Genomic DNA, 576,716 nt, shown 5'->3' with positions numbered 1-576,716 from the left:
ATTCCATACAGCCTGCTGAAGCGTTCTCCAAAACATTATCATTTTCTTCTTTGTGTGCATCCACTTCCCAGCCCTGGCAGCTCCCTTTCTGTCCATTTCACACTCATGACCTGGCAGCTACCATGTGGCCCCATTCTCAGGCCAGGTGAGTGGACCCAGGGTGGACACCTGACAAGAGCTGAGCCAATCACATTTTTTAGGGGACGGGGAATTGGGATTCTGAGACATCAGGCCCTGTTGGCCCTTGGGCTGAGGTGTGCATGGCATTGAAATGGCATTTCCTGCCATGACAGGGCCAAAGCAGAGAGGGCCAGTCCTCGTGTTCGCCTCACTCTCCTTTCCCTGTGGGGAATTGCACTGAAGGGTGCTCACGCAGCCTCAGCGAGAATATTTGTCTTGGAATTAGGAATTCCCTAGAAACCAAAAAATTGCTTAGAACCAATTCCCAAGCCACTTTCTGCCCTTGTACTTTGGCAAACAACACTTGTATCATTTGGATAAAATTCTCTTTATTTCTAGAGCTAGTGTGAGTAGGTTTCTGTTAGTCTTTAGAAAGCAGATTCCTATTTTTTTTTTTTTTTTTTTTTTTTTTTTTTTTGAGTACGCGGGCCTCTCACTGTTGTGGCCTCTCCCATTGTGGAGCACAGGCTCCGGACGTGCAGGCTCAGCGGCCATGACTCACGGGCCCAGCCGCTCCATGGCATGTGGGATCTTCCCGGACCGGGGCCCAAACCCGTGTCCCCTGCATCGGCAGGCGGACTCTCAACCACTGCGCCACCAGGGAAGCCCAGCAGATACCTATTGGCAAAGGAGCTTTGAGAAATTTATTCTGGGGCTCAAGACTCCAATGAATCCATGACTTGAAGGACTAACTCCAAGAAGGGGCATTTCAGACACAATCCAAGCTATTAGAGACATATTTGGGGGCAGAAGGATCTTCTTATGGTTCCTCAAATCCATAAGCAGCTTCCTGTGCTATTTTCCTGGCCTTGATGGGAATTCTAGAGGAACATACTTGACTAGACTTTCCGTTTTGCTTGCAAAACAGACAACAACTAAGATCTAAGGTGAAAGATCTTGCAGGTGAAAAAAAAACTCAGGTTGGTATTTTTATAGCCTAGACTCAGAAAGTCCTCTTTGGAGGCGCTTTTGGAGGAAGAATGAAGGCTTACCCAACTGGTGCAATCTGCTCACATGCGCATATGGCCCACCCATTCAAACCTCAGGAGAGGCCCTGTTGCATGACGGTCAAGAGCATAAGCTACAGAGCCAGTTGCCTGAGTTCAAATCCTGACTCCACCTCTGACCTGGACATGTAACTTAGTATCCACCTCATTGAGTTCTTTGAAGATCAATTGAGTTCATATATAGAGCATCTAGTACCAGACACTGTTCTAAGTAGTCTTACATAAAAATAAAAGGTGGCCTGTGGCATATAAAGTGCTCAGTTTGTTGGTCACAGGAGGAACTAGAGCGACAGCTAAGAAACTGGGTGCATGAATTGTCTACATGTGCAGAAGCCATGCTTAGTGTTTTGATAGTAAGACCCAGTGGGAATTAATTAAAATTCATATTAGAAACTCACCACCCACAGCAATTGGTCAGTAATAGTCAAAAGGCAGAAAAAACCCCAGTGGTTTCTTTACCTCTGTATACGTCAGCGGGAATCCTCACAGCGGACACCATTCTGAAGATGTCTTTTTCTAAGCCCCAGAGCAAGATACACTGTCTCATGGCCAGCTCATGGGCTTCATAGCTTGAAAGAAACAAAGTCAATAGGCTTGTCTCCTTGAGTGAAATGTTATGTCAGGACACCAGCACAGGGCAAATACTCAAGGGTTCATTTCTTTCTTTCCTTCTACAAAACATTAACTTTACCGTGTCCCCACATCTCATTGCAACAATCTAGCCATCTCTTAAGCAACTCCTTGTGATACATCATGGTAGTTACAGGATGTGCTTTTATGGAATGTATTACTTTCATTTCTCACAACACTATACGATACTTTTCCCAACCCCTGAAAAGTGTAGACTTTGATACTCTACTGCCTTCAAGACTGTAACCTCCAAGGAACCTACCTTTACAACTTCACTGCCTGCATCTCCTCCTTCCTACCCTTCCCACAAACACACACACACACACACACACACACACACACACACACACACACACCGCTTGACATTTACCCACTGAAACTTTTTCCCAGATTTCCAAAACACTGTCCCAGGTCATTGCCTTACATGTGTCAGTCAAGTTCCCAGCAGGAAATGCGGCATCTGCAAGCTGAGTCATTTAAGGAGAGTTCAAAACACAGACTGCTACAGAGGTGGGCAGAATGGAGGAAAAGTATAGAGTGATGCAATGCCCCCAGGGCTACCAGAGCAGAACGTTATTACAACCTTTAGGAATAGCCTTAGTTTTGATTTGCAACGACAAGGAAACATTTGATTTCTTGATGGCTGTGGCAACCACAGAAGTGTACGATTCAATTTTCCCTCCAAGACAGAGCTGGGAGATGCAAGTGTGCTGTTAGCTGACGACTTCCAGAAGTGAGAAATGTGACAGCCTTCAGCTTTTGAGCTGAGGCCGCACTTGTTCTAGGCAACCCCTCCTCCCATGACTAAGCATCATGGGGGCTCTAGAGCCTGGATGTTTCTGTTAACACGGATCTCTTACAGATCGTCTTCGCTCTGGAGCCCCCATCATGTCTGCATCCCGGTCTGAGGCTCTCCCTGCCTGATCCTGTTTCCTCCCCACTTTCCTGTGGCAGGGGTCAGATCTACATCATGCTGTGTCTGCTTCCCAGAGGACACAATTAACTCAGTGGCCATACTTGGCCATCCATGGGGGTTGAAGAGAAGAGGAAAACAGTCTATGTAGAGATTGGGGTGGTGGGTATTGTTGGTTTCCTGCTACCTGTTTCCACTCTCTTCCGGAGATCTGACTTCTTTTTCATCCATGACTTCCATGGGGCCCTATTAATAAATTTCTTATCTTTTCTTGAGTTAACCTAGGCTTTTACTCTTTTGCCACAAGGACAACTAATTCATAGATTTTTTACATCATCTTCAAAGAGAGGGGAGAGTCAGGGCCACAAAACCACCATCCTAATTATACCCCTTACATAGCTCTACAAATACTCTCCCCCAGCCCACCCGCCATCCACAACATTAACTCTGAAAGGGATGGAAAATCACCAAGAAAATTCCCCGAGACAATGTGGAAAAAGGGAGCCAGGGCAGGAGATCATTAACACTAATTGGGAAAATCCTCTTATTCTATGGAGGAAATGGGCATTTCTGCTAAGTTAACCAAAAAAGAAAAAAATGTAAAGGTATAACTTTGAAGCAATTAAAAATAAACTGGTTTTCTTGTTTGTTTGTTTTTTAATGTGCTTCACTGGCTCTGTAAGCAGCAGAGGGAATAAACTACAGAATATATTTCCATGTTTGGTGGCCTCTAATGTTCAAATATATTTTAGCAACATATATTAATTTAATACCTACTATGTGCCAGGTCTGGAAAAAGCACTGGCTATACAAAGATAAAAGATTCATTTCTTAAATTCTCAGATAAGTGCAGGAGACAAATAATGAAAAAGAAGACTAGAGATAAACACTCAGAATAAAATTTCCTTGAGTTGGGTTGTACCGTTTTTTAGTAAAGAAAGGCAATAGCCAGGGACAAGAGAAGTTTTCCAGTTACTGAAGCATTGGAGCAATAAGAAAATACAACATTTTTCAAAGAGGAATGGGAATTCTTTGAAAATTAGGCACATTTTGAAATGATGGAGAAGAACCATATACTAAATGTAACTACTGAGATCTATCAAGAGAAGAATGAAAAAGATCGGGCATCAATGTCAGCAGGAAATTATCCTGAGCCGTGTCTCCTAAGAGCACCAGCTCCAAGCCTGGCCTAAATTCGTCCTGAGAAGTGTACATGGACTGCACCACTGGTCAGGTTACCTTGGAACCGGAGCCCTCTACGGACCTCTCCATATCAATTCCTTCCAGCCTTACTACCGGAGACACAATCTAGCCACCGTGATCTACCTCCTCTGTTTGAATTCCATCTCAATTTCTTTTGATTAGTGTGGTAGTCAGCCACCAAAATGGCTCTCAAGGATCCTTGACTGCTGGTAATGTGTCACATTCAATCCAGCTGCCTTGTGTAACTAAGAGCACGTTGCAGAAATGACAGTGTGTGATTTCCGAGGCTAGATTACAAGCGGCGATGAGGCTTTCACCTTACTCTCTCTTCAGTTGCTCCCTGTGAAGGAATCCTGCCACCGTCCCACATTGGGAGGAACTGAGGCCTCCTTTCAACAACCATCACCATGTGGATGAACCGTTTTGGAAGAGAATCCGCCAGCCCCAGTGAAGTCTCCAGATGACTGCAGCCCTGATCGCACCTTTCCTGCAACCTCATGAGAGAACCTGAGACAGAACCACCCAGCTAAGCCACTATGGAACTTCTGACCCACATTAAAAAGATAATAAGTGTTTTAAACCACTAAGTGTTGAAATAATTTGCTGCAGTTAATAATTACAGGAGTCTGGGTGTTTTAGTTTTGTATCATCATTACTTTTGCTTTCCTTCTATCTATCCACCAAATATGCTGTAATAAAAATATTTTTAGAAATCATTCTTAATACAATACTGGAAAGATCTATTCATTTCCTTTTTTAAAATTTTTTTATTGAAGTATAGGTGATTTACAATCTATTCGTTTCTGAGATCACACAAAGTATCTTTCTATTCATGTTTGCCTCAGGAAGATTAAAGAGTCACAGTAGGTAAGCAGCGACTCCACAGAGGGACTCTCAAGGGATCAAAGAAGAATGACAGCCGGAGCCCACCGGCATTCATCCCAGTCACCTAGAGGAGCGGAAATTAACAAGGCACCTCAGTCAAGGCCAATCTGCAGACAAAACAAAATAGTTCCTGTTTAGGAAAGTCATGTTTCCAGGTTACACTGCCCAGAAGGAACTGGCCTCAAAAATCAGGTTTGGTTTAAGAATTGGCAAATTAAATGAAGGATGCAAAAGCAGGAGATTCATGATATGGGGCAGTCATTATGGAGGCAAGGCCAGACTCTTCCAGCCAAGAGGAAGGTGGCTGTGTTCTACCCAAATTCTGCTTCCACCTCTGCCTGGCCCTACAGCCTTAGCCCAACCTGACGGAGATGTCTGTCCCTACTGGACACCCAGCCTAAACTTCGCTAGGCAAGATTCCTCAATTCCAGCCTCATCCTCTGATCCTTATGATACCCTGAATCAGGGATCTCCACTCGGGAAAATCTACGCTTGTTTCTGAGGCCTAGAGGCCCAGCATATCTTTTAGCTACTTTTATCAGTAATCTGGCAAATCAGGGTCCTGCCCTGGGCTCCTTTAATGCCTCAATCCTGGCTTCTCTGAGCTCTAACTAGGGCTTTGCAGCCCACAGCACAGGAGAAAGTCAGAAATTCTAAGAGCCCATGTTGAGCCTATGCACCTCAAGGCCGGAGCTCTGGGTCATCCCAGACCTTGTAGAAGAGGATCTCTTCACACTTTTCTCACTGTTCTTCATTTTGTCTGATTCTTTATTCAAATACTTAGGTCAGAGACAACCTCCTGTTCCCTTTGTGGGGTGGGGGTAAAACACTGAAATAATAGAGTTTTTTTCAAAGAATCTGACCTACCAGGTTACATGTTATAGTTACACTTATGTGTATACACATAAACAGATCTACATACATATACACACATATATATCTGAGTGTGTATATATGTATGGGTGTGTGTAAATGCACAGAGGAAGTAAGTTTAAAGAAGTAAATTAGTGTCATTCCTGATACTCTGGGTCTTGGTTTATCTCATCTGTAAAATGGGCATAAAACAGGCCATATCACAGAGGGTTGTTTCGAGAATTCATTGAGATGTCTAGTAACAAAGGGCCTGGCGTATATTGGTTGCAGAGTAAATAAAATCATGTTAGTATTGTTAAAATAAATCTGGCCACCTCTCCTTTCACATCTTGTGTCATGGGAAGGGTTTTTTTGTTGTTGTCCTGAGAGTGCTGAACAAACAAAGCCTGCACAGCCAGCCCCTGACTACCTTCCCAGAATCATCTACTTAAAACATAAGAGGTTTGTATAATTTGTCTGAGTAACAATAGTACCTAATGCTCTATGGCCCTCAAAATGTCTCTGGCACTGTTCCTAGGATATTATATCAGCTCATTTAATCATCACTCGAATCCTATAAAGACATTTTATTATTACCTAATTTGAGGAAATGAAACAAGGGCACAGAGAGGTTAAGTAATTTGCCCAACACACAGCTGAAAAGGGACAGAGTAGAATTTGGATCCTTACAGACAGGCTTGTCTGTGCTAGAAATAGTATATGATAGGAAACACTCTGCTCTGGAGAAACAGTAGCTCACATGTACAAAAAGGGGTGTACAATTATGTTCACCACGGTACCAATAAGGGAAATCTTAGAAATCATCTAAGTGCCTATCAGTAGGGAACTGATGACATCTGTCATGGTACATTCATACTGTGGAATAGCATGCTGAATTTTTTGGTTTACTTTGGTTTGGTTTGGTTTTTAATGTGAACGTTGTGGAACAATGTTCCAGAAATACTGGGTGAAAATTTAAGTTGCAGAATATGTGCAATATGACACCATTTATTTAAGATGTGAAAAAGCTCCACATTTTCAATAGATATTTAACTGTGTCATTATAGATATATAAAATGCAAAGGTATTTTAAAGATCTGAAAATAGAGGCCAAGTTACAGCGAAATTTGGTGTTTCTGCATGTTTAAATTTTTTTAACAATAGGAATCCCTTAGGCTCTTACCTGTGTATTTATTTTTTATTTATTATTGAAGTATAGTTGATGTACAATATTATATAAGTTACAGGTGTACAATATAGTGATTCACAATTTTTAAAGGTTATGCTCCATTTATCATTATTATAAAATATTGGCTATATTCCCTGTGTTGTACAATATATCCCTGTAACTTATTTTATACATAACAGATGGTAACTCTTAATCCCCTAACCCTATCTTGCCCCTCCCCCTTCCCTCTCCCCACTGGTAACCACTAGCTTGTTCTCTATATCTGTGAGTCTGCTTCTTTTTTGTTATATTTACTAGTTTGTTGTATTTTTTACATTCCACATATAAGTTATCCGTGTACTTAAATGATACACGTATATACTTTTATTTAATAATATGAAATAGACATTTCTCTTCACTTCTTTTTACATCTTTCAGTTTGTCCATCTTGGAAAAATGGGTTCCCCTGTGCTGTGCTTCCATCTGTCATGCCTGGAACATTGGCTATCTGTTTCTGCAGTAATCAGCTTTGGAAAATGGGTCCCTGTTCCCACGTCTTCCTGATCCCCCATATTTCAGTCCATATATTTGTGGACTTAACTCTAACATCCTAACTTGTCTTTCTTCCTGGGTTACAGACAAGAAACCCTCTAGGAAAATATGTAGGCTTGAGGGAGAGATGAGTAGCTCTGATATCAAACCACTTGAAAACCTGACTTAAAAATTTAACATATATGTTGGTGGACACATACTAAGAATGAAATAAATGTAAATTATGATTATTTGGAACTAATTAAAGATACTTATGTAATAATAAAATCAATAAAATGGTAATTTCTATACTGTTTCTCCTTAGCAACTTCATGTCATTAAAGGGCATGAAACTCTCAAAACAGCCTAAAGACTTAAATATAAGACATGATACCACAAAACTCCTGGAAGACAACATAGGCAAAATATTCTCTGACATAAATCGTACCAATGTTTTCTTAGGTCAGTCTCCCAAGGCAATAGAAATAAAAGCAAAAATAAACAAATGGGACCTAATCAAACTTATAAGCTTTTGCACGGCAAAGAAAACCATAAAAAAAAAGAGAAAACCTACAGACTGGGAGAAAATATTTACAAATGATACGACCAACAAGGGATTAATTTCCAAAATATACAAACAGCTCATACAACTCAATAACAAAAAAGTAAACAACCCAATCAAAAAATGGGCAGAAGGCCTAAATAGACATCTCTCCAAAGAAGATATTCAGATGGCCAATAGGCACATGAAAAGATGCTCAACACTGCCAATTGTTAGAGAAATGCAAGTCAAAACTACAATGAGCTACCACCTCACACTAGTCAGAATGGCCATCATTAAAAAGTCTACAAATAACAAATGCCAGAGAGGGTGTGGTGAAAAGGGAACCTTTTGCTCTATTGGTGGGAATGTAAATTGATAACAGCCACTATGGAGAACAGTATGGAGGTTCCTTTAAAAACTGAAAATAGTGTTGCCTTATGATCCAGCAGTCCCACTCCTGAGCATATATCTGGAGAAAACTATAATTCAAAAAGATACATGCACCCCTATGTTCACAGCAGCACTATTTACAATAGCCAAGACATGGACAGATGAATAAAGATGCCATATATATATATATATATATATATATATGTATATGTATGTATATCTCAAATGGAATATTACTCAGCCATTAAAAAGAATGAAATAGGGACTTCCCTGGTGGCACAGTGGTTAAGAATCCGCCTGCCAATGCAGGGGACACGGGTTCAAGCCTGGTCCGGGAAGATCCCACATGCCACGGAGCAACCAAGCCCATGCGCCACAACTACTGAGCCTGTGCTCTAGAGCCCACAAGCCACAACTACTGAAGCCCACACGCCTAGAGCCTGTGCTCCGCAACAAGAGAAGCCACCACAATGAGAAGCCTGCGCACTGCAGCAAGGAGTAGCCCCCGTTCACCACAACTAGAGAAAGCCTCATGCAGCAACAAAGACCCAACACAGCCCCCCCCAAAATTAATTAATTAATTTTAAAAAAGAATGAAATAATACCATTTGCAGCAATATGGATGGACCTGGAGATTATCATACTAACTGAAGTAAGTCAGACAGAGACAGACAAATATCATATGATATCACTTATATGTGGAATATAAAATATGACACAAATGAACTTATTTATGAAACAGAAACAGTCTCACAGACATAGAAAACAAGCTCATGGTTACCAAAGGGAAAGAGAGTGGGGGAGGGATAAATTAGGAGTTTGGGATTAACAGCAGATACAAAAAAAAAAAAGGCATGAAACCCAATGGCTTTCCCATCTAATTCTATGAATTGTTGCTGTCTGCTCCCACTTGGTTGGAGAGTGGGAACAGAAGAACACCAGGGGATATTTTTACTGGGCTTTACTTTCCTGATTTAAACACACATGAATGTCCCAAACCCATGAGTGGCTGCTTGCAGGCTGTCTGTCCCTTCCATTCACTCTGGAGTCCTTTGAGATGCTATTCAGGTTGTCCTCTGCTAACTCTGTCCCTTGATAGGACCCCTGGGGAGTTTCCTGACCCCATGTCTCTTCACTATCACCTCCCTATTTCCTATGTAGAAGAACCTTGCATGTTTTGATTGTCCTTCTTTTCCTCTTTGGTTAAACTGCTTAGGCTAAAGTTGTATCAGTATGGAGATCTTTCTTTTAGTCCCTTTTCATTTCTACTTCTGGCTTTTCAACTCACATTCTTCCATTTATTTTGTTTCATTTATTATAATGTCAACAAAAAATTAATCCGTAGACAATCTAAAAAGAGAAGGAAATTTTTATTTGATCCAACCTGAGGATGATAACCTGGGAGACAGTCTTTCAGAAAGCTCTGAGAACTATTCCAAAGAGGTAAGGGGAGAGGCCAGTATATATCTGATTTTGACAAAAGAGTACATGCAATCAGGCACACATCTTGGTAGAAGGTTACTGCATTCGCAAGGAACAGATACCTTAGTTAATGGCTTTAGTGCTTTTCTAAGTATGGGAAGATGCAAGAAACTGGATTCCTAACACTTTTTCCTGAAAACACCTAACTATCTGAGGGCCAGTTCTGCTGTATTCCTAGAGCACAAAGTGTATCATCCTGATCTTCACCCTTAATCCTTTCTGGGTTACTGTAGGTCAGCAACTGCATTGGCCAATGACTTGATTCTTATGGAACTGGATGGTGGACAACATTCTTTATTTTACAATCCTTCCCCTTTCAGTCTTAATTTTGACCAAGGTTTGGGAGGCATTTTGTTACGGGTTTGTGCCATCGTGCTAAGAATGTTCATTCCCAGGTCAGGCAAGGATTTTATCAGTAGGCCACTCAATGTGCTATCATTGGACTAGGCCATGTTAACAGTAGCCAAAAGCCTGTGGACTCCCTGTCTTACTAGTCTGTTGTGGTCCAGGAAATTGTTCCCTCTTGTTGCTTCTTCCCATACCTAGAGTTACACTATTACAGTCGTTGATCTTACAGAACTATATATTTGGTCAATCATTTCAAGTCGCCTAGTCAGCATTATTTTTATCCGAGACTCAGTCACACATTTGGTAATGCAAGAAACAATAATATTGTAAAATAGGCAGAATAGGGGCTTCCCTGGTGGCGCAGTGGTTGAGAGTCCGCCTGCTGATGCAAGGGACACAGGTTCCTGCCCCGGTCTGGGAAGATCCCACATACCGCGGAGCGGCTGGGCTCATGAGCCATGGCCGCTGAGCCTGCGCGTCCGGAGCCTGTGCTCCACAACGGGAGAGGCCACAACAGTGAGAGGCCCGCGAACCGCAAAAAAAAACAGAAACAAAAAAAGGCAGAATACAAGCAATATAGCTAGTAACATTAATAAAGTCATAAGTAAGTGTTTAGGCTAAGAACTTCCATTAGATGTGGTCCAGTATCTCCCTAGATAGTCTGACAAGTCTTTTCTGCACCAGTTGCTGTCTTTAAGGGAAATGATACATTATCATTGTATAAAGTTCACCAAAGATGTGTGCATGTACAAGGCAAGTGGTGGATCATCGTCATCCCTTACAGGACTGAGAAAGGAATGTTTTCTTCTAAGGAGTTACATGGCTGGTGCCGGAAGAAGAAGATTCGATCTTTATGGTTAGGTATTTCTGCCATGGGAGGTCTGGTTAATGCAGATGTACAATGCACACTAGAGGGGAGGAAGGAGGTCCAAATGGGCAAAGAAACATTTTATGTTTAAATTTTTCTTGTCTTGCCTTAAAATATGAATTTTTTCATCACTAACAAATCGATTATTTTCTTCTTTCTTATTATGGCTATGTTTATTTGTAGCATAGAAGGATTAGAAGTGCCCGAGCCATCAACACGTAATGGGATGAATTGTTTTGAAAATGTCTAGAATTTTTCTTTACATTCTTAAATATTTCTAAGACTCTGAACTCCTTCCAATTAAACCTGCTTTAGTTCAACAGTGGGATCTTTGGCCAATTAGTTGACAGACTTTCCATTAGCTTGAATTTGTTTTATTTAGGTAATAGTATTAACAATTTTGTTGTGAAATAATAATTTCATACACACATATACATGTGTATATGTGTACACTCATCTCTGCTCCTGTTTCCTGACACAGATCTCCTGAAACCCTTGTAAATTTCTAAGTGATAAGAGCCCTAGAACGATCTTTTGTTCTGTTGAGGTGACTCTGGACAGCCTTCTGGATGGCTCCTGGATGGGGCTGGTCACCAGAAACTCCGAGCCATAATTAGAGGCTTGGAATTTTCAGCTCCCCCTCACACATATACTTTTTCAGAGAGGGGTGAGGGGCTGGAAATGGAATTAATAATTGATCATGCCCACATGAGGAAGGCTTCATAAAATTTCAATTGTATGGGGTTCTGCGGGCTTCTAGGTGGGGGAACACAGCCACGTACCAGGAGGGTGACGCACCTCAGCTCCACAGGGACAGACCTTGCCCTATGTAGTTCTTCATCAGGCTGTTTATCTGCTCATCCTTTATCACATCCTTTAATAAACTATAAACATAGTTAACTGTTTCCCTGAGTTCTGTGAGCCCCCCTGGCAATTAATCCAATCCAAGGGAGGAGGAAGTCATGGGCACTTTTGATTTGTAGCCAAGTCAGACAGAGTTGTGGGTAACCTGGGAACCTACTACTTGAAACTGACATCTGAAGTGGAGTTGGGGGGCAGCCTCGTGGGACTGAGCCCTTAACCTATGGGGTCTGACACTATCTCTAGGCAGAGAGTATCAGAATTGAGTTAAATTATAAAACAGCCAGCTTGTATCGCAGAATTGCTTGGTATGAGGAAAAACCCCACACATTTGGTGACTAGAAGTGTCAGAAGTGAAGTACTCTGAGTGTAGTAATCATGTGAGAATAAAGGGAAAACTCAAGAGGGAAGACTGGGTTTTTGTAACTCATCAGTTTTACTGTATACTGTTACATATGTGAAGTATTTCAGCCACTTTGAGGTAAACAAGTTTTTGTACCCTGGACTTTGTTATATTAGAACTTGAAATATATTGTGAAATAGACACATTGCTTCTAATTAATTGTATTAGATAATTGAGTAAATGAATAACATTATAGGAGGTATTCGATTTATAAATAACCTAGGTACTAAATGCTTGGTTATATGTAATTTAACAAGGTTTAACTCTTCCTACCTTAAAAATTAATAGCATGTCAGTAAAATTGGCATTTAAGGTGTCAGGCTGCTATAACAGAATACCATAGACTGGATGGCTTAAACAATAAACATTTATTTTGCACAATTCTGGAGGCTGGGAAGTCTAAGATCAAGGTGCCAGCAGATTCAATGTCTGGTGAGGACCCAGTTTTCACTTTGCTCTCACATGGTAGAAGGGACAAAGGAGCTCTCTGGGGTCTTTTATAAGGGCACTAATCCTATTCATGAAGGTTTCACCCTTACGACCTAATCACCTCACAAAGACTCCACCTCCAAATACCATCACATTGGAGATAGGCTTCAACATGAATTTTGGGGACACAAACATTCTATCCATTGCATAAGTATCCTTGATTCATAAAGTACAGTAATTTCAGGTGTTTTAATCTACATAATGTCAGAGGTTTGGTTTTATAGAAGCAGATGCTGAGACAGAGTCTGGGGTACAAGATGTTGATTGGGGATCAAGACCTGTGAAAGGAAGATGAAACAGCATTGGGCAGAGGGAGAAGTCAAACAATGATGCAGACTTAACAAAGCCTGGATCAACCCACTCAGGAGCTCTGGAGCAAGTATTTACAGTTAGGATTGGACGAGAGGATGGGTCCTTTATACCCACCTTGCTCAGCCACTGGATGGGTTGCTCATGGAAGGGTAAGGAGGCTCTTTGCAGCTGAGGCAGAGTCTGGAGAAGCAGACAGCTGAAGACAGTCTGCTATCACATTCCTTGCATCTGGGCAGCAGGTCTTACCTTAAAAGGGGATCTGGGTGGTGGTGGTCTATAATACGTGGCATTTTCAAAATTATGTTCTAGAGCACCAGCCTTCTGCAAGATATACTGACAGTATCCCAAACGTATCTATCCATGAAGTGACCATTCATATTCCCTTATCATGGAAATCAGACTACCTACATGAGCATACTAGTCTTTGAGAAGTAATCTTGCAGTAATCAAACCCGTTTGACATTATCTAACACATTGGTTACCACTCATTTAACCATAGAACACTTTTGGGGACACTAATGACTCTTGCAACACCAAAAGAAAAATGCTGTCCAGCACAATAGACTTAGTGAGTATCTAGGCTTTTATTTGGATAGAAACCTCAATTCTTTCTGATAATGGGAATAATTCCATGGTTAAGAAGAAAGTCAAAGCTTTGTTTTATATATCCTCTAAACCTCTAAAGAGAAGTATGGCTTATATTTTCTCCCATCTGAATTTTTTTTAAGTTAAGTGGTAGTGGACTTCCCTGGTGGCACAGTGGTTGAGAATCTGCCTGCCAATGTAGGGGCAGGGGTTCAATCCCTGGTCCAGGAAGATCCCACATGCTGCGGAGCAACTAAGCCCGTGCACCACAACTGCTGAGCCTGTGCTTTAGAGCCCGTGCACCACAACTACTGAGCCTGTGCTTTAGAGCCCGTGAGTCACAACTACTGAGCCCCCACGCCACAACTACTGAGCCCCCACGCCACAACTACTGAGCCCACACGCCGCAACTACTGAAGCCCTCACACTCTAGGGCCCACGTGCTGCAACTACTGAGCCTGTGTGCTGCAACTACTGAAGTCTGCACGCCTGGAGCCCATGCTCTGCAACAAGAGAAGCCACCACAATGAGAAACCCGTGCACTGCAACGAGGAGTAGCCCCCACTTGCTGCAACTAGAGAATGCCCATGCGCAGCAACAAAGACCCAACGCAGCCAAAAAAAAAAAAAAGTGATAGTAAATTAAAATGAGTTGGCTAACACCGCTTTCTATAATTAATCATCATAATTATAGCTACTGACTAAAACTTGGGGCTCAGGAAGAAAGCCCCCATGAAAATAAAGCAGACACCCAGCAGAGCTGCCCAACCCCCCACACAAATGAGTTGGTTCCACCTGGGATCATCAAACTCATGCATGATATTCACTGCTGTTAGCTAAAGGATTAAAGGGAAGAAGTTAATCACCATTTATTCCGCTTGCTGGAAGTTGATTTCTTTTTGCCTCTGATCTGCAGTTGGAGAGTGCTAAAAGCAGAAAGAACAGGAGTTAACAGAAAGAGAGACAGATTTTATGACTTTCATTTAGTGAAATTGCTAAGGACATGATATTTTTCTGATTGCAACCGGAATATTCCAGGCCTCCTATATTCAAGTCTCATCCTTATGCTGCCAAGCTTACCCTTCTTCTCACTTTGCTGGCTCACTGGCCCCAACCTACCCCTACAGGACATGTGTCTTGAGCAAACCTAATACCCCTTGGGCTCTCCCACAACACCTTGGAGAAGTGAGTGGTGGTGGGCAGGTTCCCTTTTGCCCTTCCTAGCTCTGTTTGCTGCTTCCAGCTTCTTCAGGGAGGCCTCCCCGCCTGCCAGAGCCCTCCTGAGTTCCCAGAGCTGCAAATCCCTCCACGTGCTAAAGGGACATGTGGCTTCTGGCTCTTCTTTCTCCCTAGACACTGTACAAGGCACCACACAGAAACAGAGAAAACATCTCTCCAGCTGTGTCACACTTGGCCCTCTAAAGTTAGGGATGCAATGCTTCATACCCCAAGTCTCAGATCCCTAATATCAACAGCTACTTCAACTGCCATTGACTACCTGGAAACACAGGAATCAGAGCTAGTCCCTGATGCCGGGCTGGGAAACAGGGAAATGAAGAAGGTAGTAATCTTGCCCTATTACCCCCTCAGAGAAACTTCTTCTTTCTCTTTCTTTCTCCATGCAAATCACTCATGTAATTTGAGGCTGTGGGACCAGCAGTAGCTCAAGCAGAAGCATAGTGGAAAAGCTGTACCCCTGACCAAGTGGTTCAAAAAGAGTTTTTTCTACCATATGATCCAGCAATCCCTCTTCTGGGTGTACACCGAAAGGAAATGAAATCAGTACCTCATCTGAGCTCCCACGTTCATTGCAGCATTATTCACAATAGCCAAGATATGGTCGACAATGAATGGATAAAGAAATTGTAGTATGTTACGTGTACAACGGAATATTATTCAGCCTCAGAAAAGAAGGAGATCTCGGTATTTGCAACAACATAGATGAACCTGGAGGGCATTACGCTACATGAAATAAACCAGACACAGAAAGAAAAAAAACTGCCTGACCTCACTTATAAGTAGATTTCAGGTCCTCTCACCACACACACACACATACACACACACACACACACACACACACACACACACACACAATGGTTAACTATGTGAGATAAGTCAATTAGCTTGACTATAGTAATCATTTCACTCTGTATAATAAACCATCATGTTGTACGCCTTAAATATATAATTTTGTTTTATTTTTTTAAAAAACAATCTCATCTCAATGGGAAGGAAAATCAAACGTTTTTCTTTCCAGAGATTCAGTTGTTTCCAATGGCATTGGGAGCAAGGATGGATATTCCAGGCATGTCAGCCCGATGTTTCCGTTGATGCCGTCCTGCTGAGGTCTGTCCATGAAGAACATGGGAAATTTCGGGGGATGATGAACCACGTGCTTACTGTGGAGAGGATTACAAACCCACACATGGTGACAGCAACTCCAGATGCCTTGATTCCATCTTCCTTCCTATCATGAGACACAGCTGGTAGGAAAAGTGGGTGGGAAAACACAAAGCTCCAAAAGATTAACATGCTACATATTTTTATTTTTAAAGGTCTTTGTAAGTATTCAAATCCGTTCAAATCCAAGGAATTTTTATTTATTTATTTGTTTGTTTGTTTGTTTATAATTTATTTCTGGCTGTGTTGGGTCTTCGTTTCTGCGTGCGGGCTTTCTCTAGTTGCGGTGAGCACGGGCTACTCTTCGCTGCGGTGCATGGGCTTCTCATTGCAGTGGCTTCTCTTGTTGAGGAGCATGGGCTCTAGGAGCACGGGCTTCAGTAGTTGTGGCACATAGGCTCAGTAGTTGTGGCTCACAGGCTCTAGAGCACAGACCCAGTAGTTGTGGCGCACAGGCTTAGTTGCTCCGCGGAATGTGGGATCTTCCTGGACTAGGGCTCGAACCTGTGTCCCCTGCATTGGTAGGCGGATTCTTAACCACTGCGCCACCAGGGAAGTCCCCATATTTTTAAAATGCACTATTCTTAGAAAAGAATATTTGTTTATGCTTCTTCGGAAGAAGAAAATAACTAATGCTGACACTGCCCAGGCCAGAACTCAGCTGCAAACAATTCCCTCGGTGATGATGGGCTCTGCTTCTCTGCCTGAGGGCGTTCTCTGGATGAGGGGGCACCTTTGTGCAGGGCTGCCTCGAGGTGCAAGGGAATTAACATCCCGGCATCCACCTTCAACCAAAGAGGGGCAGAAGTTTGTACATAAATAGCCCAAATTTCTCTCCTCGGCAGGACAATTCTGCAATTCTGAGGTATGTTCTGTGAAGTTTCTCAGTCACCCCCAAGAGGATTACACTCCAGTGCCCATAGCAGTAACCTGCTCATAAATGCATTGTATATATTTGAGGGTTTTTTCCCATCTCTGTCTCACCCACTCCATCACCATTTTTCCTGGCATCACCTCTCAAATTAATAACCTCCACCCAAATCTTCATTTTAGGGTCTGCTTTTAGGGGAGCCCAAACACAGAAACCATATACAGAAATCTGGGATTTTATTTCACAAGTTTTATATGCAGTCCTGCCGACCTCCTGCTTCTGAAAGGTTTTAATACATCAGCATTAGATTTACCAACCTCTGGAAAAATTCCTATGTCCTTTCACAGACCAGGAAAAAGTAGTGGATTGACTAGCTCAGAATGACCTTCAGCTGACAGTAGTGGGGAAAGATGGTAAGACCTCTCTCTAAAGAGAGGGAGGTGGTTTAAAAAAATGCCCTTAGGCAGTACAACCCTGGAGATCCTGGCCAGGACAGGAGGAGACAGGACCTTCTGCTATAGTCCTCATGGATGAATCCAATTTAGCTAATGTCTTGTAGTTTATGGGCAATTGTTTAACATCGTGGGAAGATATGGAAAAAAGAATTCAGCAGTCATTAAAAAGAGAGGAAGGTTGCCTTTGGCAAACCTTTTGCAGAAAGCAGCAGAGGAGGGAGCAATAGAAAAGGATCAGACAAACCAGGCCACGTGGGGGCACCTTGGAGAAGCTACCTATAGTCACTGTGGGATCTCCTCCTAAGAATGCAGACCGCAAATCCTCACTATTCAGTGCAACCAAGAGAGGAGGCGCCCCTGGAATCAGAAGACCACTGGAGGAAGACCTAGGGGGTCAGTGTTTTGCCACCAGAGCTATGAAGATGGGCTTAAGAACATCAGCTCTAGCTGCTTAGGTGATTCACTTGCAGGACTTGAAGACACCGAAGAAAGATGGGGCAGATCTGGAAGAGAGCCCAGAGCTTGGGCAGGCAGAGCTGCAGCTACATTTGCAAAGGGAATCAGAAGCCTCAGCGTAGGCCCTGCTCTGAGCCTGGGGGGCCTGGAAGTCTAGAGGAGCCATCTCACAGTCCTGAAAGGGGAAAGCCCCAAGACTGAGGGCAGTAGACCCAGCCACAATTATTTTTTTAACTGTCATTGAGAGGAAGACCACTATGTGGGAAAAGCAGTGCTGCCCTGGGTGATCCAGAAGCTAAAATCTTCTCAGTCGGCATGAAGAATACCAGGTAGGGCCAATACACAGCCATCTGCTCAACTTTAAATAAGATGCTAAAATTGATACCTGTTGCTTTGTTCTTCCTCATGAGCTGCGAGGGCCCTGAATGTGCCAGATATCTTTGGTTTGTCCCTCCATCCTGCTCCTGCCATGGGACTGAGCAGTACGGATTACATCAACAGGCATCCAGGCTCTCTGGCTTCCATCTGGGTTCAGCCAATGGGAGCCACTGGCGGGAGATCAGAGAGAGAGAAAGGAGCAGGGAGGAAGGCTGGGTTCTCAGTTCCCCGGCTCCCTCTCTGCAAGGTCACCCAGGCTGGCTGCGCACCTCACCGAACATCCCGGCCTCTTCGAAGGGGGCCTGCTCAGCAGGACTCCCTCCTTCCAGGTTTGAATCTCCTCTCCCTCCTCTGGGAGGGGTGGGGCCTCGGAGTGGGGTGGGGGAAACGACCCTGTTGCTGCTGGTACTGTGGTTCTCATGCATCCCGCCCACTCCTATGTATTTGGTCCTTTTGTGAACAAGTCCTCTTTGGATTATCTTAATTTGACATACCATCTGTGTCCCGTTGGGGCCCCGGCTGCTACAGTGGCGGGGACTGGTGGGGAAAGGATGAATTAGCAAGGGTGGCCACAGGGGCAGGATCGGGGTAGAGACATGGCACCTTGTCAACACGTGGGCTTCTCAGAGGCCTTAGAGCTGCAGACAACTCCATGTCAGACCCAAAGCAAGGACCTGGGACATGGCCCTAAGCAGCAGCTCTGAAAAGGCTTTTCCCTCCAGATGGTGGAAGTGGGACAGGTGAGAGCAATGCCAAACCTTTGGAGCAACAGGGGGCGCCCGGAGATGAGAATGGAGGAATCAACCCAGCCAGGTGGCCAGACATCAGCTCCAAACAGGCTCCATACCTTCCTCTTGTACACACACACACACACACACCAGGGGCTTACCCGGGATCAGGAGGACCCATGAAGGGCTCAGTGTAGGAACCAAAAGGCCTAGGGTAGGGGTCAGCTTCTCATAGGGGAAGCTGTGAACTCTCCTCATAAGGAGACTCACACGGTCTTGGAGATTTGGAGAGTCCGCGAGCTGCTGACTGTGCAAAGGAAATACCCCGGGTCCAGCTGAGGAGCAGCACGGTGCCCGAGTTATGGACTATCCCTCCAGTCGTCCTCTGGGAGAAAAGCCATAGGGGGTGGAGAACACACCAGAGGGGCACTGAAGAACTGACTGGTGGGACGAGTACAGCCGGGAGGGAAGGCTGAGTTGAGTCTGGCCATGGAACTGTGGATCCACTTGCCAGGCAGGTATTTGCATGAGTGGATCTCACAGAGGGGAGGGAGGGCCTCAGAGAAGGACATTTGATGGTACAGGGACCCTGGGGGAGAGACAGGATAGTGGTGAGTTCATTCTGGCATCTGGTACCCAGCCCAGCGTCACGCACCAGGTCGGAACTCCATGGAGAGTGGCAGTCAGCCCATTTCTGGCCCAATAAGGACTGACAGGCATGACTTTCCATTTAGCATCTGGAAGCTCTTGCAGCCCGAGACTCAGCGCCCTGGGCAGGGCAGCAGGGTCCAAGAGGTGACACATGACAGATGTGCAAAACAGGACCCACCCAAGGCAGCCCAGCAGACACAGGCTGATTTGCGAACAAATGAGACACTGCCTAGTGTTCCCTCGGGTTTGGAAGAGGGGGGCTCTTTGGGGGATAAAGTCTTCCCTTAGTGAACAAGTAAGAATAATGATTCAACAAATAATGGGTATAAATGTTAACAAAACCAGTTCCCATGGGCTGCTGACACATAGACATGCCATATGAGAAAGGGGTGGCTTTCTTTTAGCCCTTCTAGCACATTAGCACGGATAGAAAATAATTGGGGAGAAAGGCATGATGGAAAAGAAATACGTAATAATAACTCAGATCTTTTCAAATGGTAGGTGAAGTGAGTGGGGTCCTAAGGGAAAGCCCCTGTGATGGGCCGCTCCAAAGGCACCGAACTTCCGAGGAGTCTCATTAAGAGCTCATCAAGAACTTCAGCTATCCTGGCTCTAGCTTCCAGGCACGGAGCCTCCACTAACACTGAAGGGGGAAAGGTAAGTAGCCCAATCACTTGTTACCCTATAACTGCTGTAGACAAAAGTTCATTTTTCTAAAACTTTGCTGCCAGTTTCTACCAAGCACACAGAAAATATAAGTGACCTCCAAATCAAAAGTTTGCTGCCTTGCCATTTTTTTAAATCGTGCCTAGTGTTTCCCATTTCTATTACACCTGTTTTGGAGCTCTGTGAGAGAATGAAGTCTTCTCAGTGGCTAAAAATAATGTTGTAGTAATAATAGCAGCTAACTTCTGAGTGCTTCATATGTGCTAGCCATATAAAAAGCTCTTTATTTGCAGCTCTCTCTCTTTTTTTTTTTTTTTTTGCGGTACACGGGTCTCTCACCGTTGTGGCCTCTCCCGCTGCGGAGCACAGGCTCCGGACGCGCAGGCTCAGCGGCCATGGCTCACGGGCCCAGCTCCGTGGCATGTGGGATCTTCCCGGACCGGGGCACGAACCCATGTCCCCTGCATCGGCAGGCGGACTCTCAACCACTGCGCCACCAGGGAAGCCCGCAGCTGTCTTATTTAATCGTCACAACAACCCTATGAGTAGTACTATGACCAAGCCCATTTTCCAGATTAGAAAACTGAGGGAATTGAAATCGCTTGCTTATAGGTAGGGAGCTGGGATATGAATAGTGGAGCCCTAGAGTCCAAGCTCTTAACCACTGGGCTACATACATGGTGGAGCTGTCTGCTCCCCACACACCCCCCCACGTCACTGAGATTAGAGGACTATGTCTGGAAGTGCTATGATGATGGGGAAAATTCATGGAAACTTTTGGAAGTAAGTAAGGGAGAGTATAAATTAAAAATGCACACACAAAACCAATTTTAATCTAGTAAAGGCTGGTTGGAAACCTTTTAGAAGAGCCCTCATTTCATGCCTCTGTGGTTGCAGTTCCTGAACTAACACAGGTGCCCCAGGAGAAGAAAAGCCCACCAGAGCAGATGCCTTCAGAACTTATGACTTCCATTCCCAATATATTTAAATGTCATTTCATTGCTTTTGTCTGGAACAAAATGTATTTACACCTTGGAGTGTAGCGTACAATATGAACTATTAAAAGAGTAATTAAAACCCGTTGTGATGGATGTAAACAAATATTGAATCATGTTGTACATCTGAAACTAATGTCATATGTCAATTATACTTCAATTAAAAGAAACCAGTTTTGACCAGTTAAGTGAGGGAAACCACCAAGAAAACATGTGAAAATACTTAAGCCTGTAGCAAGGCCAGAAGTATGCTGTGAGGCATAGTGAACAAAGTCAAAACTTCGTTTAAACTGGTTCTTCTCCAATTCTCCTTTTTTGAATTTGATAGAAAATAGTAAAAGAAATATGAAATTAATAATAGATGTTTTGTGGACATAAAAATCTAAATTTACCTCAAATCATTATCACTAGGAGTAAAACATACCTATGGGGCAACAGTACTGTTTTCTCAGAATTAAGTGCAAATTTGGAAATATTCCTTTCCTCCAATTGTGGCAGAAGAGAAAAAAGAGGGTGACTTGCTGACAAGAGTACTGTATCACATTTCTGAAATACAACCTTAATTCCTCTGCTTTTGTTCTTTGACTCCTAGACTCCATTTCCCTTGTAACCATTCTGCATCTTCTCTTCTGCTTATGCACGATCCCCCCGCCAAAGGAAGCAATGAATTGGTGAGGATTTAAAGATTGCATTCTTCTTTCTATCTCATTCATATTAAATACTGAGCCAACAAATTATACAGTAAGTGATTTATAAAGAAAGAACTAGGTTGAATTTAATAAAGAATCAGTTCATGACCAGAAAAAAAAAAACTAGAGATATTGATAGCATATTTAACCATAAATTTTAATCAAAATATTTATGCCCAGAAAATATAGATGGCATCTAGACCATATAGGTTTGCCTGATTATTTACATAGGAACAACCAGGCTATTAATTTATGATATAGGCCTTTTTTTAAATAAATTTATTTTAAATTTATTTATTTTTGGCTGCATTGGGTCTTCGTTGCTGTGCGCGGGCTTTCTCTAGTTTCAGTGAGCGGGGGTTATTCCTCGTTGCGGTGCGTGGGCTTCTCATTGCGATGGCTTCTCTTGTTGCGGAGCACAGGCTCTAGGCACGCAGGCTTCAGTAGTTGTGGCATGTGGGCTCAGTAGTTGTGGCTCATGGGCTCTAGAGCGCAGGCTCAGTAGTTGTGGCGCACAGGCTTAGTTGCTCTGCGGCATGTGGGATCTTCCCAGACCAGGACCCGATCCCGTATCCCCTGCATTGGCAGGCGGATTCTTAACCTCTGTGCCACCAGGGAAGCCCTATGATATAGGCCTTCTGAAGTTTGCTTTCCTGGAAGTATCACAAGGAGTCTTAGATGGACTTTTAAAAGGCTGTCCTGGAGGTTAGACACTTAGCCAAGTTGAAACCTCCTCCAGATTTCACTGGCAACACCCATATTGTGAGCAAATTCCTCTGTTCCTCTGTTCTTCAGGTCCCTCAAATACCCCAAGCTTCCTGGCCTGCCCAGAAGTGACCTTCCTTAACTCTCCTGAAGGCTAGGTCCTGTAAGCTGGGTAACAGACCAGTTTTGGGGGGACTACTTTAGTTCCTCAAAAATCTCTGGTCATATCTGGTTAAATGGCATCTCTCTCCCAAATATGACATTCCAGGCAAGACCTTGATTGCATAATTAATTTTTCTGGTTATGGGCTGGTAAAAGGAGGCCAGATTCTTGTTGAACCTTTGCAAATAACTCTATTGCTGTGAAAAGTAAGGATACTCAATAATATTTTCTGAATTCAAGTCGTAGGGGGGAGGGGAGTTCAGTGAAAAAATATAACATTTAAAAATGTTTTATTTCATTTTGTAAAAGCAAAGTCTACTAAATTGTTATGGGATACAGACAGATTAAGAGGTAAGGGCTTCTTTTTATATCCAGAAAGTATGACGTTAAAACAATATCAGGGGCTTCCCTGGTGGCACAGTGGTTGAGAGTCCGCCTACCGATGCAGGGGACACAGGTTCATGCCCCGGTCCGGGAAGATCCTGTGTGCCGCGGAGTGGCTGGGCCCGTGAGCCATGGCCGCTGAGCCTGCGCGTCCAGAGCCTGTGCTCCACAACAGGAGAGGCCACAACAGTGCGAGGCCCGCGTACCGCAAAAAAAAAAACCCCAAAACCCCCACAATATCAGTGATATTCCAAACATATAACCACATCATGCTTCAGGAGTTCATTTGTCCCAGGTAATTAATTCTTGTTCGACTGTATCTCGGGTTAGCAGTTTTATCACACCATCTATTCTCAAATAAAGAGCTCTGGAAATCTCAACTCAGTCTTCAGTGATAGACTAAAAGCTGTCTAAGCAATGCCAACAGAAGTCTACTGCCAAAAGTCTGTTCTTTGAAGTATCATTAATTTAAAGTACATGGTAGAGTCTTTTTCTGTGGGATTCTGAGACAGTATTGTTTGAAGACACAAACTCTGATCTGTAGCTGATTGCAGAACCTTCAGGAAAGCATTAGAGTAAAACACAATCTATTTGTAGATGATAAAGACTTACAACAGCTGTGGTAAATGTATTATTGACGGTTTTCAAAGTAAAAGGTCTGATGAGAGTTTATAACAAGAATATTGCAACTGATAAGTAAATTTAGTTGTTTTTGTGGCATGTAAAATAAAGATAATGGAGTCATTTCAAAAACATTTTAGATAAAATGTCTATAAGGACAATAATTAGTCAATTTTCAAAGTCAGTACATGTTTCATCTGATTCATAAAAATGGATGAATCTCATTTTTACATATAATAATCTTGAGACTTAAGGTACATAATATACCAAGGACATACCCAGAATTTTCTAAGACTCTCTGGAGAGTATATCAAGAAAATCAAGTAAAGAGAGTCAGTAAGTCTGGAGTAAGTCCTAAACATCTATATTTTCATGAAATTTCTTAGGTAAGTCAATTAAAAACCACTGGCCAAAAAGATGCTAGATTCAAATTAAAGAACTAAGGTTGCAACCAAGTTTTAAATAATAAGTGAAATTATGACTGATAACCCTGTAGTGCTGTCAACCAACATCATCAGACAAAGAACCACCACAACTCTGATAAATATAGAAAACCTCATCAGGACTATTTCATATTATTTCAGTGTTTTCCCTAAGGTTCAAACATATGATTGAAAATGAGGGCATTGACATTTCTCCACAGGTTTCCTGTGAAATACAACATTTCTAAAGTATTATAATGATAACATTTTACTTATACAAATTTAATAGATTCAACCTACAGTTAAAAAGAAAAGCATGATTCTTTCATAAATAATTATTAATGAATAATAACATTGAAAGCCAATCACTCTGGAATTGCTCATATCTGCTTAATAATAAAAACAAAATTCAATGTATGTTTCATTGGTATGTTGGAAAATGTATACAACACATGAAGTGAGGTATCGCATTAGAGAAGGGTGCAGAATTGCCACTAGAGGGCACTATAAACAGATTACAGAACGAACCTCTGTCTTTAGTGATATGAAGCATGACTGCATTTGTCTTATAAAATCTTAAACCATTAGTAACAAAAGTGAGAAAGTACCTCTCTTTGAGACTTGGAAAATGTGCACTCTCGTTGCCACACTAGCTTCATGGGTATTATGTAGGGGATTCCTGCTGGGGTGGAAGTGCAGAAGGGAAGGTTAGAAGGCTGCTCTGGTCCATTGCTAAACTAGACCCTTCACGTCAGATTCATTTATTTCAATAGCTTTTCAAATGTTTTGTTATACAACATGAAATTAAAGAATAAACGCATCTATGTACTCCTCCCATGGTTTAATAGGGAGATATAGGTACTTGCTTCGGATGTTTTCAAGAAACCAAAAACAGTACAGGTAGAGGTGAAGCCTTTTTTAACCCTCTCCCAGTTCCATTTGCTTCCCTCCCTCCTTATATGGAACAATTCCAGAATAAACCACTATTCTGAAACTGTGTCCATCCCACCCTGTGTTTAATACCTATATTACATATAAGGAATATACCATTCATATTCTATTGTCGTGTTCCAGGGGGGACTATTCCTTCCCTACCTTTGTATTCTTTTCTTTATTCCTGCTACTGGGTTAGAAAATATGTTTTATTCCTCTTCTTTTAGTATTGTATTTTCAGGCCAGTATACGTGCTACATTTAAGGACCTTAGAATTTTAAATCTGATCCTCCCAAATCCCATACTTCATGTCATCTATCATATTGTTCTTTTTTACCATCATTGCCCATCACCCATTAATATTGGATCCCATATTTCTGAGTTTTGGTAGTGGGAGGAGCATCTATCTGCATTAGTTCAGATTATCATGCTGCTGGAAGTCCACAAAAAACCTTCTAATTGGTCTTCCTTCCAATTCATTTAACCACTATTATAAGATTAAATTTTTTTAATTGAGGTATAATTGATTTATAATATATTACTTTCAGGTATACAACATTGTTATTCTATATTTTTATAGATTATACTCCATTTAAAGTTATTACAAAATATTGGCTATATTCCCTGTGCTGTACAAGATATCCTTGTAGCTAATTTACTTTATACATAGTAGTTCTTATCTCTTAATCCCTTATCCACTATCTTGCCCGTCCCCCCAGCCATCTCCCCACTGGTAACCACTAGTTTGTTCTCTATATCTGTGAGTCTGTGTTTTGTGTCTGTTAATATTTGCTTTATGTATGTAGGTGCCCTATGTTGGGTGCATATATATTTATGATTGTTATGTCTTCTTCTTGTATTGATCCCTTGATCATTATATAATGTGCTTCTTGTTACAGTCTTTGTTTTAAACTCTATTTTAAAACAAGATCTATTTTGTCTGATATAAGTATTGCTACCCTGGCTTTCTTTTGATTTCCATTTGCATGGAATACCTTTAAGTCTTTTAAGTCTTTTAAGTCAGTAATCCTAAAGACCCTTTGGCCTGCTGGTGTGTTGGCTGGGTCCTGACAAGGTAGACTGTGGAGCTGCAGTGGTCCTGGAGTCTGTGTCCACCCACTGGTAGGTGAGGCTGAGGTCCAGGAGATCCTGGGGTGCCCACCCACTGGTGGGTGAAGCCAGGGGTGGGTGAAAATCTGCAGGTGGGTTTGATCCAGGCTTCTTTCAAATTACTGCTTCTGCCCTGGGTCCTGGAGCGTGTGAGATTGAGTGTGCACTGTTTAAGTTTCCCACAGCCCTCTGGGACTTCCAAAAGTAAGCCCTGCTGGCCTTCAAAGCCAAATGTTCTAGGGACTCAAATCCCCCTTGTAGGACCCCCAGGCTGGGGAACCTGATGTAGAGCTCAGACCCCTTAGCTCCTTGAGGAGAATCTCTGCAATTGTAATTATTCTCCTGTTTGTGAGTTTCTCACTGGTGGCATGGGTCTTGACTACACTGTGAATTCGCTCCTCCTAGCCATCTCATTGTGGTTCCTTTTTTATACCTTTAATTGTAGAAGATCTTTTCTGGTAGATTCCGGTTTTTCTCATCAGTAGTTGCTCTGTAAATAGTTGTTGTTTTGGTGTGCCCGTGAGAGGAGGTGAGCTCAGGATCTCCCTACTCCACCATCTTGGCCAAGATCCTCTACTGTATATATCACTATCAGATTATTTTTTTAAAAAATATATACATATATTGTATTTATCATATTCTTAGTATATAATAAAGATATGATTACAAATTATTAGGAATGAAGTAGACTTTTCAACAAATACATGAAAAAGTGTACTTAAAAATAATCAAGTCAGACCGTTGTTATATCCAAAACACCCAAACTCCAGATGAATTAAAGTATTGAAAGTAAAATATGTAAACAAGTGAACAATAAACAAATGAATTAAAAATCTAGAAAACACTGATCTCAGATCAGAAATGGTTTTTCGAGCCTTCTAGTTCCTGAAAATTATATTACGAGGAAAAGACTGATAAATTTGTTAGATTAAAATTTTGAAACTATTTTGATGTTAAAATACCATAGAAAACACTTGAACATTCAGAAACATATTTAAAGTAAAAGTGACAAAGAAAGAGGATGTAGAAACATGACTGAAGCCCAGACACTGGGCAGTGGAGTACAAGTTATAGAAATAACTAACTGGCAAGTATTTTGTTGATAGCATACTATAACTAAGCACCAGGATTTGCAGAAAAGCCTTAATTTCAATTTATATAGGACTTACAATTGGCAGGTTTTGCACTACATTGATAGTTTTCTCAATATGGACACACCTATGACATGTGCATAATTTCATCACCCTGAGTTATATTAAATCATGGTTTACATCCCATAAATTCTATCAGATTAATTTGTGCAAAGCATTGCTTTCTTTCATTATACCTATGAGCTCTATATTACTTTCTAGATCAAGTGCCCACTGATAATGTTTGAAACTGTATAGTTTGTCTTATCATGTTTTTTTCTAACTTCTCTCACTGTTTCTAGACTTCACCTGTTTCCCTAATTTAGATCATGACCCTTCCTCACTGGCCTGTAGTACCTTCTGTGTTCATGTCTACATCTGTGCTTTTCATTATCTTTGTAAGCAAGTTTTCTCTTCTTTTTCTCTATCCAAATCAGGTCATTCCTCCTAAATCCACTTAGGGACCCATTTGTGAGAAAGTCTTATGCCAGCTACACCATTTCTATCTTTGTCTCTTGCCTCATCTCTTAACACTCTAAAAGTCTATCACACAATTTAACATTGATCATACACCCTCTCAAGTCCTCTGTATTCCTTAAAGGATCATTTCCTCTTGGTTGGAAAGTAGGGTTGGTTGTTTATTGGCTCTTTCATTTAACTGACAGATGCAATAGCATTTATTAATTTGAATTCAACTTCAAAACACCTTAGCGATTAAATGCAAAGCATTCGTATCCTGTGTGTAGAGACTTTGCTGGGCTACTTTTATGAAAGAGTTTTTATTAAACCAGTACTCCCTCTCTTATTATTTAACATCACTGTTACAGTCATGCAAGTATTTAATGAGAATGTATGTGCAAGTCTTTGTGCCACACATCATGGGGAAATGCAGAGACATATGATACAAAAGCTTACCTACCCACTAGAAGTCATGCACAAGAGATGGTAGACCGGACTGCCTGAGTTCATATCTCAGTTCCACCACCTATTGGCTACATGACTTTCAAAAGTTCCTCTCCATGCTTTAATTTATTATGGAAAAAAAGTGGCAAACGGCAACGTTCTGAAGCAGCGTTCACCAGGAAACACTAGAAGACAGGGAAACGACTGGGTGTATGGGTCTCTGGTTACTCATCCTAGGACAGCACACAGCAATCTGGCAGATTTGGATATCAGATTTCAGGAGAGGGGCCCTGTACTTACTACTGGGTTGTGGAACTTTTGAGCTACATGATCAGGATAGCTCAGGCTCCTCTCTGGAGTCATCAGGGCCTGGAATTACAGAAGCAGTATGGTGGGATGGGCTCTTGCCTCCAGTTCTGTCCTTCCAGCTCTCCAGCTCTGCATTCGTGATCGAGGGTAGCACTAGTTGTTCTGTCTGCAAGATCAGGGAACTGGGGTACAAGCCAGTGGCAGGATCCATCACCTCAACCTTCATGGTTGGGGAAGCACCAGCTCTTCCTAGTAAGAAGAGGGGGTGAAGGGCAAGACGTGTGTTTATCTATGGTCCATGGTTTAAGGCAATCAGTCCTGATCAGTTTCCATAGAAATCTGCAGTAAGCCAGCACCTTTCTTCTGTAAGATCAGCCTGTAGTGGATCAGTTTTACATAAGTCATTCTTACCTCTGATTTTCCTCATCTGTAAGACAGGAATAATAACAGTACTTACCTTCATGGAATTAGTGTGAGTTTAAATGAGTTAAATATAGTATGTATAAAAGAGTAACTGGCACATACTAAGGGCTCAATAAGCAGCCCTTATTAAATGTGCATGTAATTATAACACAGGTGCATTTCAAGTGATACCATGCTATAGGAGTTCAGAGTGAGTCACTAACTAGAATTTCCAGAAATGATCATCTACATTAATCCGTAGTTTGCCTCCTCTCAGATCTCTCAGATCTTGTTGTCAGCCTCCCTGTCTGGATTCTGCACTCTGCCTTTTTCTCCCTGCTTGTTTTGATCCCTGGACCCTAAGGCCTGTTCATATCTGGACCTCACTTCTGCCTGTGAGCTAGCTGGTCTGGATGGCCAAACACTGCCTGACTCTTCCTCACCGGTGGACATCCCAGACCTCCTGCAGCTTTAGCTTCTCCTAAGGTCCTGTGGCTATTTGCCTTCCCACACTTTATGGCCTCTCATTCACCCTAGACTGAACTTCACTGAGAGTCAGCCATTTATTCAGGCGTTGTCTTTCAGCCTCTCTCCCTCTGAAGCTCTGTCCTTTACCTTCCTCTCTCCTTTATGAAAGTCATTTTTTAACTTTAAAAAATATTGAAGTATAGTTGCTGTACAATATTATATTTATGTTACAGGTGTACAATATACTGATTCACAGTTTTTAAAGCTTATACCCCATTTATAGTTATTATAAAATATTGACTATATTCCCCATGTTGTACAATATATCTTTGTAGCTTATTTTGTACCTAATAGTTTGTACCTCTTACCCCCGTACCCCTATATTGCCCCTCCCCACTTCCCTTTCCCCATTGGTAACCACTAGTTTGTTCTCTATATCTGTGAGTCTGCTTCTTTTCTGTTACAATCACTAGTTTGTTGTATTTTTTAGATTCCATATATAAGTGATATCACACAGTATTTGTCTTTCTTTGTCTGACTTATTTCACTTAGCATAATGCCCTCCAAGTCCATTCGTGTTGCTGCAAATGGCGAAATTCTTTTTCACGGCTGAGTAGTATTCCATTGTATATATATGCACCATACCTTCTTTATCCATTCGTCTGTTGATGGACACTTAGGTTGCCTCCATATCTTGGCAATTGCAAATCATGCTGCTATGAACTTTGGGGTGCATGTATCTTTTGGAATTAGTGGTTTTGCTTTTTATCAGATATATACCCAGGAGTGAAATTGCCAGGTCGTGTGGTAGTTCTATTTTTAGTTTTTTGAGGAACCTCCATACTGTTTTCCACAGTGGCTGCACCAATTTACATTCCCGCCAACAGTGCACGAGGGTTCCCTTTTCTCCACATCCTCACCAACATTTGTTATTTGTGTTCTTTTTGATGATAGCCATTCTGACGAGTGTGAGGCAATATGTCATTGTGATTTTGATTTGCATTTCCCTGATGATTAGCAATGTCGAGCATCTTTTCATGTACCTGTTGGCCATGTGTATGACTTCTCTGGAAAAATGTCTATTCAGGTCTTCTGTCCATTTTTGACTAGGTTGTTTGTTTTTTTGGTGTTGAGTTGTATGAGCTGTTTATATATGCTGAATAGTAATCCCTTATTGGTCATATCATTTGCAAATATTTTCTCCCATTCAGTAGATTGTCTGTTTTGTAGGTGATTTCCTTGTCTGTGCCAAAGCTTTTAAATTTAATTAGGTCCCATTTGTTTATTTTTGCTTTTATTCATTTACTTTAGGAGATGGAGCCAAAAATATTGCTGCAATTTATGTCAGAGTGTTCTATGTTTTCCTCTAGGAGTTTTATAGTATCTGGTCTTACATTTAGGTTTTTAATCTATTTTGAGTTATTTTTGTATATGGTATTAGAGAATGTTCTAATTTCATTCTGTTACATGTAGCTGTCCAGTTTTCCCAATACCACTTATTGAAGAGACTGTTTTTTCTCCATTGTATAGTCTTGCCTCTTTTGTCGTTGATTAATTGACCATATATGAAGGTCATTTTTGATAGTTAAATCAGAGGTGTCTTAATCAGTTCAGGCCGCTATAACAAAATACCATAAACTGGGTGGCTCAGACAACAAACATGTATTTCTCACTGTTCTGGAGGATGGGAGAGCCAAGACCAAGGTGCTGGTAGATTATATGTCTGATGAGAGTCTTCTTCCTGGTTTTCACATGGTTGCCTTCTTGCCGTGTCCTCATATGATCAAGAGATCATCTCTCTCATGTCTCTTCTCATAAGGACGCTGATCCCATCATGAGGGCTCTGCCTCACGACCTAGTTACCTCCAAAGGCCCCACCTCCAAATAGCATCACATTGGGGCTTAGGGCTTCGATGTGTGAATTTGGGGGGCGGGGAACATACATTCAATCCATAGCAAGGCTCTACCACCTGATATAACTTCTGTTCTGACTTCTTCTAGTTTCTCAATCTTGTCTCCTCTCACAGCATTTCTTCTGTGAATGATAGAACCAAATCTTATCATGCTTTAGAGGAGACCATGAGGCATACAATAGGTGCTCAAGGATGAATAAAACAAAAGTCCTTGCTATCAAGGAACTTTCCTTGCAGGAGAGACAAAATATGTGGTGTGTTTATTTATAATAGAAGTGTATATAGGGTAGCCAGTAAATATGATTATCATTGAGAAAGAGATGTCTGGGTCAAAATTCAATTTTTGGCATCTACTGTATGCCGGATGCTGGGTTTGGGAAAAGAGAGAAAGGACTGTTTCTTCAGGCATGACACAATTGGAGCTTGAGTGCACAAAGCTGGTAGCAATAAAGAAGAAAATCCTACCAGCTTGTTTCCATATTTGCTTCAAGTATCTATTCTATTTATTTACCTGTCTTGTTGAACCAGTTCAAAGTAAATGAATCATCATGACACTGCATCCCTTAGTACTTCAATGTGCATTTCCAAAAGAAACAAAAACTAAGGGCATTCTCTTATAGAACCACAACACTATTATCATCTAACAATTAACAAGAATTTTCTATTCTACTCCCCAGCTGTGCTTTATTGTCCCTTTGCTCCCCACCTGTAGATGCATTATCCACCTTCTGTGCTCTGAGCCCCAAGAGGCTGACTTGTACATACTGCCACAGCCAGGCTTCCAGTCGGGTTCAGCCAGTGGGAGGTGCCCACAGGCACCAGAGGCCAACAGAAGCACCAGTAGGAGATGAGTGTGCAAGATAAGCTGGGATATTTTTCTCTGCTCCGCGCTGCCAGGGTGCTGGTCTGGCATTGGCTGCACCTACCACTGTATCTCCTGTGAAGCAGCATTCCCTTCCAGGGCTCCAGCCATGACTGGGCTCTCCTAACTACCCCCATACCTGCTCATTAAGGTCTAAGAGTGGCTGGCAATGACTTCCCTATTAACCCTGGGTTCCTTGGCATCTTTTGTTGATTCCTTTAGCCCTGATCACGCCTCTCAATCGTCTTGTCACTAAGTGCTTCATGAGTAAGTTCTTTTGAGTTTGTGTTCCGTTTCCTGCAAGGACCCTTCTTGACATTTGAGTAACCCATATTCAAATGTCACCATTGGTTGAAACTGTTTTTAAAGATTTTGTTTAACCAAAATCCAATTAAGTATTCTGTACTGAACTTGGTTCTGCCTCTTTAGTTTCTTAACCTAGCAAGTACTTCCTTTTTTCTTTCGTTTGACTTTTTTGAAAGAGACCAGACCAGTTGTCTTCTGCAAGTCCCACATTCTGAATATATCCCATTGTTTCCTCACAGTGTCACTTAATTTGTGCTTCTCTCCTTTGTACTGCTTTAATTTGAATCTAATCAAGCCTTCAGATCCAACTTCCATTTAAACACTGTTGGTTAGAGTACAGGTGATGACGTAAAATTTAAGGGCGTTATCTCAGGAGTCACGTGGCATCATTACTAGTGGGACAATTGGATAGTAAGTTTAATTACCAAGTGATAATAGCCATATTTGTCTGTTGTAAAAGGCACTCCACCCCAACTGCTATTAGCAAGTCATCTGTGGGGTGGTACTTTGGTACCATGTGAATACCTAGTTCTCTGTCAACTCAACCCTTCTGCTAATAGTTTTAGCATTCATTATTGATTCTTGCCTGCATCAATTATTTCATTATGTCTTGCAAACCTATTATTTTCTATCCTAATCATCACTTCTATATTTATTAGCTAGTATTCTTCTATAAATAAGAGTTTTACTTTAATGACAGGGATTTTTTCTGACTACAGTTGCTACAATAAAAGCAGAATAAACCTAAGTGATTTCCCCTTCAATTATTTACTCTAAAATCAGATAATCAATATGATACTATTACTAGTATAAACACTATACTGTATTTCATTAATGAGGTCTCAGAATTCTGTACAATTAAGCTTGAACTGGTTATCAGGGAAATTGAATGCTAAACCTTCTGATACACAATATATTCAATTCCATCTGCCTTCTTACTTTTAATGATTGCTTCAGAGGTTCCTGCCCCAGCCCTGGTCATGCATACAGTTTTAACACTAATAGACACAGACTTCGCATAGCACAAACTGTAGGAACAAAAACCATTATCTGAGGCTGCCAATTATACCACAATTGGATTGCACTTCTCATAGGAGCACTCAAGATGCCTTCAAAAGGGCTATTATCTCTCTTCTGTGTTATCTATTAGTTGCACAAACCTTTGATCACAAAACCTTGAAGCTTTGCTCTACTGTGACATTGCTTTCTCTACATGTATACTGAAATAAGCCATTTTGCTCCTCTACATGCTTCTGTCTGGAAGAAATAATGGATTTTTTAAAACTAGGCAGTGAGACTCCTAGGGTCTGTTTGGATTTTCATAACTGATCTTTGGGGGCTGGCCTTTGGTTATCTGAGCGCACATTTGGCTGTCTCCATCACTCCCTGTGCTGTCACAGGTACTTGCTGCAGGTAGCAGCAGCTGGTTACCAAGCTTCCTGTCGGGAATACTCACTGCTCTTCATCTGTAGGGCCCTGGGCTTTTTTTCTGCAGCCCCCCCACCCCTCTTAGCAGCTGTTCCTCAGTCATAAACGTCAAAGCAGAGGGAGAGAACCAGTCTGAAAAAAAAAGGCTAACATAGCCATCATCAATTAATAAAGTCCTTCTCCAATAAGACTAACAAAACTTAACTGAAATTTCTAATATCCTATGGTTCATCACAAATGAAGCCTCCCTTGCTAGTTGATGAAATCTTTATCATCATTGAGAAAACACAGAGTGACCCATATATGCCAAAAGCCTTTGAGGATGTACTAACAAAATTATGATACGGTCTGTCTGGTCATTGGCTTCTTTGCTCTTAGATCCCTTCTTTGCTACCCCCGCCCCCACCCCCAGGTCTGCTCTAGGTTACAGGGACCGTGCCCTGCAAACACCAGTTCCCAGTGTATTCATTTTCTATTGCTGTATGACAAATTACCACAAACTTAGTGGTTTAAAATAACAGCTGGTTATTATCTCCTAGTTCCGTTGTTCAGAGCTTGGGTGAGTTCGGCTGGCTCTCTGCTCAGGATCTCACAAGACCACATGGAGATGGCCGCTGGGCTCTTACCTGTAGGCTCTGGGGAAGCAGCCACTTCCTAGCTCCTTCAGGTTGCTGGTCCAATTCATTTCCTTGCAGCTAGAGGACTCAGGTCCCTTTTCCTTACTGGCTGTCGGTGGGAGGCTACACCTTACTCAGTCACTGCTGGGGAAAAATAGCATAACTAGGGCTCAAGTTGAGGCGAAGCAGGAGGAAGCTAACCCCTCGAGGTTGTTAGACAGTAATCCTCAGAACCGGGCATTATTCCTTTCTTACAGGAGGATCTGAGCCAGGGTTTGACAAACTGCAGCCTGAGGGCCAAGTCCAGCCGGCCACCTGTTTTTGCACAGCCCTGGGAGCTAAAAATGGTTTTTCCTTTTTTAATGGTTACATTTTAAATGTTACGCAAGTAGCTACATAATGTCTCGATTATTTTGCGGCTTACCCGGCAAAGGCTAAAATATTTACTATCTGGCCTTTTACAGAGAGAAGTAGTGGGTCCATGAATTCTATCTAGACTATACTTCAAACCTGGCAGGTCAGAAGAGAGGGCTTGGGGGAGGGGAGTTCTAATAGTGGGGAAGGAAGGAGGTAGAAGACACCCCACATAGAAAAGAACCAAATCTCATGAGATCATGAGAGCAGAGCAGGTCTAAAAAGTAAGACTGTAAATCTCCCTGGAATGGAGTATAATTTTTTAAGTCTATGCTAATTTGTTGTAAGAAGAATGCTCTTTTTAAAATTTGCATATCATTTGGTTACTAATAAAGTTGGAGTTAGATTTTTTCATATGTTAATTTGAAGAATTGCAAACGACTGCCACAAATAAAATGAACAGATTTCTGAGCCAAGGATGCAACCAAAATAGTTAATATCTATAAAGTTAAAATAATCTATAAAATGGAAAACATTAATGTTCCAACCGAAAAAGGAGCAAATGTTTACTCTTTTAAATGTGTTAATATTCAAAAATAAAAATAACTTTTGAAGCATAACTTCTGAGTCCAAAATTTCATAGTTGGGCATTTGGAAATACTTAGGATAGTTTCATAGTACTTGCTACCAGTTCACTTCCCTATCAATTTGGCTAAAACAAATAATTTTATTCCTAAGACTCACGTTATCAAAGAAGCAGAAAAAAATTGTTTTCATAGGGAAACTGAAATCAAGACTACTGAGTTTAGATTTGCAATAAGGATATTTTCTCTTGAGGGAATTGCAAAAGTTTTATCAATATTAGTGCATAGGGGCTTCCCTGGTGGCACAGTGGTTGAGAGTCCGCCTGCCGATGCAGGGGACACGGGTTCGTGCCCTGGTCCGGGAAGATCCCACATGCCGCGGAGCGGCTGGGCCCGTGAGCCATGGCCGCTGAGCCTGCGCATCCGGAGCCTATGCTCCGCAACGGGAGAGGCCACAACAGTGAGAGACCCGTGTACCACAAAAAAAAAAAAAAAAAAAAAAATTAGTGCATAGTTAGAAAACCTGTCTGATTGCATCTAGCTCTTGTTCAAGAGTAATATCTCCTTTAATGACCAGAATATGATCTTTAGATATCATTCTCCACTAAAAGAAGCTCCTTTAGGAAATAGTTGATTTCAAGCCCACATCAGGACATTTACAAAATGAGTCAGATATGTTTTTGTGCTAGAAAGCAAGGAAACAATCAAACTCTGAAGAGGTTGTGTCAAAAGTACACTAAACAGAAAAGGCTCCGTTGCAAAGTTGGGACAATTTGAGCAAAAAAGCATGACATCGGTGATATAAAAACTCAGTAGTTTACAATGACATTCATGGAAAGACTCACTGGTCACCATCTGAGTTGGCTCGGTTACCAACTCTTTGCTCTCAAAATTGATAAAAGAGTCGAGACTTCACTTTTCCTGAACGAGCTGTGTTTCAGCTCATCCAAGAGTTGATGAGGTCAAGTTCTTCACAAAAAGAATTCTAGCTAATAATTACAGAAGGAATGATAGACTTCGAGGTATTTTTCAGTCTCGGTGAAACAATGGATCTAGGAAGTGATCAGTGGTTGATAAATCATTAAGTGCTAAGTTGCCGGGGACTTTATAACAGAGGGATCCGGTTGCCACCTCCTAATAACTAAACAATCTTGGCATCACTAAAATTAGGCCTCAACATTGTGTTTCAATATATGAGGCAACAGGAACCATAAAGCTCCATTTGTGACATATTCTTACCAATAAAATTGAACCTGAACCTAAACCAAGTTTCCAGGTCTAACAATCACTTTACCAGTAATAAATATGGAGAATAGAGGAACTGCTTAAACATCATGAGAAAGCAGTCAGCCAAATTCAAAATGTGGCATATTCTGTAATATAGAGGACTGGTTTCTCCAACAAATGAATTGTATTAAAAATGGGCAGAAGGTATAGAATAAAAGATGTAGTCAGTAAACAACCAAATGCAATGTTTGGAACTTGTTTGGATCCTAATTTGAAAAAACCAGCTATAAACAGCATTTGAGGCTCTCAGAAATTTTTTTTTTTTGCGGTACGCGGGCCTCTCACTGTTGTGGCCTCTCCCGCTGCGGAGCACAGGCTCCGGACGCGCAGGCTCAGCGGCCATGGCTCACGGGCCCAGCCGCTCCGCGGCATGTGGGATCTTCCCAGACCGGGGCACGAACCCGTGTCCCCTGCATCGGCAGGTGGACTCTCAACCACTGCGCCACCAGGGAAGCCCTGCTTTTTATCTTCTTGACCTGTGGTCTCAAGCACAATTTTCTCCATTTTCTTTGTCGAAATTAATTGTATACTAGGCAATTTGGTCCATGTCCATGTATGTGAATCTTAGAGGTGGATTAATATGTTCACCTTTAAGGATACAGATTAAGACTATCAATTTACAACGTACTAGCATTCTAACAGGTCCATCAAAGAAGTTAGCAAGTGGCCAGCACAACAAATCTCTGGCTGTTTGCCCTCCAGGTCCACCCGCCACCCTCTCACAGCCCAGGAGGCGGACCACCGTGAGCCACAACAGGCTCCCTCATCCTCAGGCTTTCAGGTGGGTCCATCCTCCCCAGCAGTGAGCAGAGGAAGGAAGGCGATTTCCCCAGTTCCCTCCCTGTAGGGTCACCTGGACAGGCTGCATTCTTCCACAGAGGACTCTAGCCTTCAAAGCAGGTGCTCTGAGTGACCTTTGCCTTCCAGGTTTCAGGAACTCCTTCCTCCCCTGTCCCTTTAGGCCTAGGGACAGTAATAGCTCTCAGCATCCCGCACTGTCCACACCTTTGTAAACAATCCCTTCATTACCACCTCTCTGAACTATCCTAATTTGTGCTTGTTCCTGCTGGGACCATCGGTGAACACTGATTTAGGTACAGTTACAGTTTTGCTTTCTGGGAGCTAGCCCAGGCTCCGGTCATCCTCCTAGAAGCCAGCAACTTTCCGGGATTCCTGCTGCTGCCCACACTGCTCCTCTTGGTTTAAAGGTGTAAAACCCCACCTCGGGCCCTCCTGTGTCCTGCCCTGTAGGTAGACTGAATGGCAAGAGGCCACTTGGCAGGTTCTGCTGGCAAAATTCCTATCACCAGAATTGCTGCTCCATTTCAGAACACAGTTTTCTCCCTTAGACTAGGCATTTATTCCAATAGGAGGTAAATTATCCCTAGAAGAAAGCTAGAGATAAAGCTGGCAGTCAAAGACATCTGTGTTAAATGAGTTTCAGATGTTTTCTGTTTTGGCCGCTAGCTGCAAGCCTGGGTTGAGAAAGGGGAAGATAAAATTCAGCTAGATTCTAGATTTTAGGACAATGATTCTCAAGGTGGGTGGGAAGCGTGGTTTACATTGTCTCCTGGAAGTCGTTTTGGAAATTGTGGGGAGTCTTTGATTGTGGGCCGTGGCCCAGGGATGCTAGCCTGCCTGTGATTAAGAGATGGTTCCGTACAACAGATACTAACTCCACAGGACTTGAATGTCCTGAGAATGTTTACGTTGCTGAAGAACCTGTTTATAATTATCTAGGTGAAAGATTTGTGTTATCTTTTACATGGAAGGAAGGAAGGGAGGGAGGGAGGGAGGAAGGAAGGGAGGAAGGAAGGGAGGGAGGGAGGGAGGAAGGAAGGAAGGAAGGAAGGAAGGAAGGAAGGAAGGAAGGAAGGAAGGAAGGAAGAATTTGTATATGGCTTTAATATTTACTCAAATTTCCCAGAATGCAACTACCACATAAATTGAGGAACTATTATACATTGTTTTGTTTGGATTTTACCAAATTGGTCATGATTTGGAAAAACAACACAACTATCTGCATTTGTATCTGTAGTTTCCAAAGTGATTCTACGAAAATATTCAAGTGCCTGACAGGTGACTTCATCATGTCTTCCAGTGCAGTTGAGCCCTACTGTACACACTGAAATGTACAGAGAAAATCTCCCTACATACAATTTAAAAATATGTGTGTAATATAATACACTAATGGAAATATAAAAGAAAGTAGTTATATTATAAATGTTTCATTTGAGATCATCAATGGAGTTTAGCAAAGTACTTTAGAAATGGGTGTTGCATCTGATAAATGTGAGACCCACAGATCTCACAGCAAGGTGTTCTGATGACTGAGGATGTCCACTGAAGGAAAATCCCTCTTTGGGAGAAATTACCATGAAACAAGCCATATGAAGAGAACTAGAAGGAAGCTTAGGTGTCTAAGCTATACACTGGACATTATCCTTACTGATAATACTATTTTTCTTTTAACTACCAACTCCTTTCATCTCCCTTTATAATCTGGCATGTAGAAGATACTCAGTGAATGTCAAAAACAGTCACTCAACAAAAATCCCCTTTAGTAAATTAAAGATACTATCATTTATTTCTTGAAACACTGATCAAACAAGCAACAGTGATTTGTAACTTCCATGCAAAGAGTTTCTGTAATATTTTATCACATTTTGTAACTTTGGTGAATGTTATTTCCTAAATAGCTTCAAATCTAAACTTGTAGTCTGATTTGCCTGGTGAAAGTTTATCTGGCCTCAAGGGCCTGAGTAAATCAGAAGCTGATATATTTTGTTATGGACATTATATTTCATTTGACAAGTTAAGAAACATCTTGGGCATTTTTTAATGCCCTGAGTGGAATGATAGAGATCAACAAATCATCTGGAAACAGAGCTCCTTTATTAAAAAGAAAACTCAATGAATGCTGTACCCTAAGCCCCACTCCCTTCCCCTGACATACTCCTATTCATGCTTTAGGTCTCAAGACCTTTCCTGACACCCCAAGTTGAGGGTAGAAGCCCTTCATCAGCTCCCATAGCATTTAACACACTATCACAGAAGTTACAACAAGGGTAACTGTTTAATTACTTATTCGCTTTTCCAACTAGAATCCAAGCTCTGAGTGGACAGGGATCAAACTTATTCATTGTTGTGTCTCATACCCAGCACACAGTAGGTCATCAGTGCTTAGTCAGTCATTCAGCGAGTTAATTAAGTGCTTAGCATACTGCCAAATGGCAGTGTTGGCTTCTACATTGTTCCACTGGGCAGTCAAGAAGGACAGGATGCACCCTTAAGCCTCCTGTGGTTCCCACTGAACACCATCAGACTCAAGTTCTGTGCTTTTTACACCTCCTCCTGCACACTCCAAGGCTCCTGTGTTTCGTCTATCAACTTCACCACCAATTAAGTTGGAGTGACAAGGTGTGGGAAGCTCTGTTCTTAGTCATTTGTTTAATTGTTCAGTTGTGCTAAAATTTTAGCATGCTGGGCCTCGCCTCCGGAGTTTCTAATTCAAGAGTTTTAGGAGGAGGTGCGGCAAGAATCTGCATTACTAACAAGTCCCCAAGCGATGCTGGTACTACTGATCAAGAGACAATACTTTGAGAATCACTGGCTGAGTAAGAAGTTTCAGCCACTGTTATCCCCCCACCAGATCTTTAAAGACATCACCAATTTTGAATTTAAGAAATGTGTCCCTTGCTGTAAAAGAGTTGTAGATAGCAAGAAGTAGGTAGAGAGAATATGGAATACCAAAAGCCTCCTGAATATATTCCAAACACCTTAGGATGAACCTGGTTCTGGCTTTTTGGTTAGGCTGGGGAAGAGGGAGAGAATCGGAACAGAGAATCAGAGAGAATCATAGGCTAGGGAAGAGGGAGAGAATCAGAATAGAGAATCAGAGAGAATCATAGGCTAGGGAAGAGGGAGAGAATCAGAATAGAGAATCAGAGAGAATCATAGGCTAGGGAAGAGGGAGAGAATCAGAACAGAGAATCAGAGAGAATCATAGGCTAGGGAAGAGGGAGAGAATCAGAATAGAGAATCAGAGAGAATCATAGGCTAGGGAAGAGGGAGAGAATCGGAACAGAGAATCAGAGAGAATCATAGGCTAGGGAAGAGGGAGAGAATCAGAATAGAAAATCAGAGAGAATCAGAAGGCCACTTCCCATGGAGAAGCCAAGCTGAGACCTGGCAAGGTAGAGGATGATGGGCCAGTAAAAGTTTCTGGGATCTGGGACCTCAGTCATCTTTGTGTAGGTCTGCTCACAGCAACCATGTCCACCTCTTATCTCTGCTTGAATGAGGACCTCGTAATTCTAACAGCCTTAGTTAAATCTGAAGCTATTCCAATGCACCTGTGTTTTAGTCTGTGCAGGCTGCTATAACAAAACACTATAGACTGGGTGGCTTATAAACAACAGACATTTATTTCTCACACTTTTGGAGTCTGGATCAAGGCACTGGCAGATTTGGTATCTGCCCACTTCCTGGTTTATAGATGGTTATCTTCTTGCTGAACCTCACATGGTGGAAGGGGGCAAGGGAACCCTCTGGGACCTCTTTTATAAGGGCACTAATCCTGTTCATGAAGCTTCTAACCTTATGACCTAGTCACCTCCCAAAGATCCCCAAATATCATATTGAGTGTTAGAATTTAATGTATGAAACTGGCAGGGGTGGGGGAGAGACATAAGCATTCAGTCTATAGAAAATCTACTTTTCAAAACCTTTGTTATTTAGTTCAAATTTAACAGTGAGCATTTATTACCTATTACCTAATAGGAGCAAAGTTTCTGACAAGATGTGGAGTTGAAATATGTACTTTTTAGCTGTCTGCAATATGTGTGCTTTTTCTTAAATAAGTGAGCTCCTTAAAATTACTGATCAGATAATTAACTCTTGCTGTATTTGCCTAAGCAGCTACTTTTTTTTTTTCTTCCTGTATGTCCTTTTTCTTTTGGAGAGAAGGAAAAGAAACACTTTTTCCTCTATCCTTATGTTCAGTACCTGGGACCCTGCAAATGAAATTAACAAAAGACAGATTAACAGGGAAAAAAAAAGCATACAAGTTTTATTTGATGTTAATACATTCATGCAGCATGGGAGGGCTTCATAAAAAAGAAATGAAAAAACCCAAAGTAGTGATTAGACCTGAGAGTTTACATACCATTATATCAAAGAGCAATAGACTATAGAGATGTGACAAGACAAAGGAGAGGAGTTTGGACTTCTATGGGCAGCAAATATGGGGAAGCTAAATAGACGCGGGGAACTAACAGAAGATGAAGGTTATTTCGGTAAGGTTTGTTTATGCAGATTCAAGTTGGCGCCATCTCCAGTGATGAGATGTCTCCTCTTCCTAGTACAGGAGAGAAGGAGGACATCTTCACAAAGGGAAATTTGTGCCCTAATTTTAGACAGAAAGGGAGAAGGTAGAGAGCTTTTCCTGTGTCTGCTGTTTATCTGTTCCCTGTAGCTCAAAATAATCCCTATGCCAAAGTGGCATATTTTGGGCTTGCATATTCTAATCCCTTTCACTTTCTACAATGTAAGATCCCTTAGAAAAGGTTAAGGATCTCCAAGATAGAGTTGATCCAAAACTAAATGTTTTCCTCTTTCCCATACATGACAAGGCCCAAATAGGGGCCTGAAATAGAAAAGACATTGATCTTTATTAAAATTAAGAATTATTTCCTGCTCACCTGAGTTTGGGGCCAATATCCACACCCACTGCACACACAAGCTTAATAACCATTAAGCTTGTGTTATAATGTTGATATCATAGAGTTTAAGTTGTAACTTTTTTTTTCCTTTAATCACCAAAGTCTTATCATTCAAGTATTCTTTGGAAGGTAACCAACCAACTGTTCTTTATTTCTTGATGAAACATTTTGAGCGTCCAGACTATGCATAATGAACACCTCTGAACCCACCATTCTGATTGATAAATAAAACGTTTTAGATATTTTTTAAACCTTTTGTGACATTTTTCTCCTGAATCTCATTTCATTCCCTGAAGTATATGAAACAATAAATGTTTTTTATAACTACCTACATATGTAAGCCCCTAAAAACAATAAGTAGTATTATTTTGCTTATTTTAAGCCTTATATAAATAGCATATTGGATCTTCTTCTGCAACTAGGTTTTTACCCAACATTATCTGAGACATATTCATACTGATATCCACAGTTTTAATTCATTAATATGTAGAACTATATACCACAACGTGCTTAGTATTTTTCCAATTTATAGCAATTTTGTTTACATCCTTGCTTCTGTAAGGAATACTCAGTGGATATTTCTATAAATATCTCCTTGCATGCATGTGCAAAACTTTCTCTGGAATACATGCTCCAAATCACATTGCTGGACTAAAGCATATGCACACCTTCAACTTTTCTAGATATTGTCAGATTACTTTCCAAAGAGGTTGTTCCAATTTCGTTCCCATTAGCAGTGTTTGACAGCTCCCATTGTTCTCATGATATCGTCAATATTTATACTTTTTGCTAATTTGATGGGTGTGAAATAGTATATTACTTTAAAAATAAATTTTCCTGATTGTTGGAGAGGCTGAGCATCTTTTCACATGTTTATTGGAAACTACAGTGCCCTCTTCTGTGAAGAATAACTTGTTTGCATTGTTTGCCCATTTTTCCTTAGGTCTCCTTGCTTTGAAAGAGCCTTCAATTTTATCACTGTGTGTTGAAAATATATTTCCCAGTCTGAGATTTTTTGTTTAATTTTGTTTTTCTTTCTTAATATATAGAAGTTTTAAATCTTGTGCAGGCAACTTTCAGTGATTTCTACTGGTGTTTTTGTTTTATCTTTTGACCTAAGGGTTGGAGGATAATTTATATCCTACAATTTTTCTAAAAGTTTTACTTTTCACATTTAGGTCTTTAATCTTCTTGGAATTGACTTATTTATTGGTATGAGGTAGGGATCTAATTTTATTTTATTTTTTATGTATAGATAAGCATTTTTCTGGTAAGATTTAACAAGCAGTCCTTTTCCCCACTGATTTGTAATATCATGTCTGTCATGTCAGATGTATAGAGATGTATGGAGTCTGGTGCTGGGCTCTGTTCTGTTCCATTGGTCCATTGTCTGTTATCTTATTTTAAAATGATGGTAAATAAAGCAAACCAGTAAAGTGATCCTCCTCCTCTCCACCTTCTTGTTGGTCTTTAACATTTTGACCACAGGTAGTCCTTCGTTCTCCCATATTTTGACTACATACAGTCCTTTGTTTTCCCATATAAATAAAATATCAATTAGTCAAGTTCAGCCTTAAAACAGAATAGTTTTTTTTTTAAATAAATGTATTTATTTATTTATTTGTGGCTGTGTTGGGTCTTTGTTGCTGCACGGGGGCTACTCTTTGTTGCGGTGCACGGGTTTTCTCATTTTGGTGGCTTCTCTTGTGCATAGCATGGGCTCAACGTACATGGGCTTCAGTAGTTGTGGTGCACGGGCTCAGTGGTTGCGGCTCATGGGCTCTAGAGCTCAGGCTCAGTAGTTGTGGCGCATGTGCTTAGTTGCTCTGCGGCATGTGGGATCCTCCTGGCCCAGGGCTAGAACCCGTGTCCCCTGCATTGGCAGGCGGATTCTTAACCACTGAGCCACCAGGGAAGCCCAAAACTGAATAGTTTTTAAAAACTGAATAGGTTTTAATAACTGAATACTTGCACCTATTTTACTCAGTTTGAGGCATACACTAGCTAGAAGAAATGCACATTTATTTGAAGCTTTAAAAGTCCTGAGAACAGCTGTCCAGACACTTCCTGGAACCATTTCTGTGGCGGCTTTAGAGAGAATGGCTTGGCCAAAACTTTGTTTTCCTAATCCCAGGGAAGATACAAACTCAGCAGTTGGGTGGTGCTCCAAGTGGATTTGCCCAAAGACCTCCCACTGATATCTCCATGAACTTGCAGCTTGGATTACTCAGTGAGGTCACCCCATGCAGGTTTATGGGCAGATGGCCAAACCTTGACACAAGGCTGCAGTCAGATCCCCAAACAAGTACATACACATAAGCCTCCTCCTTGCCTATAGCTTGAACCCACAGTCATTATCAATTAGAAACAACTCCAAAGAAGAGTATATCTAATCAACCTGGCTTGATGTCTTTGAACATTTAGTCTTCAGATAAGTTTTAGGACAGACAATATTTGTAAAAAGCCTATATCCATATGTAACTTTCTAATGCATCAAGCTGAAGTAACAAGTGCCCTATTTGCCTTATAAAACTCTAACCTTAGTATAATTTGCAGCTAAGTCTAAAATTGGAAGAGAACTTAAAAATAATGTAGGTCAGTGGCAGTTCCCAGCCTTGGCTGTGCTTTAGAATTACTTTGGTAGTTTTTAAAAAGCCTTAATACCCCAGCTGCACAATAAATTAGATTGGAATGAGAGACACAAGTATCAGTATTTTTAAAGCTGATTGAGTGATTTTGTTGTGTAGCCAATGTTGAAAACCATTGACTTAGTTCAAACCTTTAGCACTTTAAGAAAATGAGACTTTGAGAGGTTAAGTGACTTTTAATCATGTCCTAAATTTACACTGCCCAATATGGTAGGCTTAGCCATATGTGGCTTTTTAAATTTAAATTTATTGGAATTAAATAAAATTAAAACTTGAGTTCCTCAGACACACTAGCCACTTTTCAGGTGCTCAGTACCCACATGTGGCTAGTAGCTACCATATTGGACAACATAGGTAACAGAAATTTCCATCATCATAGAGAGTTCTCTCGGTCATTGCTGTAACAGAAATAATTCCACATGTATTTTTAACGTCTTTCTTTGAAACATGGCAAAAGATCATCTTGTACCTAGCTGTGAGTTGGATTTTCCTTCTGTCTAGTCATTTGGTAACTTCAGAAGCATTTTAAACTATTATTACAGAATGATCAGTATAATAAAATAGTTTTTAAACAAGTATAACAACATTAGCATGTATACCTGTGAGGCACCTAATAACACAATAAAAGCAACAGCTTCTTGGGCAAATATAGCCAGTGATTTAACTCTGAGGAACCCACTCCATCTCCACCCCGAAATCAATGGATAATGATCCACGAGGCCAATTTCTTCCTTGACTGACAAGGAAAGCATATGGGGGAAGGGAGAGTGGAGAACTACAATTTCCCAATGACTAGTTTGTTGAACTCAGAGCCAACTCATAAGCTTGTCTAGGCACTGTCTTGGCCCAAGCAGAGTATAAAGGAAGTTGGTAGAGAACAGTCTTCTCCTCCTTAAAGACTGAAAACAAAACACATATGAGAACTAAGCTGAAGTTCTATAATAGGATTTATTACTAACACTGTCTTTTTAAAAAATATTAGAGGACAGATTTTTATCACCTAAAGCTTCTTGAGCTCTTATAGTAAACATACCATGGAACAGATCTCATAAAGCAGGCCTTGGTGTTAAAGAGATTCAAATCTATTGTGTTGGTTGTATTTTTGTTGCTGCAAGCGTCTAGAAAAATACCAACATTTATTAACTTTGTTTTTTCAGTTGTGTTATGAAATTGAAACTTAATACCACTGTACCAGAATACGTTGTTCCTTGTCTTGTGGCTTAAATTTTGTATTCCCAGGTGCATTCTATCAAGCAGTGAGATAGCCATGCCCAGGTCTAAACGAGAGGGAGACAGAAAGCCAATAGTATAACAAAGAGCCAACTTCAGTGATTACAGCATGCTAGGTACTGTTCTGGGCATTTTACATAGATTACATCATTTAATTCTCACAACAACTCACAATGAGATAAGTGCTATTATTACCCTCATTTTACAGATGAAGAACCTGAAGGACCAAGAAGTTAAGTAATTTGCTCAAGGCCAAACAGCTAGTCAGTGGTAGAATTGAACTTCCAACCTTGGCAGTCTAACTCTAGAGCCCAACATCTTTTTTTTTTTAATACATCTTTATTGGAGTATAATTGCTTTACAATATTGTGTTAGTTTCTGCTGTATAACAAAATGAATCAGCTATATGCATACATATATCCCCATATCCCGTCCCTCTTGTGCCTCCCTCCCACCCACCCCCCCCCCACCTCACCCCCTAGGTCATCACAAAGCACTGAGCTGATCTCCCTGTGCTATGCAGCAGCTTCCCACTAACAATTTATTTTACATTTGGTAGTGTATATATGTCAATGCTACTCTCTTACTGAGTCTCTGCCTCCCCTTCCCCCACTGTGTCCTCAAGACCATTCTCTACGTCTGCATCTTTATTCTTGCCCTACCAATAGGTTCATCAGTACCATTTTTCTAGATTCCATATATATGCATTAGCATACAGTATTTGTTTTTCTCTTTCTGACTTACTTCACTCTCTATGACAGACTCTAGGTCCATCCACCTTGCTACAAATAACTCAATTTTGTTCCTTCTTATGGCTGAGTAATATTCCATTGTATATATGTGCCACATCTTCTTTATCCATTTGTCTGTTGATGGACATTTAGGTTGTTTCCCTGGCCTGGCTACTGTAAATAGTGCTGCAGTGAACACTGTGGTACATGTATCTTTTTGAATTATGGTTTTCTCAGGGTATGTGCCCAGTAGTGGGATTGCTAGGTCATATGGTGGTTCTATTTTTGGTTTTTTAAGGAATCTCCATACTGTTCTCCTTAGTGGCTGTATCAATCTACATTCCCACCAACAGTACCAGAGGGTTCCCTTTTCTCCACACCCTCTCCAGCATATATTGTTTCTAGATTTTTATGATGGCCATTCTGACTGGTGTGAGGTGATACCTCATTGTGGTTTTGATTTGCATTTCTCTAATGATTAGTGATGTTAAGCATCTTTCATGTGTTTGTTGGCAATCTGTATATCTTCTTTGGAGAAATGTCTACTTAGGTTTTCTGCCCATTTTCTGATTGGGTTGTTTGGGTTTTTTTGATATTGAGCTGCATGAGCTGCTTGTATATTTTGGAGATTAATACCTTGTCAGTTGCTTCATTTGCAAATATTTTCTCCCATTCTGAGGGTTGTCTTTTGGTCTTGTTTATGGTTTCCTTTGCTGTGCAAAAGCTTTGAAGTTTCATTAGGTCCCATTTGTTTATTTTTGTTTTTATTTCCATTTCTCTAGGAGGTAGGTCAAAAAGGATCTTGCTGTGATTTATGTCATAGAGTGTTCTTCCTATGTTTTCCTCTAAGAGTTTTACAGTGTCTGGCCTTACATTTAGATCTTTAATCCATTTTGAGTTTATTTTTGTGTGTGGTGTTAAGAAGTGTTTTAATTTCATTCTTTTACATGTAGCTGTCCAGTTTTCCCAGCACCACTTATTGAAGAGGCTGTCATTTCTCCATTATATATTCTTGCCTCCTTATCAAAGATAAGGTGACCATATGTGTGTGGGTTTATCTCTGGGCTTTCTATCCTGTTCCATTGATCAATATTTCTGTTTTTGTGTCAGTACCATACTGTCTTCATAACTGTAGCTTTGTAATACAGTCTGAAGTCCGGGAGCCTGATTCCTCCAACTCCGTTTTTCTTTCTCAGGATTGCCTTGGCTATTCAGGGTCTTTTGTGTTCCCATACAAATTGTAAAATTGTTTGTTCTAGTTCTGTGAAAAATGCCATTGGTAATTTGATAGGGATTACATTGAATCTGTAGATTGCTTTGGGTAGTATAGTCATTTTCACAATGTCAATTCTTCCAATCCAAGAACATGGTATATCTCTCCATCTGTTTGTATCACCTTTGATTTCTTTAATAATGTCTTATAGTTTTCTGCATACAGGTCTTTTGTCTCCTTAAGTAGATTTATTCCTAGGTATTTTATTCTTTTTGTTGCAATGGTAAATGGGAGAGTTTCCTTAATTTCTCTTTCAGAATTTTTGTTGTTAGTGTATAAGAATGCAAGAGATTTCTGTGCATTAATTTTGTATCTTGCTACTTTACCAGATTCATTGATTAGCTCTAGTAGTTTTCTGGTGGCATCTTTAGAATTTTCTATGTATAGTATCATGTCATCTGCAAACAGTGACAGTTTTACTTCTTTTCCAATTTGGATTCCTTTTATTTCTTTTTCTTCTCTGATTGCTGTGGCTAAACCTTCCAAAACTGTGTTGAATAACAGTGGTGAGAGTGGGCAACCTTGTCTTGTTCCTAATCTTAGAGGAAATGGTTTTAGTTTTTCACCATTGAGAACGATGTTGGCTGTGGCTTTGTCATATATGGCCTTTATTTTGTTGAGGTAAGTTGCCTCTATGCCCACTTTCTGGAGAGTTTTTACCATAAATGGGTGTTGAATTTTGTCAAAAGCTTTTTCTGCATCTATTGAGATTATCATAAGGTTTTTAATCAAACTTCAGTTTGTTAATATGGTGTATCACATTGATTGATTTGCATATACTGAAGAATCCTTGCATTCCTGGGATAAACTCTTCTTGATCATGGTGTGTGATCCTTTCAATGTGCTGCTGGATTCTGTTTGCTAGTGTTTTGTTGAGGATTTTTGCACCTATGTTCATCAGTGATATTAGCGATATTAGTGATGTTTTCTTTTTTTGTAGCATCCTTGTCTGGTTTTGGTATCAGGGTTATGGTGGCCTCGTAGAATGAGTTTGGGAGTGTTCCTCCCTCTGCTATGGTTTGGAAGAGTTTGAGGAGGGTAGGTGTTAGCTGTTCTCTCAGTGTTTGCTAAAATTCACCTGTAAAGCCATCTGACCCTGTAGAGCCCAACATCTTAATTGCTCTGTTCTATTATCAACATGTACTCACTTCACGGTCATGGTTTTGGTTTATCAAGGTCAAGATCAGAGACACTGGATTGAACTGGTCCACTTGAGTGGGAAAAACGACCTCAGGGTGGCAAGGTGAAAATGCAAGCATGTGTGACCTTAACCCCAGGTTTCCCAAGATTGCTTTATTGGGGGGACCCCTCATCTTCACTTTGACAGTTATCCCCTCTACTCCCTGACACTACACACCGACATGGCTTTGCAAGGGCAACAGTACTAGCTGCAACAAAAACTATTACCAGAGTCGAGGAAAGAAAAGGGGAGGGGCTCAAAATAAATAGCAGTAGCTACAGATGCTCCTCCAGTGGTTACACAATAGTCCCCGGTGTCTGGGCCCTGGATAGACTTGGGGGAGTAAGGTTTCCTGGCTCCCGGTAGGAGGCTGAGATGGACAGATATCAGCATTAATTAGGCCATTATATAAAACATCACCTTTCTTAAGGCCATATTCTCTCCTTTGTAACCTTGACAAATCTCAGCGTGTTTCCGCATTTCATCCAGGAATATAAATAAGAAACACAGTCTGTCCCAGTGTTGCTAGTTTTCCAGCCTGAATGAGCCGAATTATTTTCTCCCCCAGACAGCAGCAGAGTGGGCAGCAGAGTGTTCTTTGGGTCTTTCATACTCTCTGTGTTTCTTTGCTTATTGTGCTACAAACAAATGCAACTCTCCCGCACAGCCTTGCTTTAAGCCCTTTGGACTTGTCCCACCCTCCTAGAGATTCCCTATATCTGTGTGTTTGTGTGTGTGTGTGTGTGTGTGTGTGTTCATGTGTGTAATAAGCTTCATTATTTAGAGAAGTTTCAGGTTCACAGTGAAACTGAGCAACAAGTACAGAGGTTTCACATATACCCCCTTTCCCCACACCCACACAGCTTCACCCACTGTCAGCTTCCCCATCAAAGTGGTGCATTTGCTACAACTGATAAACCTACACTGACACATCATAATCACTCAAAGTCCGTGGTTTACATAACGGTTCCCTTTTTATGGGTGTTGTACATTTTACGGGTTTTGACAAATGTATAATGACCTGTATCCATCACTATAGGATCATTCAGTTATTTTTAAAAGGTATCATGTGTATACTTCACTCCTGTGACGCCCCACCTGCTTTTTCGATAATTCAGAGACGGTCCCATTGTTTCTGGGAAGCTTATAGGCTGATTCTTGCCGTGAATTCACTCCCAAGGCCTTTGCACTTGGCCTGACAATGAGTGACAGCACAGGAGGCTGGGACTTCAAGATGCTTCTCAGGCAGCCAGCCTAGGAGCGAGAATCTTGCAGTTGCCTTGGCAACGGTTGAAGTTTCTTGTCCTGGGCTGAAAAGCGTGATGTGTCTGCGTTTGTGAAAAGTCTATTTTACACTCTCAGTCCGCCTGGGGCATAAATATGCCAGGAATGGAACCCTCAGGGTTGGATTTCCTTTTTCTGATTTTGAAACAGAGGGGAAAATATCTACAATAGGAAGTGAACAGGAGGCCTGCACACATCTCATACTACGTATCGGGTTCAAATATTCCAACACAGCCACAGTCTAAGCTGGTCGAAGTGTTAAGCTTGTACAGGATTTTGTTTCAAATGCAGCAATATTTTTTAGGCCATGATCGATAGAAAGAATTGAATTCCTTTTGGCTGGGACTTCCTGTGCCATCACTTGTATTTTTAAACCCTAACACAGAGAGTCTTGAAAGAGGAAAAAGTTTAACATCCTTTAGTGACTGCATATTTAATTATGCCTGATATATCTGCGGTGTTATTTAAAGAACTCAGAGCAGTCTCCAAATGCGAGTTGTTCTAGTCTAAAACACTTAGGAAGCCCATCAGCCTTGAATTAGACAACAGACATTCTCTCCATTTCAGCTTTCTTTTCTAATTGATGCTTCTGTTTGTGCTCAAAGAGTTGCAATTTCCTTGATTATCTCTCCTTCAAAATTCTCCAGACCGTTGCTTATCGCAAAGCCCAAATGCCTGCCTATCCCAGTGACAGGTATGTAAATCACGTTTAATCTTTCTTCCTTCTTTTGAAGAGTGAAGTATGTGGTCTCTAACAAACATCCGCCAGATTTTATTTTAGAGCTAGGAGAACAACTGGATTTCCTGCAGCAACAAGATTCACATGTTTCTACTCTCCTGTAACCTGAAACACGAGGGGTGGCCACCTACCCAAGTGGTAATGTGACCTGGGCAAGAGCGGCCAGGCCAGCAGTCAGACAAAAGAGAGCACTCGGTACTAAGTCAGTCTACGAGCCTCTCCCAATCCTAACATCCAGGTCGGGTCAGACCTGCTCCCGCCCATCTTTTGGTATCAAAGGAGAAAAAAGATTATAGACTAAGCGCTTTTTATGTTTTTCCTCCCTTCCCCTAGCAGAGGATGTCAGGGGCCATAGGACAGTGGGGAATAACGTCAGAAGTGCCCCCAGTTGTCAGCAACAAAGGGCTGTGTTGAAAGCAGGTTAAGCACGAAGGGAGACACGTGATCACATCTAGAGCAGACTCTGCTCACTGGCCTCACACCTCTGTCCTGGTCTGAGAGGAGGAAACGTGTTATCTGTTATCTTTTGGGATTCTATACGTAATAGATGCTTGAGAAAGGATTCAATGCCATGAAGGATCGTACACGGAGGAGAGGACAGAGGAAAGCTGGTTCTTCACTTTAAGGAGCTTCCAAGATGGCTCTGGCATGTTTGTCTCCCAACACACACACCATGATCGAAGTACGTACAGGCAGCAAGCTCTTCAGAGGGAGGGGGGACTGATTCCAGAGAGGGTGGAGGGTAGGCTCAGCGAGGAAATCCTCACAGAGGTGATGTTCAAATTAGGATCTGAAGGAGGAACAGAGATTGGCCTTGTTGAAAATAAAGGCAAGAGAGGCATTCTACACAAAAGATAGTCAGGAGTCAGATACAAAATACCAAGGGACCACATATTATATGATTCCGTTTATGTGAAATGTCCAGAAAAGGCAAATTTATCAAAATAGAAAGTAGATTAGTAGTTACCTGGGGCTGGAAGTGGGAATGGGGACTAACTACCAATGGGCACAAAGCATCTTACCAGGGGAATAAAGTGTTCTACAACTGGACTGCGGTGATTGCACCTCTCAGTAAAGTTAGCAGAAATCACTGAATTGTACACTTGAAATGGATGAATTCTATGATATGTCAAATATACCTCAATAAAGCTGTTTTTTTTTTAAAAAAAAAAGGGTGGGAACTTGTCATCCCACTTGTACAATCTGTGCTGAAAAATAAAAGCATTCATGGTAAGGGTTCAAAAAACGATAAAATGTCATCCCATGGTTAATGTTTAAATACCAGTACCTGTAAAACACTCAGCACAGAATGTGGCACGTGTGAACACTCAAGCAGTTTCCTGTTATTATAACAGCTAAATATCAACCACTGTAAACACTAAAAGGAAATGCAATAAAATATATTTTTTGATGCATATATATTTTACATAGGTCAGATCATCTTGTATAAGATATCTATAAGATACCTATGTAAGTTATATCAATATAAGATAGTGTATCTATAGAAGATATCCCGTGTCCCACTTTTACTCTATTTATCATACTTTCTGCATTATATTATATAAGTTTTTCTTAGGCATTCCATGATGACATAGAGTATACCATATGGCTAAACATAATTTAAACCTTCACTGATGGACATTTACCTTTTCAAGTTTTGCTTATAAATAACTTTAATGAACGTCTTTTCCCTTAAGTCTTAGGGTATTCACAGAGGTGACTGGAAATATGTGTAAAATAGAATTACAGGGTCCAAGCGTACATGCGCGGTTAGTGCTGTCGCTGCTGCACGTTGCCAGCTTGCTTCCCAGAAAGTGCCATTTATGCTGCCACCGACACCATATGAAATACCGATTTTACCACACAGTGGCCTTGAATGCTATTTTTAAACCTTGGTTAATCTGATAGGTGAAAAGTGCTACTGTTTCTTTCACTTGAAGTCTCTGTGGTTGGTTACTAGTGAGTCTGAACACCTACCCAGTGTTTATTAAGCATGTATTACTCTGTGAATTGTTGGCTTGCGGCATCTATGCCTTCTCGTCTTTTGGGATTTCAGTGTTTCTTATGGTCTTGTATGTGTGAATTCTCCTTTAAGGACTTTAACTCTCCTTTGTCTTATTTTTCTCCCAGGTATCTGTGTTTTCTTTCATTTTATTAACAATGGATTGAAGTTCTAAATGCTCATAGAATTAAGGTCACTTTTTAAAGCAGATTTGTAGAAGATTCAGAAATAGGCATGGGGGTAGCAGTGGAGGGAAGGAGAGAATACCGCATTCTTTGCCTGCTGTATAATTTAGCCTGAGTGTACAAGTCTGTGAGTGCATCTCCCCAGTGTTCCCTTCATGGTCACAGTTTACCCGTCATTGTTCATCAACAACTTCCTAATCCAACTATCGACTGTCAAAGCACCAACGGCCCTCTGGACCTCAGGACTGACTTAGGATTAAATTGAAATCCAAGAGTTGTGTAACATTGTCCTTATATTAAATTTTTTCTCAGAGCTCCTAGCACCAAAATATCAAATCACAGTTCGGTAATATCTCTTTGATCAGTAAGCAACTTAATAAGAACTTTATTACTCTCCCTCTAGATCAACCTAAGAGTAGAAATGTCAGATAATCACTAAGGAATTTGTCAAGCGGATCTATTCAATAGGTGTAAACCAGGAGGGGTATCATCATTCATTATGAAACATTCATACTTGCTGTATTGGTTTCTATCGTCGGTAAGAATTCACTACTCTGGACCTATGTTCTCTCAAAACTGAATCTTGAGAACCTCTTCCTAAAAATGACTTGTTAACATGGACGGAAAATGTTCACTTTTTAGAAATCAGTGTTAGAAAATAGTAAAGGTATTTGAGGATATCCTTAAATACATAATTTGTTAGGTTAAAAATAATGGAAAAACTGATCTTCAAAGGTGGTACTAGCTGTGTGACTTTGGGAAAATTACTTTGTTTCTGAATCTGTCCTCTTTTATAAAATAGAAAAAAAAACTTTACTCCAGTCCTATGCGATAGCTATAAATTGTAAATCATTAAGCCCGTCATACTCAGATATTCTTTGATTCTTAGGCCGAGGAAATTAACTGGAAGGTCAAGTAGCTTAATCCTTGATGACTCCATTTAGGCAGAAGAATGAAGGACTATTACTTGCTGTTTGTTTCTCAAAGCAGGGTGCTAGGTACTTTTACCTTCTTATTAAACCTACAGAACACCTGCTGCTGCTCCCATTTCAATGATGAGGAAAGTGAAGCTTGAAGAAATTATCCTGCTTTTCTCACAGTGACAAATGCTTGCCTGTGACTCATTTCTGGTGTTTCTCCCATTTAATTCATGCCTAATTTGTTGGACTTGTCAACCAGTGCCCTACATGACATGTCCATTTTGACAGCTAATAGGCATCTCAGACAAAATGAAAACAAGCTCCTGACATGGCCCTCAAAACATGCCCTTCCCACAATCTTTCCCACTCAGTAAATGACAACTTCATTATTCCAGGGCTCAAACCAAAAACCTCAGAGTTGTGTTCAACTCCCTCCAACCCCATTCCGATCTTTAAAAAAAAACTGCCAACTCCATCTTCAAAGAATAACCAGAATCTGGACCACTTCTTACACGTTCACACCAGCACTGTGGCTGAAGCCACCCATGGCTCTCACCTATATTGTTAAAATATGCTCCTAAGTGGTTCATTTCTGCCCTTTTCCCCTTTAGCCTATTTGCACAGAGCTGCCAGAATGATCCTGCTAAAATGAAGGTATGATCACATGATTTTCCTGTTCAAAACCTGCCAGTGATTTCCTGTGTGACTCAGAGTAAGAGCCAAAGACCCACAGTGGCTTCAAGGCTTCACACAGCCTGGCTCTCCATACAGCTGACCACACTTTCTAAACTTCCCTCTGTTGCCATGCTGTGCCCTCGGACAGGGCTGCTCTAACTCCAGATTCCACCATGGCTCACTCCCTCGCTTCCTCCTGGCTTTTTTTTTTTTTTTTTTTTTTTTTTTTTTTGCGGTACGCGGGCCTCTCACTGTTGTGGCCTCTCCCGTTGCGGAGCACAGGCTCCGGACGCGCAGACCCAGCGGCCATGGCTCACGGGCCCAGCCGCTCCGCGGCATGTGGGATCTTCCCGGACTAGGACATGAACCCGTGTCCCCTGCATCGGCAGGCGGACTCTCAACCACTGCGCCACCAGGGAAGCCCCCTCCTGGCTTTTATTCAAAAGCTACCTTCTCCACGAGGGCATCCTTCACCACCCTATCTAAACTTTGAACCATTCAATCACTCACATCCTCATTCCTGCTTCATTTGTTTCTTCCATGCATATCACCAATAAACTACATGTTTTACTTCTTTGTCTCCTGTCTCTAGAATATAATCTCTATGGGGCCAGGGATTTTGGTCTGTTCATTCTCTGTTGTATTCCCAGTGCCTAATGCATGGTGCATATACCATAAATATTTGTTGAATAAGTGAATGCGTTTGTAACTGATATCTGCTTTGCTCCACTTGTGTGGTGTCCTCCATCTCACATGAGATCATCCTTTGCTGACACTAACTTTTCTTCACATCACTTGTGCCTTTATCAGGTGGCATAGGACTTCCTTAAAGTTTCCCATGCCTCTCTCCAGGCTTTCTTCTAGATCTTCTTGACCAGTTCTGGGTCACATGACAATCCCTAGTTCAATCACTGGCAGAAAGGAACAGGACCACCACAACTGTCATTGTTTAATCATGATTTATTCCCTGCGCCTGGGCAGATGGCTGCTGGAATGAAATTAGTTTAATAAGAAGGGGATGATTTTATATAGGAAAATAAGTGCCTGCCAAATCCGTGAATCACAGTTTCATGTCGGTGATCACATTTGAGCTTCAACATCCTTATGAGGAAGGGTAGGCAGGTATCCTGACCATTTTTACAGAAGTGAAAACAAAGACATGGAGAGGTTCTCAACATGCCAAGGGCACACAGTATTTCAGAGGCAGGCCCAGCGTGGTCAACCCAGGTTCTGGGTTCTGGAGAAGCAGGGTGGTTGAGAGAAGCAGAGTCGAGCAGGAATCAGAGACCCAGAAATCCGTTTTCACTCCACACAAAAAACTATATGACCTTCAGTGGTTAAGAATCCGCCTTCCAATGCAGGGGACTCAGGTTCGATCCCTGGTCAGGGAACTAAGATCCCATATACTGCGGGGCAACTAGGCCCGCGCTCTGCAACAAAGAGGTCACCAGCCACAACGAAAGATCCCACATGCCACAACTAAGACCCGATGCAGCCAAATTAAAAAAAAAGAAAAAAACTATGTGACCTCAAACAGCTGTTTTTATCCCTCAGGGCCTCAGTTTCTTCATCTATAAAATGACAATAACATCTGTTTCTTGTTCTGGAACTGTGCATAGGCTGATTAATCATTAAGGTTCTCTTCTTATCTATTAAACTCCAGCTCAGGCAGAGACACAAGAGTGAGTTATTGGACTTTGAACCCTGCAGAGCCAGAAGAGAAGAATTAGATTTCTTTGTAATGATATATTTTTTAAACCCCTTTTGTTCTGAAAATAAATATAAAGATGAACTTTTAAAACCTAGTCTGTTCCTGAGGCTTGCCCCTGCATCGCATCTTTAAATCTTTATAGTTCTGGCTTTGATATTTCATGAACACGGGCTTCCTCAGCAGTTTGTCTATTCCTCATTTAGAGATCAAGTCCCCGTGAATCCACAGTTGGAAGGTTCCTTTGCAGAGGCCCTTCACGGTGGACATCGCAGAGGCCTTTCTAGCTTGAGAGTGATGAAATCCTGAAACCTTGCTGGCCAGGGTCCCAGTGCATAGCATTGCTGGGCTGCTGTCCTTCTAAATTCAGCTTCAGCTTCTCACTCCCATGAATAATTCACATAATTCACATGTGTCACCTGCCTGAGAGATTCAAGTGTTTCTGCTAAAGGAGTGGCTTTGTGAGGGCAATGGAAGGAAAAAGGGTATTTAATAATTTACTGAACATTGCATTTCAAGATCTATACCCATATGATGCATTTTCTAACCTTCTAACTCCATAGATCTAGAGCTTTTCCCTTTCTCCAGGGTCCAAATTAGTATTTAATAACTACTTCCTTTTGGATACAAATCTAAGTTGTTCTACATATTATCTTACGTGATTTTACAATTAAGAAAAAATAGGTAACTTGCACAAGGTTGTTTAGCTGGTTAAGAACAGAGTTGAGACTGGATCCTAGGGCTGCCTGGGAAGTGTCATACCAAGTGTTACAATTTTCATACTTTCAAAATAAACATTTGTACACTTATTTGTACCTTAAATCACCCACTGTTAGAATTTTAGGGTACATCATTTCTGAAAAACACGGATAGGAAATCTTACTTGAAGAAAGCGGCTTACAAGTTTATTACTTAAGCCAGGCTTAAGTAATTGGCAATGTTTTCTGTAAAGGGTCAGATAGTAAGTATTTGAGGCTTTGTGGGCCAGATAATTTCCCTTGCAACAGCTCAACTCTGCCCTGGCTGTGAAAAGGCAGCCACAGGCAATACGTAAACAAATCAGCATGGCTGTGTTTCAAGAAAACTTTACAAGAATGGGTGGTATGCTACCTTTGGCCCCTGGGCTATTGTTTGCTGACCTCTGACTGAGGCTGTGGTGCTATTAGGGCTGTGCGCGTTTTTACACTTTAAAAGCCATTAATAAAAATATATGTCTCTGATTTTCTGAGTCAGCTGGGAAGGTGAAATTTGTTTCACAAAATATTCATCCCGGTGCTCCAGAAAAGTCTCCACACGTTTACCTCACCAATATATTCCACAAACTTGACTGAAACATTATAGATTCAAAGAATGTGAGTGCACAGACATATCTGAGATAATTTCATCTAAGTCCCTCATTGTACAGATGGGGAAACAAAGGGAGTTTTTCAACTTCTCATGCAAAAGAAGTACAAGTAGAATTCGGACAACCAATAATTGATGAGTATTGAACTTAATGTGTGGTTGAAATATTGCTATTTCTTTGCAAAAGAATAAACTATATTATATGTATAATCAACTATATAATATATATAAGAAACTATATAAAATGCATCCTGATAACTTCCTGTCTTACCTTAGTCATATTACAGAGAGTCCGTTGCTCCTACAAGACATTGTAAAGTCTTTTAAAAATATCAGACAGAAAACTATAAAAAGCTGCCTTATGTTCCTAGACTTGAGCAAATGTCTTTTCACAATATCGCTCTTTTGTATCCTTTCATTATTGGCCAAGACAATCAAAGGCCTTTTGTTTTGCCGTAGCCTCCCGCAAGATACCAGTGGACCAGGTGCCAAGGTCACAATAGAATGCAGGTGGCACACGCAAATCAAGATCATTTAAAGGAGTGAGGAGAGTTAGGGAATCACAAGGGGCAGGGCAGTCACCCAACGGTAGAATCAGTGAGGCTGCTACCACTCCGAGACCCAAAAGGACGAGTAGAGCAAACACTGGAACGTGCAGTCACAAAAGAAGCCTCTGAAAGACAGCAATGGTGCTCAGTCTCGGACATAGCTAGCCTGTGCCAGAAGGTTGTCAGCTTGGTACCTCGGCTCCCGTGCAAGGCTGGGACCCTATTCTCCAGAATCCCCTTCCCAGGATGGTTCCAGGTTAGAGTTGACCAAGAAAAGGAACTGGCACAAGATTTGGAAGGTGAACATGAAAGAAAGCCCGTCACCTTTGGAAGGTCACGTTGGTCGGACACGATGACACAGAGACGTATCTGTCCCTGGCGGGCCCCAGCTGGTCCTCTCTGCCTTCCTTCTCATATTCCCAATGGCAGACGCTGCTCACCAACTCAGCCTCAAGCTCCCTGCCAGGCACATGGCAGCAGCTTCCACAGACTTCACAAACTCCCTTTTCTGGGTCCCACTTTGACAACCACACACGCACAGCTGCTTCTCAGGCTTTTCTGCGAGCTCCATGGTGCTGAGAACTCCTGTCCCCGTGCACCTGGCTAAAATGACCACGATTATTTGTCTGACCCTCTGATTCTCCTGCCAGACCTTCACATCCCAGCTCCTCCCACAGTCTGTGAAAGCTCTAACTTTTGTATGAAACCCTTTCTTCCCGCCTTATTGGTGGTGATGATCTTTTTCTGAGTCAATTCTGGGTATACAGCCCTAGGCTACCTCGCAGGAAGGGAGCCAGGTGAAAAAATACTCTGACCCCGCTCCCCTGCCTCCTTGCAGACTTCTGCCAGAACTCTCCATTCCCGACCTCCTGGTGCAGACCAAGCGGTCAGCCTCCAGGGCAGAGAGCTGGGTGCAGGGGGAAGACAGAGGACCAGAGGGGCAAAGGGGGTATCTCTGGCACAGGCTATAAAATAGTTATTGTTGGATCAAATTTCCAAGAAAACTTGAGAACTTCTTACAACTTCAGCTCTAAATATGTAGAAAAAGGGACCTTCTCTGTACTCTCCTTCGAAATTGAAAAAATTGTGTAAGTCTTCAAAATGAGCATCAATGAAAAAGTAAGAAACTGAAAAACAATGCATGTGCTGAATGTCTCCTTTGTTTTAATGGAACTGAATTACGTTTAGACGCATCTTATAAAAAAGATTCTACATAGAATAATGTTCTCTATGAACTACCTGTGCTTTGCCTTTATGGAGGAGAGAAGAAAAACTGATCCTGAATTTTTATAAAGAAATTTAAATTAGACACTAAAATAAGCTGCTTGTTCCAAGGGCAATTAAAGTAGTGATTCATTCAGTGGAGAATTCTAGCAAAACTTGCTGAGTCTTCATTTCTCTCTATTAGGAACCCTATTGGGAACCAAGAGAATTCTCTAGAGCAGCGCTGTTGGATAGCAATAAAACACAAGCCACATATGTAATTTAAAATTCTCTAGAAACCACATTTTAAAAAATAAAAATAGGTAAAATTAATTTTAATAATGTGTTTTTATGTTACCCAATATATCAAAACTACTATTTCAACATGTGATCAATTATAATCATTAATGAAGTATCTCACATTCCTCTTTTCGTGTTGAGTCTTTGAAATCCTAGGTATATTTTTCATATACAGCACAACTCAATTCATGTTTCCAGTACTCAATAGCCACGTGTGGTTGGTGGCTACTGTATTGGGCAGTACAGCTCTAGAGTATGTCCTAAGATTGGTTAAGAGTTTGTCTCGGGCTTCCCTGGTGGCGCAGTGGTTGAGAATCTGCCTGCTAATGCAGGGGACATGGGTTCGAGCCTTGGTCTGGGAGGATCCCACATGCCGCGGAGCAACTAGGCCCGTGAGCCACAACTACTGTGCCTGCGCGTCTGGAGCCTGTGCTCCGCAACAAGAGAGGCTGCGATAGTGAGAGGCCCACGCACCGCGATGAAGAGTGGCCCCCGCTTGCCACAACTAGAGAAAGCCCTCGCACAGAAATGAAGACCCAACGCAGCAAAAATAAAGTAATAAATTAAGAAACTCCTACCCCCAACATCTTCTTTAAAAAAGAATTTGTCTCATATAGGGACTTCCCTGGTGGTCCAGTGGTTAAGAATCCACCTCCCAATGCAGGGGACATGGGTTTGATCCCTCGTTGGGGAACTAAGATCCCATATGCTTTGGGGCAACTAAGCCCACGTGCCACAACTGCTGAGACCGCGCACCACAACTGGAGAGCCCGCGTGCTCTGGAGCCCACGCACCACAACTAGAGAGAAGCCTGCACGCCGCAACAAAGAGCCCATGTGCTGCAACGAAAGATCCCATGTACTGCAATTGACCCAATGCAGCCAGAAATAAATTAATATTTTTTTAAATCCTTAAAAAAAAAAAGAGCTTGTCTCATATAGAGAAATGTAGTATAACATGAAAGAAGAGGGGCTACTATCTGCCTGTGTTATTCACCAGTGTTTCCAGTTCTTCTTTCTTTGGGTGTATATGAGGATTGCCTTCCACACCCCATTGTAATTGAGCAAGGCCAGATGATGTGCTTTGGCCAATGAAATGAGAGGAGTGATGCATCACTTCCGGTCAGCAGTATTGAAGAGCCTGTGTGTGGGGACTTCCCTGGTGGCACAGTGGTTAGGAGTCCACCTGCCAATGCAGGGGACACAGGGTCGAGCCCTGGTTCCGGAGGATCCCACATGCCACAGAGCAACTAAGCCCGTGCACCACAGCTGCTGAGCCAGTGCTCTAGAGCCTGCGAGCCACAACTGTTGAACCCATGTGCCACAACTACTGAAGCCCGGGTGCCTGGTGCTCGTGCTTTGCAGCAGGAGAGGCCACCGCAATGAGAGGCCTGCGCACTGCAACAAAGAGTAGCCCCCGATCACCGCAACTGGAGAAAGACCACACACAGCAACAGAGACCCAATGCAGCCAAAAATTCAAAAACATAAATTTATAAAAATAAAAAAAACCACAAAGAGCTGGTGTGTGCTACTCTGTGCCCTCTCTTCTCTTGCCATGTTGATTGTGGACACTGGTGTTGATATGGAGGTGCCCTGACACTGAAGCCAAAACCACCTGAAATGCTAAGGCAACAGCTGGAAGACAGCTGCCCTACATGACCGGGATGGTGACGCTTGTTCCACTAAGCCCCTGCTTCTCTCAAGTGGCCTTCTCCAGATTATGAAAACAGCTCCTCCCTCTTTTATTTTTTTATTTTTTTTTGCGGTACGCGGGCCTCTCACTGTTGTGGCCTCTCCCGTTGCGGAGCACAGGCTCCAGACGCGCAGGCTCAGTGGCCATGGCTCACGGGCCCAGCCGCTCCGCGGCATGTGGGATCCTCCCGGACCGGGGCACAAACCCGTGTCCCCTGCATCGGCAGGCGGACTCTCATCCACTGCACCACCAGAGAAGCCCAGCTCCTCCCTCTTGCTCTTTCAACCTAGGAATGGTGACCACTGTCTAATGTTGCTAGCCCTGATGTTCTGCTTTCCCTGAGCCTTGCTCACATCCTTGTAAACTGTCCGTTTATTAACCTCTCCTCAATTACCCTGTTGATTGTGCCATCTGTTTACTGTGGTGGTTCTGATTGATACAGTATGCTACATCGGCCAAGTGTGAAGTGTGCCTAAAGCCAGAATAAAATGAGTACATTCAAGAAATAATTCCTTGAATGAGTGTAAATCAGTTTTCAAAGCACCAGTCAAAAGTGTTTCCCTTACTAACCACTCTTATTAAAGAAAAGATCCTTTCTCCTCCTTAAGTAAAAATGTGTGCTCATTGCCTATAGTGATTTGTGCTTATGTGTTTAAGAAATCTGTTTGCTTGAACTTGGTTGGTCTTCATTCTTTCTTTAGATATGTTCCAAGCATATACTTACAAACTTATGTTTGTCAGAAATAGCAACAAATCAAAAATAACTAGAAATTGTGTTTCAACGCCATCCTCAAACAAGGATTTTCTGAGTTCCTACCAAGGCTTCAGTTCTTACCAAGAGGCCTGAGGCTTGTGAGTTATTGTTATGTTACTTGTTCACTATAGAAAGATCAGAAAGATACAGATAAGCGCAAAGAAGGTAAGAAGAACTCATCACTCAAAGCTAATCACCACTACTGTATGCAATTCCAAATTTTAAAAAAATTGAATTTTGTTGTCTGAACAGAATCTTTTCATTTGTGTTTTTGACTAAAGTTTGGACTTATTTCATTATCAATAAATATATTTTTATACCATTATTATTTATAGTAACTGCGTTGTTACTATATCCCTTTCCATTTTATTGGCTCTTTAGGTCAATGCCAGTTTTTTAATATTCAAATAATACTATGAACTTCTTTGTATTTTTTAGGTATTTGGCGAAGGTTTCTGCAAATAAATTCTTGGAAGTGGGAAAGCACATTTTAGAAAGGTATTTTAAAGCTTCAGGTAGATTTCCAATCTACCCTCCAGATAACAACTGATTATTTCATACTCCTAATAGGAATGTGAAAGATTACTCTGTATTCCCACATGACACCTTGCCAACACTGAGTATTACCTCTGATTTTGTCAACATCTGGGTTAGATTTCTTTATATTATGAGTTACTGTGTCCTATCCTTTTCCTTATTGTACTTTCAGGGTCTACATGTGGTAAAGTTAAAGGAATAAAAAAGAACCCCACCGGATTAGACCTTCCTAGCTCTGCTTTTGTTACTCCTGGGAGTGTCTGGTTATTCAAAATAAGGCAAAAGAAAAATGTTTTAGGTCTTTATAGTCACTTTAACTTAAAATGTGGGCAGGGAACTCTCTGGCAGTTCAGTGGTTAGGACTCCGCCTCTCACTACCAAGTGGCCGGGTTCAATCCCTGGTCAGGGAACTAAGATCCCACAACCCCACAGTGCAGCCAAAAAATAATAAATAAATAAAATAAAATAAATAAAATGCAGGGGGGGAAACACGAGACTAGGACAGAAGACCCAGATCCCTCTGCTGACTTGCCTGGCGTGAGCTTCTTGACCACCCTTGATTCTGCAATTGGTCAGTGAGAGGGTTTGAAGAGATATTCTCTAGGGTCCTTCTAGCTCCAATATTATACTAATTTTGCATATTATACAGCAAGAGAGTAGTTGTGCAGAATCAAATCCCAAACAAAAGAGTCATAGCTCTGGGAAGCCCTCAAGGCAGCGGGAAGCACAGCAGTTCCTTCTGTGTCATTGGGCTGCGGGCAGCCCTCCTTTGGAACCAGCCCATGAAATCCAGTAGCACTGCACCCAGCAGCGTTGGCAAAAGGCTGCACGTGATGATCATCTGGTGTCCTTACCTGGCTGCTCACTATGAAAATCAGTGTGTGCAGCAGGTGGAGTTGAACTACACTGGCTGAAACCATCACATCTTAGGAAAAACACCCCTCCCTGCCCCCATATCACTGCTGTCTCCCTCCTGATGTACTCAGACCACCAGAAGTTCCCTGCTGCCTCAATCTGTCCAAAAAGGATATCAGACTAGAGATCTGGTGCCCCTATTTTACTGGTTAAAAATTGATGACTTTTCTGGAAATGGATAGTGGTGATGATTACACAACACTGTGAATTTACTTAATACCACTGAATTGTGGACATAAAAATGACACAATGGCAAAAAAAAATCAATGATTCAAAATATCGATGACTCATTCCTGTTCTTTAACTTTCTCAGCCCATTTGCTATCAAAACCCTTACTGTGTGTTTTTCTTAGAAGTCTCGTTGACCACACCTCCCAGAAGTGTTGGAAATCAGTACTAGATGCCCCTTTTGACTTCATGTTAAGCAAGAACCACTTGTTGCTCTTGACAACAACCACTCTGTGTGGAAGTGAGAGGCTGGCAAGGACTACTCTCCACAGGGATGTTTATAGCTAATCTTCATGTTCTAATTTTGATGCCATTGTAGTGACTTTGTTCCCAGGCTCCTTTGCTCTGTATACAAGCAACTGCTCATTGAACTTGATGCTGTTTCCACATTACTTTCCCAGCCTTCAGAATAGAAACCAAACCTCATTCTCCATTAGCTTAAATTTTTATTGTTAAATGGAACATATGGAAAAGTGCATAGTAACAGATGTATACTGTAATGAATAGTTAGTTACCAGTATTGAAGAAAGAGAAAATTGCCGTGCTCTAGAAGCTCACTGTGTGTTTCTTACCCTTCCCAACTTCCTCTCCTCCCAGGAGTAAATCTTTGATGACCATAAAAGTAAAAAAACTTCTGGTCTTCCCTGGTGGCGCAGTGGTTGAGAGTCCACCTGCCGATGCAGGGGACACGGGTTCGTGCCCCGGTCCGGGAAGATCCACATGCCACGGAGCGGCTGCACCCGCGAGCCATGGCCGTTGAGCCTGCGCGTCCGGAGCCAGTGCTGCACAACGGGAGAAAAAAAAAAAGTAAAAAACTTCTTTGTCCTTCTTTTTAATTTTAACACTTACGAATACTTCACCTAACATAATTCTTGAACTTTAAAATTAAATCATGGTGTTGGATTCAGCTTATTCATTTACCCTGCTCATAACATAATAGGACTTTCTTGTTCATTCATTCTCCTTTTGTGATCTCTTTAGAGAGAGCTCTGCTATCTCAAGTACCGTATCAGTGCTAAGAGATTAATTACCTCCTAGTACTTCATTATTAAAAACTCTGTCTCCTTCTTCTGTTACACTGATTCAGCTGAGCAGGGAATGAGAAGTGCCCATGCCCAGGGGTGACATTCAGAATTGTTAATGAGTCAGCAGGGGCACCCATCAATCAAAACAGACAATAGCAAGAGGGCAGGGCACTAGTTTGACTGACCATCAACCCTGCCTGAGCCTTTACTCTTCCCTCTGCCTGGATTCACCTGTCCTTCAAGGTCTAGACCAGGGTCCAAATCCCAGCTCAGTCCCAAACTTAACAGAGTAAGTTGGGCAAGTGACAAACTCTTAGTTTTTTTATTTGTGAAGGAGGAGATTGGTTTAGGATATTTCTGAGGATTCTTCTAAATCTAAAGTTTTGTGACAGGGAGAGTTTTTTCTGTATGTGTTGTTATGACACTCGTCACTCTCTATTCTACGTTCCAGGTGTGTTCAAGTGGACACTCAACAAAACTAAGCAGCAAGAGGCCAGGATCTGGGATTGATTCACCTTTGGGTCCTTGTAAGGTTTAATTCATAGAATATATCTGTTAAATAAGTGTTTGATGAGTTAAATCTCAATTCTATGATGGCATTCCCAACTGCTCTGATCTGTTTTTTCCTGCAATTCTCTATCAGTCACTTGGCTTTTAATCTTGGAATTCCTCTTACTTTTTCATTGAATATGTGGTTGAAAACTTACATTCTTAATCTCATTTCTATATGGAAGACAATAGATTCTCCAGGAAGCCTTCACCCTGTCCATAGCAATATCGGAAACTGGACTTCAGGGATGTTCTGTGTTTATTGAATAAATAGTTGGCACTCTAACACAAAACCATGATTCCTTCACCTAGAAGGACATTGAGCACTGTCTTAGTCCATCTGAGCTGCTATAACAAAGTACCATAGACTGGGTGGCTTAAACAACAGACTTTTATTTCTCACAGTTCTATAGGCTTGGAAGATCAAGGTACAGGGAAATTCAGTGTCTGGTGAGGGCTCTCTTCCTGGTTCATAGATGGCCACCTTTTCACAATGTCCTCACATGGCAGAGAGGGTGAGGGAGCTCTCCAGGATCTCTTTTATTATAAGGGCACTAATCCCATTCTTGAGGACTCCACCCTCATGACCTAATCACTTCCCAAAGGCCTCACCTCCTAACACCACCACATTAGGGGGTAAGATTTCAACATATGAATTTGGAAGGGACACAAGTGTCCAAGCACAAACATAGCAAGCACTGCTACCACTCTATGTGATTTAAGATAGGGGGCCTACTTGGTTTTTCCATTTCAGGGCTCCACAGTGTGGACCTTCAACTTGTCAGTCTGGGCGGTGTGGTGGAAGTACCATTACAGTAAGTCCCCTACGTACAAACAAGTTCCTATCTGAAAGCACATTCATAAGTCCAATTTGTTCGTTAAGTCCAACAAAGTTAGCCTAGGTACCCAACTAACACAGTCGGCTATATAGTACTGTACTGTAATAGGTTTATAATACTTTTCACATAAATAATACATAAAAAAAAAAGAAAACATTTTTAATCTTACAGTACATTACCTTGGAAAGTACAATAGTACAGTACAACAGCTGGCATCAAGTGAAGAGGCAAGAAGAGTTACTGACTGGAGGAGGGAGACGAGGTGGGAGATGGTAGAGCTGAAGGATTGTCAGCAATAGGAGACAGAGGGCAAGCTGCAATTTCACGCACACCTCACACTGATGGAACACACGTTCACATCTTTGAAAGCTCACAACTTGAAGGTTCGTATGTAGGGGACTTACTGTACACTAACAATGTTCGTGCGGTGTGGGTGGTAGTTTTTTTTCATTAGCAGAACTCAAAATAATGTCAATTCCATGTTGAGAAAATATTGTCAGAAGTTCTAAGCTTTCCTTGGTGTGGAAGTGTGAAAGGCTTCTCACTTTTCAGGCTTATCATGATGCCTAGCACTGCCTGACTCAAGCGCCGGCACCTCTTGTATCTGTGGAGCGAATAAAAAGTTAATCAGTCTGATGAGGCAGCTGGATGCCTGCTCTGGCCAAGCACTAGACTATTTATGCAAATTAAAAACAGAAGTCTATAAATTGACCCCAGCTGTACTACCTCTAAGGACTCCGAGTTGGACTCTCAAGTCTTTTTAAAGTCAGTCATTTTTCCATGCCTGCGTTTTGTTTTACCATAACACATATGCAGCAAGAATTTTTCTGTGAACTTTAAAAATAGATGTAATTATGTCCTTAAGCTAGTTAGGGCTCTCCTTCAATATTATTGCTGTGATAACTCCAATCTATGGGTTTTTTTCTAGCCCCTCTCATTATGCCTGAAGTATTTTGTTCTTTGTGCTAAAACTGGTAAAGGAGATAGTAGTCAAGGTATTTAATCCAAGAGAAAGGAATGAAGGAGTAAGCCAACACTCTTTCCTGGGTTGTTTGTTTAGATTTAGCTTGGTTTGCTTTATTATTATTATTATTATTTATTTGTTTATTTTTGGCTGCGTTGGGTCTTCATTGCTGGCTTCATTGCAGGCTTTATCTAGTTGTGGTGAGCGGGGGCTACTCGTTGTTGCAGTGCGCGGGCTTCTTATTGCAGTGGCTTCTCTTGTTGTGGAACATGGGCTCTAGGTGCACAGGCTTCAGCAGTTGTGGTGCACAGGCTCAGTAGTTGTGGCTCACGGGCTGTAGAGTGCAGGCTCAGTAGTGGTGGCACGTGGGCTTAGTTGCTCTGTGGCATGTGGGATCTTTCCTGACCAGGGCTTGAACCCGTGTCCCCTGCATTGGCAGGAGGATTCTTAACCACTGTGCCACCAGGAAAGTCCCTGGGGTTTTTTTTGTGGTTTTTTTTTTCGGTACATGGGCCTCTCACTGTTGTGGCCTCTCCCATTGTGGAGCACATGCTCCAGACGTGCAGGCTCAGCGGCCATGGCTCACGGGCCCAGCCACTCTGCGGCATGTGGGATCTTCCCGGACCGGGGCATGAACACGTGTCCCCTGCATCGGCAGGCGGACTCTCAACCACTGCACCACCAGGGAAGCCCCCTTGGTTTGCTTTTAAAGTCACCTTGGTGCTAAGACATATAGGGTAACAGGAACTAGGACTTAATATGGAAGCAAATTAAACTAAAAATAATGCACTAACCAAGGGTTCTAGGGAGAAATCGGCACTTAGAGGTGTATAGGGGCAATAAATGTGGGGCACCTTTTCCTATTCTTCCTTGAGATAAATAGGCCAGTGGTGTTTGATGCCAAGAAGCTGACTGTGGCCTAAACTCTAGCCCTGGCTGAAATTACATCTTCCCGGAGAAGTTACAAAAGTAATACATGTTCATTTGCAGACAATTAGGAAGATATCAAAAGGCATAAAACAAAAACAAAACCAAAAAACCTTTTCAATTAAAAATTAAATAGACAGACATCATGTCTATGCCCTGTGTTCAGATTACTGTTCAGTCCCTTCTAAGGACTTTTTAAAGAAAAATGTGCCATGCAGATGGAGACTAACTTAGAAGGTCCGAGGAGAGTGGAGATTGGGTGGGAAGACTCCAGGATGCAGAAAATGTGTGACAGTGGCTCTCTACAGTCCATCCCCGTCTTTCCTGGGAGCAGGCCCTGACAGTGACCTAACAACAGAGCCACCCTACACTTGACCTGCATCACCGGCCAATCCCACACCTTGCAAATCCAGGGCCCTGCTTTTTGGCATCTTAAGGCAGACAGAAGATTCTACTAGGAAAGTCATAGCAATCCCAGCTCTCCCTTGTCTCCAGCTCCCGCAGACCAGGCACTCCTTCGGCAGTGAGTCCTGACAAACTCAGGATAAGCTTCTAAGACATTGAAGGAACACAGTCCTTGCTCTCCATTCAAGGGACATTTCCTGTCCATTCAGCTAACACCTCCAGCCATTGGCCAGACCCAAAGTCCTCCTACAGGTCAGACTCATGTAAAGATGAGACAGGATCTGCCACGGCCAATACTGCAAAACAAAAACAAAACCAAAATCAAAATGCGGTTCAACATAAGTAATGCTGAGAAGGGCCAAGTGACAGCATCACTATCTCTGAAGGAACAAACCAAGACTGAGAGATTTCACTGTGATGTGGCTTGAAGCCTCCTTGGGGTCAAGAGAAGGAGCAGAGAGGGACTCCCCTGGCGGTGCAGTGGTTAAGAATCCATCCGCCAATGCAGGGGACACGAGTTCGAGAAGATCCCGCATGCCATGGAGCAACTAAGCCTGTGTGCCACAAATACTGAGCCTGTACTCTAGAGCCCACAAGCCACAATTACTGAGCCCGCGCACCTAGAGCCTGTGCTCCACAACAAGAGAAGCCACTGCAATGAGAAGCCCGCGCACCGCAACGAAGAGTAGCCCCCACTCGCCGCAACCAGAGAAAGCCCACGTGCAGCAACGAAAACCCAACGCAGCCAAAAATAAATAAATAAATTTTAAAAAAAGAGAGAGAGGGAGCAGAGAAGTTGCGGAGTGCAACCACTGGGACACCTCACTCCCAGACCTTTACTGTGAGAAAGGGCAGCTGGGAGTTTCTTCCACCAGCATCTCAGTAGACTTATGCTTTCACTAAAGGAAGGGGTTGCATAACAGCAGGGGTCAAAGGGGGTGGAGGGTGTTGATGGCTAAGGAAGCATTCCCATTCCTCACCGGGGAATGTAATCTGAGGGACTCAGGCTTGAAGACTTTGGACCCTCTCCAGGTGTCATTCCCCAGCTCAGGATAAGACTCTTTGGTCACCAGTGGTCCTAAAGGCCCAGGTATATTGCGTGAGTAAGTGGCACAGATGCCCATGGCTGCCGTACAGCCTTCTCCCTCGTAACATGTACCTAAAACCTCATGGGGGGTACTCGATCGCTAGTTGACCAAAGAAGAAAAAATTTTTAGATAATTCTGCATGATTTTCCAACACCACCCAAAAGTGGATGAGTGCAGCACTACAGCCCTACCCAAGGTGGCTCTGAAGGATAGTATTTAAAGAAAGTCCAGCCCCTAGGGGGCAGAACTTTGAGCAGTGCATCTGGTTGCTCATTTTGTCTGGAAGGAGAGATGGCTAGTGGTATAGATCTATGCAGATGACGGGCAGTCGCTAATGGTTTAGGTGGATAGTCAGAGAGTGGAAAGGAATAAGATTGGAAAATGGCTGACAAAGAAGTCTGCAAAACTAGGATGTGACCAGACAGCATTCGCACAGAGTGTGAAGATATTTCTGTCTCGTGCCTGTGCTCCTCAAAGAGCAAGTTCATAAGCAGAGGATTTTAATAATCAGGTGGGCAAGGTGGCCTGCTTCGCGGATGTCAGTCACCCTTTCCCTATCCAGCTATCGTTTCCCTTGCTCAATGAGCTCTGAACCATATAAGAATGAAGCTTATAGCTGCTGTTGAGTGCCCAATCAGCCACCAGCAGAAACCAACACTGAGTCCTGACCTGGCACCATTCCCTGGGGCAGGAGTGGGGAAGGGGAGAACTAGCTAGCCATCTGGGGGCAGATTGATTACGTTGGATCACTTCCACTATAGAAGTAGCAGCACTTTGTTCTCAGTGGAATGGATACCCACCCTGGATAGGGATTTGCATTCCCTGCCGTCAGTATACTTGGACTCGTTCACTTCTTCCAGCTCCTACCAGGTCCTTCAGCTCCTTCAAATCCTGGGCCAAAGGCATGTGTAGCTCTGTGTTGAAAGGTGCCAACTTCTCCTGCAAGTCACAAACAGATTCAGAGTTGGGGATGGCGAGAGACACGTGTGGACTCCAAACCCAGGTTTTGGAAGAGTGTTTAATGAAGGGACTATTTACATTGGTGTGGTCAGGGGTAGGAAAATCAACAAGAGATGGAGAAGTACCAGGAACTAGCCACAGAGGAAGCCATGACCACCTCATGAATGAAGGGACAAAGGACCGGACCGATGTTACTATAGTCCAGTGCGAGTCTGAGCCAGGCAAGGAGGCTACCAACAAGAGCTGTAAGTGTAGAGGAGGACAGCCACTGCCACACTATGCCACAGCAGGAGTAGTGGGAGGGAATAACACAACCCTCCTTCGGCTCCCATCTTCTTCAGCTGATGCTTCCCTTTGGCAGGAAAGCCTGGGTAATGCCGTCAGTAGGAGTGAGTAGACCAGGGCTGAGAATGGAAGTGAGGGAGAGGGAGACAGGTAAACTGAGATAACACCTACATTCAGGAAAAAAGGCATTTAGGGCTTCTAACGGACAAGCGGTCTATAGCAATTCCTACCGTGCTATGGCAATCAGAGAGTGAACATAGGAGGGTAAATTATTTTCTAGCCAGTGTCTAGCTGGAGCAGTTCATCTGCAGGATCGATAATAAATATCCCTGCAGCGTCCCCCAGCCAAGGAATACAAGTTATTGCAGACCCAGCACTGATAAAATTGTTCAATTTTCACTCCTTTAAGGAAACTGGAACCCAGAACAATGAAGCTTGTGAGTGGGAAGAGAATTTAGGTCAGTTAGTTCAGGCTCTTCCTACTCTACCGTGACCTTTCTGAAACTCAGGAGAATAGGCAGTATGTATATAGGTATGCATGTATTTTTTGTTTGTTTGTTTGTTTTCTTTTGTGGTACGTGGACCTCTCACTGTTGTGGCCTCTCCCGTTGCGGAGCACAGGCTCCGGATGCGCAGGCTCAGCGGCCATGGCTCATGGGCCTAGCCGCTCCACAGCATCTTCCCGGACGGGGGCACGGGGCACGAACCCGTGTCCCCTACATCGGCAAGTGGACTCTCAACCACTGCGCCACCAGAGAAGCCCATATGCATGTATTTATGGCATGAATGCTGCTAAGGCTTGAAGTTTTCCCATTTGCACATTTACTCCACTTGAGATATAATGGGCATATAACATTGTATTGGTTTCAGGTATACGGCATAATGATTCCATATTTGTATACATTGCACAATGATCACTGCAATAGGTCCAGTTAACATCCATCACTGCGCAGAGTTATAAATTTTTTATCTTGTGAGGAGAACTTTTAAGATCTACTCTCTTAGCAACTTTCAAATATACAATACAGTGTCATTAACTATAGTTGCCAGGCTGTACGTTCCATCTCTGTGACTTATTTATTTTAAACCGGAAGTTTGTACCTTTTGACCCCCTTCACCCATTTCACCCACCCCGCCTCTGACAACCACCAAACTGTTCTTTGTGTCTATGAGTTCGGTGGGTTTTGCAGGGGAGATTAGTTTAGATTTCACATATAAGTAAGATCATATCACATTTATTTTTCTTATTTTCTTTGTCTGACTTATTTCACTTAGCCTAATGGCATCAAGGGCCATCAATGTTGTTGCAAATTCCTTCTTTTTTATGGCTCAGTCATATTCCATTATAGGTATGTATATCACACTTTCTTACATATGCATCAATGGACACTTAAGTTCCTTCCATGTCTTAGCTATTGTAAATCATGCTGCAATGAACAGCATTTAAGTACTGATACTTTCCAAGTACTTAAAAATTGAATTAACTCATAAGACCTGAAACCATAAAACTCCTAGAAGAACATAGGGGGAAAGTTTCTTGACATTGGTCTTGGCAGTGATTTTTTTGGATATGACACACGCACAATGGAATAGTACTTAGCCTTGAGAAAGAAGGAAATCCTGCCATTGGTGACGACATGGATGGATCTTGAGGGCATTAGGCTGAGTGAAAAAAGGCAGACAGAGAAAGACAAATCCTGCATTATGTCACTTATATGTAGAATCTAAAAACATCAAAATCACGGAAACAGAGAGTAGAATGGTAGTTGCCAGGGGCTGAGGGGAGGGAAAATGAGATGTTAGTCAAAGGGTACAAACTTCCAGTTATAAGTTTCAGGAATCTAACTTACAGCATAATGACTATAGTTAACAATACTGTATTGTATACTTGAAAGAGTATACAATATAACAACAAAATGGTAATTATGTGAGGTAAAGGATGTGTTAACTAACATTATTGTGCAAACATTTCACAATATATACGTGCATCAAATTATCACATTGTACACCTTCAACTTACACAGTGTTTTATGTCAATTATATCTCAATAAATCTGGGAGTAAATGGAATTAACTCTTGTGGAATACCATATAATAAGATATAACATGATACTCAGTCCAGTTATTAAGATAAAATAGGCAGCAAAATCCACACCAAGGAAAGGGTTCTTAAAGCTTCTTATCATGATCCCCAAGGCTCATTCTTAGCTCTCTTCCTGCCTTGTACCAGCCCTCATGAGCCGTTAAACCTTCAGGTGGTTCTCATTACAAACAGCTGTACTGAGTGGCGCGCCAATGCTCGGGAGATTCCCTTGCAATGCTTGCAAGTCTTGACTCTTTTCTCACAAGTTTCACAAATGATGATTTAATCCTCCAGATACAAAGGGCAAGTCCAGCTCCTAACGTCCCCTGCACTCTGCAAGAGTGTGTTCTGCAATCTACCAACTACTTATCTCATCTGGATACAATATTAGACAATGGAGGCATCCTCAAGATTCTGGAGCCATCTTTGCCTCCTGTCTTCTTTGTTCCCTACAATCTAATCCCTTAAAGACCTCCTGTTTTTCTCCTTAGCAGTTACTTCCTTCTTCTTCTCATGTTTATTACCCTGGTCTAGAGCTTTACCTATTCATTCTTAGATGGGCCTCAATACCTTTTAACTAATTTATCTGCTTCTAGACTCTTCCCTTACATTCTACTGTGTTTTCTAGGAACCAATACTATTTTTAGAACAGCCCCTGAGGAAACTATTATAGGGTCCTGTCAGAGCCTGATCTCCTCAATCATGGAATCCAAGCCCCTTTCAATCAGCCACATCTTATCTGGACAGGGTGCTCTCACAACGTGTTTTTGCCATTACAGTCAGGCTGGTTCCTTAAAGGCCATGTTCCAACCTGCCTTTTCAAGTCACTTAGAATGTCCCACCCCCTCCTCTAAACCAAGTTCTCTATCTCAAGGTCTTCTGTGTTCCACCTCTTTAGCAGTGTTTGAATTTTGGGCCTCAAAGATATTTTATTTTTATTGCACAGCCTAGATCTTAATTGCCCTTCTTCTAGGACCCAACTAATCCTTAACAAATATGGGTGACGAAATTGCCTTGAGTGCTTGCTATGTGCCAAATACCATTTGAAGTGCTTTATAGCTTTTACATGTATCAACAAATTTAATCCAAGCAGCTCTGTGGAGGTAGTTTTTATTATCAGCATTGAACAGATGAGAAAATTAAGGCGCGGAAAATTTAAATAATTTGCCGCAAGTCGCCCAGCCAATAAAAGGTGAATTGTGAGTTTGAACTTACATGGAATTTGTCTCCCAAATCCAAGTTATTGGGCATTCTGTCAAAAGCAGGATATGGGCCTTCTGTCAGGACATGAGCCCACAGCATATCTTAGTGTTTACTGTTTTCTCCCAAGTAGTCGGTGCTATGGTCAGATGCAAGTGTATGCATCAAGAATTAAACCACCCTATTTTATGAGGCATGGGAGTGAAAACTATCACAACTTCGTATAAAATCTCACACCTGTGGTTCTTCTAATAGAAACCCTTTCTGAGCAAAAGCATATTCAGGTAGTGTAAGCATTTCATCTCCTAGGGGATTGCTTTAGCTTTTGGTCATTTGATAAGTTGCCTACACAGCATTTCTTTTCCTTGGGACTGATTTAACTTGCTTAATTTTGTACTTGTCAAACCCAGTGAACATGATGAATCTTTCTGAGTTACAGATATATCAAAAACATCTGTTAATTTACTAAAAATGCACCATGGCCTGAATCGTCCCTTACAAAAGCAGGATCTTGTTCAACTGTGAACGGATTTCTGTTCCTTTCTCAAGGGTTATATCTGTGATGTTGTGAAGGCTGGGACATCACTCATTACCAGCTTCCACGTTTACACATGTCATGATTGCCCTTCTTGCTTTTCTCGATACAAGGGCTGTTTTAGTCTTTTATAAAATCTTGCCTATCATTTTTGATATGATACAAAACAGCATGACCCAGCAGCGGCCATTTCTGTTTTAAATTTCACACAGTGGTACAAAGTGTTGTTTACTGTCAGTCTGTGATGCATTCTGTGCAAGATAACAGGAAATTTTAGTTACGCAAATGGAACCACCAAAGGAAAGGTAAGATTTGAGGCAACTACTACCACCACCCAACCCTGCAAAATATAAAAAAACATACTAAAGTGACCAACCCCTATCATCCTAGACTCAAGACAAAGGCCTTTTTCTTTAGTAAATCTTAATAGAGGCTTTCCTGTATGAAAATGGGTTTGTGTTGTCACATGCATTTCTTGGACTCACATATTCTTAAACATTTCGAGAGTAATTTATCAAGTTTTAGGATTGCGGTGTGTCAAAACGTTTTCATAAAATGCTGTTTGGTATCCTGAGAACTGAATATTTTGTTATTGCTTTGTACACAGTAAAATGCCCTGTGAACAATACCACTCATATCCGTGACTGATGTTCCTGTATACATCCAGTAATTGTAGCCTTTTCCTGAGAGATTTGGGCAAAGAAATAGAGCCCCACCCATCACAATAACCAAGCATCTAATGACTGTTAGTGATTTCTCATAAGAATGCTGAGGCTGAGAGAAACATTACAATACTCAATTTCTTAATTTTGAACAAGAGCTGCACTTGGTTTCAGTATGATTATAATTTCCTTTGCTTACTATAAGTAGCTGACTTATTGAAGTGTCCCTTTGTGGAAAAACAAAATTGCTTATCCTGCTATGACATGAGGGACTTATCTGAGCCTCTAGCCTTCCTATTGAAGAGGATCATACCTGGTCTCTAAAACTTTAAAAAGGGTATAAACTGAGTCCTCACTTAACATTAGTGAATCGAGATTCAGTACTATCATGGACCAGGCAACATTTGTTACTTTTCTTCTTTTTTTTTTTGGTACGCGGGCCTCTCACTGTTGTGGCCTCTCCCGTTGCGGAGCACAGGCTCCAGACGCGCAGGCTCAGCGGCCATGGCTCCCGGGCCCAGCCGCTCCGTGACATGTGGGATCTTCCCGGACTGGGGCACGAAACTGTCTCCCCTGCATTGGCAGGCGGACTCTCAACCACTGCGCCACCAGGGAAGCCCTACTTTTCTTCTTTTCCTTCTAAATATGTCCTAAAAATTGGGGAGCAGTGAGGATTACTGGCATAAGACAAAAGTAGATATTTTTCCTTGATAAATTGATTCAAATCATTGGTTACATCTTAGTACTTTGTATGTGCTCTGGAATATTTAATCTAGTAGTCTAGACATTATCAAAGTAGTATGTCATATGGAGAACATTTATAAAACTAAGTTAGTATGAACTTGAGACTGAAAGTAGTTCTTCCAGCACAGCTCTTTCCTATAATAATTTATTGGTATTTCACTTCATTATAATGAGAGCTTCTCCTACTTGCATGCTCACAATAGATATTTGCTTACAAAGAGAAGTGCAGTAATCCTGCACCTCTGTGGATGGGCACCTGTCACAGAGAGACATAGTCTTATGTTCACTGCATAGCACACAAGCTTTTGTTCACCCACTGGAGTGCAAACATGGTTTTCACTGATGGAAGTGGGCCAATGGGCCAAGCAGCCAAATAAAACGTGTTTGAGTTGCAGCTTAGGGTCTTCTGATGCACTTGACTGCTTTCACATAAATGACACAAAACACTGAGCTTCCTGGCACATAAAGCCAGCCTGCTTTTACTGGACTGCCCAGCTTAACAATTTCTTTTGTTTCAATTTTGAGCCACACTAGAGAAAGCCAAAGAAGAATCAACAAAAGCCATCTCATCTTCTCATTGCTCCTTGGTTTACCCTTTTGCTTAGTTTCTCTCATTTCATCAACATTTTAAAGATGACATTGCAACTCCAAAGTTGAGTACTTTTCCTGAGATCCTAAGTGGTTGGTGGTGGAAACAGGATTCTTTCCCTTCTCCAGACTAAGTCAAAGGCACTGTCTATGAAATACACAATGCTTCCCACAAAACTTTCAGGACTCAGGACAGAGAAGGATAACAGCCAGCACCTCAGTGTTCAATGCACTGTTATTTAATCCTCACAACAACCTTGAGGCAGTCACCTATATTTTATCTCCATTTTAAAGATGAGGAAACTGTGTATCAGAGATTAAGTATTCTTCTCGAGGGCGCACAGCTAGTAAAGTGCCTGGGATTGAAATTTATTTCTGTGGATATGCTACTAAAGCTTGATCTTAACCAGTTAGTTAACTGAATCAGAATTATACGAAATAACTGCCCCATAGCATGTAATGACGGTGGCATAAGTCAGTCATTGCTCTTTGGACTCTTTGAAATCCCATGAAGTCATACCATGCCTCGTTCCACAATTTCTTTCAGCTCTTATGAATAAAAGTGGCAAAACTGCTCAGACTACAAGGTTATGATGCCCTTTATAATGCCAGAATAACTTCTACCAATCCCAAATATCCTTCTGTTTTCCAAACTATTTCCTTGGAGGCAGCTTGAGCTGCAGAAAGACAAGATATAACATCTAGCGCGGTATTCTTGCTCTGTTTCTGCCAGGAGGTCCGGGGCTAACTACACATGCACACCACGGGTCAAGCACGATGTGTGCTAGAACATACACAAGCACAGAGTGAATGAAACGAGGCCACAGTCAAACGGCATATGTCCCAGAACTCGTCCAACTTAGGATGGCACTGAAGGGTGTTCATCGACAGAGAATTTACAGAGTGACTCTATGAGGTGTCTCTTCCTCCTGCTCTCGTTAGGTCAGGTCTTCAATACCACTTAAGTGCACACACACAAAAAAGACCACAGCAACATTATAGATTCCAATTTGAAGGAAAACCTCTCAAAGACAAAGCATTATAATGTATCAGTCTGCGTGCAGCATTAAACGCAACGTGCAGGCACAGGTCATGACAAAGAGGGAGGGAAGGCGCTGCAAAAGCTTGGCTCTCATGAATCGCCTTGCTCCTTAGAGAGCTGTTAATTAATTAATAGTTAAGTAATTAATAATTAATTTTTATGTAAGTTTCCTTTGGAATGATTTCTTTTCCTTCTAAGAAAAGATGACCTGGGATTTAAGTAATTGATTTTAAAAGTAAGTGCCTCTGGGGCTGGACCTCCCTGGTGGCTCAGTGGTTAAGAATCCGCCTGCCAATGCAGGGTACACAGGTTCGAGCCCTGGTCCGGGAAGATCTCACATGCTGCGGAGCAGCTAAGCCCGTGTGCCACAACTACTGAGCCTACGCCCTAGAGCCTGGGAGCCACAACTACTGAGCCACATGAGCGGCGGCCATGGCTCACGGGCCCAGCCGCTCCACGGCACGTGGGATCTTCCCAGACCAGGGCACGAACCCGCGTCCCCTGCATCGGCAGGCGGACTCCCAACCACTGCACCACCAGGGAAGCCCTGCGTAAGTTTTTTGTAAATATTCTTCACAATAAATAAATTCCCTTTTATTCTTAGATTGCCAACCGGTTATATTGTTATGGGCTGAATTGCCCACTCCCAACCCCAAATTCATATGTCCAAGCTCTAACTCCCAGTACCTCAGAAAGTGATTGGATATGCAGATAGGGCCTTTAAGGAGGAAATTAAATTAAAATGAGGCATTCAGGGTGGATCCTAATCCAATCTGATGGAACTCTTATAAAGACAGGAGGTTAGGACACAGGGAAGAGACCCACATCAGGAGTGTGAGTGAGCAGAGGAGAGACCATGTGAGGACAAGGAGAAGGCAGCCATCTGCCAGCTACAGAGAGAGGTCCCAGGAGAAACCAACTGTGGAACAGTTCCAAGGTTGGAATTTTTTCTTCCTGGAATGTTTGGTAGAACTTGATGGTAAACCGTCTGGCACAGTGCTTCTGTGGGAAGGTTTTAACATTGTTGTTTCCTTAACGGTAATGTGTCTTTCTTTCACTTATTGTTTTGGGCATTTGTGGGCTTTTCAGCCTGGAAATGCATAGTCTGGGTTGTGAAATGTTTGCTAGAATTATTTGATACTTTCTTCCCACCACTGCCATTGTTTTTCTTTGTCGAGAAATATCTAATTGGGTATTAGGCCTCCAGGTTGATATGCTAATTTTCTTTGTTCAACTGCTTCTCATTTGTCTTTTTGGTGATTTCTTCAGCTTTCTTCCAGCTCTGCTGAATTTACTCTTGGCCTTTAGGAAGGAAGGTTTTACCTGGTGTCTTTAGGTTTTACCTGGTGTCTCTGAGGTCGAGCCCTCTCCAGTTTAATCTCAGGAGTAAACTTTCGCTCTGGTCTTTGTTTAGGGCACCAGTGGGGTGGTGAGCCGACTTTCTGGAGGCAGGCAGGTTGGTGGGCTCAAGTGAGCTTTTAAAGACTCACAGCTATTTTGTGTTTTCAGCCTTTCAGTTCAGAATCAGGTGCTGCTTATTCCTGAGCTGGTGGGAATTCCGCAGCAGGAATCGGCCTGCTTCCTGCTGGCTTTCCCCACTCTAGAGCTTAGGTGTCAGCTTTTCCTCTGTTCTGCCATGTTAATTGCCACTTCTCTATCCACTCTCTGTTTTACGAAATAGCTGCTCTCTCCTAAGCTGGTGTCTCTAATTCTGTCTTTGTGGACCTCTTATTCTTTTACTGGCAAATGGAGGTAGGGGAGTTCGTCTTATTACTTCCACAGCAGTCTAAGGGGGAAAGAGATATTCTGCAATTAGGGAAGGAAATTCCACACCTCAGCAACTTAATATGTGGTATTGAGCACGTCATTTCATCTGTGATTTTGCTGTGAGATTTAATGGTGTCAGGTGCATGTGTCAATTTTGCTTTCTACTCTCAGGGCTGACCACCTCAGGAGGTACTACAAAGTATGCTCAGGCAGTGACACAATGACAACATGGTTGGTTGTAGTAAATAGTGAAGTCCATACACTTGGCAACCCACCAGTCTTTAATGGTACGAGGGCTACACACAACGTACCAAGCCAGGCTGTTGAGGGAGGTTCAGACACGCCCTTGTGGCCGATATGGAGATGCAACATTCAATACAGGATTTGCCCAGTTGCCTGGCGTGTGATTAGCTGACAGTCTCCATCTGTCACCTCTTTCAGGCTCTGCTTCAGCCTTGGAACCCAGGTTGTACTTTTCCTGGGCTTCTCTCTTGTTGGGTTTGCCCTCAACCAATGACTAAGCAAGGTGGCGGTACAAGGGTCTAGCCATTTCTCCCAGCCTGAACTCTTCTTCTGGGCAATTTTTGCTTGGGAGTTCCCAGCAAGGCTGGTACAGACTTTGTCAGGTGTGTGCAGTGTTCTTTGGTACCCTCCCCTAGCCCTGCCCAGTCCTGCAGCTGTTTTCTATCACAGGTGTTATATCTTAATAACCCTTTTGCGTTTCTAACTGTCTCAGCATTTGCTTCCCTGAGGGCCTCAACCTGCACCAACATGAAACACAGTTCCTACAAAGTCAGGTGGGAAGGGAAGAAATTGAGAAAAATCAAACAATGAAAACAGTGTATATCATTGACAAGAATGATATGAACTGTCAACCATGAGTCTGTAAAAGCTATGATTGAGCTTTTCAGGTCACAGGTATCATGAGGGAAGGAGGGAAGTCACGTCAGTTTGGTTTACAGAGTTTGTAAAATAAGTTTTTTTTTTTTTTTAAGAAATGGCTAGATCTTTGTAACGTGATTAGGGTCCCTAGGAAATTAATGTATTACCTTTCATTACCTCGGACTCTAGGTTCTGATATGTTCTTTGTCGATTTGGGCGCACTAAGGAAATGTTATAATTAATTTAGGGGAAAAGGACATTGGGTGACATTAAGTATTCCCACCCAAAACCATAAGTAAAGCATTTACTATGATATCTGCCATATAAGTGCTGTATTAGTGCTAGTTGTTGTTCTTATTATTATCTTGGTTATTTCCATATGTTTGGATCTTGGTTTATGTTTTTCAGATTTTGTAAATTTTAAGATGTAAGTTATGTGCCTTTCTTCTTAAATTTATTCCAAAGCATTAAAAAGAAAAAGAAAGAACATGTTATCTGTTTTGTTAAAACAGATTTCTAATCCAATGCAAATTGGTTATTAAAGCCAAATTGATCTTCCAATATGAGTAAGCAAGTGGCTCATCTCAGTCTCCAAAACACCTTTATTTTTCAAAGGGCATTAGTTATCCCTCTGAAATAAATCACTACCAAGGAACAATGAGTATTTTACAGTTGAAGATACATAGCTGATTCTTCTGGTTTATCATCCTGATTTTTTTTTTTTAAATAATCTGGCTACCAAGGAGGGCTTATGATCTTGGTTATTCAAAGACTTTCAAAGAACTTAGCATACTATTGTTTCATGCAGGATAAAGCAATTCAGATGTTTCTTCCCACAGAAGGTTCAAAACCACCGTAAACACTGTACAATTAAAATATGTTCAGAGATTTTACCCTCTCAACATTCTATCTAGAATAAAAAAATGTACTAATGGAGTTCAAAAGATGTGGTGAGTGAAGGACTAATCCGACAATGAGAAGCAGATAAAATTCCTTATAAGAACTCAGTTAAAATGTTAAAGGGAGGAAATAGCATTCATATTTGACCAATTCTAGAAAAATTTGTCTAAAACTATTACTATGAAGGAGAAAGTTTAGCTACTGGTGAAGAAAAAGAAAGAAATGAGAGGAACAGGTCTGAAGAAAAAGTTAATATTGATCATCAAAAAATGGAGACCAAAAGTATAATAAAGGAACAGCATTATTCATAATAGCTAAAACATGGAAACAACCCAAATGTCCATAAATGGGTGAAGGGATAAATGGAGGCTGGCATGTCCATACAATGGAATATTATCTGGCCATAGAAAGGAATGTACATGCTACAACATGGATGAACCTTTAAAAAATTATGTAAAGTGGAAAAAGCTAGTCACAAAAGACCAGGTACTACATCACGATCCCATTCATATGAAATTCCAGAAGAGAGAAATCTGTAGAGACAGAAAGTGGATTATGGTTTCTGGTGGGTAGGAGGTGGAAGGTGCTAGCTAAAAGGTTCAGAATTTCTTTTAGAGGTGATGAAAATGTTATAAAATTGACTGATGGCTGTACAAATCTGTAGATATACTAAAAACCACTTAACTGTACACTTTAAATAGGTGGATTGTATGGTATGTGAACTGTATCTCAATAAGGCTATCTTTTAAAAAGTATAATAGAGGAAGACGACACGCTTTGGGAAGGTAAACTTAAAATGCCAGATGAGAAGTAACAACTACAGAAATAGAGTTGGAAAAGACCATAGGGCTGCATCAAAAAGTTTAAATTAATTAATTTCTTTATGAAGTTGATAGTTTATTCCAAATGTTCTGGTTTCTTAGGCATTAGTAAATTGTGCTTGTCACTTTAGATTTTCATGGAAGTATTTGTGTTTAAGATCAGTGTGAAAAAAAAAAAAAAAGATCAGTGTGGTAGGTTGAATAATGGCTCCAAAGATATAAGGTTCTAATATCTGGAACCTGTGAATGTTACCTTATAAGGCAAAAGTGACTTTGCTGGTGTGATAAATTAAGGATTTTGAGATGGGAAGCTTATCCTGGATTATCTGGGTAGGCCCTAAATGCAATCACAATTGTCCTCATAAAAGTGAGGCAGAGGGGACTTCCCTGGTGGCACAGTGGTTAAGAATCTGTCTGCCAGTGCAGGGGACACGGGTTCGAGCCCTGGTCTGGGAAGATCCCACATGCCGGGGAGCAACTAAGCCCGTGCACCACAACTACTGAGCCTGCGCTCTAGAGCCCACAAGCCACAACTACTGAGCCCACATGCCTAGAGCCCATGTTACACAATAAGAGAAGCCAGTGCAAGGAGAAGCCCACGCACTGCAACGAAGAGTAGCCCCCACTTGCCATAACTAGAGAAAGCCTGCACAGCAACAAAGACTGAATGCAGCCAAAAATAAAAAAATTAATTCATTTTTAAAAAGTGAGGCAGAAGGAAATTAGATTACAGAAGTGGAGGAGGCAATGTGACCACAGAAGCAGAGATTGGAGTGATATGGCCACAAGCCAAGTATGTTACCAGAAGCTGTAAGAGACAAGGAAGGAATTCTCCTTTGGCACTTACAGGAGGAACCGGTCCTGCCAACGTAAGATTTTAGCCCAATAAGACTCAGTTAGGACTTCTGACTTGTAGAACTGGAAGAGAATACATTTGTGTTTTCATTAAGTTTGTGCTAACTTGTTACAGTGTCAATAGGAAACTAAAACAATCAGCAGTGCAGTACTGTGTCTAAGAGATTAAATGATCCTGGGGAGGTATTGGGAGGGGTTTGTATAGATTCTTGGTACTTGAGGCTTGAATAATGGTTGCTTGTTAGGTCTAGTTATCTTTTCCTGGTATAATTATTTACCACTTTAAGTGGTGACTTTTTTTCTTTTCCCACACTGCGCAACACGTGGGGATCTTAGTTCCCCAACCAGGGAATCGAACCCATGCCTCCTGCTTTGGAAGTGCACCGTCTTAACCACTGGACTGCCAGGGAAGTCTCTGATTCTTCATTTTTTTTTACATCTTTATTGGAGTATAATTGCTTTACAATGGTGTGTTAGTTTCTGCTTTATAACAAAGTGAATCAGTTATACATATACATATGTTCCCATATCCCTTCCCTCTTGCATCTCCCTCCCTCCCTCCCTATCCCACCCCTCTAGGTGGACACAAAGCACCGAGCTGACCTCCCTGTGCTATGCACCTGCTTCCCACTAGCTATCCATTGACATTTCGTGATTAGTGATATTGAGCATCCTTGTGATTAGTGATATTGAGCATTAGTGATAATGATTAGTGATGTTGAGCATCCTTTCATGTGTTTGTTGGCAATCTGTATATCTTCTTTGGAGAAATGTCTATTTAGGTCTTCTGCCCATTTTTTGATTGGGTTGTTTGTTTTTTTGATATTGAGCTGCATGAGCTGCTTGTATATTTTGGAGATTAATCCTTTGTCAGTTTCTTCATTTGCAAATATTTTCTCCCATTCTGAGGGTTGTCTTTTCATCTTGTTTACGGTTTCCTTTGCTGTGCAAAAGCTTTTAAGTTTCATTAGGTCTCCTTTGTTTAATTTTGTTTTTATTTCCATTTCTCTGGGAGGTGGTTCAAACAGGATCTTTTTGTGAGTTATGTCGTACAGTGTTCTGCCTATGTTTTCCTCTAAGAGTTTTATAGTGTCTGGCCTTATATTTAGGTCTTTAATCCATTTTGAGTTTATTTTTGTGTATGGTATTAGGGAGTGTTCTAATTTCATCCTTTTGCATGTAGCTGTCCATGTAGTTTTCCCAGTACCACTTATTGAAGAGGCTGTCTTTACTCCATTGTATATTCTTGCCTCCTTTACCAAAGATAAAGTGACCATATGTGTGTGGGTTTACCTCTGGGCTTTCTATCCTGTTCCATTGATCTGTATTTGTTTTTGTGCCAGTACCATACTGTCTTGATTACTGTAGTTTCTCGTATAGTCTGAAGTCTGGGAGCCTGATTCCCCCAGCTCCGTTTTTCTTTCTCAAGATTTCTTTGGCTATTCGGGGTCTTTTATGTTTCCCTACAAATTGTGAAATTTTTTCTTCTAGTTCTGTGAAAAATGCCATTGGTAGTTTGATAGGGATTGCACTGAATCTGTACATTGCTTTCGGTAGTAGAGTCATTTTCACAATGTTGATTCTTCCAATTCAAGAACATGGTATACCTCTCCATCTGTTTGTTTCATCTTTAACTTCTTTCATCAGTGTCTTTTAGTTTTCTGCATACAGGACTCCTGTCTCCTTAGGTAGGTTTATTCCTAGGTATTTTATTCTTTTTGTTGCAGTGGTAAATAGTAGTGTTTCCTTAATTTCTCTTTCAAATTTTTCATCATTAGTGTACAGGAATGCGAGAGATTTCTGTGCATTAATTTTGTACCCTGATACTTACCAAATTCATTGATTAGCTCTAGTAGCGTCCTGGTAGCATCTTTAGGATTCTCTATGTATAGTATCATGTCACCTGCAAACAGTGACAGTTTTACTTCTTTTCCAATTTGAATTCCTTTTCTTTCTTTTTCTCCTCTGATTTCTGTGGCTAAAACTTCCAAAACTATGTTGAATAACAGTGGTGAGAGTGGGCAACCTTGTCTTGTTCCGGATCTTAGAGGAAATGGTTTCAGTTTTTCACCATTGAGAACGATGTTGGCTGTGGTTTTGTCATATATGGCCTTTATTATGTTGAGGTAAGTTCCCTCTATGCCTACTTTCTGGAGGATTTTTATCATAAATGGGTGTTGAATTTTGTCAAAAGCTTTTTCCGCATCTATTGAGATGATCATATGGGTTTTCTCCTTTAATTTGTTAGTATGTTTTATCACATTGATTGATTTGCATATATTGAAGAATCCTTGCATTCCCGGAATAAACCCCACTTGATCATGGTGTATGATCCTTCTAATGTGCTGTTGGTTTCTGTTTGCTAATATTTTGTTGAGGATTTTTGTATGTATGTTCATCAGTGCTATTGGCCTATAGTTTTCTTTTTTGTGTGACATCTTTGTCTGGTTTAGGTATCAGGGTGATGGTGGCCTCATAGAATGAGTTTGGGAGTGTTCCTCCCTCTGCTATATTTTGGAAGAGTTTGAGAAGGATAGGTGTTACCTCTTCTCTGAATGTGTGATAGAATTCGCCTGCGAAGCCATCTGTCCTGGGCTTTTGTTTTTTGGAAGATTTTTAATCACAGTTTCAATTTCAGTGCTTATGATTGTTCGGTTTATATTTTCTGTTTCTTCCTGGGTCAGTCTCAGAAGGTTGTGCTTTTCTAATAATTTGTCCATTTCTTTCAGGTTGCCCATTTTACTGGCATAGAGTTGCTGATCATCTCTTATGATCCTTTGTATTTCTGCAGTGTCAGTTGTTCTCCTTTTTCATTTCTAATTCTATTGATTTGAGTCTTCTCCCTTTTTTTTCTTGATGAGTCTGGCTAATGGTTTATCAATTTTGTTTATTGTCTCTAAGAACCAGCTTTTAGTTTTATTGATCTTTGTTATTGTTTCCTCCATTTCTTTTTCATTTATTTCTGATCTGATCTTTATGATATCTTTCCTTCTGCTAACTTTGGGGTTTTTGTGTTCTTCTTTCTCTAACTGCTTTAGGTGTAAGGCTAAGTTGTTTGTTTGAGATGTTTCTTGCTTCGTGAGGTAGGATTGTATTGCTATAAACTTCCCTCTTAGAACTGCTTTTGCTGCATCCCATAGGTTTTAGGTCGTCGTGTTTTCATTGGCATTTGTTTCTAGGTATTTTTTGATTTCCTCTTTGATTTATTCAGTGATCTCTTGGTTATTTAGTAGCATATTGTTTAGCCTCCATGTGTTTTTTTTTTTCTTTTCTTTTTTTGTATGCGGGCCTCTCACTGTTGTGGCCTCTCCCATTGCGGAGCACAGGCTCTGGACGCGCAGGCTCAGCAGCCATGGCTCACGGGCCCAGCCGCTCCGCGGCATGTGGGATCTTCCCAGACTAGGACATGAACCCGTGTCCCCTGCATCAGCAGGCGGACTCTCAACCACTGCACCACCAGGGAAGCCCCATGTGTTTGTATTTTTTACATTTTGTTTTTCCTGTAATTGATATCTAGTCTCATAGCATTGTTGTCGGAAAAGATACTTGATATGATTTCAATTTTCTTAAATTTACCATGGCTTGGTATGTGACCCAAGATATGATCTATCCTGGAGAATGTTCCTTAAGCACTTGAGAAGAAACTGTGTTCTGTTGTTTTTGGATGGAATGTCCTATAAATATCAATTAAGTCCATCTTGTTTAATGTGTCATTTAAAGTTTGTATTTCCTTATTTATTTTCATTTTGGATGATCTGTCCATTGGGAAAGTGGGGTGTTAAAGTCCCCTACTATTATTGTGTTACTGTTGATTTCCCCTTTTATGGCTATTAGCACATGCCTTATGTATTGAGGTGCTCTTATGTTGGGTACATAAATATTTACAATTGTTATATCTTCTTCTTGGATTGATCCCTTGATCATTATGTAGTGTCCTTCTTTGTCTCTTGTAATAGTCTTTATTTTAAAGTCTATTTTGTCTGATATGAGAATTGCTACTCCAGCTTTCTTTTGATTGCCGTTTGCATGGAATATCTTTTTCCATCCCCTCACATTAAATCTGTATGTTTCCCTAGGTCTGAAGTGGGTCTCTTGTAGACAGCATATATAAGGGTCTTGTTTTCCATTCAGCCAGTCTATGCCTTTTGGTTGGAGCATTTAATCCATTTACATTTAAGGTAATTATCCATATGTATATTCTTATTACCATTTTTTTTTTTTTTTTTTTTTTTTTTTTTTTTTTTTTTTTTTTTTTTTGCTGTACGCGGGCCTCTCACTGTCGTGGCCTCTCCCGTTGTGGAGCACAGGCTCCGACGCGCAGGCTCAGCGGCCATGGCTCACGGGCCCAGCCGCTCCAAGGCATGTGGGATCTTCCCGGACTGGGGCATGAACCCATGTCCCCTGCATCAGCAGGCGGACTCTCAACCACTGCGCCACCAGGGAAGCCCCTATTACCATTTTCTTAATTGCTTTGTATTTGTTATTGTAGGTCTTTTCTTTCTCTTGTGTTTCCTGCCTAGAGAAATTCCTTTAGCATTTATTGTAAAGCTGGTTTGGTGGTGTTGAACTCTCTTAGCTTTTGCTTGTCTGTAAAAGTTTTAATTTCTCTGTCGAATCTGAATGAGATCCTTGCTGGGTAGAGTAATCTTGATTGTAGTTTTTTCCCTTGCATCACTTTAAATATGTCCTGCCATAACCTTCTGGATTGCAGAGTTTCTGCTGAGAAATCAGCTGTTAACCTTATGGGGATTCCCTTGTATGTTATTTGTTGCTTTTCCCTTGCTGCTTTTAAGATTTTTCTTTGTATTTAATTTTTGATAGTTTGATTAATATGTGTCTTGGCACGTTTCTCCTTGGATTTATCCTGTATGGGACTCTGTGCGCTTCCTGGACTTGACTATTTCCTTTCCTCTATTAGGGAAGTTTTCAACTATAATCTCTTCAAATATTTTCTCAGTCCCTTTCTTTTTGTCTTTTTCTTCTAGGACCCCTATAATTTGCATGTTGGTGCTTTTAATGTTGTCTCAGAGGTCTCTGAGACTGTCCTCAATTCTTTTCATTCTTTTTTCTTTATTCTGCTCTGCAGTAGTTATTTCCACTATTTTATCTTCCACATCACTTTATCAGTTCTTCTGCCTCAGTTATTCTGCTATTGATTCCTTCTAGAGAATTTTTAATTTCATTTATTGTGTTGTTCATCACTTTTTGTTTGCTCTTTAGTTCTTCTAGGCCCTTGTTAAATGTTTCTTGTATTTTCTCCATTCTTTTTCCACGATTTTGGATCATCTTTACTATCATTTCTCTGAATTCTTTTTCAGGTAGACTGCCTATTTCCTCTTCATTTGTTTGGTATGCTGGGTTTTTACTTTGCTCCTTCATCTGCTGCATATTTCTCTGTCTTCTCATTTTGCTTAACTTACTGTGTTTAGGGTCTCCTTTTCACAGCCTGCAGGTTCGCAGTTCCCATTGTTTATGGTGTCTGCCTCCAGTGGGTAAGGTTGGTTCAGTGTGTTTTGTAGGCTTCCTGGTGGAGGGGACTGATGCCTGTGTTCTGGTGGATGAGGCTGGATCTTTTCTTTCTCGTGTGCAGGATCACGTCCTGTGGTGTGTTTTGCAGTGTCTGTGAACTTATTACAATTTTAGGCAGCCTCTCTGCTAATGCATGGGTTTATGTTCTCTTCTTGCTAGTTGTTTGGCATGGGGCATCCAGCACTGTAGCTTGCTGGTCATTGAGTAGATCTGGGTCTTAATGTTGAGATGCAGATCTCTGAGAGAGCTTTCGCCGTTTGATATTAAGTGGGGCTGGGAGGTCTCTGGTGGACCAATGTCCTGAACTCGGGTCTGCCACCTAAGAGGCTTAGGCCTGACACCCGGCCAGAGCACCAAGACCCTGTCAGCCACACGGCTCGGAAGAAAAGGGAGAAGAAAAAGAAAGAAAAAAAAAAAGAAAAGAAAATACAGTTATTAAAACAAAAAAAGTATTAAAAATAAAAAAGTAATTAATAAAAAGAAGAGAGCAACCAAACCAATAAACAAATCCACCAATCATAACCAGCACTAAAAACTATACTAAAAACAACAACAACAAAACAACGGTCAGACAGAACCCTAGGACAAATGGTAAAACAAAGCTACACAGACAAAATCACAAATGGAAGCATACACATACACTCTCACAAAAAGAGAAAAAGGAAAAAAAAATGTATATTAAAAAAAAAGGGGGCTTCCCTGGTGGCGAAGTGGTTGAGAGTCTGCCTGCCGATGCAGGGGACACGGGTTCGTGCCCCGAACCGGGAAGATCCCACATGCCGCGGAGCGGCTGGGCCTGTGAGCCATGGCCGCTGGGCCTGCGTGTCCGGAGCCTGTGCTCCGCAGTGGGAGAGGCCACAACAGTGAGAGGCCCGGGTACCGCAAAAAAAAAAAAAAAAAAAAAAGGAAGAGAGCAACCAAATCAATAAACAAATCTACCAATGATAAGGTCTAAATAGTAAACTAAGATAAACATAAAACCAGAAACAAATTTGATGCAGAAAGGAAACCCCAAGTCTACAGTTGCTCCCGAAGTCCACCACCTCAATTTTGGGATGATTCATTGTCTACTCAGGTATTCCATAGATGCTGGGTACATCAAGTTGATTGTGGAGATTTAATCCGCTGCTCCTGAGGCTGCTGGGAGAAATTTCCCTTTCTCTTCCATTCTTTTTTTTTTAATTTAAAAAAATTTTTTTAATTTATTTATTTTTGGCTATGTTGGGTCTTCGTTGTTACACGCAGGCTTTCTCTAGTTGCAGCGAATGGGGGCAAGTCTTCATTGCGGTGCGCAGGAATCTCAATGCGGTGGCTTCTCTTGTTGCGGAGCATGGGCTCTAGGTGTGCAGGCTTCAGTAGTTGTGGCATGTGGGTTCAGTAGCTGTGGCTTGTGGGCTCTAGAGCTAGGCTCAGTAGTTGTGGCACATGGGCTTAGTTGCTCCATGGCACGTGGGATCTTCCCGGAGCAGGGATTGAACCTGTGTCCCCCGTGTTGGCAGGTGGATTCTTAACCACTGCACCACCAGAGAAGCCCCGCTTTTTCTTCTTTGTTTATACAGCTCCTGGGGTTCAGCTTTGGATTTGGCCCCACCTCTGCCTGTAGGTCGCCTGAGGGGTTAAAGGAGCAGCTGATTAGGGGGCTCTGGCTCACTCAGGCCGGGGGGAGGGTGAGGTAGGAATGCGGGGCGCACCTGCGGCGAAATGTTGCAACAGCCTGAGGTGTGCTGTGTTTTCCCAGGGGGGTTGTCCCTGGATCATGGGACCTCGGCAGTGGCGGGCTGCACAGGCTCCCGGGAGGGGAGATATGCATAGTGACCTGTGCTTGCACACAGGCTTCTTGGTGGCTGCAGCAGCCTTAGCGTTTCATGCCCGTCTCTGGTGTCCATGCTGATAGCTGCAGCTCGTGCCCTTCCCTGGAGCTCGTTTAGGTGGTGCTCTGAACCCCCTCTCCTCACGCACCCCGAAACAATGGTCTCTTGCCTCTTAGGCAGTTCCAGGCTTTTCCCCAGACTCCCTCCTGGCTAGCTGTGGCACACTAGCCTCCTTCAGGCTGTGTTCACGCAGCCAACCCCAGACCTCTCCCTGGGATCTGTCCTCTGAAGCCTGAGCCTCAGCTCCCAGCTCCCACCTGTCCCAGCGAGTGAGCAGTCAAGCCTCTGGGGCTGGTGAGTCGGCACCGATCCTCTGTGTGGGAACCTCTCCGCTTTGCCCCCCGCACCCCTGTTGCTGCACTCTCCTCTGTGGCTCTGAAGCTTCCCCCAAACCACCCCCCGTCTCCACCAGTGAAGGGGCTTCCTAGTGAGTGGAAACTTTCCCTCCTTCACGGCTCCCTTCCAGAGGTGCAGGCCCCACCCCTATTCTTTTGTCTCTGTTTTTTCTTTTTTCATTTGCCCTACCCAGATACGCAAGTTTCTTGCCTCTTGGGGAGTCTGAGGTCTTCTGCCAGTGTTCAGTAGGTGCTCTGTAGGAGTTGCTCCACATGTAGATGTATCTTTTTTTTTTTTTTTTTTTTTTTTTTTTTTGGTTACGCGGGCCTCTCACTGTTGTGGCCTCTCCCGCTGCGGAGCACAGGCTCCGGACGCGCAGGCCCAGCGGCCATGGCTCACGGGCCCAGCCGCTCCGCGGCATGTGGGATCTTCCCGGACCGGGGCACGAACCCGCATCCCCTGCATCGGCAGGCGGACTCTCAACCACTGTGCCACCAGGGAAGCCCGTAGATGTATCTTTGATGTATTTGTGGGGAGGAAGGTGATCTCCACATCTTACTCCTCTGCCATCGTGAAGGTCCCCCCTGATTCTTCATTTTAAATGCCTGATCTTGTTTTAATACTCCAAGGCCCAGCAAATACTTTTTGGAAGAGGTGAGTTATCTTTTTAGAATAAGTCCGTGCTCTCCCAACCTCATTCTGATGTCTTCCGTTCATGAACCAAGTTCTGTTAACAGCTTCATGTGGAGTCATCCCACTCTGAGGTTCATCTTTCAGGACACAGTGGTACTAGGAAGGTTTAGGAAGCAGAGAAAGGGGAGTAGGCTAACTTAGAGATGGGGGGTCAAGGCCACCACTTGAGGGGGAAAGGGCTTAGAGAATTTTAAAGTCACAGGAGTTACTGGAGGCAGTAAATGTTCAGTGTGTCCAGTGACCACTGGAGAATTCAGTGTCTGGACACCTTTATTTTTTCTGAAAAAAGGAGTGTCCATGGCTTAAGAGTTATTCGTATAGAAGATACCACCTCTCAGCTATTAAGGAATAATATACCCAATCAATCAAGGCAACAATGAAGCAAGATAAGTACTCCCTACTTTGGAGTTGGGGTAGGGGAAAGAAGACCAGAAGGTAGTACAAAAATGAGTATTAAAAATGCTCATATACTCTTTGTACCAGTCATTCCATTGCAAGAAATTACGTCTAGGATAAAGAGATGTGAGTGAGTTTATAAGCAAACATTCCCTGCAATGTTTATAGCAGTAATATCTAAGAGGATTTGTCAACATAGTACATTTATACAATAGTCTTATATAGCCATTAAACATTTATAGAGTTTCATGATATGGTGAATTTAATATATGAAGTGAGTGTGCCTGATAAAACTAGTAAAGACAGTATTCTTCTGTAAGTTATTATATATCATAGAAATGAACAAAAAAAAGTAGATGGGAATAGCCACTGATATATTGGTCTTTCTGGATGGTAGAATTTGGGAGACCAAGTTGCAAAAATGCATTTGTTTTTGTTTCCTACAAGTAACACTTTAACAAAAATTTCCTTGAACTGTGGCTAGCTAGCCATATTTATGGAATTGTGGAGTACAGACTGTCAAAAGAATTGCTCCTTGCGCTTGACAAGCAGCAGTGATGGCCTCTTTCTTCAGAACCTGTGTAGTAATGTAACTACCTCGTGAGTTTATACATGTTTTTTTAGGCATCTGGAAGAGGGTCCTTTCTACTGAGAGCAAAGGCAGTACTACCTTAAGGAGATCCTTATTCAACACTGCAGCCTGTTACTTGGCACACAGTGGGGTAGGTTGAGTGAATTCATTCTAACCTCTCCAAACTTTTTTTCAAAGCATGCATTGGGGTGATTACTGCTACCAACTATCACATAAGACCACAGCTTCATGTAGTAGGCAGTGTATTATCTGTTCATACCAACATAAATTAGCCTCTTTCTTCTGCACAAGGGTGCACACATTAACTCCCCAGAAGATTAACAACAATTGAGAAAATGTGCTCCACATGGAGTTCTGAAGCTTCGGGTTTTTTCAAGGATCCTTTTCCAAATGACAAGATTCTTTTAATACATCACACTGAACACAGTTTTCCTTGGTGCCAGTTAGAATGAATATGCAAATGGTGTGGAACAGGGTGAGAACTACGGTGTAGCCTTTGGAACTTTTCCTTGAAAAGTTCATTTCCCTGCTTACTCATTCTTAAGAGGTAGCATGAACTATGTTTATCCTGATGACCTTCTGTTGAGGATTCTTTTTCTTTACTAAGGTTAGCTTTTTTTTTTTTTTTTATTTGCGGTACGCAGGCCTCTCACTGTTGCGGCCTCTCCCGTTGCGTAGCACAGGCTCCGGACACGCAGGCTCAGCGGCCATGGCTCACGGGCCCAGCCGCTCCGCTGCATGTGGGATCTTCCCGGACGGGGGCATGAACCCGTGTCCCCTGCATCGGCAGGCGGACTCTCAACCACTGCACCACCAGGGAAGCCCTAAGTTTAGCTTTTAAAGAAAGGCAGAAGCCAACTGCTCCTGAATGGTCATCTTCCCTTGCATAGAAACTCACAGGCCTTTCAAGAGCCTCACTTGACAGTAGTCAAGACATCACTTATCAGTAAGACAGTGGACCAAAAGGTGTCTCTTTGCTAACTCAAACCCTTTATCTTATTTGTGATATGCTAATTCATAGAGAGAAAGGAAAAAAATCAAACACTTCCTTGTCTATTTGAATTACTTTTGCTAGCAGCTTTGAGAGGCCTTTAACTTCCGCAATTAGTTTCAACCAATTGTGCTGTAGGTTTGTGGTAGATCATCACCTCCAGAATCCAGGTCAAAAATCTCTTCCAAACCTACGTGTGTTCTAACCTAAACCAAACATCATGTCAATACCAATTAAAGTAGGATCTAATGGCTTGATGCTACTGAGTCTAGTTAGCTCCTGCATAGGTAAAAACTCACTGTAATTTCTTCAGAAGTATAATTTATTTACACACACACTTGTCTGTAAATTGATTAACAAAATCAAGCTCTCTACTAAGTGTGTGTATACTTATAGGCTTTTAATTCCTTCAAAAGACTTCCTGGCTATAATTATTCTCATTTTGCTGCTGAGGTAACAGGTTCAGAGAGATGAGTTCCCCCAAATCATGTGGCTCACCAATCTGGAGCCCCCTCTAAAGGGCTACCCTTCCTTCTGGGTTATCTGCAAATCTAGGGTGAATTCCATTGTTGTCTCACAGAACTGTTTCGGCAGCCCCAGGTAGGCTTATTTTATGGAAATTTGTTCCTGAAGATACAAAAGAGGAAGGTGCTAAATTGGGGGAAAATAAAAATTCAACCCCTAAAACAACATTTATACAGGCAGGCAGCCTCTTCAGAAAGATAGTTGATGAAGTTTGACTCTTGAAAGGTTATTGTATGGAAGCCTTAATTATTAACACCGGTGAGAGCAATCCCTCATCCTCCTCAAACGCTGAGGGGTGGGCAAGCACACTTCAGTCACCTGAGCCTGATAAGACAGGTGTGTCTGGCATTGCTAGTTGTTCATAGCCTAAATCTTCAAAAACTAGAGGCTTGGGTGATCTTATCCTGATTCTTGTCCGATCCAGGCTTTTTCGCTCTCAGCCAAATGCAATATTGAAACCCCAACTCTAATTTCCACATTATTTACCAGGAAATACACATCTCAAGTGCACCTGCTTATAGATACCTTTAATTTTTATGATGACATCGGGTCACAAACAGTATTACTCGGGTCTTTTCAGATCGCTTACTGTATGGCTCATTTTCTTCAGGGGCAATAGATTTGTGCACAGTGTAGGACACAAAGCACACAAAGAACTGACCAGCTGATGCTTCCTGAGAGTCTCAAGTCTACAACCGACTTATGCAGGGTCCCTCAACTTTTTTTTCCCTTTCACATCGGTGGAGAGTGGCTTCTTCTGGGGCAATCTAGCGTCTTGTTAAAAGGGACTCTCCTGGGTTACCTCTGACCCGCCTGGCTTCTGTATACCCCCAGGGACATCAGGCTGGAGCTGTCCGCCTTTGCTTCACATCCTGAAGGAGGGGAGGGGCCACCCCCGAGTCACATGCTTGCTTGTTCAGAGTACCCTCTTACACATTCCAACCATCCCTGCCCTACAGGGCCTTCAGGAAATCGCTCCGGAGAACGGCATCAAGTATCTGTGGCTACTACGCCTCCCACGTTTCAGTGCGAGCTTCCTACTGGGTGATGGGAGGAAACACTAAGGCTCTCTCGCACTGCTGCACAGCTCGGTTCCGATTTACCCAACTTGGAGACCACGGAGGCACACAGAATTCGGGCGGCAACAGCACCAGCTGATTTTCCGCTTTTCCCCTCGCGCTCTTCCGCCCGCGCCGCCCTAGCCCCCGCCCCCTCAGCCCTCCTGACAGGAATCGGCAGCCCAACAGCTCCCGCGTTTCTCCCCAGCCACCCGCAGCGGCCTGCCTTTTATAGGCGCTACAGCCAATGAGCGCTCTCTTTTCCTTCTGCCCGCCCATCCGGCCAATCGCCGCGCCCCTTGTGTAATCTTCGGCTCCTCGGCTGCTCTCGGCTATTTTCGTTGTTGCTGGCTTTTTCAGGGGCTGTTCGCTCGCAGCCGGAGACGCTGCTTTTTTTTTTTCCGGGTTCGGAGCCGTTCCGGATGCTCTAGGCTGCCGGATGTCTGATCTCCGGATAACTGAGGCGTTTCTGTACATGGATTATCTGGTAGGTGCGGGGCAGGGGTGTCGTGTCGCCTCTCGGACCCCGACGTGCCCGACGTCCCTCCGCCTGGAGGAAGAGCCTTTTTGCTTTCTTTCTTTGGGATGGGATGCCTTTGGGGTTCTTTCTCCCGCAGCAAGCTCTAGAGCTGTGCCGGGACTCGGAGGGGCGGCAGCTGAGACGGCGGGGCCGCAGCTCCGAGGGGGTGGTGGAGCTGACAGGTAAAGGTGCGGCCCGGGTCAGATGTGCTGTGGGGCGAGGGGCGCGCGGGCGCTCCCGGAGAGATGGGGCCGCGGCGGCTGGGCGTCCCCGCCCGCGTTCGGGTTCCTTGCTTCCTTCTGCGCTCCCGCAGAGGACTTTTCTTTCCCGCGAAGCAGGAGTTTCCCCCTCTCCCTTTAGCAGAACTCCAGGTACAATTAAAGAGCCATAACCAGAATGGCTTACTAAGTGCCCGGCAGGTCCGGTCATTTGGTTGTTATTAGATCTCTAAAGCTATGACCTCGGTCGCCGCGAGGTTTTAAAAGCACATTACCATAAAGTAGACGGGACTAATCTACATCGCAGCCTGGGTAGAAGGGGCTGGGTAGGGGCAGGCATTGCCTCACCGTTCCTGCCTTGGATGCACGCCGCTTTTACCCTGTGCACGAACTGGAGCCCACCTGTGCTTTTTTAGGCCAGGCTTACGCTGAGAAGTTTAGGTGGGAAAAGTGTCAGCACAATGCTGGGACTGAACATTACTTTAAAAAGCACTTGTTTTGTGTGTGTGTGTGTGTAATTATGCAAGAACCATGTATTGTTCCAGAAATTATTTCCCCACAGCTGCATGTTTGTGTTCACGGGGATCCTCATTGACCCTGGCTGTGTTCGATCCTAAACAATGACCAGGTTTACCTTGTTAGCTGGAACCGCTATTGCAGAGTTGAAGTAGATGGTTAAAAAACATTGACCGTCCCTTCGTCTTGTTGAACACAGGCAGTTGGTTTCTCTCTGCAGATTGGCTTGGCAGAGATTTGCCAGTGCCTTCTAGGAATTACACTTAATTCTGTACTAAGAAAGACTGTGAATGCTTTCCTAGTCAAGAAACGCTGGACGAGGACTGGTTTTGTAATGTTATTTTGTATTTGGGCTTATTTCCCCTGAAGGTTCCTGGTTTGGTGGTCTTGTGGGGAGGGGTGGTTACTGCAGTTAATGCATGACCTTGTGAATCGAGGGGAGTCAAAAATTCTGAGTTCAAATTCTGTTTGGTTCATTTGTTGATGTCAGTAACTTCCTCTGTCTTTGTGATAAAGGGACATTATCTGCCCATAACGGGAGCCTGTGAAGGGGGTTATCTGATTAGGAGGTTCTTTAAAATACAAAGTGCCATGTAGGTTAAGAGAGTTGTTGGATGTTTCTTAAAGATTATTTTCTGAATTAAATAACTGATTATTTTGTAGCTTGTCTTATCAAGTACAGTACCATGGCTTTGTCTTGCAGTCTGCCTGAATTAAAGCCAAAGTTGAGGATAATTACCTAATTGGAAGGGGCTGCCCTTACCTATATTATTGAAAGCTAATTTTCGATTCTTAAGTAGTTTCTAAAAAGGAACTCAAGTTGTTCTGGTATTTTATTATTTTATTTACTGGGTGAGTTTTAAATTTGCAAATTGCATGGGGAAAAAAATTGGAAGACTGTTTAATTACTCAGGTTAATTTACTGATGGAGAGTCTAAGGGTGGGTGGAGGAATGTTTGTGGGGCTCTAGATTACCTTAAAAGCAGATTATTTCTTTGTCAGTTTCCTAACAGTTTTGTGTCAGAATCAATGGGCCCCAAGTTCGACATGGCCTTTTTGTTGTACCTGCCATGCCCCCATACACCCTGTTTTTGAAAAATCATTATTTTGTCACCTTATCTATGCTTTTTAAAAAATCCACAAGTGCAGTGAAACAGCCCCATAAAAATCACTTGGCTCATCACTGGCGGTGAGAAAAAAACTCTTAAAGGAAATAAGTCCGTTCTTATGAGTGTGCCAAATATCCGCTGTGAAAAGACTTAAGGAAATCCTTAAACATTAAAAGAAGAAACCCTCCTCAGGTGGTCTTCTGTGTTTACGTTTTGCTTATCAGCTCTCAGAGAAAATGATGTTCCACACACCATTCCTTTTTTCTTGCCTTTCAGACGGATTCATTTGCTCGTACATAATGTTTATATGGTGTTTATTAAAAACCAGTTTCTAAAAAATGAAAATGAATTTCATTGACTCTGTCTGGGATCTTATTTTAAAAATCAGTTCCCAAGTCCTTTTACCTACTTTCCAGAGAAAATATGCTCCTTTCATTCCGAGAGTTTAACTCTTCAGCTTTTGTTGAGCTTGTGGACTAGAGTAAGTACCCTGTGTATCACTTGACAGGAATAATTTGTGTGCCATCTTTTCTTTTTTTTCTTTTTAATCGGTGTTTGACTTTCTTATTGTTGCTGTTGGAAGCTGGAAGAGGGAGCTGTGTGTGTGTATGCATTGTTCTTTAGGCTGGATGTCATCATTTAACCTTTTTCATTTGGAGGAGAGGAAGAGAAATGAGAGAAACGTAGATGTGCTGTTTTTAACAGCTTTCATTAAGATTGTGGTTATTAAAACAATTGATGAAGCTCTCTGATCTTAGAGGCTGCTGTTGATTTTTTAACTTAAAAGAAGTGCTCTCAATTAGAGGGGACAAATAAGGTGGATAGGGTTTTCATTGATTTCAGTTTAGGGAAATAATGGTAACTTGCTTATCCTAAATAATTATATGTATCGCCCTGTGTCCAATCTTTATTTGTTGAGTTGAATGAATATGAGACCGAAGGGACAATTCTTCTTTTCCAGCTTCTAAAGTAAGACAAGATAAAATCTGTTTGGATTAGGTGTTTTGCTCTGGGGAATGCAAAATGTATCTTTTACTCTTAACTTTAAGATGATCAAGATATTATTTGTTTAGGCTGGGTGGCCATTTAATATAAAAAATCTTGGTTTTCCGGTTGACGAGGGAATCTGCTTGGCAGGCCACATACCTTTTTCCCAATTTCAGGATGGGCTTTAAAGGCCATGTGCACACCTGTCAGGTCTGTAGGTAAAGATTCTGCTGCTGTTCAAAGGGCAGTACCAGCATCTTTCTTTCTGTCTCTCTTCTTACAGGTAGAATTAGTAAGACAACGTGTGGAGCTTTTTGAATATGGTAGGAGAAAATAGTCAAGTTATAATGAAAAACGTGTCTACCATGTTTTCCTGGAAAGTTGGATAAGATCAACTTCTGGATTCCTTTCAGTTTAATATTCTTTGTGTACCGATTCATGTTCATTGGCCTGGATTTTACCTTTCCCCCCCTTCTGCCATCAAAATAACAGCAATAAAATTTCTCATGCTTTGTGTAGTGCCGTTGATGATTACATGAGACAATGGAAGGAAAGTGATTTATACACAGCACGTTGCTTTTCAGATGTAGAATGTCAATATAATGTGGTTAAGTTGCTGATATTATTCTTACACCTCCTGTGGAATGACTGTTACCGTTCAGTGGTAAATAATGGGCTACCTTTTAATTTTTATTTTATTTTGTTTAAGGTTTTTTTTTTGATGTGGACCATTTTTAAAGTCTTTATTGAATTTGTTACAATATCGCTTCCGTTTTATGTTTTGGTTTTTTGGCCCCAAGGCACGTGGGATCTTAGCTCCCCTCCCAGGGATCGAACCCGTACCCCCTGCTTTGGAAGGTGACGTCTTAACCACTGGACCGCCAGGGAAGTCCCTGGACTACCTTTTAAATTAGTCTCAGGATATGGAAAGATTTAGAGTGTCATCAGCAAGCACAAGACTCTCTTGAGGATTGTTTAATACCTATAAAAATAAAAGCCACCTTCGGATATTTTCTTTAATCCATTTAACAAATATTTATGGGACCCCTGCTTTGTGCATGACCCTGAAAGTCAGAGCTGATGAGCCCCCAACTGGGATCCCCTTGGCTGTAGGGCTGGCAGGCAGGTGGCTCTACAGGAACTTGTGGCAGGACAGTTGGGTAGACACAGGGGGAGGAGGCTGCCTCTGATGTGCTCCTTGGCTGGCTGGTAGGTTTCTCTCTGCTGCTTGGGTTGCTGGTAGGTTTCTCTCTCATGTGTTTTTCTTTGTTTCACTGTGAACTAAAATGCAAAGCTAGGCCTGAAAATGTGACAACTAAAAGTGCTTCATTAGTCTTGGATGCTAATTGTCAGATAATGATCATTGCGTGTCTGTATTGGGTTTGGGATATAATAAGGCCAGGGTTCTAGTTTTCTTCCTAGTATAGGTTGATGAATGTGGTCTAGTTTCTTGGTCACAGGCTATACCTGCCATTATAAAAATTTGTGTCAATGGGGAAGATCAGGTGAGAGAAGGTGGGTGGATCAGCACAAATCCATCCCCATTTGCAGGATACAAACCAAGGAATCAACCAACCAAGAACAGAAACTCGATGTACACAGAGCTCTCAGGCTCTACTAAGTTGTAAGTGAGCCCATTCAAAACGAGGAGTGAAGGCACAGTTGTGACTTCATCTGATGTTCTGTTGTCTTAAAAGTGTGCTGTTTTCGACCATGAATGACTGTGATCATTATAACTTGTATGTTCTGACTATGTGTAACATAATGACATAAGCCTCTTTTTTTTTTTTTTTTTTTTGCGGTACGTGGGCCTCTCACTGCTATGGCCTCTCCCGTTGCAGAGCACAGGCTTCAGACGCGCAGGCCCAGCGGCCATGGCTCACGGGCCCAGCCGTTCCGCGGGATGTGGGATCTTCCCGAACCGGGGCACGAACCCGTGTCCCCTGCATCGGCAGGCGGACTCTCGACCACTGCGCCACCATGGAAGCCCCGTAGATGTTCTTTTATTAACAAATCATAAGATAAAAATAATGGGAGCACAATAAACAGTTCTCTTATCAAAAAAGTTTTAAAAATATCCAGACGATGAAGCAGGAACTGCGATATAAAACAGTAGTTCTGGTTCTCGACCTTCTATTGTTCCAGGCTTGTAGAACAATTCCCCTGCCCTCTGGGAGCTTGCATTCTGAAGGACGCCTAAGCCAGGTGCTTGTAGGCATGCTGGGGGGTGAGGGAATTAAGCATAGGAGTTATGAGGGTAAGATCAGTTAACATTTATTGAGCATTTGCTGTGGTGCCAGATAATGTAAGTGCTTTCCACGTGTAATGCATTAAACCAAGGCTCAGAGAGGTTGTGTAATTTCACCAAGTTCACACAGCTAACAAGTAATAAGCTGGGATTGTGGCCCCAGAGCCCTCCCTCTTCACTGCATTCCTTCCAGCTTGGTGTTAAAGCTGTTGGAATGCAGTTGAAATTTTTACAGTGTATTTCATGTAAATACCATGCTGCTTCTTGAGTCAAGAAATCAGGTGCCAGGAGCAGGCTGACTGATGTTCCCACGCGCTCGAGGACTTGGCTCCGCTACATGACTGTTAAGAAGAAGGCCGGATAGAAAGAGAACTGTGTTGTGTCCTGAGCCTCCCCCCCTGTAACGTCCTGACTCTGGGCACTGAGGTGGCCTTCACCATCCAGTGTTTCATCAAGTAACCACAAATGGGTTTCCAGGCACCCTGGTACTCTGCCCCCTAGTGTCACTTCAAGGGCACCTTCAGGGCCACAAGCCCCAGTCATCTCTTGAAGACTCAGAAATCCCTGAGACTCAGAATCTATTTGGCAGTTTATTTGAAGTCTGCTCTGCTCCTTAACCAAGGGCTGATGGGAAGTGGGTCTGTGCCCAGCAGACACTAGGCCCCAAGTAGCCTTTTGCTTATGGATTTCAGCTGGGCAAAGTCTCCTGATGACATGAATTCCAAAGCGTTTGTTTTTGAGGTAGACTAGAAGGAAGAAAAGATGTTTAGGGAATGTCTGGTAACTGCATTTTAGTTAACAAATGCTGATACTTCTCACAAATTGAGTTAATGATGGGCTTTTATTTTGGAGCCTGCAGTCCCTCAGTTATGCTGTGCTCTGCCCAGGCATCTCCCTAAATGCTTCTGGGGTGTGGTTGAATCTAAGAAGCCCAGTTCTTGTTGACCCTCATTTCTGAGTATCAGCAAAGTGTTTGAGCACATTTACTTCCGGCAGGGCTGGCTTCGTGGGCGTGTGGCTTAGAAGGGCCCCCATGCTTGGCTTAATGCTCTGTGGTTACCATCTTGAAACTCTCAATTTTGGGCGCTTTGCGAACGTTTTCATCGCTGAATCTGTAACATGTATCAGTGCAGGGTCCCTGACTATCTTGATCATCCTTTTATCACCAGAATTGAGTCTGGAGCCCGGTAAATAAGGAACTATGTACCAAGTACTGTGCAAAGTGTTTCACTTGCATCACCCAATTTAATCCTCCCAACAGTCCTGTTAACCAGATACTGCTGACTTAGGCGCAAGACATACTGACTTAGAAAAGAGGGAGCTTAAGGCTTTGTGAGGTGGAGTAATGGCCGGGATCACGTAACCAGTGGAGTGTCAGGGCAAGGCTACGAGCCTAGCTTGGTGGATTCCAAGCCCATGCATGTAAGCATGGTTCAGTACTGCCAACCTAGCAATAATTAATAGTTGTTGAGAGGATGAGTGAGTGGGGCCATGTTTCGGGCACAGGGCTGGAAATTGAGAGGTAGCTTGATTGCTGCTGTCACCTGGGAGAAGTCCTCCTGGGAACTCAGACAGCCCCGCTTCAGCTGGGGAAGTACATGTGTTTGTACCTTAAGGTGAGAGTTTGCTCACTGATTTTGCTTTCGCTTGTTTACCCACTGTCTCCTTCACCCCGTGCATAAGCATTGGCATTGGCATTCTGCTCTTTGACTCACAGCCAAAAGCACATGATTTTAAGAGTAACTAAATAGGAACTAAAAGTTGGATTTGCAGGACCATCTCATTTATCAGGTTCCTTTGTACCTAGCGTTGCTGGGAATTGTTCTGACTTCTGATTGCCTCTCTCAGGGTTGAGGACTTAGATCCTAGCAACTGGGGCCATGTCTCCCCCAGAAGGATTCCTGGGGGTTCTTTTTTCAACAAGATAGCTGCTTCTCTGGCCTCTCTGGAGGAAGCAGATGACAGTCTGGAGCCATCCCAGGACCACTGATTGAGGCGCAGAACGCCTACACCTGTTCCTAATCAATCTGCACCTGGAGTCAGGAGCTAAAGCAAAATACAGTTCTTTCAAAGTTTTATTTTTAATAAATGCAAGTATTTAGAAAAAGTACAGAAAATAAGAAAACACATTTCTGTGTACCTACCTCCCTGATTGAAGTTGTTAGCATTTTGCCATTTTAACTTCAAAACTCTGGTGTTCTTTAAAAAAAAAAGAAAGAAACTTTAAGGCGAAAGCCTTCTGCTCTCCCCTGCTTTCTTCCTCTGTCCTTCTCAGTGGTGACAACTATCCCAAAGCTAGTGGGTATCATTCTCATTGTGTGTTTCTGCATTTTTATTATATTTGCATGTATGCATAGACAATATATAGTATTGTTCTGTGTGTGTTAATTTTAAAGGAGTTGTAGCAGACCATCCTTATCTTCTTGAAACCTGTTTAATTTCTCTAATGTTTTTAAGGTTAACAAATGTTATTGTATGTGTCTGTAGATATTTGTTTTATAGTTCTAGTTTGGATATTACCATTTCTGGTTTTATATGTAGAGATCTTGTTTGGATTTTGTGAGAAGCTCAAAGAAAAGAATAGGTGTTGGTTTTGAGGCATGATTTTGCGTGTGTGTGTTTACTTGTTTTTAGTACCACACGATGAATCATATAAATTGTTTAATGAAATTTTATGTGAATATCTGTCTTTTATGATTCAGTTTGTTTTACAGTTTAGAGCAGTCATTTTGTAATCATATTAACACATGTACATATATATTCTTGCCTGTGTAAGAAATGAGATTATTTTGGTAATATATTTATTATTAAAGTAAAAGCTTAGTGAGGAAATTTGGAAAACACAGCCAAGCACAATGGAAAAAATGTATATCTGTAATCGAAGCAAGCCACAGAGATCCGATTAATATTTTTTCAATCCTGAATTATAATGAAGATATAGTTTTATAACTTGCTTTTTACACTTATGTTTCAGTTTCTCTTCTGCAACATTAATTTTCTGCATTATACCCGTAAACCATAATTCTCTTAACTACATCACCTTTTAATTGAATATTTTATGTTTGTTTAAATTTTTGTTTTATTTTGTTAATGTTTTGTTATAAATAATGCTGCAGTGGACATTCAATATAAACTCTTGGATTTTTTGTGATAGTGTATTGTTCTATGGTTTCAAAAAGAGGTTTCAATGCCAAGGAAGTTTGGAAACTGGGTCAAACAAAGTTCAAGTTTCTTTATTGTACAGCCTTTACTATGCAAATGTACATGGTGCGTCTCAAAAAGGGAGATTATTACATGCAGTGTTTCTAATCCTGTGGAGTATTTTTATGATCATGTTCTAGTAGATTTTATGCAGGGTCAAAAGGTACCTGCATCTTAAAGCTTTGACTTATGGATTAAATAAGTTAATAAACCGTGCCTGGATATAATCAGCTGCTGTTTGTTAAGTTAAAGTTATGTAATAGTAAAGACGGTGATAATGATGATAATTAATATTGATTGAGAATTTACTCTGTCCTAGATTTGGCAGGAAGTACTTAATATACATTCACCATTTGTTTGGTCTTTTCAGCGACCCTCTGAGAGGTGTAGGAACTTGTATTCTTGTTTTATGGTTGATGAAACTGAGGGTCAGGAGAAATTGAGTAATCCCAGCTGCCTCAGTTATTATGAGGGTTGGTAACACATCCGTAATCTTAATATGTATGTGTTTTATTTTGTGATAGAGAAGAAAAAGTTTGAAGTCCTGTATTTGATTCCTAGATATTCCACCTATTACCTGAGTAATACGAGTTGTTTTCCAAATGTCGGTCCATAGCAAAAAGGAAAAGTCAGAGTGTTACAAAGTCATTGTACATTTATTTTATAGTCTTAAAAATATGAGATTATATCTTTCCAACTTTGTGTAGATATTAGAATATGCTGTCTATTCTGATGATAGTGAACGATAGTATATCTCTCTCTCTCTCGCTCTCAAAATGTTATTACCTGTTAGAATAAAAAGATGACAATCCTTATCCATCCTCAGGTTTGTATGTATGTATATATTTAGAATGTACTTATTTCTAAAACCCCAAATACTGGGAACCTGGTCTAAGACAAATTAATCCAAACTACAATTTCCTCATTTGAAAAATTCAGATAGCATCAGAGCCTCTGTGATGACTATTGATTATTAAGTGTGTTTAAAAAAAAATCGCGTTATAATTTCTGTACCAATTGGTGTAGGAGTCCATATGACTCAATATAATGGCATTAACAGAAGGGGGGCAAGTATAGATAAAACGAGTCTGTCTCTTTCTCCTTGTGTATGTCTTGGATTCTGCCCTCCCCCAGCCCCCCTGCCTTTCAGTGACACCGTGGGGATTTTTATACTCTCCAGAAATGGCAGTGTACAATTTTTGTGAAATAATGTAACTAAACATTACGTCAGAGCACATACTTTCTTGTACATTTTAAGAGCTGGGCACAAAAGATTTGTCCTTGACCTTGGATGAAACATGTTTTTTTGTCTGTTCTGCAAATTACTCATATTAGGACTTCTAGTCCCAAAAAGAATGTTAAAGTTAATTTTTACTATCACTTAATTTTTATTTCCTCTTTTCTTCTCTGATTCAGGTATTTTTAAAGATAGTAATTATGACTAGTAAATGAGAATCTTATTTGCAAAAAAAACTTTAACATAGGGCTGTAAGGGTTGAATGAGAATGTTTATACTGTACTTCATGAAAATAAGGTATTACATAAAGCTAATGTGCACTTATTCTTTTCTAATCAAATTTTTTTTTTTTTTTTTTTTTTTTTTGCGGTACGCGGGCCTCTCACTGCTGTGGCCTCTCCCGTTGCGGAGCACAGGCTCCGGACGCGCAGGCTCAGCGGCCATGGCTCAGCGGCCATGGCTCACGGGCCCAGCCGCTCCGCGGCATGTGGGATCCTCCTGGACCGGGGCACGAACCCGTGTCCCCTGTATCGGCAGGCGGACTCTCAACCACTGTGCCACCAGAGAAGCCCTAATCAAATTTTTTATTCACCAAATTGTTGTCTTCTTTTTAATTGAAGTGTAATTTGCATACAGTAATGTGTACAGCCTTAAAGGTACAGCTAGATGAATTTATATGTACCTGTGTCTTGTAACCACCCCAGGTGGAGATGTAAAACCTTTCTAATACCCCAGAAGGCTCTCTATGTTCCTTCCCAGGCAGTATTGACATAGATTGGTTTTGCCTGATTTTGAACTTAATATGAATGGAATCACAGCTTTGTATTCTTTTGTGTGTGATTTCTTTCAGCATGCCTGTGTAATCCATCTATGTTGAGTGAATCAGTAGTTTGTTCCTTTTGGTTGCAATGCAATATTGTATGAATATACTATTACTAATCTATCCATTCTGTTGTTGATGGGCGTTTAGGTTGTTTCCAGTTTGGGGATATTTGGAATAAAGCTGCTACAGACATTCTTGTGCATGGTTTTGGTGGAAATAAGCACTCATTTCTGTTGGGTCAAGTAGAATTTCAGGTTCACAGGGCATACATATGTTTAGATTCACTAAATACCACCAAACTTTTCCCGAAGTGGTTGTACCAATTAGACTTGTACCAGTAGTGTAAGAGTTCCAGTTATTCCGTATCCTCACCAAGTCTTTACATTGTCACTCCTTTACTTATTCTGATGAGTGTGTACGCTAAAGAAATGTAAAGTTGCCCAGAGCTACATCCGTGTGTTCAGGCATGAGAACAATATAGTACAAGAGGATTATAAGGCAGATTTTTTTAATTTGGAGAAATTACTTGGCCATAGTCTGAAATTCCTACATTATTGAGTTGTGTGATTCATTTGAAAATCCTGAAACGCTGAAGAGGTACTATGGAGGTTGGTTGACCTGGTTGTATTCCTGGCTTTGAAACAACTAAGTGTGAGGTTTGGGCAAACCAGTCAATGTTATTGTCTTAAATTTCTTCATCTATAAAAAGGTGGGATTAATTAGATAATCCTAAATGTTTCTTTTATTTCAAAATTTTTCTCAGTCATCTTGTATCCCTTTTGGAATAACTTTCTTCTTTTTTCCATTCTTTCTAATTCTTTAAGTGATCATAAATTTGCCTTTACAGAATTATCATTCATCCACTCAAATAGCTCTAATTTTTTTTATAAGCCTTCTAGGTTCTGGTGCTGTCCTGGGCACTAGGGATATACAAGTGAATAAGACAATGGCCTGCCCTCAAGGAACTTATACTCTTGTAGAGATGAAAAGTAAGCAGTTATGTTTTGGAGTGGCATATTCTATTCAGAGGGAAATAAAGGTTACTAATGCAGTATATGAAAGGGAAACTTAGACTTGAGGGCCAAGGAGAGCTTTTCAGAGGAGCCATTTTTAATCTGCAACATTGTAGCTGAGTAGAGTTGGCCAAGTGACAGGCAGGGCCAGAGCCAGGGTGAAGGAACAGCTTGTGTAGAGACTTGGGGGTGAGTAACTCCGTCGCTTCAAGGAACTCCAAGGGCTCAGTGTGGCTGGAGCAGAGTCAGGCTCAGTGTCTACACTTGAGCTGCAGAGTCCCTCTACAGTCACATTGTGGGAAACTTTAACGTTTGCCTAGAGTGACATGGTCAGATCTGGCTGCACTGTGGAGAAGGATTGGAAAGGGCAGCCAGACTGGAGGAAGAAGACCAGTTAAGAAGATGCTGTCCTGATTCAGGAATGAAATGATGGTATTCACAGCCAGGTAGGGGCAGGAAGGATGCAGAAAAGTAGGTGGATTTAAGCAACATTTTGCGAATTGCCAGGATTTTGTCATTGGATGTAGAAGATGAGACCAAAGGAGATTTTAGGGATAATTTTCAGGGTTTTGGTTTGAGCATCATTCTGGTTATCCATTCCTGAATAACAGAGTACCTTAAAACAGCAGCTTAATAACGGTCATGTATTTTACTCATGAATCTGGAGGTAAATTGAGTTCAGCTAGGCTGTTCTTGTTTTTCCCTTTTAAAAAAAATTTTATTGAAATATAGTTGATTTGCAGTATCATGTTAGTTTCAGGTATACAGCAAAGTGATTCAGTTATATATATAAATCTGTTCTTTTTTTAGATTATTTTCCATTATAGGTTATTTACAAGATAACAGCTCACTCTTTTGAATTGTACAATTCAGTGGTTTTTAATATATTCATGAAGTTGTGCAACCATCAACCGCATCTAATTCCAGAACGTTTTTATCACCCCAGAAAGAATTCCTGTACCCTCTAGCAGTCGCCCTCTCCCTAGGCCCTGGCGATCACTAATCTACTTTGTGTCTCTCTATGGATTTGCCTATCCTGACATTTATTTACATTTCATATAAAGAGAATCATATAATATGTAGCTTTTTGCATCTGACTTCTTTCATTTAGCATAAATGTTTTAAGATTCATCTATGTTTTAATATATATCAGTACTTCATTTTCTTCTATTGCCTAATAATATTCTGTTGTATGGGTGTACCATGTTTTACTGGTCCATTTATCAACTTATGGACATTGGGTTGTTTCCACTATTGGGCTATTATGTTGCTATGAATGCTCATGTGCAAGTTTTTGTGGGGACATATCTTTTCAGTTCTCTTGGGTTATACCTAGAGTGGAATTGCTGGGTCATATGGTAACTCTAGGCTTAACTTTTTAAGGAACTGCCAACCTGTTTTCCAAAGTGTCTACATCATTTTACATTCTCACCGCCAGTATATGGGGATCCAGTTTCTCTACATCTTTGCCAAATCTTGCTATTGTTTGTCTCTTTGAGTATAAGCTAGATTGTTCTTGCTCAGGATGCCTTATTACGTTACCGTCAGATGGCAGCTGGGGGCATCTCGAGGCTTCTTCATACACTGGTCTGGCATCTGGGCTGGGAACATGCAAATCTGGGGGCTGGAAAAGTGTGAACTCCTGCGGCATCTCTCTTCGCGCAGTCTTTCTGCATGAGGACTCAGGGGAGCGGCGTTGCTTACATCCAGCTGGAAGGCTCAAAGAGTGCATGTACCAAGAGAAACTGGTGGAAGCTGCTGGTCTTTCTAACCTGGCCTCAGCAGTCATGCAGCATCACTTGTACTGCACTTGTTTATCAAGGCAGTCACAAAGGCATGCTTCGGGCCAAGGGCAGGAGACAGACACCACCTCTTGGTGGGAGGAAGCCAGAGGATTTACGGGCATGTTTTAGGACCACGACAGGCATCAGGGAGGCTAAGTGGGTCGTGTACTGTGATAGGTGACACTTGAAGGAATAGCACATGGAGAGGGAAGATGAGGACTTTGAGTCTGGAGTTTGCACTGCTTGTGGGAAGTCCAAGTTGAGATTTCGTGTAAGTAGATGGGAGCTGAGAGGTGAGCCTTGGATGAGTAGTTAAAAGCAATATTGTTACTCGCCATATATATACACTATATTATTAAATCATCAGGTGGGAGGCATAGTGCTACGTATTTTTCATGCATGATTTATTACTATTGGGGTGGCCAAAAAGTTTGTTCGGGTTTTCCATATGACGTAACAGAAAAACCCGAACGAACTTTTTGGCCAACTCAATATCCTTTTAGAGATTAGAAAACTGAGGCTTAGAGAAATTGTGTCATGCCTGTGATGTGATGGAGCCAGAATCTGAACCCAGGTCTGGATAACGTCTGACCACCCTAAACCACTTAGATGGTAACTGAAGCCAAGGTCACGTCCACGTCTGAGCTTGCCCAGGGAGGGTTGTGCTGAGTGGGGAGGGGAGAACCCGAGGAAGCCCAGTGCCTCGGCCAGGGCCGGCACATAGTAGGCATGCAGTTTTTGTGGGATCAGCCACAGGAAAGGAATCTCAAGAGGGAAAGAGAGCTGCAAGGTTGGGAGAAAACCTGGAGAGTGTCCTGCTGAGCGGGCTGAGAAGGGAGACTTTCCAGGAGGAGGAAGTGGCCAATTGTGTTAACTGTGGCCCAGAGATCCTGGAAGATAATGGCTGCACGGTGCTCACTGGATTCGCGTCAGTGATGACCTTGACCAGAGGCTCTCAGAGGCCTGGTGCGAAGTGAGGAAATGATGCCGCTGCAGTCGAGACTGCCTAGAAATTTCACCACGAACGAGAAGAAGGCCAGGGCTGGAACTGGAGGGGGGAGGGGACATTGAGTGGCGGCTTTCCTTTCTAAAGGGGACCGAACTTGAGATGATTAAATGCCGATGAAGTGGAGTGTGAGGTCATCTTGCTGAGTGTGACTGAAATATGGTGGCGGAGGGGTTTGAGCTGAAGTAGCTACAGTGAAGAATGAGGGCCATGATGACCAGGGACACAGACTTTGCAGCTGTTTGGGTGTTGGTTTCAGGAAGGTGGGCAGTTAGATGGATAAAGGTTGGGATTTTTCCAAGGTGAGTCAGTGGGTGGTTAATGGGGTAGAGGAATTTAGGACACTGGCAAGAGGATGGCTGAAGTGATAGACCGTCTTGAGCTCTGAGTTAGTGGAAAGGAAGGAAGGGTGAGTAGAAAGTAGAGGATGCGAGGATGGGTGGTCTTGATGCGGATGAACGGTGGGAGTATTGGAGTTATTTGGAGTAACTGTTCAGAAAACTGGAGGGAGAGAAAGTTCATTGTAGGGGACAATAGGATGTATGAATTTAAGATTGCAGAGTGGCTCTCGGAGGGGAGTCTCCAGTGCGTGGCGGTGCGTGGCTGCGGGAAGGATGGGGAGCTTAAGACGTAGAAGAGGAAATACAGCGCAGGTGCTGGGTATAGCATCCTTGTGGCTGGCGAAGTCAGCAGGACCAGGGCAGGACTTGGGCTGGAGCAAAAGGCTGGGGCAGATTCAGAAATCCTCAGTGAAAGAGGGAAGGTCGGCCAATGTCCTTGACAAGGAGAGGCACACAGAGCTAGATGTTAGAGCTCATTGCCCGGAGTCTTGAAAGGAGTGGGGGAGGAGGAATGCCCTGGAGATCCTCGAAGGTGACCTTGAGGGACTGAGCAAGGTCGGGGGGGGGGCATTTAACGAAGTTCTGTGGGTGTAGAGGAGTTTGTTTCACGGTTGAGTGCTGCAGGCTTTGGGCTGAACTGCCTGCCTGGCTCTACTACTCTAGCTTTGGCAAAGTTACTTAACTTCTCAACGCCTCACCTTCCTCCTCTGTAAAGTGGGGTGAGTAAGAGTAACTAACTACCTCTTGGGTTTGTTGTGAGGATTAACTAAAATAATACATGTATTTCAGAACAGTGCCTGGCACCTCTTTCTCTGCCACCCCCTCTTACTGTCATCATAGCAACGACAACGAAAACCCCTTCACAGCGTTTATATTGGCAGGCACTTTCTAAGGACCCTATGAGGTGTGTATCATTTCTGTTTTTCAGATGTTAAAACTGAGACATGGAAAGATTAAGCAACTTGTTGAAGGACATACAGCTAGGAGGTGGCAGAGTCAGGCTTTGAACCCAGGAAGTCTTGCTTGAAAGCCCTCCCTCCTAACCAATATGCATAATTAATGCGTACTAACTACACCACATCCGGACCTGTACCACCACGACCCCAGGGCAGAGGGCTCTGTGGAGAGACTGGGGAGGGAATGGACTTGCGCGAGGCTGGCTTGCTGGAGAGGAGACACAGAGCAGCGTGGGGTAAGGGTAACCGTGATCTGGAAGATGGTGCAGTCAGGCGGATGTTTTCCCAGAATAATTTGATCTAGCAGCTCCCTGGTCAAGGAGATGGGAGAAGGGAGGCCCAAGTTGGTTGTGTTGCAAGGAGGGAGTCCTAGTTCAGATAAGTAAACCCACAGCTCAAGTACCTGATTCTTCAGACCCTCAGCCTACTTTTCCACTAAGAGTGGTTGTACTTGCAAAGGAGTCCTGGTCCCCAGTGAGTGAGGGGACGGGGCTCTCTCCAGGGACGCACTGTGGACATCTGTCTCTCTCACACGGGCTGCATCTCCTTGGAGGGTGCCTGGAGTTTGGGTCCCTCAAAGCCCCTGGCACCAGTCTCCCAGGGCAGAGAACTGGTGGTTCAAGCTGCCGAGTCCAGAAGCTGACGAGGACGGCCCAGACCTTTCCACTGGACTGAAAGCTAGTAACAGGCAGCTTGTTGGGACCAGGAGTTGGTTCTGTGAAGGCAGCCTGCTTAGGGCTGTTTTGTCAGGGCAGCCTGTGAGCTAACCTGCATGTGACATGTCCAGAACAATCGCATAGTAATCCGGATGCACTGTTAATAAAGCTGCAGAGACGTGTGTGAGCCTGGCTTCTGTCTAGTCAAAGTGACCACAAAGCGTCGTGTTGGAGAAATAAGTTTTGGTTGGAGAGTTCACCTTTTGCCTCCTACTCTAATTTAAGCCTTCTCTCTTGCAAGTCTTCCACTGCCAGAACTGAATTGAGGCTCCTTCCAGGGCTGTTCCTGGGGCTGCCGTAGACAGTTAAGCTCACGGGACACCACACGGAGGTGCCTGGCCAAGGGGGCAAGCACACCTGCAGTCCAGCCCCTGCCCAGCTTGCCAAGGTCCCCATTGTGCACTGGCACAGAGGTGCTAATGGGCCAGCTACAGCCCTGCCTCAGGCCTTGGTTCCTATCTGTTACCGGACAAAGCACAGTGTTTCACAGTGCAGGGCTGGGTTGTGGGCCTCTTTGTGTCCCCAGAGCCTGACATAGGTACACAAGATAGCTGCTAAGTCAGTGGTTGGGCTGAGAGGCTGCACAGAGTAATATTTAAGGGCACTGACCTTGGAGTCGGACTCCCTGCACTTGCATTCTAGCTGTCAGTTACCTGCTGTGCAGCCTCTGTGCCTGTTTCCTCATATGCGCAATGGGCATAATAGTACCTACCACTCAGAGTTGAGTTAAAATATATAAAGCATTCAGTAGAGAGACTAGTACCATGAGCAAGATAAAAGTGTTTGCCATTATTGAATTGGAACTCTCTTTATAAAACAAGGATTTGTGGTACTGTTGTCACCAAAATGTTCTCACTCTGATTCTTCATTTTTCCAATACCAGCTTTTCAAAAATCTTTCTGCCTCCACCTAATAAACATAGCACGGAGTAACTAGGTTAACGATATTGCAGTTGCTTGTTGATGGGTTAAGTGGCAGCTCTTTCTGATTTATAGGGGTGAAAGGTCCTGGCATGGCAGAGGGTGGCCCGCATCTCTTCAGGCCAATTCTGCCTACAGCTGTTACGTAAGTTTGGCCAAATGAGCCAACTTACTTTAAACTAAGTGGGCAAGTTTTCTGAGGTCCTACTGTAGAATTACACTCGTTTGGAACTTTCAACTTCTCTTTTGTTGGAATCAAACAGTTTGAGAGTCAAGTTTGTGCTTGTGAGAACTTTTTTCCTAGCATGTGATTGACCAGCTCTTTTATCCCTTCTTCCCTTACGAATGTTTCCTGAGAGGCGGCACGTTGTAGACCAGTGGTCCCTAACCTTTTTGGCACCAGGGACTGGTTTCATGGAAGACAGTTTTTCCACGGATGGGTCAGGCGGTGCAGGAGCTGCCCTCCCGCCGGCCGAGCGCCTCAACCACTGGCCCAACTGCATCCTGCTGGCCATGTTCCTCGTCTACTACGTGCAACGGGCCTTGATTTTCCCCTTTTCAGATCCGAGTTGGAAAGCCCGCACCATTGTACGCCTTTATATTGGCGTTCGTGTTCTGCACCTATAACTGGCTACTTGCAGAGTAGATACCTGAGCCAGTATGTAGTGCGTGCTGACGACTGGCTCACTGACGCCTGATTTCTAACAGGTTTTGTCGTGTGGTTGACAGGCATGCTGATAAACATCCATTCAGATCATGGCCTAAGGAACTTCAGGAAACCAGGGGAGACTGGATGGAGGGCCTTGTTTTTTTTGTTTTTTTTTTGCGGTACGCGGGCCTCTCACTGTTGTGGCCTCTCCCGCTGCGGAGCACAGGCTCCGGACGCGCAGGCTCAGCGGCCATGGCTCACTGGCCTAGTCGCTCCGCAGCATGTGGGATCTTCCCGGACCGGGGCACGAACCTGTGTCCCCTGCATCGGCAGGCGGACTCTCAACCACTGCGCCACCAGGGAAGCCCGAGGGGCTTGTTTTAGTATATCACTGCAGCCAGCTACTTCAGGCAGTAATGCGAGTGATGGAGAGCGTCAGATGAGGCTTTGCTTACTCGCCCGCGGCTCACCTTCTGCTGTGCGGTCCGCTTCCTAACGGTGGCCGCAGGGTTGGAGACCCCTGTTGTAGACGACAGAGCAGTGAGCTGATTTATTGGATAACGTCGTCATTTTGAATGTTCCCTGAATGTGCCTGGTTCTGTTTTTCAAGTCATTGTGTTAGAGGTAGAAAACCTCTTGTGGTGATTGAAATTCTTCTCCTCTCTGTTTTATTTCACATAGAAATATTGTACATCTATGTTGTTCACCAGTACTATTTCTCTTAATGTAACATGATTTTCCCCATGATTTGTTGGGTTTTCGAGATGCATGTTTTAAAGACTGGGTCATTGAGATAGGATTATTTGATCATTCCTGGACTTCTTTGGGTTTCCTAACTTTTTCAGGGCCCCTGTGAGCTGACCTTGGGCTGTGGGCAGGATTACAGTACTTCATGAGCCTGAAGAGGAGCTGTTCTCTATCATTTCTGTGGATTCAGGCTGCAGTTTTTTTTGCAGCCTGAGTGTGTGGGAAATAGATACCTGTGCTACTGATGTTTTACTTTTCTCCCAAATATGACTTTATTTGGGGGGAATGCCTAACTTTATTGGTCATCTTTGAAAATACCCATAGGTGGATATTTTCCATTTCTTGACTTCTAAGTACTCACTTCTTACTGGACTTTATTGTAAATAATTATGTGTTTAAGATCCACTTTGAACAGTTTCATAAAGCAGACTTTCAAAATTTCAAAAATTTCAAAAATTTTCTCTTTTGATTCCCGTGTCAAGAAGTGAGATCTTCAGCTCCTGATTTTAAAGCTCTTCAAATTGGATTCTTTGTTACCTAGGAGAGCCACAAGTATAATGAAACAAGTTGCTAAAAAAGTTGAAATTATAAAGAGCTGTGTAAGAAGTGATGCATATTTTAATTCTTTGTACAAAAGTTGTCTTGAATAAACCAACGTAAAAATACATAATTGTGAAGAAATGCTGGGGATGAGAATCAAGATTTAACAAGCTCATTGATGGTTTGAATCTCTCATCTGTTTTAAAGCAATTCTCTTTTTCCCAAATCCAGAGTGCTTAAGAGTTCATTTCTGAGGCAAAGGTCATTTATCCCAATTACTTTATATTATTGCAGTGAGTGATTCTAAAACAACAACAGTAACAGAAAATGAATATTCTTTTAAGAGTGGGTATGGTTGCAGATATAAACAGCAAACTAGTGGTTACCAGTGGGGAGAGGGAAGGAGGGGAGGGGCAAGATAGTAGGGGATTAAGAGGTACAAACTATTATGTATAAAATGAGCTCCAAGCATATATTATACAACATGGGAAATATAGTCAATATTTTATAATAATTACAAGTGGAGTATAACCTTTAAAAATCACGAATCACTATACTGTACACATGTAACTTATGTAATTTTGTACATCAACTATACTTCAATTAAAAAAGTCTCACGTTAAATCAAAATAAAGAACTTTCAATTTAAAAAAAGTGGGTGGGTAGCATTTTCCTGGGTATTCAGAATTAGCAAGGACTTTTGTTTACTAGACAACATTTCAATCAGTGTTGATCTGCTTGAAATGAAACATAGTAACTTTAAGTTCTCTATTTTAATTCAGTTGTACATCCCTGTGTTCAAATACCTAGTTACAGCAAGAAGGGGATCTGCTAGGTTTTAAAATAATTTTTTGAAGGGTATATGTCAGAATAGTTTTGGGAAAAGAAAAGCCCTACTGTCCTTCCCTTCCCCCATATCTTCTTTCCTCTTCCTATCTAACGTTCCTCACTCCACAAATACTTATTTTTTTAACAGTAATTTTATTAATCTCTTTAATTATTATAATTAACACGATAACAAATTGCCATAATTTGCTAAGTTACAGTTTTTAGCAAACGGAAGACAGGCAGGCAAGATAGAACAAGATCTCTTCCTATGTCAGTCATCCATCCAGTGCATGCGAGTGAAGTAGCAACCGTGCATCAAATGCTGACTTACCCCAAACTTTTGGTCACTCAGATAAAAAAGCACCAACAGAAGTAAAATTCACAGTGAGCCCCTCTGGCTCTCAGACAAGCAACTTTCTGGCCAGGTACACCTTCTAGAACCCAGGGGCCCAAATAAATCAAGACTTGCTTAAATTTTTGAGTTTTCCAGAGGAGATCCTAAATATTTGTTTTATGGTTTCAAGTAATTAGTCAGTCAGAAAAAGGGCCAAAGATTATTTGATCATAAAAATTTCCCTGCAAAAGCATTCCATTTTTAGTTAAAATGAAGCACAACCACCATCAGGAAATGTTTCTAAAACGCTAAGAGACTCTAAAAACCACTAACACGGAGAATACAGTTTCTACATGAAAACTCGTGGCGGGGAGCCCCTGGTTGGGAAGGTGAGCCAGGAGAAGGGTGGGAGGGAGCTGATGGGGTGCCCCGGGGGCCTGGGGTGCAGGGGCAGGAGGGCCTACTCCTTGCCCAAAGGTGGCGTTTGGACAACATACAGGACACAGCATCAGGTGTGTCCTGAAGGCCCCTGCCACCTAGCATCCTTAGCAATCATAAGTGCACATGGACTCTCTCCACTTCCTCTTTCAGTTTCCACCTCTATAAATGTGGCAGCAACAGAGGCAGTGCCTTCCCAGGAGAGGCGGGGTCTTTACCATGTGTTCGTTAGATTTTCACAGAGGGGTCAAGAGATTCAACATCTTTCTAGTGGGGAGATTTCTTTTACATATCTGGCAATAAGTAGTACATTTTATTACTGCCATTTATCTCCATGGGGTTTTTGAGTGCATCTAAAATAAGAAATTCTGCTTCAAGTTATAGTTTTGCAGTACTGAGAGGTACTTAAAAAGTGCCTTACAAAAAAATTCTAATTCTACCTAGAAGGAGGTAGAAAAACCATCCCAGGCCAGAGACTCCTGATGGCTCATGGCGAGTGGCCCAAGACGGGAGTGGTGCCCTGCAGCACCTTTGTGCTCCTAGCCCAGGGCCTCCAATAAGTCCCCTTTGTGGGGGGACACAGCAGACTGCTCCTTAAGAATGCCCCCAGTGCCCTGTCCTGCCAGTGAAGTCACCTGGTGGACCAGGCTGCAGCAGGTACCAGAGGCCCTTTGCACCAGCCTCTGATGGGCGCCCCCTTTCTCTGTGCACGACTTCTCTGCCTGCCCAGCACCCAACAGTGAGAGGCTGTGGGTACACTGTGGGTACCGAGGCCTCTCCGACCTAGTGGGATGAAAGGGACACAAAGACAGAACATGCCTCCATGGGGAGGACGGGGCGACATCGCCTTTGACCTTAAACCCATTGCTGTAGGGGGTTCTGTAAGCGGTACAGAAACGTTTTGGTCCATAGAGGCAAACCCAAAATCACAGGAGGGTCAGCCGCAATTACAGAGTTCCAGATTCCTGACCTGGTATGCAGCAGCATAGTTCAACCTGCAATTTCAGTTTGATTAGACTGTTATTAGGTAGCATACAAATTTGCTAGGGGAAAAAATCCCTTGAGCAATCTTGAAAAAGATGAAATAGCAGAAAACTTACAGAGACATAAATTTATTTATATAATCCAAGAGAAACATCATCGAAAGCTTCAAGCTGAAGATAATTCCATTGACAATGAACTTAACAAAAACAGAATCATCATTTTTCTGAATTTTGGATAATCTTCAAATATCTCATGGTACCACTGGTGATGCTGCTGAGCCCTGGTGAACAGGACACAGAAGGTGAACAGAGCGAAAGCCCAGCCTTGAACGGACCCGCTGGCGAGGGTGTAGACGCACCACTGGACGACTTCTCGGAAGTAGCTGGCTGCAGTGATGTACTAAAACAAGCCCTCTCCTTAGTGTTTTATAGCTGGTCTCCCCTGGTTTCCTGAAGTTCCTTAGGCCATGATCTGAGTGGATGTTTATTAGCATGCCTGTCAACCACACGACAAAACCTGTTAGAAATCAGGGGTCAGTGAGCCAGTCGTCAGCACACACTGCATACTGGCTCAGGTATCTACTCTGCAAGTAGCCAGTTATAGGTGCAGAACACGAATGCCAATATAAAGGCGTACAATGGTGTGGGCTTTCCTCCTCGGATCTGAAAAGGGGGAAATCAAGGCCCGTTGCACATAGTGGACGAGGAACATGGCCAGCAGGATGCAGTTGGGCCAGTGGTTGAGGCGCTCGGCCGGCGGGGTCGGCCCGGCGAGGAGTGGCAGGGCCCGCGAGGGCAGCTCCTGCACCGCCCAGGCGGCCTGCTCGGGCAGCCGGAAGGCGGAGCGCACTAACGCGTAGCGCCCGTAGGGCCAGCCCACCAGCTTCAGCAGCACGTAGCACAGGAAGCCCGGGGCGCTCTCCAGGTAGGCGAGCGCGTTCAGCAGGAATGGCTCAGCCAGCTGCACTGCTGCAGGCGTGCTCCGGGGCCCGGCCGCGACGGGGCACTTATAGGGCCGCTCTGGGAGGTGGGGCGGGAGGCGCGGTTACCTGAGGTCTGCGCCGCCCCTAAAGCCCCGTGGCTGAATCAGCCCCGCACTGGCGGCCCCGAAGCAGCCCACGAATACTTGCTGAGCAATGCTTAATTTCGTAGGGACGTGGGCATCGTAGACAATACAGGGATGAATCTTTTGGGTACTGGACTATAGCCTGTAACATTGAAAGTAACACAGTTCTTTGCTTGTGGAAAAACGCTGGATGATGGATTAGAACAGGGTGCACAAACTTTTTCTGTAAAGGGCCAGCTAGTAAATATTTTAGGCTCTGCAGGCCATACGGTCTCTGTCTCAGCTACTCACCTCTGCCGTTGTTGCACAAAAGCAGCCATAGATGGACGTGGCTGTGTTCCACTAAAACTTTATTTGCAAAAAGCAGGCAGTGAGCCAGATTTGGCCCATGGATTGTAGATTGCCAACCGCTGGACTCGTAAAGTAGGATTTACCTCTTTGAAGAAGAGAGGCAATATTTCGCTCTTTTTCACTGACATCAGAGTTTTGGTTTTTGGAAACTTTTTTTTTTTTTTGCGGCACGCGGGCCTCTCACTGTTGTGGCCTCATTGCGGAGCACAGGCTCCAGACGCGCAGGCTCAGCGGCCATGGCTCACGGGCCCAGCCGCTCCGCGGCATGTGGGATCCTCCCGGACCGGGGCACGAACCCGTGTCCCCTGCATCGGCAGGCGGACTCTCAACTACTGCACCACCAGGGAAGCCCCCAATGAAGCTGTTTGGATAAACACAGAACTGAATTTAGATGGATCGAATTTCATTTCGATCCATTTAGATGAATGAGAACTGAAGGTTCATCTTCTAGTTCATTCAGTTACACATTTTGTTTTTTTTGTGTGAGGTTAAGGAAGAACAAGATTCTCATAGAATCATAGTTGCAAGTGTTACAGATATTAAAGTAGCTCAATTCTAAATTACTCTTCAATCAGAAGGCAGAATATAGGTTTTATTCTGAGGCTACCTCCCCACCCTGCCCGCCGAAAGAAGATCACTCCGGCAGCACAAGTAAATGTGTGGGCATTCTCCAGTGTGTTAAAAGTTTCATGTACAGTATATTTGAATATGTATTTTTTTCTCATTTCAGTCTCTAAGATAATAAAGATTCAATTTCGTTTAAAAAATATTTCTCAAATATCCAGCTGCCTCTTTGGAACCATATCTGGGGAGCAGAGTTTGAAAACCACAGGTTTAGAATCAGACGTGGGCGGAAATCTAAGTTCTGCTAGTTACTTGCCACAGGCTGGTAACCCTCAGTTTTCCATCTGAAAGATAGGCCTAGAAATACCCACCTTGCTCTAGTTGTGAGGACTGAGTGAGCATGTAAAACACCCAGCACATAGTAGTCTCCTAATAAATGTCTTCTTTTTTTTTTTCTCTCCTGTGACTTAAAACATAATCACAGCCCTTCTTTTAAATTATATTGTGTGTGGCTGCATTCGATTCCAATAGGTATGGTTTCGTTTGCCTTTACTAGAAATTTTCACCATCTTAAAGGAACGCTTGACTGGCTAGAATCTCTGCCTGCAGAAATGCCAATTACTCCCCCAAAAGGAGTGGGTTTGGGTGGGCCCCTCACCCTGTTGTGGTTGTGATTCCATCTTCTGGCCTGAGAGTGAAGAGGAGTTTGGAGCGATCCACCCTCCCAGGTAGAGGATAAGAATTTAAGAGGCTTATTCACACAATCAGAAACAAGGGCAGTGAGTGTGCAGACTTTCCTTATTAGATTTTTATGCCAACTGCCCCATCTCTGTCTGGTCTCTTTAGAAATTAGCAGTAAAAGCCATGTACCAGAAGGGCCAGTGTGCACACCTTTGGAGAAGCAAGGATGTGAACAGCAGGGAAATGAGGGAGGGCTTGTGCCACTTGGCAGCCAGACTTGTAGGGATAAGGAGAAAATCCACAAGACTCAGGAAAAGTAGTGTCCCTTGAAAAAGAAAAGAGAAATAGGCTGAGTCCTTAGGAACCAAAAGTAGTGAGATCCCAGCAAGCCAAGCTTGGCACGGGTGGCCTTGGGATTTCACAGAAAACCCCCGGTATTTCCCTGACCATTTCAACTGGGGTCATTTGTCTTCAGCAAGTGAAAGTACTGTGGCTGTTCGTATAAGTTTCAGGTTTACGGGTCTCAGGTGCTGAGTGGCCCAAGGAGATTGGTCCTGAAGCCAGGGTCCAGAGGGCAGCCAGACAGGATGCTGGGGGCCCGGGAGGTTGTGGTAGTGAAGTCGAGTTTCATTTAAAATTACTCTTAAACTAATGAGTGGTTTTAAGCAGGAGGTGATAGGACCTGATCTACGTTTTGAAATCTTGCTCTGGCTGCTGCCACGGAGCCTGGATTATACAGGGCGGGAGGGCAGCCGGGAGGAGGACCTGTTGGTGAAACTCATCCATGTCCCAGCACTAGATGTGGGTGGCTTGGTCTGGGCGTCAGCGAGTTAGGATGCCTTCTCCTTGCCAAGCCCCCGAGGCTTGCTTACTTAATCCAGTAAGGTTAGTGGTATTAGTAGTAGTCCTTTCTTTTCATGCCTGAGAACCAGCTGTTGCAGTTCAGGGCGGCTAAGTTTTATATGGTCACACCCTGAACGACTTGAACCCAGGTCAGTCTAAACTCAAAGCTCACACTTCCCTTTCTTCCCTTGCCACGGTCAGAAAAACCAGAGGGCAAGTCCAGATTGTCCAAGTCATAAACCGATAGGAGTTCTTTTGATCCTTTAAACAATTGGACCACATTCTCCTGTAACCAGTGTTTCTTTCTGGGCGGTACAATAATTTCTATAAGTTAAGAGGGAGCTATTGATCGAGTAAAAGGGCTTGACCATTTAAATATTTTGAGGACTTTAAATATAGGTTTGACGATATAAGCATCATGCTCAAGGTAGAGGCTTAAAAATGTTCAAAGACACAATCCCTAAATGACAGTTTCTAAGGTTTTCTAACCAGAAGGGCAGTGCCGAAAAGTTGTTATTCATTTGATTATATCCAAAAGGAGAGGGAGGGAAAACGAGGATAATTCCATGTTCTAGAGAATTAAAAAATATAATTTTCTTTATGATTCTAAATAATGGTGCTCCTGAGTGTCTAGTGAGCAACGCATTACAAACTGGATGCCTATCATTATAAAACAATATCCATGAAACATTAATAATATTGAATATTAAAATGTGATAATTGAATAATAAATTTTTACACAAGGCAGACTAAAACCTCTTCGGTTTAAACGTAGATGTAAATTGCCTAGGTGGACAGTAATATGAGGTCTGGCTAAAATGAATGGGTTTCCCTTTTGCCTCTGGTTCCGGGTCTGTGTGGGCAAAGTGCTGGGAGCTAAGCCCTATGCTGTGGGATGTTTCTTCCTTTGGGGAATCTCAGGCTTAGCATCCTGGTTTTCAGTGATTGCGATGAGAAGTCACCTTTCTAATGTGGAGGCCGCAGGAAGAGACACCAGGAGTACAAAATAAGGCCAGAATCAAGGGTGTCCAGAGAAGCTGATGGCAGAGTGCATCTCCTGGGGCCTCCAGTGTCCTCGGCCCCTTAGTGCAGATGCTCAGATGAATTTGTGTGCCTGGAACACAGACACTCGATTAAAAAAATAAGCAAACACCAATTTGGAGCTTACTGTGTTTTCTCTTAATCTTAATCCTTAATCCTCATAGAACCCTCTAAGATAGGTAGTACTGTTATCTTTACTTTACAAATAACAAATTAAGATGCAAAGAGGTTAAGTACCTCACCCAGGGCCCCAGAAATAGTAAGTTGTATGGCTGGGATTTGTTTTAAGGAAGTCTGACACCCAACTCTGTGCTCTTAATGGCTGCCTGATCGCTTCTTAATATCTGTGAACTGTTGAATTGAGTGTCTGGTGCTTTGACTTTTCAGGATAGAATCCTGCATTTGCTTATGCCAGGGATTTTCAGAGTTAAGTTGCTGAAAGCTTTTCTGGGATCCCTTTGATTGTCCATAATGTTGTTAGAATTACCACATCTGCTTTCAAAATTAGTAATACCCCCAATCCACTGCCTCCTGAACATTCTATTCATTTATTTTATTTTTCTTCATAGCACTTATCACCATCTACCTTGATTTATTTTTGCTTTTGCCTGCCACCCCTGACTAGAGGGCAGGCTTCTGAGCCTTGTGTACTGCTTAGTCTCCAGCAAGGAGAACGCTGCCTGGCACAAAGGAGATGCTCAGTACAGATATGAAGATTCATGGCAAGTACATTGGTGCCTTCATCTTGGCCATCTAAAATCCTTGAACCTTTCAGGAGGCTTGCTGCTCCATCCCACCCTTACTGCATGGGGCAGTGAAACATCTCAGGGGCATCAGGAGCCTGGAAGTTGTAATACTAAGGCTGAGCTCTTCTCATTGTCACGTGTATGGAAAATTCTTTTGCTTAAAGTTAACGAGAAAGACCTCTTACCACCTTAAAGAAATGACCTCTTTCCACCTTAAAAAATATACTTCATGTCTCCCAGAATCCTCTGTACTCTTAAATATCTATTCCACTCCTTACAAATCAGAATTTGGCAGACCTCTGCTATGCATGAGGGGGCTGGTGCCTGTGTTCAGTTTCTGGTGCCCAGCTACCTTCTCCTAGGTACTTAGAGTAGAATACTCTAGCTGGGAAAAGGCTTTTCTGTTTAGAAGGTCACAGGGACTTGTCAAAAGTGTTATTTGTGGTAGGTCAGAGATACCGTATTCAGCATGGGTTTTTATTGGCCTTTAGTAGTCAGAATATTTGTTGAACTCTGAAATACTTGTGAACCTGCTTTACAGTTTGTTTGCCTTCATTTGCGTTCATTTGTTCTTAATGACTAAAAGTATGGGCTCTCAAGTCCAAAAGATTTGGGTTCAGATCCAGGTTCTGTCACATTACTAGCTGGTATCTGTTTCCCCATCTCTAAATTGAGGATAATAATACCACTGTAAATCAGAACACATCACTCTTCCATTTAACTGTTTTAAGGGACTATCCCTCTTGCTGAGATGACATTGTCTCAACCATTGTATCAATTAGGATTGGAATTGTTTGGAAAATAGTGGCTTTGACAAGATAGATTTTTAAAAAAATAAATAAATATTTATTTATTTATGGCTGCATTGGGTCTTTGTTGCTGCATGCATGCTTTCTCTAGTTGTGAGCAGGGGTTACTCTTTGTTGTGGTACACGGGCTTCTCGTTGTGGTGGCTTCTCGTTGTGGAGCATGGGCTCTAAGAGTGCAGGCTTCAGTAGTTGCGGTGCATGGGCTCAGTAGTTGTGGTGTATGGGCTTAGTTGCTCTGTGGCATGTGGGATCTTCCTGGACCAGGGATCGAACCCGTGTCCCCTGCATTGGCGGGCAGATTCTTAACCACTATGCCACCAGGGAAGTCCCGACAAGATAGATTCTTTTTCCCCCCCTCAGGTAGGTAACTCCAGAAGTCATTAGGTCCCCAAGATGCTTTTGCATTTGTGTGTGGACTCTAAACTCATGGTTCAAAATTGCTGCCAGAGCTCCTGCCATCACTTCTGCATTCCAGGCAGCAGGACAGAGAAAGGGCAGAAGAGTGTACCTCCTTCATGGGAGACTTTTGGGACTTTCTAATTATATTTAATTGACCAGAGCTTGGTCACATTGCTATACCTAGCTGCAAAGGAACCTGGTGAATATATCATTTTTTCACTCAGAAACAGAATTCTCTGCAACTGCATTCAGCCACTCCTCACATACCTCTATCTCTCTGGGTCCACTTCTCTTGAGATTACTAGCAAGGGTATTCTCTGCTTTGTGTATCTTTTCTGTATAGTTTCCTTTATTCATACTTTCGGCTTCCTCATACATTTAGGTTCCTATGATTTTTCATGGTCATGAAGTTACTTAATGCCTTTGTTTTTTGTGTTCTCTCAGCTTCACTTCCTACTTCTAACTGCTTCATCTTCTCAGTACTTTTCCATTCATATCTTGGAGAGTGCGAATGATTGGTCTAGGCTAGCCTAGCTCTTCCTGCTGGGCCCCTCCGTGGTTGTTGGCCAGCTGGAGGACGGACGGCCTGCTAATTTAATCGGCTGTGGCTATCTTGCTTATGGGTCTTTTTATCTGCAAGTGTGTGGAGGCAGAGCAGGCTTTATAATGTGACCAGCATGCTTGCTCCTTCACAAGTGGAACTTCCTTTGGCAGTGAGTTAGAGATAAATCTTAAAATGATAAACCTTAAAATTAAAAATCTTAACATGAATGAATTTTAGATAGTGTGTAGATAGTCAACAAGTATCAGTAACTAACGTCTGATTGAGAAGTGATTATTTAAAAGTACAGGAGGGTATTTAAGGTATACACCAGTATCCCTCAAATGCTTGCATATCCTGTGATATTTCTTGCTTTTATTCATGTTGTCACTTTCATCTGGAATGATCTTTTCCTCTTCCGTTACTCCCTTTCTCCTAGCTAACTCCCAATCTTTTAAGACTATTTGGGGATCCGCCCCCTACAAAGTCTTTCTGTCACTCCTGTAATGGGTTCCGTGCTCCTACTCAGTTTCTCTAAAACCCTTTGTGCATACCTCTTATTATGCTGGACGTGTTTATCATGCCGTTCTCTGTCACAGGTCTGTTAAATAACTGCTCTCTCCTGAGCTGGAAGACTGTCGATGCCAGGGTTGGTCTTCTTTATCGTTGTATGTCTAATATCTGCTTGCCTAGCAATGCCTGACACATTAGTGATGCTCAGCAAAAATTTTTTTCTTTTTCTTGGATTGAAATTTTTTTTTATCCTCAGTTCATGACAAAAAGTAAAAGGAATAAATTTGCCAAGGTGAATTGAACTAATTATTTTAATCTGGTAAGTTAGAAGGGCATTTCTTTCCTGCTTACAATTCTTCTTTAATCAGAACTTTCAGAAGGAGAACTGTTCTTATCTTCAGTATTGAGCCAAGATTCTGCTCTTGTTTAGAAATTACACATGACTTTTAGTGCCATTTTGCAGAAGATTGGCTAAAATTTTGCTGGCTTGAGATCTATAGATTCCGATATGACTGTTTATGTTTGTGTTTGATTTTTTTGCTAGGTGACTTTTCAAATCTCTGAGATTATTTCTGCTAGATGTCTTTTCAAATATTTGTGTTTGAATTTCACAGAGAGATATGTGCTGAAGATATTTTTTAACAGGAGAGGGCAGTGATTCCTTTTTGGATTACTGGTTGAACCCTTACATACTTCATCCCTGGACAGCTTGAGAAGTATAGATGCTCTTGGGATGATGGTGGTACCGTTACAATTGAAAACATTTTGGAAAATGCCGAAAGACCAGTTTTGCTAGTTTTGCTTTAGACGTAAATGTTTCTTTCCAGGTTGATTATCACTATCCTTTTTCCTAGTCTGAGGAAGCTATAACTTAGATGTTGAGGAGCAAACTCCTCCACGTTTTGTAAATAAAAAATCATTTTATTTTGTAAATACAAGTTTGAGTTTTTTAGAAAAGTTAACTTATTTCCCAGTGGGGAAAGTAACCTTTCGAGTGTGCCAAGGGAGTTGTTAAATAATTCACTGTTAATGTTTTCAGCGGCTACACTAACAGAAGGCGATGCGGGTTCTGAAGTCCGTGGCGTTCCCAACGGTTTGTTTCTGTGTCTGGAGGAGTGACTACAGCATAATGACAGACGTAATCTTTACTCAGAGATGATTCCACCCACTCAGGACTCTGGAGCACCTACGCACCTTGGAACGCACTGAACCGGTCTTCTCTCCACAGTTTCCCAAATCCTGCACCTTTGCCTCCAGCCCACTTGTTTTGGGATGCTGTCAAGAGAAAATGCTAGATCTTAGCTTTACTTGGGAGTAGCTAATCCAGGCATGGGCCTCATTTGAAGGTGACTTACTGCTCTCCCTACCCCCATCTTGTCACCCAAGTTCTAACACACACCCGCGGTACTCAGAAGCGTTGACTTGGCTATATTAACCTTTTATTTTCATCACATGCAAAATTACAGAGGAGAAAATAAGGAAACATGGTTGTCACCTTGCCCTGTATCAGAATGAGGGATTGCACGCCACCTCAAATATTCTAAAAACAGCTCCTTTAGAAAAAGAAAATTAATGTGTTTTTTCATCCCCTGATGGAACGGAAATTTGTTATACCTTGAAATCAAGTTTTTTTCCAGACTGTATAGTATTTTCTGCCGTCTTGTTGAAGATTTTTTTTCTCCTTTATTTTCATGCTTACCTTTTGAAGTTTCTTAGGGAAAACCACAGTAAAATGTAAGTAATCATATTAATTTCAAATTGAGTATTCCTTTTCTCTTTCTCTGGATTAGACTTTTTTTTTCTGTAGCCCTGTCTTAACAGACTGTAACCAATCTGTGACTTGCTCTTGACAGCACTTCTTTTCTGCACTTTCATCAGATGAGGCAGCAAAGAAGGTGCGATTACTCTGAAGGTTATTGCTTTTGAAATAATATCCTTTCGTTCTTCCTCAGGTGAGTCTAGACGGAGATTTATCAATGCTGGTATAGAGGCTACTGGGTCAGAGTTTATCTAGGGTAGAGATCCATTCTTTCCTTGGGGATGATTACTCATCTTTCATTCCAAGCTATGCGTTCTGTCCCATGGGTTGTTTTTTTTTTTTTTTTTTTTTTTTTTTTGGGGTACGTGGGCCTCTCACTGCTGTGGCCTCTCCCGTTGCGGAGCACAGGCTCCGGACGCGCAGGCTCAGCGGCCATGGCTCACGGGCCCAGCCGCTCCGCGGCATGTGGGATCTTCCCGGACCGGGGCACGAACCCGTGTCCCCTGCATCGGCAGGCGGACTCTCAATCACTGTGCCACCAGGGAAGCCCCTGTCCTCTGGGTTTTTAAAATGGGTTCTTGCCAATAGAGCATCTATATACGGAAAGAATATGAACTAATCATTTAAAATTTATAACCATTTCCTACAGCATGACCCAAAGAAGTTTCATTATGCTTTTAAATATCTCTTTTTATTCGACTCCCTCTAATGAGAGTAAAGAAGCCCGTTCCCGAGAACATTACTGTTAGAATGAATTTGGAGTTTGAGCAATAGATGTGCTGCTTGGTTTGAGGTCAGATGTTCAGGGATAAGGCAGTATTTGTAAGGATTAGAGGTTAGAGAGAAGGAGGAAATATGGCTAGTGAGAAAAAAATTACACAAAATAAGTTGAGGGTTTTCAAGGGTAATAATTTTGGCAATCCCAGTAACAGTGCTTGTACATTTTGGGAGTGTGAAAAGGATTGGAAAGTAGGTTTTTAGTAACTGAAGAATAAATACGTCTCCCCCCTTTAAAAGGTCAAGCTGTTTTTAAGATTAAGCTCTTAAAAAGAGCTCTAATGACAAATGCTGGGTCTCTTTCTTTTAAGGCCCCGGGGAAACCCGCTTGTTAAAACTGACTATTTCTTAGAGTATTGCTCTGTACCAGTTAGGGTTAGTCGGTTGAGAGAGACACACAGTCTTTAAACAAGTTAGAGGTTTATCTCTCTTTCATGTACACAGTTTGGAGGAGGCAGGTATGGCAGCTCCACTGCCCTTTGAGTCTCCAGGTTTGCTCATCCTTGGGCTTCACTTCCCGTGTCCACTGTTCTCGGGGCTCCTCCCAATCTAAGGCCCCTGCTGGGGCTACATGAAATCTCAATTGCAGAAGAAGAAGTAGGAAAGGCAGAAGAGTAAAAGGGTCCTTCTTAGAGTCAGTTCACTTTACGCATCCTTCACTTTATGCATCTCATTACAGAGAACTGAGTCACGCGACAGTCCCCAGCTCCAGGGATGGCGGGGAAATAGACTCTTGTTCCAGGTGACATAAAATAAGATAGTTATCTTTCACTTGGGGAAAATAAGCTTTCCAGATTACTGGGAGAGCTGTTAAATAATTCATTTTGTACAAAAGTAAAAATCAGGGTAATTTCCAAAGGTGGAAGGGAGAATAAACGTTGGGCAAGGTAGTGAGTATTCTGTCATTCAGCTCTGAGGAGGCCAGTGGCATTGCCCTGGGGTGTTTCCAGTAGTGTATTTTATGCAGAATAAAGAAACCCAATAGTGCCATGGTGGTATGATACCTTAATAATAGAAATGATCCCCAATATTAAATCGTCAGCCATTCATGTGAACAGTAGCACCTGGAACTTTTTGTAAGTTTAGAGTTTAAGAACTTTACACAACAAATTATCTCATGAGTTTGGTTTTTCCATTGCTGTAATTTTTAATTTTGCATATCCATGCAATGTAGCCTTGGCTTTCAATATTTTCCTTACCAATTCCTTTAATCATACAGAATTAGTTTCTTATGGCCATCTGAAGAGGCTGGATCATTTTGCAGAATCAGTCTGATACGAGTTTTTGGCCTTCTCTTCCGAAGGAACATCTCTTTGGAAGCCTTTTTGGCTACCATGGGAATCGGGGATCTTGTGTCTCTGTTTCCTTGGTGCAGCGGATACAACCATGATTGCCAGATTTGGGCATTATAAACTCCACAGAGAAGCTTTTTCTTGCCAGCAGTAAACCATAATAACAGTGTTGGACTGTATAAAGTTAGAGTTGTTTTGACTACATACCGATTTAATGTGCTAAAAATATTCCTCCAGTTAAAGAAAAGGCAATAAATCAATACTCGTGTTTGGTATACATGGTATTGTGAGTGGAAATGAGCTTTAGGAGTCTGAACTTGATTTGGGTATGAGAAGTTGTGAACTCTAATTTGAGTGCTGTCATTGATATTCTGAGACCAAGGACCTTAGGCTTCTCTTTAAATTCAGTCCATTCAAAACTTTTAGTATATAACCAAGAGCTTTTACGTTTTTTTTATTTTAACAAAGGTTAGTTTTCTGTAAGCATTGTAGACATTTATGATCTAGTAAGAATTGAACTAAAAAAAAAAATAAGTGCTTATAAAACTACTTCTAGCAGTCAAAGAATTAATCATTGAAAATTAGATATTAGAGCAGGATTTAAAGAAATGTAATCAAATGATTACAATAAATCACATTCCTTAAATTATGCTGTTGAATTAGAGATTGAAGTATCTGCTTTATAGTCCCATGATAAGGCACTATGCTACATACTTTATTATCTCTGTTTTATTTGAGCTGGCCTAGAAAAAGCAGAAGGAAAAAATTTCAGCCACTTGCTCGTAAAGCAGGTGTCAAAAGACAACAGATTCTCTTTAGAGAGAGAAGCAAGACAAGAGGGGAGAAGTCAGTTCTATGGAACAAACATTTAGTTGTAATCTCTTATTTTAATCTTGTAGAGAATGTCTGAATGTATCCAGATCTCATTTGCTGTCTGTAGAATTGGCATTTACACGGTAAGCAATGTATATTTTTTCGGTACCAAATGTCATGAAAGTATAAATGAAGAACTGCGTGCTGGAGAGTGTATGGAGCTATGGGAATTGTCCTCCACTGCTGGTGAGAGTGTAAATTTATACAGCCACTTCGGAAAATAATAAAGTTGAGTACCAGAATGTTCTATGACCCGCGCAAATCTACTCCTAGGTGTGTACTTCAGAGAAATTGTTGCATAATTATAAGAAGACCTGTGCAGGGAAAGTTCCAGCAGAAGTATTCATAAAAGGAAAATATTAGAAATAATGCAAATGTCTATCAGTAATAGATTGGATTGTGGCATTTTAGTTAATTTCATAGGATACCGTACAGCAGCAAACATTATAAACTAAAAGTAATATATGAACTACAGCTATAATACACAGTGGTTACATTTTACAAATATAATGTTGATTAAAAAACAAATCACAGGAAAATACATGCAGTATGATTTGATTTCTACAAAGTTTGAAAACGGCAGCACTAAGCAATACATTGTTTTAAGGTTACATAAATAGACAGATAAATTATAAAGAAATGTAAAAATTCGGATGTCGTTACCTCTAGGGCAGCAGTCCTCGACGGGGGTGGGGGTGGGGGGGTGACGATTTTGCCCTCCAGGGGCTATGTGGCAATGGCTGGAGACGTTTTTGGTTGCTTCTCCCGAGGGTGGTGGTGGCATGCTACTGGCATCCACTGGGCGGAGGCCAGGGGTGTTGCTAAACATCCAGCAATACACTGGGTAAGCACTTAGTAGTTATCTGGCCCAGAATGTCAGCAGTGCTGAGGCTGAGAAATTCTGCTCTAGGAAAGTGGAGGCGAGGAAAAGGCTTTAAAAGTTTTAGTGATGTTCTGCTTCTTAACTTGAATGGTGGGCACATGGTGCTGGCTTTATAGTTATTCTTTAAACAACATATTTGCTTCATATACTTTTTTGTATGTATGATATACTTCACAACACAAAAATATAGAAAATGTTGGTGTATTTTGGAATTTTTTTTTTTTATATGAGTCTGTCAGTTGACTCCAGTGCCGTGAGCCAGCCCATTTCGTAATTCAGAAATATAGGGATGTGTCTATGTAGATGACCATTAAAGAACTTTTCTAATGTAAAGACTCAGTGACAAAGTATCTTGACTTTTTCCCTTTGAAGGCCTAGGGAGGGGATTCTGAGAGTGAACAGGAAATGGAATGATGTTTACTTTTGAAGACCAAATTGTTTTCTGTGGAAGGGTTTAAAAAGACTTAAGGTGATTTTGTTTCTCATCCACCTTGCACAGAGGAGTGTGAATATGTGTGCACAAGAAGTTTAGGGAAATTGTTTAGAATGAATGAAGCAAGAGCTCTGAGTAAAAGATATGACCACAGATTGCCTAGCTGTGCTTATCCTTGTACCTTCCACAGCGTCTGGCACACGGTAGGTGCTCAGTAGCTATCTGTTCAGTTATATTGGTGTGAGCACCCTTTTCAGTTTTGCCTTAGTTTGAACTTAGAAAAAGCACATTTTCTTTATTCCTTTTCTCACTTGTGTTAGCTGCTTGTCTCAGCTGAGTATCTTTTTATGTATTTTATGTTTTCCCTCAAGATGCTGGATTTTGTGTATATTTGCCATCTCAAAACAAAATTGGGTGACATTTATCCCCAGTTAGATGAATAGATTACTTGGGGCTAGACATGTTTTCTGTTGTTTATCTGAAGTTACTTTGTTAGTATTTTTGTTGTTGTTGATGGGGGGGGGGTGTCCTTGAACAAAGCTGCCTGTTTGAGGAGTCCCATGATGTGCAGGAAAGGCCCAACTCCAGGACCTCTGAGTGCCCGGGCACTGGCTGGCAGCAGCCCAGCAGAAGTACCGTCTCAGCACGAATGCCTGCAGCTGTGGCCGCTCGAGGCTGTCAGCCGGCTGTGCTTCTCTAGACGGGAGATCTGAGTGTGGGCACCGCGGGAAGTCAACACAACAGTGTATTTACCACTAGAGCCTGAGAACACCGGGACTGTTGATGTCAGGAATGGTGCTTGGTCATCCTCGATTACCTAGCACTTAGCCTGGGCCTGGGACCATGCAGGTGCTCATCTCTGTTTATTTAGTGAAGAAGCTCTTGCTGTGGACTAATTCTAAGGCAGATAAAAATTGTCCTTAAAGGAGAGTGCTGTGGAGAGATTTGTGCTCCTACCCAGAATTCACGTGTCGAAGCCCTAACCCTCAGTGTGATGGTGTTTGGAGATGGGGCCTTTGGGAGGAAATTAGGTTTAGATACAGTCGTGAGGGGGTGGGGTCCTTGTGAGGGGATTAACCCTTAGAAGAGACATCAGAGAGTTTGCTCTCTCTCTTTCCCTGTGCTGTGAATCAGGAAGGCAGCCTTCCATAAGCCAGGGAAAGAGCTCTTACCAGAACCCGACTGTGCTGGCACTCTGATCTCGGACTTCTAACTCTAGGACTGTGAGAAATGTCTGTCGTTTAAGCCACCCATTCTTTCATAATTTGTTACAGCAGCCCAAGCAGACTAAAACAGGGAGGGGAAAAAAAAATCTTGTGAATTGTAAATAAAGAACATAAACAAACATGAAAAACTTAGAAGTACCTGTTGAAAAGAAATGCTAAGTTTTAAGTAAAACAAAGTAGAGGAGGAAACTAAAGATTATGGGTGAATGTCTGAGACGATGGTGATAGGTAGTTGACATGACTTTTATTTCTATATGCCTCTAACGTTGCTAAAAAGCAGCTTAAGCACTTAACTAAGGAGAGAAAAGCCGTACTTCTTACATATTTGGGATCCGTAATCTGAAATGAGCCAAGACCAAAATGGAATGTATACAGGACAGACACGCTGAAAACTTCCAACGTATAAAAGTAAATGTGTTGGGCTTCCCTGGTGGCACAGTGGTTAAGAATCCGCCTGCCAATGCAAGGGACACGGATTCGAGCCCTGGTCTGGGAAGATTCCACATGCCGCGGAGCAACTAAGCCCGTGCATGCGCCACAACTCCTGAGCCTGCACTGTAGAGCCCACGAGCCACAACTACTGAGTCTGCGTGCCTTAACTGCTGAAGCCTGCACACCTAGAGCCCATGCTCCACAACAAGAGAAGCCACCACAATGAGAAGCCTGCGCACTGCAACGAAGAGTAGCCCCCGCTCGCCGCCAACTAGAGAAAAGCCTGCTCGCAGCAACAAAGACCCAACACAGCCAAAAATAAATAAAATAAAGAAATTTATTTTTTAAAAAAAGTAAATGTGTTGTATGCAGGTGAGTGCATACTGAACCTTATATACTAAACAGTTTAATGAAAACCATTACTCAGAGAAAACAAAGGCTGTCCTTTGCATGACATCCACTTTTCTCTCCAGTGTTTGGAGTGGACAGAGCTTTCTCTAGACATCGAAAGGAAATGATGCTTGTTTAGAGTGCCTTAACTCAGGAAGCTGAAGAAAACAAATCCTACCTCAATTTTCTAGGCAGGGATCTTAAGGCGTGGGTAGAGAAACGTACGCACTATCAGTGATGGAGTGATAGCCGCTCCCAAACCCAAATGCTAGGACAAATTGAAACAGAGCAAAACAGAAGAAGGTCTTTAGATGAAGCATCTGTTCTGAGGAGATAACTTCCTTTCCTGTGCCCTGTAGCACAGGACAGAGTGTGTTCTCTCAAATGTGATATCCTGACATCTTACAAAGAGGTAATTTAGTTTTTGAAACAAAAGAAGACCTGTTATGAGAATCTAGACTATTTTGGGTATTAAACAACATTCACTGGGTTCTGGTCAGGAAGAAGAAGGGGAAGTAAGTCCAGGCCAAGAGTTTACATCACAATTGTGGGTCTATGGTTTTTTTTGAAATTCGAGCAATGGCAACAGGCCATACTTGAGAAAGGGATCTTGAAATGAACCTTTGGCAGTCAGGTGTGGATTAACTCCGGGCTAGAGGGCATGCTAGGGCATAGTTTAGGACTCCCCTTTGGAATGTCGGGGTAAATACCCTCAAAGGGACTTGCAGTTGTTCCCAGACGCCTCTGAGTTGGGAACTGTTATTGTTATCAGAGCCAGAGCACCGTGGTGGACAACCAGCTGGTGGTGGCTTGAAGTGGGGTGAGGATTGGAGTGGTCATTTGGGCATCTAGCCACCTTCCTTGTTGGAGTGCGAACCCCTTTGGTCAAAACTGAAAGCTCGGGGCTTCCCTGGTGGCGCAGTGGTTGAGAGTCCGCCTGCCGATGCAGGGGACACGGGTTCCTACCCTGGTCCGGGAAGATCCCACATGCTGCAGAGCGGCTGGGCCTGTGAGCCATGGCCTCTGAGCCTGCGCATCCGGAGCCTGTGCTTCGCAACGGGAGAGACCACAACAGTGAGAGGCCCGCGTACCGCAAAAACAACAACAACAACAACAAAAACCTGAAAGCTCGGAGGCCAAGATGAATGAAGCCGGGCCAGTTAATCTTGCCTCCTCCAGGATGGTACTGTTTGAAGCACACGGACCCTATGGGCTGATTGTTCCCTCTCCGTACCCAACCCCTGCGTGAACTAAAACTCAATCTAGTGATGAATGAGATTTGAACTAAATAATAGCAGTAAAATATTGTGTGTGGCTAGTGATTTTGGTTAATAATAAGAGCTTTAAAAACTCTTTAAATTCTTCTTTTGACTTTGCAGAAAGTATCAAATGCTGTTTTACTAGCAGAGAAAACATACATCATTTACAACAATAACAGCATTTGTGAAAATGGCATGTAGATTCATCCTGAGATACAGATGCATTCAGTAGTGGGTAGTGATTATCCTTTTACCGAGCTGTAACATTTGCTTGTACCTGCCACACAATGCTCATATTCAACTTCTGTGACTTTATTTTTAAGGAGCGGGCAGGGAGGGCTACCTATTAGAATAAATCGCACAACAGTTGCATATCATTATTAATAATACTATTAGTAATATTGTATATTATTAAAACTGATTTTAATCTAGCTCTTTAAGTCTGAACAAATCCTGCCCTAAACTTTGAGTTTTTACAACATATAGTGCCACTTGTAAGGACACTGTATTTGTTTCCTTTTTGCTGCTGAAACAAATTACCACAAATTTAGTAGCTTAAAGCAACATGTATTTATTCTCTTATCATTCTGAAGGTCAGAAGTCTGAAGTGGGTCTCACTGGGCTAAAACCAAGATGTTGGCAGGGCTGCACTCTTTCTGGAGGCTCTAGAGGACAATCTGATCCTTACCTTTGGTGGCCGCCTGTATTCCTTTGCTCTTGGCCCCCTCCTAGCAGTGGCATCACTTCAGCTTCTCCATTTGCCACATCTCTGTTTCTGTCATCACGTCTTCTCTAACACATCTAATAATCCTCTCTCTCTCTTTATAAGGACCCTAGTAATTAAATTGGGCACACCTGGATAATCCAGGCCAACCTTCCCATTCCCATCTCAAGATGCTTAATCACACCTGTGACGCCCCCTTTTTGCCACGTAAGGTAACATAGTCATGGGTTTTGAGGATTAGGACATGAACATCTCATGGAGGAGGGGAAGGGAAGCAGCATGCTGTGTACCACAGGCACCAAAGAAGAAAGTATAGAGGACTCAGTAAAATCTGTCATCATTCCTGGAGGGAAAGGAAATCAAGGTAGGCAATCCTGATGCCGGGTTTAGGATGTTACTGTCAGTAAAACACCAAGGTTAAACACGTGTCAGACAGACTGGCAGTCCCGCATATGGGCTCTGCAAGTCTTTGCTCTGGGAACAAACTAAAGGGCAGCTTTAATACATGACCATGTGGAGAGGAGTGGTGTTGACTGTCCCTGTTTTCTGTGCTCCTTGAAGGCTCCAGATTAAATATTTATTGTAAATTGTGTGGGATGCTGAGATGTCTGCAGTCCTAATAAAGAAATGAAAAGCTCCAAGACAAAGGGAGGCACACGTTAATTGAAATTCAGCATTATTGGAGACCTTAATGGAACGGAAATGAATTAAGTTATTGGTTTGGCTGTTTTAGTGAAGATCAAAATAACAGTGGTTTAAACAGAGTTAAGTTTCTATTTCATATCAGATTCTAAGCTGGTAGTCAGTTTGGAATCTAGCCCTTTGCTTCATGAGTCCTTTAGGGACTCAGGCTCCTTCTAGCATGTTCTTCCATTGCCTAGTTTATTCTGCTCCTGTGCAGGTTGAAGACAGCTCACCACTCCCGTGTCTGTTAGGTTTTTGGGAAAGAGGAATGGAGGCCAAGCAGTTCCCTTTATGGGTGTCACATGGAAGTTCTACACACTTCCCCTCACCTCCCAAGTCCCGGAAATTGAGTCACATGACTGTGTCACTGCAGGAGAGGCTTAGAAATGGGGGCTCTGGTGAGGAGCTAAGACTCTGGGGGTTCTATTCCTAATGGGGAGAAGAGAATGGACATTGGGGGACAATTTGCTGTCTCGTGAGGAAATAAGCTAAGGCAAATTGATCTGCACTTCAGCTTCACACAGGGCAGTATACCCTGAGGAAGGTGTGGAGGAGAGTCAGCATTGCTGGTAGCCATTGCCAGTGCACACGTTGAATGAGCACCTAGTGGGGCAACAAGAGTGATTTTGTGTTTGTGACAAGTCCGCCTTCTGGTTGGGTGGATAACTGAGGCTTTACGGGCCAAGATCAAGTCTAGTATTTTATTTACACGTATCAGCATATTATATGTACTTTTGTGCACAGACACGTGGTTAGTGCACATTTGTATTTTGACAATTTTATTTTGAAGGGTGTAAGTGGAAGGTTATATGCTTTATAATCTAGGAGGTGAGAGTTGATGATTGCTTGCTTTCTTTAATAAACAAAATAATGTGCTCAAGTAGAGCAAGAATATCTGGCTAATGTTGCTAACCTTCCTGGCGGGGGATTTAAAGTTTGAGGTTTAATGAACTTGTTGAGAGCCACAAATATCCATCAACTCTCTGTTTATACAGTAAGAGAGTTACACCATGAAATGTGTGAGATTGACAGGAATGCCATGCTTTTTTTTTTTTTTTTTAATCTTTTGAAATTGGAGCCTATATGAGAACAAGATAAAATCTGTTTGGTTTAGGTGTTTTATTCTGGGGAATGTAGAATGTATCCTTTCCTCTCACCATCAAGGCTTGTCTGCTGCAGACCTTAGTGACTCCAGCACAGCTCCACTCGGGTGGCCCTTCACGCTGAGTCTGACCCGACTGACCCCACTCTCTTCCCACCCCAAACCCGCTCGCTCATGGCCCATGCTTCCTTTCTCCGTGACTGGCGCGACAGCGCACCCAGCGGCCATGCCAGGAACTGAACTCAGTCCTCAGCTCTCCCCGGCCTCATCATCTTATCGGTCCCCAGGTTTGGACCTCTCCCATCCTAGTCATCTCTCTTTGCTGCTATTACCCAGGTTCTAGTACCACTATTTTTTGCCTGGAAAACCCTAACAAGCTCCTCTTAGCTGGTCATCCCTTTCCAATGTTGCCCCCTCCCAATCCACTTCTACCTTCTGTAATCAGCATAACTGTGAAATGCATTTCTGCTTATGCTGTAAATGTCTCAGTAGCCTCCCATGGCTCTTAAGTTAAAGCCCAGAATCCTTAACAAAGTTTATAAGGTGCCCTGCGTGGGTTGATCCTGCTTGTCCATTTAGCCTTCTCTCTCTATCTCCTCTTCCACCTCCAGCATTGTATATTCCAGGCATACTCATCTATCTTCAGCTCTTGGTCTGTTCTCTTTTCTACTTCCAGCACTTTGTACGTGCTATCGTCTCATCCTGGAATGGTGAGCTGACACCTCTTCTGGGAAGCCCTCCATGACTTCCAATACCTGGATTAAATGCTCTTTCTAAGGTGTCCCTGTCTTTGCACTCTAGAGTCTTTCACCAGCCAAAGTACCTGTATTTCACAGTCTTAGAATTTCCTGTTAATTTTCCTCTAACTGTAAGCTCACCGAGGGCAGTGACCCTGTCATTCTGTTTCTCCCTTTACCCCCAGCATCTGATGGCTCTTTACCACCAACATCATTATTTATCACCACTGGCATTTACTGAGCACTTACTAAGTGTGCTAAGGCCTTTATAGGTGAAATCATTTAATTCTCTACAATCTTGTGAAGAAGGCGCTATTATTATCCTCATTTGATAGAGAGACAACAGGGGCATAGTGTGCTTAAATGTCTTTTCCGCATGGTGGAGACGGGATTTGGAGCCAGAATTTGAGTGGATTTATGCTGAATTCTAAACCCTTACCCAACACACTTTACTACACTCCAGGCAGTAGATGTTCAATATGACTTTGTTGAATTTAGAGTAGTTTCTTAATATTTTCTTTTCTTTTTTTTTTTTTTTGTCTTTTATTCAAAGACATTTCTGAAAGGGCCAGGCCAGTTATTTTGCAGAACGTCTTTCAGTTTAGACCTGTGTAACTGTTCCATCATGATTAGACTCATGTTAAAAATTTTGGCAGGAATATTATGGAGGTGACATCGTATCCTCATTGCATCTCATTAGGGGTACATGATGCCAATTTATCTTATCATTGGTGGTTGATATCTTTTTTAAAATTTATTTAAAACCTAAATCTGGGGCTGATATTTTCTAGCTTTACCCAGAATTCACAGACTACACCCTACTTAGAGGCTATAGTATCCTTTATGCATTTACGACATCATCTATATTATATCTTTTCATTATAACTTTGTACCGTATTTTGAGGTCAGGCAAGGGACTATCTAAATTCAATACAGCTTGCTGAAGTTTCAGAAATTTTTTTTTTTTTTGACTTGGGATATTTTGATCTAGATGAAACCTTAGAGAGCATTTTCCTTCATTTGGGTTCCAGTGTTAATAAACAATATAGTCTATTCCAGGTTGTTCTCTTGGTTAGGCTGTTGTGCAGTTGAAAGCAGAGTTAAGAGTTCAGCTTTCAGGGTGTGCTAGCTGCCTTCACTTTCAAGGCTTAATGGTATGAAATAGTGGCTATAACTGCAAGTCTATTATCACGAGTGGAGAAGAAATTCTAATTATATATTCTCTGTTAACTCAACTTTATTTATGAAGTATAATATTTCTCATTTCTTGACTGTAGATATCCTGATTTAAAAGGCAACACAAAAAAGAGGCAGTAGAAAATTGATTAGTTACATGGGGATCATTCTTTACAAAGGCCTTTTGGAAGGCTTCATTTGGTTATTATCAATTGTAGCTGTGTGGTTAGGTGGAGGGGCTCTGTTCTTGATAAACGTGTAGAATCATTTAACTTAGGAACTTAAAATGTTTAATATTTCCCAATATAAATGACATGGTGGTCCTTAACAAAAGTGTGTCTGGTTGATGGAAATTTCCACCCTAGGAAATGCGTATTTTTATGTTGTCTCTTTTCACAGATGATTGACTTTTTTTTGTTGTTTAAAGTTTTTTCTGTTTTTCTTCTTCTTTTTTTAATATTTATTTATTTATTTGTCTGTGCCGGGTCTTAGTTGCGGCAGGTGGGATCTTAGTTCCGGCATGTGGGATCTAGTTCCCTGACCAGGGATGGAACCCGGGCCCACTGCACTGGGAGCACGGAGTCTTAACCACTGGACCACCAGGGAAGTCCTGACTGTTTTCTTGACAAATGTTCAGTGTTTAGTCCTTAAGACTAGTACTTTTGTCTTGATAGGGAAAATAACTTGTTTTTGTCAAGGCTTAAAAATTATTTTAGAATGCAGTCACTATCAAGGATATGTTTACTTACATCCATAATTTGGGAACACAATTGTGTTTTAGATTTTAAGCAGAGCAAGTAGATTAATATTATGTATATAGAGAATATAATTGACCCTGGTGATCATTTGGTCTTTGCTTTGTAGAACTCAAATTTACTTAAACATTGACTTAGAATATTATACAAAGTGAATCTGAATGAGAGGCTTTATGCTTATTGTATATTGAAGAATCAGTCTATGTCCTCCGTATTCCTTTGAGTTTAGCTAGGGCTCTGGCATGTAGTTGGTGCTCAATAACTATGCATTGACCGAATAGGTATATGGTTCTTTGGGTTGGGGAAAAGGGAGAGCTTTGCCCAGACTCCAGGAGACTCGGGCAGCTCCGGCTATAGCACCAATCACACATTTCACAGATTGTGCACTCTGACTTGGAAGGTCCATGAAGGCAGGGAGTCTTACTTGTTTCGTTCACTGTTGTACCTCCAGTACCTAGATAAGTGCCTGACATGTTGCAGGTGCTCAGAGAATATTTTTGGAGTGAATGAATGCATGAACAGAGCTCCAATCAGTGGGTTAGAATTGGTAATACCTGCCCCTGGGATACACAAAGACATTCTAAGAGGTATGCTGGCATTGAGATGATTGTTAAGGAAATAAGTGTCCATCTATATAAATTCTTCTATCACCCCCCTTTCACAACTACCCTACTTCCAGTTAAGAGAGAAGCCAGTGCTCTTACTTCTGAGTCTTTTCATGGTGTATTGGCCTCAGATATAAAAACCTGCAGGGCACAAAACAAAGGAAAAATTCAAAATGGTGTTGAGGAAGTGAACAACTCTAATATGACCAGTTAAGTCATTTTCAGTTCTTCGCTTTCAACAAAATTGAAGGCAAGTACACTCAAATTGTCAGCTGGTCACTAAAAATAACATTGATAAGTCACAATATGATTCTGGGTTCTGGACAGTGGGCTAGGAAGCATACATTCATCTCATTATTTTATACTCCATGATTAAAATACTACCTTTTCCCTTTAGTCTTTATCTTTTATTTATTTATTTATTTATTTATTTATTTTAACATCTTTATTGGGGTTAGTCTTTATCTTTTAAAAATTGTGGTTCCTTTTTTACTGTCATTGCTGTGGAGGTAGAAAGATTTTTTAACAAAATATGCTTCATTATATTTGAATGCTCTAGTCTTGTTTCATTTGTTAACAGTGACAGTGATAGATTAACTGGGACATTTCAACTACATTTCAGCTTTATCTGGTACAGGTTCAAAATGCAAACTATTAATTATAGTTGGGTTATCACAGAATCATTAATATTAGATTTTTTTGTGCTTTTATTTTTTATAAATGCATAATTCACTTTAGCCTATGATTAACGTTTAAAAAAAACCAGAACAACACAGTGCTATGCCATTGGTCCTGTAATCTCTGCCTTAACATTTCCCCAACGATTGTAGGCAGCAGTATGGAAAATTTGCTATATTGTTATCCTGATTTTCCACCCCATCACATGAATTCAACCTAGAGGAAAAGATAAGCCAGAAGTTTTACTGCCCAATGACTCCTGTTATGTCCATTATGTTCCCAAATGCTACTTTCTGTTGCTGGTGCCCGGCAAGAGGAATTAAAGTGCCTGTTCATTTCGCTGAATTTCATCATCTAATTTCCTGTCTAAACTTTTACTTTGAAAGGATCACAAACTGAATTTTGCGTGTGTGTGTGTGTGTGTGTGTGTGTGTGTGTGTGTGTTGGGGGGGAATTAAGCTAATGTAGAACTTTGATAAAACTTTTAACAGATTTAGAATTTAAAAAATGTTCATTTTAATGAGCTCACATGAAGAGTACAAGAAGGGGCTCTCAGCTTTGCTGGCAGGAGGGAAAGATAAGTATACTTTACCATTATTTTACCTATTAGAGATAGGAGAAAATAATTGCTGTCATGGGAAGAAAGAACAAAACCTAGCAGTCTAGACATGGAATATGAAATAGGAGTATGGTTATTAACGAAGGAATGAAAATAGATTACTGGGGTTTGGTCATGTTTTAGGGAAGAGACAGTTTTTCGGTACTAGTCCTTTGAGAGTCTAAAAATCAATGCCATAAAGGCAGGCAGATTTGTGGATTGCAAAGGCAGGTTCTGATTTAGGCCCTGCTGTTTACTTGAATAATGTTGGGCAAAATATTTTATAATCTGGGTCTTACTATTCTCTTCTGAAAATGATAAGTTTGAATGAAACTCTCACTAAAAATCAGCCCTAATTCTGCTTCTTGTGAATCCAGCTTCATTTGTAAAGCAGCATCGAAACCAGAAGCTTAGATGATGGCTTAAATCTTAGGGGGAAAAAAAAAAAGGTTGTTGAAGAGAGGCAGGAATATCCATTTAAATTTAGGATTGTGTGTGGGAGATGGATGTTTTATGTATAGAAAGGTTTGTTGGAAAATAGATTTCTTAAATGAAAGAGGTTGAGATAGCAGATCCTGAAACGAAATGGCCCTTAACATGCATGTAAGCTTTCATCTCAGAGTACACATTCTTCCATTGACTTAATGATTTTCAGGGGAGACCTTGTATTGAAAACATGCAATATCATGGATAAATGTAGCACATTAAGTATTAATTTAATTTATTACACTATTAATTTAAACATAGCACATTATTCTCTGGGGCACATTAATGTGAAACCTCAATTGGGAATCCAATTAACTAGAGTCTCATTGGAATTTTTGCTTGTTCATTCCTAGATGATAAGAGCAAATGACTTCCTATTTTCCCTAAAAAGAGGTGGTAGTAATGGTGTGTGTGTGTGTCGTGTGTGTGTGTGTGTGTGTGTGTGTGTGTGTATTAGAGAGAGAAGTGGGGGTCCAGCTTTGTAACAGGTAAATATGGGATATTCACTTACCTGTCCTGAGCCTGTTTTCTGCTATGTAAAAGAGAACTAGAGTGGATATTCTCTAAGGATATTTTCAGTGTATATGCTGTATGATTACACATGTAATAAATTAAAACCCAGGCTATTGTGAAGTTCTCTGGGTTTTTTTTTGCATATTTAGTCCCAGTATTTCCATAACCAACATAGGACCAGTTCAGTTTGACAAATATCTATTGAGTATCTACTGTATGTCAATTAAAGTGCTAGACTCTAGAGGTAAGACAGCATCCTGACCCTTTGAGGGAACTACTGATGTTGGAGGATGGAGGGAATGAAAAGCGCCCACTGAAATGAGAAGGTAGATTGAGACCGGAAAACTAGGCAGCTCCGTATAATCAATGGCTCAGTTTCTTCTAGGATAACTTACAGGGTGGCATCTGGATCAGCTAGACAATGATTGGAGGCATTCGCAGCTGTACTCTGCACCGCCGAGGGGGCACTGGGACAGTTTTAAAGTGAACCCAGGGTATGGGGGTACGTGCTAGGAAATTGGAAGTGCGTCCCTAAGTCAAGATGTGTGAATGTGTAACTAGTCTTGTGGTGCTGAGAGTATGTCCGTGAAGGTCTTCATCATTGTTTGGGGACTAACAGAGCGTACAGGCCACTTGGTCGTAATGTTTATTAAACAGTATCTATTAACTATAAAGCCCTTGACAACAGAGGAGTGATTTACCTCACGCTACAGTCCCAGGTAGGGTCAGTGGAAGGACAGGAGGAACTGTACGGGTCCTAGATGGTGTCAATTGTGCTAACAGCCATACAACTGATTATTCTGGAAGGCCCTTCTGGGTTAGCTTGATAAATTTGAACATGGTGGGACATCTTATCAAATCTAACTTGTTAAATCATGTGGTCCAACTGGATTGTGAACCACGAACACCAGGCATTTTAAAATAACAGTGAGGTCTATTAATGGGTGTAGTTGGCAAGAAGAAAGTGTCACCTCCTACAGGTCATCACGGTCCAAGGCATTCTCCCACGGGATGGATGTGACTGGCAGTGCTGTGTTGTTAATGACCCCAGTGACACTGTGATGCACTCCTGTTGGGTCCGTAGGGAAGTCATGTTGGAGTTACCTTCTGACCTGGGAAGCACTGTTATCCCTCTGCAGCCCCTCACTCCCAGCACATGAGAGCAGGTCTTGCTTCCTATGACCTGTCACCCTCCAGGAGGTGAGATGAGAGGCGAAACTTTTTTCTCTGGCTCATACTGCTAAGGCCTATGCAGAGAAGCCCAGGGTTTACTCATTAACTAGGTGCATTCTGAGTACTGAGCTTGGGTGATTTGGGGGAATTGGGGAGTGTCATTAATTGATGACTCAGATTGGGATACATTGAAAAGTGATGATTATATGATTGGGGGCCCATTTCTTCATCTCTCCTGAGCTTGGCATCCCCATTTGTAAAACAAGGGGTTTGACTATGGCACCTGCAAGTTTCGTCCAACTCTATGATTCTGTGTCCAGAAGGATGACCCTTGAGTCATTGTCAGAGTCTCATGTTTGACAACAACCTGAGTTTCATCCTGTTTAGAGCACTCTGCCCCTCTAAGACAGGGAAAATACTCTGTGCATTTCATAAGGAATTTTCTCAAATATGGGTTGAAATCAGGAGGATTTTTATTTCTTAAGTAGTAAGTCAGCTTCACCAGAGCCCTGTTGTTCTTTTGGTATTTGTGTCTACTTTGAGACTTGAGTCTTTAATGAGTTCCTGGGCTTCCAAAGGCGAGAGAACAGACTCGGAAGAAGCAGATAGTACCTTTACACATCTCTAAAGAAAACAATTTGGAGTTCTGGAATTCATTGTAATGAATCTGATGTCAAAGAGGGAGTGGTGGCTTGGTACCTGTGTAGTTATGACCATGAAGATAAAACTGCATGGGCTGTGAGAGCGCCAGCTATCCTGAGATAAGGATGGGACCATGGGAATTGGGGTTGGAGGAACCACACTTGCTCTTCTTCCCTTTCTGTGTAGAGAAACGTGGTTTGGCTTGTACCTCTAGGCAGCTCTGGGTGGGGGTGGGAAGGGTGTAGGGAGAAGAGTGCAGAATACAGGATGCACATTCAGAAGGGGCGACATTAAGGGTGGCCATACCGGGCATCTCGCGGTGGGATGGCTGAGGGAGTGCGTTAGGTGTTTCCTCCCCTCCAGGTCTTGAGCAAAGGTTTGCGTCCAACTTGAAAGCTAACACGTGTTGGTTCATTTGGGGAAATGATTTCAGACTGCAGAATAAATTCTAGCACTTGTCACATTTTTGTGTGTCTGTAGTAACTGAGTCACTTGTACCAGTCAAGGGGGTGTAAACTCTAAGGGTGTTCTGGGTAGACAGCCTTTTCTGTGATTTTTTTTTTTTGGTTAATGTTTGGTATCTGCATTACAGTCTGGTTGCTGGCCTGGAGTGAGAAAACATTTTGCTAACTAAAAGCGATGTTGTTAAGAACATATTATAATGTTATACACTACTGATTGTTCTGTTTGTCAGAGAGCAGATTACTCGGTCATTCTATATGTTTGTTTTTTCTCTGAGGTAAGATGTATTGTAGTCATTTACCTCCCTTGCAGTGTATAAGATACAGTTGATTTTTGCATGTCTGGCTATGTATAACCTCTTAACTATGAGAGCCTGTTAAGATCCTGGGCGGTTTAGATTTAGATTAGTTCTCACTCACCTCTAACCTATGCATAGATTTCCCTTTCAGTCCATTTCAGAGAATTTCAACTAATATCAGTGTTGGGAAGGAGGAGATGTGTAGGGTAAGTGAATCAACAGAAATACTGAGTTACTGCAAAATCACATTTTTAATCCTGGAAAGAAATGATTTAGGATGATCAATAGTTTTTTAGTTTACTTAGGTATCTATGCCTCTTGCATGAATAGTCAGGAATTGATAACAGAACTGTTTGACAGCAGCCAACCCCAAGGTTAAGAGCGTGTGTGTGTATGTGCGTGTGTGTATATGTGTGTGTGTGTGTGTGTGTGTGCGCGCGTGTGTGTGTGTTGGCGGTGGTGGTAGGGGAGTGTGGCCTTTCCTGTTCAGATGTGTGAGTTCTCACTGGGTCGCGCCAGGCTTTCTGCTCCTTGTTTAGATTCGTGATGGGTGTGGGGTTGGCTCTGAGCTAGCCCAGGTGCATTCTGTTAGGCTCCCTCTGTATGATCGCCCCATCCCTTGTAGGCCACCCTGGCCTTGAACTCACAGCTGAGAGCAGAGTTTGGCAGGAGTCGGGGGCTGTGTCTCCACTGGAAATTGAGGGTTGAAGTCGCTGCCTGGCCTGAGTATAGTACTGCCATTCCCCTTTGGCCTGGTCTGTATTGTTCTTTATGTCTCAAAAGATGTGTGCCCCGCGGAGTCCGTGACATCAGCTACCTCTGGCCTCATGGCTTTCCCATCCTACCGCCGTGCTGCCCTCTACCCACCTCATCTTGGCCCAGGGGGGGTCTCTGGGTGGGTCCTTTGGGCCTGTGGTCCTGATGCTTCTCAGCAGCTCTGGCTTGATCACTGACTCTTAGGGTGAACCTGGGCTTTGCGTCTCAAGCCCCTGTCCCTCCACCCCACTTCTGATCTGAGTGGCTTTCCTTTGCTCCAGAGGATCTTGAGCTGCCTTGGGGACTCTGGCCCAAGCCAGAGTTCAAGTGCCGTGGGAGTTTGTGTATTCTGGAGCTATTCTGGGGATAGTGTGGGAATTATGTTTGGATTTAGGATCAGTTTGTGATCCAGGACTTCCAAGAGAAGGCAGATGCTCCTAGAGCATACCTCTTTAAAACTTTCTAATTATGCTTTTCCCAACATCCCAATTTTCTCTTTAATTGTAAGCGGCTTCAGATCCTTTTTGCTTTAAATGGGGCTAGCTAGAAATCATACATGAATAGAGTAAAAGTTTGATGCCCCTCTGTGAGTATCCATCTGCTGTAGGAGGATGGGTTGATGTCTCAAGTGCATTAAGCACCAGCAACCTGTGGTTCTGACATTCTGGCTGACTTAGCTGATGTCTACAAACACTTCCCCTACCTCCACAGAAGTATGTTTTGCAAATACAAGGTGTTATTCTTTTGGCAGCAAATAATGGAAGTCAATACCCCTGAGTTTATATACAGCTCTGAAAAGAAACCAACGGGAGAGAAGAAACCGACAATTGTGGTCTGGAAACAAGTACCTACCCTTGTTTTGCTGGAGATCCTTACTTTATGTGGGCTCAGAAAGGGGGCAGCTTTTTACCAACAGGAAACCAATAGCCTCTTCACTGCCAAGCAACCAGATACTTGGGTTACTTCTGACCAAATATTTTGGCATTTCTTTTTAATTTTGAAATTAAATACATGATTATTACAAATATGAATCAAACAACTTATTTATGTTGAAGTTGGCTCCACGCGGTCACTGGTCCTGACCCTGGCTCATAGCCCCTTAGATCCAAAGCCTACAAGGACGATTTAGCGCCCAAATAAGAATTCCTAATAGAGAGGAATTTGGCCCAGTTATTTTCTAGCTCAGGTCACAAGTCAGGTGTTAGCTGAGTCCCTCTTGGGTGAAGGACTTGCCTCTGGATCAGTCTGCTGGGCCTTGGTTTGGGGTGGGATTGCCCTAATGGGGTTATGGACAGGGTAGGCAGTAACTCATTTCTAATATAAACATCTATGATTAGTTCTGTAATATAAGTTCCTAGATGTGAAACTATTGAGTCAAAGGTATGGACCATTTGAAGGTTTTTTTCCCTCCCCAATATGTTTTACTAGTATCCTTCCAGAGACATACACTTTGCACTTCAGCTAGGCATGCAAGGGATTGCCCTCTTGTAGACCTCCTTATCTCAAGTCTAGGTACTATAATTTAAAGGGAAACAAAACAAAATCTTTACCACTTAAGATAAAATTGTGTTAATTTTTAAAATATCTTTTATCAAACTAATAATGATTTTTAATTTGCACTTTTACTAGTGAGTTGTATTTTTCCATGCATTTATTTATAGGGTGATTAGCATATTTTAAACTCTTTACATTACCTTTTGTTTCTGTCACATTTCTTTTTAACATCTGTTAAAAGATAAACTGAGGCACATTAAAAACTTGAAGAGATTATTTGAGCGCTTACTGATTTGAATTGGGCAGCACCAAACCAGAAGTGGTTAGGAGCGATCCACCAACAGGGACAGGGGGAAGGCTTTTATAGAAAAGAGGCAGAAGCAAAACAAGGAAATGATTTGATTGGCTATAGTTTAAGTGGTTGCATTTTTTTTTGGAAAACCTGGTTGACTGATTATGATCAGCTGACCTTAGGTTTTGATTTTGAAGCATTTCAGGCTTAGGTTTCCTTATGGAGGCTACTCAGGCATTTAAGCCACCTCAGTCTAATGGCTCCCTTGTTTAATTAATTTAACACTTCCCTTTCCAGCCATTAAAACAAAGAGTAAGTGCAAGAATAAGAAAAATGATTTGGATTAGAGTTTGGAAAATTATCTAAAGTAATTATATATGTGTCCATGTCAGTAGCTAGTCTTTTCCTGGGAACATAAATTCCTAGAATTGAAGATTCGAGTAGCGAAAACAAGGTTACCAGGTCCTGCCCATAATTGGCTCAAGATCATGGTTCACTTTTCTTTCCAGATCCTGTCTCTAAACGGACATGATAGAAACACATGCAAATCATGACAGGGCTGGGGTGAGGATTTTGAAAGGCAGGCAAAGAGTTGTGCAGGACTGGAAAGGAACTTAGATGTTGCTAGTGTTCAGAAAAGAAAGAAGAGCACAACGTGCTCTAATGCAAAAAGCATCCTGTACTAAGATGATTTGCAAATGACAAGTTCCTATTACATTTTGCAGAAGCAATCAATTTTGTGACAACACTTAACTCCCCCTGTCTGACCCCCACCCCCTGCCATCTTGACCTTTTCCAGATGAGGAAAGCAAGGCCACGCAGGCCAAGTAACTTAAGGACATACGTATCTGTTCACATGTCTCCATCCTCAGGACGAACTACCTAAGTACCTACTTCGTGTCAAACACCAAGCTAGGCACTGTGGATCAGAAATATTTTGCAAGGACCTTTCATGCAAAACCATCATGAGGATCTTTGTGATTTAGAACCATTATACTAAAAGATGCTGTTACTTTTCTTCTGTCAAGTTCTTTATAATTTATATGTTAAGATTAGTCAGAAACAAAAATACAGACTCCATACTATTGCTCTAATTGGACCTCAAACTCATTTAGTAGTAACAGAGCCCCTAGAAGTTATGACATTCTTTCTGTGACACTCCAGAATGTTGGAGGTGGGGGGAAGCTTCAAATAACTAATTATATAATCTTATATTAAATCAGATTCCTTATATAACAGAGGCTGGTGTAGACATGCTATACAGCAAGTACCTAAGGTTAAAAAGGTAAGCACATCTTGAACAATCTTGTTAACTTTTCCCCTCTGCTAGCTGGCAAGGGATCTTCATGATCTGATTTTGGGTAGCAGAATACCTCTCTTCAAGACACAGAGTATCACTGTTCCCTGGGAACAGTGTTTGACAATCCCTAATTTAATCCACAGGAGACTTTAAAAAAAAATTGATAGAAAATTTGTACACGATAGTCTAGTTTTTCTGACTATATTCCCCCCCACCCCGGCCCTTCTCCTAGTCTTCATCTCCCAATACTAGATTGACCTGTTTCTTAAGAAATATGTTGGTGATCTTAAAAGACTACCAAAATTTGGGAAGTTCTTTTAGCTTAAAAATTGCCAGAATTTGGGGGAAGTTCTTTTATCGTAGAAAAGTACTGATAATCTCACTGTTTGCTTAACCTTATACAATTACTTATAATGTGTCCTACTTTTAAACAAACCGATTCCTTATCTAAATTATATAATTAACTATAACTTTAACATCAGCCTACTTCAGTTTTCTCTTGTGGCTTGGCAAAGAACCTGCTTGTATTGAGTTGAATGAGCTTAGATTTTCACTTGGTGATACTTTGTTTTTTAATCAGTTCTTAACCTTCTTAAGGACCCTCCCCACTCCCCATCCTGGTGTTGATTATGTTGATTACTTGGGCACTGCTCTTGGTACCATGTGGGAGTGGGTGTGACCCAGCTCTCTGATCCATCCTGTCACTCTGACCGATCCTGATTGACCCTCATCCCCTGACACGGAGCCTGTCAGTGGCCAAACTGGTGGAGAAGGCTTAAACTTGGTTCAAAGGATGGTGTCTTTGTTGAAGCTTTGTTTACCAGAACCTCAGCAAGTTCAGGGAGCAAAAGCATAGGTGAGTTTCTAAGCAGCAAAATGTATTCCTTCTAAAGAGCAACAGAAAGCATCTAAAAACCTGCACTTTAGAACTTTCCTGATGCTCTTTTGCAACCGAAAGGGTTTGAAGAAATGAACTGTTTCTTTCCACAAAGTGACTTAACTGATGCCAGTCTCTTCTGTAAAGAAAGTTTTTCTTAACTACCTGACTAGTACATCTTTTGCCTGGAGTGGTGCCAGAAACCTTTTATTGAACGTTCAGAGCGCTTAGGAGTTTCTTAGCACGTTTGTCACCCAGTTAGCTTCGTGTCTGAGATCTGCCCGATGCCTCAGACAGTTGTGCCACTTCCTCCAAGGGCTGTAGCTTCTCAGCACTAGCCTGCATTTTGATGGTAACGTGGAGTACCATTTGTTTTGTTCCAATATGGAGAAATTCAGAGCATTATAAGTTACTATTCATCAGATAGTTGCATGGGCCAGCTCTTTGCATGCATACAATTACAACCATCAGTGTGCACTTAACTAAAACAGTGGGTAGAAGTTACCCTCTGCTGCTTCAGTGGTTGTCAGTGTTGACAGGCTGTTGGAATTGCATGAGTAGCTTTAAAAAAGGCCGGTGGCCAGATTCACCTGCGGAGACTCTGACTTAATCAGTGTTCGGTGTAGGTGAGACATGGGGGGGGGCGGGGTGGGTAAATGTTCCCCCAGGTGATTCTAATGTGCAGACAAGCTTGAGAACCACTGCTTTAGAGTTGATTGTATTCTTAACTGGGGTCACTCTGGGTTTACCTTATTATGTTACAGGTGTTCTTAACCAGGAAAGTGTAGTAGACACCAAGGAACATGATAAAAATCTCCTTGTTGGAATTCCTGTCCCTGGAGATTCTGAATCAGTGGGTCTGAGGTATTTAGGAAAATCTTCCCAGGTGATCCTGAGAACATCCCTTTAAAGAGCCACAGTTTTAAGTATTAGAAACATATTAGGGTGCACATAAGATGCCATAGGAATTTCAACCGTAAAGTTTATCAGGGGTCTGTCTCAGTTTTGTTTTGCCATCTCTGGGTGCTGTGGTGAAAACCTCACAGACTTGTATTGACCAGTGTTAATAGTCCATTATTTTGGAGTTTGGCTTTCCTTAGTGTGGGTATGTATGTGAAAAAGCATCCTCAGCAAAGCATGGGTTAATTAAGTGAAAATACTTAAATGTCTGTCAGAAGCCTATAGATGTTTATCTTTTTTATTTCAGTTCAAAGCATGCTTAAGAGTCTTTTGGGCCACCTTAGAAGCTCTGAAGTATGTGTTTTGTCATAAAAAGTGCGAGGCACTAATTAAAGCCTTACATCATTGTTTGCTTTTCTTCTTTTCTTGCCTAAATTGGGAGGGGGTTTTAAGTGAATCACTTCCTAGGCTTCTGTGCAAATTGGCAGTGTTAGATTTCTTTAGCCTTCTCAAGCTGTGGTCAATAATTTGGAAAAAAAGAATGATTTGACTTAATATAGCCTTTCATTGGAACCATCTTTGAAGGTAGATTACTAAGTATAGGAAAACTAAACTACTTCCAACACTGACAAAGTTGGACCTTGTCTTTTACAATTTGTTTCATTTCAGAGAGTGAACTGTGTTTCAGCTAGGCTGGAATCGTGGTCCCAGTGACCTTTTGTGTGCCCACTTGTAATTCTGGAGCTCTCCAGAGCAAACCTGGTCTTGGACCCTAGCAGAGGGACGTCCAGTCTGCTCCACAGCCAGTGTGGCTCTCTCCCCAGTACCTTTGGACCCTGCTCCATCTCCAGCGGTCCCTCAGTAACCCCAGCCAGCTCTCCATCTGAGGTCTTTTGGGACCTTCTGTACCACCCAGGTCCCTACATTGCTCCCCCTTCCACCGTCATTTCTCTCCCCAAGATCCCCAGGGTCACAAGCCCTCTTCTGCTTAGGGACCTTCATGTCTCCTCATCAGAAGTCACTGGACCTTAATCTTTCCACTTCAGAGACTGCAAAATCAGGCGTTTACTTACTTGAATCAAACTTGTTTCTCATCCTGATGATGATTTCGAAAAGCCGATCTCTTCTATAAAATGGAGAAAATAACACGTAGGGGTGTTTTGAGTAGTAGAAGTGGTAATACTATTCATGTGAAGTACTTCATACAGTGTCTGCCTTGTCCTTTGTCTCTGTCTCTGTCTCTGTCTCTGTCTCTTTCACACACACACACACACACACACACACACACACACACACACTATATCTGTATGTCTTCCACTTCTCGAACTTGGCAGGGCCAATGAGCATCTTGTAACAATTAAGACTAGAAAAGATAGACCAGGAATTTGACTTTTAAGAATGGATAAGAAATGAGAGTAATTATAGGCGTTGATTTGAAGGAAGAATTGGTAGTTTTTTGGATGTGTTCTAAAAGGATTGTTTTAACATTTTTGAAATGAGGCATTTAAGTATCTTTCTTGAAGCAGGGTTAATAATCTTCATGTCTTATATACCCAAAAATGAATGAGGTTAATGTTTAGGATATAAGTAATATACATGTTGATCTTTCTTCTTAAATGGGGGGTCCAGGCAGTTCTGGCAATTAGACCTGATGCATAAACTTTCTTGGGTGGCTTCCATTTACTCCTCCTCAAGGTTCCCACCATCTCTCTCATGGAATTAAGCCTTGTGTTTTGTCTTTCCTAGGGTGGAAACACTTCAAAATTAAAAGCTTTTTTCCTTTTTTTTTAAAAAAATAAATCTGTATTGTCTTCCACATTTCCCACTAGGTCTAAGAAAAGCTAGTTTTAGTTTGGCCATTTTATTTTTCTTGACCTGGAGAGAGCCTTACTTACAACATTTCAGTTTTAGTAATTCACAATGTCCTAAGAAGTAATTGTACAGCTAGAATCTGGACCATGGGTCAAGGAGGGAAGATCTTCACCTGGACTTTGCCACTAGCAAGTTACACGGCACTCAGGACCACTTTTTTTGACGTGTAGTTTCTTATCCGTGCAATGAACAGATGAATGAGGATCTGAATGATCTGGGTGGGCTTGTGCTAACAGTCTGTGAAGTTTATAACTAGAAAATGGTTAAGTTTTCATGAGCATTCTTGGCAAACAGGTCAGTGAGGTTGATTGTCCCAAAGTGGCTGGGCATGCCCTCTTACAATTCTTTATTAATTTGTTACCAGTGGACATTGCTTGAACCTTGGTAATGGGAAACTGTTGATTACCAGGTAGGATATCATCTGTAGGGTTTTCAAATGAGCGAGTAAAACTTCTGAGAAATGTGGTGTGTATGCTTAGTATTAGGAAATGTTGAATGAGTAGATTGGCAGAGTGTGAAGTGCTGAAAAGCAGAGGCACCAGGGTTTGTTTTTGTTTTTTTTCCCCAAGACAGTTCTTAATCCTATAAACTCTCTAGTTTCATTCTACTGTGGTTGTCATCAGAGTTCACTTCGCACAATTTTTCAGTGTATCCTACATATCAGGACTGCAAGAAGGGATGAATGAGAGATGGTTTCCAGGAGCAACAGACACATAAGTAATTTCAGGATAGTGTAATAAATGCTAAAATAGAAGTATGGGCAGGGTAGGGGGGTGTGGTGATTTTGGGAGACGGGGAGCTGGACATTGAGGCCTGAGGTTCAGAAAAGGTTGCTTGGAGATGCTGATGGAGCTGAGGTGTGAAATGTATTCAGAGGTTGCCTGGTAAAAACCATTGGAAAGCTCGTTCCCCTGAGACGACTAGCGTAAGCAGAGGCACAGTCTGCTGTGTGGAGGGAACTATGGGCAATTTGGTATTACTCAATGTGAAGTGCACGGCAGGAAGTATCTATCCAAAGAGGGCTGCGGGGAGAGACCAGCCTGGAGAAGAGTGTCGTAGCTAAGAGCACTGACTCTGGAATTAGATTTCCTAGGTTCAATTCTCACCTACTTTCGCAAGTTATCTAGTAACTTTCCCAAGTTACTTAACTTCCCTGTTCCGTGGTACCTTCATTCGTACAATGGGGATAATAATAACATCTACCTCATAGAATCATTGTCAGCCTTAATATACATCATGTGTTTTGAATAGTCCCTGACAATAAGCACTACATATGTGTCACTAAGGTTGTCATTACTTGGGAGGTATCGGGGTCTGTTCAGTGGTTTCACTGCCTCCTCTAAACGCATCAGTCACTTTGCATTTTAGCCAGATTGGGGTGGGGGGAGGTTGGCTGTAGGGTAGGGCTAAGTTTGGAGGCAGGGAGATCTCTAGGAGGTACTTCGGCAGTCTGGGTGTGAGATGGAGAGGACTTTTTGTACTAGGGCCTACGTGGCAGGGATTAAGCAAACTGAGTCAAGAAATTTGTAAGAGGTAAAAATGATAAAAAGTTGTGTTGAGGGCTTCCCTGGTGGTGCAGTGGTTGAGAGTCTGCCTGCTGATGCAGGGGACACGGGTTTGTGCCCCGGTCCGGGAGGATCCCACATGCTGCGGAGCGGCTGGGCCCGTAAGCCATGGCCGCTGAGCCTGCGCGTCTGGAGCCTGTGCTCGGCAACGGGAGAGGCCACAACAGTGAGAGGCCCGCTTACGGCAAAAAAAAAAAAGTTGTGTTGAGATGAGAATGTTAAGCAGGATTCCCTGACTCTGGCTCAATAACTTGGATGTGTGGTGCTGTGAACTGAAATGTAGAATACAGGAGGAAGAACGGGTTTGGGAAGGTTAGTTGTGGACATGTTGATTTTGAGGCGTCTATGGAACGTCCATGTAGATGTGTACAGTGGACAATTTGCAGGGAGAATTGGAAGCCTGGGGAAGAGGTCAGGGCTAGATCAAGAGATTTGGGAGTGGGAGCTTAAAGGTCATTTTTAAATGTAGGAGGTGGAAGAGGTCGGTAGAGGGAGTGTGTAGATGAGAAGAGCCTCAGAGAAGACCTCAGGACCAGTAATGGCTGGGGAGGAGGAGATCATCAAGGAGATGGGGAAGGATTGGCCAATGAAATAGGAGATGGAAGAGAATAACAACTTGGGAGAAACAGATTTGTTTTAGAAACAGTGAGTAGTCTTCAGTGTGCAGATGCAGAACATCCAGTAAGAAAATGGGTGAAAATTTTCAGGCCGTTGAGGTTGGCAATGTAGAGATGGATCTTAAACCATCTTTTCTGTAGGGTTCCTAGAGAACCTCCATTTTTGATGGTGTAACCATAGGGGTAAATTACTTCCTTACCATCAGCTCTGTGTTCCCTTTCTTGTTCCCATCTTTTTTGCCAAATGTGCCCAGGTGCTTCAGGGGCCCACTTCCAAAGCCAGGAGTCTTGTCTTCTATCCTGTAAAGCCCCATCATCTTTTCTCTTTCATACTCACAAACTCTCATGCCCCAATTATGGCAGTTCTGCTATTGTTAGGTTTTCCTTCTATTTCATTTTACTTTGTTTTGTCTCTGATTTGAGATCTTCATTTTCCTGACTGCCCAACCTGACAAACATTTGAATCATATGTTGATATTGGGTAAAAATGTTACATTCACACCCCAAATATGCTACGACTGTGATAATTATTTCTCGCATAGTCTCAAGTAGTCCATTTTTCAGATCGTGCAGAGGAATTTATGGCTTAATTAAAAAAAAATAAGGAAGGAATATTAATGTTTCTCACAACCTGCCTTTGTTTCTAAACATGTTTAGTTTTTTTTTTTTTTTTTCCTTTCCTCTCCTTCTTTGTGTTTTGGAGTTTCAAAGCACGGTTTGGCAGAGGAAATGGGACAGTGACGTTTTGGTTTTTGTTTTGAAGTTTTTGAGTTTAGCAGACTGTGTGTTCATAGGGTGTGAATTGCAGGATGTAGTTCTGGGGTCCTCCCTACCAGCAGACCCCACATCAGGGTTATTCTGGGAAATCTTTTCCAGGGCTAGCTATAAAATACAGGGCTGAACTTTGTCAAAAGGCTAAACAGGAAACAGATATAAATAACTATTCAATCTTAATTCAGCCCTAGCTACTTTCTCACACATATTTGATAATGTATTTTAAAAAGCATTTTTCTTAAAAAACAAACCTTTAATTCCTTAATTTCCAAGTCACTTTTAATAGGAAACTCTTTTCACCTTTATGTCTACCCAGTGATACCCTCCCTTTAGCAGGGGGAAAAATGAACATTTAACAAAATACAAAAGAAATTTTTGAGACCATGAAAACACAAAAATACTTCTCATCTAAATTATTTGTCTTCTAGATTTTGTTCCTTTGTATGGTCTTTGAATGCTGTTGAAGAACTATAAAATTTTAGCAAAGTTAGCAGAGCAGACAGTCTATTTGGTTTGAAACAGCATCTCTCAACCTTTTCTTCATTATTTTCCCCCTCCTCAAGAGCCTTTGTATACTTTTTTTCCTTAATACCACAGATATTGTATATGAGTTTATGTGCTGTATGTATATCTTTGCTTTGTAGGTCAAAAGAGCAAGATTTTTTTGCTGCCCCCCTCCCCAAGAATCTCTTGCACCCCTTTGGGGGGCAGTATTACCCCACTGAAAATGCATGATTTAAAAGGACAGAGGATACATGTTTAAATACTTAGGTAATTCGGTTATAATCTAAACCGGGTGTAACTTGCTTGAATTACATTTATGAGACCAGTATTACTGAAAAGCTTTCTTTCAGGGATCATCCTCTTCTTTTCAGACACACAGCTTTTCCCTAGCTTCAAAGAAGGACCAGAGTTCGATACTAGTAGATGATAGGAAGACCTCTATTTTAACTCTGATAATTTATTTTAGGATGATATGAGTAACCTGAGAGTATAAGAGATTGTTTTAGGGCTCAGTATTGTTTTTTTTTTTCAGCTGTTGACTAGCTTGTATCCGACATTTTCTGTATATAAGCCTAGGCTTGATAGCAGATGCCAAAAGAGTATTTAAGACACGCTCCCTGGCTCCAAAGACCTTGTGACCTTGTTGGACAAGATGAATACAGACAGGGAAATATTATCATAGTTTAATTATCACAGAATTTAAATAGTAGTAGAATAGATAGTACATAATACATTGCCAAATGAGAATTAGTATAAAAGGGGAATGCTGTGGCTGTTTAGACAAATGTGAGATGTCTAGACTAGACGGGTCCACGAAGATATTACCCAGGGAGAGAGCTGGGGCTGGAAGGTTATTAATTAGAATCATGTGATTAGGAGAAAGCACCAGGATGAGCCAAAAAAAGGGCAGGCAGGCCAAAGATATGTATTAGGGAGGAAGCCAGCTTGATTGTTCTGGTGGGCGTGTGTCGGACAGGGGTGTGGGAGATATGATTGCAGAAATCTGATAGGGACAGATTGACCACAGAGTTTTCTATGTGAATACCTCCATTATCTGCAAAGTTTAATTTTTCCCATGTCATCTAAATATCTTCTTCCATGAAGATGGCTGGGAGTTATTCACATGGTCCCTGATATATTGGTTTTAGTACCCAAAGGACTTTGTGGTCACTCTGAATCCAAGGATTCAGGCAAAAGAATTTGAGCGTTAGGCTGTATTCAATGGGGCGTCTGATAGTTGAGGAAGATTCTTCAGGCCATAGTGTGCAGGCATGTATAAGTGATAGGGATGGCAAGAAGACAGAAGCCAGGAGTTCACTGAGAAAACAGTTGCCACGTGGGAGGTGATGAGTGCCTGAACTGGGGGACAACATTTTGGATGAGAGAAAAGTTACCTCCTTGGCAATGGTAGCAGGGATAGAGAAAAGGGGGCAGATTCAAAAAACATATAAAAGTCACCAGCTTTGTTTGTTTAGAGGAGGAGGTTGGGGAGGTTAGTTTGGACGTGTTGAGTTTGAGGCATCCATGCGATGTCTATGTGGGTGTGTGCATCAGACGGTTTGCTCTGGAGTCTGAAGCTTGGAGGAGAGGTTGGGGCTACAGCAGATCTGGGAGTGGCAGCTGAGAGGCCATGGTTAAATGTTGGAAGTGGATGAGCTCACTGGAGGGAGTGTGTAGATGAGAAGAACGTTGGCCAAGGGGAGATTCTGGGACCAGTAATGATTTTGGGGGAGGGGAGGCAGGATTGAAAGAACAGGCTGGATACTATTTCTAATTGGATATGGCAGGCAAAGGCTGAGGTTTTAGAATTAGGTAATTGGTTGAATGATATCATTATTAACTATTAACTTGTGACTCTTAAAACAGGCTGGGTTACTTTGTTCAACATCCATTCAGCCTCTGGGAACTTATATCTTATTGGCCAGCCCCGTGATTTCTAGAATTTCAAGGAAATTCAAGGTGGGTGTCTACTGATCTCTCTAGAAATTTTTGGATAACTGTCTATTTATACCTGTCTCTGGGTTGTGAGATCTGGAGGGTTGGTTTCACATCTCACGCAGCATGTATAAGCAGTGCCCACCTAGTGTGGCATCTGCCTTGTTCGCACTCAGGAAAAATTTGTTTGATATATGAATGAGTGATCGGAGTCAGATGTATCAGAAAATCCAAGAAAATTAAGATTGAGGAAAAGACCTTTGATTTTGAGGATTTGCAGATCATAACGATCTTTAAGAAGCCAGTTTCAGATTAGAGAAAACAAACAAACAATAAGGGGAAGCAGAAGGGTTTGTGGAGTCTATCTGGAGAGAACTATTTTAATTTGACAGAGAAAGAGAACAGGAGTAAGTGAAGGCCATTTTATTAGTTTCAAAACAGTGAGTGTAGATCTTGTACACCTGTTAACTCTGAATGAGTGTAAAAGAAGAAAACTTGGCTCAGGAAATGGCCCCTTAAAGAACCCCTAAACTTTCTAGGACATGCCTGTTGTTTCTGGGACATTGTTATGATTTAAGGGATTAAGGCTCAGAAATCTCTCAATTACCCTTCCCCCAGGGGGGACATTAAAATGAAGAGCTGAGGAGGGAGTGCTGTGCTGACAATCCTTTTGACCTAGTTTACATTCCACATGAATTGATACAATATTACCAGAAAGAGTCTCATTGTAGAATTAATAGAACAGTCATGGAAGGACTTCAGAAATCAGAGCCTCTTTTTTTTTTTTTTTGTGGTACGCGGGCCTCTCACTGCTGTGGCCTCTCCCGTTGCTGAGCACAGGCTACGGAGGCGCAGGCTCAGCGGCCATGGCTCACGGGCCCAGCCGCTCCTTGGCATGTGGGATCCTCCCGGACCGGGGCACGAACCCGTGTCCCCTGCATCGACAGGCGGACTCTCAACCACTGCGCCACCAGGGAAGCCCCAGAGCCTCTTTTCACAGGGTGTCTGCTCAGGACCCAGGAGGCTCCTTAGAACATACAGCATAGCCAGTCAGTTGCTTCAGCACCTAAGCCCAGATCATCTGGCTTGTGTTCCGTTCTTTTGTCACTACATCACCTTATCTCTTTGAAAAGATTTTAAAATTTAGGATTTTGTTTATTTTAAAAAGTTTCTTTGCTCATTTAATCCGAAGAAAGAATTAAATTTTTTGTCATTTAATTTTTTTCCTAATTTCAAAAAGGCAAGAGAGATATGACTATTTCTTTGAGCACGTACTATTCCAGAGAGTTCTTTTACATAATTTCTCTTCAGATTTAGTGACTGCTTGTTATGCATCCTGAATTACTCATTTCTTTTGAATATCATATAACATGCTTAAAGATTTCTTTTAGCGTTTATTTGAGAGAGACTGAGTAAAGGGATAGGACACTCTCTGAAAGGTATATTTATAGAAGGATAGCAGAAGGGAATATTGAAGTTAATGAAAGGCAGCCTCAAACATAATAACATGTAGGCAGAAGGAAATTCCGCTACTCCCAAATTAAATCTGGGTCCATAAAGAAAATTTATATGGACTCATTAGAGCATTTTCCTTATTCATTTTCGAAGTAGAATGCATTGAAGGTTAATATTGAGATTGATAATAGCATTTACTGAAATTACATTTTTCATTTCAAAATTTTAAATTGTAAAAATACTAAAAGCACCAGCAGTGCTATAATTTTTAATTGTGATGGTTCACCTTCTGATGACATTTTTATGGTTGCCTTTTTCTTTGTTGAAATGATGTGTGGAATTAGAGAAATCATGAACAGAGGAAAATGATGGGGAGGGACAGGGCTGGGCGGAGGCAGATAATGTTCGCCCTGAACTCAGTTTCCAGAGCCTGATAGGAGGGGTTTTCTATCAAATTCCATCTCTGATTCAAAAGCCCATTACTCTTTTTATAACAGGAAGTGATGGTATTGCTGCTAGTCTAGATTATTTCTTAGATTGACCTTTATTGTGTTTGATTTTGTGATCCCAACTTTAAAAAAAAAAACTCTTAGGTGTAGGCAGGAGAGAATTCTTTCCCATGTTTTAGGGAGTGGTATTAAAATACATTTATTTTGTTCAATGGTTCTGTTTCACACTTCCTTACAGATAAAGACCCTTTCTTTCTGGGTGGTTGTGATGTTGAGTTTGGGTGTGCCTTGCTCTAATGATATTTGACATGAGAAAGTTGATAAAAATTTATGAAACTACTTGTGACACAGGACCATGAAGTACGTTAATTTGTCAGTTATTTTTATGCAGCCTGGTCTTGTTTCCCTAACATTCACAGTACAAGTAGGTGGTGTTTTTGTTTTGTAAAATCTTCTGTAAATTATTAGATGGGTGAAATCTAGAGTTTTTCCCTTATAAGGATAATATTTTAGGAAATCCTTATAGAAGAATAAATGTGTATTGCTAAAGGGAACTTCCAGTCATTTAATTCTGTTGTCATTTTGTGGAAACTAAGGCCTAGAGAGGGAAGATGGCTTGTCCAAGATCTAAGAGTGAGAGATTTGGGCCTAACTTCTCAGCTATCTGCTTTTTGACCATTGGTCAAATTCTGGCCCACATTTGTCCATCCTTACTTCGCACACTGTCAGTTCTTAGCCTGTGTCAAACATGTGGCCCACTGTCCTCTAATGTATTTTGCTTGGCCTACATACTGTTTACAGTTTCTTAAAATTTGTTGTCAACATTTAAGATAAAGATTTCCACATTTGGAAAATTCCACAAATTTTCCAAATTTCAGCTTCTGGCTTCTTTTGGAAAACTAGAGAATGGGAAGGCTGATAAAGTTGGGTCCCCATTCGTGAGTGACTGCTGCCCCCTTTGGATGGAACTCAGACCTTCAGGTGCATCACATGGTCATCAATTACCATTTCTTTGTGCCCCTCATTGTCTGTCTCTGCAAGCATTTGAGTTTGGAACCTTCCCCTAGTCCTAATGAGATTTGGGAAGTTATTTCCCACCTGCCATGGTCTCTGATGTGTATTATATCCTCATTTAAGTTCTTGCCTGCTGATAGAGGCTGTCTCTTATTTTCATATATCTTTCTGTTACCATAGTGGCCCACCCACTCTATTCCCATAGTCTAGAGGATGGTAAATGATCAATAAAGACTTAGACCATAGAGCAGAGGACCTCAAGTTTTTCTATAATGGGCCAGATAGTAATTATTTTAGTTTTTGTAGGCTCTCTGGTCTCTTGCAGTCATTCAACTCTGCTATTGTACCGTGCAAGCAGCCAAGGCAAAACCAAACAAATGGGCATGGCTCTGTGTAGTCCAGTGAAACATTATCAACAAAGACAGCAGACCAGATTTGGCCCAGGGGCTGTAGTCCAGTGACCCCTGGAATTTTAGTATTATCAGAAAGCTCAGGCCCTTCACTCTCAGTTACCACGTCTGTGTTTTTCTGTTTATACTACACATTGATTGTCAGGCCTTTTCAATAGTCCCTGTTTTTTATGAATCTCAGCTGCTGCCTAGACTAGCAAAGATTTAATTACAAAACAGTCTCTGTTTAAGAGAAGAACAAGAGGGTGGATAATTTCAGGTTGTCAGCTTGCATAGGCTTTATTTATGTTTATTACAGATAACAATTGAGTTGTCCAAGATTACGTGTATTCATGACAGTCTAAATCTAGGTTTAGTGGCACATTTTCAGAAGTTCTGTGATGCACATTTTCTCAAAAGATACTACCAGGACCATTTAATGATACTCATCATAGTTTTACAGAAATGAGTTGTCATACAGTCTGTAATGGCCTGCCACCTATTTAATATTTCTGAAACTATCCCTAAGCAGGTAATAATATTCTACTATCGTTAATACTTGGAAACATGCTCTTAAAATAGCTAAATGATTAAACATTTCTTTGCTGCCATGTTTGCAAGAGGATATTTTTTCGTACTGTGAAGGGCACTCGCTTTTAAGTTTGTAAGGTTGTGTGCCTCTAGAGATTCGGATCCAGGGCTTATTTATATACTAAATATATTGAAAAGGTATGGGCAAATAGATTTTTCCACCCTTGGGACGGTTATAGTCTTACTTTCATTGGAAAGCTCTGAGGGGAGTGTATTATAATTCTTGGTTGCGGCCAGAAACTTCAAGCTGGCCTAGGAAAAAAGGGTAACTGGATTCAGGCTATCTGGATTCAGAGCCACAAGCAAGCTTGTCAGAGGTGACTTGCATACCCCCCTTTTCAGCTCTGCTTTACTCTGTGTTGGCTTCATCTTCAGGCAGGACCTCCCCTCCTGGTGGCAAGATGGCTGCCAGAAGCTATACAGGGAGCAGCCCTTTCCAAGAAAACGCTTGTTTCTAATAATTCCAACAAAAGTCATCCTATTCCAGACTCTTATTTCCTCTCATTGTCCTGCTGAGGTTATGTGTCCCTCCATGAACCAGACCCATGGCCAGGAGGATGTGAGGCTGTGATTGGCCAAGCCTGTAACTGTGGAGCTGGAGGTGGGCTCAGCTCCACCCAAACTATATAGACTGTGTGTGGGGAAGTGGTTCTCCTTGATAAATCAAGGCACTATTGCCAGAAGAAGGGTATAGAAGATGTTTCCCAATGCAGGATTTTAAAAATATTTCCATATATATTCCTCAAAAAGTCATCATTAGGGCTTCCCTGGTGGCGCAGTGGTTGAGAGTCCGCCTGCCGATGCAGGGGACGCGGGTTCGTGACCCGGTCCGGGAAGATCCCACATGCTGCGGAGCGGCTGGGCCCGTGAACCATGGCCGCTGAGCCTGTGTGTCCAGAGCCTGTGCTCCGCGGCGGGAGAGGCCACAACAGTGAGAGGCCCAAGTACCACACAAAAAAAGTCATCATTACTATTATTATTGTTATTTTACCATCTAGCCCTTTAATCCTTCTGGATTTAACATGTAATTTAGAAGTCGATACAGTATTTTCTCAGATTGTGTGTTCATTGAGATCAACTTTTTTGTATCCTCCCCCATTCTGCCATCTTAATACAGAGTCTGGGTTCAGTAAGTACTTAGACTCATAGAATTTTAGAACTGGAAGGTATCAGTCATTTCTCTGGCAAATGTTATTTCTAGCCTAACAGCTTCAGTTTGTAGATGAGGACACCAACTCATTGAAAGGCTGTGTGACTTGTTCAAGGGATAGGACTCGTTAATGCAGGTGTTGGCACTCAAACCCAATTCTAGTTTTTGTGACAACAGGACTAAAGCCTGGTTCATGGATTGACTGAAGGAGCCAAATAATGAATTCCTTTAGAAGGTCAAAGAAGCCTTTGATAGCAAATCAGTAACAGTAAAAACTCCTTGAATTATTTTCAAAGTTTGGAAATCTAGAAGCATATTTTATCATAGTATGAAACTCAGCAAATCAGTTGGTCAAAAGGTCGGAAAGGAAGGATGAGACCCGTAGGACAGAGGTGAGTTGAGTGCTGTTGTCTGAGCATGACTGGAGGAGGGTCTGTGCAAAATAGAGAAGCAAGGGAGAATCTGAGAAATGCTCAAAGCGGGATGGGGATGGGAACTGGTGGCCAACCAGGCTCTCAGGAAGGTTTAGAGGATGTTGGCGTTGTCCTCTGCATGCCTGATTACATGTGGCTCTGTGCTGATGTGGTAGCGGCGTCAGGAGGAGGAAGGCACCCACCTATCTCTGACCTTGAGCTCTGCCCCTGTGCTTTGAAACCTCGAGGGGCTTCAGGTGGGGGCATTGCGGCCTGGCACACCCCTCCACCTGCCTGCAGGGACTGCAGCCCAATGAGGTGAGTGTGGCTGTTTCAAATGAAAGAGGAGCGCATGTCGCAGCAAAACAGGCAGGAGGAAGCAGACCCAGCTGCCGTGCAGAGACAGTTCTCCTCATGTTCGCCCTGAGCCTGAACCTTGGAGAAGTTTTTCCCATGGAGATTGATGATAGGACTGACAGAATGAGAAATATGATAAGTGGGGACTAGAAAATGATCTTTGAGGAACGTATGTGTGACTCTGGGCCCGTCGGGTTTTAAGAAATGGTGGACCACCCAAATAACACCCTTTCTGTTTATTTGTGTCTTCAGTTCCTTTCATCAAGGTCTTATTTTCAGAAGAGATCTTTCACCTCCTTTGTTAAATTTATGGGTAAGTTTTTTATTGTTTTTGATGTTATCGTAAATGGGATCAATTTATTTCTTTTTCAGAAAATTCATTGTAGGTGGAGAGAAATGCTACTGATTTTTTGTAGGTTAATTTTGTACCGTGCAATTTAACTGATTCATTGATTACATCTAACAGTTTTTTTGGTTGAGTCTTTAGGATTTTCTATATATTAAAATCATGTCACCTACAAATAGATTATACTTTTTTCCTCTCTAAGTCTGATATCTTTTTTTTTTTTCCTTTCTTGCTTGCTTGCTCTAGCTAGGACTTTAGTACTATGTTGACTAGGAGTGGTGAGACTGGGAATCTTTGTCTTGATCTTAGAGGAAAAGCTTCCAACCTTTCACCATTGAGTATGATGTTAGCTGTGGACTTGTCATATGACCTTCATTATGTTGAGATGTGTTCCTTCTATGGCTAATTTAAGAGTTTTTATTATGAATGGATGTTGAATTTTGTCGAATGCTTTTTTCTTTATCTATTGAGATGATGATATGATTTTTGTTCTGTTAATGTGACATATCACATTGATTTTGTTTGTTGAACCATCTTTGCGTCCCAGGGGTAAATCCCAGTTGATCATGATGAGTGATTGTTTTCATATGCTGCTGAATTTGGTTTGCTAGTATTTTATTGAGAATTTTTGCACTATCCCTATATTCATCAGGGATATTGACCTACAGTTTTATTTTCTAGTAGTGTCCTTTTCTGTGTTTTGGTATCCAGATAATACTGGTCTTATAAAATGAGTTTGGGAGTATTCCCTTCTCTGATTTTCTTTGGAATGAGTTTCAGAAGGATTGGTGTTCTTCTTTAAATGTTTAGTAAAATTCACCAGTGAAGCCATCTGGTCCTGAGATGCAGGAGATTCTGATGACTAATTCAATCTTCTAAGGAGAAAATTTAGTAAGGTTTTTTCCAGTTTCAAGGTGTGTTCACATTTTCTTAACCTTGGTGCTTGCAGTGTAGCTTGTCTACACACTCCAGTATTACATAAGAAATCTGATTTAACATAAAGTTAAATAATTAGTTATTTTAAGATGACCCAAACTAATACATTTGAGTCATTACAAAAAGAAGGCAGCAAATTATATAATAATACTATTATCCTGCCATTTATTGATTATTATTTGAGAAGCATATTAAAAATCATGTGATTGTAGGGAAAAACCCAACCCGTGAGGTAAGTATAATTATCTCTATAAATGAGGAAATAAGACAAAAAAGCCAAGTATAGCACATTTAGAAGGAATATTTAAATATCTACAGTGGTTCATTTCCTTATGATTCTGAATAATAATGTAGGATGATATTTTTACTAACACAACCATTGGGCGAATTGTATTTAGATGGCCAGGCATGGTGACTGTCGGTTTTGAAGGCTTATTTTTATTTATTTATTTTATTTATTTATTTATTTTTTTGCGTTACGCGGGCCTCTCACTGTCATGGCCTCTCGCGTTGCGGAGCACAGGCTCCGGACGCGCAGGCTCAGCGCTGATGGCCCAGCCACTCCGCGGCATGTGGGATCCTCCCGGACCAGGGCAGGAACCCCTGTCCCCTGCATCGGCAGGCGGACTCTCAACCACTGCGCCACCAGGGAAGCCCGCAGGCTTATTTTTAATAGATTAATCAAGGGTTAGAACTTTGAACATCATTATGTAATATTAAGTATCACCAGTAATTCAGAAGTTTGAAGACTTTGTTAATGTGACTGAATATTTATTATCGGATTACTGATGGGACTGGATGGCATTTAACTAGTATTGCTGACCTGAAAAGAAGAAGGCTTGTTGCAAAAGGCCAACATCTAGCTGTTTAGATTGGTAGTTCTTATTATAGTAAGTGTTGGGTTTTCTATCAGAGGTGAGTACTTTAAGAGAAACACTAACTTCCTAGAAGAGCTTTAAAATGCTACCCCAGATAGCTTGCGGTGGAGAAAAAAGGCCCGTAAAAGCTTTCTAAGTCCATACGAAGTCAATAAAATGTTAATGACTGTAGACAACACTGAAGAAACCGATTTTAGTTAGGTGTGTAAAATAAAATTTGGAAAGTACTTATTTAAAATGTACCTAAATGCTGGCATTTATTATTTGTAAGTGTGGGGTTTGGAGAGTGGTAACTAATAATTGACGACATTTTGAATTTTAAGGAAAAATACTGAGTTAGAGAAAATGAATGTTAGCAACGTTGTCTTCATGGTTTGAACTATTTCAAAGGAGTTCACAGAATGGCAGTAGCATTTTATAGGGGCAGGAAAGTGAACCCTAGAGGAAGTAGAAGGTAAAATGATAAAAGGCAATAGGCACTTTTTCACTCTAACTCCAGAGAGAGGCATTTCCCTCTATTTCATATGCTAACATCAAAACAGGATTTTCAAGTTACTCTACTATGTCCTTCCCTTCCTTCCTTGAAAGTGAGTTGTTGTATAAGCAGCGTAGGTCTAGTTTGTATACACTGCAAGTGCCTAGAATCCAACCCAGGTGGTTCTGATTCAGTGATCCTGGGTCGGGCGGGATCCAGAGATTTGCCATTTTTAAACATTGCCCAGGTTGGAAACCACGGGATAAATTCACAACTCAATACCACGTCTAACCAGTACCTTGAGAGGATTTCCAATTATAACAGGGAATCCCATTGTTAAAGCCCGTTTTTGACTTGTTCAGTCAGTCCACAAACATTTTCTGAGCGTCTGCACTGTGCTGGGCGTTTTGCTAGGCATTTCTAGTGAGCTAGAGAACTTCTAGTCTAGTTGGCAGGGAGAGCAGGGGTGGTGTTGGCAAACACAGTGCAGTGTGTTAGGTGTTGTAGAAAGGATATAAATAGGTGGTCATTTGAGTGTGGTTGAGGGATACCTAATGTACCCCAGAGTGGGGCTTTTTGATGCTATTTAAATTTGCAGCAGAGTCTCCGACTCTATACATAGGCATGGTCATATATGTGCTTTTGGTAAATATATATATATTTGGATTTAAAGTAAATTAAAAATGAGAATTTAATGACGTCTTTTGAGATAATTGAGATGCTTGAAAATGTTGCAAAGCAGTAAAAATCATGGGGGCTCAATCAGTTAGAATTAGGTTCTATTCTCCAGTGTACGGCAGCATAAATAAGCTAGAAAGTTATTTCTGTAAACAAATTTGGAGGTAAATAGTCTAATACGGTGGCCTCTGATCTTTCAGAATCCAGCCTCTTTCTATTTTGTTGCTTTATCTGACAAAGCATGGCATATACCTCATTGTCCCAAATGGCTGCTTGAGCTTAAGCAATCATGCCCACATTTCAGACAGTGAGAAGAAGGGCAAAGAATAGTCTGCCCCCTTTCTTTAAGGAAACATCCTAGGATTTCATCCTAGTTTTGCTTACTTCCATACTTCAGAACTTACGGTCATACTTAACCACAAGTAAGGCTGGAAAGTACAGCATTTTCCCCACAGGGCCACGTACACAGTTCTCTCACTAAGGAAGGAGAGGAAAATAAATATGGTGAAACCCCTGACAGTCTCTGCTACAGGGACACAGACTCCCTATGCCCCAGAGAAACCAAGGACTTTGAGAGCATTTTTTTTCCAGGTGATTCTTTACCCACATAAGTCTTAAGTATATCACCTTATCTGCACTAATATTGGGAGTAGAAGAGAAATATTCAATAGACACATGCCAGTATTTTACTGTAGAAGGGGTGTTTGAACTGTACTTTGCACATGTCATTTATGTCTTGGATAATAGAGTTAGTTGCTTCTAGATTATAGTATATGAAAAAAATTCTCAGAAAAAAAAAATGGCACGGATCAAAGCCTTTTCCTTTGTCACTCCCCCAAGTTAATTCAGTTTCTTACGGAATACTAGTGCTAGTGATTCCTTCAAATGTTACAGATTGACCTAAATGTTGTTTCCACCAGGGAAGGTGCTATAGGATGGAGCAAAACACCTCTGATCTTGGGGTTAGAAGACCTTGATTTGAGTCCTGATTCTGCCACTTATTACCTTCATCATGTTAGAAGAATCATTGATGGCCTAGTTCACCATCTATAAAACTTAGCACCGCAGTATTTTACCTTGGAATTACTGCTGTGGATTAGCTTGGATAGCTGTAACACTTACATTTTTAAATTAGCTAATTTTATCTTTGTCATTTGCCAGTCGTAAATATCTGGCCCCAAATCCCAGACAGTTATAGTCAGTCTCTTCTGGGTTAAGCTTTCATATCTCAAAGAATACCTTTTTGGCTCTTGAAATGTGTTGATTACTTTATTACAGCAACCTGATGTGTTTCTTTTTGGAAAGCTTTTTTTTTTTTTAAATAAATTTATTTATTTTCTTTTATTTGTTTTTGGCTGAGTTGTGTCTTTGTTACTGTGCGCGGGCTTTCTCCAGTTGCAGCAAGCGGAGGCTACTCTTCGTTGTGGTGCGCGGGCTTCTCATTGCAGTGTCCTCTATTGTTGCAGAGCACGGGCTCTAAGCATGCAAGCTCAGTAGTTGTGGCGCATGGGCCCGGTTGCTCCGCGGCATGTGGGATCTTCCCGGACTAGGGCTCGAACCCCGTCCCCGGCATTGGCAGGTGGATTCTTAATGACTGCGCCACCAGGGAAGCCCTGGAAAGCTTTTTTTTAAAATTTAGCATTTATTCAAGGTTTTTCTTGTTCTTTGAAATAACGATTGGTCTGTGAAGTTGGCTTTATGTCAAGGTCGAATTGTTAAGTTGGCACTGCTGAAGAATATGAACTTAAGATCACTTTAGAGATAACCGCTTATTCTCATGCCCCACGTTCCTGCAAAAGACTCTAGTTGGGTAACATGGGAAGAATGGAGCGTCCTTTGAGCCTAAGTTCAGTCCTCTGTCTTGTGTTGCAGGCTGGTCAGGAAGTCAGGAAGGGGACGTTTACTGTCAGCCTCCTCAGTGTTCTAACAGTTCCTGGGTTCTTGACTCTTGTTATTGTTTTGTTTTAGTTTGCTTGTTTTGTTGTTGTTTGTTTTAGAGCCAGGGTTGGGGTTAAAAGTATTTCAGGCTCGGACTTTGGAGTTGTCAGTGCTGGGCACTGGGAAAGCAGTCACATGCAGTGCTTCCGGGGCAAAAAGAGCCACTCACCCCCGAATCTGGGCTTACTTTTGGCCATGAAAGATTCAGTGACCAGGTTGCTCCCTCTTCTTGCATTCCCATTTTGGTTTTCAATTTTGTTAACCTTACAGGTGAGGTAACCATAATGACAGGAAGGGTGTTGGGATTTGGTAATATGGAAAGAATGGCCAGATGCTTTCCTTTCATCCTTGAATGCTTTTCCACACCCCTAAGAATATAAAGGTGACATCCTCTCCCCCTCCTCCCCTTCCTCCTCCGCCTCTAGGTACTCTTGTGGTTTCCTTTTTTACATTTAAAATTTGAATCCAGTTGGAATTTAGTTCAGAGTAAGCTGTGAGGCAACTTTGCTTTTTTCCCTCATGGTTAGTCCGTTAGTCAGCCCCATTTGCTGAATTATCCACCTGTTTCCCACTGTTTGTTTCCCATAGATGGAAAAAAAATTTATATTAAACATGCACTTTTGGGCTTCCCTGGTGGTGCAGTGGTTGAGAGTCCGCCTGCCAATGCAGGGGACATGGGTTTGTGCCCCGGTCCGGGAAGATCCCACGTGCTGCAGAGCGGCTGGGCCCGTGAGCCATGGCCACTGAGCCTGCGTGTCCGGAACCTGTGCTCCGCAACGGGAGAGGCCACAACAGTGAGAGGCCCGCGTACCGGAAAAAAAAAAAAAAAGTACTTTTGAAGACTTGGCACATTCAAGACAAATCCTGCAAAAGATCACCTCCGTTTCTCTTAATCAGCTAACGTGGTACCCTCAGATGGCAACAGTCTTAAAAACAGTTTACATTTGGTGTGCCGGGTTTCCAATTGTAGTATTTGTGATGAATTTTTATTTTTGAGAGTTGTATTATTTAAAGTTCTGTGTATTCAAAGAAACCTTATTAATAATTCTGTCATGCTATTCTAAATTGACAATACTAATTTATATCAAATGCTTCTGCTTCGTAATCAGTTTGCATATATACTAAGATGTGTTTTCACCCCTTGTTTTTCTGTTTATATTGATCCACGTGTTGAATCATATGTCATTGGCACACTGGTTGAGTTCTGATAAATGTATGCTGTTCTAATATTGTAGGATACTTCTCTACTGATAAGGAGAGTAGGAAGAGTGGGAAAGGAGGCAAACAATGAATTTCCTTTTAATTATGCAAGTGTCCTGGAAGTTGCACACATCACTTCCACTTCCATTCCATTCCATTGACGCCATGTGACCACATTTGGCTGCAAGGGAGACTGGAAGCTGCGTTCTCCAGTTAAGTGACCATGTGGCCAGTTAAATTTTTTTAGTAAGGAAGATTCTAGGGTTCAACGTGCTCTGGTGGGGCGCTTTTCAGCTCGGGGAATATCTGAAAGTAAGGTGAAGTATAACTTGCCTGCCTCTGCTCTCGAAAAATGCTAGATGCTTCTTGTCATAATAAAGGATCTCACTTAACCAGGATAGAGGTGTCTCCTGTGCATGTCTGAGTAGTCTTAAATGCTTTCAGAGAAAACTGGTTAGTGATGGCCCTGCTCTTTTGACTCCAGTCTTAGTATTTCAACAGAAAGCTATTGCTCTTCGGTTATTAGAAAAGGGCTTCAAATGGAGGAGACTGCCACACTTTTACTGCATTTGTATGACGGGCAGGGTGGGCAGTGCTGTAATCCCCTGTACTTCTCACAAATACCACTCTTGAAAGGTAATTAATTTGTGTCAATCCCCCAGAGTCCTTTGGTTGATCCTCTACCCTTAGTTTTAGTTCTGATGGCGTATTATGTGTCTTCTCACACACATTCCCTTGCCCTTTTTACTACTTTTTGGGTCCTTTTGGTCATTTTCTTGTAGAGCACATTTTTAAGCCTGTTTTTACCTTGTATCATCGTGACCCAGGCCAATGGTAAGGGAGCCTTATACACGAGCAGTTCCCCCTGTAACTTGAATACACAATTTGGACACGATTGACTATTGAATCCTGGTTCACATACTGACCACTCTTAGCCTCACTGTTTTTTAAACTTGCTCTACCTGTGCTCAGAAAACCACAACATTTAAATGTGTTGGAGGCAATTTAGTTGACTAATAGGAAGTTGTACTTCTTTGAGCACAGGCAGAGGATTTTAGTGAAATGAGACAGATGTTTCAACATAAATAATAATTGGAGTAGGTTTACAAAATAAGAGATTAGAGAGTTTTAATTAGTTTGAAGAAAAGAGTGGTTTTGTTTAAATGGATATATCCAGTGGGCAATACATGATTACAGAGTGGAACACTGGCATATTATAACGGCTCAGTAGCATTTCATATAAGTGATGACAACAGAAATTTATTCTTGGCCGGTCTTCTCCAAGTTGCTGGCTTGGAGATATTGTGTGTTCAGATAAAAAAAGCTGTTGGAGCAAATACATCATTTGTCTTTTTGTACCTGATGCTCAAATTGTAATCGGAAGAGTATATATACTCCTTAGTGGTGGTGGTTTGGTAATACCACTGATTTTTTGTTGTTGTTGTTTTCAATCAACCCTACTAATGTCAGTTGAGATTAATGATGCCAATGAATTACTCACTTAAAGGACTGTGTTCACCAGGCTGCTATGGTGAGGCTAGGTCTATAAAAACTCAAAAGCTAGGAAATGATTTCATGGCCGTGATGGTATCTCAGCACTTCATGGGTGATAGAATTTGAGACTTAAAAAAGGAACATCATGATCATCTGGTCAGATAATATCAGTTGCAAAGGAATAACTATCCTTGCCAGAGTTTTGAAAAGTGGCAGAGAGGATTATTTATACCACCACAGCTTGTCATCATCCAAGGAATCAGACATCATGTGTTTTATTGATAAAGGCATTAAAAAAAAAAAACAAAAAAAACCCTTTTCCCAATACTGGTCTCATGATTTAAAAAACAGTGAGATCAACTTTCTCATTATGACTTAAACCTTCTAATACCCTAGTTGATGACATAACTAGTTATTTCCATTCCATGAGATGCTTTGAATTAATTGTTAATCTTTGTACCTTACTAAAAGTTCCCTATTTGATTATTTTGAATTAAAAAATGCTCATAACATTTAAGCAGTATAGAAGTATAGTAAAAAGCTCCTCCATTACTTTTTCCATTAATGCATATATCTGTTCAGAAGTAGTTTAGCAAACTATTAACATATATCTGTGCTCAAACATGCGTGCATGTGTGTACGTTTTTAAGAACATAAGTTCGAGCATACCACCCATTCTGTAACTTCAGTTTTTAAACTTAATTATATATTTCGGACATCGTTCCATTTCATTACATTATTTTTAACTGTATAAAGTATAAGGTTGTGCATATTTTCACTCTTGTTTTCAGAAAAAGATGCAAAGAATTAAATACTTTTAACATTAACATACAAAGTTAAATAAAGATATACCTCACGTATTTGTTCTCATCCTTCAAAGACCCCATTTCAGATTTTTGGCAGGTCATTGGAACGCCGAGGTTGTGAGTTGAGAGCAGTTTTAATATCTGGAGATTGAACTAATAATAATAGTCCCAGCTTTATCCATCAATGTTAAATGTTTCTAAATATTTAAAGTTATTTTGGGGGGGGTGCATATATCTTTTCAAATTAGTGTTTTTGTTTTTTTCCGATATATACCCAAAAATGGATTGCTGTGTCATGTGGTAGTTTGTTTTTTTTTAACATCTTTTTTGGAATATAATTGCTTTACCATGTTGTGTTAGTTTCTGCTGTATAATAAAGTGAATCAGCTATATGTATACATATATCCCCATATTCCCTCCCACCCTCCCTACCCCACCCCTCTAGGTGGTCACACAGCACTGAGCTGATCTCCCTGTGCTATGCAGCTGCTTCCCACTAGCTAGCTATCTTACGTTTGGTAGTGTATATATGTCCATGCCACTCTCTCACTTTGTCCCAGCTTACCCTTCCCCCTCCCCATGTCCTCAAGTCCGTTCTCTACATCTTTGTCTGTCTTTATTCCTGTCTTACCCCTAGGTTCATCAGAACCACCTTTTTTTTTTTTTTTTTAGATTCTATATATATGTGTCAGCATACGGTATTTATTTTTCTCTTTCTGCTTATTAAAGTTATTATTACTTAATAAATAATACATAATTTAAACAGATTATTTTGTATATGTATAATGTATAATCGACTCATAAGAATTTAAGAAGGAAGGTTGTTTTTTACTAAGCATGTAGCAATGTGACCTCAGATTCACATTTGCATTTAGTTATTAAGTCTGAACCAGATCTGGTTTCACATTTTCTTAGTTCTTTTTAAAACATGTCCTCAAAAAATTAAAGTTAATACTTTTCCTATGCTCATATAGTACTATTTTATTATCTGAATTTCCTGGAATGAGGCCAGAACTCTTCCAAATAAACTTCTTTTGTATTCTATGAGCTTACATGTCCACTAGGGGGTGTATTTTACTCTTTTTTGAATAAAGAAGTTTGTCTACTATAATTGTGTTCTCAGTTTCATGGAGCTGTGTTAACAACTATCAGAAAACAAATTCCCCAAAATTCTTAAACATGGATGGTAGACAACTATCATGTAAAAATCTGACTCCTGAATATGAAACAACTGTACAGCTATTCAAATAGTGGCCTTGACAGTGAACGCTATAGTAGTAGGGCACCAGAGGAAGCACCGTGGGGTAGGGAAGCTTCATGGACCATATAGGACCTGATGTGGCATTGAAAGACCAGCCAGAGTCAAATAGGGCAATACAGTTGTTCTCAAACTTTTTGGTCTCGGGACCTCTTTACACTACTAAAAATTATTAAGGCCCCTAAAGAGTTTTGTTTATGTGGGTTATAACTCTCAATATTTAACAGATTAGCAAATGAAACAGATGCTCTGAAGATATTTATTTACCAATTCATTTAAAAATAACAGTAAAAAGCTATTACCTATTAATATGAATAACATTTTTTCAATAAAAGTTTTCCAAAACAAAAAACTTAGCAAGAAGTGTGGTATTATTTTAAATTTTTGCAGATCTCTTTAATGACTGCCTTAACACAAGACAGCTAGATTCTCATATCTGCTTCTATATTTAATCTGTTGCTTTGGTTGAAGTATGTAAAAAAAAAAAAAAAATCACCCTCATGTAGACATGAAGTTGGAAAAGGGAGGAGTATTTCGATATCATTTCTAATAATTGTGGGTATTCTGTGATTCTGCACCCAAACTCTCAAATGCTAGTTTCTTAAAGGTTAGTTGCAATGCGGAACCTGAAACCAATCAGTCAACTTATTCTAGTCTATTTTGTTGAAAATCCACTGGTCTCTCTTGGACTTTGAAAGGATCTCTTACCCATGCATGATTTTGGTTCACTGAGTTAGGTGAATCTTCCAAATGATGACATAATATAAGAAAAATCACATTTGTTAATATCACTACTGATGTCATCAGAAAAGTTTTTGGTATTGGGAATTTATCAAGTTCATGGTGGCAGATACAGGTTTTCCAAAAATTTAATCTTCATTTGAAAGCTTAAATTTTATTACTGGCAACAAATACTAACAGTTGTTTTCCTTGAATTGACAGGCTTACTTTATTTATTTTTGAGAAAATGTTTGTGAAATATGCAAGTGTGAATAATTATAGTTTGTTAGTGATTTTTTTTTCCCAGTAGAAATGGGATTCCATGAAAGAAAAAAAAGCCCTTTCAGTTCATAAGTAACTTTTCGTGCTACAACCCTCAGACTTCGATACACAGCAAAAATACTGTATGTGTATTTCCCATTTCATCACAGAATAATAAAAAGAAAGGTAATAATGAAGATAATACATAATAATTAAATGTAATAATAAAAAAATTACATGTGGGTAAAAAATCCTTTCAAAGTCTAAGACCAATGAATTTAATAAAGTCAATGTTTACTGCTTCATAGGCTGTTCCTAAGTGAAACTGCCATCACTTTTACCAGCGCACAGCAGTGAAAAATACAATGGCTGCTGGAGCGTTTGCTGCCACTGCCATGATTTGTGCTAAGAGGCCAGCAGTTTCACTCACTCTTGATTTTGCACCGTCAGTGCAAATGTGAACACAGCCCAAGAGGTAAATAACATCTTAGTATTATGAAAGTAATATTTCATAATAGTATTATTAGGAAAATAGCTTGGACCTAGGGCAGGGAGCTGAACAGGGACCTGAGAGGAGACTCTGCAGTTGTTGGTTCTTATGGGAATAGAAGGGAATCAGCATAGAAAAGAATGTGTCTTGAAGGTGGAGTGCACCATCCAGGTACTTTAACGCAAATTTAGAGCCTCTCTTTTGTGGTTTTCATTAAACATTCCCTCTTTTCCCACTCCAACCCTGTTTCTCTCTCACTTCTGCCCATTGGTTCTTCTATTTTTACCCCCAAAGGCAATATAGGGCTCTGCTTTTTCTGTGCAGGGCTTAAAATATAAACATTATTTTCTTCTTTTTTTTTTTTTTTAAGTTTTATTTCATATTGGAGCACAGTTGATTTACAGTGTTGTGCACTGTACACAACAAAGGGATTTGGTTATACATATACATATATCTATTCTTTTTCAGATTCTTTTCCCATACAGGTTATTACAGAGTATTGAGTAGAGTTCCCTGTGCTATACAGTAGGTCCTTATTATCTGTTTTATATATAGCAGTGTGTATATGTTAATCCCAGTCTCTGAATTTATTCCTCCCCCCACCTTTCCCTTTTGGTAATCATAAGTTTGTTAACATTAAGGTCTTGAGGCCCAGCAGAGGGTGGCTTCAAATGCCAAGCTGAGGACTGGACTTTCTTCTGTAGATAGTGAGGAGCCCCCCTTACTCTGGTCCCTCCTTTCCTCCCTCCCTCCTTCCCTCCCTCTCTCCCTGTCTGCTTTTCTTGCTCCCTTCCTGAGAATGGCACTGGACAATGATATCTATTGAAAGTGTACCGTCTGGTGTACGTTACAGATCCAACAATGAATGAGGCATAGTACCTGACTTCATGGATAAGTAAGGGATACAGGCACATGTCATTAGTGTTCTGGGAACACATGGTGGGGGGGTCCCTAATCCCAGAGGGGGAATGGGATTGCAGGTCAGGGCAGACTTTCTCAAGGAACAAAGGTTATGTAGGCTGAGGCTGAAGGATGAGATGGGAGTAAGGAAAGGAGGAGGAAGACAAGAGGGTCCCAGTGAGGGAGTAAATTGGGCAAAGGCATGGAGGTAAGGCCACAGTGAGTAGTCGGTGTGGTTGGAGTGTAGACTGCCAAGGGGACAGGTCTTCACTTGAGATTAGAGAGGGACTGAATTGTATGCCTCCCTCCCCACTAACTCATATGTTGGAGTTTTAAACCCCAGTACCTCAGAATGTGACTATATTTGGAGACAGGGCCTATGAGGAGGTAACTGAGGTTAAATGAGGTCATAAGGATGGGGCTCTGATCTGATACAATTAGTGCCCTCATAAGAAGAGACTCCAGAAGGCAGAGAGCGCTAGCTAGCTCTCTCACGCGCTCCCCTCCCCCTCTCTGAGCAAATGGCCACGTGGGGACAAAGTGACTGTCTGCAAGCCAGGAAGGGAGTCCTCACCAGTAACCAAACCCCACTTGAATGTTCATTTCGGACTGTCCAGCCTGCAGAACTGTGAGAGAAATGTCTGTTGTTTAAGCTGCCCAATCTATGGTATTTTATAATGGGAGCATCAGCTGGCTAAGTCAGGGAGGCACTGGCCAGAGAACTGGAAGGACTCTGTCAGCCTTGTTCAGGAGTTTGATTTTTATTCTGAGGGTTGCAGGGAGACATGGAAATGTGGTAAGCAGCAGAATGGAATGGGCTGTGAGTGTGCAGGTTAGTGTCATCAGAGAGATGGACGTGAATGAGCTGGTCAGCGTGGCAGCGGTGGGCGGTGGAATTGAAAGAAACCGTTGGTTTCAAGCAACGGCTTCATCATCATGGAGACAGAAATTGGTGACTGGCCACGTGAGTGAAGGAGGATGAAGAGTCAGGGACTTCGGGTTTCTAGCGTGGGCAGCGGGTGGATCGTGGGTGACACTTGTTCATGGAACTGGGGAGCCCAGGAGAGTAGCAAGTTCAGAAGAGGAAAGGAGGCGTGTAGCTTTGGACATGGTGAGTTTAAAGTGTCTGTGGGGTATCTGGGTGGAGGTGTTTCCCAAGCAGTTGGGTTACACAGACCTGGAGACCCGGGGACAGGAGGGAAGGAGGGAGAGAGGGAGGGAGAGAGGAAGGCACTGCTGAGGTGAGTTACCTCAGGAAGGCAACCTTCCAAGGCAAGACGGTTCTAGTGTCCGTGGCGAAGTCACTTCAACCCTTTGAGTGTTTCGTTCCTCTCCTGTAAAGTATAAATAGTATTTTCCTTGCCTGCCTCCCCAAGCTGTTGTGTCGCTCAAAATAAAACCAAAATGAGAAAATGTAGTGAAAGCACATTTGTAACTGCAAAGGACTGTACACATTTGAGTATTTATTTCACTGGGATTAAAACGGAAAATGCTTGACATACGAGAACAAGTACGAGGCACTAGGGAGTAAAGGCCCAGACGAGGGATAGAGGGAGGGGACAGGGTCACAGAGAGGACTTGGTGGTACCACAGAGGGAAGGGAAGGGAAGGGTTCAGATGAAGCCTTTTCCAAGTCTAGCTGGCTGGGGAGAGAAAGAGGAATATCAAGAGATGGGGGAAAAAAAAAAAAGAGAAGGAACTGGTTGGTTGGAAACGTAACTTTTTTTTTTTTTAGTTGATTTTTGTCTGCGTTGGGTCTTCGTTGCTCTGCACAGGCTATCTCTAGTTGTGGCGAGTGGGGGCTACTCCTTGTTGCGGTGCGCGGGCTTCTCATTACGGTGGCTTCTCTTGTTGCAGAGCACGGGCTCTAGGCGCGCAGGCTTCAATAGTTGTGGCTTGCGGGCTCTAGAGCTCAGGCTCGGCAGTTGTGACGCACGGGCTCAGTTGCTTCGCGGCATGTGGGATCTTCCTGGACCAGGGCTCAAACTCGTGTCCCTTGCATTGGCAGGCGGATTCTTAACCACTGTGCCACCAGAGAAGCCCCACATTAATTTTTTTAAACCTTCTAAACAGACAAAAATCAATGTATTATCTAGTGAAACATTCTTAAAGTCTTTTGAAATAATCTATTCAGAAAATTTTATTTCTTCTATTTCTCCTATTTTCTCCTCCTTTGGATTTGTTTCAAGGTTCCTCCTTTCACCCCAGTTGGTCTTGTGACATTATCACAGGTAAACTCAGCGTCCAGTTTCATGCCTGGGCTTTGAATTCTGAGAGTTTCCCCATTCCTCTTAATCAGCCAGCTTCAGCCTTTTGTATGGCTCGGATTTGCCTCATTTCTGAGGATTTAGGCTCTGAGCTCTCATTCTGGCCTCACCTACTAATTCTGTCTTTGCACCTACTAATTCCTTCTCTCCCTCTAAACTTCCCATTCTTCTTCTTAAATCCAATAAATGACCATTTGCCACCTGTCTTTTTTTTCTCATCTCTCACTTCCTTCCTTCTCTTAATGTTCCCTTGGGTCTTGAAGTCCAGTGTTCACTACCTCAGTCCTTTGTTCACTGGTATCCTTAGAATCCCTTGCCCTTTAACCTTCTCTCCACTCACTGTTCTGTCATCTCCCTGCCTTTCCCCCACCCCACCCTATTTCTTCCTACCAGGCCCATGGAGGAAGTCACATTTCTGGGCCGAATGCTCCTAGTATAGATGCATGCCTCCTGCCTCTGCTGGAACCTCAGTGGTCCTGAGAAAGTCCTGTTAGTTTTAGATCCTTCTCTCTGGGATCCCATTCCCATCAATTTTCCTTACTTTGATAGTAATCTTGCCTTCTTTTTCAATGAGAAGGTTGATGTTGATCAAATGGAATTTCCACAGCTCTCCTTCACACCTTGCCACTTATCCGTGTTTTTTTACACATTTCTCACGTTCTTCCTTACTCCTTTCCAAGGCCAGCCTCTCTTCTTGGGCACCCATTCATCTCCTGCAGGGCCTCATGCATTTAACTCTGCCCCCTCTTCCCTGTCTTACTCTCTCTCTTTCCTAGACTCTCTTGGCTTCATTCTTGGAACCACTTGACTTTCCTGAAGCTTATCTTCACAAGGGCTTCTCATTCCCTTCGTCACACATTTCTCAGGAGACCTGTGTCTTCTCGCTACTACATTCTTCACCACCTTAGCCCTCTGGCCAAGGGGCATCTTCTTCTGCTCTTCTACTGGAACTGTTCTCAAGTCAACAAGGACCACTTTCCTGGTTACCAAAGAATCTACTTCACCACCTTTGACATAGTTCCACTCCAGCACGTCTTGGATGGTTAGTCAATTTATGCTGAATGGATGAATAAAGGGAACTTAGCTTTTCTCCCTTGGTCTCCATGGTATGGTACCATCTTTTTCACTTGCAGTCTCTCTGACCACTCCTTTTCAGTCTCTTTTTTCCACCTGGCTCTTAAATTTTGCTTCCCCAGCTTGACAGAATGATGAAATTGGAGGGATTCTTAATTGAGGGGATCTTAATTGTGCCAAATCCTGTCCTTTATGTGCTTAAACTATTGACTTTTCTAATCTTTATGACAACGATATGAAGTATTTTTTTTAAGTCCCATTTTTAGAGGAGAAAAGTTAAACTTAAGAGAATTTAAGCAACTTGCCCACGTTAATGTTAGTCAGTGGAAGAGCAGGGGTTTGAATCCTGTTTGGTTCTGATGCCTGTGCTTTTCCCACAGGACTCGGGTGGGAAGCACCTTTGTGTTTTCACAGTGCCCAGCCTGGTCCTTGTAGTATATATTAAGTGCCTGTTAAATATTTGAGGAGCAAATCTGTGACATTGTCCGTTCCTATGGCTTTGATCTTTTTGTTTCATTTTCCCTTTAAAAAATATTGACTTAAAAATCACAGAAAGTAGCGTGTGCTTGTTGATAAACATTTAAACAATGAAATCGTGTTCTAAAAGTAAAAAAAAAAAAAAAAAAAAAATTCCCTCCCTCCGCTTCTCACCGCTCCCACTCTCAAGGGGTGGGGACAGCTATCATTTTTACACTGATGATGTCCACGTTTTCAATTTCAGTCCCTAGATCCCTCTTGAGTTTCACAATCTAATCTCTAACTGTTGAGCCCAGATGCTGATTTATAGCTATTTACAGTTTTCCATACAATTGTTTGTATTCATGTGTTTGAGCCATTTGAATTTCTTTTGGAGAGTGGCAAATGTGAAATCAATCAATCAACTGATTAATCTCTCATTCCGCCCACTGGCTCTATGTATACATCTGTCCTGCTGGCCCCTCATATTCTTTGAAATTAAACTCCTTTCCTTTCTTTCCTCCTTCAGCTCCATTTCCTGTGCCTTATCTCAGTTAGTTTCCATACCATCTCCCTGTCATCCCTGTTTCAACCCTCTTCGCGTCCCTGTGCAATCAGATGGCAGGTCCTTTCAGCTGCGGAGGGTCACTGCAGTGCCTTCCCACTGCCGCTCTTGGAGTTCAGCCGGCTTGGAGAGTTACCTTGGCCTCCTGGTGATCATCCTGCTCTCCTTCTAACTCCATTCTGCCGAGACTGAACCTCCTAAAACCGAAAGGTCATTGTGTCCCTTCATTGTGTTGCACAAACACAACTTTTTACCCTGATGCAGTTTAAGTTCTGGCTGCATCTGTTTCTGGACCCTGCCCTGAAACTGTATTCTTCCACACGTATTTATGCTTTACTGTTTACTCCAAATGTACCCAACATTCAAGACACCCCCCAAATGCTACAGTATTCCTGTAGCCCTCTCCCGAGATGCCCCCAATTCTCAAGTCCAGAGAAGCTCTTCCCTTCTCCCGTGCTTTTATAGTTGCTATTTATTCTCCGTATTAGCATTTGGTCCATCTTGCCTGGTGTTAAGTTTGTAATTTAGATCTGTTGCCTCATTAGATGATAACTTTTTTTTTAAAGGACTGTGTTGCAGATATTTTTATGCTTTCTAATTTGTACATAACTAAGTTCTCAAGTAAATGCTATTTGGATGTTTTCTTGAAACTTTGAGACCTTAACATTGATTGAGTCTGTTATTTTCATATTTAGATAATGCTGTTGGCAAGCTTATATCTGAAAGTCCTAATACTCTATACAATGGAAGTTTATGCTTAGTGATCTAAATAAGTTCATATCAGTTATCAATCAACCTATATACCTTTTCATATCTCTAAAGTGACCTATTTAAGAGGCTTTGGAATTGCATTAAGACCCAGCCTACCATGGCCTCCGACTGTGTGTGAACTCTAAAATGCCTCAAGAAAGTTACCAGTAAAGTATTGAAAATATCCATTAATTAAAAATTTAAATTCTTTAATCCGTGTTTTAATAAATCTTAGCGTAAGCGTCTCCTACAGGGTCTTGTTAACCAAGCCGTTTTGAATATAAAATTAAGTGATTTATATTTTATTTTTAAAATTAGGTAGTTTTTTAAAATGGTGGAAGGATGACTTACTGTCCTCATGCAAAGAGGATAGAGGACATTTGCCCTACCATAGTCACTGTCTTTTGATAACATAATGCATGATAATTTCAAGGCCCCACTTGACTCCCAAATGACCCATCTCCTCTCATGAAGTATATGTAGGCTAAGACTTGATAAAAGAAAGGGGAAGGATTTTTCCCATTTTTCACTAGTGCCCTGCAATTTTATCCCACTATGAATGGGTGGGTGAAAAGTTTTCTATAGCTCCTTCTCTTTGGGAAGATAAGGAGAAGCAGTGAGAGGACTGAAAAAGAAGTACATATCCTGCCCCTCTTGTGCCCTCCATTCTCTACCTTCGAACTGTACAAATCCTTTAATACCATTTAAGGTGATGATTTTACATGCTTGTAAGACAAACATAGCTTTGATTTATTGCTGTCCAGCAGTGTCAGTGTTAACTTAGAGGAGAAGCTCCTGGAACAGCACGATGACTGTTGTAGGACAAGCACCATAGTGTCCGAATAGGCAGCTTAAACATTTTTGGTGTTTTGGTTGTGTTTGGTTTTTGATGGGGTGAGCCCCAGCCAAACCACTTACTGAGCTGAACATCAGATTTGAGGGTTAGGGGGAGCTTTTCTTTGAAGTGTGGTACTACTTTGTTGCTACCCTCTATTTCTAAATCTTTTAGGTAAAAAATAATCAGTATCACTTTTTTGAATAAAACGACAAGAAGCTGACTTAATTATGCTGTCTCTTTAAGTTAAATTTTTGCTCAAAGGATAGCTCTAGTAACTGTATTGTGCCTTTTTAGAAATCTGAGAATCATTGGGGTTAAGGAGGAACTTGCTTACTTATCCTTTCAGGATTGATCTTCCAGTTCAGCGCGGCTCATTTTTACTTCCCATCCTCTAGTATTTAAGGTTTGTGTTTAGAATTTATTCTGTTTATGCTCATTTGGCACAGGAGAAGTATTTTCCAAGTCACTTGAATTTCTCCTGCCTTTTCATTGTTCAGAATTGTTCCAAACTTCTAAATGAAACCCTTACTGAGAAGGCGTGAGTGTGTGTGTGTGTGTATGTGTGTGTGTTTCTGGGAAAACAACATAAAAATTACTTCTCTGGACCCCCATGACATTTTTTTTGGGGGGGAGGGGTCCTGTTTTAAGCTTGACAGGTAGTTTATTCTTATTAAATGTGTTTCATTTATATCTTGTTCTTTGTGTGAAATTCAGCTTAAGAAGACTGGGATTGTTTTGGATATATTTTTTCTTAAACCAGCTGGAATCTTATTAACTCTTGTTTGAAGGTGTGTGTGTGTGTGTGTGTGTGTGTGTGTGTGTGTGTATTTGCATGTGTTTGTGGGAGGTGTGTGCGTATACATATGCCAGCTTCTTCCTTGAGTGGTTTTTCAATTGTAAGATTTGAAAGAAAGAAAAGAAAAGGAAAGAGAGATGCCGTAAGTAAGAGGACAAAGGAATACTCTCTTAACTGGACTGGAATTGAAGTTTGTGTTTCATTTAAAATGACAAATCAGCAAATCCCTCTTCAGCACTGTTGCATCAAGGTGAATTTTTCCTTCATTCTGGGCTTTGGAGTGTTTGTCTGGACATCTTCCCAGGAAAGCCCCTGTGTAAAACCCCCATTAAAGCAAAGCCATCATAAAATCATTTCATTTCCATAACACTTGTCTTCTGACCTATGTGAAATGTACCATAACTCTTGAGGTGTGTATTTTGGGTCTTAAACAAGAAAACAAACCCTGAATACAAAATTACCATGTATGCCAAACTGTGATACAAAAATGAAGATAAAAAGTAGAGATTCTTTCCTTCCATATGGTGAAGCAATTTGGGGAAAGAAATTGGACTTTGGGCAGGAAGGCAAAGTCAGATTTTTGGGGGGCAGCTGGAGAGTGCATTTTAATGCCCTGAATTGCGGAATTTTATTCAGAATTAAAGAAAAAAGAAGACACCTGTCTACTGATTTCACTCCTAGGACTTATCAATCTTAGTGCTGGGGCTGGAGTCGGCACTGTGGATCTCACCAAAGCAGGGCGGGTGTTTCAGGCGGACTGCGTGGTTTATTGGCCACCATTAGTTAGTTCCCCAAACTAAACAAAGAATCATAAATTACGGGATGTGCGTTGTTTCTTATCTCTTGCCGGAGGCCATTGCTAATTTCGGAGGGAAATGAAATGGTCACTCTTTTGTGTAATTACAGAGTAAACCCCATGTAATTGCGCTAGTAAACAAACATGTAGCAAAATGGAACTGGTCTGCAGTTCCCAAACGGCTGCTTTTTAAGGCCCTGGGGACCTAGGGTACCTTGAAATGCAGGATGGGGTGAAGTTGCTGAGTATTGTATTAAAAAATCAAGCAAGAAGGAAGTTTCTAACTTAAGGCCACTAATATCTGAATTCCATGCCAGAAAATGTCAAGGTAATGAAACATGTCAAACAGAAAGTTCGGTGCAGACACGCTCCAGGGGAAAATCCAGCTGAATCAAGTTCAGTGGCAGATTCCACTTAGATAAACCATTGACTCTGGAAAGCTATACATCTCCTGGAGAAGCTTCTCCTTGTTTTTCCTCCTTTCATCTATAGCAAAAGCAAACAAAATGAAGGTGAGGGAAAGATAAAGAAATCATGTTCATACGCTGGGTCAATTTCTAAGCCAATTTTGACCTTTATAGTAAACTGTTTTCCACATCTGCTGACCACAAATGTCTACATATGGTAACAGGTAACTTACGTTAGTACCATATAATCTGCAAGACGTAAATAACTAGGCATTGTAATTATATGGCAGTTACCATACAGCTGAAGTAGTTATATGGTTATTAGTACCCCATAAAATAAGGTGATAGTATTTTTCTTTTTATAATCTAGTATAGGAATTTCTTCTTTCCATACTTTGAAAGGTCATAAATAATTTTGGTGTGTTCTGACATTCAGTGAAGGCACTGTAAAGAAAAGTGGTTATTCCTCCAAGATGCCTGGGAAGTTACCCTCTTCATGACGAAATGTTAAATATGGATGGATGAATTTTGTGTTAAGTTCTTGATTTTGCTAGATGGTCACCCATAATTCTGGGGAAAAAACACACAGTCAGTATGGAGGAATGAATTTTTGGCCATGATACTTCTAATGCAGTTTTTGGAAATTCTTAAAAATCACATTATGAAATATTAGTAGTTACCATTAACATTCTTTTTCTTTTCCTTTTTTCCCCGTCCCTCTTCATTCCTTCAGCTTTTCTCCTTTTCCCTCCTCCCTCTTTCCCTTTTTCTCTCTCTTCTTTCTTTTTCTTCCTTTCTTCCTTTCTGTGACTACTGCCTTTTTTCCACAGATAATTAGTATGATATAGACTGTATTGGTTTAAAAACAAAACCAAGACTTAAAAAAAGGCCCAAAATAACTTGTATTTAATTAATAGGTAATTTTAAAACTTAAGAGTTCCCTGCCTCTTCTGTGGCGATTATCTTAGTTCCTGGTTCTAGTTTTTAAAACAGGGAAAGTTTTAGGCCTTCCTGGTTCAACTCACATTGTCCACAGCACACCTCACTGTCTCTACCAAAGAGGAGCATTGAATTTGAAATTTGATGCATTTTAGTCTTTTTTTCCCCGTCCTCTCTGATCCTCTATATATGGCTTCTTTGCAAAACAGTTTTGTGCAAGCAGACATGACTTAACTCCATTCCCTACATAGAGAACTATTCAACTTTACTTTTATGTGTTTTGAATACTGCCTCATCTGAGACTGTGACAGCAATAAAGTATGCATGGCCAACCTTATTTTAATAGCGCAAGAGAGCTGCTTTTAATTAATAAGTGGATCTCTTTATGTCTGGGGTTTTCAGTTTATTTTGTGGTTCTTTGGAGTTCTGCAATTATGTGGCCTAAAAGGGCTATGTTAGTGGAGACTAAATCCTTTTAAAAATCAGTCATTTACGTGTTTTGTGTCTGTAATCTGTGTTTTCAGATTACAGTCTTTAAGAAAAGGGGGAAAAAAACCCCAGCAGTAGCAGTTTTTCTCTAGAATGTTAAAATCTGTAACCCATAAATGTATATATTTTAGCAGTCATTAATGGAATGCAGTCTCCTTGTACACTGATAGAAGACTGGCCATCCTCTTGAGTTAGTACATCATATGGGTCCAAGTTGCTTTAAAGAATCCTCATATTATGTTATTTCCCCACTTGACATCTACTTTTAAACCACTAAAAAATTGGTAGAGCTTTGTATAAAGCATCTACTAGGTATCTTTTCGAGCACTATAAAAGGTGTGCAAAAGCTCTTACATGCTGGCGATGCCACTGTAGTCTTGTCTGATATGCATGGGTTTTGATTTAGGTTGTCAAATCTAGGATTTCAACACTCACCACGGCTTGTGCACTGTGCTCCCTCCTAGAGGAATCTAGAGTCAGACCTGGACCCGTAATGACCCCAAATAAAGTGACTGATTCCTTGGTAGTAATATGGAATGCTTTTAAATGCTTTTATGATCGACATATGAATGCTGACATCCAGGCTTGCTTATGCTGGTTTGTGATCTGCTTTCTTTAGAAGGTATATTCTATCTACTTCTGCATAAGGGATAAGGGGGAGGGTGTTTTGTGGCATTGAAAAGAATTAGCTGTAGGAGCGTGAGCACTTCATAAGTACAGGCACAGACATCTTCTTGGCCGGGTATTAGTTACTGGGTTAGTCTGTGGGTCACTATATTTTAAAATTTAAAGAATTAACCAAAAAATTACGGCTCTTTACACATCAAAAGGAAAACGAGATGTTATCTTTTTAAAGTCAGAGGTGAAACTGTGAGCCATCTAACTTTTCCAATTTCATTTTGGTTCCCTGCGCAAAGCGTCTCTTGAAGGCTTTCTCAGGTCAGCTCTAACGGGAGGCTACTCTGGGGGACACGGGCGCCCTGCGGGCACTGTTACGCAGTTGGCAGTAGATGGCAGTACTGTTCCACTGCAATATTTAAAAATCACAGCAAATACTGCCCAACATTTCATCCCCAGTCTCACTTTGAAAATGCTTGATTAGCTACATTAAGCAATGTTTGGGTGGTTTTTTTCCCCCCCTTTTAAACTTACAGAATTATAGCGACAGTCTGAAAGAAAGCCATTACTGGTAGACAACACGATGATCAGTCGTAATTTAGTCAGTGCAACATGGGGAATGGCATATAGGTTTTTAACTATTTTTGTAACAACAGTCTATATAAATGTATAAAATTGTTAACCAGAAGAATTATAATTTCTCACTTATTTTGTCTCGATTTTTTTTCTCCTTAGTTTTATCTAGGGTAACATCTGATCATTATGGTGGATCATCTGAGATGTGCATTTGTGTGTACATGTTATTTCTTTTTATTCCTGTGGGTCTACACATACGCCTTGCAAATGAAATACTTTTTAATCCTGTTAAGGGATCTTGGTGTATATTAACTAACTTGGAGACCAAAATAGCTAATATCTTTACAGTTTTTATTTATTTGGAAGTTCAGGGAATGAGGCTGTCTATGGGGAAGGGTAGGTTACCTTCTCATATTAGGTTTTCTGTAGGTCCCTTATGGAAACATGCACTACAGAAAAATAAGCTGTTCTTCTATTTTTCTTTGTGATCCAGATTATGTTGTATTGGTTACCTCTCTCTCTTTCAGGTTGAATAGAAAATAACAATATATGATCATCTTATAAATGAAAACTTGCACAGTCGATTGGCAGTTAATATATTTCCTGAATTTTTAAAATTTTAAGAGATTTTTAGGGAAGATTTCATATACTATGAGGATGAAATTAGTAGTTTTTCTTTCTTCTTTTTAAGAAACAAAAGCATTAGGTTACTAATGTTCCATTTGAGAAGAAAATAAATGTATTTTGTTTTGTGAAATACTTTGGGAGAAGTATTCAATTTCAAACTGAACTGAACTTAAGAAAACTATGGCTTTGCTGTTTATCTTACATTTTCTCATTTTTTAAAAACTGAATTTGTATCTAGAATTGTAAAATAAATAATGATAGACTTAATCTGGCTTTTTTTTTTAAACTTCAAGACATTTTAAAAAGTAGAATGTAATGCTTCTTCTCTATTACCTTTTAAAGGCTTTAGAAGGTAGAGTAGAAAAAGAAAACATCTCTGTGCTGCTGAATATGTGTTCTGTTTCAGTTATTGTTTTATGCTTAGCTCGTGTGGATACATCAGTTGTCTTAACTACTGTATAAACTTGAAAGTTGCCACATGGGCCACAACCTGTGATAGCAAGTAATTCCTGACAGGTTTTGTTATTATCTTCTTAATTCCATGACATGATCAGTACATTTTAAAGATTCATTTATGGGGTGTGCGTGTGTGTACATACACACACATGCTTACACACAGGATGTAGAAACAACTATAACTGCTGTAAAAGAAAATATGTTGGTGGGAATTTGTGTGTAACTTATGCTAAAGTATGTGAAAATTGGAGACATAACATATTTAGTGTCTCCCAGCAAACAGATGAATGCAGTAATAACAAATTCGTAAGATCGTTTTATCCCGTTCTTCCATCAGATACGAGCCAGCCAAGAAGCAAATACATCAGTTTCTCATAGGAGTACACAGTGGAGTGAAACTCTGGGCGTAGGCAGAACTTCCTATCTCCCTGGGAAGTTCGGCTCACAGGGTGGCGGGGATTAAACAGTGCCTGGATGGTTTGCGATTGAAGTGGTGCTGTTGAGTGATACATTTTGAAAGAGTAGCTTAAAGTTTTGAAGGAGTAACATATTGTCTGAAAAAATCCTGTCGGAGAGAATTCTCAAATTCTTGAAGACCAGACGGGTTCATTTCTGCCTTGTTAAATACCTCGGGAGAAGTCAGGATTCTTCCCATTTGACTTGCAATAGAGATTTCTCAAGCAATGTTTCTTTCCAGCCAGCTATAGGATGAGAAAGGACAAAAAAATTGGCTTTGTTTCTATTTTTTGCACAGCCAGACTTGCTCTTATGTTTGTAACATTTAAAGGAGTTCAATAGGAGGCCCTTTATTCTTTGATCTAATGCCACAGTGCTGTTTAATGAGAAAGGTTTTTAATATTGTGTGCGATAATGAAAATTTCTGCCAGCTCAGACCAATATAATATAATATTAGATTTACACCTTGGATCCCTTCTTTTATTTCTTGTCCTGAATCCGCTGTGCCCACCCCCCAACCCCTCCCCGGCTGAAACAGGTAATTACAAAGGTCCTCAGATCAATTTTTGTAAAGGGGCACCCTGACGGGTACCATGACTGAAGTGTGACATGAGCCTTTTCCAATACAATGGGTGGCCTAACATTCCTCCGGACGCCCAAGCTCATTAAATATTCGGTTCCTTTTTTCCCCTCTCTCCCCCCTCCATGCACTTAGCTTGAGTCTCACTAAGTCTGGGGTTTCTTCACTGAAGACTTAGGAAAATTGCTTCGAGTTCTCAGATTGAATTTTTTATGTGTATGACTTCATGATAGCATTAGCATGTGCTTTGATCCATGTGTGAATGGCGCTGGGTCGGCGCTTATTGCCATATCCAGATGGTGTTACAGGGAACAAACAGTTGTGTTTTAGGATTTCTCAATAGACTGTCTAGACTGGCCGTGCAGCAGACAGATACAGCCACCCATCAAATTAGCGTTTGTCAGATTTATGGTAATGGTTCACCAAAGCCTTCCTGTCATTGACATTAAGATTTACGCCTCCAAAGTTATTTTGTCTTCCACAGAATATAGCTTGTGATTGCTCGGATTTAAAATAAAAAGTTTAAGACTGAAGAGTCTTTCTGAATGTGAGCTGTTTCTGAATGAAAAGAAAAATATAAAAGGAATTAAACAGTGGCTGCGGCTTAGGGGCTGTATTGATTAGGGAAAGGCACACTCCCCATCCCCCCCGACCCCCCCCCAAGTGATAAGAAGGATGTTCTGTTCAGATTGGTGTCTCCCATTTGCCCTTGTTGGAAAGAAAAACATGTATGTGGGTGACTCTAGCCAGATTTTGCCCTTTCATGTTCTTACTCTGCAGTAACGTGATCTGCTGCCCCAACGCGGTGGGAATAACCTTTTGACAGGCAGTGTGTCCATTCTTGGTGGAAATGTTTTCCCAAGTCTGGCCAGGCTGCCTTTGATCATACCTCCTTCCAAGGTGGGGTCACAGCTACTATGCCGTACTAGAGTCATCGGTTCCTGCGTGGAAAGTGAGAGACGTGAGGGTTTAGAATAAATAAATAAATACGACCCAAACCCTCCGAAATTCTCAATCACACTGATGTTATGGAGCTGGAAGGACGGAAGTGCCCACATGGAGTGTTCAGGACATTTCGGGTTAAGCTTCGTGTGTGTCTTTTTGCGTAAATGGGTTAAGCGATGTATTCTGCGCATTTTCATCCAAAGCACTTGCAGGCATGAGGGTTGATTCCATCCTGGACGTGCTGAGGCATGTAGGAAAATGTGTTTTCTTATTGTATGCTGGTGTAAATGACAAATGGTGAAGAGGCTGGGGGTTGATTAAAACACCGAGACGGCCATGGGAGACAATATATAGGGAAGCAGGCTTTGCAGAGGTGAAAAGCTCCAGCATTTTTCAAAGGAAGTACTTTCATCTGTCTGAGAATGGGCATTTGGGGAAACCCCTGCTAACCCCTTTGGTATGTCAGGACTGAGAACTGCTGCCTGTTCTATTCCAGGGCAGAATCCTTGCAGAATTCTCACTCCCAGGGTATCTCTTATCTACTCCGGTGGCAGGCGAGATGTGATATCCACTGCTGAATAAAGCATTCTCTAATTGAGTACTGGACTGAAGGCTTCCTGCGAACCTCCAGGAGCCCCTGCGTCTCAGTGGTGGTAGCTTTCCCCTCCTTCCCTCCCTCCCTTCTTCCCTCTCTCCTTCCCCCACCGCCTTTGCTCTTGCCACACAGTAATCATTTGAGAGGCTCTTCGGGGCTGTTTGTAAAGGCTTCTTGCTCATGTATGTGTTCAAATTTAGTGATAAGTGTATTTTACTAGTTGTAACAAAAAATGATGTAATGAGTGCTCAAATAAATTACATAGCAACAAAGTACATGCTCTCCAGTATAATAAAGTAATGGAATTTTCAGTTTTGCCCATTTTCAAGCTTTTAAATGATGAATTAAATGCACGAAATAAAAATACTCTTCTACATTAATTTCTTTGAGTGTTTGAGCATTCACTTAGTTTACAGTATATTTTTAAAATGAATTATGACCAATTTATTGAGAAGAATTTGCTTATCTCTGTTTTATGGATATAAAACTAGAAGATCCCCCCCGCCGCCACAATGGGAACATCATGCTAAACAGAATTTTCCTCCAAAACTACTTCTTTTCCTTTTCCCACTGTTTCTGCCTCCCCTTTTTCCTCTTTTTTCTTCCTGTTTTGCTCAAATGGCTAAAAGGATTCCTTCTGCAAAGCATATTTCTTAAGGAACCTCAATGATTTTTTTACTTCGTTTTGATTAATTTCCAAACCATTGTTAAAACAGTGATCATTTGAGCACTGTCTCCAGTAAATCTAATTACTGCCACCTCGTCTTTGGCAGTGCTTACTCGGGGCTGTGGCAATGGAAGGGTTACTGGGCGTTTCCTGAGTTAGTAGTCGCGCTAGAACAGTTACCATTTTTGACTTGAGAACTATTTTAAGGTTGTAAGAAACAGTATAATTTTTACAAGACACATTTATAGTGTTTTAAAAAAGTTAACTACCCTTCTTACACGTGTGTTTTTTGGGAAATTGGAAAGGTTGGATGGAATGCCAGTCTTCCAACAACGTGTGAAAGTTATTTGAATAAAATTCCCTTTCTTTAGTTTAAGACTCTACTTTCTCTGGGAATCCTCCACATTTGTAATTTAGGCTTTACTGTTTTAAGAATGAAATTTTGATATATACTTTATGCTGCATTTGCTTGATCGGACAACATATTTAAAGCATTTGTAGGTTGTTAGAACTTGGGATGTTAGTTAGACCTTAGTGAACATCTCCTTGAATAACCTCATTTTTCCAGTTGTGGAAACAGAGGCGTGGCTATGTTAAGTGTTTTTGCTCAGGACAAAGCCCGGCTGCCATTCAGGTTTCTCACTCTCTACTTTCCCATTTAATCACTACTTTTAGGGAGCTAGAGGTAGGTTCACTCTTGCTTGCTTATTTTACACACCTCCCACCCCCAGTCAACCATGCCTTATCCTTCTCAATCTTTATTTGACAGTTAGTTCAGAGCTAAGAGAGTGCGTTGCATTTCCTCTTAGCGGGTTATACCAATAGAAAAAATAGAAAAAATAAAGTCAGTTGCGACAGATACTGGTAACTGTATACCCAATAACCATTTATGCATTCTTGCTAAAGGAACCCTAGTTTTAGCTGAGTTAGCAATGTTTCTAGGCCTAGCCAATGAATCGTGTTTTGTCTAAGATGCTTATGACTCTGGTGTTGTGTCCTGTCTGTATTGCTGACCAGTGATCAGGGTGGGTGGGGTCTGCTTGAGGTGCTTTGGGAAAACTTTTGCTTTCTTGTGAAAAGGGACAGATGGGGTTGACTCAATCTTCCTCCACCCGCCCCCGTCCCCCCCCCCCAGTCCCCCCTCCCCACATTGCTCTTCCTCTCACCTTGAACATGGATTTGACACCTGGAGCTGCTGTAGCCTTCTTTCTACCTTGGAGGAAAGGCCAGCTTTTTTTTTTTTTTTTTTTTTTTTTTAGTGAGTCCTATTTGTTTAAACCAGGGGTTGACATTTTGATTAAACCAGTGGTTGGCAAATTATGACCTGTGGGCTGGCTGCCTATTTTTGTAAATGAAGTGTTATTGGGACACAGCCACACTCATTTGTTTGTTATTGTCTGTGGCTGCTTTCATGCTACCAGGACAGAGTTGAGTAGTTGCAACAGAGATACTTTGGCCCATAGCCTAAAATACTGACTCTCTGGCCCTTTAGTTTGCTGACCCTTGTTTGAAAGCACCATAGAGTGAGTTTGCTGTTACTTGCAGCCAAACACATTGCTAAAGTCAACCAATAATCATGATCTCTGATGTGTGACTTAGGATTTCCACCTGCTCAAATTACCCTTGTCTGGTTAAGCTGGTTTGCTCCAGTTCAGTATATTCCTCATTTGTCCACTAACCGTGATGTCCTTCCTAAACTGTCTGATTATCTTTGTTCTTGTATATATATTTTTAAAGATGAGAATGTAAACATGTTTCATTTAAGTGCCACCTAAAACTCATGTCAGCTCTTTGATGTTCCAACAGTCTAACTGTCTGAGGCATTACTTTCTGGGGCATAGAGAAGGAAAATTGCCAGGGCTCTCAGTGCATGGGGTCTGCTGATGGATCTTAAAGTCTTAACTGATAGAACAGCTCCCATCTCCCCCCACAACTTGTTGCCTTTTGTGATTTAGAAGGACCAGGGAAAACTGACAGTAACACCCACTCTGTGACCACATGTACTGCTTGGTACACACCAAACAAGTCACTAACCTGATATGGGAAGATAAATTGGAAACACTTTTCTGGTTTTAGTCACAGCTATAATTGGGCAGCCTGTCTTTTGAACAATAAAGGGAACCCTCATTTGATTTTGGACGAAGGTAGAACATTCCCATATGTGTGAATACAAAGATAAACAAAAGGTACCTAATGACAATGTGTGACTTTCCATGCTGGTTGTAAAAGTATCAGATAGGACTTGTCCTGCTTTTGCACATTGTGTAACATAATGTTGCAGACAGAGCACTACACTGGGTTCTAGGAGACTGAATTAACCACGAGTTAACTTCTGTATGCCACAGTTTTGCATCAACAAGGAAAGGAGATTGGACTTTATGGCATTCGAGGTCTCCTCCTATTCTAAGATGCTTATACTTTTAGGAATTCTTCATGGTGGTTGGAACCCACTTGAGGATTAATCAGTTCAAACAACAAAACAGCAATAACAAAACTCTCTTTGGAAAATTGAGGTACCGGTCAGAATGGCCTTTTAATTTTAAGGCCCGGATGCCTCAGAAGTTTTGCCATTGTACAGGTATCCTTCAGTGTCAGAATAATTTTCTGGGGATGGAAACTTCTGGGTGAATTTGGGTTCTGTAATATCAATTTGCAATGCTGTATGTTGATAATCAAATACAATATATTTCACAATACATTTATTATTTTTTAAAAATAACATATTTAGTTCCTTCAAACTACTATCTTCAAAGTATAGATTTCCAAGGAAATAATTAGAAGTAAATTAGTTGTAAAGTAAGAGTGGATTCCAGTGAAAATAGGTAATATTAATACATTATTATTTTTATCAAAATTCTCTTGCCTTGTTTAAGAAATTACAGTTCATGAAAGACAAAATTTTAACTTGATTGGGGAATTTTATAATAACAATGTCGGTGTCACAGAATCTTAACTGCTATTTTGAAGTGGGTATGTTCAAGCATTTCTTGCTTTTTAGTAATAACTGCTTAATAACAATGAAAAAGCTTGTTTTGTGAATTATGCTTATTATGCTTACTTCTTTGGCTTTTTATTTTGCATGGAAGACATAAAGGAATAAAATTTTGGTATTGTGTTCAAGCTAAATATTAAGACACAAAGAACAAATTACCTTATTTCTACCACTTATTCCCTTTTTTCCTTTTTCAAAGAACTGTCTGTAGCTATTCTGGAAAGTAGGCGCTAATTAACACTCCATAATGCTCTAACTCACTGTGTATCTTTATATTTTGAATAGAAAATTGTGATGTAATAAAGATAGCTGCTTCACTTCTTTGAGAGAAAAGGTGAATTATGAATAAATACAAATTTAAAAGTAGGAAAGGCTGCCAGTTTAAAAGACTCTGGAAGAATGTTGACTTTGCAAATAACTGTTCACAAATTAGCCTTTTTATACAGCATGTCTGGCCAGTGTCTAGGTCCTGACAAATGATGCTAGGTGAATGATTTTCTTCATTAAATGTGCTTTCAACTAAAGAAGGCCTCGAAATTGTCATTTTAAAAGAATGACATGACCTGTGTTCTAAAATACAGGCACACATATTTTTCTAATAATGGATACGGAAGTGAATATTGAATTCCACATCTCTTACTTTTTTATTAGTTAGTTTTAATTTATATCAGTGTTCTATATGAACAATTTGTAAAGGGTCAAATAAGTTTGTAAAGGTGTTATGAAAACCAGTGGTGACTTCTTTCCTTCCCCTGCCAATCCCCTCTAACCTCTCTGTAGCTTTCTCTACTTTTAACTATTTAGCTTTTTTCCACTTTTTGTTTTTTTGTATTTACTTCCGTTGTCGTAAATAGTGTGCTTATATGGCAGCTTCTTGACTTTTCTATTTTGGGTGTCATCTCTTGGCCTCCCCCTTGGGAAGATACGGATTTAGGTCTTTTTCCTCTCCCTCCCATGCACCTTCAATATACCTCCTTACCCTCCAGTTAATGTCATGGTTTTGGGTAGATGCACAAGTGCACGGCATTTATGCCTTTGTAAATGCTGTTCATAGCTGTCATGTAGCATGTGATGATGATTTTTCCTCCTTGTTCAACCCTACTTTTCCCAGAGTTGGTAATTGTTGTGTTCTTTCACTTAGTTTGCTAAATCCACATCAATTCATTCCCAGGTATTACCCACAGTTGTGTAAATCTCCTTTTAATCATATCAAACAGGTATGGCATACGGTTCTACCAGTTCATCTTCTTGCTGACATTTCTCCCAGAGCTTTGGATCTGCTCCACTCTGGACTGGCTACTGTCGAGGATGCTGCATGGCTGTCACCCCCTAATCCTGTGCATTATCATGGGGAGTCCCTTCTCGTCCTAAGGATTCCAGCTGGCTTTCAAGTCTCCCACTTCTTAGCTTACTCCAGGGTGCATTAGAGGTCAATTTTTGGACATTTGGCTTATCAAACTCATGATTGATGGTCTAGTTGGTGTTGAATTCTAGGTTGGAAATGATTTTCCCTTGTAGTTTTGAAAGCATTTGCTCCACTGGCTTCTAAGCCTCCAGTGTTGCTTTCCAGAGTAGAACTCTGTATCTGATCTGGTTTTTTGTGGTGGTGATTTTTGTTGTTGTCGTTTTTTGTGTGTGTGTCTTTTAATCCTGTTTGGAAACTCCAGTCTTCCGAAATTTCACGGTGTCCTTTGGTGACTGTTTTTCATTACCGAATGTGCTAGGCCCTTTAAATTTGCAAACTCAAATACTTAAGTTCTGTGAAACTTCCTTGATTTTTTTTTCCCCTTCTTTGTTGGCCCTCCTGGAGTGATCCTCTAATTTTTATTACTTTTATCTTGTATTTTACATCGCTTTGTCCTTTTGCACTCTTTTCTGGGAGATTTTCTCAAATTTACCTTTTAAGTCTTTTATTGAGTTTTAAATTTCCATTTACCCATATTTTTTCCCTATTTCAAGAGCTCTATTTTGTAGCATCCTGTTGCTATTCTTCTTTTGTGAATGCAGTATCTTTTAACTTCAGGCTTTAAAAAATATTAATAATATGTGTATACTTATTTTCATCTCCTTGTATAGCTCTGTTTATCCTAAGTTGCTTTTCTTTTCCCCCCGTTAGGTTTCTTTCACATTAATGGTTTTTCTTAGATGCCTCACAATTCTTATGTGTCTGCTTATCTCTAAAAATGGAGCATTATAGAACTAATTCGGAGTTCTCTGTGCATGGGTGGGATTTGTCTACTATGAATCTCACCCCAGGGGTATTTGGTTGTTTTTTCTGCGGGGAGGCCCCAACAATCACAACTTTAGCTTTTCTCTCTTGGACTGATACTCCCAAAAGGGATGTTTTAAGCTTCTACCTAAAGAATATAAGTCTGGTTCTCAGTGCCCTGGGAGGCATGTGGGGCAGAGGGCTTGGGGATTTCAGTATTCACTATGTTAAAGTTTCACTTGATTCTCTTTTTCTGCACATAGCCCTGCTGTAAACTGTGCCTGGTGATTTTCACTTCAGATGCCATGTTTCATTCTTTCCAGGGAATGAATGTATAGTCTTCTACTCGGGTGGGCAGGCAATGGGAAATGGAGGGAAGGCTGTAGAACTCTCAGTGATTCTTTAAAGGGCTTTGAACCAATCCCCCTGTTTTTAGCCCTACCTTTACTCCCGTTTATGTGGGATCTCAGATTCTACCGATTCCTGAGCTTCTTGGGAGTTGTAGGGGAGAACTGGGTTGTGTCTCTCCTTCTCTCCACTGCTTGTTTAGATTAAATTCTTCTGGTCTGCTGGATCACAGTTACCACTCATTCTTCTGCTTCCTGGCTTCCAAAATGTTGTAGTTATTTTCTGTGTCTAAGTGTGTTTATGTCTTTCTTTTTAAAACATCTCTTTTAATCATTTTAGTGCAGTTTCAGGAGAAGGTGGAACTAAATGACTGCATTCAACCTGCCCCTTTAATCAGAAGTCTTTTCTCTCTTTCTAATCATTGGTCACCTTCTCAACAGGCAGTGTGGTCGAAAAGTACATGTGCAGTGTGGGCAATTTCACTCAGCAGAAGACTGAATAGAGCCATACTCTGTGTGTTTAAATGCTTGTGCCCTGCACATTTTTAGGTTGAAGTAACATTGGGGGCAAAGTGTCTCTTTCAGAAGGGTTTTAAGTGCAGGTGGATTCTTTTCTTATTCCTTTACTTTCCCTGTGCACACAGATACCACCCCATGCCCGGAATATTGAAAGGAACTTTGGAGGTAGGAGTGTATCACATCCTGTGCACGCACTGAACAGTGGCTTTTGAGTCCCTGTATCTTCTCATCATGTGGTACAGGGCACTAAGAGCCATATACCTGAAAATTTGGACCACCTTCCTCCAATTCCCCCTCCCCTAGCCTAGATATTTTTAGAGTATTTACCAGTGTTCATGTTCTCCTTTATCCCCCAGGAAATTATGAATTTGAGGAAAAGGACAAGGACGTTAATAGTGATGAGGTAACTCTAGTGGCTGTTTCTGGAGGTTCTCTTTGTTCTTATTCATGCCTTTGACAGGAAGTTCATGGAGGGCAGGGATATGCCTTTCCCTGATTCAGTTCTCCACAGCAAAGTGTCAGTTACTTAACAGTTACTTAAATATAGAGGCGCTCAAATAAGGTTTATTGGACAGTTAATGATACACCAGATACCAGGGTTCAGTTTCTCAGTGTGTCCCAGGTGTAATAATAGTTTAAGTGGCACACCCCTCAACGCCTAGAAGATTACACCCTGTAGTCTAAGTCCTGCCCTTCAGTACCTGTCAGATGGGCCAGTTGGTGAAGATGGACAGTCATTCTGGGGCATCTGGTATTTTGGGATCCAGGGGCAGTCCCTGAACTTTTGTCTTATTTGGAAGGAACCACATACTACAACTTTTTTACCCGCTGTGTTTTACCCTCCAGTGCAGTAGTTCATTTTTTTTTGAAAGCAGATTAAGCCCTGTGTTCAAATTCCAGATCGCCTTAGCTGTGTAATCTTTGGCAAGTGAGGTCTCTGAGCTGCAGCCTCCGTCCTTCCCGTCACAGGGACGGATTCAAGTGCGTACCTCCCAGGGGAGCTGCGAGGATTAACTGCGATAATCCTCCTAAAGTGCTTGGAAAGTCCTTCACCCAGAGTGAGGGCTCTTCACACTGTAGCAGTTGTTAGGATTTTTCAGGAGTTTGCAATCAGGGAAGTTAGAAAAGTGCAAGGGGATTGATAGCAAAGATGATTATAAGTAAATGACTCTACATTTGTCCAGGTACTTCCATGAAAAATCGTGTGCAAACTACATGAATACAGGGATTCTGAGTGTTAACTACTAAATAACGAGTTTTGTTTGCTCTAAAATAGGCAAAATGTTCAGAATCGCCGCTTTAATTATGGCCTTTGATCCACAATACTATGGAAACTTTCAGGTTTTAAGTCTTAAGTTTTCAAATCTTATTCTGTATCTGAAGTATAAAAAGGCAGGAAAAAAAAAAGGAACAAAACTTGACTTGAAACTTTTTTACCGTTATCAAAAATTTAGGGTGTGTGCATTATTTTTAGTTTCTAGGAAGACTAGGTACTGGGTAATTTATCTGGGATTTTAAGGCGGCCACAGTCTGGAGATAGTTTAATTGGCAAGGGGATAATGGAGATTCACATTTAGGTAATACAGGTACTGAGAGCAATTCAAAGCAGTGTACATCTGCCAAAATCTTAGCTCATTTATGACAGTTTAAGACTAAGTTCTCAGAAGAAGTGTTGAGAGAGAAGGAAAAGTGAAAGGCCTAACTCTTGAGCACATGGGCAGTGCAGAATTTCTGCAAGTCTGGGAATTATAGTGAATAGAATGGAGTCGGGCATAGATAATAGTTGTATGTGAATTGTTTTTCATCATAAGCGCTCATAGCTATGAATAGAAAAGTTCAGTCTTTAGTTTTGTCTTTTCACCCTCACTGTTACTAATATAATAATCACAATAGGACATTTTGTGGTTTGGTTAACATTTGAAAAATACAGACATTGATTTACTTCTCAAAATGAAAATTGTATATATCAACAATATACCCTTTAGCACTCGGCTTTCCAGAGTTGCTTAGGTAGTAGCTTCCGGATTTTTCAATTTTGCAGTAACTATAATATTAAAAACAAATCCCCCCTCCACCCCCTGGGCCAGGGTGTGTGTGTGTGTGTGTGTGTGTGCGTGCGTGTGTGTGTGTGTTTGCATGCATGGGTGTGCACGCAAATGTGGAGTTTTATTTTGCCGATGTGGACATTAGGAAAACAATGCTTATGGACTGTCACTCAGTTTATTTCCTGACAGAAAGGACTCCCACCCGTACCCAGTAGCAAGATTATAGTCTTTGAATAAATAATCCCTTTAAATTGAATAAAGATAAATTTATGAAAAAAACTATTTTGCTCAGTTCACAATGGATCACTGAAAACTTACTTACTGATCAACAGTAGGCCACAAACCAGTTCTAGGGAACATTCATTTGTGAATTGAACGATCATAGTTGATGGTTCTACACATACGTAAAAATTGCCATGATTAAAATTATCTTCAAGAGTCTTAAAATCAGTGTTACTGAGGGTAAGTAGAGGCTTGTGTGAATGACACAGAGATCACCCAAAAATATTTCATAGAATGGGCTCTGTGCAAATCATTGGATATTTGCTTATATATACAGTCTTATTATATTAGGAAATAGGAACAAGATACTATTTCAACTTGTTCTTCAGGGAAAGAATAAAATGATGTTGAATAGTCAGTTGTCCTGAATCTATTCTTTTGAGCAAGAGTTGTGATGCTAGGAAATATTTGGAAAAATCATCCTCTGACACCCACCACTCCCCCACCCTCCGCCTCAGAATCATTTATCAAGTGCCTCTCATGTATGTTCCACTCTAACAAAACATCAATCCAGCATCATTGGGAATGGCAGATCTACATACTTTGAAGTTCATTGGCAACCAATTAGATGTAAAGCTTTAACGATTTTTAGCACATATTTAATCTTTGCAAGTAGAGTATGTTGAAGATAATAAACAATTATCATTTCTTTACTATGGTGCAAGGTTGGTGCAAGAAAAAGTGTAATACTTTGAAATGAGCAAAAAGACTTTTGGATATCCTGTCAATCTGATGCTGTCATGTCTGGGGATTATTCGATCTATAGGGCCTGAGTCTTTGTCTTTGACCACACTATTTTATACCTCTGTAGAACTAGAAGTTAACTTGTAGAAAATTGAAAGCAGTGCAAATAATTCTTGTCCATAGAAATGCAAATTAGTTATGTCCTGGGGAATGCAATTGACCAGTGTTTGCACATTGGTTTCAACATTCCTTTGCTACATTAAAAATGTGATTCTTTGTCTTCTCCTTTGAACTGGTTATAACATCTTTTTCGGTTCCCCCATTAATTAATGAGTTAAATGGAATCTTTGAGACACTTTATTTTATATCTGTATGACAGTCATGATTTTACCTTTTTTGAAAAATTCTTTTATATAGGGATGGCTTTAGGAGATTTTTAGTAATGCATGGCTGTTGTTGCAGCTTTTTTGTGAGTTTCTATACTGGTGTTCTTGCCTGAAGTCTTGGGGTTGTATTCTCACTCATTTTTCAGACCCTTACTGTCAACAGTCAGTGTTTGCTGTTGATTCTGAGGTGATAAGGTCGAGGGGAAAAGATTAGTTTATGAATCAGATGGGAGATTGTGTTCTCTTCCCACTCTTGGTGTATATCCCCTTTTTCTGATTCTGGACAAGTTAATTTAGCTCCAAGGAGTCCAAGCTTCCTCTTCTGTAAACGTCAGTCTATCAAAGTGCTGGGTACAGGGCTAGCACTTGGTAAACACTCAGTGAATGTGTTACCTTTTCTCTCCTGTTGTTTGAAGGTATGGGTCTCTAACCTCTTCTTGTCCTTCACCCTCTTGGTTTTAATCTGCTGAGGCCTAGAAACCTAGATAAGCTAATCTGTTAGAATTATATCTAAAACAAACGTCATTAGATTGTGACCTAGAGCCTGAGGAATTTTACTATGAATGAATTACATAAACTTTATAATTGTTAAACTTGGGCATGTCTGCTTTGACCACCCAGATGCCTTTTTCCCCCCTTCTGTATTCTTGGCATTGTATAGTTGAAGTTGATGGTTAAGTGATCAGGAGAAGTTAGATGTTACTCTGTTTGGTTCTGAAATATATTAAAACTTTTTGTATCTGATTCATTAAGGATAATTATATTTTCTCTTGATTGGTATTAATGCATTAAAGTTAATTTGTGTCCCCTGAGGTTTGTATCAACAAGTGAGAGGTGTGTGTATATAAAAGAGGTAGAAAAAGAGACAGGAAGAAGAGTAAGTTATATATGGGGGGAGGGGCTTGCTGTGCATTCAGGAGAGCCAGATGAGGGAGAAAACCTAGGATTATTTGGAAGATGTGTGTGCAGAGTGTTCCTGTACGAGCTGAATGTCCATGGCAAATAGGGAACCTCCTGAAACCGTGGCAGAGAATGGGGACTTTTCACATGAACATTTCCTCTCCTTAGAATGGAAAACTGCTGCTTCTCTACAACTTCTGCTACATTGATTTTTCTTTTTAATACATTTATTTATTTTTGGCTGTGTTGGGTCTTCTTTGCTGCGCGCGGGCTTTCTCTAGTCGCGGCGAGCGGGGGCTACTCTTCATTGTGTTGCGCAGGCTTCTCATTGTGGTGGCTTCACTTTTTGAGGAGCACAGGCTCTACGCACGTGGGCTTCAGTAGTTGTGGCACACGGGCTCAGTAGTTGTGGCTCGTGGGCTCTAGAGTGCAGGCTCAGTAGTTGTGGTGCACGAGCTTAGTTGCTCCGCAGCATGTGGGATCTTCCCAGACCAGGGATTGAACCTGTGTCCCCTGCATTGGCAGGCAGATTCTTAACCACTGCACCACTAGGGAAGTCCCTGGTACATTGATTTTTAAATCAGAACTATGTTAAGGCATTTTTTTTTTTCCTGTTGACTTTCATTCATGAAAGCTGATATTTCAGATATTAATTTGACTTTAGAAGACCTTAAAGATAGGGGGGAAAACCCCCAAATATAGACCCTCCCTTGTAAATACTTGAAGGATAATTACATTAAAATGGTCTTTTCTATAATTTAAAGGAGCTGGATCATTATTAATTTTCAGCATCTCACTTGTAGTAGTTTTCTGTTGCTGCTGTAACAGATTATCATACACTTAGTGGTTTAAAACAACATACATCGATTACGGTTCTGGAGGTTAGAAGTCCGAAATGAGTCTCCCCAGGGTAAAATCCAGGTGTGAACAGAGCCGCATTCCTTTCGGGAGGCTCTAGGGGAGAAGCTGTTTTCTAGCCTTTTCCAGCATGCAGAGGCTGCCTGAACTGCTTGACTGTTGGCCCTTTGCGTCTTCAAAGGCAGCAGTGACTAGTCAGTCTTTCTCACAGTGCCATCTCTCTGATTCTCACGCTTCTGCCTCCCCCTCCCCTGTTTAAGGACCGTTGTGATTACATTGGGTCCACCTGGAGGAATCCAGCATAATCTCTTTAAGGTCAGCTGATTAGCAACCTTAATTCCTTCCTTTCTGTGTCACATAACTTTCACAGGTTCCAGAGATTAGGAGGTGGATAGATTTGGGGGAAGCCGTTAACCTCCTTACCACACCGCTGTCTCACACGAATATGGTTTTTCTGCCTTGATTCTTATGTAATATGGCAGGGTGCTACTTTGTTGTACCTGCCTAAAACATAAGTTAAACAATAAAACTTTTAAGGAGATGGAACTCGTTAAACTTGGGCTAAAGAGCCCTCATTCATGTGACTTTAAAAATCTCAACTTTATAATTCATTTGTACCATACATCCTAGCTGGTACCATGTTTTGGGTCATGAGGGAATTTCTATTTGCTTTGAATTTCTCACTCATTGTGTGTCTTACTCACCTGGTTTTAATCCATATGTGTGTGTGTGATGTTAAATTTCTGGCTTGAAGTTTTCTAAGGAGGCCCAGTTACTAAGATGAGAAGATCGGGCAGATGGCCTGTTGTGACTTGGGGTGACCTCAGACTCTGAAACCACAAAAGCTTGCCTCTTCCGTGAAGAGGTGGTGGGTAGAGAGATGTTGAGTTAGAATGAATCAGTTTGAGTTTCTTCTTTCTAAAGTTAAGACTAAGGCCCTACTCTGGTGTTCTCTTTGGTAAGCCACAGATATGAATCGAAGATGAAACCAAGGAAAGCTGTTGAGAAGAGAATTGCTCAACATTTATTTGGTGCCTGTTGAATCTGAGGCATTCGAGTGGAGACAAAGAACATAGGTGTTGTACATCCCACGATCTTCCACCTGAGCTGCAAACAAAGTGGTGAAAGTAAATCCGATGAGTCGGGAAGGGTAGGATTATTGTTGTTACATGTGATGTTTAAATAAAATAACCCGGTGAGAAGAATCACCATAGAAGTATAATTGTGGTTCAACTTTTTTAGTTGTTACTTTGGCTTGTGTGTGAGAGTGTGACAAGAGGAATAAAACTGCATAAAAAGTTTGTCATGAACAGTTGATGTGCTTATTGCAAAAGCGAAACGTATTTTCTTTGGCACCTAATGACGTGAGGACAGAGCAACACTGACCTCTCCCCAACTCTGGTACAGGAAACCCTTTTAGGTAGTTGGTATATAATTGTATCAACTACTTTTTGAGAGAGAGGATCTTTCTGTAGCCTTTCTCGTGTAATTTTGAGCACCCTAAATCGGTTTGTAAACATTTGTTGTTCCTACAGCCTGTTTCTTAATGTAAGTCATGACATAAGTTTTTCCTTCTCTAGGGTTTTCATGTCTTGGCTGTCTCTCAAAGCTCGACGTAAGCAAATTTGGAGGCAGTGCCTCTGATGAGGGCCTGTCATTTTCATACGCCATTATGCTCTGTGTGTTCTAAGCCTTTGAAAATAGCTGAATGTTTTAAATAAGTGAATGAGCTGCTGTTGTTTGGACTTGCATCCCCTGACCCCCAACGTTGAAGTCCTGATTGAATCTTGTTGGTGCAAAACATCCAGACCTTTTTTATGTACTACTCTAGACGGATTGCTTGTAAGAAATGTAGGCAGGTAAAAGGATTAGTTTTAATTGTGCTCAGAGCTAGTGTGATCATGAAGCAGGGGGAACCCCTCCCATTCAGGGGCTTTTCTGTGACACCGGCCTGAAGACATTTACCTGAAAAGCGTGTTAAAAGAGCAGTCATTTAAAGTTCTTTCCTTGGCATTTATGAGATGTTTCTCATTACCTGGAGAACACCCAGGCAAGTTTGTACTGCCTTTCTACCATGAATCGCAGATTAGTGTTTCCTCTACTTTTCCTCCTGTCTTACACTTCCAATTCTGATTCTTCCATCAGCAAATTTTCAGAGTGGTATTTCAGAGTGAGGCAAAGATGGGATTCAGTTAAATTGCTCCATGTACTTTAACGTATAGAGAGATAAGAAGGAATTAGTCATCTGAAGGGAATCGGCTGAGGACCTAGGAATGATCTGCCCTAGTTACTTCTTCTGTTTGCTGCTCTCTGGAGCACAAACTGAATTCAGTTATTGGAGAGTGGGATGGGGTGAGACCCAGGCATGATCCTCTCCAATTTTGTGCTTGTTTTCTTTCCATTTTCTATCATTAAAAAAAAAACAATAAAAATAAATTTTAAAAATCTTTTAGAGGGGCTTCCCTGGTGTCGCAGTGGTTGAGAGTCCGCCTGCCGATGCAGGGTACACGGGTTCGTGCCCCGGTCCGGGAGGATCCCGCGTGCCGCGGAGCGGCTGGGCCCGTGAGCCGTGGCCGCTGAGCCTGCGCGTCCGGAGCCTGTGCTCCGCAACGGCAGAGGCCACAACAGTGAGAGACCCACGTACCGCAAAAAAAAAAAAATAAATAAATAAATAAAAATCTTTTAGACAGTTTACACACTGCAAAGCGAGGCCAGCAGTATGGTAATCAACTACTTTGTTTTTATTTCTTTGTTCATCTGTATTCAAAGTGGAAATTCCTATGATTTCAAAAGAATGTTTAACTTCTTTGTCTTTGGAATTCAAACGATATAATTCTAACAGTTGAAGCTTGTTTACCTGATTAAGGGATATAGACCTGAGAACGAAATGTTGTCTGTGATATTTTAACCTTTGACCTGAGTACTGCTTGACTTTTTATTGCCAAAGATTTCTTTGGAAAAGGAGTTATGAAAATGTCCCCCTATTCTTAAAGATTCAAATTTAAATCTTAAAAAGATAAAATGATTTTAAATTGAACAGGAGTGAGTTCAAGTCTAAGAAAAGGAACTGAGTTCTTTTAAATATGTACTCAGATATACTTGTCCTCCTCAGTTTTAGTCTTGGGCCAGCCAAAATACTCTGCCCATTTTAACTTCAACAAGTAAGTTGTGTACCGCCTGCTAACTTCTCTTGGGCCATTCTGGTGAGCTACATACTCTAAGTTTTTTAATGAATTCTGCTTAAAAAAATAAAAAAGCTCTTGGATCATATGAAAGTGCAGAGTATCCTATGACCTGAGAATTCATGATTTTGAACAATAAAGAAAAATGTCACCACTAACCAGTTGAGATATTGAAAAGGAGCTGCATCAAAATGAGGGCTGGGATACCATGGTTTGGAGTAGTCTCAGAGCTCTCTGTTTCTCTGGGTAGGTTATTAGGCTCTACCTCAAAGGTATGTAACATTTTGTTCTTGCTGTTGAAAGGTGTTCAAACAATCTGGGCTCTGCTAATACACTTCAGTCTGATGTGTTTTAAGTAAAAAAAATAAAGAAAGAAAGAATAAAACATCAGAAAACCAATAACACCACCAATATTAAAGGAAGTGCAAATCTTACAAGTCACAGAGAACTGAAACCAACACATTTGTTTCCCTCAAATATTAGCCCACCACCTGGAGCAGGTGTTTTTTCTGCTTGAGAATCAGTACATATCCACTGGTATGTTCTGTGGAGTTTCAAGTTTTCACCCTTTATTGTAAAATTCACATGAGTGAAAATATAGTAGGACTGATGATTTTGATTTCCTTTTCTTCCTCCATTCCTCATTCCAAGGAGGTTTAGATAGGTAACCAATAACTCTAACATAAGTAAGTGTTCACATTTCTGTTGAGAGTTCTGTTTCAGTTGGATATACTTAAATCCTTCATAAGTCATAATTCAATATATCTCCCTGCAGCCATTACATAATTTTATATTTTAATAAAGAATAAAAAAGAAATAGCGTGACTGTATAAATACCAAAATCTTAAATAACAACCAAAATTTGTGTTTTCTATTTTGCTTATGCCAAGAACAGAAATCTTAATTGTTTAATAAAGTAAGCTTGAAGTAGCATGATATAATATTAATAGCTACAGTTATAATTGTCCTAGTTCCGGCTGCTATAATGAAGTACCACAGACTGGGTGGCTTAAATAAAACACATTTATTTTTCATAGTTCTGGAGGCTGGGAAGTTCAAGATGATGAAGGTTCTGGGAGATTCAGTGTCTGGTGAGGGCCTGGTTCGTAGTTCATAGACACATGGTGGACATGATGAGAGTTCTGTGCCATCTCTTTTATAAGGGCACTAATCCCATTCTTGAGGGTTCCACCCTTGACCTAATCACCTCCCCCAGGTCCCACCTCCTAATACTATCATATGAGGGCTTAGCATTTCAACATCTGAATTTGGAGGGGGTGGGAATAAACATTCAGCCAGTAACAGTAATAATTAACACTTATTGCTTTATTGCCAAGGTAGTATTTTAAGCATTTTATATTATAACCAATTTCTTCTTGACAACAACTATATTATTGTCACATTATTGAGATAAGGAAACTGAGTCCCAGAGAGGTTATGTGATTTGACAAAGGTGGCTCAGCTAGTAAGTAATGGAGCTGGGAGTCAAACCCAGAAGTCTGGCTCTAGAGTTTGAGCTCTCAACTTTTAAATAGTGGGGAAAATTATAGTTTACGTTCCCCTATCTGCTACGAAGCAAAGTTGCAATCTTTTTTATTAACATACTTCAGTATCTTGGGGCTTCTGTACTTTTATCTATAGAGTGACACTTTTGGACTCTGTAAGATACTCCATAAGGTCTTTATACCTCTAAAAGTCTAAATTCTATATAGTTTAAAATTCACCATGTATCAGCCACCAGTTAGAGAATACTTAAATTTTGGGAGGGTTATACAGTGAAATTCTATACTGATATTAAGAAGAATCAGAACTTGCAGAGGGCAGACAGCAGAAGCAAGAAGAACTACAATCCTGCAGCCTGTGGAACAAAAACCACATTCACAGAAAGATAGACAAGATGAAAAGGCAGAGGGCTATGTACCAGATGAAGGAAAAAGATAAAACCGCAGAAGAACAAGTGGAGATAGGCAACCTTCCAGAAAAAGAATTCAGAATAATGATAGTGAGGATAATCCAGGATCTCAGAAAAAGAATGGAGGCAAAGATTGAGAAGATGCAAGAAATGTTTAACAAAGACCTAGAAGAATTAAAGAACAAACACCTAGAAGAATTAAAGAACAAACAAACACGGATGAAAAATACAATAACTGAAATGAAAACTACACTAGAAGGAATCAATAGCAGAATAACTGAGGCAGAAGAACAGATAAGTGACCTGGAAGACAGAACAGTGGAAACCACTGCCGTGGAACAGAATAAAGAAAAAAGAATGAAAAGAAATTAGACAGCCTAAGAGACCTCTGGGACAACGTTAAACGCAAGAACATTCACATTATAGGGGTCCCAGAAGGAGAAGAGAGAGAGAAATGACCCGAGAAAACATTTGAAGAGATTATAGTTGAAAACTTCCCTAACATGGGAAAGGAAATAGCCACCCAAGTCCAGGAAGCTCAGAGAGTCCGAGGCAGGATAAACCCAAGGAGAACCATGCCGAGACACATAGTAATAAAATTGACAAAAATTAAAGACAAAGAAAAATTATTGAAAACAACAAGGGAAAAATGACAACATACAAAGGAACTTCCGTACGGTTAACAGCTCATTTCTCAGCAGAAACTCTACAAGCCAGAAGGGAGTGGCATGACATATTTAAAGTGATGAAAGGGAAGAACCTACAACCAAGATTACTCTACCCTGCAAGGATCCCATTCAGATTTGATGGAGAAATCAAAAGCTTTACAGACAAGCAAAAGCTAAGAGAATTCAGCACCACCAAACCAGCTCTACAACAAATGCTAAAGGAACTTCTCTAAGTGGGAAACACAAGAGAAGAAAAGGACCTACAAAAACAAATCCATAACAATTAAGAAAATGGTAATAGGAACATACATATCAATAATTACCTTAAACGTGAATGGATTAAATGCTCCAACCAAAAGACACAGGCTCACTGAATGGGCACCAAAACAAAACCCATACATATGCTGTCTACAAGGGACCCACTTCAGACCTAGGGATACATACAGACTGAATGTGAGGGGATGGAAGAAGATATTCCATGCAAATGGAAATCAAAAGAAAGCTGGAGTAGCAATACTCATATCAGATAAAATAGACTTTAAAATAAAGAATGTTACAAGAGACAAGGAAGGACACTACATAATGATCAAGGGATCAATTATAGAAGAAATATAACAATTATAAATATATATGCACCCAACATAGGAGCACCTCAATACATGAGGCAACTGCTAACAGTTATAAAAGAGGAAATCGACAGTAATACACAATAATAGTGGGAGACTTTAACACGTCACTTACACCAATGGACAGATCATCCAAACAGAAAATTAATAAGGAAACACAAGCTTTAAATGACACAATAGACCAGATAGGTTTAATTGATATTTACAGGACATTCCATCCAAAAACAGCAGATCACACTTTCTTACTTTCTTCTCGAGTGTGCATGGGACATTCTCCAGGATTGATCACATCTTGGGTCACAAATCAAGCCTCAGTAAATTTAAGAATATTGAAATCATATCAAGCATCTTTTCTGACCACAATGCTATGAGATTAGAAATAGAGGGAAAAAAACCATAAAAAGCTAACCACATGGAGGATAAACAATACATTACTAAATAACCAAGAGCACTGAAGAAATCAAAGAGGAAATCCAAAAATACCTAGAGACAAATGACAATGAAAACACAACTATCCAAAACCTATGGGATGCAGTAAAAGCAGTTCTAAGAGGGAAGTTGATAGCAATACAAGCCTACCTCAAGAAACAAAAATCTCAAATAAACAATCTAACCTTACACCTAAAGGAACTAGAGAAAGAAGAACAAGCAAAACCCAAAGTTAGTAGAAGGAAAGAAATCATAAAGATCAGAGCAGAAATAAATGAAATAGAAACAAAGAAAACAATAGCAAAGATCAGTAAAAGTAAAAGCTGGTTCTTTGAGAAGATAAACAAAATTGATAAACCATTAGCCAGACTCATCAAGAAAAAGAGAGAGAGGACTGAAATCAATAAAAGTAGAAATGAAAAAGGAGAAGTTACAACAGACACTGCAGGAATACAAAGCATCCTAAGAGACTACTACAAGCAACTCCATGCCAGTAAAATGGACAACCTGGAAGAAATGGACAAGTTCTTAGCGAAGTGTAACCCTCCAGCACTGAACCAGGAGGAAACAGAAAATATGAACAGACCCATCACAAGTAATGAAATTGAAACTGTGATTATAAATCTTCCAACAAACAAAAGTCCAGGACCAGATGGCTTCACAGGTGAATTCTATCAAACATTTAGAGAAGAGCTAACACCCATCCTTCTCAAACTCTTCCAAAAATTGCAGAGGAAGGAACACTCCCAAACTCATTTTATGAGGCCACCATCATGCTGATACCAAAACCAGACAAAGATACTACAAAAAATGAAAAGTACAGACCAATATCACTGATGAATGTAGATGCAAAAATCCTCAACAAAATACTAGCAAATAGAATCCAGCAACACATTAAAAGGATCATATACCATGATCAAGTGGGATTTATCCCAGGGATGCAAGGATTCTTCAATATGCACAAATCAATCAATGTGATACACCAAATTAACAAACTGAAGAATAAAAACCATATGATCATATCAGTAGATGTAGGAAAAGCTTTTGACAAAATTCAACATCCAGTTATGATAAACACTCTCCAGAAAGTGGGCATAGAGGGAACCTACCTCAACATAATAAAGGCCATATATGACAAACCAACAGCAAACGTCATTCTCAGTGGTGAAAAACTGAAAGCATTTCCTCTAAGATCAGGAAGAAGACAAGGATGTCCACTCTCACCGCTATTATTCAACATAGTTTTGGAAGTCCTAGCCTCGGCAGTCAGAGAAGAAAAAGAAATAAAGGGAATATAAATTGGAAAAGAAGAAGTAAAACTGTCACTGTTTGCAGATGACATGATACTATACATAGAGAATCCTAAAGATGCCACCAGAAAACTACTAGAGCTAATCAATGAATTTGGTAAAGTTGCAGGATACAAAATTAATGCACAGAAATCTCTTGCATTCCTATGCACTAATGATGAAAAATCTGAAAGAGAAATTAAGGAAGCACTCCCATTTACCACTGCAACAAAAAGAATAAAATATCTAGGAATAGACCTGCCTAGGGAGACAAAAGACCTGTATGTAGAAATGTATAAGACACTGATGAAAAAAAATTAAAGATGACACCAACCAATGGAGAGGTATACCATGTTCTTGGATTGGAAGAATCAATATTGTGAAAATGACTATACTACCCAGAGCAATCTACAGGTTCCAAGCAATCCCTATCAAATTACCAATGGCATTTCTTACAGAACTAGAACAAAAAATCTTAAAATTTGTATGGAGACACAAAAGACCCTGAATAGCTAAAGCAGCCTTGAGGGAAAAACATGGAGCTGGAGGAATCAGACTCCCTGACTTCAGACTATACTACAAAGATTATACTACAGTAATCAAGACAGTATGGTGCTGGCACAAAAACAGAAATATAAATCAATAGAACAGGATAGAAAGCCCAGAGATAAACCCATGCACCTATGGTCAACTAATCTATGACAAAGGAGGCAAGGATATACAATGGAGAGAAGACAGTCTTTTCAATAAGTGGTGCTGGGAAAGTGGACAGCTACATGTAAAAGGATGAAATTAGAACACTCCCTAACACCATACACAAAAATAAACTCAAAATGGATTAGAGACCTAAATGTAAGACTGGGCACTATAAAACTCTTAGAGGAAAACATAGGCAGAACACTCTTTGACGTACAAAACAGCAAGATCTTTTTTGATCCATCTCTTAGAGTAATGAAAATAAAAACAAAAATAAGCAAATGGGACCTAATGAAACTGAAAAGCTTTTGCAAAGCAAAGGAAACTACAAACAAGACAAAAAGACGACCCTCAGAATGGGAGAAAATATTTGCAAATGAATCAATGGACAAAGGATTTATCTCTAAAATACATAAACTGCTCATGCAGCTCAATATTAAAAAACCAAACAACCCAATCCAAAAATGGGCAGAAGACCTAAATAGACATTTCTCCAAAGAAGACATACCGATGACTAAGAAGCACATGAAAAGCTGCTCAACATCACTAATTATTAGAGAAATGCAAATCAAAAGTACAATGAGGTATCACCTCACACCAGTTAGAATAGGCATCATCAGAAAATCTACAAACAAGAAATGCTGGAGAGGGTGTGGAGAAAAGGGAACCCTCTTGCACTGTTGGTGGGAATGTAAATTGATACAGCCACTATGGAGAACAGTATGGATGTTCCTTAAAAAACTAAAAATAGAATTACCATATGACCCAGCAAATCCCACTGCTGGGCATATACCTAGAGAAAACCATAATTCAAAAAGACACATGGACCACACTGCTCATTGCTGCACTATTTACAATAGCCATGTCATGGAAGCAACCTAAATGCTCATCAACAGACGAATGGATAAAGAAGTTGTGGTACATATATACAATGGAATATTACTCAGCTGTAAAAAAGGAAGGAATTAGGTCATTTGTAGAGATGTGGATGGATCTAGAGACTGTCGTAGTGAGTGAAGTAAGTCAGAAAGAGAAAAATAAGTATCATATGTTAATGCATATATGTGGAACCTAGAAAAATGGTACAGATGAAGTGGTTTGCAGGGCAGAAATTGAGACACAGATGTAGAGAACAAATATATGGGCACCAAGTGGGGAAAGTGGCAGGGGGAGGGGGTGGTGGTGTGATGAATTGGGAGATTGAGATTGACATATATACACTAATATGTATAAAATGGATAACTAATAAGAACCTGCTGTATAAAAAAAAATAAATTTCAAAAAATAAAAAGAATCAGAACTCTATTATGACACAGAGCATTGTCTGATAAATCAGAAAAACGATGAGCTAGTTGTATAATTAGGCATACAGTGATCCCTCTTGTATGCAATTCATTTCCTCTGTTTTAAAAAAGAGAGGAAAAAAGATGCATATAAAGTAGTATATGCAAAAAATGTTGAAGAACTGACCACCAATAATCTCTAGGAGGTTAGAATAATGCGGAAATTACGCATTCTCCCTTATACATTTGATTGATTGAATTATTTGCAAGGATTACTTTAAAAACCAGAAAAACTAGAGAAGAAAATTAAGTATACATCTGTATGTGTCTATAACTGGACTACAGATAACAGAAGTTTTCTGGAAATAAGGGGGTTGGGCCAACTTTTTGATTAATGAGGATAGAAAATTATTTCCTTCTCTACCTGTGAGGAGTTGTTGCTTTTTTAGCTATTTAAATCATTATGATATTTTGTATCCTTCTTTCTTATGTTAGCTTTTTGCATGATTCCTTATGAGTAAAAAGAAGACAAAATTTGGGTTCATTTTATTGCACATTTTCATTGATGATTGTCTGAATGCAGGATTTTAATTACTCTTTCTGTTGAAAATGACCCTCTCCTGTGTCTTGCTACCCAGATATAACTGCACAGGTTGCTTGATTTTGAGAGGAACACTCCAATTTTGTGGACTGGGGAGAGCGTTGTTATAAGGGAGTGTAGCTGAGTCATGACTCCTGGTTCCAGAAGCTTTCAAGCAGTGTTATCTTTCTTTTTCCTTATTTAAATAGAATAATTCAGACAACGTGTGGTTTTCGTTCTTACTCCCAGAGACCAGTCAGCATGTAAGCGTGTATATCTCATTTAAAATTTTATTTTTAAAAAATGAACATCTCTGCATCTGTTATTTTTCCAGGATGCTTTTCAAAGTCTAAGACAAGGAATATCTTCTTCAAATCTTTCTGAAACACATTAGAGAATTATTGATTAGAATATGGGTAGATGAATAGAGAATCTACCTCAAAAAAAATGAGACTAAAACCTTCATATTTTCCATTAATCTAACCTAATGATTCTGGACTATTTTAATGGATGTGTTCAATTTGCTTGAGACCAGCCATGATTAATTTTATCCATTGATTTACACATTTCACAAACATACTGTGTATCAGGCATGATGATACAAAGTTGAATAAAGAATGATTTAGAGTTAATACGTAATGGGGAAGACAGACATTCAGTATGCACTTTGGCTCTAGTGCAATGTAGTAAGTAGAACATTAGCAACATGAACCAAATACTGTGAGAATACAGAGTATAATGTGAGCCTAGAGGGAGGGAGGAGGAGTTAGGGAAACCTGGGCCTTGAGAATTGAGAACGATTATTGCCTCTTGGACAAAAGGAATATGGATTTATTTCCTGAGTAAATAAACATCCTTAGTGTCTCAAGAGGGGTCTCCATATCATTCAATCCACTAGTAGAGAGAGATCGGGATACCCTGCTCTCGAGGCCAGCCCTTTGGGATTCTAAATAGCATGACTAGATGTCCCTTTGGGAAGCTTGTTCAGCTAAAAGTAAAACTCTCTTGTGGTATGAGCTAGATAAAAGATGATTCATTTTGTGTGCATGATGGGTCAGGTATGCTGAAGCAGATTCTTTCCAGGTTTTGGCCTTCCAAACGGTGTTTAATCTATAAATATCAGGGAGTAAAAGTACAAAACTGTGTAAAGTCATTCTATATTCTGTTATCTACCCGCTCTTCCTACTTTGCCATAAAGGTATATAGGGCTTTTTTTTTTTTTGGCCAGGTCAGAGATTTTTATTAGGATGAGATTAGAGAAAGATTTTTCATTTTAGGTGACTGGAAAGTACATCCAGCTGAAAACCATCAACCATTTAGGCTACATGCTTCATTTGAGTTGTGTTTCTGGATGCAAGTCAAGTATGACAACTGTGAGTTTCATAACTTTCTCTAACTTGATTCAAAAACGTTTGGGGGCCAAAATACTCCTTGAGGTCTTTTCTGTCCTCTCCTGGCAAGACCCTTTGGAGGTTATCAAGGTCAAGATTATATTCCTGGGTCTCAGAAAATTGCAGAAGAGATGAGGAACTCTGAGGCTGAGGCTTGCATCATCACTTGCCCTTGCCGGTGTTCTCCCAGTCATGACTTACCACTTCTTGTTCAAGATGAACGTCTCATTGGGTCCTTGCCTCTGACAAAGAGAAACTAATAATTTATGTTATATATTTTGTCTGCTTGTTAGCAATGCTCAGGTTCCTTCGTTGGAGTTATGTCTTTTAGACCATGTAGAGTAAGTTCTGAAGGGAAAATATGTTGTTGAAGAAGGTTGAGTGGACAAGAAGGGACTATGGAAAGCAATAGTCAGTGAGAGTAATTCTAGTGAGTGGCAGTCGGAACTCTACAGTGTTCATGACTATAGTCTCCCAGGGGACACTCAAACCCAATTGGTATTTTGGGATCTTTTTATTTATGGTATTATTATTCATAGTATCTCAGCCCCAGAGTATTCAGTTTGTCTTTTTAAAAATTCAGTAATGGTTATTAAGGTTAAAAATGGATTTTATAACCATATATCTGAGCAATTTATAATAGGGCCATATGAGCTCCTTGAGTGAATCAACAAATATCTGATTGAGCACCTGTGATGTGCTTGGTACAGTATTTATGTTGAAGTAGTGACAGTTCTGTCAAGAAATAATGGCTTTATTGCAAAACAATAGGTATAGAGAATATGAAATATTTAAGAGGTAGAATCAGCATGAGTATGAGGTTTTATGAATTGTGAACAGTGTGAGAGAGAAAGCATCTAGGATGTTAAGAGGATTTTAGCTTTAAATGCTGGGTTGGATGATGATGACATTTCCTAAAGTAGGGAATACAGGAAGGAGGGACAAATGGGTGGGAGGATTGGTAGTGAATTTGGGTGTTTGTTAGTTTGAGTACCTAAGGAATATCTAGGTATAGATGTCTAACAGGAAGTTTAGACACACTGCTTGGGTTCTCCAGAAAGAGGCTGAAGCTGGACATGGGATTGAGAAATCAGCAATGTAGTCAAAGCAATGAGACCGGAAGGTTGGCTCAGGTGAAGCATGCCAAGTGAGGAGGTCGTTGGACATAAGGACGTACCCTGGATTTCCACCTCCACCACTTCATTACAATTGTGCTTGTCAGGATTACCAGCATCCTCCCTATTCCCAAATACAGGGGTTATCTGTGTGCTCTGATCCTCACGTAACTGCTTAGAAGCATTCATCTCAGTTGATGATCTCCTCCCTCTAGAAGCACTCGACTTTTCTTGATTTCTGTTACACTCTGTTTCCTAGCTTTTTCCCTATCAGGCTGGTTGGTTTCTCCTCTGGTGCCCAACCTATAAAGGTTGGACAACTCTGGGACTCTGCCTCAGCCTCCCCCTGTCTGTCACTGCCGTGAACTTTGTGTTGTAGTTCTAGAGGAAGGCTAAGCTCGGTGAGAGTCAGATAAAAGATATGCCAAAACCAATAGGTGACGTAAAAGAATGTGTTCCTTCCACTCAAGAAAAATATGGATAGAATATATAATTGCATCAACCTCAATCCAAAAAGAGGTTAGAAAATAATCCAGTATGGTTGTGAAGGATCCATGGAAACCATTCAACCATTAGTTTGAAAATATTTATTGGGTGTATATTTTATGCCAGGCCACGTTCTAGGTGCTGGGGTTGCATCTGTCAAAATCCTGCAAAAATTCCTGCCCTCATGAGACTTACATTCTTATGAGGGGACACAGGCAGTAAACCAAATGCACGAGTAAGTTATTGAATAGGTAAGAAGACGGTAAGTGCTGTGGAAAGACATAAAACATATAAGGGGGATAGGGAATGTCGTGAGGCAGGGAGGATGCACTTTTAGAATAGAGTGATCAGGGTAAGTCTCACTGAAAAGGTGACGTGTGAGCAAAGCAAAAACAAGATAAAGGAGTGAGTCTGTGTGTATCTAGGGCAAGCAATTTCTAGATAGAGGAAATGGCAAGTGCAAAAGCTCTGAAGTAGGACTGTCCCTAGCATAATCCAGGAACAACAAGGAGCAACTGACTGAGGGAGGAAATTGTAGTAGGTGTTGCCATAGAAACAGTTGGGGGGTGGGGTGGGAGGGAGGTTGTGGCAGGTTTGATGGGACCTTGTAATCTGTTATAAGGGCTGTGGTTTTTCTATCCTGAGTGAGATGGGCTGGCCTTTGGAGGATTTTGCATGGAAAATAGATGTGACCTGACACATTTTAACAGGATCACTCTGACTACTGTGTTGTAAATAGACTATAGGGAGGTTAGAGAGGAAGCAGGGAGCCAGTTGTGAGGCTCTTGCCGTAATCCAGGCAAGATGACAGTAGCTTAGACAGAGTGGGAAGGGCAGAGGTGGTAAGAAGTAGTTGGATTCTGGAAATATTTTGAAGCTATTGCTGACAGGGTTTCCTGATGGATTGAATGTGTGGTTTAAGAGAAAAGGAGTTGCCAAGGATCATTCTGGGTTTTTGGCCTGAGCAACTAAAAAAAAAAAAAAAAAAAAAAAAAATGGAGTTGCTGTTAACTGAGCCGAGGAAGAAGTTTGGGGATGAGTTATGAGTTGTGTTTTGAGTATGTTAGGTTCAAGATGCCGACTCAGTATCCTGGAGGAGGAATGTGGAGAAGGCATTTGCATATATGCGTTTAGAGGTCCGTGGTACAGATAGAAATTTGGGAGTTAAAAGCATCTAGAGAGATTTGAAAGCATGAGATTGGAGGTAGTCAGCACGGAAGTGAGTGCAGGTAGAAGAGGCTTTAGGTCATCCCAGGTATTCCGATGGTAAGAGGCAGATGAGATTAAGAAACTGACAAGGAACCCCCTTCCCAGTGAAATAAGAGAGAATCCAGAACTGAGTGGTGTCTAGAAGTTCAGTGAGAAAGCTTTTTTTTTTTTTTTTTTTTTTTGCGGTACGCGGCCCTTTCACTGTCGTGGCCTCTCCCGTTGCGGAGCACAGGCTCCAGACGCGCAGGCTCAGCGGCCATGGCTCACGGGCCCAGCCGCTCCGCGGCATGTGGGATCTTCCCGGACCGGGGCACGAACCCGTGTTCCCTGCATCGGCAGGCGGACTCCCAACCACTGCGCCACCAGGGAAGCCCGGTGAGAAAGCTTTTTAAGGGAGGCAGTGGTAGTCATGTTAACGGAAAGAACCTGTAAGACAAGGGCTGAGATTTGACCATTGGGTCTAGTAGTGTGGACATCACGATGACTTTGACAAGGAGAGAGCCTGTTAGGAGTGGGTTCAGGAGAGAAAGGGAAGAGGGGAAATAGAAATGATGTTTTCAAGGAGCTTTGAAAGCAGAGAAAGGGAGGAAGAAGTGGGGTGAGGTTAGCCCGACCTGTTAATTGATGTGCTTTTTATAGCCATATAATTTGAGTATTAAGTTGTTAGAAGTTGTGCTAAAATTGAGGAGTGAACATATTTAAAGTATAATTAATTGCTAGTAGTAGTTGATTTTCAGCAATGTGTACTTTGTTTTCTAAATCTTTAATTTTTCTTTTTGAAATCTCATTGTCAATTGAAGTAAAATAGATATTGAGGCTTTTAAAATTGAAGTATAATTGACATACAACAGTATTAGTTTCAGGTGTACAACATAATGATTTGACCTTTGTATACACTGAATATTGGGGCTTTTAATGAAAGTGTTGTAGGAAGTTCTCAAGCTGAGATTCAGTCAAATATTCGAGGTTGCGGTTCAAACTGCTGCTGAAGCCGTATCCTGTGTCAAGTCAAAGATTATCACACTATCTAGTGCTGTCTTTAGGATGTCCCCTTTGAACTCTCCTTGCCTTTCCATCAGTCTTTGAAAGTTTGAAGTACCTACGTTAACCTAAATTGGATGTGATTTAGAGAATATCTCTTGCCACTATTTGATCAAATTTTATTTGATGTCTATCTTTTTATTATCTCCTTCATTCTCTTCTCATTTCTTTCAGTGAAGGACTAGATGTGGCTTATAATACAAACATGTAATAAAACGTAAGAAGTAATATGGAATTTAAAATTGTATAATACATCATTTCAAAAATCTCATGTTTTAAGGTTCTGTATCTTTTATCCTTCTTTGTGGGCAGAGAGAGATTTGCAAATTGTAAGAAACTGTAAAATATGAAAACATTAATAGGATCGAAGAGAGAGCTATGGTTTTTATTGTATAGTTGCTCTGAAAGTCTTGCATGTTAAGAAAATCTCAAGGCAATTTTTGTTCTTTTCCCCACTGCCCGCAGATTACATGACAATGAGGTCTTATTTTAATAGATGCAGAACTTGTTATGACTGAAATTCTTTGTTTCAGGTTTTTACGTAACAGAGAATACTCGTGTTTTTCTGGTGATATCTTACTGCCCTTGTGTGGTTCCCAAATGAGCCCTGATCATCTCAAATACTTTTTATGTATTCTTTTGGTGATAAATATTTTATCTCTGCCAACACTGTCTCTAATATGTCCATGAACAATTCCCTTGAGGACCTTCATATCCACTATTTTTGTAATTATAAAGTTGATTCTAACCCGCAGTTCAAATAGTCATGAGTATATGCCCTTTCTTCCTTTTGGAGAGCCATGGCGGGGATAATCTGTTCAGGTGTAGTCATAATTCCTTGGATGAATGTCATAAAATTTCCACAGAGTCACCGAATAAATGAGACATAATGTCCTAATTTTAAACACATGCCTTTAAGCCTTTCCCTCCAACCTCATTCCCCCTGTTTTTGGTTTTTTGTTTTTGACTTATATTTTAACATGCTTGTTTACTATAACCCTTCAGATTTTGTTTTTTTGGGAAAGCTGAATTTGTCGGCCAAAGACTATTATTTTTTAAATTATTTGTTGACCATAAATATGATTGCTCTGGTTTCTCTGTTTTGGGTTTTGGTATTTTTTACGTGTTCCTGATGAGTAGTTTTTTGTTGTTGTAGCAGTTGCTTCACAATTACAGTGTGATGTGCAAATTAGAAAAAAGAGACTTGAAGGATTATACATTACTTAGATAAATATGTAGAAAACCAGAGTAGTCTGATTTAAGAAAAAAAAAAAGAAAAAGCCTAGTCATATATCCTGAGGGAGTTTATATCTATGTTTCTAGTGACAAGCAATAGCACAGTCTACCTGATTGAGTTTTTGTTCTTAATTAACAAAAGCTAGGTGCTACACACACCTCCAAGTATGTCCTGCCCCATTTTCCTCCTACAAATATTAAAGTTGAAAGGAAAGCAAGAACATGCAAGTTTAGACATAAGAGCTGTCAGGCATCAGCTTCCTACACAGACACAGCCAGTTCCCATCTTCTTACATGTAATAATTTATTGGTAGAAGTATGAAAAGAAAGACGAGAATGCATGTGGAATAGGAGAGCTGAGTATTAAATAATAGTAGCCAAGTGGGACACGGAGAGGGTAAAACATTTTGCTCAGGAAAATCCCGGCTTAGATTTTTCTGCTAGCTTTCATCTTGCCCTCTGCCCAGAACTCTGGCATATTCCATCAGAATAAGTCCATGGAATTGGAAGATCAACAAATATTGTTCTATTTTATGTTTTTAAATTGTAATAATAGAGAAAGTCTATCGTCTTTTGGGCCAAGGGACAAAATGTATAGTTGATATTGTTTATGGCTGCCCTGTAAGTGAATAGTCTATTTAGGGACAAATCCCACAAGAGCTTGGGGTCAGGGCTCCCTTCTTTCATTGCTGAAGGTAGGGTTCAGCTATTTCTTTCTTAACTGCCTGGCAGCCAGGGCCCCAGCCTGAAACCAAGGCTTGGCCAATTGGATGCTCCAGCTTGATGGTCAGTGGTACCGGGTTGGAGTAGTCAGAGGTCATTCTCATGCTGCAATGGAGTTCAGTACAGGACGCCAAGCAGTTAGTACAAGTGGTGACTCCTGTACTAATGGCTGCTGCGGTGTTACTGTGGGCTGCCTTGGTTCTTGCATTTTTTTAGTCTTCTCATCTGTGCTGTGAATTATCAGTATGCTTCCAATAAATCACTTTTCTGGTATTTGCAAGCAGAACCTTCTCTGGTACAAAAGAAAAAGGAGGACACCCATTTAAAAAAAACACCTATGATGTTCAAATATCATATTTTCCTGGTTCTAAAGTGCCTCTTTAATAAAACACACCTTTAAATAACTCTCTGATTAATTCCAGCTTATGAAGTGAGAAGATGGCTTGAACTACCACTGCTGCCAGCTCAGCTGTGGATCTGAAATATCCAGCTGTGCCCTCTCTGCCTCTCTCATCACCAATAACAGACTTTGCAATCAGAGTCTGTCTGACACGTGTGTTGATGTGTGAGGCGAGATAGCGTCTAGTTCACTGTATTGGCTCTTCCACATTAGACCAGAGTAAACATTTGTCTTTGTCAGCAGTTAAAGCAACGTGATTTGAGGATGCACAGGGATCACAGACACTACCACCACCCCCTCCCCTTGCCACCATTATGCTTTTGTCTAGGTCTGCATAGACATAGCAGGAGATTCATAATCAAAGAGAATTGATTTAACTGCTAAGATAGACCAGTCATGTTTAAAAGCTGTTTCTCCTCTCAGGGAAAGAAAAAATACAGTGATGGTCCCACTCTACATCATATTATGCTCTCTTTTAATAGTTCTTATTATAGCAAACCAAAAGGACTGTCTCTGTTTGATTAGCCACCACTGGTATCTGGCTTATCAGGTCAGATCTTTGACCAAATGGACAATAAAATAAATCCAGACCCTGAGTTATCTTGAATTGTGCACTGTGAGAAGAGTCCTGATGGGTGGTCACAAAGTCAGTTTTTAGGAAAACACTTTTCTAAGTGAAAAATCTCATAACCACAGTCATGGTGATAACAATACCTATTGATTACTGAGCGCTGTTCTGAGCATTTGATACACAGTACCTCATTTACTGCTGCCAGCAATCCGATGAGATGATCCTTGCTTTCTAGATTAGGAAACAGGTGTTGGTGACGTAACTTCTCCAGATCACAGTAAGGCTGGATCTCAGGCTTGTCTGACCATGCACTTAATCAAAACCATGTACTGAGTCACTGAGGAGCTCATTCTACCACGGGGTGGATGCTGTGTCAGACACTCAGGTTCCAAAATTAAGTCACAAGTGGAGCCTGCATTGAAGTGCTCCAAGTCCAAGTGGGGAAAGAAGGACTGTAGATCACCTTTACTTGACAGAATGATGAGTGTTAGGACAGTGGAACAGAAAAGGTGCTAAGGGAGTTTGAAGAAGGTCATCTCAATCAGACTGAGGGCCACAGAATTCTTCCTGGAAGAAGTGATCATTGAGCTGAATTTTGCAGGATGACTAGGTGCCAGCCAGAGGGAGTTTAGTGGAGAATGATGTATAGGCAGAGGGTCAGCCCCTTTGATGACATGGATCATGAAGGAGACTGGATCAGGAACTGCACATAGGTCTGTATGGTTGGCGTGAGGGCCATGTATATGGTGGGAAAATAAAAATAAATTATTATGCAGGTATTATACTTATAAATATATAAGAATTATAAACTTAAAATAATTATATTTTAAGATTCACATGTTGAACCCCGGTTTGGGTGCTTTATAAACATTATGAACATTATCTTATGTAATCCCTCTAACAACCATCAGAGGCCAGAAATGAAGGCAAAGTCCAGATCATAAAGAGCCTATCTGTTTAGATAAGAAGTTTGGTCATTTTCCTGACAGCTATGGGTAGCCGTGGAAAGATTTTAAATCATGGGAATGACTTGATGTGTTTTAGGAAGATCATTATTAGCATTTTGGAGACTGAATTGGATTCGGGTAAGACCCGAAGTAAGGACACCAGTTAGGACAGTGTGTTTTCCAGGAGACAGTGGTGACGTGCTGTCATAGACTTTAGGAATGGGGAGATGGTAGAGACCAAATGGGTGGATTTAAGGGAATTGGTGACAGAGAGGCTATGTGGGGCTGAGCTCCATCTTCATGGAACCTGGAGATTGTTAAGTGAAGGAATGCTCTGTGGTCCAAAAATATGGAATTAGGATTTTCACTGTTAGGGTCTACAAGGAAAACAACTTTAGTTTGATTTGTTTTTCTCTTGACCGTTCCAAAGCTCCCCATCTCCAGTTCCAAAAAGCACCAAGAGCAGAGAGAATCTGCTTTGCTGGGATCTTTCCTGGGAGATTTTAGATGATCCATCTGCTGGAAGATCTACCTAGGGAGTCTAGCTCTTTTTAAATGTTTCCATTCCCTGATTTTTCCTAAGTGTACAAAGTATAGAAAAATGCCATTGTTAAGGAATAGTAAAAGTGTTTACGTATTTTCATGCCCGACTTTCCGTTTAGAAACATTCTATTCAGAAAGTGACCAAGAAAGAGGTTCAATACAAAATGTATTAATCTCTTTCACGTTCAACTAAATTTGTATTTCTTTGCTCTTGAGGGAAAAAAATAATAAATGGCCTGAAACTGACCCAGGTGAAGCCCTGATTTGGATACGTTTATGAATATTCATTTAGCTTGGTTCTCATTACAGATAGTCATGCCTGGGGAATTTACTGCTAGTTTTACTGGATAATTCTGTCATTATAAAAATTAGATATTTCATCTAGTCATTATAAGAGAAAAATTACATCTTGAAAATAAGAAAGACGTTTATTTTCTGCTTAGCTTCCTCTTTGAGTTTCTTCATTTTTATTAAAAAAAAAAATCTTATCCCCCTGATCTATTTCCAATATGAGAAGACCTGAAATTTTGGATTGCTAGAATATAGGAGAATCTCGAATTAGAGTCTCTTTAAATCTAGTTATCAGATACGTGCCTTAACTTTTAAAACCCCACTTGTGGCTCATCTGGAAATACACGTACCAGGACTCATGAATGCCACTGCTCAGGATGACTGATGCACAGACTGGGAGCCACGTGGGCCCCTGGTCTGGTTCAGCGCCGCAGCACTCTCTTCCATTCAAAGTCTCAAATGTCTGCCCCTCTGCAAAGCCGTGAGGCCAATGTCTGTAGCTGCTAAGCATGAAATCCCCTGCTTCTGTTTGTTTCTTTTGTTGCCACGAGTTAATAGGGACAGAGACAGGAGACAGCCCAGAACAAAGCAGAAATAATGGAGTATTTCACCCCAAAAAGGAATGTGGATTGAGAAATACAAAGGGTAAGGCAAAGACAGACTTAGTGTCCTGAGGCAGTGTGATGTATTGGCCAGAAGCCTCAGCCCTGGGACAATCTGTGAGCTCAGAGCAGCCCACATGGCCGAAAGGTTTGACCCATCTTCTGTAAAAACAATTTATTGTTTTTCCCACTAGGGTCTTAAAGGGCCACAGGATTTTTCACCTCAAAAAGTGGATTGCTCTTGTAACCTGGGGAGGGGTCATCTGCTGGGATCCGTCTGGTGATCAAGGGCCTCTTCACAGTACACTGTTGCCCTGCTGATTATTTCTGTAGCTGAGGTGCCATTTGGAATTTATATTCTTTTCACTTCTTTGCAAGACCTACTAAATAATCCAAGACATCAGAGCATTTTTGAAATTCATTTTTCTTCTTGCAGATGGAAAGAAAGGATCAGCTAAAAGCTTGCATGTTCATATAGACCATCTCTTTGACATGGATTTCCACACAGCCCAGTTTATTTATGTATTTTCTCCCATACTCTTCCCCAATGCATATTATTTTGTTTAGTATTTGCTTGTTTATTTATTTACTTTATTGAGGTACAGTTTACATGCACACATTTTAAAGGGGAAAACTTGAGAACTGTTCCCTTAGAGGTTTTTTTCTCCCCTTATTTACCATGTTTAGAATCAGAAATCTGTGCAGCTAGATTCTCTTCATAGACAAGCTTTGTCCTTTCCAGAGGACAAAAAAGGGTTAAATGGAAGAAGCAAACAGCGGGAAAGAGAAGCCAGCAGCCCTTCAGTATCCCCTTGTCTTCCAGCCCAGCCAGCCCCCCTCCTCCTTCCCTGCTCCCTAAGTCTGCCCCAAAGGAACCCAGTTCCTCTAACTGTCCAGGGAGAGAGATGCAGGGTGTCTGCCCAGAATGAAAGGCCATGAGCCGGACAGTGCAATGAAGGAAGCAGTACCGAGACTTGCATCTTCCCCTTCCTCTGCCAGGCATCTGTCCAGTTACACAGGCAGCCTTGTTAAAGCCCCCCTTCACTCCCTCGAGACAACACCCCGCTTCCAAGGCTCTGAGCCCTGACTCCAGACGTGGCTGTACCAAGGCCAAGAGGACATGAGTAAGAGCTCTGGAGCCAAATAGCCCGGGTTGGAGCCCCAGCTCTGGCCCTTACTCTGTACCTTACAAACTCTGGCATATTTTCGTATCTGTACATTGCCCTCTACGAAGAATGCCCCGAACGTCGCCTCTACATGACACACTCTCAGCTCTTAGAGGCTTTTCATTCCCATCACTCAGAAAATTGCTCTGGAGCCAGACTGCCAGGGTTCAAATCCTGGTTCCACTTAACAAGTTTAACTTCTTTGGGCCTCAATTTCCCAGTCTTAAAATGGAAAGTGCAAAGTATCGATGCTTTTTCTCATTGGGTTGTTCTTATAAGTGAATTAACACACAAATCATTTATATCTTGTGCTTAATAGTACTGACCATCTTGGGTTTTGTTTTTGTGTTATTAGGACACGATTCTTCCTCGTGTCTTTTCCAGAGCTTAAGCAGCTCTTACAAGCCCTATAAACATGTTTGGTTGTATTTTCAAAAGACAGACCCATATTTGACTATTATAGACTTGGATTTTTTTTTTTTTTTCCCCGATACGCGGGCCTCTCACCGTTGTGGCCTCTCCCATTGCGGAGCACAGGCTCCGGACACGCAGACTCAGCGGCCATGGCTCACGGACCCAGCCGCTCCGCGGCATGTGGGATCCTCCCGGACCGGGGCACGAACCCGTGTCCCCTGCATCGGCAGGCGGACTCTCAACCACTGCGCCACCAGGGAAGCCCGGAAAATATTTTAAATCTTGTAGTTTTGGATATTAATATGCTTCTTAATGTTTTATTCAGTGAACATGTTTAGTGTTAGAAAACATTCTAGAAATTGACTTCCTTTTGTCATTGTGAGAGTTGGTGAGGTTCAGAATATATAGGTGCCTCTTTTTGGTTTTGAAACCAAACCACCTAAGAAATATATCCACTTCAAGTCATGGGTGACTTCTCTTGCTTTTAGGTACCAACTAACTGTTTTCTTGTTAATCTGACAAGTATTTATTGAGCGCAGTGCCAGGCCTCACCTGAGGACTCCAAGGAAAGACCTGGTCATCCGCCATAGGAAAACTCCGGTTTTTGTTTGGGAAGACCCGTATTTAAATAAGGAAGAGGTAGTATGGGGCTCGGGCAGTGACTGTATAGCTGTGGGAAGCCCCGACACTGACTGAAGAAAATTTTCCAGCAACTCTACAGAGCCTCAATCCAATTGAAATCATGCGCAGAATAAAATCATGTATTCATGATGAAAAACAGAGCGTCAATTGAAACAAATGCCATGTCCCCAAAGGCTAGGGATTTAACGAGACGGAATGGTAGGAGATGTGGGCAATGCAGGGGCCAGTGCCAGAGGGGGAAGATTTCGAGCAGGACTCTGTCTAGAATGGTGAATTGTATGACAGCTTTGCTCCTCTGCTTTGGTGCCTGGCCACCCTTGGTAGCTGTAAAATTAAACTTTTTGAACCAACAGTCAGACCAAGGATGAATATGTCTTTGGGTCAGTGTGCATAATTCTGTCATCTAATAATTCTTACAGTCAGTAAAAAATGCACGGGGCATAATACTCACTGCAGCGCTAGAAGTGTGGTAAAGGACCAAAGAGTGGAAGAAAGGAATAGTTCTCGCCAGGGGAATGGGAGACTTTCCGGAGGAGGTGCCGTCTGAGCAGAACTTTGAATGGGAATTTGCCAAGTAGAAAAGAGGGGAGATTTCCTCTTGAGTGCACAGGACCCGGGTGGCACAGAAACACGAAGTGCTCAGACTGTTTGAGGGACTAGAGAGTGATCTGGAGGGTGGCTGGCATCATTAAGGTGGAGATGTAGAGGGAAGTGCGATATACAGTCAAGTGCTTCATTAGTGCTTTACAGCGTCAATTTGTTGAGTAGTTATTCACTGAGTCCTGCAGTGTACAGTGCTCGACAGACCTACCGATGTCTGGCGCTGTCCCCAACAGAAATGGGGACATTTTAAGATAATCTTGCTGCCTTGGTGCTAGACCACTAGACTGAAATACTTGCAATTTAATCTTTTGCTTATTTTTTTTCCTGATACATGTGATCATACTCCTTCAAGCAAATATTCCTAAGGTTTTGCTTGGGCTTTTTGGCTAATCCGCCTTTTAGCTAAGGGTTATACAATTTGTCCAAAGTCTACGACACAGAGTTACTACTGGTGATTCCGGTCTTGGCCCTCTCTCAAGATATTGACACACTGTTTCCTCACATACAGTGTTGGTAGAAGATTATGGATGCATGCTGGGGGGTAACATCCTGCATCCTGACATGATAAGAGAGAGACACTGGGTTCTTTTGGAAAGGAGCAAGTCATAACGGACCCTATGTGAAAAGACCTGTGAACTAAAGCAATCTAGGCAACAGAGGCTGTGACCTTGGTTGTCTGATGCCATCTTCCCCTGCCCCCCCCACCCGCCATAGTTACCCTGTTCTCTATTGCCTGCTGCAAGTGAAGGGTAAGGATTGTGTGTCTTTAGTGTCTTGGGTTGGACTGGGATGGGTTGGAGCATGTGGTGACTGCTGTGGGCCGCTGGAAGGGAAGTACCACAGTCTGGGCTGTATGGTGGGCTGCCAGGCCCTTGCCCAAGAAAGCTAACAATCACCTAAGATGCCTTAGGAAGATGGGCACTTATTTACCTGTATTCTCATAGCATAATGCACTGAACTGTTGCCTCATAATGTCCTCCTAAAGAAAGGAAGTGGCCGATAGTGTTAAAACGTTACTGGTTAATCGTGGGGAGACTGAAGCCGCCGAGGTTTATGGGCCTGCACGGAGTCATACAATGCCTCAGTGTCTGGCCTGGGAATGAAGCCTGAGTTTGCCGCTTGCTGTCAGGACGGCCGACGGCATTGTGTTTAGCATTGTACACCAGTGAAAGGGGCTTACCCTTAACAATGCACGAGCTGCTGTAGGAGACAGACACAATGAACTTTGGTACAGTATGGTCTAGAGGCCAAAATGAGTAATTTTAAGTAAATTGACTATGAGATCCAAAGCTTCATTAAGTTTTAAAATGAAAACCAAGTGAAAACTCTGTACAGTTTTTAGGAACTGACTCCAAAAACATGAACATTCTTCCCCCATTTGAAGTAGCATAGTTTTAAGAGTCTCATTTTATGGCTTGAATCTGACACTACCCCTGTTAACCATAGGATTTATTTATTTCAAATAAATACTCCAAGAGTCTGTGACTTATTTCAAAGATCCTGCCTTAGAATAATTGTCAGTCTAACCTTTATGCTTTTTATGTTCCAAAATGTCTCATTCTTACAGACTGTGGTTTGCGGGGCGGGGGCGGGGGGGGCTTTTGTTTTATTCAGATTTGGTTTAGTTTGGGTTTTTTCAGAACAGTTGAAATATGGAGCCTGAAATTCCAGAAAGAGACTGGGGGAGAGGGGAGATGTCATGTTACATGCCTTTACCATCTGCATGATTGGAACTCTGGGGTAGAGACGGCGTCACTGGGGAGAACAGAGAGAGAGGAGATAAAGACGAGAGTGGAGTAGAACGTCACTGCTAAATTGCCTTTTATGTCAGACATGTCGTAGGTGACCTAGAATAAATGAGCAGGTGATGTAGATATTATTGGGCTTGGCTGCAAAGTTTTTACACTCTGGAGTTTACAAAAAACATGAAAATGAAATTCTGGAACTTTTGGCCAAAATATGTTGAGTAATATTGCCACGTGAATGATTGAAACTGGGCAATATATAGCAATCAGTCACCTGCAATTTCATCTTGTATTTAAGACTGATGATAGTTTGGGCCAGGGTAGTTGAACGGGTCTCTTGCCAGGAGCTAGCCCAAGGGAGTTCTGGCAGAGGAGCTGAGCATGAGTGGTGCTGTCCAGAGCAGGAATAGGGTCTCTCCCCTCTCCCCCCAACAAAGATCCCAGCAGCCCAGTAAGAGAAACCACCGTGTGACTGGTGCTGTTGTCTGTCATAGTTGAACCTGGCAGAGCTCTTCTCAGTGAATGGCTGCTAGCCAGTCTTTGAGGGAATACATACATACATACATCTGTCTCTCAGGAAAACTCTAATCATGAGTCCAGGAGACTTGTTTCTTTTATGGGTAAGAAAAAGTTTGCAAAAGGTCAGACATTATCAGCCAGCCTTCATATGAATCTGGGATGAGATGTATTGGCATCTAGAATGCTTTTTATTGTCATAGTCATTAATCTTGTAGGAGAGGCAAAATGGAGCTCAAGTAAGGCCAGAGAAGAGTCACGAATATGATGGAGGAGTGGCAGGGGCTGCTATATGAAGGCAGACTGAAATAATTAGGACTCCTCAGGCTCTAAACAGGGGAGAAGAAATATGATTAGAGTTTAATAAATCCATGAAGAATATGGATTAGGTAATCATAGAATTTACCAGAAGTAGGCAGAGCCCCTTAAAAGCCGAGGACAAGTGAATTTAGGACAAAAAGAAGGTCTTTCGTACCAAGAAAGTAGGTCGTGCACATCAAAACCACTCTTTTGGTAACTGGGCTAAAACTTCTGGCATTGAAGAGCAGTGAAAAAGTCAAGCGTTTCTTTTATTTTAACACTATTTTCTTGAAGCATGGGGGACCCAGAGAGAGCCTAGATCAAGCTTCCTACTAGCCTTTACATTTTCTTTTCTCTTTTCTTAGGCGAAATTTAAATGTCATTCATTCGTCATTCAACAGTTATTCACTGAGGGTGGCTTCTATGCCGGGTACTCTGCTAAGCACTGTGGATACTAGGATGAAGATGGACAGATATGGTTCCCACAGTCTGGTGATGAATGAGAAACTGTAATAGTCTGTGTGCTGAATTCACAAAAGTGCTGTGAGAGCTTGACATGAATTGCTAATGTACTCTTAGCATCAGAGCAGGCGGCCCTGAGGAAGGGGTGCTCTAACTGGGACCCGAAAGCCAATGAAGCATTCGCTATGCCAAGAGTTGGGAGGGAAGAGGGAGAGGCGTATGTTGAATGCCTTGAGGTGCCAGAGGGTCAGCGTGACTGGAGGTGGGAGGGTGAGAGGGAGAGTAAGAGGAGAATCATGGAGGTGAGGCTGGAGGGGTGGGTGGAAGAGATCATGGAAGGTCTTGTAGACCATGATGATCATTATGGAGGCCGTGTGGAGAATAGAGGGGGCAACGGTGAATGTACTGGGACCCATTGGAGGATGTTGATGTTGTCCAGGCAGCGGTGGCCTGGGCTGGAGAGAGGCAGACAGATTCTAGACCTGTTTCAGAGGTCGTATGGACTGGACTTGTCAGTTGACTAACGTGGATATGAGAAGTGAGGGTGAGGAATAATCAAGCTTGGTTTATGAGAGTATGACAGCCAGTTAGGCGTCACATTTCATCTGAGTAAGAAGAATTAGCACAGACATTTTATAGGTCTCTTCTCTCATGATCTCCAAAGGACCCAGAAGTCAGTAGGTCTGCCTCCCTCTTACCTCTCTGTCTCCCTCTTCCTCTGTTGAATCTTTCAGGTCCTAAATGCTTCAGACTCTACAAGCTGGCACATAGATGGCCCCTAATAAGTAGATGTCAAATAAGTAGAAAGACCAAAAACTGCATGAGTGGCTTCCAGCCTCCCAAATCCCCTTGTCTTTAACCCTTGCAGAGCAAACGGCAGTTCATAGTACCCTGAGGTCAGTTGACCTGAAGCAAGATTTAGCAAGAGTCAAGATGGCGGTGATATACACAGGAATTCTATTTAATGCTTTTTAAAAGCATTTTATTTTGAAATAACATCAAAGCACTGGAAGACTAGTACACGGAACTTTCCTGTAGACTCTACTCAGGTTCCCCAGTCATTAACATTTTACCATGATTGCTTTATCACATTCCTCACCATCTAGGCGTGGAGACGGTGATGGAGATAGAGATTTAGAAATGTTCTTAGCCAGTTACTTGCAGATGTCAAGACTCTTCATCTCTAAGTACTATCGTATGTGTTTTCTCAGGACAGTGATATTCCTTACGTAACCACAGTCCGCTGATTAAATTCAGAAACTGTAACCTTCAGTGATACTGTCATTGCAGGCTCTGCTATTCAGTCTCTAGTCAGCTGTCACCTGTTGTCCCAACACTGTCGTTTATGATGTCTCTTCCCCCGCCCGATCCAGGAGGCATGGCATTCGTTATGTCTCTCTAGTCTTCTTTAACCTGGAACAGTTCCTCAGTCTTTCTTTGACGTTTTAGAGAAGAACAGGCTGCTTGTCCTGCAGAATGCTCCTCGCGGAGGTGTCGTCTGATTTCCTCGTGCTTGGATGACGGTGGTGCATTTTTGGCAGAAAAGCTGCATAATGACGTGGCACCCCTCGCGGTGCCCCCGTCTCAGCAAGAGGGGAGCCGGCAAGTCCGAGTGGGTCTCATTCCTGGGAAGTTAACTTTGATTGCTTCGTCAAGGCGGTGTCCTCCTGGTCTCTCACTCTAAAGGTCCCTTTCCTCCGTAGGGTCAATAGGTTATTTAATTACCTCTCAGTACATAGTCATTTGAAATGTGACTAAGCTTTGTGCCTACAGTCATGCTTAAAAGCGCTGCATTTCCCCTCTCTCGGCAGTGTTTTAGAGCACTCTGCTGCAAGGGACCACCACCTGCGCGCCCAGAGTATGACCTGGTCTGCATAGGCCTCACGGGCTCTGGCAAGACCAGCCTCCTGTCCAAGCTCTGCAGCGAAAGCCCCAACAGCGTGGTGTCGACCACAGGTGGGTACAGCGCCGGCTTCTCGCCCTTTTCTTCCTCACCCCTGGGATGCTCTCGTTTCCTATGCTGTTGGTGGGGTCCCCTCATTTCACTGAAATGCTTCAGTCAGTTGATTATTTATTTTTAGATCCTCTGTTTTTCAAACTATATTTAAGGGGGGCTTTAATAGCATCAAATTGCTGCACGCTTCATCCCTCTAGTTGGTCATTTCAGTGCCACTGAATAAATCAAGCCAGGAGGATGTTGATAGAAACTAACCTCGCAACCTGGAATTCTCGTACTGTGATAGATGGGTTCAGCTCAGGCCCACTGAGCGTCCTCCTCCCTTGAAGTATCACTCTAGCCTACTCGTGTTGGTCACACGCTCCCTACACGGTACAAGTGATAGTCTGAATCTTCTTCCCTGGAAGATGGTGGGCACAGGGACCGTTGATCAGGTTTACCATGTTGTTCCCTGAGGTGGCCAAGAAAAGTCAGTCTAGGCAGTGGTTCTCAATCAGGGCAGATTTTGCTCTCCAGGCGACATCTGGCAATGTCTGGAGACATTTTGGTTCTTACAGCTTGGGCAGGGTGCTACTGACTTCTTTTGAGTAGAGGCCGGGGATGCTGCTAAACATCCTACAGTGCACAGGACGGGCGCCCTCCGTGAGGAATTATCTGGCCCAGAGTATCAAAGTGCTACCAAGAACTTTTCTCACTCGCCAAAAGTGTCCTCTTTTTCCTCTGAAAATGAAGCGAGAAAGACAAGTGTTAACTAGAGAAAATTATGGGAGGTGAAAACCAGAGCTGCTGTGGGAGAACTGACAGGGAAGGAGTGGGCCGGGACATTGTCGGGGAAACTTAAAAAGATTGTTCATTCAGACAGCTTTCTTTTCTGAACACCTATCATGTGCTAGGTCCAGTGTTAGAAACTGGGGATAAGCAGTGACCCCAGCACTCCAGGAGACTCAGGCTATGAGCCACACAGACATTAAGCTTGTGTCCAGAAATACACAAAGGAGGAGAAGCAATCAGTTTTGCTCGGACTGGGGGAAGGGGAGGATGATACATGATGGAGTTTTCTACATTGGATCTTGAGGACGAGCAAGCCTGGCAGACAAGCAGGAATAAGAGAGTGAGGTGGGAGAAGAAAGAAGATTTGGGGACAGAGGGGAAGCTGTGTGAAGGCAGAGGGGCCTGAAACAGGTTGCTACCTCCTGGGAACCACATTTCCGAGTGGCTGCGACACATGGTTAGTAGAATGCCACGAGTTGAGTCACAGGAGATAGGCAGTGGCCAAATCTTGGCAAACCTTTTATACCACACTCAGGAATTTGAGCTTTGTAGATAGCACAGAGACATCTGCACATACTTTAAGCAAAGAGAAACTGTGTGATAAAATATCCATTTGAGAAAGATCACGCTAGCCATGATGCTGAGGCTGAACTGTGGAAAGCTCCATTAGCCATTAACTAAGACAGTGATGGGAGGGAGGGAGAAGAGAGGGGGAGGGAGGAGGGAGGGAATAGATAGGATACTTATTGCAGGCCTAGTATTGACAGAGCTTGCTGGCCAGTTGGGTTTGGAGGATGAGGGAGAGAGAGAAGCCAAGGGTGACTCAGGTCCTGGCTTAGGTGAAGGGTATATGGTGGAACCGTTGACTAGGATTTCCTGTAAGTAGGAAAAATATTGATGACCAAGAGCCTTACCTCATTTCAGGCCAGGTTTTGCCACCAAATAAGTTAGGGGAAGAGTGCAGGCTTTGAAGGCTTTTCAGAGTTTAGAATTGTAGATAAGAAACTGTGGACCTGTGAAGAAACAGAGTCATAGCTTGATTAAAGGTTGAGGAAAAGCTTGAGGGGTTCATGATGACTGGTGAGGCCACAGGGAGGATGAACAGAGCTCAAGTGTGGCCTGTTGCAGGAAGCCATTTCTAACTACCTTCCTTTCCCCCACATGGAACTGAGAACTCCCTGCTCTCCCACTGTGAAGTGTTTATCTCTCTACCATTTAGTGCCTGAGACACTGCTGTTGACACATTTGTCTCCCCAGGCTAAGGGGCAGATAGAGCATCTTATTTAGCTTGTGCCTCCAGATCCTGGCACACGATTTGGACATAGCTAAGATGCTTGTTGAGTGAATAAGCCTGCAACAGTAAATTGAATCCATATGTTTTTACATAAAATATCGTACCTCTCTGAACCTCATAACTGCTTTTTATGACAGGTAAGATTCTTTTTCCATATTCTGTCTTTAAATCATCTGAGGCTCAAAGGTATGGTGATATGGCTGTTTTCACACAGTTAATGACAGAGGTAGGATGCCAGTGCAGGTCTCCAAATGAAGGTTAGTGGTACCCAAGCCTTAGAATTTCTGATGAGAGTATTATTTGCTAGTTGTCTGTAAAGCTGTGGACGTCTTCTGAGGAATGTGTTACGTAATATGCAGACTTTATTAACTTAACAATTCTTTTAAAGCAAAATAACTTCCTTCAAAATATGTATGAGTAACACAAGTATACCGTTCTTCACTTATCAGAGGTAGAAATGAGAAGCACTATTGCTAGAAGCACAGTTTTGAATTACAATGTACAAAATTATCTGTAAATAATTTTATAATTTATTATTTATAAATTGCAATGCAATATGTTCTATATTTGCTTTTATTCAATTTTTTAATAATATGTTTTCCTCTTACTGGAACCCGTTGTAACATTGTGCGCTAATTGATTTTCTGATGAATTAGTAAGTTGGCTGACATTTTGGATATCAAGCTTCTATGAGTTGTCATTGTCCTGAACCAGGCGCCGTGCCTTTTTGGAGACCTGTTTGGAGGTCTCGGCTATCAAGAAGTTTATACCTGGGGTAGGATTACCATGATAAACAGTTTAAATTTATTGAATGTTTAATATATGCCAGGAGCTAAGACAGAATAAGTGCTATACTTGATGGTATAAATATGAAAGTTAAAAGAGTGATCATTTCTAATCTGTGGGATCAAAGAAGGCCTCATTCAAATAGGGCCTCATATGATGGGGAGAATCTAAGGAACGGGGTGAGGAGAGTAAGGATAGAAAGCATAGGGTGTATTTGGAGAACAGTTCGTGATCTTACTGGGTTGAGGCCCAAGATATGGAGGTATAGCATGAGTTGTGACCCAAAGCTAGAGACTAGAGAAGCTACTGAGAGAGACCTGTAACATGGAGAGGTGATCCATCAGGGGCTGTGAGGAATGGAGAGTTAGAGGCAGATGTCATTAATCCTATAAAACTGTCAAAGATATTGGGAAATAGAGAGGAAAGGAAAAGAATCAAATATGACTTCTAGCTGGTGACTGAGTGAAATATAAAAAGTGGGAAGAAGGTGACAGACAGTTTTAAGATACAAGATAATGAGCTTAGTTTTGGACATGCTAATTTGAGGTGTTGGCAGGACTTTCAACAGTGATCCAAATGCCAAAAGACAGGCTGACTAAAGAGAGCTTATAGCAAGAGATCTAGATTTGAGATACAACTGAATTGTTGATTTGCATGAGATTGTTGAGGGATGATGAGCAGAGAGGGAGGAGAAGAGTGCTAAGCACCAACTATATTTCATTCATTCTTTCTGCATTTGTTGAATGCCAGTTACATGATTGCCACTGATTTAGGCACTAAGGGTGCGTCAGTGAACGAACTAGACAAATCTCCTTGCCCTTTGGAGCTTACATTCTAGCATCTGCATTAAACAGGGAATCTAAACCAGGCAGTTCTATATAGTATCATATAAGTCAAATGTGAACAATAGATCAAAGGAACCAGAATTAAATAATATAAACCGAAGTCTAAAATCTGAGAGGAGGCCATGGATGTGGTGACCATTAATGACCAATGGTAGACCAGTTTCAGTAGAGCGTTGGGGTAGAAACTAACATGAACCATGAGAGGGTGGTGAGCATGCAGAGGGAATGAGGCACAGACTGTCCATTTTACTCCTTGGGCCCCTGGCTAAGATTGCACATAGATTACTCTTTTAAGAAGGTAACAGAAAGACAGAAACACAGGAAGCAGTGGTGAAGGAGTTTATTTTTGCAAGGAAATGTGCCATGTGAGCATGCTAGTGGACAGAGGTGTAAGGGTGGTGATCAGGAAGAAGGAAACACTGAAGATGTTCAGTAGAGGGCAGGGAGTGCAAGAATAAGTGAAGACTTCTGATTCTGGTCAAGACAGAGTAACTAGAACTGGCTTACCCTCCCACCTGAAATAACCAAAAGGGGGGAACAAAACACAGACAAGATATATAAAACAGTTTTTAAGAAAGTAAATATCAAGCAACAAGGGTTAGTCATCCCTGAGAGATGAGAAACAAATGAGATGAGCCCCACAGTTGCCCCAGCCTACTGCCTCAAGACTGTTCCCAGGCCATGGCACAGCTCCAGTGGGAAGTGAGGTGGAGCTCAGTGGACTCCCTGCATTGAGGGGATTGAGCTGAGAGCTGGAGAGACTAGGGCAGCTAGAGTTCCTAGGACACAGTACTGGAGAGGACAGACTTGTACAGAGAGAGAACCCTAGAGATCTGTAGAGGGTCTCCTTTGAGTATGTGTCATAGTATTCATTGCATGCACATGAGGAAACTACTCAAGGCTAGCAAAAGAACCATCTGAAAGGGCTAGAGGGAACAGTGCCTGGTGTTCACACAGGACTGAGAGTTACGCCTGTTACCACAAGCCAGATTGGAAAAGTCACAATTCACGAGGTAGTGGGTCGAGTACTAAGGAAGGTTTTGCCTTAGGAATCAGCTCTAAGCTGAGCACTGCCCTAGACGCATGTAGCAAATCATATTAATAAGACAAAAGGCTCAAACAGTTTCCTAGAAACTTTAATACACCCCAGAACAAAGCTGTGTAAGATTTACAGAAAGCAAAATTATCCAGCACTTAAGGTAAAATTCACAATGTCTGACATTTAATCAAAAATTACCAGGCATGCAGAGAGGCAGGAAGACATGATTCATAATGAGAAGAATAACCTGTGAATTGAAACTGACTCATAACTGTCACAAAGATTAGAATTAACAAAGAAGGACATTAAAACTGTTATTATAAAAGTATAGACATGCAAAATATCTAAAAAACCATATACAAATTTTAGTGGTGAGCACTACAATATATGAGATGAAATATATACCAGATAGGATTAATGACAGATTAGACATTGCAGAAAAAAGATTAATGACCTTGACGGGCATTAGCATTCGGGACTACTCACAGTAGAGAGAGAGGAGAAAATGGAAAATGCAAAGAGCAGTAGTGACCTGTGGGACAACTCCAAGTCACCTAATATATGGCAACACCTAACTTTGAATCTATCAAGGTGAGGCGGTGGAGAAAGGGACAGAAAAAAATATTTGAAGAAATGATGGCTGAAATGTTTTCAAACTTGAAGATAAACAACAAATCCAAGAAGCTCATTGAACCCCAAGCACAAGAGATATGAACAAAACTACACCAAGTTACATCCTAATAAAATTACTAAAGCCAGTGATAAGAGTGTGATGGTTAATTTTATGTGTCAACTTGGCTGGGCCACAGTTCTCAGGTATGTCGTCAAACATTGTTCTGAATATTTCTGTGAATGCGTTTTTATATGAGATTAAGATATAAATCCGCAGCCTTTGAGTAAATTTCTTTATATAATGTGGTTGGGCCTCATCTAACCAGTTGAAGGATTGAATAGAACAAAAGACTGACTTCCCCAGAGCAAGAAGGAAATCTGCACTGGGTGGCCTTGGGACTTGAACTGGAGCATCGGCTCTTTCCTGGGTCTCCAGTCTACTGACCTACCCTGCAGATTTTGGACTTGCCAGCCTCCATAGTATTATGAATCAATTCCTTGAAACATTTTTCTGTGTATACACACATCCTATTGGTTCTGTTTCTCTGGAGAATGCCGAGTAATACAAAAAGGAAATCTTAAAAACAGAGAAAAGATGTTACACAGAAACAAAGATAAGAGTGACATCAGATTTCTCACTGCAAACGATGCAAGGGAGAAGGCAATGGAGCACACCTTTAAAGTACTGAAGGGAAAAATAATTATCAGCCTATATCCAACAGAAGTATCTTTCAAAAAGAAACTCAAAATAAAGCCTTTTTCAGACATTAAAAAAGTGAAAGAATTTATTGCTAGCAGGCCAAAGTTATAAGAAAATGCTAAAGGAAGTTTTTCAGGCGGGAGAAAAATGATTACAGATGGAAATCTGGATCTATACAAAGCAAAGTAACAGAATGGTGACTACATGGATAATTATATAAGATTTAGTTCTTATTTAAATCTCTTTATAACTGTTTAAATAAAAACAGTATGTTGTGGAGTTTATAACATGTAAAAGTAAAATGCATGAGAACAATAGAATAAAAGTCATAGAGGAAAAAGGGAAATATACTATTGTTGGGTTCTTATATGTGAAGTAGTTTAATAACACTTGAAGGTAGACTATGATAAGTTAAAGATACACTATAAACCCTAAAGCAACCACTAAAATAACAAAAGAAAGTGTGAGAGCCAATAAGGCAACAAATAAGATAAGATGGAACTATAAAAAATAATTAATCAGAAAGAAGGCAGGAAAAAAGGGAACAAGAATATATGGGACAAGTAGAAAACAAGTAGCAAGGTGTTAGCACTCAAACCTGACCATCAGTCATCAAATTAAATGCAAATGGTCTAGACTCCTCAATTAAGAGACTGAGAATATGATTAGATTAAAAAAACAAGACCCAACTATATGCTGACTTTAAATATAAAGACACAAATAGATTAAAAGTAAGAAGATGGAAAAAGATACGTTATGCCGATAGGCATAAGAAAGAGTCAAAAGAAAGTTGGAGCGGCTATATTAATATCAGACAAGGTAGACTTTGGAGCAAAGAACAATACTGGGGATAAAGAAGTTCATTTCATAATGATGAAAGAGTCTTTGAATCAGAGGACATAACAATGCTAAACATTTATGTATGTAATAACTTCAAAACTACACATAGCAAAAACTGACAAAACCCACAATTGTAGTCAGAGATTTCAGTACTCTCAATTATTGATAGAACACGTAGGAAGAAAATAGAGGTAGTAGACTTGAACAACACTATCAGCCACCTGGACCTGATTAACATGTATACAACCCTCTACACAACAGCAGCAGAGAACCTTCTCAAGTGCATTTGTAACATTTACCAAATAAGACCATATTTGAGGACATAAAACAAGTTTCAATAAATTTAAAAGTATTCAAACTACAGACCACATGGAATTGAATTAGAAATCAAGACGATCTCTGGAAAAGTCCCCAAATATTTGGAAACTAAAGTACTTCTAAATAACCCATGGATCAAATAAGAAATCAAAAGAGAAATTGTAAAGTATTTTATACTGAATGAAAATACAACACATCAGAATTTGTGGGATGTCTCTAAAGCAGGACTGTGGGGGAAATTCATAGCTCTGAACCCCTGGATTAGGAAAGAAGGCCCTCAAATCAGTGACCTCAACCTCCACCTTAAGGAACTAAAAGAGACGGACAGGTCAAACCCAAAGTAAGCAAAAGAAAGGAAATAATAAGGATCAAAGTGGAAATCAGTGGAATAGAAAAACAGTAGAGAAAACTCATTAGATCAAAAGCTGCTTCTTCGAGAAGATCAATAAAGCTTAAGAAACTCTAGCCAAACTGATCAGGGAAAAAAAAATCAAAGATGACACTAATTTATATTATCAGGAATGAGAGAGATTACATCAATATAGAGTCTATAGATATTAAAAGTATAATAGAATATTATGAACAACTTCATACCAGTAAATTTGACAACTTAAATGGATGAATTACTTGAAAGACAAGTTATCAAAGCTCATTCAAGAAGAAATAGAAAGCCCAGATCTATAGTTATTAAAGAAATTGAAATTATAGTTTTTTAAGAAAAAGAACTTGAAGTTTAGTTGGCTTCACTGGTGAGTTCTATCAAACATCTGAAGTAATAATGCCACTGCTACACAATATCTTTCAGAAAATTGAAGGAGGAGGGAAGACTTTCCAACTCCTTCTATAAGACCAGCAAGTTTAATGTCAAAACCAGATAAAGACATTGCAAAAAAACTACATACCATATCCCTCATGAACATAGATACCAAAAATATAAACAAAAATCTTGCAAATCAAATCTTAAAGTAGTATATTTTTAATAGGATAATGTGTCATGACCAAATAACATTTATCCCAGGAATACAGGGTTGGTTTCATGTTCAAAAATCAGTAAATTTAATTTACAATATTAATAAGCTAAGAAAAGAAAACCATGTGATCATCTCAAGAGATGCAAACAAAAAAACAAAAAACATTGATTTCTGATAAAAACTCACCAAAATAGGAACAGAGGGAATTTCCTCAACTGTTAAAGGTCATGTATGAAAACCCTATAGCTGTTGTCATACTTAATGATGAAATACAGAATTTATTCCTGGTCTGATTAGGAATAAGACATGGATGTTTGTTCTCACCGCTTCTGTTCAACATTGTAGTAAAGATTCTGGCCAGTGCATTGGACGAGAAAAAGAAATAAAAGTTTTCCAGGAATAAGTAAAACTTTCTTGGTTTGCTGATGACAGGATCATCTATGTAGAAAATTTGATGGGATCTACAACTTTATACCAACAAATTAGTGATGGCTAATGTGAATTTAGATCTGATAGTTTTGGAGATCTGAAAATTTGGAGGATAGCTTTGATCATTAGTTTGGAGAATGTTGTCTATAAGAGTAGAAGCAGATAGAGTGGTGGACAAATGTGTTGAATTCATTCAGATAGATAAGCAAATGCCCTGAAAGTTGGTAGATGGAAATGCAAAGGTCGACACAGAAACAGATGTCACAACTTTAGCTGGGAAGTTATTAAGAGGTGAGTATGGTAAAGCGGTAAAAGCATTATAAGGAAGCAAAGCTTGTCCTGGCTGGCCCTGATGAGGGAAGGAAAAGCTCTGTTTGCTAGTATAAGAAGGAAGGAAAAGCGGGTAAGAAAATGTTGGCGGCTAGAGAAGACTTTTCTTAACAAAGGTGAGGTTCCCTGTGATTCATTGAGAGGGCTTTGCAAGGATAAAGGCAGGGCAGAGTTGGGCATGAGGTGCAAAGAGAAGAGAAGGGGTAGATGCTTGTTGGTTGAGTCCGTATGATTATTGTAGCTAATGAAGGTGGGCAAGAGGTTGGAGAAACTAATTAGTGGTGACAGAGGAGGGGTGGAGGCAGAGGAGAACCAAGCAGGCTGATTTTAGTTATCAGTGGACCCACAAAACCCAGTCCTCACCAGAGTTCCAGACGGACATTGCCAGCCTGTTCAAACTCAACTGCCGGCTCCTTTTTGTTGTGTATGTATGCAGCTGAAGAAGAACAAAGGAGGTAAAAGGAAGGTCCTAAAATAAATGACAAAACCCAATGGCAAGAAAAGGTAACTAGAAGAAATGAGGAGGTCAGAAAGCCACATGTGCATGTGAACATTCAATGTGAGGACGGGAGAATAGCTGAAGGAGGTCCTACGGAGAATAATGTACAAAGTGAACGAGCAAGGGAGCTAACTACATAAAAGTTTAGAAGGACTGGAAAGCTAAGATTAAGATGACAAATGTAAGTAAGAGCAATGCTGTTGAGAAGTATTTCTATCAGATATTACAGATAAGAGTTTATGACAGTCCCATTTAGAGAATTCAGTCACGTTCACAAGTAGTGTCTAGAATCTAATTGATTAATTAAGCTAAGTCCACAAAGGTATTCAGGAAAAGAATTAATGGGAAACAAATAAATGGAAAGGTTTGGCTTTACAAGAAGTTCAACTTTACTAGAAAATAAATAAGAAAATGTTAATTTTATACCTAAATTTACCAAAACGTGTGTTGACCGTTTTTTTTTTGAAAGAAGTTATTCATATAAATTAAAGGTTACCAAAATATTTACATCCCTTGGCCTAATAAGCGTGTCACTAAGAATTTCCATTAAGTGTGTAATTTCAAAGAAACTGTATGAACAAACTGATTCCTTGCAACATTTTGTATAACTAAAACTTTAAAGTAATTTAAATGTCCTATATTAAAGGAATTTGTTAATTAACTCGTGGTACATCAGTTGAAATGATCATATATTGGAAAACACGATCTTCTGTCAAGGAAAATTAAATTTACATTCATTTTGAAAATTAAACCTTGCAAAACTATGCTTTTGAATCAAAAATGGGAAAAAAAACGTAAAAAGTAACTATGGGCTTTGTTGGTATGGTCGAATTATGTGTGAAATTTTATTCTCTTAAATTATTTCTCTATTTTATAATGTTTTGATAATATAAAGCCAATTAAAAATGAAATATTTGTTGGAAGAGTTTGGAACAGTTGAAAAGATACACTGAGAATTAGTTCCTTAAAATGAAAACATGACACACAAGGGTATGTCTATCCATTTCAGCAAGGCAAGAATGTCAGCCTTTTCTTCAGAAGTAAAGGGAATACAGACTTTATTGGATTGTTAACTTCAGCAGTCTTTTACTTTGACATAATTTTAAAAAGATACTTAAATTGTCAAAACTCAAAGGGCCAAGAAGTCCTGAAAAGAGCAGGTCTTGCTGATAGAGGAAAAAAATTGAGTAGCTTACACATTGGTCTAGAAACAAAAGTGAACTTTGTCCAGAGTGAATTCCTTGACTGTATATGCCTAAAGAATTTGTTGATAAAAGGGATTGTTAACCTGTAGATTACACAATATTCGCTTTTTTTTCTTTTTAAAACAGAGGAATGGAGTCTAAAGGTTTAGGATAATATATTGTTGTAACATAGAGAACAATCTAGAGAAAATTGAACACTTGGAATTGAAAAAGGTTGAAAAATCTCTTCTAGGGATATATATTACCATGTTTGAAAATTTGTCAAGTGATATGTCAGTCAGTTAAAATAGAAAACAATTATGGTAATTTGAAAGAAATACAGAAAAGTTTATGAAAATTTGAATCAGACATTTTAATAACTTTAGTATTAGCTGCATACACGTTAAGAAGAAATAAGTTAGAAAGTCGAATTTGGTATCTGCTAAAGAATTGTGTTTTATAAATGCTGGTAGATTAAATTTCCTTTTATGATGTTGAAATGATATTTAGAAGAATTTCGCTGGACCATTGTCCAAACATCACAAAACTAACGCATAAATCATGTCCTTGGTCCAAGTCAAGGCCACCAGATCTGTGGAATGTCTTTCCCTTTAGCAGTTCTTAGAGTGACCCAGGAATGTCAGAAGCACACACCGAGTACCTGTGTACATGTGTGCAGGCTTGTGTATGTGTTGCAGGGGAAGGGGGGAGGTTGGTCTGTAGGTCCAAGCGAAATAGTCCTGTGTTCCACACAATGAATAAAAATAGACTAACCTCCCTCTGAAACCTAATTTTGTTACGATTCCAGTAATGCTTTCCCCGCATAAAAAATTTCAAATCCATCTCCCTTGTATCACAGGCTTTTTTGGATTTAAGGACTAAAAGACAAAAGCTGAAAGTCTATGCAAACAATTATTTCCCCAAAGAGTTGCTAAGTCATATATTTATTAAAATTTGTGGGGTTAAATCTTAGGGGAGGTTTCAGTCTTACTAATGTAGCTTAAATAGGCCAGGAAAAAATGACTACGTAACTTAGGCTTCAGCCATCAAATTGTTTGAATGGAGTCGGGAGACCTACCCCTGAGGCCTTCAGCCAAATACTGGAGGCCATTGATGGTTGACTCAGTTGTTACTGTTATTTCCTTCTCCTTGTTTAATATAAATAATGGAATCCTAACATTAGAGGAAACTTTAAAAAGCTAATCTAGTCCACTCGTTTTGCAGATGAGGGATTCAAAGTCAAGAAAAAGTAGCTGGATAAAAAGAAACGAAATTGAGCTGTTTGTAATGAGGTGGATAGACCTAGAGTCTGTCATACAGAGTGAAGTAAGTCAGAAAGAGAAAGACAAATACCGTATGCTAACACATATATATGGAATTTAAGAAAAAAAAATGTCATGAAGAACCTAGGGGTAAGACAAGAATAAAGACACAGACCTACTAGAGAATGGACTTGAGGATATGGGGAGGGGGAAGGGTAAGCTGCGACAAAGCGAGAGAGAGGCATGGACATATATACACTACCAAACGTAAGGTAGATAGCTAGTGGGAAGCAGCCGCATAGCACAGGGAGATCAGCTCGGTGCTTTGTGACCACCTAGAGGGGTGGGAGGGAGATGCAAGAGGGAAGACATATGGGAACATATGTATATGTCTAACTGATTCACTTTGTTATAAAGCAGAAACTAGCACACCGTTGTAAAGCAATTGTACTCCAATAAAGATGTAAAAACATAAAAAATAAATAAAAAAAAGAAAAAAGTGCCTGGTGAGTCTAAGAGCTGTGACAGGGTTTTAGGACAGTGCTCTTGTTCCATCAGCTCACTGACTTCCTGAGAAGAGCGTCGGAGGATGCTTATTTTTTCGAAGGAGGAACAGAGCGAGCACACTGTCATGGCTGAGTCAGTTGGACATTTTCCCTCCCCTCCTGAGTTCCTGGTTTTATTAATAACGTCTTTAAAAAAGTACTCTCTAAACTCATACTATTATTTTTACTCCATTAATAAGGAAATGTAGTATAGACCTGAGAACACAAGAATCAAAATAGATTCCTTGTGTTGGATTATTTATAAATACGAGGGAAAATAATTAGTGGGATTATTAGGTATGTGTGTATTTTTTCCAGTCAGCTCCACCGTTATTTAGGTTCAAAATTGGAAATTTTGAATCCATCATCTTGTTGGTATGTGGAAGAGGTGCTATAGTGTGGAGCTCTGGTGGACTCAGGTGATGAGACCTGAGTTCAGGTTTTAAATACAGCATTTAGTACTTTTGGCTAGGCACTTAACCCTTCTAGACTTCACTTGCTTCCTGGAACAGTGGTTAGTTCATTAAGTTAAGGATGGTCGTAACAGCTAAAATACAGTCGTCGCTTGGTATATGAGGGGGACTGGTGACCACCTTCCCCTGCAACGGATACCAAAATTTGAGGATGCTCAAGTCCTTTATGTAAAAATACAGTATTTGCATGTAACCTACACACATCCTCCCATATGCTTCAAATCATCTCTAGATTACCAATAATACCTAATACAATGTAAATACAATGTAAATGGCCTGGGCACAGCAAATTCAAGTTTTGCTTCTTGGAATTTTCTGGAAATTTTTTTCCCAAATATTTTTGGTCTGTTTGGTTGAATATGTGGATGCAGAACCCTCGGATATGGAGGGCTGACTAAATATAAACCCTTAGCACAGATCTTTAAACCAATATTGAGATCCTATTATGACCAAGCACTGGCATACAAGATACACTGTACACTGTATCTCTATTACGAATCCTTGCAGTCTAGCTGGGGGACAAACATAAAACAAGTAAATAAACTGATATGTAATTAGAACCGTGAAAGTCATGTAGGAGAAATGCTGAGTGCCCCAAGCACACAGATCCAAAAAAACCAACCTATTTCAGGAACACCAGAGAAGGCCTGCCTGACAAAGTGAAGTTCTGATACCACCTGAAGGGTAAAGAGTTTGCCAGAAGGGCAAAGTATACACACTTTTGGAGCAGTAGGTGCAAAGGCCCTGAGATGGAAGGAACATGGCTTGTTTTAGGAACTGAAGAATATAAATGAGGGGGAGATGGTACCAAATAAGCCTAGGGAAGGAAAGGGGAACCAGATCAGGTAGGGCCTTGTTAGGTGTTTCAAACTATACCTTGAGTAGTGAGAAGGTATTAGACCCTTTTAAGTAGGGGAATGATGTAAACAGAAGTGCATTTCAGGAAATCACTTCTGCCAATGTGTGGGGATGACTGAGGAGGCCAATAATAGATGCAGAGTTTAGTTAGGAGGCTCACCACGTGGTGATGGTGGTGGCTTGACGAGAGTTGTGCTGTGAGGATGAAGAGAAGTAGGCTTTTTTTTTTTTTTTTTGAGGTACGCGGGCCTCTCATGGTTGTGGCCTCTCCCGTTGTGGAGCACAGGCTCCGGACGCACAGGCTCAGCGGCCATGGCTCACGGGCCCAGCCGTTCCGCGGCATGTGGGATCTTCCCGGACCGGGGCACGAACCCGTGTCCCCTGCATCGGCAGACAGACTCTCAACCACTGCGCCACCAGGGACGCCCTCAGAAGTAGGCATTTTTGAGAACTATTTAGCAGGTGAAATTTAAAGGCTTTGGGGATTGGTTGATTGACTGATTGAGAGGAAAAGAAGTGTTAAGGAGGACCACAAATATTTAGTCTATAGAAGTCCTCAATAAATGTTTTGATTGCTTCTTCAGCAACTCTTATTTTTACCACTGCTTTCATAATATATCTGAACTTGAGGCCGCACATGATTTTGATTGGGAGAAAGCATTCAGTGATTATTTGATGACCATTAGTATTCTGAATTTTTAGTTTTATTTATTTAAAAACAAAACACTTTATAGCACTGATTACCTTCTGTTTTCATTTACAGCTGAGGAAACTGAGGCACAGAGGAATTAAGTAACTTGCTCAGAGTCAGACAGTTAATAATGGTAGAGCAGAATTTGAACCCAGACATTCTTACTGTAGAGCCCATGCAATCCAGTGATTTTCATTCCTCAAAGCAACCCTTTGAGAAAGGTATTTTGATGGATTGACCTTTGTAACCCTACTAAATATTAATTTCCCTTCTTGACCTCATCCAACTCAGTGTAAAGGAATAAAATACAATTGATCTGATGGTTGCCCTTCTTGATTGCCCTTCTGGTGAACTGAAAATGTGTCTTTACATTTTAAGTCTTTTTAATCCTTGCAAACAGAATGACTAAAATAGAAAAATATTGTTTCTCTTCCATAAATAGTACATTCTCTTATTTTCTGGACTGATTATCTAGGCTTCATCCTCTGAACATTAATTACCACAGCTATATTGTAAAAATAATACAAAGACAGCAAAGTGGAAGACTGCATATACCTTTGCAGTATAACTCTAGCCACATATGTTCTGTGTGAAGAGAAAACATTTATGAGTATTCTGCAGGAACATTTATATGCCTATAAATAACATTGCTAGGTTACTTTGCTTAGAGTGAACATTGGACGACATTTTTGTAGTCAATTTATTATGAAGTCTGTGTAAGGATTCAAAATTCAAAACCTGCCTGTTGGATCAATAAATTTCAAAAGTTGTATTTTGCATATGGGTGTGGTAATTTCCAGAAGGATATTTCTTCCCTCTGGGTGCCTGCATATTGTCAGCTTTTAAGAATCAAAACAGATGAAATATTGCTGATGTGCTCCATAACTATTTCTTTTTCAAAGTTGGGGTTTGTCCCATTTCTCTGGAAAATCCATACTTGGGTTGTCCTGAACCTAACCACTAATAGACTGTTTAGCACTTACATAGTGTTTTCGTTTTCAGGATTTCACAATCATTGCCTTTTGATCCATGTAACACCCCTGTGTGGTAGGTAGATACAGTCAAGCATCCAAGTCTCCTGTGGGCGAATTTCATTGCCAGCAGGAGTATTGTGATTGGCGCTGAGTTTCCGTAATTTCCCAGAGGCCAGACACCTGGAGAGGCTTTCCTGCAGACCCAGGTATATGCCGGTATGTCAGCCACATGAAGCTGCCCCCTACTCCTGCTATCTTACTAAGATTCAGTGACTGCACGCACCGTTAATCATAGTGCTACGCCCACTGTGTCAGTCTGTATTAAACCCACATAGGAAGGGTATGTTTTGGAAGGTTCTCAGAGAGCCCAATGAACATTTACGTTCTGGACAACAAACTTCAACAGTTTACACTTCCATCACTCCAACAAAGGTACTTTTCATTCAGTGATAACATTTATGGCTCCAACTAAATACTTCGTAAATGAGCACCAGCATTTCTGTCTTGAGTCTGTAATATATTCAGGCAGGCAGAAGATATGTGTACCTAATGATTAAATCATCAACAGCATGGCATCCACTGAAATAGAACGTCGGCAGTCTTATATTTTGGGCTTATTTGTACCAGGCACTGTGATAAAGATAACACATGCATTATCGCATCCTCATAACAACTTTGTGACATAGATACTATCATTCCCAGTTTACAGACGATGAAAGCCAAGGCTGGTGAGTTGCCCACAGTAATAGAGCTTATTAAAACCTAGTTCTGTCTGACTCCAAAGTCACTTTTTAACCATTACATGATATTCACTGCCTTAAGTAGAAGGTAATATATAAAATCTTAAAGCTCTGGGACAGTATACAACAGAGGAGTGGTAATAATAGGCTGGAGTATAATAAGGCACATTTTAACGTGTTTTGTAATAAAGTAAAGCAAAACCATGTAAAAGAATTGTTCTTATACACATTGTACTTTATATCTTTTTACCTTTCTAGGCACCCATCATAACTTGCTTCAGTGAAAGTATTTGTCTGTTTTCCCTTTCACCCTGTTGATAATTTCTTGAAAAGGAGACCGTGTCTTATTTATCTTGTAATTGTACATATCAAATAATGCTTAAAACCTTAAATTGATTGGGTGCTCGGAAATTACTGAATAAATTAACTATTAAAAATTAGTAGAGCTTTTAACTGAAAAAGAAGTACCTGTATATGCAAAGTATTCAAATGAAACAAAAGAATCTCCCTTCTATTTAAGACCTCCAGAAGAAGACTCTCAGTTCTCCCAAGAGTCATTACATGTTCCAGTTTCTTGTGGATCATTTCAGAAATATTTAGTATATATATTTGTGTGTGTGTCTGTGTATAGGTAAACGCACACTCACATATGTCACACCTGAATTGATTGACTTAGATGATGATAATTAAGTCCTAAATACAGAATTAATCATAGTACTATACTCTGAATATACTTTTATAATAGAAGTCATTTATTACATGCATTATAAAATGCATAAATGGGTAATTACGATTGTACTTTTAAGAAAAATTTATGTATGACTTTAACCATGTCCTTGAAAGAAAACGCTAACATAAATACTATGTAATTCAATATAAGATAGTTATAATTTTGATACCTTAGTCTCTAGGGTTGCTAAGTTATATGTGAGGGAAGATTAACCTTAGGAATTAGATGCAAAGGTCCTGATAGATTTAATATTTTCTTTGAAGTTTCTCTATACTTCCAAGCGTCTTTCTCGCAACTGATAAAATTTACAAAGTGGCATTATGTATTAAAGAATGAGGCAATATTTTGAAGAAAAGGGTTATATTTTGCTATAACATACAACTGTTTTGCAAAATGGTAGAAGATAATACTGGGTTAGCCGTTTGTCTTGGAAATTATGTGTTTCTGGTGTAAATATGAACTATGAAAAATAACTCTTAATCTGCCTAAAAAAGAGCATTTGAGCATTTTATACATTTTTAAAACTTCAGTTGCTAATTCTTTCTTTTCTGTTTTCTAATTGTAGGTTTTAGTATAAAAGCAGTGCCATTCCAGAATGCCATCTTGAATGTAAAAGAACTTGGAGGTATATCATTTAAGATCACTTATATGTCTGGCTCTAGCTTTTACTAAGTTCATATTAATGTGTTACATATAATTAAAACATAATGATGATGTATTATTCTCAGAGGTGGTTCATTTTTACCTTTTCTCTTGATAATACATTTCCTAGAAATATTTCCTTTTCTTTATATATATTTTAAAGGTAGTTGAAGAGTTCTAAGTAACATAAACTTTGTTTTGTGTGGATTAAAGCACTACACTACTAATGCCATTTCATACACTGTACTCTTTGGTTTTACTTAGCTAATGAAACTTATTCTTCAATGAACAAAATGAAGAGAGTTTTAATATAATCATAAAAAATAAGCTATGTGTTATGCAGGGCAAAGAACTGTATTTTAGCGTAGTTTGTATTCATACTGCAGGTTTTATTGTATTAGATCTTTTTAGAATGTATTTGTTCCGATAATAAATCTTTGCCAATAGGTTCTTTGCTGGTCAAGCACATTTATTGGCTAGGCTGCACCCCAAACTATACATCACTCAGTCTTTCATTACACTCTCTGTCTGGGGTTTTTTTTTGGTTGTGTTTTATGTCAGTCAGGGTCTTAACCCATGTAAATAGGTTAACAAAGAAATCAGTCAATTCAGTGAACCTACTAAATTCTCTAATGCCACAGGAAAATGGTAAGTGCTCTGGAGTTCAGTATAATATTGGTGAGTTTAATGACTTAGAAGAAAGTTCTCTTCCATCTCTTTAATCACTTTGTGATATTGACCTTACCCTGGTTTTTTTTTTAAGCTCATTCTGTGACCTATTTTTAGATTGATGAAATTGACACAAACCTTATGCCATCACAATAGTGTTTGATGCCTTCTTATTTTTATCTAATGATATATTGGCTGATCTTTTCAGGTGTGTGTTTTAAAGAGCTATATCCAGAACAGGTATACTTCTGTCAGTCTGTTTTATAGCTACCTTTGACTTTTACAGCATTAATATTTAAAATGAACCATGGTTGATAAATTCTGGTTTTTCTTTGATGTTGGTTTTGTCATTTTAACTGCAAAAATTATAAAACATGAATGTTCTTGTAATAGAATAATTTTTCTATGCAAAAATTTTATGACTCTTCTTTTAGATTGAATATTTTAATATTACTTTGTGGCTTCAGAGGACATAGTGTAAACATCCATGGAATCAAAATGAATGGTTTGAGAATTCTATTCTTTTTGAATATGGTTGATACTTAGTAAATGTATTATTACTAGGCTAGATGCAAAGTTTTTATTGAGTACCCTCCAGGTATACAAAACTGTTGATTAATTGATAAGGTGTTTATTATTGCCGTTTAGTTGGATGATATAAATAATGGATGTATCTGGACAATTTTTAAAAAGCGAACACATCAAGGAATTTATTATAATCTTGACTCTGTGCCATTGAAAATCAGTACAATTCAAAAGATCAAATTAGAGGACGGGGTGTATAAGGTGGGAATCTGTCTGTTCCCAAGGTTTAATTTTGCTGAAAGAACTGTGTGTACCCTGGCAATTGTTGAAATGGACATTACAATGGAGTGGATACCATAGAGTTTGGTGGAAACGCTTTAGTTTGTGCCTCTTCTGTGATGTAATAGTTGAGAGATGTAGGTATAAGATAGAGCTTCAGGGACTGGGACCTATACATTAGTTTCAGGCTAGTGATGTGTGGTGTTTGGCGGGTGGTAATGAAGAGCAAATTCCTAGCTTAAGCACAGATTCTTCTTCCCCTGAACTTTACTAGCTGTTTTCAGTTGAGAGACTGTCTCAAGGAGAAGGTGATTTTCTGAGTAGAATCTAATTGTGTATCCTGTATTGTGTGCTCAGAGGCAAGCAGTGGAGGGAGTTCAATCCTTGACTTTTTACTCACTAATTCCTTTATCCAACAAATATTTTTTGAGGACCTACTCTGCATGGGGTAGGACTGGGCCCTAGGTCATGTCTCACCCAAGAATGCATGAAAAGTAGACTAACACACAGAGAGTATAGCTTTCCTGGGATTTAGAGTAAATCTTACATACCAAGAGGCTCATCCCAATATAAGATATGTGGCATTTAGGGAGAATTATGACCTCCTAAAATCAGATTGTTTGAGAGGAGGTTGCTTGACCCAAGAATTTCTAAGTTCAAGAGGAAAGAGCTGAGAATTTTAAGATCAGGGTGTGAAGATGTGAAACAGCTATTTACCAGTAGAGAGTTAACTCAGAAGACAGGTTAATCAGAGTTCAATCAGGTTGTCAATCCAGGGGAAAACTATGAAATCGAGGGAGAAACTCAAGAAGATAGGTATAAAGGTAGGCAGATACTAAGAGCCCGAACTGTGCTGAAGTGCAGAATGCTCAGAAAGTTCTGCTTATCCTAGGGTTCATTCCCAAGATCGGCACGGCCCCTGTTCCTCCCTTCAAATTCCTTCTTCTACCCTTTCCAGATGGTTCCAAGACTTTCCATCACCCCCTTATCAACCTTAAGTTACATTTCTCACTTTTTAAAAATAGGAAGAGGCATGAACTTCTGTTCCTTATCTAGTAAGAAGAAATGGTTTAGAATGAAATAACAATGACTAATGGAGTTAAATTAAAAGCAAGTCATTTTGGGTAGATCTTAATAACAAACTGTGTTTGCACACACACTGATAGATGGTTGTGTGTTTGTATATATGTACTACATAATTTGTGTTATGTATATATAGAAATAATTCTATGTTCTTATCAAATTTCTCTTCTATGAGGGTATTTCTTGTATCTTCCTCTTAAAATTTCCTATAAATCTTGGGCTTCCCTAGTGGCACAGTGGTTGAGAATCCGCCTGCCGATACAGGGGACACGGGTTCGTGCCCCGGTCTGGGAAGATCCCACATGCCGCGGAGCGGCTGGGCCCATGAGCCATGGCTGCTGAGCCTGCGCGTCCGGAGCCTGTGCTCCGCAACGGGAGAGGCCACAACAGTGAGAGGTCCGCGTATGGCAAAAAAAAAAAAAATTGCTGTAAATCTCGTTCACATCAATTTTCTCATGTGGTCTTTCCCTGTTGTTCATGCAGTCATTCTAGCACAAGTATTTGTGTGTCAAGCATGATTCTAGGGGCTGGGAATAAATGATATTTAAAACATATCCCCTGTCTTCAAGGCACTCGTGGTTCAGGGATGGAGACATGCATGAAAAGAAATATTTGAAATTAATTTTTGAAAATGATGAAATTAAGGGGAAAGTAAGAATAAAGTAAGGGATGACTTACTATATCAAAGAGAGATATAGCTAGTCCAGCCTAGTGATATGATGCGTGAGTCCTGTTTTCACTATTTTGAGAATGACTTGCTCTCCTCAGCTTACCTGTCATACTCATCAGGCTGTACCGATTACTCCTGTCTTTATGTGAAATTAGAACTCTAAAATTTCCTATATTTTCTCTCCCCACACATTCTCATTTAATCTTTGCAACTTCATGCCTAGAGAATAGATGCTATTATTATCTCACAGATAATGAGACACAGGACACCTAGACACAGATCAAATGGCTTGATCAAAGTTATTTGGAGGAGGTATGGGAGTTGATCTGAGCGCTTGCGCTTAATCAACATACTCTATACATAAAGCATTTTACCCAGGGCCCAGCACAAGAGAAGTGCTCCCATGTGTTGTCTGCTGATGCTTTTATCATTATTATATGAACAATTTGAAGTCTTCACATGTTTGGATTATTTTCATTAACACTGTACTGATTAAACATGAACATCTTGCTCTTTGCTGAAAAATTCTAGGACGTCATCCCTTATTATTGCAACTGCTTTTATCATTTGTTTTCTGTCTTACTCCTTTATTTAGAGGTCTTTCTTTTTTTATTATTTTTATATTTAAATTAATTTTTATTGGAATACAGTTGATTTATAATGTTATGTTAGTTTCTGCTGTACAGCAAAGTGAATCAGTTATACATATGCATAGGTCCATTCTTTCTTAGATTCTGTTCCCATATAGATCATTACAGAGTATTGAGTAGAGTTCCCTGTGCTATACAGTAGGTTCTTTTTCTTTTTTTTTTTATTCTTTTTGGCTGTGTTGGGTCTTCGTTGCTGCGCGCAGGCTTTCTCTAGCTGCGGCGAGCAGGGGCTACTCTTCGTTGCAGTGGGCGGGCTTCTCATTGCGGTGGCTTCTCTTGTTGCGGAGCATGGGCTCTAGGTGCATGGGCTTCAGTAGTTGTGGCATGCAGGCTTCAGTCGTTGTGGTTCACCGGCTCTAGAGCGCAGGCTCAGTAGGTGTGGCACACAGGCTTAGTTGCTCCGTGGCATGTGGGATCTTCCCAGATCAGGGCTCGAACCCGTGTCCCCTGAATTGGCAGGCGGATTCTTAACCACTGAGCCACCAGGGAAGCCCCTATCCAGTAGGTTCTTATTTAGAAGTCTTTCAAGTCAAACTCTTCTTCAGTTATGGTCTGACTCCAGTGCCCTCAGTGCTCCAGCACTTCCCTCTTCTGATTTCTTCAAGACTGCCTTCTGAAGCAGAGTCTTAACCTTATTCAAGATAGTTTCCAAAACTTACAGAATCTTCCATAAACATGTCATTTTGATATTCTTTTATTTTTTCTAATTCAGTCAGTCAACAAATATTTACTGAGTACATATTATATGCTCAGGCTGAGTTCTAGAAAATGGTGGTGGTTATAGTGTTAAGACAAGCATAGTACCTGAACAGACTGGCTAATGGACACAAGGGGAGACTCTTGATGTCTACTTAACTTCTCTCCTTGATTAAAGCCAAATATGACTTCTTATAGGCCTAAAATGAATTTCTAGGTTAATCCCTTCCATACTTGAAGGGATTTATTTTTAATAGCATCCAGCAAGGCTGAGTGTTAGTTTCCATCCTGACGAAGGACATTCTGTGGTATCGCTCAATGAACTTTTTTTTTCCCCCTGCATATTCTTTAATTTGGAAAGGTTTTTTTTTGTTTGTTTGTTTGAAACTAATCTAAATCCTTTCTCTTTTAGCTTTAATTAATTACTCTGCTTGTCTTGCTCTATTATTTTTATTTTTATGGATGTTGTGCAAGACACCGTGCAGGATTTTGGATAGGCAGGTTAATGTTTCAAAGGATTTTCCTTCCTCCTGGTGACTTGTTTCAAAGCCCAGTCATTCTGCATGCTTCCAGGCAAGTCTACTTTCCTGTATCTCTGTTTCCTTATCTGTAAAATGTAATAATAATAGTCCCTACATCATATAATCCTTGTGAGGACTAAATTAGTCAATGTAGGTCAAGTACTTAGAGACCACCTGGCCCATAGCTAACATTTTTGGAAGATTTGCTTTTATTATAATTATATCCTCACTCCCTCATACCCCGCAAAAACACCTTTCAATAAAGCCTTTTTACCCCAAGGTCTCTGAAAACAACACAGATCACATATTGATTGCTTTTTCTTTTTGTGGTCATGCCTCCCTCCCTCGTAGACAAGGTGATCTTTTCCTTCATTGCATTATACCTATTTAAACTGAAAAGTCACTGGGAAGGGTCGTCACCTCGTTGGGGTCTTGGGTAGCTGCCCAGCATATTTTTTGGCACTACATGTGTGTTAGTAGTAAATGTTTTTTGTCCCTTTCCACCTAATCACCTTTCTTTCTGTTTTCAGATTCCACCTGAAAAATCTCTTGTCTGTCATAGTACCTCTTAATTGCTTTCATTCTGTTTGGCTTATGTATTTTAACCACATTACTAAGGTAAGTGAAGCATTTGGCATTTAACCGAGTTGGAAGCAGTGGTCACACTGCAGTGACATCACAGCTCTGATAATTTTTCATCTTAGAAATGTCCAGTTCTTAAATCTACGAACAGATTTTTATGCATTCATAGGTGTCTGTCTCTTGATTTTGAAATTTCCTTTACAAATTGATAGAATCCAGAGAGGAAAATTTCGTTTCTTAACATGTTTCGTTTGTTACCACTTATTGATAGGCATCCAGACATCATCCTTTTTCTTTCTTGAACTGAATACTGGAACCATGGTTGGTTTGGCCAAATGACTTGTTTTCTTCCCTTAATATCCTAAGGAGTTATGTCTGAATTGTTTCCTCACCCCCTATCCTGGCCACCATCCCCACCCAATATACTCTTTGGCAGTCTTGTCTTCCCAGTTGACTTTGGGAAAGCAAAGAAATGTTAAAAAGCAGTTAGCTGTCTTTTACACTTCAGTATTCATTGCTGCTAGTTGTCAATCAAAAGGGAAGTTCATGAGGATTTTTGTTTGCACTTTATTTTCTTTTCTTTAGAGGAAGGAGGTGAGGGTCGTATGGAAAGTGCAAGTTGTGTTCATTTACCCATTTACTTCAACCCATGCAATAGTGACTGAATGATTTTTAAGGATTGTCAGCTAAGCCATTTTTTAAAGGTTGCTTCTTTCAGCGGCCAAGCTGTTATATGAAACAGATGTTGACTCTGTCCTGTTTCTTTGTTTGCCTGGAGGAATACGCCTCCTCATACTGAAAGGTGCTGTTTCTTTGTATGCTGCTAGTTATCTCCGGGTGCTGTTAATCTGTCCAGGTTATTTGCATTTCTTAATTTCTGCAGAAACTGCACAGGGCAGACTTCTTAACAGGCAGCCCAGGGGGCACTGCTGCCTGCTTCTTGTAATTCCTGCTTTTTGTACCCAGGCCATTTGATGTCTTTCTCCAAAATAAAGCTTTCTTCCTTCAGAATCTTTTATTAAAACTTACTTTGGAGGGAATAATAGCTCTTTAATTTTTATCTGATGCATTCTCACTGTCCTTTGTATATTATGATTATTCCCTCTATATGGCCACTACTGCCTCCTATTAAAAAAAAATGCAACTAAATACCTATGAATTTAATATACTCACTGGCTCTGAAGGTCATGCTATACAACAAAGACAGAGGAGGAAACTCGACAATATAAACCAATAAATTGGTTGTATATTAGAAAAAGAATGAGTATAAGCAGACAGACCTGAAGAGGTTATTGTGGCCACATTGCTGTAAGAGACAAGTAGAATTGCCTACATTCTTTGCTGCTATAGGAGAAAGCAACTTGCCATTCGAAAACTGTTTTAGACATCTCCACGTGAGTTTCTATGGGAAAGGAGGCAAGAAACCATGACCCTGGCAAAGGAACATGGCAGCACAGAGGGGGGCCCCAAGTGCGGCCAGGTCCACAGAATACCTTAGGACCGTGCTTTGAGCTGAGTGACAGTCAGCTACATACAAGTAAATGTGCATGTTCTGTACCTGTTGTATAATTATAAGGAAAAAATGTGGTTCAGCAAGTAGAGTGTAGCCTCAAGACACTCTGTCCCCCTCTGCATTTGAACTTCTTGTTGTTGTTTTCTTATCTGTAGAATGTAAGTTTTAATAAATCATCACTATTTATTTCCCAAGGGATTGGGCTGGAAAAGAAAAGTTCAATTGCCTAAAGCACCTCAGAAGAGATGCTTTAAGAATAGACAGTGGTATTCCCACTAATTCTCTTTTTATAGTTGTGGATCCAGTGTAATATGTAATATTGAATGATCGAAACATCTTGATATAGTATTGTTTCCTTATCTAGGAAAAGAACCAGACCTTTCTGGAATGGGAACAGCCAGTTAACTCCTGGCTCCCTGAGCTGTGTACTTTCTCACTTAGGCTTAGGCTTTACTAGGGGAAATGATATTGGTATAAAGCCAAGTCACTTGGATGTGAGTTAAAAGGCCACAGCTATCTGAATTGGTTGAACAGGATCCCAGGGTGGTGGTGTTCAAGCGTTTTTTACACTTGCTAAGGGAAAACTGAGCCAAACAGTCAGCAGAGCCAAAGAAGTGAATCTAGGGGCCCAGAAATCTGTTACTGGCTGATGTAGACCTGACCTTAATTTTTGTTTTCTTCTGGAGAAGTGCCCTAGGAAATTTTTAAAAATCTGTCTTCCCAGTCATAGTTTAGTATAGCGCTTACAATTTGCTTTATAAGACTCTGTGTGTATATAGAACATTCTAGAAACGAGTGTCCCAGACTTTTAAACTTCCCAGGCCCTGGCAGTAGGGTTCTCATGTGCCTCTGAGGTTGCTGCCTCACCACTGTTTCCTCTTTAGGGGCAATCAGGTCATTTCATGTCTTCTCACTCTGCCCAGCTTCCTCACAGAACATTTGTGTTGGGTTCTTAGCTTAACTTCTTATCCCTCACAGGGGAATAGGTATTTCTGTTTCTCCCAGGGGTTGCCATAATAGCAACTAATTTTCACTGTGTATTTGGTTTCAGTGTGATATTGCAGCAACAGCACTGGAAGTCAAGAGACTAGTATTTTCCTCTAAAAAACAAGCCAGGGGACATTGGGCAAGGCATTTAACTTCTCCATTGCTGCTTTCTTTTCTAGCAGCTGAAGATTCTGATAACTGTTCTCCTCTTTGGTATAGCATAACTAGTTTATTTTTTTATATAAAAACATACAGTATCTACTTCGCATCAGCCTCTGGGAACCATAGAGACGGTCTCTAACAACTGTGCAGGACTATAAAGGATTATTTCCTCTATTTTCCTTTATCCCTGACTTTGTCAATTCTTTAGTTTTATTTTGTACAGTAGGCATTTTAATAAATCTCAAAGTTTTCTTTTTGAGTGGGTAGTGTGAGGCAGACCAAACATCCATAAAATAACAACTAATACTGACTTAACAAAGTTGCTATGACTGTGGTCTTTACTTTGAGAAGCACTATAGTCTGGTATGGGAAGTACTATAACAGTACAACATGAGATTAGGATCGTACAGAAAGGACAAGACATCACACAAAGTCTAGGGAAAGGAGCAGACGAGATGAAAGTCATGGAGGTGACAGTGGACTTGGTTCAGTCTTGTCCTAGCATAAACCAAGCCTACTGTCACCTCTTTGACTTTTGTCCCATCTGTTCCTAGGCTGTCTTTCCCCCTGTCATGTCTTCTTTGTCCTTTCTCTATGATCCTAGTTGAATCGTGTACTCAGTACTGGTATTTACCATACTAGACTGTAAAGTTATGAAGGACTGAAAAGCACAACATAGTCTTAAAGGTTTGTTGTATGTTGTATAAAATATATCCATAGTTCTAAGCTGGAGGGAAATTTGCCAAATTGTGCCCCAAGATGCTAGAGTAATGTTAGATGCTTCAGAGGCAAAATGTTTTGTTGTTGTTGCTGAATTCATTTCAGTGAATAGTTAATGAATACTAACTACATGCTGGGCCCTGAGGATACAATTTCTGCTCTGCCATACAACCCCGCCCTACACACACACACACACACACACACACACACTCACTCACTCACTCACTCACTCACTCACTCACTCACTCACTCCTCTGAGCCCAATTCTTTGGGTATTTTCGTGGGAGAGTGATGTTGGCCATAACAATTATGGAAGTTTTCAGAAAAATTAAATAGCTTTACTATGTTCCTATAATTGGAAGAGCAACTTGACAATTGTTGAAGAGGTAATATGTTTGTAGCTATTCATCACTTATCAGACTGGATTGATTCTCTGACGTATGCTGGAGCCAGATGAAATAGAACTGGTTAGATTTGTTTTTGAGGTGTCACAAATTTGTGGTTTTTAATATTTAAGATCCAAAGTATTGTCTAAAGACTATATTGATGATGCTTGATCATTTTAATCTTGAAATTTACTGATATTTATGGCATTGTTGTGAGAGGTAATAATGTGAAGAACTTACCATATAAAGTTAATTATTATTATTATTTTTGCGGTACGTGGGCCTCTCACTGTTGTGGCCTCTCCCGTTGCGGAGCACAGGCTCCAGACGTGCAGGCTCAGTGGCCATGGCTGACAGGTGTAGCCGCTCCGTGGCATGTGGGATCTTCCCGGACCGGGGCACGAACCCGTGTCCCCTGCATCGGCAGGCGGACTCTCAACCACTGCGCCACCAGGGGAGCCCTAATTATTATTTTTAACACAGTTATGGGAAGCTCTTATGATTGAGAATTGAAGATTGATTTTTTTTACTGTGTCTATTCTCTCTCCCTTGCCAAAATCTCATGATATGACAATAATATCAGAAAACAAACAATAATAAATCTATTACAAAGATAGATTTAAATCTATAATAGAAAAAGGAAAGCAAGACAAAGCTTGAGGTACAGACAATGGAAACATGAAATAGAAGGGGAATTCATCAGGATTATTAATCAGGGAGCTTATCAAAGTTATTAATTGGGGATTTACATTTGGAGCTATGCCTTTATTTTTCTTTTCTTCTTGTGTTAGGTAGTGGATAGCAGCTGTGTTTACTCCCAAACTAAGTCCTTGAGTGTGGGTGCTAGACTCAGGCAGAGCAGTACTCCAGTAATGTACTGACTGCCAGGTGGGTTAGAAAGCCCACACACAAGGGAGACAAGCCACTTGTCTGTCCCTGTTAATCACTGGAAACAGGCAATGGTAAACAAAAGAGCTGGCAAACAGATTTTCAAACAAAGGATAAGCATATGATCATGACACACCACAGTATGAGGAAAACCAACACCATGAAAGAAAGACACCCAATCAAAAGTCAGAAGAAAAGATATCCAAGGATCTAGAGGTAATAGAGTGATCAGAAGAGGACATTCAGAGAGATGGAGGAATGTTTTGTATCTATGACAAAGAATGTAACACAGAACTTGGGAAATTAAAATGTGACTTAAAAATTTAAAATGAAAATGGCAGTTGATATAACTCATATGTAAATTAGTGAAACTAAGGACTGAGCAAGGAAATGTCCTCAGAATGCCTTCTCAAAGGAATACTTTGTAAGTATGAAAGAAGATTTAAGAGACAAAGGGAATAGTTACAGAAGTTCCAGCATCTCTCTATGAAGCATGAGCTCTAAAAGGAGAGTAAAGAGAAACTGGAGAATAAAATAATTTAAAAAACAATAGAAAAAGAGCCTCTAATATGAAAAAGAGTACTGAGATTTAGTGAGCCCTCTGAGTGCCAAGAAAAGACCCATACCTAGACATACTGTGAAGAAGGAGAAACCATTCATTGTCATCATAGAAACACACATAATAAAATAGCATTATTTCTGATTTCAGCATGGGAGATGGCAGAGTTAGGTAAAGAGAAAAAAACATTAAAGTATATTCTTTATGTATTTAGAGTAAGATTATAATTAACAAAAGAAAAATTGAAGTTTAAATATATATCTTTAAAATTAATTTAAAATTATATATCCTTAGGTCCTATTTGTTTATTTTTGTTTTTATTTCCATTTCTCTAGGAGGTGGGTTAAAAAGGGTCTTGCTGTGATTTATGCCATAGAATGTTCTGCCTATATTTTCCTCTAAGAGTTTTATAGTGTCTGGCCTTACATTTAGGTCTTTAATCCATTTTCAGTTTATTTTTGTGTATGGTGTTAGGGAGTGTTCTAATTTCATTCCTTTACATGTAGCTGTCCAGTTTTCCCAGCACCACTTATTGAAGAGGCTGTATATGTATATACGCCCATATCACACTTTTTTTTTTAATATATATAAGTCCATGCCACTCTGTCACTTCGTCCCAGCTTACCCTTCCCCCTCCCCATGTCCTCAAGTCCATTCTCTATGTCTGTGTCTTTATTCCTGTTCTGCCCCTAGGTTCTTCAGAACCATTTTTTTTTTAGATTCCATATATATGTGTTAGCATATGGTATTTGTTTTTCTCTTTCTGACTTCACTCTGTATCACAGATTCTAGGTCCATCCACCTCACTACAAATAACTCAGTTTCATTTCTTTTTATGGCAAAGTAATATTCCATTGTATATATGTACCACATCTTCTTTATCCATTCTTATGTTGATGGACACTTAGGTTGCTTCCATGTCCTGGCTATTATAAATAGAGCTGCACTGAGCATTGTGATACATGACTCTTTCTGAACTATGGTTTTCTCAGGGTATATGCCCAGTAGTGGGATTGCTGGGTCATATGGTAGTTCTATTTTTTGTTTTTTAAGGAACCTCCATACTGTTCTCCATAGTGGCTCTATCAATTTACATTGCCACCAACAGTGCAAGAGGGTTCCCTTTTCTCCACACCCTCTCCAGCATTTATTGTTTGTAGATTTTTTGATGATGGCCATTCTGACTGGTGTGAGGTGATACCTCATTGTAGTTTTGATTTGCATTTCTCTAATGATTAGTGATGTTGAGCATCCTTTCATGTGTTTGTTGGCAATCTGTATATACATATATATCTTTTTAAAATTTTTATCTTTAAAAATTAATTAAAAATTAACACTGTATGAGAGGCCCGCATACCGCAAAAGAAAAAAATTAACACTAACAATAAAAGGATGATATATACATAAATGCTTTTTTTAAATATCTGAAAGTTTACATATTCAACTAATATAATAAGTTATGTTAGTGGAGTGAGAGTTTACTGGGTTCCAGTAGAATTGTTGCTTTTTAGTATTGTGTGCATTTTTTTCATGAGAACTTCCTTTTTTAATTTATGAAATAAATTCACTCCAAGGAGAGAAAGCAAAGAAGATTTGATAAATTCAGCAAAATGCAAGAATGGGAAAAAAAATAACAAAATAATGAACAAAATGTTATGATAAATAGAAAACGTCTATATATACATTAGTAATTGCAATAACTGTAAATAGAGTAAATTCCCCATTTATAATATGGGTGGCATAAAAACACTGAGTATAAAATATTCAGCTATATCTGATGATGAGAGACACTTCTACAATAAAAAGATGCAGTGAGGTAAAAATAAAGGGATAGAAAAGGTACCCTAAAGAAAGGCCATTGAAAACAAAGTACTGGAAGCAATATTAGTTTCAGATGAAACGAAATTCAAAGCAAAGAATGTAAATGAGAATGATGATATTTTATATCGGTATACTAAAATAACTGAGTATTGATCTTAACATTTAACTGCATAATTCTAAAACTAAGAAAAATGTAAGAAATGTAAGAAAAAATCAACCGATCCATAATTAGTAGAAGAATTTAGCCATACTTTATTCAGAAGACGGCAGATCAAGTAAATAAAAGCATGTAAAGCATTTAAAAAGCCAGTTAACAAACTTGATCTAATTGACAATTATATAATTTTATACTCAAATAGAAAATACACATTCCTTTGATATACACATAAAATTTTTACATGCATGACTGTGTATAATGTGTTTTCTGACCAAAATCCATTAAGATTAGAAATAGCAAATAGACAAAAATAATGACATATGACACAAGATTTAGAATTACTTGAACCTTATACCATGCACAAAAATTTAAATTGAAATGGATCCTAGACCTAAATATGAGACCTAAACGTATGAAGCTCCCAGAAGAAAACATAGGAGAAAATCTTTGTGATCTTGGGTTATGACCTTGGGTTCTGCAAAGATTTCTTAGATAAGACACCAAATGCATAATCCATAAAAAGAAAATTGGTATGTTAGATTTCATAATACTTAGACTTCTGCTTTTTGAAAGACACTGTTAGTGAAAAGACAAGTCATAGGCTAGGTAAACATTATTTGGAAATCATATATCTGATAAAGAACTTCAATCCAGAATATACAGAGAATACTGAGAATTTAATAATAAAAGAAACAATACTCTTAAAAAATGGGCAACAGATTTGAATAGATACTTCATCAAAGAAAATGTAAAGAAAGTGAATAAGGACATTCAAAGATGCTTAGCGTTATTAGTCATTAGGGAAATACAAATTAAAATCACCACACACGTATTAAAATATTTATAATTAAAAAGCCTGACTATATCAAATATTGACAAGGATGTAGAAGAACTGGAACTCTCATTCACTGCCAGTAGAGATGTAAAATGATACAACCACTTTGGAGAACAGTGTGGCAGTCTCTTAAGGTAAATGCAAACCAATCTAATAAGCCGTTCCACTCTTAGGAGAAATGAAAACTTGTATTTACTCAAAATCCTGTACATAATGTTCACAGCAACATTATTTGTAATAGGACAAAACTGGAAACAACCCAAATCAGTTGGTGAATCATCAGTTGGTGAATGGATAAACAAATTGTTGTATATCCATACAATGGAGTGGTATTTAGCAATAAAAAAAGAACGAACTATTGGCACATGCCACAACATGGATGAATCTTGAAATAATTATACAGAGTGAAAGAAGCCAGACAAAATGGAACATTTTGAGTAGAGTAGTATTCCCATACTGGAATAAATTTATATCCTGTTTATGTAAGGTTCTAGAAAATACAACCTAATATTTAGTGACAGAAGGTATTTCAGTGATTGCCTGAGGGATAGGGACAGGAGATGAGAGCAGAGGTGGAATGGCAGGATTAAAAGGGTCATGAGAAAATTTGGGGCGGGGTGATGTATACCTTTATTATCTTGATTGTGGTGATGGTATTCATAGATGCATACATTTGTCGAAATTTATCAAATTGTATAGTTTAAATATGTGTACTTTATTATATGTCAATTATACCACAGTAAGACTATTAAAAATACTTTATACCTTTAGAAATTAAAAGATATTCTTTCAATCATCTCAGGTTAAAAATCATTGAAAGTATGTTTTGTGAAGGACTTATGGCCCTTTTCTTGGATTGCTTCCCAGTAAAGAATTATTTTAAATAGGCTAAGTTAACGTCCATGGTTTAAAAAAAGATAAATGTGACTGGGAAAAGACTTAGAAAAAAAATATATCAATCTCTGGATAATCATATATAGCTGAATTGTTAAGATTAAATATATAAGTGCTTAAAACCCTAAGATCAAGATGTTATCAAATCCATCAATTTAATGTGTAGATTTTTTAAATCACAGTGCTAATAAAGGAAGATATTGATTTGTCTGTACACAGCAACCCTCAGTTAATCAAACAAGTACTATGACACATACATTATACAAAGAGAGATTCCTAAGAATAAACCAGTGTGGTTCACTCCATAGGAATACTCAAAACCATAGTTATAAAATATTCTCTTCCCAATCTGAGCAGTTATAGTTATGAAAAATATTCATGTTGGTAATTCTGAATTTGGCAAGATGCAGGCCTTAGAGAAAGTCGGAGGCTGAGGGGAAAAACCAATAATAATAACACTAAGGTGAGCAAATATATTAGAAAGCATCTGACTCCAAACCACATTAGAATAATTAGTATGTACAAAATACATTTTGTGTGTGTGTAAAATACCTTTTTTTGGTTCAGGAATCTTCCCTGTTTCAATTTATCTTCTTAAGCTGATTTTATGCTCTCCAGACTGCACCTCTGGTTAAAATGTTTTAACCAGACCTTGTTTTTGCATAAAAAGGAATGTATTTTTCATTTGCTTCTTTCCTTGTTTCATTTCTGCAAGTCTCAGCAAAATGCCTGGTTGGGATTGATGTGGGTATGTTTATCTACAGTAGTCTATACATGATATGGTAAGATGGTAGAACATAATATATTTTCTCTCTCTGGACTTTAACATCAATGATCCCAAAAGTTCTTTGGAGTGGGAGCCACCACTGCCACATTCTTTTTCTTTAAGTTGATGGTGAATTTTAAATTTGGGTTGCGTAATTATAAAACCTCTTTATCTTAAAACCATAATTGGTGGTACAACCAGGGCTGATGATGGGCTTGCCATATTGTTAAACAGTCCACACTTCAGGGCACACAGGCAGAGTGCCAATCTTTGGCTCAGTTTTCTTTTTCTTCCAAAGTCCACTAAGTAGATTTCAATGTCAATAACTTTTTCCTCTTACTAATTAGATTAAATCTCAGTGAGGATGGATCTAATATTAGCTGGGAAGTGAAAAATGCAGAGGCAGCTTCTTGGGAACATAGTTGTCAGGGCTCTAAATGTAGATAATAGATGCATTTATTTTTTTTAAATGTGGGCTGTCTTTGATAGTTACTCGTTTTTATATAGCTGTCTATTTTTGCAAGTATTTTTCAAGATGTGGGGCTGTTGTCTCTTCTTAAGCAGATGAAAATCTGTTTAAATGGTAATGTGTTAAGATCCAAAATTATTATACCTTAAATCTAGAGTCTGGAAAATTACCTAAAGATTTTAGGTGTATCTCTAGACAGTCTTAAAACAAAATTTCCTAGTCATTTTAGATTCTGTGTGTGTCCATAAAAAATCGTAAGAGGCTCAGGCTGTGAAACACTGAAAACATTTGACTATGTAGTCTTCTTAGTTCTGGGTGAGAATGACGACAGGCAGCAGAAGCTGAAATTTGGGAAATTAAATGTCGATTACTCTCCATCCTCTAAAACTGGTTAATATAGTTTGGTTTTCTAATGGTACCATCAAAAGTTTGTTTCCTCTTTCTGAGTTTATTATGTGTGTTACTTGTCATGAAGTTTAGTTAAACTCTGAACGCTACAGATTTGGATGAGGATTCAAAAAAAGAATCAAATGAATTACACTGGGAGATTTTTGACACGTGTACCAGGAATCATATCGTGGATAAGAGACAGAGCAATACTGAACACAAAAACCTTTTTATTAGGTGAAGCTACTTTTAAAAATTTCTTCAAAGTTGCTTTCTTTATTTCTTCAAATCTTTGAAAGGGCCCATGTATGCAAGGGAGCTGAGAGGAACAACCCCACATCAGTCCCATGCTTCTACCTAAAATGAAGGAATAACAATTCAGGGCAAAATACACGAGAGTAACAAATATCTCAGATGAGGTCCAGATATCTAGGTTGAAGCCTCTTGTGTTCTACATATTTAATTATTATCAGCCTTTGCCATGGCCCATGTGTTTTTGTTTGTTTCAAGCAACTTTGTCTCTCCTCTTTTTAAGGTTAAATGCTTTCTCCTAGTCCTGTCCTGGGCAGATTTGATGTTTTGGTGCTTTGAGCTTTGGAACTTCTCCTTCATAGTGGCCCTTTTTGTTTCAGGTATTAAACATCTTCTTGACCTCTACATAGGACCCTAACTGTTCCCTAGTCCTGTTACTTCCTGGAACTAAAACAATATACAGATTTCTGCTTGGGTGAACCTTCCCACCCCTTATCTTCTCTCTCCTTCAGGTTTCTGAATTTTGTTTCTCTTCAGGTCAGTGGAGAAAAAAGGAAAAAGGAAACAACATCAAGAAACTATACGTGTCACTTTCCTTTAATTTTTTTTGTTCTAGTCTAAAAGAGATTATAATATAATTGTTTGGGGGCTCTCTGTTCCAGCGAATTCTGCCCTTTTCTGAACTGATCAGCTCAATTTGAGTCTAAAGGTATACAAAAAATTCTTTTCGGGCTTCCCTGGTGGCGCAATGGTTGAGAGTCCACCTGCCAATGCAGGGGACATGGGTTCGTGCCCTGGTCCGGGAAGATCCCACATGCCGCGGAGCCTGTGCTCCGCAACGGGAGAGGCCACAACAGTGAGAGGCCCGCGTAACGCAAAAAAGAAATTTTTTTTCTTCTTGCATTAGAGAATGAGAGTGTGAACTCAACGAGTCTTGAAAGTTTTTCTCTACCAAAGCTAATGGTCAGAGACTAATGGTCAACCTCCTCCCCTAATCTTCAAGACAGGATTTAATAAAATGAGACCATTTGAAAACAACGTTAGATAAGATGGTTTTCCTCTTAGTAATAGATAAAAGGAAAATCTTTTTGCATTGCCTTATGCAGGAAGCACTGAGTACTACCCAGATTTAAAGGACCTAAATAGTTAGATTATTTGCGTGCAGTATACTATTGAAAAGAGTTCTCTCCTAAAAGTGGTACTGGGTATTTAATATGATTTTGGTACCACCATGACATCTTACCACCATTATCATCTTTGGACACTGTGCTTTTGCAGAAATCAGTCGGATGTTAGTTATCTGTCCTTTAAAATATTACTAAAAGCTTGCTGTTTTAAGACATGTATGGTTGTACTCTGCTTTAAGAAAACCCTATGTTTAAAAATATAGATTTACACATTAGTAGGTTTTATTAAGTCATTTGTAGTATTATGAAAGAATTATTGGTTTTGTAAAAGGTTGCACTCCAAATTTTCTTAAAATATTGAAGTCCTGATATCTTTTAAGTTATTTGATTTAGCTAAATATTGTCAAGACCATTTCTAAGGCATAAATTAATTCTAAAATTCTCTCTCGTCTAAGTCTTAGTCGGTGCAATGTTCTGTTTATTTCCTCATCCTACTTTCTAAAAAAAAGTGTTCTCTTAAAAGGATGCTAGTCTGTTTTATTCAAAATCCTTGAAATCTACCACATGCAACTATCATATACAACTTTAACTTCAGGTTAAATTACTTTAGGAAAATTCTCCAAAGACTGTTATGAAATTAAAACCTTACATACTCCTTCATTCGTCATCTGGGACAAAATATCTCTGTGAAAGAGGACAAGAGAGCAAAGAAATAATGAGTACAAAAGAAGGAAATCTAGTAAGTAAGAGCATAGAAACTATTGAGATGAAGCTTTTGTTCTCATATCTTTATATCTCAATATCTTGATGACTATCCTAGTCTCATCTTGATTCGTTAATCAGAGGAGCTAAATTCTTAACCTTGATTTGACAGTATGCCTATTAACATTTTTATTGTACTGTTGGTTTTTAAGTTTTGTCTCTCTCTCTTTTCTTTTTTTTACGGCTTTTCTCTCAGATAGGCTAGGCTGGGGTACCATTTTAAAGGGAAGTCAACTGAGAACTGGGAATGATGTGTGGCTTGCCAGATGATGCAGTATAAAGCCCTATAGCAGTACAGTGTAAGACCCAAGGCAGAAAGGAAGGACTCTCAAAGGATTGCGTCCCTCTTGTGTACCGTCGCTCCCTGGGAAACTTGTCCAGGGAGTTCAGTGGGGCAGGTCACAAGAACACAAGGGAGGCAAGAGGAGGACACAAGGGAGCAAGTACAGGACAGCCATGTGCATCCCTTGGCCCATGGGCTGACTATATGAAACCTGCTTTGGGACTGGAAAATGCCTGACATGGCTAACCTAGAATATATCACTTTGCTGGTTCCTGGCACCATCCTTGCTTTTAATGTGCAATGGACGCTATTGCGCTGTTCGAACGTTGTTACAGCTTGCTGACCTAGGGGAGCCTGAAGCAAAAAAAGTTATCTACTGCAGTTCTAAATCAAGTTTTAAAACAACAAAACAGTTTAATAATCTGTAGCTGGAAGGGAAATGTTTGGAGCCGTGTAACTGGCAGGCAGGAGTGTAGCGACTGAAGAAGAGATGATTCTTGGGCCTGTTTTGGACACAAACTGAACTAAACTAAAAGAAGCCCAGGCAGACTCTTCTGTCTGGCTTCCCAGTTAAGTCAGAGGGGACAGTCCTGGCAGTACTATGGATTTGTATGCTGGGATAGATATAAACAGCAAAACTCTCAGTCCTGTGACTATAAAAAGAAATATTTTTTATGATGTATTCGTTGTTTAAGAGCAGGCTCTGAGTTTTGTTTAACGTTTATTCCTATGCAGCTCAAAAACCAGAATTCTATCTGCTTGGGTGCTTAAGCTCTTTCAGATGTTTTTATCGTGTAACATTTTTCTCCCGCTGCTTCTTTTAATGTATGTGTTTTTTTCTACAATCTGTTAAAAGATCAGTTTGTGTGAATCTTAACACTGTGATGCTATTTCGTGGTTTAATTTGAATGTGAGTTGTTGCACCTGGAAGCATATGATTAATGGCACAGACTTGTTTGTCGCAGAAACAGATGATATTTTACATTTAGTCAAGATTCATTGAAAAATTGACTTGCTTACATTGCACTGGACGTAAAGTCACATTTCAATGCACTTTTGACTTCTGCTTGGAATTTGAATTAATCTTAAATGTGTAGGTGTGCATCTCTGGTGATGTAACTGGCTATTGAAGGTGTTTGAAGGATGGTTTGAAAAATTGCATATTAAATATATGTTGCTCTTTAGTTGATGAGCTAAAGGGTTTTTTTTTGGCTGGGAAATTGTTCTAAATCAGTCAGTGAGTCTGGGAATCAGTGTAAGAAGAGGGAGTGTATGGTTATAGAGTTTAGAAATTCATTCCTCTTGACTGCCTGTGTATTTTTATATACTTTTACAGTGTACCTATGTAATAGAGTGATGCTCCTGGTCTCCCCTACCTGCTGGCATGTTGGAGAGTCCAACCCACGTGAGGCATGGCAGTGTCTTACAGATGATCTGCCATCGCTCTGGCTTATGGGTGCGTTTGCTGCAGTAGCCCCAGCCATCCTTCTCAAGAGCAGTGTCAGAAAAGTTGTGTATGCAATTTCCTTCAGAAGTGTCTCTCATAAGTCATTTGAGGCTTCTTACGGCATTCTGCCTTCCAGCTTTCATCTTATAAAATAACATGAAACCGTACATGTTAAATCAGGGGTTACTTAGTCAAACTTGTTACACCAGATAGGAATTTGCTCTTTTCAAATCCCTGAGGTATGGCTGTACCGTCTCAAATTGAGTGCTTCCATGCTGAGAAAGTCAGTCTCAGAAAGTATATTAATATGTCACACTTGAAGAGTTTTAATTATTACAATTAATTATAATTTACTAAAATCTAACTTTCTGCTTCTTTGCGAAAATGGACCCAGTTAGCTTTGTGGAACCATACTCAACAAATAATATATCCTCCCTAGACAGTAAGTCAGAAGCGTGAAACTTGCTGTCATATACTCTGAAGGATCATTTTCCAAGCTAAGTCTCTTTCATGTCTTTAACTATTTCCCACATTCTGTGGTCTCCAGGTCCATCACCATCCTAGTTGCCTGCTTTTGGACAAGTGTTAAATTGTGAGTAGTCCTTGTAAAACATGTATCCAGAAGCATGATGCTCTAGATATGGTCTGATCTGTGACACTCTCACCTGTCTCCTTCAGGCACTGTATTTCTGTCAAAGCCAGCAGTACCTGCCACAGCACCCCACTGGTTCATACTGGGTTCACTGTCAAGATACCCAGCTGTTTTAAGTCAAATCTCTTCTGTTTTTAATGATTTTTTTTATAATTCCAAGTTCCAGACATTACTTATATCTCTATTAAATTTCACTGTGTAAGCACTGGCTCATAGTTCCAGCTTGTCAAGGGCTTTTTGACTTTTTTTTTTATTCTGTCATCAAAAATATTAGCAATTTCTTTCAGCTTTGTGCCATCTGTAAATCTTGAAATGATACCTTCAAAGTTTTTATTCAGTTAAAGCTTACAGACATGTATCAAATTGTCTACTCTGTACCAGTCCCATGCTCCCTGCTAGGGATAACAAGATGACTAGTAATCATTCCTTCAGGGAGTTCACAGGCTATAGGGAATAATAGACATGTAATTATATAACTATAATGCAGTGTGATAATTGCTATAATAGAGTTATGTGTAAAATGCTGTGAGAACCAAGGTTGGTTGCAAATCATAGAAGACCCAACCCTTTCCATGCTGGCACAGATCCATGAATTTTAGGGTACGGCTGTTCATTCAGTTACCAGGCTGCCTAATTACTGTCATCTGGTTTACTCTTCTCTTTATTGCCCAAGGATACAACAAGAGACTTGTTAAATATTTTGCTGAAATGAGGTATTCCCAAAATGTACCAACCTGGCAAGCCAGTCCAAAAGGAACTGAGAATTATTTTGAAAGACTTATTCTTAGTGACCCCATGATGGTTTATGATGATCCCATTTTAAAAAACTCAAGTGATATTGACCTATCCCCAGTCTTCTGGTAACTTTCCCATTCTCCATGGTTATATAGCAATGCTTAGAGTAGTTTTGCGATGGTATCTGAGTTTTTCTGCTATCTTGGTGTGTAATCTCTCTGGATCTGGAGACTTGAATTAACTTAAAGATGCTTAATGCATGCTTTCCTACCTTCAAATTTACCTTTCTCTTAACTCTTTCCGGAACATCATTCTTTTTTTTTTTTTTTTTTTGCGGTACGCGGGCCTCTCACTGTCGCGGCCCCTCCCGTTGTGGAGCACAGGCTCCGGACGCACAGGCTCAGCGGCCATGGCCCACGGGCCCAGCCGCTCCGCGGCACGTGGGATCCTCCTGGACCGGGGCACGAACCCGTGTCCCCTGCATCGGCAGGCGGACTCTCAACCACTGCGCCACCAGGGAAGCCCGAACATCATTCTTTTTATGCCCTCTGTTTTTGTTTGTTTATTTTGCTTCTTTGTTCTTCTTAACAGTTTTGCAAGGATAAATTCATTTTAGCCTTTAATCTTCTTTCCCCTTCTTATAGTTTCATCCTTCCTTTATCTACCTTCTTCTTTAAGATGACTGGTCATGGACTGGTTTTTCTCCTCCTCCTCTTCCTCCAATTATTATATTGAAATGCTGAGGTTTAGCATAATTGACCATTTTTGGTATTATGGTCTCTAGGATAACATCAACCATTTCTTCTTTGATGGTCACAATTAAATGTAGAGACTTGAATTCATTGTTTTCTCATACTTCTTCGCTGTGACATTGTCAGCTGAATAATGTAGAAATTTCTCAGATCTGAAGACTTTATAGCAGCCATGTGTTTAATGGCGCCTGGTTCTGATAGTGTGACTGATAATAGGAACATACTTGCTACCAAGACTGGGCAAGTATTTGGAGATGAACTGTATTTTAGTTTGCATTTTTTTGGATAACTCAGATTAATATTTTTGATGTTTGTAGGTGCCTTTAAATTTTCTCTATTTATCATTTTGCCATTAAAATATGGCTATTTTTATATATTCCAGGTGAATTTGGGGTTGAAAGATTCCCTTGAGATTTTGATTGGTAATGCATTAAACTCGTTAGTAAATTTGGAAAATTGAAATATTTATTATATTTAGTCTTTCCTTCTAGAAACACGATATGATGCTTCGTTTATACAACCGTGTTTTGTGTGTGTGATTCATACACATTTTGGGATTTTTCCCCAAATAAGCATATTTTATTGTTATTGCATTAATTTTTAAATTTTTTAAAAAATTTATTTATTTTATTTATTTATTTTTGGCTGCGTTGGGTCTTCGTTGATGCACGCGGGCTTCCTCTAGTTGCGGCAAGCAGGGACTTACTCTTGGTTGTGGCGCACGGGCTTAGTTGCTCCGTGGCATGTGGGATCTTCCCGGATCAGGGCTCGAGGCTGTGTCCCCTGCATTGGCAGGCAGATGCTTAACCACTGTGCCACCAGGGAAGTCCCAAAGATATTTTAAAACATTTAAATTTTGTTTCTAATCATCTCCTGGAGCCATATTATTAGTTCTAAGCTTTCCAGTTAATTCTCTAGGACTTGTAGGTATGCAGGAATCATCTGCCAATAGCGACTATTTTGTCTCTTTTCTAGTGGTTATGCTGTCTTTTACATCAGCTTTCTGCCCTATTTTATTGGCTACAAGTTTAAGAGCAATGCTACATAAGTCTGGTGATAGTGGAGCCACATTAATTTTTATATCCTCTGCACCTAGTATAGTACTTGGCACATGAAAGTACTCAGAAAATGTTTGCTGGAGTACATTTCCTTACATTTAGCCGTCAAAGATCTTTAATTATAGTTAGCAAACTAAAAAACTGTGTGTATAAATAACAATAGTACAAAATAGAAAGCTACCTACACATGACATTAAAAACTACAGATAATAGGGGAGTTCCCTGGTGGCCTAGTGGTTAGGATTCTGGGATTTCACTGCTGTGGCCCAGGTTCAGTCCCTGGTCGGGGAACTGAGATCCCGCAAGCCGCACTGCGTGGCCCACAAACAAACAAACAAACACTACAGATAATAAACTACTCTGGCTCTTCAGTGAGAAAAAGAAGATTATGTACAAATGCAGTAAAAGGAATGATTGTGGCACAGGTGGCATATAACACAGGACTTGTGGATGGATTATACTTGGAGATATGAAGATAGGGAGAAAGGAGATTCCCAGAAGAGGGACGGGTCATTAGCAGAGATGGTCACATTTGGGAAGTATGATGGGTTTAAGGCAAAAAATGTGAGCAGGGCATTTTGGCTGCTGTACAATTCCCATAAACGGTGTGGAAGGATCCAAGGTTAGGAAGGTTAATGGGGTCAAACCACCAGGATCCTTGAATGGCAAGATAAACTGTTTTTCACCAGTGCTTCTCAAGGTATTTCACATCACCAGAGACGTGGAAAATGATAATACTTCTATGGTATATTGGGATAAACAGAAACTGTGTACTGATAGAGGTGATGACAAGAAATGGGGGATTATGCCCCAAGCCTCACTAGGCACCCCAATGGCTATAATGTTTCAGCACATCTGTCGTCCCTCTGAGGGACACCCATGTGAGGAAGGAGGTAGGATTTTATCAAGGCATATTTTCTCTCTCATTTCAATTTAAAGATGTTTTGAGCTTTATGCCAAGCAAGCCACCTCCCTACCACATACATAGACTCTTTGTTACATGTACCACGTATGTTTCCAGTTCCCTGTTCAAGTATCAAGAGTCCCATTTATTTACTTTTCTGTCAAAACTATGGCTTTTAATTGTAAGAAGAGATGACAATCCACCCCTGTCCCAGGTTCCTTAATTTCCTACCCAGATTGTGGTTTACCAAAGATCAATTCTCAATTTCTTGGTGTGTGTATCATTACACTTGTTTTATCCGACTTGCTTTTGATTTTGTGATCCTTTTGAAGAATGATTATATCTCAGTACTAATGCAGCTGAATTTTGACATGAAACTCTCTCAAGATTACCTGTGGTTCCCCCAAGAAGTAAACATACCACCTCTGACAATTCTTTCAGGAAACTAGTATATGGCTCTGAAATAATAATTAATCAAATTGTTAGACGTCCAGTCTGAAAGAGCTACTGTAGAATGTAAACAAAATTACCTTAACAGATGATTTTTCTTTAGAAAGGACTTCCCTTGATTAAAGAAACAAGTTTAAAATACACAGTACCGTAATTTGATTTGCCTTTTTTTCCCCTTTAATTGCTGTTGATCTCATCTTCTCTTTTTTCTTTTTTTAATTTCGTAATTTCTTGATTTAGTCTCTTTTGTAACTATTTCTCTTTGCTACTGTCCACGTGCCTGTCTCTGGTGGATTCTATCTCTCCTCCGTCTCCCACATAATGATTTACTGCTTCTAATATGCTTTGAGCAGGGAGCCAAGAAACTAAGTGTGATCACATTTTTTTTCTAGGCAAGATTTTTGTGTGGACCTGAGGGACCTTTTAGAGTGTTAAGCATGTGAGCGTTAAGATGTTAATTTGAGGACATTTCTGTTGGCTGCCCCATGGCTCCTAGTTTTTAGTTGTGTTCTGGATGGTTGAGGCATCTGTAAATGTTTAAATATACTGTACAAGCAGTCATATGTCTTGAGACTGCAAGGAGGGGCTTTGTTTTGTTTTTAGTGCAGTGATAATGACACTGGAAATAAAATTATTTTATTTACAACTCACTGAAAAGAAATTTAACTTTCCAATTTTTATTACTACTTTACGAATCAGAAGAGTAAATATGCTCTTATGGGAAATACACATGTTGCTAAGAAGTAGGTTAAAGCCTAAATAACATAGTGTCATAAAGATATTATCAACTCAGTGACCTGTTGGATTATGAGCTCATGAGTCAGGCAGGGGCCGTGTCCAGCTAGTTCACCACTGTATTCCCACTGTCCCGTGTTGATTCTGGTGCATGGAAGTCACTCAGTAAATATTTGATAGTTGATTGAGTGAATGAGCAGTATAAATCAGACGACTATTTTTAATTCAGCGGACATGAATTGAGTGAAGATTATATGCCTGTTCCAGTGCTAGATCACTGAAATATCCGGAAGAATTGGTCTCAAAACGTTAAGTACAGAGAGGTATCAGCACAGAGCAGTCATAAAAAATTGAACACGTTAAATACACAAGCATTGTTACAAGTGTCCTAACATCAAAGGGATATACAGGTTGCTCTAGGATCACAAAGGATGGAGAAAGCAATTTTGTTAAAATGAAATTAAAGAAGCCCTCACAATGAGATGATGTTTGGGTTTAGACTTGAAATATGCATTGGGTTTTTCTAGGTATGCCATAGGTGGAGCAGAGGAAAAACAGCCAGAGGAAAAATACCTGGTGGCGTTTCAAAGCGTCCAAGAGCTTGGCAGTTACACTGGGATGGGGATGGGGGGTAAGTGTGGGTGATTGATGATTGATTATTAGGAATAAGGGGTAAGGCGTTAAGAATGACTCTTAGTTTGGCTGGCTGCCAGTCCCCAAACAGGGAATCCAGGAGACTGGTTTGGAAAAGAATGCATGGTAAGAATGGGTTCATTGGGAGACAAGTTGAGTTTAAAATACCTGGGAAACATCTAGAAGGGAATATATGATAGACTGTAAGAAATAAGGGTATTGGTGCTTAGGAGAAAATTAGATGAGAGCAGTTGAACTGATGGTTTTCAGGGTATTAGAGGTAGCTGAAACTATGTGACTGAAGATGTTCTGAAGAAGGATGTGGAAAGTGAGAAGAAAGAATTCTGGGGAGTTTCATTTCCTTGTCTGGGTAGTATGGTGCTGCACAGCACATGGCAAGCCATAAGCTTTCAGAGCAGTTGCTGGTATTAGTGTTATTTTTAAATCTTGCCTGTGAAAGAAGCAATTTGAGAATGTAGTAGATGCTGTTTACTAAAGCAATAATGACTTGCAAGTAAGACCTAAGGTAAGTTTTCCCCCTTTAGTTCATTAGTCCACATTTTGGAATTTTCTGCCTGGCTACAAATTCATTTTTAACTTCACATGAGTTACCTATTACTGTGTAGCAGTTTACTATAACTTAGAGACTTTAAAAAACCACACTTTTTCCTCAATAAGTTAAACTTAAGATTATCATATGACCCAGCAATTCCACTCCTAGGTATATACTCAAAGGAACTGAAAACAGGTGTTCAAACAAAAACTTGGACATCAGTATTCATAGCAGCTCTGTTCACAGTAGCTAGAAGTTAGGAACCACCAAAATATCCAACAGCAGATGAATGGATAAACGGAATGTGATGTATCAATATAATGGAATATTAGCCATGAAAGGATCCTCTTCTAAGCTAGAGTTTTTGTTTGCAGATTTCAATTCCTGGGGGATGTGGTTAGTCTGAGGGCGTTGGTTCCTGGCCAGAGGATGTCCTCAGTTCCTTGTCACATGGGCCTCTCCAACATGGCAGTTTGTTTCACTGAAGTGTCCAAACCAAGAAGGCTAATCTGCTATTAAGACAGAAACTATAATCTTTTGTATCCTAATCGTGGAGGTGACATCCTATCATCTCTGCCACATTCTGTAACCTAGAAGTGAAGCACTAGACCAGCCCATACTCCAAGAGCGGAGATTACACAAAGGTGACGATACCAGAAGGTGGGGATCTTGCAGGCCATCTTGGAGCCTGCCTGCCACAAACGTTAAGGGGTTCCCCTTAATGTTTCTGTGAGGCTTTGGCTGTTTATGTAGGGACAACCGTATGCTGTTCCTGATAGAACCCTCTTCATGTAAATCCAAAAATCATGTATTGAGTATCTATGACTTCATTATGGCAAGTATAAAGAAAGAGAAAATGTGGTGTCTGGCTTTATGGCCATGTAAAACGTGGGTCATTTCTCTTAATGCTTCCTGTTGTCGTACAGAAATAGTTGCTTAGACATTCATTATGTACAAGGATGTATGACCTTAGATTGATTTGTGTGCTAAGAGACTGTGTTCGTGCATGTGTATGTGTGCCTATTTGATGAAATGACCTGATTCTTGAGGTTTGTAGCAAGACCATTATTTTTCTAATTAAGGGAGAGAGAAATCTTGAAGGATACAAACCAAAGAATCAAGGTGGAAGGGGTACTATGTTTTTCTTTCCTAAGTTTAAAAAAAAAAAGGCTTAGCCATTTTCTTATAGGAGACATTATTCAGAATAGCAACAAGTCTATGATAAATGTGTTGAAAACATTTTTTTTTAAGGACCTTGATCCTGTGTCAGATCGGCATACTATTATGCATGTCTACCCTTTAATTGTTTTCACTTATCTCGAATAAGAAGGGCATGAAAGGAGTGATGTGTCCTCATTAGTCAGCTATGAATATAAGTCCCAAGCTAATGTCAGAGCTTTAAGAAAATTCAGCATGGTGGGACTGTACTGGATACCTAAGAAATATTTCTTTTCATGTAGTCTGTTCTCTGTCCTCAGGCAAATATAGTCTTTAACTATCCCCATCTAAATAAAACAGTAGTAGGCTTAGGATCGTTTAAATTGCACTGTCTCTTTTCTTTCGAGTGTGTTCTTCATGGGAAACTATTTAGAAGTGAAATGCTTGACCTCAGGCAATGTTTCAAACTCTTTTGTCTTCTCTTTGGCTAGTGCACTAATTCCTAATCTTTTTATGCTGTGACACTATTTTGTGTAACCCTCTGTTCCCATACACGCTTACATTTTAAAAGTTAATTAAAATTAATTTCATTTTGAGAGCTCCACTTGCCTCTCGAGATAATTGGAGACATCCCACAGCATGAAAGACAGAAGGTTGGCAATTACTGATTTAGTAATATAGTTACATGTGAAGAAATCTGTTTAATAGTATATATGACGTGGTAGGCTAGTCTTGTTTTAATATATAGTAATTGTTACTATATTTTAAACTGTATTAAAATATGAGACTGCTTATATTCACATCTATGGGCAAATAACCTACATATTCATTCTTTCATCCACTTATTAATTGACTTAATCAACAAATCTTGAGCACCTGCCTGGTGTCAGAGTCTGCCCAGACCCCTGGAGGCACAGTGGTGAACCTGCCTAGCGAGGAAGAGCTTGGGGATTTTTAGCAAAGTTGATTTGTAGAGCTATGTACATAGTACCTTGTGAAAATGGTGTCTTTTCGTAAAAGCAATGGAAAAACTGTGAGAAAGTGGGTTATAAACAGTTGTAAGAATGCCTGAGGAAAAGAGACCATTTTGTGCTGAGATTCGTTTGCCTTTTTCCTATTCATAATCCAACTACATTTTATTTAAAAGGAGTCCTGTTCAGAGTAAAAGACAGAGAGAGCACTTGCCTACCAATGGCAGCCCCTCCCTTAACTCCTACATACTTCCTGAGCTCTCACAAGTGTAGCTGCATGAGCCACTGGAAGTATCACTGGAGTGCAGCGATATGTGATCATCTATGCCTTTATAGCAAAAGGGAGGGACATGTACAGGGTAGTAATAGCTTTCTGTGTGTGTGTGTGTGTGTGTGTGTGTGTGTGCGCGCGTGCGTGTGTGTGTGCGAGTGTGTGTGTATTCCATACATCAGCCTTGTAGACAACATCAACTCTCACACACGAGCTCACTTTGTATTAGTGATTAATTTGGGGGTTTTCATATAAAATATATGAAAGTGTCACCTTAATGTTAAGTTGATTAATCACACTGTTGTGCTGAAAATCTAACTGAAGGAATGTGCGCTTCATCTGAACAGGAGAAACCGCTTTTTTTGGTGTTGGGGAGAAGAAATCTGGACAGCCATAGGGGAGGAAGAAATTGAGGAATATAAAGTACTAGGGGCTGCAGGAGGAGTCGGATATAGAATGAAGTTACTAGAAAAGAGGAAAGTATCCACCCCCAATAAAAACTTGGTTTATTTTTATAAAATTGAGTATATTGGAAATTGCAGAGGAATCTATTATCCTTCTTTGGCTGTTTCTTTCAGCACTTTTACTACCAGATCTTAGAACTCAGGTTAGTTCCGTAGTCCAATAAGTTATAGGCTTAAATGGTGGCCAAATTATAATAGTAACAATAATAAGAATATAATAGTTAACACTTAGTGAACATTTGGAACATTCCAAGCACTATGTCAAATAAGTTATCTCATTTAATCTCTAGAATCCCATGAGGTACCTAAGTATTATTTTCTCCCTTTCATTGAAAGGGAAACCCAGGCTTAGAACAATTAAGCTGATTATCCAAGGTCACTATGATGACATGTGGCAGAACTGGATTTCGAACCCAGTGACTTCAGAGTCCATGCTGTTTGTCATTCTACTGTCGTATTCTCTGTCAGAGCTGGCCTGCCTGTCAGGACTGACCCCAACACCAGTGCATTGCCTTGTTTTCAAGGAAAATTGTGTACCAAAAATCTGAAAAAATTGGGACCTTCTGAAAGTTTTGGAACATATCTGATCCCTAAGATGACAGCTGTCCATATTTATTTATGATTTGTAAAGTACATTGATTTGTCCAATTACATAATTAAAATTATAATGTACGGATCTTCCTCGATTTACGATAGGGTTATGTCCCAATATACCCATTGTAAATTGAAAATAATTTTGTCAAAAATGTGTTTAATACACCTACCAAACAGCACGGCTAAGCCTAGCTTATCTTAAATGTGCTTAGAACACATACGTTAGCCTGCAGTTGGGCAAAATCATCCAACAGAAAGCCTATTTTATAATAAAGAATGGAACATCTCATGTAACTTATTGAATACTGTACTGAAAGTGAAAAGCAGAATGCTTATCTGGGTACAGAATGGTTGTAAGTGTATCAGGTGTTTACCCTCGTGATCACGTGGCTGACTGTTAGCCAAGGCTCGTTACTGCCGCCCAGCATCAAGAAGAAAGTATCATAGGGCATGTCACCAGCCCAGGAACAGATGAAAATTAAAAATTAAGGTATGGACAAAGCGAGAGAGAGGCATGGACATATATACACTACCAAACATAAGGTAGATAGCTAGTGGGAAGCAACCGCATAGCACAGGGAGATCAACTCGGTGCTTTGTGACCGCCTGGAGGGGTGGGATAGGGAGGGTGGGAGGGAGGGAGATGCAAGAGGGAAGAGATATGGGAACATATGTATATGTATAACTGATTCACTTTGTTATAAAGCAGAAACTAACACACCATTGTAAAGCAATTATACTCCAACAAAGATGGGAAAAAAAATTAAGGTATGATTTCTACTGAATGTATATCACTGTCGCAACATTGTAAAGTTGAAAAAGTGTAAGCTTAACCATAGTAAGTTGAGGACCATCCGCATGTTAGCTTTTGTACATTATTAAACACTGCCCAGAAAGTCTAGACTGTTCCCTTGCCATTCACTATTTTGTGCTTAAGCCTAAACATGGATCTTGGCTGTATTTCTGGAATCAATAGGGTGACAACTAATAGAACCAACGGAATAGTCCACAAAGGAAAACTTCATTGTCCCTTTGGTAAGCATTTCCATTAAGAATGACAGGGAGTGTCAGGAAAGGGTAGATGTGGGTGGGATCAAATAAGTATTGTAGACCAGGCAGAATTCTCTTAAGGTTTTATTACATGAGTAGGTTATATAGTATTTATTACATGAGTAGGTTATATAGTAATAACTTGTTTGGGGTCAAATTAATCACAGAGAAGTTACCTTTAGAATGAGAAACTGATATCTATCTTTGAGTGCCAAGGCTTATAATCTGTTACTCTAATTATTCTTTATTGTTATATAGGATGAGCCATTAGATAGTTTTAAGCTTTTTTCTGTGGGCTGTGAATTTGTGTTAATCTGGAACCTCATGTTATCTCTGTCAATTTTGTCATATAGTTGATAAGTTAAAGTCTGCAATAAAAAGAAATATTGCTAAGGGAGAAATGGCAAGCTGTGCTAGAATGCAATAGCATTTCCACAGTATTAAAAGATCTTATTTCACCCTGAGTATGTAACAAACATCTTCCACTTCAGGCAGAAAATTCCTATTTGGCTTTCCCCAGTTGGTTGCTTTGGTCAATGGCAATTTCAACAAAATCGTTCCCATACTAGCTTTTCTACTCCAGCCACCAGAGTTTCCAGAATACTACAAATGTGCTTTACTTTTTGTGTTATGCCAATAGCTCAGGAATTTGCTGTTTTCTATTTGGAGCCATGCAAATCGTGATCACCCTGGGGGTTGTGGATCTTCTAGGGAGTCAGCCCTTGGCTTTTACAGGAGCACAGAAGGGAATATTTTCCCAGAGCTCTTCTCACAGTGTTTTCTTTCCATGCTTTCAGTTTCTCATGGCTGCTGGTTCTGTTGGGCACCAGGACAGGGCAAGGGATCACAAATAGGATAGGATCAAAAAGGATCACATTGAGCATAGGGTAATGCTCTTACTTTGTAGTACGGGGCTTAGCACACGCTGCATCATGGATGCACATTTCCAGACACCAAAACAGAACTCTGAGAAAGGCTAAGCAATAAGTAGAGTGAAGTTTTGTTGTGTATGTGTTTTTTAAAAAGTTTTTAATATCAGACGTTGGCTGAGAAATTTCTTGCAGAACTGGGTATGTGCCATAAGCATAAAAATTACGTGCTAATAACTGTAAACCAACAAACTACCACCATCAACCAAAAAGATAAATTATTTCTGTATCATGGAGTGATTTTTTAGGTAAATTCTACATTCTGCATTTGAGAAATCTGACTAAATGTTTTATAAAAGGTTACTCAGTTCATTTAAAAAATATGGATTGAGTGCCCAGTGTGTGTAAGACTTCATGTCGGATTCATTCAACGTATGGAGTTAATGAGACACATAAATGCGCAAAACTCCCATACGGCTCTTTCAGTCTAACTAGGAAGATGAAATACGCATTCAGCTAACAACGAATGCCGCAGGGTGGGAAGGTTATGAACAGAAACAAGAGAAGCTACCTAAAACTTTCGGAGAAGTTATTTCCAGGTGGAAGATCACATAAGGCTTGGTGGAATAGGTGGTGTTTGATCTGGCCCTTGAAGGGCATGTAGCAATTTAAATGAACAAGAGCTGAGGGGAGAACTGACATGGTTAGAAACTCCAGGCAGAGGGGATAACACAATCAAGGTGAAGGTGGAAAGCCTGAATCTGGTCCAGGAGAGCAAAAGTTGCATTTGTGGAGTGTACAGGAGTGTAATGGAGAAATGAGGTAGGAATGGCCAGTTGGAGCTACGTCATGGAGAACTAAAAGCTAAATCAAGGAGTTGGGGAATTGCAAGTTACAGGCATTAAATATGTTTGAGCGGAATGATGATATAATCTGAGCTAGTTTTCTGGACCAGTCTTAGTAATTTCATTGGATCACTGCCAGGACAGAAGTGAGGAGACCAGTTAGAATGCCATTCTGATGATCCAGACAGAAAGTCATGAGAGTGTGAACCAGAGTGAGAACATAGGAGCAGGGCAGCTATCGGATAGCAGGCATGATAGTCCTCAAGTACAGTTGTTAGGACTTGACTTTGAAGGTAATGATGTAAAACTGTGTTTAGAGTAATACAGACAGGCATGCAGGATGCTTGTTGAGGATAAGGAGAAAAGAGGGCAGTTGGTGTATCAGCTTGTGTAGCGTTTAGAACTTTGTTTTGCCAAAGGTAAGCTGAGGACAACCTGCCTCAAAATCTCCTGGGCTGCTCACCTTATGAGAATCTTTCTAAGCGTGGAAGCATGTGACCACTGGGTTAGAATTCCAACACAATGAGACCAAGGGGATTAGTATGACTCCTATATGGACCTCTTAATTTTGAGATTATGCTCCCAGCTCCGGCTGGCCTATCTTTGGACAGGAGACAGTCAGGGGAGAGTAAAGATAATTCAGTGTAACATCTTTATTTCTGTTGGAAAACAGCTTTGAATTTATGCCAAATTTTAGTAGGTCTTAAAGAGACCATTAAGTTTCTTTTGCATATTAAAGATAATTAGTATCTACAATTCTTAAAACTTCTGTGGGATCTCAGTCCTTTATTCTCTTAAATTATTGAGACCTCAGAGGGGTTTTGTTTATGTAGCTTATATGTATGTGTCGATATTGATATATATCAATATTTGCCATGTTAGGAATTAAAGCTGATAAATTTTTTAAAAAATCTTCAATTCCTTTAAAAGTAACAATAAACCCATTACACATCAATATTAAAAAAATGTTTTAATGTAAATTAACAGTTTCCAAAACAAACAAAAATATTTGAGAACAGTGGCAAATCTCCTTAACGTCTGGCTTAGTAGAAGAGGACCGGATTCTCATAGCAGCTTCTACATTTAGTCTGTTGCTATGTGTTATTTGGGTTGGAGTAAAAAAATTCTAGCCTCACACAGATAAATTCAAAAAGGAAGATGTATCTTAATAGCCTGTTCGGATGATTGCTGATCGTCTTCTTTCATACAACACTGGAATTCTTTAACAAGTGGTAGTTTTTAAAGGTCATTTGCGATGTGGAATCTGAAAACCACATCCCTGCACTTTTTGTATTCAGTTACGTAACATCCAATGATCAGTCTTGTGCTTCGAGTGTGTTTTTTTTTAATCTATGCATAGTTTTGTACCATAATGCATTGGTCATTTGGGAAATATTGATCCATTAAGTTAGGTAGATCTTCCAAATGTTGAAACATTTTATAATACATATCTATTAATATCATCACCAATCTCATCATTGAGAAGCTGTCAAGATCTCAGTGATGCAAACATTTTCCCCAAATTCTAGTTTTGGCTTGAAAACAAATTTTACCACTGACAACAAATACTTTCAGTTGTTTTCCTTGAAGTTACAGGCTTATGTAATCATTTTTGAGAAAATGTCTATCAAATACTCAAGACTGAATATAATCATAGTTTGTCAGTTGAAATTTCAAGTAAAAATGGGATTCCAGCAAAATAAAAACGACTAGTTTAGCTCACAACTCAGCTGTACCAATGCTTAACCTCCAAACAACCATGTGCTTTGGTGTGTAGCAAAAATGCTTTTTGACTGCTTCTCATTTAGTTTTTTTAAAAAAACATGTTTAAGAGTTAATTTGATAAAACTTTTTACTGCTTTATTAAGTTCATTCTTAGGTGAAACTTGCTCCCCGCCCTGGCAAATACATGGTGGTCAAGGATACAGTGACTACTAGTTTGAAGCCAGCACTTCTGATCATGTTAGGTTACCCGCAAATTTATTCACCTTTGTTTTGCACCATTAGCAACAATGTCAGTGCGGTGAAAATAGCAAATAATGTCTTATTCTAATTATAAAAACAGTGTTGATTCCTGGGTCTCCAGAAAGAGTCTTGAAGAACACTCTTTGAGAATGGCTACTTCTTCTGCCCAAAAGTATATGGATAATTACATAAACCAAGTCTTGGATATTCATTTACACATAATAACGATTGTATTTTTTGTGTGTGTGTGTTTTCTGCTCATGAGCCAACAGCTAGTCACATGGCCTAAATTGACATTTATATGCTATTTTGGGGGTAGCTGAGGGAGGCTTTGTTGGTGTCCCCCATAACCCCATTTCCATGAGCACCAGACTGACTTTCAACAACTTAAACCTCTTGGAATTCTTCGTCTGGGAGTGTTCTCTGGCTGCTGAGTGCCTTAGGCAAAACCAAGTAAATTTAAATAAAATTAAAAATTCAGTTCTTCGGTTGCACTGACCACATTTCAAGCGCTCAATTGCCACGTGTGGCTAGTGGCTACCATGTTGGAAAGCATAGATGTAGAATTTTTTTGTTTTTTTCCATCACAAAAGGTCAGTAGGACATCACTGGTCTAGAGATCAGATTTTCCATTGGGAAAACTTGGAGCAACTATTTTATTGTTGTAGCTGACTCCTGCATATTCCTGGTTTGTTTGTTTGTTTTTTAGCTCATTGGGTCCACCTTTCAAAGAGCAACTCTTTTAATGAACTTATTCATAGCATATTAATTTACCGTGAGGGAACTAAGCATCTTTTTGTCTGCAAATAACAAAATAGTCTTCTACAATTGGCTTGAATAATTGGCATGTACTGTGCTCACAGAATGAGTTCTTATAATACAGAACTGGGGATAAGTTCTGCTGCTCAGCACTGTTCTCAAGGACCCAGGTTCTTTCTGTCTTTCTATTCTGATGTCCTCAATATGTTGGTATGTCTCCTTTAAGGTTGCTAGGAGGCTAACACTGTTCAAAGCATCACCTGATCACCTAATGAAATCTAAACAGTAGAAGAAAAAGACATCTCTCTTTGGGCATCTATCTTTTTAATGAGGGGCAAAATCTTTTCCAAAAGCTCACAGCAGACTTTTGTCGAGTCCTGTTTCGCCAGAACTGAATCAGATGTCCATGCTGCAAGAGACAGAGGCTGGGAATACCAGTACCTGGCATTTTTAACCTCCATAATGGTAGACTGGCTCTGCTGGTAAAGAATGTAAGCCTTATGAAGACTGAAAGTTTGGTCTTGTTTTGTTTACTTCTGTGTCCCAGCACCTAAGGCGATGCCTGGTGCTCAGTAGATATCCATTAGAGGAATGAATTAATGAATTAACAAGTACGTGGTGTGCCATAGAAATGAACCTGCCCAATGAGGACATTATGCTCCTGTCTTCTATCACTGCTCCTGTTATGGTACCTTGAACCAGGCTATCCTAATTGATTGGCTCTCAGAATGAACTCTTAGATTCCCAAGACTTCCTTACAACCCTCAGTAAGGAGATCTCAGATCTTGGGTAATGAGGACATTGAACAGCACCTTCCACCCAAGCTCTCTACTGTTTAGACCACCCCTTTGATTTTTAATCTAAATGAACGAAGTATAGATCAGGTTTGAGTTTGGTATTTATCCTTTTTATATAACAATTGTAATTTCAGGGACACAGAGCACACAATTACCAGTCATTAGAATAAGAGCAGGCTCAGACTACTGTTAGATGTGCTGTCCTGTGTGTGTTACCCTGTGTGGATTTGGTTTGTAGGTTAGGAATGCTGGGATGTGGGCAATCAAACAGGTGTTCCGAATTTCCCCAGTTAGGCTCACTTCTCAAAGCACCTGGCAGCTGGGTGGATGACACATCCATTTCTCATTTGAAGTTGGTGAGTGAACTTAAGGCCCACTCAGCTGGACTGAACAGCTGTATCCCCCCACCACCACCCTGTTCCTGGTTTCCTCGGCCCTGATCTGGGTTGAGGCTGCTACTTACCAACGCTGTTGTGTGGGAGGCTGAACTGAAACTTACAATTCCAAGCTCACTGCTTGTGATGAAAGTCAGAAATGCTAAGATTGGGCAGATGACTGTGTAGCAGGAGATTAAAGAAAAGGGTCTTTGCAGTATTAATAACATTCATATATTATGTCATATACAGAGCATTTTAAAAAGTTATGGTATTTGGGTTTGTTTCATCCACCAACACAGTCCTGGGACTGTCATTTCATCTCACTAGGTTCCTTATGGGCTCCTAAATGTGACAGGTGAAAATAGTTTCTTGTTGAAAGATGACTTCACAAGTTGGATTTCCAGTATGTCCCACATATTTCCAGTGAACAAGTTCCATTAAATCATGCATCTAGTATTCTTCTCCTATACTTCACTCCCTGGATACCCGCCAATGCTATGGCCATGTTTTTTTCCTCTCATACATTTGCAGACCTCATTGTAATCAGCATTACTTTACAGGCTTTGAGGGTTTGAGCTGAGAAGAATAATGGCTTTCTAAATACTTCTTGTTGGTCCTAGCTCAGTGACTTGTATAGAATAGACAGTAATACTATTCATTGAATTAATTGGTTGGGAAATGTTCTTGGATAGGTTCCCACTCTAAGCATTAATATATATAAGCACTTAGGTACCTTTTATTCTAACAGGTTCCCTTTTTCCCCCTCTTGGCTTATGTGGTAGTAGAGTTCTTTATTTAGCTTTGTCACCTTTCTGGTCAATAATCCTTGTATTTCAATCACAGTAGACCTAAATATATTCCTAGCTGCTTAGCCTTGGACACATTATGTAATTGTTTTGTGTCTTGATTTCCTTATTGATAAAATGAGAGTGATAAAAGTACCTACCTCATAAGACTGTCATGGGCCAGTGACTTAATACATGTAAACACTTAGCACAACCAACATTTATTTCAGAACTGGAGTTGGTCAACCTCAACTGCTGGTTGGCTATGGATACAGAAGTTTGGCGAAATCAATGAAAGCATTCTGTGAGCACTAATGAGGTCTATAGAATTTATGATAAAGCATGTTGCATCTATTCTTATTATATGAAAATTGTGTGCTACACGTCCTTTATGTAGGTCAGATGTATAAAAAGCTTGTGTATGGATACATGTGCGCACAGCATTTTTGTTATTTTAAACATTTACCACCAGGTAACACTGCCCCTACTTTTGTTCTTCAAGCTTATGGATGTTTCTCTCCCATATGGATAATGTCTGGATGTAGCCTGTAGCAGATGTTGTTGGTACCCTACCCAGATCTCCTTTACTGGGCCAGTGCATCCATCTCCCAGCTGCTGCGGGTATTGGCTGCTAATGACTCACACCTGTACCCTTCTCCAGAGGCCTGCCCTTGGCTGACAGTAATTGCCTCAACCAAGTATGTTGGGGAGATTATGAGATCATGCCCCAGCCCCCTCTCCTGTTCCCCAGGGGTGGCTCAGAGCCAATGACTGTTCAGGGGTGTAACAGCCCAGCCCCCTTGCCTTTTGGATGGGGCAAATTCCGTGGTTCAGTCCACATTCTAGAACTGCTCATTGGATCAGACTGAGGCTAGATTTCTGAAACCAGATCTTCGTGTAGCTCCTTCCCGCATTCTGGCTTGCTTCTTTCACTCTTGTTTCTCCTGACAGCACTCTGTCTATACTCAGGTGTTTAAGAAATGCCGTCTCAGGCTCTGCATGTAGGGTACCTGACCTAATGTTGCTAATTTCAGTGCCCCTATTGTTTTCTTAGTTCCACCATCACTTATGCAACTAATTCCCTATATTAAATAATCTCTGGCTTAAATTTCCTCTCTTTGTTTTGTTTTCTTGGTTGGACCCTGCCTGATAGGCATTAACCCCGCTCATATCCCCTGTCTTTACATATTTTCGGTTGCTCAACATCAAATGCCCTTGTTCTTATTATGTCCCTGGTTATTTCTCACAGTATTTTGATGAATACCCCAGATTTTAGCATCTCAAAATAAGTTTCAAAGCCTGAGTCAATTACACCTTCCTCTTAGGATTGTTGTAAGAATTGTATGAGCTATTTTTTTTTTTTGAAAATACTTAGCTCTGTGCCTGGAATGTAGAAGTTCTTAATAAATGGTAGTTGTTTGGTTTATATTACTCTTGTAAGAGACTTGCCCAGTCTGGATAAGATGTCTCATCCTTTGTTCCCAGAGAACCCTAATAAGTTCCTTTATCACAGTGCTTTATTACTCTTTATTATAATCTTTGTTTTTTATTCTATTTCTCCCAGAAAAAACATGAGCTTCTCAGTGTCATCTAGTGGTATATTGACTCTCCAGGGGAAGAAAAGACCTGACAGATAGCTTTTGCTGATTTTTCTTGGTGAAAAATACTCCTACCCTGTCCATTTTCAAGCTACCAAAATGATGTCACTGAACAGTGTTGGGAAGAGACACACAATTGGCACACCAACTCCAGTCTCTACTCTGAATCCCTAACACTCAGCACAGTATATCTACCACAGGAGCTAGATGTTCAAGAGATGCCTAAAATATAGTTATTGAGTGGCCAGAACTTGATTATATGCCCTAAATTGGTGAAATTCCTTGATATCTAATTTTTGTTATGTAACCAATAACTTGTATTGGTTATATAAGTTCCCCCCCGCCCCCCCCGCAATACACACATATGCACAAAAATTGCCCATGCTATTCATGAATCAGAGAAAAGGAAGTATTCATCATGATGTGATGGGAAATACCCATGCCCTCCCTGGGCAAGTTGCCTACTAACTCAGACACAGATCTCAAGTTTGTGATTTGCTATACACATGAATGGAGCTTAGTCACTTCACCTCTCTTAGCCCCAGTTTCCTCAGAGTTGGAAGCCTAATTAGTGTATAATTTCATTTCCTCCTTCCCTCATTTTCCTCATTCCTGTATCAAACTTTGAGTTGTACATTATGCTAGATATTGGAAATATGACAAGGAATAAGACTTGGCCCTGGCTGAAGAGCATCTCAATATCTTTTTGTATGAACATCCCATCAGACTGAGGCCATGAGGTGTGCTCATTGCCAAATGGTGTTATGCAGATGTACCAAAGACCAAGATTGCACATCATTACAGACTTTAGCACTTTGACACATAAAGGTATTGTGCTAATAGTTTTAACTTTCTGGATAAATAAAAGAAGGCTGGCCTGATCAGTGTAAGCAGTTCTCAGAAAATGTCAACAAGATAATGTTAATGGTATGGAGAGAAGCCTTGGTGAACAGCTTGGTTATTCTGCTCCCTGAGTTAGGCTCAAACTCAGTCTATAGAGAGGGTAGTTTTTTCAGGACTATTAAGCAAAATCTGAAAACATTCTTTTGTGTTTAAGTCTAAGAAGTACTTATCCTGATTCTTTCTTCCATATTTTGATAAGAAAGGCATGAAGAATGACTCTTAAACTTTAGTGTTCTCCTTCAAGGCCATATCCACCCATTGGCTCTAATGCCTTTGTTCTCATCATCTGTGATCTCCGCACTTAATTTTTTTGTTGTTGTTTTGTTTTGTTTTTGCGGTAGGCGGGCCTCTCACTGTTGTGGCCTCTCTCGTGGCGGAGCACAGGCTCCGGACGCGCAGGCTCAGTGGCCATGGCTCACGGGCCCAGCCGCTCCGCGGCATGTGGGATCTTCCCGGACCGGGGCACAAACCCGTGTCCCCTGCATCGGCAGGTGGACTCTCAACCACTGCGCCACCAGGGAAGCCCCGCACTTAATTTTTAAAGCCGCATTGGTTTCCAATAGGAAATTACTGTTGGGAACTTTTTTCAGTTGCTGAAAGCTGTTTTTAAAAAGAGAATTTGTTTTGTTTTTGACAGGGGCTGATAATATCCGGAAATACTGGAGCCGCTACTACCAAGGATCTCAAGGGGTAATATTTGTATTAGACAGTGCCTCTTCAGAAGATGATTTAGAGACTGCTAGAAATGAACTGCACTCAGCTCTTCAGCACCCACAGTTATGCACTTTACCGTTTTTAATATTGGCCAATCATCAAGACAAGCCAGCCGCTCGATCAGTACAAGAGGTATGTCTCATTAAGGCAACAGCTCTTTGTCTGTCTTGTTTGTTGACTTTTGCTGCCATGTTGGAGTCTGAAAAGATTCCTGTAGTTGGAGATATGCTGGTTATACTGTTTTGCAACATGAAACCTAAGTTTTTTTAGAAAACAGAAAGCCTATATCAATCTGATAAAAATTATTATTCACACCCATAAACCCCACTTGGAGACCATAGATTTTTTTTTTTAACTGTTTAGCAAAAGTTAAAGGATTTCTAGGAATATATTTCTCATCTGTTTTAAAGGGCTAAAGGCCTGGTCATTTAACATTTTTTTTTTTTACCTCGACAGCTTACTTAGTTCATTCTTCTTTTCAAGGAATGCGTCGTGCGTATTACCATGCATCACTTGCCCTCAAATGTCGTGTTCTTGTCTCTCTGAAATGCTCACTGTGGACGAGAAGCAATGGGTCCTATTCTGTAATCAGCCAGGCTGAAAAGTGATGTCTTATCTTGCAAGTTCCATGCCAGCAAATACCTTTTAGTATGGACCCATTCTTTATCTTCCATATTTAATTTCATTTCTTAGCTTGTATCTTTCCTATAAAAGCATGAGACTAATTCTGGGCAGATAATCAGTGTCTCAGCAGAGTTTCTGATTCATGGTACTAAAGTAATAAGATATGTGAATAGCTTTCAAAACTTAAATTATAGTGAATGTTAACCTTAAGAATAGTGAAATCAAAACTTTTGATGTATTCCTTTACACCTGTAACTTTCAGGATATGTTCCATTACTTCCCCCACGCACCCCCCCCTTCAAAAATTGTGTGCTTCTTTTTTTTTTTTTTTTACATCTTTATTGGAGTATAATTGCTTTACAATGGTGTGTTAGTTTCTGCTTTATAACAAAGTGAATCAGTTATACATATACATATGTTCCCATATCTCTTCCCTCTTGCGTCTCCCTCCCTCCCACCCTCCCTATCCCACCCCTCTAGGTGGTCACAGAGCACCGAGCTGATCTCCCTGTGCTATGCGGCTGCTTCCCATTAGCTATCTACCTTACATTTGGTAGTGACAAAGTTGTGACAAAGCGAGAGAGAGGCATGGACATATATACACTACCAAACGTAAGGTAGATAGCTTGTGTGCTTCTTTTAGTGACTTCGGAATAATAGAAACCACATTGCCCTTTAGTCTGAAAATGGATGGGGAGCCCAGGACATAACATGTTCTAACTCCAGACTCTCTCCCACTTTGTGTGGGACCCATGGGCAAATAGCTTTGTCCCTGTGCCTGTCTTCTCACCTGTAAAATGGGAATAATGTGATTTTTTTAAAATGAAGAGTGAGTGGGATTAATTTGAAGTGTAGGAGGTACTGTATCTAGAGAATTGTCATTTATTTTAGAAAAGTAGTAAAGAAGACAAGGATTTCTTATTAAATAGAGCTTTAGAGCTTATGTGTATATTTCGTTGCCTCACTCAGAATTAAGTAGTTAGCACCTTTTTCCTTTGTAGATTTTGTGAAATACCTTATGGATAACATTAAGTGATTAAGATAAAAAGAGTAATACAAATCTATTTAGACAGTCATCAATGTGCAGATCTTCAGCGTTGTAATTGGGTGCCTTCCTGATCTGTTCTTAAGACCTCAGGTACATCTTTTAACTTCTTAGCACCAGTTTTTCTGTCTGTAAAGTGGATATAATAGTGTATAATGATGGGTAGTTATGAATGTTAGATTAGTTTATGTTTATAAGGTGCTTTGCTGAAAATGCATTAGTATTCTGAGATTCATTGTGGAAAATATAATTTTTTTTTTTTTGCTTTTTAATTTAAGAAACTTTTTATATGTTTCCATAGACATCAAAAAAAGAAACTAATGTGTTCTTTAAACCTAATATATGACCCATGGTAATCCTCCGTAGGAATTAAAGACTGCTACATTGAGTAAAGGAAGCTTTTAACAATTGATTGCTTTGGAGTGTGCCATGTGGGTGTTGGCTGGCTGTCTCTCCTCGGAAAAGGGCAACTATCTTTTTGTGATTCATCTTTTAGTAAGAAGAAGTTGTGAATGTAGAGTAATCATAGATATACTTTGAAAATTATTCTAAACTTGTATATACTGGAACATATGTGACTTTGACTTTTCCTTTTTACTCATATCCATTTTAAATGAACTTTCCTCAAAATTTTGACTTGTGATGGAATTTGCAAATACCATTTTGAGGACTGCTCTATGTAAAGCATTTTCCCTATGATTATATAAACACGTACTAGGCCAGGTGCATGTTAACATTTTAGACTGCCCTAATTGAATCCATGAACAAATTCCGTTGTAGATCTTGAACTTATCGAAACATAATGAAGTACTTAAACTTACTTTGGATTTGGGAGAGAAAGAAATGGAAGCTTCCTATTTTCCCCATTCCTTGAACAGCAGAGGTTTCTCAGTGTAGTTATTATGATGCTTTGCTGCAGTACTCCTAGGAATGTTTATACCTTATTGTTAGCCTAAAAATGGAATCTTAAACTTTTTTATAAATAGTAACCTCAAAATGGTTGGGAGTAGGCACGAGTAGAAGAGGAGATAGAAGATTGAGAAGTGAGCAAAGTTACGTGTTACTTGAAATATGTTGAGAAGTCGTCATCTGTTTATTACTTTCTTTCCTGATCCTAAAGGTATTATTACGTGCTGTGCACTGCTCTGTTGCTTATAAACATTTTTATTCATTTGTACCTGCTCATTTGTGTGCACTTTGTGGAATTTCCAAATACTAAAAAGATGGTGTTTTACTCTGCAGAATACCTGTGAATTGTAGGTAAAATTCTGTTCTTTCAGAATCAGGGAAAATGCATTCAGTTTACCAAGAAGCACAGAACAATTCTTTGATGCAGTTAAGAAAAGACGAGGCATAGAGGCTTGTTGATTCTTCCCCTCCTCCCATTGAAATTATTACATTTTGTGCTTAATGCATTATGCAGAAATTTTGCAATTATTTATCCTGTCACTGGAGTAAAACTTTAAGAATTCATTTATCATTTAATGAGGATATCAGGTTACCACTGAGCTTAGAAGCTGGTAGGAGCCGGTGAAATCCAAAGGAGAAAGCTGAATTATCACTTGGATTCCAACAGAGGATGAAAATCATCAGGAAGTTATGTATTTAGTTCCCTCCTCTATGATGTGAGTTTTGCTAGGTTTGTGTTGAGAAGTAAGTTAAGATAGGAACAATGGTTAAAATTGCTATGTAACCCACTGACAGAGGGCAACATGCCCAATTATTTTGTTGCCCTTTTAGAAAGCAAGTGGAGTCTTGTGCATTGCATAGTTTCCCTTTCTGTGATATACCTACCTGGCAATGACCTGTGTTTAACTTACCAGAATTTTAAGATTTTATGCCTTGAGACTCAATAGTAGAAACATGTTTTTTTAACAAATAAGCTTTTTTTTTTTTGTAATAACAGAACACTGGGAAAAAGAACACCCTTTACATACTGTCTGAAAGCCAAGCAGTTCTTGCAACAGATGTTTGTTGTATTCACTTTAGGGAGGTGTAGTTACCACAGTTTTCCAGAATTTACTCATATCAACTATTTTCCTCTGTAGAAAACATAATATGAAAATCTATAATTATGTCAAGTGACCCACTTGATTCATTAGGGAAAATTCTGGTCTAATATAAATGATAAAGCTTTCTAAAACGAGAATCCTCTTAAGGGTAAATAGATTGGTTTTTTATTTGTATTGAATTGTAATTGTATCTAATTTGTTTTACAGCTCCCATAGGAGAGCATACTTCAGTTCTGAAGTTATTTAATAGATCAGGAGGATTTTATGAGAAGTTAAGTTGATAGAGTAGCCAATAAAAGTAATCCTGTTTTCCCTCGACACAGTTGCTGATTGCGATTCTTTTACCTCCTAGCTTTTTCACATCTTATTCTCATTTTATTGGGCATTACCATGTCTTAGAAAATAACACATTTTGTCAACATGAAAGAAATAGTTTATCCTTTCAGCAATCTAATCTGATTTGATATTCATTCATCTCCTTAATCCAAAAGTATTTAACTTTTTCAGAAATAATACATCAAAAATATTGAGTTAACTTGAATATTTTATATTAAAGCCAATATTAAGGAATATGAAAGCTAACACAACATTGTAAATCAACTGTACTTCAATTTAAAAAATGTAAAAAAGGATGAAAACTGTGAAACAGAATTTTGAAGTAGAATTATAAGGTCAGATGACACTATTTGGTTCCATGGCTCATTCATTGTAGCATAGGAAAATCCAGCTTGTAAATTAGGATGTCAGCATTAAAGTTGAGATTTGTAATCAGGCATTTCTCAGTTGTTGCTCAATTGTAATTTAGTTCGTTATTGTGATGTACGTAGAATTGGTGTTCTATTTGAGAAGAATAGAAGAGTATTTGTATTTCTGTCATGATATAAACATTACTTTTTTAGACCATGTTTTGTTTTGATTATCAATATTCATGTTTTTTGAATAGTACTTTCAGTATTCACCATGTCATGAATAGTTTATCTAGTTCTCACTTCTTAGTCTAGACATTTTCTGGAAGAGAGTGCTAATATATGTTTTATGTTGTTTAACTAGTACATTTAAATACAATTACTTCTTGTTTATAGATAATTATTTCTACGTCGTGTACTTTTCCCCTTTCCTACAAAGGGCCAGAGAGAGTTTTGCAAGATTGAAATTTTTGGACACTGTTTGTCTGTAAATAATCCACTAGTTTAAAATTTCTATATTTACACTGCTTGACAGGAGAGCTGTTCTTTTCTGGTAGTTCTATGAAGTAATGAATATCATCTCTGATTTTACATGACAAATCTTTTATTAGAAGTGCAAAGCAGTGTTTAAATCACATAAAATCTCAGCGTAATTTAATATTACTTTCTGTATATGGAGAGAAATGAGTGTGTTTGTGCGCGTGTGTGGTATAGTCATTGTAAAGTGTCGTATACTTTAAATCTTAAGAGTCTTCCAAATATCTTGACCTGCTTCTTGGCAGCATTTTAGAATACTGATTCTATTTCAGTATTGAAATAGGTATGAACAGTGTACATACCCATTGTGTGAGCAGTTTGAAAACTCCCTTATAGGATGTACACTTATCCTAAAGTGATATAAGAGATACAACTTATTTTTTGTCCATTCCTTACAGATGTACTCCATTCTGTTACAGTTTAATCTTGGGGAAACAATGAGAGCGTTTGGAAGTTAGTTTTCCATTGAATGACTCAGTGATCTCTTGAAACTGTTTACTCACTTGCAAGAGAAGCTGAAATCGCAATCATTTCAGTAGTTAATTACAAAAGTGTCATTATTATAGAGCAACTTTTAGAGACTACTTGAAACAGCCAGAATATTTTATTTATTGTAATTAAAAAAATAAATTTATTTATTTATTTACTTATTTGTTTGTTTATTTATTTATGGCTGCGTTGGGTCTTCGTTGCTACGTGCTGGCTTTCTCTAGTTGAGGTGAGCAGAGGCTACTCTTCGTTGTGGTGCGTGGGCTTCTCGTTGCAGTGGCATCTCTTGTTGCGGAGCATGGGCTCTAGGTGCGTGGGCTTCAGTAGTTGTGGCACGCGAGCTCAGTAGTTGTGGCTCGTGGGCCCTAGAGTACGGGCTCGATAGTTGTGGTACACGGGCTTAGTTGCTCTGCGGCATGTGGGATCTTCCTGGACCAGGGCTCGAACCCATGTCTCCTGCATTGGCAGGCAGATTCTTAACCACTGTGCCACCAGGAAGTCCCTTTTTGTATTTTGATGTGTTTTTTCTTTTTATATGCATTCCTTGAAAAAAAATTAATTTGCATATTTGATTTCATTGATTCTAAATCTAGTCATCTTGATCTCACCATTCTAGGGAGCCCTGTATACCTGTGTTTCTTGCATCCACCAGGCAATATGATGAGAATATGCCCTGCCCACTGAAAACTAAAGAAATTCCCATTAACAAATATGTTACATAAGAAAGGTCCCTTCTATCAAGAAAATTGTTTAGGTGGGATAACAAAGTAATACATTTGAAAATATAAAGTGTATATGCAAAACGAATTCATTATGTTCTTTTATAAAACCCCCATTTCTTTCCACTTTCTTCCTTTATTCAGTCACATGCATATCTTCATTTTCTGTAAAGCTGGCAAGTTTTGGAACTTCTTCCAATTCTTACTTTCCTCCTCCAGACCGTTTAGTGCCCAGCTCTCTCACCTGTAGTACTTTTCAGAATTCCCTGGTTGCTTACATTCCCACATCTCCTCCCTTCCTCCCTTCCTTCCTATCCCCCAACACAGACCAGAAAGAACAGACTTCCTTTCTGTTTTTCACAATACCCATATTAAAAATCAGTGTTATCTTCTAATTCCTGCTAGAAGCAAATGAAACACCACAGATTTAACAGGTTAATGTGCTTGAGAATTGAATTCCCTTTTCTTTTCTCTGTCATTTCATCTACTCACTATTCCTGTTGCCGTAGGAAAACCACCTAAAGCTTATGTGTCGCAACAAGTTTTCCTGGATACCAATGACTGAGATAGATGCCCTCCTTGTGACTTCCCAAGGCATCCTGGTCTTATCCTAATCATAAAGATTAGAATTAATTGCCTATTAACTTTTCTGTCTACCCTTCAAGATTGCAAGCTACTTGCCGGACAGGAGTTCTTGTTGGTTTATGTCTCTGTGCTCACTATATGTTGTTTGAATGAGCACTACCTCTGAGTCTTTCTGTATGTGCTTCCCTGTTGGCTTAATGCCATCAGCTTTGTCTAGATTTCCCTACTCTCCTTTTACTCAGTATGAGTCATCTATTTCCATCCTTGAATATAAAAATTTTCCTTTTCCTCTGCATCAAACCCTGACCTTTGAATATTGCTCACGAGCCACATCTTCTATGAAACCTCACCACTCCAACCATGTTAATAGTGTTTAAAAGCTTCAATCTGTTAACTACCATATTTACAAAAGTTTGTTTTAATGTCTTTTTATGTATTTATATTTGTTCACTTGAGGACTTTGCTTACAACAGGTTACTGTTTTCTTCCCAAGTCCCTCATAAGAAGTGAGGACATCCTGCCTGAATAATATTATTTTAATATGTTTTTATTAATTGCCTGTCTTTTAACCACATAGAGCTTAGTTCACTTGCTAGCATCACAAACTGTCTTTTACTGTTTATATTTCTCATGTGGAGGCTGGTATGATACATGGTGAAACTCTATGGGAACATAATTGAGATGATTTTAAAGCAATGTATTCAAGTTAATAAAAACAAATTTAGCTGTGTAAATTAATAAAAGTATTTGTTACATTTGTGAAACTTAGAAGGATTTTTAAAATTCTTACATTTAACAGTTTTTCTTCTATAAATATTTTACAATAATGAACCATAACTAATACAGTTAGAGTTTGATTTTATCCAAACAATATTATTTTAATTCTTCGTTATTTGAAGCAATATGTATTTGATTGGTTGTACTGGTGAACTTCACCCTTTATATCTGTATTTCAATTTTGTAGTTTGTAAAAATAAGTATTTGATTAACTCTCATTCAGCAAAGGCAACAAATGATTCTGAGGCAAAAGTTTCCAGAATCATTTCCTTGGTTCTTAGTTTTATTTATTTATTTCATTTGCAAAGAAACTCAGTTACTACACATTCCAGAGCTTACAAAGTTAATAAAACATTTGTCGAGTTAAATTTATTTCAAAATAGACTCATAGTTAATGCCAGTAAGGTGCTTTGAAGATAAAAAGCACAATAAGTGTTAGTTATTATCATTATGATAATTATTATCATTATTATTATTACATAGTGTCTGCCTAAAAATACCTTTGGTTACTCTGGGATGGCTGCAACTAATGAGAGGGGTTAATCTGCTGGGTCTTATCCAGAACTAAGGATTTGAGACTTAATACACTAAAGGTTTTTTGTTTGTTTGTTTCCTAAATAGATCAAGAGATATGTTTGTTTATTCTCTTCTCTAAAGAAAAATAAACTTCCTCTAGTGCAGAACCATCAGAATTCATTTTGAATCGCTTGAATATTTTCTTTATATAATCTCTCAAGAGATGTCTGAGGATAGGTTTTCTGAAAAGGGTCTAAAAACATAGGCATTGATTTCTAAATAGTCAGAACCCTTTATTTCTTAACTATTTCTCAGTTGTATAAGAGCTCAAATTTATAATTTGTATGTACTAAAAAAATAGAGCACGATTCTAGGAAGAAAATATGAGAGCTTAATTCTTATTACAAAAATGAAAAATTACGCCTTTGGGAAGTTACAAAAATAACAACTAATTACATAAATTAACTCCAGTGAGAGTATTTTACAGCGATTCTTTAGATTATTCTTTATAAAGAAGACTTCAAGATTAAGCTAAATTCCTTGCAAGGTACTGCAAAGATTGTCATCCCATATCAGACATAAGGGAAGTAGTGAAACATTTTAACAGGCAGATGTATGAAAGTCACATGTATACCAAGCCTCATAATCAGAAAGACATTAGTGACATGTCTGAAGAAGACATTCCCTAATATTATTGCAAATTAAATAAGAAAAGACCTCAAGAGAATGAAAAGAGAAAAGGTGCCTGGAGCCAATGAATTACAATTGACAACCTAAAGGCACTTGAAGAACCAATTGCTAGAGTGATTGCAAAGCTATTCATAGTGTGCAGCAGACAGAGCACAGCCAAAAGCTGGAACAATGCCTCCAGTTCAGCAATATTGCTTCAAAAGAATGGAAAGAGGGGAACGGGAAGAGCCACTGACCCTGAGACCAATTTCCAGGCAGCTGCACAAACTATATACTGTAATTAAAGGTTTCGACCAGTAATCACAGCGAAGCCAGACTACAGAAAGTCTAGGGAAGCAGCAAGGTTTATAATGAGGCAGACATCCTTAACTTAAAACATGGAAAAAGCAGGTAAGAAAACCAGTCCATTTCTGGCAGTGACTTTGAAAAGCTCGGCTGTGGTAGCACAAATATGAAAATCATGTATTTTTAGACTTCCTCCTGTAAGAACAAAAACACGTAATGAAAGATACCTGCTTTCATCTGTTGAGATGAATAGACTACTCTGCTGCTCAGAAACAGGCATTTTCTCCTTGCCACTTTAGTTTTTTTCTTTACCTATGAATTGCATGTGCCTTTGATGAAAACAATGAACTAGACGTGGGCAATGGTACAGACAATAGACTGAATGGTGCTTAGAAGTGGCCACTCTTCCAATGAGCCTGGGCTCTGGTAGAAAAGAACTCATCCGCACCTGAGTAATTTGTCTATAGAACCTCTTCTACCTTTTGTTCACTGGTGTCTAGACTCATTCTTTTTCTTTCTTTAGTAATACCTCTTTATGTAGAATTCCATATGCAGCCACAACTCTCTTATTTAAATGTTCACATACCCACTTTGAGTATTCGTTTCTTGAGAAAAGGGGTATCTAGTGGTTCAAATGCAGGTAAGGTGCAGACTTTCAGTACAAACAACAAGGTGTTCTTACAAGAGTCGAATGAATAAAACTAGCATCTCCGTTTGCAGGCACTGCATAGTTCCTTCCAGACTGGGCCTATTAAGGTCTTTAACTTCATTACTAGAAATTCTGAAATACAAATTTCATATAAATCCTTGACCAAAATTTTAAAAAAAAGAACATCTACAAGTTTTCTACTCGTATGTAAAGAAAAAGATTCAAGTAGAATTTCATTTTGTTTTATTTAGGCTTACAATTAAACATATTCAAGTGTCTGAACTCATTAGTGTGTGTATAGACTGACTGAGTTTAGTTCATTCCACACCTGAAATAAGATTATGGAGCTTGAAAAGAATGCTTGTAAAGAATGTTTTGACAGTAAATAGCTCCATAAAATAACTGGAATTGTTTTCATAAGTGATAAGTAAAATCACTTGAGCCTTATGGGAAGAAGGTTCTATGTATGAACTGTGAAATAATTTGGATGTTGCATAGAATGATATAATTTTAACATGGAGAATATGTAATATATTATTTATTTTTAGACTGTAGTTTTGACTGATAATTTGTCAAGCCAAAAGAAGTCTTTACTGAAAGGGGCCAGAGTGGAAAATCTGGGTAACTTGTGTGTAGCTTAGACAGGAGAACAAAGAAATAATGAAATGAAAATAAGAGCTTGGCAGGGGAATCCTTAGAGAACAGCTGGTTGAAGATTGCAATTGTTAACAGTGCTATAAAAGAAAGATATTCTGTCATCATGATCTAGCACACTGCGTTGAGGAGAAGATTGAGTGAGTAATCATTAGAGGGATCCTGAAAAAATAAACCAAAAAAGATCTTGAGATAGAGGTATAATCAATATGCAGTAAGTAGTATCATTGATACTGTTATTATTGTTATTACTGTTATGCAAAAGCAGATCATATGCCCAGACAAATGCCGCGATTTTCCAAAACATAAAAACATAAATTCTTAAGAAAGAACACCTTTCTTTCTTGTTATATATATTTACATTTTACTCAGTTCTAATATAGTTTCATTTAAAATGGTACTTGTCAAACTTATTGGAAAGTGAAGTCTAAATATTTGAATTATTTAAATGTGTAGGTAGAGATTCGTAAGTGTAAAAATTGTTTCTGCAGGTTTGGAGCAATAAAAAATGATCGACCTGATGTTTTTTCTTTAAAGCTCAAGTCTTGATATCTTTCTGTTTTTTCTTAATAATAGCTTTTAATGATTTTTATATTAATACGCAAACAAGCTCATTTTTTTTTAGGTGAAAAGGGAAAACAGACTTTTAACATGAGGTCACTAGATTGCTTGAGCCTGTTATAGTTAACAGAAATTTTTAATTAATATAGCTATCTCTTTTACACTTTACAAAAAGCTCTCTCCGTCTTTTTTTTTTCTGTCTTTTAAACTTTATCAGCACAGTTTTCTGCCCTAGGGAAGTACCATCTTTCTGTAACGATTCTCAATGGGCAATGCCCTTTAATTATTTAGAACATTAGTTCTAGCAGTGTTGATGCACAAAGTATAGAATATTTTGTTGAATCTGCACTAACTCCATACGAGGCTCTAGACATTGCTTTTTTTGGTAAAACACTAGCTACAAATCTGTGTTTTTGTAGTTTCATCTGTTAAAAAGGGAATATATAAAAATTGTAATTCCTTTAGTACTTGTTTACTTGTTCTTGTTTGGATTCTAGTGAGTCAAGATTTTGTCATATGGTTCTTTAGCCGTGGTAAAGCTGAACTGAAAAATGTGTGCTATTAAAAATGTCATATCTTTAAGATGTTTAAGCAAGGGATATGGCTGTAATTCCTGGATTTACTTTCACTGAAATTATTTTTAGAACAACAGCTCTTCTCTGGCTCAGTCTGAACACGAATATGGACAAGTTTATAAGGAATTGTAGTTAAGATTACTTGACCCATTCTCTGTCAATTAAGATTATATGACTAACATCCTATAGAAAATGTATGTCTATCATTTTCACTTGGATCTCCATGGAATATTACATAATCTTTAAAAATCTATTTTAATTAATAATCTGAATAATTAATAAAACCACATAGTATATACTTTTAAGAGGGTACAAAAAAGTATACAGTGAAAAGTATTCTCTTTACTCCTCATGAGCCCTGTTCCACTCTAATCTATAACTCTCAGTCTTCAGCCAGCCTACATTATTATAAAACTTTGAATAGCAAAAGGCTAGAAACACCAACCTAATGCATTTTGCTTAACATAATGAAATATGAACTATACATTAATGAACGTAATTATATTAAAGCTAGTACTTCTCATATAATAGCAGTAAAATGTTACAATTATTTCAAGAAAATTAATTTTAGTAGTTCATTCTCTAGATTATTACCATGAGTTTTAAGCAGTTTATTAAGTCAAATTAGCAAAACTCCAATTCTGATTACACGAGAAAGATATATTTGATTGTATGAAGATATGTATCCAAGGAGTCATACTCAAATTACTTAAATTATGAAAATTTCAAACAGGGACTTCCCTGGTGGCACAGTGGTTAAGAATCCACCTGCCAATGCAGGGGACATGGGTTCGATCCCTGGTCTGGGAAGATCCCACATGCTGCGGAACATCTAAGCCCATGCACCACAACTACTGAGCCCGTGTGCCACAACTACTGAAGCCCGCATGCCTAGAGCCCGTGCTCCACAAAAAGAGAAGCCACTGCAATGAGAAGCCCGCACACCACAATGAAGAGTAGCCCCCACTCGCTGCAACTAGAGAAAGCCCGCGCACAGCAACGAAGACCCAACGCAGCCACAAATTTAAAAAAAGAAAAAGAAAATTTCAAACATACAGATAAGTACAGAAGATAATATAACAGAAAAATTCATCCACCCAACACCCAGATTTAGCAAATATTAATATTTTTACCATATTTGTTTCAGAGCTTTTCTTTAAAGAAACAAATCATTAAACATGCGTTTAAAGGCCTTTGCCCTCAGTTCTTCAGAAGTGAGTCTGTGTTCCAGGGCATGACTGTGCCGTAGTTTTTATTCATTCATTCTCTTATTGATAAACTTTTAGGTTGTTTCTAGGTTTTTGAGATTATAAACAAAGTTGTTGATGATTATCTTTGTGTTTCCTTTTGTATTTTTGCAAGCATTTCTCAAGTATATAATGTAAAATTGGAATTACTGGGTCAGAGGACATACACATGTTTAACTTGAGGTGTATTTAACTTGGTATTTTGGATTTGGAGATGACAAACAGTAAGACTCTGAGGTCAGAATCTGGATTTAAATCCTGCTTACTGTTGACCAGCTGAGTCATATTGGGCAAATACTCAATACTTTAAGTCTGTTTCCTCATCTGTAAAATGGGGATAATCCTAGAACTTACCTCATAGCGAGCAGTGAGGATTAAATGAAGACTGAGCCCATAGAGAGCGCTCAGTCAGTATTAATCGTTGCTCCTTCCCCTCCTCCGGACGGCGATGTTATGAGGATTAAATGGCACTTATAACTGTGTCTGGTATAGTGGCCCGTCAATGCTCGTCAGATACACAAAAATGAGACAGAAAGTCCATCTAGGCACAAATATTTATATGCTTTTTGAGGGTACTCAAAGAATAAATTACAAATACAAAAGAAACAAAAACAAAACCTGAAAGGAAAACAAAGAAGCAATGAGGACCTTATACAACCCTTACAATTTTTGTTAGATTAGTTATAAGCAATTAATTTATTTTACTTTCATATATACAGAGTTCTTGTCAGACACTGCTTTTTTTTTTTAATTGTTAAGCTAATAAAACATCCTTTCCTCTTTTGTTGGGATGAAACCAGAAAGATCAGATCTTTCGGTGATTTTCCCTTGCACAATTTGATACTAAAGCTTGTTCTTGATGATGTTCCAGATAGATCATTCTGCCTTAATTTTTTAATATGTCAGTTTGGCAGTACTGTTAAGTTAGCAGCTTTGTCTTTAAAACAAAAAAAAATACAAAAGCAAATGTAGAATGTTATGCTTTGCCAAACCATAAAAATAAGGGAGTTGCTTGCACTAGCTGTGGACCTACCTGCAGATCTCTAGGTTTCTGGCAGGCACCACAGAAGCCCAGAAATCTGCTTTTTATAGTGTGTCACTTGGTGTGTTCTCAGGATGTGACTGACAGTCTTGTTGTTTCCTCTCTTTGAAGGCCCAAGAGGTTACTCGGATTATTTTAGAGTGTTCGTTGCACCAATTCTTACTTTCAGATTTAAATAGAATCTTCTTAAGCCTTAAAGGTGGATTACTTTGCATTACTTTTATGGCTTTTCAATGTTTTGGGACCTATTTAAGAGCCCTCCTAAAAACGGGATTTCCTGGAGTGTGTTTTCTTTTGGGGGAAATTTTAAGGATTCCTTGTGGACTTTCCCAAAGTCCCAAATTTACCAACCAGAAGGGCCTGATGGAAACAAGTTACTTAATAAAATAAAATGAAAGCAAGGTGTATGAGGAGAAAAACCTCATCGTTATCTCTATTCCTTATAATAAATCAGACCTGTGTGTGTGTTTAACAAAAAGGAGGGTGTGCTTCCCCCCCACCCCCACCCCGCCCCGCTTCATTCTCCGTTTCTTTTGATCATTGATCTGGGTGACCCCATGCTCAGGGGTTTTTTTCTTCATTTGACATGGACAGATTTTTGAAGTAGAGCTCTCCTTTGGGAAGGCCAGCCAGTTCCACTTGACTAACCTGTGATCTAATGACAGTAATGCAGGGTTACAGTGGCCATTTTGTGCGCTTTGAGGAGGATGGCCAGACAGAGTGGGAGAAAGGCCATGTCTGCGGAGAAAAAGAGAGGCAGGGTGATCGAACAGTGTGAAAAAGACTTGTTAGCCCACATTAGTTTGCCTGATTTACTTCACAACAGGTCAGGAAAGGCCAACAGCAGGGTTGTCGTTAAATCACAAAGTTGAAAATCCCAGTATTAGAAAGCTTTCAGATCTCTGAGAGCTATTCATTCCAAAGTTGGTTTTAACCCACCTTTGAGATGCACCAAACGGGAGCATCACACATTCCTTCAGTCTTACATATATTTATGAAATAATTCTGTGACTCTGGGTTCTTTTTTAATGCTGCCAGTTTTCAGCACCCTGTCATGGTTGGACCTTTGTGCAATGAGCTTGGGTGTGAAAGAGGAGCCAAATGAAGAGCAAGTCATTGCACTTTTTATGCCCTATGTTCGACCCTTACTGATGTGCCCATGCATTTCATTTGGAGATGCTGCAAGAGTGCCTTGGTGAATTCCCATCCTGACAGCAGGACGAAGCTCTGAAATTTGTCCCTGCATGTCTACTCGTATGTGCATCTGTGCGCGTAAGCGTCCACGTGCTTGTGTGTCCTCCCCGTAGAGTACCGTCATTGTTAATTGAGAAAGCTAAATTAGGTTTCAACGTTTCTCCTTCCTCCACCTCAAGCGTAAACTGGTTTATTTTACAGCTTACTGTTGTTTATGAAAGAAAATAGATGACTTATCAAAAAATAACCAAGTTCCTGGAACATGTTGCCAGCTTAAATGTTATTATAGGAAACCAAAAGTGATCTTTTTGAATTTTTAATATTTCCCTTCATATTCAAAAGGACTTTGGAATTGGTATATTAGCCCCCAAAATACAGTTAAAAGGTACATTAGATAGACCAAATTTAAGCCTAACATTGTGAGCAGCATGTGAAGACCTATGTGTAGAAACTACAATTGGCAAAAGGAAATTTTCCAAAAATGAAAGCTATCTTTGTTCAGAATTTGAAGCATATTTTAGTTTTTTAAAATGTCATTAGTCATTTAACAAAACAACAATGTATTCATTCTCTCAACCAGTATTTTTTGCACACTTGCTGTGTGGCCAAATACTGTCCAAGGAGATACAAAAATGAATAAAATATGGTCCCCTCCCTCAAGTCACCTACATATAACAAATCATTACAATATCATGGTAAGAGCCAATGGAAATATGTAAGGAGTATTATGGGATCACAGAGGAGAGACTGAAATCATTTGAAACAACATGTGTGTAGTACAAGGTATGTTTCACATACATTATCTCAGGTAATTCTCTCAACCGTCCCGGGGAAGCCTGGTGTTATATTACTTCCTTATCCATTTTGTAAATGAGGGTTCCAGAAATGAAATGATAAATTACCCAAGATCCAGCTTGGGACCTGAACCCAAGTCTTTGGACTTCAACTCATCTGCTCTTTTCACTTCACCACAACAATCTCTTGTCATTGAATTTATGAAAAACAGAAACATTTTATTTGATTTTTAAGATATAACTTAATTTTCTTTTTTTCACTTTGAAGTCTTGAATCAACTTTTTCTCTTGAATGTTTCTTGCTACTTGGATAGGCCCCAGCTGCCAATTTGCAGATGGGCCCTTTTTACAAATGAGCTCAGTTGAAATGAGAGTAATATATTGAAGAAACTAAGCCAAGTATGTTTTTATATATTTGTGAAACAAAGTGACTATTGTATTCCAGTACTTGGGGGAGAAAGCCTGCTGATTTGGGCTTAACTTACTGTCCAGTCCATCTTTGTTTTTAGAAATAACACAAGACTGCATTAGAGAACGAATGACACTGAAAGCAATTTCTGCAAACACCCATCCTCCTCCCTAAGCTTTCCTGGCTGTAACCCACCTCTAGCAGCTTTCAGGCTCCATTCATTCATGTGTTTATATTCCTCAGTTTTATAAATGAGAGACAAGAAGGAGAAGGGAGGATCAAAAAGGGTCTTTGGGAGCAGAAGGAACAAGTTAAGAAAAGGAGTGGAAATATAAAAACATGTTATATTTTGGGAATCGTTAACTGTTCTAGAGAGATCGATACATTTTCTAAATGAAACCCTTCATATGCTTAGATGAGAAATAACCATCTAAAAGAGTTTAAAAGGTTTGCATTAGGTAATAGTTCCCTTTTTTGGTACCTCCTATTAAATACTTCTACCGCGCAGGTGACGTGTGATGGAGGAAAGACAGGCTGGGATTTTAGATCAACTCATCTGATCTCAAAGTGGCAATAGATTCCTAAATTCTCTCTATCCTATAAAATGCTGTGGGCCCACTGAAGGATACAACACATTAGAAAATATTTCTTAGCTCTCAAAAGAATTCTGAGTTTTAATTTTATACCACTGTTGTCTTCTTTGAATAATATCATTGCACCCTATCTTTATTACAGAAATCATTGATGTTCTTGTTAAGAAACTTGCTAAGCTACCTTTTATTGAGTCAGCAGATATTCCCTGAGAGAAGGAATCTCTGTTTTGATTACTGATGTATCTGTGGGTGCCTAGAACGCCTCCTTCAAACATAGTAGGTGCTATAAATATTGTCAGATAAACAAATTTATTCAGTGCCTGTAATGGGCTAAACTGTATAGTGATCAATATACAGACCAAAATCCCTGACATTGTGTAGTGTTCCAAGTGGGCAGTTTTCAAAACTGTTTTCTTTGTAGTGTAGTGACAGTAAATCACTTTTAGAGATGGATAAAATGAGAGATTTAGATGATGGTAAAAAAATGATTATAATGCAGCATTCCTAAAAATGCTTGACAATTTTTATTAGGATATTTAAGAGAAAATAGGAATCGTTACTTAAAATACTCATCTGAATTACGTGCCCCGGTACTTTTTTTTTTTTTTTTGGTTTGTTACTGTTATTTTATTTGCTGGGAATTTCAATGTTTTATTCCTGAATTTAAAATGTTTAATATTGTCATGTTAAAACATAATTCAGATATTTCTGACAAAATTGATTTAGTAGAATTGTTTTTTTCTTCTATACCCTTGAAGAATTGGAAGTATGTTTAATGTAGTGGAGAAACGTGGCAATTATTCAGGAGCTTTGAATAGAAACCTTACAAGACCAGTCATGGTGGAACTCAGAAATTTGGTGAACATCAAGATTAACTGGTATGACATTTGCTAAGGCAGGTGGTAAATGTCAAAAAAGTATCTGCTCGCCCTGTGTGGCATATATGCACCAAGTCTTGAAGAAGCATTGTGTTGCTGGGGTAATCATCTGAAATGCCTTTCATCTGTTTCACTAATTGTTTCACAGACCAAACCCTGTGTAGAAACCTTCCCTCTAAGACCACGCTGAAAACACATCTGCACTTAAGGATGCAGATTTTTTTAAATGTATGTGTATATGTGTCCATGGTAAATTGATGTTTAAAATAATCTGTCTTTATAGCAGACTATATTCATCAGGGTATATTTCCAACTTCCCTCCAATAGAGAAGTCACTTAGCTGTGTAATATTGATACTTAAAAGACTAAGTCATTTTTGCACATTTCCAGAAATCACTTTCCTATTTCAGAAGAGGTTGGATAACCCAAATCAGTCTTTAATCTAATTTAATTTAATTTATTTTTTGGCCATGCCACACGGCTTGTGGGATCTTAGTTCCCCGACCAGGGATCGAACCTGGGCCCCCAGCAGTGGAAGCGCAGAGTTCTAACCACTGGACCGCTGGGGAAATCCCTCAAATGAGTCTTTTAAAGGGTAGAGGATGTGTAGGAAGCATGTTGTGCTAGAGACCTTCACACACACACTTTTGGTCTTTGGTTTATGAGACTCAGAACATCCCCTACAGTAAATCCCAGCTCTTTATTAGGGAAAGATAGCCGTCAGATACAGAGTTGCTGAACGTGTGCCAAAGTGTGTGGAAAAGAGTCAGGAGGCCCCACGACAGGCTTCCCCTGGGGCAAATGCTGCCCAAGTGTTTTCAGTTCATGTTAGACCAGGTTTAGGGTGCTGGTTTGGTCTTAATCTAAAGAACACCCTGGCCCAGGCATTTGGCTCCATGCCAGGATGTCTTTGATGTTTGAGTTGGGCTCTGGAGAATTCACCTTAGAACGGAGCAAACTCCCTAGACCAGACTTCTGTGGGCGCTCCACATTCAACAATAGACACTATTCTCAGTGATTACCAAGAATTCAATTACATGTCCTTTTCAGCACTAAAGGGCTGCATCTTTAACATCAAAGCATGGCTTTGTGTTTGTCCATCACTCATCCTTTATGAATACTTCCTTTATATCCCTACGTTTATATAAATATGTATGTGTATGGGGTATAATTATGAAGCAATAAGAGTTTCAAAAAAATACCCCAGTGTGTGTGACCGCTGTTCCTTCTAAGCACAGAGACTTTTAATACTTATGACGTATTGTGTTGCCGGAAAAAGTGATAACAGTTGAAATGGTATAATTTGGATTTTATTTTCCTATTTAAAATAGATTTGAATATTCATGTTATTAGATTTAACAGAATAAAGATCTTTAGCTCGTCTGGATTAGGGTTATGTCTGAAACCTGGTCAAAGACATCTCTGGAAGCCAGCCCAGTAAGGGAGCAGAAACTCTGCTGTGGTCTGGTGCCTTAGCGACCTTCCCTTTAAGGAATAGTGCAGAGACAAAGAGGTTGATACTCTCTACATCAAGGATTACCATGAGAGGCTCTATTATTTCAACAGTGCCTCCTCTGTTGAATTGGTCTTCTGACTTCCGGCATATGAGCCATACAAGAAAGCCCTTATACGTGTTTTGTTTTTTTAAGAAAATATTCCTGCTTGGTCACCTATTTATCAGTTTGTCTAAGTACTATGAGTGTGTGTTTCGTCCATCCATTTGTTCTTTTATTCAGTATGTATGTACTGAGCACCTGCTTACGTAGTCCCAGGCAAAATTTACTCTTTAGATCCAAACATCTTCATTGCTGGAGGTATTGACAAGAATATGCCAAGGATTCTAAAGCCAAATGTCAAAAGAATTCCAAATAGGTTTTGGGCATCACTTGGAATAAATATATAGTATGAAGCTTCACAAAGAGACGACTCTTGTATGTCAGTTTTAGCCCTAAAAGTTCTGGGATAAACATGCATTGATTCCATAGTCTAGTGTTTTTTGTTTTTTTTTTTAAAGTTTCGGTAGTCTGTCCATTAGCCACATGTAAGTAGCTGGAGGCAGGGGAGGGAGAGGAATGTACGGAAATGTGTCTGACTTGGGATGTCTCGTTTTCCAGAATCCCTGCCAAGGGCTGGCAAGCCCAGAAAGGAGAGGCTGGCACCGTTCCCTGCGGCTCTCCGCCCTTCATGGCATACCCCATCAGACGCCTGTTCTAGGCGTGACCCAGATTCCCTAGCTGATGCCTGGGTCCAGCAGTGCCCATCACATTTTTTTTTCTGTTTCCTCATCTCTTTATCTCAAGTCTTGCTTAGCCATCAAGTTAAAGCAGTGCTCCAAAAGCCTGTGCCAAATTGTGTCTGCCCTTCTCAGTGGCACACGCCCAACTGTCAGTTGACAGGTGGACACACCACCTGGGGAACAGTTATCTTCCCGCACCAGATGGAGTTTTACTGGTCCAGGAGAAGGCCCACAACTGGGTTGCTAGAACAGATGCTCTGCAGACAGTCTCTGGATCTCAGCTTTCCTCATCCTCCCCTTGTTCCACCTTCCCTCACCGCATGTGTAGATGTGAGTAGAGCTCTGTAGCATTCTAGGAGATTTCCAAACTTAAAATTTCTCTACTAACCTGATGTTTGAGGAGCAGTCTTCATCTCTAAAAACAGAGATGTAGAAGTATGGAATTTGAATAGTGATCTTAAAAAACATAAGTTATGAAAACATTTATATTAGCCTTTGCCAAAATGTTGTTTGGCTGGTGTTGGGAGTGTTGACACTTTAACTGGCTTTTTCACCTCTCAATAGAACAATTTGGATTTAAATCTACTTATGGTAAATGGTCATACAGAAAAGTAGTACCTTCCAGATTTCCAAAGTGTGGAAGAAAAAATTTCCTCTGTGGTGTGATACATTTCCTTTTTTTACTGCAAATAATTGAAGAAATGTGAAAGTGGATTCCTTTGATTTCCAACCTAGTACTTAAAAATTTTAGAGGAAATTTAATCAAGTGAAAGTTGTTTTTCAAATAAGAAAAAAACAATGTTTTCAGTCCTGACTTTCAGCCATAAACCATCTGCATTATGACAAATGACTCATCAATTTTAGTAAAAGGAATCTAAATGTGCCATCTTGTTATAGCCCCTTGCAGTTGTGTTGCAAATATGTCTTGCAGCCTTATACCCTCATACAAAGGAGGTTACCATGGCAGACTTATTTTTATCTCAGCATTTCAAGGATTTTATCACTACCTTCCCTCCCCCCATGCTCCTTCCTCTCTCCATCCTTCTGTCCTTCCTTTCATCCTTCCTTCCATTCTTTCCTCCCTTTTCCTTCCTTCCGTTATTTTGAAATACTTTATAAAAAATGTAAAAATGTAAAGGACATATATATGTGGTTTAAAGCCAGTATCCCCACTATCCACATTAAAGAATAGACCACCACCAGCGCCATATTCAACTTTGTGCCCCTCATTTGCATGTGTCCCCCTAGCTCCCCATCCAGAAATAATCACTGTCTTGAATTTTGTGTTGCCTATTTCCTTGCTTTTTAGACTTCTGCCATGTATGTATGCATCTTTGTAAATAATGTATTACATAGTGGTGTGCCTGTTTTGAACTTTATGTAGATTGAGAAACATATGTACCATGAGTACATATGTACTATGAAACATATTCTGTGATTCTCTGTTGGTTCGTGATTATCTTTTTGAGACGCATCCGTGTTTATCGCTGAGGACATGGTCATTCCTCTTCACTGCTATCTAATAGTCTGTCATATGAGTATATCCCTGTTCATCCATTCTACTGTTGATGGACATTTTCCATTGTTGTTTTGGATATTTTCAAAAACTGCTGCTGTGAACATTTCTCAGTGTGTCTGATGTATACGTACAAGCATTTCACTATAGTATATACCTAAGAATGTAAGGACTTTTAAAGTACATGCATATTCAACCTTATTAGGTACTGCCAAGATGTTTTCCAGAGTAGATAAAAATCCCTTTTGTTCATATGCCTGTCAGTATGTGGAATTCTCTGGCTTTTTACATTTTGCCAGTCTTTGTGCATAATTTGACATTTTCTAACTGATCGTTGCTGTTCAATACAAGAAATTTACATTTATATATTTTTGTAGCTGGTAAACTTGCTAGACTGTTCATCCTTATGATTTATCTGTATATATTCTATGGTTTTTCTGCGTGCATTAATTTCATCAGCAAACAAGTTTATTCCTTTCTGTCTTATTTCTATTCTGTGTTCTTGTCTTCCTGCATTGACTCAGGGCTCCAGGACAATTCTGAATAGAATTGGTGATGGCAAGTGTTCGTGTCTCTTTCTGGCTTATAAAGGGGTGGCTTTGAAACACTTCTTCCTTAAGTATGATGTTTGCTGAAGGCTATTTATTTATTTATGTATTTATTTAGAAAAATGACTTGAATCCAGTGAAAGATGAAGGGCATTCTTGTAAAAGATGTCCTTTTCTATTATGTCCTTATGATGAATGGATGTGGAAATTTGTCAAATGCTTTTTTCATAATTATTGGGAGGATTATGTGATTTTTCCCCTATTAATAGTAACTTATTAATGTGGTAAATTACCTAAAAATTTTAACTAATATTTAATCACCCTTGCATAGTTAGGTGTGATGGCCACAGAAGAAATATCAGAAGTTCTCTACTCTTAATTAACTTACAGTCTAATTGAAGAGACAAAACATGATTAAAGAAAAGTTAATAGATGCCAGAAGGGTATATTGTAATTATTTGCCACATTAATGGGGCTTTGAGTTCAGTTGGCAAAACCCTTTATGGGCTATAGTGGGCTGAGCCAGCTTCCTGGAGGGATCCTGGGGCTGAAGCTAGAAGCATGGCTATTGATCTTTTGTGACACTGAATAGCATTGCGTTGGTTTACCAAATTACATACCTACTTTTTGAGATTTTAACACTGGTTTCAAGTAATCATTCATGTGGGGTCACTACTGCTTAGAAAGATTGCATCTTACCTGACAAAATCACCCTTAGGATCTACCCTGTTCCCAGCAAATATTTTGCTGCTGCCTAGTTTTTAGGTCATTAGTACGATCCTGAATTTGCTGCTATAATATAAGCTTCGTAAATATTTGGACTTTTTTTTTTCCTTAATAAACTATTAGATTTTCAGGGCTAATTGGAAAAGAGGACTAATTAAGAATAATTTGATTAAACAAACCGTCATAAGGCACCTACAATATGAAAAGGCCTCCACTTGGCTCCTGTATAAATAACTGAGCATACTTGCCCTCAGGAAGCTTTGAACTGTCTACTAGGAGGCTTAAAATTCAGTGAGATTGTGCACTATTGTCATTGAACATCAAGTAGTTAAGATTCTCATTTTTCTCATATTGGGAATGATTTTTGCCTCAGTGATTTCAAGAGGGTTGCTCTACCTCTGATCAGGCTGAGAAAGTCATTTTCATGCTGGGTAATTGGGCCAAGACTGGAAGAGGCTTACTTTTCAAAGGCCAAAATACGTTATCTTTTATTATTTTGTTTCAAAGTTTTACTTGTACACATATCTTTGTTTTTTACTTAACATAGTCCTGAAGGTTTTTCGTTTACAGTTCTTTACATTTTCAGCCATTTTCATCACATGTGCCTACCCCAGTTTTGACAATCCCATAAGACCTCTTCAGTCAGTGCTGCTTCCTTCCCATTCTTTTCACCTTGATTTACTCATATCCTTCAGGAGAACGGATAATTCCTCAGTTTTAGAATGAGTTGTTTTCTTCTCTTGGTCTTTCTGTGTTTTGCTCTATTATCTATTCTCATTCTTTATCACCTTTCCACATGCTTTCTGGAAACAGCCACATAAGTTGCAGTGTATCTGCCTTATTAACATGAACTGTTTAGTGGATGGTGCCTGAGATGCATATTTCTCTAGCTGTAAAATCAGTCAGCTAATATTCAGAAGACAGCATCGTGATTATACTTACTAATATTTGGAGCCATTTAGTGTCATTCCTGACAGCTGTAGGTGTAGTAACAGCGTTTCTGGCTTCCTCCATTGTTGGCTTTGTAAACATGGTAAATGCCAACAGAAACGAGTCACATGTTTAAATTTTAGCAGACTGGAGTATTTATGGTAAATGCAGTTGTGGCCTGGTATCTCTGCCATTCCCTGTAGCTGTCCAAACCAGAGGTGCTACTTCCTGAAAGTAGAGAATTCAAAGAATCCAAGCGTAACATGCTTTTGGTTTTTGCTCTTAAGGAGACTTGGGACTACAGACTGCTAAAGTAGCAAAATATCATGGTTTTGTTTGGAAACTGTGAGTCGTAGCCTCAGTAGTACCATCTAAGGTATCATCAACACCTTTCTTCTGCCTACCCAGTTTTAAAATGAAAATCATCTGTTCATCCTGACTTGAACAAAATTTGAAAAAGATCAATAAAACTATAAAAATTATGTGGCTCTAAAATAACTGTTGACTTTTCATATATAAATTCCTCATCCTTCCCTTATATCTTCACGTTTTGTCCTACTGTTTTCAAATCGTTGTCATCTGCCTATAGGAATTTGATTCTCATCTTTGTGAGAAGCAAAATCAAAGCCCAGAAAAATGAAGGCCCAATTTATAGTACATATCATTAGGCCTTATTTTTGCTTAATCCATTATGATTTCTTTTTGTTCCTAGTTTAGTGGACTGGTGTATATTTTTATGGCTAATTGACATGCACACTTCATGAAGAGTTAGGATTAACTAGTGATAAGTAGAGGGTGGGGAGCAGTAATATTAATCGCTTCCCCATCCTGTCTGGGGAGGTCATAAAATGCACTGCAGTCAAGGTCAACAGTCATCAGTTCAAGAAATCTCTTCAACTGAAAGCCTGATGAAATTTACATTTGAGGAATGTTCATTTAAGCCACTGCAAAATACGTATGCACGAATTATACTTGTTTACCAGCCCATTCATTGCCTGTGTGTCTTGAAGGCTTCTCTCCGGTTATGAAACACCTCCCTAAAGCTCTTATGAGTAGGGTGAGGCCGTTTGCATTTACAGAATTTTAGAACTAAAGAGCCATAGAGGAGATTTTTGTTTAAAGCCTATAAATTCCAAAGAGGTAATGTGTCTAAGTATTCATTAGACCTGACCCAGATTAGTCTGAAGTGTCCAGATGATAAGGCTTCTGTGTGGTACCCAGAGCCACAGGCCACTCAGGGGTGAGTACTATTATTTATAAGCCTGCCTGCCCTGAGGCCTATCAACCTCTTGTCTTTAATTCAAAGTCGTGGTTACTGCCACTGGCACTGACCATTCTCCTACTGAAAATCTTTCAAAGAGAATAAAGACAATTGGAAATGTTCCAAAGGCCAAGGACATCTTTTTCCTGTATCTAAGAGTACAAGTTAGAATCTGTTAGTCTAATAAATTCTGCAGCAATTTACATGTGAATAGCTGAAGGGAATTTTAAAATATTTTATATGTAGTTGCCAGATATTTTAAACCAATACTAATCAAATTATTTGTGGTAAAGAACTGATTCCCACCACCCCATCCCCCATCCAATGCTGCCCGATACGTTTGGTCTATATGTTCAGTGAGATGAGACCACTGACCACATATTTGTAAGTCACAGCCACGTCAAATGCCTTCAGAATTTTCTCAGTTCTTATTCTCTCTTTCTGTACTTATTACATCTGTGGACTGGTCTCATCCTCAGATTATACTTTAAATAACATTGCTCCAAACTGTAGCAAAGGGAAAGGAAATGAGATCCAAAAAAGTAAAATAATGGAATAATAGATTTGATAAATAGAATTATGAGACTGGTTAAATATTATTAAGTAAAACCAAAGATTATTCTGTGATGTATTTTGATCCCTGATAATTTACTAAGCACTCTGAAGATCAAGGGTTAAAACAATCCATTCTTTTCTGCTGTTCCCATATCCTATAGCGAATAGACAAGGTAGAAGTGTCACATTCAGTTCACCCAAAGTGAATGAATTAAGCGTTGCCCAGAGTGTAGTATCCAAGATATATTTGTTCTATAATTTCAATGAAGTGGTTTGTCAAATTTCATGGTTGCTTTTATTAAAATTTGTGTATACAGACACTCAGACATTAGCCAAAGCAATAATATCTGAACCATAAAACAGCCTCACTAAGGATTCATAAATATGACCTCTCCCAATCATTTTCAAATCATGTTTGTCCCTTAGCAGCTTCCAAGATGATGTTTTTCAACTCTCTTTACAACTCCCTAAAAATTTGCTTGGATGAGTGAAATCAGTTGCCGTCTTCTTAGCCAGAACATGGTGCCACACCCTTGGCAGGTAGGCAGTGTTGTCTTCATGTGTTTGCAGAATTTCTGAGCATTACCACTTCGTCCTCCGGAGAGCACTCAGCTCTCCCCCGTCAGCTTACAGTGCAGTAATGCCACAGACAGATCTAGCTCCGGAGGGGAAATAGCAGTGTCAGGGCTCCCCTCAACTTTGTGCATGCGGGATTCCTACAAGAACAATGGGAGTGAAGGTGGCAGTGAGATGGAAGGGTGGACACAGTGCTTGTTTTTTCTCCTGTGCTTTTCTCCTCAAAAAAAAAAAAAGAATAAATTTAAATAGACCACTTTAAGTTACAGCCTCTGGATCTTTTCCAAAGGAAGTCAACACCACTTCTAGTGGCCCCAAAACTATCCCAGTCCTCCACCCCTCTGGGAGTGTGTCCAGATCTCTAAGATTAGATGAGCCCAAGAATAGTCTTACCCCACCCAGCCACTGTATCAGCAGTCATCTGTGGACTGAGAATCAGCTCCCATTCTGAAGCTTTTTTTTTTTTTTTTTTTTTTTTTTTTTTGCGGTACGCGGGCCTCTCACTGTTGTGGCCTCTCCCGCTGCGGAGCACAGGCTCCAGACGCGCAGGCTCAGCAGCCATGGCTCACGGGCCCAGCCGCTCTGCGGCATGTGGGATCTTCCCCGACCGGGGCACAAACCCATGTCCCCTGCATCGGCAGATGGACTCTCAACCACTGCGCCACCAGGGAAGCCCCATTCTGAAGCATTTTGAAAGGTCTCCTGAAAGGCCTCAGACACCCGTTGTGGGTTTGGTCTCACAGGCTGAGAGTGCCAGGTTCACTCACTAAGGCTAACGGTACAAGAGCATTCCAAGTGTCTGCAGTGCCCCTCGCTCCTGGCCTGGCCCATTTCCAGTGATCCTCCTGGAAGATTTCCTGATTCCCAGGAGGAGATGTGACTCCTCCTAAAGACTGGGGGACTCAGCCCCTTGGTTCCCATAGCACCCTGGCTACAGGATAAACACTAGCGGTGTGGGGATTACTACCCGACACCCATCACTCAGTCCTCTTGTTGTCTGTATAATTCATTCCCACCAACCCTCACCCTACTCCATTAAATGCAGCATGTGTTTAATAAATCTTTGTTGAATAATGAATGACTGGCCAGAGTGATAAACCTTGTCTGAAGTATTGTTGCCCTTTGAAACAGAAAAAAAAAAAAAAGACTCCCCTATTAAATAGTTCTCAAAGATCGTTAGCTATTTTGCAGAACTCATAGTTCTGTATGATTGTAGTCATTATTACAATCTAATCAGTGATTTACTTCAGGAAGTTTTTGAGCTGAAAGTTTGGCAACTCAGAGATCCAGTGTTTACCATATACCTATTAATAGAATGAATGCATTTCTAGAAGCTTCTAAATAAGGAGAAATGATAGTTTCCCCTTGACCTTGGCTATAGTTGGAGATATTTTCTCATTAAAAACTTTTGACCTGAAGCAGCAATATGTGTCACATTTAAATATATCCAAATTCATTTCATCATCAGTGTCCATCCAAAGCACGTTTAGTTCTTGCACAACCACCCCTGCAATAAGTTAGTCAAATGAGTACTCAATCCCCATAAAATGGAATATTCAAGAAAAGCATTAAAAAATTAAAGTGTACCATTGACTCTATTCCAGTTGCATTAGGACTTCTCTCTGGTTCCATGAGTCTCAATTATTTAAGTGGCCACAGTGGCCCCTATGGATTTACTACACAAACACCCAGCAGAATATGTGAGCCTTTCTCTGTCCTTTCTTCCTCTTTTTAAATTAAAAGGCATTGCTCATGAACTACAATTGTTTGATTTGTTCTCTTGACAGTAGAAAGACAGCATGGTTATTTCGTCCTCGATAAATTAAGTCCCATTGTCAGATATAACTACTGGGAAAAAGAAATGCACTGTGTGAAATTCTAAATTCTAGGCATAGCCCATTTGCTTACATAATCTCCTTTATATTTCCCTCAGGTATTTTCACTCTCAAATATGGAGGTATGTAGGCCTTCATCCATCTCTTAAGATTCTCCCATATTTTTAGAAAAGTAGCTGCTCATCCAAAGCTAGAAATAAAATGGCAGAATTACTTTCAATTTAGGTCTTTTAACCTGTCCAGTTCTTCAGCAACTCCTATTTCCTTAAGATACTACTTAATGAAAAGGTTTGTTGAGATTTGCCAATTATAGAAAGATGATATTTGCACATGGTATTTTTTTTCCTCTCTAAATATTGAGCTTCAGAAGGGAGAACTAGGCAGCAAGTGAAGCCTCAGCTCCCCTCTCTGTGCATTAAAGGTGCAAGAGCCATGTGCTATCAGAGACCAATGGGAGAAAAACATAGGGGTTGGTATGAGGGCTGCCTTCTCCCCGTCTCAGCTGAGAGTAGGTGAGTAGATGATGTTTCTTTAGTGTATCAAGGAGAGACAATATATTCAAATTGGAAGAGCCACTGCAGTGAAAAGAGATGCTTTTTTTCTATAATGATACAAAAATTTTTATGAGGAAATTTTTCCTTCCCAATATGCGTGTCTGTCTGTACATACATGTGTATGTATTTGTGACTTTCAAACAGATACAACTTAGTGTTATTGCTCATCACCTTGTGGTAGTTAATTTCTAAAGTCAGCCTGTAAGGAAAAAATCATAGAGCCTGAATATTCCCTTTGAAAATCTTTTAGGATTTCCATACAATTGTTTTGTATCCAATAGTGGAGCATTTTCCTGTTTCTTCCATTATGCAGAAGATGCAGTAGTTGGCATTCAGGAGTCAAGGTGAATAAGAAATACTCAACTTTAAAGATTAGAAGCGCACACTGGGGTGGAGATGCTCACACCATGAGAAGCCCTGGAGAATTGGGACCGGTTGAGGGAACTCATGTCTTTCTTCTGCAGAACAGAAATGCATCAAGGGAATGGTTGTCAGGGACTTCTTCAGTTCTTTCTTTCTCAAGTTGAATATGTTTGTGATACAATCCCATCCTACTAGTTGCTCCCTGACTCATTAGTGGAACACACATAGAAACAATTCTTTCAGACAAATAAGCTAAATACTTTTAACTGCTTTTTAAATTTAGTTTAAAAATTTCAAACTAAGGCTAGGTAGCAATCACAAAAAAACGAATAACTAAACATACATAAACTTTATATAATATACACTTTCATGAATGACATAGGATGTATATTTTTTGACTTAAGCTATGGACTGAATTATGTCTCCTCAAAATCCATGCATTGAAGCTCTAACCCCTAATGTGACTGTATTTTAGGAGGTAATTAATGTTAAAGGAGGTCATAAGGGAGGTCCCCTAATTCAGTGGAATAGGTGGCCTTTTAAGAAGAGGAAGAGAGATCTCCCCTCTCCCTACAGCAAGAAGGCAGCCATTTGCAAGCCAGCAAGAAAGGCTTCACCAGAAACTGACCATGGTGGCACCTTGAGTTTTGGACTTTCCAGCCCCCCAGAATTGTGAGAAATAAATTTCTGTTGTTTAAGCCACCCAGTCACTGTGATATTTTGTCATGGCAGCCCAAACAGACTAAAGCAACTTACAAACTTGAAAATGGGAAAGCTTTCAGGTTGCCATCCTCTTGCAATAAGTAACATTTGTTCCATCTTCACTGCTCCTTGGTGATGCTTAAAGGACGTGGTGCTTCTACAGCACTCAGCTGAATTTGCTCTAATGAATAAACTTCTCAGGATTTTTCTTTTTTACTCCTCGTTTGATACTTATATCTTATGAATTTTGAACTATTTTGAACATAAATATTTATTTGAAATTAAATACTTGGTTTTAACATGTTTCCATGATTATTTCAAGTGACGTTAAGGGAAAAAAATACAAACCTTCAGGCCTCTTTTTTTCTTGGGGTTGGTGAGGACATGATTCAAGCAAAAATGATTTTATAGCCATATCTAAATGCCTACTTAAAAAATCATTGATAGGCTGAAATTGTCCATTTCCAAAGGCAGATTTGAAGAATCACACATAAAAATGAAAAGCTTGACTAAGTAACTTGTGTCCAGCGCCTTTTGCATCCAGCAGCACTGAGTGAATTCTCTGCTTGGCAGTCATGGCCTTCACTTCTCCCCTCAGCTCTCCACCTCACTTGGTGAAATATTTAAACGTTTTTCGTCTTCAGGAATATTCCTGTTGTAGAGAGTACCTAAGCCCGTCTCAACTGTAGAATTCCTGTGTCCTGTTTAACTGCAAACGATGACACCTTCCTAGAAGTACTTTGTGATTCCAAGGCACCTAATACAGGGCCTTGTTCATAGAAGATGCTCATAGAAGGTTGTTTCTTAAAGGATTAAATAAATACACATTTTTAAATTAATTTTATTTTGAATTTTTGGTGTTCTAACACATTTTAGATCCCTGCCTATACCCTTTGCCCAATTTTCTACAGATTATCTGTCTAGCTACCTAATTCATTTAGAAAGAACATCTAGAAAGGGAGATTTTTTTTTTTGCATTTGTTTCTTACCTCATCAACATTGCTTAACTTTTCTACGTTTAAAAATAAAAGGAGGGGTTATTTAAAATGAGTTTCAGAAAGTGTTGATATTATGTAGGTTTGCAAGTAAAAAGAATAATTTTCAGGCAGAGGAATTTTGCATTAGCACTTAATGTTGGGACCGATTTGCCTGCTGTTTGGTTCCCTTTTAAGATTCATGGTTATATTCAATTTTCTTTCAGTTCTTTATTCTGTGGTTATTGGGTTGGATGGTTTTGGTTCTGTTCAACAATGGATGCTTTGAGTAATGAACTTCAGTGCATAATTATCCAATGAAATCATAGTGAAGTGATGAGATGACAAAAAGCCAACTTATTTTCAGGAACTAAAAATAATGCTAGAATATAGGCATTAATCCGTACTTGAATGTTCCAGCATCTGACTTTATCCTGATCATTTTACATGTTTATATAAAGTATAATTTAAAATTATAAATTTTTGAAATATTACTTGCTATTCAACTTTAAATATCATTTACATTCTAAGAGGTACTAAATTTGATATTTTAATGAAATCCATGAACTACTGAGTTCTTTTGCATTAAATAAGGTATTGATAGCAATCCATTTAAAAATCATGTTCCTCCTTTCACTTTAGTTAAGTGATACTTTACAATAAAACTTAATCATAATAAAAATTTTAAATGGTTAAGCTGATTTTCATGCTGTCAGATTCACTCTGATAGTTTGCTTTTATGTAATCATTTTTCTTTATGATTTAATATTTTACATTCACTAAAGCATTTTTGGTAGTTGGAAATGATGCTCATTCTAATTGTTTTGTTGAGGAAATGTGCATCAGTCTTACTTCAGTGAGAATAGTCATTCTAACTATTAGTGTTGGGCGGTCAGTAATTTTGGAGGAAACTTCTGTTTTATCTCATCTTGTGGGGAAGTGATAGGAGGGTTGAATATTTGCAGTGGGCCCGTGCTTTATATTTATGGAGTCCTAGTATACCTTCTTATATACATCTAAATAGACGTGTAAAATAAAACTCATTCAGAAGGAGAGTCAGTGAGCTTCAAGAGTATGTCGTTTGGTGATTTGAAGGTTTCTTGTGTGTGTGTTCATGTTTCTTTACTTATGGTGTTGGCCAGTGAATTATGTACAGTGAGTGCAGCCATTTTACTGTCTGGCTCCTTAAGTACTGTACTCTTTACTGTTAGTCAAATCACCCTGTGGAGTGAGCACTATATATGTTCTAATCAAAAGCTTTTCTGAGGATTTTGAGTTGATTGTGATATATTTGATGCTTAGGAGAAAATTGGGTTCAGCATCAAGAGAAAAACTCAACAATTTGGTCATTAGGAATAACTCACTGTGCTTGCCTTTTTTTAAATATATTAACCTTAAGAGGGCATCATAAATAATGGACAAATAAATTAAACAGAATTTTTTTAATAGCCAATATTTTATTTTAAAAGATATATTTCTATTCACCTACTAATCAGTCTCCTTGAATTTGACTATTTTATTTATTTATTTTAACATCTTTATTGGAGTATAATTGCTTTACAATGGTGTGTTAGTTTCTGCTTTATAAAAAAGTGAATCAGCTAAACATATACATATCTCCCCATATCTCCTCCCTCTTGCATCTCCCTCCCACCCTCCCTATCCCACCCACTAGGTGGTCACAAAGCTCCGAGCTGATCTCCCTGTGCTATGTGGCTGCTTCCCGCTAGCTCTCTATTTCACGTTTGGTAGTGTATATATGTCCATGCCACTCTCTCACTTTGTCCCAGCTTACCCTTCAGGCAGTCCCTTTAAGTACTGCAGAGAAATAATTAGTTCAGAGTTTATTTAGATTCATTGTAATCAAATTAGCATAATTCAAGAAGGACACTGTCATCATGTGTTTTTCTTATAATGCTTTATTAATTACATGTTTTGAAAGGAATGGTTTCTCAGATTCCATAATCTGCCAAAATGTTCACAAACGCATTGTAAAATGTCTTTTGAAATGCAGTTAAAAATCTGAGGTCAAGACTGACCCCTCTACCCACCCCTCTCCCACCTTGCTTTGGGGTATAAACCTCACATCTTTGCCAAGTAACAGAAGACAGTCTGCCTGGATTGATTGAGGTTTACACTTTAAAACAGAATGTTGGAAAAGAGTCTGAAGTTACCTACCCGTTATCAGGGGTTGCTGTCTTATCAGTTGTTTTTTTTACAGACCCAAGACATTACTGGAACATTTAACATAAATGTTCAGACGTTTTTTTGCCTTGGAACAGTGAGTTTTCTCTGCATGATGTCTGATATAGGACACTAAATTCCTTCAGACCTTTTTAATACTTCATGCCTTGTTGTTTGGAAGGTGGGTTGCTTTGCCGTGAGTTTGTTACATTTACTCAGTTTCTGAGTTCATTTTTCTGGGGAATACTTCCATGGAGTGGACGGCCACCATTCCATTCTTTCTTCAGGGACTGACTTTTGAAAAGCTTAATGAACTAACAGGGTGAATTTCTATTTGGGCCCGATAAGATGCTTTTTAAGTTGCTTCTTCGAAGCCATGTTTTCTGTGTTATTTTCAAGATATTCCTACCACATACTTTTTTTCTTTCAGTAGCAGACATACTTAAACAGCACAGTTTAGGAAAACATCACTTTATTCTTTTCATTCCATCTAAAAGAAGGTCAGAGTTTGAAGAACTCAAATAAATGAATGACAGGAAATTAACAGGCATAAGAAAAGTTTATCAGTCCTCTTAATTTCTCCCTGTTGAGTTTGTATTTATTTGGGGTTACTTGAAACATCTCTAATAGCATAGACTATTTTATTGGAATCTAATAAGGATCAGTACCCCCTCAGCAGCTGCCAGGTGGAAGAGTCTCGCTAAGACACGTATTAGATGGCACTGAAGCAGTCCGGTGGTTGGCTTCTTCATGAGAAGAGGAACCTTTTAAGGAGTAACCGTGATGTCTGCCTCCATGGATGTTTTGTGTGTAATCTGGAGGATTTACAAAAGATCACTCCTACCCAATTGACACTGGGAATATTATTAGTTCATTCAGTTTCATATTTTGAGTGTTGCAATTATGCATCTCTAGGATCTAGAACTTACCACCTTTTAACAAAGATGTCAACTAAAAATGTAATGCCTTGGCCTTGGGAAGATGATTTTTACAAGATTCTTTTTTTCACTGTGGTTTAATTCTCTGGTGAGGATCACCTTCTCAAAGATAGTTTACATGTGTTCTTTGTCACTGTTTCAAAGAGTTTATCACACAGGCTTTAATTTTAACATATATCGTGGTATGCATTAGTAATTTCCATCACGTTACCTCCTGTACCACCCTGATTTCTTCATTTGCTATTGAGTATTGGCCAGGCACTGTGCGAGGTGTTTGTTTAATCCTCATACCAACCCTGTGGTGTGTGTGTAACTATTACACAGCACATACATATACTCTTATTCAGATATATAATTTATTGTGGATAGATATCAGAAAACTAATATAATATATTGAAAGACAGACTGCACTGTCGGTGTACAAATCCAGGTCTGCTTGATTCCAGATCTCCTACTCTTAGCTAGTCCATAATCTTCATTTTACCACATTTTATATGGTACTCAAGTTTTTACCTGACATTAAGCTTATAATTTAGATACAAGGTTAAATAATTATGGCTTTAAAGCCCCTCATAAAATATATTGTAGTTTATTTAGAAGTAAATATACATTAGTAACCGAAACACTATTTTGTTCTAACTTCCATTTGTTTTTTCATTCTGGCTGTCTTGTGAATAAAATCTTAAATGACCAGTATAGAAGAAACAAGAAAGTCTCATGATTCCATACAAAAAAGCTTCGTGTCTACTTGGAGAACACATCAGTCTCCTCAAGTTCCTTGTTTGGCTAGGGACAATAACAGAATCTTAAGGTTGGAAGAATCCCCTATATTTATTCTCCCTAACTTGGCAAAGATCATGAACATTGATTTTTACCATCTAAATTATAAATTCTCTTAATAACTTTGGGCCAGGAGACTTTAACTCATTTAAAAGCAGTATGGTAGTATGGTAACCCATAACTTTTCTTGTTCTTCTGTATTCAGTGATAAGAATCATTCTGTCAGGTCTGCTTTGGGTTTTTCTGAGAGTGTTTTCCTTCAACCTGCTGGATCTTGGAATATCCTGGTAGTTAGAATTCCACTTAACTTACCAGATCCACTTAATTTGTATTTCTAGTCCTTTTGTATCCCACAAAGACTTAAAACCCCTGGGGATGTAAGGACTAAGAGACTAAAAAAAAAACGGATACTCTGTGAAGGTTGCTAACATTGAGACATTGGATGGTGAATATGGACAAATAGACTCATTTAATTTAAAATTCTTCTTACCTTTTATCTGCCGATACATAACTTTTATTTGAGCATTTTTGTACCAGGTATACTTTTAAAATAAAGCTGTATAGTCAGATAGAAAAGATCAAAATTAAGAAGGCAGTGGATTTACTCTGTACCTCTAATATCATTTAATTAAAATCCCTTTGAATTGATGAATGGTGGAAACTGACAGCTCTGAAAACTTGTGCCTTTTAACAACATAGCAATTTGTCTTTTATCCCTCCATTTGGAGAAAAACTTTTAAACTCATTAGATTTTAATACTCATGCATCAGACTTTACAAAAACAGAAAAGCAGGTACAAATTAAAACTTAACAGAATGTCTTTTCCTATTTGGATCCTTCTTTTTTCCTCTCCCCTCTTCTCAGTTGTTTCTAAGCTTTCTCGTGAATGTACAGTATTTTATTGGCGATCTGTCGTTCATGAACTGTATTATTCCTGGTCCGTCACCTTAAGGAGGAGAAGAGGAATCATAACGATCTTAGCTAGCATTTTGGAATATTCATTAAGGGTTAGGCAGTGAATTCTCACCACCACACAGTGAGGTGTAGGTGCCACCCTCGTTCTACAGATTAGGCATGGGTTGTCAGCCGTGGACCTGGCGTCTGAATACCAATCTACGTGATTTAGAGACATAAGATTTTTTCCCCATACCATTTGAGAACGTTACGACATAGACCTGGCATACAGTAAAGATGCCAATCAACAGTGAAATTGCCAATTTAGTGAGCTAGAGGAGAGGCTGACACAGAGTGTGAACATTCCTATTATCGTCCTATGAATAAAATAGGTCCACTCTGGTTTTTCTCTGCTGCCAGCACAAATGAGACTGGAAGGCAACACCTGGAATGGCGGGGACCCACCCAGTCTCTACGATATATCTTGGCATTCCTACTGAAGCTATTAAGAAGCCTGGAATGTTCAGGGAACTAGCGAGCAGCACAGTAGTCAGGGTGAGTGCTGTGCTTACCGGTACTGCTGCAGTTCCCACCTGCCTGATACTCACACATCCACTTGTAAAGTTTCTTGTTACTGCTAATTTGAGCCACCTTCATGTCTCTTGGCTTTTCTTTTAATCAAGGGGACTGGAAGTAGGAAAATATTTCTTTAGGATTTAAGTGATGTCAGTAATTGGCAGTAGGCAAAAGGAAAATTTAATCTGAGATGATCAGAGAGTCACTGGTCTTCTCCTTTTATAAGTAGACGCCATCAGACGTTTTCCATTTGCTTTACCCAGATTGTTACATTGTTTACTACTCCAAGTAGGGGGCAGCCATATTTTTATATGAAAGCACTTTTCAACCAACTTCTAAAGTAAAATGTTAACACTCTTACTTGAGCTCTGGATTTTAGTATATCCCACAAAACACGAGTTTGCTTCAGAGTTTGAGTCCTCTTGTATATGTGGTGAGAAGTTCAAAATTACCCCTTATTTATACAGCCTTTGGCAGTTTGGGCAATGTGTTTTGTCACCTGTTTGCTGTCTTATAAAGAGCTGGAAAGTTTATGAAGAAATAGAAAATATGACTTTGAGCCCTTGACATTTTAAAATAAATGTACATATTGTTAGTGACAGATTGCTAAACTTGGCTTTAGACACTTAGCTATGTTTCTTGCCAAAAGTAATCCAGATGTGCATAATTTACCCGGCTGCCATATGTGCACTGACATGTCTTTCTATAATCAACTGTCTGTTCAGTATGGTTACAGTTAAATGTTCTTTTTTATCAACAATCTTTGGAAATAGCACTGACTTGATAACTTATTTTAAATTTAACAACTTCTCAAAAAGTAATGCACACCCAGTTTGGCTTTAAACCTAAGTGACCAGACATGTTGAGTATCTAGAAAAGACACTGGCAATCCAAATTCTCTGGGGCCCTATGTATTTCAATCGGAAAATCTAGGATACCAATTTCAATGGGTGATTCTACTTTGCTGAGTTTCTGAGGAGTGTGGAATGGAAGGTATGCCGCACTTAGGTTTGACAATTAAATATTGTCAAAACAGCAACAAATGAGTAACATTTCTAATGAAGTAATTTGTTTTGGAAAAGAAGTGGGAAAAGGAAATCTTGATACAGTATGAAATAAATATGTGGAAAGGGGACATTTCATTTCTTTCACTAACTCATTGTCTTCCGTGCTACATGGGGGCCACGTTTGTGACTTTCACATGGGTTACGGAGCTGTACTGATTTCAAGCCATATCTTTTTGTTGAAGAAAGGCATTATTTTCTCGAAATTTTAGAAGATGTATGTACGATAGGAAATATTACTTACCTACTGCCATTTTAAATTGATATTTAAATGTCAGTGTGGAGAGATTTACACCACATAATGATAGAGCTCCTTAATGATTGTACTACCCCTGAGAGACAGTTACCTTGAAACCATGTCCTTGTTATTTGTACTCGGTGACACTGAGCCACCATCAAGTCTAGACAGGGGTTTTGTCAACCATGTGTGTCCTTGTTTGTGTTTGTCCACAGCTGCAATTAGGTTTTCACACTGTCCCCATCTGTGGAGGCTGTTTGCGCAGTGACCTTGGCCAGTTCAAAATCTGTTCAACCAAGCCCATGTGTAGAGAGAACTCGGAGGACAGATGGCAGGACCGATGATGGGGAACTGTTTTGTTAGTGATTGTGACTGATAGTAACCAACCTATCCCATCCGCAGTATGATTTAAAAAGACATTCTGCATCCTATTACAGTAAAACAAAAACTGGCTCAGTGTCAGTGCAAATGTCCCAACAAAGAGAAGAGTGATGCAGTGGCAGTCTGGGAGGGGGAATCTATTCTTTATTATTTTTGTAGCCAGTGTGTCGCTACTATTTTCTAATCAGCTACCACTTTCCCTGACATGATCCAGCAGGAAGTTCTGAATGCTAGGGCACCAAAAAAAAAAGAAACCGAAACAAAACGGAGAGGCCTATAGGAATTTCAGGTTTCCACTTGAATGCTGCAGCTTGTGTCTAGCTTTGAAAACAGTCTGCATTGGGGGGGAAAAAAACAACCCAATCTGATTTAGACTGAACTGTAACTGTTACTTACCCTGCCTGAGCTCATTTGTCTATTCGCAGTCTTCTGTGATTCGCAGCTCTTCTTTGCAAATGGAGATGTTCTAGTTATATCTTCAACAAGCTGCCAATCATTTTTTAATGATTAAAAACATTTAGTTTTTGGTATATCTAAAGATATAGTTAACAGACATACACACACATATAATCATACAGTTACATTTTAGAGGGAGACTGTTGTTACTATCACTGTCATTATTAATCACCACCATCTATATTTGTTTGGCATTTCCTCATTAATTTTGAATTAACAAAAGTTTCCCAAATTACAAAATACTTCCAAATATAGATAACTTAATTTTTTTTACTTTCACTAATTTTTAAAATGTCATGTTATTTCAAAGAGGCTCATGATTCTTTAAAAAATTATATGTTAATATAGCATTTTGAAAATAACAGCAATGAGAACAACAATGGTAATTACAGCAGACACTTATTAAGCAGGTATATTGTACTGGGTACTGTTCTAACCACTTTACGTGCCTCACATTTAGCCTACTAACGACCTGATGACATGAGCACCATTGCTGGCCTGACTTTATAGATGAGGGTACCAAAGTCATACAGCTAGGAAATGGAAGAGCTGAGCTAAAAACCCAGAGAGGGTGGCTCTGGGACGCTTTTTCCTAACAACTCTGCTGTTCTGTCTCGGAACAATAGCAATATTAAGGTATCGCCCTTTCAAAGAGCCTGTCCAGGATGTCATTACAATGAAATGGCATGATCCTGATAAACTTTCCCATTTTGTTGTAGGTAGGAAATCGCCGCAATTAGCATAAATATGCCTCAGAATCTCTTGTTTGCTTCGTTTAGGTTAGTGCCCCCGTCTGACAAATTCGCTGCCTATTATAGGATTTATGTCACCTGTTGAAGTCGCCCTGTAGAAGTGGGACCCCTTGCACTGGAACCAGTGACATATAGTCACTCATTCTTCTAACAGCTTATAAATTAGAGATATAGAAACAGACAAAATACACCGTTTATCCCCGCAAGAAATTCACTTCAAATGGCTGAAATGGTCATACTTGATTTTCCATAAATATTGGATGAATTGACTTTCTAGAGACCATTTCTGAGGTGCACTCTAATTGTCCATATCAATTTCTTGAATTGTATTTTTCTGGTTTTCAGTGTCAGTATAACCCACTGATTGCATCTTACCTTGCTTAGCATCTAAAACTTCTTGTTTTGTTTTAATTCATGTACTTCTCTTCCCACACTCTACCTCCACTCTCATTTTCTCTGCAGTTTGATAAAATAGAAAAAAGACAGTTTGGAGTGAGGTGTCCTCAGTTCAAATCTTAGCTTTCCCACTTTTTAACTCTGTGACTGTAGCCAAATGCTCTGGCTCATGATTTCCTTGCCCTCTAGGCCTATATTGAAGATTAAGTCAGAAAACAAAGTGTCGGGACCTGGTCCTCGTCCTTGAAATGCTGACACTTTAGTGGAAGAGGTAGGTATACAAAAATATACCAGCAAGTGATAAGTATTATAGAGGCGGTATGTGCCACGTGTGGTCAGAGCTTAGAGGTGGATAAGTTTCCGTGAGTGAATGAATGGATGAGTAAAACTTAAGAAAAGGAACTGAAATATATAAGGCTTCTTGTCAGGGAGGTTCAGCACAACCCTGGTTAGCTCATGGAGTGATTTTATAAATGTCCACTCATTCACGTATTATTTATTGAGTTCTGTATGGCAGACAATGTGCAATTTACAGGAGATTACAAAGACCATGGTTTTCGCTCAAGGAAGAAAACTGAATTGTTCATTGTTCTGAATATTAAGTAAGAGCACTTGAGTTTTCTCTGGTCAAATGATGTAGTACAAACATTTGATAGACTGGGATTAGACCTTCCTTATAGCATCAATAAACCTATTTAAATGGGTACTTTGGATACTTTTATTTTAAAATCTCCTATTTGATGTAAATGAACTAAGAAATAGATGAGCATATAAACAGCTTGCATCTAGATGTGCTCCCTTTCATGCCTGCAAGCAAGACATATATACCTACTTTTGTGAAACCTTTAATCAGATAATCTGTTAGCACAAGTAGTTTAGTTCACAAAATGAGTAGTCTTTAAAGAGAATTTATACAAGTAGAAGTTTTATGCTTCCATTTTTCATCACAGTGATGCAGATACTGGAGAAAATTGTCTGTAAAAAAATCTCTCTTCCCATCTCTTCCTAAAATGCAGTGTAAATAGCAGCATATATTGTCAGTCTCAGTAACAATAACACGCATGAGGCACTACCTGCTCAGAGGAGTGAGAAAAATATTTTGATGTTTATCAAATGCTATCCCAACAGTGCAGGGAATGCCAGTTTCCTGTTAGATGTTGAATCAGTCATTCCAACAGCAAGTAGTGATTGAGCAAACATGGCCAAATTTTCATCTATAAGTAGTTTATAGGTATCCTTTGTGGACGTGGTTTGCAGTAAATCTAAGAAATATTTAAAAGGAATTTGTTTAACAGACCCTACTCCAAAACCCAGCATGTGTCCCCCATATGTATAATAACCTTCTGTGTGGTGATTATGATTTAGTTCCTGTGTTGCTTTCTTTTGGTGATAATTATTTTGTATTTGAAAAAAATTTATACTGTAACACAATGTAACAAAAATGTGGAAAGTAGAGTAGAATCAAATTTCAAATCCCGATTCCCTAATATAGGGTTTCCCAACCTCTGCAATATTGACATTTGGGGCTGGATAATTCATTGTTTGGGGGTGTCTTGTATATTGTAAGATATTTAGAAGCATCCCTCTAGCATCCCCTGAACTTGGACAACTGAAAATATCTCCCGATGTTGCCATTTGGCCCCTGAAGGGCAAAATTGCTTCTCCTCCATTTGAGACTTGCCCTAATACAAACCTATTATCAATCAAGAGTGTTCTGTGTCAGTCTTTGTACACACACACACACACACACACACTTTTACAGAGCTGTAGTGTGGGCATAATGCTGTATTCTGATTTTTTTAATCATATAACAGCTAAATATTTTCTACTATTAACTAGGTATCAAAATTATCACTTTTTAATTAGCCCCCTTCTGAATTTTTTATGAATAACGTGGCAGATAACATTTTTGTGCGTATACTTTTTCTACCTTAAATTTTCCTTTTAAAATGTGTACTACATTGCCTGTGAATTCTGTTCTTACTTTATCTGTTGGCACTGGGGACTTAGGCTCAGGTAAAATGGAACCAAAATGTCTCTATTCCTGGAAAATAAAGCATTACCCCAATTATCTATAAATTCTAAGGGAGTCAGTGCCCTTATAAGATCAGCGTGTTCACACATGCTGCAAGGTACCTTCTGGGTCCCCCCCGCCTGCCCTTGCTCATGGAGGACCCCTTTCCCCATCGTGTGCTTCTAGTTCCATGTGGCCTCTGACAGGAGAAAGTACCTAGGCTTTGGAAGTACCACGTCAGACAGACGTGGATTCACTCCTGCTCTGAACACTACTGGCTTTTTAATTTGGGGCAAAATACATTCTGAAACCTTCTCCTTATCTATAAAAAAAGAGAAAATACAGCCTATTATACAGAGCCATTGTGATACTTAGAAATACTGTTTTAAAACATCTAGCAGAATAGCACTCAATAACTGATGGTTAGAAGTAGTAATAATAATAGTAGTGTGGCTTAATTTCCTTCTTGATCTAAACCAGAACTGCCCAAATATAATGCGGACCACAAAAGTGAGTCACAGATGAAATGTAAATTTTCTAGTAGCCACATTAAAATCAATAAAAGAATAGGTGAAATTAATTTTAGTATTACATTTTAGTTAACTCAGTATTTCCAAGTATTATCATTTCTACATATAATCAGTATTAAAAATCATTAATGAGATGTTTTATATTCTAAGTGGTTGAAATGCAATGCCCGTTTTGCGCTACCAGCTCAACTTGATTTCTGCCAGCCACATTTCAGGTACTCTATAGCCAGCTGTAGCTAGTGGCTACCATATTGGATAACACAGGTCTAAGCAATACATGAAAGATGCCAGGTAACACATGCATCAGTAGCAAATAAATTATTATTAAACATGATAGGAATGTCTCCCTTAAAGATGAAATAGTCTAGTTATCCTCCACTTTCCCTTTTTTTTTTTAATAGCAGGAGAGAAAAGTATTAAACTCCTGTATTTTACATTGAACTTCTCAACTTTGTTTAATATCGTGGTTGTCAGTAGAGATATCTTACAGGTGCTATCATTTTAGTGTACATTCTATCTTGCTGTTCAGTTCCGTGTTTGACTTATCCATTCAGCAAGTATTTATTGAGCACTTAATATGTGCTGGCACTGTGCTAAGTACTTTCTTCCTTTAATTTTTTAGTACTCATGAAACTTCAGTGAGGGCAGTACTAATATTATCCCCATTTACCAAGTGAGGAAATGAAGGCACAGAGTAGTCAAATCACAGGCCTGGGATCACACATTCAGGGAGTGGAAGATTTGGGATATGAATTCAGGAAAATTGGTATATAGATTCATACTCTCAGTGAATGCGATGCTGGCTTTTCCTCAGTGCTCATTCTTCTTAACACAATCCAGTTATTTTCACTTGTCCCGTTGTAATACTTGGTCAACCTCAGGACTTGTTATTCCCAATAGATGGTCACATCTTCTACTGGGTTTTCCTTAGTTGCCCTACTATGCTGAAAGCATTGTATTTGGTGGGGATGGGGGAGTGCGTAGAGGGAGGGAACTGGCAGAGGGGGTGAGTGTGGGGATATAGCCCATGTTATTTGGTATGGATCATGCCCTTTGTATCCTTTTCTCCTTTTGAGGAATAATTCATGTTAGAAAACTTGCAGCACTTCTTTTTGACTTGCCCAGTCCAAGTTCAGGTTGGAGGAGGGAAAACAGACGGTAAAGAATAGTGCTTGGTTGTTACACAGCACCCATACACTTTTGTGGGAGAAAGTGCTGTCTCTGAATTTCTGAAGAAAGTCAGAGAAAGAAATGTATTATGTGAGTCTGACTCATGGAGCAGAATGGGCAAGATAAGTGGTGGGAAAACCAAAACCAACTTTTCTGTGACTTTATGTGAAATTCTGCTTTGTGCCCTAAGAAAAATGTTAAAAATGATGTGGTCAGGGTAGGAAAGCTGCAGCCCAGACACAGTACTGGAAGGAGAATTTCTAATTTTAAAAAGAAGCTTGCTAACCTCATAGCCGCCACTAACGGCCATATAAATATTAATAAAGCTTTAAACACCTCCCAAATTAGCTTTATTTTTAAATCAAAAGTGCAAGACAGGGAAGTGGTAATTTGTGTTAGTCCGGCAGACACAAAATTAATTGAGATAAAAACAAGAAGTAGCAGGCAAACCCTTTGGGTGAAAAAATAATGAGTTATGCTAACTCACTTAAGACAGTTTCGAGGGAAACATGATAACAAAAAATGAGTTCCCATTATTGAATCGGGAGTGGAGCTTGTCATATATGTAGTGTTCCCCAACAACAAAGTCAGAAGTTGTAAAAGAAACTAAATACAGGTTTTGTGGCCTTCCTGCTGACCACCCTGCTGTGTGAGAAAGCCCCATGCATGTAAAGTTTTGGTTTCACCTCTCAGGTAACTGTACCAGGTGTGCTGCTTTATGTCAGTCTGCAAGTTGGACAGTCAGGCTGGCAGAATGAGTGGGGACATGATGTACACGGGAAGCACAGGGATAAAGAAGTTTATTTGCACCTCCAAGTCTGGTATGTGTTTCCCAGATCAGTTTGGCAACTCAGTGAAAACTGTACTGTCCTGATATTTCCTAGGAAATGTCTGTCTGTTACTCCACAGACCCCCTAACGTGTAGCCGCCCCATAGTCCTTCAGGGCATAAGCCAGTTGAGCATGCAAGACCCGTGATGCCCTGCCTTCTGCAGGATTTTTATCAGCTGTTACTTGTTTAGATATTTTTTTTTCTCTCCCTGCCATCCTCTGCCTCATGTAGGAAAAAATTTCCTTTTGAAGTTGTGTAAAATGATTCTGTTGTGGAAGGATTACTGTGAGAGCTGAGGAAATTAGATTGCACAACTGGGAATTTAAACAAACAAACAAAAAAAACAAGCACCCTCAAAAACAAGAACTACTTCTAGAAACTATAGGCTGTTTGAGTCCTGGATTCCGGTACCTTTAGCTGCTACTAAAATTTGCATCCTTCAGTGGCCATTTTATTTCCTTCTTCCAAGTTCTTCTCATGGGCTTCCAGGTTTGACTGTTGTCATCTCCGTTTTTTTCATTCCTGAGCCCAACTTCTATTCTCTGTAAACTCAGCCTTCTTGCCAGATTTTCTTCTGGTATAGAGCCTGATAGAGTCTCATTTGTTAAGAAAATGTATGTTCATCATTATCACAGGTCCAAAAGGTTGTGAGCATAGCCAGTGTTCTTTTCATGAATTAAAATCTGTTATAAATGTGTCTGAACAAAATCACAGCTTTGAAAAGAACTTTTTAACTACCTCCAATATTTGGTTAGAAGTAGAATATGAAATCCAAGCATTAGTTCACAACCCCGTTTTTTCCCATACTTTAATGGCTACTGTCCAAATCAGTAGTGCTGAAGGAGTCAGATAACTAACATGGATCCTTTAAAAAATTAACTCTACAGAGAGACAATGATTTATTCTCCAAAATAGGTGAGACATTTCTACAGAGCCCAAGTCTCCTTTCATTGTTCTGCTTTTCCACCCTGGTTCCTGCTATCCCTCCTTAGAGGTAACTATTATTGAGACTTTAGTATCTATCTTTCCAAACCTTATGGCATACTCTGCCACATTTTACATACATCCAGGGAAAATGGAATATTGTTTTCTGTCTCTATGTTTTTGTATAAATGCTGTAATACCAATGAATTGTGGTCTTCAAGTGATGAATATGAACAAGTTCATGCCATTATTCAAATACAACTGATTAAGCTGTCACTTGAAAATTAAAGTCCATGCACTATGTTGAATGCCAAATCTGAAAAAACACTGGAAGACCCAAAAGATCAGTTGTGGCTGATCTCACAGCCTGTTCAAGGTTGTTTTACTTCACCATGAAGATGGTGTAAGAAGGGAGCACCTGTACGGACAAGAGGCAATTTCTCTAAATTTTCTAGTTCTTTGAGCCGTTAAGCCTGCCCCACTGTCATTCCTTAAGAGTAGCCGTGTTCTGTCACTTGGCCATTTAAATAATTCCTGTGTTTCCATTAGGCTGAGACAACAGTGACCTTTATTTTGTACAAGTAAAACAGCAACTACAAGTATAGAATCAGCAAGAATAGGAGGGGGCTTCCCTGGTAGCGCAGTGGTTGAGGGTCCGCCAGCCGATGCAGAGGACACAGGTTCGTGCGCCGGTCTGGGAGGATCCCGCGTGCGGCGGAGCGGCTGGGCCCGTGAGCCATGGCCCCTGAGCCTGCGCATCCGGAGCCTGTGCTCCGCAACGGGAGAGGCCACAACAGTGAGAGGCCCGCGTACCGCAAAAAAATTAAAAAAAAAAAAAAAAGAATAGGAGGAATTATGTGAGTGGCTTGGAGATCATAGAGTTGTATAAAGCCTTTTCTTGAGGAGGTAGGTCTTGTTTGTTTGTTTTAATTTTTGTTGGAGTATAGTTGCTTTACATTGCTGTGTTAGCCTCTACTGCACAGCAAAATGAATCAGCCATACATATGCACAGGTTTTGGACTGGGTTGAAGGAAGGAATATGTTATGATGAATGTAAAGGGCTGTGCCATTAAAATTATTCCTTCAAATTGTATTCGGGACCCAATCACATCTCTCCAGCTGCCCTGCTCCCACCCGCATTTCTTGCATGCAATACTGATGGTCTCTGACCCTCTCCCTGATGCCCACCCCTTTACTCTTCTACGCTCTGCTTTCTCCAGGAAGCTTTTTTTTTTTTTAACATCTTCATTGGAGTATAATTGCTTTACAGTGGTGTGTTAGTTTCTGCTTTATAACAAAGTGAATCAGCTTTTAAAAATGAGTCAGATCACAACGTCAGAACTCCCCCGTGGCTCGCCATGGTAAGAGCAGAAGCTCTGTGTGGTCTGGGTTCTGTCATCTCCCTGACTTCATCTTCTAGCTTTTCACCTTTTGCTCCATCAACTCCAGCCACGCTGTCGTCTTCCTGCTCCTTGAACCTGACGAGTGCAAGCTCAGTTGAGAGCTTCTGCTCCGGCAATTCCCTCTGCTCAGACACCCCCATGGCTCACTGCCTCGAGGAGCTTTCTCAGTTGTCACCTTATTGAAGAGGGCTTTCCTGAGGCCCCTGCCCCCAATCACTCTCTGGCTTCTTTACTATTTTCCTCTTCACAGCACTTATTACCTTCTTGCGTATCACATAGCATTTGTTTATTCCTTCTCGCACCCCTATGAGAATGTTAAGCTCTTGAAGACTAAATAGCCAAAACTGAAATAATAACCAAGTTTAAGGGTCTCCTTTTTTTTTTTTTTTTTTGTCCCTGTCAGCCAGAACAATGCCTGGTATAAACTAGGGTTCAAGAAATGTTTATTTCATTAATAAATAAAAATAACTAACTCATGTAAAACAGCCAAGCTGAAAACTCCGAGGGAAAAATGAAGTGTGAGGGACCTTTTTAAAAATCAGTCTTTGATCTGTAAGTTTCCAGGTTCATTCCTAGGTTTGGGCACCAAAAAAAAAAAAAAAATTAGTATTGACTAGTCTTGACTAGAACTAAGAGAACCAGTAAATAAGAGGAAAGGGAGGGAAAATGGTGCTGTGTATTTTTCAGTTTCCTGGTATCTTCATATACGAAATTATAGGGATTGGGAGACCATCCTATGATTTAAATAGTGACATACGACTTCTGTCTGTCGGGTCCATTGCAATTTGAGTATGCTACTGTTTCATTAATAATGAGAGATGAGCCCCTGTTTAGTAAATAGCCAAACACAAAGGAAAAGAATATGATGGCAATAAAATGTTCTTTTTAAACAGTGGCATAGTTCTGTGTTAACACCTGTTTCATCACCTCGAAATTTGTTGCCAATCTTCAGGTTTTCATTTCTGAAGGAAAACTGTGTTGCTAATCTTTTAGAGGCTTCAGAGAGAACATTCGTATCCTTAGGATCTGCTCCAGGAGTATCAGAGGGAGAATACTGAAAAGTTTAAAGACAAGCCAGTTAGAAGAGAGGGCAGAGTGAACAATAATGTTTAGTTTTATAAACATCTTTTACTCCTAAAGAGCCCACAGTATTTTACCGACTGATACTTACAAGGTTCTGTTCTTACTTCAGGCTGACTGTAAACCACTTTTCCTAAAATTTAATCTCCCTTTTAAAATGATTTCTATCTTCTTTTTTGGTGAAACTGTACATTTCTTCATTCTAAAACTTTCTTTCTGCCAGTTCATGAATTGGTCATTGCATCATTCTGGGTGTGTGTGCGCATCCCATTATCGTCGTCATCAAAGGCGTACTACATAAGCACAGCTTCCCATTTAATTCTCAGAACTGTTCTGGGAGCTAGGTGTTTGTTGTCCTCTTATACTCAGAGGAAATTGATGTTTAGAAAATTTAATAATCTGCCTAAGGACATTTAACTAGTAAGTGACAGAACCGGACTCAAAGTCAGGTATGTTGTATGACACGGTATGTGAACTTTCCATCACACCACACTCCTTCCTCAGGAGGCCAAGTGACCTCTGGCATCTCCCTGAAGCTCTCCAGTTATCAGTTTCTTCATTTGAGGGATTTGACTCAGATGTTCTTTAAGGCCCCTCCCCACCCCCACTCTGTTTATGGCTTTTATTATTGGTAGTAATAATGGCTACCACTATTGGGTTAAATTCTTCACAAACATAGCTTATTAAAGTCAATAACCGTATCGGTGTGATATTATTATCCCCACTTTTCACATGGGATTTTGAGTGGCTAAGCCACTTGTCCAAGGCCACCAAGTTTTCAAATGCAGAACTCCTATGTGAACCCAAGTTTGGGATCATAATAACACTGCATTATTAGATACTGTTTCCACACTATCCCCTACTCTTTTTGTATAAGTGTGAACTTGACAAATGTGAGAAGACTCTACTCATTTGCTAATTCAACAAATATTTTTGAAGAAGTAAGATAGATGAGGTTGATTGCAGCCTTTTGGCAAAGGGCCTTCTGCACCAGATGAAAGCCTTTACCTTTTTTTCACTCAACATTGTCTTACTTAGAGTTCACCCACATTGTTGTATATAGTTCGTATTCTTCACTTTTGTGTAATATTTCATCGTGTGATTGTGTAAATGTACCACAATTTACGTATTCATGCATCTGTTCTGGGACATTTGTTTGTAGATTTTGCTCTTACAAACAGTACTATGATAAATTTTCTTATAAATTATCTACTGGTGCAAATCTCAGAAGACAGTATAAGGTACAGTGCTCTTTTTATAAAGCTCATAACTGAGCAAAACTGTTAAAGGTATAGCAGCATGCATGTATGGTAAGACTATACCAAAGCAAGGAAAGAAGTAATGAACACAAAAGTCAGCACAGTGATTTTTATAATGGGGAGGAGGGAGGCAAGTAGACAGGAGAAGGGAGAGGGAGGGAGCACAGATAATGGATGCAAGTTTACAGGATAACATTCTAGTTCTTGATTGGGTGGTACGTTCATAAGCACGTTCATATGTACATTCATAAATATATAGGTATTATTTAAATAAATTTTCTATTTTAGAATAATTTTAGATTCACAAAATTATTGCAAAGATAGTACAGAATGCTCTGTGTGTCCCATACTCAGCTTCCCTTATTGTTAACATTCTTACCTGTGGTATACTTGTCACAGGGAATGAGCCAATATTGATACATTGTTATTAACTAAAGTTCATACTTTATTCAGACAGGTTTCCTTAGTTTTTACCTAATACCTTTTCTCATGATTAGACTTAGGAGGAAGCTCACAGTGGTAAAGTGCCACATGCAGTCATGTCAAAGGTGCATACTATTAACATGTCTTACCATTGATGTGGGCTTTGATCACCTGGCTGAGGTATGTTTGTCAGGTTTCTCCACTGTGGTTATTCTTTTTCCCCCGTTTCATACTGTCCTCTTTGAAAGGAAGCCCCGTGCGCAGCCATGCTGAAGGAAGGAGGAGTTACACCCCATCTCCTTAAGAATGCAGCAGCATGGCTGGACCCAGAGGTTAGCATACTCAGTGAAGTAAAACCCAGACAGAGAGACAAGCACCATGTGACATCACTTACATGTGGAATCTAAAAAATGGTACCAATGAACTTATCTACGAAACAGAAACAGAGCCACAGACATAGAAAACAAACTCATGCTTCCAGAGGGGAGAGGGGTGGGGAGGGATAAATTAACCTAGACACACTACTATATATAAAATAGATAATCAAAAGGACCTACTCTATAGCATAGGGAATTATACTCAGTATTTTGCAATAACCTATAAGGGAAAAGAATCTGAAAAAGAGTAAATATATATAAATATAAATATATAAATAAATAAATATATATATATATATATGTCTGAATCACTGTAGTGTACACCTGAAACTAACACAACATTGTAAATCAACTGTATATACTTCAATAAAAAAAAAAAGAATAGGGTACCTACAGAAATTATTCAGAATCCTTCTGCAAGAGAAATTTGTCTCCCTCATTTTTATCTAGTCAATTATATCAGTATGGATATAATGATACATGGATATTCATGGATGTTCGTACTTTGGACTACAATCCAACACTATTTTGTTGCTCAAACTGTTCCAGTTTGGGCCTTCGGGAGTCCTTTTGTTTGGCTCTTTTTATCCCTTTGACATACCCTCGTCATTGTGACGTTTGGGAGTTTTTTGTTTTTGGGTTTCTGGCACTTCCTGGCTCTCCAAGATGCTCCAGACTCATTTTGTATATTTCCTGCCCCAGCCCTGGAATCAGCCGTTTCTCTAAGGAGCCCCTGGTTCCTTTTCACTGGAGAGCAGATGCCAAGATCTGGACGTTCCACGTGCTCATTGCTGCTGGGGTATTTTGCTTCTAAGCCCTCCAGTTGACAAAACAAGGCAATATATACGTGTGTACTAACCCACACACATATATATATATCTGTAGATATTTTCATACGTAACCTTCTCTATCTATAATAAACTAAATATGAGTTCACACTGATTCAGCTCTAATTCATTTCCATGTAAATCATGCTAACCTTTTACCCTTGCTTATGTGTAACCTCCATCTCAAACAGTGAGAAACCTAGCTCCCACCATCCATCATCAGTTTATGTAATTATTCTAGTCTGTATACATGTATAGCGGGTTTCAAATTTGTCCATCTAGGGCTTCCCTGGTGGCTCAGTGGTTGAGAGTCCGCCTGCCAATGCAGGGGACGCAGGTTCGTGCCCCAGTCCGGGAAGATCCCACATGCCATGGAGCGGCTGGGCCCGTGAGCCATGGCCGCTGAGCCTGTGCGTCCGGAGCCTGTGCTCCGCAATGGGAGAGTCCACAACAGTGGGAGGCCCACGTACCAAAAAAAAAAAAAAAAAAAAAAAAAAAAATTTGTCCATCTACACCCCAGTGAGAAACAACTCTATCAACTAGAGTATAATTCTTATGTACAGTTCCTTTTGCTTTTAGTCTTACAGACTACTTATTTCCAAAGTTATTTAGTTCATCTTATGCCTCCACACCCTTTAATGAGGTTGTTTCATACATTTTTAATACACTTAGATTCTTTTGTCACTCTCTGCATTCCATCCTAGGATCTCTTGACCTTCTAGTTGATTTTTTTTAATTTGCATACATTAAAATTTACTTCATGCTATAAAACTCTATGGATTTTGACAAATAATGCTTTATTATTTAGATTTACAGTATCAGACAGAATAGTCTCACCTTCGTAAAAAATCCCCCCATGTTTTATTTACTCACCTCTCCCATTTTGAAGCCCTGGCAACCACTGATCGTTACTCTATTTTTGCCTTTTCCAAAATATCACATGATCGGAATCATGCAGTACATAGCCTTTTCAGACTGGCTTCCTTTATTTAACAATATGCATTTAAGATTGACCCATGTCTTGTTGTGGTTTGATAGCTCATTTCTTTTTATCACTGAATAATACTCCATTGTACGACTGTACAACAGTTAATCAATTCAGTTATCAAAGGACATCTTGGTTGCTTCCGGTTTTTACAATTGTACATAAAGTTGCTATAAACATTTGCATGCAAGTTTTTATAGGAACGTAAGTTTTCACATCAGTTGAGTAATTGTCTAGGAGCATGATTGCTTGGTCTTATGTTAAGACTATATTTAATTTTGTAAGACACTGCCAAACGGCCTTCCAAAATGATGGTACAATTGTGCATTCTCACCATCAATGAACGAGAACTTCTTTTGCTTTGCGTCTTCACCAGCAGTTAGTGGTGTTTGTGTTTTGACTTTAGCCATTTTCATAAATGTGTAGTGCTGTCTCCTTGTTTTAATTTGCAGCTCCCTAATGTCAAATTATGTTGAATACCTTTTACTATGCTTAGTTTCCTATTTGGTGAGGTACCATTCAGGTCTTCTACCCATTTTTTTTAAATCACATTGCTTGTTTTCTTTTTTTTTAAAGACTCTATAATTTGTATATTTTGCATATGTCCTTTTGTGTGTGTCAGATAATGGGATAAAATATTAAAGCAAAACAAGAGAGGAGGAAAAAACTTTGAACTTCATGCTGTAGGTGCAAGGGCTGATTAAATTAAGAATTCAGGCTTAACTTCAAACTCCTATTTGCTGGTTATTAGTCTTGTGACTTTGGGAAAGTTATATAATCTGCTTGGGGCCTTGAATTCTTCATACTGAAAATGAGAATGTTAATATCTACTTCAACTGTTTTTTGTGAGAATTTAATGAAAATGGCATAGTTAGGTAGAGATCAATAAGTAGACACTTTACTTGTGAAGCACATAGGAGATGCTCAATAAATACGGTGGTTTCCATACCCCCAGCAATGGAGAGCTCATTCATTCATTAAACAAATATTTGTCAAGTATTTTGTGCCAGGAACTGTTGTGTGTATTTGGGATACTTCCATGAATCGCTGTGTAGCAGGATTTATAGAAGTCCTTTAAACTGGATTGTGATATTTACTCATAATTTAGAAAATTAACTTGTAGGAAAAGACCAAAAGGAGAGAATTAAGTCAGTAGACTCTTCTAAAAGTTCAGATAAGAGATTATAAGAACCTAAAAGATAGAATTGGGAATGGAAAAGGGGGAACAGCTGAAAAAGATGTCTCACAAGTAGAATCCAGTAGACCTGGAGATTACTAGGTAATTATGGGTAAAGCAGAGAGTGTGTTAACAATGACTGACTTTTTCTGAAAGAGAGATTATAGAATACTGGTTTATAAAGGAACAAAATCACTTAGAATGTTTGGATAATCAGCACAGCTTGAAGTGCGCACACACACACTGTCCCACACCGAAATTTCTTTCGTAAAACTCTTTAATGGAGAAATGCTGATTCCCTAGCAAAAACATCTGAAGAGGAAACTCAACTCTCAAGTCAAATGAGAAACCTTCAAGATTAATTTCCTGGACTCATTAGCCACTAAAACTTTTCTGCATTGGTTCTAATTATTGTACTGCTGAGCATTTTAAGAGACAGCACAGTACTCTTCCTTGCCTAATAAAGTTAGAATGTAAATTTTTGCTCCATGGCATGGTTGGCTCAGCAGCAAAAAGAACTGCACAGTTTCGTCTCCGATTCTAAGTTAGGCAAAGCCGAGAGATCATTCCCCTGTGTGTTTAAAAGGAAGAGTTAAATCCCTCCCAGTGTAATGTAGCACCAGATCGAAGTAAACAGACTATGATTTCAGTGCTAGACACAGCCTTAAGGCAGAAGAAATTACACTGTCATGCAGAGGATATGTAGCTGCTGCTGTTTCGGTGCTTGAGTTCTTTGTTGTCACATAGTTGAAGGCAATCCAGATGAAGAAAAGTGTTAACCAACAAAAGAAGAAAATGTCCTGCACATGGCTACGGGGATGTAGGGTTAGAGGAAGGATGTAGTGCTGACCCCTTTACCAACAAAGGGGTCCATTCCAGTAATCGCTGGCTTCAACTTGACTCCTCGTTCTTATTGGAAGCAAGTTGTTCACAAGGACAGAGTGCAAGGTAGTGTTTAAAAACGATGTTTCATTACACGGTTTATCTGCCACTGTGGAATCTAAAAATCACCATTGTTTCTTTCATTGAATTAGCTTCCAGATGCTTATAAAATAAGCTTGGGAAAAAGTGGAACACCCACTTTCTTGGTATATCCAATACCATGAGGGTATTATTTGAGATATTTTAGAAGCATTATAATATATGCCTCTGTATGTATGTATCTTTAGAGGTATATATAGACATTACAGGCAGTTACCTTTAAAATCAAAGGACTAATTCTGAACAGATTAGACCAAATATGTAAGTTTCACCACTCCAAATGGAAGGTAAAGATCAGAATATAAGATAGATTCTATATTCCCACCAATATGGGGATTCTGCCTGTTGTTGGGGGTATGTCTATTCCTGTTATGCATTCCAGAAATAGGAAAATTGGGTTTGGAGACCCACTATACCCACTGTGAGACGGCATGAGCTAAAATCCAGTTGATCACCTGACCTCCATTATGTCCCTACCCCGATTGGTGAGCCACAGAGATGTTTTAGTCTCTTGGAATCAGTGTTAGTTCAGAGCCACTGTCCAGTAATCTCTGAAAGTTCTTATATTTCCTTTTCCCCATTGCACAGTCACCCTGATAAAAGGCCAGTGGTTCCTTTGGGGAAGGCTGGGAGAAAGAAGAATACAGATATGATGCAATACAGAATTTTAATTGAAAGGTAATTGAGTATGAAAGTAGTATATTATAAAAACCTGTGGGGAAAAAAAACTGAAATCATGTTTTCCAAAATAATTCCTAAAAACAGGACATGTGAGCCAGTAGAGAAACATGTAGGATAAATTTGGAAATTATCTTAGCATTTGAATGATGAGCAGTGCTTGTGTAACTTTAACATAACTGCAAATAAAAATTAAAACTCAATTATGTGATAAGGAATTAACTCAGGATAGCACAGTTAAATGCATGATCCAGGCCATTTCTGTGGTCTTCCATCACGGAAGACTTTATTCTCTCCTGGTGATCTAGTTTGCCTTCAGTGTTTGCTGGTTGTAGAATGTTGTCTTTCCAGCAACTCTTCTTCAGTATTTTCTGAACAGCATCCCGTATTCTTTTGGGGCACTACCCCCTTCACAATTTTTTAAAATTCTGCTGTACTATCAGTTTCATTACTCTACCTCCTGGCCACAAAGATGGCCAATCAGAATCCTTTCCTGAAAATTTATTCATAGATGTTAGGGGGGTCTTCACTTTCTCAGCGGTGGCTGTAAGCTGTTTGCTGCCTTCTTCCTCCTTCCCTCACCGCCATGATGGAGGTAGACATTCAACACACAGTAGGAGAGATGGAGGCCAGCACATAGAGAGAAACATGGCAGAGATGCTGATTTTTTAACTTTTCTGTACTGGTATTAGTCTAACCCCACTGATCTCTTTCACGGTTACCTGAACCAATCAAAGTCCTGTATATTTCTGAACCGTTTGTGAAACTACTCCTGACAGCTCTCTTCAATTCAGTTCCTCAACACCATCCATCTAGACTATACTTTCTAGAATACTAAATTGTTCACATCACTCCTCATTCAAAAAATTCCGTGTCGGGCTTCCCTGGTGGCGCAGTGGTTGAGTCTGCCTGCCGATGCAGGGGACACGGGTTCGTGCCCCGGTCCGGGAGGATCCCACATGCCGCGAAGCGGCTGTGCCCGTGAGCCATGGCCACTGAGCCTGCGCGTCCGGAGCCTGTGCTCTGCAACGGGAGAGGCCACAACAGTGAGAGGCCCACGTACCGAAAAAAAAAAAAAAAAAAAAAAACACTCCTTGTCCCCACTGGCAAGAGCATTGACTTTGTGAGTCAGAGTCTGAGGTTTTGGCTCCTTGGCTAATGAGCAGGTCTCTTCATCTCTGTGAGCCTCCTGACTCAAATGCCTAGTTCTCTGGGTTACTGAGATCTGAAAACATGATCACAGAAATGTGAAGCATCTGATGTAGTCCTGGGGCATGGTGAGCACTCCCCGAGAAGGTCCAGACTCCCAAGTGTGGCTGTCCAGGCCTCCGCAGCTGGGCGGCCTGCTGAGCCATCCTCTCCTCTGCTCTTCACCTCACTAAACTCTGTTGCATCCAAACTGGCTTATCTGCTATTCCCCAATAAGCCATATGTCCCCCACTATGTGGCTTGTCTCCCGCCCTTTATCTACCTATCTTAATGTAGCCCAGTCTTTAAAAAGCAGTAAAATCAATCCCATCTCATCTATGACTTCTATCACTAACCATTTTATTTTTTTTTTTTACTACTTTGTTGTTTTTTTTGTTTTTTTGTGGTTTTTTGTGTTTTTCTGGATCACCATTTTAAAGTTTTAATTTCCTTCTCCAAATTCCTGGAACACTCTATTGCCTGTCTCTTTAATCTGGTGCTAATCTATAATCCCTGGGTCTTCTCTGTTTTTCTTTCAAACTGTTATGTATTTTGCATTATTTTTTATGATGAAACTCTTTTATCCTATTTTTAATCTAATCATATGTTCTTTGTGGGTAAGAACTACTTCTTTTATTTCCTTTCGTCCCTCAGGGGGCTTACTACCTAATAGTTATAAAATCCTGTTTCTTGAAATAAATAAATAAAATTTCAATAGTATAAAAAAAAGAATATTGGGTTTTAGTCATTCTTTTCTTTATAAATCTTTTATTCTCAATCCCCATGGAAACAGTGAACTATATGAAAGTTCAGATATTTCATACCGTTTTTTTTTGTTTTGTTTTTTGTTTTTTGTGGTACGCGGGCCTCTCACTGTTGTGGCCTCTCCCGTTGCGGAGCACAGGCTCCAGACGCGCAGGCTCAGCGGCCATGGTTCACGGGCCCAGCCGCTCCGCGGCATGTGGGATCCTCCCGGACCGGGGCACGAACCCGTGTCCCCTGCATCGGCAGGCGGACTCTCAACCACTGCGCCACCAGGGAAGCCCCATACCGTTCTTTTGATTACAGATGTAATCTTACTCTAATAAGTACCCTTGTATGGGGAGGGAAGTCACTCATAGGTAACGCAGGAAATACCAGTCAAGTAGGAGAGAAAGAACTATAGAACTTATTTGGACCTAGAAAAGTGGCTGTTTTTTATTCTGTTTTTAGCGTTTCCTTCAAGTGAGTTAGCTCTTTTCATCCCAGTGAGGAATTACACAGAGAAATAGTGACTAAAATTCATTGCTTATTGTTGACTGGGAGGCAGACTCAGCTCCCACCCTATTCCTGTGACCTAAAGACTAAATAGCTGAAACTGAAATAATAACCAAGATAAGGTCGTTTCTTTCTTTTTTTTTTTTTCCTCTTTGATTCTTGACTTATTTAGCCTAAGGTAAATGACCTCTATTTGACACATAATAAAATTGCCATTGTATATTGCTTTAAACAATCTGTATCTGATAGGATGTACCTGATTTTACGCCTGTACTAAATGAATAGAATAGGATACAGAACTAGAAACTTAAGGAGAATTTAGAAGTTCGATTTAACAAATTTAGATAAAGGTTATGAAGAGGGAATATTTCCTGGCCCCAGTGCTTTTCCAGTCTAGATTTTCAAGCAGTCGGCTTTGTTACACAGCTATAGTTAGACCTCACGGTGTCTCCAGTTATTAAAGATCTGCTTCGTGTTCTATGTCCAGGGAACTACTTTATACTACTGGTGTTGGGGATAGGAATGCCATAATCAGTGCAGACAAGCGATGGTGAACCAGGCTTTCACTGGTTCCCAGCAGTTACGTTTCCAGGAACATGATGTAACTTGCTGAATAGCCAAATCCTTGAGCTAACATGTAGTGATATAACTGGGTTTACTGCGATCATTCTGAATTATTGAGGAAACTTCTAAAGTGTGTTCTTAGTCTGAAATTTGGCTTACCAAAATTTTGGCCAGAGAGCTGCATTTTAAAACAAACAGAACCAAAAAGGACATCCAAAATTGCCTTAAATTTGTTAAAAGTAGTTTAAAATAAAATTTTGTGAAATTAAAAAGAATAGAGGGCTTCCCTGGTGGCGCAGTGGTTGAGAGTCCGCCTGCCAAAGGGGACACGGGTTCGTGCCCCGGTCCAGGAAGATCCCACATGCCGCAGAGCGGCTGGGCCCGTGAGCCATGGCCGCTGAGCCTGCGCGTCTGGAGCCTGTGCTCCGCAACGGGAGAGACCACAACAGTGAGAGGCCCGCGTACCGCAAAAAAAAAAAAAAAAAAGAATAGAAATTTGAAATTATCAAATGTCTTATTATGTGATATTAACTAATATTTGTGGAGATTAAAAAATATAATGTTAAAGATATTACTAACAAGATATAGATCAGTATTTAAAAAATAACAATTTTCTCTAAAAATTGCATCTTTTCCCTCTCTAATTCAAAATGTAACTTGATTTGAGATGACCTGTTTCTAAATTCAAAATAAAAGCAGCTTGGGACTTCCCTGGTGGCGCAGTGGTTTAGAATCTTCCTGCCAATGCAGGGGACATGGGTTGGAGCCCTGGATCCGGGAAGATCCCACATGCGGCGGAGCAACTAAGCCCATGCGCCACATAGAACCCATGACCCACAGTTACTGAAGCCCGTGTGCCACAACTACTGAAGCCCACGTGCCTAGAGCCCGTGATCTGCAACAAGAGAAGCCACTGCAATGAGAAGGCCGTGCACCGCAGGGAAGAGTAGCCCCCGCTCACTGCAGCTAGAGAAAAGCTGCGCGCGCAGCAACAAAGACCCAATGCACCCGAAATAAATAAATAAGTAATTTAATTTTTTAAAGAATCAAAGCAGTTTGGATTGGAAATTGCAGATTTGCAGCCTATCCAAATCACGTACTTGCAGGAAACTTTTATATGTCAGAGGCACATATAACTTGCTTAATACATTTCATGAATAAATCAGTAAATAGAATGAATGAATGAGTGAGTGAACCAGCTGTCAAGATACAATGAGCATGACAATATAGAATTTACTGTTACTGAGAGACTAAATGCTTTAAATTTTTCCAAGTTTCATAGGAACTGTTTATAAAGTAAAAACAATAGGTAGACCTTATTTGCAGTGTCGTGTTAAATGCAATAATATACGCAATACGTCTAACAGTACCTAGCCCATGGTGGTAAGTATTCCCTTTCTCCATGCTGAAAATGTAGTCTTAATTTAAAAAAAAATAGAAATCGCCTTGCTAGAACTGAAGAAAGACTTTTGGAAGGTCAATCTAATTGGCGAACTCCTTATTTCCATGATTTCTATCATCTTGTCCATGGAGATCATTTCCTAAAGGAAATTTCTGCCCTTTAACTTGCTTCTTGATCAGTAACTCATATTTCTTTTTTTTTTTTTCACACACACACACACACACACACACACACACTGTATTTTATTTTTACAAGAGATAAATAAACTGACACCAAGCATTGTAAATGGATGACCACAACAAAAGCAACGATTGCAATTACCAAACATGAAACACGCTCATACTATGTCATAATATTAACATTCAGTCCAGTAATCCTCCACTGTAACAGCTCCTTTACTTTGCAGTGAAAATTGATTTGTATATTTTTTGCCTCTCAGTCCACATGGGATTTTTTTTTTATTCAAACAGAAAGTCACAAAAGTTAAAATCATCCTCATCAGTTCACTCAGTCCCATGTAATTAATTTTTTTAATCTTGATCTTTTGTTACCACTTTAATGAATTCATCAATTTTCCATTAGAGTCCTGAAAATGCTTATTCATTCAGTTCAGCAGTATAGTCAGTTACCAGAAACCTGTACTTGTCAGAGTCTTTTCCATGAATTCTTGAAGATGAAACCCTTTTATAGGAACATTTTTGCAAAAGCATCAGAGTACACCCAGAACTCTCTGTAAATGACAAAAGATTTAAAAATGACCTCGGTTAAAGATTTGAGGAAAGTTCATAATAATGCAATTGACAAGGAAATTTAGTTATTTCTGGGCTTCCCTGGTGGCGCAGTGGTTGAGACTCCACCTGCCGATGCAGGGGACACGGGTTCGTGCCCCAGTTCGGGAAGATCCCACATGCCGCGGAGAGGCTGGGCCCATAAGCCATGGCTGCTGAGCCTGCACGTCCGGAGCCTGTGCCCCGCAATGGGAGAGGCCACAACAGTGAGAGGCCCGCACACTAAAAAAAATAAAATTAGTTATTTCTGAGATATACATTTTAAAGTAATAACTAGAATTATGACTTATAATATTATACCAGAACATACAAGATTTTTAGAAATTTCATGTAATGTCTGAAACATTTATATTAACATATTTCCATACAAATAACACAAAGAAACTTTACTATTAGTTGGGTTTTTTTTGTTTGTTTGTTTTATACTGCAGGTTCTTATTAGTCATCGATTTTATACACATCAGTGTATACATGTCAATCCCAATCGCCCAATTCAGCACACCACCATCCCCACCGCACCACGGTTTTCCCCCCTTGGTGTCCATACGTTTGTTCTCTACATCTGTATCTTAACTTCTGCCCTGTAAACCGGTTCATCTGTACGATTTTTCTAGGTGGCACATACATGCATTAATATACGATATTTGTTTTTCTCTTTCTGACTTACTTCACTCTGTATGACAGTCTCTAGATCCATCCACATCTCAACAAATGACTCAATTTCATTCCTTTTTATGGCGGAGTAATATTCCATTGTATATATGTACCACATCTTTATCCATTCGTCTGTCGATGGGCATTTCGATTGCTTCCATAACCTGGCTATTGTAAGTAGTGCTGCAATGAACATTGGGGTGCATGTGTCTTTTTGAATCATGGTTTTCTCTGGGTATATGACCAGTAGTGTGATTGCTGGATCATATGGTAATTCTATTTTTAGTTTTCTAAGAACCTCCATACTGTTCTCCATAATGGCTGTATCAATTTACATTCCTACCAACAGTGCAAGAGCGTTCCCTTTTCTCCACACCCTCTCCAGCATTTGTTGTTTGTAGATTTTCTGATGATGCCCATTCTAACTGGTGTGAGGTGATACCACATTGTAGTTTTGATTTGCATTTCTCTAATAATTAGTGATGTTAAGCAGCTTTTCATGTGCTTCTTGGCCATCTGTATATCTTCTTTGGAGAAATGTCTAGTTAGGTCTTCTACCCATTTTTGAATTGGGTTGTTTGTTTTTTTAATATTGAGCTGCATGAGCTGTTTATATATTTTGGAGATTAACCCTTTGTTGATTCGTTTGCAAATATTTTCTCCCATTCTGAGGGTTGTCTTTTGGTCTTGTTTATGGTTTCCTTTGCTGTGCCAAAGCTTTGAAGTTTCATTAGGTCCCATTTGTTTATTTTTGTTTTTATTTCCATTACTCTAGGAGGTGATCAAAAAAGATCTTACTGTGATTTATGTCAAAGAGTGTTTTTCCTATGTTTTTCTATAAGAGTTTTATAGTGTCCGGTCTTACATTTAGGTCTTGAATCCATTTTGAGGTTTCTTTTTGTGTATGGTGTTAGGGAGTGTTCGAATTTCACTCTTACATGTAGCTGTAGTTTTCCCAGCACCACTTATGAAGAGACTGTCTTTTCTCCATTGTGTATCTTTGCCTCCTTTGTCATAAATTAATTGACCATAGGTGCGTGAGTTTATCTCTGGGCTTTCTATCTTGTTCCATTGATCTATGTTTCTGTTTTTGTGCCAGTACCATATTGTCTTGATTACTGTAGCTTTGTAGTATAGTCTGATGTCAGGGAGTCTGATTCCTCCAGCTCCGTTTCTTTCCCTCAAGACTGCTTTGGCTATTCGGGGTCTTTTGTGTCTCCATACAAATGTTAAGATGATTTGTTCTAGTTCCGTAAAAAATGCCATTGGTAATTTCATAGGGATTGCATTGAAGCTCTAGATTGCTTTGGGTAGTATAGTAATCTTCACAATATTGATTCTTCCAATCCAAGAACATGGTATATCTCTCCATCTGTTGGTATCATCTTTAATTTCTTTCATCAGTGTCTTATAGTTTTCTGCATACAGGTCTTTTGTCTCCCTAGGTAGGTTTATTCCTAGGTATTTTATTCTTTTTGTTGCAGTGGTAAATGGGAGTGTTTCCATAATCTCTCTTTCAGATTTTTCATCGTTAGTGTATAGGAATGCAAGAGATTTCTGTGCATTAATCTTGTATCCTGCAACTTTACCAGATTCATTGATTAGCTCTAGTAGTTTTCTGGTGGCATCTTTAGGATTCTCTATGTATAGTATCATGTCATCTGCAAACAGTGACAGTTGTATTTCTTCTTTTCCAGTTTGTATTCCTTTTATTTCTTTTCCTTCTCTGATTGCCATGGCTAGGACTTCCAAAACTATGTTGAATAATAGCAGTGAGAGTGGACATCCTTGTCTCGTTTCTGATCTTAGAGGAAATGCTTGCAGTTTTTCACCATTGAGATTGATGCTTGCTGTAGGTTTGTCGTATATGGCCTTTATTATGTTGAGGTAGGTTCCCTCTATGCCCTCTTTCTGGAGAGTTTTTATCATAAATGAGTGTTGAATTTTGTCAAAAGTTTTTTCTGCATCTATTGAGATAATCATATGGTTTTTATTCTTCAATTTGTTAATATGGTGTATCACATTGATTGATTTATGTATATTGAAGAATCCTTGCATCCCTGGGATAAATCCCACTTGATCGTGGTGTATGATCCTTTTAATGTGTTGCTGGATTCTGTTTGCTTGTACTTTGTTGAGGATTTTTGCATCTATATTCATCAGTGATATTGGTCTGTAATTTTCATTTTTTGTAGTATCTTTGTCTGGTTTTGGTCTCAGCGTGATGGTGGCTTCATATAATGAGTTTGGGAGTGTTCCTTCCTCTGCAATTTTTTGGAAGAGTTTGAGAAGGATGGGTGTTAGCTCTTCTCTAAATGTTTGATAGAATTCACCTGTGAAGCCATCTGGTCCTGGACTTTTGTTTGTTGGAAGATTTTTAATCACAGTGTCAATTTCATTACTTGTGATTGGTCTGTTCATATTTTCTGTTTCTTCCTGGTTCTGTCTTGGAAGGTTATACCTTTCTAAGAATTTGTCTGTTTCTTCCTCGTTGTCCATTTTATTGGCATAGAGTTGCTTGTAGTAGTCTCTTAGGATGCTTTGTATTTCTGTGGTGTCTGTTGTAACTTCTCCTTTTTCATTTCTAATTTTACTGATTTGAGTCCTCTCCCTCTTTTTTTGATGAGTCTGACTAATGGTTTATCAATTTTGTTTAACTTCTCAAAGAACCAGCTTTTAGTTTTATTCATCTTTGCTATTGTTTTTTGTTTCTATTTCGTTTATTTCTGTTCTGATCTTTATGATTCCTTCCCTCTGCTAACTGAGTTTTGTTTGTTCTTCTTTCTGTAGTTCCTTTAGGTGTAAGGTTAGATTGTTTACTTGAGATTTTTCTTGTTTCTTGAGATAGGATTGTATTGCTGTAAACTTCCCTCTTAGAACTGCTTTTGCTGCATCCCACAGGTTTTGGATCATCATGTTTTCATTGTCATTTGTCTCTAGGTATTTTTTGATTTCTTCAGTGACCTCTTGGTTATTTAGTAACGTATTGTTTAGCCTCCATGTGTTTGTGTTTTTTACGTTTTTTTCCGTGTAATTCATTTCGAATCTCATAGCGTTGTGGTCAGAAAAGATGCTTGATATGATTTCAGTTTTCTTAAATTTACTGAGGCTTGATTTGTGATCCACGATGTGGTCTATCCTGGAGAATATTCCATATGCACTTGACAAGAAAGTGTAATCTGCTGTTTTTGGATGGAATGTCCTATAAATACCAATTAAATCTATCTGGTCTATTGTGTCATTTAAAGCTTCTGTTTCCTTATTTATTTTCATTTTGTATGATCTGTCCTTTGGTGTAAGTGAGGTGTTAAACTCTCCCACTATTATTGTGTTCCTGTCGATTTCCTCTTTTATAGCTGTTAGCAGTTGCCTCATGTATTGAGGTGCTCCTATGTTGGGTGCATATATATTTATAATTGTTATATCTTCTTCTTGGATTGATCCCTTGATCATTATGTATTGTCCTTCATTGTCTCTTGTAACATTCTTTATTTTAAAGTCTATTTTATCTGATATGAGTACAGCTACTCTAGCTTTCTTTTGATTTCCATTTTCATGGAATATCTTTTTCCATCCCCTCACTTTCAGTGTGTATGTTTCCCTAGGTCTGAAGTGGGTCTCTTGTAGACAGCACATATATGGGTCTTGTTTTTGTATCCATTCAGCAAGCCTGTGTCTTTTGGTTGGAGCATTTAATCCATTCACGTTTAAGGTAATTATCAATATGTATGTTCCTATTACCATTTTCTTAATTGTTTTGGGTTTGTCTTTGTAGGCCCTTTTCTTTTTTGTTTCCCACTTAGAGACGTTCCTTTAGCATTTGTTGTAGAGCTGGTTTGGTGGTGCTGAATTCTCTTAGCTGTTGCTTGTCTGTAAAGGTTTTGATTTCTCCATCAAATCTGAATGAGATCCTTGCAGGGTAGAGTAATCTTGGTTGTAGGTTCTTCCCTTTCATCACTTTAAGTATACCATGCCACTCCTTTCTGGCTTGTAGAGTTTCTGCCAAGAAATCAGCTGTTAACCTTATGGGAGTTCCCTTGTATGTTATTTGTCATTTTTCCCTTGCTGCTTTCAATAATTTTTCTTTGTCTTTAATTTTTGCCAGTTTGATTACTATGTGTCTCGGCATGTTTCTCCTTGGGTTTATTCTGTATGGGATTCTCTGTGCTTCCTGGACTTGGGTGGCTATTCCTTTTTCCATGTTAGGGAAGTTTTCAACTATAATCTCTTCAAATATTTTCTCGTGTCCTTTCTCTCTGTCTTCTCCTTCTGGGACCCCTATAATGCAAATGTTGTTGCATTTAATGTTGTCCCAGAGGTCTCTTAGGCTGTCTTCATTTCTTTTCATTCTTTTTTCTTTAGTCTGTTCCTCAGCAGTGCATTCCACCATTCTGTCTTCCAGGTCACTTATCCGTTCTTCTGCCTCAGTTATTCTGCTATTGATTCCTTCTAGTGTAGTTTTCATTTCAGTTATTGTATTGTTCATCTCTGTTTGTTTGTTTTTTAATTCTTCTAGGTCTTTGTTAAACATTTCTTGCATCTTCTCGATCTTTGCCTCTATTGTTTTTCCAAGGTCCTTGATCATCTTCACTATCATTATTCTGAATTCTTTTTCTGGAAGGTTGCCTATCTCCAGTTCATTTAGTTGGTTTTCTGGGGGGTTATCTTGTTCCTTCATCTTGTACATAGCCCTCTGCCTTTTCATCTTGTCTGTCTTTCTGTTTATGTGGTTTTTGTTCCACAGGCTGAAGGATCAGTAGCTCATATTTCTAATTCAAGGTTTGTGAAAAATGTTGCTCAAAAATATTGGGACAATATTAGTATGGTCACTATTACAGTATTGTCTTCAGTCTTTAACAGACCTAGAATTTCATAGATTACAAGTTGAAAATTAGCAACCACCATTCACACAAACCTTTCTTGAGTTTTAACTGTGCTAATTTTACATGTGCCTGGCCCTAGGGAGCTAATTGTATATGAGAAAGACAGGTTTGTCTAATATTGGATTGGCCAAAAAATTCGTTCGGGTTTTTCCATGTTATGAAAAACCGAACGAAGTTTTTGGCCAACCCAATATTTTAGAAGGTATAATGTACTAGAAGAGAGATGTATATAGAATGGGAGCAGAGAGACAGCAAATAATTTAGCTTTGGGAATTGAAGAAGCCTTCATAGAGAAGGTTGCATTTGTTTTAGAGTCCTGAGAGATGAATAGGTATTTGCCAGGAGGGAATGGGGAAGATGAGTGTCTAAAGGCAGGAAGGCAAGTACTGTACGTCGTGCTAGTAGACATACCATCATGCTTATGTGTATCTGGAGCAGTAGTTTTGCAAAGAAAAATCTTTTTTAAAAGGAGACCATTCAGAATTCCACATGGAAAGAGAGAAAAGCAAAGCTGCCTTTCTGAAGCAGGGAGGACTGCCTGGAGTCATAGCTCTAGCTCAGTGGGCCACCCACGGTAGCAGTGGGGACACTTGGGAAGGAAGAAAAGCATGGCAGGAGACCATGTAGACCAGGCTTGGGGGCCAGAATTTGTCACTTTAGGTAGATTGGGCTTTGTCCTCTGAGGGCTTGAGAATTATCAAACATTTTTAAGCAAATGAATAGCATCAACTCTATTAGAAAGAGAGCCCTGGGCACTCTGTAAATGGGTCAACACAGAGAGATCAGAGTAGAGACCTGTTAATTGGGTATTCCAGGAGTCCAGATATTAACAAAAGTGTTGGAACTAATTTGCGTAGATCTGAGTTTTGATTTTAGCTCTTTCTCTGCCAAACTATATGACCTTTAATCACATAATCTTAGATTTAAAAGGGTCATTCCATGTGTACTAATTCAACTACCTTTCCAATTTAGATGTCCCTTAACGATGCAACTAACAAATGATTAGGCCATTATATGACTTAGAACATTTACATGACATGAAGCACACTATATTGGGAAGAATCCCATTCTTTCTTGGTGGCCCTAATTGCATTTAAAACCAGAAAAACAAATGAACGAACAAAATCTTCCTTTAATTTCCAACTATAGGAAATCTTCTGTTGAGGGATTTTACCAGACAGTCTTTGGATATTTATACATAGCCCTTAAGTTCTTACTCACCTTTTCTTCTCCAAGCAAATCATTCAGAGTCCATGGGACATAAATTTCAGACCAGTTGCTTTCTTGGTTGCCCTCTGTAGATGCTCTGTATTCTGTGAACTGTTAAAATATGGAATCCAGAGCTGAAATACATTCATCAGAGGGGAGTTGAGCAGTGTAGTATGCAATGAATGGAGCTGATATCTCTCGATTTGGAAGTACTGCTTCTTAAAGAAGCATATGATTGCAATCATATTTTAATAGCCGGGTCATACTGTGGCTCATAGGGAGCCTGTAGTCAACTCAGACCCTGTATCCTTTAGTTAGTCTATTAACCCATCCTGTCCTCAGGCCCTCTAGCTTGACAATAAAGGTCACACCTGCCTCCTGTTTATGGTAATTATGGATAATATGGTGTTAAATTAAATTTATAGGCAATGTTGTACTTGAAATTCAAGGTGACCTCGTTGTTGTGCAGATGTAGTTTTAAGAAAGACAAAAGAACCATTGACAAGAAAGTAATCTGTATCAAAAGCATATTAAATGGCCTCGGGAAAAAAATGTGTTTCCTAGGATTTTGCATTCTATGACCCTTCCTATTTCTGTTTTAGCAATATTTAGCCTGACTACTCTATAAATAGATTTTCAATTTATATTGAAAATATACAATTTGATGAGAGTGAAGATGATTTTCCAGAGAGGCTAAATTAATTGGTTTGTATACTTCTGTCTTGTATGTGTCTCAGTTTTTCCCTTGGCTTCTAAGCCTTTGAGGCGAATGTTACTTCTTGGCTGACTTCAGTAAAGGAGTGACCAAGTCTCCTCTACATTTTCTGGCAGTGATGTTGCAGTAATCGGAATAAAATAAGGTCCTAAGGAGAATCTGGCTCAGACAATAGGAGTTACAGTGTAAAAACAAACACAGATCCTTACTACTAGCCCTTTACATGCTGGGAGCAGAGCACTAGTTGACAATCACATTCCAGTGCATTTTGTAAAACTGAGCAATTTCCCTGTATGATTTAAACAAGATCTTACCCCTTTTTATTATATCGGTGGCATCCATGAGCTTTTAGAAGGTTTGTTGTGTTCTTTACAGGTAGTCTACAGAGTCACTGAACATCATTATAACCCTGAAACTTTGTTGAATGTCCTGGTAAACTGGCTCTGAGGATTTAAAAAAAAATGTTGCCGATACAGTCACCAGCTCTGCTGTGATCAGTCTTACTCAAATACTGTTTCTTGTATCTTGTTCATACTTTGTGGGAACAACAGACATAGAATCCAAGCTTTTAGCTTCCATTTTTTTCATTATAAAACTGAGAAAAGTATGAATCACTGACAAAAAGTGTAAGTACTCTGAAAATTATAGCTGTATTGTCAAGATCTTATTGTCACTGTTATGTTCATAGACCTGCTATTTGATTTTCTCATCTCACTAGAACTTTAGGTGTCTTTCATCTCTTTAAGTATGAACTTTCATTAAGAGAGAGACAAAGTGTATTACTGATATGCCCTTGGCCACTTTTAAAACATGATTAGCATCTGCATAATGCCATTAGCCAGGAAAAATGTACCTTTGGTGCCAGACAAGTCTAAATAAGATTTTAATGCATGATGAAATTTACAGATAAGAAATATTGAAAAATAAAATTTTAAGTTTTGTCAGAGCTCTTCTGTGAATCACAGGAGAATAAATACAAAGAGGACTAAAGCTGATATTTGGTCAATGAGTTGAACATCCACTTTAAATGATCTGTATTTCTTGTTTGAACTTGGAATAAATGGGATACATTTTCAACCATATAATCCTATAATTTTTCATGCATAGTTCATCGTGGTTTCCTCTCCAGTGGAAAGTAGCCTTGTGAATATTAAAATGTAAAAGTTAGAAAATATATTTTAAGTGAATTTCTATCCATTTCAACTGTATTTACTTATTTATTTACCTCTAAAAGAATTTAACAGTTCTTCTAAAGTGATCCTATCCTTTTTTTCACACATCAGTTTATATTATGTTCAATAGAAACCTCCTATACAAGAGTTGAGTAATGGAAATATAGCATGCATAAGACTAAATACATTGTCTTGCAGGATGTATATAAGCTCTTCTACACTTTCTGTTTTTCTCTACTGTGGTTTCAATTTTCTTTTTTTTCCCTCTTCTTAGTCTGATCTTTAATCTACTAATCTTTCTGGGCTTTATTCCCTGCTCAAAAGCCTGAACCCCTAGAGACTAGGACTATCTTACTCTCTCCATCATTTATCACAGGATACAGTAAATGTTGGGTGTGTTTGTTTAGGTAGGTGGATGCCTGGTGGGTGGGTACAAGAACTGGGGGATGAGTAGGTGGACAGATAAGCGTGTGCATGAAAGGGTAGAAGAGCCGTACTGGTCCCTACCACCATAATTGCTGGAATCCCAGAGACTTAATGATTGGTCTGTAATCTCTGGCAATTTTGGAACTTCAGGACAGCCTCAAAGAAGTTTATTGCATTTTAAAGTACGCTTTGAGACTACAAGGCATGGGTAAAGAATTTGGAGTATCTAATGTCTTAAAAGAAATTATAAAAGGCTTAGACTGTTAATTTCATGTCAGTAGAGCATCTTTGACTTTCCCCAAATGAATTTATAATTTAGAAATGGGGCGTGACTTTATGGCAATGATATGATTTCTCCAGAGACAACGAACGTCTCAGTATCTGATTGTCCTCATTGAACATCTGTTGATATGATTTATATGATTTTTTAAATAAATAAGACCAATCTATTTTGTTTAATAAAAGTGATAATTATAAATATTGGTTTATCACTAATCTCACTTGTAAATTCATGGAGTGAGACAGAAAAATATGGAAGTCTTGTTTATGTAATTTCAACTTTGGTTTACTCCACTGTTTAATAATTCATTTGCCTGTAAGTTTTTTGCTTGTTTTTTTCCAATGACTTTACTGCTGTTTGTTGGGGGTTTTTTTGCGGTACGCGGGCCTCTCAGTGTTGCAGCCTCTTCCGTTGCGGAGCGCAGGCTCAGTGGCCATGGCTCACGGGCCCAGCCGCTCCGGGGCACGTGGGATCCTCCCGGACCGGGGCACGAACCCATGTCCCCTGCATCGGCAGGCGGACTCTCAACCACTGCGCCACCAGGGAAGCCCATATACTGCTTTTTACTTGAATTTTGATGGACCCTTGGTGAACCTAGTAGTACTTCTGTTAGGGATATTATGTATGTTTTAATAGTTTGTTATAATCAAGTAAACTTCAGTTCAGCTTAAGACATTTGAGTTGTCAATTTAGAAATCCTTTGCCAAGCCCTCACAAGAGTATTGACAAAGACACACTTTAAAATAAATCTCTTATATTTTGTCTAAACTACTAAGTACTAACTACATCTGTTCTGCACAGAATCAGATTAGGCCAGGAGAGTCTTATGTCTTCATTATGCCATTACTGCAGTGCATGGTGTTTGGATAAAATATAATTTCCTGCTATCTCTAAGCAGGGTATCAATAAGCAAAAATTTTTTAGGAATGATAGCAACTTCATTACATTCACATGAGAGCCTCATATATGGTCTTGTCAGCCATAAAATTGATGGGTATTAATTACACAGATACTACATATTCAGTTGGCTACTAAAGTATGATTGATTTGCACTTCTAGATATTGATTAAACAATTAAAATAGATTATTAAATAAAAAATTTTTTCTGAGGTATGTAACAGTTTGAGGGTTAGGTTAGATGTTTACTCCCTTGATGAAAGGCCTATAATATTTGCGATATTTGGAAAGCCTCACATAAAAAATATTTGTGTTATTGCCAAAAAGCAATGGGAATAAATGATAGGTTTATTTTAGTTTGTTAGCATGCCATTATATCCCCTTGAGTTGCAAATATAATAAATTTGAGACTATAACAATTCTGATGAAATGGAGGTAAATACTGATGAAGTATTTCAAGTGACCATCATCCATTTTCAAGTGTACTTCAGCATCTCAGTATTAAATACCACAGTTTTCCTTAAGTTGACAGTGGTTGCCAAGGTGCCTGGGTCAAGTATGCTGAAATCTTTTAAATATACTGTAGAGCATATATTATTTTTTCTTGACAGGTGGAAACCTAATGATAATTAGAATGGAGGCATTAGACATTGCACAGATTATCTCTAGCTTTGCCTTTTCAGTTCAGTGGTTAGTTTTCAGTATCCAGGGTGAGATCAACTTAATGTATGTGAATAAAGAAACAGATTATTACTCTCTACATTTCATTTGTGCAAGTATTTACTACATTTCCCATATTGGTCATCACTCTTCACAAAAAAATATGTAAACTTTTTCTTTGTTTTGGGAGATATTTCTAAGTTCAGTATATTCTTAATAGAAGAATGAAAAGTAGAAAGGATAAGGACAAAACATTTCCTTGAGACTTAATAACTGTGTACTTTAAAAATAAGTTTATTAATTTTTTGAAGTGATTGAAAAGTATGCATTTAGTACTTGGAGAGAGTACTTTATTTGTAGTTGAAAAAGAATGTGTCTTATTTCAAGGATAAAAGCTTTAAATATTGTGTTCATATTTCTTTTTATATTGTTTAGTGGACACAACGTCATTTAAGATATTAGAATTTGAGAAACCTAAAAGTAGACCATTTTCTGGCAAATGAAAAGTTACTTATAGGACATTTACATTCCTTCCAGTTTTACTTCCAGTTTTAATTTTAAGAAGCAAAACAAAATATATTCTTGCTTATAGATGATGACTCCTTTGTATAAATTTCCATTTAAAAGGAGAACCGTCACTTTTGAACCTTGTGTCTTGGAATCTATTGGGATGTGCTGTAATTACTTATCTTTAAAACTCCACCTAAAGTCATTTTTGATATGTTAACTGCTATATGAAATGAAACACTAAGTCCATTTAATTTTGGAATTCAGATTTGTCTTGGCAAAATGCCCATTACATTTTTCAGACTATTTAAAACTTAGTAATAAATTCTGATTCTGAAATAACTGTGTTTTTATTAGCCTGAAAATAGAACTCCTTTCCCAACTCTTTTACCCATCTGCCACGTTAATCATACAATTTTAACAGGTGCTTCTCACTTAGCTTACACAAAGTATAGATTTGAAGGAAAATAGAATCCTAGTCTTAGGTGCACTCTCAGAGTTCTTCTATATCTGGGTAAACAGTGAAAAAAATGAGGTGTATGCATCAGTCAATACGTGGAAATGTGGCGTTAGAAACTGGACTGTGTCTTCTAAGGTTTTGTTTTTTTAAAAAATAAAAAGTATTCTGACACTATGACTAGTGCCGTACGTAAGACTATAAAGTGATTTATTGACTGAATTTTAATTGAAATTTTGAAAATGTTGCAAATGTATAGTCACTTTAAAACATGTAATTTACACAAGGCATATTTCATTTGGAGTTTTTAAAATTTTATTTATTTTATTTTTGGCTGCATTGGGTCTTTGTTGCCGTGCCCGGGCTTTCTCTAGTTGCAGCGAGCAGGGGCTACTCTTCGTTGCGGTGCTGGGCTTCTCACTGCAGTGGCTTCTCTTGTTGCAGAGCACAGGGTCTAGGCATGTGGGCTTTGGTAGTTGTGGTTCGCGGGCTCTAGAGCGCAGGCTTGGTAGTTGTGGTGCACAAGCTTAGTTGCTCTGCAGCATGTGGATTCTTCCCGAGCCAGGGCTCGAACCCATGTCCCCTGCGTTGGCAGGCAGATTCTTAACCACTGCACTGCCAGGGAAGTCCCAACATATTCCACTTTGAATAATTGGATGGCTTTCTTTGATTCCCAGAACTCTTTCTTATACCTAATCAGTATTGCTTTTGTTTTTCCCTCTGTATAGGTAAGTGGGAGAGACGTCAGTTAATTTTTTTCAAGTAATTTTTCTTAAATCAATATTTAGTGGATTTACATTTTTCTTAAATATTCAAATCATATTGACAGAAAATATTTATGACTTTCCTAAAACAAAAATTTGTCGGAAATAGACATTCATCTCTCAAATATTTAAAAGTGTGCTTTATCATTCCATTGTCTTTAGATATTTATTAAAGATTGTGCAATTTACTAATGATGTGCTAGGTCCTGGATATTCGTTTGTTTAGAAGACGAATGCAAATTTCATTTGACTCATCTTGATTTGGAGAAAATTAGGTATATACTCTTCAAAACAGTCATGTTTTCCCTTCTGTTACATTTCTGATGACCAAATATATCATAGTTATATTTAATGAATTTTGCTATTGCCTAAGGAAACCTACTATAAGGATATGTAATTCATTCTAAAATAATCAAGGACTTTTGTAATTAATTTTAAAATAAAATGAATCATCTTTTGGCTTACATGTTATCCATTAATCCTGTATGGGAATTTGATTACTGTGTCTGTACAATTTTTCCTCCAGACAATTTCTTTATTTGATACCATAACTACTCATCTGGGATTGAATTTTTAATGTTTTACCATCACAAGTTTAACAAAACTGTGAACTGATTTTATAAAGCTATCAAAAGGGCTTGCTTATAACTGAGGAGTGTGTGATTCATTATGTCTCAGAACTTGAAATATTTTTTAAAATTAAATAACTGACAGGGTTTGGTTTTTTTTAAAATAACTTAACCTGTTCATTTGGTATACGTATCTACCTATGTTCTCAGGCTAAAAGCTGTTTTCTTTGAGGAATGCATGTGTTTTGACTTGTTAGAATTTCAGTGTTTAGATTAAATCATTCAAAAAGTATATTTTTTTGAGTTGATTTTTATAAAGTTGTGTCTTTTCAGACCCATCAAATTAGGTTTTACTTTAGAAATTTGTTATGCCAGCCTAGAGCACACTGACATCCTTTTATTTTAACAGATCACTTTTATTCATGGTGGTAGAAGGGAGTAACACTAAATAGTTCCGTATTTGTTCTCTCCTGGTCTGTTGTCAAAATGAAGGTTCATGTAGTCAAGGTAGAGAGATTAAGAGCATTAAGGTCCTTAGCCTGGGTATTATTTTTGTAACCTATTAATTTATTTTAGCAAGAGCTATTCAGGCAGTTCTGATAGCATTGATTTATCTTTGTCACACTCATCCTAGGCGTCAGATTAATCCCCAGTGAAATAGGTTAACCCTCCAATTTTAGTGAAAACAACTGGGACATCTTTGTAATGAAAAAAACCCTGATTCTACCTTCCCTCTTATGAAATGCTCTGGGATAGCAATGGCGAGACAACCTAAGACAGGCTACAAAGCTGCTATCTCTCAGTAGAACTAGAATAATATGTTAATTAAGATGCTGTTCTAAACTCTTATATCTAAAGTATTTTCATAACGAAATATTCAACAACTCTTAACAGAATTTCAGTGCAACTATTTTGTTCAGTTGTTAAGCATGTACTTTCTGAGCGCCATTGGTACAATCTCTTGCCTGACAAAGCTATAGACTCCAACTTCCACATTTGTAAAAATCACATGCATGTGTGCACGTGTACAGACACCTCTACCTGAATCCAAATCAGGCTATCAAATAAAACATTAACCAAAAGTTTCAATTCAGTCTGGCTAATCAACCCAGTGAACTAGAATGCAGCTTAAAAAAAAAAAAGGGTTGAAGATACTGACCATCCAGAAAATGTCAGCAACCACAACTTCAAGTTTACTTCTAGTTTACTTTACAAGTCAGGAATTTGAATAGCTCGTCATATATGATTAAAGTAATAACAAATATTCATATTCCTTAAGTTTAATTTTTGTGAAACACTAATTATTCCCAAACTTAAGCAGTTTCTTTTATCCTATCCTCTTATTTGCATTGTTAGAAATTTTTTGTTAGCAGTTATTTTTCTTTTTTTACTTTTTCTAATTGTCACTGTACTAGGTACTTAGTAAGCCCTCAGTATAGATGTACCAGAAGAAACAAGGAATAAACAGATGTTTCAAAAGACCTAAGAAAAATTTAAAAGCTAGAAAAGCGTCTTTTAAATTCCTCACATTCTGAGGATAAAGCCTTCATGTATTCAATCCCCAGACTTGATAGAGAAGTAGTGGATTCTCGAGTTTATCTGTTCATATAGTCAGTATGATATGGAAAATGTCTTGTTAACAAGTAGAAAGACCTCTCTACTTCAGTAATGCCAATCGTGTATTATATAACCATACCTGATAAATTATTGGGACTTTGATGCATATATTTTCCTTCGAAGTTGGGTGTTTCACAGATTTTCCAAGCTTCTTTTTCCCTTCCAATGTGGCTAGCCCAAGCTTGGCCATTGGTATTGCAAATCAAGTGTGTGTGTGTATTATGGGTAAGGGTCAGGGGGATGTCTAAGTAATGGGAAAAATGCATATAGTTTTTGCATTTTGCAAAATCTGAAGGGAGAGACTTTTTTCTTAGACAGCTATGGAAACGTGAGCATGTCAGTCACTGATTCCATGAACGGTAATATATTTTGGAATTTGGTTTGTGAAGGAATGGAGCATTCAGATGGGTTTGTTTGGGTTTTTTTAACATCTTTATTGGAATGTAATTGCTCTACAATGGTGTGTTAGTTTCTGCTTTGTAACAAAGCGAATCAGCCATACATATACATATATCCCCATATCTCCTCTCTCTTGCGTCTCCCTCCCACCCTCCCTATCCCACTGCTCTAGGTGGTCACAAAGCACCGAGCTGATCTCCCTGTGCTATGTGGCTGCTTCCCACTCAGATGGGTTTTTAAATGATGTAGCTCTGAATAAACTTTCTGTAAAATAACTTTCTTTCTTGAATGAACGGTTTTACCAAGGCAACAAGTCATATGGTATGTTCTCCCAGAACATTGCCTCTAGAGCTTGGCAAATGTTATCTAGGATAGAAGGACAATCCTCTTTCTCACAAATGCCATGTGTTCTATCTTTAATGTTTCTGCCCAAGATAAAGCTTAAAGTTTTCTGTAAGACCTCTTCCCATCATGAAATAGAAAGTCGTCTATTCATCTACTTTGAATGAGTGGCCAAGATGACATTTGAGCTGGCAAATGCTTTAATGGTGTGAGCATGGGGTTATCGCTCCCAAGTGGTGCATAAGAGTCACTCACAGACATTAATTTTAGTCTAGATAGTCTTAAATGTCCGTTTCAATAAGTGGCTCATGATTATTGGAAAATTCTTTTTGTGTCAAAAATAAAGTTTTAACCTTTGTTAGCATAAGACTGACCATGTCTCCCTACCATGGTCCCAAGCTCTGGGGACTGATTCCACACCCCTTGTTTCAGGGAGTTCATCTCATCACACACCATGTGTCATGGTAGCTTCCGCAAATGTAGATTTAAGCTGTATCTCTGTATCTGCCATTTGCATTCAGCTTAGTTTCCAGGTGGCTCCTCTTTTATGTCACACTGTTCTTAAATTTAAAATGTCCCGAATCATCCTAATCATTTTAACTTATCATTATTTCCCAGTTTTTCCATTACCTTGAATGGCACTTTCAACCACTTAAAGTGGTTCAAATATTAGAATTGATTTTACCCCTATTTTAGTGTTCTTTACCTTTTAGCCAGGTAGGAGATTATCTTTCTACTTATAATTCTTGTCTTGAAAACATGTTACATCCCTGCTTAAGTCCATCTCAAGCCTTACCATCACCCTGAGAGTCAAATCCAAACCCTTTACTGTGTCCTGTAAGGTTTTACATAATCTCACAACTGCTGTCTGTCTACCTTTTTTCCTATCACACTGGTTCCCTCTCTGTTCTTCACAGAAATCAAGTTCATTGCTGCCTCAGGACCTTTGGACTTGCTGATAGTTCTTGGAATTGTCTTTCCTCAGATGTGTGTGTGTCTGGCTTCACCTCTCAGGTAGCTTCCTCACATGCACCAGTCCATCCCTATCACATCATTCTGTTGTAACGATTTCAAGATTTAAAAGACTATGCTTTATTCTGAGCTTGTCTTCTCCCAAAGTTTTTGTTAATGACCTTTCTCTTAAGAAATGATAATAGTAGTATGTGATAATACAGTGTATCTCTGGGACAGTCCCCAACCTTTTACTTTACTTTTAAAAATGTTACTCCTCTCACTAAAAACACTGTGTTGAGGCCCTGCTATATCCCTGCCTCTTTGGCTTTCCTTGCTGCATAGAAGTGGTTTTCTAGTTTTGTTCTTCATTTTCCAAAACCCATTTAATTGGATTACCAGTAATCCATTACTGGTATCATTTCACTGAATTGTGCTATAAGAATCCTGTGTACACGTGTGTTTATTACATAAGTTTTACGTGCTTTATCTGTCAGCTTGTGTTTCTGGAGGATGGGGGCTCTCAGTGCTTCTAAACTGAGATGGTTAGCTCTTTGAGAGCTGGACTGTGACTCCTCTTTAGCGTGGTTCTCTAGGTATAGTGGTGGTGGTAACTATTTTTATAAATTATTTTCCAGGCCTTGTGCCAGGCTCTTAACAAACATGACCTCATTTAATCCTGACAACCCAATGAACTAGTTACTATTATTACCCCCATTTTATATCTGAGAAAATTCCTTAAGGAAGTTGCCCAAGGTTATACAGCAAGCAAGAGACAAAGCCAGGATTTGAACCCAGATGATCTGCCTTGAGAACCTCCATCCTAAAACAACTGTTTGATGCAGCCTACCCCATGCCCTATAAATTCTTAGTTATTCTCACTGACTAAGTGTATCCAGAGAGAGACATCCAGTCTACTCTTTGCTTTCAGAGGACTGAGTGCCAGTTAAGTGTTGAGGAGACCGAATATTAAAAATCAGTTTGGGGCTTCCCTGGTGGCGCAGTGCTTGAGAGTCCGCCTGCCGATGCAGGGGACACGGGTTCGTGCCCCGGTCCGGGAAGATCCCACATGCCGCGGAGCGGCTGGGCCCGTGGGCCATGGCCACTGAGCCTGCGCGTCCGGAGCCTGTGCTCCGCAACAGGAGAGGCCACAACAGTAAGAGGCCCACGTAAAGCAAAAAAAAAAAAAAAAAAAATCAGTTTGATATGTTGGTGAAAATATAAAGAAACAAACTAACAGTGTATTAGGAACTTGGAAAATATTGATGCATTTAATTTTTTTTTATTTATTTAATTCACTAAGAAGAAGAGGCCCCTCAACCTAGTCTACTCTCATGAGGGTGGGTTGAAGAGGTAAATCCTGAATGCAAAAAGAGAAACATATCCCAGTAAGTGAAAGAGCTTTTGAGACACTGGAGTTATTATGGGACTGAGTATTAGGAAAGGACTATGAAATTATAATATATGTCTCTATAAGTTATATTGCAAATAATTTAATTTTTGACTGAGAGCAGTTATGAAATTTGGAATGATTTATCATCATTTATATAAATTAATACTGCTCCTCCAGAATAGATATACTGGTTATTATTAATTGGTTGATACTGGAATAAGTATATTTTAATATGCTTATTTTAATATACTTATATAAGTATATTTTAATATACTTATACTTATTTAATATACTTATACTTATTTAATATACTTTAATATACTTATTTAATATACTTATAAGTATAAATAATATACTTATTTAATAAATATATTTTAATATATTTATTAGGTACACTTACATTTTAATATACTTATTAATGATGACTACTTCTCTTCTCAAAATGTTCAGTCCAATATGCAGGGGATGGTTTGTTCTTGTTGGATCTAAGGAGCCAGTCTTTAGTGCTTTGATTAAGAAATAGGTCATGTAGGACTTCCCTGGTGGTGCAATGGTTAAGAATCTGCCTGCCAATGCAGGGGACACGGGTTCGGGCCCTGGTCCGGGAAGATCCCACATGCCGCGGAGCAACTAAGCCCATGCACCACAACTACTGAGCCTGCGCTCTAGAGCCCGTGAGCCACAACTACTGAGCCCACGTGCTGCAACTACTGAAGACCTCGCGCCTAGAGCCCATGCTCCACAACAAGGGAAGCCACCCCAATGAGAAGCCCGAGCACCGCAACGAAGAGTAGCCCTCGCTCACCACAACTGGAGAAAGCCTGTGCGCAGCAACGAAGACCCAATGCAGCCAAAAATTTTTAAAAAAGAAAGAAAAAAGAAAGAAAAATGTCATGTAGAATATTGAGGAGGGAAGGAAGAAAAGAAAACCTCCCCCTTCTGCTGCAGATGGCCAGGTTAGGTGTGGTAGCTGGTATAAGCATAGATCAAAATGGTGAAAGTAAAAACGAAACAAAATAAATGTCATGCAACCAGATGCCAGGCCATGCTTTCGTAATTAACAGTATTCTACAGTTTTATAATTTAAAATTCTAGTTTAGCATTTCATTTTTCTACTATTCAATAAATAGTGAATTTAGACTTGTTGGTATTCATAGTAGACCTCTGTTAATTAATTCCCCTTTGGCAAATACCATATTCTGCAGTTTAGTTAACTGTGCTGACCTCAAAGCCTCAGGGATTACACCTGAATTTCATTAGGGAAGTTTAAGTAATTAATATATGAAGGAATCTCACCATGCATAGTTGCCTTCAACTGGTTAAGACAAGATGAGATGCAGTTTTGTCAAAAACTTTCTAGAACCACAGCTTTATTGCTTATTTTTTTCCTGGCAAGGTACTTGATCATATTGACTTTCAACACAGTCCTGCTGTCTATAAATACCAGGTGACTCGTTTTCATTTTCCATTCTCTCCTGTTCACAGTTTAGAGTGCTATAAGCCAAAGGCACTCAAGTGACATTTTTTAAACACCCCAAACCCACTCATTTGAAATGAGTTGTAAGGGAGGAATAATAACAGTACACTTTAGTTAGTCACAAATGAGGTCATCTTCTAGATCCAGGAAAAAAAACCCTTAAGCTTAGTATCATTTCTATGGCTTGCAAGGCTATGGTTCGTATTGTCTTAAGAAGAGAACTTTGCATCCAGTGGTAAGAAAAATCTATCAGTAGGAACCATAGAAGATTCTTTATGGTAACCTTCTGGTAACTTAGTTCACATGTTTGTCACAACCCTCAAATGCCCCATCCTTTCTCCTGAAATGGCTTATTCATTGGTGTCTCTCTTGTTGTTCTTTAGGAATAGGTGCTATTCCAAAAAGAATGGCATAATGACAGAGGCAACACTCATGGTGATGGTAGGTCTCAGCTGTACTCTTGTCTTGCAGTCCCACTTAGACTCTGTAAGGAAATCAGAAAGTTCACCCATAGAACCACAAGAAAATTTCCTTTTGCCCTCCTGAATGTCAGATTCAAAATTATAAAGTGGAAGTTTTACTGTTGTGTTGTGACATCATTTATTAGGTACACTTTGATTTTTTGTATCTGCTGAATATGACCTTTTGCATTTAAGTACTCTGAAATTATTTATTGAGCACTTACTATGTGCCAAGCAATTTGGAACAAAGTTGTAAAATCTAAAAATTCAGCATAACTCTGGGACTAATAAAAATTATATGGTGATTATTTAATGTAGGAAATTATGCTAAATGGCTATAACCCTGGTACTGAAAATTTGTTTGAGTTTTCTTTGTTTTTGGAAATTATTCCATCAAGCCCTCTGCTTCCTGGTAGATGTTAAGATATCGTAGGAAGATGATATTTCTAATATTCCTACCAAAGAGGAATGTTAAGGACTAAAGACCTACAGTTTGAGAAACTCTATAAATGTTTCTAAGAAAAAGTGCCAAGAAGATTTACACTATCCTGGTTTTTATGGCAAGTAAAATATTCCCAGAAATTAACTACTCTTGTAAGATGACACCAGTTAACTTAAAGCATTCAAAATTTCATCCTTGTCAGTTTATCCTTGGGAAATGGCTTTCTCACTGATGTGATCAGATTTTGTAATTATCAAAACAAAAAGAAAACCTACCTGTAGTGTAGGATCTTTCACATGAAAACAAGGAAAGAGAAGCGATTATCACTCACATTGCTTTTATTCAGAAAGAACCACATGTGTTATGGTGCATGACATTTTACAGTTTTGAAATCCTTGTTCATGAAAATGTGATCATGATATATTAGAAATTTGCCTCAGGTTCTATATCAGTTTAACATCTTCTGTTCAAGGTTCCAATTAATTTTAAGAAATTGAATTAAATTCTGTTTCCTCACAGAATCTCCTTCTTCATAAGCCACGGTATAAGGTTTGCTATACTTGGCATGCGGAATGCTTTCAATACATGACTGTTGTCTGCTTTTTTTTTCCTCCCTTTGTCTCTCTATAATCATATCCTATCTGTGTGTTCAGCTAGCAGATATAAGAAAACTCAGGTGAAGGTGAACTGAAGTTCTCAGTTGCTACTCTCACGTTCCATTCGCTTCACAAAGAAAGGATTGTTCCATCCATCCAAGGACCACTTCCATTTAGTGGCAGGAAAGTACTATCATGTTGTTCTGTAGATACCAAATCAGCCTGGGATTTAGCCCTTCTTTCCCTTTATCTTTATTGGTTTTAGGTTAAAACAAAAAGAAACAAAAAATTTATTTGAGAAAAATATGTGCACATAGCATAAACACACATGCCACAAATACGCATATATAAACTATCTTTTTCATTTTTTGTTAATCACTTTATGTTGATCCCTTTATGAAATGTTGGTTCATTTATCAATTTATTTAGTAAATACATATAAAAACAGATTTCCCTTCTTAAATGTCCTTTTTAAAAGGTTCTGGGTTTAATGTTACACTTTATTCTCTGAGTATTTATATTCACTATAGATATACATATGTATGTGTTTGTATTTTTTCTTGATACCACAAACTCTTAATCCAGATTATTGGGTAGTGGAATGTTATTTTTAGCTGTTCTAGTTAAATATGAGTAACTAGGGAGTTCCCTGCTGGGCTAGTGGTTAGTATTCTGGGCTTTCACTACCGTGGCCCAGGTTCAATCCCTGGTCAGGGAACTGAGATCCCACAGGCCACGTGGTGCAGCCAAAAAATGATAATAATAAATAAATAAATATGAGTAACTATATGTTGTTTAGATATAGGGAAATAGAGTTACATATTTCAATGAACATAAATACATCCTTCTTGAATATTTGCAAAGTAACTTGTAGATTTGCTTAGGAATCCCCATTATACACATTATTTTATTCTTGGAAACATAATAATTATGTGAATTAATACCACACTGATCATAAAGTGACAAGTGTAATTATAACAGCTTTAATTTTTAAAATTATCATTTTAATATGTTATAGAATTCAAAGTGTTGTAATTCCAACTTTACAGTACATGTTAGTCATGCATTAGTTTCTCTTCGTGTATCTACAAAGGTACCATGACCTTCATTTATCTTGATATTACGTATTTTCTGCTGATTTATTACACATTTGCCATTGATTTTTGTTTCAAAATAATTCTAGATTCACAGGAAGTTACAAAAATAGTGCAAAGAGGTCCTATGTACCCTTCACCCAGTTTCCCCAGATGGTTACATTTTATAAAATTATAGTACAATATTAAAACCAGGAAATTGACATTGATAGTCTATGTGTATGTATTTCTATGTCTTTTTTTTTTTTTGAACTGGTGTAAACTTGTGTAACTCCCACTTAAATCAAGATCCAGATCTATTCTATCGCCACAAAGATCTCCCTTGTGTTGCCCCTATTGGGGCCATAGATCACCCTCTGTTTCCCAGCATTGATATGTTATGCTTAAGTCTGCCATTTTATATTTTGTTTTCTATTTTATCCCTCCGTTTATGTTTCACTATTTCGTTTTTGCCGCCTTCCTGTGGGATACTTGAACATTGCTTACAATTCCATTTTTATTTATCTGTAGTGTTAAGTTTATCTATTTGTATACCTTTTTTAGTGGTTCACAGTCTACTGGTGTCAACATTTTACTAATTTAAGTGAAGTACAGAAACTATCTCCCTGTATGTCCCTTTACCCTACCCATTTGTAATATAACCGTCTTAAATATTTCTTCTATTTTTTCAGGCTTATTTCTTTCCGTTGTTCAGACTGGGTAATTCCTCTATTGTTCAGTCTTTAGATTCTCTTTGTTTTCTCTCATCTGAGAATGTCTTGATTTCCCCTTCATTTCTGAAGAATATTTTTGCTAGATTACAGGATTCTAGCTTAACAGATCTTTCCTTTCAAGGCTTGAAAGTGCTATGCCACTTCCTTTTAGCCTCCATGGTTTTTAATTAGAAATCTGCTGCCATTTATTTGTTCCCCTCCTTTAGTTAAGGTCTCATTTCTCTTGCTACTTGAAAACTTTGTCTTTGTTTTTCCGAAGTTTGAATATGATGTGTCTTGGCATGGATTTCTTTGGGTATATCAACTGTTTGGGGTTCTCTCAGCTTCTTAAATCTGTAGATTTATGTCTTTTGCCAAATTTAGGGAATTTTCAGACATTATTCTTAGAAAAAAAAATTTTCAGCCCCCTCCACTTTCTCTTCTTTTTCTTCTGAAACACCAGCGATAGTAACACCTGTTACTGTCCCACAGGTTCCTGAGTCTTTGTTCATTCTTTTCAGCCTGTGTTCACTTCGTTTTTCAAATTGGGAATTTCTGTTGTTCTGTCTTTGAGTTTACTGATTCTTTCTTCTGTTCTCCCCATCTGCCATTGAGTCTACTTGCTGTGTTTTGTTGTTGTAGTTATTGTAATTTTTAGTTCTAAAATTTATGTTTGGTTCTTCTATCTTCTACTTGCTGATATTTTCTATTGTTTCATTAGTTTCAAGTGTGTTTTTTTTTTTTTTTTTTTTTTTGCGGTACGCAGGCCTCTCACTGTTGTGGCCTCTCCCGCTGTGGAGCACAGGCTCCGGACACTCAGGCTCAGCGGCCATGGCTCACGGGCCCAGCCGCTCCGCAGCATGCGGGATCTTCCCAGACCGGGGCACGAATCCGTGTCCCCTGCATCGGCAGGCGGACTCTCAACCACTGCGCCACCAGGGAAGCCCTCAAGTGTCTTTATAATTGTTCATTAGTTCATTTTTATGGTAGCTGATTTAAAATCCTTGTCAGATGATTCTAACATCTGTTCCATCTTGGTCTTAATGACTTTTTTTTTTTTTTTTTTGGCTGCATTGGGTCTTCATTGCTGTGCACAGGTTTTCTCTAGTTGCGGTGAGCGGGGGCTACTCTTCATTGTGGTGTATGGGCTTCTCACTGCGGTGGCTTCTCTTGTTGCAGAGCATGGGCTCTAGGCTCGCGGGCTTCAGTAGGTGTGGCACACAGGCTCAGTGGTTGTGGCTCGCAGGCTTAGTTGGGATCAAACCTGTGTCCCCTGAATTGGCAGGTGGATTCTTAACCACTGCACCACCAGGGAAGCCCTTAATGACTCTTGATTGTCTTTTCTTATTCAAGTTGAGATTTTCCTGGTTCTTGGTATGACAAGTGATTTTCTTTGAATCTTTGACTCTTCAGCCATTATTTTATGAGACCCTGGATCTTATGTAAATCTTCTGTTTAGTTCTGCAGATCTCCTCTGATACTGCTTACCTCTTTACTGCTGGATGAGGTTGGAAATGCAGATTCCCTCCTAAGTCTCTGTTAACACCTAGGGGGTAGAAGTGGTTCCTCATGATTGTTCGGCAGGGGTGGGAGTTCAGGCTTCCCAGGAGACCTCTGCTGATACCACCTTTGCTGGGAGAGGTGGAGATTCCTTCTTACTGCTGTGCAGCCTCTACTGACTCTTCAGGGTTTGGCCTTGTCGTTGGGTGGTGACTGTCCTGGCTCCACTGTGTCTGACACTGCCCCCACAGAGGGGGTGCTCCTCACTGCCTCTGGTGGACGTCCACGTTCCCCATGTAGTCTCCACTGACTTGGGGGAGGGGGAGACACCAATGATTTTTAAACACTAATTTTTAGTATTTTAGATGGATGATTCCAAATAACTTGAAAACTGTTTTTACTGTAGTTGTTTTTTTCAGTTGTATTTCATTTAGGTCTAAAGATCGGTATATATTTAACTTTTGTCAGACTAGTTTTAACAAAGCTCAGAGCTTACATTTTTGCCTGGTGTTGTAGCATCACATTTGAGAACTGCTAATTTGCTTTTCAGATGTGAGAAGAAGAGAATAATTGCAAAGTGTGCTGTGGCTGAGAGAGTTTAATGCTTTTCTAAGTATTTTGTGAAAAACAGTGAAATTATAAGGCTGTGTTTTTTTTAAGGAGGTAGACGGTGCTTAAACTCTTACTTGATTCTTCAATTTATGACAAGCCAATTAGAAATAGTCGTTTTTGTTCTAGATTTACAACAGAATTAACTGTATACGTTTGTGTAGGACTATGTTGGCATGAGCAATAGAATGTCATAATAGTTACGTCTGTTTTTCACATTTTTGGATACAGTTTATTATATTTCTGGAATTATGTGTACATAGATTATCTAAACTTGAAATCTGAGAATTTGTGAACACACTCAGATTTAGGGAATTTAGTGGTTTAATGGCCCCAATATACTCAACAGTTGTTCAACATGATATTAATTGAGGGCCTATTAAGAAATCCTTCCCTAGGAATTCCCTGGCTGTCCAGTGGTTAGGGCTCAGCGTTTTCACTATCATGGCTTGGGTTCAATCCCTGGTCAGGGAACTAAGATCCCGCAAGCCATGCAGAACTGCCAAAAAAAAAAAATCCTTCCCCAAAATAGTAGATTTATAGGTACAGCATTCTGCAGAGTTACTAAGCAGTACTTTTAGTTGCTATGAAGATTCTCAGGTCATTTGCAAAGAGAAAACTTCCAAAAATAATAATGCAGAGCTTCTTAAAAATAAGGAATACCGGGGAATTACTTTACTTTAGCCTTATCTCTAAGCAAATGTGAACCTACTAAAGCAGCACGTAGTTTACTTACCGTTAACATATATGGATGAGGCCATATATAAAATTACTAGTTAAATGTAAAAAAAAAAACTGTTAGATGACAAACTCATGTAATTCTCAATTGGATTAAGGACACAGCTTAAAAAATAAGATATCCTGTACAGGGTGTTTCAGAAAGTGTTTTACACTTTATAATCATAAATGCATCAATTTCATAAATTAAATTGATATACATATTTTTCATTAAATTTAGCGGTGAAGATACCAGAAGCATTTCATTGACCAAAAACTGTTAAGGAATAAAGAATGCAATACCAAATCAGTAAAGAATCTGATTTTGTCCCTTAATTTAACCTACATACATTGTCTTAGTGTGCAAATCGTAGAAAAAAATAACATTGGGAATGAGAATAGATTAATCACTCTGGGTGTTTAGTTGTGTTTTGTTAGAGAAAAGGGGAAACTTTCTTAACATGTTTGTTGCTTCTCTTCACCAACTTAGGGCTAGACTTTACGGTTTGTTTAGCTGTGAAGGGATGACAGACTTGGGGGATGGTGAAGGGAGCTTGGTTTTGGAATGTAAATACATGTAGAGCTCGCCTCCTTTTGTTTAGCATCTCTTTAAACTAAGACAAAAAAAATCAGTGAATGAATGAATAGCAGCATGGTGAAATACCTAAATGTTTGAGTTAAAATTTTTGGATGTTTGAAATCCTATTTGGATCCTTTTCCCAGATCACGGCGCATTCATATGCGCTCAGCAGGAAACTTCATGGAGATGCACATTTGGCCAGAAGGTCTTTGACGGTGCCTTTTTCTTAACTTGTGCCTTTTCTTCTTTAGAAAAAAGTAATGGCTTAAGTCTGACTGAAGAACAATCTTTTTTGTATGTTCCTTATAAGAATTTACTTATGGTTCACAGATTTTTACCCACCATCTATGTCGGCAATCCCTGGATTTAAAATAGCATATATCCTACTGCAGACTATAGGAAACGCCAAATTAAAGACTTAATGACATACTGCTGAAAAAGATAAAAGGCAACAAATTATAAATCAGTCCACTAACCCTCTAAAGTGAAACTCACAGGGGAAAAAAAAGTGTGCATTTGAGCTATATATATATATATATTTTTTAAAGCCTTAGCATTTTCATGCTCATTTGACAGGTAAACATAGTGGTAGAGTTGGGTTCAAATCCAGATATTTTTAAAAAAACAATGATGAACACGAGAAATGTACTTCTTCAGTGGACAACAAGCCTAGTTATTATGTAAACATTTCAGCACTTGTACATTCTGTTCATTTTAAAAATATTTGCCACTTTTTCTCGTTTTAGAATTACTCTGAGGATCGTGCTCATTTATGGTGTTGGTCCGTGTAGGTGATGCAGCGGTTTATTAATTTTCCTCCTCGGGGTTGCCTTAGCCACCCTCAAGTCTGTTCCAGTTTTCTTGACCTATAAGGAAGTAAGAGTGTCTTTTGTCTCTTGCTGAGGTTCTGGGGAAGGTAGCAAGAACAAGAGGCTCCGGGGGGTTAATGGAAGGGTTAGAGAACAAATGGAATGGGAAGGAAAAGGAGGCCTTTTAAAAACTAGTTTTCAAAAGACCCCAGTTACTGCTTGTGGCTCAGTTTTCCAGCCTTCCCTTTGGGAGGGTTTCTTTCACAAAGGTACTGAGTCCCCCTTAAACTCTGGGAGAACGTGCTCCTTCTGGGTGGTGGTGTGGGAGTGTCGATGTGGGCTGGTGACAATACAGCTGGTAGTGAAGTTACAGTAATAATAGCAGAGAGAATCCCGGTGCCACCACCCCGGAGAATTCTGAGGAGAGCTGCGTTTGGTCCTGGAGGTGAGACAGCTCTGTGCCACGGTGCCTCTCGCCAGGAGGACAGCCTCACAGATGTGTACATCTGTGAGCGCTGGAACACACTCAGACGTCTCTCCACTTCATTGCAGTTCATTTGAAGTTAATTTTTAAAAAATGACCTGGTCAGGGCGTACAAGCTTGCACCCACACACCATTTTGGGAAAATACGTGAACACACACACACACACACACACACACACACACACCATTTTGGGAAAATACACCAAGCCTAAGCTCTCCCTTGTGCTCAAGGGTGTGCTTCTAAGGTCAAACGCATTGATGAAAATTCCATACTCATTACTCTCCTTCTTGTTGTTATGTTGTTTCCGTTCCAGCAAAGAGCTAGATGCAACACAGGGCAGTGGAGACAAGAAGCAAATCACGTGCCAGCATTGAAGGCAAAAGTAGAAGGAAGCTGTAGAATTGAAGAGCTGGCAAGTTCACATTCTTGGCTGTTATCTTCACTTTTCCTCGATCTACAGTCATTTAAGGGGTTGGTTCATCCAACCGTAAAATTGGTTTTAAACAAGGAAGGGAGAGACAGGTGGCAATAAATGCAAAACATCGTGGAATATAGTTTGAGAAGATAGTTTAAAAGATATTAAATGCTGGGACTTTCCTGGTGGTCTAGTGGTTAGGACTCAGGACTTTCACTGCCGGGGTGTGGGTTCAATTCCTGGTCGGGGAACTAAGATCCCACAAGTTGCGTGGCATGACCAAAAAAAAAAAAGATATTAAAGGGCATGTGACTCATCAGAAAGGTAGGGAGAAAATATTCCATAGGTGAAGCGTAGCATAAAAAGGTTAACATAAAAAATAATGACCTGAGGAAATGAGATGGCAGTTGAGGGAAGTCTGTGGTGTGCTGTGGTCAGCCGCTCAGTATGCAGTGAAAGTGGCCAGAGGAAGGCCAAGATGGGAAGCCCTGATTTGATTGTGTTCGTAGCTCTCCTAGAGATGGATTAATTGACTCGAGGAGGGGAGTCGGTGTTAAAGGCTAGGTGGCAGAACAGCTACATAATTTGCAGGCTAGGGCAACATGAAAATGTCAGGTCTTATGTTCAAAAATTAAGAATTTCAAAACAGCAATAGCAGATCATTAAACCAAGCACAGGAGCCTTCATAGTGCAGGGCCCTCTGCAATGCACAAGTGGCGCCCCCGTGGAGCCGACCCTGTAGGGAAGGTGGTTGGTCATTCTCACAGCCCTACACTTGTCCTGTGATCTTAGGTATCACTTCCCCTCATCCCCTGACTGCTTATTACATACTTGGAAGAAGCTCAAAGAAAGCAAGCTATGTATGTTATAGACACACACACCAAGCTTTTTGTTTTTCTCTAAATAAGTAAAATTAAGGTTTCGGTCAGAATTGAAAGAAAACTAAATGTGTTATGACCCTCTGAATTTTTTACCCTGTCAATTGTAAAATGATTAACGCAACATTGTTAAAAAGCCTCCAAACTAAAATTCTGTGATTCTAATATCCATCATCATTTATATAAAGATATAAAGTCTAAAAACCCTATCTAATGTTTAGCTTAATAAAAGAGTAACTCATATATGGATGTTAGGGAGATACTTTGAAAATATTTAGTGTTAGATACAGCTTTTCAACTTAAATTTGTGGCTTACATACTTGTAACTTGGAAAATGAAGGTAAATGGGTTAGCTTTCTATAATCAATTTTCAGAACTAATAGAGATGTCTTAAAACAGAATAAAAGAAAGTAAGAAAAAGAAAATAAGTGTGCTTTTTTTTTTAAAACATATCATCCTATAGCCTGGGTTCAATGCCCCCAGTGATTATTAAAGCAAGCCCTCAACCGTTCAAGGCAAGAGTTAACTGCTGTCTTTAGTGCTAAGAAGGGGAGTGACCAAGTAAGAGGCGGTGAACTAAAATCAAAGCAGAAGAGACTTCAGCTGGTTGCTTAGAAGCATGGAACCCACAAACAGTAAATACCATGATGAGGTGTATAGGCAAGTTATAGAATCCTTATTTCTGGAAGTTTTCAGTATTTGCTTATGTAGAGAGATGGACAATATCTTCCCTCATGTATCTTCCAGAGCTATGATTTGAACTGAAATATTTCAAGGACGTAAAAGGGTTTTGTAATGTATGCATGCCATTTTAGGCATACATAGAAATAGTATATTTTAAATACATGGTTATTTTTACACAAAATGATGGTGTCTTATTAATAGTCCTCTAGAAATACTACTTTAAGTGACAATCTTTTGTCTAGTCTGTAGTTGCTTCTTTAAGACCACAGCGAAAGCAAATAGTTTACACCTATTAGACCCACTGCCTGTGGTCGAGTGACTGCATTCAAGCTTCCCTTCTGAAATTCTCTAACTAAACAAGTCTTTTAACTTCTGTGTCTTAGGTTGTCTTAGGTTAAACGATTTCTTAGAAAAGAAGTTGAAAATGGGGCTCATGAGATTTCTCACTCCTACTGCCTTTCTAATCACCAGATCAAGTTTCTCTCACTCATGAAGAACACTATCTCCAATACGTACAACTTTGGGGGGGGTCTTTAATTATTTTTTTAAAAAATCCCTTTTCTGACAACAAAAGAAATGTGCTCATTTTTTAAAGTGTACCCATTACAGAAATAGGTCATATAGAAAATGGAATTTTCCTATAATCCAACTTGCTTAAGGTAATAATGATGAAGTTTGGTGAAACACTTAATTTTATATTTTTATAGTCTGTAAAGCAACAATGTTTTGAATTTCAGAGTATTGAATTCACAGTCTATATTTCTTCAGATTGAATATCTTATATGACAACTTTTGTCGAGACGACACTTATTTTCAAGCTAGAGACCTGATCTTGTGTGGTTCACTCCTTAGTTTTTCAACCCTCTGCATAGGAGTTTGTTTTGTGATTTGGCCTTTTATTATGTCTCTAGGACTTCTTAATATTAACCATAGACTTTGTTAGAGCTAATTTTTCTTTTATAATTTTACTGATTCTATGGAATTGTTTTGGGGATCAATAAAATAATATTTGAGATAATTCCTTCAGAGGCCAGTATCTTTCTTTGATGTCCTGAGTGTTGGACAATCTTGGGTCTAACATAGCAGGTTGTTATTTTTTTTTTTTATTAGCCTGTGGTTATTCAGAGCCAAGTCTGGTGAATATATTTAATTATGTTGGAGCCCTTCCAAACTGAGTCAAAGGTGAGGCAAAATCTATTAGGTATTGAGGCTGTTTTTCTTGTGTGTCTTACCAACTGACCCTGTAGGTATTTCCAATGGAAGAATTTTTTTTTTTTAACGGGAAATAAAAATGTTTAGCTGCGACAATATCAATTGAAATTCTGCCTACCTTGAGAATTTTTTAAGGCAATATTTTTGAAGTCTTAAATTTGTAGCTCTTTCATTGAAAACTGAGTCTTGTTATGCTTTAGAATTTCTCATTGCTTTCACACTCATAAAGTTAAGTGTTAAATGTAAGGTGATGAGGATGATGATTCTGCATGGATTGTTTATCAACAGGTCTCCTCTTCAGGCTAATTTTGAGTCATGGTTAGTCTCTCCTTCAGGAAGAAATGAGGTGGGACCGTGTTTTTTGCTTTTCTGGAGGGCTTTCCTTTGACTCCAGGTCTCCTAAAAGGATGCAAATCACTTCAAAACAGTCGTCACTCTCCCTCCCTTTGTGACCTCCTGTGTTTGTCCTAATCTCCCCCTCCTGTCTTTTTTGTTTTGTTTCTTCCTCTGTAAAGGGAAAGTAAAGAGAATCTGCAGTCTGCCCTCCCAGCCCCTCTCCTCCCTTTCTCTCCCCTACCCTGGAGGGTGGGCTGAGAAATAAGGAAGAACCTTCAATCCTGTCCTTTGTTAGGAACTCTGATGACTAAAACTGTTGGAACACGGCTAAAATGAGTTTTGGAGGCTTTCCCTACTTCCCCTGCCTGCCATTTCCAGGGGTTACTGAGGACTGGCTCTATTGCCAAACAAGGCTGATACTGAGCCTCAAATTTTGATCCATTTTTCATCAAGTTTGATTTAATATAGAAGTTGCAAGATTTAGTAGTAAAGCAGTTATGGTTCTTATAGCAAACGTCAACTTCATGCATGCCGAATTCCATCTCTTGGGCTGAAGACAAAGCCGTTGGTGCAAAAGGTCCACAGCCCATTGAGTTGTAAGCAGTAATGCCAGCAACAGCAAGAGAGCTATCTTTTTGGACCTGAAACAGTTATCCAGCAAATGTAATACAAAACCTTAAGTTTTATTTCCTTTAGAATGGGGGACATTGCATAACTAAATAAATTAGTAATGGAATAATGTGCTTTTTTAAAAACCTGCAAATCTATGTCTGAAATGAATAAAGTGATTGTTAAAAAATGTATAGCGTTTATGGAGAGGTGATGACTGGTAATTTTAGATGGATTGGTAGATGAAAATGAGGGCAACAGGCTTTTTTAAGTTACTGGGTCTGAGGCTCGGGCTGGTACTGCTTGCTCCTTCCAAGTGTTTAAATTGAAAGCAACTTTGTGATCAGGCAATTTAACAGTGATGGCGAACAGAAAAGTTCAAAGAGAACTTGCATTTAGACTGTCAAAGATTTGTGGGAATTCAGATATGTGTGCATATATATATACATATATATATATATAATGTAGCACCTTTTGTATTTCACAAATTGTGATACAAGTTTTATTTATAACAAAACATGAATGCTATTGCTAGGAGAGAGGAATGAAAACTATCAGATCATTTTCAGAACCTTAAAATAACTTCCATAGAAATAATTTCTAATGTTTCATTCTCTTGCATTGAAATAAATTGTTTCTCAGACCTCACACTACAGAAATGACAATGTCAAAATACATAGCGGCGATGCTAAATTACTTCTAATTGATGATGACATTTTCTTTTATTAATATAAGCTTTAGCTTATATTAGGGGAGGAAAGAAGATTAAAATGTTAAAAGAAGAATTCTCTGGAGCAGTTTACAAACATTTGGGGGAAATGGAAAACAAAGATGAAGCACAGGGACTGGTAAAAGGTTTCAGTGTTACTCTTGTTCACATGATAGAGCAGCAGTCAAAATACACCCCTGTGATTTGTCGCATCTGGTAGAAATGCTGCAGTAGCTAAAGGGATGATCTCTGGCTTTGGTGAAGAAATGAGTAAACAAGACAGTGTAAAGAGAAAACCCTGGTTAGTAATCAGAGGCCACATTCCCCAACCCCTAAAACAAGTTTTAGCTTTGTATGATGCCAGAAGAGAGAGGTCAAAAGTCTGAGAGAACTTTTGTTATGAAGGGTGTTTGTTTTGTATTTTTAAAAATTTGGATGACATAGCTCAGCACTCTGGATACAAAGGTTGGAGCCAGCAGTGCAGTTTTAATAATCCACTTACTAGCAGCAATACGTTAGCACCTAACTGGATGGATCTAAAAATGCAATCCACGTACACATTTCACACATTTGATGTTTATCAGGACACACCTTCTTTTCCTCAGATACCTTCTCACCGTCCCTGTATTAGTGGGTTACTCATCTCTTCTCTCTCTTATATATGTAAAGTGTTTTAAAATTTTGCATGTGTGCCCAGAGGTCTTTTGGCATTTAAACTAGTTTCTCAACATTAAAAAAAAAAAAAAAAAAACTGTTTCTGAGTTATAGAAGTTATTTAGCTCCTCTGATACATAAGGCTCTGTCAGCTACAGGAGTATCAAATATAGCTGCTTTTGAAGACAGTAGAACTAAAGCGGGAGGCCAGTCTCAGCACTTTTCTGGGACTCACTGGGATACTGAAGGCTGGGTCTCCTGCAGAATTTAACCCTCTCCCTCCTGAGCATGAAGGTGTTTCTGTGTAATCTACACTTTCTCTTTCATATAGGAAAGGCAGGCAAGACCCCCAACATTGTGAACTGCTTTTGATTTGAAAGAATCTGAAGTAATAGAGGACTCTAGCTTACAGATCTTCTTTTGGCCCATATGTGTTCTTCTCAGAAGGAATTTTCATAAGGAAAGTGGCAATGTTTTGCTTCAATGCTAAGAAAATTTTCTTATTTCCTTTTCCATAGTTCTAAAGATTAAACATATTTTAAAAAATAATAGCTTGCGTGTAACACACGTAAAATGAGAAATCATTGTGTTATCTCCATATTTAAAAAGTAAAACAAAAGCCAAAACAAAACCTGATAACAGCATACCAAAAAGTTACTGCTACCTTTTTTTCTTTTCTTTGAAAATATCAAGGTAAAAATATTTTATCTTTGGCCAAGACAAATGTCACTTTAGAGGGTATCAAAAGCTAAGATGAAGAGGAAGAAAATCTGTTGAAAGACGATTTGAATAAGATGAATATATTCAAATCTAGATGTTATGTTACTTATATTCTAGGATAGTAAAGAAATTGGCCAACTTTCTTGAAACACCATTTGGTTATCTGTTTTGAAAACTGCAGGAGGGTTACAGAAGTACATAAGATTGGACAAGAGCCCAAAGTGGACCAATATTTTAACAGGGAGAATTGTGACCTGCAAACCACAGACCTGAATTGAACTTCTCTTTCTGAAGAAACAGTATTTAACAAATCAGCCTTAAAACACTCAGAACAGATGAAATCAAGCAACACAAAAACAGCCCTAATTAGCAATCTGATTTTCAGAAGGGTAAAATTTTATCTCATTTAACTTTTCAATGGGCAATGCACTAACCTGGTACAAAATTCAAAAAAAAAAGGACACACGTGGTGAAAAGGGAACCTTTCTACTCCCCAGATTGCAGACAACAGTCTCATTTCAAGTAAGTTTAGGTGAGATAAATGATCGCATTTTATGAAATCAATGTTATTCATTTTGCCTGAATGAATTTTGATCCAGTTCTGCACGAAATATTAATTAAAATAGGAACAGTATGTTCTTGATCTCTGTTCTTCAAGCTGTTGGTTGCAGTGGATTAGGGAGTTATGTAAAGACTTTTGTGATTTTTCTGTTAAAAAAAAAAGGAAAGAAAGAAACTGAATTGAATAGAAAATATCAAAATGTGTTATGGTAAGAGAACATTGTTTTGTAAATTTTTTTTCTTGTTATGCATGTGTATTCACACGTATGTACGTGTGTACTGGGTCTCAGTAGCAAAAGGACTTCTTATGGCGAATCTTGGTGAAAAACTTTGAAATCCTTGGTTTTGTTTTTATTTCAATTTTTTGAAATGGCTCTTCAGGTACTTTTGAGTACAGAACTATTTAAGGCTGCATATCCATGGGTACATCTATGAAATGACACCTCAGTTATAGCCCAGAAACAATGGTGGCCACAATTGTGAAAGAGAGCACGAACACTAAGACCATTGATGGCAGCAGGCTCCTGGATTCATTAACCTCTAAATGTAAAAGGACTGCGTGTACTTTGGAGATGTGCTCTAAAACAATCAGTGAAATAGTCTCAAAAATGGTACGACAAAATATGAGGAAGGTCCCTTATATCCTCCACCATGAGACGTATTGGACAGAAAACAATCTGGGGTCAGACTGGATCCTCTGAACAAGTTAGCTCTTTGAGTCTTTGAAAACTAACGAAGATGACAAAGGAGCAAATAGTGTTGGATATCAAAATGCATGATGGGACAGGCTGTCTTTCCCTTGCCACTCCCTACCTGCGTGGCATCTAATAGTTTGCTTAGCTTCATGGAGCCTTAGTTCCTATATCTGTTTTAAAAACAAACCTACATTAGAAATAAAAAACTAGAAAGAGAATACTTGTTTCTCAGAGTTGTAGTGAAGATTAAAAGACATCACACTCTAACCAGTGCAGTGTAGGCCCTCAATAAAATGTGAATTTCTTTTTTCTGTATATGAACTCATTGAAACAAAGTTCAGGTATAACCCATTCTACACACACACAGATACAGATGCACACCCACGTACCCACATACAGAATTTTAACTGCCCAGCAACATTTATTGAATGTCTTCTAAATAAAGTACTACTAAACTCTCTGAAATAATTTATCAGTAAGTGCAAATGACTGTGGCAGAGAGGCAGTTATACATGAGTGGTTAACAGCATGGGCCCTAGAGCTTTTCCTCCCAGGCCACTGGGCAAGTTTATTCAACCACACCGGTCCTCAGTTTCTTCATCTGTAACATTATGATGGTAATCCGTCTACTTTATAGGTTTTTATGAGTGTGAGTTTGAAATGAATTCATATATGTGAAGTGCTGAGAATATTGCCACCACTAGGCAAAGTTAGTTTTCTGTATCACCTAGGAGTGCCGAAAAGATGGCAAGGAAAAGTGACCAGTGGGTTACTGAAGGAAGGTTGTCTATGAAACTACAAAAGGGAGGCTTTAGTAAGATTTTGAGGCTAAAGAAAGACTAGCAGAAAAAGAGAGCTTGTTATTCACACTGTTTTCTATTGTCTATAGATTCATTTTGATATTCCTCTTTTCATTTTTAGATCTACAAGTCTATATGTTTCTTGCATTTCAGTTTATTGGCTGACACAGTTTGGTTTCTGAAAGTTTTTTGTACTTGTTTTTGGTTTTTTTAATGAAATACTCTCGGTAGCTGCTTTTTTTTTTTTTTTAAGGGGAGGGGACACAGTAAAGACGTTTCTGAATTTTAGAAGTTTAGTTCCAGGCCAAAGGCAGTGTATGTGTTCTGACTGACATCCCGGCCTCTTTAGGGTAGAATATAAACACCACAGGTGAATTCTTTGGCAGCTTTAACCTGTTTCCATAACTCAGGCGTTGTTTGGGGGAAAACAGTTTTATTTCTGAAGGGAATTTTCAAAATTCTCAGGCAAGACGTTCAGCACAGTCATGGATCTTCCTTTGCATATTCTTTAAAAAATTTCTGTATATAAAACTCCACACTATTGAGAAATGTCTGACTCATAAATATAACCAGTTTAAGGATGTGTGGGGTTACAGCATCGAGGTAACTATGGTGTTTCCATCGCCTAGGTTTCTTGCTAGAATTTGAAGCAGAGTGATACTCCTTCGTTCAATTACGTGTAGTTATTCCATTATTGCATCCTCACCGTCACCCTTAGGTAAGGCTTCAGTTGTCACGGCCACGTATCCTGCACACCCCCTCCCCTGCCACCGTGGTGCTTTACACTCGTAACTTCCGAAACGGACGCGTTCAGGAACTGTGTCCTGAGTTACCCGGAGCTCATTTGCCCAGTCAGAATCTGTTTTAAAACCCATGCCCTCTGTCGGAGTGCTTCAGGTGCAAACCCAGAGTTTTTACAGATTAAGTCCATTCCCCAAACAGGGCATTTTCCGTTGATTGTTTAGTACCAATCCACTTTGTTCGATTTACATTGAACCCAGAAAATGACTATCTGAGGCCTGATTTAAAACCTGTCTTTGGTCTTTCTTACAAAGCAGTATCCGACCAGTTAGTAGAAACTGACAAAGATACCCGGAATCATTTAGTAATGAGCATAGTTACAAATTCAGAAACGTGTATTCCTGAGCAGGAAAAAGAGGCCTGTGAAGCAGAGCTTGTCAACTTTGTTGAAGAAATTTGCAAATATATGCATCTGTTAGTGGTCAGTGTCCTGACTTAATAGGCAAGTTTAAAATTACTGATTACGACGATGTGCTTCTGATTTCTTTTTGCAAAACAGATGAATAGTTTTTATTCCAAAATTTGTTCCAAATCCTATTTTTTTGGCAGTGTGCTGGGTTTAGTCACAGTGTGAATAAAGTATGCTCCCCGTGTCTTGATTACTCTGCCTAAAATATATCAACACAGTGTACATTTAGTCCTTCTTAGATTATTATAGCTAATGTTAAACATCAACAACTTCTTATTTTAAGCTGGTGAAAATGTTGTGACTGAGACTCTTATTACCCTTATGACACCTCCCCAAATTCAAACTCATCTTGTCAATTCTCTACTGTTTTTTTTTTTTGTTTTTTTTTTTTTGCAGTACGCGGGCCTCTCAATGTTGTGGCCTCTCCCGTTGCGGAGCACAGGCTCCAGACGCGCAGGCTCAGCAGCCATGGCTCACGGGCCCAGCCGCTCTGCGGCATGTGGGATCTTCCCGGACCGGGGCACGAACCCGTGTCCCCTGCATCGGCAGGCGGACTCTCAACCACTGCGCCACCAGGGAAGCCCTCTCCACTGTTCTGAATACCAAATACCTATGCTGTTACTCTTCCTAGTTCACTTCCTTTGCCCCTCCATCATTGTTTTGCAGTTGTATGTCCTTCCATTAATGTTTAGAGGACAACTGATGTCTCCCCTCATCTTTGGATAAAAGACATCATTATTAAATTGGCTTTTGCTTTATTCTATGTGTGTCCTGGATCTCCCTTCCCTCTTAGTAGCCAAGGACACATTTCTGAGTTCTCTATCTCTATGCTTGCCAGAATGGGAAAAAGAAAATTGTTAAACCCGGAGTCTTGTGAGATACTTAAGCAATTTAATTCATATTTTTCATATAAGTGACTTTTTATCATCCAGTCACCCCAACCACGGAAACTGTGAGTATATAGAGTCGTTTGCTCCTTGTGGTATCTATCTTGGGTATAGTTACCTGTAATGAACTTGAATCATAGGATATAAATCATATCCTTATAAAGAGCTTTAAATGAGCCAGCATGAGAATCCAGCAATAGTACAAGGTGTAACAGTGCTAGGAATCAGAGATGGAAACTTGACCTCAGTTATTTGCCTCTGGACTGCCAGAGGCTGGTAGTTACATTTGCTCCCCCTGAGAGAGAAACATTTGGGGATGTTTCCTCAGCCATTTGTTGACTCAAATTAAGAATTGCATGAAGCAACATTCAACCCTTAGGAAAAGTCAGTTGCCATGTTTTGGAATCTTAGATGCTGGAACAGTAAACTTCCAAAAAATGCTTTGATGCTCAGATTTAACAAAAAGTTAAAAGGAAATAAAGCCCTTAAAAACAAATCTAGGACTTCCCTAGTGGCACAGTGGTTAAGAGTCTGCCTGCCAATGCAGGGGACACGGGTTCGACCCCTGGTCCGGGAAGATCCCACATGCTGCAGAGCAACTAAGCCCATGCACCACAACTACTGAGCCCACACGCTGCAACTACTAAAGCCTGTGCGCTCTAGGGCCCACGTGCCGCAACTACTGAGCCCACGTGCTGCAGCTACTGAAGCCCACATGCCTAGAGCCTGTGCTCCACAACAAGAGAAGCCACTGCAATGAGAAGCCCACGCACCGCAACAAAGAGTAGCCCCCCTCTCGCCACAACTAGGGAAAGCCTGCGCACAGCAACGAAGACCCAGCGCAGCCAAAAATAATAATAATAATAAAATAAAAATAATTTTTAAAAAACAAATCTAATACCCTGCCACTTATTGTTTTATTAATATGAAGTGTTTTTTTCTTATAAGCAAGTAGGGAAGAAGTCATTATTTTTGTAGCCTTTTATAGAAAGAGAAGGTTGGTACTTTATAGTGTTCTGGGAGCCACATAGATTTTATAATGTAGAACGATGCAGTTGTGATCATCATGGAAAAGTTAAGAATTATCTAATTGGGGTGGTGTGCTGACTTCACAAATAAGTTTCAAGTACCTTCAGTGTTCTTAGCACTGTTAGGCACTTGGATGTGGGGAGCTTGTGATACAGAGATGAAGATGATAGAGGCACTCCCCTCAAAAGTGTGGATGATTTATGAAGGTCCACAATGCAAGGAAATGAATAATGGGGAGGGCTGAGTGGTGGTTGGAGGACCCAAACACACAAAACCCATTTGGGGGCAAAAGGTGATAGGCAGAGCTGGCTGCATAGTTTGCAGGGCCCAGTGAAAAGGCAGATCCCTTTGTTCAAAAAGCAAGCCAAAAGAGCCATTAAAGGTACTAAAATATAAAGCTTTTTCCATCTTCTGTGTATCTCCCCTGCTCATGCGCCTGGTCCATTGTTCCATCAGACTTCATTTACAAAACACAAGTTCAAAGATAAAATTAAGAATTTCAAGATGGCGACAGCAGAGCATTAAATTAAGTGCAGAGTGCTTCCAAGCTTGGGCCCCTTTTGACAGCAGGTCTGTGGCCAACTGCACAGGTCACACACCCACAAAGCCCACCGTGAATATGGGATTACTATGAAATCTACTATGTCAGCACTAAATTCATGTTCAAGGAAGGGTTTATAGAGAGAAATTTGAAAATGTTTATACAAATCAAGACAGATATGTTTGGGCAAGATTATGGTTTATGATTTTTTGGTTAGGCGTAGGGCAGGGGAGTTTTTGTTTTCTATATGGGAGGAGAGAGAATAGGGTATGAACAACTTAGAAGAAATAACTGACTTGAAGAAACACGGTGATAGTTGTGTGCGCCCAGGGAGTGGGTGAGTCATTTGTTAAACTTGAGCTGCAGGACTTGCCATCCAGAATCTTGGTATATGCACATAGGGGCAGCCATTCTTAGGAAACTTTTTTCCTAATAGATTGATTTTCTTTTAAAATGAAAAACATACTATCTTCGTTTTTGCTTTAGAGGAGAGGGGAAAAGTGATTAGTCAGATCCCAGCTTGGTCTCTCCCAGGTAGGATTTGGGCTGTGGCAACGTCCAAGTCCTGGCATGGCTTCTGGCCTGCAATGTGGCGTGGACGTCGGAGGGGGGCAGAACTGGTTTTAAGTCCCTGCTCTCCCTCTTATTAGCTTGATGGCCTTGTGGGTGGTATTTAACCTCTCTGGGTCTCTCTTACTTTCTATGTAAAATAAGAAGGATCATTGGACTTGCCTCATAGAGCTAGGAGGATTAAATGAATTAATATGTGTAAAATGAACTAATACATGTAAAATGAGTTCATATATATAGTTATATGTATTTATATACATACACATATGTGTGTCTTAGCATGTATTGCAGATGCTGGAAATAATATCTATACCATTCTGCCTACTGCTACTGCCACTTTCAGCTAACCTTCCCAGTGTCACTTAGGAGAAGCAATATTCATCTTTAAATAAACTCCTGCATCTGTGTAACTTGTAGCCCACTTGTAATGGTTCTTGTGAGGGGCAGTTCAATCACCTGTCACTTCAGATCTGCCCTTCAGACTTGGATTCAAGGGACGCATTTGAAACCCATCTGCTTATTTTTTCTACCCAAGGTGTGTTAAAATTTATTGTACATCTTTCTACATCAGTTGTCACATCGGCAACTGTTTTCCTCAGTTTCAACTCTTCCGGAGGGGAGCAGTTTGTCTTTTTCAGTTAAAGCCTGACGGACCACCCCAAAGGTGCCCCAGTTGTGGTGAGAATCCATCCAGGCACTGTGGTAGGCAGGCTCAGTGTCCCATTTCATTTTTCCAGATCACTGTCACCACCTCCACCACCACACGTAGCTAGATGAAAAGAAGGAAGTGTTTCAGAAGATTGAAAACCCCTACCTTAGATTTGGCGTCTTCATTTTCCACGGGGGATAGACGGTGATGAGAATTTGTAGCAGGCTCATTTCTTTTCCTTGGCCTGGAAGGCTGCTCAACTGTCCTCCAAACTCCAAAAGAAGAAAAAGTAAAAGGAAAGAAAGAACGAATGTTTCTTGAGTCTCTCAGACCTCGGTCTACTGTGCAGCACCTCATTCTCTTTATTGCCAATTTTCTCGAAGGAAGATCCTCCTGGACCCCATATAGACATGAGGTGAAGCTTCTCCCTTAAAGGTCTTTTTTGCTGACTGTCCAGTCTTAGGGCTACTTTTCTCTCACAGCCCTGCTGGACTTCTCTGCTCCCAGTTATTTTTTTAATACTTCTTTCCTTTCAAAATTCTCTTTGTTGGTTGATTTTGGCACTGCACGCCCCTACTTCTTTTCCTACATTTCTTCTCTCCGTCTTCTTCGCTCAGTTTTCTTTTCCTCTCTACCCCTGGAGTGTAGGCACTTGGTGGGTTCGGTCCTGCAGCCTTCTCCTCCTCCTCTATTCTTTCTCCCTGGGGGCTTGCTTCCACTTCATGTCTCTACCTTTGACAACATCTTCACCTTGATGTCACTGACTCCCTCCTGACTCTAGATCCAAATGCTCATTTGACTGTGTTTCACATGAATGTCCTAATACCCCTTTAGTCCCGACATCCCCTTAATATCATCACATTAAATAAATTCATTTTTCTAACTGGAGTTTTATTATTCTCTCTCATCTTACCCCATCACTGCTGTTTTTGACATGACGTGCTCCCTCTCCTGGTCAGTGTTCTTTTTCTCCTGGATACCAAACCCGTCACCCATGCCCATCTCTCCTATTGGGCAGGCACGATGCCCTTTCTTTCTGCACCTGCAGCATCTAGTGCAGTGCCTGGAACACTAAGTGCTCATTGACTCAATTAATAAATATTGAGTGGCTTCCCTCCACTGCCCAGTCAGTTCTCAAGTTTAGTTGATTTTAAGTCAAAGACTATTTCATGCCTTCACCTCTTACATAACTATTCCACTTCTGTTCTTTTGCATCTCTAACCTATCCTTTATATTTCTGCCAGCGTCATCCTCCTAAAACACTGAAGGCCCTTAATACATACAGGGCTGCGTCTCACTCATCTTTACATAACCCGAGTGCTGAACCGCAGGGCCTTGTGCACAGTAGCCACTTAAAGGTAGGTTCAACTTAGCTGGAGCAGCGCTAAGAAGGAAGGAAAGAGATGTGAGGGGGTGACAGATTGAAAGGAGGATTAGAAAGATAAAAGGAGAGAAACTAAAGGGCTGAGGCCAGCCAGTCTGTCTGTAAACATTCCATTCGTCTTGGTGTTAGATTGAATGAAAGCTGGTGCTTTTTTGCTGATGTCCCTGGATACGTTTTTCCCTCTTTGGAAAAGAAAGATACATTATTCAAGAGATGGGGAAAGGAGGGAGAAAGTGGGCTCAGTCCCCCACTCACAAATATGAAATCTTGTTCGTAGAACATAGAATTGTGAAGCCAGAAAATGCCTGAGTGGAGCCCAGTTCTCATTCTACAGACAAGGAAACTGAGGCCGGGGAGGTTAAGTGGCTTAGCAGCTCGCTAATGGAAAAACCAGCAGTAAAACACGAGTCTCTTTATTCCTCTTCCAGCACATCCATCAATAAATCACATTATCTCTTTTCTAGGTGGCCAAGGCCAGTTTTTAAAGTGAAAGATTAGAACTGCTAAGAGACCAGGCATTTAAAGACCCTTTGTTAATCACAAATTTTTGCAAGATTCACATCAGACTCTATTTAAAGAACTCAGCATGTTCAGAAACAGATTAGTGGTTTTCCATTTCTTTTTTTTAAGCAGAGATCCACACCATCAACCTTGTTTTTATCTTCTTTTTAAAATAAAATTGTACTTAGTAGCATAATTAGGAAAACAGATTAAAGTGGAACTGTTCTGGTTAAATAGGAGGTGAGGACCAATCCTAAGTCCTGCCTGGTCATCAGCCTCCTGCCTCTTACACGGTAATGGCTGAAGATCTGAAGAGCTATTGAATTAGATGATCTCTGAAGTCCCTTCCATTTCTCACGGGCTGCGACGCTATGATTGTATAATCTGTTGCCATTTGGATCTTCACTGAAAATTCTCAGCTAATGAAGATTTAGGGAGAGAGAAAAGGAAGTGGTATGGGGAAGTTTGCTAGTCATCAGGAAGTAAATGGACCTTCCATTCGGCTCTGTAAAGACAGCCAGGAAAGGGGACTTTTAAGAGGGCAACAAGGAGACTTTGCACTGTTTGGAGATTTTGGGACAATGTGGCCAGAGTGATAAACAAAGACAGCTGGTGGTGATGAGTATGTATCAAAAAATGGAAAAATGGGGAATCTGAAGGGGAGGAGCTCAGGTTCAGGAACTCTTCTTAGCTCAGGAAATGAAAAAAGAAAACAGATTATTTGGAGGAATGAGTTTGTAGGATGTTCATGAATTAGATTTACAGTGTAAAAGGCAGAACTTTGTTGAGTTGATTTCCTAGGTTGAGCAAAAATAATTGCCTTACAGCATCAGTTGGTCCAGTGGTAGATGGGAAGTTTATTGTTCACCATGTTTGAAGTCGTAACGTTGGAAAGTGATCTCCCTGTACATTGCGGGAGAATCAAAATCTAGGTTGGTTAAAAAGTTGGGTTGATTTGAAAGCTTTTTTGAATAGCTGAAATTTCTTCAGAATTTGTTTTTATAAGAATAGGCTCATTTAGTAAACTTTAAGTTAATTGGTGTATTTCCTTGGCTCGACCCAAGTTTTTATTATCAATTTGGTATTTTAATCAAATAAAACCTACAGCAAAGTTAGTCTGACACATTTATATATATTCAGTCTTGACTCCTTTGAAGTGCCTTCCCTCAAAGGAGGCCTTTCTCAAACCCTGGGATTGATCTCCCCTGTACCCCTAAGACCTCTGGACAGACTGTGATCTATAGCATTTGCAACACAGTTTTGAAAAGATCTCTTGACTTGCCTATTCTGCCAGCACCTAGCACAGTGTCTGACACATATAGCAAAGGCTTAATAAATATTTGTTGAACTTCACAGAATGTGTGCAAGTCATTCAACATCCCTGAACTTCTCTTTCTTCCCATCTGCAAAAATGGGAAGCTTAAAACCTGTCCTGCCCATCTCACAGGGTTATAGCTATGGGTAGTCTTGGTAGTAGTATGGGTAGTCTTGTTAAGGGTAGGAACTTTGTCTTACTCTCTATATATGCCCATACCACCCAAAAGAGGTCCTGAAATAATGCATCTTTATCGATTGTAATTAAAAGTTGATTCATAAGTGGAAAAATTCTGGATTCACAACAGAAATGATCATTAGGTACAAATGGCAAGCCATTCATTAGCATCCCTCTTATACAGTGAATTTGAACATTTCTAGAGTCAGCTAAGTAAGGAAGGAAAGAGGAAGGAGGCAAATCAATACATTTTCTGAAAACATTACTTACAAATTCTCAAGCAAGATAACAACTAAGAGACGTCACTAAATGGGAGGGCCGTGGTTGAGTCTTAACCCTCATAAGGGAAAGCAGTGCTTATGTGGCCACATCCCATTCCCAGCCCCCGTTGGCAAGTGTTGTTGAGGGCTGCCCAGTTTGCCTGTCCTCCTTCAGCAGTCATTAAAGAGACTACCCTGCACTGAATCAAGTCCCTCATCCCTCCATCTGCTGTCTCCTGGGTGGTAGGAAAGGACAGGAGTATGGTTCCAAAAGACGTCAATAAATAAACCCTTCTATCTCAAGTTTGCCAGCTATTTACCAAAGCATTATTCATGTATTATTGGATTTTTTTTTTTTTTCTTCACCAGAGTTATCTCTAGGACATAGACATAGGTAGTATAAGTGCTTTGGTGCCCCTGGCTTATCTAGGAATTTTCAGAAAGGCTGCAGAAAATTGTTCTGCGGAGTCTAATATCCCAGTTGACTCTCAAACTCTTTTTTGAAGGTAAATGCTGGCTACTACAAGTGCTTTTTTTATCCTTTTCTTCCTAGGCATATTTACATGCACCTAATATAGATAGAAAATGTTAAGTGTTTTTTTTCCAGCTCTTCTTTCCTTTCACCCTGCCTTGAACAAAGTACATCAAGTTGAAGTTGTTTCAGGTTCATGAAAAATGCCAAAGGGGAAAAAATATCAATTTTTCAGAATATAATATAATTTGACTTAATCAGATTGCTTTCCTAACGTTTTGCTGCTGCATCAGAAATGTTCATGGGGCAGGATTAGAAACGAGGGGTAACTTTAGAGATGGGGTATCTCTGGCAGGAGCAGAAACCTGGGTGTGGTACCACAGCAGAGAACTTTGAGTAGCCAGGAGGCAGGCATGAGGTCAACCAAAAGCGTGAGCTTCTTATGCTCATTCCTCTAGACATACTGTTCAGGCTTATGTGCCTGTGCGCCCCCCTCTGAGGAAGCCTTTGAGGATCATTGATAATGTATAATCCCCCTGGGAGGTAAACCTCTTACAAATAAACTGAAAGATGGGGAAGTAAAGTTACATACAGTTATTAAGAAACCACTCGCTCTCTCTCTTTTAAACCACATAATGAAGCTTTAGCAGGCTTCACCATTATTCCGGTTTTGTTTCTCTTTTTGGTAGGAACTCTTTGGGTCAGTGGTTTCCCACTGAAGGCAGTACTGTTCCTTCTTAGGGGACTTTGGGAAATGTATGGGACTGTTTTGATCATCACCATGACTGGGGAACACTACTGGCATTTTGTGGGAAAGGGCCAGGGATGCCAGGACAAGGCCAGTCCCACCACAAGGAGGAATTATCATATCACGAATGCCGATAGCACCCCATTGAGAAACACCCAGCATTTTGATGAAAACATCCTCTCCCTTTGCCGTCTTTATTTCACTGATAAATTATGATAAGCTACACTCAAAGATGGCTGATCTGTAGCTGTCTTGCTAATTTGGATATTACCAGAAGAACTCTTTTCTCTGACATTGGATGCTCAGCAGGTGTGTCTGCCAAAATACTGAACTATATGAGTAGTGAGGCATCAAATAGTTAAAGCAAATATTTTTATGTTTTATAAGGGAGCAGTATAATCATTTTTAAGACTATTGTATACCCCTCATGTACACAGATGTTTATGAATGCCATCTGAATTAAATGCAACTGGACACTCACATTTTTAAAATATTTCCGGTTACTTTTAAAGAATGGCATCAGTATAATGCCTTTCAAATAGATAATTCTAAAAGTTTTTACAGCAAGGCAACTGGTATATGGTTCATGGTTAAATTTGAGTTGGAGTTTTTAAATGCATCTTCACTGTTGGTGGTCTCAGCAAAGTCACTTCAGACATGGCAGGAGTGGGAGATGGGGAGAGAAGGAAAGACATTTTCATTTTCCTCATGTTAGATGTACATTATCAAGGTTCCAGTTTAAATGTGTCTGAGATAATTGGAGCCCCTAGGAGGCACTTTGCTAAGCAGCTAATTCAGCCCATCTTCCCCAGAGAGGATAATTGTTGTTAAAAAACAAAAAAGTAAAATGTGTTGTTTTCTCTTGTAATTATGTAACTGACATCTTTATATAATAATACATTTGGGTGGTCTGTCCCTGAAACACTTGGTTTGTTAGGAAACATTACAGTTTCCACCAGTAATCACTTACTCCTAAATATTAGGAAAGAATTTGGTATTGTTACATTGCATCATTGCATTAGTCAGAAGCTAAACTTTCTAAATGAGCTTGGCACTAGAAAAGGCTTCTAGGTTTTTTGTTACTTTTTAGCTCATATAATGACATTTAAGAAAAAAATATTCCTGAGATAGAATACTATGTATGACAGAATGTTTAAAAGTAACAAAATACAAATCTTGTTAAAGGAAAGAATAAGGGCCCCAAGCACTGCTGTCTTTTCAGTGATTACACTGTGATATCTTTAATGGTGTGGTTTTTTCCAGTCTCTTTCAGCACATTTCTGTTATCCCCACTGGATTGGGTTAGGACCTATGAACTTCCTTGCCTCCGTGAACCACAAATATCTTGACCATGGACACACTGCCATTAGAATTAGTTCATTTCAATCCACATTGGTAATAAGGCTCTGTGCCGTACTGATTAAAAAATGCCACGCTTAACAAACTGAGTGCAGTTTTCCCTCTAATTCTGTTCTTCTGGGGCTACAGACTGCTTTGGTCCTACATCCCAGATTCAGCCAGGACCTGACTCTAATCATGTAGGCTGATTATTCCACCCAAGGGCATCCTTTTTAAATTGCTATTACCTAGGATTGTGTGGGAGGCGTTTGAAAGTAGCAGAGAGAGGAAAGGAAGGGCACAGATAAAACTCTGAAGAGGGAAGGGAAACCCAGAACAAAAGCAATATGAAATGAACATGCAGAAAGTTGAAACAGGCAGGACAATAGTTGAATTTATGACGGGAGCTTGGTTTCAAAGGTATAAAAGGAAATCGTGAGATGATAGCAAAACTAGAATTACATGATTCAGTCAGTGGTTCATCCTCGGCAGCAAATGGAAATAAATAGGCTGTATGCAAAGGAAGGAAGAGGGGCAACATTTTGGTTCCAGGAGTAAAGACTAGGACTGGGCTCATTCTGTCATTAGCAACCTCTACTAGCGCTTGCTGGAGAGAAATGTCTGTTATTGAAATGGAAGATTTCTACTTAACATTATCCTGAATTACTGCTCTTAACATCTTTTTCACAAAGCAGTTGACACATTTGGTAATTTTTTCATGCACTAGACTGTCCAGCCATTATGCCTGGATATGTAATATCTTACATTTTAGACATGTGGACACCCACAAAGGCAGATTCAGTAATAACACTGTTGGTACTCAACATTAGGTTATACTACGACACAGAACTTCAGGTATGTGAAAAAATAGCATGTTTTCCTAGTATAAACTAAATCAAATCACTGGCCAGATACAAATTTATGGAAGTAAAGCTGAAATTTAATGGTATTTTGTCTTTAAATACATCAGGGTAGGAATTGTGATAAAGGGATTGTCTTTAAAAATGTGACCTAGCTGAGATGGCAGTGATTTTAACTGGGGACAAGATGTACATGGAAGCAACTAGAGATCTCAGCTCTGTACATGTGTGTATATTGAAAAGATACTGAAATCTCATGACATTCAGTCAGTTCAGGAAAATGGGAATAGCTGTGTCGCTGAACTTGCGGTTCCCAAACTGTTTGCCGGGGCACCCCAGGGTGCCACAGTCAATGCATAGGGGATATTTTATGGGATTTTTTTTCTTTTTTTGAAGAAAGCACAGTAATATTTGATGTCAGTCAGACACCCAATGAAATACTGGCTGAGATAGTTCACAGTTTCAACGTTAGATGGCGCTACATTCCTTTTGATGTCATAGCTTTTTAAAGCTGGGGTTTTTTTTGAGATTGAGGTGTCAAAAGGTAAATTCTGCGTGGTAATTAATGTGCAACAGAAAATGAAGGTGGCAGTATACAGTCTGATTCCAAGACTTGAAAGTTGTGTGCTGCCCAATAGGCGTACACACGCTTTAGTAAGTGCGGCTCTTTAAGAATAAAATTAAACTATACTTTTTTCTTTTAATTTATGAGTATTATTTTTTCAAAGTACTACTACGCTGTTAGGACATGAATACTTAGTAGGTTATTTGACTCTAACTACTTAATAAATGAACTGTTAGGTATTTCTTTTGGCCTAGTGACAGTAGGAAAAAATTACTGAAAGACTAAGGGATTCATTGATCCAAGAGGGTTTGGGAACCTCTGCTTAACTGTGAAACATTACTCAGTTTCTTGGAGTTGAAGCAAATATGTCTGTAGCATATTTGCTTCAACACCAAACAAATGTGGATTTTCAACACAGAAGCAAGCATAAGTTCCTCATTCTGTCCTATCTATTCCCACCTGATCAGGGACAAGCTACAAAGCTGGGAAATTTATATATCCCTTCACTTCAATTCCTTTAAAATCAACTGTCAAAGAGCAGGTAGGGACACCATGCCCCCGATGGCTTTCTGCTTAGATCTGATAGGATCTATTGTATATTCCCTACCAAGGAGAATAAACGAGTTCCTAAAATTTGACCATAAAATAAATTTGAGTAAATTTAGTTAGATAATCCCATAGCTTCAATTTCAAAAATGGAGGGTGTTTTGGGGGGAGGGGGGTGTAGGGGTAGGAGTGAAAGGAATTAGTCCCAGAATATATTAAAAGTTACACTTAAAAGAAGGAAATATTTTTAATTAAATACTCAAAGAAAAAAAATGGTTTTGTTTTTTAGAAAGTTGTTCAAAATAAGCCACAAAAACCAAGCACATGATTACAGAACAAAACCAAAATATCGATGCAGCATATAAATTAAAGGTGATTTTTCAATTCATAAAATAATTTTTCACTTGCAAAAACATTCATGACAGGGTTCCCTATGATATGAGCCTCCCCAGGGCATTTGAAGTATGATTCAATTTTCTAAAATTCTATTTGTATCCAGTTTTTTCAGAAGCAAAACTTTGGTTTTAAACAAGGTGCATCTGTTTCCAGAAAATGCTTTCCCATGGAGCTGTGTGTAGAAGGGTTATACTGCATCTGGACATCACGCTCGGCTCAAATCAAGATTCTCTTTGAACACACCAGGCTTGGGAGCTAAACTGTCTTGGCCGCTTGCTTGTGTTTGATCCTGTTGGGAATGAGGCTAATTGTTTAAGAATTTACATCCTAGTAAGGCTGTTAGCACTTTAAATTGATTTGGTGTTTTTAAAAATTTATTTAAAACTTATTTATACTGAGGAACTTGACTTTTCATCCTGAGCTAAAAAATTTGTGTTTCCAGATTTCACCTGGCTTATCATCTACATAGAAAACGTACTCTAAAAGTATCCTTTTACATCGTGATTACAACAGGTTTTAAGTATTGTCTTTTCAGCAGGGTACATCTGTATCTGTGCTTTCTTTAAAACCTTTTCTTGCCTCGCAGAATACTCCTTACTGCCCTGTGTGTTCCTAATGTAGTCTTCCAAAACAAAGTACCCTTAAAAATGTGTACATTTAAAGCGCCTTTTGCACAAGCATATGAAAACTCTTCATAAACGTTAATTAATTCACACAATTCTGTGGAAGGAGTCACACATTTTTCCTTCTCTGAATAATGCTTTTGATCCTTTGGCATTGTGTACTAGTCTTCCTACAGAGGCAAGTTATTGTTGGTTTCTCAGGAGCAGAGAACCAAACCATGCACAGCTTTGTAAACCCCATATTGCTTACTGTCAAGCTTTGCAATCAGTAAGACACACACACACACACACACATACACATGCTTCCTCAGTAAGGGTTTGTTTAGGATGAAGATGTCACATTTCATATTCAACAGTGGGTAGATAGATCTAAGTATTCGAGAAGTCTGTCTGATGCTCAGGATGAACTTTGACTCACATTCTAAGAGGAGCCTGGGATGAATCTTTTCTGTAAGGGAAAAATGTTTCTGAAATCCGAAGAAATGCTTTTTAGTCTCCTGTGGGATGGCCATACCTTAAATTTGGCAATAGGTATATTTAACACACAATCAGGGAGTCTCTTGAGAGTGTTCCATTAATTGTCTGTTATATACCAGATAATTTAGAAACATCTTTCATTCCTCAGTAGCTCTGTAATGTATGTTTTATTTTCCCCATTTTACAGAGAAGAATAATGAGAACCAGGGATATTTAGTGCTTTGCCTGGTGCTTGGTAGAACCAGAGTTCCAGCCCAGGTCTGACTGTGTAGTCTGGTCTCTTTTTCAGTTATCCATTCCTCTTCCCAGATCCTGTTAGAACCACAAGGGCCATTTAAAGGTTATCTAGCCCATCAACCTTGTAGGCAAGCAAACTAGAACTCAGAGAAACAAGTAACTTGTACAAGGTCACCTAGTGTTCAGTTCTTGTTGATACCTCAGAATAACCTTGAAACATGCTTCATAAACATTTCGTATTTATCTCAGCTGATGGGAGCCTTTCAGAAATTCACCACTCCTCCCAAAGGTTGAGACGCCAACCATTATGCTTGGTAGTGTTTCTGGAATTGTGGGGAACTCATCTATCAAGCAGCACCTCAGGGCTGGCATTGAGGTGCTCTCCCCCTCTTTATCCTTAATGGCTTCTCTTCTTCAACTGACTTTCACTTCATGTCCCTGCTACAATCTACCATTAAAATCCAGACACCGTTAGACGGTATGCTATAAAACTGTCTTTAGGAGATTATTCTGTTCATCTTAGGCACACAAAATGTGTCCCTTTAATAAATTTAAAATCTTGGTTCTATGCTAAGTGTAAGTTACCACCAAGTAAATATTAAATGAGCAGCTCATTCTTTTTTTCCTACTCCTGATGATGTATATTCCTAATCTTTTATCAGCTAATATTTCTTGAGCAACTGTCACGCACCAGGCACTATAGTAAAGCAACTTAAAACTCAACTCATTTAATTATTCTAAGAACCTGAAGTGGTAGCTATTGTCTTCAGTTTTATAGTTGAAAAAAACTTGGGCTCAGAGAGGTTAGATAATTTCTGAAAGGACACAAAGCTCTCTTCTGAATGGAAGGAAAGTTGACTTTGGCCACCTATGAGCCACCTTTCTTCTTTAAAGGTTCATTAGCCACAAAATCTTTCGTCTCTTCTTCTTACTCTCTTTAAAGATGTTAAGATGCTCAAAAATATCCAGAAGGTGTGAGTGGGTCCTCGAAAGACACGTGAAAAAGATCTGGGACTGGGAATTCAACTAAAAGTTTAGAAGAAGCATTGGCTCTGGAAGGAAGATGGTGTGTGTGCGTGTGCATGTGTATATGTGTGTGTGTGTATATCTGTTCCTCAAGTTGGATGGAAGAAAGAGGCTAGATCTACGTGAAGAGAAGACGTGGATACAAGGAGCTCACACCAGATGGACTTAATTAAAAATTTGTCAGCCTGGTGACATAGTTTTGGAAGCAGTTCAACGTCTGTTTCTACATTGACAATTTTACACATGATCTCTCGTGTAGTTCACTTTTAACCTACCTTCTAGGAAAAAGATGACCTTTTAAATTTTTATCTGGACCATATCTTGAAATTATGTCATTCCTGCGTAAACCCCTCGGAGCTGCTTCCCACTGCCCCTGGGATAACTGCAGACTTCTTTTTAGGCATCTCCAATGCCCATTCTTAGTTCCCATCCTATCTTTCCCTGAAGCCTTGGCCATTCCAACTCTTTCCCTAATTTGTACTGTACTGCCCTCTCCCTTCTAATGTCTTCTTTCTTTAATCTGATTCTTCTTTTTCCCTCTTACCGTGTGTGAACATTCCTCTCACCATGAGCGATTCCTAAACTCTAGGCCTCAGTTCTCCTACTGTTTTTTCCTTCCTACTTTGAAAAGTCTTCCAGTTTTCTGACAAAGGTTATTGTCTCTGTGTTCTTAATTCACAGCAATATCATCAGCTCTAGCCCCTCAACTGTACCCCTAAACTCTGTCCTCAATATGTGTAGCCCATCTCCATTTGGACCCCTTGTAGCAGTGTTTGTCAAGCTTATATGAATCATCTGGTGATCTCGTTAAAATATGGAGTCTCATTCAAGAGGTCTGGGTAGGTCCTGAGATTCCACATTTCTAACACAGCTACATTGACAGGTGATGCCAATGCTGTTGATCCAAGGGCCACACCTGGAGTAGCAAGGTAGCGCTTGTGTCCGGACATGACCACAGTTCCCGTCTCAGCTTCTCCATTAGCATCCCAGAATTCCAAGGTCTGCCTTTTCCACAAAGCCCTTCTAAATTATATGAACCTAAACACAAAATTCACATATATATTCTGTTATTCTATAGCCCCAATTCAGATTTAATTATATACTTTATTATTCATTATTGGTTCTCATGTCTCAATCTTGTCTCCTATTTTTTTTAATTTTTTAAAGATTTATTTATTATTATTTTGTTTATTTATTTATTTTTGTTTGCGGAATGTGGGATCTTCCTTGAGGCACGTGGGATCTTTCGTTGCAGTGCGCGGGCTTCTCTCCAGTTGTGGCGTGCAGGTTTTCTCTTCTCTATTTGGAACGCGAGGGCTCCAGGGCGTGTGGACTCTGTAGTTGTGGCGTGCAGGCTCCAGAGCATGTGGGCTCTGTAGTTTGCGGCACGTGGGCTCTAGTTGAGGTGCATGAGCTCAGTAGTTGTGGCTCCCGGGCTTAGTTGCCCAGCGGCATGTGGGATCTTAGTTCCCCAACCAGGGGTTGAACCCACATCCCCTGCATTGTAAGGTGGATTCTTTACCACTGGACCACCAGGGAAGTCCCTTGTCTCCTATAAATGTGTAAGTTTAGTCAGTGACATGAGTCTATCCAAAGAAAATCAGCAAAGAATCATTGAAGTAGTTCTTTGGATCAGTCACTGTATATTTTTTCCTTTTGTGTTCTCCAACATTGAACCCAACATTGAACTCGACATTCCTTAATACCCTCCACTCTTTGTTTATGATGGTACCTCCTTTTGCTCCTGCAATCCCGCCTATGTAGACTCTCAGCCCCCATGAGGCAGGGCTCTGTAAGACTTGTTCACTCTAGTACCTGAGACAGAACTTCGTACATAGTGGATATCTAATAATTTTTTTCAGTGACCAAATGATTGAATGAAAATTATAAAGTTCAAATTCCATCTCTGTGAAGCTGTCCCTTCGTTACCCCAAGTAAAAACAAGCACTCCCTCTTTGAAACTCTCATAAGGACTTTGTGTTCCTCATGTAAACCTTCAGTGTTTCTGAAAGCGTAGTCAGAGACCACCTGCATTAGAGCCCTCTGGCGTGTTTGATAAAATGCAGATTCCTAGGCTCCGCTCCAGACCTGTGGAATCAAACTCTCTGGAGTGGAGCCTGGCAATCCACAGTTTTAGTGCTGATTTTAATGCACATTAACATTTGAAGACCTCTGATCTGAGCTCTTAGCTGTGTTAGAAGTGCTGAGGAAAAAGCAAAATAACAAAAGATTGTCAAAATAGGAAGAAAAATAAATATTCTCTCCCCAAATAATTATCAATTACCTTTTCGGTTTATTTTTGCTGGTTTTCATTTTCTCTCTAGCAGTATTGTGTTTGTTTGTTCCAAAACCTTGCCTCAAGCCATTTGAAAGTTGAAGTCATAACCACTTGTCACAATTTCAGAAGATAGACCAAAAAAAAGCATTCAAGGTAAAAATACATGTTTCAGAGTTGGGGTTGAAGGAAGGTAGGCACTCTATTCTTTTTATTTTGAACTTCTGGCAGAATTTTAAATGAGGGGAGAGAAAAAAAGAAAGCGCTGGCAAATTGGATGAGGACATGTGTTCTGTTAGTTCTGCGGTTCCAGGGGATTAGTGGTGATGAGATCCAAAGACTAGTCACACTGGGGGTCATCCCCAAGGCACAATGGAAAATTCCTGTGCCAGACTCAGCGACGGCCTTCGAATCTCTGAAGAGGAGAAATTGAAATCTGGGGTCCTTTGGATTGGGGGATGACCTGTTTCAGATCTTGTTGAGTATATGGGGACATCAGTTGTACCAATTACTCTACTTTTGCGTACGTTTGAAAATACTATACAAAAGAATGATCTGAGCCTAGCCTAACTGGAGATGGGGGAAGGGGTGGATGTGGGGGTGAGGACGTGGGGAAGACCTTCTCTTCTTGGAGGAGGGGAGTGGTGGAGAGGGTTGATTCATGCAGCCTTGGGGGCACCCTTGGAATTGTGAGGGTGACATTTACATTCACCCACTCTGTGTAAACAGATGGGCTAAAATCTGGCTGCATAGTTGTTCCCGGCTTGCCAATCACTTAGGTAGGAAGCTTTTTACATAAATGAATAGAAAGTCTCCTGTTTAAAAGGCGATTCCCTTAACTAGGTCCTGCTGTAAAGGAAGCTGCATTGTACATGTGTGAGGAAAAATTGGCAGGACAAGTGGCCAGCATTAAAGGTCAAAGAAAGTGGCCTAGCTATGAGTTCAGTCCTTTCCAATTCTGAATTTTGCAAAGATTGCAAGAATCACTTAGACAATGAAGAAATAAGTGTTTAGGGAGGTTAGGCTTGACGGTCTAAATAGAAGTTTTCTCAGTAAATTGAAGGCAGAATAATCTAACATTAGCAAAGAGAAAAAATTGTACGTTCATACATAGGAAAATAATCAGAGCTGAAAGGTAGGTAAAATAGTGCATTTGGCTGGAAATGAAGTAAAAATGGAAAAAGCCAACTAACCCATAGTAGCTATGTAGAATAATTACAAAGAAGGTGATACAATGACCTCAAAAGAAAAAGGTAGAGGTAGTGGTTGTTGATGATGATAATGTTAATTGTAGGAGAAGAGGGAAGTGGAAATCCTAAAAGGCATCGCTGTGCTGACTAAATGGGCTTTGAGGCCTCACCAGGAATTTTTGCTGTTATCGTTATTCTTGAGCCCACTGACCTGACTCGAATGACACCACTTCAGAACAGAGAGTCCAAAGAGGAGTTTACAGAACGAGAGAGAGAGAGAGAGAGAGAGAGAGAGAGAGAGAGAATAGAAGGAAAAGAGAAAAGCAAGCAGGGTAAGGGGGCTGGAAGAAGAAGAGACCCAGAGTTGATCTTCATCAAGTAAGACCACACCAGGAATAGTTTGTTCAGTGTGAGCAGCTCAATTCCAGATGTGGAACAGCTGGAGAGAGTTCAGAGAACTCTCGGCGAGAGAATGAGACCGAACAAAGAACTGGAAAGCATGTAAAAGACAGCAGCCTTTGAGGATGAAGTCCATGGTATGAATCCTGTTTCTAGTTTTTATGGCCGGGGCTAAGAAATATCAGAACTTCTTTTCTGTATAGTTCAATTTTCCCTTGATGTCCGAGGCAGTCATTCTCTAAATATGTGAGTACTTGCAAACAGACAGAAAGGAAAATGTGTGTACATAAGAGACACTCAGTAGTCTGGGTGGACCCAGAGCTTTACAGTTGAGATAAAGAGCAGTGAGGATAAGGAGGGTGTACATGAAACAGCAGGGAGATGACTGTCGGAGTGTGGGCTCTTCAAATGATAGAACAGCCTATGGTGTGAGTGTTAGCAATTTCATCCTTGGAGGCAAATAAAAAGTATGCCGAACTGGTCCTAGAAGATTTATTTATTTATTTATTTATTTATTTATTTATTTATTTATTTTTTAAATCTTTATTGGAGTATAATTGCTTTACAATGGTGTGTTAGTTTCTGCTTTATAACAAAGTGAATCAGTTATACATATACATATGTTCCCATATGTCTTCCCTCTTGCGTCTCCCTCCCTCCCACCCTCCCTATCCCACCCCTCTAGGTGGTCACAAAGCACCGAGCTGATCTCCCTGTGCTATGCGGCTGCTTCCCACTAGCTATCTATTTTACATTTGGTAGTGTATATATGTCCATGCCACTCTCTCACTTTGTCCCAGCTTACCCTTCCCCCTCCCCGTATCCTCAAGTCCATTCTCTAGTAGGTCTACATCTTTATTCCCGTCTTGCCCCTAGGTTCTTCATGACCATTTTTTTTCTTTTTTTAGATTCCATATATATGTGTTAGCATACGGTATTTGTCTTTCTCTTTCTGACTTTCGAAGTTTTATTGTCGGGAGTCATCCTGAGTCTGGCAGAGAGTTGTGTGAGATTACCTAATGGGTCTCTTCTATCTCTTTTTCTGTGATTCATCCCCCCTAGCCTACAGCAGTCCATGGTTGAGTCACTGCCAAACACAGATATCTCATTAAAAGGGGGAATTAAGGGCTATTAAAAAATGACTTGTTGCTAGTTCCAGATTAAAGAAAGTGGACCAATTTACAATTACCATTGCCCTGGTCCAAGATGAAATGCAAATTGTCAAAATGGGGCAGTTGTAGGGAAATAGGAGTGAACCTGAGTACATCTCCTGGCGTTCTTTTGAGAGAAAGGAACCCTGAAAGTGAAATTTCTGGGACACTGATTTAAGCAGCCTTCCTTCACCTGCTGTGGAAACCTGAGACCTCAAACTGAAAATTTCAGAAGTTCTTTACAAATCAGTGACATCAATCTGGAGTGTGGATCCAGACAGTGAGTTCTCTGTGTTCCTTTAATATGCAGAAGGATTGAATCAATTAGTGATTTTTTAAAAGAACATTTATTTTAAAAATATACTTATATACAAAATGCACCCTGATAACCCAAGATGGATATAGAAGTGTCTCCTGTAAGAACCTAAAAATTGCGTAAACAACAGTGATCACGGAAGTCTCTGTCTTAAGAAACATGACACTGTCCACTCCATGGTATGCCATCCTTATTGCAAACTGAGATAAATATGAAACGTTTATGGAGCACGTTTCAAGGTTTTTCCGAGGTATCAACAAGAACTGAACACGTGGTGACCTTGCACAAGTTACTTGTCTCTCTGAGTTCTCCTTTGCTTGTCTGCAAGGTTGATGGGCTAGATAACTGGCAGTTTATATAAGAAGAAACTGGGAGCTCGGAGAGTTGCATGTTGTAGCTGGAGAGACCAATTTGAAGCTATTTAATTAAGTCCTTCTTTTGTAATAGCTTGGCCATACTTCCCAGCAATCCTAAAAAATTAGGTCATTTTTTTCAGAGAATCTTATTGATCGCACCCACCCCCTCCACCCCCCGCCCCGTGTACCTCAGAAATCCTTCACACATAGCCCTATGTGCTCTGTGTAAAATCATTAGCCCCAGCTCATTGAAACACTTTTGCCCACAGGCCATTTGGCCCCATGAAAATAAAAAAAGGAGTGACTGAAAATCTGGGGACACTAAGCAGTGGGTAAAACCAAGGAATGTTTGGTCTAGTGCTAACTTTCATCCCATTCCTCCTGCCTGCAAAGTATCTGGGTTCTCCTCACAGCTCCCCTGGTTCCAAAATTCCCCATAGAAATCCCATCCTACTCATAAACCCCAAGTAGTTTCTTCTTTCCTGCAAAATAAGTCCAGGCTCCTAGCCTAGCTTTGAAAATGCTCTATTATTTCTTCCAAGAGCCCTTATACAAACTGCAAATTAATGTGTTTCGAGTTTTCGAACTAGGAAGGAGTCCTAAACGGAGAGTGATGATTTTCCTCACGATTGTGCTGAAATACACCACCTCTCACAGAATATCAGTTACGTGGAGACTCTTAGCAGAGCCCTGATGTGTACGTGCCCCAGAAAGACTCAGACGCTGGAATGGCCACCGTTTCCCACCCTCATACGATGGCCAGCCTCCAGGGTACCTTCCAGCTTCCTCTACATCTAGTGTTGCACTGGGTTAAAAAAAACCTAAGGAAGATTGTCTTTAGGCAACAACAGTGCCATTACTGTACAGTCTTTAATTCATGTTAGTAATATTCGCATTTCTTCTCTAGCGTATTTAAAATTTACCCCCCCCCCCAAAAAAAAAAAACCATAAGGAGTAGAAATTCTATGATTGTTTTTTCTGGATACAACCTTTGCCTCTCCAGTTTCTTGGTCTGGGCGATTCTTCCCTAACATGGTGACCCAACCAGGGGCCCCTCTGAGGGTGCTGGGGTCCATTTGAATGTAGACCACTCCCCTAAGCAGCTTCATTCCTTCAGGAATCCCTCCTGGCTGAGGGTGTGGGACAATTTTAGGGGAAGCCTTTCAATGTGTTAGCCAGGGAAGTGATTTTGAGGCAAACACAGTGCTTTGATTTGGGGTTTTCTTTTCTTTAAACGTTTGAAGTGAACATAGTTTTAAGAAAGGAGACCAATGCTGTGTCTTAGTTCCTTGTTCTGCCTTCTCCCTTAAGTCTGAAGGCTTTTTGAATAACTCAAATCCTAAATTCTTAGCTCTATAGGATCAAAAGTGAATTAAAGGAAGTGAAGACAGCTGAGGCTGAGCAGGTGGAAAGCAGTAAATTCTGATAATTTCTGACATCTCTCCATCCAGCTCCTTTAATTTAACCATTAATCTCTTCTGACAAGAAAAACTTGTGTTTGTGTTCTGGGAAGGCATACCATAGTGCTTAAAATTAGGGCTTAAAATGAGGGCTTCAGCATCCAACAAACCTCTGTTTGAATCCTACCTTAGGACTCTTTCCTTATCCATGAAATGGAGATCCAACACCAACCTAATAGCTTTGTCATAAGGAATAAATAAGGGAATGCATTGCTGGCGCAATGCATAAGGAATAAATAAGGGAATGCATTGCTGGCGCTGCTTGGATGCTACTTAAAAGAGTGACTGCAGGGCTTCCCTGGTGGCACAGTGGTTGAGAGTCCGCCTGCCGATGCAGGGGACACAGGTTCGTGCCCCGGTCTGGGAAGATCCCACATGTCGCGGAGTGGCTGGGCCCGTGAGCCATGGCCGCTGAGCCTGCGCGTCCAGAGCCTGTGCTCCGCAACGGGAGAGGCCACAACAGTGAGAGGCCTGCGTACCGCAAAAAAAATAAAAAATAATAAAAAAAGAGTGACTACAGATTGTTTTCAGACTACTAGGAAATAAGGAAATAGAAGATAGAGGTAGCATAGCTTGTATTCGAGTTGCTCAGGTATGTTTTTGTAAAAATGGATGCGTTGGAGAAGATAACCAAGGAAATGCAACAAGTAGGGTAATTTAGGAATTGTGTGTTTATTAGCCAGTGAAGTCAATAGCACCCTAAGGGATAGATTGTAGGTTCTCAACAGTAGTTGAAGAAAGAAACTAGAATCAAGACTTTAAACTGTGATGCTGAGGCAGAGCTGCCAGGTAGGTATTGAACAAATTATTTGAACATCTCTTGCTGGAGAAAAATTCTCCCGTTTTATGTGCATCTCACTTCCTAGGAGGCAGTGGTAGTATAGTGACAGAGGGGCTTTGGAATGAGGTTGGCCAGACTTCTCTCCCTGGCTGTGCTCTCAGAGGCTCCTCTGCTAAAAACAGATGCAAAGAGGTGTGCTGTATTGTGAGGCTCAGTGATGACATATACTAAGGTCTGGAACAATGCCTGGCACCTAGGAAGTGATCAATAAACGGTAACTACTGTTACATATCATCATCTATGTTTTCTACCCCTGTTGACAAATCCGCCCACCTCTAGAAGTTCTAGGTGTTCCGAAAGGCTGGACCCAGAATGACATGTGGTGCTCAAGAAGTGACATGACTGCCTGAGTAAGGAGAGATTACTGATTGCCTTGATAGGGAGACAGAACCTCTCAATGCAGCCATGCCGGTGTGTTCAGGAAATTAATATTCTCACCCTACGTATTTAACCACTTACCATTTGTATAATACTTTCTATTTTATAAAACACTTTACCAACAAAAAAGATTTGTTATATATTTTATAAACACACTTTTATTACTCCCTTTGCAAAAATGATAGAAATTTAACCTCAATTCATTGTGCTTCTGCCTCCTTTCATTATTTTATGTGGCTTTCTACATGATCTGTACCTTGAGGTACTTTGTTCCCTTCTCTCTGTAGGATATATTTTCTTGCACAAAAATTTGTGTTAAACTGGACTTTAACATTGCTCTTGCCTGAGATTTTTCCTTCAATTGCTGCAACAAATGGATGAAATAGGAAATAGTAAAACAAAAGCTTCTGTGAAGCTAAGGAGGTTTTTGCAATATTTAGTCTTCAGAACGCCAGGGTGGGTGTTAAGATTTAATGTCATGAGTTTCTTGGTCTTATTGCAAACCAAGTGGTTGCCTGTGACTGAGGAGTTAAGTCTCATGTCACAGACACCACTGTTTTCCAAATATATGTGAATACCGTGGGGGTTTTAAAAATACACATTCGTGGGAGAAAATATTTGCAAAAGGCACATTTGATAAAGGACTGTTATCTATACAAAGAGCCCTTTAAACTCAACAATAGGAAAACAAACAACCCAATTAAAAATGGAGCAAGGACCTGACCAGACACCTCTCCCAAGAAAATATGCAGATGGCAAATAAGCACATGCAAAGATGCCCCACATCATATATCATCAAGGAAATGCACATTAAAACACCAGCAGGATACCACTGCACACCTGTTAGAATGGCCAAAATCTGGAACACTGATGATACCAAACGATGGTGAGGATGTAGAACAGTAGGAATTCTCATTCATTGCTGGTGGGAATGCAAAATGGTACAGCCCCTTTAAAAGACAGTTTGGTGATTTCTTACAAAACTAAACATATTTGTAATATATGATCCAGCAATCATGCTCCTTGGTATTTACCCAAAGCAGCTGAAAACTTAATGTCCACACAAAAACCTGCACAGAGATGTTTGTGGCAGCTTTATCCCTAACTGACAAAACTTGGAAGCAACCAAGATGTCCTTCAGTAGGTGAATGGATAAACTGTGGTACCTCCAGACAGTGAAATATCCAGTGCTAAAAAGAAATGAGCTGTCAAGCCATGAAAAGACATGGAGGAACCTTAAATGCTAAATACTAAGTGAGAGAAGTCGATCTGAGAAGAGTACATACTGTATGTTTCCAACTATATGACATTCTGAAAAAGGCAAAATTATGGGGACAGTAAAGAGATCAGTGGTTGCCGGGAGTTAAGAGGGGAGAGGAGGGATGAATAGATAGAGCGCAGAGGATATTTAGAGCAGTGCAAATACTCTGTATGATACCATGGTGATGAATACGCATTATTATACATTTGTCCAAACCCATAGAATGTACAACACCAAGTGTGAACTGTAATGTAAACTCTGGACTTTGGGTGGTGATGATGTGTCAGTGTAGGTTCATCCACTAATAAGTGTACCACTCTGGTGGGAGATGTTGATAATTGGAGAGGCGACGCATGTGCAGGGACAGCGGGAATACGGGAAATCTCTGTACCTTCTCCTCCATTTTGTTGTGAACCTAAAACTATTCTAAAAGAATAAAGTCTTGATTTTTTAAAAAAGTGAATAGCACACCCAAAATATGTAAATTCACTTGCAAGCATTCCTGAATTAGCAGTAACTTTTGAGCATTTCATATTTTCTCAGGTTACAGGTACTAAAAGACATATCACTTATAAGATTTGATTGTTCACTAGGCTTCTTTTCCCCCCCGGCCCGCATCCCCGCCATTTTCTTTACACTGAAATGTTTGGGAACTTGTGACCTAGGCCTTTGTTGGTTTAAGCATTAGCTGGGAAGTAAAACCACTAGATAAAGTTTTTGTCTCTAGGATGGTTATGTGCTAGTGAGTCTTTCCTCCTATTCTGAGTGAAAAGCCTCAGACTTTCCACTTAAGTGGTACACTTTCTATCTTTCATCTAAAGAGCATAAAATACATTCTAAAACTCCACCTGGTGATAGGAGGGAAAAAAACGAGTAACGGGGAGGGGGAGGTGGTGAGACTTGCCCAAGGTCACACAGGGCACCGGTGGAAGCATTGGGTAGAGAGAACCAGATTCTCCTGACTTGGATTCATTGTTCTCAGACCCTGTTTGCAGAGACTTGATAAGATTTTTCTGCTCTAATTTCATCATCAAAGAGCTTGAGTTTGAAATACTTATATTTTGTGCTGGTATCTTTCAAAATATGATCTCTTCTATCAGTGGGGTCAATCATTTGGGTTAGTTTATCTTGGCAAAATTGTGTGGGCTGAAGCTCTGAGGTTAAATTGATCTATATTCCATAAAAACTCAGACCAGGTATTCATGACACAGATTTGATGGGGAAAACTTTCAGGTTAAATAGGCATTAACCTGAAGTTATTACTGACAGACTTTTAGTTCCCCAGGTGGGAAAAATCATATGCAAAAGAATGCTATGCTAAATTACAAAACAGTTATTTGTGGGATACTTTCCTTGTCTCAAACTTTCCTTGTCTCAAACTTTCCTATGTCTCAAATTTCCCAATATTCAGATTGTAATTTGAAGAGAAACGTATGCGAAAACTCTTTTATAAATATCTCGGTAATTAGTTTGTATTTGTCATAAAAATAAGAACAAAAGAAATACTATAATCCAGAGATCAGTCAAATCACTGCTAGGTGTAAATATTCCAGCAGAAAAAAATCCATGAAGTTAGTTGCTACTGAAATCCATTGTCTTAGAAGGAGCTATTGGTCCAACACCCCTGTGCTGATAACTCCCACATCTGTCTCCCTTCTGCTCTATACCTACAACTTTCCTCCTAGATACTGACATATCTAAGTCACCATCACCACCTCAAGCTTATTAGCATGCCAGAAATTGAGCTCATCTGCTTTGGATGTGTTTCTCTTCCTGTTTGTTCCATTTCAGTGAATGATGCTTCAGTCTTCCAATTGGTCACTTGGAACAATCACCTAGTCTAGTCTTTGGGGCTGCTTACCAGCTTTGCCCTTCCACATTTGCCCAAGTAATTTTTCTCTACCTGGAAATTTGATCATATCAAGTCCTCTGCTTAAATTAAGTGGCCCTTCAGAGCCATTAGTATCAAAGTTCAAATTCTTTGGTGCAGCACATAAGGCCCACAGCCACCTCCTCACTTATTTCTAGCTAGTCTGTCTCATAACATGTGTCAGCCCTATGATATATAGCTTCCTAAACAGGTCATGTCATCGCTCCACTGTTAGAGCATTTGCAAATGTTATTCTCTCTTACCTGCATGCCCTTCCTGTGTGCACCAGAGTCAGCTCTGGGGTGTTTTTTTAACGTGGCACTTATCCAGCTACTTTGGTACTTGTAGGTTTGTGTATCTCCTCTGTCCTCCCACCCGACTATACCCTCAGAGCAGGGATTATGTTTTATTTGTGTTTCTACTGGCCCAGTACTTGGGACATGGAAGGTGTTCACATAATGTTTATTAATGGATGAAGGAAGAAAGGAATCATTCGGAAATCAATTTCTTTCCTTCTAATAAACAGAACATTGATGGTACACAGACTAAATCCAGGACATCTGAGTTTTCAGTGCTAACGGGAGTCATGAGTCTATGATGGTAGGTAGCTTTCCTTGATAAAAAGGTATGGCCTCTTAATTTCCTTGTTGCCATTTTTATAGTTACAGCTACACAGCCAGATGACCTGTACAGAGCCAGGGATTCTGGCCAAACAGCTGTACTGATGTTCCTAGACCTATCAGCCTTGGACAGGTCAGGTCAACATGTTCCACTCGCCCACCCACCCACCTGCAAACCCTGTGGACAGTTGTGTCTCATCTGGCTTTGCTCCTTCCCCAGAGGAGTCATATGGATACTCTTCCTTTAATTCCTTCCATTTTCAGACTCTTTCTCAATAGGACCCTTCATACTGCCATACGCCAGGAGCCTAGATGCCCCTAGTGTCTTTCTGTTCAGTAATAATTATGAAGTCACTAAATATTGCCCTGAGAGGGAACAGAATTAGACACTGAGCGTTTCACAGTCCTTTTCATGCTTATTCTTATGATCCTGCATCATGTCCATGTCAAACACTAACCAGGGATTTAGGATGTCCCTAAAGGATGTGCTCTTTGGGAACTTCTCGGAGGTGTAATGTGACAGGGAGGACCCTTTGCTAGTGCTCTGTAGGCAAGCTGTCTTTGAGAGCTGGTGAAACTGTGATCCTTCCAGCAATGGACAGACACCAGATCAAGCCCCAGCTGGCTGAGACTAGAGGTGTTCTTAGTGACCATGCTAATTGGAAGCTGCTCACGCAGCATTTCTGCCTACCTCATTTCTCCCCTCCTCCCTCCTCTCTCCTCTTCCCCCTCCCCCTCCCCCTCTTCCTCTTTCTCCTCTTCTCCTCTTATGAATTGATATGGGAGAAATATTTAAAGTGGGAAGGAGGAAAGATTGAGATTGTAAGAACAAGAAGAAAAGAGATTACATTTCCAGGTTAGAGTAGAGGATATTGCCTGCCTGGGAACCAAGCCCACAAAATCACCTTTCTCAACCCAGTCAAGGTACCGGGGCTACTCTGATGCCTCATTCGTAGCTCCTTTGCTTGGACCTCTCTGAGGTCCACACAACCAGATGGTTTTCCCCACCTTCTGATGGCCCATTACCATCTCAGAGGTAGAAGTAAAGTGGAGGAAGGCTTCATTTCAATAAAGAAGGCAGAAGAGCTTTGTTCCCCTGGAGGTAGGATACGTGTCCAGTGATCTTGATACATGCCCAAGGTCTCTCTTGGGATCCAACCAGGCTTTAATTAACTCTTGAATTATAGTTGCCTCAAATCCTGTGTACAAAGACAGAAGCAAAATTGTTAAGTCCATTAATAAACCAGACATTTAAGGTCTGTAAGGTCATAGCATTTTGTTCACTATTTTGTTAATGCCTAGAACAGTGCTGTCACATTTAGTTGCTTAAATATTTATCAAGTGATTGAATTTATAAATGAGTAAACAAATATACAGTGTTGTCTTATAATTTATTCTGCTAGGACAAGTCTAGGCAAGAGGATAGCCTACAGGTTGTGCCTGGTACCTGATGCAGTAGCTTTCAGGATGCTGCCATTTTCTCTAATATCTCTGCTTTTGACCTCCACTCACAGATACCTTGTTTCCAAGCAGAAAACATTGGGCACAGAGGAACCTTCATTTGCTTTAAAAATAATTTATATCTACTAATATGTGGAAGAAATTTTTCAAAGGGGCAGACATGCTTTGTATATTGCACCTTAGAGCTGATCATTGAGGAGAAATTTACCTAGTAACATTATAGACCATCATTTTTCTTCTCTCAGATTAAGTCACAAGGAAAGAAGACTCAATTGGCAATGCCAGGCACTTACAACCACTTAGCTGCCAAGCCACTGACTTTGCTCGTTTTTCTCATGGCTGGACCAACTTGGACAGCATGATAGTGTCTCAGGCGACTTGCCAAAAGATGGGTATGTGACAGTACTTTGCCGAAGAGCAATTTACAAATAAGTTGAAGAGTTTAATGTGTAATTTGTTTCTATGGGAAAATAGAGTCTAGTTTGTACACAGTGTTACTTATGTTGAATCTGTTTCCCAGACAGACCACAAAGGTCAGTTCTATCCACAACAGAGATAAAGATGTGCTAATTGTGCACCTGACTTCTAGATTCTTCCAAGATCTCCAAACTCTGGCGGGGAAGGTCTCTAGTGGGACAGAGGCGTGTTCCCCAGGCTAGGAGAGACGTGAGGGGAGTCAAAGGAACAGGAGCTCCTTGGTGTTCTTTCTTTCCGGCCCAGACTTCTTGCTACAGCTTCTCTTCTGCCAAAAAAGTGTCACTTGCTTGTTTATTCCACAAATAATTCTTGAGTGGACACTGTGTAATAAACACTTTGAGAATCTATGAACAGTGCACAAAGCCAACAAAACTCCCTGCCTTCATGGAGCTTGTACTGAGAGAGAGAATCCAGATAGTTCAAGAAGGAAGCGTGATGAGACTGGGGTCTCAGAGGTTGCAGGGTGGATACTATTGTAAAAAGAGTGATCATTAACGCAAGCCTCCCTCAGAAGGGGACAACTGTGCAAAGCCTTAAGAAAGATGAGGTTCCATTGCCAAGCATCAGTGAGGTGCAGGCATGCCTGGAGTGTTTGAAGAACAAGGCCACTGTGGCGGGAAGGAGTGGACAGGGAAAGGGTAAGAGTAGATCATGTCTGGGAAATAAAAGGGGAGGAGCAGGGCTTACGGGACATGCCAGGGCTTGGCTTTTACTCTCATTGAGATGGGAAGGCTTTGGAGGACTGGAAGTAGAGGAGTGCCATGAACTGGCATGCATACTAGTAGGACATCTGGCTTGCCTTGGCTGCTGTAGACCAGAGGGGGACAAGGCTTAAAAGCAGGGAGACCAGTCAGCAGGCTATTGCAATAATCCAGACTGGAGTACGTAATCCTGTTGGTGTAGACCAGGGTGGTAGCAGTCAACGTACTTTGAAGATGGAAGAGCCACGAGAATTTCCTCAAGGATTAGATGTGTGGTTTGAGAGAAGAAGCAAGATGGCTTTGAGATTTGGGGAGGTGGGGGAAGGTGAGCAACTACAAAATGAGGTTGTCCTTTTCAGATATTAGGAAGTGCAAGTATGGGCTATGCCAAGTTGACTGTACCTGTTTGACATCAAAATGGAAATGCCAGTTAGGCAGCTGGAACCAAGATGGAGATGGTACCATGACATAAGAAGTGAGAGAAGGAGGAACTGGCAAAGATGACTAAGAAGGAGCAGCCAGTGGGGCAAGAGGAAAACAAGGAGAGGGAGGTAGAAGGAGCGGCACGTGGCAAGAGTGATTAAGTGAGCTTGAGGCTGCCCACAGTATTCCTGACACTGCTGCAGATGCAGCTTTGATGCAGTGAGAGGGAGGGGATACCAACAACAAAATGACCTAAGTGCTGTTACTCCACATATATTGTATATATGTGGATGCATATCTTGTATGTCTGGACAAGACTGAGTTACAATATGAAAATAATTATAACTCACCTTTATGTCAAGATATTAAGTGACTTAACTGATTGATCTGAAAAAAAATGGTTATAACAATCTCATCATATTAATGGAGTAAAAGACTGGCTATTTAAGTTTAAATTTAATTTAATTTAAAGTTTAAATTCTTAATTTAAACTTAATTCTAAACTTTAAGAGTTTAAATTCTTCTATTAGTGTTACGTCTGTCATGAAAACAACTAAAATAACGTGTTATATTGGATTGTGAATTGTTAACTTCAGTATGTAATCCAAATAGTTCTATATTACCCTATGAGTCTAGTTTCTAAGCTAGTTTTATTTCATTAATTTTGGAAAATAATGGACTTCCTAAGACGTGAGGATACAACTCATTCTGTACAGACAGGGTTTTTTCCCCCATATATTTGCATTTTTTGTACTAAAAATTGGGCTCTCGAGTTCAGTCCCAGCTCATAGCATAAAGAGTAATGCATGTTTCTGATTTTAAAATTGAAGAGTATAGGAAATTAACAAAGAGAAAGAAGATTTAAACTTAAAAATTGAGTCTTTTGTGTAGCTTTATTAGTGTCAGGACTGTGATCGTTTTTAAGAATTGTGTGTTTTTGTCTCAGTAGTTTTGGAATTATCAGAATATGTTTTTTGCTGTAAAATTTGGACACTGAGTTGCGTTTTGAACTTTTATTGCCAGCCATATCTTTTCAATCCTGCTCCTTTTCCATTAATAATTCCCTAAAGGGATGCTTTTTGGAGGAATTAAAGTATTTACTGTTTAACCTTAGAATTATATAGCTTGTTTCAAAGTGAGCAATTTGATTGTGGTGTTGGGGAGAGTAACCATGGCTTATTCACAAAATTTGAACCTCAATTATAATAAAATTTCAGATTCAACATAAAATTTTTAAGACTTTATCATTTGCCCACAAATACAAAAGGGAGAAATCATTAGAAATAGCTGAGTTATTTATTCATATTGTAAATAACTATCATTTCAGTTTAGAATGCATTTTTAAAATGCCCCCTCCTAGAAACTAAAACATTATTTAACGTCAGTTAAGTCTTTGTGTATTTTTTGATACTAACATTTTTCAAAGCAAATTTATACCCACCATAAATTTTCAATTTCTGTTTATCTCTTGGACCTTTCTACTTAGAGTTTTTTTGCACTCGGCTGTGCTTGTAAATTGCATTCCCTTAGCCGTCACTGTCATTTTCATCACTAGTAAATAATATTTACTTAGCGCAGTCTTGCTTTTTCTGCAGCTGTTTGTCCAAGTAACATTGCAGTTGCACAAACAAGCTGAATGTGATTCAGTAAAAAGCAGTTAAATATTTCCAGAAATTTCGCTTCAGGTATTTTTAGGCCATTGCAAAACGAAACTAAAAACACCACCACCACCAACAAACCTGGTCGCATAGAACAGTCATTGAAACCAATTCCAGTAGATAACAGCTCAGAAGATATAGACCTTCTCGTAGCTTTCATTCCTACTCACTCCCTTAATGCTGAAATTCCAGTACAATACTGGTATCAGAGGACGGGACCAGTTCTCATTTATAATGTACCTGTTGGAATACTTTCCTATTTTATGTTCCACAGAAAACGCCTTGACCCATGATATCACTAAACCTTTAGAGTAATAAGTTATATGACGATGATCTTTGGCTTTAAATTCTCTAGAAGAAATAAATCGTAGTTATAACGTCTTATATTAGGTTGGACACATATGATATTGCCACAATTCAACTGTTTTCGACAATTAGGAAGAAAAAACCCAGAAATGTGATGTGATTCAACCTAATATTTGTATAATGCCATATGGGATGAGCACAGGAGATAGCGGTCTCAGATTAGATGACTTGTTAAAGGTAATGTGGTTAGAAAAATAGCACAACTGGGACTTTAGAACCTGCGTTTTCTGGCTCAAAGTTTAGTATACTCTACTGTGCTTCTGGGGAACAGGTTAAAATTGTCACAATAATTGTGATGTTGAAAATAGGATCCAAACTAAGGGAACTATGTTTCTTTAGGGGAAAAACAAACTTTCAATGTGGTCAGGTTGATTAATCACTAGGAAATTAGAAAATGTGGGAAAAATGTGCTTCGTCAACTTCTTTACATTGGTGAGCCAAGAGATAAATATTTTCTGCATTTCCACTTTTTCTTTTAACATTAAAAAATTATAGAAAATTTCGAGCATTCACAAAAGTAGAGAGAATAAATAATACAATGAACCTCAGGTACCCATCAGGTACCCATCACCCAGGTTCGACAGTCAACAGCTCATAGTCAATCTCATTTCATCTCTATACTCAATCTCATTTCATCTCTATACTCAAGTACTTTCCTACCCAACCCTGGATTATTTTGAAGCCAATCTCAAACATCATGCTATTTCATCCATAAATCTTTCAGTATGTGTAATAGATAATTCCCAATCCATCTTGGAGGCCGATTGGGTGACATGAATATTGTAATTGTTAATAAGCAAACAATTAAAAACCTTTACGAAATTGAGTAGAACCTATGCAAAGACTGTTTAGAACTAAAAATTCCATCACATCAGCAAGGATTCAGTGACCACATCTTCCCTTTCTGGCCTCTCTGCATCAGACACTAGCTGTGGGTATGCCAAGGCATGCCTAAGGAGACTTGTTATTGAGCACGCCATTTAGAAAGTGTGTGTGTACCAAACATGAAATCTAACATATTATCCAACTCAAGTAATGAAAAACTCTGTTTTTCTTTTTTTTTTAATCACTTCATGTTGTATTTGTGTGTGGATGTATTTTTAAAGAAAAAAATGTGTATTAATGGATAAGATAATTTAGTCAGTAACTTCTGGACATATAGCCTAAATGGTATTGCTATGGAGATGACATTCATCGATTATGAATATTTTTGTTATTCTCTAAATTCTCTTGTTGTCTAATTGGAAAACTGGTAAAATACTATCATTTTCCAGATAAAGTTCTTGGCAAGTTTTCTCTCTTTCAAACCCCCTAGGACAGTCCACAGCTCCATGAAAACATGAGTCAAATACATTACAAATTTCCCAAGGAGAATCTTCAACATCTTTTCCAGCTGTTTGGATAGTCTGTCTAACATCTGACCAAAGCCCTCATCTCCCAGTATTGTTCTGGGCTTTTACACTTTGATTTGTTCAATGTTATAATTTTAAAACTGAGCCAATAGTGTGAGACTTCACTTTTTCTTTAAGACTTCTAACTCTTATCACTTACAAAAATAACAATTATAATTTAAAGGGGGGGAAAAAAGCACCAGCTACAAAAGATATTGTCTCCCTAGGTATTTCTCTTTGACAGTGCAAAATTCCTTCTTGATGCTATCAAACTCCTCTCTCTCTCTTTTTTCCTCCCTTAGGTAATTTTTCTATTACTTATAGAGCAAAATGTCTCCCAACTATAACATCACAAAGAACTAAACTTGTTTTGATTGATTAGTTTCAGGTTTTCTGTTTTAAATGTCTTTTGGCACTGGCCAGTGTGTTTCAGTTTATTCAGAAGGAGTGTGTTTGTGATCATTCCAATTAATCCCTTGTCTGTTTTGTCTGGCATCTGTGTGAAACTAGTTATAATAACTTGAAGGTTTGGCAAGCTGAATAGTAAACTGCCCAAGGTGGGATGGAAAACTTTCAGGGCCCAATTAACAAAAGTCAATTTGTCTTCCAGCCTATGTACACAAAATCATCTGTTGCTTTGAGTTGTCTTTATAATCTTTGATAATGTTTGATGAGTAGTTCAGGGCAAGAAGGGGAAACAGAGCAACTGTGTCAGTAAGAATGGATTCCAGAGTTGAAGACCAAATTTCAACACATAAGTGTGGAGTACACACACACACACACACACACACACACACACACACACACACACAGAGTTATAAAGTCTGGAGTGAGGACCAGAAGTAAGCTATAGAAAACCTGGAAGTTTGTTCAAACTATTATTCAAAGAGAAAGTGATTTCTGTTTCCGATGTATCCTAGAAGCTGAATTGTGTGGATTTTTATACCCACCTGTGTACCCACCTGAAATTGGCACAGTGATCATGGTTCTAGTATACCATACAAACTATAATAAAACAACCCCATGGTTGTTGTTAAACATAATTTAATGTGTTTTTATTATAACAGTTCTTTTTCTGTTTCCGTTGACTATCTTTTATCTTTTTCCTTTTTAACTTAAAGACAGAAATTTATTTCAAACTTGTTGACTGCCACATTTGATGTCATGTTGGAGGGAGTTTCCCCTCAAGCTTCATCTGTAGCCTGTGAGGTAGTGTACTGGATACATATTTGTACATGTATCACATTTTGGACTTACCTCTTCCAAGGTTTCCCTCACTTTTAGCTTGCAGTCACCTTTAAGTGTGCCAGGAGATATACCATGATTGTGGAGGCATCAAACCACATTTTCATTTAGATATGCTCATGTAATAAGTGCCAAGTTTATCTTAATTTATGGTATTTTAAATGCCTAAGCCCCTGTTACCATCACAGCTTCTTGAATAAATATGAATCGTTTTTAACAGTAAAGTGTTTTAAGCTGTCATATTTTTATTACCGAAAAAGTTCGTGTATTTTCTTATTCCAGAATTCTTCCAGGCACTTGAGGAAAATTGTCAACTCACAAAATTCAGAGATCATTACCCCTTTGCATGTTTCATAGTGAGTTTTGTTAAGATTATTACATTCAAAGAAGAAATCGTTTTTTTTGTTTGTTTGTTTTTAATATGAAGGATAATAGCACAGGGAACTCTATTCAGTGCTCTACGGTGACCTAAATGGGAAGGAAATCCAAAAAAGAGGGGATATATGTATATGTATAGCTGATTCACTTTGCTATACAGTAGAAACTAACATAACATTGTAAAGCAACTATACTCCAATAAAAATTTAATAAAATTAAATTAAAATATGAAGCATAAAAGTGATGACTGGAAGTAGGAACAGGCCTGTTTCTATCTGCTTGATAATTCTACCTGATTCACCAGAGTTGTACCTAAATTAATTAATCTTTCCCTTTGTTCATGCTGCTTTCTCTTTGCTCCTGGCAGAATGTGCTGAAATCACTGTTGTCACATGTTTTTAATTTTTGAAAATCCATCCTTCTAAGATAGACATGGAAAGAAAAACTAACTGCACAGAACACCACATTAAGAGGAAAGTAGTTGAAGTTCTGCCATGAATAGTTACCAAAAAAAAAGTATGATACTATTTGGCCTCATCTCCCTAGCTAGGGAATTCAAATTGTTGAATACCTAATAGTACTTTTGTAAGTATTTCAGTTTTTAAAAAATATGCTGTGGTGGACAAAGCATGCCTGTTATGTAAACATATAGTTACTAAAGACACTAGCATATATGTGAGTATTTCAAAAGACATCAAATGTGCTCGGATAACAAAACATGAAGCGTGTTTAAATGCTCTATATCAAGAGGTTAGCCCCTTTGAAAACTGCAGACGCCTTCAGATCAGGATGCTGTTAGCTGAGCAGGACACAGCAACACACGTTACATACTGATTTCTGGCTACTTTCTTACTAAAATTAAATTATATCTTATTTGTCAAGATAATAAGTTTGTATTTGATTTGGCTCTGAAATTATGTTTTAAGGTGTCTTAATGAAACGAGTCTCAGTGAAGATGTTTTCTGTTGGGAGGGGTTTGTCTCTTGCCCCCTACTCTCCTCCAAATGTTCAAACTTAGTTTGATATTTTAAACTTCTATGTTTTAGTATGTGAGATGTTTAGATCATAAAATAGAAAAAAAATTAAGAGCAAAAGATCAGCTACGCCAGCTTTTGCTGCTAGTTTGTTGAGTAAGATATTAAGTAATCACTTGAAAACTGTATTAATTTATTCAGACAAATAGTGTTTTTTTTTGTAGAGTAACAGTTCACATATGCCACATGTAATTCCACTTCAGCATACTCAACGCTCTCCTATATTGAAGAGACAAAACCAAAACCCTAACCTCAGTGTGATGTCCCCAGCTAGCCACTCACGTCTATTTCATCACCACCATACTTCCTGAAAACACTGTCTACACCGGCTGTCCCCACTCCCTCATCTTTCCATTTCGACCACTGCACAATAACTGCTTTTTACAGGATCCCTTCTTTGTTAACCAAATTCAGTGGCACTTGCCAGGCCTTATCTTTTTTTTTTCACCTTTTGTACCTTTTTTGTTCTTATTTAGTCCCCACTTCTCTATCCTCCCCCCCATTCCTGGCTTCCGTGACACCAGTTCCACTGCCTCTCTGGTTACCTGTTTTGGTTCTCCTCCACTGCTTATTACAGTTGACGTTCCCCAGGATTCCGTTCCCTGGCTTCTTATCGCTAAACAGGTCTCCCAGGTGACCGTATGGCCGACGCTGGTGTCAGCTACTACTCATGCAGATGACCCGCCCACATCCGTCTGCTGCACGGCAGATGTGTGTATCTGGTGCCCTGTGGATCCCACAGGTCTCTCAAAGTTAGATATATGAGACTGAATCCTTTTATCCATAGTGTTCTACCTACTCTTCTTGTTTTCCCAATTTCAGTGAACAGCACCAGCATCCCACCAACCCGGATTCTGTGTTTGATTCCTGATTCCTTTGTCGCCACCCCTCTCATACCCAGTTATTAAATCTTATCAAATCCCTGTAGCCTGCATATCATCAAAACAGCCGCTTTTCTCTCCATCTTCATTCTTAAAATCTGTCATCTGCTTTTGGCTCTTCCCATTCGGTTTGATCTTATCATTTATTATCTTTACATGTCTTTATTGTCATTTTAGTGTAATATTTGGAAAGAGAAGAGATAAAACTTGTGTGATGAATTCATCGTGTTTAAGCAGCAGCCCAAACCAACTAGACAAAGATGTTAAAACTAAATAAACTGAAATTATACTGAAGAAAGATTGTTAACAAATATTTTGTCTATAACTTTGCAGATACTTCCGTTCAAACATGTAGAATAATCTTTTTAAAAATGAGATTGTAAGGTATGAACTGATTTATATTATTCCAATATAGCATATGCATACTTATTTGTTGATAATTATAGATCTGAGTATCATTTTTTCATTGTATTATTATATGGCAGCAGCATAATTTATGGATCCATTGCCTTATTGATCAATGTATAGAAATTTCCAATTTTTCGTTATTACAAAAAAAGTTTTATTTATAAATCCTTCTATACTTGTCCATCTATCTTCTGAGGACAGGTTTCTACTGCTACTAGAAGATTTGTCAGATTAAGGGGATGCATTGTTTTAGGGCTTTAAAACTAGATTGCCAAATAGCTATCCAGAGGGTTAAAACCAGTTTATATACTGTCCTTTGCAGGGTATGAATTTGTCTGTATTCCCCACATCCACAGTATAATAACCATTCTTTTAATATTTTTAACCGATTGGATAAATGAAAAATGGTATCTCAGTTCATTTACTCTAATTTAAGACAAATTTCTAAAATGTTTGGTTATCTGGTTGCCAAATCCACAGTAGATCAGAAGCAGGAAATTGGAAGAAGAAAGATGAGTTGCTATAGTCAGATCCATTGGCAGCAGCGTCAAGTAATAGCAGACAGACTGAGTGAGGAAGGATACACGAAAACCAAAAATCAGAAATAGAATCCCAAACTGCGCAGTGCATGGCCCATTTAATTCAAGGCCCAGCAGCCCAACTCCCCTCTGTGGTCTCTAAGGCTTTCACCATATTTCAACACAATGTCCCCCATCTCAGCATTTTGAAATCCTACAAAGACAGTAAAACCTTGGCTCGTAGAAATAGCAATTAATTAAATGTCAACTGTTGTCAATCAGTTGCAGATTGCTAAAATAATATTCTTTATTTAACCTCTTACAAAAATAAAGCCTTTAAACAAACTATTAGTTGCAAATTTTCAACTTTCCGCTTACCTCTTCCACTAAAATATTATAAATAAGTTTTGTCCTTTAACCATTATATCATTTGCTAAAACACTGAAGGATATGCTAATAATATGTAAACAAGGAATATGTTCTAAGAAATCTTCTTGGCCTGGAGAAAAGAAAACTTCTGGCAGACATGATACCCAGCTTTCAACTTTAAGGAACTACTGTGTGAAAATGTACTTATTTGTGTCTCTCTAGACTAGAGAATAGGTCGTGTGGGCAGAAGTTAAAGGAAGGCAGGTTTCTAACAATAAAAACTTTCTAATTCTGTCAAGGATTTTCTTATGAAATGTTTTTCAAACTTTTAAACCTCAAAAGAAACTTTGTGGTCAAAAATAACAACTTCTATGTTTTATAAATAACAAAACCAAAGCCCAGAATGGAGTAAGTGGCTACCACAGGAAGGGGAGTGGGACTCCAGCTCTCCCAACTTTTTTTCCAGTGCTTTTTTTTTTTTTTTTTTTTTGCTATAACAAGGTGTGCTCATTGTAAGTTCTACATTGCTCAAGTGTTCGATCAGAATTCAATTTCTAATTCTCAAGGATGTCCTAGAAACGATTGCTACATTCAGAGGAAGTAAGATTAGAGGACTGGGGAAATCCCCATTAGTTCAAAGATCTCGCCAATTTTGTTTTAAGTAACTGTTTCAAACCAGTATAGAAATACCTTTAGGCACCTTCCCAAGAGCATTAATACAAAAAAGAAAAAATTTAAGAAAAAAAGAAAATGACTTTACAGCGAAATATTACCCTAATTGATTCTGGCAGAGGCCTTCCTGTGAAGTGAATATTCTATAAAAGGGATGACAAGTAAGTTTCAACTCCTGTCCAGGTGGAGGGAGGAGGGGGTAGCACTTGCTGAGAGGACTCTATGGGCATAGGTAGCCTCGTTAGGGAAGAAAGCCTCAGTCCTCTGCAGAATTTGCTTCAGCTGTGGTGGTGTACAGCTCTTGTATTCACCCACCCTCATCTGCAATCCTCAGATAAGAAGAGAAATTACAAGGTCAGATCTAGTGGAGCCTAGTAGTTAGAAGATTGAAAAATAAAGCAAGTTTCTGGCTGGGAAGAAATAACCATCTATTTCTAGGATTTACCTGGCAATCAGTTTTCAAAGATGTGAACAATTCAAGTTACATTTTAGAGTCAATTTTATATTCTTGAGTTTTTATTTTTTATGAATTTTTTCCATGAAATTTATAAAATTGGGGGAAGAAATAAAGCTAAATCTTGCCTCTCCTGTCAGAAGACCCTGTGAGTTTCTGTGCTGTCTTCTATGGGAAAATGCTATTTTTCACCCAAAGCAAAGAGGTTAACTTAAATTCTTCAGTTCTAGAATAAGGGTTTCAAGATGTATTTTTACCATGCCAAGGTCTGCAAAAGTCTTGGCAAACCAAACCCGTAATGTGGAAATCTGACAAGCTTGCACTGTGATCTGCTTCTTTGGAGATAACATGTTCATTTTTCATTTGAGGGAGGGGATGAATGTGCTAATTAGGTAGTAAATTCCTATTGTCGAATTCTTCCCATCCTTTATTACCTTTTTTCTCTATATCCTTAGGGAAACGTGTTCTTTCCCATTTTTTAGACTTACTCTTAATGCTCTGGTAATAGTGACTGTAGACTAATAGCAGCTCACATGTATGGAGCTGCAAGCACCAGGCTAAATACTTTCTTTGTATTACCTCATTTAAAACAGAGTTAAGTAATTTGCCTGAAGTTGCATAATCTGTAAAGCAAAAGATGTAGCTTCACAGACCTCACTTTAACAACTTATTTAAGTAACTGTCTTTTAACCACTACCTTCTATTGTATCCTCTCTCTTGATATCCTCAGGACAATTATCTTCATAATTTAAAATTTACCCTAAAACTTTCATATATCATTTTTACCTTTGATCCCATTTCAGTGAAACAAAGAAAAATGATGAGGATCTTTTCACATTACTTAACTTGAACACTTCTGTGAATTATTCCTCTTTACTTAGGAGGAAAATAGAATATACATTTGAGATATATTTCTGGTCAGCCCTTGCATGGAGACAATAAATGGATGTTTTTGTTTTGAGATTTTTACAAGTTGATTCAGATGTATTTCAAAATGTAACTTACTGTTCAAACACTGACACACACAACACACTCTTGTATGGTTCTAATTATGGATACTGGGCTGGCCTCCAGCTCCCAGAATCGTTCTTATGGAAGGTTCTATAGCAAAGAGTATGATTGTTTTCCTAGTGAATTAATGTTTGGTAACATAGAGCTCTAAATATATTATGTTGTTGTTAATGGTAATTATTTATGTAGATCATAGTAATCCCAAGGACTAGAATACATAGTAAGTATAGTTTGTGTTTACATCATAGCTGTTAATTTCATATACTTTTTGATGAAAAAGTATTGTGGATATCCTGATCCCCAGACGTTTGCTAGAATACAAATTATGCAGTCATTTTAGGGAGCAATTTGTAAAAATTGAAAATCATATTCCCTTTGACCTGATTCCCTTACCAGTAATTTTCCCAAGAGATAGACTTATAAAAGTACACTAAGCTATATATATATACATATATATATATACACAAAGATGTTCACTGAAGTCTTGCTGATAATAGTAACGAACTGTGAACAACCTAAATACCCATCAGGAGTGAACGGCTTAAAATTACATCGCTTCTGTACAATAGAACATCTGAAAAAGAAAAATATGGTCGCTATCTCTGTGCTGCTATTGAAAACCTTCAGGATAAAGGAAATAAGCAATTTTCAGAAGTCTGAGCAGTGTATATTGGTCTGTGCATGTTTTTCTGAAAACACAAACATATGTTAAATTAACACTACTAAAACATAAAAGATAATTTTTTTCTGGGAAGATACACAGAAATAAAAAAAAACACAATTAAGAATAATTAATTTTGCAGAGTGGGATGGGGATGATAGATGTTCATGAGGCTTTTACCTTCTGTTTTATGCCTTTCTCCACTGCTGGAATTTAATAAATCTCTGCATGTCTGCCTTTCCTCCCTCCCTCCCTCCCTCCCTTCCTCCCTCCCTTCCTCCCTTCCTGCCTTCCTTCCTTCCTTTCTTCCTTCCTTCCTTTCTCTTTGTCTCTCTCTCTTTCTTTCCTTTCCCAGTTTGGTTATTTAGATAATAGAACTAAGCACAATATTTTTCTCTCTCAAGCTTTTGTGTATTACATGGAACAAGTAAACGTTATTCAAAATACAGTAAAACCAATGGAAACGATTTTTTGTTGTTTTTAAGATCCAGCTACCTCCTTGGGACATAATGATCTCTGAGGTCTGTAACTCTCCTTTTACTATTTTCCCCAGCCCAAACAGTGATTGAAAAATTTCAAGCCTGCTCAAACTATGCCATTTTATACAGAAGCCATCTCACTCTCATTAGGTGTTCTAAATTCTATCCTTAGATTAAGTTAGAGCTTGAGAAGACTTTGTGCCCCAGCCTCATTGGGTTGGACTGCAAAATGCTTTCACTGAAGTACATTGACTTTTGTATTGACCTTGAGCTGTCATCAAGGGCCATGATAAGAAAAGCACTGTTAAAGATACATTGTTTCATTATGTTTTCCAGTGTGCTTTTTAAAAAATGTTCAGATATAAAAATTCCATTTAGAATTTGCACCAGGAAAATGTTTCTCTCTTCTGCCAATTGGGCTTACTTCAGCTTGTAAGATAATGAGAATTTGGTGTATATATTATACATACTCATATTACCCTGTCTCTACCAATTTTCACATCTTTAAGTTGGAGAAAATAATACCCATTTTAATCCCCTTTGACTTTCAAATTTATGCCTCCACTTAGACCTTTTCACTTAAACTCTAAACTCGTCTCTCCATTTATCTACTCAAATATCCATTCATTCATTCAACAGATATTTATCAAGCATCTACTATGTGTCAGGCGCTGCTCTAGGCACAGAGGATGCAGTGGAGATCAAGACAAGCGAAAGCCCTGACCTACTGGAACTTTCAGTGCAGTAAAAGAGGAGGATAGTAAACAAGATAAAGTAAAATGTGAAATGTGTCATGTTTCCTTTTGTGTATGCTTTTTTTTTTTTTTTTTTTTTTTGGTACACGGGCCTCTCACTGTTGTGGTCTCTCCCATTGCGGAGCACAGGCTCAGAGGCCATGGCTCACGGGCCCAACCGCTCCGCGGCATGTGGGATCTTCCCGGAACGGGGCACGAACCCGTATCCCCTGCATCGGCAGGCAGCCTCTCAACCACTGCTCCACCAGGGAAGCCCCTGCCTTTTTAATATATCTTCTTAGTGGTTATTATGGGGAATATAATTAACACCCTAAATTTATAATAATCTACTTTGAATTAATACCTCAGTAACACGTAAAAACTGCTCCTGTGCAGCTCTGTCCTCTCCGCATTTATGTTGCTGTTCTCACAAAGTACATTTATACATTGTGTTCATTAACGTAGATTTTAAATTATTATTCTTTTATGCATTTGTCTTTTAATCATATAGAAGATAAAAAGAGGAGTTACAAACCAAAAATACAATAGTATTGGCTTTTGTATTTACCTATGTGGCTACCTTTTTCAGAATTCTTTCTCTGTTATAGCTTTGAGTTACTTTCTAGTATCCTTTCATTTCAGTCTGAAGGACTTCCTTTAGCATTTCTTGTAGAGCAAGTCCCCTGACAAGGAACCACCTCAGTGTTTATCTGCTTCATTTTTGAAGGTTAGTTTTGCTGGTTGTAAAATTCTTGGTTAACAGTTTTCTTTTAGCACTTTAAAAATGTCATCCAACTTCTTTCTGACCTCCATGGTTTCTGATGAGAAATTTTCTGTTCATCTTATTGAAGGTCTCTTGTATGTGACAAGTTTCTTCTCTCTTGCTACTTCTAAGATTTTCTCTTTGACCTTGGTTTCCAAAAATTTGACTATTATGTCTTCACCTGGGTCTCTTTGCATTGATTCTTCCTAGGGCTTCTCGACTGTATAGATTTATGTCTTTTATCAAATTCTGGGAGTTTTCAGCTATTATTCCTTCAAATATTTTTTCTTCTCCTTTCCCTTTCTCTTCTTCTTCAAGGATTCCTGTTGTATGTGTTGGTACACTAATATGGTGTCCCATAAGTCTCTTACACTCTGTTTATTTTACATCATTCTTTTTCCTCTCTGTTCCTCGACCGAATAACTTTAACTGACCTATCTTGAAGTTTACTCGTTCTTTTTCTGCCTGCTCAAATCTGCTACTGAAACCCTCTAGTGAGTTTTTCATTTTAGTTGTCGTACTTTTCAGCTCCCAAATCTCTGTTCCTTTTTTTGTAATTTCTCTCTCTTTATAATTGATACTCTCTATTTGTTCGTACAGTATTCTCTTGGTTTCCTTTAGCACTTTGTCCATGATTTCCTTTAGCTCTGTGAGCATATTTAAGACAATTGATTTAAAGGCTTTGTCTAGTAAGTCCAGTGTCTGTGTTCCTCAGAGTACGTTTATTAATTTCTTCTGTGAATGGGCCATACTTTCCTGTTTCTTTCCATGCTTTGTAATCTTTAGTTGCAAACTGGGCATTCTGAATATTATAAAGTGGTAACTCTGGTAACCAGAGTCTTCCCCTACTTAGGGCTTGTTTTTGTTGTTTGCTGTAGGCTGTAGCTATTTGTTAGGTAACTTTTCCAAACTATTTTTGCATGAACTGTGTTCTTAGTCATATGTGGTCTCTGAATTCTCTCTTCCTTTAGCTTATGTCCCACTAGTGTTTTGACAGAGATTTCTTTGACGACCAGAGGCCAAATGAGAGAGAAAGCGAGTGAAAATAAGAGGGGGAAAAAAAACCCTCTTAGGTCTTTTCTGAGCATATGTGCTGCCCTGAGCATGTGCATGACTTTCTAAATTCCAGAATTTACAAGTGCTTTTGAATTCCCTGATTTCTCAAATAAACTCTCTCTAGCTTTTCCTCCCAGAATTTTGGCACTCCATTGTACGCCTCCACTTCATCTTTTGCCGCAGGTAGCTGCAGGCTTTTTCTTTGTCTTATGAGGAGTTCCACCCCGAGTGAGTTCTGAATTAGGTGACACAAAGACAAGCACCTTACATCAGTCCTTCAGGTAGTCCCTACATAAGTTAGAACAGACAAACACAATTCTTTACAAATAAGGTCTGCTCTGCTTCCTCCAGAACCAGGGACCAGAGTCCCAAACTGGGAACATGAACAGTCATCTTTAAGACCGCTGCTGAGCCCAGGAGAAGAATTGGCCAAAGACATACAAAAACACCACAGTGCTTTCCTACCATTTTCAAATTGCCTTTCCATTCATTCAGCGTTTGCTTGGTTGCTGTAAACGTTTGTTTTCCAGAGCTCTGAAAAAGCTGATTCTGAGAGTTTTTGCTTTATCTTTCAATCTTCCCTTGGGGGGCCAGCGCCCTTGGAGCTGCCTACTCTGCCATTTTTGCTGATGTCATTTTCCTGCCTACTTTAAAATATAAGGTTCAGACATGTATTTTATTTATCAAAACATTCTTTCTTAAACTGTAAAATATTTTCCAGTTTTAGAAGTTCTAATTGCAGTTGTAATCCTCATAATATTGCTGTAGGTTCACAAGGGTGTTTTGCAAACTATTTACGTATTTATAAAGAGGAAGTGGTAAAGCACATTATATCAGCTTGGCGCTAATATGATTAGATAGAAAATTTTACCCTTTTCAAAAAATCTAACTGTTGAATGAAGGAAATTGTTGGGCTGTCAGGAGTGAATGGAGGGGTGTAGACACCTCTCCAGCTTTGCTGCTATTTCCTTTCGTATTATAATTCTTCGCTGAAAACAGTTCTTCAAGTTCTCCATTCAGGGGGATCTGTAGGGCTAGGCCCAGTGTGTCACATGAAAGGTGCTCAATAAATATTTGTTAGATGCAGTTCACGTTAACTAGGACATTGCTATGGTGTGGAACAAAAGCAGATGATGTGCATTTCCATGCTGGAAGGAATATAGAGACTTTCACCCAAGGAATTATTTCTTAGGCAGGTTCCAGAAGTTAGTGTTGCAACATGACACCTGTGTTGCCGAAGAGCAGGTGCAAAGTGAAAACACTGGAGTGCAGGTCAGAAATTAGATTATTGTAGTTTCTATAAAATAGTTTCCACTTTACAAACAATGCTTTTAAAAGGAATATGTTTTTTTTCTATGTGAGGAACAGTGTGGTCTTAGTAAGCGGTGTGTTGGAGGCTTTGGATAATAATGCCTGATTTTCCTGACTGAGATTTAACTAAGGCCATATATGTGAAACCCTTGACTTGAAGCCCTAACATGGTGTAAATTCTCAATAATGTAACCTCTTTACCTGGGTCCTTAGAGTGGAATATGAGTTTTTACTCACTTTTCAGGATATCAGCATTTGATGTGACAAGAAAGCTTTCTGGGGGCAAACATGTAATGTTTGGGAAGCAGGAGAGGCAGAGTCATGATATGTAAGGAGTGGGCACTGATCCAGTGAGAAGTTGGGCTATGGAACATGGAAGTATTATTAGAAAATAATTACCTTATTCTGTTCCTATCATTGTAGTAATTAACTTCTTCACCTCCAAATAATGAGAAATCAGTGTACAAATTCTATGCCTTTGGCATAGGGCTTGGATCCCAAGCAAGAGGAATGTATTTCCAGACGATGGATAGAGAGAATATATCAATATGTAGCAAACTTACTGAAGTAACTGGGCCTCCCTTGCCTATTTTCATACCATCATCCTTTAAGTATGTTATCCAGACCCTAAAGGACCCCCAGCACTGGTTTCCCTAACATCAAAATAATTCTACCACTTGGAGGACGAAGAAGAAGCCCCCATGTCTTTGAGGAAAAAAAAAAAAGTGGCAGATGCTCTTGTGTAAGCAGGGAAGTCTCTAAACCAGTACCTACTCAACTAAAGATCTGAAATTAAATTATCTTAAATTTTGAAAGTGGATTTTGAAGCTGTTTTCATACCATATATTTAATGTGCGTGTGCATGGGGGTAAAAAACATCCAGCACCATCTCAGAACTTAGTTTTAACCTTGAAGAAGAAAACCTGTGTTATTTTAAGGATTCATAGATAATACGTTAAAGTGTAAGACTCTCACATAGTAACAATTGTTGCTTGTGGGTTTGACTCGACGAATAGACATATTATGATGGAGCAGAGAATTTTTTTTTTTTTTTTTCCGGTACGCGAGTCTCTCACTGCTGTGGCCTCTCCCGTTGCGGAGCACAGGCTCCGGACACGCAGGCTCAGCAGCCATGGCTTATGGGCCCAGCCGCTGCGCGGCACGAACCCGTGTCCCCTGCATCGGCAGGCGGACTCTCAACCACTGCGCCACCTGGGAAGCCCCGAGAATTTTTTTTTTTGTTCTTTCAATTTATTTCGTTGTCCCGGGTCTTAGTTGCGGCAGGCCGGCTCCTTGGTTGCAAGTCGCCCGCTTCTTAGTTGCAGCAAGTGGGCTCCTTAGCTGTGGCACATGAACTCTTAGTTGTGGCATGCAGGATCTAGTTCCCTGACCAGGGATTGAACCCAGGCCCCCTGCATTGGGAGCGTGGAGTCTTAACCACTGCACCACCAGGGAGGTCCCAGACCAGAGACTTTTTGATATGTCCATATTAATTGTGATTATATAAACTGATTATTTCATTAAATGAGGAAAACCTAGTAGTACAGGGGATATTTGCTCTCACCTTCCCTTGGCTGATGCCTCCTCTTCCTCCAGGTGTCTGTGTGAAAAGAATACGATGCCCTCTGCCCCTGCCCATCCCCTTACCCCGCCCCCATACTAAAAAGGTCCTCTTGTGGCACCTCTTCATAGCACCTTGCCCATCAATAGCACTGACCATGACTACAGTTAGTGAAAATTTTGTGTAATAAGTTGTCTAAGAAGGGTTTCCCTCAATATACTCCCTGCTTGAAGAAGTAGTGATATCATTAGACAAGGGTGTTAAAGTATGCAAACAACCCAAATTATTTTCTTGTATAAAAAGCTCATTTTTATTTACAGCAAATTTATAAATACATTTTAAGAGTCTATTCGCTCTCTACTCGGTAATAATAATAATAACCCCTGATGTTCATATAGTGCTTTGTAGCTAGCAAGACACTGCATTATCTTCCTTAATTCCTCTGAAGTGGGTCATATCTCCTTTATTTTACAGATAAGAGACTGAGGCTCACTGAGGTTAAGTGACTTGCACAGGATCATGGAACCCAATAATTGGCAAAACGAGGGCTCCGATCAGGCCCCGATTTTCTTTCTCTATCACAGCTGCATCTCTTAGGAATGGTCTAATTCAGCATACATATAAATATTTATAAACATTATGTCATTGTTTCGAACTAGTAGGTTTTACTCTTTTGACTGTTTCATGGTACTGGAGCTGCAGAGCAAAGCGGACATTTGCAAAAGTTCAATCCACAGCCGTTTTATATTCCCTCTGCTTTGAAATTTTCATCCTTTGCTAGCAGCAACATACTTTTATAACAGGAAATAAAGAAAACATTTTCCTATTGTCATCTAAATGCTTAGCGCACCTGGAGTTACTTTTTGTAGACTTTCTACTTATACCATGAAATCACAGTATGGCTTCTTATTTGAATGTTTGATCATCTGACACCTAATAATAAAAAATTCATTGGCCCTATAATGAGTTTCATCTTCCTTAATGTTTAAAAATGTTTAGAAATTATTTCAAGTCTTAAACAAAAATCATAGTAGGATTAAATAAGCATTTCCCTTGGGAGATAAAGATTGAAATTTGAAAGTAAACCACTACTAACTTTAGGCCAATAAAAAAAATTTTCATGCAGATGATTTTTTTTTCGCATTCATTTTCTTAAATGCAATACTGAAGCCAGGGAGTGTCATATAAAACAAGCCCAAAGCACTTTTTGTACCTAAGCTAAAAATTACTTCCGTGGCCTTTGACATACCAAGGGACTTTGCTATTATAAAGTAAACATAAGAAGGAATCTTTTCAACCTTCTAAAAATTTAAACATAGAAACTGGTTTTGGTCCGTGCAAAGACTGATTTTTTCACACACAGTTTCTAAAATCACAGCACAGATTGCCCAAAAAACATTTGTACTAATTGCTTTGTTTATGAAATAATTTGAGTTATCATTCCCGAAAGCATGAAAGGTAAATGAATTTTTTTCTTTTATCCCATTCCTACGAGAATAATAAAATGCTTATATATTGGGGCAGTTGGTAATGCAGAATCAATTGTTATAATTTTAAAGCATAACACTCAAAGGGAAAAGACTCGTGGAAAAATTTATCCAAGTGTGTATATATTTATGTACTGATATTTTCAGTGATCACCGTATCAGAAGTATGTAGGGAAGGAGAGAGGTTTTCCAAAAAGTTGTATTAAGATATTCTTGCATTATCTAGATGAGTGCTTTTGTTTTTGTTTTTTTTGCGGTACGCGGGCCTCTCACTGTTGTGGCCTCTCCCGTTGTGGAGCACAGGCTCCGGACGCGCAGGCTCAGCGGCCATGGCTCACGGTCCCAGCCGCTCTGCGGCATGTGGGATCTTCCCGGACCGGGGCATGAACCCGTGTCCCCTGCATCGGCAGGCGGACTCTCAACCACTGCGCCACCAGGGAAGCCCTAGATGAGTGCTTTTTAAAATATGGTCTATGGACTAGTGCTAGTCCACAAAATGTTTGTACCAGTATGACGCAAGAGAAATACAGAAATTGAGAGTAAGCATTTGAGAAACTGGTAGCAATTTGACATCGCTACAGCATCCGACTACGTGATTTTGTATTCTATAAAAGCATAACTTGATACATGATGGATTAGAAAACAAAACAAATCAGATCCTTCACATATGATATTAGAAACTCTGAGATAGCTCGGGGTCCACAAACTTTTTCTGGAAAGGGTCAAATAGTAAATAGTTTAGGCTTTGCAGGCCGTACTCTCCAAGTCCCAACTACTCAACTCTGCTGCACACAAGTGCCATGAACAATATTGAACAGATAGATGACTATGTGCCAATTAAACTCTATCTATGGACATTGAGATTTTAATTTCATCTCATTTTCACCTGTCACAAGATACTATTAATATTTTTTTCCTCAACCACTTAGAAGTATAAGAACCATTCTTAACTCCTGTGGGCTATACAAAAACAGACAGTGGGTTAGATTTGGGCCTTAGGCCCAGCTTGCTGACCCTAGAGCTACATCACCATTCCAGCAATCTTTGGGAACAGATGCTGTCATTTCCTTGTCTCAGCCTTCCCCTCTCTCTCTGCAATTTTAATTGCCACTTATTTCACTCTGCAGTTTGGGTTATTATTCAAGAATACCTTAGAGTACTCATAATGCTTAGAACATTATGTTTAATAAAGTCCAGAAGGAAAATGTTCCAAGTATCACTGTGGGAATAAATTTTAGGATTCCCTGTGACCTACTGGCTTACATGAACTTTGCTTAAAAAAGTAATCCAAGAAGAGTGGGATGGAAGATCTCTTGATCAGATACATAAGCATAATAGTGGATTATTTTAATTTGTTGCCAGGAATGGACAGTGATACAGCAGTGAGTTAAAATCCTGCTTAATTCTTATCCTGAAATGGACTAATCATTGGTTTTGATGGTAATAAAATGACAGAAGGCTGTGAGTAAATTGTGAGTTTAGCATCCAAAACAGAGAACTGCTCAGATTCCCTCTCTCTGTCTCAGGTCCTTTTTGTCTCATCTTGTTAAACAGAAACCCGGGTCCTATCTGCTCCCACAGCATTCCACCCACCACGAGGCCACTGTATTTCTCTTCTCAGAAATCTCCATTTGGCTTATTAGAAGTGGTTTCTTGGGACTTCTCTGGTGGTCCAGTGGCTAAGACTCCGTGCTCCCAATGCAGGGGGCCTGGGTTCGATCCTTGGTCAGGGAACTGGATCCCACATGCCACAACCAAGACCCGGCGCAGCCAGATAAATATTAAAAAAAAAAAAGTGGTTTGTCCCTGACCATCTTGAGCACTACATACTTTTATATACTTGAGTAGTGCATACTTTTATTACTTGGTTGATCTTTCACATAATCAAGTGACAACATTCTTATTCTATGGTTATTATGGTTTTACTTAGCATTAATTTTTCACATTAATGTAGCACCTTCTTCTCCATCTCATTTAAACAAAGTTTGACAGTAAATATGTGCATGTGAACTAGGCAAACCCTTCTGAAATGTGTTGGCATTGAGCAAAGGCACTTAGCTTCTTTATTGATTCATTTGTTAGTCTTTAGTCCTAACTTCAGTTTGGGTTTTTTTTTTTTTCTTTCCACTCTTCACATATGCAGCAGTCTTTTGGGAAGTGAATTACTTGTAGTATAGTTTGTAGTATTTCAAATGTGGGAAAACCTTTCATCAGGTTGTTAAAGTTCAGTGTTCTGAGCTCATATGATAGAATCTCCTATCAGACTATGTGTTCCCTTTTTGTTCTATTTCAAATATAAGAGGTTAACTTTTGTATGCATGCCACGGCATTTTTGGACTGAGTCAAGTCTTCCAAAAAAGTGAGAACTATGAGACAAACCAGTATTCAAGGAGACATATCCTTGGAATATGAGCAAGCCCATTAATGCTGTATTTCTGTATTTAAAGTATGTTATGTCATACCCATGCTGTCTTCCATGTCCGCATTTTAAGTGAGGAAGAAACTACGCCTCCTCATATTTGAGAACAAACTGCAAAAGTTGGTTCCCTGGTTGTGTTATAAATCCATAAAAAGATCCATTTTCAAACCCAGCAACTTTTTAAATAGGCAACTTCCTATTTTTCACTTGAAAATCAAAATCAGATTGTTCTAAGTGCTTTCTCCATCAGTCATATTTAATTACATAATGTCTTATTATTTTAGTGTATTCAGGGATAAAATGCCTGTTCTGTAGCAATTTGTATATTGAGTTGAGTTCTGGTTACATAACCAGTCTGTCAACAGCACGAAGTAGAGGGCACTGATTTAGTTAGAAATTTAGAGTCCTCTTCCATGCTTTATCCTAGTGGGAATTACATTTTTAAATTGTTGTTTGGCATGCATTGAAAGCTGTTCATCCAGTGTATGTTTATCAGACACCTTCTATGTGGCAGGCAGTATGTAGTTTTACTTTATTTAGCAAGTTTTAATAAATTTTTTTTTCCTTTGAGTATTATTTGCAATCAGAGACACTTCTAAACTTAAAGAACTTTTGAAGAAAGAGTAAATTCTCTTAAGAATGGCAGTGAAAGATGGTGTGTGTGTGTGTGTGTGTGTGTGTGTGTGTGTGTGTGTGTGTGGTTGTAAAAGTCTGAGTTTCAGGCCCTGTGCATTTCAGTTCTGGTATCGTGTCTTGTTAAAGCCTTTAGCCCAGCACTTTTCAATGAATGGATGAACGGAGTTCTGATCAATGTGAGGGAATAATGAGTGAATTGTGGTTCACTTGTTGTGAATATTACCTACTCTGTGCTTCTAGAAAAGTATTTTAGCAAGTGTGTGGCTCTTAGTTAATGAAAATGTTAAAATATATAAAAACAAATTATTGATTGTTCTCTTAATTAAAATATGTCCACTCGGAAGTAAAGACTTTTATTTTAGTAACTACAGCTGCTTTGGAAGTCTATTAGATAAAGGCTTCAATTCCACAAACTAATACTTCTGTGTTATCAGATTGCTTTCAGATTTCTCTTTTATATTCACTGAAGAAGAAAGAGTGGTGTACAAGACTGAGTTTCTAATGCTCCTCTCCAAGAGAGCCACTCTTAGGCAAATACCAACTCTACAAGCATACAAAATAGACATCAGGGCAAATTTTACAAAACCTACATTTACTGTTTACTTGTGTAAGGAGTCTTCTATAAGACCAAAGGAATCATAAAACATTGTTTTTACATAAATGGTGATAGGAGTTAGGCAAAGAAAATTTGCTAATATTTGTTAAGGGACCTACCATTAAGTTTTAGTTCTATATTAAACATTATTGGTTTGTCATGATCTGTTCTCCATTCCTGAATTGCCTTCACCTCTATGTCATTATCTTACGTATTCACTGTCATTGTCTCAGGTTTCCAGGGGTTTTGGTATGTCAGTGATTCTTTCACCTGGGCTTATTCTACTTCTTTTTTTATTTGTTTATTAGTTCTGAGATTATTTTGTTCATCGTTTCCTTACTTCTGCAATCTCTTTTTTATCTCATTCTTTCAACTTATCTCATTACTGATGTCTCATTTAATTCATCTTTTCTTTTGTCCTGTAGCGTAATATCCTCATGGAGATTTTGGGGGGTGGGGTGGAGGGCTCTCTTTTCTTCCCAAGTGGATTCTTGCTTCCTTCCCACCACTCCCTCTTTCACTCATTCTTTCTTTGCTCCAGTAGTCCTGCTTACTTGTCCTACTCTTCTCTTTGTTAGACCTAAGTTTCATTTGAACAATTCAATTAAGGACTTCTCTTTGCTCTTTAGTGTTGGTGAATTGTCCTCATTTTCCTTTTTACTTTCTCTGATTAGAACTCTATGTCTTGTCCCTGGAGCTCCACTCAGTTGAGGATTTGAGGAAACGAGGCCACATGCTAGGGAAGGGGTAGAGTGAGTTGAGCCGGGGCTTGTGCTGTTGGTTGTAGGATCTGGACTTGGCTCTTCCTCAGTAATTGTGTGAATTGCCCTGCATCGAGGTTTGCTCTATGTACCCACAGATGAATCTCTTTAGAGGAGGGAGGATATTTGGGGGCAGGGGGTGATGTCTTCTCTGGCTTTGGATTATTGCTCCAATTTAAGGAGGTAACAACACCAAGAAGGTCAGCCCCTGGTGTTCCTTCCCTTGCCAAACCCTACTTACCTCCCGCAGATGTTTCTGTCCTTTCCCAGCTAATGGAGAAAAAGGGACACCTGTGAGCTTTAGCAATGGCATCATTAATCCACAGCAGAGGAAGGAACTTCACCTAGGGTTCTTCTCCCCTCATTCTTGTTCTCTCTGCTGCACACTCAACACACACGTATTCAGATCTTATTTTCCTTCTCTTTGGCTAACCCCTTGTTTACTGCTAAGGTACAATAAAAGCTGATATAGACGAGTGCACCCATGTTAAGACAAACTCAGATTTAACACAATTGGCAATTGGCTCTCCTCTTTCCTTCATCCCAGCCCTCGTCCTAATTGCATTAACTTCACGGTAATGATATCCCGCATACATGATTGAATTTGCTAGACTCCTCCATGTAGTGTTATAATAAAGTTGGGCTGTGATTAATTAGCTTTGCTTGATAATGACTCATATCCCTTTTCTTCTCCTCCTTTCCTCCCAGGCATGGAAAACCAAAATGGTAAGCCCTGGTTTACTTCTCTGTGTCTGAGGAGATCCTGTGATGTCAGGGAGGCGTTTTCACTCTGGATGGATTTTTCCATCTTTTCCCCAGGTTGCCTAAATACCACTTCAGATCTGTTTTCCCCAAATTGGGGGCTGTTAATGATAGTTTTCAGGATTTTGTCCACCTAACTTTCCCATCTCCAACCTAATCCTTTCTTTTTTTGGAATCTTTTTATTCCTGGGTACCACTTTTTTTTTCCCTAAATGAACAACTTTTGATTGAAGTATAGTTGATTTACAGCGTTGTTTGTTTCACGTATACGGCAAAGTGATTCAGTCATCTGTATCTTCTTTTTCAGATTTTTTCCATTATAGGTTATTATAAGATATTGAATATAGTTCCCTGCCTGGGCACCACTTTTAAAGATTAAGATGTGGTGTTTTCCTTCCCTTGGTTAACTTCTGCCAACACTTTTATCCTCTTTTTAAAAAATAGTGATTTTAAATGTGTTTCCTTATGCTTTAGGGGAAAAAGTCTATAATTTGACTTTATTCTCCCATCTTAGCCTAGAAGTTCTGTTCTAGGCACTTCTCATTTATTATCATATTCAATCTTTACAGTGCTTCTTCAGTATATCACAGCTAACATCATGTGTGATTAGTCACACATGAGGACACCGAGGTTTCAGAGAGTAAAGTTTTCCAGTGTCACATGACTAACGGGTGGAAGATCAGGGTCCCATGCCGACCTGTCTGTCTCTAAAGCCTGTGGTCTTCCTGCTCCCACACTCTGCTTCCTCGCACTGCTGTCTGATGCTGAATATGTCAGCATCCCTTCTCTGGGCTTTTCTAATTCATCTCCAAAATGAGGGGGGTGGCCTGCAAGGTCCTCCCTAGCTCTAAACCTCTATGTTTATGGTTAGTGGAATGAGAAGACTACATTTTACTTTAACATAAATTTATTTGACTTTACATTTAATAGGAATGGCTGTATATTTCAAGTTTAAATATATATTTACATATTTCTGCAGTCAGGAATTTCAGATTATATAAACCTTTTTGTTTTCTCAACTCATTTTTCAGGTGCTTTGGAATTTCACTGCTGTTCTTTTTAACATATGGTGTTTGCAAGAGTGAAGTTGGAAATTTTTATTCAAATGTTCATTTTTTTCCCCCTATATTATTCTGTCTCTGTTTAACCCTTCTCGCTGTGCTGAGAATGCCTGAATCGGAGGTAGTTGGAGGCAGTGAAGCAAAACAAAATTAAATAATCCATTTGGTGGTTAAACCCTCAACCTTGACCTAAGCAAACTGCAGTAACGAAGCAAAGATGACATTAAGGAGACTACAAATCCCTGGTTCTAAGAGTTTATAATCCACAAGATAAACTGACTGATGTCAGTGTACGTCTAACTCACGTGTGCATACTCAATGAGCAGCAAGTATGTCAGTGTTCACAGCTGCACAGCAATAGTGGTGCAGAAACCAGGGTGACAGTGGAAATAGCGGTGGTCTGTTAGAACAGGAAGTGGAAAAGATGGGAGACAATAATGGACAGGATGGAGTTGCTTAGGAGTGAGGTCACAATTTGTATGTCCATGAGGCAGGACTTTGAAAATGGGTGAGTGCAGAAGAGAGGGCTGACCCTCCTTGGCCACTCCCAAGCCTATTTATTCTCGGCAAGTGCTCTTCAGCCCTAGGCCCACAAGACTACCGCCTCCCTGAGCTGTTGCCCAGGAGCCAACCTTCAACCTTTATTTCTTACCCCTTCCATTCTGTCAATTCCAGCCCTAAGAAGGGATACACAGAAGAATCAAACTCATCTCAGCTTTCCTCTGGATAATGTAAGTTAATTGGACTCCTTCTAACCATGCTTTTCTCATCTCCATTTTGCTCATTTGATATTCTTTGAGCATCTTATATTTACCAGACATTTTGCTAGGCCCTAGGTATATAGTAATGAAGAAAAGAAATAGTACCTGAGCTGATGAATTTCTAGTAGGTGAATGAGAAAATTTAAAAGTCGAGAAGGGAATACAAATAATAAGCACAGGCATCAAGAAAAGGGTACGGTACTGGGAGAGAAAATAGCTGAGAGTGCAGCAGGGAGCTGTTCACTAGATGATGAGGTCATTTCTTTACTTCATCCCTTTCCTCATATATTCCAAGTCTCTTGCTCAAACTATTTGACCACTCCCTTCTGGACTTTTCCTAAAGCCTCATATCTAGGCTGTCTGTCTGTGGAATTGATAATATTTTAAAACTCCTTTTAGTTAAAACCCAAGTATTTATTCAAGCCATGTTATGTGTCTGTCTCTGTACTAGGCGTGCTGGTGTTTACCACGGAGATCTAAGGCACCGTAAGAGCCCTGGAAGGCTCCGTGTTCATTTTCTATCCATTACTCCCCGAGCCATGCCCTTCGTCACGATCCTTATCTCCCAGAGGCCACAGAGCACGGGATCAGGAGTCAGGGCTGCCATCTTCCTTTTTCCTTGCTGCCACTTCCAGATCATCTCTCTTCCAATTAAAAATCCCAACTTCTTCGTTTTATAAGCCAGCATACAATTCTACCTGCTACCCTCCTTGAGGTATTTTTTACAACCTCCTGTTCATTCTGCCCATCATTCATTGATGCTTTTGAGCCCCTGGTTTCACTCTTCTTCCCATGGCTCCATCTTTCATTCTTGGAAACTGCAGGTAGAAAGTTCATCCAGCCCCCTGGACTCTCAGTTCCTTGAGCTCCTTTCTTCTAAGTCTTTACTCTACCTCAGCCACCCTCTCTGAGGCCATTTTCTCCCAAACCTTGTCATCATGAGTAGCCACTCTACCTCTAAAATCTCATTATCAGGTGCTGTAGCTTTGACCATCACTTCCCATGTTTTCAACTTACTTGCTCCACACCTGCATATGAATAGTTGAGCATGACAGGGGGGAAAATGGACAACAGTCCCAACTGGCCTCTCATTAAATTGGTAGCCAGAAGGCTCAAGTAGCCTCAGATTTCCTGGCAATCCTACTATGTTCCCTGGTCCGTTCTCCTGTCACAAACCTCTACCATCTCCACCCCCTTCACAATGAATGACCTTGATTCCTATTTCACTGAGAAGATAGAAACCATCAGAAAAGAACCTTCATCTTCCCATAACCAAATCTACTAATGAGATTATCCACTGCCTTTCTGTGTATCTCTTTCACCTCCTGAGGTTATACTTTATTTCTGGCATCACCAGTTTTTTCTCCTCTCTAGTGGACCATTCCAATCAGGATATAAACATGCTATTATATGGCCTATTAAATTTTTTTTGATCCTTTCTTTTCCACACCTCTGCCTCTCCTCCAACTAGCTCCTTTCTTGGCTCTGCAAGCACACACAGTAAAACTCCTGGAGAGAATATACTGTTTATCTGCTGCCTCTAGTTCGTCACTTCTCATTCCCTCTTCACGCCACACCAATCAGTCTTCTTATGACTGGACTCCTGAACAGTCCACATTAGATCCATCGTTTCCTGAAGCACTTTCTTCACCTCTTCATGTTGGAATGCAGACTTCAGGTCTTGGACCTCTTCTCCATCTATATTCATATCCTGGGTGATCTCATCTTTCCTGTGGTTTTAAATACACTGATGATTTGTTCATTTATCTCTCTACTTAAAGCTCTCCATCGAGAGACTAGTCCCATGCTTCCTCAGCTTCCCCACTAGTATGTTTTTTGTTTGTGTTTTTTGTTTTTTTGCGGTACGCGGGCCTCTCACTGTTGTGGCCTCTCCCATTGCGGAGCACAGGGTCCGGACGTGTAGGCTCAGCGGCCATGGCTCACGGGACCAGCCGCTCCGCGGCATGTGGGATCTTCCCGGACCGGGGCACAAACCCATGTCCCCTGCATCGGGAGGCGGACTCTCAACCACCACCACCAGGGAAGCCCCCCACTAGTATGTTTGATGGCATCTTACATTTAAGGCCAAAAGACTTATGCACTTTTCCCTCAAACCCAACTTCTCTTCCAGTGTTTTCATCTCAGTGAAAGTAGCATCTTTTCCAAACCCCCTCCCCATTTACCCAGTTCCGAGGCACCAGTTTCTCTCATCACCCACGTGAACAAGACCAGTTAGTTTTATCTTCAGAATATATCCCGAACCCGTCTACAGTGTTGCCACCCTAGTCCAAGCAACCATTCCTACCTGGATTCTTGTAACTGCTTCCCACCTGGTCTCTCTGCTTCCACTCTTGCCCTCTTACATTCAAACCACCAAAGCCCATGATCTTCCACTATGTCAATCAGATCCTGTCACTTCCCTTCTGAGAACCTTCCAGTGGTTTCTCATCACATGTAGAATAAATACCTGCCTTGATCCAGACTGTAAGTGAGCTCACCCTTGCCTAGCTCTCTGACTCCCTTTTCTTCTGCTTTCTGCATCATTTGCTAAGTTCCAGTTACATTCTCAGTCTAATACATGTTTTCTTTGACTGTTTTGCTACCTAAAATTACATGTGAGTAAAGAAAGAAAGCCTACCTTACAGGACACTCTTTTCTTTTTTTAATTTGATTGTTATTTTATATTAGAGTATAGTTGATTTACAATGTTGCGTTAGTTTCAGGTGTACAGCAAAGTGATTCATTTATACATATACATATATCCATTGTTTTTTAGATTCTTTTCCCATATAGGTTATTACAGAATACTGAGTAGAGTTCCCTGAACTATACAATAGGTCCCTGTTGGTTATCTATTTTATATATAATGTGTGTATGTTAATCCCAACCTCCTAATTTATCCCTCACCCTCCACCTTTCCCCTTGATAACCATAAGTTTCTTTTTGAATTCTGTGAGTCTGTTTCTGTTTTGTAAATAACTTCATTTGTATCATTTTTTTAGTTTCCACCTATGTGATATCATATGATATTTGTCTTTGTCTGACTAACTTCACTTACTGTGATAATCTCTAGGTCCATCCATGTTGCTGCAAATAGCATTATTTCATTCTTTGAACCATAATTCGAAAAGATACATGCACCCTGATGTTCATTACAGCACTATTTACAGTAGCCAAGACATGGAAGCAACCTAAATGTCCACTGATGGATGAATGGATAAAGAAGAATGTGGTACATATATACAGTGATATATTACTCAGCCATAGAAGAGCACATTTAACCTTATCTTCCTGTGAATCTCTTGCTTACTCCTGCTCAGGTTTCTGCTGGGACATCACCTCCTCAGAAAAGGCTTCCTTGATACCCTCTCAAAACTAGCTGTGCTGGCCACTCCTGCCTCCAGAAATGCTCTACTTTCTTACCGTGCTTTAATTTTCTTCAGAGCACTTACCATTATATGAAATTATATTTTAAATACATTCCTTTTCAAAATGTATTTATGACAGGTGGGCCTGGTCAGGATGTTTCCTGTGAGCATAATAAAGCTGGAACTTCAGTCTCAGAAATAAAGATCAAGCACACAGCACCTTCCAACAGGTCCCACAGAGGCATGGGTGGCCATGGAGTGGGTGGGTGTCTCAGGAGTTCATTATCTGGCTCCATGTGGCTGACAGGGTCTTGGTGCTCTGGCCAAGAGTCAGGCCTGAGCCTCTGAGGTGAGAAGGCCGAGTTCAGGACATTGGTCCACCAGCGACCTCCTGGCCCCATATAATACCAATCGATGAGAGCTCTCCCAGAGATCTCCATCTCAACTTTAAGACCGACCTCCACTCAACGACCAGCAAGCTCCAGTGCTGGACACCCCATGCCAAACAACTAGCAAGACAGGAACACAACCCCACCCATTAGCAGAGAGGCTGCCTAAAATCATAATAAGTTCACAGACATCCCAAAACACACCACTGGATGTGCTCCTGCCCACCAGAAAGACAAGGTCCAGCCTCATCCACCAGAACACACAGGCACCAGTCCCTTCCACCAGGAAGCCTACACAACCCACTGAACCAACCATAGCCACTGGGGACAGACACCAAAAACAACGGGAACTACGAACCTGCAGCCTGCGAAAAGGAGACCCCAAACATAGTAAGATAAGCAAAATGAGAAGACAGAGAAAAACACAGCAGATGAAGGAGCAAGGTAAAAACCCACCAGACCAAACAAATGAAGAGGAAATAGGCAGTCTACCTGAAAAAGAATTCAGAGTAATGATAGTAAAGATGATCCAAAATCTTGGAAATAGAATGGAGAAAATACAAGAAACGTTTAATAAGGACCTAGAAGAACTAAAGAGCAAACAAACAATGATGAACAACACAATAAATGAAATTTAAAATTCTCTAGAAGGAATCAATAGCAGAATAAATGAGGCAGAAGAATGGATAAATGACCTGGAAGATAAAATAGTGGAAATAACTGCTGCAGAGCAGAATAAAGAAAAAAAGAATGAAAAGAATTGAGGACAGTCTTAGAGACCTCTGGGACAACATTAAACATACCAACATTTGAATTATAGGGGTCCCAGAAAAGAAGAGAAAAAAAAAGGGACTGAGAAAATATTTGAAGAGTTTATACTTGAAAACTTCCCTAATATGGAAAAGGAAATACTCAAGGAGAATAGTCAAGGAGAATCCAAGGAGAAACACACCAAGACACATATTAATCAAACTATCAAAAATTAAATACAAAGAAAAAATATTAAAAACAGCAAGGGAGGGCTTCCCTGGTGGCGCAGTGGTTGAGAGTCCGCCTGCCGATGCAGGGGACACGGGTTCGTGCCCCGGTCCGGGAAGATCCCACATGCCGCAGAGCGGCAGGGCCCGTGAGCCATGGCCGCTGAGCCTGCGCGTCCAGAGCCTTTGCTCCACAACGGGAGAGGCCACAACAGTGAGAGGCCCACGTACCTCAAAAAAAACAAAAAAAAAAAAAAACAGCAAGGGAAAAGCAACAAATAACATACAAGGGAATTCCCATAAGGTTAACAGCTGATCTTTCAGCAGAAACTCTGCAAGCCAGAAGGGAGTAGCAGGACATATTTAAAGTGATGAAAGGGGAAAACCTACAACCAAGATTATTCTACCCAGCAAGGATCTCATTCAGATTTGATGGAGAAATAAAAACCTTTACAGACAAGCAAAAGCTAAGAGAATTCAGCACCACCAAACCAGCTTTACAACAAATGCTAAATGAACTTCTCTAGGCACGAAACACAAGAGAAGGAAAAGACCTACAAAAACAAAACCAAAACAATTAAGAAAATGGTAATAGGAACATTCATATCGATAATTACCTTAAATGTAAATGGATTAAATGCTCCAACCAAAAGACATGGACTGGCTGAATGGATACAAAAATAAGACCTGTATATATGCTGTCTACAAGAGACCCACTTCAGACCTAGGGACACATACAGACTGAAAGTGAGGGGATGGAAAAAGATATTGCATGCACATGGAAATCAAAAGAAAGCTGGAGTAGCAATTCTCATTATCAAACAAAATAGACTTTAAAATAAAGACTATTAGAAGAGACTAAGAAAGACACTACATAATGATCAAGGGATCAATCCAAGAAGAAGATATAACAATTGTAAATATATATGCACCCAATATAGGAGCACCTCAATACGTAAGGCAAATGCTAACAGCCATAAAAGGAGAAATCAACAGTAACACAATAATACTAGAGGACTTTAACACCCCACTTTCACCAATGGACAAATCGTCCAAAATGAAAATAAATAAGGAAACACAAGCCTTAAATGACACATTAAACACGATGGACTTAATTGATATTTATAGGACATTCCATCCAAAACCAGCAGAGTACACTTTCTTCTCAAGTGCTCGTGGAATATTCTCCAGGATAGATCATATCTTGGGTCACAAATCAAGCCTTGGTAAATTTAAGAAAATTGAAATTGTATCAAGTATCTTTTCCAACCACAATGCTATGAGGCTAGATATCAATTACAGGAAAAAAATCTGTAAAAACTTCAAACACAAAGAGGCTAAACAATACACAACTTAATAACCAAGAGATCACTGAAGAAATCAAAGCAGAAATCAAAAAATACCTAGAAACAAATGACAATAAAAACACGACAACCCAAAACTTATGCGATGCAGCAAAAGCAGTTCTAACAGAGAAGTTTATAGCAATACAATCCTACCTCAAGAAACAAGAAAAATCTCAAACAAGCTAACCTTACACCTAAAGTAATTAGAGAAAGATAACAAAAAAACCCAAAGTTAACAAAAGGAAAGAAATCATAAAGATCAGATCAGAAATAAATGAAAAAGAAATGAAGGAAACAGTAGCCAAGATGAATAAAACTAAAAGCTATTCATTGAGAAGATAAACAAAATTGATAAACCATTAGCCAGACTCATCAAGAAAAGAAAGGGAGAAATCTCAAATCAACAGAATTAGACATGAAAAAGGAGAAGTAACAACTGACACTGCAGAAATACAAAGGATCATGAGAGATTACTACAAGCAATCTGTGCCAATAAAATGGACAACCTGGAAGAAATGGACAAATTCTTAGAAAAGCACAACCTTCTGAGACTGAACCAGGAAGACAGAAAAAATAGACCAATCACAAGCACTGAAATTGGAACTGTGATTAAAAATCTTCCAACAAACAAAGCCCAGGACCAGATGGCTTCACAGGTGAATTCTATCAAACATTTAGAGAAGAGCTAACACCTATCCTTCTCAAACTTGTCCAAAATATAGCAGAGGGAGGAATGCTCCCAAACTCATTCTATAAAGCCACCATCACCCTGATACCGGAACCAGACAAAGATGTCACAAAAAAAGAAAACTACAGGCCAGTATCACTGATGAACATAGATGCAAAAATCCTCAGCAAAATACTAACAAACAGAATCCAGCAGCACATTAATAAAAGGATCATACAACATGATCAAGTGGGGTGTATCCCAGGAATGCAAGGATTCTTCAGTATACGCAAACCAATCAATGTGTTAAACCATATTAACAAACTGAAGGAGAAAAACCATATGATTATGTCAACAGATGCAGAAAAAGCTTTCAACAAAATTCAACACCCATTTATAAAAACCCTGCAGAAAGTAGAAATAAAGGGACCTTACCTCAACATAATAAAGGCCATATATGACAAACCCACAGCCAACATCATTCTCAATGGTGAAAAACTGAAACCACTTCCACTAAGATCAGGAACAAGACAAGGTTGTTCACTCTCACCACTATTATTCAACATAGTTTTGGAAGTTTTAGCCACAGCAATCAGAGAAGAGAAAGAAACAAAAGGAATCCAAATCTGAAAAAAAGAAGTACAACTGTCACTCTTTGCAGATGACATGATACTATACATAGAGAATCCTAAAGATGCTACTGGAAAACTCCTAGAGCTAATCAATGAATTTGGTAAAGTAGCAGGATACAAAATTAATGGACAGAAATCTCTTGCATTCCTATACACTAATGATGAAAAATCTGAAAGAGAAATTAAGGAAACATTCCCATTTCCCATTGCAACAAAAAGAATAAAATACCTAGGAATAAACCTACCTAAGGAGACAAAAGACCTGTATGCAGACAACTATAAGTCACTGATGAAAAAATTAAAGATGATACAAACAGATGGAGAGATATACCATGTTCCCTGGATTGGAAGAATAACATCGTAAAAATGATTATGCTGAGTAATATTCCATTGTATATATGTGCCACATCTTCTTTATCCATTCATCCGATGATGGACACTTAGGTTGTTTCCATCTCTGGGCTATTGTAAATAGAGCTGCAATGAACATTTTGGTACATGACTCTTTTTGAATTATAGTTTTCTCAGGGTATATGCCCAGTAATGGGATTGCTGGGTCATATGGTAGTTCTATTTGTAGTTTTTTAAGGAACCTCCTTACTGTTCTCCATAGTGGCTGTATCAATTTACATTCCCACCAACAGTGCAAGAGTGTTCCCTTTTCTCCACACCCTCTCCAGCATTTATTGTTTGTAGATTTTTTGATGATGGCCATTCTGACCAGTGTGAGATGATATCTCATTGTAGTTTTGATTTGCATTTCTCTAATGATTAATGATGTTGAGCATTCTTTCATGTGTTTGTTGGCAATCTGTATATCTTCTTTGGAGAAATGTCTGTTTAGGTCTTCTGCCCATTTTTGGATTGGGTTGTTTGTTTTTTTGTTATTGAGCTGCATGAGTTGCTTGTAAATTTTGGAGATTAATCCTTTGTCAGTTGCTTCATTTGCAAATATTTTCTCCCATTCTGAGGGTTGTCTTTTCACCTTGTTTATGGTTTCCTTTGCTGTGCAAAAGCTTTTAAGTTTCATTAGGTCCCATTTGTTTATTTTTGTTTTTATTTCCATTTCTCTAGGAGGTGGGTCAAAAAGGATCTTGCTGTGATTTATGTCATAGAGTGTTCTGCCTATGTTTTCCTCTAAGAGTTTTATAGTGTCTGGCCTTACATTTAGGTCTTTTTCTATTTATTTTTTAATTTTTTAACAGGATGCTAACTAAGGAGAACTATGTGTAAACCACCTCTTGTAACTGGGGGGAAAAAAGAAAAGAAAGAAAGAAAAATAAAAATTTAAAAAAGTTATATTGGAAGAGACATACAAATGACAGCAAAATTTGTGGGCTCTCCTAAATTCTAAGTACCATATTATTTGAGAGTGTTTATCTTAATAATCTTCTGGATCGAGAGAAAATTATTTCTACTCTCATGAGAACAAATATGAACACTGATCTGACCTTGATATAAACGGCCCCAGGAATTGTTTACTCCCAAGTGGTGATGATATTGCTGTTGTACAGTTGTGTGCTGTGTGGACTGGGAAGGCCCTTAAAGCTCCAGTGCTTTCTTTGCCCTTTCGTAGCCTACCCTTCACTGCATAGACGAGACCTCCTTGGCGGTGGTGGTGTTATTTTGATAACTTATTTTGCACTTACATGAGGGTCTTTTCTCTTAAATATTGAAAGCTGTTTAAACTACTGACCTAAGAGTTATCCTGGAAAAGAGAAACCAGTGTAAATGTGCTAGAAACCAAATGAGACTTTTTTTAACCCCACGTCAGACTCTGTGTGTGTGTGTGTGTGTGTGTGTGTGTGTGTGTGTGTGTGTTGTACTGATTTCACAATAACCTTTTATCTCCTGGACACTTAATTTGTCATTTAGGACATCTGTGGTTAGGGATAGAAGCCCCATTTTGTAATTGGTCACCATGCCAGAGGTGAAAGCCATGCCATTAGCCTCGGGGGAGGGAGAGCTCTTGGCAGGATTCACTGTCAGTGGGTGTTTTTTTTCAGTTCTGTCAGGTCTCTGTTCCCTTGGGGGAATTTGTACCCAAAGAGTATTGAGTCTTTTCTGCTGATTTTTTTCCAAAAGCATGTGTTTTCTGCATTCCAATTTTATGGTTCCCTGCGAAGGAGGAACATTTTCTTTTCTTATTTAGTTTGGATTTGATAAGCAATGTTTGGGATTAGTTTAGTCTTTTTAAAGTGAAACAAGTGAGAGGTACCAGAGGGTGATCGAAACCACCCTGAGCAGGGAAGCAGCGTCCTGGTCCCAGCCTTTCCTCCAGCTAACCCCAGCAGAGAGGCTCACCTGCTTAATTGAGTCCCGACATTAGGTTGGACGCAGATGAAATGCATGGATAGATGAAAACATTGGTCACTCAACCTTTAATGAATTTCAAAATTCTATATTCTTTGTAATAATAATGATAGTAACAACAACAGCGCTAGCAGCTCTCAAGTACTTTATAGATGTTCTTTGTAATTCCCATAACAGCCCTGAAAGATAGGTACATATTATTTTTCAGAGAAGGATGCAAAGGTTTGCTCATTATCATACAGGTACCAAAAGGCAAAGCCAAGATTGAGATTCAGGCTGGTCCACCTCCCTGAGGTTGCCCCAATACTCTGGTCGCTCAGGCTAGACAGTGGGGTCATAGATGCACATAGGTTTTATTTGTTTGTTAGTTTGTTCTTAGTTTTTTATTTTATATTGGAGTATAGTTGATTAGCAATGTTGTGTTAGTTTCAGGTGTACATTAAACTGATTCAGTTATACATATACATGTATCTATTCTTTTTCAAATTTTCTTCCCATTTAGGTTGTTACAGAATATTGAGCAGAGTTCCCTGTGCTATACAGTAGGTCCTTGTTGGTTATCTATTTTAAATATAGTAGTGTGTACATGTCAATCCCAAATTCCCAATCTATCCCTTCCCCCTTGAGAAGCATAAGTTTGTTCTCTGTCTGTGAGTCTGTTTCTATTTGTAAATAAGTTCATTTGGATCATTTTTTCAACATTCCGCATATAAGTATGATAATCTCCAGGTCCATCCATGTTGCTGCAAATGGCATTATTTCATTCTTTTTGATGGCTGAGTAATATTCCGTTGTATATGACACATAGGTTTTAGAATCAGCTTAGGTTTAAAACTCAGCCTTATTCAAGCCATGTGACCTTAGGCAAATTGCCCATCCTTTCTCTAAGCATTGTTAAACTGTGATGAGAGCAAAATCACATCTACACCATAAGGTTATTGAGGAGAAATGCACAAAAACATGTCAAGCACTCAAAATAGATAAGTGTGAAGCAAATGGTAGCTTTTGACTTTGTTTATTTATAATCATTATTTCTAAGAGGCCTAACATAAAAATATTTATATAAAGAAATATTTTATAAGATTATATTTTATATAAATATCAAGAAATATTATTTTATTAGGTCTTATATATGCATCTCGTTCTAAAAGCTCATTTTTTCATAAACTATTTCTTTTTTTTTTTTTTTTTTTTTTTTACTTTTCTTCCTCTTCTCTGAGATTACAAATAAATGTCTGAGATTATCTAGGATTTGTGGTGGTGTTACTGTTTGCTTTGGGGGAATATGGCTCTCAAAATGCAAATCAGACATGAATAAATTCCCCACACACTGTCAGTTGGCCCTCTGCACCCTCCAGATTTACCGAGGAATCCAGAAAACACTTAACCACATTCCAAAGGATTTCTCTCAACAACTCCTGGAGAGCTTACTATCTGATGGGCACTACCCCAGGCACTGAGGTTTCGGGTATTTCCAAACATAAAGGTCCACCAACTGTGCTAAAACAAGGGAGTGATACAGACTAGACCCCTCTAAAGGGGATAAGCTTGCGTTTGTACTCTTGAATCGGCTAGTAGTTAAATAGGATTCTGCCAATAATTATTTTCTTTTTTGTCAATAACCTGAAACTATTTAAGTCAATGATTTATCACTACTTCTGTTCCTCACAAGTGTGGCTCTCCTTATTAGCAGACACTGCTCCTGGATGAGAGGAGGTGTAAAGAGAACAATTCCTTCAGTCAGTGGGAAAATAATCCAAGAAAAAGTGTTAGGATGTGAGTGTGTTTACCAAGAAACAAGTAACACCCAAGGGACTACTATTATTTAATAGCTTTTCTACATTAGTTTAGTAAGTGGCTTAATTCTTTACTCGGACACTGCATCCACTAAGTGGTAATAGTATCTTAATTGTGATCCACTTTCCCTTTTTATCCCTGTTCACTCTTCAGTTCCATGTCTTTATTAAGGACATTTCTGAAAAATGCCACCTCTGGGAAAGGGCTCTGGATTCACTCATGTGAGAACTCTTTTCTGCATAATTAGCCTAATTCTTAAAAATCGGATCATAGCCGTCATTGTCCCAGTATGTTTTTACTCTGTGATGTTACCAGCTTGAATACTGAATTTGAGGCAGTCAACCTTCCTAAAGAAAGATGTATACTGTGCTTTATGCATCATCACTGAAAGAATTTTGCTTTGAAGCCCAGTGTGAACACTTAATTTTTATTTGCTATTATAAAAGAGTCTCTTTGAGCTGACAAATATGAAAATATGACTGTGATTTCGGCAGGAGTCCAGAAACTTTTGAGAGAATGATGCTTTTATCTTTTGAAAGTCTTTTGACTACTGCATTATTCTATTAATAGATGGAAAATGGGTAATAACATCCTTTAAGGCCTTCTTCTATTGGAACTGGTCTTCCCACAAACTATAGAGAAAAGATGTATGTGTCAAGTGGTAAGAGTTTAATGTACATTTATTTAAATCTCCTGTCTTTGGGCAGCCATTAAATTTATTTAAGGGCTCTGTGTGGCCTGGTTTCCATTTTTTCTCCATTTATATACTGTCCTCCCTACAATTTCAGTTAAACGATAAAAAAATTATACTTTTAAGTTGATGTGCAGTTGCGTACTAAGGTTTCTCATGAAATGACAATAAGGAAGCCCTGAGCTAAGTGGCAGCTTCCCTGGCACCCAGGAATTCTGCATTTGTCTTTATAGAGTCTGCCAGTGTGTCCATCTCCAGGTGCAGTGGCTTATAAAAGCAGTATGGCTCAGTATCTCCTGTTGGAACAAATAAAGACTTAATGAAGGGTTAAGTGACACTCCAGAGGGAATATTTTCCTAGGCCAACTAAATGTACGTACATACTGGTCTTAGGAAACATTTGTACGAACATCTATCAAAAGGGCTTTAATTAAGGGCTTCCCTAGTGGCGCAGTGGTTAAGACTCATTTTTATAACTTTGGGAATCTTCATAATCTAGATTTAGCCCTTTGGGCATTGCTAGTTAAGCCAGATTTTGGAAATATCCTGCAGCTGTTATTGTGAAAATATGCTATATCAATGACCATCTTCTAAAACTGAGCTAAGCAACATAGAAGAAAGCGTAGATTCTCATTGGGAGAAATCCTTAAACTTGATGTATATTGAGAAGACTTTTGTTAGTGTTCGTTCTAGTGCATTTGAATGCTTTTTCTTAACCTTCACTGATAAAAGGAAAGCTTTCTCCTGACGATCAAGATCTGTGAGAGAATGCTATTCCAACTATACCCTCCCTATGTCCCATGCCCTTTTTCCTTCTAGATTCAGTTAATCCTTTTTCTCAGGGGGTAATTCTACCCATGTCTCCATGCCCTGACTTTGGAAGATTCTTTGAGAGCATGAAGCAAAGGCAGGTAGGGTTATTGTCTTTGGAAAAGACCCTGAAGTTTGTCCCAAAAAGTAATGTCAAAAGAGTATAGCAGAGATGCTCGGTCCTCTTCTAAATAAAAGTTTTTCATTTGTTTCTTTGTTAGAAATTACAGCTTTGACTCTGTGATAACTATGACCTTAAGTTTTTGTGCTTCTATAAATCCTTTCAAATAAGCCCAATTGTACCCAGTAAATTTGGAGACATTTGGGAGACCAGAAGGATTATAAGACAGGGCTCTATTTACTAGAAGTGGATCAGAAATTGATAGGGCTTTAAATGTCCTTTGCCCCAGCTCTTCTACATTTTACGTGCAATTTCTTGAGCTCCTTCATCTTAGACAATCTCACATTTAGCCTCTGTTTGCAAATCTTCGTTCCCTATGGCCTGCTTTGTGACTGCCAGCCACATGTTCCGATCTCAAAGGCTTCGTTAACTCCCTCCTGACGCTGCGTCCAGTGCATTACCTATAACCAATATCACAGTGAATGATAAAGACCACAAACATTGGCTACAGCCTGCTTTCAGTTTCCAAATTTGGCTTTCACCCAGTACTTTTGATCAAGGCACAGAGTCTTCCAGAATGTTTATAATTTCGTAGCACCACTTCATTGGCGTAAATTCGTTCCTCAACCCAGATGGTGATCCGCTTACGAAGGTTTTTTCTTCCTTGCTTATTTGTAATTTCAAAGCCTGGGATTGGGAATAGTAGGTCCATTTTGTAACTGGTCTTTGTGCCAGAGGTTAAAGCCATTGGCAGAGCTCTTCAAAGAAGGGGGAGCTGTTGGAAGGGCCAGGGGCTAGTGGGAGGTACTCAGTTCTGTTTGGTTTATACTCCCTTGGGGGGATTTGTACCCAAAGCATTTAGTTTAGTTTTCTACTGCCTCCTCTCACCCTCCCCAAAAGCATATGTTTTCTGCATTCTTTATCCTGGTTCTCTCTCAATAAGCGGAAGTTCCCTTCCATATAAGATTTAGATTTGTTTGAAAATGCTCACGGCTATGATTTTTTTTTGTAACGTTGCAATATACGGCCACCAGGGCCGCCCCTTCTTAGTTTATCAAGTAAATACAAACGGTAATTTAAAAAACTGAATTTTGAGATCCAGCAAAGTGTGGACTAATCTCCAGAAAGCATGCATTATGTAAAATAATCATAAAGACAAGTGGCAGTCTAAGGCCAGTAAGCGAGTTAGGGTAAGCCTGACCCATCAAAAAGTATATTTTCCAGTAACGAGCTACTGTACCACGTGTGCAGAGGACAGAAGATGTGTAAGATGCAAGAGGTATAATCAGCCAACCTGCAGGCTTATTTGGAAGACAGTTATTGGAACAAACAAACAAACACAAAACCTACCTACCGGGATGAGAAGAAGAAAGACTTGTGGGGTAGAGTTAGAAGAAATGAAATGCCTGACTCCTGGTCATTCTCATTTTGTTTGGTTGTCGTTGAGCTTTTATGCTGTTGAGGAAATTGCAATGTACTGTGTAGGAAAATGTATATAGCTTTTATATTATTTCGGTGATAAATGGTGGAAGAAAATAAAGGGGCCAAAGATGAGGGAGATGAGATTGGCACCAATAAAGATATCTATTGCTACGGCCTACTTTAGCAGGAAGATCCAGATTGAGCATGGCTGCCTAGTGCCAAAACTATTCTCAAGTCTAAGATATGGTATAAAAATAAAAGTAAGCTCCCAAAGATTTGTAGGAGACTACATCAAGCACATTATCTATCTTGATGGAATGAAATTATTTAATCCTTCATTAAATCTTAAATTATTTCTTTCAACAGAACAAATTGTATACTATATACACTTGAAGTGGTAGGAACATCATTCACATAATAATTTGTGTAAATGGCATCCTGGTGTCACACTGTACAAAACCTTTTGGGCTAGACGCAGCAACCCACACTGGAGGAAAGATTAAATTTGAGAGAATTTTCCCCCTAAGTTTTTTGTAATAATATAAGCCTGTTTGTCAATAGCATATATTAATAGCATATAACTTACATTAATATTTGTCCTCTTTGTAAGCCATGTAAAGCTGGGACTATCCATTTATGTTCATAAGGAATTGATTTTGAGACTATTTATAATCACAGTTTATGGTTTCTGAAAGCCTTAATCTATGACGGGTGTAAAGCATTCCATGTTTATACTGTTCCCTTTACTCAGGTATTAGGAACATCATCATTTATTCTCATGGAACCCTTTTTAGGTAGAAATAAATAAAAGCATGGAGGGTGAATCTAGTGCCCAGAATTCCTGAAGGAATCTGTGACACCATCTTTCCGCTTATTTGCTTGTATTTCAAACAGATTTTTATTGAATTAAACTGGCATAAACATGGCATAAACAGGGAAACCACTTGAATGTGAAAAGTTTCGATGATGCTGTATGATACTGGCTAATTTAAGAAAACAGTGAACTCTTCTCTAGTTGTCTTATTCATAGGAGTGTCTTCTATAGTCGGTATGTGCTTAAAAGTCGACCTAAGGAAATATTCCCCCAATATGTTGAGCAAGGTTTGTCTTTTACGGAGTCTTGAAATGAACTCTAACACCAAAAGCAATATCTTCTACCTCCTTTTTACTAAATGTATCTCTTGCATTTAGGAGAAGTGAGGCCTACTTTCATGGAATATTCCATGAAATAAGTAGGCTTATTGAAACTTATGTGAATGTAGGGAAAGGTTTGTTGCCAAAGGATGGTAAATTTCATCTCTCTCAAATGACCCTTTCCTTCTCAGGCTCTTTGAAGCCCTGAAGATATCTCTCAGATGCTGGAGAAATGTCGGCAAGTTTGTAGCAACAGGAAGAGAAGTCATAGGCTGCTTAGTGAAGATGGAGATCTCTAGATAGCATTCAGTTTTAAGAGATATAACAGTAAAAGGGGTCTGTCTCTTCTTTTTTTTCCCTTCTTTTCTTTTCTTTTTTCTGGTAGCCAACACAGTATACATCAGGTGGGAAGAGGTAGCCTATGTGAGCATGTGATTTATAGATTTATTATGAAAATATATTTTTATTTTATTATTAAAATTTTAATTTGAGTAGTGCTCGCAATCCATCTTTATTTACACCAGGTTTTCCAGGTATTTAATATCATTGGTCTTTAATCTGAAACTCCCTGTGAAATTATGAGGCTCCCCATTACTCACAGTAAATGGATCAGCCCATCCCAAGAACAGGGTGTAAAGAAAGAGAATACTTCACTTAGTAGCAAGTGTGTCCACTGTAAACTATCGTGTGTTTTTTTTGTTTTTTTCCTTCTATGCAATAGAAAAATATAAGCTCTGCTGTGCCTTTCTTTCCATTTGCATGCTGCCACACTTGTGCCTTGCAAGAGCTGCTTTGCTTGAGAAGCCAGACCAGCATGTTCATCAGTCCCAATGATGGGATCCACCCATTTATGGTAATCCACTGGGCCTTCCACCCTGACTCTCATGGCCAAGTTCCTCAATACCGCTATACATAAAATGTTTTGTTTTTTACAGTGCTCTCATATAAGAGAATTATCTTTTAGGATCTAAATTTAATAAAGAGGAATTAATCTTGCACAGTGATAGAAAAGCTATTTTTTAAATTGTTACCTATTTCTGATTCAGTAGCTTGGTAAAAAAAACAAAACAAAACTCACAGGTATTATTTGCTAAAAAAACATGTATAGTAAACTATAGTTTTATAGTTTCTAGAGTGCTCATTTTTTATAACAATTTTTTTTTTTTTTGCGATACGCAGGCCTCTCACTGCTGTGGCCTCTCCCGTTGCGGAGCACAGGCTCCGGACGCGCAGGCTCAGCGGCCATGGCTCACGGGCCCAGCCGCTCCGCGGCATGTGGGATCTTCCCAGACCGGGGCTCGAACCCGTGTCCCCTGCATCGGCAGGCGGACTCTCAACCACTGCGCCACCAGGGAAGCCCTATAACAATTTTTGAGTGGCGTAAAGGGCATTCACAATTATGCTGACTTTTGTTTGACCCATAAAAGAAATACACATTCTGGTTGTGCTTTTCTCAAATGACTTCAACCACCAATACTTTCCGAACCTCTTGACTTTTCAGGGCAAGACATTTCGTTTTAAAACACTTCCATGGAAGGAACAATAATATTTACCCTTACTTCCTCCCTCTGTCCCCCTTTCCTTCTATTTGACCAGTCTGCATATCGTTACGTATTCATTTTTTAAAACTTATTCTCCCATCTGGAATGCTTATCTAAACAAAGAATTAGATAACCCTGAGGAGTAAAGCAAAGAGAACAGTTTCCCTTTACCTGCATAAAAACTCTGAAGGTGATCCTTCTTGGGTATTCTGTATTTCTGTTTATGGAGGAAAAGAATGAAATTTCAGCATAAATACATGGACTCTCTACAGACTGGCAGGTTCATTAGTCTTAAAGCAGACATCCCAGTGATCGTGGGGCTTTGGATGACACCATTTTTACAGTAGAAAGTCATCTCATTCTGAATGTGCAGCGGGCTTTGGTTACAGAAGTGAGTTTTCTGTGGTATAGACATCTGGAGGTGAGGGAAGAGATAGCGCAGAAAGTTTGCATGAACTTTGCTGAGCCTTATATGATGTTCTTCTTGAACCAGTTATCCTGGCAGCCATTTCCTGGAATGACAAGGTCCTTGGGATTATTTTTTTCAAGTGTAGCCCGTAAATACGTCCATACTTACAGAGAGAGAGACTATATGAATGAATGCTAGTGATAATTTGTAGAATTTGGGTAACTGGCTGTATTTGTTTGTAAAATCCTCAAAGTCGAGTCTCAATTTACGCCTCATATTTCTAAAGGGTATTTATTAGCAAAGCCTCTTCCTCCTTAACCTGAAATGATTTGATGAATTTTAATCCACACTTTATAGGGGTTTAGAGAATTAAAAGTGAAGAGAAAGATCTGAGGAGTCTCCTTTCTAGAGAGATCATGGCCCAAACAGTGACAATGATTTTCTACCCAAATGCTTACCTTTACCCTGCAATTAAAAAAAAAAAAAAATTAATCCAAGTGTTGATCCTAAAATACTGCCCTCATTTAGTGTCTAAACTACTCAAGAAACCATCCATCCCTCCCCACCTCCTGGAGCCTTTTCTGGCATCCAGATGCCTCTGTTCAAATCTGACATATAATCAAAGGCCCATCTTGAACCCTGCCTCCTCCACGGAGACTCCAGAAACTTGAGTTACCATCAGGCCGTCTCTGCGCTCATCGCGAGGGTAGAGCTGAATAACACAAGCTGACATTTATGCAGTGCCTCCTACACTCCCGGCACTAAGCTAAATGCTTCCCTTGCAGCCTCTCACCTCATCCACAGGATAACCTAAAGGCTAAGGGATGTTATTGTCACCACAGAGGTGAAGAAACTAAAGCTCATGTACGTTGAGAGACGTACTCAAGGTCACGTAATTAGGAAAGGCAAAGCCAGAATTCGAGGGGCCAGGGGCCACCACTCCGTACGCCACCTTGAGTTGCTGCCTCGTTCAAATCACAGATTTGGGGCTCTCGATGCTTAGTTTTCATCGCACTGTGCTTGGTTCTGCATCCTCTCCTTGTTACATGCTTTTAATTTCGAGTTTCCAAACACAACTACCAAGACTCTAAGTTCCTTGTCCTTTCTTCATCTATGCTCATTTTTCAGAAGCAGAACATGGTCCTACATGTGTGGTCCTAGATGTGTGTCATAGTACATATGTGGTCAATGTTTGCTGAAGTTTATAAGATTCAATACCGTCCCTTTTCCACTCAGGAACTGGTTAAGTGACTTGCATTTTGTCCCAGAGTTAGTAAGCACCATGAGAAACAAAATGTCCAAGAAAAAAAAAAAGTATCTGTAATTTAGGGCAAATGAGCAAGTTAAAACTTCAGAATTAAAAAACAGACTTGAAAACTGATGCTTCAAAGGACACAGATTTTATTAAAGGCAGTAGAAGACTTTTGTGAAAAATGCTAAAAGACACTTATAAGCACTTTTTTTTTTTTTTTCTTTTCTTTTTGCGGTACGCGGGCCTCTCACTGTTGTGGCCTCTCCCGTTGCGGAGCACAGGCTCCGGATGCGCAGGCCCAGCGGCCATGGCTCATGGGCCCAGCTGCTCCCTGGCATGTGGGATCTTCCCGGACCGGGGCACGAGCCCACGTCCCCTGCATCGGCAGGCAGACTCTCAACCACTGTGCCACCAGGGAAGCCCTATAAGCACTTTTTGAGGGATATGAAATTTTTATCATGTCTAATACATTTAACTTAACAGTTTCATGATTTGAATATATTGCTTACTTTCTCCATAAATTCGTGGACACTGATTTGGGTATTTGGGGCTCACAGTTTCATTGAATTTGATAAGAATTGGAAGAAAGGGAGTACACGAAGGAGAAAGAAAGGCACTTGGTGGGAGAAAACTGCAGCGCCCTGTGCCACCCACAGGTGTTGCCATTAGCCAGAGGCAGCTTGGTTGCTGTCCTGTGCTCAGGATGAGGGGCGGGTAGTTGCTGCGAGCAGCCTCTGAGTGGGAATGAGAAAAGGACAAGCAGTGTGGATTTGGCCATTAGTAGAAAGAAAATTAGACTAAATGTTAGAAGTTTGGTTCATGTCCAGGACCTTCTTAAGATGACCCTGGGTTTAGTCGTTTCACCCAGTGGGGTCTTGGTGTCCTTATCTGTAAAATGAGAGGGTTGAAATAGATGATATGGAAGTCCGCTTCTGGCTCTAAAATTCTGACTCTAAGAGTATCTTTTTCATATCAGTTCTTTGGAACGAATCTTATTTTCAATTCATCTAAACAGTTTTAAAATGCTGTTTAGAATAATTAAAGTAACACTAAGAAAGGCTTGAAAAGTAATCAACAAAATTGTGAATATCTCCCATAACGTCGTTTGTGTGACAATCTGCTAAAATTTTTTAAGCTAATAAAAGTAAAAGACAAATACCAAATGAAGGCTTTTTAAGAAAGCTAAGGAGACATAATGGCAACTTTCCAAAGGCTGCTAAAGCCCTCCGTCTGCTCCTCCCAGCTGTTACTTCTCAAGGTGCTCGTGGGCCTTAGGAAACCTGACACAATGTCAGACAAATACCTTTCTCCCCACGCTTTTATTACCTCCTTTTCCTGAAAGTCATAATCTAACACCAGGAAGAGAAGTCATAGTCATGTCTCATGTATCTCTCAGGCCCTGCTTTCTAATTGAAAATTTTCATTCATGTATCTTTCAAAGAGGATCTTAAGCTTTAGTTGTAAGCGTTCATATGTCTTTTCAATTTTATAATGTTTACCTAGTCTGGAAAAAAAGAAAGCTTCTTAAAAAATATTGTTTAAACAATAAAACTTGATACATTTTTGGATATTGCAAGATTATTATTTAGATATGCCCAACAGTCGAGGTTACTAGTATATGAGTTGCTTTAAGTAAATCACCCTTCCTTGAAAAAGCTTTGCGCATTTGACAACTTTCAGGATGTATAATTCATCCCTAGCACTCAAAGATCATTTTACCAAGTAGCCTTTTACGAAGGGAGGGGGGAGGAGACAGCCTACCCCTCGGAACCAGCTGCATCATATTTTAAGCAGATGTAAAGTTATATGGTCTTCAAAATCAGATCACAAACACAAACTTGTGTTTCAAGCTGGGGAGATGATAGGATTTTTCTTCAGGCATGGGAGTAGTTATTTGTTTGTGCTGAGTTATATGAATTTCATTCTGTCTCACCCTTACCAATGGCAGCTGATGAAGACCAGAACTTGAATGATGGATGGAGGGGTGGGGGGTGGGGGGGAAGCACTCTGCAAAGCATGTTGGATCCTAAATTGGAAGTTACCTCTCTTCGCAAGACTTCATTAGGGTGTAGTTGTGATTGCATCCTCATCTCCAAAAGGCTGCCTTTTTTCTCGATCGTCAAAATAACTACCAGTTTAACTGCCAGTTTAACATACGTCATTTGTATTTTCTTTTTATAAGTTTTTCAGAACGTTGTCTGTGTACACTGGGCATTCAGTAAATGTCAGTCAGTCAGCAACATTCATGGAGTGCCGCTCTACGTGAAATGCTTATAAAGGAAAGTGAACGTTGTCAAGGGAAGAGACAGTTTACCGGTCGTTTTTCTCTTGTATTTCTGGTTTGGGATCTACACGGCTCAGTTGCCAGCAGAGGTGGAGAAGTGGCTGTCCTTTTCCTATGGAGTTGGTATTCACAAGTCTGAGTTTCCGTCACCTACTCTAGGTCAAGGCACTGTTATATCAGTATGCATCACTGCATACAGACGAGTTGTTAAAACATTGAAGTAGTGGCCCATGCCTGTAAGTGCCCCGCTGTTTTATCTGCCTGCATTGGCCCCTCCCTGTGACCCGAGCTGCTCCACCATCCCACAGCCAAAGGGACAGATCCTGGCTTAGGAGGGAGGCTCTAGAAACGTGCTCCAGCACTACTGCCAGTGTCCATTCTGACTGGAGAATACCCTTCTTCAGTATTTGAAATAGTTCCCCTTCACTAGGCATCATTTACACAGAAGGTTAGCGAAACTTCAAGAATGATTGCACAAAGTTATTATGGTCCTTGTCATCTAAAAAAATAAAACAGATTCAGGAGCTAACTGAACTACTACAACACAGTGATTATCTTACGGTGAAATATCAGCTTCTTCTCCTGGTCCTAGGGCAGGGACCGGTTCTGGACCGTGTTGCATCCCTGTTATTAAGCACAGGCAAAGGGACGGGAAATGTGAACTGAACTATATAGAGCTAAATATAGACTTAAGGCTTAAAGAAGGTAAGAACTGAAATGTGGACAAGGCCAAAAACTCAAACTAATGACACATCAGAAAAATTCATCTTCTTCGTTACAAAGTGGCAGCTGCTGGGGATCCATAATTAACCAACAAACCAAATGGGTCTACTTTACAAGTTAAGTAAAACAAGAAGTGGTTTGGGACTTCCCTGGTGGCACAGTGGTTAAGAATCCGCCTGCCAATGCAGGGGACACGGGTTCAAGCCCTGGTCCGGGAAGATACCACATGCCACGGAGCAACTAAGCCCGTGAGCCGCAACTACCTGAGCCTGCACTCTAGAGCCTGCAGGCTACAACTACTGAGCCCGTGTGCCACAGCTACTGAAGCCCACGTGCCTAGAGCCCGTGCTGTGCAACAAAGAGAAGCCAACAGGATGAGAAGCCCGCGCACTGCATCAAAGAGTAGCCCCCGCTCACCGCAACTAGAGAAAGCCTGTGTGCAAAAACGAAAACCCAACGCAGCCAAAAATAAATAATTTTTTTTAAAAAAGTGGTTTGATGATCAGATACTGATGGAATTCCTTGCTCTAAAAGTGTGCACTAACTTTTAATCTGTAGCACTGATATGTCCATAAAAATGAATTTTAGAACTGACTGGCTATTAAAGAAGAAGAAGAAGAAACCTGAGTAGCACAATATAAGAAGCAGTGTGATGTGACACAGTGGTTTTCAAACTGTTTGTTCCTGGGAACTACCCCTTACTTCATCATTCCTGCTTTTAATCTTTTATATACATTAACCTGTTGCTCCATGAGTGAAATCACCTACAAAAATTAGTCCATGTGAACTTTTACTAGTCTCTTTAATTATAATTAATGGGAAAATAACACACTTCTGTTACGGAACATAAGTTCAATGTTAAAACAGGTACTGTCATAACGTGGGTTTGTGCTTACATAGTTATAACCTCTATTAGGGAGTCAGTTGACTACCTTGGGTAAGAACACAGGTTCCAGAGTTACACTGACCTAGGGCTGCACATCAGTTTCATCACCTGGTAGCTCTTTGCCCTTGGACAAGTTGCTTACCTCTCTGAAACTCTGTTCCCCTATGAGTTTTAAATGCAGGTAATAATACTAGCTGACAGAGCTGTAGTGAGAGTAAATGAGGTAATATTTCTGTATTGGTTGGAGTAAATAGCACAACTTGCTATCAGGTCTGCAGTCTCAATGCCTTCTTACTATAGTTTATTTCTCACTCACCTCACAGTTCTGTGTGGGTCAGTGGGGGCACTCTGCTCCATGTACTTATTCAAGGATCCTGATACTTTCCATCCCAGGCTGCTCTCTTCTAGGTCCTTGGGGCCCATGCTATTCAACGTCTTGTGGAAAAAGAGCAAGGATTATACACAGAAAAGAGGGGCATCACAAAGGTTTTGTTTGTTCCAGGGGTGGAAGGGGTGCACATCCCCTGTACTCCTACTCCCAGGACTCACCAGCCGCACCCAGCATGGTGGAGGCTGTGGGGTGTGGTCTAGCCTTTGACACCAGAAGAAGATGGGGAGGACAGATATCATCTCGCGTTAATGGTTTCTGCTGGTCATCTAAGACACTCACCACAGTGCCTGGCACATACTGAGTCATCAGCTTATCATTTTTTTTTTTAATCCCAAGAACACCCAAGGAGCAACCACGATGCTCCTCGCCATTTTGCTCAGAGACTATGCAAATTAGCACAAACCCATGGAAGCACATACCGTGCGTCAGGGAGCCATTCCCGCATAAAATGACAAAAACATAAATTGTGAAAGCCAGCTAACCAGAGATGTATACCAATTTGAAGCCAAGAACAAAAACAATGTGAGAACCTTTCATCATGTCCACAACTGCACTCTAGCTTTGAATATGTGGGGAAAATAAGTTTATCAAGTTAGGCTATTTTTGGTAAAATAGCCAAAAAAAAAAAACACAATGTATGAAAGCAGTTGTAGAAAGGAAAGATTGGGGCTTTGGCATTTTATTTTATTTATTTTTTATTTATTTACTTAACTAATTTATATTTTTAATTCTTCTGCTTGAGAAAAAAACAAATTGAGAAACTCCTAAGGGTGGGGGGTGTTGAGGAACAGAATTTTTATATTTAGAAGACCCAGGTTCAAATCCCAGGTTTCTAGTAAGTAGTTATAAATTTCATTCTTAAAAGTAGCCCTTCTTGAGCACCTACTCTGGGCAGTCACTTACCTGTATTTGTACCCCAGCTGTATCAGAACTCTTCAAGGACAGTTGTTTATCTCTACTTAAAAAAATGAAAGACATGAAGTGGCTTGTTCAAGAGTCTGCGTTTAAAAAGTGGCCGGACAGTGGTCTTTCTAGTTCAAATGGCAGAGCGCTGATATGAGGAGCAAAGGCTGTTGGTATAAGAAACAAGTGGGAATAAAATAAAATTCAAATAAAAAAAAAAAAGAAAGAAGTGGGATGATTCAAATGCATGGTTTCCACAGCCCGGCATAGAGTAAGCCCTCTGTAAACGTCAGCCCCCTTTACCTCCTCTGCTCCCACCCCAATGCCCTTCCACAGAAATATGCCAGCTGCCACGGAGCTTTGATCTGAAAATCCTAGCTGTTTATTAAAAGTGTACACACAATGTCCATCAGTAGATGAATGGATAAAGGAGATGTGGTATATGTACACAGTGGAATATTACTCAACCATAAAAAAGAATGAAATAATGCCATTTGCAGCAACATGGATGGACCTAGAGATTATCATACTAAGTGAAGTAAGTCAGACAGAGAAAGACAAATATCATCTGATGTCATTTATATGTGGAATCTAAAAATATGATACAAATGAACTTATTTAGAAACCAGAAGTAGACTCACAGACATAGAAAACAAACTTATGGTTACCAAAGGGAAAAGGGGGTCAGGGAGGAAAAATTAGGAGTTCGGGATTAACAGATACACACTACTATATATGAAATAGATAAACAACAAGGACCTACTCAATATCTCGTAATAACCTATAATGGAAAAGAATCTGAAAAAAGATAGATAAACTGAATCACTTTGCTGTACATTTGAAACTAACACAACATCGTAAATTAACTATACTGCAATTTTTTTTTTTTTTTTTTTTTTGGCGGTACGCGGGCCTCTCACTGTTGTGGCCTCTCCCGTTGCGGAGCACAGGCTCCGGACGCGCAGGCTCAGCAGCCATGGCTCACTGGCCTAGTCGCTCCGCAGCATGTGGGATCTTCCCGGACCGGGGCACGAACCCGTGTCCCCTGCATTGGCAGGCGGACTCTCAACCACTGCGCCACCAGGGAAGCCCTATACTGCAATTTTAAAAAAAGAAAGTGTACACACACATGTGCTACTCGAAACTTTCCTTCTTTTCTTCCCCCATCCTCTCTCGTTTTCCTCAGTAGATGGTATTGTGAATACTCGGAGGTTCTTCAAACCATTCCACGTTCATTTCAGTGGCTTCCCGAATTCCTTCCAAGCTGAGGGAGTGTGATCACAGGACGGCTTTTGCTATTTAGTACTCAGTATGTTGCATAAGACCTTTGGCACACACCTCTTAGACTTACAATTTGGTACTTGAAGTTGTTAAAGAAAACTGCGGACTGCTGATCTTTGCAATATGGTTCCTGTTTTCACAGAGAATGGTGGTGATCTATAACAAAAGCCTTGATAAGGAGGTGTTTGAAGGGTATATTATGCCTTGTACTGTTGCCCAGTGAATGTTCATTCACACCTGGTGCTTTTAAGATAAAGTGTTCCTTCTCAGTTGAGAGCAAAACCAAGGGAGGGGAAGAGAAGCCCAATAAAAACCCAGAAGATATAAAATCAATTGCACATCTCCTATAGTAACTTAACTGTACAATTAGGTTATAGATTTCTGTTGATACTGTTAAAGTTTAAAGGACCTTCAAAAGGAATACATTTTTTTTCCGTACTGTCAATCTCACCGTATTTACACCTCTCAGCCTTCAATGTGTAGGTTCCAATCAGTTCCTCAAATGAAAACTGTATTTCAAAATTTCATCTGCTTTGTATACTTAACATTTTTTCAGATATCCAGACTCTGATTTCATTTACTTAACATTTGTCATGGGCCTGTGTTGCTGCTGTTGCCTTTGAACCAGGTTTCAAGAGCTTCATATTTATTAGTATGCAATCCCCTGCTTCTGTTTTTAAAAGCCTTGCTATCATCTTTGAAAATTACTGAAATTCTGCTGAGTTTGAGAAGCCTCTTCACTCCATGCCCCCCTAATCTAAATCACTCTCATTATCACATTTATGTAAATATTTTTGATATTACCCATTGCCAGATACCTTTAAAATGTCTACATTTTTCCAACTCTGTCTGTCTTTTCCTTCTCTCGGCAAATTCTCTGCATTATTCCTTAATTCATCAGTAGTTATTATATACTTGGGTGTCTAGTGTTCTTGGCTGTGGTACAAATCGAAGCCTCAGCTATCTCATGGCCATATGTTCTTATTGAATATGCCATGTGATTTCTAAGAATGGGAAATTCAGAGCCTCTTTGCAGTCTCCATTGAAGATTGATAGCTTAGAATACGCAATATCTGTAAGCACAATGCTGTCTTATGTCTTTTTACCAAAAGCATTTTGAGGAATTTAGCTTCAGTTTTGATTGCCAGTTCACTCCTGGCAGACTCATAAAATAAGAAGCAAAAGGTCCCCCTTCACTCCTCTGGTGAAAGAGTTTGATAAATGAGGGATTAGAGCAATGTGAATTCCTTCTAGAGGTAATGCAAAGAAGATATCCAGCAGCTTCTCCTGAGTATCAGAAAAGGTTCAATATAGCTACTCTTCTCAAGCCAGGAACCTGAAGAGCACTATTTTCTGGATCAATAAGGATTTGAGGATATAAATTAGTAGCATTTAAAAAAAAAAAGAGATCTGTTCGCTGGAATAGGAGGTGGGGGCGGGGTTACTTTCTTCATTTGTGTGCTGTGTGAAGGCAGACTTTAGATTTTATGTGTTTGGTTAATGCCCACAGAGTGTGTATAGACTCCTAATAAACACTGATGATAATGTTGTTGGAAAGTTCTCAGTTTGAGCTTCCATTTCTGAAGAATAAAGCCCTTGTCTGAAAGGTGTCTGTATCTTATCTCTACCAGGATCCCATACAGGCTTGGGCCTTTGGAGTCCTTCTCCATCAAATTGGCTATGTTCAAATTCCTAAGAGAATTGTTTGATGATTCAATCTATTGGTATGTTCCACTAATCTTCATATCTGAAGTGATATCAGAGCCAAACTTAATGAGTTGCAGCTCTCAAATAAGTTGCTACATTGGACCTAAAAGGCTTTTCTCAGGCAAGTCCAGATATCCCCTTTCCCTTATCTGCTTACTTTCAGGGGCCTTCTACAGAACGAATGGCTAATCCTTTCCGAAGGGACAGATTTTCCTATCTGATGCTTTTGTTCCCCAGAAAGAAAAGAAAGTGAAAACTGTTGTCTTCCCCTAGGATATTGATTCCAGAGCAAACTGGAGCTTTGTGGATTTCTTTTGTAGTGGTTGCCTTCATATAAATATGAATAGGTGATTCCTGAATATCAGAGGTTTGGGTTAGAGGTAAATCATCTCTTTGAAATGCAGAGCAAAATGAAATGGTAAGACATCATGTGTTGGGATGTGTGAGTTTCCTAAATGACCCATCAGGACTTAATTTGTTCAGTGTAGTGTCTTGTGTCCCCTTGTGATGTTAGCCGCCTTGGTAGAAATTATGTTGGGTCTTTACCAATCAGCTAGCCTTTTCCTGGTCTCAAAGGAGATTCCCTGTACCTTGATTGTTCTATTAGAATATTCCAGTTAGCCGTGCATTTGCTGGGCAAGCTTAGTACAGAGCCTTAAAAGATGTATCACCTACTTCTAGTAGTAAAAACTACTAGTAAAAAAAACTACTAGTAAAAACTTTCTGAAAAAAATAATACTTTGTGTTCTAGAGCCTAATTTTCTATTTTTCTTTATTGCATTTTGACTCTGCACCTGGATACACTGCAGTAAAGTTTAAGGTATTCTCTCAATTAAATCTGTTCTGAATGTTTTATGAGTAAGTTTTAGAATTTCTCCTTTGGAATAGGAGACACTAAATTGGGAAGAAATAGGTGAGCCACATAGAGTCACTTGGCAGGTCAAAAGCCAACTTGAGAATAAAGGGATTTACCTTTCTTACTCGAAATTCAAAATATATGACATCCTGGTTAAGACTGTTATTCCTGGATCAACATCATTCTAAAGAAAAAGAGTGAATGTGACAGGGGTGCATTTTTTAAATTTCTCCCTTTTAGTTTTTCCACTTTTACAACTAAAATCAATGAATAGCGAGGCAGCTGGAATAGGGATTTCTTTTTGATTGGGTCGTAAAAGTAGGAGCTGTCAGGATGAATGGATAAAGGATCTGTGGTATATATATACAAATGGAATACTACTCAGACAAAAAAAGAACGAAAATTAATATATGATATATCTGGAGAAACAGCAAGCACTTTGAGACTTAGATTCAAGAAGCATTGGGGCTCAGGTCGTTTAGTTAAAGGTATTTTTCTACCTAATTTAGATTGTGAAGCCTGGGAGGACAGGGACTGTGTTCTCCCTTGTTTGCATCCCATACAAGCTTTGCTCAGAGAAGGAGATCAAGAACGTAGGTGGATTTAAATTCAATGAACTACTGTAGAACTATAAATAGTGTGTGTGTGTGTGTGTGTGTGTGTGTGTGTGTGTGTGTGTGTGTGTTCTAATTTCTCTCCCATTTCCTTGTCTTACCCACTCTCTGGTATATATGAATAATGAACCAATTAAAACACTCAACAGAAGGGAAGAGAAGGAGATAAGGAGAAAGAAGAAAAGTTTATGTTCAGTCTAAACCCTCAGGGGCTGTGACTTCATGGGGGGGAGGGGGGCGGGGGGAGGTTGTTTATAATTACATATATAAATAAGCACACTTCAAGATAGTGTGAATGTTTGCAATGATACAGGGCAAATACCACTGGAATGATAAAACCAAGGGACTATAGGACCTCAGAAAAGGAAAATCTCTCCTTCAGTTCTTACGGTTAGGGACTGAAAAAGTGGCTTTGGAGCTGGGTCTGAAGCACGATTAAAAGCAGAATTTTAGTAGTGGCGGTACTGGTCGTGGAATAGTGCCAGGCACTCTTCTAAATGTTATATATAGCCTATTCATTTGAGCCTTGCAATGAACCCTGTGAGGTCAATATTATTGTAATTATTATTACACCCGTTTTCTAAATAAGAAAATTAAGGCCTGGAACAGTTAAAAAATTTATGCAAAGTCCAACAGCTGGTAAGTGTTAAAGCGGAGATTTAAACATAGGTGGTGCTGACTCCTGTCTAATTAACTATTATACTAAACTACCACCCACATGGAGACAGGGCAGAAGGCCTTCTAGGAGAAATACCTTGAGCAAAGAGCTCATTGATGGGAAGGGCAAGATATATTTAGGGAGTGGCTAAACCCAGTTTGGCTAGAAAGTTAGGGACATGGGAACTTTTGAGTAGTGAGGGATGACCAGCCTATTTTGGCTTGTAGACCTTTCATATATCTTCCCTGCTTCATCTTTCTAGTACTTTATATAATACCATAGTCTGACATACTATTTAGTATTTTACTGATTTATCACGTTTACTGTCAGTCTCTTTCTACTAGACTGTAAGCAACTAGACATTTGGAATTTTTCTGTTTTGTTCACTACTGCATCTTTAGTTTCTAGAACAGTATCTGGCACATTGTAGGTCTCTAGTGAATATCTATTGAATGAATGAATGAATAAGTCGGATCCGGATCATAGAGAGTCCGCAACTAAGCTTTGACCTCTTGGGGACCCCATGGTATATAGGACGCCACCAATAAACTTTTACTGGTTCAATGTGTTTATCTGTCAATGCATTCAGTGCTGCCCTTTGAAGGAGTGGGTACCGTGAAGATGGTAGTGAAGAAATATAAAGGTATTGAAAAGAACTCTATGGTCAGAAATGCTTTGTTCTACTTAGAATGCTTTCAAGGAGTAGCTGTCAATGTGGACTGATTTTTAAGGGACTTCAAGAGGTACTGCAACCAGATCTTATATCAGCCCTATTATAGGTGCCTGGAGTTACATACTGTCGGATTTCATTTCCTTTTATTAATCTCTGGTCTTTGGCGGAGACCCACATCTTTGGTGGTGGTGTGCTCTCAGTGTGCACCATGCTGACAGGAAGCACAGTCCTGCGCACAGGCTCTAGGGACAGACCACCACCTTCAGGTCCTGCCCTCGCAGCCTGGACACATGACTTAACTTCTCCAAGCCTCAGTGTCCTGGCTTTGCAAAAGGGAATAATAATAGTAACTCCCTCAGTGGGTTGACATGAGGGTTGATAAGCTAGCATAATTTTTTAATCTTGAAAGAGTACTTGACATATAATAAGATATATAGAGATGGGGTTCCTAGGATTGCTGAAAAGAATTATTAAAAAGGAAGGTGGAAAAGGAGGAATAAAGGCAGATTGATTTTATTTATCTCAAAGAGTTTGGCTAAAGTACTGTGGCTAAAGATACCTCATCTTTGCTGTTTTTAGACTTCTCTCTCTTTCATCCTGAAAGATTATTTTGGAGGGTGTTATTGGGTTCGATCCTGTGACATTAGAAATGCCAGATGACATCTGATCTCTGACCTAGATGATAATAAAAAGTTGACAGTACAGTTAAAATTCCAACACCCCCAAAAAATACCACAGGGGGGAAAACTCTACGTAAGCACTACCTGAAAAGCAAGAGAACAAAACCTGAAAAATGATATGTTAAGCATCATTTGTTTTATACAGTAAAACAGTTGAACAATTCCTTGGATTTCTCTGTAAGGGATCTGATCTGCTGAAGAATTTCTTCTTACCGTGATTCATAAAATCCAATCTTAAAATGAATTAACTTCTGTTGAGGTTTCTTATACTGAGACAGTTCTGATAAAATTGGAGTCTGTACTCCATGATGATAGTGTTGACAGGTACTTTTTTTTTTTTTAACGTCTTTATTGGAGTATAATTGCTTTACAATGGTGTGTTAGTTTCTGCTGTATAACAAAGTGAATCCGCTATACATATACATATGTCCCCATATCTCCTCCCTCTTGCGTCTCCCTCCCACCCTCCCTATCCCACCCCTCTAGGTGGTCACAAAGCACCGAGCTGATCTCCCTGTGCTATGTGGCTGCTTCCCACTAGCTATCTAGAAGCCCCTAAAACAGCAAGAATGACTTAAGACTGGTGACTTTCAATGAAGCTTGGTATGTTCTGTTAAGAAAGGAGATACTGATTGACTGTTGTTATTCAACTCCAGACAGAAATGTTACTTTATTTTTATTTGTGTATATAGTCCACTACTTCTGTCTTCAAAGAACTTAAAGGGACTCACATGAAAATAATAATAATTAAAAAATGAAATAGAAGATAAGGACAACAAAAAGGAAACTATAATAACGCCAATCGTATGGGCCAAATTACTGCTTAAGTTGGATTTTATATTTAGTGCTCTGAGTTTCTGAAAAACAAAAAGGTGGGGGAATCATGATCTGTGACATATTTCTCATTATTGGGAAAGAGGGAGGATGTGTCTTCCACAGGGAAGATAAAAGCTGTTCTAGCACAACTCTAAAAGACTTTCCTATGGGAGACAGTGATTTAATGAGTAATCTATGATAACCTTTTTTTTAGTAAATGTAGACCTGAATTTTTTGTGGCTTTTTCTTATGGTGACATTAAAGTTAAGACCCTAGTATTAAAATTCCATGGAGTGGAGTGATTTTATAGCCTTCAGCAGGCTCTGCTTGAATTTCATTCAAAGATAGCATTAGACATCCGGTAAAGGAGGATGGATTGGCTGGCCCTTTAAATGATCTTCTCTAAATATTACTTCTCTGTAAAGGGGATCTGATGAAGAACAGAAAGTAGGAAGTTTTATTTCTTGTCCAGGACATGAAGCACTGGTACTACTGATTGTGGAAAATCCACATATGAACTTTGCAGCCTGGTGAGAGGGTGTCAGATTTTCAGTTGTGAAAGGTAAGAGTCCTGAGTGGTGTTTTTTGACTCCCTAGAAGGTCACCCACTTTCCAGAAGTGGACAAACTCTTATAATTTAAATAAATTGTCATTGATTTAAAATTTAAATTCCCAAAATGCTTTGATATGATAAAAATCCATATTTAACTGTGATGGTTAAAAAGCAGCTATATTTCAGAGAACAAACTAGTGGTTAGCAGTGGGGAGAGAGGGGGGAGGGGCAAGATAGGGGTAGGGGTGTGGGAGGTACAAACTATCGGGTGTAAGATGGGCTCAAGGATGTATTGTACAGCACAGGCAATATAGCCAATATTTTGTAATAACGGTAAATGGAGTGTAGCTTTTAAAAATTATATAAAAATTTAAAAACTACCCTCTTAGGGAGGAAAAAGCAACTATATTTCTTTTTGTCACGTGAGTAGAAACTATCATACGAGGAGAATTTTTATCATCGGTATTGTTTTCTTCACATTCGTACGACACGTGTTTTCTGAGCCTCTACTGTAGACCAGGTTACCTTCCTGTATGTGTTTCTGCATATAGGCGTATTTTTATTTTCTTTTAAAAAATGCCTTTTCTGCTCTGTGATTTGTTCATATGTATGTTTTTATTTTATTATTATTTTTTTTAAGTATAAGAACTGTAGGGGCTTTATTGTTTCAAGTCCAATAATTCAAGAGATATATTAAGAAAAAGTTAATAATCTTTACTCTCCGTGACTCCCCAGTGTATTATCCAGTGTTATCAGTTTGCTGTGGCTTCTTCCATACTTTTCTCTATGCTCCAATAACTTTCTTAACCGTTCATATAATGTGTCTAAAACTTAAATGTATAATATTGGTGATTTTTTTTAAATGGAGTCATATTTATTGTGCTGGCAAGTAGGAGAAAATTTCCCCTAATTATAATTGAGTCTCTATGGAGTACTTGTTTGCTTGTTTTTTGCGGGGGGAAGGGAGGGGAGGCATTATTCTCTCTATTACTCTCTAGAATAATTTAGAAGCTAAGGACCCCACCTTCAAACGAACCTTTCCTACTCTAAACAGGACCAAACTTGATAGGATGTGATAAGCTTGTACTTTCCCAATGATGTTGACTTTCCCCTGATGTCAGCTTGTGTGTGTTTGTGTAATACAAGTTTAGATGTGCTCATTAATTTTGAGACTGGCTCCAGCATCGCAGTATCAGATCTAAATTCTTTCTACACACCCTTCTCAAAATTCAGCGCTTGAATATCCTTTCCTTGAGCTTTTGTTAAACAGAGAAGTAATCTGCTTTATAGTATTACTTAGTGTCCATACAGAGTCCTAGGAACAGCACCACCCTAAAATTGCAAAAAGAAAGATTTAGGGCGATTGGGATTGACATGTATACACTGATGTGTGTAAAATTGATGACTAATAAGAAACTGCTGTATAAAAAAATAAATTTAAAAATTTAAAAGAAAAAGAAAGATTTAGCAAATCTGAATATATACTTATAACATCACTTTTATGCCTGTGATAATAGTTGAGGATCATAAGTCTGAAACAAGGTGGATAACTATTAAAAAAAAAAAAAAAAGACTACTTTGTGGTAGAGCTTAAATAACAATGGTATTTGAAACATTTCTAGATGCCCAAGACTTTCAAACAATCTCTGAACTACGCCCAGAGAGTCTTGCCCATGTTTAAGTTGTTAGTCATTGCTAGCCTTTACCCAAGAAAATCAAATACACACACATACTTTCCCAGAATTTTACTCTTAAACCTGACGACCAGGAATTACAGATATGTGTTATGAGTCAGTAGATGAACATTGTTACAAAGGATGTCTAAGAAAGCAAGCTGTAGTGTTCTTGTTTACATGTGGGGAAGTACGTGGAATGTGGAAGGTACAGGAACATAGGGAAAAGAGTTCCAAGGTCCAGTGGCCACTAAGTAGTGAAGTGAAAAGTAAGACCTCCTCAAGGACTGTACTTCTTGCTAGTCTCAATGAAACTGTGTTAGGATGGCCATCCTTTCCTGGAAACTTAAAGTAACCTGAAGGAAGAGGCAGCGGCGTCATCGCATCCAGTTGGTTAATCCCCTCTCTGTCAGTCACTTGTGTACGATCTGAATAGACTATAAATTCACGTTTCTGGAGCCAAATGGTCAAAATAGCACTTTATATTCAGTGTGAAATTCTTAAAATGAAACCCAGCTGGCAGATGGGAAGGATTCTGGGGGTGGGGGGAAATGAGGAGGGGAATATTGGGTGTGCAAGGGTTCATGATTTTCCAGAGAGCTTTTTATGCTTTGTGCAGATGCAGTAAGATTTTTAAACATCTATGATGCAGCACGAATGAATTTCTTAAACTAAAATAGTCTAATTTATAGTGTTTCATAAAAACATAAAAGCCGTCAAAGATAGTTATGCAAGCCAATCCAAAGCCTTGCCTGTAAGGATAGAGTGATTTGCTTATTTGGGGAATTCTTTTCAATTATTTCATGAGTGCTAGTTAATAAATTTTGTCTTTCAGTGCTTTAAATAAGTCCTTGGTTTAATATCCTAAATAGAGAGAGAGAACAGTTAATTCACTTTCATTTCCATCTTGTGTTGAAAACTTCCACCCATTATGTGGTACATGTTTATCTGTCCCATTTCCTTCTTTCTCCCCAGGTCGTGTAGGAACTATCCTATGTCTTGGTGATTTACAGGGTCAGTAGTCATGTCAGAACCGGGCAAACTCCATTTCCAGAACACAATGCTTTTAGTTACTGATCCAAGCCTTGCCATCCTTAGGTCATACCAGACACCAGACATCTTTACAGTTTATCAAGTCAGGTTATCCCTTCTAAAAGCACCAAAATGCAGGTCCACCTGTGACCAGGTGACTACATACTTGGTGTCTGTGACTTCGTATAAAAAGTCAGAATTCAAATGTTTCAGCAGCTGCAAGAGAATTCAACTTGCCCATGTGTTTTATGCAAACCATGTGCTGCATTTAACTTACTAAGAAGTATGCAGGTTACATGTGCTGTATGTCTGGATGAGAAGCTGGGGTCAAATAGGCAAGAATTTATTTCTCACATCCTTATTCCTCTGGAGTCACATCGTCTCTTCTTTTGGTGTGAAAGACTAGATGTCATAAACAGGCACCTAAAATTTACAAACCCTATTTGGAGGACTCTGAAGTCTAGATCCCCTTATGTTAAATGTGATGAAGACAAGGTATCAGGTAATTCATTCACTAAAAATAAATTAGTGGACACAGAGAGGTAAAAGCCATTTACATGCATCCTTTTATATTATTTTATCATTGACACTTACCTCCTAGTGAAAAATAGTCAGCACAAGCCATCATTTGTCAGACATTGGCATTATATGATTTTTGTTTTTAAATACTATGATAGAATTGCCATCTAACTGATGGAAACATCCATGTGATAAGGGTAGAAAGAAACAGATAATAATTTCAAGGTAAAATAGGACTATTGTGAAGAAGCACTAATATTGCCTATTCCCTAGAAAACTGTAAGTGTGTGATATAGTAGTCTAGGATGTGGCTAAGAGAAGGAAGGTCAGGGAAATTTTCCTGATGGGTATGCTGTATAATTCTGTTTCTGCTTCTGACTCTACAAAATGGGAATACGTTCTATTTAGAAAATATTTTACAAGTGCATTCAAAATAATGTAATGTTTCTTAAAGAACAACTTTAACTTTTTTTTTTTTTTTTTTTTTTTTTTTTTTGCGGTACGCGGGCCTCTCACTGTTGTGGCCTCTCCCGTTGTGGAGCACAGGCTCCGGACGCGCAGGCTCAGCGGCCATGGCTCACGGGCCCAACCGCTCCGCGGCATGTGGGATCCTCCCAGACCGGGGCACGAACCCGTGTCCCCTACATCAGCAGGCAGACTCTCAACCACTGCACTACCAGGGAAGCCCAGTAGCTTGTATTTCTTTTTTTTTTTTTTTTTTTTTTTTTTTTTTTTTGCGGCACGCGGGCCTCTCACTGTTGTGGCCTCTCCCGTTGCGGAGCACAGGCTCCGACACGCAGGCTCAGCGGCCATGGCTCATGGGCCCAGCCACTCCGCGGCATGTGGGATCTTCCCAGACCGGGGCACGAACCCGTGTCCCCTGCATCAGCAGGCGGACTCTCAACCACTGCACCACCAGGGAAGCCCCAGTAGCTTGTATTTCTTAATCCCATACCTGTGACGTGCCACTCCCCACTTCCCTCTCCCCACTGATAACCACTAGTTTGTTTCCTGTATCTGTGAGTGTGTTTCTGTTTTGCTACATGCATTCAATTGTATTATTTTTTAGATTTCACATATTAGTGATATCATATAGTATTTTCTTTTTCTGACTTATTTCACTAAGCATAATATTCTCTAGGTCCTTCCACACTGCTGTAAATGGAAGAATTTCATTCCTTTTTATGGCTGAATAATATTCCATTATACATGTGTACCGCATCTTTATTCATCCCTCTTGTAATGGACACTTGGGGTGCTTCCATATATTGGGAATTGTAAACAGTGGTGCTGTGAACATTGGGGTGCATGTATCTTTTCGAATTGGTGTTTTCATTTTTTCCAGATATATGTGCAGTAGTGGAATTGGTGTGTCATATGGTAGTTCTATTTTTAGTTTTTTGGGAACCTCCATGCTGCTTTCTGTAGTGGCTGCAGCAATTTACATTCCTACCAGCAGTGTACAGGGGTTCCTTTTTCTCCACATCCTCACCAACATTTGTTATGTGTGTTCAGTGTGAGGTGATATTTCATTGTTGTTTTGATTTGCATTTTCCTGATAATTAGCAATGTTGAGCAGCTTTTCATGTGCCTGTTGGCCATCTGTATGTCTTCTTTGGAGCAATGTCTGTTCAGGTCTTCCGTCCATTTATTAATCAAGTTGGGTTTTTTTTGATATTGAGTTGTGTGAGCTATTTATATATTTTAGATATCAATTCCTCATTGGTAATATCACTTGCAAATATTTTCTCCCATTCCATAGTGTTCTCTTTTCATTGTGTCCATGGTTTCCCTTGCTGTGCAAAAGCTTTTAAGTTTAATTAGGCCCTATTTGTTTATTTTTGCTTTTATTTCTTTTGCCTTAGGAGACAGATCCAAAAGAATATTGCTACAATTTCTGTCAAAGAGTGTTCTACCTATGTTTTCTTCCAGGCGTTTTATATCTTCTGGTCTCACACTTAAGTCTTTAATCCATTTTGAGTTTACTTTTATATATGATGTGAGGAAATGTTCCAATCTCATTGTTTTACATGTAGCTTTCCAGTTTTCCCAGCACCACTTTTTCAAGAGATTGTCTTTTCTCCATTGTATATTCTTGCCTCCTTTGTCATAGATTAATTGAGCATAGGTGCGTGGGTTTATTTCAGGGTTTTCTATCATATTCCATTGATTTGTGTGTCTGTTTTTTGTGCCAGTACCTTACTGTTTTGACTACTGAAGCTTTGTAGTATAGTCTGATACCTCCAGCTTTGTTCTTTTTTCTCAAGATTAGTTTGGCAATTATGGGCCTTTTATGGTTTCATATAATTTTAGAATTATTTGTTCTAGTTCTGTGAAAAATGTCATGGGTATTTTGATAAGGGTTGCGTTAAATCTGTAGATTGCTTTGGGTAATATGGCCATTTTAACAATATGAATTCTTCCTATCCAAGAGCATGGGATATCTTTCCAGTTCTTTGTACCACCTTTGATTTCCTTCATCAGTGTTTTATAGTTTTCAGAGTATAGGCTTCTCACCTCCTTGGTTAAGTTTATTCCTAGGTATTCTTTTTTTTTAAACATCTTTATTAGAGTATAATTGCTTTACAATGGTGTCTTAGTTTCTGCTTTTTAACAAAGTGAATCAGTTATACATATACACATGTCCACATACCCCTTCCCTCTTGTATCTCCCTCCCTCACACCCTCCCTATCCCACCCCTCTAGGTGGTCACAAAGCACCGAGCTGATCTCCCTGTGCTATGTGGCTGCTTCCTGCTAGCTATCTATTTTACGTTTGGTAGTGTTAGGTATTCTTTTTGATGTGACTTTAATCAGGATTTTGTTTTTTTAACTTTCTCAGGTAGTTCATTATTAGTGTATAGAAAAGCAACAGATATCTGTGTATTAATCTTGTATCCTGTGACTTTGCTGAATTCATTTATCGGTTCTAATAGTTTGGGGGTGGAGACTTTTGGGTTTTCTATATAAAGTATGGCATCTGCAGATAGTGACAGTTTTACCTCTCTCTTCTCTTCTAATTTGGATGACTTTTATTTCTTTTTCTTGTCTGATTGCTGTGACTAGGACTTCCAATACTATGTTAAATGGAAGTGGCAAGAATGGGCATCTTTGTCTTGTTCCTGAACTTAGACAAAAGGCTTTCAGCTTTTCATCGTTGAGTGTAATGTTAACTGTGGGTTTGTCATAAATGGCCTTTATTATGTTGAGATGTGTCCCTCCTCTACCCACTTTGATGAGAGTTTTTATCATGACTGGATGTTGAATTTTGTCAAATGTTTTTTCTGCTTCTTTTGAGATGATTGTGTGATTTTTATCCTTCCTTTTGCTAATGTGGTGTATCATATCAAGTGATTTGTGAATACTGAACTATTCTTGGATCCCTGGAATAAATCCAACTTGATGATGATATATGATCATTTTTACATATTGTTGGATTCACTTTGCTAATATTTTGTTGAGGATTTTTGCATCTATATTCATCAAAGATATTGGCCTGTAATTTTCCTTTTTGTAATGTTTGTCTTGTTTTGGTATCAGGGTAATGGTGGCCTCATAGAATGAATCTGTAAGTGTTCTGTCCTCTTCAATATTTGGAACAGTTTGAGAAGGATAGGTGTATTAGTTCTTTATATGTCTGGTAGAATTCCCCTGTGAAGCTATTTGGTCCTGGACTTTTGTTTGCTGGATTTTTTTTTTAAACAAATTCAATTTCATTACTAGTGATTGGTCTGCTCAAACTGTTTCTTCCTGATTAAGTCTTGGCAGGTTGTATGTTTCTAGAAATTTGTCTTTCTTCTAGGTTGTCCAATCATTGACATATAACTGTTCACAGTATTTTATTATGATTTTTTGTATCTCTGTGATATCAGTTGTTTTTTCTTCTCTTTCATTTCTTGTTTGGTTTATTTGGATCCTCTCTCTTCTTGGTGAGCCTGGCTAAATGTTTATCAATTTTATTTAGGTTTTCAAAAAAACAGCTCTTGGTTTCTTTGCCATTTCTATTGTTCTCTGATTTCTATTTTATGTGTTTCCTCTCTGATCTTTATTATTTCCTTCCTTCTGCTGACTTTGGGCTTCGTTTGTTCTTTTTTTAAATTCCTTTAGTTGATAGGTTAGGTTGCTTATTTGAGATTTTTTTTTGTTTCTTTAGTAAGGCCTACATCACTATAAACTTCAGTCTCAGAACTGCTTTTACAGCATCCCATAGATTTTGAAGTATTGTGTTTTCACTTCATTTGTTTCAAGGTATTTTCTGACTTACACTTTGATTTCTTCATTGACCCATTGACCCATTGGTATTTTAGTAGTGTGTTGTTTAGTCTCCACATGTTTGTTATTTTTTCATTTTTCTTTCTGTAATTGATTTCCAGTTTCATGCCATTCTGGTCAGAAAAAGATGCTTGATATAATTTCTGTCCTCTTCAATTTATTGGGACTTGTTTTGTGACCTAGCATGTGATCTATTCTGGAGAACGTTCCATGTGCACTTGAAAAGAATGTGTATTCTGCTGTTTTGAAATGTAATATCCTGTAGATATCTATTAAGTCCAACTGCTCTATTGTGTCATTTAAAACCATTCTTGCCTTTTTGATTTTCTGTCTGGATATTCTTTCCATCAAGGTAAATGAGGTGTTAAAGTTCCCCACTATTATTTTATTATTGTCAATTTCTCCCTTTATGTCTGTTTGTATTTGCTTTATGTATTTAGGTGCTCTTGTATTGGGTGCATATATATTCATGAGTATAATATCCTGTTCTTATATTGACCTCTTTATGCCCTCCTTTATCTTTTGTTATAGCCTTTGTTTTAAAGTCTATTTTGTCTGATATGAGTATTGCTAACCCCACTTTCTTGTCATTTCCATTGGCATGAAGTATCATTTTCCATCCCCTTACTTTCAGTTTGTGTGGGTCTTTAGCCACACAAATTAGTCTCTTGTAGGCAGCATATTGAAGAGTCATGTTTTTTAATCCAAATAGCCAGCCTATGTCTTTTGATTGTGGCATTTAGTCTATTGACATTTAAAGTAATTATTGATAAGTATGTACTTATTGCCATTTTATTACTTGTTTTCCAATTGTTTTTTTAGTTCATCTCTGTTCATTTCTTCTTTTTGTTTCTTCCTTTGTGGTTTGATGATTTCTCTAGTAGTATGCTTGTGTTCCTTTCTTTTTAGTTTCTGTGTATCTATTGTAAGTTTTTGATTTGTGATTATTGTGGGTTTATATATGTTGACCTATAACTATATCTACTTGTTTTAAACTGGCAGTCATTTAAGTTCAAACACATTTTAGAAGATCTACATTTTTATTCCCCTCCCTGACATTTTGTACATTTGATGTCATATTTCACATCTTCATGCATATCTCTTAACTGTGTATTGTAGTTATAGTTGCTTTTACAATTTTTTGTCTTTTAGTTTTCATACTGGCTTAAATGGTTGATCCTCAGTCCTTACTATATATTTGCCTTTCCTAGTGGAATTTTCCCTTTCCTATATTCTTCCTTCTTTTCCACTTAGAGAAGACCCTTTAACATTTCTTTTAGGGAAGGTTAGTATTGATGAACTCTTAGTTTTTTGGTTTTTTGGTCTGTTTGTTTGTTTGTTTTTTGTCTGAGAAGTTCTTTATCTCTCCTTGTGTTGTAAATGATAATCTTGCTGGGTAGAATATCCTAAGTTGCAAGTTTTTCCCTTTCAGCACTTTGAATATACCATACCACTCCCTTCTGGCCTACAAAGTTTCTACAGAGAAATCAACTGATACCCTTATGGGGGTTCCCTTGTAAATGACTCTTTTTCTCTTGCTGCTTTTAGAATTCTCTATCTTTAAATTTTTCTATTTTAATTATGGTATGCCTTGGTGTGGGTTTGTTTGGATTCATCTTGTTTGGGACCCTTTCTGCTTCCTGTAGGTGGGTATCTTTTTCTTTCTTGAGGTTTGGGAAGTTTTCAGCCATAATTTCCTCAGTTACATTTTTGATCCCATTCTCTCTCTTCTTCTTCTGTGATCCCTGTAATGCAAATGTTGATATGCTTAATGTTATCCCAGAGATCTCTTAAATTGCTTTCATATTTTAAAATTTGTGTTTCTTTTTGCTGTTCTAATTGGGTGATTTCCATTATTCTGTCTTCCAGATCATTTATGTGTTCTTCTGTATCAGTCTACTGTTCATTCCTTCTATTGTGTTTTTTATTTCAGCTACTGAATTCTTCATTTCTGAATGGGTCTTGTTTATATTTTATAGTTCTTTGTTAAAGTGTTCACTGTATACATCAATTCTTTTCCCTAATTCAGTTAACATTTTTTATTACCAATGCTTTGAATTCTTTATCTGGTAAATTGTTTATTTCTGTTTTATTTTTTTTTTCAGGGGTTCTCTCTTGCTCTATCAATTGAGTAGTTCCTCTGCCTTTTCATTTTGCATAACTTTCTCTGTCTCTATGAATTTAGGTGAAACAGTTACCTATTGCATTCTTGAAGGGGTGTTCTTATGTGGGAGCATCTCTATGCCAATTACATGTGCCCAGTGCCTTTGATGGGAGAGCTGGATTTGACATGGAGGCAAGTCATGTGTTTCCTCAGGGTGTGCTGGCAGCTGTCACCTTGGTACGGGGTGAAACTAGAGACAGAGGGGCTAGAGTTGGTGCCAGGTATGAGGCAAGACTTCCCCTCTGCTCAGTGGCCATCATCACCCTACAGGGCCAGGGTTTGATCCCAGGTTGCTGTAACAGAAGCCCTGAGTTTCACGCTCAAGCTGGTTCTGTTTCCTTTAAGCGTATGTATTTTCCTTCTCCCCACACTGGGACCTTTGCCGCAGAGGAGGGGAGTACTGAAGCAAGTGGAGCCCGTACGGGCCCTTGACTCACGTCAGCTGCAGGCAGAAGTCTGATGCACTGCCTATGCAGGCACTGGCAGCTCCGCTCAGATGCAGCCTCAGGTACAAGTTCCCTGTGTTCCTCACAGCCAACCACTCCCCCCAGCCTCCGCTGTCCAGGCCCTGTTGTGGGGTTGCAGGTGGGGCCCACATGGACTCTCAGCCCTGTATAGGGGAGTGAGCTGTGGTGGAGTGGCCATCAGATATCTAGGCGGCTTCTGAGACACTGCTCGAGTAAGTGCCAACAATGACCACTGCCACACCACCCAGGGTCCACCCCAGACCCAGATGCCTCTGCATAACAAGGTTGAGTCTTTTCTCCAGTGTTGGCCATCCCAGATTCAGTGCCACACTGTGACATGGAGCGATCGGGGCCAGAGTTGGCTCAGCTTGACCTGGGGCTCACAGCAAGGTAGTTGTGGGAAAGCCAGTATCCTAGAGCAGACTTCTCTCTGCCCTGCCCCAGGGGCAAGCCAGCCTGCACACGTTTCTCAGGAGTGGAGTTTAGGCTTCTCACAGCCCTTCTGTTAGTCTCAGTGGTCCTCAAAAAGCCAAGTGGACTTGTCTCCCCTGCATAGGACCCCAGGGCACCCAATATGGCTCACTCCCCAGGGCAGGTGTCCACTCATGTAATCTTTTTTTCCTCTGAGTTCCCTCCCAGAGGCACAGGTCCCAACCCAATTGCTTTCCTTCCTTTTCTACCCAATTACGTGTATATCATTCTTACAGCCTTAGTTGTACAGAGTCCTTCTGTCAGTTTCTGGTTAGTTTTCAGTAAGAATTGTGCCACATGTAGATATATTTTTGACGTGTTCATGGGGGGAGATGAACTCTACGACCTCTTACTGCACCATCTTGATCCAAACCCTCAATGTTTATTATTTTTTAAGGATACTGTATTTAATAATGAGGTATCCAGTTTTAACTATAATTTGCTTTCACAGATAAGACTGTTTCCACAGGAGACTGCAGGGGTGTGGATGTGTGTGAGTATGGATTTGACTATTTTAATTTTATTTATTTATACTCTACTTTCTTTCACAAGAGAATCTGAGGTGATAGACTCTAATATTGATGCTGACAGTGGATATGATTTTATGTAACACTCTTCACTCAGACTGAAATGGGTGTTAATGACTTCCTCTCTGAGAAGGTTTTTGATTCAGACGGAATAAAAAGTGCGATTTGAAATGTACAGTGAGAAGCCCCCGTATCTGGCCTGATCTGAACTGATCGTTGAACAGTTAGAATTGGTTAACGTGTCTTGGCATTAAAAAGTAAAATGTATACATACCCTAAATAATTTATTTTAACTTAAAACATACAGATGGCACTCATCGTTTGATATTGGGCCAAGGTCTTTTCTCTGAGTATGTGGCCACTAATTAGAGTTCTGTATCATATTTCTTGCATGCAACACAGCCATTACCTATGATTTTCAGCTCCTGTTTCTTTAAAGGAAAGCCATAGTTAAAGACACTTGGGGAGCCATCTTCTCCTTCTCCTCCCAATTCTTTAGAGTCATCTTACCTAAGTCTAATTCCACAGCAGTTTGTTTTTAGTGACGTATTTTTATAGATTTCTTTGAACCGATCCCATTTAGTTTTTCATAGAAATAAAAATTCTCTTTTCTAGTTCATATTTCATTCATTGGTATCACATTTAATAACATTACTTAATGATAATAGCAAATCTGATTGCCTTGATGAGAATTATGGACAGCTCAGGAGCAAAAATGAGCAGACAGGCCAGAGAGCAGTCTACCGGTCAAGAACATCAAGGGTGTAGCTGGTGCTATATCGGCCAGGTGTGGACGTTCACTGTGTAGATAGCATTAATCTTTGTCTTGTATCGGTGGGATGAAGAGTCGGCTAATCCTAGACAATTAAGTGGAAGTTAATCAAGAGAGTTTTCAATTGTAATTATATGAAATTTTGTTTTGAAACCAGCTAGATATTCGTCTTCATCTGTGACTGCTTGATTTTTAACTCCTATTACACCATCAGTCCCTCTTTTGGATCAGTTATGTGGCAGATGTTATTATTGCTGTCCTGCCTTCTTTTTTGTCATGGCACTTATTTTTACCTGACTTTACTTAGCTCCTTACATTTTCACTTGGTATCTGTCAGTTCCTTCCACTGCTGAGTAAGCTCCATGAGGTCTGGGACTTGTACTGTGCACCTTTCTATCCCCAGAACTCAAAACAGTGAATATGTAGAATGAGAGAAATGTGGCTGCTTCCTTTCAGCCCTTGTTTTAGGCCAATCTGATGCTCTCACTTGTCCCCAAGATCTAGTGGTTTCTACTTTGAACAAGAAGGAAGGACAGAGAGTACGTACCGTGGACCTTTGATGCTCCTCCCTGGGGAGCTTTCCAATCCAGTTGCTACATCTCCTGATTCCAGGGAGGGAGCCTGATGGTTCATGCTGATAAACCATTGATTGAATCATTAACAGGTCTTTTGTTCTTTGATTTTTGCCTTAAAAATGTCAGTTCAGAGTAGTGTTTTTCCACCTCAGCATTATTGACGTTTGGGGATAGATAGCTCTTTGTTGGGGGGAAGGGGAAGCTGTCCTGTGCACTGTAGGATGTTTGGTAGCATCCCTGGCTGTTACCTACTAGATGCCCGTAGCAACTACTCCCTTTGCCCACCCCACCCATAGTTGGGTGAGATGCCAACTATGCCATCTCAAGATGTTGCCAAATTTCTCCTGGGGGGCGGGAGCCACAGGGCATAGTCACCTTGCCTCTTCTACCCTGTGGAGAGCTCAACTAGGACCCAAGTCCACACTAACAATGCTGTGGTAAATCCAGTCAATGGCTTTTGAACCTTCATTTCTGGTGTTCTCTTTATGTCTGATTGTAATGTTCTCCAGACTTGTCTTTCACAGGCTTTATTCCGAGTTCAACTAGTCCTGTGTGGGGTTTTTTGGCTAAAATTCCTCAGGACAGATTACCACTCAGCTTGCCTTTCCTCGGGCCGCCTGCAAGCCTCTTTCCAAGCTCATACTTCTCAGTTGCCAGGATATTAGGCTCCTGACTATACTGCCAGCAGGAAGAGAAATTTTCTCCCCGTGACTAACAACATGGCCATTTGTTACCTGTTCCCCTTGCTCAGATATGTGATGGAGGGAGCTGCCAGCTCTTTCTGCCTTTCCCCCCATCTCTCCACGCCTTCCTCTTTTTCCTTTTCCTCCCAGTGTTCCCATGGTGGCTCCTTGCTGGAGCCAGAGGACAGACTGCTGACAGGAACATCCCTTGAATATCTCTGCATCTGGACAGGGCCATTGGCACCCTGCATGGGTGGCTGAGCAATGCGTGGCTTGCTGTATTTGTCTGTCTCCTGCTTAAGGCCCAAGAATTTGAATCTGCTCCAACATCTAAATGTTGCCGTTGTTAGGACAGCACGCTGCCGTAGTACCACAGGGCCAATATTAAACATGTTTACTTGGGTTCCATATATTAAGATTTTGATTTGTTACTACTGCTGTTGCTTTCTGATGCCTCACAACTGTGACATTGAGATAGGGGACATATAGTCCATTATAAAAGCCAAATAAACTAGAATATATAAACTATATTTGAAAGATTTTTGTATCTTTAACCATTGTAAATATAAATATATTTTTCCTAATGTTTTGTTGAGTCAGAGAATCCTTTGAGTTGGCCAACTGATAGTGGTTTGGTGAAGCACATTAAGGGTACCAATATTGAATAAGCAGGAGGAAGAGTTACACCCTGCAAAAATGAAGCATGTCCTCCCGGTTGTCTGATCATTGACTGAGGTGTATTTAAGGTATGCAGCCTTCTATAACAGGAAAAACCGAGTATAAGGCATGGCCAGAAACCAATTTTAAAATATACAAGAGTTTTTGAAGGCAAATTCGAAGTGTGAAATAATATAGTGATTGTCATTCATGTGTCAGCTAACATCAAGTTCCCTCAACTGTTTTAGTAAAGTTAAGTCTCTGGGGGATGAAATTTGATGTTCACTCGGAGGCACATGTTGGATTTGAAATATACCAGGCTTGGGGTCTTCTTTCTCTCATGCCATTTTGCAGAATCGTAGGCTTTGGTGGAAAACAGTGCATTTCCGTAACACAAAAGCATAAATTCTCAGATTGGTAGGTCCTCGGGGCACATCTGCCAGTCCCCGTCTAAGTGTGTAGCAAAGCAGAAGAGGAATAATCTAATTGGGTTGATCCATTTCAATTACTGAGGCAGACACAATTGTTGGTAATGGATGAGTTGTTTGTCGTTGTTTTTTTTTTCCAATACCTCTTAACCTCGTAAACTATGGAATTCATATCTTCAACATGCACTTTACAGTAGCAAGATATCTACCCCTCTTCCCACCCACTCAGCCATTTCAATATGCACAGTTAATGAGTATTAAGTTTAAAAAATAACCTTAAAAGAATCAATTTCATGGTGAATGCACCTAGTTAAGCAAGCCATTTAAACAACATTTTACTCGTGTGTAGCAGACCATTTTATAAGTTACTGATAGCTTTACAAGCCTGTGTTTCAGACAAGCTAATTGGCTGTCTCTGATGTGCTTGGGGCTTTCACTCATTAACTCTCCTTCCTGTCTAGTACATACTTGACTAGCTCTCATACATATAGGTAGGACTTTTTTAACAACCATATTCACTTGCCAGGAGAAAAGTTTTCATAGATAGATTCCTTCCTACTTCTGATATTTGCCTTCTTGAAATAAAAATAAATCATAATTGAGTATTATCCCAAACATGGAAGATACAGAATCAAGTATAACACCCTAAAAATGCTTGGTATCCAAAATGAATGTCGTTTTGAAAGAATGGAATAAAGGGAGGAGAGAAGAGAAAAAAGAAAAAGTGGTGAGCTGTTGGAAGCTGGCTGCCTCTGTAATTAATGGCTATGTTACAGATGTTGTTGAAAAGGCCGATGCCTGCACCTGCATGCAAAGACAAGGGTACTGGTGCTTCTCTTTTTGCATGTGTCAATGCTTTCCATTCTCTGAGATAAGAATTAGTTGCTTTATTTGAACACAGGTTAAAGGAATAGCTCAAAACGTAAGTGTCCTATGGGTCTTGAGATTTCTTGAGTGGTTCTGTTTTCCATGATAGGCTGTTTACTTTTCTGTTTACAAAACAATTCACTGCAGCTGCCTGTTTGCATATGTATATAATAGAGTTTAAATCAGCTAGGCCTATAGTTTCAAAACTGTTCATGAAATCCCACCTCCTATATGAAACCTTGGCCTAATGAATTGTGAAGAGTGGTAACTTCTCTCCAATATTCTGTTTCTCTCCTTTACTAACATTTTAATATGGGATGAAATATACTACATATTGTGTTGCCTTTTCATTATAGTTTCATTGTACTGGATACATTAGAGAATGCAAAATAATTTTTTCATTGTTTGTGCCTTCAAGGAACTGAGGAGTCATACATATGAAAAAAATTAGAGAATAATTATCCCAAATCTGTGTTATTTTAGTAAAACTAGAAGATCCTAGTGAATCTGGGTGAAAATGGAGTTCACCTTAGACTTGTGGGGGTGCTTCATCCCCGATGAGTCTGGCTATCTTAACCCATTCATTTATATAATAACTATTGATAATGTCTGTTTTAAAGAGAAAGTAATGGCTCACATAAATGAATTCATAATTGCCAAAAAGTAGAAGCAGCTCAAATGTCCATCAACTGATGGACCTGGAATAAACAAAATACAGCCTATCCATAGAATATAACATTATTCAGCCATAAAAAGGAATGAAGTACTGGTACATGCTGCATATGGTGAACCTTGAAAACATTATGCTGAGTGAAAGAAAGCAGGCACAATTTAATTTAAAATGTGTAAGCAATCAGAATTGGCCTCCTATGTGGAGAGGTATGAGTGTTTACTCAAACTTGTAAATAGTATTAGACTATCTCAGAACTTGAGAGGCATTGAATATATAAATTTAATGGAAGAAATTTTTAAGTATTCTTACTAGAAAATAAATAATTCCTAACTACTTCAGGATGTTTTGATTCTTAAGACAGTCTAAGAAAGTTGAATATATTAAATTTATAAATGGAGTTTTGAAATGTTTAAAGTGGTTAACTTAATTAAGTTTTTAAATGGACCTAAATAATATTCAGCCCCCTGAATGTATTTGTTAAAACTTAACAGATGTATAAATAGAGTATTAGGATTTTTAAGCTGAATATAATAGTTAGAGGAAAAACTAGGTTTCAGATACTATAAATTTAATAAATTGTATATCCCTTTTAAAACTGCAAAGTAACAATAACTGGTATTTCTGCGCACTAAAAGCCATCCTTAAGGACACCAAAACCCTCAAACTGACAGGTTACCCCGTACCCTGGAGTCCCTGTGGCCTTTAGGAAGTCTCCACATGAAAGAAACCCAGGCTGAACACAGAGAAGAAAAAAATAGGGCTTTGCTGAGAGATGTCCCTTCTGCCTGCTAGACCACAACTGAGAACATCTGAAATTATAAGTGGGGCCTGGCCAGGTTGAAAAGCCAACTTCTCTGTCCCCCTGAAGTGTGAGGTAGAGCGGAGAGGAAGAGGGCTGGCGAGCCAGGTCACACGGAGGCCCCTGCCAGGGCTTCTTGTGCCTCTGCTGGACAAAGCACGAAGCTGCAGGATGTGGTAGGCCAGGGCTTGGGAACTTTTTTTCTCTGAGGGGCCGGATAGTAACTCTTCTAGGCTTTGCAGGACACGCTGTCTCTGTGGCAATGACTCAGTTTCGCCATTGTAGCATGAAAGCAGCCATAAATAAGTGAATAAGCGTGACTAGGTTCCAATAAAACTTTATTTACGGGGAATTCATAGTGGCGTGGTGCGGAGGAGGGAACCAACAGCGGCTACTGTGACTAAGGTCACTTCGACTTTGCAAAGTTTCTTCTATAACATTAAGGCTTCCCCTTGAGGTGATAGGAGGACATCTGCTGGGTCTTCAAAGATGTTGCTTTGCACCTGTGGATGGAGGCATCTGGGGTGGGAAGCAGGAGCTGGAGCCAGGGCCCATGTGCAGGCACCCCTGCAGGCTGCAGCGGGCCGGGTGGAATCACTGGAGTAGAGGAGGGTGCCAATGGGGAGACTGGGTCTATTTCACTGCCCCCTGAAAACAGGAAGCATCCCTACCTAAGTCTGTGCTTTTCACAGTGATTGTCTGCTAAGCAAGGTTTGGGGCTAAGAGAATGAACCCACCCACACACACCCAGGTATATCAAAAAGAGAAAATAGGTGCATTGATCATTTGTTCTGTAATTCCAGATTAGCAAATGAAGCAAAAATAGGAGTGCTTTTCAGATCCTAAAGCTCACCAGCAAAGCAAATGGGGTCATTTTATTTGGCTCTTCTGGGGCAGGCTAAATCCTCCCGTGCAGTGGAAGCCTAGGTTTCTGTATAATTATTGTCACAACATATAGCGTTCTAGACGCGTCAGAGGTCACTGCCTGGGCAGAAAGACTCCTAATAAGGGTGAGGCTCAATCCCAGGTCATAACCTGCAATCATTTGTCTGGTTTTTAATTATTCCAAGGTCAGACAGGCTGCCCTCCACTTAAGAAACAAGCTGTCTTATCAGAACTGCACTTTTATATTACACTTTTATATTACTACTTTTATATTGAAAGCAGGCGTCCATTATAAATACACATCCCAAAGTAATACTACGTATGGCTTAACATCAAGGTGCCATTTTCTGGTCCCTATTAGTACTCAGTGAAAAGGTAATATCTACTCTGTGTTGTCATGTCTTTGTAACTGTGGCAAATTGGGTTTACTTGTATTATTTACTTCTGCCTTTAATGACATATTTAGTACCTTTCTAAGGATTTCAAAATCCTGAAAGCAGTACAGTGAAAAGGGGAACAGCTGGTGCAGCTCTCTCTAGACTAACCTCTCTTTGAGCAAGCTGCCGAAGAATCTTAATGGCGCCCAGCACTTTATCTCCGGACCCCGTCCTGGAGCCGTGGCATGGGCAAAGTTCTCTCTGACTTTGTTGAGGGTTACCAAGTGAAGCCTGTTCCATGAGCTTCTGCAGTGAAGACAGCTAAGCTAGAGGGTCCCTTTGCAAACATCCATACAAGATGCATATACTCAGTGATGTGCTGGTAAGGATTTAACAGCCAATTCTCTAGAAAGAGAAAGTCCTGGTTTGTTGCTCTTGCCTATTTCCACGGTGTAAATACTCCAAACCATGGCCAATTGCACGATCTGTATGATTTGACATCCTTGTGTCTGGAATTGGAAAGAGAAGGCACACAGTCAGTATTTCAATACAAAGGTTTTCCCACAGCGTGACATATAAATACAATAGGTGCATCTGCTGTAGTGACTACAGTAAGGAGCTAGGGTGTAACTGAGCAAGGACGGCTACAGTCATGGACAATATCATGCAGAATTGCACAGTCCGGGCTTCCCTGGTGGCGCAGTGGTTGAGAGTCCGCCTGCCGATGCAGGGGCCGCGGGTTCGTGCCCCGGTCCGGGAAGATCCCACATGCCGCGGAGTAGCTGGGCCTGTGAGCCATGGCCGCTGAGCCTGTGCGTCTGGAACCTGTGCTCCGCAACGGGAGAGGCCACAGCAGTGAGAGGCCCGCGTACCGCAAAAAAAAAAAAATTGCACAGTCCATTCAGGCTCAGTTAACATCCTCTTAATTGGAGCCCTGGGGTAAATTTATCATCCAGACGGTACTTTTTTTTTTTTTTTTTAATTGAACTACAGTTGATTTACAATGTTGTGTTAGTTTCAGGTGTACAGCAAAGTGATTCAGTTATATCTATATATTCTTTTTCAAATTATTTTCCATTATAGGTTATTACAAGATATCAAATATAGTTCTCTGTGCTATACAGTAGGTCCTTGTTGTCTATGTATTTTCTTTATAATAGTATGTATCTATTAATCCCAAACTTTTAATTTATCCCTCCCCCCCCCCGACCATACTTTTATCAAAGAGTTAAGAACCAATATGAATCTGTCCCCAAAGAACATTATTCATACAGTTCTTTAAAGAGTACAAACCATGCAGTGGACACATTGCTATGACAAGGAAACCATATCGAATCCACTGGGTTCAAGATAGTTAACTGAGTTGTGTTCTCTTGCATCATCCTCCAGCTTTCCCTTCTACCCATCAAATCCACAACTGCAATTTTTCCTGGCTTTCAGAATTTTGTTGACGATCCTCACCCTGTAGTTTCTGCCATCTGTCTTATCTGTTGACCTGTCACTGTCAATTGGAAGGAGCCGAAGTTGTCAACCTAGACTCCGTGAGTCCTGATTCCTTCTCAAAAGATGAAGAAAGAAGGTGCCTTTATTCCTGAAGTTGTTTTTTTTTAACAATCTTCTACCAAGATACTTCTTATTCAAATTGACTTACATGATTTCAGAATTATTCTAAATAATAATATCCCTCTTCATGTGAATCAATTGCTTTTCCTACTTTCAGTTGAAGTATAGTCAGAGTGCTCTGAGTGAAAAAGCCTTTTGTAAACTGTACAGTACTGAACAGTCTTTCATGGCCACTAAGAAACCAGGAGCAGGGTGGGGACTTGTAATCTTAAAACACAAATGATGGGCTTCCCTCGTGGCACAGTGGTTGAGAGTCCATCTGCCGATGCAGGGGACACGGGTTCGTGCCCCGGTCCGGGAAGATCCTACATGCCACGGAGCAGCTGGGCCTGTGAGCCATGGCCGCTGAGCCTGCGCGTCCGGAGCCTGTGCTCCGCAACGGGAGAGGCCACAACAGTGACAGACCCGCGTACTGCCAAAAAAAAAAAAAAAACACAAATGATGAGGACCGTCCCCTCATCCGGCTGTTGTTTCTGTTTTGTTTTGGTTTTACAGTATTCTCTCAAATCAGTGGAACCCCATGCACTGGCAAGGGGAGCGCTGGCACAGGTAGCTCATTAGAGCATGTTCACGAGGCTCATTCAAGAGGTAGTGGTTGAATGAATGAAGCTGTAGGAAGCCAGCTTTCAGGATGCAGATTTCCGAAACTGCTTATACTAATCCTCACTCCACCACAGCCACCCGCAAGCTTAAGAGAGGTCCGTTATAATCGGCTAGTTTTTTGCAGAGGGAATATACGTGTTGTGTGTAGATGGGGATCTGGGGAAGATGGGGGAGGAGAGAAATATCCAGCTTCTATCTCTCGTGGTGAATGTATGCAAAAATAAGCTAATAGCCCCAGACAGGCTCAAGAGATACCTGCATCCACAGGGACAGGATCTGGACATATGGTATTCTGGACGTGTGAGGGGAGAGGGTGCTTTTAGTTATAGCAGTGACCGGTTGGTGCTAATGGCATTGCATTCATTAGAACTAGAGGTGACATGTTCTAGGGTGCACAGCACAGTCCCGTGCATCCTAGAAAATTGTCACAAACGCCCTTTTTAATGTCTTGCCACACATTCATGTGGGTCAAAGCACTGTTTATAAATATCTGAGCTTACAAAGCAACTCTATGTAACATGAAAACACTAAGTAACCCCTTGTGGAGCATTCTATCACCCGCCTCCCCAAAAGTGTTTAAAGGAAAACGAGGCCAACTCTGACCACACACTACTTACATGGTTTAATAACAAAAACAGAAAAAAACAAGCAGCTTATCGTCATAAATAAAATAAGATTTGCAGGTTTTTAAAAAGGAAAGACCTATCATTTCAGTTCAGAAACTATTTACGTGACTTCTAGAAATGTAGTCACAACAGGTTTGCAGAAATTAAAAATAAAATTTTTGAATGTTAAGTAAGGGCAAGATAGGCAAAACAGGGAGTATCATTACAACCCCATTAGGGGTCCTGTAAGTAGGAAAGAATTGTTTTGTTACTTCTCTACTCAAGGAAACATAAGGGACATCTCCTACCCAATGAGTGGGTCTCCTATGCTATGTAATGTCTCACAGGTTCAACAGCTGCTACAAACATTATCAGCAATGAGGTGGTGCCGGTTTGTCTCTGTTATATTAGGACTTTACAGTAAATGCAATGTGTGGATAACAATGCAGTAATTCAAATCACCCAGACGTTTTGTGAGTGAAGAAAGGGCTCTGATGACATAGCTAAAATAGGTTGGCAACTTATAGTGGCTTTGTTTTCCTATTTCTAGGGCGGATCCATGGCCACTAACAAATGCCCACTCTCTGTGGCCATCCCGAAAATAGCTCGATGACCACACGTTGCCAGGCAGCTGTATTCTGAGGTCATTCCCCCAAGTGCCACCACCAGAGGCCAATGTGAAACAACCACCAGCTCCTAATTCCAGCAGTTTCCAGTTAGCCATGACATTTAAGTAGCTGATAAAGCAGTCAAAAGAGTTGGGTTCATTTCTCTTGAATCATTTTTAAAATGTTTATCTTGATAAGAAAATAACCTTTAAAAAATTATGTCGATCATAAAAAATAGATCCTTGCATCATAGGCAGTTTTTTTTAAACCTTAAAAATAATAAGGTTATTATGTAAGCACATGTAAGCATATGATTTATGTTAGTCAAACTTAAACATCTTTCTTTAAAATTATACATTGGCATACAGAAAGACAGAGAAAGCAATCATGGACAAGTCAAGTGTGACAGTGGGTCATTTTTATTGTAGTAATTGAGGGGAGACGGTAAAATGTGAACTTCAGGTTAATACAAGAAAACAAAATAAAAAATGTTATCCTAAAGAGAAAAGTTCAAGGCAGAACATTAAGTCTTCATCTTCTCCTCTCTTGTATTGTACTCTTTGGCTTCAGAAACATAAAACTCTGGGTAATGAAAATCTATGTTCTTGCGGCAAACGTAGTCACTTACTGTACTTGAGTATCATTGGAATGCCAAACTTGTTTTTAAAATGATATTATAAAGGTAGAGTGGTGGGGAATCATTTGGATACCAGTAGGGTGAATATGGCAGAATTAGGTACCCACTTAGGTTACAGATGTGAACATCTCAGGTTACCCAGCCGTATTTGCCAGCTTAACACCAATAGGCTCCTTCATCTGGTGACCACCCTGTAATTGAAGCTTCCATTTCCTTCTCATGTTTAATATTCATCAGGAACAACTTCTGAAACATAACTACCTTTGGACATCTTTATTATCTTCCAAGTGTGCCTACGTCATAGACTATATTTTCAGTTGCCTAGTAACCAACCTGATGAGTGGCTAAAATCCTTACTGTGCTTTTGTGACTAATCCATATTGCAAAATATCACAAGTTATGATATTTTGTGATTATTTACATCTAACGTTGTTTTTAAATTAGCTGTCAATCTGCTACTAGTATGAATTCTGTGAATTTTTAAGTAAACCATTCGGAGGAAGTAGTGTTAGTAATATGCACTTACTGTGTTAGTCTTTATTTTAATAGTATTGGATTTCTTGCCACTAGTCCTCTTCCCAGGTATTAGCAATACTTAAAATGCTGTCCTTTTAAATTCGAGGTTATAAAATGTGACAAGGGTACAAATTCCTTCGTGTACCAGATTTGCATGTGACATGCTGTCCACTCTTGATGGGAGGCATCGTTGATCAAATACCAGACTGTTTGGTAAGCACAGGCTTCCCCAGTTTTGCACTTAGTGGCGTGATCTGAAACCTGTCTTTGTGGCAGAATCAAGGAGACTAGCATCTCGGATTTTAAACTCTTTAGAGCAGCCACCTCCTCCTTCTAGCTGTAGATTTAAACATGATCCCCACCTGTTGCTCCTACCAGCTCTTCTCTCTCCCTGCTGGCCCACAGCTCCCTCGGTCCACTGACTGGCAGCCCCTCTCTTGGCGCGGCAAGGTTGGTCCTTGGTGCTGGTCGTTGCACAAGCAATTTCATATATATATATTTTTTTGACTCATCAATTCTTCATTAATTTTTTTTTAATTTTGAATTTTATTTTATTTTATTTTTTATACAGCAGGTCCTTATTAGTTATCAATTTTATACACATCAGTGTATACATGTCAAACCCAATCGCATAATTCATCACACCACCACCCCCTCCCCACCCGCGGCTTTCCCCACTTGGTGTCCATACATTTGTTCTCTACATCTGTGTCTCAATTTCTGCCCTGCAAACCGGTTCATCTGTACCATTTTTCTAGGTTCCACATGTATGCGTTAATATACGATATTTGTTTTTCGCTTTCTGACTTACTTCACTCTGTATGACAGTCTATAGATCCATCCACATCTCTACAAATGACCCAGTTTTGTTCCTTTTTATAGCTGAGTAATATTCCATTGTATATATGTAACACATCTTCTTTATCCATTTGTCTGTTGATGGGCATCTAGGTTGCTTCCATGACCTAGCTATTGTAAATAGTGCTGCAGTGAACATTAGGGTGCATATGTCTTATTAAATTATGGTTTTCTCTGGGTATATGCCCAGTAGTGGGATTGCTGGATCATATGGAAATTCCATTTTTCGTTTTCTAAGGAACCTCCATACTGTTCTCCATAGTGGCTGTATCAATTTACATTCCCATCAACAATGCAAGAGGGTTCCCTTTTCTCCACACCTTCTCCAGCATTTGTTGTTTGTAGATTTTCTGATGATGCCTATTCTAACTGGTGTCAGGTGATACCTCATTGTAGTTTTGATTTGCATTTCTCTAATAATTAGTGATGTTGAGCAGCTTTTCGTGTGCTTCTTCGCCATTGGTATGTCTTCTTTGGAGAAATGTCTACGTAGGTCTTCTACCCATTTTTGGACTGGGTTGTTTGTTTTTTTAATATTGAGCTGCATGAGCTGTTTATATATTTTGGAGATTAATCCTTTGTCCGTTGATTCGTTTGCAAATATTTTCTCCCATTCTGCGGGTTGTCTTTTTGTCTTGTTTATGGTTTCCTTTGCTGTACAAAAGCTTTGAAGATTCACTAGGTCCCATTTGTTTATTTTTGTTTTTATTTCCATTACTATAGGAGGTGGATCAAAAAAGATCTTGCTGTGATTTATGTCAAAGAGTGTTCTTCCTGTGTTTTCCTCTAAGAGTTTTAGAGTGTCCGGTCTTACATTTAGGTATCTAATCCATTATGAGTTTATTTTTGTGTATGGTGTTAGGGAGTGTTCTAATTTCACTCTTTTACATGTAGCTGTACAATTTGCCCAGCACCACATATTGAAGAGACTGTCTTTTCTCCTTTGTGTATCTTTTCCTCCTTTGTCATAAATTAGTTGACCATACATGCATGGGTTTATCTCTGGGCTTTCTATCTTGTTCCATTGATCTATGTTTCTGTTTTTGTGCCAGTACCATATTGTCTTGATTACTGTAGCTTTGTCGTATAATCTGAAGTTAGGGAGTCTGATTCCTCCAGCTCCGTATCTTTCCCTCAAGACTGCTTTGGCTATTCAGGGTCTTTTGTGTCTCCATACAAATTTTAAAATTTTTTGTTCTAGTTCCATAAAACATGCCATTGGTAACTTGATAAGGATTACACTGAAGCTGTAGATTACTTTGGGTATTATAGTCATTTTCACAATATTGATTCTCCCAATCCAAGAACATGGTATATCTCTCCATCTGTTGGTATCATCTTTAATTTCTTTCATCAGTGTCTTATAGTTTTCTACATACAGGTCTTTTGTCTCCCCAGGTAGGTTTATTCCTAGGTATTTTATTCTTTTTGTTGGAGTGGTAAATGAGAGTGTTTCCTTAATCTCTCTTTCAGATTTTTCATCGTTAGTGTATAGGAATGCAAGAGATTTCTGTGTATTAATTTTGTATCCTGCAACATTACCAAATTCATTGATTAGCTCTAGTAGTTTTCTGGTGGCATCTTTAGGATTCTCTATGTATAGTATCATGTCATCTGCAAACAGTGACAGTTTTACTTCTTCTTTTCCAATTTGTATTCCTTTTATTTCTTTTTCTTCTCTGATTGCCATGGCTAGGACTTGCAAAACTGTGTTGAATAATAGTGGTGAGAGTGGACATCCTTGTCTTGTTCCTGATCTTAGAGGAAATGCTTTCAGTTTTTCACCATTGAGAATGGTGTTTGCTGTGGGTTTGTCATATATGGCCTTTATCATGTTGAGGTAGGTCCCCTCTATGCCCATTTTCTGGAGAGTTTTTATCATAAATGGGTGTTGAATTTTGTCAAAAACTTTTTCTGCATCTATTGAGATGATCATATGGTTATTATTCTTCAGTTTGTTAATATGGTTTATCACATTGATTGATTTACGTATATTGAAGAATCCTTGCATCCCTGGGATAAATCCCACTTGATCATGGTGGATGATCCTTTTAATGTGTTGTTGGATTCTGTTTGCTAGTATTTTGTTCAGGATTTTTGCATCTATATTCATCAGTGATTTTGGTAATTTTCTTTTTGTAGTATCTGTGTCTTGTTTTGATATCAGGGTGATGTTGGCCTCATAGAATGAGTTTGGGCGTGTTCCTTCCTCTGCAATTTTTTGGAAGTATGAGAAGGGTGGGTGTTAGCTCTTCTCTAAATGTTTGATAGAATTCACGTGTCTAGCCATCTGGTCCTGGGCTTTTGTTTGTTGGAAGATTTTTAATCACAGTTTCAAATTCATTACTTGTTATAAGTCTGTTCATATTTTCTATTTCTTCCTGGTTCAGTCTTGAAAGGTTATACCTCTCTAAGAATTTGTCCATTTCTTCCACGTTGTCCATTTTATTGGCATAGAGTTGCTTGTAGTAGTCTCTTAGGATGCTTTGTATTTCTGCAGTGTCTGTTGTAACTTCTCCTTTTTGATTTCTAATTTTATTGATTTCAGTCCTCTCCCTTTTATCTTGCTGAGTCTGGCTAATGGTTTCTCAATTTTGTTTATCTTCTCAAAGAACCAGCTTTTAGTTTTATTGATCTTTGCTATTGTTTTCTTTGTTTCTATTTCATTTATTTCTGCTCTGATCTTTATGATTTCTTTCCTTCTACAAACTTTGGGTTCTGTTTGTTGTTCTTTCTGTAGTTCCTTTAAGTGTAAGATTAGATTGTTTATTTGAGATTTTTCTTGTTTCTTGAGGTAGGCTTGTATAGCTATAAACTTCCCTCTTAGAACTGCTTTTGCTGCATCTCATAGGTTTTGGATCATCATGTTTTCATTGTCATTTGTCTCTAGGTATTTTTTGATTTCCTCTTTGATTTCTTCAGTGATCTCTCAGTTATTTAGTAACGTATTGTTTAGCCTCCATGTGTTTGTGTTTTTTACATTTTTTTCCCTGTAATTCATTTCAAATCTCATAGCGTTGTGGTCAGAAAAGATGCTTGATATGATTTCAGTTTTCTTAAATTTACTGAGGCTTGATTTGTGACCCAAGATGTGATCTATCCTGGAGAATGTTCCATGCTCACTTGAGAAGAAAGTGTAATCTGCTGTTTTTGGATGGAATGTCCTATAAATATCAATTAAATCTATCTGGTCTATTGTGTCATTTAAAGCTTCTGTTTCCTTATTTATTTTCATTTTGGATGATCTGTCCATTGGTGTAAGTGAGGTGTTAAAGTCCCCCACTATTATTGTGTTAGTGTCAATTACCCCTTTTATAGCTGTTAGCAGTTGCCTTATGTATTGAGGTGCTCCTATGTTGGGTGCATATATATTTACAATTGTTATATCTTCTTCTTGGATTGATCCCTTGATCATTATATAGTGTCCTTCCTTGTCTCTTGTAACATTCTTTATTTTAAAGTCTATTTTATCTGATATGAGTATTGCTACTCCAGCTTTCTTTTGATTTCCATTTTCATGGAATATCTTTTTCCATCCCCTCACTTTCTGTGTGTATGTGTCCCTAGGTCTGAAGTGGGTCTCTTGTAGACAGAATATATATGGGTCTTGTTTCTGTATCCATTCAGCAAGCCTGTGTCTTTTGGTTGGAGCATTTAATCCATTCACATTTAAGGTAATTATCGATATGTATGTTCCTATGACCATTTTCTTAATTGTTTTGGTTTTGTTTTTGTAGGTCCTTTTCTTCTCTTGTGTTTCCCACTTAGAGAAGTTCCTTTAGCATTTGTTGTAGACCTGGTTTGGTGGTGCTGAATTCTCTTCACTTTTGCTTGTCTGTAAAGCTTTTGATTTCTCCATCAAATCTGAATGAGATCGTTGCTGGATAGCATAATCTTTTTCGTAGGTTCTTCCCTTTCATCACTTTAAGTATATCATGCCACTCCCTTCTGGCTTGTAAAGCTTCTGCTGAGAAATCAGCTTTTAACCTTATGGGAGTTCCCTTGTATGTTATTTGTCATTTTTCCCTTGCTGCTTTCAATAATTTCTTTGTCTTAAATTTTGCAAGTTTGATTACAATTTGTCTCGGCATGTTTCTCTTTGGGTTTATCCTGTATGGTACCCTCTGCGCTTCCTGGACTTGGGTGGCTATTTCCTTTCCCATGTTAGGGAAGTTTTCAACTATAATCTCCTCAAATATTTTCTTGTGTCCTTTCTCTCTCTTTTCTCCTTCTGGGACCCCTGTAATGAGAATGTTGTTGCATTTAATGTTGTCCCAGAGGTCTCTTAGGCTGTCTTCATTTCTTTTCATTCTTTTTCTTTATTCTGTTCCACAGCAGTGAATTCCACCACTCTGTCTTCCAGGTCACTTATCTGTTCTTCTGCCTCAGTTATTCTGCTATTGATTCCTTCTAGTTTAGTTTTCATTTCAGTTATTGCATTGTTCATCTCTGTTTGTTTGTTCTTTAATTCTTCTAGGTCTTTGTTAAACATTTCTTGCGTTTTCTCGACCTTTGCCTCCATTCTTTTTCTGAGGTCCTGGATCATCTTCACTATCATTATTCTGAATTCTTTTTCTGGAAGGTTGCCTATCTCCAGTTCATTTAGTTGTTTTTCTGGGGTTTTATCTTGTTCCTTCATCTGGTCCATAGCCCTCTGCCTTTTCATCTTGTCTATCTTTCTGTGAATGTGGTTTTTGTTCCACAGCCTGCAGGGTTGTAGTTCTTCTTGCTTCTGCTCCCTGCCCTCTGGTGGATGAGGCTATCTAAGAGGCTTGTGCAAGTTTCCTGATGGGAGGGAGTGGTGGTGGGTAGAGCTGACTCTGGTGGGCGGAGCTCAGTAAAACTTTAATCCGCTTGACTGCTGATGGGTTTGTCTGCGTTCCCTCCCTGTTGGTTGTTTGACCTGAGGCAACCCAACACTGGAGCCTACCTGGGCTCTTTGGTGGGGCTTATGGCGGACTCTGGGAGGGCTCACGCCAAGGAGTACTTCCAAGAACTTCTGCTCCCAGTGTCCTTGTCCCCATGGTGAGCCACAGCCACTGCCCACCTCTGCAGGAGACCCTCCAACACTAGCAGGTAGGTCTGATTCAGTCTCCCCTGGTGTCACTGCTCCTTCCCCTGTGTCCCGATGCACACACTATTTGTGTGTGTGCCCTCCAAGAGTGGAGTCTCTGTTTCCCTCAGTCCTGTCAAAGTCCTGCAATCAAATCCCGCTAGCCTTCAAAGTCTGATTCTCTAGGAATTCCTCCTCCTGTTTCCGGACCCCCAGGTTGGGGACCTGACCTGCGGCTCAGAACTTTCACTCCAGTGGGTGGACTTCTGTGGTCTAAGTGTTCTCCAGTCTGCGAGTCACCCACCCAGCAGTTATGGGATTTGACTTTACTGTGATTGCACCCCTCCTACCATCTCATTGTGGCTTCTCCTTTGTCTTTGGATGTGGGGTGTCTTTTTTGGTGAGTTCCAGTGTCTTCCTGTCAATGATTGTCCAGTAGCTAGTTGTGATTCTGCTGTTCTCACAAGAGGGAGTGAGAGCACGTCCTTGTACTCCACCGTCTTGGTTCCTAATCTCATATTCTTTTTGAAGTAAGTCATTTTCAGAGCCCTGAAGAAAAGAAACTAAGAGAATGGAGTCTACATTTTCCATAAGAGGGAATCCTCTTAACCACATGATTTGTAAAATACCTTGGCCAAAAATTGTCTTGAAATTGTGGACCCATTTTCTGGTCTGTAGGTGAGCTTTCCATTACTCTTCAGAATCAGAATTAATGAGAGTCCTTCCATTCTCAAGGGCTTCTTTTGTTTTTCAGGAGTGGTATTTATTATGAATTTGCAGACATCTTTAGGAGTACTTCTGGGACACACTTGAACTGTAAAATGTTAGCATATTTGTGGTTCCTAAATTACCATAAAAACTTAGTGTTATTTATATCTTCTTACTCACATAAAAAATGTACACACATATTAATACCACTTTGAATGGTGTGTCTCTGCTGTTAACAGTAGTCTGGTGCTTGTGATGAGAAAAGCAAAATGAAACCACATTTGGAAGTGGCATCAGATTGGGACACCTTTTTTTTCTGGGTCAGGTATTGACTAAGGTAAGGCCTGGGGATTCTCCATGGCACATGAGATTTAACACAGTTCATTGACCAAGAATGTCTTTGAACAATACCTCTTCTGATGTTGCCACTCACTGTATTTGATGTTATGTAAACCCTGCTGGGCTATAAATACAATGTCCTTTTCTTGTGTGATGTAGTGTGTGTCTGTGTGTGTGTATGTGTGTGTGTGTGTGTTTGTAACTTCGTGAACTTTGTACTTTATCATACCCTTTGAGAGAAAATCAATACTTCTGAAAGCCATAATAATTTGATATTTATTCACAGTCAGGAGTTGGTAATCCTGGATGTTATTAGTCAGTATCCTAGCCTCGTACACAGTAAGGGTGACTTGTGACCTGTTATTAATGAAACAGATTTTTCAGATAGCAACTGCTCCACCTTACATACCAGTTATAAGGTCTTGATTTTCCCCTCCCTGAAAATTCAGGACTGGGAGAAAAAAAAAAGCTAGGAGACTTTATGTATGTACGTGTATTTATATAAGTTTATATATGCAGATACATACACTCGGTTTCTATCCTCTTTCTTAGAAAACCACCTTCCCAGGTCTCAGAAATACATGCCAGAGACATGTATTTAAATGAGAGAAAGGATTATTTAAATTATTTTTGTTGTTGTTGTGTGTGTATTTGATGGTCAAAATAATTGTCTTGTGTAATCAGTAGTGTACATGTTATTGGCCGTCACCAATTTAATAAGTTAACAAGGTAATGTAGTGAAAGCTACTCTGCTAGAGTTATTTTGGTTGAATTGCAACTTTTTGGTGTCTGCAGTGTGTTTTTGCTCCGTGCCATAGTACATATAATTCTTTCTTAGACTTCGTCAGACCTCCCATGCCGTTAAGTGAATGGATGGAATGGTAGCTTGCAAGGGGGTCATTCACCCCTAAAAAAGACACTCCTGGGTCACAACATATAACCCACATTATAACCACAGCTGTGGATGGGATTCTAGCAAGTCCCGGCCATCATGGTTCCTATAACTTCTTAAAATCCCCCTACTTCATTACTCACAAAATTTCGGTATGAGAAAGATTCCGAGATGATTAATAACATATTTCTCTCCCCCCCTCCCCAATTAAGGTCAAAAAATATTTTGAACTTGAACCACTTGCACGTGGAAAACGCTGGATTCTGCAGCCCTGCTCGCTGGATGACATGGACGCACTGAAAGACAGCTTCTCTCAGCTGATAAATTTGTTAGAAGAAAAAGACCATGAAGCTGTAAGAATGTGAAATTTGGTGAAGAAAATGGGTTCCCACAAGGCCTTGAACCTATCATGTTAGTTTCTCCGTTTAATTTTATTTTGGTATCAAGACTTTAATGGCTTCAGTATCTGTTTTCTTCCAGTTATCTCAGACTCTCATCTCTCTATTAAAGTGAATATTCTGTAAATCAGGTGAACTATCATCGGCATTACCGTCAAGTATACACTACTGAGAGAGAATTTATTCTCTGTTTACCACTAATTATCTTCACCGCATGTCTCTTCCTTCTGTTGTTCTAAGCGTCTCTTCTCTAGTGTGTGCTAAAATGGATGGAATTCGTGGCTCCCAGAAATCAAATCCCTTATGGAAGACTCAGGGAGACCGAGAACCTCGGCTCATTTACCCTGGGTTTGGGGTGGAGTACTGTGTGACTAGGGCTCCCCCATAATATGGGTATCATTTTCAAGATCTCTAGGGGGTTTTATCTTATCTTATTTTTAAGTTTTCTGTATACTGGCCTTACAGCGTATAGGAGAAAAATGAGCACCAAAAACTTCAATTAATCACCTTACCAGAAACGAGTATCCTGCCATAGTAAAATTGACTTGGAAGAACTTAGACAAGTTGCCTACTCTTTTTTTTTTAATTACATCTGAACTCTCCCTCAATCCCCTCTTTTAAGAGCAAAGACGTTGTTTCTGTTTTCAAGAAGAGTTAGAGGAGATTTAGGCACAATGCATGCATCGCTGATTACTATTCCATCAAGTCCTCAAATATTTTTTTAATGGAAAAATTACCCAATGTAAAGTCGAGCTGCAGTGTAACATGTTTCTAAAAATCTTTTTCTAAAAATCTTACGTCTGATTGAAATAGAGAAAATAATTTTTAAAATAAGAGATAAAAAATTTTTTAAACAGCCAAATGAAGTATAGTTTATACTGGCTAGGGCTTAAGCTGGCGTGGATTTGACAAAGATAATAAAGGCAGAATCATCTGTGTATTCATTCAGTAAGTGCTAATGTAGTTTAATGGAGTCTGTTAATGTCCCATCCAGTAATTTAAGGTCTATCAGTATTTCTCTTATAAACCTCTATTTTCAGGGGTTTCAGTATGCCCTTAAAAATGTGCTGGGGCTGCAGCAAATAAATAATTTTAAGGCCTAGGTTCAGTCTTTGGAACTAATTTTTTTTCATTTAGTTTAAATGATAAAATTATACAGATAAATGTACAGGTTTACTAAGTTTTGGCACCTTGGACCTTTTCTAAATCGGGAATAATCTATGGATATTGAGGTTAATGGATGAAATACTCTTTGGCACATTTTGCAGATTTTGGGCCACTTAAAATACCAAGTGACCAAATGATAGAAGACTGCTCCCTTCACCTGAGCAATAAAAACATGTTTGCAATTTTTAGGTAGCATCGACTGATTCCCAACTACCACACTCACACTGTATTACAGGGTGATGTAATACCTTGTAATTCTCCAGAAGGTATATGTCATTCAAATTTTGCTTTTGTGGTTTGATCTTGTAGGTGGATTTTAATGAAATCATTACCTTTGAAACATCGAACACTTCTTTTAAGCTTTTTTTTTAATGGAGTGGATCAAAAAAGATTCACATTCAAATTTTATCTACGGCATCCTTGAATATTATCAACCTTATATAATCCGTGAGCAGCACAAAACTTTTATTCCGATGACCACTTACAAAAGTCCTGCTTTTATTTCGTCCTGTTGTGCTCATCTTCTATGAAACATAAATGATTATTAGGCATTGCTTTCTCTGCAAGTTCATTAAATGTAGAATGTTATCTTTTTAAGATACCGTGGCTGAGTGCTCGTAAGACATCTGTTAAATGACTTCCCGTTGTCTGCGTGTGTGTTCGTGTGTGCTCCAGGGATGGGCTTCTTCTCAGACCCACGACTGTCTGCAGTGTCTCAGCCGTCAGAATGAAAACATTATCAATCAGTACCCAACAACAGCTGTTTTTGACAAGTTTCTGTCTGACGCCTAATGCTTTACAACTGTCAATAAGGCTCCTTCTTTGTCTAGCAGTTCAGAGCTCGCAGTCTTGCTGCTTCCGTGCGGCATCCTGTCCTTGTAACCCTAGAATTTGCCGTGTTTGGGAAATCCACGTAGGGGGAGGGGAGAGGGCTTGGACGGACATGGGTGGGTGGGTGGTGGGTGAACGTGTCTGTCGTATTCCTACTTGTAAAATGCCACAGGTGTCTTAGTTTGCATATTCAAATATTATATAGGAAAAACAGTCTGTTATGTATTTCTTCACTTAGCTTCTCGTTATATTTATGGAAGTTATCAGTTTTTGTACCTTCTTAGCTCAAGCAGTTGCCTTTTTGTAATGGCAATTAATTTATATGACAGAACTTTGTATCTCCTGTAGTTTACAGTATCAGTTGCTAATTAACTGCCATATTGCCCTGTCTTTCTATTAAAAAATTCTGTATCTGTACTTAGAGGTTAACAGATTCATGTGGACAATGGCCAGGCAAGAAGAACTCATATTGTCCGTGATTTATATATGATTTCCACTATCTTCAAATGAAAATAAACGCTGAGTAGAATTGATGTTTTCAGACTGACTCCTTCCAGCTTTAGCATTTGGGAGTCCCAGATTTCTGTTTACATTTGTGTTGCCTGTTTAAGTCTTCAAAATAAGTTCTGCTGCTCTTGGGTCAAAACAAATGATTAATTCACATTTCCTTTGAAGCCATTGTGAAAACCTTAAGAGACAAAAAAAAAAGAAGAAAAGCGCAAGTGTCTTTTCCAGTTGGTTTGTCTTCAGCAGCAATTTACTTTCACTGGAGCTATTCCTTCAGAATGGGTAAGCAGAGTCGAGATGTTAATGTCAAGTGTCATCCTTCAATCAAAGCATCATTTTATAATATCTGCTGTAAAAGCAACTTTCTAAGAGTGGCTGTTTGGTGCAATGAACTATGTCCTTCAATGGGGATTGTTGCCCTCAGGAAATAAGTAAATATTTTTAAGTGACTCAGGAGGAAATGCTGTGTACAATATTTATAGGTCCATCTTTAAGGATGAGAGTATTCCGTAAAAGAGAAAGAAAAATTAAAAGATAGATGGACGAAGAAGAGAAAGAAGGGGAGGGGAAAAAATACATAATAGAAGGATGAAAAATACAAATCCCAGCTCTTGTTTGGTCCAAATGCAACATTAACCCGACACATTATTTAACTACACGGAAAGCTTGCAACCTGCATTCCTAGTTTTGTTTCCAAGGTAGGTAATTAGCAGTTATCACATTCCTAAGCATCTCAGACCTATCCAAGCAAATGTGGACAGAACTGTAAGATTTTGAAGCAAATGGGGTTTTCTTAATAATGTCCAGATGGAATATTCAGACTCGAGTGGAAACCTAATATTCATGCCTGGCTTTATCGTCTTTATAATTTTAGAGTGCATTTTCATTAACCTCTTCACCTAATGGTGCAAACAGAAAGGAAAAGATACGTGGAGGGGGCGGGAAGTGGGAGTTGCCCTTGGGGATCCCTCATTTTCAATGCATTTGGAAGGAAGGATAAAACTTTAGGAGAATGTAGATTCCCTGCCATCTCTTTCCCTTAGCCTGGGTCCTGGAGATCTGAAGTTCATGCTGTGAAATGCATTATCACATCATGTTGGGAATTCCTGGATCCCAAGGGTTCACAACTTTTGGTCACCACTGAGTCAGCATGATTAAATGATTTGCATCTCAGGGTTAAAATGTTTTCCAGCTCAGATGCACGGAGTGACTGATGAGCCCGTTTTGGCACCCTGCCCCACCCGCCTTGTACTGATTTAGGAACATGAAAAGGATCCCTGTAAAGACCCAGCAGCCTCAGATGGGATATCAGTTTCCCCTCCCCTTTCCCATATTCTCTGAATGAAAAACTTTCCTTCCACCTTCTGTTTCATCGGAGCTGGAACTTCTGACTTCCCATCGTAGGGATTCATCCATGTGTGACCTCTTCATAAAGTGGCTTTCTGTGAAAACCAATGCAAAGAGTTTAAAAGGCACCAAGAAAAATCCCTCCAGCATACATCCTTCTTTCCTAACAAAACAGAGTGAAAGAGCGCATGATTCTTCTATCAGATTTTCTCTACGTTCCCATCTTGCATTCCATCTCTGCTCCACGAGGCTGGCTCTGATCACTGGGTCCTGGTTTAGAAAGGCCACCAAAGATGTTCTTAGGCTTAGCTCCCCCCCACTTTTTTATCCTCTGTTCAAGCCCTCAGATTGCAGGGAGTTTCCATGGGACGTTCTATTGAATAATCACTTTTTACAAGGAAATGGTTCAGGCTTTGTGGTTTAGAGCAACTTCACTTACCATATATACTTTGTGAGGTCACTGGTGCCCATTCTGGAGAATAAGGAAGGGGACTCCTCGATTTCATGCCTTGCTGGGATCAGCCTGGTTTATAACCCAGTCTGACTCCTGACCCCCTACTGCTCCAGTAGACATTTCCACAACTATGACCGACTTAGACACAGCCATCAAACTGCACTTTAAAAAAATGATCCTCTGGGGGAAAAAAAATGATCTGCAAACTACCAAAGAATGATGAATTCCTCTTTTTTTCTTCTTTTTTTTGCTCAAAAATCTCTCCCTCTTATTCTGAAGCTCTCAAAATATTCTATAGAGATCGTTCATCCTGGTTCTTTTTAGCAGCAACATTCCAACCGTGGAGGTGAGTTGACAATATTGTCCCCGGAGAGGAAAGCCCGGCTCCAAGCACAGGGACAAGGTACACATTGACAAATGAAAATAAGACTTGAATAAGCATCGGGTTCCCAGGTCTCCCTCAGTCCCCTGTTTCCTCATGGGATATAGGGAAGTGGGGGAAGTGGTGGTTTCAAAAAGGCCTAAGATCACTTACATCACAGGCAACCCTTCCAGAAGGTGTGAAATCCAGCCTAGAATGCTGCAACCTTTGCTGACAAGTGATTCATTGAGACAAAGGCTGGTGCTCCAGCATCAAAAAGACGTCAGACCAAACACCAAATGCGTATAAATGATTGCTTTGCAAGCAGTGGAATGACTAGAAGACCTGGCCTGATGATGCCTCCACGTCTGGACAAGCTTACAAGCTTACGGAAGACACAGGTGGGAGACGAGGGCAGGGGGGTGGGGGAGGGGGAGGGGGAGGGAGCGCTGTTTCTGGAGAGAGAAATGAAACGACGATCCTCACCTGAGAGGCTCATGTGGAGATGAATGATTTCTGGCTGGTTTATGTATAATATATGGAAAGGTCAATCAGAAAAATGTGTGTCAAGGACACCTGAAGGCCAGACTAGTATGGTGTGATATTAAATCATTAGACATATAAATAGAGTAAATTAAAAGTGAGGAGATTTGGTTGGAGCGGAAACTGCTCACCAAAAGGCAGAGACAGGAATGCAAACGGCAAGTCTGGCTGTCTTTCTCTGTCATCTGGAGCAAGTCAGGCTTGGCTCTAGACCTTCTCCAGTTGTTTTACAACTTTCTAGACATGGGGTGTTTCAACCCAACACTTTTATTAAGCTGCTTCAACAGGATTTTTCAGATGACAGCTTGTCAAGACTCAACTTACCATGGTCTTTTTTACAGGTTTATCTCACAATTGGAAATTTGGGTTTTGATAATTTTAGGCTTTTAATTTATTTGTGCATTTGGTATGTGTTTGTTGAACACCTACTGTGTCCTAGGCATTGTGTTAGATGCTTGGGATACGGTACTGCACAGAGCAGTCTTGGTTCCTATCTTTGTAGGATTTTCACTCCTGTAGCCTTTGGTTGAGTCGGGTTATTTCTATGGCTCTAGAGAATGTTATTCTATTTGGGGAACATTTTTATAGTAAAATTGCAATTTGAATCTCCAGATTTTTCAATATTTTTTCTTGGTCCTAATTTCTGGTTTTCAGCCCTCCTAATTTAAAATTGCCTTTTAAAGCTGTGTAGTTTCTTTTGAGACCATTAATAAAACCAGAAGTCTAACACACACGTACACCGAAAAGGCTTTACCTCTCTTTAGTGTCTTTCTAAATAGAACTCTGTAAAGCTAGCACCTTTTCTTCTGCTATTTAACCACTACAACAGCGAAGCATGTGTCTAGCACACAGATTGCTTCCAAAGTGCAAAACCAAACTCTTTCAATCACCTACTGTTCTTTTCATCTTTTCTGTATTCAAAGGGCTTTATCTTTTTCTCTAGAGCAGCTTCGTCTCATGCTTCTGTCTGGTGGTCTAATAAATGATCTCTATTTGAAATGATGAATCTCCAAGAACAAAATTCTTCTTCAGTGGCAGTCTCTTGTGTTTTATTCCACCTAACGGTAAAAGCCTCTGTCGTAAAAGAAAATTTCACAATTCACACACCCAGACAGGAGTCACCTGTAAGCTGTACAACCCAGTGAATGTTTTAACCAGTTAGAAGCAGTAAATTTCAACTGGGTTTCAGGCTGCTTTGTTTGCTTCTCATTGAAGATTGGAAACTTGGAGAGACCTCTTTAAACGCATTATTTATTCCAAGATGATACTCGTGCAAGGTTGTTCCTTTAGGAGGAGTTAACACATTTTGGATTTAAAGCACTTTTACAAAGTCTATACCAACACCATTCTCATTTCCCTGGACACCTGAAGTCCATACCATTCTTCCCTCACCAGCCCCAAGCCCCATGACAGATGTGCCTCTCAGAGAATCGCAACATCCCCTATAGTCTACCAGCCTGGGTAACCAGGTAGAATCACAAAAAGAAGCAGAAACAGAATCCTTTCTATTTCTGTTCAGTTTGTTAATTTCAAGTCATCCCAAATTTTTAGGTAAAACAGCAAAATTCAGTGATTAGTTAAAATGTATGGTTTATACTTTGAGGTTCTGCCCCTAGTGAAATAATGGATCTGGGCAGTGCTCTTCAGTGTCTGCTAACATCACAAAGAGGGGAACAACCAGGCATTATGTGCTGCCTGAGGGAGTATACGATGCCACCTATGAAGTATTCTGACCCCCACATTGAACCTGAGTCTGATCAAGTCTCTGGATCTAACTAACAATTTGCAGAAAATACAGGAACAGAGGTGTGATTTAATCACCTGTGGTGATTTAATGCAATAATTAGAATCCAGACTATTGGAAACTCAACTGGACAGATGAGTTGGTTTCTTAAGTAAATGGCAGGAAGGAAAAAAGGAATAGAGGGAGGAAACCTGTGGAGTGAGTCTTAAGAGCTCTATCAAACAATTGCGGAGTATAGACCCTGTTTGGTTTCTGGCTCAAACTACCAAAATGTAAAAAGATAAAATCAGAGACATTGAAGAAATTTAAACACTTACTAAATATATCATAAATTAAGGAAGCATTGATTACTAGGATATTTTAGGTGCGATAATGGAATTGTGGTTGTGTATTTTTTAAAGGAGCCCTTATCTATCAGTGACATATGTTGAGATATTCATGGATGAATTCTTATGCTTGAAATTTATTTCAAAATAATCAGTTGGGTGCAGAGAAGAACAGAAGTAGGCGAGGGTATAGATGAAACAAGATTGGTGACGATTGGTGAAGCCAAATGATGGCGACCTGGAGGTTCAGGATAACTTGCTGTCTGCCTCTGAATGTATAACTGACATTTCCTCAAGAAAAAGTGTTTGAAAGAGAGAAAGAAGGAAAAGAGAAAGTGAAGAGGGTGGGGCAAAAAGCCACAGAATAAAAGATATTTGCAACGCAGAGCCAAGTCTGTTGCCAGAATAGATTCAGAACTACTCGAATCAAGAAGGATTAAAAAAAAACAATCAACTTAATGGAAAAGTTAGCAAGAGCATAGTGAGATGTTACCATGAGTTAGCACTATCCACTCATCAGAATAGCTACCATTAAAGATAATACCAGGAAAAAGAAAATAAGAAAGAAAAAAAATGTGTGTCAGTCTGGCATGTTAATCACCACTGAAAATTTGTGTCCTGATTCAAAGAAGGAAGTTTGTAGCCTAGTGACTAATCCCCTAGTTTTCGGAGTGAACCAGAACCAGCTAAGAGTTCCGTTCCACTCCTTGTTAGTCACATGACTCTGGAGAAATCATTTAACTGTGTTGTAGTTTCTCCTCTACAGTTGAGGTAATATACCTACTTCAGAGGGCTATCATGAGGATTAGATAACATCATGTGTGGAAAGTGCTTCTCGTGGTGCCTGGCACATAGGAAACATTCGATAAATAGTGGCAACTACGATTTCAGGAAGTATATTTGGAGCAATCTTCCCTTTGCATTTCTTAGGTAGAAAGCTCTGTAAGAGCTGAGGGAAGAGGAAGTTCCATAAAAGCCCATCCTCACCTGGTCACGGAGTCTTTCTAGACTAGGTCAATGCACCTCCAGTGACCTCCATGGCCTCAGTCTTTCGTCATTCAACTGCCCATTCATTCATTTATTCATTCAACAACACTGACTGAGTGTATATTATGCGCAAGGCATTGGGCTGTATGTACTGGAGAGAGGTAAAAACCAATTAAAAATATAATCTGATGTAGTGCTCAGAACTAAATATTTGCTAGTTAAATATTTATTCCTTCAGAAGTCACTGGGATTTTTTTTGTACTTTCTGTGTCATCGTTAGCTTATAATCACAGAAAGGCATTGCTTCTGTCCAGTGTTGTCTTTACAGCTCTAAATACAGGAAAATTTCATGAATATTGCTGACTGGTGGACAATTTCAAGTTAGAGACAAGAGTTTTAAGTTTAATACATTATTTTCATAGGGCTGGGATTGTAGAAAGGTGAGCTTTATCATCAATGATTTAAAAAGTGATTCACTTTCATTGGGGGACATATAATGATTATATAAAGGAGAAAATAGAACATAACTGTAACCCTAGAAAGAATCATAATAATGTTGTGATATGTAACCTTTTAATCTCTTTTCTGTAATTCTACAAAATTGGGTCAGACTATGCATGTTGTTTTAGAACATGCTTTTTATTTACTAATATATAAGAAGCATTTTTCCATGTTGTTGGATTTTTTCCTAAAACATGATTTTTAATGGCTGCCTAGCACTTAAAAATACTGTTATTTATCTCGTTCCCTGTTAGATATTTGGATTTCTGTTTTAAATGTCTTTGTAGTAGAAAATTTGTGTACATTTCTTGATGACTTCCACAGCGAGCGAAATGACAGGGTTTAAAGTGGAATTACAGGGTCAAAAGGCAAAAACACTTTTAAGGTTTTAAAACGTGTTCTCAAATTGCACTTCCAAACTGTATCAATCCACAACTCTAACCAGTGACTACAGGTCGGTTCCTATTTCTCTGTTACCTTGTGAATTGGGCTTTTGAATTATATTAATCTATCCTGATTGAATAGGTAGAAAATGACATCTTGTTTTAATTTGCTATCGTGATAACTTGTATTTTAGCAAGACTTTAAATAAACAAAACAACTTTGGTCATCACTTTCTGGGGAAGTAGAAGAAGTGACCACTGTTTAATTCTGTTTGATCAGTTGTTTAACTCAAACACTTCCCTTGAACTTATTACATGATGTTGACCACGGGGAAGATATGCAATGTATATTATACATATTTTTGTGGGATGAAAAGATTTATAAATAAACACCATGTACTTATGATGAGTCCATTGTATAGAAATGTGAAAGGAGGGGCGGGAAGACATAGCAGAGGCACAAAAGAGACAAGGATTATATGTGTTACTATGGTACCCAGAAGGAAAGAATGAAAACACAAATGGAAAGGTAGGTTAAGGTCAGACTGTGGAGGGATTTGAATGCCAAGGCAAAGAACTTGGATGAAATCTAGTGGTCAGTGGGGAGCCGATGAATGTTTTTAAGAGGAGCGTAATCAAAACAACTATTTAGGAAGAGTAACCTGGGGAGAGTGTGAGTCGGGAGAGGGAAGTTCTAAGATGGTTACAGGTAACATTGTAGAAGAATAAATATGCTAAGATGAAAGATGTAGCAGGAAAACATTGGTCAATGGGAGCAACAAGTAAATTACTGAAGCCAAACTGAGGGCCTGAGGTAATGAAGAGAGAACTATAAAACCAGCCTTCTTACCTTTATTACCTGCCTGTCACCCCAGAACCCCACTGTCCACAACAGTGAAGACAAGATTGGATGCCTCCAAAGGTGGACTCGGTGAATTTCCGTGATGCAGATGGATGAGTAGAGGTTCTGCAGAGCACTGCTCCCACCCAGCCACCCGCGGAAGATTTCCAAAGATCAGAGGAGCTCCACAGGCCACACAGAAAGTGCTTTGCTGAACACACTCAAGCTGCCTCAGATAATAGGGTGTAACCAATAAACTCACCAACAAATCAAGGTGGTGCGGTTCCATTTCCGAGGCTGCATGGCTGGGCTGCTGTGGTAACTGGAACAATGTTTTTCAAGATGCAGAAGAACTTTACATCATCCAATGACAGCTAGATGGCAAAAGCTCTATTCTACTCTAGTCCCCATTCAGGTTTCACTTCCCGAGTGTGCAACTAGTGCACTCACACAGGGGCCCTTACTCGGAAGGGCCCTGTGCTTGACTTAATGCCCTGTTCCACCATCTTGAAATTCTTAATAATCTTTGGACTTGTATTTTGTAAGTGGGGTCCAATGGGATGATGGAGCCTGCGTGTAAGTAGAGGAGACACTGCAATGTGCGTGTCCTTGCCTGCCTGTTCACGTTGTGGTGTGGCTGATGCCCCATTGACATAGAATTCCAGTGGACCCACCATGTGTGTGATCTCCAGCCAGGTGCAAGGCAAGCATGTTCAGTTCATGACTGAGTGTGAGGGGTACTGATACTTCTCAGAGGCCATGCTTTCCATCCAAACCTGAGCTTGCTTCAAATACAGGGAGAAAGCAAATGGCAGCCTAAGAAACAGCAGCGATCAAGGAGCTCACAGGAGAGGAATAATCATTTCTTCCCTCTGTCTTTCTAGGTTCTTGGCTGAGACTGACCGTGTAATAAAAGACAGATTAACAGGAGAGAAACAAACAAGTTTAATAACATATACACCTCCTGTACACATGTGAGATACCCGGGAAAACTGAATAACTCCCCTAAATGGCCCAAGCCACCACCTTAAATAACATCTCCAGGTAAAGACAAAAGAAGACGTTGGGGGGCAGTGGGAGGAAAGCCAGTTATGGAAGATTATCGAGCAAAGCACAGTTAACCAAGGGCATGGTTGGTATGCAGATTTTAGTCAGTTGCCTTCTCCATTGATAAAGAGTTTCTGGAGGCTTAGACATCTTGCTCCTCCTGGTACAGAGAGGGAGACACCCTTCCTTAACGGACCTTTTTCTTCTAAATGCAAATTTCTCTTACAAAAGGGTACCATCTCACTTTTCAGACCTTCTCCTGTATCTGCTATTTCTTAAAAATAACCAGCCTAAAATAATCCTTATGCCGAAAAGATATATTTGGGATGGCAAATTCTGCTCCCCTTCAAACCTTGTCATATTCTTTCTTACCTGTGTTACTTTCATGTCTTAGCCAACCAGTTACACTGAAAATAATGGCACAGAAGGAAGAGGAAGACAGGGCAACCCAGAGTCCCAGTTCTTTTCAGTCCTCTCTTGCTACTCATCAGTAGCAAAAGGTACAAAGTTGGTGGAATGCGTGTGTATCAAGAAGTGACATAAAAACAGGTGAGTTCATTTTGTGTAAAGCACAACTGCATTGTCTGAGCTATGAAATACAACTTGTGTAATTTCAGTGATTCTGCAAACAAGTTAAAACTGGCACTCAAAGCTGGCATTGCATAATATAAAAATGAATGGTAAAATTTACGTTAATAATTTTAATTTTTAATTTTTGTTGACTTAGAATGACATTAAATGACGAATACAGTTCACCATGGCCAGTCAACATCAGGACCTTGGAAGAAAAGGAAAAGCTTTATGTTAATGACATATTTCCCTACTCTTTGAACAAGGGGCCCCATATATTCATATTGCATTGGGCTCTCCAAGTTATGTAACCAGCCCTACCCTCAATACACATATAAGCTCTGAAATTAACTGGGTTTGAATTCCAATGTTGATACTTGCTGACCTTGGGCAAGTTGTTAATCTTTCTAAGGTTCAGTTTCCTCATCTGTAAAATAGGAATAATAACAGTTCATGTCATATAACCATAGGATCTTCATAAGGATGAAATGAAATACTATAAATAAAATTAGCACCTTGCCTGCCACATAGCAGATGCTTAATAAATGTTAGCTCTTACAGGATAAATTGTTAGTTACTGCAGTCACTGTTGTGCTCCACCATATGGTGATGCTGATGGAGACTTACTCTGTGTGCTTTATTTGACCAGCCTCCACCTAGCTGACCCCCTTTCTCTGTGGCACATGCAAACTCCTTGAGGAAGCTTATGCCAGTCATTCCTGAGTGGAAGACACTCTTATGTGGCTGAGTGCTGGTGAGGCACTGCCGTCTTTTGGATGGCTGACCCCAGATAGGGCTCCCATCCTTAATCTCATTAACTATAGCCAGGATAGCAGGGTTACATGCTACAAAGCATAAGAAACTCCTAGAAGAAGACCATGGGGTGCAACAGTCTCTTTGATGCTGCCAAGGAGGCGGCAATGTAGTGAGTAGGCACCTCGAGTTGTTCATCCAGGAAAAGGTCTGGATGCCTTCTGATGTGGTCTTTGAAATGTTTGAAAGCCAAAAAAATAGGTCTTTTTGATCATTTGGTTATCTACTAGGGATCAGATAGATTCATAGGTACATTTCCTTTGACAGAACACAACCCTGAAATCACAATCCTACCTTTGAATGCACAGAAACAAATTATATACTTATATTGACATGACAGTCTACGACACTGAAAGCTTTACTCCAGCAGACATCCCACGGGGCTTCTGAGGGCGTGCTCTACAGACTGGTATAAAAATAAACCAGAGGGCTTCCCTGGTGGCGCAGTGGTTGAGAGTCAGCCTGCCGATGCAGGGGACATGGGTTCGTGCCCCAGTCCGGGAGAATCCCACATGCCGCAGAGCGGCTGGGCCCGTGAGCCATGGCCGCTGAGCCTGCACGTCCGGAGCCTGTGCTCCGCAACGGGAGAGGCCACGACAGTGAGAGGCCTGCGTACCGCAAAAATAAATAAGTAAAAAATAAACCAGAAAAAAAAAAGGAAACCAGAATAGTCATACAAATGCAGATTCCTGGGCCGTGCTCCTAGATCAATGAAAATCAGAATATCTATGAGTCATGAATCTGCCTTTGAGTGTTTGTGGGCAGCAGAGGGCAGAAGAGGGTGAACAATGATAAAAATGAATTAGGCGTAAGGACATTTATTTGTCCCGGAGCTGTTAAACTCAACCTACATCAGGCACGTCCTTCCTAAAGTTGTGGTTGGCCGTTGCCCTGGAATATAAGCTTACAGGTTCTTTGTAGTCTGGGGGTTCTGAGTACCGAGTTACTGTGTCATTCTCTGTTGAGATCTGAAGGAGCCTTCTAGAAGTGGGATGAAGTCTGAGAAAGAGGAGAAGGGTCATAACTGAGGACTCTGAAGAAAAGCATTTGGGAAGGTTCTGGTACGCTCTGCACCAGCAGGCATCAAGCTACATTACGTCTACACTTGGGATATAGGAAGATGTTCCAGTGAGTACACGGCAGGGTAGTTTTATGGAAACCAATTTCCAGATCCTCATCTCACACAGGTGTTCGTTCCTGAAACTGGTCTGCCTTACATTGAGTCAGCTTCTGCAGCTTCACCTTCCCCTCCTTTTCACAGCACCCCTTCTCCCACTTTAGAAAAGAAAGGCAGACCTCTCATCATCTGGGCCTCCAGTGACCCAAGAGCTGAAAGGTGGGCAGTGTTAGAGAAGGAAAAGCAACTGGCAAAATGACTGCCGTGAAGAGATCAGTGCTTTAACCAAATGCCATGATGCACTGCAACAGCCTCCCAAACTTATCTTGCCTCCAAAGACCCCTGATAAACGTGCTTTCTGCACTTACTCTGGCCAAATGATCCAAGTTGTCTGATCATCAAATAAAATCAAAGAACAAGGGATCAGAACTTCGAAATGCATTCCCTTTAGAATGCATCCATGTACCCACCTCCCTGCACTCTGCAGACGCTTGTCTCCTTAGCAGGGGTAGGGGCTGCTACCCCCCTTCAATACAGTACCTACAGTATGGGGCTGGAAAAGTCATCAAAAGCATTAAAGGTATTAGGGGTGTTTACTTCACATTCCTATCTAGTTGCTGCCCAATTAACATGATTTGCAGCTGAGAAAATAATACTCTCCTCCGTCAGAGATCAATTGGCTCCCCAAACTGTGAAACAAAGGGAAGAGAGCCGCTGATGTTTATAGAAGTTATTGCAAACAAATGCACTTCAAAAGGAACTGTGGTGACAGATTCTGTTTCACAGGATCCTCCCAATTCTTCTCAGCCTCACGAGACCCTTCCTCAGACTCTGCTGGGTATTTTCACCACTGGCCTGCTGCTTTAAGATATAGTGCGCTGTGTGCAATTACCCTAGTCTAGAGTCTAGACCTGTCCTGCCCAGTACAGTAGCGATTGGGTACTTGAAAGGTGGCTGGTTTCAATCTAGGTGTTCTGTAAACATAAAATACACACCAAATTTCAAAGACTTAGTACTCCCAAAATGTAAAATACCATTGATTATTTTTATATTGATAACATTTTGAAACGATAATTTGGGGGATATATTGGGTTAAAACATTATTAAAAGTCATTTCCCCTGTTTCTAGTTGTTTATTTAGTGTGGCTATCAGAAAATTTAAAATGACATGTGCCTCACATTTGTGACTTGAATTCTATTTCCAACAGACAGCATGTCTGTCTAGACTGTGGGTTTAGCAGCCTTGGGCGAAGGTTGATGGGAATGTGAAAGTCCAGTTCTGAATGGTAAATGAAGTCGGGGAGATTTGGGGCTGGCAGTGACCCCTCTTGCCGAAAAGAGGTATATTTGTGACAACTGCCGCATGTGGAGCCCAGGCTAACAGATTGTAAACCTGCCTTCCTTCTGGTTCTAATACTTACTTAACCTCAAAGGAACTTTAAATTTAAACCAAATGGCATGTGAGATTTTAGTAGGCTGATGTACTGCTCTCCGTTCAGCCATTTGAGAAATCCTACTGAGGTCTCCGCACAGCTGAGTTCCAGTCACCACCATATCCCAATGGAAGTCTGGCACGGCACTAATGAGCTGATGAGATTTTTTTTCTCACTTGTTTGATATTAAATAGGAAAGCCTTTTGAATTAAACGTTTACAGATAGTGTGAAAATTGGAAATGCGGGTTTTAGCTGAGCCAACGACAACAGATTCAAGACTGCAGTTGCCTGATGGTGAGAGAACAGTGCTTCTGGCTCCCATCACGAGCTCCACCACCAGCTTGGGTAAGTGGTGGATTACTCTTTTCCAGTGGTGAGTTACTCAACACACTGGGTTCGCTGGGTTTGTTCCACTGTGGGTACAGCTCTGCCCTAAACATTATTATTTAAGAGAACAACGTACTGATCTAAGCCAGGAATGTAAAGCTTTTGGATTATGAAGCTGATTCCATTTGTTTTGCTCAGAGGCTGTTGCCAGACCTTGGCATGGGTCCCTCAAATAACAACAGCAGCAGCAACAATAATAACAGCAAATATTTATTGAACACTTACTATGTGCTCTACATATGTTAGGTCACTTAATCTTCAGCCCTAGGTGACATAAAAGGTTTCTGGGTTTTGTTCTGGGGTTTTTTGTTTGTTTCTTAAGTTGCCCCAGGTTACATAGTAAGTGGTAGACCCAGTCTATTTGACCAGAGCCCACACTTAGAACCACTCTGCTATTCTTATGGAGAATAAATATTAAAATCTCAATAGCATCCTTCAGAAATAGCAAAATGATGAATCAGAACTTCTCCAATCATTCAGGGGGCCGGGAACGTATGTGTAAGCCAATGACCACAATGTAATTGCTTTCTATTACCATGATGCTTTTTGGATAAAAAGATGCTTAGTGAGAACTTAGTTCACAGAGAACTACCTGAGAATAGCTTCCAGATTTTACTTTAGTAAAATCTTCCAAAATTGGAGATAACATGGTGTAGACAAGACAGACTTTCTTTCACTCTGAAAGTCTTTCTTCAAATAAAATCTTACCCTTAGATTAAATTTTAAAATAGTAATAAAAAGGGAACTGCTCAGACCTCCACAATCTCATCCATCTGTACTGCACAATATGGCCCCAGGGTACCCACACAGCCTGTTAGGTGTGCAGAACAATGTGGAACTACTGGAGAACCAGGTTAGGAGATCTGGATTTGAATTCTAGTTTTGCCACTTTCTACTCCTGTGAGCCTCGCTGAGCCTCCAGACAATTGTTGCTCCCATCAGGTAGCTGTGATTCCCTACAGTTCTCTAGAAAAAGAAAGTCGATCAGATAGAGCTTTTCTAAAAAGAATCTTCTCTCCATGGGTGCAGAAGGGAAGGTCTTGCCTTCCCAGGCTTCTCACCACACCTCCCTTTCTTGAATTGGTGCAAAGAGCCAATCCCTAAATTGAGTTTTCACCTCTGAAAGTGGCCTCACCAGTTCCCGTGGGGCTGAGGTAGGCCATGGCAAAGTTTCTTCAAATGACTCTTTCCTGACGGGAGGCACAGAACATCGGGAAGAGAATGGGGAAATCCGAGGCTGAGCAAGGATCTTATTTAAGGGGGACCTGTACAGGAACCAAATGCACCATGCAGCTACACGCCATCCAAAGCTTTTGTAGCAAAGCATAGGAATTTCTTTTGCTCTCTTCCCCAGCCACATACCTCCATTTCTTTCCTCAGATTCTCATGAGGCTATACCAGGAAAGGGATGCTATGAAGTTTGGGGCTCCATGGAGCAAAGATACTTTTCTGAAAATCAGTGTTTCAATAGAAAGCACCTCTGGATGGATGGTGAGTGAAAACAACATTCGAGAAGGCTTTTGAATCACAGAGTATCTTCTCCTTAGCTGAGGAGCTTGTCGAAGAGAATGATTAGAGTAAGCACAGGATTATCATTCTACTTCTCTTGTCCCTGTACCGAGTTGTCATATCTCGTCCGAACTAGAACAAGAAGGATTTGCTACAGAGTGCCTTCCACGTGGCATCATGCACAAGGCTGTCAGTGCTACAAAAATAAGCAAATGAAATCCAAAGACACGGCTCCTGATTTGAGGGGCTTGTTGGGAATTTAGACATAGAAAACTGAAACCATTCCAGGCAGTCAGAAAAGCTACTCATCAATCCCTAGGATGGCTGTGCTATCATTCAGACAGATCACATGCTCTGTTCTTCAGACGGTTATCAGACTCTGCTAAAGAGATAAAGAGTTGTGTGGTGTGCGTTAGGGGTACCAAAAGCATCTGTCTTCTTAGGGTACACATGCTGAACCCTTCATGGAACCCCCTAGTTTCCCCTGGACTGGTCACCCTTTTTATGGATCTCATTAACCCTCCTGGGCCTGTCACATCTTACTTTTCAAAGAATTGCTGATGGCCTTAGTACATATCTGTCTGGATGTGTTTTCATCAACTTACCTAAACCCGGAAGCTTTAACTTTCCAATAACTTACTAGGCTTGATGCAAATAGGGGGAAGAAAACTGTGTTAGCCTGTTGTCAATATGCCATGCTGAAGGCATTCCCCAACACGTGTCAGCTCTGCAGCTCACTTAACTTTTCCAGATGTGGCTGGATGGGCTGCCTTGTCGGTGACATTGCAGATGAATGGCCACAGTCCACTATAGGCGGATGAACATGGGTACCTTTGATGTGATGGGGCGACTCTTCTCATCTATTAGCCAGAAGGAAAAGCCATTTTCTTCTGTTAGCCCTCAGTTTATTCCCACCTCAAGGAGACCGTATAATTAGCGTATATGAACACTCAGAACCGGGGTCTGGGGCTCTCATTCCAGCCCACTGAATGTGTAGCCAGCAGCCCCAGGGGAGTCAAAATAAAACTTATGCCAAGGAGATCTGTAGGCTGTTCTTTTACCAGGCCTGATGTCCATATATGTAGGAAAAGGGTTACAGTTAACCTGTTTCTCCAAACTTTCATCCCCAGCACACAAAGCAAGGCACCTATGTCCCTTATTCTCAGATACAGTTCATCTTCTCACAACCTGCATATAGAAATTTCAGAATATAATAGCTCTCATCCTCCAGGGAGGAAAACAATGATTGGAAATACAAAGAAGAAAAAGAGCTGTTTAGCCTTCTATCTTCCTGGCAGAGGTAGTAAAAGAACTTTCTGGTTTTCTTCTTCAGCAGGATGCACTGAACTTTGGCATCACAGTAGCACTGGTTTAAAATATGCTTTGTTTTGAAGTATTTAAGCAAGTTATTGAACCTCCAGGAACCTTGGCTTGCTCATCTGGAAAATTGAGGTAATACCTTGCAGAGATATGACAAGGGCAAAGACCACAAATGTAAAACCACAGCATGATACTTGCCACATCATAGGTCTCAGTATTTATAGCCATTCGTAACTGTACAGTGGAAATCATTTTTTTCTTCTAGTTGGTACACAGTACATGAGGCTGGTAATTAATGAGCCCGTAGGAGCCTGGACATTTAGAAGTTACATTTGGAGGCTGACAACAGGCTTAACACAGAATTTCATAGGTCTAGTGACCAACTTATTTGAGGAAGGTTATCTTGTCCCAGTCCTTTTCCAAGGTTGACAGCAAATTAAAATCTATATTTGCAAGCAATTGATTATGGAAGGTCAGTTGTTGAAAACAACTTTGTACCTTTTTAAAAGATTCACTAAAGAGTTTTGGGGTTTTTTTTTCAGAGTTGGGTTTTTTTTAAGTGACAATCTCCTCCCCGAAAGTGCATTACAATCTTAATATTATTTTACTTAGGGAATGTCAAGGGGTCCATGCAGTTCACATCTTTGAAAGCTGTGACTGGGTAAAGTTCATAAAGACCTAAAGGGTCCAAGTGGGAAAACAGTTTCAGAGGCAGGTGTAGTAACATTACTTTTATCCTTGTGTTTCCCTGCAGAGGAGTGACTGGGCTTACCAGATCATAGAGGTCCTTGTCCAAAGCATCTCGTGTTTAACGTGGTGCTCTGGGAGCATGGCTTCCAGACCCTTCAATCAGGTCATGATAGTTAATAGTCATACTTCTCTCCCTTAAATCATAGAATTACCGAATATAGAGTTGGAAGGAAACAGAGAACTCTAGCCTAACATCTTCATTTTATAAATTAGAAAGCTGACAGTGAGAGATTATGTTCTTGGCTCATCGTTACTTGTTTCCTTCCAACCCTCACCCCACCCCATTGCCTGTGGGCTTGGCCACGTGACCTGTGTTGGCCAATGGAATGTGGGTGGATGTGGCATTTGCTTTAGAGCAGAAATGTTAGATGCAATTGCCTGGCTTGGCTGGGGTCCTCTTATTTCAGTCCCCCCCACCCATGAGAAGAGCATCTCCTGGCTGCACCTTCAGTCTGGATTTTGGAATGAAGCAGAGTTGCCACCAGTCTACATGCGCAAGAAACAAATGTTTGACTAAGTCTGTGAGCTATTAGTGTTGTTTGGTTTATAGCATAACTTAGTGAGGGCTGACTAATACAATGACCCAGGAGGTTGCAGTGATTCAGCCAAAATCACACAGACACTTTGTTACACAGCCTGGGCGAGAAGACAAGTATTCTGGTTAGAAGTCTACTGCACTTCGGCTTACCAAGTGCGTGCCCAGAACCTGGTAGTGTTTGGCACAAGGTAAGTACTCAATAAATACTTTTCCATAGAAATGAATCAATGAGTGAAGGAAGGAAATAACGGAAAGTTCTGTTGAACTGCTTCACTAGGTAGAACGGTATCTAGTTTAGTACTTCTATTACTATTAATACAAGTATTGGGGGGGCGCCAAATGAGGGTCTTTTGTGTATTATGTACTCCAAAAGCATCACCTCTAGTTATGCTGCATTCCTATCAGGCAGGTATTTTTAGTCTTATTAATAGACAAGTAAACTGAGGCACAGAGAGATTAAGTCACTTGTCCAGTCACAGAACTAGTGACAGAAAGAGAAACAACTCCATTTGTTCTAACTCCAAAGCCCTAGTGTTTTCCATTGCTTCACAGTTTCTTTGCTGGAGATAGAAATTGTAATTTGGGTCATTTACAAACAATTGAAATATGAAGCTTGTGTTATAGCACGGCCCCCGTAAGGGGGTAAGTTGGCAGAGCTTCTCATGCAGTGTGTGGCAGCCACTGGCCTGCCAGTAGCAGGTCACACTGAGGCCGGAGAGGCAGGTTCCCTCAGTCCTCAGGGTATGGGGATGGTGTGTGATCTGGGGCCAGCCCCCTTTGATGGAGAGCAGCCTCATCACTTTACCCCTGTAGGCCATGCAAATATGATTGTTCTCTATACGTGCCAGGACACAAAAAAGTTAGAAAAGCCCTGGGTGAGAATTGGTGGTTCCAGGTCAATCTAGCCACATTGTGAGTGCATAGATTTTAGAAAATTTTGTCAGCCAGATTTCCAATGGGACCTGCTTTACTCTTTTGTCACCCACATTTTCCATTTGTCCTAAATCTCTCTCTTTTCTTTTCTTTAATTGGAATTGTCTGGGAATCACCTTAAATCCTTTGTGGAATAAGTCAAAGAATCGGTGGGTAGATGGATGGATTAAGCAAAAAAGTCAAAAGCAATTGAGGCAAGTTTTGATTGCAATTAAAATGAGCTTCTTTAGGTGGAAACAACCCAACTGTCCATTGACAGATGAGTGGAAAAACAAAATGTGGTATACACACACAAAGGAATGGTATTCAGCCTTAAAACATAAGGAAATCTTGTCACCTGATACAACATGGATGAACATTGAGGACGTTATGTTCAGTGAAATAAGCCAGTCACAAAAAGACAAATATGCAAGATTCCACTCATATGACGTATCTAGAGTAAAGTCACAGAGACAGGAAGTAGAATAGTGGTTGCCGAGGACTGGTGGGCAAGGGGGAGTGAGAGTTATTGTGTGACGGATGAGGAGTTTCAGTTTTGCAAGATGCAAACGTTCAGGAGGTTGGTTGCACAACAATGTGAATATACTTAACACTACCGAACTGCACACTTAAAAATAGTTAAGAAGGGCTTCCCTGGTGGCACAGTGGTTGAGAGTCCGCTTGCCGATGCAGGGGACACGGGTTCGTGCCCCGGTCCGGGAAGATCCCACATGCCGCGGAGCAGCTGGGCCCGTGAGCCATGGCCGCTGAGCCTGCGCGTCCGGAGCCTGTGCTCCGCAACGGGAGAGGCCACAACAGTGAGAGGCCTGCGTACCGCAAAAAAAAAAAAAAGAAGAAGAAGAAGGTAAATTTTATGTTATGTGTATTTTACCACAATTAAAAAAGAAGAGCGTACAGTAAAAATGAGCCTCTTTATTTCTGCACAGAGGCTTTGGTTATGCTGTCGCCTGATGTGATGACGCTGTGGTCTGGAAGTGTAGGAGGAGATACTATCTGACCACTAACTTGCTTCTTATGGAGTCACAAAATCCTGCTGGTTCTTTGTACATTATGTCCTCTGGTCAGGGCTGGCTACGTAATTTATGCAGCCCAGTGCAAAAGGAAAATCCAGGCCTCTTTGTTCAAAATGCAGTGCTGGTAATGGTACTAAAATATGAAGATTTTCCTTTCTTCTGTGAACTCTCAAATTGTTATAGGGGTTATTTTTTGGTTTTTCTGGTTGTTGCGTTTTTTTGTTTTTGCTATTTTCTGTCATACTAAGTAAAGAAAAGTTACAAATTAAAATATGACCATGAATTTTATACTGTGCAATGCCAGTTTTAAATGCAAATATGGGAGCATTTAACTTGTATGTGGAATCACCAAAATTACACTTCAATTTCCATAGCTCACCCATACACTCACATTTCATTCTCATCAGAACCATGGAAAGTACACAAAACTAATTCACCTGTTTTTATTTCACTTTTTGATGTGCACACATTCTACCAACACTCTGCTTTCATCTCACTGATGAGTAAAGGATTTTAAAAGACTATTAAAGAAGGACATGGATGAGTAAAGGAGACAAAACTATGGGTTGCCCTACCTTTCTCTGTCCTTCTGTGTCATCATTTTCAGCATAAGATGTTGGCTAATACAGGGGAGTAACACGGGTAAGAAAGGATATGATAAAATTCCTTGGTCATGTTTCTTAGACGTGATTTCCTTCCATCTCGTTCTAACCCAGTTTCCACAGGAGGCCTGGCCTCTTGGGTTGCTAGTGCCTCCACTTACTCAGTTACAGAAGTAACACACTTCACGTGTATTCCGTTTGCCTCTCACTGGACTCCCATGCATTTTGGTCCTCCTGGAATTCTGTGCTCATGACGCATCTTGAATGTTCTATGCACATGGTAGCAAGGGCAGTGGACAAAGATTGCATAGGGCTTCCCTGGTGGTGCAGTGGTTGAGAGTCCGCCTGCCGATGCAGGGGACACGGGTTCGTGCCCTGGTCTGGGAAGATCCCACATGCCGCGCAGCGGCTGGGCCCGTGAGCCATGGCCGCTGCGCCTGCGCGTCCGGAGCCTGTGCTCCGCAGCGGGAGAGGCCCCAGCAGTGAGAGGCCCGCATACAGGAAAAAAAAAAAAAACTACTAAAGATTGCATATATATGCATACGTCCTCCACTCATGCATGTGGTCCATTGTCCCATTGGACTTCACTTATGAAACACAAGTTCAAATATAAAATTATTAGAAATTTCAAGACAGTGATAGCCAAGCACAAACCAAGTGCAGGACCCATCAGCTTGTCGAGACTTGTGTGACCACAGAGTTCACGTGCCCGTGAAGCCAGCCTTGTCTCTGAGTCCATCCCTTCTCTCCCAGCCCCACAGCCACCATTCTAATTCCAGCTCCCCTTACTCAAAAGGATCCAGGAATTTTAAAACTGTTTTCCTGCCTTCTCTTCCAACTCATTGCCTTCTCTTCTCATTGCCTTCTCTTCTAACTCATCCCTTAAATTATCACCAGTTTAACTTCCTGAAAGTGATACTTCCACACATCACCTCCCTGCTTCAGTCCTTCGGTGGAGACTTATTGTCTATGAGGCTCAAGTCCTTCATAAAAAATTCAGGGCCTTCCACGTTCTAGCCTTAAGAGAAATGTTGACTCTCTTTTAAACATTACTTTTGGGGAATTCCCTGGCGGTCCACTGGTTAGGACTCCGTGCTTCCACTGCAGGGGTCATGGGTTCAATACCTGGTGGGGGAACTAAGATCCCACATGTGGCTTGGAGCAGTCAAAAAAATTAAATTAAAAAAAAAAATTTGTTCTTCTACCAAAAAAAATAAATCCCTCAGAGCACAAAGGTTGCATCTGTAATTTGTTGACTTTTCTGTACTACCCTACATAGCACACTGCATTCGTTGCTCAGTGAATGCTTTTTATTGGTTAGGTTTATTGAGGTATAATTTACATATTTTAATAGTCACTCTTTTAAGTGTACAGTTCAGTGAGTTTTGTAAATGCATATAGTTATGCACTGCCACCACAGTCAAGATCTAGAACATTGCCTTCACCACAGAGGGTTCCTTTGTGCCCCTTTACAGTTCATTTCTTGCCCTACCCCTAGCTCCTTCCTGGCAACCGCTGATCTGATTTCTGTCCCTATAGTTTCACCTTTTCCAGAATGTCATCTAAATGGAATCAAACAAAATGTAGGCTTTTGTGTCTGCCACCTTTCACTTAGCATAATGCAAAATTCATCCGTATTGTTGTATATATCGGTAATATATACAATTGTCTGGATGTACCACAGTTTATTTATCGATTTCACTAGTTGACGGGTATTTAGGCATTTCCAGTTTGGAGCTATTAACAAGGGTGATAGAAGCATTCATGAATAGGTCTTTGCTATAAATGTTAGCATACAGGTTATGTGGACACATGTTTTTCTTGGATAAATGCCCAGGAGTAGGATTGCTGGGTTGTATGGTGAGTGTGTGTTTAACTTTATAAGAAACTGCTTAACTGTTTTCCAAAGTAGCAGTATCATTTTGGCATTCCTACCAGCAAACTAGATTTCTAGTTGCTCTGCATCCTTGCCAGAACCTGGTATTATCAGTCTTTTTAATTTAATTTAGCTATTCCAGTGGGTATGTTGTGGTATCTCATTGTGGTTGAAATTTGCATTTCTCTTCCAACAAACATTAAGCATCTCTTATTGTGCTGATTTGCCATGGGAATGTCCTCATTGGTAGAACATCCAATTCTTTTACCTATTTTGTAAACATTGGGTTTTTCTTATTATTGAGTATATATGTGTATATCAGTATGTACGTATGATATATATATGTGTGTATGTGTAATATACATATATGTATGTATGTATACGCACATGAGAGAGACAGAGACAGAGACAGTCTCTGGAATACATATATATTCCAGATATACCCTTTATCAACTATGTTTTGCAAATATTTTCTTCCAGACTCTGGCTTATCTTTTCATTTTCTCAACAGTATGTTTTAAAGAACAGAATTTTTAAATTTTGATGAAGTCCAGTTTATCAATATTTTCTTTTTGGACCCATGCTTTCTTTTACTTATTCAAGAAACTTTTGCCTGACCCACGGTCATAAGGATTTTTCTCCTATATTTTCTTCTAGAAAGTTTATAATGTTAGCTCTAGCATTTAGATCTGTGATCCATTTCTAGTTAATTTTTGAAGGAAATATTTATTATTTGATGTGTAACTATGTTGCCCAGAATACAACCATTGAAAATCTAACTCAGGAATAAAAAGACATAAGTCATAGAATGAAGACCAGGGCCCTGTTAGAAAGCTTGGAATTGTTTCTTAAAGGCCCTGAATAAGAACATTTTATATATACTTTTTAAATTAGCACAGCTTTGCTATTTAAAGATTTGTGTTTCAATAAATTTTGAAATTCCAGGTCACAGATGCTATCAAGAGCAAAATCCTCAGGTGAGCTGGCAGATGAAGGACACCCCTCTGGGCATTCTTGATTAACCTGCTGGATGTTGAGAAAACTCCAAACCTTTTTTATTAGCTGTGAAATGGGTGTGATCATACTTGACATGAAGTTACATTATAGCCTTGCATAATCCGAGTCAGAAACCGTGTAGAGGGTCCACGGGGATCCCAAATTTAATTGTGATTATTGCTAATTATACTAATTCTCAATGAAAACTGCTACCAGCAAGCTTGCCCATGACATCACTAATAAGGGGTCCATTGACTTGCATGTGTTGTGAGCATATTAATTGTAATTATTGCTTTGGCAGCTACAATGTCTAACTCCATAGGTGTTTGTTCCATTAGTGATTCATTATTTCAAAGTATTCTGGCAATGATGAGTCTGTTACCAACCAAGTCCCTCCTGTGATGAAATGTGATTATTTTGTGGGATTTGTAACTCTTCGTCCATGACTCAACTCATTCTGCCCTCAACACATGGGACAGTGGTTTAAAACTGGAATGGGAGAAAATGATTTCAGTTCAACCACGGGGGTTTCTTCTTTTTTTTAACCCTGGGAGCAGGTGCCTTCCCATAAATATTTTTCTGAACTGGAAGTTGCCATGGGAAGTGGGTGGGTGGTCTAGATATCAGACTAAGGGCCTGGCAGTCAGTGGTCTGGATCTATCTTTGTGTCTAAAGGCCCTGGGCAATGGCAATAAATACAGAAGTCCGAAGAAGTGATGTGGCCCTGAGCCTGAACTCAGCAAAAAAGATAAAGAGAACTGCCTTCCAACAACTGTTGTTAAACACTTAGCACTTTGTATTTGACATGCTTTCAACATTTACTTACTCTCCCTGCAGCCCTGTGAGTTAGGGCAGGACTCTCACAGGGAGAAAAGGAGAAACCGGGAGGAGGTGATCAGGGCTTCACTGTATGCTGGGCCTTTTCAGCTGGTCTTTGATAACATTTTGAATTATGAGTTTTTAGGGGTTGGAAGCCCTTGCTCTTTCAGTAAAGTTTTTTCCCCTTAACCTTTTAGCATTAAAAACATTCAAAAGTAGAAAGAAACGTATAATAAACTCCCATGACTTCATCTTCAACTATTATAAAGTCATGACCAATCTAACTTTATCTATCTCCCGACCCTATCCCCCCACCCTGCTGAATTATTTTAGAGCAGATCCCAGATCTATCTTTTGATCTATAAATATTTTGATACCTGCCTCTAAAAGATAAGAATTTTCTTAAGACATAAATTGTCACACCTAAAAGAAATTATTAATAATTCCTTTATATCCAGTCAATTTCTCCAACTATCTCATAAATATTTTTTCTTCAGTTTTTTTCTATTATAACCAGAATTCAAATTAAACTCCATGAACTACAATTAGTTGATGTCTCTAAAGCGTCTTTTAATCTAGGGGTTTCCTGACTGTCTTGCTTTTGTTTTCTCTTGTACTTTATTTGTTTAAGAGATCGAATCATTTTTCTCGTAGGATTTTGTCCTTCATTTTGTTGATTGCATCCCCATACTATTTTTTTTAAAAAAAACTTTATTTGTTTCTTGTACTGTCTTCAAATTGTGGTTGGATCTAGAGATTCGATCAGATTAGCATTTTTTCTCTAAGAGCACATCATAGTGCTGTATGTTTCAATCAAAAAGCTCGTGATTGTCTCTCTTTTCATTGGTAGCCATTGATGATTGTTGTCTGGGCCCATTCATGCATTAGGAGTATCAAAATGGTGATCTTCTACCACATATTAGCTAGAATACTTCCATAAAGAGAAAATTCCCCTCACATACTTGTTGGTTAACCAGTGATATAGTTTGTATAGGAGAGGCAGAATGAATGCTTGATTTCCCCTATATATTATCAAAATATTGAGTTAGTTCTCTAACAGCTTCCCAAGTTATGCAGTTAAGTTTTTTAATTTTCCAAATTTCAGTGTGATTTTATGGATTTAAACATGTTTATTTGTCTTACTTTGTTGGATCTGTTATCATTGTGGATGCTCAAACGGGCCCATATTTGACCAATGGCACCCCTTTCAAGTTGGCTTCTGAGTCTTTCTGACAAAGCCCTTGTATTGTTTCCTACGGCTGCTATAACAAAGTATCACACACTGCGTGGCTTAAAACAACAGAAACTTATACTATAGTTCTGAAGGTTAGGAGTCTGCAATAAAGATGTTAGCAGGATTGGTTTCTTCTGAGGGGAAAATCTGCTCCATGCCTCTTTCCTGGCTGCGGGCACTTGCCAGCAATCCTTGCTTTTCCTTGATTTGCAGAAGTATCCCTCCAGTCTCTGCCTCTGCCATCACATAGTGTTCTCTCCCTGTCTGTAGCTATGTCTAAACTTCCCACTTTTATACAGATACCAGTCATTGGATTAGGGGTCACCCTACTCCAGTATCACCTCATTTTAACTTGATTACATCTGCAAAGATCCTATTTCCAAATAAAGTCATATTCACAGGTACCAGAGGTTAGGCTTTGAACATATCTTTTGGGGGACAAAATTCAACACCCAACAACACCAATAGTCTTTGATAACTTTATTGCTTTCTGGTAAGACAAAATGTTGCAGACTCATTTTTTTTACATTTCCCATTGCAGGCCCAGAATCAGCTCTCACTCGTATAAGTTGGAAAGGATGTTTAGGGACTACAATCTGAGCACTAGGAGTGTGCATTTTTACTGAGTTAGTCATTACTTCTAGGCCTCTTTAAAGGACAGAAATTGGAAATGCTTTCATAATGTTAAAAATAAAACACATTATAAATTTATAACTCTCACTTCCAATCCAATTTCCAGACTCCAAGATTTATCCCCATCAAACTATCACCTACTACTCCTTTTTCCCATGGGAAAGTCCTCGTTTTCAATGACACATTACTCTTTTACTTTATCCCATAATACACACACAGCTGTCTCAAAATAAAACTAACACTGCCACCAACAATGTGATCACTGAAAACAGTTTATGATTTTTTAAATTATTCTTGCAATTTTTTTTGTCCTCAGAGTACATTCCACTCAGGATGGATAGTGAATTTATTGCATGTTAATGTCATGTGAAACAGTTTTTCTATGTGTAGTTATGCCACCAACGTGGTGCACAGTTAGGTTCATTTGTACCCATTTATTTTCAGTGCTTAAGAGCCGTCTTTTTAAATTAAATTTTGTTTTTATAAACATGTAGAATATTTTCAGAGCTTCGGGTTGTCTAATCTACAATGCAAAGTATAATCGCAGAAATCTACCGCTGTGCCTGTTCTTTCTACCTTGTCTCCTCCTCCTTCAGAAGTAATCATTTAGGGACTTCCCTGGTGGTCCAGTGGTTAAGATGCCGCACTCCCAATGCGGGGGTTGCGGGTTCAAACCCTGGTCAGGGAACTAAAATCCCACATGCCGCAAGGCCAAAAAAAAAGGAGAAAGAAAAGGAAAGAAGTAATCATTTAGACATTTTTATCCTTGCATTTTTGCATGTTGATCTTGTATTTTGCAAGTTTGTTGAACTCATTTATTAGTTCTAATAATTTTTTAGTAGATTCCTTAGGAGTTTCTAGGTATAAGATCATGCCATCTGTGAATGGAGATAGTTTTCATTGTTCCCTTCCAATGTGGATGATTTTTGTTTGTTTCTTACCTAATTGCCCTGGCTAGAATCTCCAGTACAATGTTGAATGAAAGTGGCAAGAGAAGACATCCTTGTCTTGTTCCTCATTTTAGGGGAAAAACCTTCATTCCTTCACTATTAAGTATGATGCTAGCTGCAGGTTTTTCATAGATGCTCTTTATCAGGTTGAGGAAGTTTCCTTCTGTTTCTAGTTTGTTGAATGTTTTTATCATGAAATAGTGTTGGATTTTGTCAAATGCTTTTCTACATCTATTGAGATGGTAATATGTTTTTTGTGTGTTTTATATTCTGCTGATATGGTATATTACGTTAATTGGTTTTCAGATGTTAAGCCAACCTTGCATTCCTGGGTTAAGTTCCACTTGGTCATGGTGAATAATTCTTTTTATATGTTGTTGGGTTGGTTTGCTACTACTTGTTGAGGATTTTTGTGTCTATATTCATAAGAGATACTTGTCTGCAGTGTTCTTTTCTTATGTCTTTGTATGGTTTTCATAGCATAAAATGAGTTGAAAAGTGTTCCTTCTAGTTTTTTGGAATAGTAGTTCATTTTTTACTATACAAAAATATGTGTATATATATTTTGTGTGTGTTCTCATTATATTTTATACCTTTATAGTAGTCCACTGAGTGGATATACCAATGTTTTTTCAACCAGCTCCTTGTTGATAGACGTCTGAATTGTTTTCAGTCCTTTGCTATTACAACTCACGTGGCACTGAATTACTCTAGTAATATGTCTTTTCATATGCCTCTCTATGTATGGCATAGATTCTCAGAAGTAAGATTGATGAGTCAAAGAGTAAACATGTGTGAACTTTGCTAGATATTGCCAAATTCCTTTCCTTCGAGCTTGAACCATTTTGCTTTTCTTTTTCCCCCACACTGTGTGGCTTGTGGGATCTTAGTTCCCCAACTGGGGACCAAACCTGGGCCCTCAGCAGGGACAGCACAGAGTCCCAAACACTGGACCACCAGGGAGTTCCCACATTTTGTTACCAAAACAGAATGACTATGCACAGCTTCACCAACAAACTTGTTTTTGTTTTTGTTTTTGTTTTGCCATTCTGGTAGATAAGGAATAGTAACTCTATAGATTTTTAATTTGCATTTATTTTATTATGAGTGAGTTTAAGCAACTTTTTATGTGGCTAAGGGCCATTTGTACATCTTTCTTTATGAACACTCTGTTCATATCTCTAGCCTATTTATCTATGAAGTAGTTGAACATTTTCTTCTGTTTTTAGAAACTTTTTTGTATTAGAATATTGAAATTTTTGCCTGTAGTTTAAATTGCAATTTTTTCCCAGAATAACACTTGTCTTTTTACTGTGCTCATGGTATTTTCTTTTCCCATGCAAACGTTTTGATTTTCAGTGTTTATAACCAATCCTCTAGATTTTATTTCTGAACGAAGCAGCAGCATAGGAACAATTTAGAGAGAAAGAACCCTGATCTGAGCAGCCCAAGTCCAAAGAAATCACTGGCTGAATGCCCAGAGACCTCAACCTAATGATTCCCCTCAGAGCCACTGATGTCCATGTTCCTCCTCCTACCATTTTAATGCAATTATTACCAGTAAACCTTAGGTTTCTGAGTAACGCTCCCTCTTCTAACCTAGAATCTGTTTTCCTCACAGAGCTTTTGTGGACTTGGACGGATGAGAGCGATAATGTGGGTGTGTGGACAGGGAGGAGGATCCCAAGGGCACGAAAGCTTTGGATGAAGCTGAGGGGCCCCAAACAGTGCAAAACGTGGCTGACAAATGTATTTCCCTCTAAGGCCGCTGCCACGAGAACAGAGAGATGTTTCCTTAAACTCATATTCCTCTTCTTGGAAGCTAATTGTGGCTCTTACCAGGGCTTCTTTTGCAGGATAAAACAAACACTTCAGGTCTTGAAAGTGTCTGGGAAAGACTTTCACAGTTTTGTGGATAATGCTGTACTTCTTGCATTTTTATAGACTTACAGGCAGTAGGCTTGGTAACTATTCATTATGTAAAGGTAACAGCATAATAGTCTGCATTTCCATCTTTTCCTGTGTCATACCCTTGGCAGGTGAGTTCTGCCAAACTGATTGCACTCGTTTCACACATTTGGGTTCATGTGTTTATTTTTGCCTATCTTAAATTTTTTTAATTCTTAAGTATTTGAAATATGATTTTTTTTAAAAAACCCAGAAAGTGACATAACAGTCACCACATACCTACCACCCATTCTTCAACCTGAATTCCTACATGAAGCATTTTTTAAAAATTAAACTTCAAATACTGGATTTGAACTACTCTCTGCATTACAGAAAGTTATATACATTTACACAAAATGTGACTATGCATGTAAACATGTAAATATACACTTTGTTTTCACCTGAGCTTGAATAAAGTTGGGGCAGGGGTTGTTTTTAGGCTGCTGTTTCTACTCTGCTCCTGATAATTGATTCCTGTGTTTTTTTGGTTTTTTGTTTTTTTTGCAGTACGCGGGTCTCTCACCGTTGTGGCCTCTCCCGTTGCGGAGCACAGGCTCCGGACGCGCAGGCTCAGCGGCCATGGCTCATGGACCCAGCCGCTCCGCGGCACGTGGGATCCTCCCGGACCGGGGCACGAACCCGTGTTCCCTGCCTCGGCAGGCGGACTCTCAACCACTGCGCCACCAGGGAAGCCCTGGTTCCTGTCTTATATCTCTATAGAGCTTGTCCTTTCTCCTTCTTTTCATGACTTGCAATAGAAGATACACTGGACCTGATTTCTTTCTTTAACTGTCCCCAAACTTGCAGTTGGTTTAGGAACTGGGCACTCCTCAACACGGAACATAAAGAAAGGGTCCTGTATCTGGTTATACCTTAGAAGTGGTCCCATTAACTTTAATATACCCCTTGCTACTGGGTTGTGTTGAACTTCCAGGAATCTGAGCTTTATCTCTAGATAGGAATTTAGATAGATAGTGTGCAAAAGTTAAGAGCACATTACAATTCTGACAAATTAGTTCCTAATTATTTGGCGCCGGGCTCTGCCCATATTGCGTGCAGAGCAGGCCTTTACCAGGACACTTGGAGAGTTTTGTAGCTTAAACTGATTTAATTTAAAACAAGTGGATCCATGTGATTATCTTCAACCACAAATACGTAACATAATGTGTAATATATTTAAAAGGCAAGAGGAAATTTAGTAATGGAATTTCAAAACTGTTTGAAAGAAAGGCACTTTGAGGGGAAAGAAAGGAAGAAGTGAATTGGGGACGCCAGCTTGATTATTTTCAAATACCACAGCTGGACTTGGATTTGTACAATAAGAGTTGGGGTGTTGTAAAGGACACCAGCAGGAATCTAAGTGCTGATGGAGGAACAAATGACAAGCAATAAATGACAAGGCTTCAGATACCCAAAACACTGCAAAATGTGTGCACTCTTAATTTATTTTCTATAGGAAAATTTCCTGATTTACATACTCTATCAGGGAAATATCTAGGTAGAAATACAGTCTTTGTTGTGATCATTTTACTCATTTATTTAATTTTGATTACTGGCTACTCATGCACTCTATTGCTATTCCAACACATGTGCCTTCCACATAGACCAATCCTATAGTAGTTATAATAACAGCAAATACTCACTGAGCTCTGAATATGTCCTGAACATTGTTCTAAGCATTACCTCATTTAGTTCCTACAACAACCATATGGGGCTGATACTATTATGATTTTGCTCTTGCAGATTAGGAAGGAGCAGAGACGTTCACTTGCCTAAGATGACACCTAGAATGTCATTCTTAACCATGATATAACAGTGCCCTCCTAAGCATACCAAACATCTGGTGACAAAGCCCTTGTGTAATGAAAGAACTTCTCAAGACCGGATGATTTTGAGTAAATATGCAGGACTAAATATTTCAGAACTACAAAAATAAATGAGATTCTCAATAAAGTGTGACAATAGGCTTTCCAAGCATTCGGTGTGTGAATTTTAGTACATCTGTTTGAAAACCAACCACATTTCTTCATAATCACACCCAGTGTAATAGATTATTAGGTTGAACTATACAAAAGTGCCTACAGTTGACTCTTTTTTGACCTAGAAAAAATTGCTAAATTTCAAATGGTTCAATCTAATACTTTTGACACTATTGAAAAAATGATACTTCTTAGGGATCTGAGCTGTTTGTCCATCCATCAGCAATAGTTATTGAGGGTTAACTATGTCACATGGATCTTGCCCCCAAGAAATTCTCAGTTTTCAACAGGAGATGGACCAAGTATACAAATAATTACAGTGAAAATAAGATTATTTTGACCCTGAAGTTCTGCATAAAATGTCTTGGGGATATTCAGACAAGGACATGCACGTGAGCCTAGAGAAGGTAGGGAAGTCTTCACACAGAAGAGGAGGTCTGATTGGGATGTAATGGAGGAATAGAAGTTTGCCACTACTGCTGAAAAGGACATTAAAAACAACCAACAGATTTTAGCTTTCAATGATGAATCATATTCCTTTAGAATCGTTGGGTTTTCTTAGGCGCAGTATTGTAGACATGCTGACCTACCTGCTTTCAAATCTGGGCTATGCCTCTTCAAAGCTTTATGTCTTGGGACAAGTTATTTCTTGTCTATAAGGTGGAAATATCAATACCTGCCTCATGAAATTATTTTGATCAATTGCATAGCGTATGCTAAAAGCTCAGCAAGATCATACATGCACAGTACGTAACCAATGGTGACTATTTTTGTAATTGTTGCCTAGTTTACTTCTTTGTTAACCAGCACATCACTGGACCAACATCAGGGAGGTGTCAGTAATATTTTTCATGAAAGCCGTTGACCGTGTGGTTGGGGGATGGGTACAGTTTTTGCTTTGGGTGGGTGATATATGACCTTGGAGAACTTGTGGCTTCTCGTGAGGCCACAGTTTGGTGCAGAATTTACCCAGAAGTCCATGGTATCTGCTTGTCATCTTGCAAGTGTTTATGTGAGCTTCAAGAGCAAACTTGTCAGCACACAAAAGTTCCCAGATGGCTTTTTCAAGGACTTATGATCTCTGCTGTCTTTGATTTGAATGCTCCCCAGAGATCTGAAAGCAGATTTCTTGTTGCATCCTTAAACATAGCTGTGCAAAATTGAGCAAATTATTGCACAGTCAGCCTATCTTGTTTAACTACAGATGGACCCATGGCCGGAAGAGCAACTTCACATCTGATACCATTGACTGAGCCATGATCCACCGGCCTTGGGAGCTCTGCAAACCTCTCAGAAGAGCCTTGGAAGTGCTAGCCAGGTGTCCACCTGTGGTCAGTGGGAAGAAGAGTTCTAATTGCAGAATCTTGCCTGTGAAGTGGCTGCCAGGTTTTGTCATGCGGTGGTCAACTGTCTTGATTTTCGAGTAGTTTTATTAGGTTCACCCACAAGCTGTAATGGATTTGAGATGGCAGTTTAAGAGCTGCAGGTATTGAGGTCCTGGAACACAAGCCCACAGTAAAGTCAGCCAGGGTCAAACAAGGCTTAGTGCAACCTGCCTCCCTGGGCTGGCTTCCTGCAGAGAGTAGGAGTTAAAAGGAAGACTACCCAAGCCTCTGCATGGCGGGCCCTTAGCCACAGGAGGGAAAGAAAGGTCTGCATCTTAAGACCTGGGGTACAACAAAGAGTAGGGCTTGGCTATTAGAGACCCTGTTGTCTACGAAACATAAGTGGAGCCTCAATTCAGTCCATAAAATTCCTCATGTGTTTAATCTTGTCTCAGTATTTTGCAAGCAGTATGCAAGAGTCATTGCTTACACCGTACAAAGGGTTAAATACAGATTTACTTGTGTTTTAGTTGTTCCAAAGCCTCTTCCCCTTATGGCTGTGTTCTGATATAAACTTGGTGCCATCCAAGGCAATAAATAGCAGAGGAGTTGGGGTAAATCCAGTGATTTTTCCACAGCATCTTTCAATGTAAGTATGTCAGATTTTTAAAAATAAAACTCCATAAACCACATCATCAGAGTCCTGGTGCCGTCCCTGGAGGTTTCAGAGTTCCAAACGCTTGCCTTTTTGGACATTGCGCTGCTGTCGCCCTGGGGACCGGTTAGAGTGACTGAAAACACTCCTGGCACTGGATCACCTTGTGGCCGAGGTGAAATGGGGATCTTGTTTTCAAGAGGTTGGAGGAGAAGAACTCAGGGGAAAGGGCCCAACAGAGGGTGACTCGCTCTTTGGACTCAGGAGAAGTTGACACTTGACCTTCCCAATCTTCAGACCTCAGAAGCTCCTTGCTGGTCAAACACGTTCGCATCCGTCTTGGCAGCCTGAACCCCCGTGTCCTTGGAAATTCCTAGAAGTGTAAAGACAAAATCAGCCCCAGGATGTTGGCAGGATTCAACATGTTACTAAAAATGGGCCTTTGTGGATGGAGACTTAAGAGTTTTAAGTGAAAAAAGAAAATTTATGTAATTATCAGTGACTCCAGTGACTTCAGTTGTTCTGAAATGGTTCATTACCAAAGATCGCAATCAGGTAACAGGAACATTGCTTCCCAGCGAGGGAGAAGGGTATCTCTCTGCAGCCCCCACCCCTCCCTCCCATCTCAGCCAAGAGTGTCCCTTGGGAATTCCTCAGGAAACTATTCGTGGGGTTTTGCATTTACAAGCTCCATAACTGTTCTCTGAATGCCACAACCCACATTCACAGAGATTCCCATCTCCCTGCCTCCTCGCTGACTCTGGGTCCTTTCCCAAACACTGAATAATGGAACGGGGATGGAAGACAGTTTCTCTTCCAAAATGCAGAGGCGGAAGGCTGGATGAACAACACGTGTTCCCTGAGCCTGGGTCTAACTCCAGCCCCCTGGCTGATACCTACGCTGGGTCGGCGTGCGAAGGCTAAGGTCTGGATGGGGCTGGGAGGCGGGGGCAGCTGTCTGTGACAGCCTCCCTTATTCATGGCCGTCCCTCTCTCGGCCAAAACTGTATTTCCTGGTACCTCTCCCGGGGTTGCAAAGGAGGAGCAGTTGGATCATTTGATTAGCTTTTTCCCAGAACAGGGACCCTCCCATCTCTGTTTACTTCCCTGTGAGTGAAGGAGGAGGCCAAAGAATGGGGCGCCTGCTGGGGCTGCTCCTGAAACTGAAACAGCCCGAGTCAGCCTTGGTTTTGCTAGATGTATCAATTCTCTCACATCACGTAGACACCTGCTGATGCTTTCCCCCTCTCTACTCTGGGGGAAGACTACTTCTGGTGGTCCCACTGCAGCTCTCCCCACAGACAAAGGAAACTCTCCTTGCTCCTCATGGACCAACTGTCTGGGTTTTTTTTTTTTTTTTTCAGTTGTGGTTAAAAGAAAAAAAACACACATCGCACACAATTTACCATCTTAACCATGTTTCGTTGTACAGTTCAGTAGTGTTAACTGTATTCACATTGTGTGTACCAGACTTCTAGGACATTTTCGTCTTGCAAAACTGAAACTCTCCTCATTGAACAACTCTCCATTTCCCCTTCCCCCAGGCTCTGGCAGCCATCATTCCACTCCCTCTGAGTTTACCAACTTTAGATATCTTACATAAGTGGAAGCATACAATATTTGTCTTTTGGTGAGTAGTTTATTTTACTTATTAGAATGTCCTCAAAGTTTATATATGCAGCATGTGACAGGATTTCCTCCTTTTTCAGGGCTTAATAATATTCCATTTGCTTATCCATTCAGCTGTCAATGGACATCTCAGGTGCTTCCACCTTTTGGCCATTGTGAGTAATGCTGCAGTGAACATGGGGGTGCAAATATCTCTTTGAGATCCTACTTGCAATTCTTTCAGATGTATACCTGAAAGTGGGATTGCCGGATCAAAGACTTCCAGCTCCTCCTGCCCTTGGATGCACTCCTTTCCATACAACCACCTTACATCCTTTCCATACCAACCACCTATATCCATAAGTTGTAGAATGTTCTTTTCCCTCCAAATCAATTCCACTGGGCAAAGAACAAGCAGCAGGCTGGCCCTTGCCCCAGTTCCAAGTCAAAGAAGAATGCGGACTTTTCATTTTCAGTGTCTGATGCCCCACTCGGTTCTTGACATCAACAGGCAGATGCACTCCCTCAGCTCAACCACCTTCCACCCTCATAGACCTTTCTGGCATCTCCCATGTGCCCAGACATGAAGGCCAAGGTTGCCCTGCTCTCTAGACAGTCACTGTCATTCTCCTAGGACTGATCCCGGCTCCCCATCCTTATGCTTATGTTAAAGCCGGGCAGGCTTTCTTCCCTGTGGGGTGGTGGCTCATTAAGTGCAGTTTGATCACTTCTGCTAGTCAGGCTGGTAGTGGAGGAGGGATGGCAGTTTGGCCGCCCACCCAGGCTGAAGAGCTCTGATCTTCTGCAAGGGGATCCCATCTCCTTAATGCTGCAGAAGAGGGAAGAAGGGAAGGGAAGCTGTAGGACCGTCCTTTACCCAACCCTAACACACACACACACACACACACACGCACGCACACATGCACACACAGAGGCATCAAGTGTTCCTGGCCACTCCAGCCTATGGTTCCCATTCCAATCATTTTTTTCCATTTCCAGCTTCAAACTTGAAATTTTGGGCTCCAAAAAGGAAGTGAAAGGTAACATTCCTTAAGAATGATGACTAAAAAAGGGTTCCAAATTTTGTCACTCTATTTTGTATTCACCTAATTTATTAAGGTCACTGCAGTCTTTATACGTAAGTAGAGAAGAAACCCCTGAAATAACTCCTCTACCAGTTTGCATTGGAGCAAAAGAATCATTTCTTTGGTTTCGTATTGCCCTCGCTAGACTTTTTTTAAAATGCAAATATGCTTAATAGGGGTAACAAATTGTCACTAACACTTTACTATAGTTTGTCAGATGGCTTTCTTCTGGGGGACGTGGAGGAGGCAAGAATGGGAGAAAAACACAGAAAGCAGAGTTGGGGAAACAGTAACAAATTTCATTTATTTCCCAAATTTTCCCCAGTATCAGCTCTGTGTATATTTCAGCCAGAATTTCACGAAGCTTTGTGTCTCAGCACTTGTCCACCTTAGGAGAAACTGAGTGAGCAAGTGAGCCACAGCTTGTTTGACATCTCAATTTTACATGCTGGTACCATGTTGTGAAATAGTGTATGGGAAGGAGGCATCCCCAAATGTTTATCTGTTTGTCTCTGGTCCTAATTAAGTCCATGTGGATCCCATGTGCCTTCAGAGTATGGGGACCATGTTTCCATTATTGTTTTCTTTTGTTTTGTTCTGTTTTGTATTTTCCTTTCATGTGCTGCTTCAACTAGAGAAGGAACAAATCAATATTTGGATTTGGAGGTAAGTTACTGAGAGAGAATTGTTTGAGCCATAAACTGATGAGGGATTATATGAGCTCTTAAGTCATCAAAAAGAAATTTCCTGGTATTAGTTAAGACACTGTTGGATGAAAGAAGTAGAAATCAATTTGAACTAGCTGAAGCACAATGTAGGGGTTGTGGCTTAAGGATAAGGGGTGTCTCATGGAGCCCGAGGGCAGGAATGTCGCCCAACCTGAGGAACTGAGGTCTGAGAAGCTTGTCGGCAACCCTGGAACAAACTCTGCCTCTCATTTCTGCTGCTCTCTGAACATCTGCTTCTCCTTTTCTCTCCCACTGCAGACCAGCTTTCTCTGGTTCTCCAGCCACATTGCAATATGGCTGCCCCACAGCTTCCGATCGCCATGTTATCCTCCCAAACACATAAAGACCAACTAGCTATTAATTAGCCCCAGTTCTGGGGAGGGAAAGCCTGACTGGTCCAACTTGAATCAGAGTCTACGGTGGCCTAATGAACTACAGAAAAGGACAGGGTCACACGCTACGAATGCAGCTGCTGGGGCTCACCCCGGGCATGAGAGCTACTTTCTCAGAGCGAGGAGCATGGTGCACATCCTGAGCAGTCAGTCCCCGTTCAAAAAACAAGCTATCCAGATTTTCTGGTTTTCCTGTTTGTAACCTGAAGGTCCCCTGGTCTCATCAGCTATGGACACAAATAGGAGTCATGTTCACAGCACCAAAAAAATATAGGACCTCAAACTTGCACAAGTGCCACCAAGGGTTTTCCTGAGTGTCCATCTGAGCTTAGGAAGCGTCCACTCCAGCCATGCCCCCCACTGCTTCCTAGGCACCTCAGTTCTCCATCAAGCACGTGGTCTCTGCTGCTGTCTCCCGGGCATGTGACCAAAGCACACGCACCAGAATGGGTCCTTCACTGGGATGCCCATAAATTCCTAGCTTGTGGCCATTGCCCTGGTGTCACTGTTAATAGCACTCGCGTTTATTCTTTAAAGTGTCCCGGTTTGTATGATAAATCATATGTCCTACCTGTTCCCTAATGCACAGCCTTTACAAGGCTCCAAGGCAAGGAGGCCTTTGTGAATCCTCTGTTAGAGAAGCTTCCAAACAGTGCAGTTTGTGTCCCCAACATTTTATAGAGTGGCAGAGAAACCCAATTTGACCTAACTTAACCAAAGGGAGGGGGGTGTTTTTGACTGACATAATCAAACTAGGGAAAGGGCAGGGGGTAGAGTTTGCCTCAGCAGCCACTACATTCAGAACCCCAAACATCAGGGAACTCATTCCTTCTCTTGCCATGTCTTGACTCTACTCCTTTTGATGTGTTAACTTTAATTCCTCAGATTTGTCCCCATGAGGTTGGAAACTTAGACACTGTCGTCAGCTCTGGGCTTATTTCCTCAAATCATCACAACCGCAGAGAGGTCTGGTTGGGAAGATCCTGGGAAAGAGCCTTTGACTATGGTTGGGTCACATGCCCATCACTGGACCAATCACCGTGGCCAAGGGTGAGGAACTGTGGTTGGCAACCCCTACCAGAATCCTACTAGAAGGATGGGAATCCTGTCCCAAGGAGGCAAAACAAGCGATGCCCACCCATAGATCTCTTTCAGGGTTTAATACCAGCCTATTCTCACCAGAACTGAGACCTGAGTCCAACGTGGGCAGACCATGCAATAAACGTAGGTGGCCCTATATCCCTCCCTTTTGACACCTAAGATTCTCTGACAGAGGCTAGCCCCTCCGGATACTTGTCCTCTTTACACACCCAGGAGGGTCCACAGTCCTTATGTATGTGGGTTTGGTTAGGCTGCCCTAACTGTGGACATAGAACCCCAGCAGTGGACACAGCTGAGGCAGGAGCCTAAGAATATCATTATATATATTAGCAAAATCAAAACAGGATTAGGGAAACACATACATGCATACCAGCCCAACCCTGATAAGTTCTTGAAATTACACCATACAACTTCATAGACCTACAGCTTAGAAGCTTGGGTCCTGAAGAAAACCCAGTGGGATTCATGGGAAAGACGCCTCTTCCCCTCCCCCTCATCCCACCTCCCTTCTCTGTGTACATGTGTGTGTTTCAGATACATCCAGGTGTTTATAAACCAGGACTTATATGGTGCATTTCCTGGCTTCAGGCCCAAATGTCATTCATGGAAGACAAAAACAGATTTCTGCTCTGATAAGAATTTGAATATTATTTTCTCTGATCAAGGGAAATTCGACTTTTTTTTTTTTTAGTATTGCTAATTAACCAAGAGACTCTGCCCCCATCCCCCTATTTGCATCAGCGCTTTGAATGATTCTCAGCGAAGTTGGGCAATTTCAGACTTGTTCAAGAATGGGTTGCAGGACCATGTGTGTTCTGGGCTTTGTTCTGGTTGACCTTTAGGGTCCTTTCAACCCTCTGGTGCTGAGATTCGTGAGTACTCAGATGAAGCCCATTCAGTTTGTATGTGAGATCCTCCTAGTTTTATCACCTCTCAAACACATTTGGGAAAGTCTTTACAAGTGAAGAGACTGATGTGAAACTTAGTGACATACCTTAAGAGAAAGTTTAAAGTCTTAGACAGGTAACCGAGGTGAACTGCTGAGTGTCCAGTTTTCAAAGGGGCAAGCATGATAGGTCTTCTATGTTTGGGAAATAGCCATCTATACAAGTTTGTGGGCAGGTGGGGTGCCCCCACAGTGGGGAGCAGTGAGCCCCCACCAGCAAGGCCACCTGCATGCTCTGTACCCTTCTGGTCCGGACCCCAATGCCGAATCCAAAATGAGTCAGTGGACTGATGGGATGCACCATATGGGAAATCTCTTGGAAAACCATCCCTCTCCTGAAGGACACACACCAGGGCACAGCCTGTCTAAGGCTACACAGCTTCTGCCAAAAGATGATTTTTCCACAGCTTTGAAACATACGATGCAAGATATGTGCTGTGAAAAGTCCCCGCTTACAATTTAAGTATTTTTGTTCAGAGGGATACAAGAAAAGAAAACAAACACATAAGCCCTAACATAGGGCCTGTTTACAGCAATGGATTGGGAAGGTCTCACTCCTTTTACTACATCCCTGACCACTTGTAACTGGATCAATGACCTTAAAGGGGCTCTAGGTCTGCTTGATAATGAAAACAGTGCTATCTCCTATAATCAATTATACACAACAGTTATCCAACCTCCATTTTGCTGCACCATTCATCGTACTGACTTTGCACTTTTTAGTTTTCATTTTGAGAAAATGAATTCTTACGAAACTTACACCTATTGACTTTAAGGATGCTTCTAAGAAATCATTAAATATTTTAAAAACCAGAGAGGTCACTCTACTTTGGCTCATTTTCCAAAGAGGAGCCCAAGTCTGAGAGAGACAGAAACCCAAGTCTAATTATATCTGTGATGCCTGGGAGACATCCCCAGCTTAGATGAGTAAATGTGAAAAGAGTAAAACAATCATAAGCAATTAGCTGGGTCTTGGCTAAATGTCAGCAGTGATTCTACTGTGAACACCCAGCCCTCCCTCCCCCCATCCCCTCGGCCACATTTCCAGTCAGGAGAGCAAAGAGGGCCTCTGATTCACGTTGTTTCTCTGGAATTAGTCTCGGCAGTCTTCTCCACTGACTTCTTAAAAACCTGTCCCTTCTCTGGTCATTATTGTCTTTTCTCCCATTATTTTTAAAACCATTTTAATGGAAAACTGTTTGGCACTGAGCATCCCTTCTTTCAGTTAGAGCAGCTTCAAGTCCCCATTGGCCCACACAGAATGCTGCCGGCTGAGCGTGAGTGAGAGTGAGGGGAAGATATTTCTTTTAAAATGCTCCACATTTCTACTGCAAATGGGAACCAGCAGAGCTCTCCCCAAGCCCGTCACATCTGGTGGAATCCTGTCAGAATGGACCGATGGGACAATCCAGGCGACTTCATGAGGGACTCTGGCTCCGCTGGAATCCTGGGCAGAGAAAGGAACCACAGCAGTGAGGGAGCTTGGCTGGCTGGTTGTTTGAGTGCTGGCTTTTCCCGAAGGCCAGTGAGGATTGGCAGCCCTGGGAGTTACCTCTGAGGAACTCTGGGCACCAGGCCGCTGCCGGGGGGCAGTCTCTCCTGCAGTTCCCATCTTGGCCCCAAAGGAGGACATTTTGCATGTTGGGAAGAGACCTTCTCTCTTCTCCTCCCCCTTCTCTGATTGCTGAGCTGGGATGGAGAACAGGACACGTGCACTGCAATCCCTTCCTCTCTCACCATCTTGAAAAGCCTCTTCAAGACCCAAGCTTTCTCTGTTCTCCAGAAGATTCCTGGGGCCAGACTTCGCTTCACAGAGGTGAGGCCTGCAGTTCCGGGTGGCAAATGTCAGGCAGGGTGGTGGGAGGAGTCTTAGGAGCCCACTGGGGCCTCCTCCTAGCTGTGCTCACCAGTCTAGACAAGATTTACGAGCAATAGGGCGGACGGTCTTGCCTCCAGCTCTGGGCCTCCTTTTTGTGTCTGTCTCAATTGCCTTGGAGCTTGACATGGAAAAGAAGGGAGGTGATTAATGTTCACTCCCAAACTCCAGCACTGCCCTCAGGAGTGAAAAGGATGGGAGCCAGGGGACTCCTACAGGAATTCCCTGAAGAGACCAGGAGCACCTAAAAGGCCATGAAGTGATGTGGGAAAGGAGTTGAGGACAAGCGTGGGGACTGAAGAAGGGGCACAGAAGGATATAGGAAAGCCAGCTCATGTTTTTCTCCTAGGGAATTCCAATCAAAGAGGGAAGCAGAAAAACCTCGATAGGCAGGACCAGCACCCCTCTTGAACTTTTTGAAAGAATGTTTTCAGGATTTGCTCATGGCAAAGAAGAATCCTCAGTCAGTGCACCCTCGAGTCATTACTAGAGGTTCCTGAGAAGGTCCTCGAAGTGGAATTTGGAATTTAACTAAAGTCTTCCAGATCAGACCTGCAGGAGAAGGAAGAGAATTTGGTGGAAAGTAGGCACAGGGAGCCCTCTCATTCATTATAGGAGCTCATCCACAGCCAGTAGTTCTTGATCCATTAGAATCACCTAGGGAACTTCTAAGCGATCTCAATTCTTGAGTCTCTTCCCATATTATTCAAATCAGACATTCTGGGCATGTATTGTCCAAAACTTCCCAGATGATTCCAGTGTGCAACTGCAGCTGGGAAAGGGTGTTCTAGTCTAAGGGAGCACCAGTAGTCTGTGCTCTGCCTTTGGAACAACCACAGGTGATGGGCAGGGGTGGGCATTATACACTCACTCTTCCCTATTGAATCTAAAGCTTTGGTACTCAAAGGGTGGCCCCTGGATGAACTGCATCATCATTACCTGGGACCTTGTTCAAAAATGCAGAATCTTAGACCCCACCCTTGATCTAGACCTACTGAATCAGAATTGTAGTGGGGAAATGGTTCTTAAACTTAAATGTGCAGAGGAAGCACCTGGAATCTAGTTAAAATCCAGAATCTGTTTTAGTAGGTCTGGGGTGTGGTCCAAGATCCTCCCTTTCTGAAAAGCTCCCAAGTGATTCCAATGCTGCTGACTCATGGACCACACTTTGAGTAGCAAGGCAGTAGAGGACTTGGACCAGCAACGCATGGAAAATGCTCAAAGAGCAGTGCTCCAGCTTTGCACTGCTCTGTAGGAACGGTGCTGACAAAGTAGCATGGAGCATCTCCAGGGACATAAGAGACACTGGGGAGTTTACAGCAGTGGCTGCCATTCCCAGGGCAGCCAACTGGTAATTGCCACCCTCAGGGGATGCCATTGCTGGGAACTTCCAGGAACCACCAACTGGAGGTGGCACCAAAGGAAACTACAAGGGAAAGAGTCAAATTAACAAGACTGCTGAGCAAGTTGGAACTCTCTTCACATCCCAGCCCAAGTCACACTTGAGAATGAGGAAACTGGCCGTTTTTATCCCTTGCTATCTGGAGGAGAGAACCACTTTTTCCATACACTTCATGCTGAAATTAGAAAATAAGAATTTCCCATCAGGATCCCTCATGGGGCTTATGTATTCCTTTATGATACAAATATTTATTGAGCACATACTTTGTACCAGGCACTGTACTAAGACTCCAATTTGGTAATCTAGAAACTGAGCGAGGCTCCAGCCAGCTGTAGAGACCTAGCATTGCAACCCAGCCCTCACTGGAGAGGACTCTGTGGCCTGAGAGAAGAAAGCTATTCTGGGATGGTGCCCATAAACATCTTAGCTGTTATATAAATCCCAGGCCTAACATCAATTGATGTCAATTTCAGAAATAAGACCATATATGATTCATTTGGAATCTGCAATGGAAAAGCCAGTGCTATTACTGGAAGGAATTGGGCATCACTGAGCAGCCCTAGGATAAAGCCTAAGTACACAACATTTGGGAAGGAATTGGACATCACTGAGCAGCTCTAGGATAAAGCCTAAGTACACAACATTTGGGAAGGAAATGGACATCACTGAGCAGCTCTAGGATAAAGCCTAAGTTCACAATATTTGGGAAGGAAATGGACATCACTGAGCAGCTCTAGGATAAAGCCTAAGTACACAACATTTGGGAAGGAAATGGACATCACTGAGCAGCTCTAGGATAAAGCCTAAGTACACAACATTTGGGAAGGAAATGGACATCACTGAGCAGCTCTAGGATAAAGCCTAAGTACACAACATTTGGGAAGGAAATGGCACCACGGAAGATATTGTATGACTGCAATGACTACTGGGGCCGCAATACTAGAACCAGTGGGAGAGTTTGGAAAGGGTTCAGTTCTGCGCAGAGAATGTAAGTGGGAGCTGAACCCTGGACTGTCACCGCCCACCCCCCCGTGACACACACACACACACAAAGGCTTTGCCTGTGTCATTTGGGAGGTCCCTTCCAGGCCCACCCTTTGAACCAGCATGCTCAGAGGAGGTATGGCTGGCCTCTGGAGCTCTCAGACACCCTGTGAACAATGTTCCTTGTGACTCATGTCAGGCCCAGGGACCTCCTCTTTGAAAAGCTGTGCCCACCTGTTGTCAGGGCAGGATGACGTCTCAGTCAATGTGTAATCGAATGGCCCAGGGGTGGGGGCATATTGAAAAACATCACTGACAAGGAGCTCTGACAGCTCAGCAGGGATAGGAGCACAACGGGAGCTTGTTATTAGCAGCAGCAATCACAAGCCCTGTGGGAAAGCCACTCTAATTTTCCCCCTTGCAAGACACCCTGGAGCCCATGGCTCACCGATGATAAATGACCTGCAGAGAGTTACAAGGTAGTGGATATGGGTGGAGGAGAACAGACTGTCTCTGACTTCAAGGACCCAAACTCTGTTCAAAGCCTTGTGGAAGTGAAGTTAATGGGGGAGGGAAATGAGAAGCGATTATGAAACAGAGAGAAACTACAGGGGAAAAAATTCTGTCATTGTACTCGGATGTGTGTATGCAAAAGGAAACGTGCAATCCTCTCCGTTTGAGGGGCCTCCGTGTGTGGGACCCACACAAGAGACTGAGAAATTACAAAGGCAATGGAAGATTGGGTCCCCCAGCCAAAGGAGTGGGCAGTATCATTGTGGAAATAGGACAATTATAATGGATCTACACAATAAGGCAAGTAACATAAGCAGGGAGGAGAGAAGAAGGCTTGGAGGTAATTGGAAAAGGGTGTGGGTCGAAAGGAAATTGATAGAAAGCCTCAGTAGGAGCATCAACCCCGGAAAGGCACTCCTGCCAAGGCTGATTTAGGCAAGCTCACTGGGGCCAGGACAGAGCCCTCTGAAGGACCCCAAGTTCCTAGGACTAGAGAAAGTCGAGCATGAAATTCTCCCAGGCAAATCTGAATGGAAAGGGGAGAGGAGGAAGAAGGGAAAGCTCCACTGTAAGATACAAAGAGAAAGGAAAAGACAAGCAAAAGGACTGGGCGGAAACCAGGTGCATATATTGGAGCACAGTTGTGGGAACAACTGGGTAAAACGAGTTGAATTCCTTACCTTCAGTTTCTCCCCCTTTCCAAAGCATCCTACATCCCATTTCAGATTGTTCATGAGAAAATGTTTGGTTCCTGTCAGATACACTCTCTAGCCAGTAGCAATTGCCTCTCTAAGCTTCCAAGTTGACAAACATATCTGTGAAGGATCAAGCGAGGATGAAGATGCACAGAAGATTCTTCTTATTCAACAAGCAAACAAAACAAACCCTACTGCTGGAAGCTGAAACAGACTTTGACTATGGCCGATGGATCCCAAGTGGAAGGGAAATGATCCAGCAACGTATCCATGCGCGAACTGTGCTCCTTTTTGTGACATAAAGCAGCTCCACACCTGAGAGAGAAGAGGAACATCCTGTGCTTGTCCTCTCCCTCCCTGGTCCTCTTTGTTCATAGACACAAGTCGCCTGCCCCCTGCGGAGCACGGAACCCACGTTCCTTTCATAGATGTGGGCTCCCTCCCCACGGTGACCTGCGTTCATTCAGGTAGGGCCCGCTGGGGACTGATGCTGGAGCATTGCTGAGCGTCGCTGATTTAGGTCCCTCACTACAGCACTGTAGTCGAGAAGACAAAAAAACTCGGGTAGCATGCTTGCAGGGGAACAGAGTTATTAATGTATTTAATTGGTTCAACGTGTCAGAGATTAAGGCCTTGGAAGTAGGCAAAAAATTTACACCTCTTTCCAGGAAAGCCAACATGACAAACACCTATGAGTGACCAGGAATTGCGCTGTATGCTGTGCATATCTGTCTCCTTTCTGGTCACAGGCCAAAGGACCCACTTGAGTCTGGACACAGCCTGGACCAGCATAGCCTGCTAAATCTCTCAGCATGGAGCCAGAAGCCAGCTCCACAAGTTCCCCCAGATAATTCTGATACCTTAAGAGCTAATGATTTAGAGGGACTGCATAATAATATTTAGAAATGACTTACTGTAAGAATAAATTTTTAGAAAATTGTTAACATCCTCAATAAACATGACCTTAATGAAATAAGATCAGAAAGTCATAGATGAGTCCGTTCTGAAGCGAGGGGCTCACAAGTCGCCACCACCATATCACACACAACAACATAAAACAAAAATGCTGAGAAGAAAAGGGAGCTGGGAGTGGATTTTTTAAAAAGCCCTGGCAGAAAGCAATACTTGCAATAGCACAATTAAAATCTACACCAGAGCTGTAAATAGCGGACCTGACAGGGTAGAATTTAAATCAGTGACTCCTCCAGAAGATAAAGACAAAAAAAATAAAAGAAAAAGAAAAATGGAGACAAAGACGTGAATAAGAAGGTATTATTATTGGGAGGAAAGAGAACCAATCTAAGAACCACACATTTCCTGAAAAAGAAATTAGAGGAGCTAGAACAGAAGTGATAATCCAAATCATGATGAAAAAGAAAACTTTTCAGAGAAGAAAAATGTCCTGAATTTGCAGATGGAAAAGGCCCCTTGGTTCAGCCAAAAAGTATTCTAAAAAAATATTCTCTCAAAGCCCTGAATTTCAAGGATAAGTGGATAAGTGTGCATGCAGCTAGCCAGAAAAACATACCCACAAATGAACAAAAGCAGACAAGATTTCAACTTGCTTCTGCAACTGAAAACGCCAGAGAAACAATGGTGCTGTGTTTACAAGATTTTGAAGTGAAAATTTATAAACTAGGAATACTGTACTCATATTGTTTTTCATGTGTGAAAACAACAGAAATGAATTTCTAGACATAGATTCCAAAAATATACTTCCTATGTATTGCAGCTTGAGAAAGTTCTTTGAAGAGGGACTCTGGCTGACTAAATGATGAATCAAAATTAATATCTGAGGAACAAAGTAAATCATAGTATAGAAGACTGGCAGGGAGAATTTAAATGGCAAAGAGTTAATCCTAAAAAATTGTAGGTGTGTACCTAATGTCAACAATAATTATGAACAATTCTGAAATCCTTAAAATGAAACACAGTTATTACAATGGGAGAGAAGAACAATGACAGAGAAGGAACTTGGATGGAACAAAAATCAGGGAGCAAAAGAAAACTAATATATAAATTCTTAAGTGCTGTGATTAATTTTCATAGAAGATAAAAGAAAATATTCTGAGTATAATAGGGTGTTATAAAAATAGGGAAAGCTCCTGGAAATTAAAAAAGGATAGCTGAAATGAAAAACTCAATAGAAAGAATGAATAAAATTAATGAAAGCTCCCAGAAAGTAGACTCAAAAGGAGATGTGGGAAATAGAAAAGGATAACAAGTTCTGGAAATTTGATTTATAACTAATAGGAGTTCCAGAAAATTTTTTTTTAATGTAGAAAACATGAGGATAAAATATCCAAAGACATAAAGTAAGAAATGTTCCCAGAAATGAAAGACACAAGGCTCCAGGTTAAAGGGCTCATACAGTAAATGAAAAAGAATCCACACTAGGGCAATCACAGTGAAATTTCAGAACAGCAGGGCTAAAGAAGACATCCTAAGACGGCTGGAGGGCAAAAACAGGCCACACGCAATATCAGAATGGGAGTGAGAATGATACCAGAATGTGCCAGACGTAACATTGGAAACTGAGCAGAAAGGAAGCATCCCTTATAATGTGGAGGGGGCATAACTTTCATCCTACAATTCTCTGCTCATTTTTTGTTTCCTCTGAGTTCCCGTCCCTCTCTGTTGTAATATCTGTGTTTCATTTTAACTGAGACACCAGTCTCAGCTCTACAGCAGCTTAAGAATTGTTATGAATTATTGTTGACACATATCCAATTATACGTTTACAACTATTTAGGTTTGATTCTTGGCCTCACCATTTTCAATTCTCCCCGCCAGTCTTTCATACTCAGATTTATTTGTTCTTGGGATGAAGATAGATGAATGCTGTTTTCAAAGACTCAAAAAATTCACCACCCTGCACCCTTTCTCGGGAAGCTTCTATAAAAGAATGTGCTCTACTAAAATGAGGAAGTAAGTCTATACTGAATAGTGCTTCCAGAAAACAAAAAGTGATTGCCCAAGTACAGAGGACTAGGGATTAGTGAAGCCAGCCTTAGAGCACAGATCTTACAATTCCTAGTCTGATGGTGTTTCAACTATATTGGGATAACAGTAACTGGTACCACCACTACCCTATGTCCCCACCATCTACCCATATAGCATCACTCTGGACCAAGGAGCCCAGAGGCAGTCATGGATATGTCAGCTCCGTGCTCTCCCTTGATTGTCACTGACCTGTGTGTTGAACCCTGTTGGTCAGCTCCACTCCGCCCAATGCTGACTCTCGGTGCAAAGGCTCTGGTATACTAAAGGATGCATGCTGGGGGAGAGCAAGGACCATACCAGCTTACTCACCACTTTGTGTCCAGTATCTAGTCCCAGCTTTTGGTGATGCCCAATCAATGTGTATTGGACTTTCTGGAAGGGTATGCATTGAAATTGTGGTCATCGTTTTGACTGCAAGTATTTATTTACTTTTTTATTCATTCATTTAACCTTTTCTTATGAATTCATAGGCTTATGAATTCTAGCATTCTGGCTGAGAGATGGAGGATTTTGGATATAAACTTTTAGGGAATGGGAGCAAACTCGCCAACTGAGCCAAGTTGTCTTGCTCTCTTCTTTCCCCATCTAGGAAAGAAGCAGCAGCTCTGAGAGACGTACATTAAAGGAAGTGAGCTGATGACAGAGCAGAGGAGGGGGACAGCTGGACCCAGCCTGGGAGCAGGTTCATATTGTCTCACTAAGGGACACCTGATTTCACCTCTTCAGGACAAGTAGCTTCACTGAAGAAGGGATGTGGGTGGAAGGGAATAAACTTGACATGGTGTGTCCAACCTGAGGAGGCCCTGGAGACAGACACGCGGAGGATGCATGGAAAGGTTAGAAAGTGATCACTCCAGAGCTGAGAAACCTGGGCAAGTGAGTCAAGGCATGGGGATGTAATGAGGTTTGGCTTCTGGGGACTCAAAGCAGATGAGGTCACATAGAAAATTGACAGAAATCTGAGCACTGGCAGCTTGAAGGGGCTTAGAAGGGTGGGAAAGTCGGGCTCAACTGAGGTACCAAGGGACGCCCTCTGCACACTCTAGTCCTTCCAGTGACCACTGCTATCTATCTTTGGAAAGTAACACAGATTTAACATCCTTGTTAAAGCTAAGCTTCAGCCTAGAAACGGAAGTTTGATATCGCGAATTAATGCTACTTAGTACATTATTCAGCCATAAAAAGAATGAAACAATGCCATTTGCAGCAACATGGATGGACCTAGAGATTATCATACTAAGTAAGCCAGACAGAGAAAGACAAATATCATATGATATCGCTTATATGTGGAATCTAAAAAAAAAAAAATGATACTAATGCTATTTCGTACAGTAGCTCTCAACCCTGGAGGCACATTGGAATAATCTGGAACAATAAAAAGAGAACAAAACAAATCACAGACCCAGGGCCCACCCAAGACCAATTAAATCATGATTTCTGGGTATGCAGACCCAGCATTGGTGTAGGTTTAAAACCCATGCCAGCTGATTCTAATCCCCACTAATCTAATGGAAGGGAATTTGGAGGCAAGTTGGGGCCTTGCTGCAAAAGTGTGGCATCTACAGACTGGAAGCTTGTTGGAAACACAGCATCTCAGGCCCCACCCCAGGCCTGCGGGAACAGAATCTGCATCTTAGTAAGGTCCTCGGGGCATTTGTGGGCACTTTAATGTCTGAGTATCATTGATAGAGGGAACAAACCATGCAAATTCTCAGCTGTGACTTGTTAAAACAGCCAAAGAGTCAGAGAGTTAGAAGAGATCTTAGTCACTTAATTCAGAGATCCTCATCTCCCTACAGGTGCCAGAAAGAAAGGTGAAAAAGTCAGGGAGGTCTGTTACCCCAAGAGATCATACAGGCCTTGAAGACTCTGAACAAGGTAGGAGACGATAGGGAGTAGTAAGGACTGAGGGGAAGAGCACACAGCCTCACTAAGGAGGGAATCTGTGACTCAGCTCCAGCTGCCATTCTGCCGCAGTGCCGACTTGACCCCAGCTGCAACTGCTCTGTGAAAATGTAGGTACCACGTTGCCAGATCTTCCAATTTTTCAGGAAAAGATGAAATGTAGATTTTAACATTATATCTCTTGATCTTTAAGTGTTGGCAACTAATTCATGTTAAAAATTTTTTTTTCTATGTGCAAAGTACAACACACTGTAGGGCAGACTGTACCAGTGGAACGCCACAAATCTAATCAAACCCTTTCGTGTTACAGATAAAGGAATTGAGTCTGGTTTTCTCGTCCTCCAGTTCCAGAACAGAGTAACTCCATTTTAAACATCATCTTAATTTCCCACTTTCATTTTGTTTTGTTTTGTTTTGCGTTGTTTTAGGAAGTAGGGAGCTGCTGGCTTGGAGAGTTTTAGGGCCACTGCAGGTGGAAATGGCTCTGAGGGGGGCCAGGAGAAGTTTCTCTGGAAAGGCAATGAAGAAGCTCAGATTCAACCTCCAGACGCACTAAGTGTTTTGTAAGCCCTGTGAAATCTGCCAGGGGGTGCAACCGAAACCTTTCCGTTGACATTTCCTTCAACACCAGGCTTGTTTTGGGAGTCTGGGCCGGGTGACAACGACGGCACCAAGAGCTTGTGTTCCCAATTGGAGTCAAAACATTTGCTGAGCCGCCCCATAAATCGGCTAGACGAGAAGGTAAATAGGAAGGAGACACATGGGAAAGGCGAGGTGACCACCCGCCCTGGGTAAAAAGAGCGTCGCAGGCTACAAAGAGAAGGCACAGGGGATGCAGGATGGCCGAGCCAGCCAGGCAGTGACTGTGCACCAGTCATTCTTTCATTCTTCAACAGATATTTAGTGCCTACTGTGTGCCAAGCACAGCTCTAGACGCTGAAAATACCGTCGTGAGCTAGACCAAACACGTCCCTGCCCTCACAGAGCTCACACCACTTTTCACATCACACGTCTTCCATCCCTGCATCTTAATACCATTGCCTCCCATCTCCAGTCACAGCCAACAGCCTATTTTTTTTCCAACAGCCTATTTTTAAATCCTATCATGACAACATAGTCACATCTTGCGTCACGTTCACATAAAACCATCCTGGATTTAGGGATCCTGACAGGCTTCGATCTTTTCAGAAGCTTGGGAAATTCAGAGGCCCTAATACCATCATTGGCATCATTAGACCACACATGATCTGTGGGGTGGGAGTCTACCATGATCGGCATTTGTTTCAGATCGTAGACCCAGGAAAGGTGGAATATATCAAGGAATTTATTGTCTTGTCTCTATCGTTTTAAATGGAAATTGTTGTTAGGTGTTTCATTCCAAATCTTCACCCTCTATGATTTTTAAATTTAACTCTGAAATTTTCTTGGAGTAGAAGTGGTTCTCTTTAGTCTTTGAAACTTCTCTTGGTTGGAGGTCTCATTTCATAGACATATTAAAACATATTCATAGGGTACATAATAACTTCATCCCAACTGCATAAACGCTTTAGCTTGTTAAAAAGGACAATAGCAGTTCCCGCAAGAACTGGTATAATTATTGGTTTGTGTGATAGAATCTTTGTCTGGTTCATTTTCTTTATCAAGAAAGAGTATGGGGCTTCCCTGGTGGCGCAGTGGTTGAGAGTCCGCCTGCCAATGCAGGGGACACGGGTTCGTGCCGCGGTCCGGGAAGATCCCACATGCCGCAGAGCGGCTGGGCCCGTGAGCCATGGCCGCTGAGCCTGCGCGTCCGGAGTCTGTGCTCAGCAACGGGAGAGGCCACAACAGTGAGAGGCCCGCGTACCGCAAAAAAAAAAAAAAAAAAAAAGAATATGGAGAAATGGTGATTTGTGACTGACTGGAAGCCTTGGTAAATTCCCATTGTTTACATCTGCAGAGGTAAATTCTTTGGACAATGCTATTACTTATCATTGCACGGGTAAATATCCACATCTATACGGGCAGCAGTAAATTACTGAAATAATGCACCCACCGAGCATTAGTAATAGATGTGGTTATTTTTTTCTGGAAATTTGCTTTATTTTTCCCTTTAATATTTGATTTATTCAAATTACTTTTAACCATAGTGCCAATAACAAAATTCTACCCTGTCTGCTGAATCTAATGCACCCACAAGGCCCAAAATGTCTATTAAATAAGGACTCATGACGTCAGCACACTTCTTCTCAAAGCGTTTGAGGTCTTGGAATTCATTCTTCATATGTTACCATTGCCTTACAAGGGAGACCAGTGCAAGCCTTTTCATTTCACGCCCCACTCCCAACCCTGTGCTTTCTCACATAGAACAGCGCTCACTCCTTCCTGGATCTCTGCCCACTCCCCTTCAATCTCTTACCCAGCTTATTTCTTGCCCTCTTTTAGGGCTTTCTTATACGGAGATCATCCCAAAGAAATGCTACCAGTGCTTTGTTGGAGAGCAGAGATTTGGACCCAACCCATAGTTGTAGAACAGGTCAGGCACTGCTGGCCTTGTCTGTTGACAAGAACCACGGACCCAGGGATTGAAACAAGGTACGAGCACCCCCCCCCCCCCCCCCCCCCAGGGCCTGGTCAGCTAAAGGGACAGGTATGAGACTACCTTCTGTCTCTGGCTCCGCTGGTGGCAGACTGGCCATGCTCAGTGTCTCGGCAGCCAGAAGCCGAGACCATCTGGACAGCCTTGGTTGGATTCCCTGACGACCGGCTGAGTCTACAGCTCACGACAGTGTCTCCAGGCAAAGTCAGGAGGCTGACGGTGGATTCCCAGGGGGCAGAGACGATCCCTTTGGTATCCTGCTTGGTGCAGCGCCTGTCCCATCAAGAGCCCTTAATGGGGATTTGCTGAACCTTTAACTGACTGAGCTCTCTGGTGCTCTTCCATTTCTCCTGTCCACTCACACTGCCCTCGGGATTGTCAGTCATCTCTCCATCCACATGATTCAGAAGCAGATTCGTTAAGTCACCAACACTCTGAAGTTTAATAGGTCACCTCTTCCTTCTAGCAACTTTTTGTTGTTGTTGTTTCTGAAGAGGAATAAAAATATTTAAGTAAGCAAGACTATCATTTTTTAAAAAACAAGACAGATAACCGCCAGAGGGACCAGACCATTGAATTCTTTATCAATGCATCTTTCCCTGCAGGAAATGCCCGTGGCGTGGCAGAAACTTCTGATTGTATTGGGTATGCAACAGCCATGCCCCAGGTTTCTCTTGTAAATAGACGTCTAATATGTTCACGTGTGGCGCTGTGCTTTAAGAAAGCTGGGCCCACTCTCAGTCTTGATTAGTTTAAGTCGATCATGGTGAACCCATTCCCTTTGCCTATTGGTTTAGAAAAGGGCATAGTAACAACGATAGCCAATAAGATACAAAGGAAAGGTTTTTGAGAAGCGTGGGGAGGGGCTTGAGTAAGTTTTCTTTTTCACACAGCCAGGTCGGTCTCGCTGTGGTCTTCACGTTTTGTTGTGTGAGGACGTTATGGATAGGGCTGTTGCCACCATCTTTTAACCATAAGGAGATGGGCTAGAGGACCAGAGCCAACACCCCGAGGACGGCAGGACAGAATTACGAAAAGAATCTGGTATCCTTGCTGACGGTGTGGAGCCACTAGATTAACCGACCCTGCACCTGCCACTCCTCAGACTGCTCCTCCTTTGAGAAAATAATACCCTTATTATGGAAGCCAGTTTCAGTCGAGTCTTTTACTAATTGCAGCCAAAAAACTAAACACGAGAAAGCCAATTCTGATCAGAAGGTTGCCAAGGGCGCAAGGACGCAAAGTGCGGTGAGTCGATTGAATTCTTTAAATGGCAAACAGTCCCGTGTCTGAGCATCTGTTTTCCCCTGGGGACCAGACAACCGAGTCCTCCAGCAAGCTGTCCCTTTCCCTAAACTCTGCGAGGTGTACACTGCCGAATCTTAACTCTCTTGTGGGGGGACTGAGGAATCTTTTGAGGTGGATTTAAGCCCTGGGAATAGAATAATTTCTCCCAGGTTTCTAAAGCCACAATCTGTTGGGGACTCCCTCCTCGTCCAGTGGCGCCTGTGGTCTGGGTTCCCACAGACCTGTCCTCCCAGCTCTCCGCACAGTGGGGTGGGAAGGAGGGGAAGGACAGGTAGGTGGGGGGAGGCACTCAGGGGGCTGGCGGAGAAGCCCCCACCCCACCCCAGGTCCGCCGTGGCGCTCTGTGCCCTGTACTGTCAGCAGCAACTTTACTTGCAAGAGGAAGCTCTCTTTGGGGAAAATTACTTCTTTTCTTTTGCTCTCTGACAAACTTCCTTCAAATTGGTCTCAGTGTGTTTAAAAATTTCATCGCTACTATAAAGGAATCTGGTGGTTTCAGACCCTCTAGTTGCAGTTCTAACTACCTCTACGTGCATTCCTCCATATACTACGCTTTTCAGGGTGATTTATGAGTTGCAAATGGGATAAGAGTAAACTAGCCTTCCCAGGTGAATCTTGGTTGATGAATAACAGCTAACAGAAGATCAGGTAGGAAACAGGATTAGGTATCAGGATCTGAACGTGAGGGTGGCAGCACTTCTGGTGATGGGGTTGGTTTTTTGAGCCTCCAGGTGGAGATGGCCCACCTAGACATGAAGAGTGGAGTCAGCATATCACGCAGCAAGCAAAGACATGTATGTAAAGGCATCCAGAGAGGCAAAAAGGGTCCCCAGGTAATTACGTGTAGGCTCTACAAGGCAAAATAAAGAAGGGTCCCTCAGAGGCCGGCTGGTCAGTTATGGAAGTGGCTATGGTAGGGAGCGATGCCAGTCCTGAGAGGTCACTGCTTTCTGGGCAACAGTGATTACCTTTTTATCCTGTTCAGGGGGAGGGCAGAGATAGTTCAAGACAAAGGAGTCACTGCTCAGTGCTGAGTTTCAAAATAGAGTTCTTAAGTCTACAGAAGAGATAGTAGTGTAAAGGCCAAAGTGCTTTTGCTGTTTGATTCTCAAGAGGCAGCCTTTGTTGGGACAATTTCTGCTGGCATTCCAAAATCTAGCTTTTTATATAGAGAGCAAAGGTAGAGAACTGATCATGTAGCATTCATCAAACTAGGACTAGGGAAGAATGCACGCTGACTGAAGTACAGGTGTTTGGTTTACACAAAAGAGAATAAAACCCCTCTCAGGGCAGGTGAAGAAGTAGGGAGAGGATGGAGAGAAAAGAGAATATTTAGATTAACACCAGCATCTGCTCCCCATCAACCACCTGATTCAACACACCCCAGGTGAAACCCTAGGGGTGAAAATAGAAACCATGGAAAATACTAGATTCTCTATACTCACTCGACATACATCTATTGAGTGCCTTTGAAGGGCCTGGCACTGTTCTGGGTACTTGAGATACATCATTAAACAAAACAGACAGATGCCTGCCCTCCTGGAGCTTATATTCTAACCGAGGAAGACAGATGTAACCAACAGACGTAATAAATTATCTTGTGTGATCTGGTGATAAAAAGAAAAGTAAAGGAAGGTAAGGATTCAAAGCCAGATTGAAATTCAAAGCCTGGGCTTTTAGCCACTTCTTCATAATAGTTTTCTTTTTTTTTTTTTTTTTTAAATAGTTTTCTATTATAGTTTTTTGACCATGGGAAATCTGCAAAGAACCTGTTTTCATTAGTGATAATAAGCAACTGGGTCCGAACCCTTCCTGAGGCAAGGGAAACACACGTGGGTAATGTCTTGAACATAATGAGAATTATCCATGAAAATACTTAAAGCAGGGGAACAGGCCCCAGAGGAGGTCACAACTCAGCAGTGCATCCTGGAGCCGTCAGTTCCCTCTATGGTCTAAACTCTGCTTTGGGAAAAGAAAAAGATACCCACAAATTAAATGCAAACTTCTGACAAAACAGCCTGAAGAATGAGCAATGGTATGCATCTGATTTACACCCACGCCAGCTCCCTAGTGGGGGCCAACCCTCAGCTAGACCCAAGCTCCACTCGGCGGAGGGGGGGGGCGGGGGGGGGAGTTGGGCATTTGCAAATGCAAACCCGCCAATGGCCTCTTGCCATCAGTCACTGCCTAGCACTGTAGGGGCTTCCCGAAACATTCATTTGTGTTTTCTTGTTGTCTTTTCTAAACTCACAACCAAGAAAATATTCAATAAGTAAAATTACGCATGACATATAATTTCATCCACATTTCTTGCAAAGGCTGTCTCCTCCAGACTTCAGCAACTAGTTGAAGCCGTCAGGAAGGGATTACTGTTGTATGAAATGTGTAAACAATTGATTATATGAGAGTCTCATTAGTCTTGGCATCTGGCAGGCTCCCTATGTGTCCCAGGGTTCATGCACACGTGTGTGAGCATACACACACACACACACACAATGTGGAAAAAGGGATCCGTAGATAGACAAGTGGCCCACACGGAGTATGTGATCATTGAAGGTATAACTGCAGAATTGAGATGTAAAATTTTTTCTACCTTTCTCAACTTTTGGGTGCCTCTACGTTGCTTTTCTTGACTGTATTTCTTTGTGATAACTACTCTTTTATATTGAGCGTTTTAGAATCAGTTCCATATTATTTGGGGATCAATTCTGCTAATTTTTCTCCTTTTATTTTGAAACGTGAAACTTCATACTGAGATTGCATTCTACTTTTTGTTTATATTTGATAATTCCATGTAAGTAAATATTTGCTTTCCAATCTGTATATCTTTTCTCTCTTCTTGCTTTACTCCTCCGGTTAAAACTCCTAGTGCCATGTCAAATAAGAGTGGTAACAGTGGACATCTTTGCCTTGTTCTTGATTTTAGGGGAAAAGTATTCAATCTTTTATCATTAATTATAATGTTAGCTAAAAGGTTTTTTGTAGATTTTGTCAAGATGAGGAAGTTCCCCTCTATTCTTTGTTTTCTGAGAGTTTTTATCACGAATGGGTACTGGATTTTGTGATTTGCTTTTTCTGCATCAATTGATAGGATAATATGATTCTTCTTCTTTAGACGGTTGGTGTGGTAGATTACGTTGATTGGCTTTTTAAGATATAATAAACGTGCAATATAATTCACATATTTAAAGCATATAATTCCATGGATAATTTAATACATTTACAAGGTTTTGAGCCATCACCACTAATTCCAGAACATTTTAATTACCCCAAAAATAAACTCCATACACTTCAACAGTCACTCCCTTTCTCCTCATCCCCTAGTCCCTGGCAGCCACGAATCTGCTCTCTGATGTTATGTATTTGTGTGTATTCATATAAATGCAATTACACGATACGCGGTAAAGGATACCGCTCCTTTGCAATGGGCTGTCCTTCCTGTGTACATGTTACTCTGACCAAAATAGGCCCTGTTAAATCAGTATTCCATAAGGAGACAGCTCTCCTGGGAACCTACTCCAAGTATAGTGTAACTGCAGTAATCGAGTACGCTCACTGGGAACACACCACCATCACTAACAACAGCTGCAGAGATTCTTTCTTTCAGGACTTTGTGAAGATACAAAAGGATTAAATGAGAATGACTAAACAGTGTATGAAATAAGACCTATGTGCAGTTTACTATATAGTAAACTTAAACATGTACAGTATGTTTATATAATAGGCTATAAATGATATACAGAGGGTTCTGGTAAGAGTTTCCAGCTCTTCCTTGCTAGTGACTGGTGAGATCTTATCAAGCATGCCTGAGAAATAATCTCTTTTCTGGACAAGTCGGGATTGTGATGATCTTCTTGGTTCCCCCACACTGCATTTGGAGTGTAACCCATTAATCTGCATTAATCTGCATTTGGAGTGTAGCTTGTAACCCATTAATCTGCATTTGGAGTGTAGCTTCCTCCAATCAGGGCTTTTGATACCACGCAGGAAGACTTCTAATCCAATAGTTAGGATGAGGGCTAATCATATAACTTTTTAAAATGGGTTCAAGACATCTCTTTGACATTATGTTGATTATCTTTAGTTGACATAAGGATATGAAATTGCTGCTATTCAACTATTTATGACATTTAAAATCGTGTTTTCATAGGTTACAACTCAAAACAGGTATTCAGTTGAATATGTGTCTTCTGATCAGGGTTCCAAACCATTCTTCTTGCATTAGCTGCACCCATAATGTATCACCTACAATTTTTGTTTTATTGAAACAGACCAAAACTTGAAGGTAGTTGCTCTGGAATCCGAGTACAGAATATAGTTCTAGGTTTTTTTTTTTTTTCCTCTCCCCACCACTCAGCTTGCAGGATCCTAGTTCCCCAGTCAGGGATCAAACCCTGGCAGTGAAAGCGCCAAGTCCTAACCACTGGACCACCAGGGAATTCCCAAGCAATTTTTTCTTTACAGACCTACTTTTGTTAAAGACTTCCAAGCTTCCAATTTTTCATTGAAACAACTCTCATCTTGCTCTGATACTTCACTTGCATAATATTATTACAATAACAAGGACAAGACATAGAACTAATCTAAAAATGGACTCTTAGTAAGCCTACAGCTCAGTTGGTACGCCCAGAAGTAGAGATGTAGTAGAAAGAAGCCTACTAGCTGCAGGAGTTAAGAGAAGGAATGGAATATATATATTCCATATATTCCATATATATATGGTGTCATATACAGAGATTTGACTTTTATACATATGTACAGCTACTCTACGGAGCTATGTAATCAGTAGGTTTCTGAATGGGTACATGTAAATTAAAATTCACAAGTCATTTTATATTTGAACTATATACAAGATCTCCTTTTAAAGGAAGGCTTTGCAGAATTCTTTTCTACTGTAACTAAATTTCTCATTGCATAACTAGAAGAACTTTTACGTACGGATTTTCTGAAGCAAATACCTAGAACTAATTCCAGGCAAAATTATGAAGTTGGCCAAAGTTATGTACAGTTCATTTCTTCCTAATTACCCTCCTCCCCTTCCACTGCCCCTGCTGGTCAGACCTGTCTCAGATGGATTTGCCAAGCCCCATCTTCTAAGGATAGAATGTGGTCCTCACAGAACCGTCTTTCTGCCTCTGCCCTGTCTCAGGGCCCTAAATATCTCCACTGTAAATTTGTCTACAGGTGTTAGGATATGCTGGCTTCTCTCCAATCTCACCACCACCGCTTTGGTCCAGTCTTCCATTGTGTCCCATGTGGACTTTTGCAACAGCTTCCTACCCGTTTCTTGGAATCCTCTGCCACTCAGTCCAACGTTGTCTTCACAAAGCAGTCACAGTGGGTCTTCCTGAAGTACAAATATGAACATCTCCCTCTCCTTTTAAAGTCCTTCAGTGGCTTCCCATTCTCTTCCAATAGAGACCAACTTTTTACCAGTACCCTCAAGGCCTTGCTACCCTTCCACTCCTCTGTGCCTCACCACTCCTCCCTTGCTTTCTGTATTCTAGGAATTTTGTCTTCTTTCAGTTCCTCGTGCATGATAGGCTCTTCCCTCCCTCCAGGTCTTCTGTTCCTTCTTCCTGGAACATCGCTAGCATCATCACTCAGCTGTATCCAGGAAGACCTTCTCTGAAGGTCTGGCCCAAACTCCCACTGCACCCAGTAGTGCCCCTTGTCGAATATTCTTCAGACTTTAATTCCTAGTGCAACTCTGACACCCTCACTAACTTTCAAGATCCATGAGGGCAGGAACCACGTTTGTTATGATCATTGCTGTATCCCCAGTACAGTATCTGGCACTCAGTGGATGCTAAGAATTATTTGTTGAATCAGTACATATATGTGGCGCCCTTTTGAGGGTTATTTGTGTTTGCATGAGGACTCTGGATAACACAGAACCTTAACTTCGAAGCACCCAAGTAGGCCAGCTGGTAAGGTATTTACAGGCAGGGGAGCCTTTTCCATGAGCCTTTTTTCAGCCTACCAGATGACGTCATGTTGGGGAACTAAGAGCCTTTTAGGCCACCAAGCACACATTCTGAAGCCATCTCTCCTCAGTTATATGTCCCGTCATATTTATTTCTCAGACTTGTCTCAAGATTCCTGATTCATTCTCTTGAGAAGGTTCTGGGGGATCTCATAATTGAAACTACTTTTGTATTTGCTACCTGTAGGGCCAATTGACAATAAAACGATGTGGCAAAAACACTGCTGTGGAGAAACCTCTCGAAGTCTGCCAGCAATTACTGCCACGGAGTGACTTCAGTGTGTTTTCCATTTGGATGTCTTGACTCTTCATGAGTGTGGGGACCTTCACCTTTCGTTCAAAAGGTGCCTTAGAACTTGGGTTTCCTGTTCTGTAGGCTCACCTTGTTCTTGTCCATAGCTGCACACCTGCTTCCACCCTCCTCCCAGAAGAGAGAAGACATTGTTTCAGAGATCTCAGACAAGAGGGTTGAAAAACGTCCACCGCCAATCTCCAGAAAAATGACCTTTTCTGTCTAGCCGTCTCTCATTTCAGTTCCTTGTGTTTATACATGAATTTCCTTCCTTCCTTTTTACTTCCTGATATTCTTGAAACTTGCACCCAATACCCTTCTGTCCTCTCTGGCCAACTACATTCCAGTCCCCTGAGAGCACAGCCATTCTTGGAAAGGACAAGGAAACACTGGTTTCCCATCTCCTCCCTTGGCACACAGACTGGCCTTCAATCCCAGGATCGTTTCAGTCAGCTTTCGCCTTATGCTTTGACACTACATGAGGCTGTGTCTTTAAAAGAGAAAGAAACTCACAAATAAAATGCAACCTCATCTTTGAAATGATTGCTGAAATGAGGTTGCTTTGGTACACTGAAGACATTTTCCACTTCATTTTCCATTTTAGGTCTCATCTGTAACTTCCTGTAACGTTTTTTTAAGCAGACACCCTTGGCCAGAGAGGAGAAGCTGGTAACTTAAAAATAGCCAGATATCTGGTGATATTTCAAAGGCATAATGGAGCCCTGTGACACATTGCTGTGGTGTTGGGCTCAGTTTATGTCTTCCATCTTCCTCAGGCGGACAGAAGAATTAGTCTAGTTTATGATGAGTTTTGTGTATGTTTATTGGAAAATGTTCTGCTTTAAAGAGACCTTTCACCCTAGCCGAATGCACATCGCAGGGAAGACACTCTGCATAGACCTGTGTGTGCTTGTAATGTGGCAAATGTCAGACATGGGAGTTTCATTTGTTCCCAGATGCCAGGCTGAGGACAGTTAATATATAGTCTGTTGGCTTCAGTCAGCCCTGGGCTATTCGTCACTTACTCTTGACGATACACTCAGCCACGCTCATGGGTTTAGAAAACTCAGGACGTGATGAAAGGGTAAGGGCAAATATCTGAAATAACACCAACAGAAGCCCAGTTCTGATTGGAGCTATTGTTTACGTTTACGACAAGCTCCTCATAAACCATTATGTTTAGAGTTTAATGTGTGTAAGTCTCATCAGAGGCTTCTTGCACCAGACCCAACCAGACCAGACACAGTTATTTCACGCAGTAACCACAAAAACATTCCTATCTTTTAAATATAAGAAGCCAACCTATTGTAACCTCTTCAGTCGTTTTACTTATTCATTCTCCTTTGATGCTTGCACTTAACCTGAAATGGCTTTTTGTTTTTTCTCATGTGTTCAGTTTGACAAAACAGGAAGTAGAAAGCATCATTTGATCTTAAATCTCTTTTCCTGGCTAGAGACTTTAGATCTAGAACAACAGTTAAGCCCTATTTGTTTGGGACATGTAAGCAGGTTATTTGGTGCCTTTAGGGATTATTCGCTCCCTTGCTTTTCCCTGTGCACATGTCTGCTGATAGAACTATGTCTCTGGAGATCCATCAGCTTGGCCATCAGATCAAGCAGGCACCCATGGTTTACGATTAGTAAGCAAGACCATGTAGGAAAAACATCACGAAGAGCGTGAAGGTGGTGCATGTCTGCACTGAGCAGAACAGAACGGGGCAGCCTGGCCAGGGAAGTCATAGCCGCCCTGGGTGTGGTGGGACCAGCCACTGATGATGTTGCAGCCACAAAGTTCCCGGTGAAAGGCTTAAAGGAGAAATTCAATGCAGTTGCCTTTTATCTGCCTCTCCAATTGATGTCTACACAGAGCAAGCAGGGCTCCTCAAACATGCCAGTCCGTTTCAGATACACAAGATTAAGTAGCTAGTGACATTCAAGACCAGTCGGCCCACCCGGGAGGACTGAAGCCAGCGGAAAAGCTGTCAGATTTCTCCTTTTCTCCATTAAGCTGGAAGCTTTTCAGTGGTGCCAGGTCGCATCTCCATCAGACAAGCTGGGAAGAGTGTCCGGCAACTTTCTACACCCTGACCCCCGGCACCCAGAAGAGTAACCCCTTCGCTGCTGAACTGCGGGGATCTGGAAGCGATGGTGGGGTCCTTCTTCCTTCCGTGTGCGCAGCTGTGTGGCTGTGACACACGGTCTGTGCTGTCCCCAGAGGAGATGGGGCTCGGGGCAACTGCGGGAGGACTGAGGAAATGGGTGTCCCCTCAGTAGTCCGGAGGCGTGGCTTACTGGGCACGAAGGTCGTGGAAGGTGAAGAGAGGAAGCAGAGGGGCCGAACGCGGGGAAAGATGAGAGGAAAGAAGAAGAAAGACAGTGGAAATAAAGGGAAGTGAGGTCTGGATCTGTAGCGCTCCCTTCCCACGCCACACTTCAAATCCCTTTGGAGGCAGGTGATGACCTGGGCAAGAGGCCACTGGCAAGGAGCAAAGGGAACCGTCTACCACACTGAAGCACAAGCTGATTTGGGGTTCCCAGAGCTGGCCACTGGGGAGGGCCGGATGCTGTGCAGAGGCCACGAGGCAGGAGACCCAGACCCGGGAAGGGATCCCTGAGCACGGTGGGGTGGGCCTTGCCTCTGGCTTCCAGAGACCCGCCCTTGCCTTGCGAGATGGAACTCTGAGAACTGCTGGCTGCAGGGGGCCAGGGTCTTTTTTTTTTTTTTAAATTGAAGTATAGTTGATTTACAATGTTGTTAGCTTCAGGTGTAGAGCAAAGTGATTCGGTTATACATAGATGTATATTCATGCTTTTTCAGATTCCTTTCTCACATAGGTTATCACAGAGCCTTTTCTGCGGTGTTTATCTCACTGTCAGCCCCAGTGTGCTCCCAGCAATAGGTGTCTGAGAAAGCTGTGGGCCCAGCTCCTTCAGCTGGGGGTGATTTACGCCAGCAGGTGTAGACTGATCTGCCTCAGAGACGAAACTCTGGCCTCCTCTGAGATCTTTCACAGCTCGTATATCGGGTTGGCCAAAAAGTTCGCTTGGGTTTTTCCGTGGCCGTTTTGGCTAACCCAGTTGTTTTAACACACACGCAGTCTCGGTCGCAAAAACCCCTTTCTTGAGCAGTGTAGCTCATGCCCCGGATGGGCTATCTTGTTCCCATTAGTAGGTATATGCTTCCCCCGGCTCCCACCCTGCCCCAGATGGCTGCTGGCAGCAAGGGCCCAGCCTTGTTCCCGTGTGCGTGTGCGGGGATTAGAAGCAAGACCTCTGGATGACTTGCTTTAGGGCAACTTCCCACGCAGCCCCTGGACACGTTTAAATAACTTTTGTTACATCAGAGAAGTCACCCTCCTCATCAGTCCTGGCCAACCAGGCTGTCACCCAGAGTTAATAGCACTTCTTAATTAGGTTAAAATGTTAATGAGCATAAAACTATGCTAAGGTAGACTTGTGTTGTTATCAGTCTCACCGCAACTGGAGAGAACAGATGTGTCATTGTTGTGTATATTAATATCTCATCTCAAAGGGATATTAACCTCCTCCAAGGAAACAAACCATGGGTGTAATTATATCTACGCAGAATAGCATGCGTATTGAACACTACCTTTGTCAGTAGCCTGCAAATACATTTATCCTAATTGACTGTGATTAAATAATTTGACAGAGAAACACCCACCAATAAAGAGTGCCCAGCATAGGACCACGCATGGGGCTGGCGCTCAGTAGTGTGTAAATTTATTACGTGCGTGTTCTAACTAACGCATCTGGTATACAAAGCACTTAGGTATTTGTATCGAATGCAAATTCCTAGCACCAGCATGATCCAACCTCTAATATTACAGTTAAGAAAAAGATAAGGACTCCCATGAAGGGAACTTAAGCCCCTGAGGGCAGGTGTTTTGTCTAGGAATTTAACAAACAGAGGCTTTGTGTGATCAGAGTCTCTCAAGGAAGGGCCAGCACTCAAGATCGTAATCACCCTGTCCGTCCAGGGTCCGGCCTGGGTAGCTGGGCCAGCAACTCATGCTTCTCGCCACCCCTCCTTAGCACCTGCCGAACTCTGAGGATGACGAGGTCCTGAATAGGGAACTGGTGATGAATTGCATGAGAGTCTGGGAAGGTGGTGGCTTCCGGCCACAGGTGGCCAGCATGATAGGTGCTTTCTGCTTCCTTTAAAACTGTCAGTGCGTATATTGCTCATGAGTTTTATTTCTGTTGTTGCTTGTAGCAGTGCTCACTTATTTTTACTGTCTTCTATGTTTTATTATATAAATGCAAAATATATTCTAAAATAAAAGAGGAACTGACCACAGAGTCATTGCACAGAATTTTAAGCCCAGACTGAAAATGGCATATTCTATTACCAATTTTTTAAAACATTAAAAAAAGTTTCCAGCTTCATTGAGGAATGGTTGACAAATTAAAAATTATATATACTTAAAAAAAAAACCAAACTGTCAGCACATCTTTGCACTCCCGCAGAATGAATTGCGTGAGCACTGTGGAGAGAGTAATTGGAGAGGACTCCTTGGCCGCTCATCCCTGGGGCAGCTACGGGGCCTGAAGTCTGCCTTGTGCAGAACTCCCAGCCCAGGGCCCCCTCGCACATTGTGCAGTGAGGACAATTGTGTCCTAACCGTACAGAGGAAAGAGAGAGCCCAGCTATTCCCTTCTACAGTCCCCTGCCTCGTCACAGGCCCACCTGGAAAGGCTGAGGTGTCACTCAGACTTGGAGCCCTTAGAGTAGCTATTGGTGTGTGGGTCTCCCACACACCATCCACCACAGGCCTCATGAACATTGTCAGGCCCTTAGGATGAAAACTGGAAGAATACGATGCTTTGCCTTGGAATCTTACTGTCATGGACAGTTTAGCTGCTGTTTCTTTATTATTAGTATTTTAAATCTGCTATTAGGACTAACTAGGTCTAGGTAAAAACACACTGTGGGGACTTCCCTGGTGGTGCAGTGGTTAGGAATCCACCCGCCAATGCAGGGGACACGGGTTCGAGCCCTGGTCCGGGAAGATCCCACATGCTGTGGAGCAACTGAGCCTGTGTGCCTCGAGCCCGTGCTCCGCAACAAGAGAAGCCACTGCAATGAGAAGCCCGCGCACCGCAACAAAGCGTAGCCCCCGCTCGCCACAACTAGAGAAAGCCTGCGCACAGCAACGAAGACCCAACACAGCCAAAGATAAAATAAATAAATGAATAAATAAGTTTTTTTTTTTTTTTTTTTTTTTTTTTTTTTTGCGGTACACGGGCCTCTCACTGTTGTGGCCTCTCCTGTTGCGGAGCACAGGCTCCGGACGCGCAGGCCCAGCGGCCATGGCTCACGAGCCTAGCCGCTCCGCGGCATGTGGGATCTTCTCAGAGCGGGGCACGAACCCGTGTCCCCTGCATCGGCAGGCAGACTCTCAACCACTGCGCCACCAGGGAAGCCCTAAATAAGTAAATTTTTTAAAAAAAGCATACTGCGTCTTCATTTCATCAAAAGGTAGATTTTCTTTGACAGATGGGAACAATTCTCACCTTTGAACTCTAGCACCTCCTCCCTTCTTTTCCGTAGAGTCTTCTGGAGCAAAACCATAACTGAACATAAGAAGTGCAGTTATACTTTATAAAAGATAAGAAATTCTTATTACTGTTCCTTGATCACTCAGTATAGAATTTGTACATTGTCTGGACTCATGGGGATTTAAAGTCAGTAAATCAGTGTTATAGGTTTCTCAGTGAATCACAAATTTATGATTTAACTTTATACCATGGAAGAGAAAAAAGTTGTAAGCAATTTAGGCTTGGAAATAAAGTGGAAAATTCAGCAGCCTGGCATCACTTGTTTAAAACTCTTTCTATGATTGTAAAGAACCTGGACTTTTTTGAAACTTAACTCCCTACTCTCCATCCTATCTTGTTTCATTGTTCTTTCCTTTTTTCAACTGAATATCATTGACATATAACATGTTCATTTCAGGTGTACAACATGATGATTCGATATTTGTACATATTGCAAGATGATCTCCACAGTAAGTCTAGTTAATGTCCATCACCATACATAGTTACCATTTTTTTCTTCTTTTTCTTGTAATGAGAACTTTTAAGATAAACTCTTAGCAACTTTCAAATATGTAATATAGTATACAATAACTACAGCCTCCATGCTGTCCATTACATCCCCAGGACTTATTTATTTTATAATGGAAGTTTGTACCTTTTGACCCCCTTCACCTATTTTGCCCACCCCCACTTCCTGCCTCTGGCAACCACCAATCTGTTCTCTGCATCTATCAGTTCTTCTTTTTCTTAGATTCCTTGTATAAGTGAGATGATACAGTATTTGTCTCTTTCTCTGACTTATTTCACTTAGTGTAATGCCCTCAAAGTCCATCCATGTTGTCACAAATGGCAATATCTCTTTTTTTATGGCTAAATAATATTCCATTTTGTGTATATACCACATCTTCTTTATCCATTCATCCTTGATGGACACTTAGATTGTTTCCATATATCTTGGCTATTGTAAATAATGCTGCAGTGAACATAAGGGTGCATATATCTTTTTGAGTTAGTGTTTTTGTTTTCTTTGGATAAATACCCAGAAGTGACATTGCTGGATCATATAGTGGTTTTGTTTTTAATTTTTTGAGGTAGCTACATACTGTTTTCCACAGTGGCTGTACCAATTTGCATTCCCACCAATGGTGCATGAGAGTTCCCTTTTCTCCACATCTTCCTGTGCTTTCAATAATAGCCATTCTACTAGGTGTGAGGTGGTATCTCATTGTGGTTTTGATTTGCATTTCCCTGATGATTAGTGATGTTGAGCACCTTTTGTGTTCCTGTTGGCCATCTGTTTGTCTTCTTTGGGAAGATGTCTATTCAGACCCTCTGGCCATATTTTTTTTCATAAATTTTATTTATTTATTTGGCTGCATTGGGTCTTCATTGCCACGCACAGGCTTTCTCTAGCTGCGGCAAGCAGGGGCTACTCTTCGTTGTGGTGCATGTGCTTCTCATTGTGGTGGCTTCTCTTGTTGCAGAGCATGGGCTGTAGGCACACAGGCTTCAGTAGTTGTGGCATGAGGGCTCCAAAGTTGTGACTCATGGGCTCTAGAGCACAGGCTCGGTAGTTGTGGCACATGGGCTTAGTTGCTCAGCAGCATGAAGGATCTTCCCAGACCAGGGATCAAACTCGTGTCCCCTGCATTGGCAGGCAGATTCTTAACCACTGCACCACCAGGGAAGTCCCCTCTGGCCATTTTTTAATCAGATTGATTTTTTTTTTTTTTTTTTTTTTTTTTTTTTTGCTATTGAGTTGTATATGTTCTTTATATTTTTTGGATATTAACCCCTTATCAGATATATGATTGCAAATATTTTCTTCCATTTGACAGGCTGCCTTTTCATTTTGTTGATGGTTTCTTTTGCTGTGCAGAAGCATTTTTAGTTGGATGTAGCTGTACTTGTTTATTTTCACTTTTCTTGACTTTGCTTTTGGTGTCAGATCCAAAAAGTCATCACCAAGACTGATGTCAAGGAGCTTAACGCCTATATTTTCTTCTAGGGTTCTTATCGTTTCAGGTCTTACATTCAAGTCTTTAATCCATTTTGGGTTAATGTTTGTGCATGGTGTAATACTGTAGACCAGTTTCATTTTTTTGCATGTGACTATCCAATTTTCCTAACACCTATTCTTCCCCATTGTGTATCCTTGGCTTCTTTGTTGTAAATTAATTGTCTATATATGTGTGGGTTTATTTCTAGGGCCTCTATTCTGTGTCATTGACCTGTTTGTTTTTATGCCAATACCATTCTGTTTTGGTTACTATAGCTTTGTAATATAGTTTGAAATCAGGAAGCATGAAGATTCCAGTTCTTCTTTCTCAAGATTACTTTGGCTCTTCAGGGTTTTTTGTGATTCCATACAAGTTTTAGCATTGTTCATTCTAGTTCTGTGAAAAATGCCATTGGAATGTTGAAAGAGATTGCATTGAATCTGTGGATTGCTTTGGACAATATGTACACTTTAACAATATTAATTATTCCAACCCATAAGCATGGAATATCTTTCCATTTGTTTGTGTCTTCAAGTTCTTTCATCAGTGTCTCATCGTTTTCAATGTATAGGTCTTTCACCTCCTTGGTTAAATTAATTCTCAGGTATTTCATTCTTTTTGAAGCAATTGTAAATGGGATAGCTTTCTAATTTTTCTTTCTTTCTCATTACACCTTACACCCTTCCTATAGTCTATCTTGTATGAGTAGAGACCCATTTTGCCAGATCCAGAGTCACCTTGATCCTTTATTTTATTTGCTGTCTTCATTCTTTATGTTATTTCAAGTGTGTGTCGCTACCTAGCTACCCTTTCCACCTTCTCCTAGTTGTAGTCACAGGGCTATCATTGTCAGGAAGAGCACCTAAGTTTTAATTACATTGAAACATGCAATAACATCTGGTTGGATAATACTCAATGAATCTCTACTAGGGGTGGAGTTATTTTGCACTAATCTTTCCTGGTGCGCTCATCAGATAAATAGTGCCATTTAAAATAAAATGTGTTAGGGGCATTAGGAAACCATCCCTGCCCTCAGCATCTTCCAGGCCAGGCTTTGACTTCCATGATTTATCATATACAAGTCAAGAGTTTCAACTGATGACTTGTTGGAACAGGAACAGATTAGGCAAGGCTTCCAGATAAAAGGCTCTGAGCACCCTGGAGGCTGGAGGCTAGGTCTGGTGTCCTCTGTGAGGGCAATTATAGAACTTAGATTCTTCATGGCTCACATGAAACATCACCTTTGTAGCCTACACATCTGTGTCTGCAGTCGTGAATCTTCAATTAAGAACCCAAGTTCGTTCAGGTGTTTGTTAGGTACCTCAAATTTACATATATGCCAAAAGGGCTTCTGCCAAAAATCAGGATGAGGAACGGATATTTTTGAGAGATGCTTTAAGGCAATGAAGGCTGTTTTCAACATTCCAAAAAGTGTGTTAGAAATGAAACATTCGTGATAAGGCTGCCTAGGCCATTACTCAATAAAAGTATATTTATTTAATTTTCAGAAATCTTTCAAAATAACTGACTCACTTGGGATCTGGAAAAGTTAACAAAAGGGGTTGTGAGTGGTGAACAGCTTGAGAGGCCCAATCTGAAACACAGGCTGCCTATGAGTCTGCAAGCGCCATCCCTGTATTAAGCACCTAGATCACCAGAAGACTATATTCTTGGATTATATTTCTCCCAGAGAATCACCTTTACAGAATCAGGCTTTAAAAAACTTCAGGCCCTTGGCAGTTCCCTGGAGCACTCCAGGTTGGTGTTCAGGTGCCGGAGACTGAGCAGTGACGTCGTCTCCTGTTCCCCGTGAGCCCCTTGGGTCCCCACTGCAGTGGTGCTTCCACTAAAACATTGAAGTGATAAGTAGTAACAGACTCTACCAGCCAGGAAGTGCCTCCAGTGGACATTTTCTAACAACAACAGACTGAGCAAAAAGGGAGAGAAACAAAAACAAGGACCTGGAATGAAGTGGCCCCTTGGAGCTAACTCCCATCTTCCCCATCACTCCCAGTCCTTGTTGAGGAGCCTCTGGTACCACTGAACCTTCATATCAAAGGTGGGTCTTTTCATCCCTAATCTGTCCCTGAAGTTCACTTCTTTTCCTGAGAAGGGAAGCAAAACCTGTTCGGGAGCACAGGAGCCATCATTTCTGGCTGAATTAGGACCTCAAGGGGGAACCTCGGAAGAGCCAGCACACACGTGAGCCACAGCTGCTCCCAGCCTCTGGAGGAGACCCTCCAATACCAGTAGCTGGCACGGCTCTTGGCACCGATGATGTGTATTATGACAAAGGATGCCAGTGTGACATGTCCATGAAGGACCTCACTCCACCACTGAAAACTGTCATTTGGGTGATCAGGTCCCCACAGTGAGCCACAGCCACCCCACATCTCTGCAGGAGACCCTCCAACACTAGCATGGTCTTGGTGCTCCAGCCGGCTGTCAGGCCTGAGCCTCTTAGGTGGGAGAGCTGAGTTCAGGACATTGGTCCGCCAGAGACCTCCTGACCCCATGTAATATCAAATGATGAAAGCTCTCCCAGAGATCTCCATCTCAACACTAAGACCAAGCTCTACTCAATGACCAGCAAGCTACATTGCTGGACACGCCATGCCAAACAACTAGCAAGACAGGAGCACAACCCCACCCACTAGCAGAAAGGCTGCCTAAAACAATAAGTTCACAGACACCCCAAAACACACCACTAGACATGGACCTGACCACCAGAAAGACAAGGTCCAGCCTCATCCACCACAACACAGGCACCAGTCCCCTCAACCAGGAAGTCTACACAATGCACTGAACCAACCTTACCCACTGGGGGAAGACACCAAAAACAATGGTAACTACAAACCTGCAGCCAGCAGAGAGGAGACCCCAAATACAGTAAGTTAAGCAAAATAAGACAGAGAAATACAGCAGATGAAGGAGCAAGGTAAAAACCCACCAGACCAAACAAATGAAGAGGAAATAGGTAGTCTACCTGAAAAACAATTCAGAGTAATGATAGTAAAGATGATCCAAAATCTTGGAAATAGAATGGAGAAAATACAAGAAACTTTTAACAAGGGCCTAGAAGAACTAAAGAGCAAACGAACTATGATGAACAACACAATAAATGAAATTAAAAATTCTCCAGAAGGAATCAATGGCAGAATAACAAAGGCAACAGAACGGACCTGGAAGATAAAATAGTGGAAATAACTACCACAGAGCAGAATAAAGAAAAAAGAATGAAAAGAATTGAGGACAGTCTCAGAGACCTCTGGGACAGCATTAAGCACACCAACATTTGAGTTATAGGGGGCCCAGAAGAAGAGAAAAAGAAAGGGACTGAGAAAATATTTGAAGAGATTATAGTTGAAAACTTCCCTAATATGGGAAAGGAAATAGCCAATCAAGTCCAGGAAGTGCAGAGAGTCACATACAGGATAAATCCAAGGACAAACATGCCAAGACACATATTAATCAAACTATCAAAAATTAAATACAAAGAAAAAATATTAAAAGCAGCAAGGGAAAAGCAACAAATAACATACAACGGAATCTCCATAAGGTTAACAGCAGATTTCTCTGTGGAAACTCTGCAAGCCAGAAGGGTGTGGCAGGACATCTTTAAAGTGATGAAAAGGAAAAACCTACAACCAAGATTACTCTACCCAGCAAGGATCTCATTCAGATTTGGTGGAGAAATTAAAACCTTTACAGACAAGCAAGAGCTAAGAGAATTCAGCACCACCCAACCAGCTTTACAACAAATGCTAAAGGAACTTCTCTAGGCAGGAAACACAAGAGAAGGAAAAGACCTACAATAACAAACCCAAAACAATTAAGAAAATGGTAATAGGAACATACATATGTATAATTACCTTAAATGTAAATGGATTAGATGCTCCAAAAGACATAGACTGGCTGAATGGATACAAAAAAAAAAAAAAAAAAACCATCTATATGCTGTCTACAAGAGACCCACTTCAGACCTAGGGACACATACAGACTGAAAGTGAGGGGGATGGAAAAAGATATTCCATGCAAATGGAAATCAAAAGAAAGCTGGAGTAGCAATTCTCATATCAGACAAAATAGACTTTAAAATAAAGACTATCAAGGGATCAATCCCACAAGAAGATGTAACAATTGTAAATATTTATGCACCCAACATAGGAGCACCTCAATATATAAGGCAAATGCTAACAGCCATAAAAAGGGAAATTGACAGTAACACAATTATAGTAGGGAACATTAACATGCCACTTTCACCAATGGACAGATCATCCAAAATGAAAATATATAAGGAAACACAAGCTTTAAATGATACATTAAACAAGGTGGAATTAATTGATATTTATATACATTAAACAAGATAGACTTAATTGATATTTATAGGACATTCCATCCAAAAACAACAGAATACACTTTCTTCTCAAGTGCTCATGGAACATTCTCCAGGATATATCATATCTTGGGTCACAAATCAAGCCTTGGTAAATTTAAGAAAATTGAAATCATATCAAGTATCTTTTTCAACTACAGTGCTGTGAGACTAGATATCAATTACAGGAAAAAATCTGTAAAAAATACAAACACATGGAGGCTAAACCATACACTACTAAATAACTAAGAGATCACTGAAGAAATCAAAGAGGAAATCAAAAAATACCTAGAAACAAATGACAATGAAAACACGATGACCCAAAACCTATGGGATGCAGCAAAAGCAGTTCTAAGAGGGAACTTTATAGCAATATAATCCCACCTCAAGAAACAAGAAACATTTCAAATAACCTAACTTACACCTAAAGCAATTATAGAAAGATAACAAAAAAACCCCCCAAAGTTAACAGAACGAAAGAAATCATAAAGATCATACCAGAAATAAATGAAAAAGAAATGAAGGAAACAGTAGCCAAGATGTATAAAACTAAAAGCTGGTTCTTTGAGAAGATGAACAAAATGGATAAACCATTAGCCAGACTCGTTAAGAAAAAATGGGAGAA

The 576,716-nt window shown here is 40.1% G+C and overlaps 1 protein-coding gene and 1 pseudogene across 9 annotated transcripts; one reads left to right on the top strand and one right to left on the bottom strand.

Annotated features, from left to right (window-relative positions):
- The first annotated feature begins 96,100 nt into the window (after positions 1-96,100).
- Positions 96,101-505,846, top strand: ARL15 (ARF like GTPase 15). Of its 9 annotated transcripts, none has more exons than XR_012330672.1 (9): positions 96,113-96,258; positions 130,167-130,223; positions 158,214-158,306; positions 231,479-231,623; positions 249,081-249,140; positions 289,763-289,971; positions 482,687-482,806; positions 483,688-483,729; positions 503,134-503,228. XR_012330672.1 is itself a non-coding variant. In XM_073802108.1 (9 exons), the coding sequence occupies exons 1-8, from the start codon at positions 96,211-96,213 to the stop codon at positions 503,284-503,286; spliced, it is 807 nt and encodes a 268-aa protein (XP_073658209.1). In that variant the 5' UTR covers positions 96,115-96,210; the 3' UTR covers positions 503,287-503,332; positions 505,085-505,846. The 9 variants fall into 9 exon arrangements, 8 of the variants coding, with proteins under 8 accessions (XP_073658211.1, XP_073658207.1, XP_073658213.1 ...); XM_073802108.1 differs by lacking the exon at positions 482,687-482,806 and adding an exon at positions 505,085-505,846 and having other exon boundaries at positions 96,115-96,258; positions 503,134-503,332; XM_073802112.1 differs by lacking the exon at positions 503,134-503,228 and having other exon boundaries at positions 483,688-483,731.
- Positions 117,905-118,930, bottom strand: LOC117311540 (3-oxo-5-alpha-steroid 4-dehydrogenase 1-like; annotated as a pseudogene).
- Positions 505,847-576,716: the final 70,870 nt, after the last annotated feature.

The sequence above is a fragment of the Tursiops truncatus genome, chromosome 3 (assembly GCF_011762595.2).
Source record: "Tursiops truncatus isolate mTurTru1 chromosome 3, mTurTru1.mat.Y, whole genome shotgun sequence".
NCBI classification, from domain to species: domain Eukaryota; kingdom Metazoa; phylum Chordata; class Mammalia; order Artiodactyla; family Delphinidae; genus Tursiops; species Tursiops truncatus.
Note: the sequence above shows the minus strand (reverse complement) of the source record. Positions and strands in the feature narration are given on the sequence as shown.

Bases quoted from the DNA above. Each gene is read 5' to 3' on its own strand.
- ARL15 (XM_073802106.1), top strand. From the start codon at position 96,211: ATGTCTGATCTCCGGATAACTGAGGCGTTTCTGTACATGGATTATCTG. The intron at 96,259-130,166 runs GTAGGTGCGGGG...TTAATCTTGTAG, and splicing joins TTCTGTACATGGATTATCTG to AGAATGTCTGAATGTATCCA. The intron at 231,624-249,080 runs GTGGGTACAGCG...TTCTAATTGTAG, and splicing joins CAGCGTGGTGTCGACCACAG to GTTTTAGTATAAAAGCAGTG.